The sequence below is a fragment of the Kogia breviceps genome, chromosome 15 (assembly GCF_026419965.1).
Source record: "Kogia breviceps isolate mKogBre1 chromosome 15, mKogBre1 haplotype 1, whole genome shotgun sequence".
In the NCBI taxonomy this organism is placed as follows: domain Eukaryota; kingdom Metazoa; phylum Chordata; class Mammalia; order Artiodactyla; family Physeteridae; genus Kogia; species Kogia breviceps.
In genome coordinates, this window is record NC_081324.1 from 41,138,532 (window position 1) to 41,715,247 (window position 576,716).

The 576,716-nt window shown below is 38.4% G+C and overlaps 1 protein-coding gene, 1 long non-coding RNA gene and 1 pseudogene across 45 annotated transcripts; 2 read left to right on the plus strand and 1 right to left on the minus strand.

Moving 5' to 3' along the window:
• Positions 1-5,744: 5,744 nt before the first annotated feature.
• On the plus strand, positions 5,745-6,946 carry LOC131742149 (transcription factor IIIA pseudogene; annotated as a pseudogene).
• A 37,413-nt stretch (positions 6,947-44,359) lies between these two features.
• Positions 44,360-439,880, minus strand: DTNA (dystrobrevin alpha). Of its 44 annotated transcripts, none has more exons than XM_067015464.1 (24): positions 439,658-439,879; positions 432,800-432,849; positions 263,666-263,795; positions 172,785-172,852; positions 158,041-158,121; positions 138,097-138,310; positions 123,431-123,516; positions 116,705-116,859; positions 113,844-113,949; positions 111,319-111,485; positions 108,370-108,494; positions 103,827-103,910; positions 94,744-94,821; positions 94,088-94,180; positions 82,835-82,922; positions 80,876-80,973; positions 76,288-76,401; positions 69,748-69,844; positions 67,906-67,926; positions 59,701-59,860; positions 57,128-57,217; positions 55,712-55,880; positions 53,039-53,171; positions 44,360-45,453 (listed from the first exon to the last, which is right to left on the minus strand). In XM_067015464.1, the coding sequence occupies exons 4-24, from the start codon at positions 172,849-172,851 to the stop codon at positions 45,313-45,315; spliced, it is 2,367 nt and encodes a 788-aa protein (XP_066871565.1). In that variant the 5' UTR covers position 172,852; positions 263,666-263,795; positions 432,800-432,849; positions 439,658-439,879; the 3' UTR covers positions 44,360-45,312. The 44 variants fall into 44 exon arrangements, with proteins under 44 accessions (XP_066871565.1, XP_066871604.1, XP_066871575.1 ...); XM_067015503.1 differs by lacking the exons at positions 67,906-67,926; positions 432,800-432,849 and adding exons at positions 50,985-51,033; positions 102,039-102,128 and having other exon boundaries at positions 44,360-48,015; positions 439,658-439,878; XM_067015474.1 differs by lacking the exons at positions 432,800-432,849; positions 439,658-439,879 and adding exons at positions 50,985-51,033; positions 335,872-336,209 and having other exon boundaries at positions 44,360-48,015; positions 80,876-80,970.
• LOC131742945 (uncharacterized) lies at positions 336,212-374,735 on the plus strand. Its single transcript, XR_010836970.1, has 4 exons — positions 336,212-336,532; positions 370,522-370,674; positions 372,134-372,401; positions 374,178-374,735. It is a non-coding gene; the product is annotated as an uncharacterized lncRNA (long non-coding RNA).
• Positions 439,881-576,716: the final 136,836 nt, after the last annotated feature.

Below are 576,716 nucleotides of genomic sequence, written 5' to 3' on the forward strand. Positions count from 1 at the left end.
GAAAGGAAAGAATATGAGTCATGTGTATATAGACAGACAGCGATTTGTTCAGAGAGGCATTAGCACTGCTGGGCATTAATACACCTATTTTAGAATAAGTAAATAAACTAGCACTGAGGGTTGAGACCCTTCTGGTACCATGTGATTGTAACAATGGAAATAGGAGAGTTTTATTTTAATATTTAGCATTATTGAATTAAGGTTTTTTTTAAGGAACATGTTTGGTAGAGATTAAAGGAAATTATTACTGATAATACATGAACCACGGCTGGTCTTCTGTTAAGGTGATGAAACCATAATGAAACTTCTGGTTATCTAAAATTTTGTAAACACCAAAGTTGAAAGTGAGGAACATAATATCAATTGTCAATAAAACTTTTTAAAACAAAATTTTATGTCCAAGCCACTTTCTAATTACATACATATTCTGAAGATATCATAAGGAAGTGTAATTAATTGCAGTTAGGTATTTGGATAAAGTAATAGCCATAACAATACAAATAATTTTTTCTGTGTGTAGGAAAAGCAGAACTCGTTCTTCTGATTTCCAAAATCACTTAGCTATGTTCACTATTACATGTCAAGCATTAGGTTTTTAATTTACTGAAATCTATAATGTCATTTGGCATCTATTCTTCTGGGCACTATGGATAATAGAAAGTCAAGTTCCATAGTTGCTGCCTACAGGATGCTTATGGACCAATATGAGATAAAACTCAACTCAGTTAGTTATAAAACAATGGGGATCCTTCAGACCTTTGTAGAGAGAAGAGGCTTCCTATGACTTCAACGATGGGGCTAGTGACTCTACCACAAAACTAGGTCCTAAATGAAACTACTGGGTGCTGAAAGAAATTATAGGCCACACATGGTTATAAGAGTGAACGGGAACCCCTGAGAAGAGTTTCTGAGTGGTCCTGTAAAATATGAAGGCTGCTAGAAAGATTCATCCCAAATGGTCCTCTTAGGCAGGCAGTGCTCCTATTTGGAAGAAAGCTGGTCTCCTCTTCACAGCTTCTCTACGTGGCCGCAGGTATGGGGTGGAGATCCCTATGAACACTTGATACACTGAGTATATTTTGGCAAAATAAATTCTAGGAAAGGAGTTGAGTTTCTGTTAGATCCTTGGTCTGCATGATCCAATTTATATGAGCCATTAGCTGTGATTACAGTTGATTGTCCTGGCCTAGTTGCCTAATAGTCAGTAAATAGAGCTGCTTCATTATCTACTTTGTGGAATCACTGGAGAGTCAGTAGTCCTGTCCAGCTCTGTGTGTCATGGTATTAAGTAGGCAGGCAGCCAGCCTGGAGGAACTTCTCTGCACTGTCACCACAGCCTCCCTAAACCCTCTCCTGAATGGAAGGTGGGTCTGAGGCTTACCCACTCTGTCATCTTCCATAGAACTGCTTAGAAAGTGGGAAGCAAATGAGTCCTGTGTAATATGCTTTCAAAAGAGCAATAAACAAAACTCAACCTGATCCGGCGGAAAAGCTAACATTTCTTTCAGTTACCTTGCTTGGTGTGAATTTTTTTTAAGGCAGAAACAAAACCAAGACCATAATATGTATTTGTGCCTTGACTAACTGTTAGAAGAAAATGGGTCAATCAGCACATTAAGGGCAGGAGAGAGACAAACTGATTGTTGAGTCTGTTATTCAGAGTAGAATAAATTGGTTGGAGTGAAAAAAAGTACTGAATGTAGGACAACACAACAGTCACTGATAAAGAGAATCAATAAGTATTTATATTTTAAAAGTAATTTGTCTTAAGCTTTTTTTTTTAAGGAAAAACATTTTATTTAAACATGAGGTTCTACAAGCTCAATACCATATTTTTAGATTGGAAAGGGATCTGATTTGCAAGGTAACCTGATAGACATTCTTTAATATGCTGTATTTTCGTGCCAGACAGCAATAGCAGCCCCTGGACTTATTCATCCAAACCCCAAACTTTGAAGGGTAGTGAATTCACTTAAGGAAAATAAAAGGCTTTATCCATATATCTTTCAATAATCTCCAGAGTTGGTCTGCTTGAGTGGCTGGTAGCTCTGCAGAAGTGTTCTTGAGGTCAGTTGAGATCATAGGTAATCTTCCTTGAAGCGATGAAAGATCATTTTATAAAACCAGCCCATATTTTGGAACAGCTAATTATTTTTGCTTAAGAGAAGGTGGCAATGAAGAAATTTTACAAGGTATGAGGAAAAGTACAATGTGACAATACTCTGCTGTCTTTTCATATTGTATGCATATTTCAGTGCATCTGTCATTTGGAATGTGGTCTTCTCCAGGTCAAAGATCAAAAGCTTTAAATATGTGTGACTCAGCATCTTACATACTCATGGCTTTTAATGTTGATTTAAAATAAACACTTATACAATATAAGGCATGTATGACAGACTTTCTTGTGTATAAAGCATTATATTAATTAAAGGTCATAGCCACATCATTCTGTACTTTAGGAATTTAGATAATGATTCTCCTCTCGTTTCTTTTGTCTGCTACCACTTTTAATGTAGTCCGGTGATAAATGTTTAAGAATATGTGCTTGCAGTGTTATGATAAAAATGACTATCAAATGTGAATACACTCCACACATCCTTCATATTCCATCACTCATTATTGGAGGAAAAAATGTGAATAGTTTATTGGTAAAAAGTTCGAATTAATCTGCTGACAACTTAAATCATGCTTAATGGTTCCTAAGGATGTGGGGTTTTGGGGAAAAAAAGGCATGCTCTTTGTTAATAAGAAGAGTGACTCCCTGAAGGACCAAGAAAATAATTTCACCTCCTACAGAAAAAGTCAGCACATAATTATCAAATCTGTTTCCTCGCAGTGTAATTATCTCAGGTAAACATTTCTTCTTTCGTTATATTTATAATCGTTTGGCAACTCTAAATGTACCAGTTTTATGTGGATTCATCCACAGATATGTAATAAAGTAATATAGTTTGTTTAAAATTCTTTCTTAGGGCGCCTTCAAGATGGAGGAGGAGTAAGACGTGGAGATCACCTTCCTCTCCACAAATACATCAGAAATACATCTACATGTGGAACAACTCCTACAGAACACCTATTGAATGCTGGCAGAAGACCTCAGACTTCCCAAAATACGCCCTCAGGAGACCTACACGCAGAGGCAGGGCCAAATCCAAAGCTGAACCCCAGGAGCTGTGCGAACAAAGAAGAGAAAGAGAAATTTCTCCTAGCAGCCTCAGGAGCAGCGAGTTAAATCTCCATAATCAACTTAATGTACCCTGCATCTGTGGAATACCTGAATAGACAACGAATCATCCCAAAATTGAGGTGGTGGACTTTGGGAGCAACTGTAGACTAGGAGTTTGCTTTCTGCATCTAATTTGTTTCTGGTTTTATGTTTATCTTAGTTTAGTATTTAAAGCTTATTATCATTGGTAGATTTGTTTATTGATTTGGTTGCTCTCTTCCCTTTTTATCTTTATATATATATATATTTTTTCCTTTTTCTCTTTTTGTGAGTGTGTATGTGTATGCTTCTTTGTGTGATTTTGTCTGTATAGCTTTGCTTTTGCCATTTGCCTAGGGTTCTGTTTGTCCATTTTTTTCTTTTTGTATAGCTTTTAGCTCTTGTTATCATTGGTGGATTTGTTTTTTGGTTTGGTTTCTCTCTTCTTTCTTTTGCTCTTTTTTAAAATAGAAAAAATTAATAATTTTTTCTATTTTAATTATTTTATTTTATTTTATTTTCTTCCTTCCTTCCTTCCTTCTTTCCTCCCTTCTTCCTTTCTTTCTTCTTTCTTTCTTCTTTCTTTCTTTCTTTCTTTCTTTCTTTCTTTCTTTCTTTCTTTCTTTCTTTCTTTCTTTCTTTCTTCTTTCTTTCTTTCTTTCTTTCTTTCTTTCTTTCTTTCTTTCTTTCTTTCTTTCTTTCTTTCTTTCTTTCTTTCTTTCTTTCTTTCTTTCTTTCTTTCTTTCTTTCTTTTTCTTTCCTCCCTTTTCTTCTGAGCCATGTGGCTGACAGGGTCTCAGTGCTCTGGCCGGGTGTCAGGCCTGAGCCTCTGAGGTGGAGACCCGAGTTCAGGACATTGGTCCACCAGAGACCTCCTGGCCCCACATAATATCAAATGGCAAAAGCTCTCCCAGAGATCTCCACCTCAACACTAAGACCCAGCTCCACTCAACAACCAGCAAGCTACAGTACTGGACACCCTATGCCAAACAACTAGCAAGACAGGAACACAACCCCACCCATTAGCAGACAGGCTGCCTAAAATCATAATAAGGTCACAGACACCCCAAAACACACCACTGGATGTGGTCCTGCCCACCAGAAAGACAAGATCCAGCTTCATCCACCAGAACACAGGCACCAGTTCCCTCCACCAGGAAGCCTACACAACCCACTGAACCAACCTTAGCTACTGGGAGCAGACACAAAATACAATGGGAACTACAAACCTGCAGCCTGCAAAACGGAGACCCCAAACACAGTAAGTTAAGCAAAATGAGAATACAGAGAAATACACAGCAGATGAAGGAGCAAGGTAAAAACCCACCAGACCAAACAAATGAAGAGGAAATAGGCAGTCTACCTGAAAAAGAATTCAGAGTAATGATAGTGAAGATGATCCAAAATCTTGGAAGCAGAATGGAGAAAACACAAGAAACGTTTAACAAGGACCTAGAAGAACTAAAGAGCAAACAAACAATGATGAACAACACAATAAATGATATAAAAAATTCTCTAGAAGGAATCAATAGCAGAATAACTGAGGCAGAAGAATGGATAAGTGACCTGGAAGATAAATTAGTGGAAATAACTACTGCAGAGCAGAATAAAGAAAAAAGAATGAAAAGAATTGAGGACAATCTCAGAGACCTCTGGGACAACATTAAATGCACCAATATTTGAAATACAGGGGTCCCAGAAGAAGAAGAGAAAAAGAAAGGGACTGACTGAGAAAATATTTGAAGAGATTATCATTGAAAACTTCCCTAATATGGGTAAGGAAATGTCAGTCAAGTCTGGGAAACTCAGAGTCCCATATAGGATAAATCCAAGGAGAAACACGCCAAGACACATACTAATCAAACTATCAAATACAGAGAAAAAATATTAAAAGCAGCAAGGGAAAAGCAACAATTAACATACAAGGGAATCCCCATAAGGTTAACAGCTGATCTTTCAGCAGAAACTTTGCAAGCCAGAAGGGTGTGGCAGACCATATTTAAAGTGATGAGAGGGAAAAACATACAACAAAAATACTCTACCCAGCAAGGATCTCATTCAGATTTGACAGAGAAATTAAAACCTTTACAGACAGGCAAAAGCTAAGAAAATTCAGCACCACCAAACCAGCTCTACAACAAATGCTAAAGGAACTTCTCCAGGCAGGAAACACAAGAGAAGGAAAAGATTACAATAACAAACCCAAAACAATTAAGAAATGGTAATAGGAACATACATTTTGATAACTACCTTAAATATAAATGGATTAAATGCTCTAACCAAAAGACAAAGACTGGTTGAATGGATACAAAACAAGACCCATACATATGCTGTCTACAAGATACCTACTTCAGACATAGGGACACATACATACTGAAAGTGAGGGGATGGAAAAAGATATTCCATGCAAATGGAAATCAAAAGAAAGCTGGAGTGGGCACTCCAGCCCCACTCCACTGTGCTAGAGCCACACTCCTGGAAGTGCAGTGGGGTCACGCATAGGATCTCCTGGAGCAGTTGGTCAGCATCGGTTCACAGCATGTGGCTCAGCACATGGCCGAGTGTCTGGCACCAGGCACCCTGGAGACAGCCTGACTCGGTTGCTAAGTCATCCCTGACTATTGCCGATGTGTTCCTCACGGCTAGCGAGAGCCTAGCCCTGGCGCTCCCGGAGCCCCCTCAGAGGTTCATCAGCTCCTTCCCCAACTGCAGCACCAATTACAACAAGGCCTGGAAACTAGACGCGCACCTATGCAAGCACACGGGGGAGACACCGTTTGTTTGTGACCATGAAGGGTGTGCCAAGGCCTTCATCAGGGACTACCACCTCAGCCACCATGCCCTGTTCACACCAGAGAAAAGTGTTTTGTTTGTACAGCTAGTGGCTGTGATCAAAAATTCAACACAAAATCAAACTTGAAGAAACATTTTGAAAGCAAACATGAAAACCAGCAAAAACAATATGCATGCAGTTTTAAGGTTGTAAGAAGACCTTTAAGAAGCATCAGCAGCTGAAAATCCATCAGTACCAGCACACCAACAAACCACTGTTCAGGTGTACTCACAAAGGATGTGGAAAAAACTTTGCTTCCCCCAGCAGTCTGAAGTGACAAGGGAAGGTCCACGAGGGCTATATATGTCAAAAAGAATGTTCTTTTGTGGAAAAAACAGAGCTTCTGGAACATGTGAGAGAAACCCATAAGGAGGACATAACATGTGACGTGTGTGCCAGAAAATATTTAAACTTAAGGATTTCCTGAAGCAGCACATGAGAATTCATGGCCCAGAGAGGGATGTGTGTTGGTGCCCTAGAGAAGGCTGCGGCTGCACCCAAACCACCGTGTTCAACCTCCAGAGCCATATCCTCTCCTCTCGTTCCACGAGGAGTAGCGCCTGTTAGTGTGTGAGCACACTGGCTGTGGCAAGACATCTGCCATGAAGCAGAGCCTCAGCAGGCAGGCTGCTGTGCATGTCCCTGATGAGAAGAAAATGAAGCTCAAAGTGAGACCATCTTGTGAAAAATGGAGTCTGGCCTCTCAGCTCAGTGGGTACACCCCTCCTAAAAGGACACAGGACCAGGGTGTGTCTTTGCCCAGAAATGGGGAGTTGCTGAACTGCACTGAGAGCAAGGTGCACTCTGCCATGGTGATGCCGGCCTCAGCTACACACCAGACTGCTTTGTTTGAAGGACTGCAGACCAGACAGCTCAGTTATTTTCTCTCAGAAGCAGGTTTTTATTAAAATCATTGGTGCAGAGCATTGGGAAAAAAAAAGTAGAGTGGCAATTCTCATATCAGACAAAATAGACTTCAAAATGAAGACTATTATAAGAGACAAAAAAGGAAACTACATAATGATCAAGGGATAAATCCAAGAAGAAGATATAACAATTGTAAATATTTATGCACCCAACATAGGAGCACCTAAATACATAAGGTAAATGCTAACAGCCATAAAAGGGGAAATCGACAGTAACACAATTGTAGTAGGGGACTTTAACATCCCACTTTCACCAATGGACAGATCATCCTAAATGAAAATAAATAAGGAAACACAAGCTTTATATGATACATTAAACAAGATGGACTTAATTGATATTTATAGGACATTCCATCCAAAAACAACAGAATACACTTTCTTCTCAAGTGCTCATGGAACATTCTCCAGGATAGATCATATCTTGGGTCACATATCAAGCCTTGGTTAATTTAAGAACATTGAAATCATATCAAGTATCTTTTCTGATCACAATGCTATGAGATTAGAAATCAGTTACAGGGAAAAAAACACAAACACATGGAGGCTAAACAATATGCTACTAAACAACCAAGAGATCACTGAAGGAGTCAAAGAGGAAATCAAAAAATACCTAGAAACAAATGACAATGAAAACACGATGACCCCAAACCTATGGGATGCAGCAAAAGCAGTTCTAAGAGGGAAATTTATAGCAATACAATCCTACCTCAAGAAACAAGAAACATCTCAAATAAACAACCTAACCTTACACCTAAAGCAATTAGGGAAAGAAGAACAAAAACCCCCAAAGTTAGCAGAAGGAAAGAAATCATAAAGATCAGATCAGAAATAAATGAAAAAGAAATGAAGGAAACAATAGCTAAGATCAATAAAACTAAAAGCTGGTTCTTTGAGAAGACAAACAAAATTGATAAACCATTAGCTAGACTCACCAAGAAAAAGAAGGAGAAGACTCAGGTCAATAGAATTAGAAATGAAAGAGAAGTAACAACTGACACTGCAGCAATACAAAGGATCATGAGAGATTACGACAAGCAACTATATGCCAATAAAATGGACAACCTGGAGGAAATGGACAAATTTTTTGAAAAGCACAACCTTCAGAGATTGAACCAGGAAGAAATAGAAAATATAAACAGACCAATCACAAGCACTGAAATTGAAACTGTGATTTAAAATCTTCCAACAAACAAAAGCCCAGGACTAGATGGCTTCACAGGCGAATTATATCAAATATTTAGAGAAGAGCTAACACCTATCCTTCTCAAACTCTTCCAAAAGATAGCAGAGGGAGGGACACTCCCAAACTCATTCTACAAGGCCACTATCATCCTGATACCAAAACCAGACAAAGATGCCACAAAAAAAGGAAACAACCAGCCAATACCTCTGATGAACATAGATGCAAAAATCCTCAACAAAATACTAGCAAACAGAATCCAAAGCACATTAAAAGGATCATACAGCATGATCAAGTGGGGTTTATCCCAGGAATGCAAGGATTCTTCAATATACACAAATCAATCAATGTGATAAACCATATTAACAAATTGCAGGAGAAAAACCATATGATGAAAGAAATTAAAGATGATACAAATAGATGGAGATATATACCATGTTCTTGGATTGGAAGAATCAATATTGTGAAAATGACTATACTATCCAAAGCAATCTACATATTCAATACAATCCCTATCAAACTACCACTGGCAATTTTCACAGAACTAGAACAAAAAATTTCACAATTTGTATGGAAACACAAAAGACCTTGAAGAGCCAAAGCAATCTTGAGAACGAAAAATGGAGCTGAAGGAATCAGGCTACCTGACTTCAGACTATACTACAAAGCTACAGTAATCAAGACAGTATGGTACTGTCACAAAAACAGAAATATAGATCAATGGAACAGGATAGAAAGCCCAGGGATAAACCCACACACCTATGCTCACCTTATCTTTGATGAACGAGGCAAGAATATACAGTGGGGAAAAGACAGCCTCTTCAGTAAGTGGTGCTGGGAAAAGTGTACAGCTACATGTAAAAGAAAGAAATTAGACACTCCCTAACACCATACACAAAAATAAACTCAAAATGGATTCAAGACCTGAATGTAAGGCCAGACACTATAAAACTCTTAGAGTAAAACATAGGCAGAGCACTCTATGACAAATCACAGCAAGATCCTTTTTGACCCACCTCCCAGGGAAATGGAAATAAAAAGAAAAAGAAACAAATGTTACCTAATGAAACTTAAAAGCTTTTGCACAGCAAAGGAAACCATAAACAAGATGAAGAGACAGCCCTCAGAATGGGCGAAAATATTTGCAAATGAAGCAACTGACAAAGAACTAATCTCCAAAACATACAAGCAGCTCATGCAGCTCAATATCAAAAAGACAAGCAACCCTATCCAAAAATGGGCAAAAGACCTAAATAGACATTTCTCCAAAGAAGATATACAGATTACCAAGAAACACATGAAAGGATGCTCCACATCACTAATCATTAGAGAAATGCAAATCAAAACTACAATGAGGCCATTATCCAGTCAGAATGGCTATTATCCAAAAATCTACAAACAATAAATGCTGTAGAGGGTGTGGAGAAAAGGGAACCCTCTTGCACTGTTGGTGAGAATGTAAATTGATACAGCCACTATGGAGAGCAGTATGGAGGTTCCTCAAAAAACTAAAAATGGAACTACCATACGACACAGCAACCCCACTACTGGGCATATACCCTGAGAAAACCATAATTAAAAAAGAGTCATGTACCACATGTTCATTGCAGCCCTATTTACAATAGCCAGGACATGGAACCAACCTAAGTGTCCATTGACAGATGAATGGATAAAGAAGATGTGACACATATATACAATGGAATATTACTCAGCCATAAAAAATGAAATTGAGTTATTTGTAGTGAGGTGGATGGACCTACAGACTGTCATACAGAGTGAAGTAAGTCAGAAAGAGAAAAACAAATACCATATGCTAACACATATATATGGAATCTGAAGAAAAAAAAACGTTCTGAAGAACCTAGGGGCAGGACAGGAGTAAAGATGCAGACATAGTGAATGGACTTGAGGACATGGGGAGAGGGAAGGGTAAGCTGGGATGAAGTGAGAGAGTGGCATGGACATATATACACTATGAAATGTAAAAGATAGCTAGTGGTTAGTAGCCACATAGCACAGGGAGAAGAGCTTGGTGCTTTGTGTCCACCTAGAGAGGTGGGATAGGGAGGGCGGGAGGGAGACGCCAGAGGGAGGAGATATGGTGTTAGGTGTATGTATAGCTGATTCACTTTGTTATACAGCAGAAACTAACACACCATTGTAAATTATACTCCAATAAACATGTTAAAAAAATGAAAATAAAATAAAATTCTTTTAAAAATTGCACTTTTTTTTTTTTTTGTGGTACGCGGGCCTCTCAGTGTTGTGGCCTCTCCTGTTGCAGAGCACAGGCTGTGGACGCGCAGGCTCAGTGGCCATGGCTCATGGGTCCAGCCGCTCTGCGGCATGTGGGATCTTCCCAGACTGGGGCACGAACCCCTGTCCCCTGCATTGGCAGGAGGACTCTCAACCACTGTGCCACCAGGGAAGCCCTGCACTTATTTTTAAAAGATCCATTTTACGTTATTTTTTTAAGATTTTTTTTTAATGTGGACCATTTTTTAAAGTTTTAATGAATTTGTTACAATATTGCTTCTGTTCTATGTTTTGATTTTTGGCCATGAGGCATGTGGGATCTTAGCTCCCCAACCAGGATCGAACCTGCACCCCTTGCAGCTGAAGGCAAAGTCTTAACCACTGGACCACCAGGGAAGTCCCAAAAGATCTATTTTAGATCATTACATTTGAAAAAATTAAAAATACTTAAATTTAGAATGGAAAAATCAAAATCATTAAAAAGCACAAATTATATAGAATAGCAGTCTTCACAGAGAAGGCTGGTGGGAACAGGGATTGAAATGTACTAAGAGAAGATTTTTGACAATAAGGGGTAGGAGAAGAGAAAATAAATGAATTAAGATACTTTGAGAATTGCCAATTTTATGCAAAATTTAGGTGAATTATAATAACAATTAAAAAGTTAAAGTGGGGCTTCCCTGGTAGTACAGTGGTTAGGAAACTGCTTGCCAGTGCAGGGGACATGGGTTTGAGCCCTGGTCCAGGAATTTCCCACATGCCGTGGAGCAACTAAGCCTGTGCGCCACTACTGAGCCTGTGCTCTAGAGCCCGCGAGCCACAACTACTGAGCCCACGTGCCACAGCTACTGAGCCCATGTGCCACAACTACTGAAGCCCATGAACCTAGAGCCTGTGTTCTTCAACAAGAGAAGCTCCTACTCACCACAACTAGAGAAAGCCCACACACAACCATGAAGACCCAATGCAGCCTAAATAAATAAATAAATAAATGAAATAGTTTGACTCACAAGAAGTAACAAAAATAGTTGGTATTATAAGTATTTTTTAAATTTTAGCCATTCTAATAGGTGTGTAGAGGTATCTCCCTGTAGCTTTAATTTGCATTTCCCTAATGGCTCTAAAGATATTGAGGATTTTTTCATGTCCTTACTTGCCATTTATATATGCCTGGTAAAATATCCGTTTATCTTTCATCTATTTTCTAACTGGATTGTTTATTTACTGCTGAGTTTAGTGATTTCTTTACACATTCTGAATACAAGTCCACTGTGAGGTACATGATTTGTGGCTTATCTTTTCATCAGAGCAAAAGTTTTAATTTTGATGAAGTTCAATTTATGGATTTTATTCTCTTAGGGATCATGTCTTTGGTGTCATGCCTAAGAACTCTCCTCCTAACTCCACATCATGAAGTTTTCCTCTTACGTTTTTATCGAAAAGTCTAGGTTTTGCATTTCATATTTAGATCCGTGAGTTATTGTAAGTTTTTATAAGGTGTGAAATTTAGGCTAAGGTCCTTTTTATTATTTTGCTTGTGATTGTCTGATTGTTCCAACAATGTTTGTTGACAAGACTATCTTTCCTCCCCACCAATTTTAAAAACCTACTCTCACCATGGTTGCCAACGGTGTCCTATTTTCCTAATCGAAGGAACAGTGGCCTGTAATGAACTTTAGCAATGCAGTATTGATGTAGACGGTATGCTTCATAACAGAGTGATGCCAGGAGTTCACTCACCTGGATGTTGAGAGGATGGAGGGGAGTGCTGGTCCCAGCCACCACCAATGGAGGAATGACACACATTCAGGGATGGTGGGAGTAGCCCTGCCTCTGTAGATGCCCTGCTCAGGTAGAACAAACCAGGTCTGTCCACACATCCTTTTCCAAACTGTGATAGAGCACGACCTTTCCAGAATATTTTCCACCTTTACTTCTTGAAATAAGATAATATTGTAGTTTTAATTTCTACTTTTACAATGATATTTTTTCCTATTGCAAAAGTAATATATGCTCATTGTAATACAACTGGAAAATATTAAAATACCTCCTCCTCCTCTTCTTTTTGCACTATCTCCTCCTTCCCTCCTGTTCTCCCTCTTCCAGCTCCTTCTCTTCTATTTTCTTCTTCTTCTCCTCATTCATGGGGATGATACACATAGACCTTGCAATGGTGTCTGCTTCTGTGGAAGAAGAGAAAATAAGAGTGAGTGGCTGAGGTACATTGATGGATAGATACAGAAGTTGAAGCGAATATGTAAGAAGTTAACATGTTTAATCTTGGTAGTAGCGATACAGGAGTCTCTGTTTGTTCTATTCTGGTCTGTAGGCTTGAAAGCTTTCAGGAATAAAATGAACATGAATAAAAGCCCTCAAGGCATTCACTTTCAGATGAAAAGACACTAAACATTTATAACCTTTTTTATTAAAATACACTGACAGAGATGTCAGAAGCAAAGTAGCCCCACCATCCCAGAGATGGTTGAATGCTTCTCTTTACCGTTTAAAATGCACCAGTACTGTTATTAAATGACATGAAAAATAAGAGAATAAAATCTATTCTGGATGTTTGGGGAGGTGATGGATAGGAGATGGACGATATTTTCTCTTGCTCTTTTTATAGGCATGCTATTTCTTGGCAAATGTGACAGAATGAATAAATGACCTATATGGCAATTTTGGGAAATTTCCTGATGTGTTAAGATAATAAGAACAGGCAAGTGAGCTGACTGCAAGCTATTAGCTCTGCAGGTCAGAATTGCCCTTCAGAGTCAAGTCACAAATTTTATAGAAGGTTTTCTAGGTTTAGTTTGCTGATGGGACTGTTACATTCAAATATGTTCCTTTTTGGCCCCCATCTGCCACCTGATTAGGCTCCAGAGACTTAATATTGAAGTATAAATATTAATAGGTTCTAAAGATGGAGGTGTCTGTCTAAAAGGTGTAGCATTTTAAATTTGTACTGTATAGTGGTATTCATGTATTAAAGTGAAGCAGAGAATTAGATGAGTGAAGAAAAAAAATTTACAAGTCTCCAGTTACCTGGACATTTCCAGCTAAATCTATTTTTGGTAAAAAATATTCAGAAAGTTACTTAATCTACACATGTCTGTGCAAAATGATGTCAAACTGGACTTGTCTGCCTGTTCCTGAACACATACTTTTACACATGTTTTTTTTTCCCCCTTTGGAAAAATGAGAGCAATCCTTTTGCTTGGAAAATTTTCCTAATGTTGGAATCTTTTCGCACCTTGGACAAGTCTCTTACTCCCTCTGGATCTCCCTTTCCTTGGCTATAGATTGTAGGGTTTGGACTTTATGAACTTTAAGCTACCTTTTATCTTCATGCTTGTAAGTAAAAACCCTTATGAGCCTTCCCTCCTATTTTTAAAAATAAAAACATTTTTTATGGTCCTAACTAGATCTGTGAATTTGGGGATTAAATCAGCATATAGATGGGGTTTAAAGCCAAGACTGACTGAGACTTCATGAAATCCCAGAGAAGTGAGGTAGAACAAAGAGGGCAAAGGACAGAGCTCTGGGGCACTCCAGTGTTTAGAGGTTAGAAAAAGGAGCAGGAACCAGCAAAGCAGACTGATGGAGCAGCCAGAAAGGGAGAAGGAAAACCAGGAAAGAGTAATGTGAAGCCAAGGGAAGAAAGGGTCAGAGAAGAGGGAGTCACCAGCTTTGCCAGACCCTGGGAGGGGTGGGGGGTAAAGGGAGGACTGAGAATTGATCATTGGATTCAGCAAGTCCAAGTCACTGGTTACCTTGACAAGAGCAGTAAGTGGATTCGAGAAAAGAAATCGAACACAGTATTGACACTCTGAGTTTTCTTGTAAAAGGAAGGAAAGAAATGAGTAGTATTTAGAGGAATAAGTGGAATTGAGAAAGGATAAAAACAATTTTTTTTTTTTTTTTTTGGTGGTATGCGGGCCTCTCACTGTTGTGGCCTCTCCCGTTGTGGAGCACAGACTCCGGACGCACAGGCTCAGCGGCCATGGCTCACGGGCCCAGCTGCTCCACGGCATGTGGGATCTTCCCGGACCGGGGCACGAACACGTGTCCCCTGCATTGGCAGGCGTATTCTCAACCACTGCGCCACCAGGGAAGCCCGAAAACAATTTTTTTAAGAGCAGTTTTAGGCTCACAGGAAAATTAAGAAGGTACAGGGATTACCCCGCCACCATGCATGCATGCATAGCCTTTCCCAGTATCAACATTCCCCACCAGAGGTGGGGTTATAGGCTCAAGGAGTGCAAGTTGTTACAGCTGATGGACCTATATCTACACATCATGATCATTCAAAGTCCATAGTTTACATTAGGGTTCACTCTTTGTGTTATATATTCTATGAGTTTGGACAAATGTCTAATGACAAGTATGCATCATTATAGTATCGTACAGAGTATTGTACATATAGTACCATACAGAGTATTTTCGCTGCTCTAGAAATCCTCTGTGCTCCACCGATTTATCCTTCTTCCTCCTCTCTGCTCCACAAAATCCCTGGCAACCACTGATCTTTTTACTGTCTCCAGAGGTTTGCCTTTTCCAGAATGTTGTATAGTGGGAATCATGCAATATGTATGTAGACTTTTTCAGATTGGCTTCTTTCACTTACTAATATGCATTTAAGTTTTCTTCATGTCTTTTCATGGTTTGATAACTCGTTCCTTTTTAGCACTGAATAATATCCTTTGTCTGAATGTACCAGTTTATTTACTGAAGGACATCTTGGTTGCTTCCGAGTTTTGGCAATTATGAATAAAGCTGCTGTAAACATCTGTGTGCAGGTTTTTGTGTGGACATAAGTTTTCAACTCTTTGAGTAAATACCAAGGAGTGTAATTGCTGGATCATATGGTAAGAGTATGTTCAGTTTTGTAAGAAACCACCAAACCATCTTCCAAAATGGCTGTATCATTTTGCATTCCCACCAGCAATGAATGAGAGTTCCTGTTGCTCCATATACTCTTCAGGATTTGGTGTTGTCAGAGTTCCAGATTTTGTCCATTCCAATAGGTGTGTAGTGGTATCTCATTGTCGTTTAAATTTACATTTCTCTGATGGCATATGATGTAGAGCATCTTTTCATGCCTATTTTTCACCTGTACACATTCTTTGGTGAGGTGTCTGTTGAAGTCTTTGCCTCATTTTTTTAATTGGGTTCTTAGGTTTCTTTCTGTTGAATTTTAAGACTTCTTTGCATATGTTAGATAACAGTCCTTTATTAGTCCTTTATTATGTCTTTTGCAAATATTTTCTCACAGTCTATGGCTTGTCTTTTCATTCTCTTGACACTGTCATTCATAGAGCAGTTTTTAATTTTAATGAAATTCAGCTTATTATTTCTTTTATGGATTGTGCCTTTGGTATTATATCTAAAAAAGTCATCACAATACCTAAAGTCATCTAGGTTTTCTCCTATGTTATCTTCTAGGAGTTTTATAGTCTTGTGCTTTACATTTGCATTTTGCATTAGGTCTATGATATATTGAGAATTAATTTTTGTGAAAATGATATAAGAACTGTGTGGAGTCATTTTTTTTTTTTTGGTATGTGGCTATCCAGTTGTTTCAGTCCAATTTGTTGAAAAAACTATCTGTTCTCCACTATATTGCTTTTACTACTTTGTCAAGGATCAGTTGACTCTACGTGGTCCTATTTCTGGGCTTTAAATTCTTTTGCATTGATCTGTTTGTCTATTATTTCACAAATACCACATTGTCTTGATTACTGTAGCTTTATACTAAGTCTTTAAAAAAATTTTTTAAAAATTAATTTAATTTAATTTATTTTATTTTTGGCTGTGTTGGGTCTTCGTTGCTGCATGCAGGCTTTCTCTAGTTGTGGCGAGCAGGGGCTACTCTTTGTTGAGGTGCGCACTCATTGTGGTGCCTTCTCTTGTTGTGGAGCATGGGCTCTAGGCACCCTGGCTTCAGTAGTTGTGGCACACAGGCTTAGTAGTTGTGACTCTCGGGGTCTAGAGTGCAGGCTCAATAGCTGTGGTGCACAGGCTTAGTTGCTCCATGGCATGTGAGATCTTCCTGGACCAGGGCTCAAACCCATGTCCTCTGCAATGGCAGGAGGATTCTTAACCACCGTGCCACCAGGGAAACCCTATACTAAGTCTTGAAGTTGAGTAGTGTTGAGCCTCCAACTTTGTTCTGTTCTTCAGTATTGTGTTGTCTATTCTTATTCTCTTGCCTCTCCATATAAACTTTAGAATCAGTTTGTCTATATCCACAAAATAACTTGCTGGGATTTTGATTGGCCTTGCCTTGAATCTGTAGATGGAGATGGGAAGAAATGACACCTTGACAATATTTAGCCTTCGTATCCATGAACATGGAATATCTCTCCATTTATTTAGTTATTCCTTGATTTTGTTCATCAGAGTTTTGTAGTTTTCCTCATATGGATCTTGTACATATTTTCTTAAATTTGTATTTCATATTTGGGGGTGTTAATATAAATGGAGATATGTTTTTAATTTCAAATTCCACTTATTCATTGTTAGTATATAAGAAAGTAATTGGCTTTTGTATATTGACCTTATATCCAGAAACAAGTACAGGAGGTGGGATGTCTTTTCATCTTTGACTGCAGGAAAGGAGATAAGGGAGTAATCACATGAAGAAAATTTGAGGGGATGATGGGGATGGGAAGAGTTGAAGAAGGTTAAATTCAAGAAGGTCATCTCCTAAAGATGATGTGGGCATTAGTAGAGAACTCAAGAAGAATGACAGAGTTTTAGAATAGCCACTGAGAGGAACTCAGGCTGAAAAACAAAATGTTATTTACAGTGGAAGAACAGGCACCATAATTTTAGGTTGTGACTATTTTCAACTAAGGCAACATAGAAATGAGGGGTTTGTTTATAAGCAGATTTCATGAGAACTATTATATAGCTTGTTTAAAAGGGTAGAATGGTCTCAAAATAATATTGTTTTCCCCAAGCCCTTAGCCCAGCATCCAAATTGGATGTGTGATGGCAGAACTATATTTTCAAGTGAAAAGTATGTGTTCCTGACACTAAAACAAATGGTTTATATGATTTTCGAGTACCAGCCCTTACTTTGTATTTTGGGGGTCATCTATTTAGCAGTAATTGACAATTATTTATTGAGTACATTTTAGGTGATAGCAGCATGAAATACATAATAACAACATAATACTATGTGGTCACTGACATCAAGAACCTTTCAGCTAGTGCTATATATTGACAAGTGAAGAGGAAATTATGTTTCATCATGATGAGTGCTGCAATGAGATTGGCGTAAGGAGCTTCACACCAAATCCTGGAGGTTACATGGATAAGAGAACTTGGCTGGACTTCCGTGGTGGTCCAGTGGTTAAGAATATGCCTTCCGGGGCTTCCCTGGTGGCGCAGTGGTTGAGAGTCCGCCTGCTGATGCAGGGGACACGGGTTCGTGGCCACATGCTGCGGAGCGGCTGGGCCCGTGAGCCATGGCCGCTGAGCCTGCGCGTCCGGAGCCTGTGCTCTGCAATGGGAGAGGCCACAGCGGTGAGAGGCCCGCGTACCGCAAAAAAAAAAAAAAAAAAAAAGAATATGCCTTCCAATGCAGGGGACACAGGTTCGATCCCTGGTCGGGGAACTAAGATCCCACATGCCACGGGGCAGCTAAGCCCATGTGCCACAGTTAGCCTGTGCGCTCTGTGGCCCATGCGCCGCAACGAAAGATCCTGCATGCTGCAACTAAGACCCGATGCAGTCAAATAAATAAATTTTTTAAAAAAGAGAACTTGGCTATCACAACCTCCCTGGAAACACTTGGCTGGGAGGGGGATTCTAGGTGGTGCAAAGGTCCAGATATAAAAACTAGATAACATTTCTTGCCAAAATTAACATCAAAATATCTATTCTATTCTACGTTGCTCTGTATTTTTAAGACCAGTGCTTGGGATGATTGCTCTTATGTTCATCCTGTGTGAAGTTTTATGGCACAATTAACATAACTGTCATTAAAATTTTGATGTCAATACTTCTACAAATTGCATTTGTTATTCATTTTTTTAAACTATTTCATGTTCCCCCACTTTTGGCTTTTCTCTTTTTTTTTTTTTTAAACATCTTTATTTGAGTATAACTGTTTTACAATAGTGTGTTAGTTTCTCCTTTACAACAAAGTGAATCAGTTATACATATACATATGTTCCCATATCTCTTCCCTCGTGTCACCTTCCCTCCCACCCTCCCTATCCCACCCCTCTAGGTGGTCACAAAGCACAGAGGTGAATTCCCTGTGCTATGCGGCAGCTTCCCACTAGCTATCTAATTTACATTTGGTAGTGTATATATGTCCATGCCACTCTCTCACTTCGTCACAGCTTACCCTTCCCCCTCCCCATATCCTCAAGTCCATGCTCTAGTAGGTCTGTGTTTTATTCCCGTCCTACCACTAATCTCTTCATGACATTTTTTTTTCTTAGATTCTATATATATGTGTTAGCATACGGTATTTGTTTTTCTCCTTCTGACTTACTTCACTCTGTATGACAGACTCCAGGTCTATCCACCTCATTACAAATAACTCAGTTTCATTTCTTTTTATGGCTGAGTAATATTCCATTGTATATATGTGCCATATCTTCTTTATCCATTCATCTGTTGATGGACACTTAGGTTGCCCACTTTTGAATGTGATTAATTCTATTTAAGTTTTGAATGGTCATAAAACAGAAATAACAGTGTTATAATTTATGAATATTTTGGGCAGAAAAATAGAGACAGTTCTCTACTGTGAAAATATGTTGGAAACTCACAAAGATGATTTAAGAATACATTTTGTCAAAGGAAAAGGATTTGGGGTAAAGTTTTCACTTAACATCTTTACTGGCTTTTCTAAAGTGATTTTTAATAATCCTAGGGCATTTTTTATAAGCCAATATTTTTGTCCCAAGCAAAGTTGTTAGAAAACTTTCATGAAATAGCCTTAAACTTAAGGATTCTGGCCAAATTTGGCATTATAAACACATATATTTTTTGAGGGATAGAGCTTTTCTATAAATATTCACTCTGGATGAATACTCTTCCTTGGAAATATTCTTTATTTCAACTCAAATAAATTTTACATTGGCTTATGTGTTTTTGTTTATTGAATGGTGACATAAGTAGTTTCAGATGTGATGGGATTTCATTTTTATTCTTCACCTGACTGTTATTTAAACACTATCTATAAAATACTTATTTACAACTAGAATATTTTTTGCTTTAGGAGAGTTTAAAATTGCTTAAATGGTTTTTTCACACACAGACTCATTGTTTGAAAGCAGTTTGGGACTCTTTAGAGAAATGCACATGAGTTGCAGGTCATATATTTCATATTAAATTATCCATTTTCTCAGACCCATGGACTGGAAGTATGTTGTTATGAACAAATGGAGAACAGTATTTTAAATATATGGCCAAACTATATTTGTCAGTTACAGGAGCTTGCTAAGGGATCTTGCATAATATTAGCTGTCTTTGAGAGTTTATTGCTGGTTTAAGGAATATCATTGTGAGAATTTTAAAAAAAGACAAACTCTGAATTCCTAGAACTTCTGCATAATAGTGTCATAATCATAAAAAAAGTGTTATGTATGTCAGTTACTTTCACAATACCTCTGTGGTTTCAATTTGATGACATAACAGTCATAAATGAGCATTTGGGATAATATTTCTTAAAGTCATTCAACTGATATATTTGAACTGAAATACTGTCTCTTTTTCTGTTTTCTCTTCGAAGTGGATGCAAATATTTGAGCTGCTGGTAGAGAGCACAGAGTTATTTAGTTTCAAGGGGGTGAGTGGGACGTACTTTAGTGAAATAACTTAAATTATTTTAAAAAATGGTTTCAGTAGAGGAGAAACAATACCAAGTTATCAACTTGATATTTTAGATGTGAATTAAGTGTCTGAATATGGAAACTTCATACCACAGAATTATAGCCAAGAGAAAAATTATATTTGCTTTAGACCAAATGTAGCAGAAAATGCTTCAGGAATATTCACCAAGACTTACCCAGAACAGTAATTCCCAACATTTCTCTGTTGTAATATCCTTGACATTCACATATGTGAAATATGTGAATGTCAAGGATGTGAATGTCTTGGAAATACCCAGATGTTGAAGAAATTCTCAGTATTTTTTTCACACACTGTAGTGTATAATTGCTACAACTATTAACATTAACGGGCATTGTGTTAAACTGTGGACTGCTCTTCAGGATAAACTGCAGTTATACACAGTTCTCATATATTCAAAGTAAATGAATGAGAAAGACATAAGGACATGCTTGAGTTCACCTGTATCACGTTAAAAAAAAAGAAAATAATTTAAAAATGTTGATACTTTATTGTTGTCAGCAAACACACTACAGTATACCTCATGCTTGGTCATTGTACCCTAGTCTATTCTGATAGCCTATTTGATGACTGTTGGTCTAGAGGATCCTGGCTATGGAGAATACCCAAGCATTATGAGTTATCAAGATTTCACTATTACTGTTGGGTAGAGGAATTCAAGACCTGAATTAATGGCAACATACTGATTTTATTGAAGGGAGCTGTTCACCAACAGCATTTCTTGACTATGTTTCTAAGAGAAATGCTTTCAGGGAATTTTGAAATAGATATGTGTATTTCCATTAGGACTTTAAATAAATTGTCATTTTTATGGAGATGATGGTGACCAATCTGGGCATATAATTTGGCGAATTAAGGATAAGAATAATGAATGGACTTCATTTACATCAATCGTGATTTTTCAGAATCTCTGGTTGGGTATCATTTCTGGAGAGTTTGGAGAATTAGAACTCGAACATATTTGAATAAATATTATATGCCTGGTGTTGTGCTTGGCCAGGCCCTATATTTCTTTGTTAGAATTAAGGGAAGGATTGTTTTTCTTTGACAACTAAGATGCTATTTAAAGGTTGTAAAGGCATAGGTGAATGCAATGACATCACGTACAAGGTCTGCAAAATAAAGAAGGTGAAGATACACAGAACAGTGGCTTTCCAGCTTTTCTCCATTGGAGAAATAAGAAATTAAACAACAACTAAAATATGTAGGGATTATTTTGACAAAGAAAATATTTGAAGTGAAAGAATGCTATTTCTTAAGAACAGCTGAACTAAATATTTTCCTTTAATATGAATTAAAATTTTATACAAGCAGAAAACAATAAACCAAGATGGTAATATATGGAAAAAATAATGTAAGCTTTATTTCTTTTTTCCTTATAAAACATCTCGAGGGCAGAAGGAAGCTTTAATGAGACACTAAGAAAGAGAAAGGAAAACCCTTATGTGGAGAAAATGGCAAGTGATGGGTTAGGTAGTTGAGTGCATACTGTAGAGACCTGTAGTACTGGCTTGTTTTTGTAAACAATGAAAGAATTGAGTCAATTTGATTACTGTTCCCACAGGTAATTCCTCAAATAATGAAATGAATTAACTACATTACTACTAATAAAATCAGTTTAATCACCAGAATAAAGTTCTGGCAGCTGACTTCTGGATACAGTTTGGGCAAAAACATGGATATCTATACTGGCTTTACCTAAAGAATCTATCTATCTATTTATTTATTCATCACCTATTATTGTCAGCAGTGGTACTAAGTCCTAGGGAGCAAAATTTTTAAAAAGTCTATGATTTTTCAGTCTACTGAGAAAAGTGAATCTAACTAGTAGAAAACTATTCATAAGGGAAAAAAACAGCAAAAGCATTCTCCCCAATCTCTACCTTTTCAAAAAATAAAAATTAAATTACAATCTAGCTGAGCCAAAATTGTGCAGAAACTCCATTCTCCAAATACCCACATACTCCCACAAATTCTCTAATACTCACATAGTTAAATTAGGTCATGTGGCTAGTTATGGTGAATGAGTTGTGAGTAGAAGCAGAATTGATGTGGGTCACTTCTGTCAAAGCATTTATTAACAGGTGAGTCACTCTCCAGTTCTCTCTTCCCTGTTGTGGTGACCTGGAAGCCCTGTGTTCCAGATGGCATAGCTATAAGGGGGAATTAGACTGAGTCCCCAAATCAGCACTTTGAAGGGAGGAGCCCCAAAGTGCCTCTAGACTCATGTCAGACTTGCTGTGTGTTAACCCACTGAGAGATCATCCTTGTTGGTTTTGCAGCAGAGCTTACCCTATAATCAACAGCCAGTATCTCACACTCTGTTGCTAGTGCCATTCAATGTCCTACCATGAAACTCTTAAGCACATTGACTTTGTTCTAAGAAAAGTGAGCCCCCTTACCTTTCCCCTCTATTCTCCAATGCCTTTGTTTATAAATTAGAGTTTTGACCTTAATCTCTTCTATCTATTCCCTTCCCTTATTACAAAGTTTGTATTTATGGCCCATTGTTTTTAGCTGGATAAAGAAAGCGCGCTAGACTGGAGTAGGCTAGGTGGTTAGTATTCATGCTTTACCTTGGTGTTGCTGGATTTTTATTAAATAGAACCTTTGGAACTTGAACATGTTGAAAGTGAGAGTGATGTCAGCACAGAAAATCACACCTAAGACCGGAGCTGGTGAGCACCCTGATGGTTCCTATTGTTTAGACAATGATGATGGTGATGTTAACACTAATATTAGCTATCATCTCAGCGGCACTTACTGTACCAGTCAGTGGTCTAAATCCTTTCTATATATCAACTCATTTAGTTAATTTATAATTAATGATTTTCTACCTATCTTTTAATCTTTGTGAATACCTGTCTTATTTCAATACTTTGTGAAATCTCTTCCAACTCCTGCAGAAAAAAAATGCCACTTTTCTTCTGAGCTTCCTTACCTCTTGGTACATATTTTTATTAAAGCCCTGATAACATTACAATTATTTGTTGATATGTCTGTATCAATATATACTTCACAAAGGCTGTTTCTTGTTCAATTTTACATTCCCAAAGCTTAAACTTTGTCTGTAATATCAATAAATGTATGATGAATGGTTGAATAAATAAATGAACAAATGAGTGTATAAATGAATGAAATTGTATGAGGCTTTTGTTTCTTATGATCAAGAGAGAACAGCTAACTAAGAGACTAGAGAACAATTTTTACAGTTAAAACAAAAATTTTTTACAGGTTTTGGATAACTGTGAAATTTTATTAAAATAATTCTAGGCTTCATCTTTAATGCAACTTTTAATCAGATGTCTTCTATGGCCTGGATACTCAGATGTGACCCAAAGGGGGTGACACAAGAGCATTTAGAAGGGTTCACCTTCAAGAAGGATTCTCCTTTGTGCCTAGAAAATGCTATTTCAGACCTTTGGAACATGGGTAGAAAATGGCCTAGGGCTCTTAGCAAGGTGCTTAAGGACCTAATTTTTCATAATAAGGAGACATTGGACCTCTTATGTAACTTGAAGGCAAGGCTGCAGAAGCTTAAAACCTAGTAGCAAAACAAAAGATTCACTAGGATTACTAGTTTACATTGTTATTATATACTATTATTACTATCAGAAAGAAACAAATAATGCAGCTGAAGATTTTCTTTAGGTTTAGGGAATATCAGGAACTCTTTTCTGAAAGTGCTTTCATCACAAGTAGTTGGATCATAGTGTTTTTTTCAACAGCTCTTAGGTGCCCATAAAGAACTAAATCATTACAGAGATTTCATCTTTGTGGAACTCTAAAACTCTTGAGTGGAGATTTGTATCAATAATCATAAAAATAGATTATGTTTAGTAACTGAATTTTGATAATGTTTACATAATTTATGAAGTATTTTACTAGTATATTATTCAATATATAGTAACAGTTTGTGAGGTACATCCAGTAGGTGTTCTTATCCATTCTTTATGGATGAGAGGAAACAGATTCTTGGTAGATTACCTGACTTGACTTGACCAAGACAGAGGGGGATCCACATTTTATGTCCTGACTTAGATCTCGTAGCCCCAGCACAATAGCACTTGATCCTCCTTCTCCCAGTGACCCAGATCCATGGCCAGCCTCATTAGGAGCTGGAGGAGAGTGGAAGGAAAAGGAGATGGGGGCTAAGTAATGTTTTCATAGATTATTGAAAGTTTTTTCATGGGACCTGGAAACATATTGTTGGATGCAGAATTGATGTCAGAGCTTATGGTGTGGTTGTTAAGTTCTACTTATCTGTCCTAGTGACTGAGGGGTTTAAAGTTCTCTATCTCTCTCTGTCTTCATCTGTCTCTCTCTGTCTCTTCCTTTCTGGAATTTGTTTAGCTACAGAGACTTATGATTCATTCAATAAATATTTACAGTGCTCTAATCCACTTCCCTGGAAAATTTTCTTCCCCCAATGTCTATCCGGTCCCATTGGAGTCTTACAGTAGCTTCTGAAAGGAGGAATTACAGTGTTGGGTGTATCATTGTCAGTTCAGTACTGCCTGGCTCCTTTGCTTACTTAATTGGCATTATAATTGGGAGCAAAAAAAATCACATAATTGTACACATGCTATGGGTAAGGGCCTATGCAAGATATTTGGGGTAAGCAGAAAATGAAAATGCAATAAAACACTCCTTGAGGAGTTTTTAATGTAGTAAAATAGTTTCTAGGCCTAAAAATCATGTGCCAGTTCATGGTTTTTCCTCTCTTAAGCAACATAGATTATTCAGTATTCAAGACTTAGTGCAACTAGGAAAAAAGAAGTATGCATTTATTTAATAAACAGTGGGTGGCCACTATGATATGGCAACATCCCAGGCCCCGTGGGTGCCATGGAGCCTGAGACCACCTTATCCCCTGCCTTTACTCAAATGGGGGACAATTTTGGAAGGAAGTAAACATACAAATAAGTGAAATGATGCAAGTTATGTTAAGTGTGATGAGGCAAAACAAAACAAAAACAAAAACAAAAAACCAGAGGGCTAAGAAATGGAAAAACAGATCTGAAATGGGAGACCTTTAAGTAGGATATTCAGGAAAGGCATCTCAGAGGAGGTGACATCTAAACTGAGACCTAGGGGGGAAAGAAGCCAGTCTTACAGAGAGAGAAGGGAAGGGCATTCTGGGCAAAGGGAACAGCACATCCAGGAACTCACACTCAAACTAGTGCAGCAGAAGGGAGTTTTTGGCTGTGTGAGCAGAAAGTCCAGGGGTAGATCTCATTTCAGGATAGGCTGGAGGCAAAGCCTCAAATGATGCAGTCAGAATTTGGTCCTGCTTTTACCTGGCATCTTTGCTTTCCGTGTATTGGCATCATTCTCAGGGGTGCCCTCAGCAGCTCACAGCCCACCTGGAGTTCAGGGTGTGGGCAGTGCTAATCCCTCTGAACCCCATGGACTGATGATGGGAGGGTGGGGTTTACCCCGAGGGGAAAGGGATTCTGGATCAGTATAAACAGCAGCCGCCAAAATGTGAAAAGCCTCGAAACTGGAAAGAGTTCAGAACGGAAGAGAGAAGATGAGCATGGCTGGTGCTGGGTTGGGGCAGGAGAGGCAGAGATTGGGCAGGGCATGTAGCCAGGCATGCATCACTCAGGTGTTAGGGAGAGCACCTTGATTTGTGTTCTCAGGGCGCTGGGAAGCTGTTCGAGGGTTTGAAATGGGAGTGATATAATTTGATTTGTCTTATTTCACAATATCTAAGATATTTCTTTATATGTAAATTACTTTTAAATTGGAAATAATTTCAATTTATAAAAAAGTTGCAAGAATAAGAATAGCACATAGGTATATCAGTTATTTTATTATTCTCTATAAAACTGAAAAAAAAGGGGGGGAAAAGGAATAGTACATAGGACACCCATGTACCACTTTTGCAGATATAGCTATGTTAACATTTGGTCTCATTTGCATTGCTGTTTGCCTCCTCTGTCTGTCTGTCTGTCTGTCTGTCTCTCCTCTCCCCCCACAACCACATAGAAAATGCACAAAACACACACACACATATATAAAACATATAGTATATGTAATATTTCTGAGCCATTTTAGAGAAAGTTGCATGTATCATGGTGCTTTACCCCTAAAAACTTTAGTGTGTATTTCTCAATAAGAATATAAGATCACAGTGCAGTTAGCAAGTTGAGTAAATTTGATATTAATACAATATTTTAGCCTCACCTACCATCTGTATTCTAACTTTGTCAATTGACCCAATAATGTCCTTTACAGATTTCTCCCCTCTAGCCCAGGACACAGTAGAAGATCACAAACTCTAACTAGTTATCATATCTCTCTTTTTTTAAGAAAGTTATTTTATTGAAGTATAGTTGATTTGCAATGTTGTGTTAATTTCTGCTGTATAGCAAAGTGGTTCAGTTATACATTCTTTTTTATATTCTTTCCCGTTATGGTTTATCTCAGTATATTGAGTATAGTTCCCTGTCCTATACAGTAGGACCTTGTTGTTTATCCATTCTATATATAATAGTTTGCATCTGCTAACCCCAAACTCCCAATCCATCCCCCACCCCTCTGGCAACCACAAGTATGTTCTCTATGTCAGTGACTCTGTTTCTGTTTTGTAGATATGTTCATTTGTGTCATATTTTAGATTCCACATATAAGTGATATCATATGGTAGTTGTCTTTCTCTTTCTGACTTACTTCAGTTAGTATAATCTCTAGGTCCATCTGCATTGCTGCAAATGGCATTATTTTGTTCTTTTTTATGGCTGAGTAATATTCCATTATATATATATACCACATCTTCCTTTTCCATTGAATGGCTGTAATACTTTTGATTTATACCCTCATTCCTTAAGTTTTCTGAAAATACTGGTATGCTGTTGCCTTACTTTTTTTAAAGATGTTTGATGCCATTCTATTTCTCTTGTAAAGATAAATGAATTCTCTCAGTTTTTGTCTATCTGGGAATATCTTTATTTCATCTTTATTTTTGAAAGATAGTTTTGCTAGATATAAGACTCTTGATCTACAGTTTCTTTCAGCACTTTGCTTATTTATCCTACTGTTTCTGGTTTCCATCTTTTCTGAAGAGAAGTCAGTTGTTAATCTCATTGGAGTCCCTTGCATGTGACAAGTCATTTTTCTCTGATTTTCTCTCTGTATTTTACTTTTAACAAAGATGTGTTAGACTGTGAATCTCTTTGTGTTTATCTGTTTAGATTTCATTTTTCCTTCTTTATCTCAGTTTTTTTCCTCTTGGTTGTTTTCTTTCTTTTCCTAAATTTTCATTTGAATCTTCTCTTGAGTACCTGATGATTTAGTCTTCATTTCTGATATGATTTTTGTCTTTTTTTCTTCTGTTTCTTTCCTGAGTTCAATCAACTCTTATTTCATGTCTCACTCACTCCTTCCATTTCTGTTCTTAGTTTTTGTATTTCTGATTCAAGGTATTTCTTCACAGTTACAAATGTTTATGTGAAAATACTCAATTCAGTTTGAGTGTTATTTAAAATTTCTTTGGCATTATGGTTGATTTTGGGGGGAGAATTCTTATCAACTGAAATACCTTAATTCACATTTTCTGAATTTTTATAGTAGTTTTGCCTAGATGTGGTCCACTTTTTCCATTCCTATGCATTTTGTGGTTAGTGCTCTTAGCTTGATAATTCTCTGTTCTGCCCTCTTCTGTGTTGCTCTTATAGTGTTGTTGATGGTGTCAGGAAGGCAAGGGGTGGCTGTGTTTTTTTCTTTATTGTTTCCTTTGCTATTTTATTTGATTTAATATAAAGTATTTAATCTTCCTTTCTTACTTCCTTTTTTTCCTTCACTGCCATATTTCCAAGGATTACATCTTCTTTCCCTGAGCAATGTTTCTCAGAGACATCTGCTTCTAGTCCCACCACCTACAAGCCCTGTAGCTGGTGCTATTAATTACCAAGTTCTAACCTGTGGTCAGTGTTTACTATTGGATTTTTTCTTCTTGGGGATGATTTCATCTATACTATAAGTCTTCTGCACCCCTTCAATATTTTCATGGCGTCTATTAAACTCCCCTCCCCCCACTCCCTGCACCCACAGGCTTACAGTGGTGGGTGCACAATCAGAGTTCTGCTGGACTTTGGTTTATTTCTTAACAACAGGTAACTTGAGGGCCATGATATTCCCTATCACAAAGTATTACTAAAGCAGTGAATTATATATAATTTTATTTGCTCCCTTTGTTGGCTTTATGCTTTATCAGAGGGTTGAGGGTGAGTGGGTAGATAAAAAATCAGCCAGTTGCCATTCCTTTTTTTTCAAATTTTAACATGTCTGACATAAAAAAAAATGTACTTACATCTGATGTAATAAGAAAGTATCATATCACTGTCCAAGTGGTATGTTTTTTCTTTTATATGTAAGTTGTGTTTAAAAAGTGAGGGCTTCAGAGATTTGCTAAAATGTAGTATAGCTTTAAAAGGTGAGTCTTGCTGCTTGGATGAGAATGGGTTGTAGGGAGCAAGTGTGGAATTAGCTAACCTAATTAAGAAATTTCTACAGAAATCAGGGTGAGATAAGATAGTTGTTGGTATTAGGGAAACAGCAGGTAGATAGAAGTGGACAGAAAGAAGACTTTTGGGGGAGGTTATGGTAAAGCCAACAGGATTTATCAATGTGAAGTGAGGGAAAGAAAGGAGTAAAAATGATTCTAAGGTTTTGAATTTGAGCAATTGATGCCATTTGCTAAGATGGGAAAGTTATATAAAGGAAGATTAGCAAAGGAACAGGTGTAGGGAGGGAAAATCAGGAGTTCTGTTTTGACCATGTGAAGTCTGAGCTATGTATGGAGCTTTCAGATGGAACTGTCGAGGAGGCTGTGGTATGTGGGAGTCTGAAGCTCAGAAGAGCAGCTTGGACTCGAGATACCATTTCAGGATCCTTAGCATAGAACCATAGGAAAGGATAAAATTGTCTAGAGAGTGAGAGTAATGAGAGATAAGGTTTAGGACAGAGTCCTGAGGTGTTGCAGTAAGAAACCTTTGGGTAGAGGGTGAGAACTCAGCAAAGTGGACTGAGAAGGGGCAGTGAGAAAGTGGGTAGGCCAGGAGAATGCCATGATGTGGAAGCCAAGAAAATATATCATTTCATGGGCTCAGGGGTAAGGCTTCGTCAAAAGCTGCTAGAGGGTGAGAATGGTGGATACAGAGATGCGGAGATATGTGCTCTTACAACACTATCTGTTGAAGATGGATTCCAATACTAGAAAGCACAAATAAGTTGGTAGATAGGAGGGAAAATAATATCTTGTGGGGCTCTGATTCTCTTGAGCCCTTTTCAAAGCACGTTAACATTTGTTACTGTTTTCTCTACCATATCTCTGCGGGGTGGCAGGTCAGTTATTATTATTATCATTTCACAGACTAATAAATAGAGGTTTGATGTGGCAGAAATGTTTATAACTGTGCATGCAAAATTCATGCTCTCCCTGGCTGGACCGTATTTTTCAGTCTTTAGCTCCTGTCCTTGCAGACAGGCATGGGCAAATGACTAGTTCTTGATGTTGGAATGAGAGTGAGGTGAGATGTGTCACTTGTAGGCCAGACTATTACAAAGGGGGTGGGACTTTTCCATATTGTCTTTCCCTTTCCACTAGCATGAAGCAGAGGACTTTGCTGTCCTCATGAATGGGGGAGTTTTAGGACCCCTGAATCATTATGGGAAAGAAAGTTGCCTGCTGACCAGGAATATCTGCATTGAACTGTCCTCAGGGCAAGAAATGATCTTTTATCACCAATGACATTTTTGTATTTTGTTACACAGCTAGTGTTATCTAAACTAATATAGTGGGGAATATTAAATGTCTGTGTAACATCCTGTAGTAAGTTAATGGTAGAGTGATGACTAGAACCCAGATCTCTTAACTCCTTGTTACATTTTCTGATGGCCTCCATTGCATAAGCCTTCATGGGATCTGGGAACAGAGGATGCATTTTCTAGAAAACTCTAAAAGATGGTAAGTAGATAGTTGCACCAAATGCTCATTTAAAAAATGATGTTTTAGATTTTTGAAATAAGTAAAACTAATACACCCATCCTGGGTCCCTTATATATCTGTGATTTATTGAGAAATAGTTTCTATTAGCTGCATAATATCATATTTTTTTGTGGTGAAAAACTAAACTACACTTCCAACAGTGAGACACCAACAATGTGGATAACATTTTATCCCAGATGGCTCTCTCTTTTGCCAATTTTTATGTGGAAATCAACAGCTTGTCTGGGAGAGTGCCTAAATACCCTTTCCAGGTCAAAGTTCTCCTCCCATGACCACACATTCATGTGTTTTTCTCTAAGAAGAGAGATGCGTTGTAAGGCTAGAATCATTCTAGACTAAAGTGTAACTAGGACTTAAAAACAATGCCCATTCTAACAAAAGTATTAGATTTCATTATCCAGGGGCTGGTGATCCCATTCACAGATAATGATCAAGAATTTATTGTTACCAGGCTTTTGGTTAGTACTATTTTGGTTAGTACTATTTCTAGTATTTTCTTCTTAAATAATTATCAGTCATTGGAGGAAATGATGCCAAAACTTCCACAAGTGGTTTGTCATTTTTTAAAATACTTTTCCTGTTGGCTGTTCTCTGTCCATATCGACAGTTTGCAGCTCTCTTGTACACAGCACAGAACTGTTTCTATCTTGAACCTGTTTCCAGAAAATGAATTTGGAGTTTTTCCTTTTAACTTGAAAAACCTCTCAGTGGGTTTTCCAGGGTAAATTTGGTGACCTGTGGTGCTCGTAATAGCACAGAGAATGGGTGGGTGCATAGGGTGAGGCAGAAAAGCCAATGCAGTGCCTGGGGCAACTTCCAGAAATGTTCTTGTTATTACTATACAGAGACATGCTGGCTGTTCCTCCTGGACTAGTCACTCCTCTGTGGTTATAGGTTCTTCTAAGTGCAAAAGCACATCTTCTCTTTGTTGTATGAGGCAAGGTCTTCTTGCATCCGGAAGGGTCATGACTTATGGGCAGTATGTATCACACAACACTCCCACCCCTGCTCAGGGGTGGAGGGACACTGAGGCAGAGCATATTGAGTTCTGGTATATTTGGGTGTCTGTGAGGTTAGAAGTGGTAGCATGGAGGGCAGGAGAGTTGGTTGTTTTGCCTGAAGTGACCCAGCACTGTAGGCTACAGGCTCTTTGTTCTGGTTAATGGCAGACTCCGGGAGGGCTCATGCCAAGCAGTACTTCCCAGAACTTCTGTTGCCAGTGCCCTTGTCCCTGCAGTGAGTCACATCCACCCCCCACCACTGCAGGAGACCCTCTATCACTAGCAGGTAGGTCTGGTTCAGTCTCCTATGGGGTCACTGCTCCTTCCCCCTGGGTCCTGATGTGCAAACTACTTTGTGTGTGCCCTCCAAGAGTGGAGTCTGTTTCCTCCTGTCCTGTTGAAGCCCTGCAATCAAATTCCACTAGCCCTCAAAGTCTGAGCCTTGGGCTTCCCTGGTGGCACAGTGGTTGAGAGTCCGCCTGCCGATGCAGGGGACACAAGTTCGTGCCCCAGTCCGTGAAGATCCCACATGCTGCGGAGCGGCTGGGCCCGTGAGCCATGGCCGCTGAGCCTGCGCGTCCGGAGCCTGTGCTCTGCAGTGGGAGAGGCCACAGCAGTGAGAGGCCCGCATACCGCAAAAAACAACAACAACAACAAAAAAGTGTAAGCCTCTGGGAATTCCTCCTTCTGTTGCCAGTTTGGGAAGCCTGATGTGGGGCTCAGAACCTTCACTCCAGTGTGTCGACTTCTGTGGTATAATTGTTCTCCAGTTTGTGAATTACCCACCCAGTGCTTATGGGATTTGATATTATTGTGATTGCACCTCTCTTACCATCTCATTGTGGTTTCTCCTTTGTCTTTGAATGTGGGGTATCTTTTTTGGTGAGTTCCAGTGTCTTCTTCTCGATGACTATTCAGCAGTTAGTTGTGATTCTGGTGTTCTCGCAAGAGGGAGTGAGTGCACGTCCTTCTACTCCACCATCCTGAACCAATCTCCCTTAAAGGATACTTTAAAAGCACCATCGTAAATGCAAGTTCCAAATCCCTTGCCTTTGGGCTCCTCGAGCTCTCTGTTTTTTGGCTGTTTCTCCACTGCCTCTGGATGCGGTGGGTAAGTTCCTCTTGGATCCTGGACCCCAGCTCCACAGGTTTTCCTTCTATAAAACTCATCTTAAAGGAGGCTAATAATTTCCCTTCCAGGCGTCAATACTCTCTCTTTCCAGTAAACTCTTCATTTCTCTGTTCTTTTGCTTCTTGTGATGTCACGTCTCCTTTAAGCACACCCTCCCTAATGGTTCTCCTGGTTGTTCACATTGTTACAGCTCCAGCTTACAGATATCCTCTACCCAACACCATGAACGCCAACGCTAAAGTTACTGACTCATATGACTGTTGAATATGCCCCTGCAGCCACGCCTCCCCAGAAGACCTAAGTCCTTCAGGACTCCGTGCCTCCTTGGGGGACATGATGGGGTTAACAGCAAAACATGAGTATAGTCAGGTATACTCCAATTTCTGCCTGTTAGATCTGCTGTATCAAAACCCGAGGTGCCAAGGGAAAAAAACCCCATGACTTCAGAAACAAAAACAAAAACAAAACACAACTAACCACCCCCCCTCCAAACTCCAACTTCAGATGATACTACACCTGGGATTTCAACCCACCCCACTTGAAGAGGGGGGCCATCGACACCCACTGGAGAAGGTTGCTGCTTTCTTGTACCCTCCACTCTCCATCTCCACCACAGTAAACAACCCCAAGACCCCTATCTCTGACAGGTAGCAAGGAGATCTGCACCCACTGGTAGGGACAATGCCCATGCTCACCTTGAAGCAGTTACAGCAGATGAACTGTTGACCTTTTGCCTCTCAGAAGATTTTAAGGGTCCAGACTTCTTGAGGTTGGGGGGAATGTTAAAGGAGGCAGGTAGTTGGATATGAGCAGAGAAAAGGGGGTACCGGCCAGATGGCAGGAAACCACGCATCTTGTAAAGAGCAGGTGTCCTTGGGCAGACAAAGAAAAGCAGGAACCTCTAGACTGACAGGAAAGCACACGTTTTGGGTTGATAAGTGTCCTGGAGGAAGACAAAGAAAGGTGGGAAAAGGTGGGAATCTCCGGCATCTGAATGTAACTTTTTGCTCATTATGTTCTCATTAAATAAAATTAGCTTCACATGTAAGAAGTTCCCATCATGCACCAATGCCATGACACTTCCCATCAAGACTAAATAAGGACAAAAATCCCTCTTCTCTCAGGAAGGTGGAGTTGGGATGAAAATCAGGGAACAGGATCCCAAACCCTCCCTCCCTGATGAATATTCTGCCCCTTCATTTCTACACCCCACATAACTGGCTTGCCAAAGAAACTCAGCGCAGCTACTCACCTGAGACTGCCTGCTCTCCCTTTGAGTGTAGTATCGCTTAAATCTTCACTTTACTTCCTTGGCCTCCTCATCTCATCTCTGAATCCTTTCTGCCCCGAGTCGAGAACCTCCCCTCTGGGAACAAGACTCTACAACCTGCTAGGTTAGGGAACACAAGAGATTTTTTTTTTTTTTTTTTTTTTTGCGGTACGCGGGCCTCTCACCGCTGTGGCCTCTCCCGCTGCGGAGCGCAGGCTCCGGACGCGCAGGCTCAGTGGCCACGGCTCACGGGCCCAGCCGCTCCGCGGCACGTGGGATCCTCCCGGACCGGGGCGCGAACCCGCGTCCCCTGCATCGGCAGGCGGACTCTCAACCACTGCGCCACCAGGGAAGCCCGACACAAGAGATTTTGAGATTAAGATTTGAGAGTGTTCTGCTGGGGTGGTGTTTAGGGAAGGAGATGTAATTAAAAGAGCATAGTCTTAATCAGTTTAAGTCTCTTCTATGGCTATCCAGAGAGAAAAATTTTGTCTTATTTAACTAAAGAAAAAAAAATCAAAGCCTCTATCAGTTTCTCCCAGATTTTTGCCTAAAAATATTCATTAACCGGTAGTACCTGACACAGCAGCCCAGAGCAAAAGCAGAGGCTCACTTCAAAGATGATGGTACTGATGGTACCCACAGGTTGGGCGCATAGACCAAGGGGGCGTGGGGGGATGGGACATGAAGGGATTTCTAAAGAGAGTTTCTAAGAAAAGAAAGGAAGAAAGACAATAGGAAACTGTTGGTGGCATCGAATACAAGTGCACCGCAGGGAACTTTGGGAAGTTTGTGTTCATTACCACCCTTCCCCTCCCTTGGTTTTTGAAACTATTTACAGTCAAGTTTAATTTTACTAGAAGTTAGGTTACTGTGGAAAAAAAGAAGTTAGTTGTATAGGGCTCTGATTTTCCTTTTTTGCATGAACACTATTCATACAAACAACACAAATAAACTGGATTTACACATTAGATCTGTGGGAACGATTTTGGAAGAGCTACATGTTGACTTTCTAGGGTATTTTTTTACCTCAAAATGATACTTCAATGATATTTCTAGCATTCCTAAGTGAATGCTGTTCTCAAAAGTATCCTTTATTCTTTGTTTGCATTTTTATATTTTCTTTAGTAAGTGCAAAAGTCATAGTCCCAGAAGTGAACAAAATTAGGCTGAGTCTGAAAGAAAGTGTTTAGGAGAAGAAGAATTCTAATAAGAAAGAAAATTATGGTCTCATCAGTTTTTTCCTCCTTCAGATTGTTGACGTCAGGGCTTGAGTTGTGGGTCGTCACCCGATTCTCCTGTTAATTACAGGCCATGCCTAAGGAAAATTTTTTTGGCTTATTAAAGTTTTCTAGGCCCAAATATATATTAAACCTGTATCACCAGTGATGACAAGTCTAGCAAACATTCAGATTTTTTGTCCTCTCATCCTCTCCTGACATTTTGTTTGGAAAACTGGAGTATTGTACAATGTGAAGTTTATCTACAAGTAATCACTCACTCCTGCTCCGACCTCTGAACACATTGAAAGCTGAGGAATCCTAGCTCATGGCTATGGTTTGGGGCCTGCTGTTTTCTTTTGTTCAGAAAATACTGTCTGGGGAACTATTAATAGAGTATTTGTAAAGCACACACAGCAGAAGTATTTGGTTGTCTATGAAACTTCTGGTCCATAGTTCATCAGATTCATGTAGAAACTACAGCTTTCTTTTAATCCATCAGATCCAGAGTTTAGTTTGGGTTTGTACAGAGAAAGTATAGAATGTATAGAAAGAGAATGCATATGTTTTAATAACAGCAACTTCTATTTTCTCTCTTTGTCTTCATGAATTAATGTATGGATATTAAGATCTTCTGATAGTAAATGATCTCCCTAATGAATCCTTCATTTAAGGATATAGTGAACTGAGTTTTAGTTATTCAGAATGCTCGTTTTTTTTTTTTTTTTTTTTTGTGGTACGCAGGCCTCTCACTGTTGTGGACTCTCCCGTTGCAGAGCACAGGCTCCGGACGCGCAGGCTCAGCGGCCATGGCTCATGGGCCCAGCCGCTCCACGGCACGTGGGATCTTCCCGGACCGGGGCACGAACCCGTGTCCCCCGCATCGGCAGGTGGACTCTCAACCACTGTGCCACCAGGGAAACCCACAGAATGCTGTTTTAAAAAAAAAAAATTCAATGTAATTTTGATGCATAGAATTCTTTGCATATGTGAAATGAATTATTATGATTCTACCACAAATGTTGAATGAATTGGTAGAATTATAAAGAGTGCCTTCTTTAGAATGCATTTAGCTGCTTTAGAGCTAGTGAAATTTGATTTGGAAATAGATTAATATGAGAAGGACAGATACGTTCCATTGAAACAAGCTATGGATGTCTGTAAAATTGCTTAGAACAATGTGGTTGCTAAGTGTCATATTAATTTTTGTTAGCTGTCCTTCACAACATCCTTGAGAAATGCCTGCATTACTGTTTCTTATACTTTAAGTGTTAGACTGTTTTATCAAGTTTTCCAATACTGATAGGGCAAGTAAGAGAGAAAAACATTGCTCCTAATATAAATAAGTGAATAAATAAGCAAATAAGTTTAAAAGTGAATGAATAAATGAATGAATGAATACATAAATAGAAGCCATGCTGAGAACGACCTCTTCAGATAATTCTTATGGTGACTCAACTCATACTGTGAAAAAGAAGGAGCTACTTGGCACAAAATTTGGCACAAAATAGCTGTTGAACTTGAAGAAGAATAAATGTGTTCTCTTTGAGCTTCAATAAGACAATACTATGTCCAGCTCTACCAAGTGGTTTACAAACACTGTATTATTTCTTTTTCCTGTTACTCCCAACCTAATTTATCTCTCTGCTCCCCATTTCCTCTTTGGTAACCATAAGTTTGTTTTCTATGTCTATGAGCCTATTATTTTATTATTGTCACAGATTTGGAGGCGATAGAAACCTTGTAATGGGTGTCACTGTGTTTATGCTGAAATCATTTCTCTTAATAACTTGCTAAACTTATCTAAGCAAATAATGAGAAGGAGAAATTAATTATGTTATAGAAATAATAATAAGTAAAATATTAGTGGACCATTTTGAATCGAGTTCTCCCCCTTGAGGTTAAAAATCAGCAAAGAGAATCCTTTGTGAGATTATAAGGAAAGAGCAAGAAATAAGTGCCCTCAGTATTCAAGTGTTTCTACTACACAACTTTGATATCCTGATGTGGAGCCTCAAAAAATGGCAACGTTTGGGAAGATGGTGACATACATGACTTGACAGCTTCTTATGTGGGTGGCCAACATTCTGCACTGAGATACATACCTGTGTAAATACCTGAAGTATTTACTCAGCCATGGAAGAGAAGTTGGAGGCTGTTTTAACTGCTGGATGGGAAAGAGAGTAAAAAGCCCACTGGCTCCATCTACTTAAGTCAACTATTGCTACCCCTAAGTGACATAAAGCCAAAATGATAAACACCAATTAAAAAAAAGTGAAACCTGCAATGAACTAATGAAGTGGATAAATCCTCAACTCTCTCTAACTGAGTCCCTTGCAGAACTCACGATTAAGCTACTGTTCCCCAAACAAGTAGAAACCACTGAGCACCTCCCTCATCAAACTACTCTGGGCCTCGGTCTGCAAATTCCAAGTTTCAGATACCACTCCTCTTTCGTTTCAATAAACAAATCCTTCTGCAGCAGTGGGCCAGGAGGGGAGAGATGGCTCGCTGTCAAACCCAAAGGGGACACTAGCCCTGCCTGCGGAGTGAACTGGGTTGGGGTGTGGCAAGGAGGGCTCTGCTTAGACTCCCAGGATCTGGCTCAGAAACACTGAGACCATTGTCTTTAGAGGCAACAAAAAGGGTTGTTGAAAAAAACCAAACTTTAATAGAAAGCCAAAAATCTGTGCTTGTCATTTTGTGTTTATTTGGCATTCGAGAATGGCAGTCGTTCTCAGCTCTTGCTTCTGTTTATATTTAAAGAAAGGCCCATAGCCATGGAATGGGAGCCAGCTTTCAATACCTCACTCTGAAAAAAAAAACAAAAACAAAAAACCCTCTAGCATTTCTACTCATATGTCCTTTGAGTTCCTGTTGAAACTTCGCGGCTGGTGAGTGACAGGTCAGTAGGCTCCTTACCTGCTAACCATTCTGGGCCATTCTTTCATAACGAGATACACATTTGTGTTAACTTGGAGGAGGGGGACAACATTCCTTTGCCATTGGGTCAGATTTTCCTGTGCATGCGCTCGCTCTCTCTCTCTCTCTCTCTCTCTCTCTCTCTTTTTTGTTGTTCTAGTTGGGCAGTTCCTGTCAAATCACAGGAGGAGGGGGAGTGTAATCACTGTGCAGTTTACTTCAGCTTCTTGGTTAACACTGATATTGCGTCCCCGGTTAAAGGGAAGCCAAGGTAACCTAATCTCCAACGTTAGAGGAAACTGCTGCAATTCTGTAACCTTTACCCTAACTGCTTGACTGAGTGAGGACTGGAAGGGAGAGTGAGGGGGCGGGGCCGGTAACTTGCCAGTAAGGCAAGGGACGCTACCTGTTAGTTGGTGTCTACAGAACAGACCCGTTTTTCTACGGTGATCAGTTGAAGAATATCGTCATCTGTTGAAATGAACCAGTGCCCTTGACTTCTTAGAAGAGGTGAAGGGAAATGATCACAGTAAGTTCTCGGAATGTAAAAAATTAAGAGAAACTGCCAGAACTGATGTGTTTTTCTCATAATGCTTTTCATTCATGTTACTATAAATTACTTTATGGTTATATTTATATTTTATAATATGACTCTATTTGATCACACAATAAATCTGTAAAGAAATGAAAATAGGCATCCGTACCCTCAATGAGAATTTGGTTGGGAATGAGACGGTAAGTGACCTGCATAGGATCAAATACCCCAGCCTTCCATCCCGTTCTCTTGACTCCCAGAATCACGTTACTTTTCAGTGTATCACCTGACTTCATGAAATGTTGACAGATAGCCAAGACATAGTGATTCAACAGTTGGAATACAATAAAATGATTACATGTCATCCCGAGAAAGATCTGTAAGGTAAGATCCTGGTCCTTCATTCAACTCACCCAGTTCTGACCTAGGAAAAGAACAAATGCTGGGAGAATCATCACTTCTTCCTGTGGATCCGAGCAATGACACAGGCTGCATTCCTCTCTCTCTGCCCCCTCCTCCCTCTTTGTTTTTGGCCTTTAAGACTGATTTTCACTTGACTTCAGTGAAGTGTTTTGCTTAATTCTGTTTTGAATTAACTTTGGGTAAAGTCTGTCTTATCCGTGAAACCTTAATTTCAAAGGAGTTACTTTTTCTTAAGCCACTGTTTTGTAGGTGACAACCAAACCCAAATGTTATCTCTTTCCATCCATATTAAAAATGTTCACGGTGGTAATGAGTCATCTTATTCAAAAGTGGTTGTTGGAATTCCTGGCCCAGGTAGCTCACTCAAAATCCTTTCTTAACCAAATTTCTGAAGACTCAGTGAAAGCTGGTGAACAGAGAGTAACTATAGAATCCTGTGAAATCCCAGTTAGCCAACAAGGTGTCTGAAGTATAACTGTTCTGTGAATAACGTGGACCTGCTTTGGGCCATAAAAAGTCTGGTGGCTTCTCACACTTCAAGGGAGTTATTCAGCAAGTATTTGTAGATGGTAAGCGGCGTGACTGGAAATGTTTCTCTTTGGAATTTTATTTTATTTTCCCAAACATCTTTACAAATGGATATTTTGTGGGATGTTGAGTATAAATATTTAAGAGACTCAGTGAAATGCTAGTTCTGAGCACTTCTGGCTTCCAACCTTTTGTTTGTTTTCCAGTGAGAATGTACAGTAATCCATTTCAAACTCTGGCTTTCGTGGATTTAGACCAGGCTCCCCCGGAGGTAGGAATACCAGGGCAAGAATTAACCAGATTGTAATCTTTGTGCCTGGCGGTCTGACGTCACTTGTAGACTCTGCCAAACTTCCTTTGGAAGCAGATGTTCCTAGAGGGGGAATGCTAATCACTTATCCTCTTATGTTTGTTCAGTAAGTGCTGATTCGTGGGAAATACAAGGATTTAGGTTATGGTTACAAATAATTCACAACGGATATACGTTTTCAGCGAGAATAAACATGATTATTCCAACACATTTTTTCCTCTTTCCTGGCATTTCTCATGTTTTAATTCAAGCTTTCCCATCGCCTTCCAGTCAGGGAGGACTTGTCATATATTGTCCTTCCCCAATGCAATAGCTCCCATGTCAATCTGTGGGTAATTTACAGATCTTAGTAATATTTCCTCATTGCCAGTCTCACATTGAAATATGAATGTCAAGCCCTCCTCCTTGTATTTGTAAATGCTCTCTTTTAGCCAAAAAGAGTGGAAAACAGTGGGTCCCACCCATGTCAGCACTGTGATAACAGTGGCCTTTGGTTGCTATAATGAATGGGTGTGTATTGACACATGAATTAGGAGAATATTGCCACTGATACAAAAATATCAAGATTTTTAATATATATACATATTATATATTTTGCATTCAAAGAATACACACTATTTGGAACATAAATCTAAGTAAAACTGATATAAGACTGATTTATACTTGTGTAAGTCTACAGCCCCAGATTTCTTTATTGGCAATTGCTATTGAACTGAATGAGTAATTGACTACTGGTAAGGATGAAAGTTCAGTCAGAGGTGAACTTGAGGCTACTGCTGAAGCATCTCTCCCAGGAAGTGGTGGGAACCTTTCATGTAATTTGTGGTGTGTTCTATAGTTTCTTTGGGTCACCAGAATTTGCTTATTATGTATTTCAAACTTTCAACTATTTAGAGAATTAAAAAGAAAATATGTTAGAACAAGTGTCTTCTGGACATTGCATGATAGGGATGTTCTATAATGATATACAAATCCTACTATATGTTAGTAGCTATTCCAGAAATATTGAGGTGGTACTTTTTATTATTATTTATTATTATTATTTTTTAATTGAACTACAGTTGATTTATAATGTGTTAGTTTCTGGTATTACAGCAAAGTGATTCAGTTATACGTATGAAGTGGTGCTTTTTAAATGGAGAACACAAGCTTTTACAGAATGTATTTGATTCAATACATGGAAAAATCTCTAAGAGGCAGGTTGCAGGTTTCCTCTGTAGAATCCAAGCTTATATGGTTCTTTCCAGAGTCTGTTCCAACACCCCATTGAGATTACAGTGGAGAGAAAGGATAGAACAAAGAAATGGTGAAAACAGGGCTATCTGAGACCCCTCCCTCTGATCTCATGTCTAAAGAATTTGATTCTGCTCTTAGATGAACTGAAAAATGTCCTCTCTTCAAAGAAATGGGAGGGCAAGTTAATGACCTGGGTCAAAATTTCTGAGGTAGCTTCAAGAATATGTGGATTCACAAAGTCAATCACTGCCTTAAAAAAAAAAAAGCAGCTCACTATCAGCTATGCCAAAATTCAACTTGATTTTTGCAGCCTTCTCCTTAGCATCTAGATGTTTGAACAAGTCTTATCCATAGGTCATCTCATTTCAGAAACCCCCAAAGTGAACAAACCCATGGATGTTCTCATTTTAGTGAATTCTGCAGCTAATATCATCCTGGAGGGGCATCAGAATATAGTCCTGCTAAACATTAAACGTTTGACTAGAAAGGTACATTTATGGTAGAATAAGCATTTTCTGTTCTCTAAATGTCCCACTGTAGGAGAATATCTTACTTGCTTTACGATGCAGAATTCACCCGAGACTTATTCCTGCCTGGTGCTGGAGTGTCTCTTTGCTTGCTTTCATGGGCGATCAGTCCCTCTGATTTGACTGGGACTGAGGCATTTCTCAGGACTCTTGGCTTTCAGTGCAAAACTGGGTCAGTCTCAGGCAAACTGCTGACTCACTTTCTGAGAGGAGTCCTGGCTCTGTTAGCAGGTCTTTTGCAGCCCGGAGATCAGGATACAAATCACTGTCTCCACTTCTCAGAACAAGCATCACTTCCATCTGGCTGTGGAGCACAGGTGTGCCCCGCAGCTTCCTACTTCCGCTGCTTACCAGAGTCTATTCCAGATAGACTTTCACCTCTTCCAAAGCTTCCATTAAAAGTCCTGGCTGTGACTACTGATATTTAGGAGAGCAGCCTGAGGAATGGTGTGTCTTCCTTATTTTTCAATATCTTCTATATTTATTGCTCAACTACTTTGTTCGAGGCACTGGGTTCAGTGTTCTACTTGAATGCGGACCCTGCTCACCACCAGCGTGGAGTCTGGTAAGACAAGTAACCAAGCAATTATTTACAAACCTTAATCCTTTCATCAGGCCAGGCCAGGATGAGGCTACAGTGCTGGAATAAATTCTGTTAATTTTATACTACTCACCATCACAGATTTGCAATTTAGCTTTATGCTAAGTAGTAATGCGAAAAACAACTTTGCCCTTAAAAATTTGTTTTTAAAGGTTATACTCCATTTACAGTTATTACAAAACATTGGCTATATTCCCTGTGTTGCACAGTGTACCTTGTAGCCTATTTTATACCCCAAAGTCTGTACCTCCCACACCTCCACATTGCCCTCCCCCCACTCCTCACTGGTAACTACTAGTTTGTTCTCTATATCTGCAAGTCTGCTTCTTTTTTGTTATATTCACTAGTTTGTTGTATTTTTTAGGTTTCACATATAAGTGATATCACACAGTATTTGTCTGACTTATCTCTCTTGGCATAATGCCAGGTCCATCCATGTTGATGCCAATGGCAAAATTTCATTCTTTTTAATGGCTGAGTAGTATTCCATTGCATATATAGAAATATATACCACATCTTTATCCATTCATCTGTTGATGGACACTCAGCTTGCTTCCATATCTTGGCTATTGTAAATAGTACTGCTATGAACTTTGGGGTGCAGTTATCTTTTCAAATTAATGTTTTTGTTTTTTTTCAGCTATATGCCCAGGAGTGGAATTGCTGGGTCATATGGTAGTTCTAGTTTTTTAAGGAACCCCCTTAATGTTTTCCAGAGTGGTTGCACCAGTTTACATTCCCACCAACAGTGCAAGAGGGTTCCCTTTTCTCCATCTCCTGACTTGGTGCTTTTGTAGAAAAAAAAAAATTGAAGATTGTCCCTTACACCACTCAATGTTTACAGTACGTACAGAGACCCTCACAATGGCTGGAAAAATGTGTCTTTGCTGTTGAACAAGTATGCTCACTTGTAGCGGACAGTGAGAACTAGGAAGTTATGTTTTACATGCGGTTTTCAGTATCTTTTCTTAGCTTTGGTTTAGGTTTTCTGGTAAAATTATACTCTTCTTATTATCCTGTTAAAATCTTTGAATCCTTCTACAACAAAGAGGCTTCTCGGATCTCTTTGCAGTAGAGGGGTAATATTACTCTTTTCTCATGCACTAACTCCCCAAAGCCAGTACTTTTTAAAGGACTATAAAGGATTTTGTTTTTCAGAGGACCATTGTTCCCAAGTTGGCTACAAACCGGGAACCGGTTCTTGCCCTAAGCTGCTCCAGTGTTCGACAACCAGACCTGCCCCATTACTCCTGACTATGCCAGTGAAGTCTTGGGGGAATGTTTTGGGCTGTGCTGGTTCTTGGTGTATATCACAGTCTTGCTTCAGGATCCGATGTCTTAGAAAAAAATTTGATACTGAACATCTCTTTTCACCTTTCCATCGCCTCCCAGTTCTCCTTTACTAGCTCAGATAATGTTTAGAACAAAAAATTCGCCAACTTTAATATGTGTTGCTAGGGCAACCAGAAGACAGCAGTAGGACTTAAACCAAAGCCAAGGAATTGAGCACAAAACCTTGGATGAATCTTAGTCTTGACCAATGCCAGATCCAGCAGGGGTGAGGTGAAGTCTTCATAGCCCTGGATAGAGGGAGAAGCCTAGTTTCAGAAATTCCTCCGAAAAGTGCACCGTCTTCTCAGAAGTGGGCAATGTCTTGTGTTTTCGCTCTGTTTCTTGTTTGATGGCATGACCAGTCTTCTTCCCATCTCAGCCTTGTCTGCAGATTTTTTCAGAACAAAGGCAACTCCCTAGGTTATACTTCTGGATGACTAAGCACTCCTCAAATGGATATTGTGAGGATGAAATGTAAATAAAGCAGTTTTTCCTAAAGTTGTAAAGGATTACACAAATGTTGTTATTTTTTCCCAGAAAGAAGAGGAAGAGAAGAAAGGCGAGGGTGTATGGATTTTTTATGTTGATTACAACAAGGCCTTCCATGAGCAGCAGAATATCTCATTAAAAAAACCCCTGGGGCTTCCCTGGTGGCGCATCGGTTGAGAGTCCGCCTGCCGATGCAGGGGACACGGGTTCGTGCCCCGGTCCGGGAAGATCCCATATGCCGCGGAGCTGCTGGGCCAGTGAGCCATGGCCGCTGCGCCTACGTGTCCGGAGCCTGCGCTCCGCAACGGGAGAGGCCACAGCAGTGAGAGGACCGCATACTGCAAAAGCAAACAAACAAACAAAAAACCTGCATCCCCAAAGGCAGGAAAAGGTGAGGTATTTGGTTTCAATTACTTGATCTTCAATGGGTGGTCCATGCTTCATGCTGCAAACACTGACTTGTCGTCTTTCTCCTTAGAACAGACTAACCTCATGTTGCTTTAGGAAATTCACTGAAACAAAGGAACAAAATACACAAGATATAGTGTTTTTAAAAAGATTTTTTAATGAAGAAATAATTCCATTCCAAAATATAGACACACAATTAAATAGTTTAATCACTTCAAAATATAACATGTCCCCAGGAGGTTCCAACACACACACATACACACAAAACAATACTTAACAGCAATACAAAAAACCCATACAATAGTAGTTTTGTTACATACCAATGAATGTTGTGAAATCTTTAGTGTCTCTGAATTGGTTATTTCAAATGGTGTCAAATTACAGTAGTCATAATTAAAAATGTCTTATAGTTAATTAGCCTCAGGATGTGATACTTCTGATTTTTTTCCCCCCCTCTTTTTGGTTCAAAGGTAAAAATGCCCTTTCTTCTGAGGACACGGTGGAGTTCTTGTTTGTGGCTCCTTGTGCAGAATTGAACCAAGGTGATTGCAGCAACCAAAGGCTGCCGGATTTACAACGTCTACCTACAGTTAACAGCCAAGAACTAATAAGGGTGGACAAAGATGATCAAAATAAAAGCAGACATCAGTGCTAAATGATGATGCAACAGTCTGGCTCATGCATATAAGAAAATACATAGTATATCACAACAAAGGCCACACTTTTATGTAGTTCAGTTCACATTACTACTTACAAATGAACCTTCCCTGCCTTATAGTAGATCACTCGAGAATCCATTTTTCACAATCTCCAGCACATCTCCCTCTGACCAACCAAATTTACCCCGACTTCCGTCCTGACCAACCACAACTGATTCCTGAATCCCCTACGGTAGATTTCACCCTCCTCCCTCCCTCCATTACGTGGCCCCGTGGGGGAGGGTTGGCTGTGTTAGACCAGTGCTCATTAATAGGCCAACATCTCTAATGGAGGTGGATGTGCAATTCATCGTGGAACAAGAAAGAAACAACCCCCGCCAGACGGAATTGGATCTAATGGACAGGACAGGTGGCACCTGCTGGGTTTGCACTTAGAACAGGCCCCAAAAGTAGATTTGGAGAGCCAAGGAAAGAAACCCACCGCAAACCACAAAAACCCAGAACAACACACGCCATTTTGTCTCGGTTACAGGACAGGGGTGCTTGAGTCTGGTCTCAGTGCTGACGTGGAGCTAAGAGAAAGAAAAGGTGGCTGGTTAGTCAGGAATTGGTCATTGGCAGCAGTTTCCAGAGTCCTTGCAATGGCTTTGTACGATGGTTTCGACAACCGTGTGATGGAGTTGGCAATGAATGCTATGACGGGGGAAGGTTATTGGCAGAACAGTTCAAACCTTAGACAAACATTTTGATGTAGAAACACAAAATGACAACATCTGTCAGCTCGGTCCAGTTGGTGGCTGAACGCCACCTGCAGGGTCAGGGTTCTGAGTTCGGGAACTGCCCGGCTATGATTGAGAGCTGACAGCCATGAAGGTAGCTGGGATGTAGTGGTTTTAAGTACTGAGTATGAGGCACCAGTGGCCACCTGCTCCATCTAGAGAGGCACGGGTTCACAGAGGATGGGCAGTGAAAAAGAGATGAACATTAAGATATACCAACAAAATCCGCAATAAAATCCATCTGTGCAAAGAAATCTGAGAACTGTGCAGTTGTGTCCCTTTGGTGTCAGCCTGTTCTCAGGGACATTTGTCAGGCTGGTTCTCCCGAGGGAAATATGATTAAGTACCTCAGTGGGCAGACTGGGCTCCTTGCTAATGCCAACCAAGAGCTTTACTATCGCCAAGGCAAGCAATTTTGTTCCACAGGGCAGCCAAGGAGGTGGTTTCGGACCCAGTGCAGAGACATGAACATCTTAGAGCTCTCTGGAGAGGAAGCTGGAAGATGTCAGCATGTCTCTTCTCAGCTGGGCACCCACCAACTACCAACTCTGGGAGGTGGCAGGATTTTGCCTGCCCTGGAAGCAAAACCGAAGAGCTGTAGCTTTGAGGTTGACTCAGAATCTTTCTTGCTTATTCTGAATAAGGCCTTTTCAGAGATTTTATTATACAACTTTATTCTAAAGCAGTGGTTCTCCAACTTCGGTGTGCATCAGAATCACCTGGAGGGTTTATTCAAACACAGATTACTGGGCCCCAGCCCCAGAATGTCTGATTCCGTAGGCCTGGGTTAGGGCCTAAGAATCTGCATTTCTAATAAATTCCCAGGTGATACTGCACTGCTGGTCCAGGGACCACACTGTGAGAACCACTGTTCTAAAATGATGTTCTCTTCTTTCTCTTAGAGGAGAAACAGGAATCCAGGGAAGCTGCCAATTTAAGGATAATGTATCTACTATGTTGTAGGATGTTTATTTCATCAAATCTTGAAACGAGTAGATTATTTTTTCATTTCCCCAGAATCCCTAAGGGAGGTCTTTAGCGGTCCCCAAAGAGAGGCCTCAGAAAGGACCATCGACAGAGTCATTCATTCTCCCTTCCTTGTCAGTTCTTTTGCATATTAGCTTTTCACGGAGTGCAAAATCCCAACTCCACTTAGAAGAGCCTGTTTCCTCTCATGTGACCCAGAGGAGGCTGCATGCAGAACACCAGGTAGCCAGCTAAGGCAATACACATTCAGAAAGAAAAGGAGGGCGAACGTTTGCAAGCGCACTTTAAGCCTGTACATTTAAAGCTGAAAGGCGTCCAAATGACCTGATAGGGGAACTTGCGGTTGAGCGGTGCTGTTAGAAACATGCTCCCTAAAGCTAAACCGAGAGGAACCAGCCCGTGGAAGAGCAGAGATAACTTGAGTCCATTGGGGGGGATCTTATGGCACCTGTGGTTTATAAACAGCTTTAGTAACGAGTATTTCAAAACACAGTTCACAGTTTTTAAGAAGATCTGTGCTGATTTTAAAAACTAGATTCTATATAATTTGAATGTTGCCTTTTTTGGGGGGGGGATATGATCTCTATTTGGAAAAAAATATTTACACTAAACTCTATGGCTGATTGGTTAGAGTATCTTAAAAGAAAACAACCCCAAGTTGGAAAGAAGCCCCAAAGACAGGATTCTCCTGGTGTGTTTGGTTCAAGCCTCTGCTCTCAGAGACTTGGAGACAAGTGCAGACCATGCAGGCCAAGGGCCCTTCTTGGCTTTAGGGCTCTGAGTCTTTACCCTCAGGAACCAAATCCTTGGGGCTTAGTGAGTAATTGCAAGTGGTTGTTTTCCTCCAACTGCTGTGGAAAAAAGAATGTACAGTGTATATAATCAATTGTTTTGCTAAAATCTCAGAGAATTCCGAAATCAAACTCCTAGCTATAAACAGTATTAATATTGTCGTTGTAAACTGACCAGGTTCAATATCATGTGCAAAGGTTTAAAATGCTTGTTAATACTGCCGTTGTGAGTAACAGTAGCGCGGATTTCAGCCTGTGCTTTCATTTTGAGGGATGAGACATGTTACAGAAGATGTAGCTGATAAGTTAGCTTTGACCAGAAGTCTTTTTTTTTTTCCTTCTCAAAACACACATCTATGAACTACAAATCTGAGAACAAAAAGTTAGCTGCGCTATAGCCGGCAGAACACGTCTTTAGGGGCAGGGCTCTGTCGGGAGCTGCTGCGTGTAGTGGGTCCTCTCTTCTGTGAGGTGAGGCTGCTGCCAGGCTGCCGTCTTCTCCTCTGTAGGGGTGGGTGCAGCTCTGTCCTTCATCACCAGTTCTCATGTTACTTTCATCTGTCTGACTATAGCTTGCCTGGGAATAAGCAATGTGTAGTAGTTTTTTTAAAGATGGTAACTGCTCTCTAAATTAGGGTCATGAAGCTTAGAATTACCCCTTTCCCCCAACACACACACACACACGTGCACACGCACACACACCCACACACCCATACACACACCCTCTACTTTCTTCCTCTGACAATCAGAAACGAACGTCTTGGGACACTGTGGGCTACTGCACCTTCTGAAAGAAGAGAGGACAAGAATCCTCCATGCTGAGTCTCTTGCCTAGTGGGTACCTGAGGCATCTGGAGGGTTAAAGCAACATAAACAGAAATATTTGTGTTGTTCTTTGGACAAGGAGATGAGAGCACTGACTCACCATCAGAAGGCCATGCTAATTTAAAAAAAAATCCACTTTGATCTTCCAACCCTCCGATTTCTGAACTTAGGATGTGGCTGGTCAAGGCACATGGAGTACCATGTGGCCAGAAGGATGGAAAAGGGACCGACCCAAGATCCGAATGGGCCAGAATGGGATTTTGGTGGACTCTAATTTGAGTGCTAACCTTTCTGTGTATTGTTTCTTCTAATGTGGCTAGTTGAAAAGCAATAAATCAGGTTTCACTCAATTCACTCTTGTTAGTGTGTTGGTAAGTGCCTATTTATCTTCAGAGAGGCCTAAGGCTCTTTTTGAGCAGAGGATTGGGTCTTCCATGTCTCTGGTGTTTCACCTTTTGCCCTTTAGTCATGTAGGGCTCGGCTTGGTGGATGCCTAATTGACTCTGAGCTGCTGAAATTGGCTTTAGGACCCTTGCAGAAGAGATGCATATACTTTGGGATAATTTCTGGTCTTGTAGTGTAACCAGAAAGTCCAAACAGATAGATTTCAACAGATGAACTGTTCTACAATTTCAGCTGTATTTCTTGGCTACATCAAGAAAAATTACAGTAGGGTAGAACTAGGTGCAAAGATGAAAAGCTACTCATTCCTACAGTGTTCTACCCGGTCTTAAATGAATTTTGTCTGATTTGCTGATTTAGTGACAGGCTGGTTTATATTTAGAGTTCTGAGGGATGCCAGCTAGGTAGGTAAGGATGCAGTAAGCAGCAGAGGCCACAACTGTTTTAACTTTTCACTGCCAAATTGGCAACAGAAGATTTAAAAAGGGCCTAAGAACTTCCAGAGTACTGAAATCTCTGGCGTTTATGGACAAGAACCAAATACCACTTTTTATCTGGGTTTATGTCAAGGGCATTTCATTAGGCTTTTAGAAAAGTATATTTTTCTAAGAACTACCTACTGATGTTTAAATAATGTGCAGAACAAAAATGATCAAATTGCTGGAGCTCAGAGAAAGAAAATGCTATGAAAGGAAAAAGCTTGCTCCTTTGGGACTAGGTTTGTTATAACTGGACTGAATATTTTCAGAAACAGCTCCTGGGAATTTTTCACTGCAGTCATCATGAATCAGGAGAACATGTGGTGTAGCATTCTCAAATCCAAGGGAGGCAGACTAAAACACACTCAATAAGATCCTCCCTTTTACACCAAGAGGGCCTCACAGCTCAAAAAATATATTTCATAATAACAATTACACTTTAATTTTTACTTGCTTTATCTTAACCTGAGGACCAAGACAGGAGGTCAGTAGTGCTTGAACTAGAATGTATTCTTTACTAATTGATATGTCATTTAGGAGATATATATCGCTTTTTCAATTGAGCAGCCAGAGTTGAGTTTCCTATCAACTGCACTATTCCATGGGTGGGAAAAGACTGTAGAACTAAAGTGGATACAAGTCCTTGGGACCGTGCATCCAGATGACCGTAAGAGGTGTATTAGCTTTGAAGTGTAATGTGGGACATCTAAATGGCCATTGGCTGGAGCCAGAGAAACCAACAAGTCTCGTGGGACAGTGTAGCTGAAGGTATATCAAATCATTGTACGAAGCTGAGTCCCAGCCCTATGTACACAATTAGAGCGAGCAAGCTAGTTCTGAGTTCCGGGGGCTCCCATACACTCACGTAATAATAATTATAGTCACTCCCGGGGACTGAATTGCTTGTAAAGCACTGAGCATAGTGCTAGGCATGTATGTGTGTGCTCAGAATAAAATGAAAGTGTGTCTGCCACAATGTTAAGCTCTTTAAAAGCTATATCTCAGTGAGTACAACTCCTCCATGAGGTAGGTATTGTGATATACGTTGTACGGAGGGAACAGAGGCTCAGAGAAGTCTAGCAGTTTGTCAAAGATTATGCTCCTAAGATTTGATGGAACTCATATTTGAAATCAGTCTTTTCGAGTCCAGGGACTAAGCTTCAGACTACTATAGTGAAGTGATCCTGCCAATCAAGTGCTATTCTCTTTACATGAAAAAAATTACTGAGGATTTCCCATGTATTTAGGTAGATCCTTAAAGCTGGGGGACCACATGCCACAGAAATGATATCTGAAATTAATTTATATCCTGCTGAATTCCACAATGGATTTGAATCAGCTGTTCTACAACCATAAGGCTGTAGAAGCTTTCCTCTCTGTTTTTGCTTCTTTTGTTTTCTTTAATAACACACGCTTTTGCTTTCACTCATTAAGGTACACACTTCGATCTTTTGGGCCTTGAATACAGCAGGACTAAGGAACTGACTCATCTGTGCAAGTGCTGTGCAAGCCTGGACTTTTCTGTCTCAAGTGCTAGAGAGGCTGAAAATTTGATGCGGTTATGGATCAGTGTTATGGCTTCACAGCTACGAATTTCTGGGGCATCTTTGGTATTATTGAAATTTCTGTGCCAATTTTCCTAATTAATAGAGTAAAAAGTCAACTCCCAAGGTTGCCTGCCAAATCTCCACTGGATTATAATGAAATGCTTCATAGACTGGGAAGGAGGATATTTTATCCTAGAGAAAACCTAAGAGAGAGTGATTGTGGATATAGGTTACAAGTTATCAGAATCCAGTGTACAGTGGCCATGTTTCCTCCTAAATAAGAGGATACTTACTTGAGAGGAGAGTGATAAAAGGATATTGCATTCAACCTTGCAAGCTGACCTGTGGGTGACAAAGGACACAAACAAGAAAGGTGACATGTCATGTCTGTGATGTAGTCAAGCTGGTGAATTATTTAGTTGGAAGCCATGCAGAAAGATAGAGAGAGAGAGAAAAAGAGAGAGAGAGAGTGTCCAAGGAATGAAAGTAACTTTCTGGCCCATCCAACAACCATACGCTCATAGAGCAGTCAAGGAAAACCACTTCGACCTTCTCCAGGGCATATATCTTGAGTGGGGACACACAGGCCTATTATCTCTCAGCCCTTTTCTTTGTCTTTCCCTTGAAGTCACTGGGTGTGACAGGAAAGGAGAAAGAGAAGGAGCTTAACATCTATCAGAGATGGCATGAACTCCAATCGGAGCTGATGCTATTAATAGAATTTCTCTTCATTTTGGTCATATCAGGTTAAATTCCTAAGTCATTAAAATAAATAAAAATCTAATATCTTATATGACATGACTCACTTTCTTTAAAAAAAAAATCTAGAATTTCATTTACTGTGGTCACCAAAATCCAGAAACTGATATGGGCTCAAAGAGGGAGGTCTAACAGGCACCTCTAACAGCATGAACCATAATATTGATTATTTCACCACCTCTCTCTCTCCCTCTATGCATCAGAGCCAAATGAGATACGAGTAGGAATGCTGTCCCTCAGAGTTCCCAGAGTCACCCTGGAGCTTCATCCAGACTATCTTCCTTCTGTGAATAGGCCATAGAAGTCGCAAAGAAAGAGCGTCCTCCATGGTCTGCACTCAAGGCAACTTTGTTTCTGTAGTGGTAAAGTACGGCTTTACATATCTGCTCACTGTTTGTTTTGTTTATCTAGGCCTACATTGTAGTTGCTTCTGAAATGTGGCTGTTAAACTGAAAAGGCTAATGGAACATTCCAGAGAGGCAAAGCTTCTGTGTTATACTTTCAAGATGGGGTTAGTGGGCTTCCCTCTTGCTCTGTTCTCCTTGGTAAGATATTTCCAAACAATCTATAAACATATGGGAAGGAGAAGATCATTTATTCTCTCTGCTTCTCTTTCCTTCACTAATAGAGAAAGAGAGGGCCACTGCCAACCTAAGACAGTGGAAAAAGCTTGTCTGGCCATCGCACAGAAAGCCTGACATGATAAAATAACCCCCGGGGTCTGGGAGGCAGCAGGTCTCAACAGCCAAATACCCCTGAACTCCCAGAACCCCAACAAGACACAGGGAAGGGAAACATACAAGGAAAACAAACATGGCATTGGAACAATCTCCATGGGGGAAATGCATCCCCTTAAGGCTAAGTGGCTAATTACCCTTATTCCCAATTGCATGTGTTATGTCCAGTGACTTCTCAGATGGATTAATATGCTCCAGTACATATGACGATCTTCCCAACCACACCCTGCTGAATGTGGGCCTACAGTTCCCCTAACATTTCTTGGTGAGGTTTGTCACTCTTTCACTTCTTGACATTTGATATAAGGCAGGCAGTGAGGGCAGCTGAGGTCAAATGACTCAAGGGAGGAGGTATATTTATGCATAGTCAATTTCCTTGAGCCTTGTTTCCTGACAGTCATGCTACAGTATCCATGGGGGATTAGTTCCAGGACATCCCCACACAGCAGACACCAACATCCACAGATGCTCAAGTCCCTTATAGTTGAACCTCAGTATCCACAGATTCTGAATCTGTGGATATGGAGGGCCGACTGTATCTTTTCTTTAAAAGCATTTTCCTAATGATTTCGGAGGATCATGGACTGTTAGTCACCATGTTTCCACTAATGTGGAAGGCCTCTTTTACTTTCCAACTCAGAATTCATAGGAATTCCTGGTGAGTGACAGCTATAAGAAGTATTTAACATTTTTCCTGTCTAGAATTCATGGACTAAGGAGTTCACTCAGAATATTCCAGAAAGGGAGTGTGGAAGGAAGGAGAAGGCACCGAATTTTGGAGTACTGTAAAAGACCCAGCTACTGAGGGGCTGGGGCAGGAGTGGTCAAGGACGTGGGCCAGCTCTTGGTACCTGGTAGGCTTCGTCCTGTAGCTTCTGTTTCAGGTATTCCTCCATCTTCAGCTCATTCTCCAGCTGCCGGACAGAGTCACCTTCATAGTTCTCATCCTCTGGCCGCACATATGGGTCCCCATCTTCTGTAACCCTGGGAATCAACCACAGTGGGAGTTTCGGAGCAAATCTTAAAGGACAGTACGGGTGGAATTCCTGTGTTAGCTGTAGTTCTGGGCACACATTTATTTAGTCCTTCCATTCACTTCTTTGCTTCAATTCACTTCAATTCTGTCTCTTCTTTGACATAATGAAAAAACTTTAAAAAGGCTTTGGCAGTTTGGAGAAATATATGATCAAGGTGTTCTCACAGACAATTTTTCTATGGCAATCTGGTGATCACTGTCCTCTATGTTTTCCTAGGGTTAACAGGAATGAGCTGACCTTTACATGTCTGTCATTCTTAAAAAGGGTAGGCTTGGGCTTCCCTGGTGGCGCAGTGGTTGAGAGTCTGCCTGCCGATGCAGGGGACACGGATTCGTGCCCCGGTCCGGGAAGATCCCACGTGCCGCGGAGCGGCTGGGCCCCTGAGCCATGGCCGCTGAGCCTGCGCGTCCGGAGCCTGTGCTCCGCGGCGGGAGAGGGCGCGGCTCGCGTACCGCAAAAAAAAAAAAAAAAAAAAAAAAAAAAAAAAAAAAAGGGTAGGCTTATCCTTTGAGAAGACATAGTTTTTCCAATTTAGGGGCTTAAAAAAAATGGAATCCAAGAACACTTTCTATAAGGGAAGTAAGCCCTCTAGTGACATAATGATGAGGACATTTGTTCATAATTTAACCCTCTTTGTGTTATGCATGCATATAGGCACGTGCACCCATGTGCTTTATTTCTGTGGTAGAGTCAAGTCTCTCTCATGGATCAGCTAGTCGATGTCAGCAAGACTAATACTCTAACCCATAGCTCTTGATCTTCAAAATTTATACTAGCTCTGAACTTAAGAAATCCATTTAAATTGTCCAATTCCACTATGAAAGAAAGAGATAAGAATGATCTCATTCACTAAATGTGTGACACTCTCCATCTATTCATCCCAGTATATATAAAGCTCTTCCTGGGACTGAACATAAATTCACAACCTAAATCATATGACTAAAATATTCTCAGGCTGAAACACAGTACATGTTTAGATAGTCCAGATATTAAAATATCCCCTAAAATGAAAAGAGTGGTCAAGTAGAAGTTTCTGGGTTGGAACTTAAATGCCAATGTTCATGTTTACTTATATCTGTAGGACGTGTCCTCGTTACTTTTAGAGGTTTGGGGTCAGCCTAAATAGGTCTGTGAGGCCTCTATGAACTTTCCCTCCTGAAGTCCCACAGCCGTGTTTGTTAGCTGGTCCTGCCACCAGTGTACCAGGGACAGCAGATGGGGTGGCCCTAGTTACAGTTTTGGACCTTAGGATTGGATCAAGAAAATTTTACGTAACCATCATGTAAACGCTTAATTATCAAAAAATCAAATGGACTTGTATTTACCAGACTAAACTGATAATTAATTCACCAGTTTGAATAACAAACAAATCAAATAATTCTAAATTATAGAGAAAAGGACAAGAATGCAAACTGAAATTAAAAGCAGCAGCTTCCTGCTACATAAAATTATGACTGTTTTGTTTTGATCTTATGCTCTGCCTTTTCACAGCTGGCTTTCAAACCATGTCTATTTATAATTCCCCATTATTACTAGCCTTTTACTCACTGCTTGGTTGGAGAGCCAAAACACCAGAAAGGCCTCTGGTTAGTTTCTTCTCTGGGTCTTTAAAACAGCCAGCTTATTTTTGTAGACTCATCTGCAATTCTTCTCACATTAAGCACCATCACCCTTGTGTAGTTTTTTTTGAACTGTTCATCAATTCTCTTCTCCAGAATTCGGGTGATCCCGTGCCCACATTTCTCAGAACTCTGCTTACTTCACTTCCTTCATTTTACCCTTTTCCCTCCCAAGCTGGGCTCTGCAGGTGTGTCCTAGCTTTTTGCCTTTGTTTCTCAGCTTTGGTTTTCTCTGCCTGACTGCTTTGAGCTGATCCAACATCACAGACATTCTAGTGGCTGCGTGAGTGATTCTGCTGGCTCCTGTCAAGCTACGGAAGCCTAACTGGGTAAAAATCTTTGCAAAATGTCTTTTGAAGGTCAGGTTTATACATATTCAATAATTCAAGAGAATTGGACTTCTTTATAATGAGACTTTATACATTTAGTTATTTCAATCACAAGTGCGTATATCATGCTGTTTACACCCACTTTGAACAGAGACCTCTCTAGCGTCACCAGGTCCTTTAAGAGCAAATCTAGTAAATTCAGAAGATAGGATGATTTATCTCCTGAACTAGTCTATGAGTTCTGGAAGGGTGGGAGAGATTTTTGACACTATTTTGTATCCAATTAGCACAGTGCCTTGGGCAAGCCAGGCTCTCAATAAGTACTGGTTGGTTTTTGTTATTGATACTCTGGAAATTGTTAGGGGGAAAAGTCACAATGACAAATTGAAATGTAGCACCCTTCTACCTCTTCTGGCAGAAAAGGAAACTGAATCATTCCTTTCCAAAATAAAGAAGTAAGCAACCATGTTTTTATTTTCCTATGCTCCCGGCAGAGTGTTCTGTTACTGAGAAAATACCCCCAAGCAGAAGATACTTACATGTCGCCACGCATGGCACTTGGGGTAGCTCCACTGTGAAGGTACCCGGGTTTTCGGGCATGGATTTGCGCTAGAAAAGCCTTTTCAGAGGTTGGTGATGGGACCAGATCTTCAAACTGAGTCCGTGCAAATTCAGAATCCACGTTACTCTCAGTTTCACTCCCCGCCTCTATTAGGTACAATTGAAGAAGTGAAGAATGACCTAGATGTTTTTATGATCGATCGGCAAATAAAGGGCTAGGCTTAATATTAAACAAACTATGCTGATTAAAACACTGACCAGTTATTGTACATAAGTCAAATATGTGTTCGTTTTTTCTCAAAATGAGAATTGATACTGACATGAATTACCACAAAATCAGTTAGTATACAGTATTGTCTTTTTATCTCAATAATATTATAAGGAATCTTTGTCTTAATAAATGACATAATTCTTGAAGCCATCTGTTTTTTCCCTCTATAAAAGTCTTTATTAAAACTGTGGTTACTTTTGCTTAATATTACTTAAATTTAGGAAACACAGACCTAAAATATTACATTCACTTAATATTTCAAAAAATTATAAGAGTATAAACTAATAGTCCTTGAAACGCCTACAATGAGAATAACATTTTTAGTCATCATTTGCTTAGGGCAGTGAGTACCTGCCATTAATCATGATGTATTAACTACTGTCATTTTTATCTTATTTGGTAATCTTAATCTAAAATAACAGCAACAATTTTCATTACTTTAATTCTAATTATAGAGGTTTTAAGAAATTTAGATCCAAATTTTTTTAACATTAAAGTTTTCTTTCTTATAGTTTTTGTAATCTCAACTATATGACCACAGTCCTTTCAAACAGATATCTTGCTAGGAGGGCTTTAAGGAATAGACGAGATGTATTAGTAACTGGTAAGATATTTATTTGCATATTCATGCTGTTAAAGTTTTTAAAACTCTGTGTAGTAGTATTAGGATGAAGAGTGCTGCAATTTTATGCTATTTATTTTCTTTGCAGATCTTTCTTTAGTGATATTGCAAAGGTAAATTTCAGTTTCGCTTCTTTCAAATAGCCATGCATTCCAAATGAACAAGTCTAAATTAGTAAATAAGACATTTGACCCTATAAAATAACTTTAGCATCATGTCACTTTGGGTCATGATATATTTAACAGTGGCTAACTTGGGATTCTGGATTTACAAGTCAATTTTAATATTTATTTTCTGCATTTTTCAAACTTTGTGCATTGAGCATGTATTCACGATCTTCTCATTAGCAAAGTATAAATGGTACTAAAATAATCTAATATCCCAACAAAATATCACATAGACCTTTGAAAAATCTTTTTATACTTGACAATGAGCAGCTCTCTAACAGAAGTTATGGGTCCTTCTGCAAAGAGCAGACAAACGAGGGGACCAGAGACTCACCGGAATTCAACTCTTTCACGAGAGAGGACATGGTGTTAGTGATCGAATCTGCTGCTACTAGTAAGTCATTCCTTAAATTTCTTCTTGAACCTTAAGAAAGAATGATAATGAAAAAAAAAATCAAAGCTTTCCTTTTCCCCCAATTTTTATGCTGTTTATCATTTCCACTGATATCCTAAAGCAAGAAAACATCCGAGACTTCTCCTTTTCAGAAGTGCTTTGGTTCATTTCCTGAAAAAAATACATTGTGCTCAGGCCAGTGGCCTTTGATATAAGAAGACATGGCAACTGATGGGGATTCATATACTTTATTGTCCAAATTGGGACAATTTTACAAGTGAAAGGGGTGGTATTAATAACAAGACTGGGTAACCTGGCACAAACTGGGATGATCCCAAGTAAGTCAGCAGGTGTGGTCATCCTTCTTCAGAATCACCTCACAGATGAAAAGTCTGGTTTTGCCATGAGAGCTGTGCCTTCCCAGCAACTGCTACTGTTTCAGCCCTTACCTGGTGGCTGAGCACATCAGATTCTGATCTCCATCACCATAGCCTCTGTCTCCCATCAGGGCTCCCCGAGCTCCCCCTATCATTTCAGGTACCTCTTGAGGATGGGAACCCTGTGCACTGTATTTCCCCAGAGTCTGGAAAAGGGGTGAGGATTCTTGCTCCTGTTGCCAAGACATGGGCAGAAGATGTATGCCTGGTACCCTGAACTGGAACTTAGACCATGTTTCTCTACGGTAGAGGAAGATTATTATGAGGTTTCCATCCTTAGTGGGTATTTGTGGGCTTGACTGGGAGTGGGGCAAGGTGGATGTAGAACAGAGGGCCAAATTCATATCTTTGGAAAAAAGACTCAAGATTCCAAATACCTGACTTACAGGTGAATTTATGCAGGATGAGCTGGGGCTGCTTAGATAGGTCACATTTCATTGTGATTTCTTAGTAAGTCAAACTACATAAGTAAAATAATAAACACATGTAAATTTAAGAAATCAAAGTAGTTAGATAAAACAATAATTGTTACAGGAAACTCAAATTGATTTAATATATTGTAAATTTCTCTAAAATTTAGGGAAAGGACAGTTTTCCCTCTAAAAATTAAAAAAAGGAAATTATTTTGCATGACTTAAATTATATTTGTACAACTTTAATCATTTTCTTTTTCAGGAGAAAATGCCCTGTAATGGATCTTCCTTTTTCCCTCAGAACAGAAAGTACATCATGCTCTCCCTTCAAAATGTAAACTTTTATCCCCTATAAACAGTGGATGAGAGCATCTTTTTCTTCAGTCTCCCTGGATATTACTGATGTTAAACAATTTTTTTGAATCTGCTAGGCAAAAGGTGATTTTGATTAAAATTTGTATTTCTACAACTATTTGTGAGATTGAACATCTTTATTGGCTATTTGTTCTTCTGTCCATTCCTATCGTTCACCTATTTTTGTTTTGGGAGTGTCTTTTTCTGACTGAGCTGTGTGTGCTTTAATGTATAACTGAGATTATGAAACGTGATTGCTACGTATGCTGGAAATGTTTCCTCAAGTCTATTCTTTTGTCTTTTAACTGTTTATGTTTCTTTTTGTCTTAAAACTAGTAGTCGAATATGTCACTCTTTTCCTTAGATCTACATGTGAGGACCTGGGAGGATGTCCACGATATACCGCTAATTCAAGGGAGATGCAAATTGCAGACCAAAATGCAATGCATGATCGAATTTGTGTGAAAAAAGAAGAGTATATGTCCATAAAAGCACACTTAAACATAGATATTTATATATCAGTGAAACGTTGAGAAGGGTCAAGCTGTTAATAGTGTTTACTTCTAGGAATGAGATTGGCAGGCTGAGAGTCGGCAGGAGGATTTCTTTTTTTCTAATTTTCTACAAATTTAAAAAGTGATGACAAGAAAAAGTTCTATAAAGTGTTAAAATATTTCCAAATGAATAAGATCACTTGCTTTGGCACTCCACTCCCACCCCGACCCTCCGCAGTACATAAGCAGAAGAGGCAGCGGTGGGAGAATGCTGTTTGTTGTTGTTTGTCATCTGACATCCCTCTTTGCCCTCTTCTATTGACAATGGAGGGCTAGCCTTGCAGCCCCATAACACAGAGGCAATGATTCAACTCTTTAAGGCATCTGGAAAATGACTAAGCATCCTTCTTGATCGCCTCAGGGCTAAAGAGCTGGGATTGTTTACTCTCAATCTTGAGTTTGCTTTAATGTAAAGAGGCGAAAATATCTTTCGGAATTTTAAAATGGATTACATTTATAAAATTTCCTGGAATATTGCTGAAAGGATTTCCCTTCCCTTAAGGAGCAAAGGCTCATAAAAAAAAAAAAAACAGGGCAGGGCAAGAGAAGCCAAAAGAAGATAAGATGGTGAAGGGAAGAACAGATTAGTGTAGGGAGTTTCTAAAATGTCTTGCAGGCCCGGCTCTGACACTAACCGTGGAATACCCTAGAACATCCACGGTGAGGCTCTGATAACTCTAGATCATGCAATCTTTGGCAACTTATTTGCAACAGAAAAGCAGAACACACACACACACACAAATAAAGCCACTTACTTTGTGCAAACGCCTCCTGTACGTCTCCCCCTACCCCTGTGAGAGAGTCCTGAGGCATGTGGGACGGGGTGGAGCAGGTGGAAGCTGACCGGACAGGCATGGGGATGGGCCTGCTGATGGTGTGGCTGGGGGAGGAGCGGGGAGAGCCTGCCCCCTGGGTCTGGAGAGACAATGCAAGTCATTAATTGTTTTCGCAAGAAGATGCCAAAATGCCCTTCCCAGTGCCTCAGTCAAATGTTAAAGACAGTGACAATGAAATTCCAAAGTAGGTGGAAATCCTAAGTAATTAAGATGGTAATTCTCAACCTGAGTTGCAGGTGCAGATAATTTAGGAGCTTACCGTACATGATCTGAAGTTTTGGTTACAAACCGAAAGCTAAGACTATTAGTACTGCATTCATTGTTCTGTAATATAGGAGATGTTTGCCCATGTAATGAAGCTACTGTTAAGCAGTGATAATTACAAGGTGTGTTTATGTTCTCCTTGAAGGAAGCTCTACATAGAATAAAAAGACATTAGGAGAAAGTTTTAAATATAAACTCGGAGACTGTTTGGGATGGACGTGATTTACATTCTTCCCAAATTTTCAACCCGTCTTGTCCTGGCATCATCTGTGGAGGATAATTTATAGTTCCAATCATGTCATGACATATTGCGTATGTTAAGTCTCAAATAAAGAATCAAATGAAGTGTAAAGTGTTTAATCCCTGTTTTACAGTAAAAGTTGTCTTTGTTGAATTGCTCTGTGATTCAGGGATTCAAATGGGGAAGAGAAAAAAGAAATCCTGGTTTCTAATTTTGGGGTAATGTTTCCTGTAGGAATTGTCCTCTTCACCTATGAAGAAGCAGTATTCTAGCAGCAAGAACAGTGGGATTTTAAAATGAGTAAAGAAAAAAGGAGAAAACAACTTCAAAGCCATTTATCTCCTCATTCCAGCCCTTGGCATGAAATCATTCTGAGGCTGTCAAACCTTGAATTTCACAGTCTTGGTTCTACAATGAGGTCTCTTGGAAACATTTTCTGTTTTAATAATTAGTTTACAAAGGAAGTAAAGTCAGCACGAATAAGAAAATGTAAGAAGTGCATATACAACAAATTAGGTATTCACATAAATTCCACTCCAGTCCACTGGGTCTGGCCAGGGAGAGTGAGGACACTTCCACAGCAAGGCCCAGAGATTCATCATCACCCCATTCAAACCCCAGACATGCACCACCAGAGCCGTGCTCTGGAATATTCGATTTAGGTCTTTGCTGTGGGTTCAGCTGCTTGCAGTTAAAACACACAACATCAATCCCGTAAAATGCCATGCTGTTAGCTTTCCAGGGCTCAACATCACACAAAAAAGTCAAATCTATAAAATTGAGAAAAATCCCGAATTAAAAATGAAGCAAAACAGAAGATAACTCATGTGATGCTCGAGGCGCTGAGGATTCCACTCTCACTTGCAACAGTACCTTGGAGTGGCCTGTCGGGCCCAAGGAGGAGAAGTTTGCCTGCTTGTGATGCTTTGCAGCCCCTTGCCCCAGCCTGCTCCAGGATGGGTCTGGTTTCCCCCAGCAAACTTGGGCAGCTCAATGTCATTACCACGAAAGCTCTGCTTCTGAGGTACCTGGGCATTTCCTTGCTTCCCACACCAATAAGTGACTTCATGTTTGAGTCGTGCTTTGCCACGTACACAAGGTTCTCATGTACATCCTCATGGGTTTCTCTCCATGACCCATTGAAGTAGGTCATGTGCGGTTATGGACCACAGTGCTCAGAGAGGTGAAAAGAATTGCCCAGGAGATGGAGCTAGAGTGTCCGATCTGGGGCCTGAGCCCAGGTGGTCTGCCTGCCCTGGGGTGGGGGGACCTAGATACGCTATGGCTGGTGGTGGATCCTTCAAAGGAGACAGGTGTTGGTTAGGTACGATGAGATCAAGTACCTCTCCCTGGCAACCCGTCCTGCACATCCTTTTCAAGACAGGGTCCTCAGCAGAGCTCCTTGCCCTTTCTCATCTTTTTACCAAGGAACCAGGTGCAGCTGGGAGGAGGGACTGGTGATGATGAGAAGTTGGACAGAGGGGTTGAAGGAGGAAGGCTCCTCTTGGCTACACAGGGTGGCTTACCTTCTCAACCCTGGAAGCCAGATCATCTTCTGCGATAGGAGATTCACAATAATGATAAAACTCCATTTTTGTATGTAATTTACAGTCTCTGAGGCACATTTACATACCTAGTGTTGTTTTATTCTCCCACTAATCAGTGCTAGGAATGAGAGTAGCTTATATCTGAATAGCAATTGGCAGTCTAGAAAGCATTTTAATCCCATCTACTTCACTTAATCCTGTCAACAACCATACGAGGTATTATTACTCTCATTTTTCAGGTTAGCAAGCTAGGATCAGAGGTGATAATTACCCAAGGTCTCTGAGCTAGTGAAGGACAGAGATAAAATGGATCCCCAGACTTCAGGCTACAAGGCCAGGGCTTTCCCAGGGCACCACAGCTGTTCCTCAGAATTGTGTGTACTGTGACCAAGGATCACATATTTCCATCTATGCTTCATAACATACTTTCACTAACAACCTGAAGGCTCAGAAGGCGTAGGACACAGACTCACTAGGGAGTGGTGACAGAGCAGTGGCCTAGGGCTTTCTGCTGGGCCAGGCAGTACCTTCTAGTTACTGGGTTATGGAGAGCAGCATGAGTGCCCAGGGTGGAGAGCCTTCAGGCTGGTTATCAGCCAGTACAGAAATACAGGTCCACAGTCTCTTATCTGCAATGTGAAACCCAAGGGGCAACACACGTTGTTTCATAATTAATGTGAGGCTACTTATGTGGTGTCTGCACTGTACTGCATTTCTAAAACCTCAAAGATTCTGAGTTCTGGAGCATCTCTGGACCCAGTGATTTCAGATATGGGGCTGTGGGCCTGCTTTTCAATATCTGATGGCTGTGCTGGGGCTGTAGTATACGCCAGCCCTGCTCATACCTGTGCCACCAGGCTCTGCAGCATAGGGTGCTTGTGGGGTTCCCCCCTCCCCTTTGGGTACCGCACCAGCCCCACCTCTTCTTGCTTAACACCTTGTCTCCAAAGGCAACTTTTCCTACTCCTTTCTTCCTGTTTCCTGTCTTCAAAACTCCCATCAGTGGTCTTGTGTTAAGAGAAAAATAATGGACTGCAGTTACATGTTAAGGGAAAAACAATTGATGGAGTCTAAATTACACCAATGTGTGAATGGCTAATAGCCACCATCTCCTAAATGAATCTCCAACTGGTGCAATTTCAAGCAGTCTGATTATATGAAGAATTTAGGTGGAAGATTCTGTGCTGAAGGAAAGATTCACTGCATCTTTCCTACAACTTGTAACTCCCCAGTCATGACTAGTCTTTACCCTGACTTGGGGGTAGAACCCTGGCTCCCTGGGTGATCAGTGCCCCATCTCCCTTTGTCAGGACACTGGCCAGTTTGATGCATAGTAGACTTATTGCTGGGAATACCATCTCTGTTCTTCCTTTCTGCTGTTCTTGCAGGACCACTAGGGGACGGCAGTTGCCTCTTGGCTTTGGGGTAGATTAGTGAAGATGTCACAGAGTTTCATTTTCACAGGTGTGGCCGCTATAGAATGGTGGCCCATGGTCTGGTCATGAAGCATGGTTGTAGGCTAACAACTTTAGAAGAGTTAGAATGAATAACCTCTGTGAACATCCTTTCCTGGAAATTATCCGGTGATTAATGGAGCAAAGACTAAAGGGACAATGGTCCATGCAGATCAATATATAGATCTCAAATTCCCAAGAAGAGAGGTGATTTATGGAAGAAGGAAAACATACATCATACTTGGCAAATTTAAAATTGTTCTCTTCCTAGAGAATACATGAAAAATTCATTTCTACCCTCCATTCTCTGAGTCTACTCAACCTGCTGTTGTATCAATTTTTAAAAAGTCTGACAAGATCCATAAATTTTCTGACTTTTTTCCAGGAAGTATTTGGGTTTCCACTCAGCACCAGAAAGGAGGGATACTTCAAGGAAAGTGCCAAATGTCTAATTGTGGAACCAGCACTGTCTGGAGAAATGGCAGAGCAGATGACCATGAGACAGGAGGAGGTGGTACTATGGACCCTCCCCCACCCAGATACCCCGCTCCCCGAAAGTGAGCCTCTCAGGTTTGGGGGAGAATGCAGTGTAGTCAGGCCTGGTTTTACGTAGCAGCCTGTTTAGACACATTCAACCCTCTTTTCATCCTTTCTTCCAGTACACGCTGACTGACTATCATCATAGGGCTTCTTGTGGGGATACAGATGAGGTGACTAATTCTGATTGGTCAGACAGGAGGCAACATTTGCCTTGGGTCTTATAGCAGAGATTTACAGGCAGAAAAGAGCAAGTACTGTGGGGGGGGGGGGCGGAGAGAAGAGCATTCCAGGGCTTGGAGTATCAAGGGCAAGGCATGGAGGGTGTGAGGGGTACTGAAGACACGCTGGGAAGGCCAGTGGGGTTGATACAGCAGGTTCTCTGTGGCGAGTGGAGCGGGATGAGGCTGAGAAGGGGTGGAGCCAGGTTTGGGGGTCTCCAGTGTCATAAAAGGGGCTTAGTCTTTATCGTGAACTAAAGCATCGTTATCTAAGGCTTTTAAGCACAGAAGCAACTTTTACTTTTCTAGTATTAATTAAACAACTCCTAATTTAAAAGAAGTATGAGAGAGAGAGAGAAAGAGAAAGAGAGAGAGAGGCTGGGAAGGTATGTTTTTGAACACAGATGTTAGTCCTAATATTGCAGTTGATTATTTATGATGTGAATGATCCCCACCTCCCCTCACTTTTGATCGCTTCACTACTCCATAGAATACCCATAAGAGAGGATGAGCAGGGGAAATAATGGAAGGGGAACCTAAACTGTTAAAATCTGTCATTTCTGGCCTGTTCATGTTCCATAATATATTTGGAAGAAGTAGGAGCCTGAATGACTATGATTTCCCGAGTTAATTGGGCCATCCAGTAGTAAATAGAGAAGAGAATGGGAGCAGGAGATGGAATTTGAAATTACGTGTGACTTTCTTCCCTTGATTGAGACAATTAACTAACAAGTTAATGTAAGGAAGAGAAGAGAGTAAATGTGTGTATGTGTGCATGCGTGTAAGATGTGGGTCAAATTAGAAGAGTTTATACATTCTCCTGTGTATATGTATACATATGTACATACATTTATGCTTATATCTGACTTGCATATAGTATTTCACAAAGTGGTTCCACATTTGTTATCTTTTAAAATCTATACAACAACCTTGTGAGCCATGTATTACCGGTATGTTTGAAATGAATTGCTAGGAAGTTAATTGACTTATTCAAGATCTTATAGTTGTAAGTGAGGAGCTGGGACCACCATAACTCAGGTCTAGCTCCAGTAATGTTTCTTAGAAAATTATTATTGAGACCCTACTTTCTGAACTCAAAGTCAGAACGGATACTTGGTTTTAGACCAGGTCATAGTATTTGGCACTGGAAGGATACCAGAAACTCTGGAACATGCTGTCACTGTTATTATATCCCAGCCGCCTTTGTTATTAAACTTTTTATGAGTGTTCTTTTTATGGTTCCTTCAATAAATCTTACAAATACACAAAGAAGAAAGAGGGTAGGATAATTTTGATTCAAGTTTGTAAAAAAAATTTATTGCTTATGATACCATAATCATCATATTATATTACAGGCACCATTTAAAAAAATTCATGTTCTCTCCTCAAGGGGCATAAATTCATGCATTACCTCTAACAAGAAACAGCATAAGTAGGAACTATATATACCAGTATAATAAAATACATTGAACCACACAGACTTATGATAAAGCAAGTAGAGGTTATTAAATCAAGCACAATTTGTTGTGTGTGGTGTCTTAAATCTGATTTTACAAAGAGAATGTCGCCAAAGGGGAAAGGCTCATAAATAAAAACAAAATTTTGAAGCAGATGCCAGACTAAAACTTCTAAATTCTCTCCTTAGATTATGTTATACCATAAGAAGTCTATAAATTTGGATGGTTCTGTCTTTAATTTTCACTGAAGGTCATTATAAGAATCAGCCACACGAAATCTACTGCGTGTGTCTGTTTTATTATTCACTACTCCTTCTATAAAGCTCTGAGTGAAAACTTCCTTTTATATTTTATGCCAACAGAAATTTTGGTCCCTTGAGAACTGGCATTTCTGTTCTGATAAAACCACCAATTATGTTTTCCTTTTTTTGGCCTCACCGCTAGAAAGCTCAGAGTGACACCCTTGTCCCTTATGATTAGCATATTTGCATCTTCTTTAGTTTTCGATTTTTCTATTTCCATTTTATGAAGTCTCTGTTTATGTCTCTAGTTGTAAGCTGCCTTGGGTCCTTTTTGAAAAGAGGCTTGACTATGTAAGCAAAGAAATGAGTAAGGCCCGCAAACTCTCTCTTCACCCAGACAATGCATTGCTGACATCTGGGTGTTGCCAATAATGGTCCTTAAGTACCTAGGCAGCGGTACCCACTGCTGGCTGACTTTCAAAGATGCCGCAGCTGTTGAGGGCCCAGTGGGGAGGAGCTGGAGGGAAAGAAGGCAGTAATGCTCTTATGGGCGCTGCCATGGTTTGGCTCTATGCATTCATCTGTTTATGAACTTCCTGGTCCACTGAGCCTTTCAAGAATGTGCTGCCTTGGAAATGGTAGAGAGAGGGTCCCCGAGGGAAATGGCTAAAGCAGGGTTGACTGGCTGCAGGATGGTTGCCTACTCTCTCCACTAGGAGAAGGGAGGTTATATGTGAGCCTTATTTCCTTTTTCTATGCACACACGGAGTAAGAGACAGGAAAGAAAAGAGGCTGTTTGCAGAGAAGCACCGTGAGATGGCATTTTTCTTTACCATGATCTAAGTGTGTTGTACGTACAACAGCAATACCCCATGTATGCATTTATGGGCAAAAATACAGGCAGCAAATGTGTGTCTTTTACCCAGGGGGACTGTCTCTCATTAAAATTTGACTTCAGTTTAGTGAAGTAATTTTTTTCACAAAATACAAATAATGTAATACATTGTCTTTATTGTCTGACATTACAGATTTGTTTTACACTTTCCTTTTTTACAGACCTTGGGAATGAAGGGTAAAAATGTGTCCAGCATTTTGCAAACATTTTTTGTTATACACAAACACGCACAGTGATTAATAGGAAAGAGAATACAGAAGAATGAAAAGGTACGTTGAAATCAGATAGGCTGTGGTTCTAATGGATCCATGGAAATAACAAAAACTTTTTGATCTAAGACCAGTAAGTGGGATATATTGTTATACACAGCTTGGTACATGCACTTGAAATGAAAGCTGCTTTTATTTTGCTTTTGTTTTATTATTATTGTATTTTGAGTACGCTGCTCCCTCAGCTGGCTTCTGCATCTGGCTACATGGCCAGACAGGGGGCTTCAGTTCAGGCTACAGTTAGAGAGTCACAAGGCTCCTATTTCCAGGGAAGATGTATGTAACACCTTGTGAACTCCCACAGCAGAGAGGTGCTTGGTGGTACGAGAAAAGCTGAAAGTTACCTATTCTTTGGAGATGACTGTCAACCAATGGTAGGGATTCTGGTTTGGGAAGTGAACAGTTACGGAGAACAGTCTTTCTCTTATTAGACTGAGCACTTAATGGTGAGCAGTGGGGAGCGGGGCTTAAACGTGAAAGCAGTGAAAGGAGATGTAATTGGCTGGCTTTTACAAAAAGAAGTTCCACATCTTTTCAGTAAAATGGAAACTGAACTGAATATTCACAGCATGAGAGGATGTTGAGGTTAGCTTCTGAGTGCTGTGGATTCTACCTAGTGTAATGTTAGTGATTGTGGTGAGTGTCTTTCTATGAAGAGAAGGGTCTGATCAACAACCCAGAAGAGCATGAGACTGGTTTGAAACTTAGACCCCTGGAGATCTAAAAAGTTTCCAACAAATTAAAGCGTGTTCCCTGTTCTAAAGGACATAATAGCTCTTCTTTTGATGTTGATGGTAGTAATAGTTATAAAAAATGCTAAATTTTATATGTCTCCAATCAAGCACTACATTGAAAAGGAAGCAAATTAGTATAATTTTTTTTTCTCTTTCCAAACTGAAGCATGAACATACATTAGAGGCGAAAGCAATGAGAAAAACGGCAGGACGGCAGGCCCCTCCACTGTTAGTTAAGACCTGCAGTAGGGGACATAACTTACTCCCTGCTTCAATTCTTCTTCCTACAGAAAGATTGAATCAATAATAGTTAGATTACCCAGGGTTCCAATAAGAGCAGGTACACAGTGTGAAGGAATGAAGGTGGGGGAAATCTCAATGTGGCTTTGATGGCAGGTCAAGCCTCTTCTCCTGGTGACTTTAGTTCCAAGTCTATTTAGGTATTTGAGACTGCAGACCCATCTCTTTCCTCCATGCATCCAACCATCCTTCAACATGATTTCTCTCTCTATCCTGCTATTGGTACATCCTGATACCATAGACTATGCTTAATTAGGCTACGTTGATGCCAAGATAGCTGGTGGTAAATAGACTCCTATCCCATTGCTACAGTGACAGAAGCTATAGAAGTAGAACCAGGGGGCTGTTTTCAGTTTCCTGTCATTCAGTGAAGGGAAAGATGGGATGGGCCCACTTCATTTGGTAGATTTGGAAAGACAAAAACCAGAAAGAGCTTTTCTAGATAATCAAATGGGATAATAGGGCAGAAACAGCAAGAGGTTATTAATTACCTAGTCCTGTCTTAACATAGATAGTACAACGAAAACTGAATTCTGCACTTTATATGTCTAATACAATGAAAAGTAAATTTTGTTTAATAAAGATAAAGCATTCGTGACACTGATGGAAGGAAAAGTCGACTAAGTAATATAAAAGGATAAAAAAAACAAAAGAAAAAAGTGTTACACTTACATCAGTGCCTGGGACACAGTAGGTTCCAACAAATATTTGTTAACTATTTAATTTTTTTTAATAAAAAATAAAGAAAGGAAGGAAGGAAGGGAGAGAGAAAGAAAAGTAAGAAAAGGAAAGGGAAGGAAAGGAAGGGAAAGAAAGAAAGAAAGAAAGAAAGAAAGGAAACAATACAGAAACAATAAACGATGGGGTGTCAGGGATGTGGGAGATCCAGGGACTGAAAGGCAGGACATCTTGCCTCACAAGTGAGTTGTCCCAGAGACTTTGCCTATGTCCTTTTATCAGAAGTTTTAGTTCCTCCCTTTGGCATGTCACAGTTCCAGTCCATACTGGTTCATGCTTATTTACATCAGGCAGGATGACAACAGTGCACAGAAACCTCTGCTGGGGCAATCACGGACATGAGGCCATAATTAGTCTACTTTCGGGTTGAAATGCAATTTAGTGCATACTGAAGAAGGGAATAAGATTTATGAAAGAAAGAATGCCACTTCCCAATGAGAATTATTATTATAACACTCTGCAGAGGACTTCTATAGATCATCTTATTAAATGCTCTACCTGCAGAAAAGTTAAGGAGATATTCCCATTTACAATTTGCATTTGAAACCCAGAGAAGTTATGTGACTTGCTGCTAAAGCCACGCAGATTTGACAACATTTACTGAAATTAACAAAGTTACTCCTCTTAATAAAACTATAATCACCAAAATTATTTAATGGCTGTATCTTCATTTTCTGAATTAGATATTAGCTTCTGTTCAGCTTAGTCAGAATTTCTGAAGGCTATGAAATGTAAAATATGTCTAAATAAATCCAGTTTTATTACTTCCAAGGACAAAAGGAACTGTAAATGTGCCACCTGGAAATAAGTTGTGCCATGAAGGTCCTCAGTAGTCTGGTTCCAGGAAATGGATAAGAATGTGCCCTATAATTGACTGCTATCATTTGATGTGCCTAAGAAAAGATACTAAAACTGAGTTTGAAACCACATTTTGGAGGAACTCACATATAGTAATTGAAAAAACCATTGCACATTATGTGCAAATTTCTTTTATTTTTTTAATTAAAATTTTTTTTTACAAATGCCATAGTCGTATGTCTAGGAAACATTTATTTGAAACATCTTACCTTTAGTAGCTTCATAAGACCTTCTAACTGGACCATTAGCTCTCTCCGGCTCTCCTGGAGAGCAGACATTCTCTGTTCCAGCTCATCCTTGCGCTGTCTGAGAAAGAAGCAGTTGTCATCAGAAACAGCATTCAATTCACTGAGCTAATCACATTTGCCAGTCTTGTGGACCACTAGAAAAAGGGCATCTCTGGGTCTTTGACATAGGTTGCCAGGCAGGGAAATGTCAAATGAATGAACAATTATAGCTTGGGTATATGTTTATTTGTTAAAAGTCATACTAAAACAAAATTAAATTCTTATTGGATACTCACCCCTATCTACCCTGAATTAACTATTTAATGAAATGTTTTCTGAATGGTCATTATGTCATGGGCCCTGTGCTGTGCCATTGGGTCCCCTTGAGACAATAAAGAAAAACCAAATTGTCACTGAAAAAGGCCAATCCCTCAGATCCTCCGAACCCAAGGATCCTTTTGTAAATCTAACAGAAAACACTGATTACCTTAGTATCTGGAAATCAGATTTAGAAAAGTACATTTTTCATCTCTTCAATTCTTAGTATGCAGTGTGGTGCCTTTCAGAGGAGAAATATTCGTGGTATAGTTTTTATAGTCGATATAAATCTTCTGGCTTGGGTTTGGCTGCATAGAGTGAGGTCAGAAAAAAAGGAGTTCCTATACAATTGTTCTAACAATCTACAAGGTTTGTGTTTACTTAATTTTGGTTTGTTTTGCAGGACTTCTATCAGCTGTCAGCAAGAATGAAAACAATGAAGGACACAAATATTAATGTTTCACATTTCTGAAGTATAAGTATATTTTCCAAATCTATTTCAAATCTATTATTTCATGACCATTAGTGAAAAAGTAATCTATACATTTTTTCCTTGCCCCAAAGGCTTCTGATTTTGAAATATTAGAAATTATATTTTAAAAAGTGTGTGGATGCTTTAACCACGTATGTGTTAATGTATGAATAAGTATGCCTAATCTCAATGGCACAGACACAATATTAAGTGGAGCTATAGCAGGGACTCTGAAATGAAAAACTGACAATATAAAAATGTCACACTGAGTTAGGTCCATGACTCATCCAATTAAAAGATATTTTGTGAGAGGACAGGTTATGGATATAAAGGAGACATTTTTAATTTGCTTTCATATAGGCCTTCTCTATAATGAATTATGAATTTAAAACTTATAAACACATCACTCTTTTTGAAAATATTTATATTTTTGGCTTTTATTGCTGTTTAAAGCTTATTCCAGAGCAATCCTTCCTTTGATTTTCTTTACAATTGCCTCTTTTCTGAATCCCAAGGACAAGGAACATCATAATTTTATAGACTTTAATTTTATCTTATTTTAGTCTTTGGTCTTCCTGGTCTGTAGTGTTCTAATTTTGAAAGTCTTGCCCAATTCGAAAATATTCATTAATGACAAACCCATTAGCTGTTTTTTCTTTGACCTTGTCTGCACGTGACGTTCCAACTACCTCCTCAGAAGGGCTTGGCAGAAGTTTCTGATTTATTTCCAGTTCTCTTCCAGGTACTGTTCTATAAATTTTGGCCTTTTGATCATAAGAGCACTTTGAGAAGAAGGTTGAAGCAAACTTCTAATATTATAGGTAAGAAATATTAAGAGAAGCATCCAAAAACTATCAGAAAAAGTTAGCTTATAGTAATCTATAATTAACCAGCATTGAAAAAAACCTTACTTGTACATTTATCTCACAGTAGTACTCTTTCAAAACATGACATTTACTCTTTCATGCATTTGATTGAATTAAATTTTTAAAAAAACATTCATTTAATAATGTCTTCTCTATAAGTGTTTATACCAGTGGTTACCAAATGTGGGTAACACATCTGTGGTGTAGCCTCCGCTGTTCCAAGGAAAAATGAGAAAACAAGGACTAAGTAGTGATTTTATTTTCATAGAGCTAAAAATATTCATGTCAGGGCTTCCCTGCTGGCGCAGTGGTTGAGAATCCGCCTGCCGATGCAGGGGACATGGGTTCGTGCCCTGGTCCGGGAAGATCCCACATGCCGCGCAGTGGCTGGGCCCGTGAGCCATGGCCACAGAGCCTGCGCGTCCGGAGCTTGTGCTCCGCAATGGGAGAGGCCACAACAGTGAGAGGCCCGCTTACCGCCAAAATAAATAAATAAATAAAAATAAATAAATAAAAAAAAATATTCATGTCTGAACGAATGCCTTTTATTCTGTTATTCTGTCGGATTATTTCTAACTTTGTGTGTGTGTTAAAACCTACTTTCTTTAGGACAGTGTTGGGACAATAGGCAACATTTTAATATGAACTGTATATTAGATAATAATAAATAACAATATTAACTTTCCTGAATTTGATGATGATACCATGGTTATACAAGAAGATGTCTTCTTTTTCCTTAGAAAATATATACATAAGTATTTAGGGGTAAAGTGTTATAATGTCTGCAATTTACTCTCAAATGGCTCACCAAAAATGCATATGTAATTTACATATATAAACATACATAGGGAGATGCAGAAGGGTGTGGCAAAATGTTTGCAATCTCTAGGTGAAGCGTAGAAGGAAATTCATTGTGATATTCTTACAACACTTCTGTAGGTTTAAAATTTTTTTCAAAATAAAAAGTTGAAAAATATACTGTCATTCATGAAACTTGCAATAACAGATGATGGTAGTTTAAAAATGTCATTATATGGTAAAACAAAAAGTACTCAACTTTATGTTGTTTCCCCAAAATAATAAAAAAAATTAAGCTGGTCTAATGAAATTCAAGTCTGGAAACCACAGACTTGCATCAGAGATTATGATTCCATTTTTAATTGGTAAAACAAAAAAAAGTCTCTTTATATTAATAAGTTTTCTCGAAGAATAATTTCATATACTTTGAAAAGAATGCCATGTGTATAATATGATGCTTACTTTTTAGGCAAGGGATAGATATGAAAATTTATACTTGTTTTTCTTAAGATTTGTAGTGTCAAGTTGCTTCTTCAGTTTTCATTAATGTTTTCTTCATTATAGAACATGGTATTGTCTTTGCAAACACAGTTCGTTAGCTGTCTTTTAATGGTTCTGCAGTGGGAAGACTCACTAGATCACCTTGCAAAATTTCCCTCAGATACTCCATCCAATACGGGAAGGAAAGACCTGGGGAACCACATGGAATGTTCCAGCCCTTTCTCTGCTTCATCTGTGCCTCTGGACTGCCTGTATTCTTGAAATTATGAGTAAAGCTCAATACTAGGGTAAGATCATGTGACTCTGACTTGACAATCTAATCCACTGTGTTAACTTGATACGTAACTCATCCTCTAATGGCTTCCTGTTGTAGGATTGATAGCAATATCCTCAAGATGAATGAACTAAATGAACAATAAAATGGAGGATGATAAATCTGATAGCAGTGTAGATGGACCAGAGCCTGGGAATCAGGAAAGTGTTTATTATAACAGTACAGGCAGGAGATAATTAAGACCCAAGGAAAAGAGATGGAATATACCTGTGATGCTCATTGTGCAGGATCTTGGGCAAGTTATTTAACTTCTGTGAATCTCAGTTTCTTTATCTATAAAAAGACTATAATAGTAATGTCCAGCTCCCAGGATTTTTTTAAAGCTACTGTATGGAACAGTGTATGTAGAGCTTAGTGCATAGTAAGTGTCAGATTAGCACACAGAAATGCCTATCCTATAATCCTATTCAGTTGCCAGATCTGGGTTGCAAACCTGGCTTTCCACTTTCTTGTGGCTAAAGTAAAAAGGAAAATATGATCATTTAGAAAGGTCGTGGTGCCCTTAAGATAAAAATAAACTATGTGTTCATGAAAAGCAAAGCTCTGATCTTGCTGTCCCCATTCCCCTACTAAAGAAATTTCTCCTGTTGGCTTCTCAATAAGAGGCCCAGAAAGGATGTAACAGGTGGAGAAGACCTCTGTCAAAGCTACAATAAGGAGTTCCTTTGGTGGCTTCACATGGTCACCCCTCGATGGGAACTCAAGGACAAAGTAATTGGCAAGAGGTCATTGTTTTGGAACTCTTTGAAAGTCTGAAATGACTAAAAGATAAAAAACCCAGAGCAGGTTTTCTTAACCTGGGATGTCAGGGTATCTTTGAAATCCCAAATTGTTAAAGTGCTTAGCACAGTATAAATGGTTCATAAGCATCTAAAGAAATATACTTCAAGGGAGGGTACTTCTTCTTCCAGGCAGAAGAAATGTGGAGAATATGGAGGCAGGCAGGTGAATCAGCTAGGATTTAGGTGTCTCAAGCCTCAAGCCTTATGTGTGGGCCACCAGCTGACAGTGAGGGCTGAAAGTCTAGAAGTTCCCCACAAAGCCAGACTACTTAGTGTAGCTTTGAGCTAGGCTGGGGTCATGGGAATGCCCACGAGTCAGGGCCAGAGGATGGTTAGAATTATTGGTCTGTTCCAAGATAGCAACATCAAGGAGGGAAGAAATATCAGTTGGAAAAGTCATCATCAGTGAACCAGGCACATAAAGATGCCTTCCCACATGGTATCATCCTAACGGAACCAAATGCTTTGGAAAGCAAATGCTAACTGGGGGGAACCAGTGAAAATACTTATGTAAATTCCTAGTCATCACCCTTCCACTAGAGAATGGGACGGCCAGTGAAGAGGTATAAAGAACATTCCAGGCAGAGACAGGGTGCCCTGAGGTGTAGATGAATGACTATTCTATTTCTAAGTTGGTTTATTCAGTTATATTTCTGTGTACACTAGACTTAACTTTCTTAACTTGTGAGTCTGGAGGGCCTACATGATCCTATTTGGCAAAAGATGCTTTCAAGCAGTGATTTTACTTTCATATGCCTTTGAGGAGGAGGATGTAAAACATCACTTTTTCTTTCTTTTCATGTTCATCCCTTCTGGGTGATGGTAGTAGAATGTGCAAGAATTTCTAATACTTCTCTGTGAAAGTAGGACCAGAAATCCCATACGTTGAAAAGGAAGAATTTCTGTTTCTTCCATTAAATTATTTTGTTCTTCCAAAGTATGATGTGATCTCTTCACATCAAGCAGCCTCCACAAGCTGCAAGTTCTATAGGTCTCCTTTCCATAACTCAGGCCTTTGGTGGGTTTGCCCCTCTAGCCAGGTGTACAAACCTGGGGAGACTGGATCCCAGCTGAGAGGCAGGGCCTGCCCCCGGCCAGATGTGCTGAGTGCTCAGATGTTAATGTGGCCAAAGAGCAGGGTTAGAGTGGAATCCCCAGAAACATGCATGACTATAATCAATAGGGACTTGGTAAAATCCAAATATAGCCATACAGAATCTGCTTAATTTGTATGGAGGAAGTAAGTGGCACTCTAGCTCTGACAAGAGTTTCTGAGAAGAGGCATCTGTACTTATTATAAAAATTATGCCTCAGAATTAGATTTACCTGAAATATACTTGGCATCCAAACTGAAAGATGGAAAGAATGTTATACTTGCTAACTACAAGTGCCTTGTGAAATATCCGTATGACATTTTCATGAGGGAATGTCTTTGAGTTTATGTTTGTGTTGTTTATGACACAGACAGGTTTGGGTAAGTGCCATATTCAAGGTATGGCGGTTAAGTCTGATTGGAGCCCGTGGTGTGACTCTCCTTTTGGACGTGGTCACAGTCCTCATCCACGTCCTACTACTCTACCGGTCTGACCCTGAGAAGTGCCGTGAAATTCAGGGCTTGAACCAAATGACCTTCTTAGGCCCTTCCCAACTCAAATATTTCATGATGACAGACTAGGTAACACCGGGCCTTTAAATTCATTTGTAGAACAAGAAGGTATGAAAATTTGTATGCAAAACTATTAGGGACCAAGAGTTAGAGATAATTTATGGGTCACAGGTAAATTTTTAAATTTAAAAAACTGTGATGATTCTTTAGTTGTTTACATGTTTGTTTTGTTGATCACTTTTATCATAAACCTATTGTTGATAGTGCAAATAACTAAGAAGAGTTGAGTTCAAATTTTTTCCAGTAAGACAGATACAGAGACCAAACAAGTAGTTACCAATGGGGAAAGGGAACGGGGGAGTCGCAACATAGGGGTAGGACATTAACAGGTACAAACTATTATGTATAAAATAAGCTATAAGGATATAGTGTACAACACAGAATATAGCCAATATTTTATAAAAACTATAAATGAGGTATAACTTTTAAAAATTGGGCATCACTATGTTGTATACCTGTAACTTATATAATATTGTACATCAACTACACTTTAATTAAAAAAAGAGTGCACTATAAAAAATTCTGTTTCCCAGCGAAACATTTTGTTTCGGATCTAAAGAACACTGTTTCCTTTTGTCTGTGTCAAAGAAATAAATAAATAAAATAAACAGCCCCTTTCCCAAACCTCCAAATTCCAGCAATTAGATGTGTGCTATTAAAAAAAAAAGCAAACAGAGGTTAGCAGCTATGGTGGCTGAGGACCATTTGTTGGTGGACACTGTTAGACTTTATTGATGATCTCAGACACCTGTATTTCCTGAGACGCCTTGGGCTCCTTTTCTTACCTGAGGAGGCGGAGCTCTGCCAGCAGAGTGGGGTTTTGCTGCGCCTTCTCTGGAGTGGGCTGAGAAGCTTGTTCATGCTCTAGCCGCAGCCTCTGGATCTCCTGTAAGATTTCTCTTGGGAGAGAGGAGGAAGGTAAAAAACCCAGGTCAGTTAACTTCCAGGATGTCCAGGATCTAACATCTGAGTAGATCAGGGCCACCAGATCAAAGAAAGAAGGGGTCATCCTATGTGTTGGAGCAGAACCAACCCTCATTAACAGACTGTGTTTACGAGGTGTTGGCTGTACCTACCTGGGTTAGGGAACCATTGACCGAAACCTCCCGCCTTGGCCAGGTACGATGATAACTGATAACTGCTTGCCTGAGTTGTCTCACAACAGGAGGTTCCGATAAGGAACATGGTGCTGCCACCAAAAAGTAACCAGGAGAATTTGGGAGGGGCCAAGACAGGGAGGAGACGACCAACCTCCCAGAATCCTTCGTGCTGGAATCCATCTTGGCAGAGAGATGTGCGCGCCACCAGGAAGGATCCTGAGTCAGACCAAATATGGGCACAAGCAAGATGATTGGCCAGAGACAACCCGGAAACTAACCCCACTACCATAAAACCTGAGACTGCGAGCCACGTGGCAGAGCAGTTCTCCTGGGTTCCGTTACCCTGCTGCTCTCCCGCCGGGTGCCTGTTCGTTCCCAATAAACTCTTTGCTTTATCAATATGTGTCTTCTTGGACAGTTCATTTCTGAGTGTTAGACAAGAGCCCACTCTCCGGCCCTGGAACACTGTTGCCCCTTCCTGCAACAGCTGGATGCTCTGCGTGAGGGGATACTGCCTTCATCTCCAGTACATCCAAACTAGGAAGACTCTGCAATATGTCATTGGAGCCTTCAAGCTGAGTGTTCTCGCCAGGACCTAATACTCTCTCTAGTCAGTAATATAATGCTGTGGTAATGTGTTCAACTTTGCAAAGCGCACTGCTTAAGAGACAACAATGAATCTTCCTCTTATTTATGATCTCAGTCTGACACCATAAAGTACCTGCAGCTACCAAGTAAGAGATGCTTGGAAAAAATAAGGATAAATGGTGCTCACTTTGCAAAACTAAATAACCCCATTCTCTCACCAGGAATGAAATTCTTCTCACTGAATTTATCTGAGAAGGCCCCAGGTAGGCAAAATTCTTTCTCTTTTCCTTAATATTTTCAGCCTTAACAATGTATCTGAATAAGGGGAGCCTTATGAAGGAAAGTGCTTTTAAAAGGATTCACTGTAATTGAGTCTGTGACATAAGAGTGCTATTGGTGTGACCTCTGTCAGGGGTGAGACATGTCAGTCTATTATTGATGATGGGGCCTGGGCTGCCCTGCATTGAGGTGAAAGTTAGGCCAGCCATAAGCGATGGGTGACTGATGTAAGACAAATTATCCCTAAGTGAGTTAGAAGCTATTAAGCAAGGTTAGAAGTCACAGGTTCTTGGGGGAGGGGTCAGTCTCCCATCCAGCAAAATGCAGAAGAGCCCATAAGACAGAATGAAGCACCAGGAATGGAAGGTGAACTTGGTGAGCAAGGGGGATGGGTGGCTTTCCATCTGAGAGGCTGATTTACAACCTCCTGCTTCACAAACATGCCAAAATCAAGAAGCTAATTACCAGTGAGTCACTACACCTCTCATGGGTATGGTGAGGAGCTTGGACCATAATTCAGTGGTTTTCAACTCTTTTTTTTTGTCCCCCTTGGTGTTCTATAATGGAAAATTTTCTTTAAAAGAAACCTTCCATGGAAACCCAACATGTCACATAGTTAAGAAGGAACTTCGCTGGTTAAAGAAAGGGGGGTGCCCTGTGCTACTAGCTCTTCTTCCTCTTCACACACCACTACAGGGCCCCCGAACTCCCAGAGAGCTCAGCCTGAAAATCAGTGAACTGAGATTTCCAAGATCTTGAGGGCGAACATCCTGACATTCTGTGAGTCCCACTAGTTCTCCTGGTTGGTTCTCAGGACAGAACCATGACACAGTCATTTAGCCCAAGGAAGAAAAAGAGAGAAGCAGCTCTGATCAGAGGAGAATAAAGGTAAGATAGGTAAGGAGCATGAAGTGCTTAGACTACACCCAGGGACTGTGCTGTCTTTTTTAGTCTTATTTAATCCTCATAACAGTTCTATTGTATATAGACTAGTATAGTACCAATAGTTCTACTGGTAATGCTATTATCTGTTTTATGAATGAGGGAATCAAGCACATAGCAGTTAAAAGTCTTGTCCAATTTCAATAAGTAGGTGGTAGCAGTCATTTGAACTCAGGCGGGTTTGCCCCAAAGCCCCTATGTGTTCGACTCCCTGTCTTTGGTATTTGCTTGGACAGGTCTAGCCTAGGCAGGCTGGGACTTCCACAATGCAATCTGAAGAGTCCAGCTACACCTAATACTAACTCTAACTGACTCCTCTAAGGATGCTCTAAGAAAGCATTATCTTCTAAAGATCATTTCTGAAATGTCTAAATGACTACCTAGGGTAGTCATGGAGTAAATTGAGGAATTCTATCCTTCCTTGAAGCCCAGAGATCTGATTATTGGGTTAACTGTCACTCTGGAGACCATGGGATCCCTGGGTGAATTTCCGTGGTGCAGGAACTGTGACCTGGATAAGCTTCTGGGATGTGGTTCTGAGGTCTTTGGAAGGCATGAGGCCGTTGGCTTAGAGAGGTGAGTTCAGGATGGACTAGATGCTCTTCAGGCACGGGGTGGGGAAAGAACTCAGGGAAAGGATGAAGCTCTCTTTCTGCCATCTCTTCTCATTTCCATTCCTTTATTCCCTCTCATCGTAAAAACATGTGTTCAGAGACTGCAATCTCAAAATGCCCTAGAAACAAGCAGTAAGAGTGGTAGCATGATACAGCCAGCACATTCATGGGGTTTCTTGCTGATTCTGGAATCCCACATGAAGGTAGATATCCCCGGGGTATTTCCTTAAAGGAAGTTCTGATTTCCCCTCAAGTGTGCTATCCCCATGCTGAGAGGAAGCAGAGACTCGGAAGGGAAAACAAAGTGCTTTGGAGAGGTGGGAGAGTAGATTAAAATTGCAACCAAGATATTTGTGGGCTTGTAAATTTTCACTTTAGTCTTTTTTTTCTTTCTAAGAATATGAAAATGTGCCAAGTGAGTTTGTATCTTCCTTTTAATTTTTTTTTCTATAGAATTTTAAAGAATAGCATGCCCATTTATCCCAAAATTTTCAGGTCAAACTCTACAGGCATGCAACAATGATCACAACCTCCTCCTCTACCGGTCTGATCTCAGAAGGGACATCAGTGTTTAAAGAAGAGATTAAGTATTAAGACAGCTTGGTGTTCTAAGAAATACAGAATGTACAAGTTGCTCTTATATGAGGCTTACTCAGCATTGAGTTTGAGATCTGACTCAGATATTTATTACTTTCTCATTCAGTATATATTGACTGAGTTTCTACACTGTTACAATGTACCAGGCATGGTTCTGGAACTCAGGGGCCATTTGTCACAGCCTCTGTTCTCAAAGAACTTCCATATCAGTCAGGGAAGACAGACAATAAAAAGGAAACAAACACTTAAATGCGATTTTTTTTCAGAGAGAGATGTCATACACACACACACACACACACACACACACACACACACACGCACTCACACACACACGGATGTAACAGAGAGTGGTTCCTGGAATAGGAGGTAGTGGGAGAGATCAGAGAGGTGATATTTTAGGAGGTGGCATTTGAGCTGAGATCTGAGTGATGGGAAGGAGCCATCTCTGCAGAGACCCCGAGGAAGAGCTTTCTAAGCTGCGAAAACAACCGATACTTTAAAGGCTGTAAAGAAAGAAAGAAGCAGGAGTGTAATGAGCCAGGCGGGCTGTGGCTGCCAAGAGAGGCTGGAATCAGGTCAGGTAGGACCTGAAGACTGTGGTAAGAGCGCTGGGTTTTATTCAAAGTGGGTGGAAAATCACCAGCGGGTTCTGAACAAGAAAGAACATGATACGAAATGGCAGGCTGGATTGAGTGGTAACGGAGGACATGAAGTGCACGGTTTTTCGGAACTGCCACGGGACCAGACTGTGAATCCATCTGTGTTGAATAAATAGACAACCTACTGATGGATTGGGTGTGGAAATGTTTGGCTTGAACAACCGGTGGTCACTCCAGGTGCCTCTTTAGCTGGGGATCCTCACAGGACCCCTCCCTGGCAAGCCTCTGCTTGTCTCTGGGTGGCTGAGATACTTTCCTACTAGCACCCAGGAGCACCCTTCTGCCTTAGACATCTCCTTAACAAAAATAAGTGTGTCAGAAGGGAAATGAGACTGTCTAGGGAGACTATGTTAATTGCATCAACATCTCAGAAATAATATATATATATAAAATTATTCTTTCCCTAGTGAAGTCTCTGATGATCTAAAATTTAAAGATTAGCTTTTCAGAAGCCGACATCATTGACGCTAGATGTCTTCCCTTATATTTATATGCCTACAGGGTGAAAAAACCTGGATATTTAAAAGCATGACTACAGGTTATTAATGAATGCGTACTTTGATCGAAAAAGCCAGTATGTCCCTAAAGCCTTACCTGTTCTTGTTTTCTAGTTCTGCGATCAGCTGCCTTTGTTGCTTATTTGCATCAATGGTGAAGGAGATGTCAGGGGCACTCCTCTGCTGTGCTGGCTGCTGGAAAATATGTGGTTTATACTATTTAGTACTGGGAAGGGGAACCGACCTGTGTTTGAAAAGACAGGAGTCGTGAGATATGCACAAGAAAGAAAAAAAACTATTTCTATCAAAACAAAAAAAGCAAGCACGTAAAATTAAATGGCCATTCCTCTCCTAAGGACCAGCTTTTTTTGGGATCTGGAGCACATCTATGCAGTGGAAAGCAGAATAGAATCCTTTGGCAGGCAAATATACAAAACATGGGAAAAATTGGGTTTTAGCTTTCTGACTTGAAGTCTTTGGGGAACTAGTTCATTCTTGCCATGCTGTTCCCATTGCAACTATTCTTTCAGTAAAGGTGGGATTAAAAAAATATATCACTGCTGAAGTATCTCCTTCTCTAGACTTACTGTTTAACCACTGTAATATACAATTAAAAATTGTATAGTTTTAAAGTCATAGTTAATATGACTTTCTTCTTTTGGTCAACATACTTTTAGCATTTCTTTATTCATATATGGTATTTTACACTGATGGATTGCAACCGGCTTTAACAACTGGTGTATACGCAGTCATACCTTTCCCCATTCTTTTGCTTTTTAAAATAAAGTTATTTATTTATTTATTTTTGCCTGCGTTGGGTCATTGTTGCTGTGCTCGGCCTTTCTCTAGTTGAGGCAAGCAGGTTACTCTTCGTTGCAGTGCGTGGGCTTCTCATTGCGGTGGCTTCTCTTGTTGCGGAGCACGGGCTCTAGGCGTGCAGGCTTCAGTAGTTGTGCCATGTGGGCTCTAGAGCACAGGCTCAGTAGTTATGGCGCACGGGCTTAGTTGCTCCGTGGCATGTGGGATATTCCCGGATCAGGGCTCGAACCCGTGTCCCCTGCATTGGCAGGCGGATTCTTAACCACTGCGCCACCAGGGAAGTCCCTCTCCATTCTTACATAATCACATATATATAAGAATATGACTACATAAGAATATATGTATATATACCTCATATACCATATTAATATATGTATTTATGTGTATGTGTATTTAGTCAAGGGCTTAGTTGATATTGTTTTGTAAAAGCAGGGTCAGATTATGTAGACTTCCCTGTGCCTTGCTTTCTTTGCTCTACCGTACATTATAGAAATTCCTCAATGTCAGTCTTTATTGCTTTTAAAACAAATTTTTAAAAATTACGACTAATCTTTCTACCAAAGAATGCCAAACTTTAAAAAATAACACCCATTGCCTAAGCCCAAAGACATGGTGAAACTCAGCCTGATTTTTCATTTCTAGAAAACTAACCATAGGGAAAGGTTTAAACTTGGTAATGGTCTGGCTTTCATAAGCTTTTCTATCATTTTTAATTAGCATTTCTTTTAACAAAGAAATGATTTTGTTGCTAATGAAGAAGTGTGAGGTCCTATATTTTATATCCTAAATGGTCTTCTATAGCTAAGTCTGGCATATGGGAACTTTGACACGTGATGCAGTTTTCTTTTGATTTTATGACATAATTTTCTCTTTCTTGCTATACTGAGAAAAGTAGAAACAACTTTTGATATATATTTCTTGACGTATTGATAAAAGTAGAAACTTATCTGAGCCAGTTGTGGATTTGAATCATTGCTTGTTCTTTATATTAATTGATTAGGAATTATCCAGAGAAATTAGGTATTGGTCTGGTTCAGCACTATTGTAACAGTAATACCTCGAGCTCTGATTCATGCTAGACGAGAATGATAGCTGGTAAGTGAAAATGGAAGCAGTGGAAGGCCAGATGGTTTTCAGGTCTTGCAGACGGCACAGTAGCAACTATTCAGTTCTGCTGCTGTGGCATCAGCTATTAGGGTAACAATCAACGTGACATCCTCTCATTCAGAGTACTTACAGACGAAGTGGACTCTGCTGCCAGTCTTGCTGCGTATCTGGCGATCAGCCGGTGCTCTTCGTCAAGCCGGGTGGAGCTCTCAAGCATACTATTGAGAACAGAGCAAGAAGGAGTCAGTCAGGCAACTGAGAAAGATGGAAATATTCATACTACCACCTGGAGTGGGTTGGCTATTTCAGTTTTTCAGTGCAAAAAATTTGATAGCTATACAAAATCCTGTTAGGGTAATGACATCAGACTTGGATTCATGATATGATCTAATATGTGGCCAGGAAGGTCCTTAATAAATCCTACCTTACAAAGAAATCTCCAAAGAGGAGTGACTTTTCTGATCAACATTTCTTTTTTTTTTTTTTTTTTTTTGTGGTACGCAGGCCTCTCACTGTTGTGGCCTCTGCCGTTGCGGAGCGCAGGCTCCGGACGTGCAGGCTCAGCGGCCATGGCTCACGGGCCCAGCCGCTCTGCGGCATGTGGGATCTTCCCGGACCGGGGCACGAACCCGTGTCCCCTGCATCGGCAGGCGGACTCTCAACCACTGCGCCACCAGGGAAGCCCTCTGATCAACATTTCTGATGAAAGAATACTTTCTCTTTAATTTAGTTGTATTGCCTTTAACAATTTAATTTCCTTATGACAAAGTAATACATGTCTGAAACCAACATGTTAGACAATATGAAAGCAAGAAGGAAGAAGAAACCAACTGTGGTCAGCCTCCAGTGATCCCCGGCTCCTGGTCTTCACAATCCTGTGTGTAATCCTCTTCATTTATTGTAGTATGGCTGGACTTAACAGACTTAATTCTAATGAATAGAATGTGGCAGTAGTAATGGAAGGTAACTTCCAAGATTAGGTTATAAAAAGAAACTGGCTTCTGTCTTGGGCATGTTTTCCCTCTCTCGAGCCCTTCTGGATTGTTTGCCCTGTGGGAAGCTGGATGCCATGTCACAGGCAGCTCTGTGGAAAGGCCCACGTGAGGAGGAACTGAAGCCAGCCAGTAACCATGTGACTGGATCCCCTTCGGTAGAGCCTTTAGATGAGATCACAGCCCACCCACAGCTTGATTACAACCTTGAGAAAGTCCTGAGCCAAACATGGATTCCTCACCCACCGTGTTTGTTGTTTTAAGCTGCTGAGCTTTTGGGTAATTTGTCATGCAGCAATACATAATGAATATAATTCTCATCTACAATACTACTACCCAGGTAACTTGCCATTTTATATTTACTTCCAGAGAAGTAGAATTACGGTAGTGGCTTCTAACGACATGAGTGGGAATCATTTAGTGTCTCCTATAAATTTATAAAAATCCTTCCTACTAGAATAAGAATAATCTGATCCCTTAAAAAAACTAATGCAAATAGAAGCATTTTCAACTCTCCTAGAGAGTTGATATTTCAGAAAGCCCTTCACGTAAGACTTAAGATTTGGGTGCTACTAAAAAAAAAATTCTGTGAAACATACCAGTAACACTAATCCTGTTAATAGACTAGTTGGTCATAGTTTAGTTTATCAGTTATTATGGTGAGTATCAGGCCAGGGTCAAGATTAGAAACCAGTTCCTCTCAATCCCCAAATATACTTATATTCTCCTCCACTGGCTTATATTTAAGCCTGTTCCTTAAAAAAAATCAATACTCATGGTTATATATTAAGAATGACACACTTCTATGCCAATGTTAAGGTTGTAACAATTATCCACTGAAAGACCTGGATCCATATAAAGTAATATACATTTATATTATTTATTTGTACACTTACATAAACAGTAAACATGCAACATAGTCTTTCAACTTTTTTTCTAAAGTGAGAAGATGAATGAAAATCATTATGCGCTTTCAGCATATTAACTATGTCACTTCCAAGTAGCTCTTCTCTGCTTGGTGGAATCCGTTACTGTAACATTTTTTTCTGGTCATTTGGAAAATATTCCTGTTTCCCTTATCTATGCGCTAGTCTATATTCCTCACATATGTAAACCGTACCTGTTCTTATCCTGAATTCTTCCACTAGATATAGCCCTTTTCTCTAAGCTACTGTATCCTACCTAGAATATTCCTGAATTTCTCCATTTACCAAGTCACTTCTTCATCCTCAGAAAAAGAGTCTTCACTTTCCTGCTCCCTAAATGAGACAATGCATGTAAAAAACATCAGGCTGGTATGATGCCTAGAACACATTAAATGCTCAAAAGTATTAGGTAATACAATTTTATTATTATTTTGCCTCTTAAGTAACCTGTTTGGATTCATTAATGATTCTTGGCTCCTTCAAAATGTCATCTACCATCCAACAGCTATCTAGAGCAGGGCTTCTCAAACTTTAGTGTGTATACGTATCACATAGGGACCTTGTGAAAATGCAGTCTCTGATTCTGGAGGGGGATGGGGGGGTAGGATGGGACCCCAGAATCTGCATTTCCAACAAGCTCTCAAGATACGTTGGTATTGCTGGTCCAAGGACAACACTTTGAGTAGCAAGGATCTAGAAGAGGATCTTGAAAATAAAATGGAAAAGTTAAACACAGGAAATGAACCCCAAATGTAAGCCATAGAAAAGACATCATTTTTCATATCCACATAGCATTGTGATATTTTCACACAAATTCCCTTAAGACTAGATATTCTAGGATTCAGGGCTCACCTATGTGTAGTATTAATCCCAGTGGATTGAGATTTCAACCAGCATACAAATTTAAAGTTGGAATAAGAAACTGCTTTTACTAGCAAAAGGCCAAATTAGTTCTGGACAACAGAGGCTTTAAAACAGATGTTTAAAGCAGATGTGTTGGGACTTCCCTGGTGGCGCAGTGGTCAAGAATCCACTTGCCAATGCAGGGGACATGGGTTTGATCCCTGGTCCGGGAAGATCCCACATGCCGCAGAACAACTAAGCCTGTGCGCCACAACTGCTGAGCCTGCGCTCTAGAGCCCGTGAGCCACAACTACTGAGCCTGCACATCTAGAGCCTGTGCTCGGCAATGAGAAGCCAGCGCAATGAGAAGCCCGCGCACCGCAACGAAGAGGAGCCCCCACTCACTGCAACTAGAGAAAGCCCGCCCACAGCAACGAAGACCCAATGCAGACAAAAATAAATAAATAAATAAATAAAAAGAAAAGCAGATGTGTTCTATAAAACACGTCTGCCCTCTGCAGTGGTTAAAAATAATAACTGAATTTCTTGTTACAGCTTCAATGAGAAAGTGAAAGTCTACGCTGTCCTTACTTTAAACATAAAACCACCCCAAAAAGAAACAATTTAATTTGATTTTAACACATTGGTCCTTTTCTGGCTGGGGTATTAGAGATCACACGCCTAACTCAACACAGTTTGCATAGACAACAAGGCCCAAAGCTCCAAGCCCAGGACGATGATCTGTTTGAATGGCTGAAAGTGACTTTGTCAAAAACATTTGTGAGTGTTTTGATAAATAAATAATTTTAAAAACCTTGATAAAAAACCTCATGATAAAAGTGCCTTTTATCATGAATGACCAGCAAGTATAAATAATATGAAGGTTATATATAAAAAAAAGCCTCCTGGAAATGTAAGAAGGGAAGTTATGGGGTTTCATCTAGTAAGCTATAACTCATACTTCCCCTGCCTCTCCTTCCTCCAGCACCGAGTGAATGAGGGGTGGAGTGATGTATTGCCCCTTTGTGCACACAAACGATTTATAAGTCCACATGTGCCATTTCAGTATGTTCACATTATACAAGGGTGAATGAGGCGTTCCCCTAATAAATTCCATTATTTCAAGACTTCAATTACAAATAGTCAAAAATGAATGGCCAATAATTCCCTAAATCATTAAAGAAATACCAATTCCAACATTGTCTCCATCCCTGCCTATTCATTTCCAGACTTTATAATCAGTAATCTTATTACAAGACCATGATGAATTAAAAAGGGTCTGCCGTGTAGACTGCATTTCAGAATAGGGAAATCTATTACATTGAGAGCTCTCCACTTTCTGCCTTAAATACATGGCCAGCGTCTGTTGCTAGTGACTTCAAAATGGCATCTAGGAAGCTCAAGTGGCCTCAGCTGAGCTAGGGCTTCTTAAATTGTGATTTAGCAGGGATTTCTGGGAACTCAAGGTTTGTTCACATTTCTCTGGTTTCTCTGCAGGCCTGTTTCACTGGCAGTCCAGGGGTTAGGACTCCGTGCTCTTACTGCCGAGGGCCGGGGTTCAATCCCTGATTGGGGAACTGAAATCCTACAAGCTGCGCGGCCAAAAAAAAAAAAAGAAAAAAAATCAGAATAAATGTAAAAAAAAATGTATTTGTCTACACTTGAGTCATGAAGAGATTCACCTATGTTTAAACACACACACACACACACACACACACACACACACACACACACACACAAATAATAATGTGATCTAAAGGGCACCAGAAATACTTCTTCATTTTTCCTTCATATTTTTTCCATTTGTCTGAATGGTGACAGGAACTTTAGAGATTACTTTTTAAGGTCATTAAGTGTCACTACTCTTTTATTAAAATGCAAATAGCCATTAGGAGGATTACTGCCTGAGAAGGCATTATTAGTTATTACTTAAATGGAGGATGACTTTCTCAGGGTATGTCCTGTCTTTCACAGTTGGTTGAGAGCAAAATGCCATAGGAATCTTCATGGATAATAATAATAATAAAACAACTTACCATAACAATGGCTTTTCTATAGAGGTGCCTTCAAACTGCTTTATCAAGACCCTGACTTTGATAACCCACTATGTTACAATCGTCCACCAAGGCCATGCCTTCTACCTCTACAAATTCACAAATTCCTCCATTTCCTTCCATTCCAGCTATCACCAATGTGGCCCAGGCCACCGTCATCTCATCCTGAATGAGTGTAAAGTCCTCTCAATAGGTCACTCTGATTTGAGAGTTATTCTTTCCTCCAATTCATTTCCTGTCCTCAAGTCATCGATCTTTTAAAAGTGAAGTTGGCTGTAACAATTCTTATACATAAAATTCTTAATAGGTTCTCATTTTTCAAATTCCTAAATAAGACTTATAAGGTCTTGCATAGTCTAGCTTCATCCTTTACCGCCGTGGCCTTAACACACTTAAGTTCCTCAAATGAACCATATTCTCTCTGTCCTGAATGGTCTCTCTGTCTCCTCCACCCACTTCTGCTTGGCTAATTCCTCTTCATTCTGGTATTGGCTTTGGCTTCCATTTCCTGCCCTCATGTCCGACCTCCAAATTCAGGGCCATTGCTCCTTATATATTCTATAGCACTCTGCACTTTGCTGCCCTTGTTATAGCTGTTATCTCTTTGCTTTTTTAAAAATTGGGGTATAGTTGCTTTACAATGTTGTGTTAGTTTCTGCTGTACAACAAAACGAATCAGCTATATGTATACATATATAGCCTCCCTCTTGGACCTCTCCCCCCACCAATTCCCACCCATCTAGGTCACCACAGAGCACCGAGCTGAGCTCCCTGTGCTATACCGCAGGTTCCCACTAGCTGTCTATTTTACACATGTCAGTGTATATATGTCAATCCTAATCTCCCAATTCATTCCACCTCCCCTTCCCCCCATGTCCACAAGTCCATTCTCTATGTCTGCATCTCTATTGCTAAAAAAAAAAAACAACAGCAAGACTTTATAAATGATGTTGCATTCTTCTCCTTGCATTTTAACTGCCCTTTTCACTTGTCTTTATCCTTCACTAAACTGTAACTTCTTTGAGGACAGAATGGTTCAATCTCTTCACCCTTGGAACTTGAGGGTTTTGCACAGTGCTTAGAACATAGCAGGAACTACCCAAGAATTAGTTGGACAAAAGAACAAATAAAGGTTGGCTCACTTCTGACATTCTTCAGAAGGTTTACATTTTTAGGATTCTAAGGACATGTTTTTCTCAGAAGTCTAGCTCTATAACTGAAGGTCCTAAACATTTTACAGAAGAAAAGGAGTAGTGTCAACAAGAAAATGAAAACTCATAAAAGAAGGTACTTTTCAATATGTGTGGATAATAATTTCTTTTTCCTTTCTGCAGCTTGCAATAAACTTATACTTTTCAAAATCACAACATTTACTGAAAAGAGTCAGTCAAATCTTAGCCTACACATTAAAAAATTAAAGGCATACAATTCAGTGGATTCAGTGTAGAAGCATGCTATGGACTAAATTGTCTCTCCTCACATTCACGTGTTGAAGCCCTAATCCCCAGTGCCTTAGAATGTGGCTGTGTTTGGAGATGGGAATTTAAAGAGGTAATTAAGGTTAAATGAGGTCATAAGGGTGGGGGCCTAATCCAATATGACTGGTGTCCTTATGAGAAGAGGAAGAGACACCAAGGATGTATGTGCACAGAGAAAAGGCCATGTGAGGACATAGCAAGAAGGTAGCCATCTGCAGGCCAAGGAGAGAGGCCTCAGCAGAAGCAGCCCTGCAGGCTCCATGGTCTTAGACTTCTAGCCTCCAGGACTGTGAGAAAATAAAATTCTGTTGTTCAAGCCACGCAGTCTGTTGTACTTTGCTACAGTAGTCATAGTGAACTGATACAAAGTGGAAAAGATCAGAGAACATTAAAAAATTAAAAAAAAAATTTTTTGCCCAACATCACTTTTAGTTTTTTTATTTTGCCCCTTATTAGTTGCTTTTGTCACATCAGTGAATTGCTGCTTCTCATCTTTATCCACATTTATCACTTCTACCTACGTCAAGTTTAATACTTTACTTTTTCACCTATTTTATACTCTTACACTAAATGTTCAATTTCAGGGCTAATTTATAATAGGTGATTTTCTTAATAGCAAAAAGTATTTTTCTAGTAAAAAAGATTTGCTGAGGACTCCTAACAATTTTGTTTAGGGTGAGAGGGAATTTTATGTCTGTAGCACTATCAGTATTCTCCAACATCAATGGGCATTTATTGGGCACTTACTGTGTGCCAGGCACCGTGCTAGGTGCCAGAGAGATGGTGGTAAACAAGTCCGAGAAGGTCTGCCCCATAAGAGGAAGGTAGGAGTGAACCAATCAACCAAGGAACCAATGATAACAGTTATGACAAGAATGAAATAAATAGTATCCCATGATCAGACTAATATGGGAGACCTACCTGAGTAGGTAGGTGCCTTTAATCAGAGTCTGGAAGCCAGAGAAGGAGCCAGTTCATGTGTGTGTGGAAGGCAAGGGCAGAAGCAAAATGGGGAAGAATGTTCTAGGCATAAGGTAAGAACTAATATCATGGTCTTTGAGGCAGTTTTAGGAATTTTTTTTAGGAACTGATTAAAAGCTGATGTGACTAAATATTGTGGTTGAGTGGAAGAACCCCATGAGAGCTGGGGCTGGGAGAGGCGTAGGTGAGGCTAGATCACGCACAGGCGTGCAGCCCCGGTGATGGATCTGGGCTGTGAACTAAGTGCCAAAGGACTCTATTAAAGGAAGCAAGCAAGCAAGTAACAACTTAGACCTCATACGTGAAACCCGGAAATAGGCGTCAAAATGTCCCATTTCTTGTACTTGAGAAAAACATAAGCAGGACAGATATCAACCTAATTATATGAGATCAAGGGTCTAACAAAGTGACAGCAATCGATCATGACGTCAAAGTATAGACTGTACCCTTTCACTGTACTGCTTCCCTCCCTTACACAAGGGACCTTTTCAGAGTTGAGAGAAACGTGCCAGAAGCTTCTGACTGGTAAGTATCAAGGCTTAAAATTATGGTTAGAGTTGAAAGTTCTGGGCTGGTTTGCAACCTCCTTTGGTCTGCCTGCCACCATCTGTCCTATAAACCACTAGCAAGCCTGGGCACCTGATAAGCTTTAGGAGAGGCCAGAAAAAACCCTCACTGTATAACTCTGAGACCCCCTCCTCCCCCAATGAAGAAGGTGCTTGAAAACCATTAAGGCTTTTAAAACTTCACTTAGGAATTAGGAAGACAGTAGGACTTCTCCCTTGATCTATAGTTTATTTATTTGGCTTATCTGACATCAGAACCAGCAAGGGCACATAAGAATATCTTTAATTTAGCAGCAGACTATTTACAGCTGAGTCAGTTTCCCATTGTGCTAAGCAGTTGATACAGGGGAGAAGGCCCCTACACTGAGTGCATTAGAAGCATATATGAATACTCACAAAAGCACACCTTTCAAGCAAGAACAACTATTAGATTCCTCTTTATAGACCATCTCATGAAGGGTGCACAGACAGGAAGGCCGAGGTATGAGGTGGAAAACAGACGAGACTCAATATCAGAAGACCTTGCTGGCAGGGGACCTTGGATAAGTCACTTAATGTCTTGTAACTGGCATTTTCTTATCAGTGAAATGGCAATAATAATATCCAAACCTACAGGGCTTTGACAAGCAGATTAAATAATGTGTGGGAAAGGGCTTTGTCATTTTTGAAGCACTTCGTAAATGTAAAATTTATTATTCATATTCTGGCTGCTCTGTGATGAGGTCCAAGAGGCTGAAGAGAAAATTTTTGTCTTTTTGAAGCTTACAACTAAAATGAGAAATCACAATGCACAGAACTAAATACATAATTGGTAATTTATGAACAACCACTATTTCTATTACTAGTATGTGCTCAAAATATTTGTTAAAATGAAATACAAACAATACAATGGGATATGCAATTTCAGTAAACAGATGTGGTGGATGCAGTTGTGGAATGTCCAGAAGAGCTTTCTGGAGGGCATGCATTTATGTAGGTTTTATAAGATGCAATGTATCACAGTGGTTATGAGCTTGGGATCAGGTAGATAAAAGTTGAAATACCGGCCCCACTGTGGAGTAGCTATGTGCCTGTGGGAGAGTCATGTAAACTCTCTAAACTGATACCTTTACTGATCCATAAAATGGGGATGAGAGTATTTACCGGCTTATCTAAGGACCAGGGGAAATTATGTAAATGAAGTTTTAAACACAGTGCTTATCATGAGGCAAATGCTTTGAAAAATGGTGGCTTTTGGGCTTCCCTGGTGGCGCAGTGGTTGAGAGTCCGCCTGCCGATGCAGGGGACACGGGTTCGTGCCCCGGTCCAGGAATATCCCACAAGCCGCGGAGCGGCTGGGCCCGTGAGCCGTGGCCGCTGAGCCCGCGCGTCCGGAGCCTGTGCTCCGCAAGGAGAGAGGCCACAACAGTGAGAGGCCTGCGTACCGCAAAAAAAAAAAAAAAAAAAAAAAAAAATGGCGGATCTTGTGATTACTACCATTTTATATCTCACCACAGTTGAATGACGGTTAAGCATCAGAGCTATAATGATGTTAAAGGAGGGGCGACATCACTGCATCGCTTACAGAATCCTGGCAGGTGTGGGGAATGGTTAGGATCTAATTAAACAGAAAGGAAAGGGAAGGAACAAAATGAGAAAAGAGAAGTTGGAATTTTTTAAGGATGGAAAAAAGTGATGAGAATTATGGAGGGCAGTAGCCTTTAAAACCGTGTCAGCTTCATTGATCAGTCTTAAATTCTGCTTTGTTTTCAAAGTACAAGTCACATCTATCTTTCATCAAGTCGATGTAAGGTGTCTCTACTGGGACAGTTTTACGGTCTTAAGTGACCATCGAGTCAACATGATTAACCACTTGAGGAGGGAAAAGGGCTGGGAGTGACAAACTCTGTGCTTTCCTCTTTGGAGATTTCTCTGTTACAACTTTAATTAAGAGAAGGTCAAAGAAGAGTGGTGGAAATAACCAGAGTGTGCTAGAATTTTGGACACACACTCCCAAGGACAGGAGAGGACAGGGTGTGAGACCACATCACTGCATTCAGACATGATTGCATCTTTATCGACTATATCCTGCTTTGACGATTACCAACACAAATTTGGGCGGGGGGGTTAATTTAGTATTTAGTTCTATTGTTTCAGCTACCACATAACATTGGGGAACCAAATTCACTGGGAATAAGATGAAAACCATCACTCCACTTGTAGGTTTCAGAGGCTGCGATGTAAGAAAGAAGAGGAACTGTTCGATCTACAAGCTGGGAAAATTTGAACAAAGAGATGGGTTTAGCTGAAGAGTACATTTTTATCTCCCAAAAGAGTAGCATATAGTATAAAATTAAACCAGTACACTGGTTATATACATATATTTTAAAAAATACAAATTAAGATAAATATATAACTATTAAAACAAATAAATGTTCATCAGTGTATCACCTAAAGTCATCTCATGTACTAATCTTGCAAAAAACAGTTCTAAGCCATCAAGGGAGGAAAGTTCTAGAAACAAAGCAGTGGTTAACAATACCAAGTGGTGAGGGCGACGAATGCCAAATGTTTGAGGGATGCTTTCTGCGACACAGTAGAAGAAAGGGGACCAATTTTAAAGGCAATTTAACCCATTGGCTCACTTAATAGTTATAACGGCAAAAAATCCATAGGCTCTTAGTTCAGAGAAAATGTATTAGGGTTATTAAGTAAAATCGAATATTTCTAAGGAACTGGTTTGCTAAACATGTTTGTAAAACAGTTGTCTAAACTAGGATGAAACATGATAATTATACAGTTTGTGCATTTATTGTCATTCAAATTGAAAATGTATATTTATTATTAACTAACTTGAACCAATGGGAGGAATCTCCTATGTCACAACTAAACTAGAAAGGGAAAAACTCTAGGAATGCCTTTATTCTGTTACATAAGGCTATCTGAATTCACACATTTAACACATTGGAAAGTAAGCTTTGAATACTGTGGGACTTGAAAGTAGGCTGTATCAGGGTGGCTACCCTGAAACATTTGTAAGAGAAGAGTTGAAAGACAGTTTCTCCCGCTGTTATCATTGTTGACGAAATGATTTCCATGGTATAATCCCATCCTATCACTTTCCCTCTTCTTCACTTCTATCTTAAGGGAATGGAGGATTGTTCTCCAAATCAGTAGAAACACACAAGTCCTTGGAATAAGACGAATTCCTGCAACACAGTTATGTAGTAATTTGACATGGCACATGGAGCACAGAACTGACCAGCGGGACTCAGAGTCTTGCATCTCCCTAGATGCTAATATTTAGCACAGCAGCCGCTTAGCTTATCTTAGCTAAAGGGACAACTCCCTTTAGCTAAGATATAAACAAAAATGTGAATTCTATGGTACATTAATGGGCAGTGTCCAAAGTAACATCACAAGACATTTTAATCGGATCAGTTAAAAAAATGCTCTAGTGACACCTCTGGCATCCAGTGACTTTGCCCCTTGCTGAGACTGCTTGTCAACAGATCAGACTGTTCCCCTCTCGCAGGACAGTCAAGCAGCCAAACCTGCACTAACCATGATGGGTTGCTCCGGAGCATGTTGACATACAACCCGATGAGAACATGTTCATCAGCTAGCCTGTCTGCCACATTCAGACTGTACTGTATCCTGAAACAGGGCAGGAGGAAAGAAAGGGTGTTGTTAGGACAGGTGGACAGAAATAAGCAGGGCAGGTAGGAGTGAGTTTGTGGTAGAAAAGGCATCTAGAAAACCAAACAAGTAAAGGAAAACGAAGCGATGTTCTATGAAAAAACACAAGCAAAATCCAAGCAATGAAATTCACAATGCCATTTCACTCTCTTTAAAAATAGATTTCCACTTAGGTCAAGTAACTTTTAAGAAAACAGAATTGCATTCTTCAAACCACTAAGGCCAAGAAATTCATTTGTACAGTAAATACACTGAAATAGGTTGCAAGCAAAGATTATCCTTTGGAAAATCAAATCTGAAGCTTAGTCATTTTAAAAAAGGAAAAGGAAATCAGGGAAAGCGAGTAACAACACAGATGTGTCTACTCAAAATAACTACTTGGTGCTGTTAATGGGGTTATAACAGAGCTGCTTTGATTAAATCAAAGATGGTCTTTCAAAGACAAAGCATCTTTGACACAAGAAATCAGCATTTTTAGTTTAGTTAATTCAGGGTTCCAGCACACTCTGGCTTTAACTTACCCTTTGCCCTTCAGCAAAGCTGGAGCAGCCCTAGCCAGCAGTTTGCTCTGCTCGACTTCACTGTCCTTGGGAGGAGAGCTGGTTAATAAGATGGGAAAGCCAAGAAGAGCGTAAACTCGGCAATGCATTCAAGAATAGAAACTGGCAACAGAAACTCCTAAGACTACTTCCAAGCTCCATTTGGACAGCTCTTTCATTACTTTGAAATGTTCAAGATGTTTTCAGATTTCCACATAGTTGAACTAGGAGTAGCAACCTGGCCTGAGAACCACAATTATAATTACACAAGCCACTATGATCCCAGATTTGACCTCTGCTATTTGCTAAACAAATAGATTGCATATGCCCAGACACAATGACAATTCATTCAGCATTCATGACAGACTATCCTGTACACAGTCCAGTAGTTCACTAAGTCCTGCCAGCCTTCAGATCCCACACAAGAAGCTTATTTCTCCAGCCTGCCCTCTATTCTCCGACATTCTGTGTTGAACAGAGAATTGAAAATTACCTAGAGATTGGTGTCATATTAAAAGTGTTTTGCTACTTTAGACACAAGTCACCTGACCTTGGCTGTGAAGCTGTGAAGAAAACTTTCAGAGAAACAGAGAAATAAACCTTTTAGCCTTATAAACATATATTCATACTCCTTGTGTCTATAACTGGTGAAGAAGAGTCCAATCAATAGGGCAAATTCTTATCATTTTAGATTTATTAGGAAGAACACTCACTTTAATTGGCAATTTTAATGAAAAATTAAAAAGTTTAATGTAGTTTTATTAAAGGAAAATAGAAATATAAATAATAATAAAGTGTGGCCAAGCCAAAGGCACCCCAAATTTATATAATATAAATGAATTTATAACTATAATGAATAGGCATGTTTATTGGGAAATATGATATTGATTCTTAGTATTATAACTGTACTTGTAATGTGCTTAAAGAGAGTTTGTTCTTTTGTAGGTTAAAAATTTGCCCTGCAACACTGCTGTACTTAAAACTATCCCTTTCTCCCTTCATGGAGAATACAAAAATTAAGTGTCTTTGTTTGAATACGAAGTTTTTAATTACTTGCATTGAAATTATTAGATTTTTACCACAAACTTCCATAACTTTTCAAGAAGTTATAAATCTCTCTCTATATAAGAATGGTTAATAAAGCAGTTAAAAATCTTAAAAACTTTAAAAGTTTTAAGGTTTTACTACAAAGTACCACTTTTTCAGACCACAAAGCACAAAATATAGCAACTTATAAATGAATATCACATTAGAATTATGCACAGTATAATTGGAATTCTTGTTTTATCATAGTATATACTACAAGATTCCTTAAATAGTGAGGCTTCTGGTAAATTTAAAATCAAATTTGATCTATAAAGAAAACATCTAGTATAGAGTAGGCATTAATGTTTTTTGAATATTACGACTTTACTCAGCTTTTCAGGAATGCACCCATTACTCAAAAAGTACACCTGCAGACAAACAAAATTGACTTTAAAAATGAAATTAATGTTCTAGGAGAATTTGCTTTCCTGATGAAGTTAATTTTTTTTTTAAACCATACTGATCTGCACCTGCAAAGACTATGAAACTTGCCCATCAGGAGCAAATGAGCATCTTAAGCCACTGGAGTTGATGTTTTCCCACCATCCCAACAAGACAGCATTCCAAACCTTGTCTCCTGAAGGACAGCTTATTATCCAGTAACTACGGTCTCACTGCTGCCCAATCATCTCCCTCAACTGTTTTTTTTTTTTTTTTTGATAATACAAGATAGATCTACCCACTATTATATAATGGATTTCAGATCCCTGTAAAACCACTCAAAACACTGTGAAATATTAAGAATTCTTCCCTCCAAATGAAACCATTTCTCTGCCTTGTTACATATGCTACTTTTCCCCTTGAATCCCAGAAATTGTGTTACTTCCTTAAATCAAAGGCCTAATAATTATACAGTTACAACCTCTGATGATGAATGTGCAAGAAGAAAAAAAAAGAAACACAGGAGGATCAACCATGAGGATATGCTTGTTACCCTGGTGACGTCTTATGGGAGGAGGGTGATGTGTGAGTAAAGCTGCAGAAGTGTGTCCCACCACTGACTAATAAGCACCGGCACTGGAGGAACCCTGCTGACATCAGCATGGTGAAGGGTTGGTAGCAGGAAGTGAGCAGCTGCCCACATTTTCCTCTGGTGGCTCATTCTTTCTTTCTCTCCAATTCTCTGGGCCCCTCTCTCCTTCCTCTACGCCACTTGCCTGTCTCCCCTGCTCTTTCCAAGTCCCTTCTTTCCTCAAAGGCAGGAGCAGACATCTCCATATACATATCTTATCCTTTCGTGGTCATTTTCTTTGCCTTGGCCCTTGCCAGTGCTGGTTCGAAGGCATCATTTAACTCCTTTCATGTTCCTTTCCTTTCCCATATGAATCCTTGGGAAAACCAGTTCTTGGAATATATGGGGATGATATCCTCTGCATTTATGAGTTTGTGGAAGTAAACCATTTTATCTCATTTTGCTAAAGCTGTTAGCATACAGTGCCAAGAGCATTTCTGACTTTTGGTACTCAATGTCCGCATAGTTTCTGTACTGCCTAGAACTAGCCTTGAATTCTCCTCCTAATCATTTATTCCTGGGAGGCAGAAAACACGACCATGTGTAGAGGAAGCCAAGTGCATGATGAAAAACGAGAAAAAAAAAGTACTCTTTCTAAATGAAATGGATCAAGAACTTAGAGAGCAGACCAGGAGGCAGGTTTCACTTAAAACGTGGGTCTATAAAGACTGTTCACATGAAGTATCTTCACCAGAATTTCTTCTGAGGCTCCCAAGGAGCTTGAAGAAGGGAAGCAAAGTGAAAAGCTTTTCTCCTGAGTTGTGGCAAAGGTAGTGACATCAGGTAATTTATGATAATCTCTTCAAAGCAAGGTACCCTCACGATATTTTACAGAATAATCTGGATGTTTACACTTTCATTTTGTAGCTCTGGCAGTTTGCTTGGAGAAGTTTGGTGATATTTCCAATTCACTGTGGGCTTTGGGATCAGGCAACACTGGAACCTAGGGCCTTATTGAGAAGTGATTGCTTCCAGCATGTCAGTGCATCCAAATGTGTCAATGGCTTTCCTGCAGCTCTAGCTCTGGAAACTTCTCCATCTTCTGCATGCCCCGTCTTCAAATTTAAATGCATTCTTCCTTTTAACCTCGGAAACTGGTAACTAACTGGGGCTCCTCTTGACTGTGGGTGATAAATCTTTTCTAATCTGAGTCCCAAGGAGAAGCAACTCTACCATCCCTAAAATTGTGTGTATACACATCTCTTTTTCTTATTGATGTTATTTTCTTTTCACCAGGCCCTGCCAATGTATAAACACCTACTTCAGCACACATATTTTCATTATTGGGTGTGGTGACAATCATACCCTGGAAGGTATGACAAGGTGAAATTTGAATTTCATGTGTTCTGCTGAAAGAAAAGAGGTTGGAAATACTCGTTTAGATTATTCTTTTCTAAAAAAAAATTCTCTTATTTTCTCACCAGTTCCTTTATACACTCTGGAAAAGAGCATACGCAAAGACAAATGGCCTTCTTCCAAAAATTTTCATACACACACACACACACAGACATACACACACACTGGTATTAGAACAATTTCAAAATATTTCATATTTATTTATTTAAATTCACCCTTTAGTTTTGGAGGATAAATCCAACTGATGCCAGGATTTGCTTAAGTGCAAACATTTTGGGGGTACTCTAAGGTAACAAAATCACACACAAATGCTCCCTGGATTTTTGCTTAAACCTGCCATATAGTTTTAAAAACCACTTCTGCTTATGCTGTGTTATTATATTAGCTCTGGCCAAATATATTTTTTCTTTTATTGAACATGAAAATAAAAGGATTTAAATAAAAGTCCTGCACAGAGCAACAATATAATATAAACAAATTATGTAATGTGGCATAATTAGCATCACAGTGGTTAAGTGGAAAATGATATCTGAACCATGGCAAATTAAGAAGAGAGATTTACTTTTTTATTGGTTCTTAAATGATTGATAAACTTGGTGTTTGGGCTTGTGAAGAATGACTTGTAAACTTGGCTCCCTCCTTAGCTGACTGTCAATTGGGAATAACATTTTGCTTCTCACTGTAATTAACACAATCTATACCAAGGTCATCAAACTAATTTAAATAAATTAGTTTTAAATAAAAAAGAGTCCACAAGTCAGTTTTACCAAGAGATAATTTCTTGAAAAACTCTTTTTCCCCTTTCGTTTTCTAGCTTTCAACATCTTTGATCTGAAACATAAAATATCTGCCACACACAAATCAGCAAACAAGCATTAAAAAATAGCTTAGTGTCTCAGTGGGAAAATGAGTTGTCATCAATTCAGGCTGGCATGAAAGTCAAACCTCCTTAAGCAGGTACCATGGAAGAAATAATAATTCTTAGGTCATATTTGATTCACTACATTTACTATGTTGTCCCCCAGATAGCATCAAGCTGTATCAATTGTGTTTTTGCCAAGAGATGCTCTAGAAAAGTTTGCTGGGTACAGAGCACACACAGACAGCAACTAAAGCAACTCTAGTAAGAGAATAAAGGTTATCAAAGTGAAGAAGAGGTGATGGCAGATTTAATTATACACTAACATTTTAGTATAGGAAATAGAGTTGAGTGCGAAGACCAGTTTAATTCAGGGTTGAAAAAATCTAGCGTGTTAGTGGAGCTCTGGGGCTACATGGAATAAATAATTACTTGCAGAGAGTGTTTATTTCAAATTTCATATAACATGCCCAGAAAGCGTGAAAAGAATGAAGAAATCTTCACTTGAGGTTGATTTATAAATGCATCTATTTTATGATGCTGATTTATAGATTTACCTTCTTTCCTGACTGAAAAGGGATGGGCTTTAATCTTAGAAAATATTGAGCATGGAGAAAACTGATTTTCAGAAGCAAAGTCTGAATTCAGTACCTCAATTTTATTTCTATTCACTTTTGATTACCAAAACACAAATGTTTAAAATTTAGTTTGAACATTATATGTCAGATTAAAAATCTGGGTTATTAGGTAAAGACTCTTTGGGAAAGCAAAGTATTTGAAAAAACTGAAAAAGACACGTGAATTAGCCTTTCTGTGGTTGAACACCCAAACAAATCAACCAACTGACCAACCAGTCAACCAACAAAAATAACTCACAAAGCCTATTCCATTGGGAAGAATCAGGATTTGGAAAGTGCGTGGGGAAGGCAGTGTATCTTCCCCATATGCACCCCTGGACCTAATACAGTATTAGTAATTAAACAAATACTTTTCAGACAAACCAGAAAATAGCATATTAGATTGTGTTCAACACACTCTATGAATCATAAGCAATGTTCTAATATTTGCAGGAGTGATCAGTACTGGCTAGATATAATAGCCAAAGTGATTCTTTTTGTGAGTGGTTAAGACTTTAGAGGTTGCATTTATAAAAATATCTGTAAAATCTTTAAGAGAAGTTTCTAAAACTGGAGGTAAAAGTATCTAGCCATTCAAATTTTTAGACTGTCCTTAGTGTAGCTAATGAAGAAATGGCCGTAATAGCCATACTAATGAAATATTTTTCAAATGGAAAGGACTGGTTAGCTCTCTCACGTAAACGAGGTGAGGATTTTGGCAAGATAATTAAGATTTTACAAAGGGGGCCTGATGCCAACAGCAGAAACTCAAAGGCATAATGCTGTGGGCAGGGAGGGGGAGAAGGGCTTTGTGGTCAGCTCTTGCAATAATATTTGCCATAATGGCAGGCTATCTTTCATAAGCTTAATGTTGGCTGCCCAATCATACATCATATACTGGCGTTCTTTTCCTAGTGGTGATGATAAATTTCCATTGATCTAGTTGTTCTTTTCCTATAAATTCATGCATTTATAAGAAAACAATCTAGGTTTAGGGATATAGTTATGATCAGGAAAATGAATGAAGTGAACTTGTTCATGAATTGTGTCATTTGACCCATACTGTGCCTAACTGCTAATCAGCATTGAGTATACACACACACACACACACACACACACACACACACACACGCACACACACACAAACACGCACACACACACACACACACACGAAGACTTCAAAGGTTTAAGGGAGAGTGCCTTTGAGAATTCCCTCTTTTAAGTTAAGGGAAAAGTGACTCAAGGATATAGCTAGAAACAGATATCAGAACAGGGGATGGAGCAGATGGTGGTAGTATACCCTCATAAATCTGTGTGAGTTAGGTTACCAGGATGTCAAAAGACTTCAAAGATAGGCCCTGGTGCCTTTTGAAGATCAAAGTGTATGCTTGCAAAGGACTCTATGTGAGGAATGCCAGGAGTTTGTAGTGATTTCAATTCATCCTCATTCTGCTTTATCTTTGTAAGATCTGTCACAATACCAAAGACCAAAAATTCAGGCTAAATAAAGTATCTGCATGGCAAACTTCCTTACTTTTTTTAATGCAGCCTCAACACTGACCAGCACCACTCTTGGCTTGTTTAGGTTTTAGTTTTTAACCGATTTTAACAGGGGCAGTTGGGGTGGGGTAGGAGTGAGGGCAGAGCTCTAGGTCCTATTTCTTTGGTTAAGTTCCAACTGTAGGAAGATTAGGGCCTTTAACTTAAGCCTACATTTGGCATGATGGTTTCCATCAACCTTAGTGTATGGACATGGCTAAGAAATAAACAGGGGATCACCACCAGCATTATCAACTGGTAGAAATTAAACACTAAGAGCATGAAATGGGTTTTGAAATTGCTACTTTAATAGGAATTAGACTGTCCTACGTGGGGGAAAATGGCCCAAGCCCAGGAGGACAGAAAGATGTAAGTCCTCAAGTCTTTTACTGTAATATGGTCCAACCATGTGATGTTGTCCTGATCTCACCCAGTTAGTGCTAAAATCATTCCATGAGGCTCTTTAATACAAGAGTCTAAGGAATCACCATATGGGGTCTTGCAAACTGTACCAAAGCAGAGAATCGTCCAAAGAAGGAGATCCAACATGTTACTCTTCACATTTACTCATCTCATACATACTGGCATGAAGACATAAAATCAATAAAAGAAGTGGAAAAGTGGAAAAGAGAAAAAGAGCTGTGCAGTCCAGCTCAAGTTGGAAATTCTCAATGGAATCTCATGAAACCCCAGAAGACCTGTATCTCCACCAAAGCATACTACAAGAGGATTTTAGTGATGAAGTAGGACTAGCGGTCTAGCTATGGAACTACTACTACGATTAGTGCTTCAGGGCTGGGATACTGACCGTGCGCTGTGGTCAAGCTGATTTACATACAGCTTTATGAGCAAATGCTCCTCAGCCACAGGGCTGGATGCACTTATCCCCTCAGGCAACCTGAGGGATGGAAACAACGAGACCCCGTTAAAACCTCCCATGGACAGAGCAAGGCCCACTCAGAGAGGAAAGACGTTCAGTGTACACAGCTTTATTGAACGGCACCCTTAAAACAGAAACCAGAGGCCAACCTCTGTGACGATAGGAAGAACTGCAAACTTTAAACAACGTGCTTGAGGTTCAGAGGGAACATTCCAGAAGGACTGAAAATGGGAAGAAAGGGAAATGATCATATTTTGGGGTACCATGCCCCCTGGAGGAACCAGAACAGCTCAAAATATTATAGGAATATTTTAGAGTAGAAGAAGCCATGTTATCCATCTAGACGCATCCATCATAAAGCACCGTCCAAGCTGAAATGATATAAAATGACCTTCAGTAAGGATGGGGTCTACCTCTGCTTGACATTTGCAGAATGCAGAGCTTCCTAATAAAAGCATATCTTTGTTAACATCACGCCAGATAGTCCCAAGATAGAGGCACAGGCCCATGTTTCTAATAGACTTTACAGTTTATGATTTTGTCTTAGAAAATGTGGTTTAATCCGCTGGTGGCTCTGAAAAGGAATAAACTGGGCTTCAACCATAGGATTTCACTGTGGATGTTATGCAGTTCAATTGCCTTCCCATTTCTATTTGTGACAGAGTTGATTAATTTATAGTGGGAAACACCACATTCTGTTTATTCCACTGATTACAATTATGGGGAACACCTTCATCTCAGGTTCCTGCTGATGGACAAATCCAGGAACTCGGAGAAAAAATCAGCAGTGTTCTGAGTCTCACTGTCTGCAAATCTTCACTAGAACGTACCAGGATATTACAGGGAAATTGGTACCTCAGCAACTCTTCAGGGAAAAGATTGATTATGTTTGTTTTTGAAACATGAGGCCATTTGTTTCCTACTGAAAGCCATTTGAAATCTTACATTCAATTACTCACTCCAATTGTCCTTACCTTTGTTTCTGCCTTCCTGTGAGCCTTCTCCATGTATTCCTTAAAATAATTCTCTGGTGCTTTATTTGTGATATTTGATCAAATGACTTAGAGTACCTCTTGACCCCTGCCTATTTATTGTGCTAGTTTTAAGAGAAGTATCTGTTTCACCTGTTTGCTTACAGGGCAGTGGATCTTTGTGCAAAAAGATGAGACACGCATCCACCCTCTTTTTTTTAAAGTTCTTGTTCTTATCCATGAATTACTTATGTAGAAACTATATTTCCAAATTTGGTCTTGAGCCTCTAGCCTCAGGAACTCCAGAGTTCACTAAGAAGAAGATTCTTTTGTATCTGGAGCTTTATATTATGAGATGTTTAAGAATGTCCATCATAATTTCCCCGTTGCCTCTTGAAATTCCAATTCCCCGGCTTAAATGGGTCATTCCAAGTACTATAATAGTGACTTTTTCAATGAGCCAGAATGTATGTGTGTCAGTAGTAAAACTTAAATAAGCCCTGCATTCTTACTGTGGATAGATTGTAAATGCAAGTTTCCAGAAGTGACATTCATTCCCAAAGCCATCCTAGCCCTCTTCAAATGCATCCAAATGAATGAAATTAACAACTTGTGACAGATATTTACAAACTAGTTTCTAACAGTAATCTTCCACATTTGGCTTAAACGAGAATATTTTTCTTGCCACAAATTCAAGGCTCATCACCAAAGAGAAGTTTTATTTTATAATAGGGTTGGAACTTACCTTCTGGTAATAAAAGGACTTCCTGAGGAGGGGACAGAGTGGGAGAACATGCTGTCATTCATGCTGGTTACAGGTCTGGGTGGCCTAAAACGAAGTATAGTTAAATGGAAAATGGATGGAAAGTTAAAACAAATAAAAGTCACAAGTTGACAACTATCCAATCTCTCAAGGAAAAGAGCTGGTAAGATCAGAGTTCTTATCTTACCCAGGATCAACACAGAATTTTACATTTTCCAATTCAATTCTTGAAGTGTTTGGGGAAGTTACATTTCCTTGAGAAGACAGAATGTCTGTTTAAGCATTGCAGGGAAGATCTCTGGAAACCACAGGAATGTTTATTCATGAGCTTTGAGCCTTGGTGTTTCAGTGAGTCATGTTCTCAGATAGAATGAGGATTTTGAGGCAGTCTACTAACTTCTAAAGAGAGAAGCTCAGAAAACTTGATGATAATCAGAATCTACATCCTCTTGGAAAGAGGAAGATTCCTGAGGCTTTGGAAACTTCCTGTGTTCCCCATGACGATGGCCCTCTTCCAGGATACCCGGGCCTGTAAGGACCCAGCTGCAAAATCGTATCACGCTTTCTTCGCTCTTTGCTCTAAGTGAAGACACGATTAAGCACCACAGGGATTTACTGACTTTCTGTTATCTGGATGATCTACAGGATAGGACATATAGTGCAAGGCATCCGAAAAACTTCACTTTTTTTCATATGATTAGAGAAGGAAAATAGGGTTCAATATTCCCCAGAATTGCCCACAGCCTTAAACAGCAACTGCATCATGTCTGTCCTCCACTGTCTCAATTTTCATTCCTATAACTGATGTCTTAGTTCAGGTAAAATGATAGAGCTGAGATCCCCATCTCATCTCCAAGCTGTTTTTAGTTTGATTTTAGGTTCACTGTAAGATGTTCCGCGGTACAATGAGGTGGAATTTAGAGTTCAGAAGATGGATGATGGGGCAGGGTGGCGTTCTGAGTCAGGAAATTTTAATTTCACTATAATTCTATGTATGAGTTTGACAGTACAGAATTTTTTGAAGATGAAACATGAATACAGAAGCCTATAGCATCTATTTGTGTCAACTTGACTAAGAGGCAAAAGTTGTAAAGGTTTAATTTTTATCTTAGGAAACCAAAGTTAGTTTGGATCCTACAATGAAGAGATTCTGCGAAAAAGGTAGCCTTGTTTGTCCCAATGTATTTATGGGAATGGACATGATGCAAGGCAGGTTATAAAATGTCAGTACTACATGCAAAAATTCATTGACACTTTTGGTTCTCAGTACCTTATGCTAAACTGTGTTCTCAGATTTTTTAAAGACACATTCTTTGTTGGGTGAGGTCAAAATGCAGGTTCAGTATTTAATCTACTCTGAACATATTAGCCGAAGTTCTGAAAAGTAGCTTAGTGTTTTATATTACTTATCTAGGATGTGCGTGATACATGAGACTAGTTTAAAGCTAATTCCGCTTTGAGCAGGACACTTTCACTTTATAAGAAGGATGCTAATTTTAAACAAATGTGCTCTGTGAATTTTGAAAAGTTAGGTGTATCAGATTTTAAAACAGTAGGCAGAATGAAATATCTTCATTTTAACTTTGAAAAAAAGTGGAAAAAAAATCAACTTGACAACATTCCTGGTTTTCTTTTGTCTTTTTATTAACGTTCCCCTCTTGCTCTATCTCTAGGAAATGAGAAAACAAGTGGATTTGGAATGCTTTTTAACTAGTCTGGTAAATTTACTCTATTGAACCTGGTCACCGCAAAGCTGAAATTGCAGTTCCTTAGTAAATGGCTTCACATTTAACGTTCATCACGAAATGTTGAACTTGGGACACAGAATGGCTAACCTTGGCACCAAAGAGCAGTTTTCAAAGGGACCTATTTCCTCCACAATCAAATGGCAAGTTACCTTATCTAATAAATAGGTCACATTGGGAATTTTAAACATATTTAGTCTTATGAAAAATAAATAGCTCCAGAAGATAAAGTCACAGAGGCCTAGTGCAAAGTTTTCTTTCTGGACAAGATGTCTGCAAAGGACATTTTTATAAAATTGGCATTCTTTTCATAAACTAAAAGTGCTCAGCTTAAAGGCAGAATTAGTTTTAAGCTAGCCTCATATCTCTCACCTGTTTTGTGTCTCATAACCACTTATAATTATAAGTCTTTATAAGCACACTAAAGACTATTGACTTACCAAGTATCTCTTTTGGCAGCAAAAAATTGAATAGAATAGAGACAGTTAATCATGGTAACATTTACAAGCAAGATAATAGCTAAGAACAAATGCCAAAACACCAAAATGCCACTACTTAAGTGGCTTTTATGTGCCTATGATAATTTAGAATAGCTACATGAACAGCATATTTTAAGATTAGAAGCCTTAGATATCCCCCCCCCCCCAAAAAAAAGGAACATAAATATCTGTTCAGGGCAATAACATCAGAATAACAAATAGAAAAATGTCTAAAGCTAAAAAATAGTAAAAAATCTGTTCTAAGAGAGATTGGCCACTCTGCATCCAGAATTTCTTGCGTGTTATTTCAACAATTAAATATTTTGTATAATTTGTCTTTTAAAACTGACATTCACCCTGGAAAAATATATTAACCATGAGTACAGATCAGTGTTTTGATTCAAGGACTATTTTAAGAATCTGGTTAAACGTGGAACTTTTAGCAGAAAAAGGCACATTTCGTGTAGAATTTTAGGGGAATCCTGAAACTCTCCATGGAACCCAAATTGTGTGGCATGGCCTCACTTCTTTCTTTTTTTTTAAATTTATTTTTTTTTGGCTGTTTATTTGCTCCACAGCAGGTGGGATCTTCCTGGACCAGGGCTCAAACCCATGTTCCCTGCATTGGCAGATGGATTCTTAACCACTGCGCCACCAGGGAAGTCCCTGGCCTTGCTTCTTAATTCTGTCTCCAAGTGCAAGGCCCCATCCTAACTCTGTTTTGCTGCAAAGTTCTTAGAGCCAGGTTGTTTACCCCCATCCTCTCCTTACCTTCCCCACACCCATCTTCTCGGATTGAACGCTGTTCTCTTGGAGGGGAACCCCTAAGGGGGCTGGTAGACAGTGACTCCGTGGCCAAGCTCAGAGAGCCCAGACCTACTCTCACTTATGTTTTGTTCATTCGCAAGCAACTAAGTGATCGTCCCTGGCTATGGGGAAGTAAGTCAAGACTTTAGGAGAACAGCTCATCTGAGCTCGCTTTCTCCAAGTGATTGGTCCTTTGGGACACTTCCCAGATTTCTTTACCCCTGGTTTACTTTAAGGCTTATTTTTGGGAGCAAAATTTCCAAAAATAAGTCAACCACATTCTACAGAATCAGTTTACATTAGTTTGTGGATGCTTCCAGGCTTGTGTGGATTGCTGGGGGCAATGAACCCTCAGCGCACTCCCAGAGTAAACCAAACAAAGCCCTGTGGGATTTATACAAAGTCCACAGACATGCTGCAGCACAGTGGTTTGATGGGATCTGTTTATGTCCATTAGGGGAAAGAGTGGCTGCTTTCCTAAGGCTCTGAGATGCACCACAGTGCCTCTAATGGGTTATGTTCTCATCCACCTGAAGCATGAACCTTGCCTTGGTGGATTCCTAACACCCATGTGTCCCATCAGCCAACCTCTCGAGGTCAACAGGCAAACACAGGCCCTGCAGTGCAGGTGGTAGTGCTGAAGTGTGCACAATGAAAGGCAGTTCAGAAGGAGGGGGAAAGCCTGTTCTAGATGCTTCCTGAGGCACTTGTGACTATGTAACTCCTAACTGTGCCCCAAAGTAGGTAATGGACTTCTTTCTTCTTCTGAGCCCAAGATAACACCAAGGAAGAAATACTTTCTTCTACCTAAGCCTCCTCTGTTTTCTGAGCCAGCCAGGCCTGAGACAGGTCCCCCGACATGAGGCTTTTGCGAGGTGGAAGGGGTCGGTGGTAGCACCGTTCCTTGGCCCAGTTCCCTTTGCCCCCCAAACTCACACATACTTTGGATGAATTTCCCCTCCAATACCCCCTCTTCAACCCTCCCCTGCACAGGTCGTGATTCTTCTAAAGTTATGTAACTTGGGGTAAAACCACCACAACAGCAATGATTCCTAGGTTTGCTGGCATCTTTAAGATGACTGGCTGTGCAGAGAAAGGAAACAGAGGGCTTCTCTATTTGGGACTCAAGGCACACATGACGTTAAGGTACAGTGTGCTTTAAGATTTCCTGACCACGGTAATTCTGTTGATTATTAACGTCCAATTGTGCGAACTCCAATAACATCGTTATTTTACAATTACAAAATTTTTGAATATTTTCCACTTCAAGGTAAATTATATAGTGTGGCATACTTGTACATCTGGGCAGAAGTACTGTATACCTCTCCATGAAAAAAATTATAATAACATGACTTTCACTCTATTTTTTTTTAAGACAATAAAATTTAAAACTTGGTCCCTGACAACTAATAGGAAATTAATTGTCTTTGTGTGGATCTGCACACGCATCAGTGAAGAAAGCTGTCTCTCAGTCTGGAGGGTAGAGATACTCACACGATGTGGGCCAAGTTGAGTGGTTTCTCAGGCTGGTCAGGGAACATCGGGTGCAAAGGTTCACGGCTGGAAGCACAGCTCAGAGACTTGCTTAACGCGTTGGTGAGCTTCTTAGCGGGTGATTTCTGGAAGGAAGAAGAAAGGTTCAAGTGATAACAATCAACATTTATGTAACATTTCATCAGATGATTTGCTTTCATAGCAGATATCCATTCATTCATTCAGGAAATCTTCTTTGATAATCTACTCTAAGTCAAGGAGTTTGCTCTTTGCAGGGACCAAATGCTTGGAATTAGCCATCACGGTAACTGCCTCGGGCTGCACAGTGTCAGCCAATGCTGTGATAAATGGAAGCAGTCGTTGTGCTCTGGATGTCCGAGCTGGGAATTAATGAACAGCAGGGGTCCTTCTGACAAAACTCAGGGCACTGGAAGGTAATTCCAGATGGAGGAAGAACAGGAGACCCTGTTCTGGAGAGGAAAGCAGGAGGGAGACCACTGAAGTCTTATATGTCGTGTCCAAGACTGTGGTCTTTATCTCAAATGCAGAGGGAGACAATGAACAGGTTAAATCTCAGAGGTGACCTGATTCTAGAAGGATTGCTTCTCTTTAAGAACAGAAGAAGGTTTGCGAGGGGATGGGAATGGAAGTAAGGAGATGGGTAGAAGGTTTTGCGGGAATCCAGGGGCAAGATGTTTCAGGTGTGGCTGGATACATCCGGTTAGAAGGAAAAGTGGAACTTCAATCTGAGTCTTTAGAATTTATGTTCTTTCTAGAGCATCATGCTACCTCTTTTTCGTTTGGACCAGTGGAGTGTTTATTTTAAAATTTCCCAGCCAAGATTATCCAAAATAGTCTACCACATATAATAAATCTTTACCCGAATTTTTCCTTTCTGTGAGAAGCGATTTATCATTTTGTCACTTTCTTTGACACATAGAGTCCATAACTGGCAACATAACGAAGTGACTTTTGTCCTCATTTTTAAAAGCTAAGTAATGGGAACATTGTCCAAGAAGTCCCTCTTTGGCTTTATTAGGAGGTGTAATTCTTAGAACACTTAAAACAGCAGTAACAACAGCTCTTCACCCCATAAACATTGGGGCTCCTTTGTCCTCGTGAGGAGTCTGGTCCTACTCTGTAAAGACATTGTCCTGCCATTTAATTGCAGATTTCAAAACCCCTAAGTAAAGGCTCCTTATCTGACTTTAGCATTTACATAAAACAACAATTACAAACGATTAGTTTACAATCACCACCCCCCTAGGACTTGGAATAGAACATATTTGAAAATTGGTAATACGCTGACAATAAGAAAATAGAAAGTATTTCCTCCAGTGTTCTATACTAAATTGTATTTCATGAGCTGTGCTAGTATATCTGTTCTCAGCATGTGATATAGCCAGTAGTGATGGGTGGCATTTGAACTGGCATCAAGCCCTCAGTATACAATGCCTTCGTGAAGAACTCTTACTTGAACTCAGAATCTGACATGTGCTAAGCAATTAATATATTTGCACTGAATATCAGTTCCCAATAATAATTCCTAGAAAGAACATTCTGATTTAAAATGTATATTCTCACTACTCAGCCATAAAGAAGAATGAAATAATGCCATTTGCAGTAACATAGATGGACCTGGGGATTATCATACTAAGTGAAGTAAGTCAGACAGAGAAAGACAAATATCATATGATATCAATTCTATGTGGAATCTAAAAAAAATGATACAAATGAACTTATTTATAAAACAGAAACACACTCACAGACATAGAAAATAAACTCTGGTTACCAAAGGGGGAAGGTGGGCAGGGAGGGATAAATTAAGAACTTGGGATTAACATGTACACACTACTATATATAAAATAGATAAACAACAAAGACCTACTGTATAGCACAGGGAACTATGCTCAATATTTTGTAATAACCTATATGGGAAAGAATCTGAAAAAGAATAAATATATGTATTATACATATATGTATAACTGAATCACTTTGCTGTATACCTGAAACTAACGCAACATTGTAAATAAACTATACTTCAATTAAAATGCATATCTGAAGACCTTTTTAAAAGTAAAATGAGTTACTCTTTAAGTAAAGACTACAGGTTGATTTGAGACACATTAAAATATAGAAAAAATGCTTTTAAAAAGTCTGCAGTTTCTTATGATACAACTATTCCAAGAGGAGTTGGCAGGGCTGATGGCACATTCCATGAAAAATAATCTGTACATAGAGCAATACTTTCACAGAAGCACCAGAACAACATCACTGGATCTGGTCTTTGAGTTGAACTGAGACAGAGGTCAGCAAACTGTAAACCACCTGAACAGCAAGCTCACGGAGTCAAATTCTTCCCATAGACTCAGTGTCATGTGCTCCTGAGAACACTTTCACCACATGGACAGGTCACCTTTAGCAGGCTAGTCACTTGCACTACTCATGAAAAGATGACTTTCTAATATCTCCCCCTCCTCTAAAAAAGTAGAATGAAACAGCATCCTTAAGCCCACACGCTCACAGGGCTTTCCTTCATGTTCCAGTCATGCAGTTAAGACAACTCCAGAATGTAACTAACAATAATTTTTAGGCAATTCCCACAAACCACCCCCAAACTTGAAAAGAACCTTAACTTACTGTGAAAATGAGATTATGTTCCAGAAGGTGCTTGCTGTTTGGTTGTTACCTAAATCGATACTGAATTATCTGTATTCCAAGAAGTAATATCATTTGAGTCTTCCTACATTTTAAGCCTTAGAAAGCTACACTGGGTTCAGACACAATAAGTAAGAGGTCCCAGGAAGATGGGGAGTGGGAGGGGAAGGAGGGAATGTAAGAGGAGAAGGTAAGTGTGTCGCTTGATTCAGTCACCATGCTTGCCGTTCCCTTGCATTCTGGACGACACTCACACATCCAACTGTAAGTATTGCCTGGACCTTGCCTTACCCAGGATGTGTACTCTTTCATTTGGTGCTGGTTGCTATGGGAACCACCGGCATGTCCCCTCCAGAAGCAGTCCTGACAGAGCTGGTAATTGTGACACTGTTGGCATCGGTAGCGAAATCCCATCATACTCTCACTGTGGCAGTACGAACACTCAACTGGATGGAAGACTGAGGGGCAAGTTAATGAAGAAAAAAACAAGAAAACAAAAGTATGAGCCAGAAGAAGGAAAAATACAGTCCAACAAGAATTGCATTTTTCTGCTGTGCGTCATGATTTCCAATGATAGTCAGTTTTCACCGAGAGAAGCATTAAGTTTATTCCTAGACTCTCACTACCCTTTTCCAGCATGTGTGTGGAGGTGGGAGAAACAGAAGGGGATGGAGGATAGGGGTTCTTTTAACGGCAAATCTCTGTAATTCCATTTGCTCTTCTTACTCCTGTCCCTTATACTACCAAGACTATAAATTACCCAGACTGGCTCGCCTTTCCCCCAAATGCTCTCTGTCTCCAGGAGATCAGCACAGCTCATGGAAGACTCAGAAGCACAATGGATGAACACAGCTGATTGTCCAGTGGGTTGAGAGCAAATATGAGAGAAATGGAAAATGAGAGGAAGAAGAAAGAAAGGCAAATGGCAGAAGAGTAGAAAAACTGGATGGGAGAATTGAGTTACTTTTTAAAAAAATGGAGTAGCTAATGGGCTTATTTCATGAGTGACACTGCTTTCGTTTAAGAGATTTAAAAAAAAAATTTCCCGAGAGGCAGATGGATAGGGCCCAAAGAGATGAATAAGTTGTCTGAATACAGTTCTAAGTCAGATAGTTCAAGAGGCACAACTTTCTTTGGCAGAAAATTTGAATTATAAAGCAGGCAAGGTAAAATATTTGAGATTTGAATCCAAGTAACTGCATGTTATGAGCTAAAGATATCAACAACAATAAGAACAATTCATGGTTTTGGTAAACTTTTTCTCTGGCTAACCAGCCAGGGAAAATAATGCAAATAAAAATAAATAAAGATGAAAAGTAAATTGTAAAAACAAAGACATAACCAGTTTTGAACACATTGTCTTCTGAACCAGCATCATATCCCCTTTTTCTGCCTCCTGGGAAAGGCTGAAGTGAGACTTGAATCTAGGGATGGCTGTTCTGGGACAGGGCCTAAGGAACTCATTTCCTGCAACAGGAAATGCTGAGAGAGAAGGCATGAAATGACAACTTTATAATTGGAAAATGACTAGTTCTTAAACTGCAAAACAGTAATATGAACTCTTCCTGCATGATCTGGACCTTGATTACTCTTTGCTCTAGCAGATGAATAAGAAGCATAAAAAAAAAATCTATGATTGGTAGTGCTTACAGAGAAACTAGTAAGTTCATTCTTTAAATCTTCTCCATGAGCAGAACAGGATAGATTTATAACTTTAACTAAGGGAGATAATTAGGGCAGATGCCAGATGTTCTAAATGGGAATTTAAAATAAGCTAACTTTAACCCCAATGTATATTAAAGAGATGTGTAGAAGTTAAGATTCTAGTAAGAGATAGGAGATAAATTATTTTCTGTTTAAGGCTAGAGAATTCCCAGAGTTAAATTAAACAGTAAATAAGAACATCTAAAGATCAGGTGGAGGCAATGAATTGTTCCATGTTTAAATTTCTTTAAACCTTGTTCTGAACCGTATTTTATATAAGTTTGGATATGCCAAGAGTAACTACTTTTAACATAGAAATACTTGCTTTTATAAAAACAAAAGCACATGACAAAAGTTACATTACTCATTTCTTTTACATAACTACAACCATTGAAAGCTTACAATTTGGAGCATATGACTAAAGATTAGCAAGGTGCAACCATCCAATTTTTTTCTATCTCCTCCACCTACTCCTGATGGAGTGCCTAGGAAGAGATAGTCAATGCCAGGTATACCAAGAGTAGAAGTTCATACCTAAAACAAATACTAGAAAATGTCACACTCCTTACTGAGGTTCTCTTCCCATTACAGTAAGTTTTTAAGCCACACCTGATTTGTAACTGAGAGGTAGACTGTGAGATTTAATAAATTTTTAGAACAGACAGTCCTAATTTTGCAGTGCACCTATAAGGTCTTACTGATGAGGGAGACAGGTTAGTTCCATTAAAATTTGGAACTACTAAATAGACCTCCCTAAAACAATGACCTTGGCTTAATAACTATAGATTTGATGGCCCAATTTCGGTAATGAAAAAAATTGCCTTAGGAGTTTGGGATTAACATATACATATATGTTATTTATATGTCTATTAACATATACACATTCCCATATTTAAAATAGATAACCAACAGGGAACTACTGTATACCACAGGAAATTATACTCAATATTTTGTAATAACCTATAAGGGAAAATAGTATATATTTTATTATATATATATATATATACCTGAATCACTTTGCTGTACACATGAAACTAATGCAACATTGTAAATCAATTATACTTCAATTTTTAAAAAAGGCTAAAAAAATTGCCTCAGTAGTAACTACTCACCGTTTTCTACATTTGCCAGTCGATGCAGAAGGGGCAGCCAGACCAGGCACTGCGGGGGAGGATCTGACATGAGCGTGTCCAAGAAACCATTTAAGGTGACTTTTTTCTGCATCAAAAAACCCATAAAAATTTAGAACCAAGAATAAGCTTAATTTACCTGCTATGTAAATATCATTTGAGATAGAAGAAACAAGACATTCAATTAACCCCTAATACATAAAGAAACAGAGCTTGAAACTAGTTTTGAATTTAAAACATAATTGCTTTTTATATTTAAGCCTACATAGGACTGGATTATCTCCACTGAGGCTGAGTCAATATTATCACAAGGAGAAAAACAATTCTGAGGGGATCATTTTCATACATGAGGGACAGTATGAAAATGATGAGGAAAGATGGAGAGTAGACATTCTCCATAAAATTTTACCCAATAGTACATCACAGCACACTCGACAATTCCCGTATCAGGCTTCTAAATTTGTAGAACAGCTTCCCTTTCAAAGCTCCTCAACTTCCATAAGGACTAAATATTTTGTGGTTAATGTGAATGGTTCTGCTATACAAGATTAGGAGTGAATCCTGTTCGGAGGGAGCTATCCTTCCCTGTTAGAAAAGAACACTCTAAATTAAAAAAAAAAATTCTCTTCTCTACTTTCTTTATATATCTTTTCTTACAATTCAGTCGGATTCTGTGTCATTATCCTGGGCTTTTCTGATGCAGAAAAGAAATGTATTTTATCTATAAGTTTCTTTCAAAATGAAAAAATAAGTTATATTAATATATGATATTTTCATAGTATGAGTGACAAAAAATTTACATGCAAAAATCACTGTTTTATTTAAGTTTTTGAATTAGAATATCAAGGTGGATGGGATAGTTTTATATTTTTAGATAAGAAATCAGCCCTAAAGAGCTACAGTGCCTTTTCAAGGCTTAAACCTTACACTTGTCCTTGTAATTCACAAAACAACTGTTTTGGTACCCTTCTATTAATGTTTTCTTATTGGCAGATATTTACAGTTTTAGCTTTGCCTCATAATACTAAATAAGCTTTTTATAGGGTTGTTATTAGCATTATTATTAAAAGATAAATTATATAAAGTATAAGTAATGAGACAGTATTTTTTCAAAAGCTACTACAATTCATATGTCTAAAATAATACTGTGTTTCAAAACAATCACTTGGGGTGGCTTTGCAATGAAGCAATTAAAACAATTTTGGAATTTCATCATTCGAACTGCTGCTATAGCCAGTTTATGAAGCACAAAAATAAACTGGTCTTATTATTTTTATTAGTGTTGCCTCTTTTTGTACTTCACATGATTTTATCCATTTTGTCCATTCATCATACTGGCTAAAAATCACTACTGGAAGTCAAAAAATGCTACTATGATTTCCACATATATAAATTTCTCATCGTTGAGGGTATATAAAAGATTATATAATGGGCAGTCTCTAGGATATTTCAAAAGGAATTTTGAGCAATGACAACATCCTATATAATTTTTTTGAATATATAAATCCTATTAGATTAAAAATGTCCTATTATTCTGGCTGACTTTTAATGAGAAATATTCTGAGGCATTAGTATATTTCCTGAGGATTCTACAATGCACTACCTAAAATCAACAAATGTACAAACAAACAAGTAAATCCAGGGGCAGAGAGATCAGTTTGGGGTTTAATGCAATAGGCCAGGCAATCGAGGATGATGAGGAGAGAGATCTGAGAAAATTCTAGAAGGTGAAATCAGTAGGACTTGGTGATTGATGAGAAGTTCTGCGTGAAGAAGTTGTATAGAAGGAGGCTTAGGTGAATGGATCCATTCTGAGGTCACCAACTCGAAAGGGAAAGAGAACTCCAAAGAGGAGTATGCTTTAGCTGGGGACAGAGGCCAGGTATCTAAGCCAGCCTGGGGGTGAGGGCGTGGGAAAGGTCAGAAAGGCTTCCTGGGTGAGATCCATCCTCCCCCTCCACCCACTAGCGGGAGTAGAATTTGATACTTAAAGTATCAAGCCATCCCTTCTCTTATTGAGTGTATGGATACATTTATAATTCTATATAAATCCATGCCCTACAGGGATGCCTGAGGCACCACCTTTGACCTCTTAGATCACCAAGTAAACAGACAGACAGACAGATGAGGCTTACTAGCTGGAGGTAAATGTAGCTTTTCAGTGGCTGCTAAGCACTGATTTCTTATTTAAGGGATCCTTTTAGAGGACATACTTGGTTAGTTCGGATTTTTTAAAATTGTAAACAAATCTTCAGTTTATGGATTTCTAAATCTCCACTATGCTGTGATGAAGAATAGTTCTAGACATGTAGATTTTCCACATGACTGGAGAGATATAAACACGGAGAGTCCCCCAAACTAAGCAGCTTCCCTTGGCTGACTTGTACCACCCCCAGTTAAAACATGTTGCTCTGAGCCCCAATGTAGTGGAAGATTTAGGGCCTCCCAGATGGCATGGGGCATGTGCTGTGATTCCCTTCTTGTCTCCTTTGCTAAACGTTGGTGAAGTTCGGTGCTGGGTCAGACTTGTGTTTCATGTGAGGCTGAGTAACAATTCAACCCTTTTGATAGTGTGGTGGTAATAATGTTTCTGAGGGTACAGCGTTGTTGTAGGGGTTAAATTAGACAATGTAAATAAAGAATTTAGCATGATGCCTGGTTCATGGTCAGGAAACACCACCTATTATTATTATCCAAATGTGCTGAGTTCAGTTACTGACTCAGAGGTCATTTGTCAGAAGCTGGAAGGTACACTACAAGTTACCATGAAGAAGTAGTGACTTGGAGTGACACACAGGAGAGCAGCCACTGAGAGATACTTCCTTGAACAAGTTTTCTCCTACCTGTTGAGAGAAACAGGATCTAGCTGACTGTTCTGTGTAACCAAATGAAGGCCCTTCAAACACTGCTGTGGGTAGTTTGAGAACTTCCCGCAGGAACTGATCGTATCGTCCATAAACCATCACCCCACTGGAGTCAGAAATCATTGAGAAAATATCTGATGGATGGAAAAGGAAAGATCTTTATTCATCACAGAAAGATTCCCCACTGTTTTAGTTCAACATATCTACTGCAAATAAAAAATGTGGCAGAAACTAAATATATAATTTATTATGAAAGAATAATATGAAAGCTAGTTTTTATGTTGAGATATTCCTGGCATGGTGTTTTCTCTGGTGTCTTTCTGTAGATGATTCTGGCATACAGCATTAACTAGTAATTTGGATAAAATTAGCATATTTTGATAAGACAGAGAACATCACCTTTTTAGTTTGAAGTCAATTATCAACTCATATATAACTCAACGGGAGGAATTTTTGTACGTGTGAGAAATATGCCGGCCTCTTTTGAAATACACAATGAAAATATTACGACAATGTTAGGGTGTGTGTGTATCTAGCAAGCTAGCTATTTACCCATCTATATTGTCACTAAAAGGTTTGGGTTTTGGTTTAAGATATTGAAAAATGAAAGACATAATGGGGATAAGGATGCAATGAAAACACTTGATTAACTTCCCACAGAAGCAGAAAACTTCCTATAAATCATAGCGTTCTGGGTGGAAGGCAACTGATTTATGGGGAGGGGTCTTTTGCCTCATGCAGTCAAGAGGAAGTCTGGCCTTGCCGACGATCAATGAGGTAAAGCCAGGGTTCCAGATTATTCTCAGCAGAGCCACTGGCTTCACTGAACCTCTTTTCTTCAGTTTCTGCCACTGTGGGCACTTAATGAATATTATTGGTATAATTTCCCAAGGTACTCTATAATTCCTCTGTGGAGATCACTATTGGAAGGAAAGGGTTGGCTATTATATGGTTTGTCACCATGCTAGATTGTAACTAGGCCAGCACAGCTGCTGGGATAAACTGTTGTAAAGTCAATATGCTACTCTGCTCATTTTGGACTTAATTTTTCAAGGTCGTCTGGGGGCATTGTTTTACACCGCAGCCAGATGTTCGGCATATTATAGGCTTTTATTGGATTATGTTTTGAGGATATGAATTGGCTCTCATTTTCTTTAAGTAGTCCACTTACAAAGGGTTTCTATTGTGTTTAAAATAGTTAAGCAATTATGAAGCTACAGAAATTCTACATGAGCAACAAAAATTAATGTTGTTCTCATTCACTTTCACAATATTGTTTACTTAGTGAATTTCATCTCTCATGTTTCATTATAACTAGTCAAAAAAAGAAGTTGCCAACGGCAAAAAAAAAAAAACCCAAAACACCAAAAACAAAACTCTTGTACAATTCTAAATATAGAAACTCAAGAATTCCAATCAAAAGGAGGAAAAAGAAACCTTGAAGAAGTAAGTGTACTTTCTCATTAAAGCTGCCATGTTGTTTGTTTGGGGGCCTGGTGGTTAACTATAATTTGGGCATCCTGATGAACTTCTAGATTTGGATTTTCTAGGCCAGGGCACATTTTGAAAAGTAGGTTAAGGTTTTCAAATCACCCACTGAAATAATTTAAACAACATCTCTAACTAGAGTAAAAGCAGAAGGGGTACTAACAGTGACCTTTCACAAACTTGAAGCTAATATTAAACTCATTTGTACTGATAAAGTTCTACTAAGCAATAGCCAAACTAGGGCTAAGTCCCTGGGATTAAAGGGAAGTGGCTGTTAATGACCACTCAGGTTTTTAAAAAGAAATGAGGGGACTCTGAGGAAGCTCTCAACATGCTATGTGTTTGTACCTTAATCCTGGGCCCTCTGTTATATATATATAAACACACACACACTCATATATATACACACATATATATGTAATGTGCTTATAACATGAAATATATGTGTATCTATATAATATAGAGGGCTGTTTCAAGGATTAAGCTAGTTACTAGATGAAAAGCACACAGATGCATGCTTGGCACCTAGTATATGGTACAGAAATGTTATCTGTTTATATTATTAATTTTATATCACACTTTTCTGCCATTTACCTTGTATGTTTATTTATTTATTTATTTTTTTATACCTTGTATGTTTAGAATTTGCCTCCCCGATAGGACTGCTCTATAAGGTTCCAAATCATAGTCTAAATTACCTTTCTGTTTCTTGCAGCACCTTACAATGATACTTCAGAAGAACTTACATTCATTGATTTATTACACTAAAATTAACTTGGCAACTAATAAACATGAAATTGTGCTAAGCAATGGTTATAGAGAAAAATCAGGACATAGTTCTTGCCCTCTGGGAGGTCCCAGTCTATTGGGGATGACAGAGGTGTGCTTGCATCCTGGATGACACGACATCATGTACAGTGACAGGTGGTGTGAGTACAGGAGCAGTAGGGTGTACAGGGTGCAGCAGGAGCTCAGAAAGAGGGTTCCTAGAGGGAGGAGTGAGTCAGGGAAGATTTCCTTACAAAGGGGACTTCTAGGCCAAGTATAAAGAACAGTCAGTTATGAAGGAGGTACTTAAGAATTAAAGGCAGGCCAGCAAGTTAGAAATATTACCCTGGAGGTAAGCTTGGAGGCCGAACAATCTGTTCAGTAATAGAAACTTAGGAAATACAAGGTGTTTGCCATAAACAAGCCCTCCCCAGAAGCTTTAGAATAGCACCTGACTTTCCAGGCTTACTGCACTGGATTCAGAATTCCTTAAGATCCTTAACAGCCTACAATCAGACCAAAACCAGTTTGACAGAAACAGAATATATTATATTAGGTCCGTTTATGTATAGGTAGCTATGTCCCACGCCTGCAGGGAGCGCCCTCACACTGTCTGCTGCCTGGGGTACCTGATGAACAGCCTGCATATCGGTTCCTGGTGGACCTGAGTACTGGAAATTGGGATGCAACATGGGGGTTGCTATCCCTTTTAATGCATTTAAAGCAGCTTTTAAAACTCAGCTTTAAAATTTCTGCTGTTTTCTACTTTTCTGCTTTTAAAAATTTCTAAATTATTCTCAGCCAACTATTCTTGTCCTGTGTTCTCCAACATGAAGGGGCTAGTTGGAATGAACTAAGTCTCTTTCATTCCTATGCACAAAAATAGAAAAACTGCCAAACAAGCATAGTTGGCATATTGGCTTGAAGTGAATTAGAATTTAAAGAAGGAAAATCCCAAGACATTCCATATCCTTTCATTTTATTTTTACTATAAAAGCAATGCTTATTATAAAATCATTACTCCACCTGTTTTATGATTAAATGCAAGCCAGCAAAAGGAGACTAAAGAAAACCCACAATTCCACTTACCAAGAGTCAACCATGGTAAATGGGAGGGTTTCCTTAATTTCTCTTTCTGATTTTTCATTGTTGATGTACAGGAATGCCAGAGATTTCTGTGCATTAATTTTGTATCCTGCAACCTTAGCAAATTCACTGAGTAGGTCTAGTAGTTTTCTGGTGGCATCTTTAGGATTTTCTATGTATAGTATCATGTCATCTGCAAACAGTGACAGTTTTACTTCTTTTCAACTTTGTATTCCTTTTATTTCTTTTTCTTCTAATTGCCACGGTTAGGACTTTATAAACTATGTTGACTAAGAGTTGTGAGAGTGGACATCCTTGTCTTGTTCCTGATCTTAGTGGAAATGCTTTCAGTTTTTCACCACTGAGTATGATGCTTGCTGTGGGACGAAGTGAGAGAGTGGCATGGACATATATACACTACCGAATGTAAAATAGATAGCTAGTGGGAAGCAGCAGCATAGCACAGGGAGATCAGCTCGGTGCTTTGCGACGACCTAGAGGGGTGAGATAGGGAGGGTGGGAAGGAGGCTCAAGAGGGAGGGGATATGGGGACATATGTATGCATATGGCTGATTCACTTTGTTGTACAACAGAAACTAACACAGGATTGTGAAGCAATTATACTCCAATAAAGATCTATTTTTTAAAAAGTAAAAAAAAAAAAAAAAAGAGCCAATCATGGCTGTCCGTGGGTGGATTTGCCCATATTTGTTCATTCAGCCAATGAACATTGTTCATTCTGTTTGAACAATTCAATTTGTTCATTCAATCACTGAAATATTGGTGACTAAGGATACTCATTTCTGATTAACATTTTGGAGAGGTTCTTCCAACCAAACTACTTTTAGCTAAATTGTTTTTGGCTAAATTGCTTTCAACTGACTTACCTGGAAACCATTAAAACTACCTTTCTGGGATTAACTATATAAAGAGTGACTCCTCATCCCGAGAACCGGGGCACGTTCGGGTCTGCTGCTCTGCCAGAAGGTACCATGAAATGTTGTGATCACACAGTCTGTTTCTCTACAGAATTTGTGACTCTCTGAAGCTTATTTCTTCACACTGGAGAACAGTTTCTTTCCAATGGGACTCGTGCATTTGTGACTTCTTTCACTGAGCTGCAGAGGATTGACTCTGGCCACTGGAAAGCGTGCATGCTTTGCTCACTGATTGTGGGTATTTGGTGAATGATGGGATGGGGTGAGAAAACAGCACTGGAGCAGTTACACTGTTTGCTTTGAAATCCCAGACTTGCGGGAGAACTTTGAGGGATTTGACAAGTGGTAAAGATCTGCTCGAACACTTAGTTAAATCTTGAATTCTGTAACTGTGCTGATGTTGTTTGTTGCCTACCTAACGACCATTCCCTTCAGCTTTATTGGCCCCACATTTCTTCCTGGGCTATGGGAAAGCAGTGGCCCTTCTCAGCCCAGGAGGTGAGAATGACTAAGACTCCCTGACCATCATGGGTATTCTTTTCCTGTCAGCAGTGGTTAATGTAGTAATGGGTCTGTGATGCCACCCTGGCCATGAGATGTAAGGGCTGGGGGCCTCTGGAGTGGGTGTGACTCCTGAAATTGCTGTTCCCCTTTTACCTTCAGGAGAAGGATAAAATCTGACAAAGAGGAGAGCTGATTAGAAAGATGGAAAGCACCTGGGTCCTTGATGGCACAGCATTAACCTGGTTAGTGAAAGGCCCTCAGGAGTTTCTTCTGCCCTGGTTCATTTTGCTAAACTTTCTCTTCCCAGCCTAACCCTGAAGGAAATGCTTTAGGGATTACTCTAAGTTATTTTTTTTAAAGGGACATTGTTTCTGCCACCTTCTAATTTAGCTGTTATCCTCAATCAAGTACTGAGGTAGATGTCTTCAAAGTTTTACATCTTTCAGGCTAACTGAAGAGAGACTAAACTGGACCTTGTAGGGTCTGTTTGGGCTTCTCTGAAACTTGACTGCACTTGGCTGGTCCATGAAAGGAGGTTCCTGGGAGTGAGGGAAGATGTGTGGTTATGTGGGGTTCCCCTTATCTACTGCTCCAATGACATAACTCTTCTTGGAACATGTCTGGGGAAATTCCAAAGGAATCAAGGTCTCCCCCCACCCCAACCCCGGTATCTTTCTTTATTCTTCCTCTGTTGGTGCATCAAGAAGCAAGAGATTACATTCAGCAGCTGACAGGCAGCATGTGACAAAAGAGCCTAAAGGCCGTGAGTCATGGAGGCCTGCAGCCAGCAGGGACCCTACAGGTACCTAACAAAATCACCAAATTTAGGATGGAGAGGGAAGTTGAGGACTAAAGAAGTGAAGTGACTTCCACAGAATAATCAGAAAATTAGTCACACAGCTGGGCCTGCAATCTGGGACTCCCAATTCCCATGACAGTGCTTTGTCACACGGCATTGTAACTCAGACTCACAATATTTAGGGAAAGGGAGAGGGTTACATGGCAATTTTCCTTCAAAACAGCCACATATACATGATTTTAAACTAGTTAGAAATGAAAATTCTTGCCCACTATACACCCACTCTAGGCCTACTGAATCAGAAATTCTGGAAATGAGACCCAGAAATCCATTTTTTTTAAAAGCCCTCCAGGTGACTCCATACATACTAAAATTTGAAAACCACTGGTGTACAGGGAAAAAGTCAGGGTTCAATTCCTGGTACCATCTGTGATTAACTCTCTATGTCTCAGCTTCTTTACCTAAAACATGCAAACAAATCAGAAAAGTCTCACTGTTCTGTTGGTTAAAAAACTACCACATTTAGTGACAAAATGTACACAAAAGGCCCATAATCACTCAACACTCTAGCTATCATGTCTTTATTGGCATCAGTTAATTCTCAGTTTATAGTTTCTGTACATAATTCCTATGCCTACACCCTGGCAATGTCTACTTTGGAAACTTTGGAGTGCCCAGTGTTTTGAACAACACTGGTAGAGGAGAATGAGGAAATGTGCCGGGAACTTTGGCTTGAGATGACTGAGAAATGGAAGGTTGCCTAACATGGTCTTTATCTCCCTATGGTGATGGACTTACGCCTGTGAGGCAGTTCTACAGTACAATGAATGTGAAAGAATGTATATCTTACTTTAGTAGCATGAGCAGTCTAACTGGTGATCCTCAACAGGTTATAAAAAATAATAATCCATATGTAGAAGGAAAACATTCATTTCATTGACATTAATCTAATATGAAAACATTTCTAAGACAAAATCCAAGGATCAATGAAGATTATATTTCAAACAACTCTCATAGAATGAGGAAGGTCACAAAAAGTGAGGGGGACCTGGCAGGAATGGGGTAGAGGAAAACGTGGTATACAGGAGGGGTAAGCAAACAGAGATGCAGAGAATAACTTACATCTTAATTTGTCCATGATCTTCCCTCCACACAATGTGGCTAAAGCCATTTTGACAGCAAATACTGAAATTTTACCATGGCCTTCCCTGTTTAATGATGATAGAAAAAAAGAGATGTCATGTGAAGAATGTCCAATAACACAGTTTGACATTTTCTGTTCTGTAGAAACCATAGGACAACAGAGCTGCATGCATTATGTGAACATATCCATTTTACAACAGGTTATGAATACAGTTCAACACATGTTTCTGAAAAACTCTTCTATTTGATGTTTCCTTTTTTCAAGAGATTGCAGAATCTTTAAGTTATTCTTTGTCTATGCCCCTTGCTCAAAGCATAGACTGGTAGCCGGAGAAATATGTGCTATTTACCTGGGGATGAAAATTACAGAACATTCTTTTCACTTTGGGTTTCATAAAATAATTTTATGTATGATGATGCCACAGTTTCTATAATTTATTTAAACAAGGCTTCAGAAAAATCTTAAGTTGTGTGTGTCAGGTAATTCCTGAATTTTAAAAGGGTTAGGGTTAAGATGGAGACTTTTTCATCACACCGTTTTTTTCAACAATCATTTCCTACCCACAAGCCAACTGTCCTTAAAAGTGATACATTTACTTTTCAAAGGGAGTTGGTATTTTAAAGGGGCAAAAGTAAAAGCTCTTTTGAATAGTTCTCCTACCTAAATGACATGAGAGCAGCCAAATCTTTGTTGATTCAAGAGGTATAACTAACTTGTCCTTCACAAAATGTGATATAAAGGGCATTCTATAGGAAGTAAAATATTTCTGCTAACTGATTTTTCCAGCTGGAATAAACTGTTTATTTTATCCTTGGAACCAGACAGCGTAGCATATTAGTAATTCATTTCTTTGGTGGTTGCTACTCTTAAGAATGATCAAAAGAGTTATTTAAAATAATAATGTAGCTGAAAGGTAAGTAGAGTCTGTATTGACAAGGGTTTAGTATATAGAATAAGTAATTTATACAAATAAGATTCAGATATCTGACATATTAGAAGAATAAGACATAATAAATTATTGTGTCTTTGTTCCTTACTAGACTCCAGAGAGGAATCATTTGTTATTCATCTTTGTTGCTGTCATTCTTAGCATAGTACCTAGAAGGGAGCTAGCCAGAATGCAAAACTGACCCAGTCTTATATGCTAGTGACTATCCTGTTTATATTTCTAAGCCTAAGCACCAGACTTACATAATTACATATTAGAAATCTTCGCTTGGATATCCTGCATCAAACCAAGTATATTCAAAGTAGAACTCATTATCTTTCAAAGTCCTCTCATAATACTCTGACCAACTCAACTACTAACCTGCTCTTCCTCCTACAGTCCCTCTTCGGGTTGTCAGAATCACCATGTACCTAGTTACCCAGAAGTGAATTCTGGGCAAGAGGTCACCCTTGATTTTTCGCTCTTCCTTAATTCACTACCACCCAAATAAATGTTTGAGGTACTCAAATATACCCACTTCACTGTATATTAAACCCACTTCCTTTTTTCCCTTCCGACTGCCATGGCTTCTATCAGCTCTTGCTTTAACACTATAATAACTCTTTCTTAAAAAATAAATGTATTTATTTTATTTTTGTCTGCGTTGGGCCTTCGTTGCTGTGCGGGAGCTTTCTCTAGTTGCGGCAAGCGGGGGCTACTCTTCCTTGCGGTGTGCAGGCTTCTCAGTGCGGTGGCTTCTCTTGTTGCAGAGCACGGGCTCCAGGTGTGCAGGCTTCAGTAGTTGTGGCATGTGGGATCAGTAGTTGTGGCTCGCGGGCTCCAGAGTGCAGGCTCAGCAGCTGTGGCACATGGGCTCAGTTGCTCCAAGGCACGTGGGATCCTCCCGGACCAGGGCTCGAACCTGTGTCCCCTGCATTGGCAGGCAGACCCCTAACCAACGCGCCACCAGGGAAGCCCTATAAATAACTTCTTAAATGATCTCTCTGCTTGCACTCTCATATCACAGATCTGACCATGTTACAGTCAGAGCCCTGTATTCGCAGTTCTGCATCTGCGGATTTAAGTAAACCTGGGTGGATATAGGGGTTGTCTGTAGGAGACTTGAGCATCCCCGGGTTTTGGTATCAGTAGGCGGTCCTGGAACCAAACCCCTGCAGATACCGAGGGATGATAGTACTTCATTATTTAAAACCCTGTTGCCTCCGTTTGCCCGCGGGATATAGTTCTAACCTTATCTGTTTTCTCCAGGCTCATCTGCTACCATTTCTGTTGCACTCCACACCACAGTGCCCTGTTAATGCCCTTCCCCCTATGCTCTGCTCAGGACTCTCCCACCCATTCATGGAGTCTCAGCTCAATATCGTCATTCACTCTGCTCCAAAAACAGTTCTTCCCCTGATGTGGAAGCAATCACTCTTCCCTTCACTTTTACCTATTATTTGGCATCTGTCACTCACCTATCACTGAATGACCTTGATTTGTTTATTTATGTGTCTGCATGTATTTCGACTCCACACTGTGAGATCCTTGGGGGCAGAAATTATGTCCTCTCAATTAGTTGAATTCCCAGTGCCTCACACTTTGTCTCACACAGCGTTAGTGAACAATAAATTCCTTATATTAATTAATGACTAGTAATCATTATAATAGGTGCCCTAGAATTTTGATTAAGTGGTTCACTAATTTTAGGGCAGGTAGCTGTAATAAAAATGCAATGATTTTGTAAAAACCACCTCATTCAAAATTATTCCATATTCCCTGCATTCCCAATTGCACAGATAACTGGAAGTATCAGTAACTTTATTTTAGGAAGTAATTATCTTTTCTTCCTAAGCTGAAACATGGTTCAAATAATAACAGGAGAGTCTACAAAGTGTGGAAAAATAGGAGTAATATAGTGATAAAGTAATCTTCAAAATGCAGAGAAATTGAAGAGTATTATATGTGAGACCTCAAGAGCAAATGCAAGTTTCTTTCAATGAGTCAGAGAGAACAATTTTTTAATTTATATTTTTTATGCAGTTCACATTTTCAACATTTACTTTAGAGTAGTTCAAGATCTGTAAAACCCAGTGCTTTGAAATGGTCTGGGGTTAATTTCAGGAGTAATTTCCGTATTTTTTTTCACATCTTTATTGGAGTATAATTGCTTTACAATGTTGCATCAGTTTCTGCTGTACAACAAAGTGAATCAGCTATATGTATACATATATCCCCATATCCCCTCCCTCTTGAGCTTCCCTCCCAACCTCCCTATCTCACCCCTCTAGGTGGACACAAAGCATCAAGTTGATCTCCCTGTTCTATGCAGCAGCTTCCCACTAGCCATCCATTTTACATTTGGTAGTGTATATATGTCAATGTTACTCAGAGAGGACAATTTAACTCAAGAAAGAGGACAGACCATAGATGATGTTGGGACAGAGAGCTCTCCAGAGGATGAAATGATGATAGCTCACAGGTGAATTCTTAAACCTTAGCTTTTAATGCAGAAGGTCCTAGGGAGATTACCAGTCCTGTATTGTTGCTGGAAATGCAAGATTACTGCTATTAAACCCAAGAGTGGTTGTATCAGAGCTATTTTGCCAAATTGACATAATAAATCTAGATAAATCACCCAGTGGAGGGTGGCTCAATGAGAGTTTTGCAGGAACTGAAGGATGAAATTAGGTCACTAGAATTTATTGGTATGTAAGCTACTATGTCAGATTGCAAATGTGACCCCTGTAACAAAGAAGGATTCAGGGGTATGCAGGAATGTACACCGTGGGAAGCACGCCAGTACCAGGTGAGTTCAGACCTTGCTCAGCCCTGGCACTGGATAAACCTTTAAGGAGTTGAATGAGTGAGTGGAGATGGTGGACTTGGCTATGGAGAATGGAGGCACCAAAGAGTTAAATACAAAGGGATCTTTTTAAAGAACATTTTCAGTAGATATAATAGGATGAAGAAAAGGGGTGGAAAGAGAAAGATTTTCTAAAGGTCTTTGACAAGGTTCCACACCAAAGACCATTACTTAAAAAAGTCACCTTGGGATCAGTGTCCCTATTTTGTTGTGAAAAAAGAATTGGCATTGACACCGGAAGCAAAAATTAGGGAGAAGGTGGTACATCCCGAATGGAGAACATAAGAGCTATTCTCATTAGGAATCTTCCTTAGTCGGGGCAATTTGACTCATGAACAGTCAGTGAAATCTCTTAAATATCTAAGAAGTGAAAAGTCAAGCTCTTGAGTATGGATAACAGGAAGCTCCTAGGAGTCTTGGGCAAACGAGCAGGAAAGCAGCATATTGTTCCAAAGTGAGTTCTGTACATGCAATGCCTCTAGGAGTAAAGTGGTTAAATGGCACATATGGAATGTTGGCACAATTCAGGAAGTAGACTCACCAGAGTGTGCTGAGGATGAAAAACGTAGATTGTCCCTAATGCTGCAGGGCAAATGGTGCTCCAAGAGGAGCACTAGAAAAAGTCTACACACTTGTCTTGCTTTTATGAAAAGCTACGGCCGCAGCACACCTTCAATTTCATGTGTAGTTCAGATTGCCACCTCAGGAAACAACAGATGCCATATGATCCAGCAATCCCACTCCTGGACATATATCCAGAAAAACTCTAATTTGAAAAGATACATGCACTGCAATGTTCATAGCAGCATTATTCACAGTAGCCAAGACATACAGTCAACATAAATGTCTGTCGACAGAGGAATGGATAAAGAAGATATGGTACATAGATACAATGGAATATTACTCAGCCACAAAAGAGAATGAAATTATGCCATTTGTGGCAACATGGATGGACCTAGAGATCATCATACTCAGTGAAGTAAGTCAGAAAGAGAAAGACAAATACCATATGACATCACTTTTATGTGGAACCTAAAAAAACGATACAAAGGAACTTATTTACAAAGCGGAAACAGACTCACAGACATAGAAAACAAATTTAGGGTTACCAGAGGGGAAAGGAGGTGGGGGAGGGGTACATTAGGAGTTTGGGATTAGCAGATACAAACTACTATATATAAGATAAACAACAAGGACCTACTGTATAGCACAGGGAACTATATTCAGTATCTTGTAATAAAACATATGGAAAAGAATACGAAAAAGAAATATATATATAAAACTGAATCACTTTGCTGTACCCCAGAAACTAACACAACGTTGTAAATCAACTATACTTCAATTAAAAAAAAACTAAAAAATAAAAGAAAATGGCAACAGAGCCAAATGTGTTTGAGAGTACTATCTGCAGTGTACAGTGTATACTGGATACAGCATACAGTGTAGCCATTAGAATCATTGACTTTTAGGGCCAGAGTGGGCCTTAGAATCAGTGATCAATGACATGACCACATAAGCTTTTATTTGTGAATGAAATCTGCTAGTGTAAAAGGTACAGTAAAAGCTTTAAAAATAAGTTTACTACCAGTCTATCATTTTTATTAAAAGAATAATTTTACCTTTAAAGTAAAACAAAATTTTACTTATTTTAATGTTTTCTCTTTCAATGTAGAGAGAGAACAAAAGGCATATACATATTTTACTCACTTCCCCCTCACTATTTGTTTTTTTGCATCATGAAATAATTTTTTTAAGCCAATTATCCTGAAGCTTTTGCCTTTGCAAATTTTACTTTCCTGTTCTAGCTCGACATCAAAAGTACCCAATTAAATTGTTATCTTGATACTTAATTAACACCTAAAAGGATATTTATGAGAACCAGCAAATTATCAAAGGTAGAAACTAAAATTGCTTCACTAATCAATGTTTCTTTAAATTGTTTATTTCCCCTTATACCTTGTTTGCTCATTCTGAAAAATTTCAAATTTTCCTACAGGATACCTGATTGAAAATGGGAAAAGGAAAGCACTTACACTTTGGTTAAAAAATATATATGGAGATTGGTAGAATGTCTGTCTTAAAAACATGCGTTACTTCAAAGTTTGACTCATTATCACAGAAAATGAGTAACTGCTTTATGCTGGGCTTTTTCCATGACTATACAAAGAGACAAACTGACTTCTTTTAACTAAGATACTACTTTTAGGGAAAAGTTGTCTGGGAAGGAAAATCTACTTTTGACAAGAAGGAAAAAGAACAAATAGATATTGATAGGTCTGGGATGGTAGGCTGAAGTTGGAACTGTAAAAATTTAATAAACAGAAACCCCAATTAAATAGTCAGGAGGCCAGCAGGGGGCGCTCTCCCACCCTGCGATGATAACAGAGCCCAACCGGAAGAAGAAAGACTCCTTTCCTGGCAAGGACTCAGCCAATGAAAAGCCATGGACTCTTTGTTTACTACAGCCCTCCCAACTTCCTTTCCCCCCTCTATAGAAGTGCTCTCCTTGCCTTCCCCTGTGGGGACTCTCCAGGGTTGCAGACCCTGAATAGCAATTCCTTGTTGATCCCGAATAAACCCTTTATTCTCCCCTTTCTGGAGAAATAACTGGTAGTCTATTTGCTTTAGGTCAACAGAAACAGAGTATAAAATTTCTCCAAGTTCCCAAGAGAGTTCCCTGTTTGAAATTACAGAGCCCCAGGACAAATATCAAGTCCCTGAAAGTGAGATTGAATCCTGACCAATTCTTATTTGAACAGGCCCAAGGAATTATTTCTCTATTTAAGAATACTAAAACCAGGAGCTCTTCTCTTACCAACATATTTTACCAAAGCATTTATGATAAGCAAAGGCCCAGCACTCACACTTGGGTTTCTCACACACTTTGGTGGCTTAATTCACTGGGAGAATTGCTTCCTCCTCTGTCTTCCACAACATGCCTCTGTCATAACATGTTTCTCCTCTGGGAATTATTTTGTTCATATGGAACACACATTTATTAACTCAAGAAATATTTACTAGCAATGCCTCAGAAGTGGGGCATATAAAGATGAATAAGACGTGGCTCCTACCCTCCAAATTTGCTCATCATCTACTTGGGAGAAGGAGTCAAAACTAGTTAATTTTAATACAACACATTTTAAGGGCAGAGTCCATGTCTTACTCAACTATCATCCCCCGTCTATTGTAGCACCTAGAACATAGTGAGTTCTTAATACATGTTAGTTAAATTAATGAATGCACAAGTGAAATGTTCTGATTTACCACTTAAGTTTTATACTGAGCAGTACTAAGTTTTGAGGAAAACTACAAAGGTTAACTTAATGGCTCTTAATATTAGATGGTGCAGTCATGTGAGATGTTGAATTTAGAAGGGATCACAGACATAATTACTCTTGTTTTGGGGAGACTAAAGTTAACATGTGAACACATAGAAATTAATCCCTTATTTGGCCCTGGCATCACTTTGGGATCCCCATAATGTTAGCAAAACATCCGGGAAAATAATTCCTCATAGCACCGGGCCAGGTGAGTTTGCCAGGAGTTTGTCTAGAATGGAGAATTGAAGGGGCCAAATCTGTTGACATGTCTCCCTCTCTCCCATGAAATCCCACCTGCCACTCATCCAAAGTACATCTGACAGGAAGATGAGTGACATTACGGATGTTCAATTTATCTACAATTATGAGAATTCTTTGGAAAGAGCTTCCATTTTAGCAACATGAAGGAATCTTGGAACAAGGTATTTCTCACCAGCACAAAATTTTAGTGAGTAGAGAATGTGGACATCTTGGATTTAAGATGTGCTAAGAAAAAAATCACCAAGCCAAGTACATTTTAAAGATGGAGGCACATACACAGTAAAACGCCAAGAGAAGAACATTTGGTTTCGTGTGACTCTTCTCTTTTTCCTTCATTCTCACCCACCCATAGAGCCTCACATGTAAACAACACATTTTGTTGGTGTATTTTGCAGTGCATATTGCATTGAACATCAGAATCATTTTTACAACTCAAAAGGCAGAAGGATATTGGCAAAGTTCCAGTATTATTTCATATCCATGCATCTGAAATAGTGCTGTGGTACCTTTCATCATGTCGGGGGCTCAGCAGTGGGAAAGGATATTCAAATGGCTCAGCAAGGTTCAAGATGTCAAACAAAGAGGAAAATTCCAGAATTTTGTATTCTCTACGAAAGACTATTATACGATGGGTTTGGAGCTCTGGATGGCTGTCATAAAACTGACTGTAAATCTACAGTGTAAAACTTGTTAAGTCCAGATAGCTCTTGCACATACACTCTGTCAAATATGTCTAAAGATCACACACTGGAAAGGTTAGGAATGTGAGCATAATAATAATATCCTGTAATAAGCAGGGTAAGTCTGGGGGGGGAAAGCACATTAATTCTCATATAAAAAGATGAAACAGAAAGCGTGAATAGAGCTGAATTTAAACTGATGCCTGAAACAAAAGGATTTTCCCCCACTTACCTCACCTAGTAGGAAGCTGTATGACCTGCAAATCATCTACCCTTTTTATGTCTCAGCTTCATCACCTACTCAACCTGAAAAATTATAATAAGGTAACACCAAACCAGTAAGATTACTGGCACACAGTAAATGCTGAGTACATCTTAGCATAATTATAATATTATTAACATCATTAGAGAATTCGCATTAAGAACTGATGTAGAGAATGGACTTGAGGACAAGGGGAGGGGGAAGGGCAAGCTGGGACGAAGTGAGAGAGTGGCAGGGACATATATACACTACCAAATGTGAAATAGATAGCTAGTGGGAAGCAGCCGCATAGCACAGGGAGATCAGCTCGGTGCCTTGTGACCACCTAGAGGGGTGGGATAGGGAGGGTGGGAGGGAGACGCAAGAAGGAGGAGATATGGGGATATATGTATATGTACAGCTGATTCACTTTATTATACAGTAGAAACTAACACACCATTGTAAAGCAATTATACTCCAGTAAAGATGTTAAAAAAAAATCTGAGTCTACATTAACAGAAAAAAGAAAAAAAGAATTGACTTCCAAAAATAGAAAAACAACTGTTTAATATATATCATTGTCCTACTTCGAGTTTTCGAATATATGTGGAAATAATATTTGCTAAAAGTGAGGCCCCTGTCATATACTCTACTTTATGAGGAACTGTGCCAAGAAGGGAGGCTCCTGAATTGAAATGAGATTAAGTCAACTGACAAAAGTTGATGTTAGTGTTTCCTGGGGAAGCAGGAAGAGGGTAAAGAGAAGCACGTTAAAGTCTTCTGTGAAAATGGGATCGCCCACATTAGTAACCATGGACATCTAGTGATCTTCTCTGTGCAGGAGAAGTGAAAACAGAGGGTATGAATCTAGATGACAGAGCAAACTTAGAACCACTAGATTTAGTAAAAGATTGGAGATTAAGGAGGACTTAATCTCAGAAAAAGAAAGAAAAGAAGTTAGTGTGATAAGAGCTAAGTCCACCTTTGATTTTCATTCACTTATTCATTCACTCACTGATTCATTATGAGCTGGATATTGGCTCAGGTGCTGTACATACAAAGAAAAAGACATGGTCCCACTTGACAGTAGCTTGTGGGGGTCAGTCAGATAAGCAGAGAGACAGGCATCTCAAGAGACTATCAGAGTCATGTTCAAGGAACAGTGGGACCTGGCAGAGGGTGAGCAGCTTGGCCATGAGAGCTGAAGGGCTTCACAGTGTATCAGTGTCTATGACCCCACCTCTCCAAAAGGCCGTACATGATCAACTTTGAAGAATTATTTTCTAGGTAACCATTCTACCTCAATAAAGGTATATATAGTTTTTTTAAAATTTTCATCTTGTACCTTTCTGCCATTTTTTTTGTTGTTACTTTCAATTCCCTAAAAAGTAATAACAGTAAAAGTCCTTAGAACACTTCAAAGGGATTTTCACCCCCACTGGGATATGGACAAGAAGTGAGAGGAAAAGGGCTGCCGAGTTAGTGGGTTCTGAAAGAGAGAGCCTCAGGGGAAGGCTCCTGCCAGCAAACAGGGAAGGAGGCAAGGCAGGTCAGTTCTTGGGGGACACAGAAGGAAAGAGAGAAGAGGAGGAGACTGACTCAAGGCTCTGGTCATTTCCTCATATTCTTCTTCCCTCTCAGCCCTGCTCCCTTCTTCTGAGACCTCCTTTCCCATGCTTCCCAGGCACACCCCTCCATTTCCCTAGAGACACTTAGAGAAGAAAGCTTCTGGCTGTAGAAAGGGTCTGCTTAGAAGTTGGTTGGTTAATAGCCCACTGGGTGATATCCCTCCCAAGTATCCATTTTAGAAGGAAAGTGATCAAGACAAAAACCTTCTAGACTGAAGGGACTGCCTATTCAGTGACAGGACGGCAAGCATGGCATAGGCCATTGGAGGCAAATGCTAGCTCCTGAAAGTCTACAAATCATCCTATGTATGTGGTGATGTACTGTATCTTGAGGCTCACTTGGCCAAAGAGCAGAGTAACCTTACAACCGGGAAACTGACTATAGCCTGTGGCAAGCATGCCTGTGTGAGAACTGAGATCCAGGGATTCTGGTGGGGAGAGGAACAAAAGGGTGATACTCTTGGGGAACTATGGTTGTGGGAAAGTGAGTCTGGTTCTCAGGGATGCCTCCAACTCAAGTGGACCTTGATCCTCATTTCAGGTCACTATTTCTTGGCAGAGTTCAACTGGCTGGGGCTGGTGAACTTTAAGGCACAAGCAAAATAATGAACATATTTCTTTGAATGCAAGTTCTATTCTTCATGGGTTTAAATTACTGCCTTTCCTTTAATTTTTTTTTTTTTTTTGGTTTTTTTACATTACCTCTTTAGAGTCCAGGTTGTTAAGGCATCTCTAACTCTTTTATTTTGGATTTTTCCTCTATTTTTCTTTTAGTATGTCCATTTAAAATACAGCAAATGAGGGGAAAATCTCCTAAATGTTTCAGTGATTTTGTAATAGCAACAACACATCATTGATCTATCATATCAGGCTCATTAATGTCTACCAAAATACAGAAGGCTCCCTTAAATACTTGGGTTCTGAGAATTAATGCCATTTGCAGCATCATGGATACAACTAGAGATTATCATACTAAGTGAAGTAAGTCAGAAGGAGAAAGACAAATACCATATGATATCATTTATATGTGGAATCTAAAATATGACACAAATGAACCTATCTACAAACAGAAACAGACTTATGGACATAGAGAACAGACTTGTGATTGCCAAGGGGGAGGGGGTTGGGAGGGGGATGGAGTGGTAGGTTGGGATTAGCAGATGTAAGCTATTACATATAGAATGGATAAACAACAAGGTCCTACTGTAAAGCACAGGGAACTATGTTCAGCATCCTATGATAAACCATAATGGAAAAGAATATGAAAAAGGAATATATATATGTATAACTGAATCACTTTGCTATGCAGCAGAAATTAACACAACAGTGTAAATCATCTATACTTCAATAAAAAATAAAAAATAAAAATTTGGGTATTATGGGACAGGTAGTAGGAAGTGACATCAGATTTCCATACTGGATCTCAAGTGGATAATTAGAAGTTTACTATTATAAGAGATAGAATTGAAGTCATTTTATTCTTGTTTCTATTCTTATATTCACTTCTAAATTGTATCTCCAGGTACTGGGACTTCCTGATGGCTCACCTCTCACATTGTCTAAAATTTCAAAATCCATCAGACAGAAATTCTGTTTTTCAGTAGAACTGCCTGTATTCATTTGCTCTGCCAAAGGAGAGCAGGAAGAAGCATCTGCAGACTGGGGTCTCTGTGTGGATGTGTCTGTGAATCTCTACAATGAGATTTCTTCGGGTGGATGTGTTTCTAAATCTACTACAATGAGATTACTGAAAGAATATATCAGGGGCCTTCCTATGTGTAAGAAGATTAGGAATCAAATATTTATTCTGAACATTTGTGCGAACTACTCTTTTTTTTTAACATCTTTATTGCAGTATAATTGCTTTACAATGGTGTGTTAGTTTCTGCTTTATAACAAAGTGAATCAGTTATACATATACATATGTTCCCATATCTCTTCCCTCTTGCATCTCCCTCCCTCCCACCCTCCCTATCCCACCCCTCTAGGTGGTCACAAACCACTGAGCTGATCTCCCTGTGCTATGCCGCTGCTTCCCACTAGCTATCTATTTTACGTTTGGTAGTGTATATGTGTCCATGCCACTCTCTCACTTTGTCACAGCTTATCCTTCCCCCTCCGCATATCCTCAAGTCCATTCTCTAGTAGGTCTGTGTCTTTATTCCCATCCTACCCCTAGATTCTTCATGACCAACCCCCCCCCTTTTTTTTTTAGATTCCATATATATGTGTTAGCATACGGTATTTGTTTTTCTCTTTCTGACTTACTTCACTCTGTATGACAGACTCTAGGTCCATCCACCTCACTATAAATATCTCAGTTTCATTTCTTTTTATGGCTGAGTAATATTCCATTATATATATTTGCCACATCTTCTTTATCCATTCATCTGATGATGGACACTTAGGTTGCTTCCACATCCTGGCTATTGTAAATAGAGCTGCAATGAACATTTTGGTACATGACTCTTTTTGAATTATGGTTTCCTCAGGGTATATGCCCAGTAGTGGGATTGCTGGGTCGTATGATAGTTCTATTTTTACTTTTTGAAGTAACCTCCATAACTGTTCTCCATAGTGGCTGTATCAATTTACATTCCCACCAACAGTGCAAGCTTTTGCACAGCTAAGGAAACCAGAAACAAGACCAAAAGACAGCCCTCAGAATGGGAGAAAATATTTGCAAATGAAGCAACTGACAAAGGATTAATCTCCAAGGTTTACAAGCAGCTCATGCAGCTCAATAACAAAAACACAAACAACCCAATCCAAAAATAGGCAGAAGACCTAAATAGACATTTCTCCAAAGAAGATATACAGATTGCTAACAAACACATGAAAGAATGCTCAACATCATTAACCATTAGAGAAATGCAAATCAAAACTACAATGAGATATCATCTCACACCGGTCAGAATGGCCATCATCAAAAAATCTAGAAACAATAAATGCTGGAGAGGGTGTGGAGAAAAGTGAACTACTCTTTTTCTTGTTATAATCCTTAGGCTTAGCATCCAACAATCTTGCAATGATTCAGCTACATTATCATAGCTATTTAGAGAACATTTACAGCTCTGTTTTTTGAAATGCCCTTCCCAATATTTCCAAACAAAAGTGAAAAATCTATTAGGTTAAGCCCCATCTGTTTCACAAAATACCCCATCCTTATTGTTCATTTGGCCCCATTTCTGTATTTACAGAGTTGGTCCAAATTATTTTTTAGCTCTGATTCCTTATGAATCCTCTAGAAATACCCCAAGATGTAGCAGGAAATTCTCTCTACATTTTCCATTGTTATAACAAATAAGGCTCCGGAAGACTTCAGTAACAGGTCTGGAAGCTGCCATGCTCTTGTTAAGGGGACACGACAGAAATGCTGTTATAGAAATTCCACGGCTTGGTTCCACTCTGCCACCTGTCATGTGGAACCACATCTTCCTCTTCCAGCCCTGTCGCTTGGCTACCACAGTGATTAGCCCAAAGCAGTACATCACTTCTGAAGGCTGCACCGACTAAGTATGAAATCTATCAGGCTGGACTGCTTGTTTATTTCAACTTGAGAATTTCTCAAAATACTAACATGTAGACAATAATGTATACTGGTCAAACTGAGCACGTACAATTTTGTCACCACGCTAGGCTGCAGAGTGACAGCTGGTGACTTCTGTGAGTGGCATAATAACATTAGCCTGGCTGGAACATCTCCAGTGCTGGGTTTAAATATTCCCAAGCATTGGCTAGACAACGAGACTAAGCAAAATCTTCTGAGATTCTTAAAATGGGATTGCTGAAAGATCAAGCTAGCAATTTTCCTTCTTAATATTCAAAACCAGGGGTGAAACTGGATGTGCTGATCCTATATCTAGCCTAGGGGCCATCAGCAAACGTTCCTTTGAAATTTTTGGCTGATAATGGGATTCAGGGGAGGTTTTACATTTCACAGGGCTGCCACATGTGCCTTGGAAAAATAATCGAAGCTGAATCTCTAAATCTCCACTCTGCCACTATCATGCTGAGAGCCACTGGATCTGCTGATTGTCACTGGACAAGTGACAATCTCTCTGTGCTTCGGGTCCTTCATCTGTAAAATGAGAGGTTTGGAATAATGGTCTTTAAGATCTCAGACAGTTCTGAAATTCCCTGAGTCTGCGAGGGGAAGTTATAAGATAATGAAGCTGAGTTTCAGTCGTGCTGTGTGGCTGGCATCACATTGTTTTACATGGTACATTATCCACCAGTCCATTTAATGCAAGTCACGGCTACTTTTACTAGACTGGTCAAGGAAGGAACCCTTTTCAACATCTGTTTGCTCTAGGGTCTTGTTATGACACCTCAGAAACACTGTCTTAGACAATTTGCAAAGGAGAGCATTAAAAACATCCTCCCACATCACGGTTCATTAAATCGCTCCACAGGCCTATCACGCAACGCTTCCAAGCGTCCATAGCTTCTAGGAAGCGTGGGTTGAGTTAAATAAAGGTCAGCACATAAAATACAATTGTCCTCCACTTCCTATGGAGCTATTTTACTCTCTAAGTCATTTCCAAAGCATTTAAAATTTATATTAAACATACAGAAACTTTATTGAGATAAGTATCTGACCAAGAAAAAAAGAAGCAGTTGGTTACTCTAGACAATTCTTCGGAATAAAGACCAAGAAGCGCAAGAGGAAGGGGAGACCGAACATGTAGTGAGTCACAGATATTCGGAGGGAGCTTACGGATCAAAGGCTGCCAGCAGGAAGTTTAGCAGGAGGCTGATGGACTGCTCCACCTGAATTTGGTGAGTGGTTGGCATTCTTTTGTTGAGCTGGTAAAAAATGGTGGAGAGCACAGCCTCCAATCGGGCCACGTTGAGTTCTATGTTTGGGTCCACGTTGTTCAGACCATTTTCCCTCAAAGCTTCTATGACGTTCCAAATGTCCACCAGGTGCACTACATACAATGAAAGCAGAGTGGACACATCAGACCAGAGTGCATGGAAAGGTAAATTCATTATTATACATGTACCATCTGTCCTGTTTTGACAAGGTGCCTCATAGGCTTCGGTATGTGTTCCACTACTACAGGAGTTGACATCAGTAAAGGCACGTAGTGCAGGATCTCAAAGAGCTGGTGTACAATGTGTAACAGCAAACAAATGATTTTCTGAACATCACAGTAGAGAGTTATTTCTATTCTTCATAATAGACCCCTGAAATACTTACATGTGAGGAAGGTGAGGATCAACGAAGTTAACTGACAACTGCAAAGGTCCAAGGTAAGTCACCTGGCATTTGTATCCAGGTCTTGTTGGCTTTTTAAAATATTGAGATATAATTGGTATATAACACTGTGTAAGTTTCAGGTGTTGATCTGATACATTTCTGTGTTGATTTGATACATTTCTGTATTGCAGTATGATTACCACCATAGCATTAGCTAACACGTCATGTTCCAGAATTATCAGTTCTTTTTTGTGGCGAGAACTTTTAAGATCTAGTTTCTTAGCAACTCTCAAGTATAGAGTACTCGTGATTAAAATTAACAAGTCTATGTGGCTTTAAAGCATTTTCCCACTTGTACACACTGACCCCTTACAAAGAAAAGAGAAAACCAACACTTAAATTCTAGTGTTTGAAAGGCTATCAAAACTGCATTTGAGCATTTAATATATTTTCATTTATTTACGTATTTTTAGTAGTATGAGGTTTGAAATAAGAAAAAAGGTAAAGTTAAAGTAAGCAGGAAGGCAGGCTTGGGGAAAAGGAAAAGCTATCTCTACAATGCAGCAGTAGAACTAAGGCACAGGTCACTTAACTCACCTGATCAAGAACAGTTTCTTGGTTCCATTGTTAGTAAGCTCGTGTAACTTAAGTCATGGTTACTTTCACTAGGATAGTCAAGACATCCATTTCTATTTCTTTCCTGTTCACCCCGAGGTCTTGTTATGACATTCCCAGATAACATCACCACAATCAAGATGATAGACACGTGTATCAACCCCAAAGGTCTCCTCATGCACTTTCTGATCCATCCTGCTCCCCACCCTAGGCAACCACAGATCTGCTTTCCATCACGATTTTCTAGAATTCTATATGGCTGGAATCATACCATATGTACTCTTTTTTTTGGTCTATATTCTTTTTATGAAGTGTAACTATTTTGAGAATCATCTATGTTGTTGCATGATAATAGTTTGTTCCTTTTTTTTTTTTTTTTTTTTTTTTTTTTTTTAATGCTGAATGGTATTCTGTTAAATGGATATGCCACAATTTGGTTATCAACTCACCTGTTGACAGACATTTGTGTTGCTCCAGTTACTGGTTATTATGAATAAAGCTGCTATGAACAATCACGTACAAATCTTTGTATAGACATATATACTTCCATTTCTTTTGGTAAATACTTAGAAACAAAGTGGCTAGGTTGTATGGTAGGTGCATATTTAATTATGAAACTTCCAAAGTGTTTTCCAAAGTAGTGGTAGTGTTTTACACTCCCATCAGGAGTGTGAGAGTTCCAGATTCTCCACATCTTCACCAAGTTTAAGGTCCACTTTTCATTACACTTTGGTGTTTGAAAATAAATATGTTGATTTTCTCAATGAAGTATATACTTATGTTTTAATTCCTGAGAACTATACACACCACATATGCTTTTCCACCAACAGCTTTCAAGTTTTATTCTCCTGTCTCTTTGCTCACTTCTGATACTATATTTGAAAAACAAAACTAACATCTATTGAGATCCTGGACTTGAAGTTGAAATTAACACCGGACTTGGAGTCCAAAGACCTAGGTCCACATCTAGCTCTTCTACTTTTAGCCTTGACTTAGAGCCTCACTTTCCTCATCTATAAAGTGGGGATTGTGTTCATTAAATGGAAAAATGTATGAAATCAAAAGTGGGAGTGCCTGGTACATGGGTACAATACATTATACATAAACAAATGAATAATGTAAGTCACGTCAAAAGAAAACTTTTTGGCATATCTCTGGTTTGGAGCAGAGGAATACAAATCACTTTCCAACTGAATTACTTAAATATTTATTAGATTTGGATGAATTCAGATGTGATTCCAGTTTTGCAACCTTCTCTGTATATCACGTAACAAGGATGTTCTTTGTATTTCTTAATGTTATTTATCCAATTTTTCAATTTAGCAAGTGAGGTACTCCAAGGGAGATGGCATTACAAGTTGAATTTATTTATTAATTAAATTTTTTTGAGGGAAATAGCTACTATTCCTATAATTATTCCCTATCTGTTTGACCTACAAATCCTCTGGATCTAGTCCTTGGGGATGTCTGGGTACAGGATACAGAGAGCAGTGATGATGAGATCTCCTCCATCGTCCTGATTTCTATCTGTGTCCAGGTAACCATAGGAAGTGGGCTACTGAACTATCCTGATCTGGATCCTGGCTATGGATCACATGAAACAGGCATTGGAGAAGAGGAATATGGACTGTGAACTTGAGCACAGGAGGGAGATGGCTACAAGGCAGGAAATGGCTGCTGGTGGAGGGAGATAGTCTGGACGGCTAGGTCTCTCCTGAGGAGATGTTGTAGAGCACAGGGGGGTCCTCAGGATTCCCACAAGTGGAATAACACAGGTCCACAGGAGTGGCCAACAGACCCACGGGGAGGTTCCTTAGGCAATTTAGCCTCTGTGTGTCCAGCCTATACTCACCTCTTCTCTTCCAAACCCACTTTCTCTGGGGTTCCCTTCTCTAGTGAATGGCACTAGCCCCCGTCCCTCCCCATCGTCCAGCCAGAATCCGCATTTCATCCCCGGGTCCTCACATCCCACATGCTCTCAGTGACCAAGTCTTGTGAATATATCTCTTAAATGTCACTTTAACGCCTCCATTTCCATGGACCCTTATTTGCATCACCCAATTCCATCATCCATTGCTGTCTTCATTATCTCTTATTGGTTGACTAAATCAGTTCTTTTGTCCTTATTCTTTCTCCATTCCAATTCTTCCTACACACTGTAGTCAGAGTGATATTTCTGAACTGCAAATCTGACATGTCACTTGTATGCTGCTGAAAGTCCTTTAATAACTTCCCATTAATTTGAAATCCAAACTCTTCAACATGTCTTGCAAAGTTCTTTTTGATCTGGCCTCATTTACTTCGTATCCATGTCCCATCCACCGTAACGTAGTGTCAATACCATTTCTTCAAGGATGTCTTCTGGATCCCCTGCCTCTAGGTTTTGTATCCCTCCTATGTGTCACCTTAGAATCCTGTTCTTCCCCATCGCAGTATGTGTGGATTCTCTGTACAGACCAGCTGGTCATCTGTTTCCGCCTCTGCATCCCACATGCCACAGAAAGAGACTGCCTGTCATGATAATTGTTCACACCCCTAGCACTGTCACAGGGCCTCACACATCACAGGAGCTTAATGAATATTTGTTGGCTAAGTGAGTGCATGACAAGGAAATGACAACAGTGAAACAGGGTCTTCTAAGGATGCATTCAATCGCTAACGACGCGACAAGGCGTAGTCATGAACAATCATACGAGCCTTGGATTGAATCTTAGATATATCAACAGTCAACTTACTTGACTCCTCTGGATCTTCATCTTAGAAAAGTGGGGCTGATAACAGTTCTTACCCTCCGATAATGACTATGAAGGTTAAATGGGATGATGCCGGTAAAACGCTTGGAATAAGGCATATACCATAGGAAATAATAATGGCCTATGATTATAGACAAGTAAAACATCTGAAAATCATATGAAAGTTATTAAAAATAAATCTGTTCTGTATTTGTGTCTTTACACATCTAAGGTCTCAATAGAAGGAAAAATAAAATACGAATTCTGGCTGTGAGAATAGATAGTTGTAAGTGACTTAAAAAAAACTAGTTTTCATAATTATGTGCTGGGCACTGTGGTAGGTCCTGAGGACTCGATGGCAAGTCATACAGGTGTGGTTCCTGCCTCATGGACTCACAGTCTGGTGGGGATACAGGCATGCCTCACTATCGCACAAACAGATGATCAGAAATCATGACTTACTGTGACGGACAGGGTGCCAGGTACAAAATGGGATTACGATATGGTCGTGAAGGGGCCTGAAGAACAAGATAAGGTAGAGGAGCACTGTAACCGCTATAAGGATTTTGGTCTTTATTTTAAGACATGGGTTTTGAACAGCAGAGTGACATGGTCAGTAATGCAGCTTAAAGATATCATTTCTGACAGTGAGGGAAGAAAGGGACAGAGATGGACAGGCACACATGCAGAAATCGCTGGAGACTATTGCTCTAGTCCAAGTAAGAGACGGTGGCATTTTTACATAGGGGGTGGCAGTACAGAGACAACTATAATTATGCACATTATTTTCTAGGAGTGGTAGAGTAGAAATGATACAGATTTTGCCATCACAAAGACTGAGGTTTCACTCCTGGCTCCACTAATAACTGTAAAACTGTGGGCAAGTTATTTCACCTCTATACAGTTTATTATTCCCTTTTTAGAAATGAGAAAGCTAATGCCACCCAGAGGGAGTTGTAGTGAAGAGAAAAGAGAAAAGGTATACACAAGTGCTGACCACAGGGCTTGGCACATAATATTTTGTGTTAAAATCATTAAACACTCTCTGATCTGCAGCCATGCTATGCTATTATTAATTTACAAGATTTATTATGAATCCAAACTTAAGTTTTAGCCCAGTCCTCCAAATTCAATAAACTAATTAACATACAATTTTGAGCATATATTGTATAGGTGATATCAGAGAAGCACAAACACCATCCCAGCCACAAAAGCAGATACCTATTCAGTTTGGTTGTCAAATATTCTGCGTTAGTGGAGTTTGAATTGATTTCACTGTTTTTGTTAACAGAGACCTGGTAAGGAAGGCCTGCTTTCATAAAGATTTCTTGGAAGCTTTATTTCACTGGTAACTACTTTGAGAGGTTCAGATCACAGCACAGAGTAGTACACGTTCTTGGCTGGTTGATTGGGTTTCCACCTGGTTTCCCTACTGGCTATCCATTATGACCTTGAGCAAGTCACTTAATGTTCTTAAGTTTCAGCTTCCTCATCTGTAAAATGTGGACAATAACAGCTTTTCCATTACAGGGTTATTGTGGGAAGCAAATGAAATAATCCATGTAAAGCACTTCACATAGTGCTTAGTGCATAACAAGCATTCAATATCTATTAATTATTATTGAAAAACGTAAGTATCACAAGCCTTTTGCTTAATTAAATAGGAACATTAAGAAATGAGCTAAGTTGAGAGTCATTAGGAAGTTATTAAGAGGTCTGTTTTAAAGGTCTGACAGTTGTATGTTACTTACTGTCGAGTTATCAAGTCATTTTAGAAAACGAGGAATTTATTTAGGTCATGCAATGATGACTGTATAACACTAGATGGCACTGTGCACACTTTACTAAATATCCATCAAGCTTTAAATGTCCATCACAGAGTACCTACTATCACTCACAGGTGATAAGAAGTGGGGTTTCCTCATCTATAAAATTGCATACGTTTTATACTAATATATTACATAAGACATCAGTTTGCATAATGAAATTATTCAGATAACATTAACCATATCAAGAATAGACAAAATTATTTTTTTTAAAGATTTTTTTTTTTGATGTGGACCATTTTTAAAGTCTTTATTGAATTTGTTACAATATTGCTTCTGCTTTTTGTTTTGTTTTTTTTGGCCCCAAGGCATGTGGGATCCTAGCTCCCCAGCCAGAGATTGAACCTGCATCCCCTGCATTGGAAGGCAAAGTCTTAACCACTGGATCACCAGGGAAGTCCAGACAAAATGTATTCTTAAAAGCAATATTTAGTACTTCACAGAACTTTAAAAATAATATGTTAATTTCAGACATTTATTATTAACACGTCATGGTCTGTCTTTATAAATAAATGGAAATAGACAAAGCTTCAATATTTTGCCTTAAATTCAGGCAATATCAGGAAGAAAATGGCTGGGTGAGAGGCAGGATGGGAGGGTAGGAGGAAATGTTTGTATGTGGGTAGAGAAGAGTTTGTTGATCTCAAGCGATGTTTCTTATCTGTTTGCTGATGTCTTACACTCTATTAACAAGAGATGGACTCTTTATTTCATAGATATAGATGACTTAAATCCAAGTATCCCTGAGATAAGTGCAAAAATGCCAAACTAATTTATACCAGATAGAAATGACTGACGTCATAAACTTTATGAGAAGTAGGAGAATCATATAAGTAGGGTAAAATCTGGAAGAGAGAGTACAGATAGGATAGGAAAATCAAAAGACACTTCATGAAATAGGGCTCCTCAAAATTCCCAATTCCAGATTCTACCACTTACTTATTTCAAAATTTAGCAAGGTGGGAAAGGGTTTTGACAAAGCTCTCCAGGTGACTTTTTTTTTTTTTTTTGCTGTACGTGGGCCTCTCACTGTTGTGGCCTCTCCCGTTGCGGAGCACAGGCTCCGGACGCGCAGGCTCAGCGGCCATGGCTCACGGGCCCAGCCGCTCCGCGGCATGTGGGATCTTCCCGGACCGGGGCACGAACCCGTATCCCCTGCATCTGCAGGCGGACTCTCAACCACTGCGCCACCAGGGAAGCCCTCCAGGCGACTCTTGACAATCACTGACTTATAAACCTTTAGAAGGCTCTCAGAGGGCTTGCAGCTGGGGAGGGTCAATAACCATCATCTAGTGACTTCATCTCATTCACTTTGGAGTGGTGGTTCTCAACCGTGGCTGCACACTGGACTCACCTACAAGGCTGTAAAATAGCTCCCTGGTGATGCTGCAGCTGCTGGTCCAGGACCATACTTGGAATCCCAAGACACTAGGCTTGTTAGAGATGCAGACTCTCAGGTCCCCACCCCAGACCTAGAGAATCAGAATCTGCATTTTAACAACATCCTCAGGGAGCTTGTATTCACGTTAAAGTAGGAGAAGCACTGCTCTAAGGCAGAAGTTCTCAGTCCTTCGGGCATCAAGACAGCCTCCTATGTTCTAATAGGTTGTGAGGTACATCACAAGAAGCTGGTCACTATCAATTTATGCAGTTTAAGAATGATTTATATAATTATGTCTATACACATTTGTGAACAAAAAAAAAAAGAACAAAGAATGTTTATTACTCATCATCCAGCTTTACAAGGGTTAAGTCGCAACCCACTGCAATCAGCCACGGACAGTGCACCCTGAGGGATGAAAAAACAGGATGAGGCATTCTGTGCTTTGTATAAATGGGCACCTAGATAGTTAAGATGCATATCTCAGGAAGAATTTCAATGACCCCAGATTCTTGCATCCTCCTATACACAGAAAAACACTAAAATCATTAACTTGAGATACCTGTTCTTTGTGCCTAGCAGTAATCTTTCACCAAGATGTATGTTTGGCATCATGTATTTCCCAGCCACAAAATTCATATATATATGAATTTATCCCCACTACCCCATATATCCCCGCTACTTCTTTGGAGCAGCTTCTTAGACCTATCTCCCGGACTATAGTCCTCTGTAAGACCCTGAATAAAACTTAAACTCACAACTCTTAGTTAGTCTGGGAATTGAACAAAATCTGTCGATATGCCATTGGGAATATGCATACCCTCTAGTGTGTAGACTGTGTGCGTGTGTACCTGTGTGTGCACTCCCATACACATGCCCTCTCAACCCTCACCCATCCTTGCCACCGATACTTAAAGTGATGGTGACCGTTTTCTGAGGCTTTGCTATGACTTGTTTTTCCACCTCTGAGACATGCAGGTAAGAGCAGGGTGAGTCCTGCTGTTGATTTACTCATCAAATCCCACTGCAAAAGAGATAGGTTGTTTCTCCTGAAAACTCATCCAACTCTCCCCTCCCTGGACCAAAGTTTCCCGACCTTCAGGAAAATTCCCAGCAGGAATTTTCCCTTGTAACCACACTCTTCAGAGTATGAGAACCAAGTTCAGGTGGTATTTCTGAGTAGTTTACGCTGTGGGTTTGGAGTGCCAAATTGTGTTCATTCACATAGCAGATCCTGAAAATATGTTTGTAGGCTTGTAGAAAATTTAATTATGGAGATTCATTCTTTCAGTTGTCCAGTAAATTCTGATGCTCTTAGCACTAAAAGGTGAGCACGCATCAAAGCATTGTCTTCTTCCTATGACAGCTCTCAAATAAGAAATTTCATTCAGTATTCTAAATGCCAAGTAGACTTTGAGTAAAAATGCTTTTAAGGAGCTTCACGTGTGGGTCAGGCCGCCACAGGGTGTGGTGTGAAGAGGTGGGGAGAGGAATGTATCCCCTTGTGAGCGCCTGGAACGACTTCAGAGTCCTCTTCAAACTCATTACCCCAAGCCACTAACAAGCCTTGTTTCTTAGCCTTCCATTCCAGAGACTAAAACTTCATTCATACATTAAGTATTTAATCAGCCCTTATTATGTGGCAGCACTGTTCTGGGTTCTAGAATTAGCATGAACAAGACAGGCAGGTCCCTGATCATACAGAATTTGTAAGTGGTGAAGAATAGAGATATTTAGCAAACAAGTGCTTTGAGCATGCAACAACAATCTATTTTCTCTCATACAGAAGAAAAATAGACTTAAAGATAGTAGATTTGGACTCAAGTCTTTCTTCATTTGTACAATAGGAATAATAATATCCACTTTTCTTATTTTATAGGTGTCCTGGGAATAACAAAAATGGAAAATGTTTAGTAAAAATGTAAAGCACTATATACATTTTAGGCATTACTCTTATTTTTGAGAGAAAATTTATTGTCGTATTCAGATAGAATTATAAAAATCCCCTCCAAATTCTTTCAATTCTTTGCTCCACTCTGTCAGTTATAAAAATATTTGTCCCTTAATACAAGCTTTTCTTCTATAATTTCAGGTTTGTTTTCCTCTTAACGATGTGATGTGATGTTATAAAAACCCATGAGAGATTGTAACAGTGATGACTAGTTTAGTTCACTTTCAGATCAAATACTTATGTTGAAATTCAGAGAGCATCAGCTCATGAGAAAAAATTTCAGCGTATCACTATTTACCATACATCTATTGCACGTAAGGGCATAAACATATGGAGAAAGACTGCCATATGCTTATACATACAGAGTTGGGAAAGGAAGCAAGAAGTGAGATTCCATAATATTTTTGAAAGAAGTTAGATCCAACTGGAAATTTTAAAGATTCTACAGTGCGTTACATGTTTGATGTGGTAGGTGATTTAACACAATAGGAGAGTCTGGCCCTAAGAGAGCTTACGATTCCCATGGGAGAGACACATTCAGAAGGCCTAACTGAAGCCCTGTTCGAGATACTATGTTATCAAAAGTCCATATTCATAGAGCAGGTTAAAAAAAAAAAACAAACTACTGGAGCTCAACATACAAGGATGCTATTGTGGGCTGGAGACTTTGGAAAGGTTTTAGAGGAGGAGGAGGTAGAGCTCAAGATGGTTCCTGAATCACAGCAGGATATGAATACATGGATATGAGGCGGGGAGGATACTCCAGCAGGAAGAGGGTCGAGGGACCAATGGCAGAGAGGAGTGAGTGATCATGGTGTAATCAGATCTTGTACTGACCTGACTGGGCCGGTGGAGTTTGTGCTGGGTTTACTGGCAAGTAGGGTCTATACCTTTGAAACCTTTCCTATTGCCCATTATATAAGATTTCTCTAATTTTTCAGTAAGTAAACAGAGAGATTGAGAATTTGCATCCTGCAAAGTTTAATGCTTAATTTCATTTTCCAACTAACATGTCAGCTAATTCAGATCGCCTGCTACAGCCAACCAGTCCAGCAGTGAAAATCAGAGGTGATCTTTAGAGCAGTGAGTAGATCTCAGATCGTGGCCTCTGATTCCATAGGTCTGGAGTTCAGCCAGGGCATCCCTAGGTTTCAGTAACTCCTTAGGTGATTTTGAAAGAGAAGGAAGCCTGAGAACCACTGCTACGGAGCATGACTTAAAGAAGCAGTCCCCAACCTTTCTGGCACCAGGTACTGGTTTTGTGGAAGACAATTCTTCCATGGATGGGGGGTGGGGAGGGATGGCTCAGGCGGTAATGAGAGCGATAGGGAGCGATGGGGAGAGGCAGATGAAGCTTCCCTTGCTTGCCTGGCCGTTCACCTCCTGCTGTGTGGCCTGGTTTCTAACAGGCCCCGGGGGTTGGGGACCCTTGACTTAAAGGATGGAGTTAGGGCTTCCCTGGTGGCGCAGTGGTTGAGAATCTGCCTGCCGATGCAGGGGACACGGGTTCGTGCCCCGGTCCGGGAAGATCCCACATGCCGCGGAGCGGCTGGGCCCGTGAGCCATGGCCGCTGAGCCCGCGCGTCCGGAGCCTGTGCTCCGCAACGGGAGAGGCCACAACAGTGAGAGGCCCGCGTACCGAAAAAAAAGAATCATGAGAATCCCAAGAACATTGTGGTGGAGAAAGCCACGTGCAAATTAGCCAGTTAAGGTTTTTTCAAGTATATACTTTATGCCCTTATTCAGGTCTTTGATCATGACAAAATTGTGTTTTAAAAAGCTGTTAGGAACTCAGTTAAGCGGTATGCTTCACCAGCGTTAACAAATGCATTTTGATGATTTACATTGAAGATATTAGTCATCACTCACATTAACCAAACACTGAGTTCAGAAAGAAAACGTCAGCAAATGACAGTTCAGACTTGGTCTCCATGAGTGAGCCATGAGCTGTATACCTTTCTAAAATATGAATCTAAACAACATCTGAGTAGCTCACCAAATTATTTTATGTTCCAAACTCAACACCTTCCTTGCTCTCAACATATGCCTTTATCACCAAGATAGTTCTCTTTGTTAAGGATCTTTGGGGAGAAGCATCATTTCTTACAAACATAACATTTTATTTTCACTTTAATCTCCTGGTTAAGGTGGATGATATAATAGAGCTTCGGGAAAAGGTCTACAGCATATTTTTGGTGTAAAATCAAACTGAGTATCATACCGGTCCTCAAAGGCCCTGGCAGTACATCCACTGCCTATCAGGGAAAAGTATTCAGTTTTCCTTAAATTGTGTTTGCAGACTTGTGTGATTATTCAAAATGAGGTATAATAATTGTCGGCTCAATAGATTTCATACTGTAAATTAAATTTAACTATGTTCAACTGAATAAGCATTTATTAAGCCTATTAGTTTTCAAAGTATTGTACCAAGGATTGTAAAAATAATAAGAGAAGGTAAATGAAAAGAAATATCTGAACAATGATTAATTTCTCACTGTCAGTGTTCAACTTTGTTCAGAATATATTTAATAGCCTTAGAAGCAAGAAAATCTAGTATCTTAACTCCCCTCTGGGTAGTCATTTTAGATTTCACTGGATAACTTTGCATAGGTTTCTTCAATGTGCCCTAACTCTATCCTACATTCTACTGCCCTATTTTGGGCTTTTATTGACTTTGAATTAGATTTTTACAGCAAGTCTCCAGTTTCTGCCCTTTTCCATCTGTCCTAAGAAATGTTAGGACAGATGGAAAAGGGCACTTTTTTTCTCCAGCCCCGGCGGGAGTGACCATCACAACTTAGACTTTGACCGGCTCAGTGTAGCTGCAACCAGACATCACTTGGCCTCAGGCTCCCACCACCAAATACCAGACACTGCCTGCCAGGCGCACATGTGCAACCCAGAAGCTCGGGGGCGATAAGTCCTGTAGTCGGCCCTTGGCCAGTGCAGGACAGAGCAGCTGGTCTAGTGCCTCCTCCTTGTCAGCCCTGGATGGACAGTTCTGGGGTGCATTTCACAAGCTTCCTTAGAAGTGCCAGAATTGTCTTTTGGCTTTCCTTTCTTGTTCTGCTCTGGGTTCACTCTCCAAATGAGCTACTTCCACACAAGTCTTGTTGTGGAGTCTGCTTTCTGGGCAGCCCTGATTCTAATCAAGTCCCACCCATCACTGATTGAACTCTCCCGGAATAATAAACAAGAAGAAAATGATTATGACCATGTTTGAAGTAGATTCTGATACTACTAGGCCATACAAATTTTTCTCAGTCTTCTCCATGATATAATATCACCATCTTATTCATCAGTGTTGAATTTGAAAGTTAAAATGAATTGTACTTGATCTTACATTGAAGTTCATTATTTTTCTGAGAAACTAAGTTAATTAAGGGCTGGTGCCATTATTATTAGCTCTGCAGCAGGCCTAGTGGTCCACATGCTTGGCTCTTGATGACAAGTCTTGACAGACATCGTGGGGCAGTTGACTGTTTACCACGGCAGTCAGCTAATATTGGGAAGTTCTCAGTTATATGATTTTATCTGGTGTTTTTCCAAGGGAAACTACTTAGCATCTATGCTCTCCTCACCTGCAACAAACAACTTTACAATTCCTGATAGAAAAGGAGATAAAGCAAAAGTCCTAGCCCAACACCATGAAGGAATAAAAATAGCTACAGACAATCCATTTCAGTAGCTATAGATATACTTGGTTTCTTTTAACCACCAAACTCATAAGTAATTTTTTTTTCTCTCAGGGGACCAACAGGTTAGATATGTTTATTATAGCAAAGTTTTTGGGTGTATCTACTATTTGATATTAACAAAATCAGAAGCTTTGAATAAATAGGACACATCATTAGATTCTAAACTTGAGGTTATAGTAATACTACATTTGTACACTAAGGAATATTACCATACTTTCCCTCCACCATGGTCTAAGCATAATGCTTGGAACCTAGCACATCTCAGTGCATATTTGTTGAATGAATGAATAAATGTGTGATTGTTAATAACAAGGACAAAATGCCAACAAAGCTTCACTGAGGAGTAAATCAAGGTGGCATCAGGAATGACTTTCCAGCAGGATGACAGGTGTGGTTATGTGGGAGAGGCTATTCTTCCATCCCTGTCCTCCCTATTGTCTTTCGTTTTCTCTCAGTGTTCACCAGAGCCCGGGGCTCCTGGGAGCCAGACTGCGGGAGAGCACCCGCTGGGTATCCCTTCTTCTCTCTGCTGATTGGCTCTGGGCCGATCCCGCAGGCTCCCAGGAGCAGAGCTTAGCAGAACGCTAAGGGAAGGTCATTCATTGCTTCTTGCTCTGGCCCTCTTTAGATGGGGTTGGAGAAGCTTGAAAGGCACTCCTCTCTACACGCCACTCTTTGCCAACTGACTGGAGCACTTAAGATGATGCTCTTTCCTAAATTGCGAGAGTAAAAATGCTTAGTTAGCACAGCTTCCTGGCATAAAGCAGAAGCAAGAGAGAGGGAAGGAAGCTGATGCATGTTACACCCGGACGCCCAGAAACGAGACTACAGGTGTCGGCTTACTTCACAGGCTGTACATGCAGTGGTAGCAGCTTGAACAGACAAAGCTTCAAGCACTCTATTAAAAAAACAATTCTAACAAGAAAACAAAACCCTGATCTTTAAGATCTTCAAAATAAAGGTAATTAAAGAGAAGACGTAGCTTTAATTAAACTCATATCACAAGCATGAGGGCTTTAAAATCATAGCTTTTCTCTACCAGAAGTTTGCCCTGATTAAGGGGAGACATTTTTGCTGTCCGTCCAGCGTGCCCAGAGGGGAGCAGTGTTTCCACCGCCTGGTGCATGGGCATCTTTAATGGGTTTGTTTATGTTCTGCTGCCACCACCAAATTCCCCACAGGGAATTTTGGGGAACATTGTATTCTAGCATGATGCACTAGTCTTTATTCTAAACAAGTGTCTAGAATGATTCAACGTCAGGAATGAAAATGTGTGTCCAACACATTTGGAACAATACAAAGATACTTATCTCCAAGGGTTTGACATCTGTCACTTATTTCCCTGTGAACCTTCCTGCTCTTCCTTCTGACTCCTTGAGTGGAGAGAGTCTTTCTATCTTTCTCTTTTAAACACATCTCTTTGGGGGGGGGGCGCTATTTCTCTTGTCTGTGTTCTTACTTTAAACTTTGGGCATTGTGGTAGGCAAAATCCTAGGATGCCCTGCCTCACCCCACCCCAAGGTTCCTGGCACCCGGAGTGCACATACCTTGTCTCAGTTATTCAAACAAACACTAATCCAGGTACTGCTGTGGGGAATTTTACAGATGTAATTAAGGTCCCAAACCACTTGGCTTTAAGATAGGGAGAGGATCTGGGTGGGCCTGACCTAATCACATGAGTCCTTTAAAAGCAGAGAGTATTTTTCTGGCTGGTTACAGACGAGGCAGTCAGAGAAACACATGGAAGAAGAAGCAGACATTTAAACTCTGAACGGCCTGTGGGGAGCCATGCGGCAAGGAATGTGAGTGGCCTCTAGGAACTGAGAGTTGTCCCCAGCTGACTGTCAGCAGCAAATGAGGACCTCAGTCCTTCAACCATAAGGAAATGAATTCTGCCAACAGCCAGTTCACTTGGAAGAGGACCTGGAGCCCCAAATAAGAACCATAGACCCAGCCAGCATTTTGATGTCAGTCCATGAGATGCTGAGCTGAGAATCCAGCCATACTGCTTGGGTTTCTACCTACAGAAACAGGGTAATAATAAACGTGTGTTGTTTTCAGCTGCTAGGTGTGTGTGGTCATTTGTTATGCAAAGATAGAAAACTGACACAGGCAGCCAGAAATCCACACACTTAAAAATTAGGCAGAGATGAGGAATATGCTGGTACACTAGCTTGAGGAAAAATGAGTGGGTATTAGCATTTGTTAATGCAGGCTACTTTTGCAGTATAAGACTAGTCACTTGGCTGGTGAAGAATGAATCTAGTGGGGCATATTCATTCATTCATAGAAGAGTATTTATTCAGGACCTAGTACATAGAGAGCATTCACTTTGGTTAATTTTGCAGTGTTAGAGAAACATTTAGGTAAATAGATAACTGCATTTTTTTTTTTTTTTTTTTTTTTTGGTTCACAAGAAATCCTGAAAGAAGTTTCGAGATGTTACAGACAAAGGCATGTGTTCTGACTTTAAATTATATCTGAATTAAGGATACTTTTAAAAAATGTTTCATTTACTAGAGGAAAGATATTTTGAGAAAGCCAGATGCAAACATATGCCTTTTGTCCTCTTTTTCTTTTAAACAAAATTTTAATTCAATTTGAATTGTTATGAGTGATAGAAAGAAAATTCAGACTGTAACCAGAAGAACTAAAGATGGTGCAACATCTGCTGTGGGCGTGGAGGAGAGGATCCTCTTGCCTCCTTACTTCTTTCCCCCACTATTAAACAGGAGGGATTAGAGATTTCTGATCGATTTCTCTTGTTGCCTTTTGTTGTTCACGAACTTGCGGCTGCGTTTCGTTGACTCCAAAATAATTTCTGAAAAAAGATCTGCTGATATCACAGGGTATCTGGGTCATTTACCATGTCGATGCTGACAGAGGAAATAATGTTCTAGTAGAAGACGGTTATTTGTTCAAAATAAAGGCTGAGATGTTGCCATTTTCATACATGCTTATAAACGGTATATAGGGTTTTTATTTTGTGGAAAGTCACCAGGACACCTGGAAGCTAAAGAGAAGGCTGCTGATTAAGAAGGAGTATTGGGAATATTGTATTCTCCCTTCTGTCCCATTCCTCCTAGAAAATAGAATAGCCAAATTTTGTCCCCTAGTTTTTAGACACATTCATTCCTTTATTCTGTTAGAGAATGTGCTAGCCATGACAGGGGAGGGAAGGCAAGACAGGGTACAAAGATGAATGGTAAAGGGAAAAGCTGATTCGGAAAATAGAGCCTATGGAGAAAAATTGAAGAAATGAAGAAATCTTTTGCCTGAGGAAAAAAAAAAGATGGGCTTTAAAAAAAAACTTGAAGTATAGTTGCTGACAATATTATATAAGTTATAGGTATACAATAGAGCGATTCACAATTTTTAAAAGTTACATTCCATTTATAGTTATTATAAAATATTGGTTATATTCCCCATGTTGTACAATATGTCCTTGTAGCTTGTTTCATGCATAAAAATAGTTTGTACCTCTTACCACCCAGCCCTATATTGCCTCTCCCCACTTCCCTCTCCCCCTGGTAACCACTAGTTCTCTGTTATCAGTGAGTCTGCTACAACTTTTCTTTTCTAGCAGAGGTTGGTAAATGTTTTTTGTGGACCAAGAGGCACCACCATATTATATAGTAGTCCTGTGTAGATACTATGTAGAGAAAACAAGTTTCCACAACATTTTTACTTATGAAGTTAAAAATATAATAATTGAGCCCAATGTTTAAAAAATGCACATCTCCCAATGAGAAGAACAGAATTATTTTGGGGAGATAGCATTTTGCTTACTTGGGGTCATAAGTTAGTGTTCCCTATTATCAAATAGGTTACAAATACTCATCTGTGAAAACTATTCTTAGTTCACAGTCTATATAAAATTAGATGCTGGGCCACATTCAATCCACGGGCCATGGTTTTCTGGCCTCTCCTTTAGAGTTTTTTAGAACACTGACAACGAGTTATTCTCAGCATCCGTATTAAACGAAATGAACATGAATGTCAGTGATAGGAATCAATATTCTAGAAACAGAGAAGGCAAGCACTGTGGGGAAGAAAATATGGGGAATTAACTAACTCTTCTGATCTTTGAATTTAGACAAAAAAGAAATCTCCTAAAAATCTCTCCATTCCATGCTATACCCAGGCAATATTTATTTTTTCTAGGTGATAACTTTACAAGTGTCAGTTTTTATGTTTTTTCTTCCATTATGTAGTTTTAAAGCTTTTGTTAATATACAAAATAAATTTTACCTGTAAATAAGGTCTGGGCCTGAAAATAAACAATGTGTTCTCAGTTAAGGTCTATTGATTTCCATGAAGTAAATACAATGTAAGAGTTTTCAATAAAACAATGCACTTACAAGCACACTTTCTGGATTTTTTTCTTATTTCTTTTATTGCAGAGTAAAACTCCATTATTAATTTATTGTGGGTTAGGTTTTATTGCAGACAGAAATTATCCTTCTCTAATACAGGGGTGTATATTCAACGTTGACTAATATGTCACAACCACCGGTGCTCTGGTTATCTTCCTAAAAGGAAGACTTCAGCTGTGATGTAGATAAACCAGGCTCAACTGTGTTCGCGCTTTGCAAGTACCTCAACATCACAACTGCTACATTTTTTGGTCAGGAAGGAAAACTCAGCAAACACATATAGTACTTACGTTTAAGCCTTCTGATCAAGGTAGAAACAACTTTAAAATGAAACTCAATTTTAGCAGAGCACTCAACGTATGCTTGTTTTTCTGCCTTGAGCCTTACTTTTGTCTAGTTTGTATAGAATGTAATATTGTTCCTCCTTCTAAAAACGTATGATATTTATAAGGTACATGGTAAAGCAAGTAACACTCCCCTAATGCCTACTAATTCTTTAAGCCTCCGCCCTTTCCAGGAAACTCCTGTCAGCAGCCCTTACACCCAGGTCAGGGCACTGCCTTCTTGGTGGTCCTACACTCTATGTCCTTATTCCTAGCGTTATACTTCCACACTGTTTTATACATCTGTTTAAAAATCCATCTATCTAATTAGACTTTGGGCAAGGTTAAGGCAGGGATCACATCTTATTCACCACCGTTCTATCCTTGGTACCTAGTGCAGTGCAAACCTGTAGTAGGAACTCACTATAAGCTTCCTAAATTAAGGGGTAAATGAACGGATGTACTGAGGGGCAACTAGACAAGGATGGATCAACCCTGCTTTCCAAGAAGGTCACTGTTTTCTCCGCTGTTTTCCAAGAGGGTGAATGAGACTATGACATAATCCTGGATATAGAATAAGGATGAGGGCCAGAGAAGATCAGGTAATGGAAAAGGAGGTGCCCAAGAATGAGAAAGGGGCTTTATCAGAGGGTAGGAGGAATGGGACGTGGCCTGTAGGTTGCTGGACCCAGTTAGGGCAAACAGTGTGAGCCCTTTGTAACGTTGGCTGCAGGGTTGCCAAATCAATGTGGGTTTTTTTTTCTTTTCTTTTCCTTTCCCCTTCTTCCTTTGATCTTTCTTTCCTTCCTCCCTTCTTTACTTCCTTCCTTTCTTTTCCTTTTAATTAATTAATTTGTTCATCCTTACCATTTTGTAATGTCTTAAAAATTCCCCATCTCAGGGCTTCCCTGGTGGCACAGTGGTTGAGAATCCGCCTGCCGATGCAGGGGACACACGTTCGTGCCCCGGTCCGGGAAGATCCCACATGCCGCAGAGCGGCTGGGCCCATGCGCCATGGCCGCTGAGCCTGAGCGACCCGAGCCTGTGCTCCGCAACGGGAGAGGCCACAACAGTGAGAGGCTCGCGTACCGCAAAAAAAAAAAATTCCCCATCTCTACTGAAAGTAGTCTAAGGAAGGCTCTGCGTGGCAAAGCTTTAAGGGGACAAAACTCCCTCTATATTGAGGGTCACTGGAGTGCTAATAAGGAAAGAAAGTGGGAGGATCCCATCACTTTTTCATTGCTGAAAACACAGAAATTCTTCCTTTTGTTTAAATATGGGTGATGGGGTTGAGGGGAGAAGGAAAGATTTTCTTCTGTGGGAGCATTTTCCTTGTCCTTTAACACCAGTCCCCGAAAGGGCTTTTATGACTTATCAACCCCCAGGACTGCAAGTACAACCCCAGATTCCTTTCCACATCTGTAATGTTCTTCTCACTGCATTTTTGGGGACTGGTTTAGCTTCCTGTGAGGAGTCAACACACATCTTTGATATTTGACCCACCTACGTTTTTTCTCCCTTTTTGTCCTGCCCCATTTCTAGCTACTGGGGCTAGAGAATAAGCTGTAACTTGAGAAGCAGCCGTGCCCTGCCCACCTCCATAGTCATGATTAGCTGTAAACCCAGGGGCCTGCCCAGGGCCCCAAGAAGCATCTGCCGGAGACTCTGGGAGGGTAGAGATGTGGACATGGCTGGTCTCTACGTTCACCAAGTGCCTAGTCCCCCTACCACATATTCAAGAACTATGTCTATGTATGCAGGAGAACTTTACGGTTTTCATTTTTTAAATTCACCTGATACTAATTAGAGAATGAGAACAGTTATTAATTTTTTATAGCAGTCAGTTTTCCAAAAAAGGAAAGAGTAAGCTCATGTAAATGAACTTTGAAGCAATATATTTTCCAAGAGAAAATGGATGTGATAATCTGATGGAAGCATTGACCTGGCAAGGAATGGGAACCTGCGCGCTGTGAATAGTGAGCTAGATTGCTGCTTACATGTTAAAATTTGGGAAAAAGTTGAAGCAAGTTTCTTTGTTTCTTTAAGTATTGTCTCTTCTCTTGTTATTGTCTGATGTAGGCAAAAGTAGTTAATACTCTGATACAAAGGGCTAATTTTTGTAGTTTCAGAAAGTAACTTAAATGTTTTCCAGGAGTTTGTAGACATTTTCCTATATTTGTAAAGGAAATATAAGGAGGACTTAATGTTTGGTATTTTCTAAAATCTTTGAAATGATTTTGACGGCACTGCATTTATAATACCAAAGCTAGAGAAAAGAAGAAAACCATCCATCCGGATTGAAACCATTTCAAGGGCAGGATTATATACATATCCAGAGGCTCATCCATTCCAATACTTTAGCAGTTGAGTCATTAAGCCTTCAGAATTACTTGGGAATAGTCTTTCTACCATTTGTGTATCATAATACTCCTTTTATTGCTGTATAAACATATTTTTATCAATACTTGCAAGAAAGCCTACTTTTAGTAAACTAAGTAACAAATGTAAACTATAGGATTCATGAAGGTAATTAGTCCAAACAACTGGCATACTTACAATTGCATTTCTTCTGAACAAACCTCAGCTTGCATGCTGTTCTGTAGGTGGAGAGTCGGATGCGATCCAGATCTTGAGCCCCTGGGGGGAGAAAAACATACACATGTCATGTGCCATGCGTGTGGAAAGAAAGTGATAATGTTTATAAATAAAACAACTACAGATCTAAATTATACACTTAATTTGATTTTTATCTTTATTAGAATATAAGTTTAACTTTAAGACTTGAAAAGGTCTGTCCCATATTCCTCAGTTTCTGCGGGAAGGGAGCATGTGTATCCAGCACAGAGATCAGGTTATTGACTATGTTCAAGGGCCACGGAACACAAACTCAGCCCTGTGGTGTCAACTGCTTCTGAGCACAGTCTGCTCAAGCTGTGACTTAAAACAGTTAGATGATACCAGATAGTAACATCATCAAATAATCTTTTAAAGTGCACTGTGAGTGGTCATTAGAACATGGCTGTGAGGTGAGCACAGGCTGAATGGTGGCCATCTTTTCTTGGTGACTTTAGGCCAATTGTTTTTAGAAGCCTCAATTTTTCTCACCTGGAAGATGGGACTGACAATAATATTACTACTTATTTCATAGGATTGTTAAAAGGATAGATGAGTGCCTATAACCTACAGCGCTGGGAACACTGCCTGCCACACAGTAAGTGCATCATTATTACTCCCGTCTATCTTGCAGTGCTTCCTGTCAACCTCAGAGGACACTCCTTTCTAAAAACCACCCCTGCTATTTCTGACACTGTGGCTTCCAGTTCCTCCCTAACATAGCGTGTTCCCCACATTCTTGAACTACTTTCCTCATCCACTCCTCTACCCAAGAATCCAGCATGGCTTCTGATGCCTGCAGCAGCAGGGCTGAATGTTCAGCTCAGAATCCAAGCCCCTCTGCAGGTTCTTTCTATCCTACGTACCCCACCCCACAATATTTCCCACTGTTCTCTACCCCGAACCTCTGCCGGGCTTGGGCCGGTCTCCTCACCATCCCCTGCAGATGGGCTGCTTGTTAAATCGACACCTGAGTTCCTGGCCATCCTCCCACCCTCCTCTGAATGGGCTAATTTCTAGGACAGAGTAGACTTTCAACAAATGTCAGTTCTTCTGCACTTCTAACTATTTGGCTTTCTTCAAAGCCCACGTTTATGGTTCATAACAGATATTAAGGAACGTGGCTATATTTTGACATGTATTGAACCTTCTTTTTACCAGTAAACGTGCTACAGAAATGCTTTAGAAGAGTTAGGGCAGCAAGTAAATGAACTGGCCTAGAAGCAATTATATTAGGAGGCCAATTAAGTGCCTTCCTAATGAAACTTGGGATCAATTAGCAAGTGTCCCTCACTGAGAACATTTATCATTCCCTCACCTCAAACTGATCTCTTTAGATTCATAAAAAATACTATGAATACTTCTATTACTCTATGGTGTTATGAGGCAGATCATTAAACATTCATTCTTATGAGAGTTTATTACTTGACAAACAGACTCATTGATACTGATTGCTCGAAGGACCAAAGAGGTACGACTTACCCTCACCCAATGCAGGAATTTGCCTAAACATGTTCTCAGTAGATGGACATTTATCCAATGTCCATGTGAGATTATTTCCAATGACAAGGATGATTATAATTTAGTGAAAATATATGAGATTTAAAGTTAGTAACTCTTAATCTTTCTCTTCCTTGTTGTGTGAACTTTGACAAGTTTTTACTTGCCATCTGATTTCTTCATGTATAAAATGAGGATGATAGTATCAACTTTACCAGCTGGTAACCTCTGTGGTTGGTACCTAGTGAGCTGGTACCTAGTGAGCGCTTAATAGCAGATAGACCTCCTTATAATGTTTCAGGTGTCATTTCTGAGCACCAATAAGTGATAGAAATTTCTTTTTTATATTTGGGCTTTAACTTGCCTTCTTATAACTTCAATCCATTTGATCTGGTTTCCCTTCTGGAGCCATATAATCTTTTCTCACTGTCTATTATAAACTTGATTAATTTATTCCTCCAAGATTGGGAAGCAGCTATGATGATCATCATTAGCATCTTCATTACCATCTGGACATTATGTACAAAGGTCTCTGTCATCACAGAGTTTAAAGTTTAGATGGGGAAGTAGCTTATCCTTGACCTTCTTAGGTTGAAGATGTCCAAGTCCAAAGCCTTTCAAGTATCAACACAATGTCTACCACAGAGCATGGCACATAATGGACTTCAATACATGGATGTTGCTATTATTCATCAGACATGGTTTGGTGACCAGACCCTTACACATTCAAGTTATCCTGTTCTATGGCTGGCTAATACCTCCTTGAAATGAGATGTACAAAATTAACCCAAATGCCACAGCTATTGCCTAACCTGTATGGAATGTATAGAATACAATAGTTACCACCATTGATGAGGACATTTACTGATGCAATTTTTTCATAGATAGCTCATTCTTCTGGATCTTATTAAGCTAGCAGTTCATTAAAAAAGCTAGCTTTTAAAAATCATATGCACTTTTATTAAGTTAGGTCTTTTCTATTTTCTATTTAAATGCTTATTTGGGGGTTAAAGGTAGGACTTTGTATTTAATCTTAGTTTCTTTTACTTTTTTAGCTCATGCTTCTACCTTTCTGATATTTAAAAAATTTTTGATTTTGTCACTGGCATTTCAAAGGGGCTTCCCAGTTTCATGTCCTCTGTAAATCTGAGAGGCTCATGTGGGAAATGAACTCTCTAGGATGCTGGATAACCAGAGACACAGAGACCATCAGAAATACATGACCGCTAAATCTTTTACCCCTGGATGAAGATGTACTTTTAGTGATGCTGAGTTTGGCTCAATAATCAAGAGAATCTCAATATCTGTAAATAGTCCTTTAAAAGAAGACATTAGAGACAAAGATGATTTATGTAAGTTCTTCAAAAATAATGATTTAAGCTCCAGGTATAAAATGACTGTGATGCAGTACACGATTAAATTTCTTAGTTCCAGCAAGACCTCATCCTCTGAGAATAGAAACCTTGGCTCCTCTGCTCCTCCATCTCATAGAGGTCCTAGGGGGCATTTGGCAAAGGTGCCGCTCTCCAGGATGCAGTAAAGAGGGACATAGAGATGATGCTTAGGGTCAGGAGTGTACTGACTGCTCTCCTCTGCCCATCACCATGTGGACTCAACTGACCCTCTGTTTTGTTCAAGCCTCAGGAAGGGGTCTGGAGGTCTGTCAATGTTTCCAGTTTGTGAAAGTTCTTACTGGCTGAGGATGTAATCCCTGAATATTGTGAGCAGTGAAGTTTAGCTTTTCAGATACAACGGCCCATTGCCTCACATGGACCATGTAAGTGGCAACCATGGGATCCATCATGGATTCTGGAACCCCAAAAAAGCTGTACTGAGACAGGCTGGGAAGGTTCTTGCTCCATTTACCCACCTTGTTTAAAATAAATGTCTTTGTCTCTGGCCCAATAAACCATGAACTTAGTTCAGTTTGACATGTGTAGTCTCTTCTTGAACATCTATAAATTCATAGCCTACCTTGAAAGTAGTCTCATGTCTTCTGTGTTCAAGTCATTGCCTAAAATCTAAGACCTGAACAGGGCCACAGAGTCTTCCAGAATACAACTAGAGGCTGTCCTCCAAGTTGATAGATCCATTACTTATTCCTCCAGACATGGTCACAACACGGTCACAATCCCTACCTAATTGTACAAAGATCCAGCTCACGTTTTTCCAACGCATGCACAACCTAAGAGACTTTTGTAGTATCTTGCTGAAATTAAGGTTCATTTTTATCCTATGGTATTTTCCTGAGCTAGCAGTCTAGTAACCTTATTAAAAAGGGAAATTAGCTGACTTAATTCATTTATAAAAAAGATGGAATTTGGATAAATGAATAAGGAAATGAGGTCAGTAGAGTAATCCTTATTCTTAGTGTGTTGAAATGTCTAGGATTACCACTATATTCTGTCCATGTTCTGAAAAAAAAAAATCCATTTTATCTTGAAACCTACATCAAATTCACACTCTATACTCAAGAAACTAATTCTTTCTTTTCAATAAAAAAATAGTACAGCACTTCCCTATTTTTTTGCAATGTCCTCTTAATTATTTCTCATATTTATAGTTTTTTCCATTATTATTATATCACTGGGCTATAATTATTTAAAACATGGAGACTTGACTCATCTAAATAATATCTTAGATTAGATTTGTTTCATAATTATATGGTGGGGGCTGGGGGTAAATAATTAAGGGTAGAGATGAATAGTATTTTCTCTACTTCTATATATATTTAAAACTTTTCATAAGAAAAATTTAAAGCTAATTCATTTAAGGCACGTTGATGCTCTTGCGACATCTCCTCAAACCTCTCACACTCAGGTCATAGCTGGAAAAAAATGATAGAGAGGAAAGCAAAGATGCAAGTTCAGAAATTCTGACTGATCACATTGTTACCTTCTGCAAATTCTGTTTGTCCTTTCTTTAGCTCTTCTTTTCAAGATTTTTTCTCCTCCCTCTGTCCCTTCCTTCCTCCTGCCTTCTTTCATTCCTTCCACCCATCCATCCATCCATCCATCCATCCATTCATCCAGCCAGCCAGCCAGCCAGACAAACCAACCAACCCGTCTTATCTAATTTTTGGCTTTAGCGTCGTTCATTATACTTTGAACAGTTTCACACAATTCATATGTTTTGCCTTATATGTTTTCATAGCTCATTTATAAAACCTTTTATAAAATCATTCAGATTCTTAAATTTCTTACTCATTTTTCAAACTCACCCAACAAATATTTATAGAATAAAGATGAAGCCTATGAACTCCATGTCTAAACTCTTTTTAATGCTTGATGATTGACTGGATGTGTGTTTGTATGTGTATGTGTGTGTGAGAGAGAGAGAGACAGAGAGAAAGAGAGGGAGAGAGAGCAGGCAAAGGAGTTTTGGGGTCAAAAATAATGCTCAACTTCCTACCTTAGACAACTCAGTGGGATGGGGTGGCCCTCATTGAGCTAAGGTACCAACAAGGGGGAACAGGTCTGTAGGTGTGGGAAGATGAAGGGTTTAGTTTTGGGCTTACAGAGTTTGAGTTGCTTGTGGGATGTCTGAGTGGAGATATCCAGTGTCAGTTGGATATATGGATATGGAACTCCTTAATATGGACTATATTCCAGGAATTATTAATAAACATATAAAATGTATCAATGTGCCTTAATTGAGCCAGAACTGGAAATATTTCCCAAGAGGAGACTGTGTGCACAAGTAGGGCTATTTCACATTCTAGATAACCAAATGAGTCACAAATTTGGAGCTAGAAACTTCCTCTCCACTTCTGAACAGTGCCCTTGGTAGTTGTTCAAGGACTGTGTGGCTTTGGAAATACTGGAAAGTGGCAGCCTTGGTGGGACATTGCTTTGTTATGATGTGGAGTTAATGGAGCTAACGGTGAGCCTATCTCAAGGTGCTTCATCAGCAGAAGATTTGATGGTGAGAAGCCAAGTCTGGAAGGGACACTGACTTTACATGCTGACTATGCTGGATAAGCTGGTTCCTGAGAACATGGGATGCAGTTTTGAAGGATGTCTTGAACACCTGAGAGCCATAACAATAATGGTGAAGCCTTGAGAGAAAGTCACACTGTATAGAGAGAGAATCGGTCAGGAACAAAACTTTGGTTAAAATCTGACTTCAGGGGGTCTGGAGGCTACTAAGAGACAGAAAAAGAGAAGTAGAGTGGTCAGAAAAAACAGGAGACCAGACTACAGTGGTGACATAAGGAAGAATTTCTAGGATGGTGACCCATGGTGTTGACATACCCAAAGTGCTGAAGAGCACGAGAAATGAAGATGAAAGGGAAAATAGTCACTGTATCCACCATGGCTCATGGGAGTGGGATCACTAATGTCATTTCCTTGAATTTTTGAAATCAGTTTTCCTAAAACTCATAGTGTGCATTGCAAAATCATGCTTCAGGTGCCATTCCAACTATGCACATGCTGACTACTGTCAATATTCTGAAGAAGGACGGTCTGCCTTTGAACCACTTAACAGTGTTTGTTGAGCACCTCCATTTGCCTCCCTTTGGTTTCTGGTCCCTCCGCCACTCAGAACCCACTGGTATCACTCTGCTTTCTTCCCAGGACCTTCCTCATCTTGTTAGGCAGCCTTCCATGTTCTGAAAGAGTGTTTTCCAATCATTTCCCTCCCATTAAAACCTACTTATCCTGTGCTCCGAGGCTTTTAAACCAACACTGATTCAGCATCTAAGCTGGATGGGTTTGAAGGGAAAGGTCCAGAGTCCATCCCTAATGAGAAGTTCATGTGAATGAGTGACACAGAAAACTTTCCTTTGTAAATACTTTGTAAGTAAGTATCATACAAAGCAGAGTAAATGTGCTCTGAGAGCAGAAAAATGGAGAAGAAAGGGAGCTTGATTCCGAGAACAAACAATACTGCTAAAAACCAGCTGGATAAAATTATTTGACCTGATAAACTTACTTGATGGCTGAAAAGGCCAAGGTGAGAATGACATTTACATTTAACTGAAAATTACTTTTCAGTTTTAATCTAAGGTACTAAGAAAACTGATAATTAGGGTATTATACTGAGGGGAAATTTTGGTTCAGGGCAACTTCCCCAAAATTGCTTTAATCTAAGTATGTGGTCACACAGTTTTGTTTTGTTTTTTTGGTTTAGTTTTATTTTTTTGCTTATTGGTGAGTCCATGCTACTCGTAATTTTGTTTCTTTGCCATTTTGTGTTTGTTTTTGCTTCTGCTGCCTGTGGTTATGAGCTCCGAGTAGATGTTTAACACATGTACGCGCCACAGTCACCTGAATTTGCCAAAATTACTTATCATTTGTTCTTCTTATCAATTGTTACCCATGGGTAGACAGCAGAAGCAAGAAGAACGACAATCCTGCAGCCTGTGGAACAAAAACCACAACCAAAGAAAGAGAGACAAGATGAAAAGGCAGAGGGCTATGTACCAGATGAAGGAACACGATAAAACTCCAGAAAAACAACTAAATGAAACTGAGATAGGTAATCTTCCAGAAAGAGAATTCAGAATAGTGATACTGAAGATGCTCCAGGACCTAGGAAAAAGAATGGAGGCAAAGATCAAGAAGATGCAAGAAATGTTGAACAAAGATCTAGAAGAATTAAAGAACAAACAAACAGGGATGAACAATACAATACCTGAAATGAAAACTACACTAGAGGGAATCAAGAGCAGAATAACTGAGGCAGAATAATGGATAAGTGACCTGGAAGACAGAATGGTAGAATTCACTGCTGTGGAAGAGAATAAAGAAAAAAGAATGAAAAGAAATGAAGACAGCCTAAGAGACCTATGGGACACCATAAAACACAACAACATTCGCGTTATAGGGGTCCCAGAAGGAGAAGAGAGAGAGAAAGGACCAGAGAAAATATTTGAAGAGATTATAGTCGAAAACTTCCCTAACATGGGAAAGGAAATAGCCACCCAAGTCCAGGAAGCACAGAAAGTCCCATATAGGATAAAACCCAAGGAGAAACACACTGAGACACATAGTAATCAAATTGGCAAAAATTAAAAACAAAGAAAAAGTATTGAAAGCAGCAAGGGAAAAATGACAAATAATATACAAGGGAACTCCCATAAGGTTAACAGATGATTTCTCAGCAGAAACTCTACAAGCCAGAAGGGAGTGGCATGATATACTTAAAGTGATGAAAGAGAAGAACGTACAACTAAGATTACTCTACCCAGCAAGGATCTCATTCAGATTCAATGGAGAAATCAAAAGCTTTACAGACAAGCAAAAGCTAAGAGAATTCAGCACCACCAAACCAGCTCTAAAACAAATGCTAAAGGAACTTCTCTAAGTGGGAAATACAAGAGAAGAAAAGGACCTACAAAAAAAACCCCCAAACAATTAAGAAAATGGTAATAGGAATAAACATATATCGATAATTACCTTAAACGTAAATGGATTAAATGCTCCAACCAAAAGACACAGGCTTGCTGAATGGATGCAAAAACAAGACCCATATATATGCTGTCTACAAGTGACCCACTTCAGACCTAGGGACACATACAGACTGAAAGTGAGGGGATGGAAAAAGATATTCCATGCAAGTGGAAATCAAAAGAAAGCTGGAGTAGCATTACTCATATCAGATAAAATATACTTTAAAATTAAGAATGTTACAAGAGAGAAGGAAGGACACTACATAATGATCAAGGGATCAATCCAAGAAGATATAATGATTATAAATATATATGCACCCAACATAGGAGCACCTCAATACATAAGGCAACAGCTAACAGCTCTAAAAGATGAAAGCGACAGTAACACAATAATAGTGGGGGACTGTAATGCCTCACTTACACCAATGGACAGATCATCCAACAGAAAATTTATAAGGAAACACAAGCTTTAAAGGACACTATAGACCAGATAGATTTAATTGATATTTATAGGATATTCCATCCCCAAACAGCAGAATATACTTTCTTCTCAAGTGAACACAGAACATTCTCCAGGATAGATCATATCTTGGGTCATAAATCAAGCTTCAGTAAATTTAAGAAAATTGAAATCATATCAAGCATCTTTTCTGACCACAATGCTATGAGATCACAAATCAATTACAGGGAAAAAATGTAAAAAAAAGACAAACAAATGGATGCTAAACAATACATTACTAAATAACCAAGACATCACAGAAGAAATCAAAGTGGAAATCAAAAAATACTTAGAGACAAATGACAATGAAAACACGATGATCCAAAACCTACTGGATGCAGCAAAAGCAGTTCTAAGAGGGAAGTTTATAGCTATACAAGCCTACCTCAAGAAACAAGAAAAATCTCAAGCAATGTAATTTTACACCTAAAGGAACTAAAGAAAGAAGAACAAACAAAACCCAAAGTTAGCAGAAGGAAAGAAATCATCAAGATCAGAGCAGAAATAAATGAAATAGAAACAAAGAAAACAATACAAAAGATCCAAAAACTAAAAGCTGGTTCTTTGAGAAGATAAACACAATTGATAAACCATTAGCCAGACTGATCAAGAAAAAGAGGGAGAGGACTCAAATCATTAAAATTAGAAATGAAAAAGGAGAAGTTACAATGGACACTGCAGAAATACAAAGCATCTTAAGAGACTACTACAAGCAACACTTTGCCAATAAAAGGGACAACCTGGAAGAAATGGACAAATTCTTACAAAGGTATAAGCTTCCATGACTGAACCAGGAAGAAATAGAAAATATGAACAGACCAATCACAAGTAATGAAATTGAAACTGTGATTAAAAATCTTCCAACAAACAAAAGTCCAGGACCAGATGGCTTCACAGGTGAATTCTATCAAACACTTAAACAAGAGCTAACTACCATCCTTCTCAAACTCTTCCAGAAAACTGCAGGGGAAGGAATACTCCCAAACTCATTCTATGAGGTCACCATCACCCTGATACCAAAACCACACAAAGATAATACAAAAAAAGAAAATTGCAGACCAATATCACTGATGAATAAAGATAGAAAAACCCTCAACAAAATACCAGCAAACAGAATCCAAATACACGTTAAAAGGATCATACACCAGGATCAATTGGGATTTATCCACGGGATGCAAGGATTCTTCTATATACACAAATCAATCAATGTGACAAACCATAGTAACAAACTGAAGAATAAAAACCATATGATCATCTCAGTAGATACAGAAAAAACTTTTGATAAAATTCAACACCCATTTATGATAAAAACTCTCCAGAAAGTGGGCATAGAGGGAACCTACCTCAACATAATTAAGGCCATATATGACAAACCCACAGCAAACATCACTCTCAATGGTGAAAAACTGAAACCATTTCCACTGAGATCAGGAACAAGACAAGGTTGCCCACTCTCACCACTATTACTCAACATAGTTTTGGAAGTCCTAGCCACAGCAATCAGAGAAAAAAAAAAAATAAAAGGAATCCAAATTAGAAAAGAAGAAATAAAACTGTCACTGTTTGCAGATGACATGATACTATAGATAGAGAACCCTAAAGATGCCACCAGAAAACAACTAGAGGTAGTCAATGAATTTGGTAAAGCTGCAGGATACAAAATTAATGCACAGAAATCTCTTGCATTCCTATACACTAATGATGAATAATCTGAAAGGGAAATTAAGGAAACACTCCCATTAACCACTGTAACAAAAAGAATAAAATATCTAGGAATAAACCTACCTAGTTAGACAAAAGACCTGTATGCAAAAAACTATAAGACACTGATGAAAGAAATTAAAGATGATACCAACAGATGGAGAGATATACCATGTTCTTGGATTGGAAGAATCAATATTGTGCAAATGACTATACTATCCAAAGCAATCTACAGATTTAATGCAATCCCTATCAAATTACCAATGGCATTTTTTATAGAACTAGAACAGAAAGTCTTAAAATTTGTATGGAGACACAAAAGACTCTGAACAGCCAAAGCAGTGTTGAGGGAAACAAACGGAGCTGGAGGAATCAGACTCCCTGACTTAAGACTATATTACAAAGCTACAGTAATCAAGACAATATGGTACTGGCACAAAAACAGAAATATAGATCAATGGAACAGGATAGAAAGCCCAGAGATAAACCCACGCACCTATGGTCAACTAATCTATGACAAAGGAGGCAAGGATATACAATGGAGAAAAGACAGTCTCTTCAATAAGTGTTGCTGGGAAAACTGGACAGCTACATGTAAAAGAATGAAATTAGAACACTCCTTAACACCATACACAAAAATAAACTCAAAATGGATTAGAGACCTAAATGTAAGACCGGGCACTATAAAACTCTTAGAGGAAAACATAGGAAGAATACTCTTTGACATAAATCACAGCAAGATCTTTTTTGATCCACCTCTTAGAGTAATGGAAATAAAAACAAAAATAAACAAATGGGACCTAATGAAACTTCAAAGCTTTTGCACAGCAAAGGAAACAATAAACAAGACGAAAAGACAACCCTCAGAATGGGCAAAAATATTTGCAAGTGAATGAACAGACAAAGGATTAATCTCCAAAATACATACACAGCTCATGCAGCTCAATATTAAAAAAACAAACAACCCAATCCAAAAATGGCAGAAGACCTAAATAGACATTTCTCCAAAGATGACATACAGATGGCCAAGAGGCAAATGAAAAGCTGCTCAACATCATTAATTATTAGAGAAATGCAAATCAAAACTACAATGAGGTATCACCTCACACCAGTTAGAATGGTATCACCAGAAAATCTACAAACAACAAATGCTGGAGAGGGTGTGGAGAAAAGGGAACCCTCTTGCACTGTTGGTGGGAATGTAAATAGATACAGCTACTATGGAGAACAGTACGGAGGTTCCTTAAAAAACTAAAAATAGAATTACCATATGATTCAGCAATCCCACTACTGGGCATATACCCAGAGAAAACCATAATTCAAAAATACACATGCACCCCAATGTTCATTGCAGCACTACTTACAATAGCCAGGTCATGGAAACAACCTAAATGCCCATTGACAGATGAATGGATAAAGAAGATGTAGTACATATATACAATGGAATATTACTCAGCCATAAAAAGGAATGAAATTGGTGTTTTTTTAGAGACATGGATGCATCTAGAGACTGTCAAACAGAGTGAAGTAAGTCAGAAAGAAAAAAACAAATATTGTATATTAACGCATATATGTGGAACCTAGAAATTGGTACAGATGAAACAGTTTGCAGAGCAGAAATTGAGACACAGATGTAGAGAAAAAACTTATGGACACCAAGGGGGGAAAGCGGTGGGGGTGGGGTGGGGGTGTGCTGAATTGGGTTATTGGGATTGACATGTATACACTGATGTGTATAAAATGGATGACTGGTAAGAACCTTCAGTATAAAAAATAAATAAATTAAAAAAAATCGTTACCCTGTTTCCTGTGTTCTCTGCTCTTTTGCTTTTCTAAAGTTCCCCTCAGCTTGACTAAACTTTAGACAGGTTTCTTCCTGACTCTAGGTCTTTGATCTCCCTTTTCTCAGAGCACTTACTTTTCTACCAAACTTTCCTTTGTAAATTCTTTGTCTGCCCCTTTAAAGATGTAAACCTCCCAGACTTTTGCCAGTTTTACACCCCAGGAATATCTTTCTCAAGGACTGGGAGCCATTCTTCAGAAATGATATCATTGAAGGAGATCTCCTAGTCTCTCTGGGAGGGTAGGAGCCTAACTTCCTCATTGTGACAATGAGTAAACACAGTTGACCAGCTTCCCCTCTGGTATCCTCCAGTACTTCTGCTCTAGCTCACCCCAGTGCTTAGAAACCTTCCTGTCTTGGCAGAGCTGAGTTCCATCTCTCTCCCCTCTCACAATCGTATTGAAAAAAGTCTTCCCTGCTTTCTTAAGTCCTTTTTTTTCCTGTGACATTTGCAATTTCCAAAACCAAGAAACTCTTTGGCACTTTCCTTTCATGTGTAAAAAGAACTACTTCTAGGTAATACTTAGCTGACCGGATTTACAAGTTCTTCCTTCTTTTTCAGCTCCCTGTCTAGACATCATAGATTCCTGGAAGAAGTTACTTTCTAAGTTTTGATGTCAGTCTTCTCTGATAATAGTTTCCTTGTGTTTCTTTGGTGTCCTGCTGATAGAGCTGGGGTAACCCATATATTTTTCAAATATTTAACACATTCTCAATGAGATTACATTTCTCTTTTGTCTGACAGTCTATCAAAATCAATTTCTCCTGTTGAAATCAGCCAACTGCTTTATCTGGCAGAATCCCACTTATTGTGGACGTGTGTCCTATTTAGTGTTAATCTGGACATGATGCTCCCTAATGAATTGTTAAGGTCAGATGTGTTTACTTGCTTTTGAAGAGAGGAAGAAAGGAAGAAAGATACATATCTGTGTGGCTTGCTTAACTATTTTGATCACTAATCAGGAGAACTCAAAATGATTTAATAAACTGTATGACCTCCCTGAGAAGCTTCTATGAAAAGGTTAAGTTACAATTTGGGAAATGAATGCACAATTTTCCTAAGTCTCTCTCATTTGAAAAATTTAGAGCTTTTCTGTTTCTATGGCTATAAAACTTATGTTGATCTTTCTCTGAGTTGGACAACTTTAATTCAAAAGACATTTGTGACATATGTGTTTGTCTGTGCCAGACACTGCACCAGGTGTAGAAGGAGCTGGGAATGTGTACTTAAATTCAGATAAATTTTATAAAATCATGACATAAGCACACTTTTAAAATTCTTACAGTCTGTTGGCTAGTACGGTCTTTAATGTAACAATGATAAATTTAAAGATTTCCTCTAAGAATTTATTGCTTTTCTATGTTAAAAATTAATTTAAAAAATTAATAGTTTTTTTCTTTTTCTGACAAAACACTGGCCCATGATATACATAGCTCTTGCCTCGTCAGTCTAAGAATCTATGATACGAGAGGATACCTGTGCTGCTTTGGATTTTGTTTAGATGGCCAGGCAGTAACTAGGTTCCTTCCTCTGTTAGATTTGTATCAACAAAGGTCACAGTTCCAGATGACTGGTCAGGCCAGAAGTGAGGCTACAGTATCAGACATGGAAATTGGAAGGTCATGGCTGAAACTGTCACAGGCACTTTAGACATGTTTCTAAAAGTGGAAAAAGCAAGGAGCATGATTGAGATTCTCCACATCAATTTTAATTTTCTTTCCTCTTTGTTAGTTCTAACGCTGTCTTGGTGCCTCCAGATTATTGGGAAATGATAAAGGAAAATGTAAATCTTATTATCTGGGGCTTTCTTTTATCTGCTCTGACCCTCATTCTTGCCAATCAGTTCCAATCTTCAGTAGAAGCCTAATTTTGTCTCTTGCCTTCCCGGAGTAAAAGGCTTACGACTCACTTCTGCTCCTCATTCCTTCTGCAGGGAAGGAGAGATAAAAAGTCCATAAGAGAATCATACTTTTTTCTTTATAACATTTAATTTGAGATGTGTGTTTTCCCCCCAATGTCAAGTTTTTCTTCCTTATGAATAAGAAAAATGGTCTAGAAGGAGATACTACCACCCAATTACTTACAGAGCAACTTTGCATTTACATAAACCAACAATATTTATTTAATGAGTTCTCCATTGGAGTCACTAAATAAAGTCTTGGTTTGGTTTTCCTTGCATAGCAGGTCACCTCCAAGCTCTTTTAAACCTTTGTTTTCCTTTTAGCTTTTTAGAAACTAGTCTGTAGGACAGGTTGTCCCCCGTTGCATGCAGTTCAAATGACAGCTTATAGCTTGGTCTGGTAATCACGCCTGACTCCTCTTTTCCATATGAACATATAGTATCATTTTGTGGGTAAGACATTCAATGATTCATTTCCAAATTTTTATCTATTGCCTGCAATGTGCCAGACTCTGTGGTAGTACAGGGAAATGAACACAGACTTTGAAGTTTAGTGGATTGTATTAAAGCCAACACTAAATAGTGTTTATTAAGCATCTGTGTATGTATATATACATTCAGGTCCATGAACCTTTTTCTTTCATATAAGATATACAGTCCTAGTAATAAATTATGATGATTCACTGTCTAATTTAATTCTTACCCAAGAGGAGGCAAAAACGTCTAAATATACATTTTATGTAAAGACTTTAGGATTTTAGGGAAAAGTACAAATGTCATAAGGATTAAGTGGTTGTTTCCAGCCTTCCATGAGTATTCAAGGGTGTTCCTTCAAAGTTCCATACTTACTCATCTCTGCAAACAGCTGTCTTCTTTCTGCCATGGTATTTCCTCTTTTCCCACTATCTTCAATCATTCTATGAGACAAAATGGTTACAATGTGTATTAACCTCATGTTAATAAGGAAAACAGCCATTTCTACATAAACACACTTGCTGTGGTCATGCCACAGATGTAGACACCAACTACTTAAAACTGTGTCTGTAAAAAGAACAGCTTTACTTTGACTAACTTAAATGGTTGTACATATTTTCCATATATAATGTTGTAGTTGTGGAAGGGGGTGTAAAATTTTTATTTTCTAATGTACAAATAACTACAATAGCAGATCACCTTGTGCTATAATGGAATACAACCCTCTACCATCTGTTAGGTGATGCATTTCACATAGAGTTCCTCTTTCAATTTTGGGAATACCTATGAGTAATATAGAGCGGATATTACAGATCCCATTCAAGAAATGATGAGATTGAGAGTCTCATGGACATAGTAAAGGAAATGGCATAGACATGTGTACTCCAAGACCAGTCTGCTTTCCACTACATTCTGTTACAACTTGTCCTGTGTGCACCCAAAATCTCAATTTAGAAGCAGGTCATTTCCTAAATGTTCATTTCTAATTTAAGTGTTTGGAACCTGCAACTGTTTTTCTATACATAATTTCAGGCAAAGTGGTTAGGTTCACCTCTCTCTACTTAACCATATTATCGTCTGCAACAGAACTACTTAAAAAATACTATGAAAACACCAACAGTTAAAATGGAGAATTTTTTTAAAAATTTAAAAATTAAAATTTGACTTAAGGAAAAAGAAAATAATGAGAAAGTTAATGGAAATGTTTAGCCTGATTGAGGGTTTGGGGCTAAATATACATGTTTTATAGGTTGATGGAGTTGATTTTTTGTTATAGCAAATTAAGCTTTTAAAAACTAAGGTTTTCTCTCTCACACACACATATATACATACACTTATATACATACATATATATATGTTTTGATTCAGACATGGTAAACAGAAGACACAGCTGATCTTTTTGGCTTTCAATGGACCCTGTTCTTTTTCAAATATGAATTTTGCTCATGTTATTGTTATTATTTTTGTTTGGGTTGCCTTCAGCCTATGAATGGATAAGTTGCAGTTATCCTTCAGGTCTCAGTTTAGCTATATCTTCCTCTGAAATTTTCCTGCACTCTCTATGATGGTTTGGTTACTGTCTTCTGAATCTCCATAGTCTCTTATGCCTCTTTCTCAACGCTGAGCATTCACTTAACAAATGGTTATTGAGTGCCTTCTACACTCCAGGAACCAAACTAAGCTCTGGGTATACAACAGTGATTAAGTCACAGTTCCTGCCCTTAAGGTGCTTACACTCTAGTAGTGAGATACAGAAGCATAAAAGCAATGAAAACACAATGAAGCAACTATAGTTGTAGAAGTGTAAAGAAAGATATGTGAACATGAGAGAGGTTGACTACCTGGGGGTAAATTTAAGGGAACTACAATCCTCCCTTGGTATTCACAGGGGATTGGTTCCAGCCTCTCCCCGGCTTCCCCAATATCAAAATCCTCACATGCTCAAGTCCCTTATATAAAACAGTGTTGTACGGTTGGTCGCCTGGATCTGCCTTTGATGGGGAGTTGGTTGAGTTCTCAGTGTGGACCCCACAGATATGGAGGGCCTGCTGTGCTTGCAGAAGCTCAAAAGATGAGGACTCACTGGGGACTAAAAGAAGAAAATTGGTGGAGAAACAAAATGTGATGTCAGACAAACTGGTCATACAGCCTCTCCAGTTGCTTCTATGAGCTAAGGATTATTTGCCTATTGCTAGGAAAGGAAAGAAGGGCATGGAACAGCCTTAGTTTACAGAGTTAAGAGTGTGTTCACAATGGGTGATAATATAACCAAGGTCAGCCCTCAGTAATAACTGGAAAAACACAGAGTTGTTAATGAGCCTTTCTCCACATGGTAACGATGCAGTGCTGAACACAGTCCAACACTTCCTTTTTATGAGGTTTTAAATGTGCAGGTAGGGTTGATATAAAGAGATCAGGAGAAAGACACACCCTTCCTGAATCACGTAACCCATCTCCTTTCCTCCAGAGGAAGTGGGCAGGTAATAATCTGACATTCACAAACTAGTCTGAGGAGAGCTTCCAATTTTTATTTCAAGAGCTCAGAAGTAGAGCTGAAGCAGTATAGAGACAGGGGATAGAACCAGGTTATGTTCCTGCATCTGTCTATATGTTGGATTGAGATGAGAAGAATGACTAAAAATAAATTACAAAGGATGGCAGGCTGGAAAGCTCTGATTGAAAAAGTCAGGGAGCAGGGGAGGGGGAAGGGTAAGCTGAGACGAAGTGAGAGAGTGGCATGGACATATACACACTACCAAATGTAAAATAGATAGCTAGTGGGAAGCAGCCACATAGCACAGGGAGATCAGCTCGGTGCTTTGTGTACACCTAGAGGGGTGGGATAGGGTGGGTGGGAGGGAGACGCAAGAGGGAGGAGATATGGGGATATATGTATATGTATAGCTGATTCACTTTGTTATAAAGCAGAAACTAACACACCACTGTAAAGCAATTATACTCCAATAAAGATGTTAAAAAAAAAAAAGAAAGAAAATGTCAGGGAGGTAAAGACTGGCTTGTGAACTTGCAGAGTTACTGCCCTTACTATCGGTACTGTCTGTGACATCTCTTCTATTAGTTAACTTTTTGTTTGTCTCTGTAAGGTTTTTAGGGGCAATAACTGAACATTTTAAATTCCTCACAGAGTCTAGCCAAATCCAGTCAACAGATACTATGTCCAGTTACTATTTATTGAACAAAAGAATAAAACAGAAAAAAAAGAGGAAAGAGAAAAGAAAAATAAGTTGTTTCCCGAAAATGGACTTTCAATTATATATTCAAAAGCTGACTCATAGAAGAGTGGAATTCCAATTGTATTAGTTTCAGAGATTAATTATTTGAAATGAGAGAAACCAATTTATATTTTTAAAATAATCTGGAACCATGCATTTTACAGTAAAATCTTGTCTTATGAAACAGGTTGAAATACATGCAAACTATATTGATGTCACCTTTTGGTCTATTCATCACTGTTTTGGTTAATTAACTCATAAAAGAACAATCATTAGTTACACAATAGGTATTAATTCTCACTTCTAAGTAAAATGTGTACCTTATGAGGAAAAGAAAGAAAAACTCAGTGGTGTAAAATAATGGAAAGCCTGGAAAATAATTACATATATAAAAGGAAAAATAGCACACCTCTCATTTGCCCCCCAGAGTTTTCTGGGAAGCGGCGGTTAGATAAAATGGAGAATATTCATTTATTCCCCATCAATTGCAGTCATAATAGTAAAAATGGAGGCATGCCAGTTTCCAGCTAACACTGATTCCACAGAGGGACTCGTGGACACAGTGAGCTCATGAATCAAATAGGCAAAAAGCACCACTGTGGGCTCCTTAGTTTCCAATTTAACTCTGATCAGTGGGTCTTGGGATACACAATGCCTGACTATATTCTCATTGTTTTAGAAAGAAAGAAGAGCAAAAAATTCAGTAGAGGAAGGAGGAAGAGCTTTAGAGAGAGCAACTTCGCTTCTGAAATTGTCAAGAAGCTTGACTTTTCAAGAATTTCAGTATAAGGACAGCTGCCCAGAGTCACATGGAGGAGATGAAGGGGAAAATAACCCATCTATGACAATACTAATATCACAAGGTGCATGGCTCACCAACAGGCCTGATTTGGTCAGTGTCTGTTGCTCCTTCATGTAGATGAGATGCTTACCTTAGAGTTTTACCAGAAGATTGCAGAAATGTCACAAGTATAAAAAGAACTAACAATGATAAATAAGGGATGAGCCCCATTAGATGTTTCTTTTACTAGCACTCAGTCCCACAGATTACACAGGGTGTGTATTGTTTTCACTTATGAGAATCCATCCTTTCATTCACTTAAGAAATATTTATAATATTGGTCAGACCACTGTTAGCTTCTTGAGATCCAAAGATGAGTAAGACATGATCCTTGCCCTTAAGCTCACAGTCCAGAAGGGGAAACAAATTATTCTAACAAATAATTATAATTTGGTGTAATATGTACAATAATGAAAATATGTACTGCTAGATATAGTAGTTTATATCTAGGAAGATTCGAAAGAGACATCAAAGAAAGGGTGACTCTGGAGCAGAGTTTTAAAGGATGAATAGGAATGTTCCAGACAGAAAAGGGTGGATAGAGGGCAATTATAGTTAGAAAGAATCACTAGAATAAAAGCATGTAGCTCGAGAAAGGGTATATGGTGCATTTGGCAACTGGGAATAGTTCAGTTTTGCTGAGTGCAAGTGAGAGGCGAACAGGCATCTGATCTAAAGCCTTATTTGTCAAGTCTAGACAGTATAGGACTTTCCTATGGGAGGCTGGGTACCATCCAAGGTTTTAGCAGGGAATTGATGTACATAGATTTAGGGTTTGGCAAGACTGCTCCAGCATGTCAAGTGGAGAAAAGATTTGGGTAGGCAGGAGGGTAGCGGATAGAAACCCATGAGTAATGGAAGAGTCCAGTTAGCTGGATACTTCCGTGATTCAGGAGTGAAACTAATATGTCTTATGCTAAAGGACTGACTTGAGAGAGATTTAGGACACATCTGATAGGACTTGGTGATTGGCAGGTCATGTGGAGAACAGCAGAGGAGGGGACCTCAGCTTTTGCTTGCCCGCAGCACTTCACATATATTAGAAAACATTCTGCTGAACTCACGGCACAATGAGTTTGTAGGAGGTGAGGTTACCAAGTCACCCTTCTTCCAGCACAGTCATTAAAAGAGGCTGAAAGCTGGATAGGGAGGGCTCCACCTCTTAGCCCCTATATAGGGGGGAGGGATGAAATAACAGAGTAGAACAGTGTGGGAACCAGCAAGAAATAAAGAATAAAATGCAAATGTGAGGCACAGAATGTTGGAAGAAAAGTGCATTTTATTTTGGCAGAGTGAGAAGTTCACACTGAAATATCACATCCTTCATGACACGTCTTTAATCCAACATCAACAGTAATAAACAGACATTTCTATTACACATGACATACAAGACATTTTAGAGGTAGAAGCTTAAACTAATGGTGTCTTCCATTTGTATAACTTTCTGAAGATTATAAAATGCTTTTCCTTATAACCTGGTGAGGAAGTTGAAGAGATATTATTACTCTCAAACTCCGGCTGAAGAACTTGACACTAGGCAGGTGAAGTGGCTGCCCCCAAAACAAAGTATTGTCTGGCAGGGCAGGAAATTGAATCCAATTTTTTTTTGCCTTTAATTTAGAAGTTCCTCGGCTAGTTTGGATTCTAATTGCCAGTAATCTTATTCCAGCTGCCACTGGTCAACACAAATGAAGATTTTCGGAAACTGATAAACTGAAAAGAAGTTGACAGAAGTTGGTGATTAACAGTCCAAAAGGAGCCTAGAGAGGAAGGGTCCACATCACTCTCAAATGTCACTGAGAAATTCCTTTGAATGCTACTTCTTAACGGAATCCTCCCATTTGAAAACATCGTTGGACTGGAAATTATCATAGAGATTAAAATAATTCCCGGCGTCAGGATTCGTGTAAACCCAGACACATATAAACACACCAACTCACACACTGATTCACACTCTCACATTTTAAATCCACAAAAGCCGACAATGTTTTTAGAAAAGTCTGGCTCTGCTTTGCTTCTGCTCCTTTAGCAAACACAAGACTTGCAGATTTCATGTTTAGTGTGATGAGACTCTTCCCAGGCTTTATTTCCATCCATTTGCTCCAGGTGGATGACAGGAAGATGCAGGGTCTAGCCATCACCAACTGCTGCAATCCCCAAAGTTAATAAGTGCAATCAAGGCCATTTCAAGCTCCTTTCCTCCTTTAATTGATTTATTGGTGGCGTATAAATGCCTGTTTCCATTTCTGTTAATGAAAGAAGCCTCTAGTAGGACTTTCTCAGATTTACATTCTTGTCCTAATCTCCGGCAATATAATAAAAAAGTATTCAGAGCTCTTTCCCGAGGCAAAATATAATTGCATTTGCTTTTATCTCTTAGTCTTTTATCTGGATGAGCTCCTGAAAGTAGGAAAATGCTGTCACTAAAATAAATGGCTATGATGGGTTTCTGGCTTTGCCTTTTACTTTGAACATCGTCTTCTGCTTTTGGAACTTGAGTTTTGTTTTTGGGGGATGAGAGGCATGAGCTCACTATTTTAGTGTCATGACCAGCTGGACTTATTAACAGGGATTTGATCTTTCCTCAGAAGTGTCCACCATAGTGATTCTCAGCTGTGGCTGCCCATCACACCAACCTGGAGACTTTACAAAAAATACAAATACTACCTGGATCTACTGAATCTGGGGCTGAGGTGGAACATTTGAGCTTTAAAAATGAACCATAGGCACTCCTGATACCTACCCAGATTTGAACTAGAAATATGATGCCAGTTGAGTTTGATCATTGAACTTATTTGCACAACATTAGGTTGGAATTCTCATGTTGCTTTGTAATATGTTTCTCTAGCGTGTAAGACCCACTTTAAAATGTACTTTGAGCCCAGGGAGAAGATAATTAATTCTTCAGGGAATGTAAATAGACATAAACAGATACGTACATTGATATGGGTATATAATGAGGCAAACTTTAAGAAACAAAATGCCATTAAAAAGTGAGAAAACCATTTTTAGCTGGAAAGAACTACTATCAGTGGTACTTTCAAGTCAGGAAGGAACCTGCTGTTCTGGGGTCAGAGTGTACAAGATATTTAAGGTCATTTGGTTTTGTTTGACTTCATTTGGCTTGGTACGAGGCTAGGACTTCTGGTCAAGAGGAGCTGGCATCACCTCCTATTAGTCAGGGTTTAAAGATTGCAGAACAGGGCTGGGAGCAACTTGGTATGGGAAAAGGGACCCTTTTGGAAGGAAGATGATAAAAATTTGGACTCTGTCATGTGAGGTTCAAAGTTATTAGAAAGTCTCTGAACACTCTATGACATAAATCACAGCAGGATCCTTTTTGACCCACCTCCTAGAGAAATGGAAAGAAAAACAAAAATAAACAAATGGGACCTAATGAAACTTAAAAGCTTTTGCACAGCAAAGGATACCATAAACAAGACCAATAGACAACCCTCAGAATGGGAGAAAATAGTTGCAAATGAAGCAACTGACAAAGGATTAATCTCCAAAATTTATAAGCAACTCATGTAGCTCAATAACAAAAAAAAAACAACCCAATCCAAAAATGGGCAGAAGACCTAAATAGAAATTTCTCCAAAAAAGATATACAGATTGCCAACAAACACATGAAAGAATGCTCAACATCATTAATCATTAGAGAAATTCAAATCAAAACTACAATGAGATATCATCTCACACCAGTCAGAATGGCCATCATCAAAAACTCTAGCAAACACAGACCTACTAGAGCATGGACTTGAGGATATGGGGAGGGGGAAGGGTAAGCTGTGTTGATGTGAGAGAGTGGCAGGGACATATACACACTACCAAAAGTAAATTAGATAGCTAGTGGGAAGCTGCCGCATAGCACAGGGAGTTCACCTCTGTGCTTTGTGACCACCTAGAGGGGTGGGATAGGAAGGGTGGGAGGGAGGGAGACGCAAGAGGGAAGAGATATGGGAACATATGTATATGTATAACTGATTCACTTTGTTGTAAAGCAGAAACTAGCACACCATTGTAAAGCAATTATACTCCAATAAAGATGTTAAAAAAAAAAAAAAGAAAGTCTCTGAAGGACTCGTGAACCCTGCCTAAGAGCTTCATCAAAAGGACCTCAAAGATCCCTAGGGGAAACAACCACAGGGAGGCGGTCGTCTGTACTGCTGCCGTTAGCACTGCACTAGGACCTAAGAGTTTTTTAGAGAACCATGTTTTATCCAGTATGATGTGCCTTTGGGACAATGGTTGTGTGTGTGCACCTGTATTTCTCAACAGCAATAGTGTTACGTGTATAGGCCCACTTGGTCATGGGGGAACTGTGGCTGACCTTAACACTGGAGCAAGAGTCTTCCCTGTTCTCCTGCTGGGATTGCCAAATTCTTAACTTTTGGGGGTCAGGTGTTTGTTAGTAAATGACTGCCTTCCGATAGTCTGGAACCTTCTCCATTCAGTGTGGGTTATGACTGTTTATAAACATAGGTCTGTTTCTTTTCCCTACATATCTAATAAATGAAAACAAATAAATGAAAAATGAAAATTCCCCTCCCCCCATAATTACAAGATAATTTTTCATTAATCTCGCAATAATACCACCCCAAGTTTTTTTAATGTATTTTTTAAAAATTAATTAATTAATTTTTAATTTTGGCTGCATTGGGTCTTCACTGCTGCGCACGGGCTTTCTCTAGTTGTGGCGAGCAGGGGCTACCCTTTGTTGAGGTGCGAGGGCTTCTCATTGTGGTGGCTTCTCTTGTTGCTGAGCACGGGCTCTAGTAGTGCAGGCTTCAGTAATTGTGGCACGTGGGCTCAGTAGTTGTGGCTAGCAGGCTCCAGAGCATAGGCTCAGTAGTTGTGGCTCACGGGGCTTAGCTGCTCTGTGGCATGTGGGATATTCCCGGACCAGGGCTTGAACCCGTGTCCCCTGCATTGGCAGGCGGATTCTCAACTTCTGCGCCACCAGGGAAGTCCAAACCCCAGTTTTTGAGTTTTGGATTTTTAAGCCTGACTTATCTCATTATAGTGGGATTATACTGTATATTATATATATATATATTATATACAATAGTATATATAGTATATATAATTTTACTTGCATATGTAAAAATGTGTGTATATATATATATATATATATATATACACACACACACACATTTATATAAGGAAAATAATTTGGAAAAATTTAAAGATGCAATTGAAAATTTTTTTCAAGTGACTGAGTTAATTTAGCTTCTCAATGAGGAGGTATTAGCTGATTAAGCAATGCAATGCTATCCAGTCCATAATTTCTTTTAAGTTTTAGCCCCTTTCAATAATTTGATAAAAGATGTGGATCCTCACTCCACCAAGATGCTCATGTCTCTGGATATATAAATAAAGGGATTATAATTGCTTGCATGGGCTGGTTGAGGGGAAGAAAGCCAGGATTTCATGAGAATCAAAGGTAGCTTTATTTTATAGGGAACACTAACCATTAGTTAAAGGGAGCAGCCAATGGATGCATCCACAGAACAAATGCCCAGGGGAGAGGGCAAGAGGCTCGTGGAGGCCTCCTCAGGCGAGGAAAACATGAAAGAAATCAAGGTGGAGCCATGATGATGCGGAGAAGACAGTGATGAGCTCCTCAAGTGGTAGAAACCAAGGTGCCAGATACACAAAGTCAGTATTCAGTGTCAGGCAGAAACTCGCATCTGGAAATGCAGAGTGCTTTAGGACATTACCAGCATGACTTCTGGTGCTTGAAAGGATTCTAACTCACCTTTTGTTCTGGAAGATCTTAAAAAGAGTAGGAGAAAGAAATAGGTCCTCTCTTGTCCGTGTTTAATGTGCTGAGGAAACAAAACGCAACTGGGGCTGCCACTGACCATGGGCTAATTGTTATCTGGACTTCTAGGAGTGAGATTTCCATGAGGAGAGTTGGGAAAACGAAAGTGAGAATAAAAGCGTAGTGCAGAGCATTGAGCATCGAGATGTAAGCCAGGGAGGCATGCGTACTTAAAAATTTCCATTTCTTATTTTTTTAGGGCTGGGGAGTGCTGAGTTTGGAGAGGTGGAAAAGGGAGACGCAGGTAAGTTAATTGTTTTCTGCAAGAGGATGAGAAAATCAGACTTTTTCTGGTAGAAGAAATAGTAATAGTAATAGTAATAATAATAATAATAATTTCCACAATACTATATAAAACAATTAACTATTTTACAAAAAAGCATACTAGGTACCAAGCACTATGAAGGACACCATACTGTTGGTGTATTTATTCTTCCCATCTTACTGATGTGGAAACTGAGCTTCAGAGAGATTAAGTAATTGCCCAGGTGATCAATTTAGGGCTTAAAACCAGACATGAGTACACTGGGCTTCTAAGAAAGACCAAAATGGAATTGTATGAAATAAGATTCAAGAGAATGGCTCTTTTTTTCCTGAGGGTGGTGGTGGTGGGACGTTGCCCACGCATACACACACTGAAATGGACTAAAGCATAACTGAAGACATACATTAGTGGATGCCAAGGGGAGCTGGGCAGGATGGAGTTAATGGGCTGTGCGATGCCACAGTTTTGCTAAGGAAAGAGACTTGCACATCATAAAATGCCTGTATCCTCTTCATTCCCCCATCGCTTTCTTCCATCTCTCCTCATTTCATCTGATTCCCTCTTTCCCTGATCCAGACTTCCCTTCTTGCCCTTTTTTTCCTTTCCTTAACTCTGCCCCTTTAATAACTTTCTGCATTTCTATGTGTACTACGGAATATGATTCCCACCAACAAAACAGACAGTTCTTAGCTTGAGAAAGAAAGACCAAGGCAGGAACAGTGGGAAAAAAAAAACAAAGTTATATGATGAATAAGTTTTAAGGATCTAATGTACAGCATGGTGACTGTAGTTAATAATACTGTGTTTTAAACTTGAAATTTATTAAGAGAGTAGATCTTAAGTGTTTTCATCAAAAAAAAGTAAATATGTGAGGTGATGGATGTGTTAATTAACTTGATTGTGGGAGTCATTTTACAGTGTATAGGTCTATCAAATCATCATGCTGTGGGACTTCCCTGGTGGTACAGTGGTTAAGAAGCCGCCTACCAATGTAGGGGACCTGGGTTCAAGCCCTGGTCTGGGAAGATCCCACATGCCTCAAAGCAACTAAGCCCGTGAGCCACAAGTACTGATCCCGTGTGTCACAACTACTGAAGCCTGTGCGCCTAGAGCCCAGGCTCTGCAACAAGAGAAGCCACCGAAATAAGAAGCCTGCACACTGCAACGAAGAGTAGCCCCCGCTCACTGCAACTAGAGAAAGCCCACGCACAACAACGAACACCCAATGCAGCCAAAGGTAAATAAATAGAATAAATAAATTTATTTAAAAAATCATCATGCTGTATACTTTATATATATTATAATTTTATTTGTCAATTATATCTCAATAAAATTGGAGGGAAAAAGAAAAACATTAGTTTTATGGCCTTAAAAATGCAAATTTCCTTGGGAGAATCAGAAAATTCACCTTAATTAATTTAGTTGCTTTCTTCTTACTGCCTGGTTGCATATTAAGATAAACGCAATGAGGGGATGGCAATTTTGATTGACTGGGAAGAGGAAATAACAATGGCTCCTGGATGCCTTCTGGGGAGGTCAGGTTTGGATGATATACTTCAGAGGCCACATGAAAAAAACTTTCTTTTGAGATAAGGAAGGTGGGAGGGAAAATGGTAGAAGAGGGCTAAGATAGGTGGGAGAATGTCAATCTGATCATCACTATGTACATGTGAATTCAGACCCAGTAACAAAGCATAAGAAGAAAAGGGAGGGGAGACGGCTTAAAGATGGCGGAAGAGTAAGACGCGGAGAACTCCTTCCTCCTCACAGAGACATCAGAAATACATCTACACGTGGAGCTTCTCCTGTAGAGCACCCACCGAACGCTGGCAGAGGACCTCGGACCTCCAAAAAGGCAAGAAACTCCCCACATATCTGGGTAGGGCAAAAGAAAAAAGAATAAACAGGGACAAAAGAATAGGGACGGGACCTACGCCAGTGGGAGGGAGCCGAGAAGGAGGAAAGACTCCCACACACTAGAGGCCCCTTCGCGGGCGGAGACTGCGGGCGCCGGAGGGGGAAGCTCCGGAGCCGCGGAGGACAGCTCAGCCACAGGGGTGCGGAGGGCAAAGTGGAGAGATTCCCGCAGAGGATCGGTGCCGACCGGCACTCACCAGCCCGAGAGGCTTGTCTGCTCGCCCGCCGGGGCGGGCGGGGCCGGGAGCTGAGGCTCGGGCTTCAGTCGGATCCCAGGGAAAGGGCTGGAGTTGGCAGAGTGAAGACAGCTTGAAGGGGGCTAGTGCACCACGGCTGGCCGGGAGGGAGTTCGGGAGAAGTCTGGAGCTGCCGAAGAGGCAAGAGACCTTTTCCTCCCTCTTTGCTGCCTGGGCGCGAGGAGAGGGGATTAAGTGCGCCGCTTAAAGGAGCCCTAGAACCGGGCGCGGAGCTGCCGAAGAGACAAGAGACTTTTTCTTGCCTCTTTGCTTCCTCGGGTGTGAGGTGAGGGGATTAAGAGCACCGCGTAGAGGAGCTCCAGAAACGGGCGCGAGCCGCGGCTGTCGGCACGGACAGTAGAGACGGGTGTCGGACGCTAAGGTTGCTGCTGCCACCACCAAGAGGCCTGTGTGTGAGCACAGGTCACTCTCCACACTGGCCCTCCCGGGAGCCCGTGCAGTCCGCCACTGCCGGGGTCCCGGGATCCAGGGACAGCTTCCCCGGGACAACGCACGGCGCGCCTTGGGCCTGTGCAGCGTCACGTCGGCCTCTGACGTCGCGGACTCGCCCCACCCCCGTGCCACTCCCTCCCCCCAGCCTGAGTGAGCTGGAGCCCCCGAATCAACTGCTCCTTTAACATCATCCTGTCTGAGCGAAGGGCAGTCGCCCTCGGACAACCTACACGCAGAGGCGGGACCAAGTCCAAAGCTGAACCCCAGGAGCTGTGCGAACAGAGAGGAGAGGGGGAGATCTCTCCCAACAGCCTCAGAAGCGGCGGATTAAAGCTCCACAATCAACTTGAAGTGCACTGCATCTGTTGAAAACCTGAATAGACAACGAATCATCCCAAGTTGAGGAGGTGGACTTTGGGAGCAAGATATACTATTATTTTCCCCTTTTTTTTTCTTTTTGTGGGTGTGTATGTGTGTGCTGCTGTGTGAGATTTTGTCTGTATAGCTTTGCTTGCACCATTTGTCCTAGGGTTAGACCGACCCATTTTTCTGTTTTTTGTTTGTTTGTTTGTTTGTTTTTTTTTTTTTTAAAAGGAAAATTTTCTTCTTAATAATTATTTTTTATTTTAATAACTATACTTTATACTACTCTGTCTTCTCCCTTTCTTTCTTCCTTTCTTCCCTCCTTCCCTCCTTTCTTCTTTCCTTCCCCCTTCTTTCCTCCCTTCCTCTCTTCCTTCCTCCTTTTCTTCCTCTGCACCTTCCGTCCTTGCTTTCTTGCTTCCTTCCTTCATTTCTTCCTTCCTTTCTTCCTTCCTTCCCTCCCTCCCTCCTTCCTTCCTTTTCTTTCCTCTCTATCTATTCTACCTTTTATTTTGAGCCGTGTGGATTAAAGGTTCTTGGCGCCCCAGCCAGGCACCAGGGCGGTGTCCCTGAGGTGGGAGAACCAACCTCAAGACACTAGTCCACAAGAGACCTCCGAGCTCCACGTAATATCAGACGGCGAAAATCTCCCAGAGACCTCCATCTCAACACCAAGACCCAGCTTCACTCAAGGACCAGCAAAGAACAGTGCTGGACACCCTATCCCCAACAAAGAGCAAGACAGGTCTACAGCCCCACCCATTAGCAGAGAGACTACCTAAAATCATAATAAGGTTACCAACATCCCCAAACACACCACCAGACGAGGACCTGCCCACCAGAAGGACAAGATCCAGCCTCATCCACCAGAACAGAGGCACTAGTCCCCCCAACCAGGGAATCTACTGAACCCACTGAACCAACCTTAGCCACTGGGGACAGCCACCAAAAACAACAGGAACTACGAACCTGCAGCGTGCAAAAAGGAGACCTCAAACACAGTAAGATAAGCGAAATGAGAAGACAGAAAAACACACAACAGATGAAGGAGCAAGATAAAAACACACCAGACCTAACAGATGAAGAGGTAATAGCCAATCTACCTGAAAGAGAATTTAGAATAATGATGGTGAAGATGATGCAAAATCTTGGAAATAGAATAGACAATTTGCAAGAAACAGTTAACAGGGACCTAGAAGAAATAAAGAGGAAGCAAGCAACGATGAGCAACACAATAAATGAAATTAAAAATACTCTAGATGGGATCAGTAGCAGAATAACTGAGGCAGAAGGACGGATAAGTGACCTGGAAGATAAAATAGTGGAAATAACTACTGCAGAGCAGAAGAAAGAAAAAAGAATGAAAAGAACTGAGGACAGTCTCAGAGACCTCTGGGACAACATTAAACGCACCAACATTCGAATTATAGGGGTCCCAGAAGAAGAAGAGAAAAAGAAAGGGACTGAGAAAATATTTGAAGAGATTATAGTTGAAAACTTCCCTAATATAGGAAAGGAAATAGTCAATCAAGTCCAGGAAGCACAGAGAGTTCCATACAGGATAAACCCAAAGAGAAACACGCCACGACACATAATAATCAAACTGTCAAAAATTAAATACAAAGAAAACATATTAAAAGCAGCAAGGGAAAAACAACAAATAACACACAAGGGAATCCCCATAAGATTAACATCTGATCTTTCAGCAGAAACTCTACAAGCCAGAAGGGAGTGGCAGGACATATTTAAAGTGATGAAGGAAAAAAACCTACAACCAAGATTACTCTACCCAGCAAGGATCTCATTCAGATTTGATGGAGAAATTAAAACCTTTACAGACAAGCACAAACTGAGAGAGTTCAGCACCACCAAACCAGCTCTACAACAAATCCTAAAGGAACTTCTCTAGGCAAGAAACACAAGAGAAGGAAAAGACCTACAAGAACAACCCGAAACAAGTAAATGGTAATAGGAACATACATATCGATAATTACCTTAAATGTAAATGGATTAAATGCTCCCACCAAAAGACACAGACTGGCTGAATGGATACAAAAACAAGACCCATATATATGCTGTCTACAAGAGACCCACTTCAGACCTAGGGACACATACAGACTGAAAGTAAGGGGATGGAAAAAGATATTCCATGCAAATGGAAATCAGAAGAAAGCTGGAGTAGCAATTCTCATATCAGACAAAATAGACTTTAAAATAAAGACTATTACAAGAGACAAAGAAGGACACTACATAATGATCAAGGGATCGATCCATGAAGAAGATATAACAATTGTAAACATTTATGCACCCAACATAGGAGCACCTCAGTACATAAGGCAAATACTAACAGCCTTAAAAGGGGAAATCGACAGCAACACAATTATAATGGGGGACTTTAACACCCCACTTTCACCAATGGACAGATCATCCAAAATGAAAATAAATAAGGAAACACAAGCTTTAAATGATACATTACACAAGATGGACTTAATTGATATTTATAGGACATTCCATCCAAAAACAACAGAATACACATTTTTCTCAAGTGCTCATGGAACATTCTCCAGGATTGATCATATATTGGGTCACAAATCTAGCCTTGGCAAATTTAAGAAAATTGAAATCGTATCAAGTATCTTTTCTGACCACAACGCTATGAGACTAGATATCAATTATAGGAAAAGATCTGTAAAAAATACAAACACATGGAGGCTAAACAATACACTACTTAATAACGAAGTGATCACTGAAGAAATCAAAGAGGAAATCAAAAAATACTTAGAAACAAATGACAATGGAGACACAACGACCCAAAACCTATGGGATACAGCAAAAGCAGTTCTAAGAGGCAAGTTTATAGCAATACAATCATACCTTAAGAAACAGGAAACATCTCGAATAAACAACCTAACTTTGCACTTAAAGCAATTAGAGAAAGAAGAACAAAAAACCCCCAAATTTAGCAGAAGGAAAGAAATCATAAAGATCAGATCAGAAATAAATGAAAAAGAAGTGGAGGAAACAATAGCAAAGATCAATAAAACTAAAAGCTGGTTCTTTGAGAAGATAAATAAAATTGATAAACCATTAGCCAGACTCATCAAGAATAAAAGGGAGAAGACTCAAATCAATAGAATTAGAAATGAAAAAGGAGATATAACAACTGACACTGCAGAAATACAAAAGATTATTAGAGATTACTACAAGCAACTGTATGCCAATAAAATGGACAACCTGGAAGAAATGGACAAATTCTTAGAAATGCACAACCTGCCGAGACTGAACCAGGAAGAAATAGAAAATATGAACAGACCAATCACAAGCACTGAAATTGAAACTGTGATTAAAAATCTTCCAGCAAACAAAAGTCCAGGACCAGATGGCTTCACAGGCGAATTCTATCAAACATTTAGAGAAGAGCTAACACCTATCCGTCTCAAACTCTTCCAACAGATAGCAGAGGGAGGAACACTCCCAAACTCATTCTATGAGGCCAACATCACCCTGATACCAAAACCAGACAAAGACGTCACAAAGAAAGAAAACTACAGGCCAATATCACTGATGAACATAGATGCAAAAATCCTCAACAAAATATTAGCAAACAGAATCCAACAGCACATTAAAAGGATCATACACCATGATCAAGTGGGGTTTATCCCAGGAATGCAAGGATTCTTCAATATATGCAAATCAATCAATGTGATACACCATATCAACAAACTGAAGGAGAAAAACCATATGATCATCTCAATAGATGCAGAGAAAGCTTTTGACAAAATTCAACACTCATTTATGATAAAAACCTTGCAGAAAGTGGGCATAGAGGGAACTTTCCTCAACATAATAAAGGCCATATATGACAAACCCACAGCTAGCATCGTTCTCAATGGTGAAAAACTGAAACCATTTCCACTAAGATCAGGAACAAGACAAGGTTGCCCACTCTCACCACTCTTATTCAACATAGTTTTGGAAGTTCTAGCCACAGCAATCAGAGAAGAAAAAGAAATAAAAGGAATCCAAATAGGAAAAGAAGAAGTAAAGCTGTCACTGTTTGCAGATGACATGATACTATACATACAGAATCCTAAGGATGCTACCAGAAAACTACTAGAGCTAATCAATGAATTTGGTAAAGTTGCAGGATACAAAATTAATGCACAGAAATCTCTGGCATTCTTATACACTAATGATGAAAAATCTGAGAGTGAAATTAAGAAAACGCTCCCATTTACCATTGCAACAAAAAGAATAAAATATCTAGGAATAAACCTACCTAAGGAGACAAAAGACTTGTATGCAGAAAACTATAAGACACTGATGAAAGAAATTAAAGATGATACAAATAGGTGGAGAAATATACCATGTTCTTGGATTGGAAGAATCAACATTGTGAAAATGACTATACTACCCAAAGCAATCTACCGATTCAATGCAATCCCTATCAAATTACCACTGGCATTTTTTACAGAACTAGAACAAAAAATTTCACAATTTGTATGGAAACACAAAAGACCCCGAATAGCCAAAGCAATCTTGAGAACGAGAAATGGAGCTGGAGGAATTAGGCTCCCTGACTTCAGACTCTACTACAAGGCTACAGTAATCAAGACAATATGGTACTGGCACAAAAACAGAAATATAGATCAATGGAACAGGATAGAGAGCCCAGAGATAAACCCACACACATATGGTCACCTTATCTTTGACAAAGGAGGGAAGGATATACAGTGGAGAAAAGACAGCCTCTTCAATAAGTGGTGCTGGGAAAACTGGACAGCTACATGTAAAAGTATGAAATTAGAACAATCCCTAACACCACACACAAAAATAAACTCAAAATGGGTTAAAGACCTAAATGTAAGGCCAGACACTATCAAACTCTTAGAGGAAAACATAGGCAGAACACTATACGACATAAATCACAGCAAGATCCTTTTTGACCCATCTCCTAGAGAAATGGAAATAAAATCAAAAATAAACAAATGGGACCTAATGAAACTTAAAAGCTTTTGCACAGCAAAGGATACCATAAAGAAGACCAAAAGACAACCCTCAGAATGGGAGAAAATATTTGCAAATGAAGCAACTGACAAAGGATTAATTTCCAAAATTTATAAGCAACTCATGCAGCTCAATAACAAAAAAACAAACAACCCAATCCAAAAATGGGCAGAAGAACTAAATAGACATTTCTCCAAAGAAGATATACAGATTGCTAACAAACACATGAAAGAATGCTCAACCTCATTAATCATTAGAGAAATGCAAATCAAAACTACAATGAGATATCATCTCACACCGGTCAGATTGGCCATCATCAAAAACTCTAGAAACAATAAATGCTGGAGAGGGTGTGGAGAAAAGGGAACCCTCTTGCACTGCTGGTGGGAATGTAAACTGATACAGCCGCTATGGAGAACAGTATGGAGGTTCCTTAAAAAACTACAAATAGAACTACCATACGACCCAGCAATCCCACTACTGGGAATATACCCTGAGAAAACTATAATTCAGAAAGACTCATGTACCAAAATGTTCATTGCAGCTCTATTTACTATAGCCAGGACATGGAAGCAACCTAAGTGTCCATCAACAGATGAATGGATAAAGAAGATGTGGCACATATATACAATGGAATATTACTCAGCCATAAAAAGAAATGAAACTGAGTTATTTATAATGAGGTGGATGGACCTGGAGTCTGTCATACAGAGTGAAGTAAGTCAGAAGGAGAAAAACAAATACCGTATGCTAACACATATATATGGACTCTAAGGGAAAAAAATGTCATGAAGAGGTTAGTGGTAGGACGGGAATAAAACACAGACTTACTCGAGCATGGACTTGAGGATATGGGGAGGGGGAGGGGTGGGCTGTGACGAAGTGGGGGAGTGGCAGGGACATATATACACTATCAAATGTAAATTAGATAGCTGGTGGGAAGCTGCTGCATAGCACAGGGAGATCACCTCTGTGCTTTGTGACCGCCTGGGGGGGTGGGATAGGGAGGGTGGGAGAGAGGGTGATGCAAGAGGGAGGAGATGTGGGAGCATGTGTGTATGTATAACTGATTTAGTTTGTTGTAGAGGGAAAACTAACACACTATTGTAAAACAATTATACTCCAATAAAGATGTTAAAAAAAAAAAAAAAAAAAGAAGAAAAGGGAGTTTCAAGAACAGTCCATGAAGGGTATGAACAGATCATAGGGAATGTTTACTAAATTAAAAAAAAAATCCCTTTCCTCCCTACTCATTCTTCTAGATTTCTCTGAAAACTTATTTGTGGCAGAACAAAGTATTTTTAAAGGGTAAGTCTCAAGAATTCTAGATGGCAGGAAGAACTATTTTGTTTTCATTTAAAATGAGAACTTAAGGGAACCCACATTCAACAACTTTCCAATCTAGTTTAATGTGTCGGTGAAAAGTGGAACAGAGGCTAACTATGGGTTCATTGTTAATTAATTGATTTAATTAATGAATATCATGCTATTTTTTCCTTTCCCCACTCAAATTCTCTCAATGGAGACTATCTCAGGCCGATATAATATAAAACAACTCAGAAAACAGCAATGACATTGTAGGGACTTTGATGATTGCTATCCAATAAAAGCACAGCCAAGTATACGGGGTTAATGAAGGTTCAGGCCAACATTAAATAGGCCACATGGAGAAGAAACAGACAGAGTGTACGAACAGCCAAAAGTTATGGCTGCAAGATCCCCAGGAGCAAACAATGGCATTTTGAACACCAGGGTCCTTTCCCTGAGACGAGGCTTAACTGGTGTGACAGGAGTACAGAATGGAAAGAAGAAACAGAGGCAGCCCTTATTTCTTGCCTCTGGATCTGTTTCTGTGAATTATAACACTCTTAGTTATGTCTCTTCTGTTGAAGAGAATTTTATTTGAAATTAAGGAACGTCTGCAAGAAATCTCTGTTCCTTGAGAGAGCCATGGTTCTAAGCTGGTAGTGGCCAAGAATCTGAGTGGGGAAGAATAGCTGGTGGGAAGGCGCCTTCTTTTTTTGTCTGAAATCAGGCATGGCCTCTGAATCATCTTGTTGAAGCAGAGGCATGAATGACTGGGTTATGTAGCAGAAAGGGACTCTGAGATTCATTCACTGATAATAATAACAATAATAGTCAACATTTATTATGTGTGGGTAGGCTCTGAACTTAGCATTTTCCATGAATTATCTGATTTATTTTTTATCGTAACTCTGAGATAGGTCATGTTATACTACCCCCCCCCCTTTTTTATGTTTGGCTGCATTGTGTCTTCTTTGCTGTGTGTGGGCTTTCTCTAGTTACAGTGAGTGGGGGCTCTTCTTTGTTACGGTGGCGGGCTTCTCATTGTGGTGGCCTCTCTTGTTGCGGAACACGAGCTCTAGGCACGTGGGCTTCAGTAGTTGCAGCACATGGGCTCAGTAGTTGTGGTGCATGGGCTTAGTTGCTCCGTGGCATGTGGGATCTTCCTGGACTAGGGCTCAAACCCGTGTCCCCTGCATTGGCAGGTGGATTCTTAACCACTGCGCCATCAGGGAAGTCCCTACCCTTTTTTATAGATGGGAAAATCAAGGTTGATGAGGTAGATAGAATAATGGCCCTTCAAGGATGCCCACATCCGAATCCCCAGATTTTGTGAATATGTTACTTTATGGCAAAAGGAACTTTGCAGATTTGATTAAGGATCTTGAGATGGGGAGGTTATCCTGCAGTATCTGGGAGAACTCAATGGAATTATGAGTCCTTTAAAGGAAAGGAGAGACACTTCGAAGACAGAGGAAAGGCCCACAAACCAAGGAATGTAGGCAGACTCTAGAAGCTGGAAAAGGCAAGGAAATGGTTTCTTCCTTTCCAGACAGGAAGTAACCTGCTGACATCTCGATTTTAGACAGACCCGTTTTGGACTCCTGGGCCTCCAGAACTGTAAGGTAGTACACTTGTGTTGTTTCAATTAAGCCACTCAATTTATGAAAATTTGTTACAGCAGCCATAAGGAACTAACACAGTTGAGAAAGATTAAAAAACTTCCACAAGGTCACGTTGCTGGTAGCCGCAGAACCAGGATTTGTACTTCAGGAATCTCTCTAGAGGCCATATACCCAGACACCATGCTGTTCTCCCTCCCTGTTCCACCTTAGACTCCACTAGCTCTGAAATATCATTTATTCATTTATTGAGCTCTACTTGTGTTAATTCCTAATTTTCATGATCTTTTTATTTATTTTTTTAATTAAAAAATTTTTTTTTTTTTTTTTTGCGGTACGCAGGCCTCTCACCGCCGCGGCCTCTCCCGTTGCGGAGCACAGGCTCCGGACGCGCAGGCTCAGCGGCCATGGCTCACGGGCCCAGCCGCCTCGCGGCATGTGGGATCTTCCCGGACCGGGGCATGAACCCGTGTCCCCTGCACCGGCAGGCGGATTCTCAACCACTGCGCCACCAGGGAAGCCCTCATGATCTTTTTAAATCCTCAAGTCTGGAGGCATTATTATGCCCATTTTATAGATGAGGAAAGAGAGGCTTAGAGATTTTGAAGAGCTGAAATTTAAACTTAGGTTTATCTGATTGACTTTCATTACTAGCTTTTAGTCTCTTCATCCTGCTGCCACATCCTTTGGACCAAGATTTATTGAGCATTTGCTAAATGCCATCATAAAGCACAAACTTAAATTTGAGTAATTTGCCCTCAGTAATTCTTGAACGCATCTAGATGGCTTACATAGGAGTCACTATATTAGCTAGGTTCTAGGAATAGTCCACTCCAGAGGGTTAGTGGGGGAATCCATGGACACAAGCCCTTTCAATCTCAAGGGCTTCCTGATTGTAATTAACCAGGTTACACTCTGATCCCATCTACATTAATACATCGAATTAGCTCTGCTTAATTCATATGGTCAAACTTAATAGAGGTAAATACTTTACTAAGTAAAGAATATTTTCAGATTATTAAAATACACAATCATACATAAGACTATCACAATAGGAGAATCATTGGAACCCCCAATCTACCACATATCAAAACTCATCTGGATGAGAGAATACCCTGCTTATAACAGAATATCCTGAAACATGAAAGTAGCTAGTTAACCAAAGGCTGTGAAAATGAGATGCCTGCTACTGGGAACTTTATGATCCCCGAGTCAGTACCACAATGAATTACATTAACCTAATTAAAAGAGCACAGCCTTTTATTACATTATGTTATTCTTATGATAATATAAAGGACAAAGTGATATACAATATAATTATGTAGAAAACAGACCTGCCCAGAGAACCAGAAAACACAGTTAATTTTTGAATCATAATCCCCCAAGTTAGTGCTTGTAAAAGGAACGAATAGAACACACACACACACACACACACACACACACACACACACACACACACACGGTGCTTCTCTGACTCACTATGCCCATACTTCAAAGTACCCCCCACTGCACAGACACAGCACTAGAAACAGTCAGTGATGCAAAGTAAGAAGTGAACAAAACATTTTTAGCGAAATAGCACTAACACCACGGTGGACACACTTTTGAGGTTATAAACGTTACTCTTGTGATGCATCACTGTGTCCACCCTGTGAATCTGTGAATACTGAAAGCAAGTGTTCCAGATTCACGCTTCAGTGTCTGCATTTATGGAAACAAGTCTCCCTGACCCTTGTGAGAACGTAGCAAAGGGTAATGAGCAGCAGCCTCAGTATCCTGGACTGAACAAGCAGTTCTTTTTGAACAAAGGCTTTTGCTGAAGGGCACTCAAGCCATTTCCTGATGTTCTGGGCACACAGACCAGGCCCCACCATTTCACTGTCATTCAATGCACGGGAGCAGTGATGCATTTAAAAGCACCTTAGTGACTTCAAAGACTTAATGAACTTAAACTACTACCTGGAAATGATTAGGCACTGAGAGAAATAACTACTAAAAAACTGTCCTTTTCAAAAGCTCCAAAAAGCTTTTGAAAGGGATTTTGGGACTTAGGAAGTTTACTACATGTGACCAACAGTATCCTTTGAGCTCACATAGCATAGAAATCCATCTCAGAGATGCTCCCTTCCAGCTGTGAGCTGGTACATTATTAGGCTTGAAACGTGCAGTGCATCAGTTCTGTCGCTTAGACAGTTACATAAAGTCAGACCATTTCAAATAAAAGAAGTCAGAGCCTGCACAACATTTCAGGGGCAAACAAAAACAGTGTGTAAATCAAGGATTCAGAACAAGAAGCTCCTCCTCATGACCTTCCCATTTGCAATATAGGTCTGTACTACTCTTTCTACACTTTGTGGTGTCACTTGGTGAGAACAATGACAGTCAGAAGTCAAATGATAGGGGTCCAAGGCTGCACAGTGAGGTAGCAAAGTCAAAAATGTAAAATTTGGGGGTCGTGGTTAGAGATGTGTTTCAGTACAACTGCCTTCACAAGATCATGACACTTTTCCTCTCTTCTGCTTTACAGATATACGTCTTTGAGCCAGTCCCTTGAGTGTAAAAAACTCTCTAGAGGACTCCTATCAAGAAATGAATAGGGGGTGTTATGGAAGGGAGGGGGAATGAAGAATGAGAACCTCGAAGTTCACAAGTGAGTGTCACCATCACCAGGGTCCACAGAAGTCCTTCCAAGCCATCAAGTCATTGCCCTGTGGCTCCATTTGTCTGAAAATGTTTTGAAATTGAGTTATTGTTCCCTAAGGTCCATTAATAGTCTGCAAAGCAGCCAAGCTAATGAGGCCTTGAAATGACAGAGCTTTTTCAAGTTTGATGTGCCTTTATTCATCCAAACTTTAGGACTATGCCAGTTTTTTATGGAGGCATGTAGAGGGAAGACTCTTTGTGATGGTGACCAATAAAAAGAGAACTGCACCTCTCGCCTCCAAACAGAAAGGAAAAAATGAACGGTCCTTCTTAGTTTTTAAATATGTCACTTAGAAGTATGAAAACGTGTTTATTTTTAACACAGAGGCTGCTATATCCTAATCCCGCAGAATCAGAGGCAGGCGTTTTTTAGTTCAAAAAGTTCAAGCTAATTATGCAGCTTTTCTCTGCGAAACTTGTCAGGAGTTATTTGGAAACTTGATCAGAAAAACTTTCTCTGGCATAGCATCCTGTACTAATCCTTCATTAATGTGCCACACACGGCTCTGGGCTCTCGGAACCAGGACCCTCCCAGGACTGTGAACACTGCACAATACCCTAGATATAAGGGCACTAGTATTAGATCAGCAGTTCTTACTGTCGAATGTTTTCCCTCCACAGACACAGTAGACCCCTAACAGTAGAGGGGAGGGATTCGGCAGACCAGGACAGCAGCTAGAAGGAGAGAATAAAGGGGGAACAGGAGAGAGAGGAGCTAAAGGAGGGTGACAGACTCAACATCAAAAAGGTGTCCAGGGGCTTCCCTGGTGGCGCAGTGGTTGACAATCCACCTGCCGATGCAGGGGACACGGGTTTGTGCCCGGTCCGGGAAGATCCCACATGCCGCGAGGCGGCTGGGCCCGTGAGCCATGGCTGCTGAGCCTGCGTGTCCGGAGCCTGTGCTCCACAACGGGAGAGGCCACAACAGTAAGAGGCCTGCATACCACCAAAAAAAAAAAAAAAAAAAAAAAAAAAAAAAAAGGTGTCCAGGCCTAGCGTGGTTTGCTGGGTAGTCTGGATTGTTAGTAAACCATACGTTTTGGTTTTTTTGGGGGGTTGTTTTTTTTTTTTTTTTTTTTTTTGTGGTACACGGGCCTCTCACTGTTGTGGCCTCTCCCGTTGTGGAGCACAGGCTCCGGACGCGCAGGCTTAGCAGCCATGGCTCACGGGCCCAGCTGCTCCGCGGCATGTGGGACCTTCCCGGACCGGGCACAAACCCGTGTCCCCTGCATCGGCAGGTGGACTCTCAAACACTGTGCCACCAGGGAAGCCCAACCATACGTTTTGAATGGCAAACAATCAATGTGGACACCTTTGTTTTGAAAGAAGCAGACACACCGTGCTGTTTCATTTCTGAGGTCTGGGTTACCCTCCTCACTAGCCGAGCCTGTACTGTGCGCCTTCCTTGGTTTAGATGTTGTGCTTCTGTTATGACAGCTCGGGATTACATGAGCTAATCTAGTAGACACACCTGTTGTGTCTAATGGCCTCTGTAGTAAACTAAGATGCATTTTGGAAAACGGCAAGTAAATGCAGGATGGACTTCCCACTGACTTCAGTTTAAATCCAAAGCTTTTAAATGGCTTTGTAGGTCCTGAGCAATCTGGCTCCTAGGTTCATCCTAAGCCCATGTCGCTCTGCCCATTCTCTGCATTGTAGTCACACAGACCTCTGGGCCTTCCTTTCGGTTGATTCCTTTCCCTGGAATATTCTCTCTTCTCTTCCCCTTGAATATCCCCACCCCTCTCAGACCCAATCCTGGCTAGCTCCCTTTCCTAATTTCTCTAATACACCCTAGCTAACTCTTTCATAATGCCCTCCTAATTTACTTATGTAACAGTTATCACAATTATAGTCATAAAATATTTTATGAAATTGTTTTTGGTGTCTGTATCACTCATAAGACAATCAGTGTTGTGAAGGCATACACCACATCTGTGATGTTCATTAGTACTGTAACCACGCAGGACTCCATTGGGCCTTCACAGGACCGACCCCTCCCACCATGTTCTCTGCGTGTCTTTTGTTTGTAGAAAAGCTGTAGTGTCCCAGACCTCCCCTGAGTCACAGAAGCCTGGCTCAAGAATTAATGATTGAAAGGATGTGCACATGTGGTGACAAAAAGAGCAGTAGGACCAGGAGAACTGGTAACAATTTAAACAGTAAATCAGCCATATGGCAGTCACAGAATCTTTAGTTCCTCCCTGAAGTACAAAGATAACAGTATCTGATGCATATTCCTGAGTTGTTTTACAGACATCAAAACCCTCATCAAATGGAAGAAGTTAACTACAAGATGACTATGAGCACGTAGCCCCCAGACTGTCTAGAGCCTGAGAATTGATAATGTTAACACATGATACAACACCACCCTGTTACCTCACCATCAACCAATCAGAGAACTGTGCACGAGTTGATCATACACACTGTGACTCCCCTTCCTCACCTTGCCTTTAAAAATTCTTCCCTGAAACCCATCGGGGAGTTTGGGGTTTATTTTTTTTTTTTGAGCATTAGCTGCCCACACTCCTTGTTTGGCACCTGCAATAAATGCTGCACTTTCCTTCACCGCAACCCGGTGACAGTAGATTGGTTTTACTGCTCATGGGCAAGCAGACTAAGTTTGGTTTGGTAACAGTACCACTAGTACCTAGAATAAATGAAAGCAGGGAGAGTTACACTGACTGCAGGCCATTCAGGGGGCTTATACTTCATAGAGAAAAAAGGAGCTGTGGGAAGATTCTTGTGCACAGGAATTAAATAATGCAAGCAGTGGTTACAGAATATTAACCTGAAAGTAAGTATACAGGATGAATTGGGGATGGGGAAAGACTAAAAAGCTTTGGAGGATTTGACCTAGAAGCACTGGCAGTGGAACTCACAGCTGAGAGCTTTTCCTAAGCACCGGGAGCCTTCTTATCTGAGTAGCCTCTGGTATATGTTCTGTAAGAGGGAGGACAGTGACATTGATGTGTCAGTTGTTGCTAAGAGAAACTGCTTAGAAATAAAATGAAAAAAATCATTCACTTCTGCTCTGATGGTTTCAAGTATATTTTTAAGAGATGGGGAGACAGGGTGAAGAACAACAGACCATCTTAGAAGAAATAATTAAAAATTCACCTAAGTAAGTGAAGTTTCATGGTTATTTCACAAAATAATTTTGCACACATAGATCATTTAAAATTTTAAACTGTATGCTGTTTGTGGTTGTGAATTTAGATAACTTTCATAGGTACAATCTGACTCAATCTCCCTAATAAATACTAGAGCTTTGGTGAGTAAGATAGTCTTAAAAAAACATACAGTCCTATTTCAGCTTAGCCCCAAATGGTCAATTTTGGATAACTCTTAATATTTTCAAAGAAGCCAAACAGTCTTCAAATACTAATACTTTCACTATACAACTGTTTAAAATGAATACAAATTAATTTTTTCTACTCCCCAGGTTTTTTTTTTTTTTTTTTTTTTTTTTTTTTTTTTTTGCGGTATGCGGGCCTCTCACTGTTGTGGCCTCTCCTTTGTGGAGCACAGGCTCCAGACTCCAGACGTGCAGGCTCAGTGGCCATGGCTCACGGGCCTAGCTGCTCTGTGGCATGTGGGATCTTCCCAGACCGGGGCACGAACCTGTAACCCCTGCATCGGCAGGCGTACTCTCAACCACTGCGCCACCAGGGAAGCCCTACTCCCCAGTTTTGAATAGAGCTAATTTCTTCCCAAGCCAAAGAAAGTGAGACATGTTGCCTGTGGTAATTTACGCCCTTCTTGACAAAACTGAGGATGTTTGGCAAAGTAGGAAGATCAAATTATAGGAGGAACAAGTAGAGAATCATTTTTCCAAATTTTGTCATTTCTAAAACCAGATTATTTTTAATTTTTCAAAATTTACTACTGAATTTTCTATCACTACTTTCAAACAAGACCTATATTCAAGCAATGTGGTTGATCTGCTGTGTTTTTCACAAAAATGTACTATGAATATATTTGAAAGTTCATAATATTATTCTTATTGTAAATGTGCAATGAATAGCTCAGGAGCATGTGGGCAAAATTTTTTTTTTCATTTATTTTTTTTTAAATTGAAGTATAGTTGATTTACAATGTTGTGTTAGTTTCAGTGATATAGCAAATGTTTTTTAATCCCAAGAAATTCAAGGCATTGAAATGAAGCCTTAAATATCAGAATACTCAGAATTTTACCCTTATAAAGCTGTCTCCATCTTCTCTGTCCAGCCTAGTGGTTTTAGAACCTGGAGTTCAATTCTGTCTATATAATCTTTCATTCTTCTCCCCTTAACTGTGACTTCATTTGAAGATCCATGACACAATGGCTATGGAACGCAATTCAATTCCCCACTTGGTGACAACTGCTTACTATAAAACCAAATGGAAATGTATATCTTACAATATTTTGCCTGGATGGATGTATTCACATTAATTATGGCTTACATACAATTTATTTGAAAAGATTCTCCTCCTGTTTTTAGAAATGAAGTCTCTAACACATGGAAACAAATGATAATGTACATGCATGTAAGTGCTGTGTGCAAATGTTCATTAGGGAAAGTAACATTTTAGAATTTAACATGGTTTTGCTCTCTTGTAAGTATAAATTTTATCAGTGTTAACAGCCAATCTGAGTACAACTATAGTACTACACCATTAGAGCTTATGAGAGTTGTCCACATGCAGGGCACTGAACCAGAATTTCCAACTCCATGGCATAGATGTCCCCTAGGTATATTTGTTGTTAAGTTAATTCTGTATACTTAACACTATTTCCCATTGATTTCAATTTTTAAATGAGAAAGAAATTCCAAAAGTAGTAAGGTCATAGGAAGTAGTCTTGGGAGTGGGGGGGGGGTGAGGACCCTGTATGATATAATAAAATGAGGCAGAGATGAAGGTGAGAAAGTGGCTAGTTTCTCATGCAATGCTTTAGAGCCTTTTGTAACCTGAACACTTTAAAAGTTAGGCTTAGGAGGAGCCAGGCCAACTGGCTGGCAAGTGGAATTGCCAGTGTGTGCTCCAGAATGAGGCAAGGCAGTGAAGTAATGCAATGAATTTTCAAGAGCCATACTAACTAATAATAATAATAATAATAATTGCAGCACTATTTACAATAGCCAAGACATGGAAGCAACCTAAGTGTCCGTTGACAGAGGAATGGATAAAGAAGATGTGGTACATATATACAATGGAATATCACTCAGCCATAAAAAAGAATGAAATAATGCCATTTGCAGCAACATTGATGGGCCTAGAGATTATCATACTAAGTAAAGTAAGTCAGAAAGAGAAAGACAAATATCATATGATATCACTTATAAGTGGAATCTAAAAAATGATACAAATGAACATGTTTACAAAACAGAAACAGACTCACAGACTTAGAAAGCAAACTTATGGTTACCAAAGGGGAAAGGCGGTAGGTGGGGGAGGGATAAATTAGGAGGTAAACCCTATACTCCAATATAAAATAAAAATTAGAAAAAAAAAACAACAAAAAGTAATAAGAAACAGCAAAAATATCCAACTTTATTTATAAAGCCTTTGTGTTCTTAGTGTATGATGCTCACCCCCCATTCTCGAATGGTGTTATAAGTCTAGTATATAAGGTTGCCAGATTTAGCAAATAAATTTAAAGATACATATATATATACATATATATACACACATATGTCTCAAATATTCCATAGGACATACACATATGAAAAAATTACTTATTATTATCTGGAGTTGACATTTAACTGCATATCCTTTTTTTAATCTGACAGTCCTACTAACATAGCACTTCAGACTCAGAAAACATTTAGTGGGTGATTTAATTTTCTTCACTTTGGATTATAGAAGAGTCTGTTCCCCAGCTTGCTGATTTTTATTTTTGCCATGGACTCTTTTCTTCAAATTAATTCCTCAACTGGAGCCAAGCATTTCAAACAGATAATAGGGAGTTGCTCTGGCAAGAGAAGGAGGGCAGATCCCAGCCGACTCAGGCTCCATCCTGCGCTACTGTTTGAAATCCATTCCCTTAGGCCAGACTCCTCATTTTCAGATGAGAAAAGAAGGCCCACAGAGGGTGACTGTAAATCCAGCGTCTTTGCTTTGCAATGTGCTGTCACTGTGGATAGAGGCAACTTTGCAGTAGAGGAATGAGTTATGTTCCTAAAGTTAATTTAAAAGCTTCATTACAGCACAGAACCCATTTTCCTGTTCAGAAAATGCTGGAACATTAAAATTAGATTATTAGGTGACCCCACAAGGTAGCTAAAAAGCAAATGATCTGCCACGGAAAAATATTAAGGAAAAAACCCAACTATTTCACATAAATTATGGGGAAGATAGGTTTTCCCAGACTAGTCTGAAAAACCTAATGATCATGGTTTGTGTGACTGAGGCAAAATGGAGGTTGAGAAACAAATATTTTGTCTGTTTTTCAGCTTCAGGGAGACTAATAAACCCAATAAGAATAGGAAGGAGACGAATATGCTGTGGGCAGAGCAGAAAATGCAGAGAAACAATGGAGTCTCTGCTAAATTTTCCAAACTCTTAGAGAGCTCACAACATTCTGAGAACATCTTACATGCCTTCTCCATCCCTCACCTGCTCTGTCACTTCTTGTAATGTCACTAACTCTAAAGAAAGATAAAAGTCCTCCACATATAACATCTTTCCATTTATTCATTCATCTATCCATAAATGCAGTGAAGAGTTAACTATGTGGGCCAGGCGCTGTGTGAGGCATTGGGACACAGTGGGAAACAAGACAGAAATTGTTTCTGCCCTCAGGGAATTTATAATCTTATGGGGGAGATAAACATTAAAATATGATGGCAAAAATAATTATTATAATCATGATATGTGATATCCAGAGAAGTACAGTTACTACAAACACTGGCTACCTAATACAGAAACGTCATCATCATCATTTATTATGTATTTACTATGTGCAAAGTATTTTACATCCTTATATCAAAATTTCAAACAAATCTTGGAAAGGAGCAAAGCAGGTATTACTATTTTAAAAAGATAATGGAAAACTCCGTTTTTTCTATGTATAACCTTGACTATCTTCTGAGGAGGCCATTTGTTCTGCAAGCAGCTTGATGTATTTGAGAATGAAAGTTTGGAACAGGGACAAAAGAGAGCTAAATCTTTTTGCATAGTGAGAGGGAAAATATTTGCAGTTTCTAGGAAACAATCTGGAGGCCTATGTGAGGGATGAAACAAGGGAAAAGTAAGACAGAGGTTGCTGCAGAGATGAAAAAGGCCGTGTGCTTCCGCCCCGCTGCCCAGGCCTACCGGTCCTTGCCAACCCCAAACCTGCAGTGAAGTTACTAGACACTTGGTGTGAGTGGATTCTCTGGTGGACACTGGTGAGGAGGCACTCACAATCTGATAAAGGGGAAAAAGAGAACACGGCAGCCTACTGTTGGAACCAGACAAATAACAGGTTTGGGGGTACTAACCCCCAAGAATCCCCAAAGCTGGTGGGTAGGGGTCAGACTTACACATTGGTTCCCACCAACTTGATCTGATTCCCCCAAGAGGATAGGAAGTCCCAGATGACAACTGGCTTATCCAAATGAGGGCATGTAGACTCAGAGAGGTCCCAGAGCTAGGTATTGTGTGAACATTATATTTGAACCTAAATCTGACTGCAAGGTCTGTACTCTTTCTACTTCATCACACTACCTTAGTTTTGACAAGAAGGGGCCACAAGGCAATACTACTCATCCTCTATGTGTCAGTGAAAAGTGTTGTCTCCCATCTCAGTAAACAAAGGATGTTGCAGCCATCAAGCCATCACATTACAGCGGTCCCGACGGTAAGCTCTGAGGAAACTGAGGGTGGAAACAGGATGCCCACCAACAGCCGCTGCAGCCAGCCCTAATGATGGACCCTGAAGAGACTCAGGATGAGAAGCACAGGATACTGGCCCCAGATAGCGTATCAAAGGAAGGATTTCAGTGAGCTCAGACTCTTGCATTTTCCCATACATATAATATGCTAAATTCCTTAACTTGAGATATCTGGTTTTCTTTAATTTACAGTTATCTTTTGATGTTCCGACTCCCTGGTTTTTGTTGTAAAAACTCTTACATATCTTGGTTTCTCCCTTACCTCTTCGGATCAGTCCCTCAGAGCTATCTGAGAAATAAGTCCTCTTAAGTCCTCAGTTTTGTCTGCTAAATAAAACATAATTCTCAACTTTTAGGTTGTGCATTTTTTTCAGTTGACATATGGCCTGGAAGGAATTAGCTCCAGACTGAGCAAGGTACAGGCTGGCCATACTCACTTCAGAATCCCCAGCAATTGTGTATTGCTTTAATGCTTAGTGTTCAAAACACTTTTACATACATTGCTTAATGAATGGAATTTTACTTCTTCTGAAGGAAGTACTACATAAATTGTGCTAAACAAACTCTAAGGATTTTTTTTAGTGCTTTTTACTATAAATTACTCTTCTAGTAGTTTCCTCATGGGCATTATCTACAACTTGCAGGTTTGCCAAACACAGACTCTACTTGGGGAGCAAATGTGGAGCTTGCATCTGCTGTGCTAGTGGACAGACTTAAAGAGTGACTTGCATGTCCTGTAGGCTTTGGAAAGAAAAATGGGGACATAACGTCCTGGCTCAAGCAAATGACTACATTTATTTTTGGAATTGTTTCTTGGAACTGTGTGGGGAGATGAGTTTTTTCATGCAGAACCAAGGACAGGAAATAAGAAAGTTAAGGAAATGCAAACCTTGAGGCCTTAAAGCTTTACTAAACTTATCTAGTGTGTCTGGAGGTTTAATCACTAGGTAGAGTAAATCCTCAGCAGGTATAAATAAACTTAGGTTCCTTTTAGATTGTCTGCTTTGGTTGGGGAACTGCCAGACCTGCAAAGACCATTATTCTAGGTGGCTATTTATGTCTCCCCACCTTGAATTTCTCCTGTCTTTTCTCTGTGTCCTCATTTAAGTTGTGTTAACTTTTATATCTTTGAGAGTACCTAGTATGCTGTTGAAAATAGTCTTTGAATGCCAAACAGAATGTGTCTAAGCTTTTTCAAAAAAGTTTAGAAATTTGAGTGTGTAATTCTTTTAATAGATTTGAATACTACACCCAAATTTAACGTACAGAAAATATCCAACATTTTACGGAAGGCACATGATCTGATATACTTTTCTCAAAGCAGTGCTTTCAGGGGAGATAGGACAACTGGTTACTTAGATGTATAATTTGGAAGGGATTATAACCTTTGTTTTGCCATTTCTCACACATGAAACACAGACTGTCTCTCTGTGGCCCTTGATTGCAGATGAAGCAGCCAGAGAAGCTTACAACATTTTGGAGGGGAGGTTTGGCTGTGGTGTGAGACATATCTTAGTTCAAATTTCTCCACTGCATGTTCTTGGGCAAATAACAAGTTTTCCTTACTCTTAATTTCCTTCTTTGAAATCTCAAGAAGAAAATTTACCTTATGTAATTCCTTGAGGATTGAATGAGGTAATTTTGTCAAATGTCTGGTATGGTACCTATTTGTTTCTGTCACTGACATCTGTCAGACTGTCCTTCCAACATTTCCTTTCCTCCTTTTCTCCTGTAACCTCTCTTGGAATCATTCCATGTGATGCTGTGGGGCTGACTTGACTGAACCAGGTCAGAACACCCCACAACCCCAGAAAGGGTGACCTTTCAGGACTATGAACACAACCCAAGCCAGCCTCGGCCACTTACTTGCTGGGACCTTGGTTGCATTACTGAGAAAAATTCCCTGCTGGGGATACAAAGAGGGTGGTACGTGATTTGGGGCTGCTGGCCCAGCAGCCATCCTACCTGCTGCTTGGAAAGCCCTTGTCCAAGAGCTAATGGAGCCCACGAGCTGGTTATAATGTTTGAGTAGGACTCATGGGGAATAGACCTAAGCAGAAACAAGCAGAGCCTGGAAACAGGGAAAGCTGGAGCTTTGGGGATATCCTCTGTGTCTTTGGCTCTAAACAAGTCTGAAGCTAAGTGTACCTGTACTCTTTTTATTTACATCTACCTATTCCTCCGTTTAACCTGGTTGGAGTGGTTGGTATTTCTCGCTCCTGCAGCAGGAGGAGTCTATTATAATTCCCTTCCGTTCTTTTGCATTACTTCTCACAAATTAGGGAGGGCCTTGTTTTTCCCTCTCCCTCTCAAAATATTTTTTTCCCTGAATCCTTACTATTTAGAAAAATTCCAAAAATTATGCAAAAGAAAATAAAAACCATCCTATTAATGCTTTGTTGATATCCTTCTTGCCTCTTTTCTAGACAAAGTTGCATTCACATTGAGTATTCAATTTCAAATTCTGCCTTTATAACCCAATTTATATCACAGCATTGCAAAAGTAGTACATATCCACTGAAGGAAATTTAGAAGATACAAGAAAGTAAAGAAGAAAAATTAATCTATTACCCATAGAGTAATCATTACTAACATTTTGATTTCTTTCTTCCTCCCTCCCTTCCTCCTTCTCTCTCTCTTTCTTTCTTTCCTTTTTAATTTCAATATCAGGATTAGATGGTAGATGGTGTTTTATAAAAACTAAATTCTCTCTTACTAAACACTTCTATAACACATTTTATTTTATCTTTAATATATTTTATTATTTATTTATTTGGCTGTGTTGGGTCTTTGTTGCTGTGTGTGGGCTTTCTCTACTTGCGGCAAGTGGGGGCTGGTCTTTGCTGCGGTGAATGGGCTCTAGGTGTGCAGGCTTCAGTAGTTGTGGCACATGGGTTCAGTAGTTGTAGCTCATGGGTTCTAGAGAGCAGGCTCAGTAGTTGTGGAGCACGGGCTTAGTTGCTCTGCGGCATGCGGCATCTTCCCGGACCAGGGCTCGAACCCGTGTCCCGTGCATTGGCAGGCGGATTCTTCACCACTGCACTACTAGGGAAGCCCTATAACACATTTTTAAATGGTTTCCATCATATGGATGTACCATAATTTAATTTATTAAATAACTTATTAAGTTTATTAAATAATTTAATTTATCCATTGTTGGGCATTTAGTTTTTTAAAATTGCATTATTTTAAATAATTCAGTGATTAATATCCTTGTTTATAAATTTTTGTGCAAAGGCATTTCCACTTTAAATTCTCTAAAAGTAGAGTTACCAGGTCAATGCTCAGAAGTCAATTAAAAATATTATTGGGGCTTCCCTGGTGGCGCAGTGGTTGAGAATCCGCCTGCCGATGCAGGGGACACGGGTTCGTGCCCTGGTCTGGGAAGATCCCACATGCCGCGGAGCAATTAAGCCCGTGAGCCATGGCCGCGAGGCCTGCGCGTCCGGAGCCTGTGCTCCGCAACGGGAGAGGCCACAGCAGTGAGAGGCCCGCATACCGCAAAAAAAAAAAAAAAAAAAAAATTATTGAACTGCTTTCCAGAAAATTTGTAGTAATTTCCACTCTTACCAACAGTTTATGCTATAGGATTTGCATAGGATTTCCTAACTATGGAATGACTTTAGCTACTCACTTTCCTGTTATAGGATTTTTGGTTGTTTCCAATTTTTTCACTGCTATAAATAATTCTAAAAAGGAAGATGTCTGCACATAAATCTTTGGATCCCTTTCAGATTATTTCTTTGGGTGATTATCAAAGGGTGTAATTATTTTAGAAGTCATTGATACTTACTGAAACTGTCAAATTTTTCCAGAATGATTGTATTAATTTGTACTTCTACCAGTAAAGTATGAGAAAGGCTTCCAACTTCACTAACATTACATATTACCACTTTCAAAGTAAAGCAAAACGACCCAACAATAAAATATCTAAAAATATTTGCTAATTTGAAAGGGGTTACAGTCTTACCTTATTTTTAATCTCTTCGATCAACAGTGAAGTTTAGTATTTTTCATATATTTTTACTTTCACTTGGTTGCAAACTACCTATTTATGTCCCTTTCCCATTTTACCTCTGTCTTAGTGTTTTCACACATATTTTTCCAAGTTCTTTACAGATTAAGGTTATTGACCTATTATCTCTCATATGAATATCAGACATTTCCATTTTATGAATTATTTCTATTACGTTTTATATATACTCTTCTACATTAGGACACTGAACTTTTCCTGACAGGTATACTGTCTGCATATAATATATGCCCCATTTCTACACAGGGAGGCAATTCTGGGCTGCCTTAAACTGAGATAATGGTGTTTACCTCTTAGGACTGTTGTGAGGATTAACCGATAGATCAGATATATAATTTTCCATGCCTTGCCTATAGAAAGGGATCTTATATTTAAGGTTAGAATTACCTGTATATTTTCCTTGACTATCATTTAACCTGTCATTTTAATGACATTTTTTGATACGCAGAAATTTAAAATGTTATTGTCAAATATAACTTTTTTCTATTATGAATCTTCATTTTTATACTTATAAAACCTTTCCCTTTTACAGATCATTTAAAATTCCTCTAGGTACTTACTCAAAAGGAAAGAAAATAGATATCCATTTAAAGGATGTTCATAGTGGCTTTATTTGCAATAGTCAAAAATTGTATGAATATAACAAAACAGAAACAGACTCACAGAGATAGAGAACAAACCAGTGGTTATTGGTGGGGAGAGGGATGGGGGGAGGGTCATTATAGGGGTAGAGGATTACGAAGTACAAACTACTATGTATAAGATAAATAAGATACAAGGATGTACTGTACAGCACAGGAAATATAGCCAATATTTTATAACTTTAAATGAAGTATAATCTAGCAAATTATTGAATCACTATGTTGTACACGTGAAACTAGTATTGTATATCAACTATACGTTCAAAGAATCTGGAAACAACCCCAACATCCATCAACAGGTGAATGGATCAACAGTAAATAAACAAAGCAATAAAAAGGAATACCTTATTGGTACATTCAGCAACATGGTTGAACTTGAAAATAATTATGGTGAGTGAAAGAAACCAGAAGAAAATAGTATGCACTGTATGTTTCCACATATAAAACTCTACAAAATGCAAACTAATCTATAGTGACCAAAAGCAGATCTGTGGTTGCTTAAAAATAGGAGAGGGCTGGGAGGGTGGCATTAGCAAGAGGGTATGAAGAAACTTTTGGGGATGATAGAAATATTTACCATCTTGATTCTAGAGATGGCTTAAAAGAGATACACATTATGCCAAAACTTAACTTGTATACTTTGAACAGTGTAGTTTATTATCAATTATATCTCAATAAAGCTCTTTTTAATATTCTTCAATATTTTCTTCTAATTTCTATAATTTGAATTATTATTATAAATATTAAGTCTAATCTATTTGGAATTTATTTTGCAGTATGAATGAAGACCTCTTCCTTCTCCATAAGATTTACTGCATAATAAAAATAATCATCTTCCCTATTGCTATGTACTGCCTCATCTAGCATATATTAATACATATGTTAGTATTTGTTTATACTCCAGGATTTTGTCTATATCAACACGCTCTTTAATTATAGTTCAACTTAATTATAATGATAGCTTTATAATATATTTACTAGCTGGTAAGAAAAGCCATCCTTCATTTTAATATTCTTTTCATGCCTCACCTTAATCCTAAACAAGAGTCTCAGATCCTAGTATTACTGTCAGAAGAGAACATTTAAACCCAAAGGATTATTTTAATATAATTTTAAATACCAAAGGTGATAAATGTTGCAATTTAGAATGGCTGTTTTTCACATTTTAAGGAGAAGTACAAGCAGAAGGAAACCTAAAAAGCAGCGATATTCACTAAATAACTTCAGTTTAGCCAAATTGAAAAAAACTTGCTGACAATCATACACTCTGGCTTCATTTCTCCTGCCCAGACATTAATCATTGGTTCTCACAGAGAATTAGCCAGGGAAAGAGTATTTTTGATATCTCTGGTAGACAAGAAAGATGGTTAAACTCATGGGCAATGTTGGGTAAACGAGGGCTGTAAAGAAGATAGATGGTGAGTAACATGAAGACAAAACACATACCTAGGAATACAGCAGGATGTTGCAGCAGGAAGATAAAATTGTATGCTGTTTGGCTGTTGTGTGAATATGAGCGAGAGTAGTTTAGGGGTCTCACTATAATGTTCTTTTATAGGTTTTATGTAGGCATAAAGTATCTGCCTTGTTGCCTTTTGGTTTGGGCCATTTGAGTTATTTTAAATCTTCTCATTTAGATGTTAGAGGTTAGATCATTTTCTTAAATTCAAAAGAACTGCTTTACATATTTTTTTTTCATATTAGTTTCCCATATTGGGAATTGTAATTGCTGACTACTCGCTTCCATTCCCAAATAATCTTTTCATCAGATGTGTGAGAATCAGAATGATTACTTCTGGGGAGTTCAAAGAGACATTAATCAGGTGGTTAACACTTATTAAATACCTACTGTGTACATGAACTTGAAAGTATTGATGAAAAAGAGGATTTAATCTGAATAATCTGAACAAATGCAAGAGCTCTTCATTTATAATAGCAAGTTTCTAAAAGCAAATAGCTGAGGAAATTTTTACTTTTAAAGATGAGACGGGTTCTGAGCGAAGCAGCGTGCCTTACTAGATCAGTAAATTAAGATCCTATGCTTTCTTTGCACATGAAAATATGCTCAAACAGCTAATTATTAGAGAAATGCAAATCAAAACTACAACGAGGTATCACCTCACAATGTTCAGAGTGGCCATTGTCAAAAAGTCTACAAATAATAAATGCTGAGAGGGTGTGAAGAAAAGGGACCCCTCCTACACTGTTGGTGGGAATGTAAATTGGTGCTGCCCCTATGGAGAACGGTATGGAGTTTCCTTAAAAAACTAAAAATAGAGTTGCCATATGGTCCAGCAATCCCAATCCTGGGCATATATCTGGAAAAGACAAAAACTCTAATTAAAAAAGATACATGCATCCCAATGTTCATGGCAGCACTATTTACAATAGCCAAGACATGGAGGCAACCTAAGTGTCCACTGACGGATGGGTACATAAGATGTAACACACACACACACACACACACACACACTCACACACACACACACACACACACAATGGAACATTACTCAGCCATAAAAAAGAATGAAATAATGCCATTTTCAGCAACATGGATGGACTTAGGGTTTATCATACTAAGTGGAGTAAGTCAGACAGAGAAAGACAAATATCATATGATATCACTTATATGTGGAATCTAAAAAAATAATACAAACAAACTTGTTTATAAAACAGAAACATACGGACATAGAAAACAATCTTATGGTTACCAAAGGGGAAGGGGGGAGGGATAAATTAGGAGTTTGGGATTAACAGATAGACACTACTATATATAAAAGAGATAAACAACAAGGACCAACTGTATAGCACAGGGAACTATATTCAATACCTTGAAATAACCTATAATGGAAAAGAATCTGAAAAAGAATACATATACATGCGTGTGTGTGTATAACTGAATCACTTTGCTGTACACTTGAAACTAATGCAACATTGTAAATCAACTATAATTCAATAAAAAATTTTTAAAAAGATCTATGCTTTGCTTCCTAACTCAGTGCCTGTGAGACATACACTGAGCTTGATTCTCCTCCCCTTTCAAAAAGAAATGATGACATCATCTTCCTTGCAGGATTGTTAGGAGATTCAAATACAATGCAGTCAAAATACTTTGCAAACAGTAAATCACAATACAAAATATTAGTTATTATGGTTAATAAGAGCCTGTTACTTCTCCAGATAATAAACTACAGGTAACATTCAAAGAGATTGCTTTGGAGACCCTATGGATCACTAGCATTATCAACATACTCCTCAATAGTTGAAAGAAACTACTGCCATTTAAGCTCATGGAGAAGTAGTCAACTGGGATGGGGATGCCAAAGTAGAAGACAAACATCCAGAGAGATTTTCCCACCCCATCCCCCCAGGCCACCCTTCCCTAGTAGCAGAAAGGTGGGGGGTCCGCTGGTCTCCTTTGTCATCCTCTTACTGGGGTCGGCAGCCTGGCACACTCGCCCAATGACATCATTAGCACCAACACTCTGAGGTCACAGATAAAGATAAGGTCACCCAGCTTGAGACTCCACCCTGCCCTCTCTCTTCTGCAGTCTCCTGAATCCCTCTAAGGTCCCCACATGTCTACTGTCCTGAGCTGTGGTGTCCTCAAGCCTCCTTTGCCTTGTCTGCTGCTCATTTCTCATGTACCACCCAGAGCAGCATCACTCTCTCCAGGAATTCCAGCACAACAGGGCTGTTGTTCCTGCACTACCTGTGTCTATGATGTATAAGTATCTGTAATTCTGCATCTGTTGACATTCTACTTCAGATAGATTTCACATCACCTAATCTTCCATAACATTCTTTCGGTTCAGAGGATGAGAATCCACCTACCCCCAACTAACCCATATTATTGGGAAAAGAGATCAGAACCCAAGTTTGCACCTGACTTTGTTCTAGGGGCTGGTTGGGTTCTGCCTGGAACCACTTAGTGACCTTGAGGACTCTGTTACCAATGCATCCCCTGTGAATACGTCTTTCCAGCCTCTGGCCTGATTGCTCTTCCTGGCTGTCAACGACTCACTAGCTCCCTTAGGTTATGCAAATATCAGAGCATTTAATTCCTAACAAGATGGCAATGAACAAATTGACATATTATTGAAATACCAAGCAATAAAGGAAGGGGATTTCACTTGCTCGCTTTAATCACTCTCTGTCAAAAGGTCAGAGCTACACAGATGTGTATATGGAACATTTCTATGAGGCACATTCTTTGAGGTGAAAACCTCAACTGTGCCAGTCAAACAGATGGATAGTATTTGGGTAGAAAGAGGATTCCTCCAATTTATAATGGGCATGCTCATTAAATAAAGCTTTACTTAAACTTACATAAGAAAAATCCAAAGCTGCCCTAAAAATGTTACTATTTCTGAGTAATGTTGTATAAAACAATATAATTACCAGAACATTTTCTAAATCTTATTACATAATAATAACTGCTAACATCTTCAGGAATTTACCAAATGTCAGATACTTTATAAGCACTTTACAAGTACTGTCTCTTTACATATGATAGCTTTTACATAGATTAAGGCAAGATGGCATAGTCGTTGAACCGCACTAACTATAGCACTCTCTCTCATCAACTGTACGCCCTTGGAGAGATTACTTAACCTCTCAGACTTAATTTCTTCATCTGTAAAATAAAGATGATTAAAGTACCTGATTCATGGGGTTATTGTGAGGATTAAAGGAAAGATAATAAGTACTTATATATATTCGGTGATTTCTATGTGCTAGGTATTGTTCTCTAAATGAGGATAAATTAAAATTAAATGAGTTAAACAAAAAACATTTAGAACAGTATCTGGTGCTTAGAAAGTATTCTATTTTATTATATCAGAGAACTCACAGAACTCTAATATAATGTGCTCCTGTGTGTCTTCTAGTATGTTTGGGTTTCCCACTGTCATCCAAAATACTGGAAAGAATTCCATGATCAGCCCATTGGCCAAATGGCTACTATTCCCTCCTTACCTCCTCTGGCTGGCAGTTACCACCAAAGTCCTCCTTAATGTCAGGCTACTGTGCATCCCCTTCAGCAATACCCTCTCCTCCTCCCCCCAGCTCTTTATTTCCAAGACAACACTCCATCTCCTCCACCTTCTTTTTCTGCATTTTACCAGAATCGTAAGACTTTGGAAGAAATCAAGATTAATTTCTTGGGAAACGTGGATCTCTGATGCTGGAAGTACCAGCTTCTACTATCTTCCACCCATAGATGAACTTGGATATGCTGCCAAAAGAAAAAAAAAAATCTACCCAAATGGGGCAAAGGCAGGAGACTAATAATGTACCCAAATCAGAAATTCAAGCTGAAGACTGTTTTCACAATGATAAAGGGAACTGTCTTTTGACCTTTCTAAATGAGCTTTAATTATGTATTTTAAAAATTCTTGGATGTTGGAAAGAAAAAAAATCACTATTTGTCAATATCAAAAAAAAAACCAACAAGATTTTTATGAAAGGGAAAATTTCATGAATATAAAGTTCCCACCTTAGTTATCTTACATCTTCACATAATATTGTGATGAGCCACACATTCAACAACATAGATGATGTAGTGACACTTGCTTCCAACAGGATGATTTATGCAGGCTCATCTTGTTAGGAAAACTTGCATATTATAAAATATGCTATTTCCTTGGCCACAATAATCTTGCTCTAGTGCTGCGTACAGGAATTGACACTTTTCAGGGAGGCTTAAAAAAATAAGTCAGATGTTCTCTACCTGACTTACTGTAAAGACAGACACCAGACACAACACCTGACAAAGGAGTCAAACAATCTCCTTTTCAAGTTCCACTTCTACTTCCTTAGCTCAGAACCTCTCTTATTCTTGTTCTGGATTGTAGCATTAACAACTTCTTCACTTATTTCCATCCATCAAGTATGTCTTCCCTCTAGTTTATTTTCTGTGCTGCTGCCAGTATGAATTTCCTTAAATGTATATGGTTAACCAGATTATTCAGGATAAAGCAGTTTAAATTTCATAGAAGAGAGATAACACTCAGTATAGGTGGAGACTCAGCATGGCTGCCTCTGGCCTGAGGTCCCAGCTTGCTACTCACTGGTGATGCAGTTTTCTTATCAATAAATGAGGACGATATTTGCTTCATAGGTTGTGGTGAGAATAAAATAAAATAATGCACGAAACGTGCTTGGCCTAATGCTAAGTGTCCAGTACGTGGTTATTGTGATTGTGAAGATGATGTGATGACGATGGTGGTGATGATGATGGTGATGGTGGTGATGGTGGTGGTGATGATGGTGGTGATGGTGGTGGTGATGGTGATGGTGGTGGTGATGGTGGTGATAGTGGTGGTGGTGATGGTGGTGGTGGTGATGGTGATGGTGGTGATGGTGGTGGTGATGATGATGATGATCTGGTGATGCCTGAACATCTTTCTGAATTCTATCCTCGTTACATCTTCATGACTAGCTTACATTTCCAGAGATTTCTGATTCTCATTTCTCCCTGATTTTTCTATACTGTTCCCTCTCTATAAATTCTCCTTTCCCCAGCTTCCTATTTAATGCATATTACTGTAAAAGTTTATCCCAGTGCTTCCTTCTTCACAAAGCACTTTCTCACCCCTCCTCCATAATATCTGTTCTGTATCATATGACTCCTAATCATATTCCAAGGAAACTCTTCATCTAGGGACTCTGGAGAGACATTATCTTTTCAATGTCAAGTATAGTGTCTGATTTTAAAATAATAGAAAAAAAATATTTTGGTCTCTGCCCTCAGTTGCTGGCACAGAGCTCCTAAAATCCTTGTAATTTCCTAAGAAATTAAGAAGATAAGAACACTAGGAGCATCTTTTGTGCTAATATTTGGTTTTTGTTCCTGGTTCCTGATGCCAAGCTCCTAAGTCCTTTGGAATTTTCTAGATGATAGGAGTTTTGTTTTAATGAGGTGACTCTTGGTGGGTTCCTGGGTAGCTTTGGGATTGAGGCTGGTCACCAGAAAGACCAAGCCATGATTAGAAGCTTGGAACTTTTAGCCCCACCCCTATCCTCCAGGAGAGGAACTGGAGATTGAGTTAATGAATGATCGTGCCTACATGATGAAGCTTCCATAAAAATCCCCAAAGCATGGGGTTTGGAGAACTTCTGGGTTGGTGAACACATCCATGTGCTGGGAAGGTGCTGTATCCCAACTCCACAGGAACAGAAGTGCCTGTGCTTGGGACCCTTTTGGAGCTCACCCATGTATCTCTTCATCTGCTGGTCATCTGTATCCTTTATCATATTCTTTACTATACAATAATATTATACAATAAACCAGTAAACGTAAGTGTTTTCCTGAGTTCTGTGAGCTGATCTAGCAAACGATTGAAACTGAGGAGGCAGTTGTGGGAACCTCCCAATTTGTAGTCAGTCTGTGAGAAGCACAGGTGACAACCTGGACTTGCAACTGGCATGTGAAATGGGAGTGGGGGCAGTCTGTGCAACTGAGCCCTTACCCTGAGGGATCTGACACTGACTCCAGGCAGTTAGTCATAATTGCTTGGTGTGGAAAATCCATACATCTGGTGACAGCATATAATAGCGAAGAACAAAACTGACCCCATATTAGATCTGTTCCTTTTGCTTTAGCTTTTGTGCTTTGTTGATCTGTGCTTAGTCATGCTGGCTCTGCACCTTGCTTAAAAGAATGTTGCTTACAGCCTGAAATACACAGGATAGCCTATTCTCATGGCTCTGACCTTTAAGAGTCCATTCATATACAGATAAAAGTTGCAGAACAGAGAATAACATTTGTTTTGTTGGACGTTTACAGGAACATCTGACTTGACCTACATGGACAGCTGCAAGAACAAAGGATTCCTCCACCAAGAGGTCTGCAACCACCAACCTCACCCCTCTTTTGCCTTTCAAAGTGCTTTGCTGACACCCTTTCAAGAGTTGAGGTTTTCTTTTGGGCACAAGCCACCTGTCTCCTTGCACGGCCCTGCAATAAACCTTTCTCTGCTCCAAACTCCAATGTTTCGATTTGTTTGGCCTCACTGTGCATCGGGCACATGAGGTAAGATGTGTCATTGGTAAGAAGTGTTGTGAGTGTGGTAGTAGTGTGAGAATAAGGGAAAATAGTGCATTTTTTTCTTACACACTGAAACATATAAATTCAACCTAAGTGTTTTTTTTAATCAATGAGAAAATGAATGAACATTAGAATTCTTGAGTGAGCAAGGCTAAGGAATATTTGAGACCAAGACTTCTATGGGAAACCTTGGACTTAACAGGCTCCAGAATCAAAGTATCTCTCTGATTAGTATTTCTTTGAATGGAAGGGAAATTTCATAAAGAATATTCCCCTTTTCATCCTATGTCACCCTAATTCATCATAGACGCTTGAAATGAATCCATACATTAAATTAAATAAAAAATTAAATAATTACATAAAAAATCCTCACAGATTTGCTGTGCTTAATTCTACAGCTGCACTGTCCAAGAGAAAAGCACTTGTCAAATGTGGCTATTTAATTTAAATTACTTAGCATTAAATAAAATTAGAAATATAGTTCCTTAGTCATGCTAGTGTTATTTTGAGTGATCAGCAGCCACATGTGACTAGTAGTTACTGTACTGGACAGTGTAGACAACATTTCTAACACCACAGAAGTTTCCATTGAACAACACTCCTCTAGATTTCTGCCATCTTCACTACACCTAAATGCTAGGCTACAGTTGACATCAATTATCCTCTGCCATCCTTATATGAGCAGAAATTTCTTTTAAATGAAATTCAAGCAGTAACAATTGGGAAGTATATCTTATTCAAAATATTATGCTGTTTTCTATCAAAGTCAAGCCATTCCAGATTTCACCATCTGGCACTTTCTTTCAGTGCAATTATAAAAATGTACCCTCTCTCCCCCAATTTGATAGGGGACTTTTAATTGAAAACATCAGTTGTGAAGACAAATGCATATATGTGGATAAAGGGATTCAGGAACTTTTCTACTCTCTAACATTAGCATTTGAATAATGCCTTATATTTGTATACTTAGATTATCTCAGCTAGCCCACAGCAGGACCCAGGCATTCTGACTCTTAAGTCAAGACCCTTTTCTCTACAACATGCTGCCTATATATATTCCAACTAAAAAGAGGAGCAGTGGAGCAGGTTTGGCTCTAGGTAAGCACAGAGCCATGTCTATGACTTCTTACAGCTTTAGAGCTATCAGAGCAGAAACGAGCTGGCATGTTTGTTACATTTCTCAGATATTTTTTTTTCATAATGACTGCCCTTGTTTATACTCATAAACATCACAACAATGAAAAACCCTGTATATATGCTTGACCATTTATTGTTAGGATATTTTCCTAGTAGTAGAATTGTTGGGTCCAAGGGTGTGTAATTTTAAAATTCTTTGCTACACATTTCGAGGCTGACCCCCTCCCCAATGTGTCAATTTATACTCTCAATAGCAGCGTTTTCCACCCCTTCCTAACACTGGGTGTTATCACCCTCTCTCTTCTTCTTGCTTCTCTCTTTTAAAAATATTTGCTAAAGATTAAAATGGTATTTGTTTGTTTAATTTGTAGGTATTTTTAAAATAATAGTGAATACAACACCAAAGACATGATCCATGAAAGAAATAATTGATAAGCTGAACTTCATTAAAATTAAAAATGCTGCTCTGTGAAAGACAATATCAAGAGAATGAGAAGACCAAGCCAGAGACTGGAAGACAATATTTGCAAAAGACACATCTGATAAGGACTGTTATTCAAAATATACAAATAACTCTTAAAACTTAACAATAAGAAAACAATCTGGTTAAAATATGAGCCAATGACCTAAACAGACACCTCACCAAAAAAGATATACAGATTTCAAACAGGCATATGGAAAATGTCTACATCATATGTCATTAGGGAAATGCAAATTAAAACAATGAGATATCACTAAACACCTATTAGAATGGCTGAAGTCCAGAAAACTGACAACACTAAATGCTGGTGAGATGTGGAGCAACAGGAACTCTCATTCATTGCTGGTAGGAATTCAGAATGGTATAGCCACTTTGAAAGACAATTTGGTGGTTTCTTACAAAACTAAACATACTCTTACCATATATTCTAGTAATTGCACTCCTTGTTATTTACCCCCAAAAAGCTGAAAACTTATTTCCACACAAAAACCTGCATATAGATGTTTAGAGCAGTTTTATTTACAATTACCAAAACTTGGAAGCAACCAAAATGTCCTTCAGTAGGTGAACAAATAAACTGTGGTACATCCAGACAATGGAATATTATTCAGTGCTAAAAAAAGTGAGCTATCAAGCAATGAAAAGACATGGAGGAAACTTAAATGCATACTATAAAGTGAAAGAAACCAATATGAAAAGGTTATATACTGTATGATTCTAACCACCTGACATACTGGAAAAGGCAAAACTATAGCAAAAGTAGAAAGATCAGTTGTTTCCACGATGAGATGGGGGAGGGGTTTGTGTGTGTGGGGAGAAGAGATAACTAGGCAGAGCACCGAGGATTTTTAGAGCAGTGAAAATACTCTATATGATATTATAACAATGGATATATATATATATATATATATATATATATATATATATATATATATATATGTATCTCTCATTATACTTTGATCCAAACCCATATAATGTACACCACCAAGAGTGAACCCTAAGGTAAACTATGAACTTTGGGTGATTATTATATGTCAATGTAGGTTCACCTTTGGTAAAAAATTTTGTACCATTCTGGTGACTGGGGTTGATAATGAGGGAGGTCATGCAGGTGTGGGGACAGAGAGTATATGGGAAATCTCTGTACCGCCCCCCTCAATTTTGTTGCAAACCTAAAACTGCACTAAAAAAAGGTCTTAAAAAATTAGTGCATAGCCAGGACATGGAAGCAACCTCAGTGTCCATCAACAGATGAATGGATAAATTATTCAGCCATAGAAAGAAACAAATTGAGTTATTTGTAGTGAGGTGGATGGACCTAGAGTCTGTCATACAGAGTGAAGTAAGTCAGAAAGAGAAAAACAAATACCGTATGCTAACACATATATATGGAATCTAAGGAAAAAAAAAAAAAGGTCATGAAGAACCTAGGGGTAAGACGGGAATAAAGACACAGACCTACTAGAGAATGGACTTGAGGATATGGGGAGGGGGAAGGGTAAGCTGTGACAAAGTGAGAGAGTGGCATGGACATATATACACTACCAAACGTAAAATAGATAGCTAGTGGGAAGCAACTGCATAGCACAGGGAGATCAGCTTGGTGGTTTGTGACAACCTAGATGGGTGGGATAGGGAGGGTGGGAGGGAGTGAGACGCAAGAGGGAAGAGATATGGGAACATATGTATATGTATAACTGATTCACTTTGTTATAAAGCAGAAACTAACACACCATTGTAAAGCAATTATACTCCAATAAAGATGTTAAAAAAAAAAAAAAAAAGAAGAGAGCTGGGCATTAAGCCTTGGTAGACTCCAATAAATGCTGAGGAGGAGAAATCAACAATGGAGGCTCTGAACAAATGGTCTATGAGGTAGAAGGAAAATCAAAGAGATATGATGCCCTTAAAGCCAAGTGAATAAATATTTCAAGAAAGAGGAAATGATCAACTGTGTCAAACACTGCTGGCAGTTAACAAGATGAAACTGAAAAATAATCATTGGACCTTGAAACATGAAGATTGATTACTTTGCCAAAGTTATAAAGCCTGAATGGAGTGAATATAAGAGGGCATATGAGGATAGGAAATAAAATAGAGATAATAGACAACTCTTTTGAGGAGTTTTGCAGTACGGTGGAACTGAGAAATAAAGAAGCTTTTGCAAGGGGAAAAAGTTAGTGCTGTTCTCTTTCTTATTGATTTATGAGATTTCATTATATATTACAGATATCACCTTTTCTCTTTCATATGTGTTGCAAATATTGATTCTAGTTTGCTATTTGACTTTTAGTTTTGCTTATAGCATTTTCCAGAAGTAATAAGTTTTCATATAACCATTCCTTTATGGTTTCTGCCTTTGAAGGCATACTGCTCTATCTCAAGTTCTATATTTTCTTCTACTACTTTGATGGATCCACATTTTATATTGGAATTACTAATCCATCTGCTATTTTTTTTCATGTGAGGGTAGGTAGAGGCAAGTGGTTTTTCTAAGTATAATTTTTTCCCAAACAAACCCAAATTAGTAAGTTTCAGACATGAAATATCATTGATATTTAAAACAAATAATTAAAAATTTAAAAGATAATTAAGATATTTATATTGTGTCAAGAGCGAACATTTTATAATGTAAGTGCCAGGTAGAGGGGAATAATAATAATAATATCACTCTAAAATGTATCAAGCTAATATTATCATAAAAGTGAAACCAGTTGATTGTACCATTTTATATATTAAAAATGTAACAAATCGTTCATTCCTGGCAATGCACTTACTCTTTTCCTATCAGATACTGGCCCACACATTGTACAATTATTGGTGAGTTTAATCTTTATTGATGGAAGCCTCTATTGCTTATTGAACAAAGTCAACATCTTTTATAATAAACTCTGAGAAGAACATAACAAGCACTATTGTTAGTGATTTGTAAATGCTATTAATGGAATTAATGAAAATTGGGAGGAAATATCAGAAAATCATACCACCTATTAGAAATTTTCCATTTCTTTCTAAAAAACATTGGCCTTTGACTACATACAGAGCTTACAGCTTTCTAATGAAGTCTGTCTTTCTCTCTGAATTAACCATTATTGCCATTATAATCACCATCATGATCATGATACAACTACTCTTTTTTTCATTTGAAACATTTAAGAATATTTTAAAAGAGTCCAATTTTTTCATACAAAAAACCACATGGTTGTCAATAATAAAATCCACTTTAATGAAGTCATAGGTTTAAAAATAGCAACACCTAAAAGTAGAATATCTAGCTGATACTGAGTCATCATTCATTGGCTTGATCTTCATCTATTTCAGAAACATTGCCTTGGGGTGGAAAAATTATCATTAGTTTTGTTGAAGAGGCTATAATAGTCAATATGATTCTTCTTTACCATGACTGTTGAACATCCATCTCCTTAATAGAGGTAAATGTTTGCAGATAATTAGCTATTTGTCTGCAAGGCTAGGGAACTCTAGAAATTAGAGCTAAAATGTTAAGAAATAATCCCAATCTTTCAAAATTAACAATAAAGCATGATTTAAACAAGAGTTGACAAAAATGATTCAATCAAAACATCTTTGCAAAATTTCTAATTTAAAGCAAGAACATCAAAAGTCATTTCTCTTCTTAAGACTATAAAGTATTCCATACAGCCATTATGGAAAACAGTGTGGAGGCTTCTATAAAAACTCAAAATAGAGCTACCGTATAATCCAGCAATCCATCTTCTGAGTATATACCCAAAGGAAATTAAATCAGTACTGGAAGAGATATCTGTGTTCCCACATTCATTGTAGCATTAATGGTGATAACCAAGATATGGAAACAATCTAAGTGTCAGTCAGCAGATGAATAGATAAAGAAATTGTGGCATATACATACAATGGAATACTATTCAGCCTTAAAAAAGAGTAAGATTCTGCCACTTGCAACAAAACAGATGAACCTGGAAGACACTATACTAATGAAATAAGGCAGACATAGAAAGAAAACTACTGTATGATCTCACTTATATGTGGAATCTAAACAAGGTCAATACATAGAAGCAGAGGTTAGAATGATGGCTACCAGGGGATATGGGGTGAGGGAAACAGGGAGATGTTGGTCAAAGGGTATGAAGTTGCACTTATGTAGGATGAACTAGTCTAGAGATCTAATGTACAGCCTGGTGACTAGAGTTAATAATTCTGTATATTGTATAACACAACTTTGCTAATAGATTTCAGGTGCTCTCATCACACACACAAAATGGTAACTATTTGAGAAGATATGTTAATTAACTTGACTGTAGTAATCATTTCACTACATACATGTATATCAAATCATGTTGTATACCTTAAATACATACAATTCTTATTAAAAAATAAAATTTAAAAGGAGCTATCTTATGGACCTCTCAGTTATGATAACCTTAAAAATGGACATGTGCATATGGTCTAGTGTCAAGTGTATAAAAATCACAAAAATTGGGTATATATTGATTTTTATACACTTCTAGCTCTAATGCCTAAGCTAGCTGATATCTTAGCCCAAAACAGGAAGGACTGAAACATATTCAGCTATAGGAATTTGTTTTCATTTCAATTAATAGAAAGGAACTATTCATGCCTTATCACATACTTGAAACAGGGAAAAGTGGAATGCTAGTATTTCTTGCTAACTTCACCTCATCCACACTATACTTTCTCTCTTTTTTTGTGTATAGAGGTTTAACCCATTCCAATACTGAGAGAAAGAAGAAAGCTTGGTTAAGAGATCATTCACACTTTTAGCTTTACCTTTTGCCTATTTTTCTTTTCTTGTGTCTTCTCTCTGTGTCTCTCTGCGCCTTTCTCTCTCTTTCTACCTCAGGTACTGCCAATACCTTGTGAGAATTTCACAATTTAAAATATTTTACCAGGTACCATCTTTCACCACTTCTTGGTAATTTCCTATTTTTAAGTAATAACAACTTAGGCTTGTGAAAATATTTTGGAGGACATGTTCATAGCTTGTTCTGTATTCAAAGCAACAAAGGGAAAAAAGAAAGAGTGAATTTGGATACAAGCATGGACATTTTACAAATGTTACAAATGTGCTATTATAATGCTTTTGATATTTGTTACCATGGAAATACTTCCCCTTATTTGAAATCATGGCAAAAAATTGTTTTGAATAATTATGGTCAAATTTAGAAGATGGCCTGAATGTATGAAAACTAGAGAGACTAAGAAAATAGCAATGAAAATCACAGAGCATAAACGAATTTTAAAAAATCTAAGTGTTCCTTTTGAAAAAAGAGTGGTATAGGACTAACCTTGGAATAATTTATTGGCTTTTATCCTAATAGGTGCCAATTAGTGGCAAATAAATTGCTTTTAGCTAAGAAAGTATTTTTCAAAAGTACTTTTCAAGCCTCTCCTATAAGAAAACACTCCAGTGAATACCCTTGAATAACGGTGGGTTCTGCTAGTGTTTTAGTTAGGTTTTGTCTCTGAAGCTCCCAAGACAACTTTGTTCAAGGAGGAGAAAAGTTGCCTAGGTTAGCCCTTAACTAAAAAATGAAAGTAAATCCTAATGTCTTATGAGAAAGCTAAACATCAAACATCAGCAGAAAGCAGGAACAAGAAATCAAAACAAGTTATTCATAAATTTTCTTCTTCTTTAACTTGCTCCGCACATACCAAAGCCTCCCCTTTTGAAGCAAGCTGCTAGGGTGATACGTAAACAACGCAATGAGGAGTCGCCTGTGCTCTGGGAACTGATGCTTCACGGAGCCACACTGAATTGTTTACATTCGGCTCTTACCAGCCTCTAAGCAAAAGAGTTCATTTTCTACTACCCCGTATCGTATTTACTTCTATTTTCAAATCCCCTAAGACACATATGACCACAGTGTCTGAAAGAATGGAATATTAATGGAAAAAAAATACGTTGTAAAAATTACAGATAAAACCGAACTCTTCGTGTTGGATAAGGTTGGTAGTAATAGAAAGAAAGAGGCATGGAAGCCCAGATAGAATAAATACACTGAATAACATGCTGGAGAACTTGGTCTTACGGCTTCATTTAATATAAGAGACAAGCAGCTTTGGATCCATGCCACTAATAAGGTGTCCTCTAAGAAAAGTGGACCGTTTTCAAAGAAGAAAACAAGGAAGCACTTTTCCCAGGTTTACATTGATCCAAAGATGCTATTTATTGCATTCTTATGACTTCCTTTCCAGTTTTCTTTCTTTGACTTGCATGCACACCCTCACCCGTAATACCATAGAACTATACAAATTCACAATGTTTCAGACTTTCAAATTAAAAACAGATGAAATCGGAGGTGGGGGAGTTGGGGTATGGAGACAGGAGAAATTTGTCCTGTGCCCATGTGGGGGGCGGGTGACAGTGAAATTCCACCCGGCAAGTTATGCCACTGCAACAGAAGAAGTAAGAGGAGGTCAGTTTCATAGATTCAACTGAACCTTACCTGGTTTTGTAGTTAAATGCAGCAACATGCCCCTAATTCTTCCTCTAAAGTACTACATATGCTGAAAGCTAGATTATTTGACCTTACACATTTCCACAGAAGAAACTCCAAAGTAACCTTTAACTTCAATAAAACGCTGTGTTCATTCTTCCCCTGTGCTCAACACACAGCAATCTAATACACCTCATCATGTGGTCCGTTACCATGGTAGCAATGAATCCAGCTGCTGAAATACAAAAGACTGACAAAAAGTTGCTTTTTTCCCCTCCACCCACCCTGACAAAGTCAGGTTTTTTTTTTCCTGTATGACGAGTCTAATTTGAATATGTTTCAGTTGCTGACTCAACTTCATGAACAAGGAAAATAGAAAAAGAAAAATGAATAACAGAGATGTAAGAATAAATGGGCTCCCAGGACATTTAAACCAACTAGTGAAATACCTATATGCACTTTTAAGTTGCCACTAATCCCTTGAAATACTGATCATTATCTACTACTTCTGCTGACCAAATATTTTGAAGTGCCAGTTACTAACTCATTGGAAATGCAGCATTAATCTCACTGCATCTTTAAAAATATTTTTAAAAATACATGAAATGACTCAATAAACACAGACACTGAAAAACACTACATCATTATATGAAGGGCTAGTCTCAAAGTATTTTTCTAGGGCAAACTTTTAATCACAGTTCAGAGGTGGGAGGTAAAATTCTTCATTTTCTTCTCATCAAAACCCTGTGTTTAACTGTTACTTAAACAGATTAGATTTCAGTTGTATTTAAAATGCTCATAGATTTGAATCTATGAGCCTAATCCGCCTACTAGAATCAATCAAACTATATCTGGGGGCTCTATATTAAAAATAGAGATCTAGGTGTTGGGACAATATCAACTCTGAACAATCCTGGGATCCCCAAACCAATGGCTACATAATTAAGATTTAAGGAATCACGTCCATTTTATTCCCAATACTTTAGGAAGGCTGATGGGAGGAGTCCTGGGTGACTGGGGCTTCACCTTATTTCAGCTGCTGTTCCTCCGTCCCACCATGGGGCTCTGTCCTCCAGCCAGCGACTGCTTTGTCCCTCAGGCCTTGCACTGCCACCCTGCTGCTTCCACAGTCTTGCTTACTTCCCAAATTTAGCTCATATTTCATAATAATGTGTTTATATACCTAACTTCTCTCTTTAGATATGGACTCTCCTAGGAAGGGAGATGTCTTATCTTTCTACACCAAGTAATCAGCAACAGTTTTGGTCCAACGGAGGGCTCAGGGGCTATTTCTTATTTATTTATTTTTTAAAATTATAGTTGATTTACAATGTTGTGTTAGTTTCTCATGTACAGCAAGGTGATTCAGTTTTTAATATGCATAAAAAATAAATATATCTATATAAATATATATATTCTTTTTCATATTCTTTTCCATTATGGCTTATTGCAGGACACTGAATATAGTTCCCTGGGCTATACAGTAAGACTTTGTTGTTTTTCTATGTTTATCTATTTTAAATATAGTAGTTTGTAGTTGCTAATTCCAAACTCCTAATTTATCCCTCCCCCACACCCCTTCCTCTTTGGAACCATAAGTTTGTTTTCTGTGTCTGTGAGTCTGTTTCTGTTTTGTCAATAAGTTCATTTGTGTCATATTTTAGATTCCACATATAAGTGATATCATATGGTATTTGTCTTTCTTTTTCTGACTTATTTCACATAGTATGATAATCTCTAGGTCCATCCATGTTTCTGCAAATGGCATTATTTCATTCTTTTTTTATGGCTGAGTAATGTTCCATTGTATATATAGCACATCTTCTTTATCCATTCATCTGTCTATGGACATTTACTTTGCTCCCATGTTTTGGCTATTGTAAATAGTTCTGCTATGAACATTGGGGTTCATATCTTTTTGAAGTAGAGTTTTTTCTACTTCAAGATACTTTTTGTATCTTTTTGAAGTAGAGTTTTCTTCAGATATATGCCCAGGAGTGGGATTGCTGGATCATATGGTAGCTCTATTTTTAGTTTTTTAAGGAACCTCCATCCTGTTCTCCATAGTGGCTGCACCCATTTACATTCCCATCAACAGTGCAGGAGGGTTCCCTTTTCTCCACATCCTCTCCAGCATTTATTATTTGTAGACTTTTTGATGATGGCCATTCTGACTGTTGTGAGGTGGTACCTCATTGTAGTTTTGATTTTCATTTCTCTAATAATTAGCAATGTTGAGCATCTTTTCATATGCCTATTAGCCACCTGTATCTGTATGTCTTCTTTGGAGAAGTGTCTAGGTTTTCTGCCCATTTTTTGATCGGCTTTTGTTCTTGTTGTTATTGAGTTGTATGAGCTGTTTGCATATTTTGGAAATCAATCCCCTGTCGGTCGCATTGTTTGCAAATATTTTCTCCCAGTCCGTAGGTTTTCTTTTCATTTTGTTCAGTTGCTATTTCTTAAATGGATACAGCAGGAAGTGAATGTTTTATCTTAGTTCCGTGGAGGAAACCTCAGCTCCTCCAGAACTGTGTTCAAAGCTTTCCCTCTTGTGGTTAAACCCTTAAGAGGTCTGCACAGGTTTTTCCTTAATATTCTTTACCACAAAAGGATGTGGACAGTAGGAGCTCAGAGCTCTTAAGAAGATCAATCTTGGACTTACCCAGATGTGGGTGTGAAACCCGGCTCCTGCCCGCCCTGCCGGTGCTAGTTTGGGATCTTGGAGAGATTATTTAACCTCTCTAAACCTGGATTACTCTTCTGTAAGCTTCCTACTTTAAAGAGTTATGAAAAAAGATTAAATAAGATAGTTCAAGGGAAGCACCAAGCAGTGAGCTTGGAAACAAACTAAATGCTCAATAAATCATTGCTTGTACTATTTGGTAAAAATGTTTTATGATTTTTTAACAAGAGGCACAACGAGAAAGTGCACTGACACCTGACTTTCTCTTGCTGATAAAACTGTCATTTTCAATCAGATACTCATTATCAATCATTTGCTTCATAGTATAAGTTTGGGTAAGGACACAGCATGAATACAGCAACCATTTCAGGCAAATATCTAGGGTTGCTTGCTCCCACCTCCAAACCAGCTAGGGGAGGATAACCAGTCAAAAGGTTGTTATTGTAAAGCAATTATACTCCAATAAAGATGTTAAAAAAAAAGGTTATACATACTCTCAGTGCAAAACGGACTGTGGGAAGAATGTTAAACTTGGTAGTCAATTAAAAGTTTCTTTAAAATATGAAAGAAAAACACATTAAGGAAAGCAGTTCATTTTGTTACTTGGATTCTCAAGAAATGGTCTATATGTTATTTATTGGGTTTTTTTCAAATTAAAATGGGGTATAAAGAACTTTTATCATAAAGAGCTTCAGATTAGAAACTACATACATAGATTGCATTTTAAACAATTTACCAATGTTGGATTGACAGTAGCCTTCAAAAGATCACCCTTACAGCAGTAATTAACACAACATTGTAAATCAACTGTACTTCAATTAAAAAAAAAAGATCACCTTGATCTGTAACAAGGGCTGTAAACTGCCCACCAATACAGCCTTTTAGCTGTTTTTCTCCACGGTCATCTAACTCAGGAAATTACCTGACACCAAAGCCAACTGCATTGGAAAATTAGCATCAAAATCCCTTTGAAGACTTATAGTGCAAAGAAGCAGCCAGGGGTTAAGAAAGACCCGTGGGAGAGAAAAAACTTTCATTGCAGGAAGTTGCCAGAAAGAATAAAATGAATGTTGCACACTGCAAGATTTCTTTAACATTATTAAAAAGAAAAAAAGCCCTACAATGAATCAGTAGAGATTATTAAAATAGCTTTGGCACTGCTACAACTCTGAAAAATCCTTAAGTGTTGTGACTCATGACGACACAATTCTATAAAGCACATAAGTGAGGCAGAACATGCAAAGAGGCAAGAAGCACCTACATTGGAAAATCAGCACCCCCTAATCCTCTTCAGGACAGCTGATGAAGGAAAGGCTAATAGGACCACAATTTGAATAATTCATAACTATTCTCATGTGTGGCTGGCTGAACAGAAACTCACTGCTTGCATTCATTTCTTTGGTCTTTACCGTGTGCCTTTTTTTTCTCCTGCGGATTGGTTATGTATCTGATTGTTCTTCATTTTGTAAATTTAAGAGCATATCGTTTATGTAGTTAATGTAGACTGCTACTAGAGCATTTAATATGATTAGCCAACATCCTTTGTCAGGGGCTAAAGCGACTGGTTTGATTGTCTGTCTTAAGATGTCAGTATATTTGGTTTCACAAAGTTTTAAATCCCCTTCTGCAAATGTTAAGATTAACTTCTCGCTCAGTCTGAACAAAATTTGTAACATAACCTGTGCTGGTGCGACCCACTTAATTTCATATGAAGAATTTAATCACCTAGGGAGAAACAGTTTTTGTGACATCATGCTTCAGAATACTGTCCACCAGGAAGTTGATTTGCCAAGCCCTGGACCCAGAGACATGGGAGGGAGCTTACAAGGTTACTTGCTTCACTGCTCTCTCTTCAGACGGGAGGGCACCTAATTTCCCACAAACTCAAGGTAACAACATAGGTTCAGAGGTCACGAGCTTGAATTAAACAGCATGGCTACAAAAAACTGGCTGCTAATGTCAATGAAATTAAAACAAAACAATTTGAACCCCTGCAAAGGTGATTTTTTTTCAGGTCATATTTTAAAACTGTTATTTATTTTATAATACCACAAAGTGCTTTATTGTTAGGGCACTGGTTTAAATCAAATAAGAAAACTTGTTAACAGCAACAAAAAAAAGATTGTGATCTACTGAACAGTTCTTGCAAGCACAGAGTTTCCTGGGCTGCTTTGAGCAGCTGACCTAAAAAATATTAATCGGATTAGTATCTATTCTATTCATGAAAATTTCTTATGAAAGAACAAGGCTATTGAAAGCCATTTCAATTTAGATAGCTCAATATCAAGATATTCTATTTTACCCTTAAGATGTTTTCAAAACATGCACTCCTCTTTTGAATTGTAATAATGTTGCTATAAATAATAAGGATTTCTTTGTGTTTTTCTACTGTTGACACATCACAGAAATTACCTGTTTTTAAACAGCACTGTGAAATTGATGGCTACATATTCTACAGATAACTAATTTGTAAACCTGGGATCATTTTGCCCTACTCACTTATGGAAATTTATTCCCAAATTTCTGTTTGTTTGTTTTTCATCTCTCTAACATTCATAATTATATAGTTATATTCTGGATTTTTCCTTAGGGAAAAACGTCCTTGGTGTTTAAACTTAATAGTAAAAACCCATACTTGTCCATTTTCTCACTAAAAGGTAATATCACAGGTCCTATGTAGAGAAGTTGAAAAATGTGATTTATGAAACAACCTTAAAACACATATAATTCAACTATCTGAGGTAACAGATACTGACATTTTGATGTATTGTACTTCTTTAATTTATATGTTAAAAATCTTGGATAATTTTGAATATTGCTTTATTTTGCTTAATGAAAGACATGTAAAATAAGCACACTATGGTATTATACATTCTTTGAAAATATTTTTTAATAGTTGCATAAAATCCTACTATTTGGATGTCTCAGAATTTATTTAGCCATCCCTTATTGTTAAATATATTTTTAGTCTTTTCCAGGTTTCCTATTATAAGCAATATACCTTTGCATATAAACTTTCGGTTGTATCTTGGGTTACTTCCTTAGAATAGATTCCTGTGGCAGAGGGGAGATTATTGGGTTTCAGTTAGAAAGTCTAAGCATAGAATTTTAGAATTGAAAGGATCCATACATATAATTAAGTATAACACTTCCTTTTACAGAAGAGAAAACTGAGGCTCAATAAGGTGCAAGGGCTGGTTCAAAGTCCTACCATGAATTCTTCTGGTGCTAGAACAGAAACTGGGGCTCTCTGTAAGTCCATTTTGCTTTCTGTAATTTCACCAAGCTGACCCAAATGGCACTTTATCTCTGGGGTGCTCCCTCCCAGGTATTATCTGTGAAACTCCATGAATGTGTTCTGAGCTCAAGGCAGGAATGGGAGTTATTTGGAGGTGGGTGACGCTGGTTTTTTTTCTCAGGGCCAAGTCACATGGCAGTATCTCTAAAGCCACCTTCTACTGAGAGCAAAACAGAGGGGATACTGAGAAGAAGCAAACAGTCTCCCAGACCAAAATCTGTCCTGAGGAGAACAAATTGGAAAAGGATTCCAAGAGAGTTGTGAGGACTCATAAAGTTTGTGAATTCAAATCAATAATTCGGTAGTGCTCTTTGATGGGGATTGAGTTCTTTTATGGTCTTATATTCTGTTTGGAGAGCAGAAGAGCTGTGTGATTGTGTGAGTGGCAGATTGTCAGGAGGCTCATGGGGGAAGGGGAATAAATATGTGTCTGGTCACCCTCCTTGACAATCCTATATGCTGTAAGTTCAGGTGTGCTTGCACGGCCATGATGAAGTCTCCATTTGACAGAATATTTTATTTCCTGGCTAGAGGAAAAAGGGAAGGACATTTCTGAAAATCAAGTCTACTTGTGAAGTCAAGGAAACAGGCAGATTCCCGAGACCTCACTCTTAAAAGAATTCATTTTCTTATTCTGAATACAGTGTACACAGAGATTATAGTTTCTCTATCTCTTCCATGTGACTTATTCTAAAATTAGATGGCTTATTCGAATTTAATAAATATTCAGTGCCTTCTCAGAGCACAGTGTACTAGATGTAGGCAAAGAAATATAAATGGCCTACAACCTAGAAGGGCAGATAAGAATATGGATAAGGAAAATATAGCTGTTGATATAATATATGAGAAAAAAATATAATTAACAGACTTGAGAGTACACAGGTAATTCAATTAGGTCAGTTTAAACAGAACATTTAGGGGCAAAAATCACCCATTCAGGGTGCTGTAAGCTTGGACATCATTCGTTGTTGGGATATTATGTGTGTTTTCCCAGATTCTTCTACTTTGTGCCTAGGACTTGGAATATATCAGCTCACAGACATTCTAAAGCTCTATGGAGGGATGCCAGATGTACTTGAAGAGCATATTCAGTGATGGAGATTAGATGTAGGAGTGATAGAAGCTACTGAGTTTCTCCCTTCCATTGTAATGTGCCCCTGGAAAAGGACAAGTGATTAAGTGATAGGTGGAGAGGTGCAGGGAGAGGGTGGACAGGAACTGTCTCTCAAGTAGCATGTGTGTCTGTATATCATAGGTAATGAGATGGAGAGACCAGGAAGCAAATGCAGCATCCTGTACCTTGTGGGCACTGAGGAAAAGTTAACTATTGATAACAACCATGATAAAAATAAAGAGAATGAGAAAATGAAGCAAGTTAGGGGGGAAAAATTATGGCAAGATTATAGTGAGTAAATTATTTTGGAAAAATACAGAAACAGTTGGAAAGGGATATAAGGTGATTTGGGGGGAAAGATAAAAAGAGAAGCAAATGTGGTTCAAGAGAACACATAGCGAAGTTACTTAGGAAGTAAGAAAAAGAATATGAGAAAAACACCACTATAGAGAAAACCGAATAAACTGAGATGAGTAACAACCTAATTTGAAATTTCATGTTATAAAAGTAATTGAGGATAGCCTCATCCACCAGAAGAAAGACAGCAGAAGCAAGAAAATGACAATCCTGCAGCCTGTGGAAGGAAAACCACATTCACAGAAAGATAGACAAAATGAAAAGGCAGAGGACTTTCTACCAGATGAAGGAATGAGGTAAAACACAAGAAAAACAACTAAATGAAGTGGAGATAGGCAACCTTCCAGAAAAAGAATTCAGAATAATGAAAGTGAAGATGATTCAGGACTTTGGAAAAAGAATGGAGGCAAAGATCAAGAAGATGCAAGAAATGTTTAATAAAGACCTAGAAGAATTAAAGAACAAAAACCTAGAGGATTAAAGAACAAACAAACAGACAAGGACAATGCAATAATTGAAATGAAAAATACACTAGAAGGAATTAAGAGCAGAATAACTGAGGCAGAAGAATGGATAAGTGATCTGGAAGACAGAATGGTGGAATTCACTGCTGCAGAACAGAATAAAGAAAAAAGAATAAAAAGAAAGGAAGACGGCCTAACAGCCTCTGGGACAACTTTAAATGCAACAGCATTCGCATTATAGGGATCCCAGAAGGAGAAGAGAGAAAGAAAGGACCTGAGAAAATCTTTGAAGAGATTATAGTCTAAAAAATCACTAAGATGGAAAAAGAAATAGCCACCCAAGTCCAGGAAGTGCAGAGTCCCAGGCAGGATAAACCCAAGGAGAAACACGCTGAAACACATAGTAATCAAACTGACAAAAATTAAAGACAAAGAAAAATGATTGAAAGCAGTAAGGGAAAATTGACAAATAACATACAAGGGAACTCCCAGAAGGTTAACAGCTGATTTCTCAGCAGAAACTCTACAAGCCAGAAGGGAGTGGCATGATATACTTAAAGTGATGAAAGGGAAGAATCTACAACCAAGATTACTCTACCCAGCAAGGATCTCATTCAGATTTGACAGAGAAATCAAAACCTTTACACAAAAGCAAAAGTTAAGAGAATTCAGCACCACAAAACCACCTCTACAACAAATGCTAAAGAAACTTCTCTAAGTGGGAAACAAAACAAAAGAAAAGGACCTACAAAAACAAACTCATAACAATTAAGAAAATGGTAATAGGAACATACATATCGATAATTACCTTAAGCATGAATGGATTAAATGCTCCAACCAAAAGACACAGGATCACTGAATGGATACAAAAGATACAAAAGCAAGACCCACATATATGCTGTCTACAAGAGACCCACTTCAGACCTAGGGACACATACAGACTGAAAGTGAGCGGATGGAAAAAGATATTCTATGCAAGTAGAAATCAAAAGAAAGCTGGAGTAGCAATTCTCATATCAGACAAAACAGACTTTAAAATAAAGAATGTTACAAGAGACAAGGAAAGACACTACATAATATCAAGGAATCAATCCAAGAAGAAAATATAACAATTATAAATATATATGCACCCAACATAGGAGTACCTCAATATATAAGGCAACTGCTAACAGCTATAAAAGAGAAAATCGGCAGTAACACAATAATAGTGGGGTACTTTAACATCTCACTTACACCAATGGACAGATCAGAAAAGTAATAAGGAAACACAAGCTTTAAATGACACAATAGACTAGATAGACTTAATTGATATTTATAGGACATTCCATCCAAAAACAGCAGATTACACTTTCTTCTCAAGTGCACATGGAACATTCTCTAGGATAGATCACATCTTGGGTCACATATCAAGCCACAATAAATTGAAGAAAATTGAAATCATATCAAGCATCTCTTCCGACCACAATGCTATGAGATCACAAATCAATTACAGGGAAAAAAACGTAAAAAACACAAACACATGGAGGCTAAACAATACGTCACTGAATAACCAAGAGATCACTGAAGAAGTCAAAGAGGAAATTAAAAAATACATAAAGACGAATTACAATGAAAACACGACCACCCAAAACCTATGGGATGCGGCAAAAGCAGTTCTAAGAGGGAAGTTTATAGCAATACAAGTCTACCTCAAGAAAAAAGAAAAATCTTAAATAAATCTAAACTTGCACCTAAAGGAAGTAGAGGAAGAAGAACAAACAAAACCCAAAGTTAGCAGAAGGAAAGAAATCATAAAGATCAGAGCAGAAATAAATGATAGAAACAAAGAAAACAATAGCAAAGAACAATAAAACTAAAAGCTGGTTCCTTGAGAAGATAAACAAAATTGATAAACCTTTAGCCAGACTCAACAAGAAAAAGGAGAGGACTCATATCAATAAAATTAGAATGAAAAGGTAGAAGTTACAATGGACACAGCAGAAATACAGAGCATCCTAAGAGAGTACTACAAGCAACTCTATGCCAGTAAAATGGACAACCTGGAAGAAATGGACAAATTCTTCGAAATGCACAACCTGCCAAGACTGAAACAGGAGGAAATAGAAAATATGAAGAGACCAATCACAAGTTATGAAATTGAAACTGTGATTAAAAATCTTCCAACAAACAAAAGGCCAGGACCAGATGGCTTCACATGTGACTTCTATCAAACATTTAGAGAAGAGCTAACACCCATCCTTCTCAAACTCTTCCAAAAAATTACAGAGGAAGGAACACTCCCAAACACATTCTATGAGGCCACCATCACCCTGATACCAAAACCAGACAAAGATACTACAAAAAAAGAAAATTACAGACCAATATCACTCATGAATATAGATACAAAAATCCTCAACAAAATACTAGCAAACAGAATCCAACAACACATTAAAAGGATCATACACCATCATCAAGTGGGATTTATTCCAGGGAAGCAAGGATTCTGCAATATATTCAAATCAATCAATGTGATACGCCATATTAACAAATTGAAGAATAAAAACCATATGATCATCTCAGTAGATGCAGAAAAAGCTTTTAACAAAATTTAACACCCATTAATGATAAAAACTCTCCAGAAAGTGGGCATAGAGGGGAGGGAACCTACCTCAACATAATAAAGGCCATATATGACAAACCCACAGCAAACATTATTCTCATTGGTGAAAAACTGAAAGCATTTCCTTTACGATCAGGAACAAGACAAGGATGCCCACTCTTGCCACAATTATTCAACATAGTTTTGGAAGTCCTAGCCACAGCAATCAGAGAAGAAAAAGAAATAAAAGGAATCCAAATCAGAAAAGAAGAAGTAAAACTGTCATTGTTTGCAGATGACATGATACTATACATAGAGAATCCTAAAGATGCCACCAGAAAACTATTAGAAGTAATCAATGAATTTGGTAAAGTTGCAGGATACAACATTAATGCACAGAAATCTCTTGCACTCCTATATAGTAACAAAGAAAGATCAGAAAGAGAAATTAAGGAAACAATCCCATTCACCATTGCAACAAAAAGAATAAAATACCTAGGAATAAACTTACCTAAGGAGCTAAAAGACCTGTACCCCGAAAACTGTAAGACACTGATGAAAGAAATCAAATATGACACAAACAGATGGAGAGATATACCATGTTCTTGGATTCAAAGAATCAATATTGTGAAAATGACTATACTACCCAAAGTAATCTACAGATTCAATGCAATCCCTATCAAACTACCAGTGGCATTTTATACAGAACATGAACAAAAAAATCTTAAAATTTGTATGGAGACACACAAGACCCCAAATAGCCAAAGCAGTCTTGAGGGAAAAAAACAGATCTGGAGTAATCAGGCTCCCTGATTTCAGACTATACTACAAAGCTACAGTAATCAAGACAATATGGTACTGGCACAAAACCAGAAATATAGATCAACTGAACAGGATAGAAAGCTCAGAGATAAACCCAAGCACCTATGGTCAACAAATCTATGACAATGGAGGCAAAGATATACAATGGAGAAAAGAAAGTGTCTTCAATAAGTGGTGCTGGGAAAACTGGACAGCTACATGTAAAAGAATGAAATTAGAACACTCCCTAACACCATACACAGAAATAAACTCAATATGGATTAGAGACCTAAATGTAAGACTGGACACTATAAAACTCTTAGAGGAAAATATAAGAAGAACACTCTTTGACATAAATCACAGCAAGATCTTTTTTGATACATCTCCTAGAGTAATGGAAATAAAAACATAAATAAACAAATGGTACCTAATGAAACTTCAAAGCTTTTGCACATCAAAGGAAACCATAAACAAGATGAAAAGACAACCCTCAGAATGGGAGAAAATATTCACAAACGAATTAATGGACAAAGGATTAATCTCCAAAATATATAAACAGCTCATAGTAAAGAAACAAACAACCCAATCCAAAAATGGGCTGAAGACCTAAATAGACATTTCTCCAAAAAAGACATACAGATGGCCAAGTAGCACATGAAAAGCTTCTCAACACCACTAATTATTAGAGAAATGCAAATCAAAACTACAATGAGGTATCACCTCACACCAGTTAGAATGGGCATCCTCAGAAAATCTACAAACAACAAATGCTGGAGAGGGTGTAGAGAAAAGGGAACCCTCTTGCACTGTTGGTGGGAATGTAAATTGATATAGCCACTATGGAGAACAGTATGGATGTTCCTTAAAGAACTAAAAATAGAATTACCATATGATTCAGCAATCCCACTACTGGGCATATACCCAGAGAAAACTATAATTCAAAAAGAATGCTCCCCAATGTTCATTGCAGCACTATTTACTATAGCCAGGTCATGGAAGCAACATAAATGCCCATTGAAAGATGAATGGATAAAGAAGTTGTGGTACATATATATATGGAATATTACTCAGCCATAAAAAGGAACGAAACTGGGCCATTCGTAGAGACGTGGATGGATCTAGAGACTGTTATACAGAGTGAAGTAAGTCAGAAAGAGAAAAACTAATATCGTATATTAACACATATATGTGGAACCTCGAAAAATGGTACAGATGTACTGGTTTGCAGGGCAGAAATAGAGACACAGATGTAGAGAACAAACGTATGGACAGCAAGAGGGGGGAGCGGCAGGGGGTGGGAGTGGTGGTGGGATGAATTGGGAGATTGGGATTGACATGTATACACTGATTGTGTAAAATGGATGACTAATAAGAACGTGCTGTTTAAAAAACTAAATAAAGTAAGATTCAAATATTCAAAAACAAAAGTACTTTAATGAACTCCATGATTGGAATGAATGAAAAAGGTTCATTTGGTTGTTAAACACATTTTATATAAACCGACCCATAACATAAAGATATCGGGCACTTTGGACCCTTCTGGGTGACTGTGGTGGCAAATACCTCATCGGCAAGGGCCATCCACCTGACATTTCAGAGGTTTTCATATATGATACCCAGGGATTCACTGGAGCCCATCTGGGAGGGATTATCCATAGCTCATACTTCACACTAGTCAGTTCTTCATCAGGACACTGCATTCCCTTTAGAGCCTCACAGTGACATGTGAGATGGAAAAATTGGAGAAACCATTCATTACACAACGGTGAACAATGCACGGGAAGCGAGTTGGCATAAAAGGCCATGAGGGAGGCACTTACGCATTTGAAAGCATATCTGCATGTAAATAATTGTGAGCAGGTGTTTTCCCTTTTTTACGGAAGCCACTACAGTCTGCTTTTGCCAGGTGAGTCTTCAGGAATGACCTCCTGACATAATATCAAAATTATGGCTTATAAGTAATACGAAGCAGAAAGGCACTAGCCTTCTACATTGTTCATCAGAGATAGATGTGTTTGGAGAATATAAGACACTCACATTCATTACACATGTAAAGACCCTTGACATCCCAGTGAAGACACAATTACGTGTTTATATTCTCTTATACACACACATCAAGCAGAGAGAAACCCTAAGTTACATGTTAGCTCCTGTGGTTTGGATTGCCCACCCATATTGTCATACTTGTAGCAATAATATCCTAAGAATTAAACACAAACACATTTGTTTTATCTATTTTAGGCTTTATGACATCTTTGGTAAACACTGTAGACCAAATAAAAAAATAAAAGTAAGCAAAGATATTTTCTAATCCCTTACAGTCCCACCAACCACAGTTAACATTTTTGTATTTACCTATTGGTATCTATCTCTATACAGCTTGATCTTTTAAAAAATTTATTTTATTGACATATAGTTGATTTACAATGTTGTGTTAATTTCTGCTGTACAGCAAAGTGATTCAGTTATACAATATACAGCTTGATTTTAAAATGGATTTTTACTTTTAAAACTATATAGCCATATTCCACATACAGACTTCATGACTATCTTTGAGATTGCTCTTTTTTTCTGGGCCTATTGGATATATGTAGCCTAGCCTGGAAGACAATGGCAAAGATAAAGAAACTAAGCTGCTCATAAATGCTGTGTTCATTATGGGTGGTATAACTAGAAAATGATGAGTTATTAACTGGAATGGGGAAGGGTCTTGGAACTAGATCCAGGGAGAAATAAGTGTTGGAGTTCTGGACTTGGGGATCAAGGTCTAGGTCAAAGGGAACTCCGAGCTGAAGGGGAAGCAGGTTCTAAAACATGGTGACCCAGGAGGAAGGAGGCAAGATGGGACCCCTTTTGAAGGATGTGACCATAGTCTAAGGAATAACCGTGCTGATGATTCATTCTAATATCGGGCTTATAATATCTCTCTGTTATCATCAGGACTTTAGGAAAGCTTTGAGAATGGTTCTCAGCTTCACAGTGAGTGATTAAGTCCTGCAGTGATTAAGTCCGTGTCCATGCTTGGAATCAGGTAAGATGAAAGAATGTCCTCTCTGTGGTGATTCCTTGCTATCTCAGACCTCTCTGAGCAAGTAACATTTGAGACAAAGCCTGTGAAGAATGAGAAGGAGGTCTTTCAGGCATAGGTGAAGTCCCCAAGGTAGAGAGAGCCTGACATTTTGCAGGAATACCGGAAGACCAGCATGGCTGGAGCTCTCAAGGAAGGGACGGAAAGTCAGGGTGTGAAAAGGTTGGCAGGGACGAGGGCCTTGTGGGCCACGTCAGGTGTTCTGTAATTTATTTTCAGCGCAGTGGGAAGCTTTGGGAGGACTCCAAACATGAGAGTCACATAACATAATTTTATTTTTAAAAGAACACCCTGACTAGGATGTGGAGAAGGGATAGGAGAGGGCCAAGAGTGGATAAAGTGAAACCATTCTGGGCACCGACTGATGATTCTAGACTAAGAAATGCTAACAATGGGGACACTTAGACATGGACACATTTGAAATATGTATATTCTGGAGGCAGAACTGATGGGAGTCATTCATAGACTGAATGTGGGAGGATGAGTGAGAACAGAGTGTAAAGGAAAACTCCCCACATTCTGAAATAAAAGGAGGTGTAATTGACTAAGATGCAGGAACAAGTGGATGGAATGCAGAGTGAGGCAATGCATGTGTGAGGGGAAGTGTTGAATGCGAGGTGCCTCTGAGACAGTGAAGCAGTGGTGTCACATACGCTGTGTCTATATACACCTGGAATCCTGAAGACAGGGCTTGGATGGAGATATACAGGTGGGAGTTGTAAGCAAAAAGCAATTTTTTTAAAGCCCTGGTTAAAGGAGACCATACCTGGAGAAGCAGGCCCAAGATCCCTCCCCCATAGAGAAGGGTGGGTCAGGGAGGTAGATGGGAAACCTTATGACTATGTTTCAATGGAGTTTAAGACAGGGGTTTTCCAGCAAGGAAGGGTGGTCTTTGAGTTGAAAGCTTCTGAGAGGTTAAGATGAGAATGGAAAAAGCATTCATTAGCTTTGGAATATGAAGATAATAATGATCTTAATAAGAACATTTTTCAGGGAAGGTGAGGATGAGGAAGTGAATTCAGCCTCTCTAAATTTTTGGAGGGAGAAAGTTGGATTTGTTGGGGAACAGAAGTAGGGTAGCAACTGAAACAAATAAAATCAAGAGAATATTTCAAATATAGGAGATCGTAGAAAATATTTACAGGCTGAGGAAAGTGGTCCACTATAGGCAGAGACTGATTACGTGGGAGAGAAAATGATTTAATGTACTCAGTCCTAAAGAAGGTAAAAGGGGATGAAGTTCAGAGGACACGTGGAGAGAAATGGCCACGTGATGTGAGGGAAGAAGGAACTGAAGGTGCAGATGGAGGTATGTTTGTAAGTTTGGGAAGAGAAAGAGGAAGTTCCTGTCTCATGGCTTCTATCTCCTTCCTTCTAAGAAGCAAGGTTGCCAGCTCAGAAACAAGACTGGAAAAAGGGTTTGATGCAAGTGGAGATAAAAGAGCTGGTCCTTGAGAGTAGGAGAGTGAGCTGTCTGTAGAAATAGTATGATAGTCATGGAAGGCTGCAAGCACATGTGAAGGGATGATCATGAGTCTAGAATGACACCAGTGTGATCAGTTGTGTGGCTCAACCAATAGGTGAAAGTCTGGGAAGTCAGGGGAGTGGGTTCATCCATGGCTCTGCTATTGTCTGGTGGATGTGATGGGAGAGAATATGTACAACAGTGTTGAAGGTACATAAAAGCGCAGTTGGTACAAGGGCTGGACCATGGAACCTAGGCAAGAAAGGATGGAAGTAAAGACAGGAGGAAATTTTTTTGTTAGTGAGAAAGAACTAGGACCAAAAGACACTGCAATGAACACAAAGAATTGCAAATGTGGAAATCAGAGCAAAAGAGCTGGAAGGGTAAGAGATGGTGTTCAGAGAGAGTGGGATATCTTACTTTCTGATTGTGTAAGTGGTTCAGTTTCTGAGTAACTAGCTCCAGTGGTCATCTAAGAAGTGGATGGCTGAGGTCAAATGGAGGGATTTTTCCTGGATATAAATAAGGAAGGTATTGATTGGATTATCCACAGGTATACTGAAGTAATCACGAATGGAGATATATTCCATATTTATGTGACCTAGGCAGAGTCAATCAAAGTCATGTGAGAAACAGAGTTCAGCTCTTTTCTCTGTGATCTATGGTTGGGTAGATTGTATATGCTGGGAGGTGCCAGTGGCTTTCTTCATCGTTGCATGGGTAGAGACTGCTTAAATATTAATCCAACACTAGAGGAAAACAGAGCTGAGAAAGGGGAAAGAGACAGAGTCCTGTGCATAACCTCTGAACCCCTGAATCTACCCTTTCTGAAGTCTGACTCCCCCTGTGTGTCAAGCTAGCCTTGACACACAGAGATAATTTTTTTTTTTTTGGTCACCTGCAAAGACGAAGCATAAACTAATAGGGGTGGATCTGTTTCACAAAAAGGAAGTATGTGGAACTGTAACAGATTTGTTGTTTACCTACCCAATATTCATTCTTCTATTTTTATTTGCTAGCAGGACTGTTATCCATGGCTACACTGTAGGTCTCACAGAAAGGTCTAAGTCAATCACTGCTATTGCAATACCCTTACCAGTGATGCCAGCAAAATATGAAGGAAAATCTGCAGGGGGGAGTGTACAGGCATACCTCGTTTTATTGTGTCTTCACAAATTGTTCAATGTGTGGCAACCCTACATTGTACAAGTCTAGAGGTGCTATTTTTCCAACAGCATTTGCTCACTTTTTGTCTCTGTGTCACATTTTGGTAATTCTTGCAATATTTCAAACTTTTTCATTATTATTATTTTGCCATGGTGGTGCATGATCAGTGACGTTGGACGTTACTACTATGAACTGATGAAGGCTCAGAGGATGGTTGGCATTATTTAGCAATGAAGTATTTTTCAATTAAGATTTGTACACGGGTTTTAAAGGCATTATGCTATAGCACACTTAGTAGACTATAGTACAATGTAAATTTACATTTATATGCACTGGGAAACCAAAAACTTCACGTGACTCACTTTATTGGGCTATTCGCTTTAGAGTGGTGGTCTGGAACTAAATCCACAATATCTCCAAGGTGTGCCTGTAGTGGACTACTTGAGTAGTGTGATGGTTAATTTTGTGTGTCAGCTTGACTGGGCCGTGAAGTGCTCAGCTATTTCACTCAACATTATTCTGGGTATGTCTGTGAGGGTGTTTCTAGATGAGATTAACATTTGAGTGGGTAGATTTAGTGAAGTGGATTGCCCTACTCAATGTGGATGAGTCACATGCAATCTGCTGGAGGCCTAAATAGAAGGAAAGAGAATCTCTCTCTCTGCCTGATGGTCTTCAAGCTGCGACACAAAACTTATTCCATCAGCGTTCCTGGTTTTCAGGCCTTTGGACTACAGATCTGGGGACTTAGTCTCCATAAATGTGTCAGCCAATTCCTTACAATAAATCTCTTTATATATCATGTTGGTTCTGTTTCTCTGGGGGAACTCTGACTTATACAAGTAGTGTCCCTCAAAATATCACATTTACCCAGAAACTGAGAATGTCACCTTATTTGGAAATACAGTCTTTGCAGATGTAATGAGTTAAGGACCACGGTGAGGTCATACCAGAGTGGGTGGGCCTGAAATCCAATGACTGGTATCCTTATAAGAAGGGGAGAGGGATCTATCCAGAGGAACCAAGATGGTGGAGTAGAAGGACGTGCTCTCACTCCCTCTTGTGAGAATACCAGAATCACAACTAGCTGCTAGACAATCATTGAAAGGAAGACACTGGAACTCACCAAAAAAGATATCCCACATCCAAAGACAAAGGAGAAGCCACAATGAGATGGTAGGAGGGGCGCAATCACAGTAAAATCAAATCCCATAACTGCTGGGTGAGTGACTCACAGACTGGAGAACACTTATACCACAGAAGTCCACCCACTGGAATGAAGGTTCTGAGCCCCACGTCAGGGTTCCCAACCTGGGGGTCTGGGAATGGGAGGAGGAATTCCTAGAGGATTAGACTTCAAAGCCTAGTGGGAAATGATTGCAGGACTTTGACAGGACTGGGGGAAACAGAAATTCCACTCTTGGAGGGCACACACAAAGTAGTGTGTGCATCGGGACCCAGAGGCAGGAGCAGTGACCCCAGGGGAGACTGAACCAGATCTACCTGCTAGTGCTGGAGGGTCTCCAGCAGAGGTGGTGGGTGGCTGTGGCTCACCGTGGGGACAAGGACACTGGCAGCAGAACTTCTGGGAAGTACTCCTTGGCATGAGCCCTCCCAGAGCCTGTCATTAGCCCCAGCAAAGAGCCCAGGTAGGCTCCAGTGTTGGGTTGCCTCAAGCCAAACAACCAACAGGGAGGGAACCCAGCCCCACCCATCAAGAGTCAAGTGGATTAAAGTTTTACTGAGCTCTGCCCACCAGAGCAACAGTCAGCTCTACCCACCACCAGTCCCTCCCATTAAGCCTCTTAGATAGCCTCATCCACCAGAGGGCAGACAGCAGAAGCAAGAACTACAATCCTGCAGCCTGTGGAACAAAAACCACATTCACAGAAAGATAGACAAGATGAAAAGGCAGAGGGCTATGTGCCAGAAGAAGGAACAAGATAAAACCCCAGAAAATCAACTAAATGAAGTGGAGATAGGCAACCTTCCACAAAAAGAATTCAGAATAATGATAGTGAAGATGATCCAGGACCTTGGAAAAAGAATGGAGGCAAAGATTGAGAAGATGCAAGAAATGCTGAACAAAGACCTAGAAGAATTAAAGAACAAACAAACAGAGATGAACAATATAATAACTGAAATGAAAACTACACTAGAAGGAATCAAGAACAGAATAACTGAGGCAGAAGAGTGGATAAGTGACCTGGAAGACAGAATGGTGGAAGTCACTGCTGTGGAAGAGAATAACGAAAAAAGAGTGAAAAGAAATGAAGACAGCCTAAGAGAACTCTGGGACAACATTAAACGCAACAACATTCGCGTTATAGGGATCCCAGAAGGAGAAGAGAGAGAGAAAGGACCCGAGAAAATCTTTGAAGAGATTATAGTCAAAAACTTCACTAAGATGGGAAAAGAAATAGTCACCCAAGTCCAGGAAGGGCAGAGAGTCCCAGGCAGAATAAACCCAAGGATAAACACACTGAGACACATAGTAATCAAACTGACAAAAATTAAAGACAAAGAAAAATGATTGAAAGCAGTAAGGGAAAATTGACAAATAACATACAAGGGAACTCCCAGAAGGTTAACAGCTGATTTCTTAGCAGAAACTCTACAAGCCAGAAGGGAGTAGCATGATATATTTAAAGTGATGAAAGTGAAGAACCTACAACCAAGATTATTCTAACCAGCAAGGATCTCATTCAGATATGACGGAGAAATCGAAAGCTTTATAGACAAGCAAAAGGTAAGAGAATTCAGCACCACCAAACCAGCTTTACAACAAATGCTAAAGGAACTTCTCTAGGCAGGAAACACAAGAGGAGAAAAGGACCTACAAAAACAAACCCAAAACAATTAAGAAAATGATAATAGGAACATACATATTGATAATTACCTTAAACATGAATGGATTAAATGCTCCAACCAAGACACAGGCTTGCTGAATAGATACAAAAACAAGACCCACATATATGCTGTCTACAAGAGACCCACTTCAGACCTAGGGACACATACAGACTGAAAGTGAGGGGATGGAAAAAGATATTCTATGCAAGTGGAAATCAAAAGAAACCTGGAGTAGCAATACTCATAGCAGATTAAATAGACTTTAAAATAAAGAATGGTACAAGAGACAAGGAAAGACACTACATAATGATCAAGGGATCAATCCAAGAAGAAGATATAACAATTATATATGCACCCAACATAGGAGCACCTCAATATAAGGCAACTGCTAACAGCCATAAAAGAGGAAATCGACAGTTACACAATAATAGTGGGGGACTTTAACATCTCATTTACACCAATGGACAGATCATCCAAAATGAAAATAAATAAGGAAACAGAAGCTTTAAATGACACAATAGACCAGATAGATTTAATTGATATGTGTAGGACATTCTATCCAAAAACAGCAGATTATACTTTCTTCTCAAGTGCGCACGAAAAATTCTCCAGGATAGATCACATCTTGGGTCACAAATCAAGCCTCAGTAAATTTAAGAAAATTGAAATCATATCAAGCATCTTTTCTGACCACAATGATATCAGATTAGAAATTAATTACAAGGAAAAAAATGTAAAAAACAGAAATACATGGAGGCTGAACAATACATTACTAAATAACCAAGAGATTAATGAAGAAATCAAAGGGGAAATCAAAAAATACATAGAGACAAATGAGAATGAAAACACAATGATCCAAAACCTATGGGATGCAGCAAAAGCAGTTCTAAGAGGGAAGTTTATAGATGTACAAGCCTACCTCAAGAAACAAGAAAAATCTCAAGTAAACAATCTAACCTTACACCTAAAGGAACTAGAGAAAGAACAAACAAAACCCAAAGTTAGCAGAAGGAAAGAAATCATAAAGATCAGAGCAGAAATAAATGAAATCGAAACAAAGAAAACAATACCAAAGATCAAAAAAACTAAAAGCTGGTTCTTTGAGAAGATAAACACAATTGATAAACCATTAGCCAGACTCATCAAGAAAAAGAGGGAGAAGACTCAAATCAATACAATTAGAAATGCAAAAGGAGAAGTTACAACAAACACCGCAGAAATACAAAGCATCCTAAGAGACTACTGCAAGCAACTCCATGCTAATAAAATGGAAAACCTGGAAGAAATGGACAAATCCTTACTAAGTATAACCTTCCAAGACTGAACCAGGAAGAAACAGAAAATATGAAGAGACCAATCACAAGTAATGAAATTGAAACTGTGATTAAAAATCTTCCAACAAACAAAAGGCCAGGACCAGAAGTCTTCACATGTGAATTGCATCAAAAATTTAGAGAAGAGCTAACACCCATTCTTCTCAAACTCTTCCAAAAAAGTTCAGAGGAAGGAACACTCCCAAACTCATTCTATGGGGCCACCATCACTCTGATACCCCAACCAGACAAAGATGCTACAAAAAAAGAAAATTACACACCAATATCACTGATGAATATAGATGCAAAAATCCTCAACAAAATACAAGCAAACAGAATCCAATGACACATTAAAAGGATCATACACCAAGATCAAGTGGGATTTATCCACAGGATGCAAGGACTCTTCTATATACACAAATCAATCAATGTGACAAACCATAGTAACAAACTGAAAAATAAAAACCATATGATCATCTCAGTAGATGCAGAAAAAACTTTTGATAAAATTCAACACCCATTTATGATAAAAACTCTCCAGAAAGTGGGCATAGAGGGAACCTACCTCAACATAATAAAGGCCATATATGTCAAACCCACAGCAAACATCATTCTCAATGGTGAAAAACTGAAAGCATTTCCTCTAAGATCAGGAATGAGACAAGGATGTCCACTCTCACCACTATCATTCAACATAGTTTTGGAAGTCCTAGCCATGGCAATCAGAGAAGAAAAAGAAATAAAAGGAATACAGATTGGAAAAGAAGAAGTAAAACTGTCACTGTTTGCAGGTGACATGATACTATACATAGAGAATCCTAAAAATGCCACCAGAAAACTACTAGAGCTGATCAATGAATTTGGTAAAGTTGCAGGACACAAAATTAATGCACAGAAATATCTTGCATTCCTATACATTAATGATGAAAAATCTGAAAGAGAAAATATGGAAACACTCCCATTTACCATTGCAACAAAAAGAATAAAATAGCTAGGAATAAACCTACCTAGGGAAACAAAAGACCTGTATGCAGAAAACTATAAGACACTGATGAAAGAAATTAAAGATGATACGAACAATGGAGAAATATACCATGTTTTTGGATTGGAAGAATCAACATTGTGAAAATGACTATACTACCCAAAGCAATCTACAGATTCAATGCAATCTACAGATTCAATGCAATCCCGAACAAATTACCAGTGGCATTTTTTGTGGAACTAGAACAAATCATCTAAAAATTTGTATGGAGACACACAAGACCCCAAATAGCCAAAGCAGTCTTGACGGTAAAAAACGGAGCTGGAGGAATCAGACTCCCTGACTTCAGACTATATTACAAAGCTACAGTAATCAAGACAATACGGTACTGGCACAAAAACAGAAACATGGATCAATGGAACAAGATAGAAAGCCCAGAGATAAACCCACGCACCTATGGTCAACAAATCTATGACAAAGGAAGCAAAGATATACAATGGAGAAAAGAAAGTGTCTTCAATAAGTGGTGCTGGGAAAACTGGACAGCTACATGTAAAAGAATGAAATTAGAACACTCCCTAACACCATACACAGAAATAAACTCAATATGGATTAGAGACCTAAATGTAAGACTGGACACTATAAAACTCTTAGAGGAAAATATAAGAAGAACACTCTTTGACATAAATCACAGCAAGATCTTTTTTGATACATCTCCTAGAGTAATGGAAATAAAAACATAAATAAACAAATGGTACCTAATGAAACTTCAAAGCTTTTGCACATCAAAGGAAACCATAAACAAGATGAAAAGACAACCCTCAGAATGGGAGAAAATATTCGCAAATGAATCAAGGGACAAAGGATTAAACTCCAAAATATATAAACAGCTTATGCAGCTCAATATTAAAGAAACAAACAACCCAATCCAAAAATGGGCAGAAGACCTAAATAGACACTTCTCCAAAGAAAACATACAGATGGCCAAGAAGCACATGAAAAGCTTCTCAACACCACTAACAGAAATGCAAATCAAAATTACAATGAGGTATCACCTCACACCAGTTAGAATGGGCATCTTCAGAAAATCTACAAACAACAAATGCTGGAGAAGGTGTGGAGAAAAGGGTATCCTCTTGCATTGTTGGCGGGAATGTAAATTGATACAGCCACTATGAAGAACAGCATGGAGGTTCCTTAAAAAACTAATAGAATTACCATATGATTCAGCAATCCCACTACTGGGCATATACCCAGAGAAAACCATAATTCAAAAAGAATGCTCCCCAATGTTCATTGCAGCACTATTTACAATAGCCAGGTCATGGAAGCAACCTAAATGCCCATCGACAGACAAATGGATAAAGAAGTTGTGGTACATATATACAATGAAATATTACTCAGCCAAAAAAAGGAACGAAATTTAGTCATTTGTTGAGAAGTGGATGGATCTAGAGACTGTCATACAGAGTGAAGGCAGAAAGAGAAAAACAAATATCATATATTAACGCATGTATGTGGAACCTAGAAAAATGGTACAGATGAACCGGTTTGCAGGGCAGAAGTTCAGACACAGATGTAGAGAACAAACGTATGGACACCAAGGGGGGAAAAACCGTGGTGGGGTGGGGACGGTGGTGTGCTGAATTGGGCGATTGGGATTGACATGGATACACTGATATGTATAAAATTGATGACTGATAAGAACCTGCAGTATAAACAAACAAACAAACAAACAAACAACTAATACTAAACTTTCTTTGGGTTATTTGCATGGAAATATGTTAATATAAATGTTTCAGACATTACATGAAATTTTTAAAAATCTTATATGTTCTGGTATAATGTTATGTCATAATTTGTTATTACTTTAAAATGTATATCTCAGAAATAACTAAATTTCCTTGTCAATTGCATTATTTTAAATTTTCATCAAATTTTTAACCATGGTCATTTTTAAGTCTTTTGTCATTTACAGACAGTTCTGGGTGTACTCTGATGCTTTCGCAAAAATGTTCCTATAAAAGGGTTTCATCTTCAAGGAATTCATGGAAAAGACTCTGACAAGTACAGGTTTCTGGTAACTGACTACACTGCTGAACTGAATGAATAAACATTTTCAGAACCCTAATGGAAAACTGATGAATTCATAAAAGTTCTAACAAAAGATCAAGATAAAAAAATTAATTACATGGGACTGAGTGAACTGATGAGGATGATTATAATTTTTGTGACTTTCTGTTTGAATAATAAAAAAAATCCCACAAGGACTCAGAGGCAAAAGATATACAAATCAATTCACTGCAAAGTAAAGGAGCTGTTACAGTGGAGGATTACTGGACTGAATGTCAATATTATGACATAGTATGAGTGTGTTTTGTATTTGGTAATTGTAGTCATTGTTGCTTTTGTTGTGGTCATTCATTTACAATGCTTGGTGTCAGTTTATTTATCTCTTGTAAAAATAAAATACAGTGTGTGTGTGTGTGAGTTGTGAAAAAAAAATCATCTGTCAAGTTCACTAAATCAGGTCTAAGTGTTCCTTAACCTGTTCTTACTTGATCAGCATGCCTATGCTTATCTCTCCAGTGGCATTCTATGACATACTATTCTTTTCATTCATGACACTTTTCTCATGGCAATATCATGATTTGAAATGTTATATACACATAAATATATTTTGGTATTCATTAGTTTAATATCTGTCATCTGACACACTTTAAGCTCTGCAGAGAAGTTAGTCAACTGTGCACCAATTTCATCCCAGCTCCAGCAGTTATTCAGTAAATATTTTTTGAAGGAACAAGGGATAAATAATTGGGTACCTTTCTGAATTTGGAAATTGATGGATATTCTTTTTTTTTTTTTTTTTTTTTTTTTTTTTTTTTTTGCGGTACACAGGCCTCTCACCGCTGTGGCCTCTCCCGTTGTGGAGCACAGGCTATAGACGTGCAGGCTCAGCAGCCATGGCTCACAGGCCCAGCTGCTCTGTGGCATGTGGGATCTTCCCGGACCGGGGCATGAACCCGCGTCCCCTGCATCAGCAGGCGGACTCTCAACCACTGCGTCACCAAGGAAGCCCGATGGATATTCTTAAATTTCAGCTAGGCACAATTAGTAAAGAAGGAGGAGTACCGTGTCATGCAACACAGATATTTTTTAAGGCTATTACTGCCTGTGTTAGGCAGGGTCATTTTAGGTCCAAATGATAAAACACAATACAAACTCATTTAAACAAAATTAATAATTTATCAGGACAAAACTGGAAAGCCCAGGATTGTCTTGAAGTAAGATTTGATCTTGTCTTCAACACACAGCACTAGAAGGAATACTCAACAAAATCAGGGATATGCATCCGTTTTGTTCAATGATTTATCCCAAGTTCCTATATGAGTGTTGTCATATAGTAAATGCTCAATAAATACTTGTTGAATAAATGAATGATCAATCTCTGTCTCTTCAAAAAAATAGAAGAGGAAAGGATGGAGAGACACATACACACACAGAAGACCATGTGAAGACAGAAGCAGAGGTTGGAGTCTCACAACTACAAGCTAAGGAATTCTTCTACAAGCTAAGGTGTCTTCACTCAAAAAAGAGACTCAGGGAGAAATGAAAAACTTGGTAGATGAGGAAACAGCAAATGATTCTGTTTGGCTGGTGCACAGGCTGAGTGAGTGGCGAGTTAAGGCCCAGGAAGAGCCTGAAAAAGTACAGGACTCAGCTGGCCATCCCAGAAGTCCTGAAAAGTAGCAGATGCTAAATTGTGTGAAGGACTAGGTTGAGGGAATTGTGAATCACAATTGTGTTTTCTTTTCACATTCTACAGATGATGGGGTTCTTTCTTCCCCAAGTGTTGGCTAAAGTGAATTGTTTGCTTCCTGTCTGGTGATTATTGACATTTCCTGGGGGTGCTGCCCTGCCCCGGCCTAACGGCTGCCCTTCCTCTTCTGGTAGCTCAGATTCACTGAGCGGGAGGCCAGGTGGCTTCTGCAACAGGAGAAATTAGCCTGTCATCTCCTTTAGAATGAGATGCTTGCTTCCTCAGATACTCTACTTCATACCATCAGATCTATGGTGCACAGTTGGCCTTTTCTATACCCCAAGTTCTGTCCTGGGATCCCATCTTCCCCACCAGTTATCTTCCAAAGAGAGACTTTTTAAAGTGAAATTTCCTTTTTCAGGAACCTTTTGTCTCCCCTTTTAACATCATCATCTCCTCTGGTCCAGTCCACATCCCTAGCACCCAGGCAATTCACTCTAGACTGTGGGGATGGACAAAGAGCCATGATTCACCATCTTGTCAGCCTGCCAAGATGACACACATGCATTTTAATAGGGACCCTCTGGACACGCAGTTTCACAGAGCACAGAAGGCAGCTGATGTAGGCATTCTGAACAGAGGAGCGTAGTGGGCTGAGAGGAGCAGATCTTTGGAATCTCGTCTACTTTGAATTCAGGGCGCACTGCTTGCTGACTGCATGGCCTTGAACAACTTTCTTAAACTTCTGAGCCTCAATTTCATCATCTAAAAGTGAGGATGATACTAGTACCTAGCTAGTGGAATGGTGGTGATTATTAAATAGACAACATATGGAAAGTACCTAATGTGGAGCCTGGTACACAGTACCATGGCTCTTAATATTTCTCAATCTTGGCACTATTGACATTTGGGGGCAGATAAATTCTTTCCTTTAAGAGACTGTTCTGAGCATTGTAGCACATTTGGCTGCATCCTGGCTTCCACTCACTAGATGCTAATAGCCCTCCACACCCTCAGGCTCCTGGCTGAGAACCATTGCTTTAGAGTCAGGTGGGCAGGTCTTTGTACACCTCTTCAGAAACAGAGGTAGATGATTTTCTGTCCTGTCTACATATAGGACACAGTCCACACAAATGGCATTGTTATGACTAGTGACATTTTTCCTATTTAAGTAAAAAATCATCCTTCTTTCTAAGCACTGAAGTGTGTATCTTGTCTGGTGTACTTCAGATTTCCCTCTCCATGGGCACAGAAAGGTGAAGGAATAGCAGGACGTGAGCGTGGGGTCTTATGGCAGAATCAATTTCCAACGCTAGCATTTCCTTGATGTCTGATTTTTCCCCTTAAAAATTCATGCTAATTTTGCTTTCAACTCAATTGTTTAGTAATTGCTGCCTTCATAAAAATAGAATGTCCCCTCTCCTATTTACTTGAGTAAAATACTCAATGGGCAGTATTTTACCCTGGGGTTTAAGTCCCCAGGCATACAAGCAAGCAGCCCAGTTAGAACAGAATGGTGTTATGTGGATGACCTTTGAGTTGTTGGTGGTGTTTTCTTCAAAATGTATCAGGTATGTTTTATTTTATGGGTTAATTTCACCAACCGCTAAAAGTCCACTTTCCCTTTGCTTCTGTGCTGCTTTTTAAAACAATGGACTTTCAACAGGGGGAGAAATGAATCCTTAAAAATTCAACTTGGACTTTCAGTTATAAGATGAATAAGTCCTGGAGATCTAATGTACATTTAATAATACTGTACTGTATACTTGAAATTTGCCAACAGAGTAGATCTTTTTAAAAAATTTATTGATGTATAGTTGATTTACAATGTTGTGTTAGTTTTTGCTGTACAGCAAAGTGCTTCAGTTATACATATATATACATTCTTTTTCATATTCTTTTCCATTATGGTTTATCAAAGAATATTGAATATAGTTCCCTGTGCTATACAGTAGGATCTTGTTGTTTATCCATTCTATATATAATAGTTTGCATCTGCTAATCCCAAACTCCCAGTCCACCCCTCTCTCAACTCCCCTCCCCCCTTGGCAACCATAAGTCTCTTCTCTATGTCTGTGAGTCTGTTTCCAACAGAGTAGATCTTAAGTGTTCTCACCACACACACAAAAAAACAGTAACTCTGTGAGGTGATGGATGTATTAACTAACTAGATTGTGGTAAGCATTTCCCAATGCATACGTATATTAAACCATTATATTGTACATCTTTAAAAAATCATATTGTATATTAAATATATACAATTTTTATTTGTCACTCATATCTCAGGAAAGCTGGCGAAAAAATAAAAACTATAAGAAAAAAATTCAACTTGGAAAAGGTAATATTATCAAAGAATGGAATAAATGCTGAAATCATTTCCTCCCAAAACTGATCAAACAGAATCACAAGCATTCAGAAAAACCTGTTTGAGAGTGTGAGCCCTAGTAGACATTTCATTCTGTATCCTGTAAAAACTATATCAAAGATGTTGAGATCCAGTCTCTTTGTTTCTAGGGTCATTCTCTGAACCCCTATCAGACCACGGAAAGGAACATTACATTAAATGCTAATTCTCACTTTCATGATTTAATGAGCTACTTCTCAGAAAGCTACTGTTCCACTAGCCCATCAGAAATGTCTGGGACGGCTAGTTCAGAATTAAGGTGTGGGTCACCCAGCTGAAACTAATGTCAATGGTTCAATTATTCATTCATGTTCTTCAGACTCTCGGATACACCTCCACTGGTTACCAGGCAACTGCAGCTCATTGCAGTAAGTATACATGAAGCATGGACTCTACGTGTGAATATGAAAGGGATCTGAGTACTTTTTTTTTAACATCTTTATTGGAGTATAATTGCTTTACAATGATGTGTTAGTTTCTGCTTTACAACAAAGTGAATCAGTTATACATATACATATGTTCCCATATCTCTTCCCTCTTGCGTCTCCCTCCCTCCCACCCTCCCTATCCCACCCCTCTAGGTGGTCACAAACCACCTAGCTGATCTCCCTGTGCCATGCGGCTGCTTCCAACCTAAGTGTCCATCAACAGATGAATGGATAAAGAAGATGCGGCACATATATACAATGGAATATTATTTAGCCATAAAAAGAAATGAAACTGAGTTATTTGTAGTGAGGTGGATGGACCTGGAGTCTGTCATACAGAGTGAAGTCAGAAGGAGAAAAACAAATACTGTATGCTAACACATATATATGGAATCTAAGGAAAAAAATGTCATGAAGAGACTAGGGGTAGGACTGGAATAAAACACAGACCTACTAAAGCATGGACTTGAGGATATGGGGAGGGGGAAGGGTAAGCTGTGACAAAATGAGAGAGTGGTATGGACATATATACACTACCAAACGTAGGGTGGATAGCTAGGAGTATTTTAATGAGAAGGCACTCATGAGCTGAACTAGAAGATTATCTTCGTTATTATGTAAGACAAAATATGAGGAGGGCCTTTACTATCTTTCAGAAAGTGGATTAATACTATTTTCCTGAAAAGCCTTCGTGCTTACAAAGGGACAGCCCTACACACCACAGCCTCAGAGCTGGATGATATGGAAAATCTCAGAGTCCTTTTTATCAGCTGGAGGAATTCCGGTTAAGAACTGAGTTTAGGACAGGGGTTTACAAACCCTGCTTCTCAGGGCCTTTCACTCCTTGTACTGTAGGAAGGGAGACTCCAGGAGAAACTAGGAAGGTTTTTATATTAGGGTTATCTTATCATTGTGCCTAATGTCTGCAAAAGTTTCTTGCCAAGAGAGAATTCAAAGTATTGTGGCAATGTGGCAGAGTCTGAGGTGGTGGCATGCTTTGTATTACTCAAGGTGGCATTGTCGGCCGTGTAGGAGGTACATGAATTGAGGTGGGGGGGCGCTAAATCAGGGGGGCATATTGAACTGAGGTCATGAGAGGTTCATTTGCTATGGCTCAATGGTAAGAATGTAGTCTTGTCTGCAAATACCATACGATATCACTTATATGTGGAATCTAAAATATGGCACAAATGAACCTACCTATGAAACAGAGACAGACTCACAGACCTAGAGAACAGACTTGTGGTTGTCAAGGGAGAGGGATGGACTGGGAGTTTGGGGTCAGTAGATGCAAACTATTACATTTAGAATGGATAAACAACACGATCCTACTGTATAGCACAGGGAACTATATTTAATATCCTGTGATAAAACATAATGGAAAAGAACATAAGAAAGAATGGATCTATGTGTATAACTGAGTCACTTTGCAGTACAGCAGAGAGTAACACCCTGTAAATCAACTACACTTCTATAAAAAAAAAAAGAATGTAGTCTTATCTGGATAGTGGTAGGCTTTTTTCTCCCCCTATGTGCCTTTTGTGGCTGCTACTACTCTGGGAAGAAATTCAACTTCAGAAAGGAAACCATGTGGTTCTAGGACTTGTTCATATATATTAGGTAGGAATGGTATAATGATAAAAACATGTTTTTAGAAAAAGACAGCCACCTTACTTATCTATGCACCTAGAATTGGAAGAAAGATTATGGCAAGTGTTTATCTGAGTCTGAAAGCGTATTAGATACATAAACAGTAAAATTTCTAGCTCATGGTTACAGAATTGCTAGGAATTGACAGAATAGAGAACTACCTTATTCAACTGCTTTGATGATTTGGAACTATCAGATTCACAGTTTAAGATTTTGCAAAAATAAATGCTGTACAGATTTAAAAGTCAGATTTTGAAAGTTACAAAAAATCAATTGATGATTAAAATGCAAGTTAAACAATAAACTGTCACTCATAAGAATATACTAGTATTAAAGCACATTGTTATTAACTTTTGTAAACATCATAATCCTTAGTTTTTTGACAGGAAAACATTGTTCCATCCATTCTTGTGATGATCACAATTTTTCAAATCATACTTTCGTAAAGATAAATAGCATTCTGCAAACTTCTGGGAAAATCAACCAACAAAAGATAACCCAATAGGCAGGGACATAATCTGGAATTGCGAATAGAATTCTTATTTTTTCAAAGATATTACATATTTATATTACTCAAAGATCAGCACAGCACATATGCTCGTATTTTTAAAAACTTATTTTTCACTTCCGGAATGTTAAGTTATCCATATAACAGCAGTAAGCCAAAGACACAGAAAAGTATCTTTTTGTTTTTATATATAATGTACTTATGGACTGCATTATTTTACAGTGAATATGTTACAGTCACTTTAGTTGCCATTTTTTGGCATCACATTATGCCTGCCATCAGTTGGCCTGTTTTGAGATTCCCATTAAAGGGCAATTTAGGTCTTTTATGCTGTGGTTTCACACACATGCACAGAAGACAGTAAGCAAGATGTGGGCCAGGAAGACATTTCTGGTTTTGCTTAGCCAGATGTCCAGCACCAAGCAAAGCTCCTGATATTTAGTTAATTCTCAGTAAGTCCTTGATGAATAGTAACCCTACTTCTACGTATTATAAATAAAAGCCAAATCAAGCTTATTTCCTCAGTCTTCTCTCCTTACATGTGGAAACTTCTCTTGGGGGAAAATAAGATCAAGAATATAGGAATATTGGCTTGTTTGTTTCATGGAGGAGAGCAGCTAGGTGGTTAAGAGACTCAGATAGGTCCTAGGTGTGGCTTTGCTGCTGATATTGGGGGTATTACTTAACTTTTCTGGGTCTCAACTTCCTCAATGTAAAATTAAGGGGTTGCTGTGATCTGAATGTTTGTGTCACTCCAAAATTCATATGTTGAAATCCTAATGCCCAATGTGATGGTATTAGATGTGGGGACTTCAGGAGATGATTAGGTCATGAGGGTGGGGCCGTCATGAATGAGATTAGTGCTTTTATAAAAAAGGCCTAACAGAGTTCCTAGGCCCTTTTGCATATAAGGACAGGAGACAAAGCACCTGCTATGAAGCAGGAAATAGGCCCTCACCAGAGCTTGACCATGCTGGTGTCTTGATCCTGTACTTCTCAGACTGCAGAACTGTGAGAAATAAATTTCCATCTTTTATAAACTACATAGTCTCTGGTATTATGTTATTGTAGCCTGAACGGACAAGAACAGAGGTCTAGGTTAGACAATCTAAAATATCCCCTATGATGCTGAAATTCTACAGTGCTAAGATATAATCTGTGGCAAGTCTAACTAGAATATTACTCGGAAGAATTATACCTTATTTGTCTCAGGCTACCAGGTTCCTAGCACAGGGTCAGGGAACATAAGACATGTGTAATATATATTTAAATAACAAATGAATAAATGAATGATCATTATAGGTATAAATGTGGCATAAGAATCATTAGGATTTTTCACAAAAAGAAGGAACACTGGGCTTCCCTGGTGGCACAGTGGCTGAGAGTCCACCTGCCAATGCAGGGGACACGGGTTCGTGCCCCGGTCCGGGAAGATCCTGGGCCCGTGAGCCATGGCCGCTGAGCCTGCGCGTCCGGAGCCTGTGCTCCGCAACGGAAGAGGCCACAGCAGTGAGAGGCCCGCGTACCGCAAAAAAAAAAAAAAACAACAAACAAACAAAAAAGAAGGAACCCAGGAACCCTTCTCTGGATACTGATTTTTGCAATTAAAATGAAGTCAGAGGATTACTTTTTTTTTTTTTTGTAGAAGTATAGTTGATTTACAATGTTGTGCTAGTTTCAGGTGTACAACAAGTGATTCAGTTATATACATATATGTGTGTAGATATATATTCTTTTTCAGATTCTTTTCCATTATAGGTTATTGTAAGATACTGAATATAGTTCCCTGTGCTATACTGTACATCCTTGTTCTTTACCTATTTTATCTATGGTAGTGTGTATATGTTAATCCCAAACTCCTAATTTATCCCTACCCACCTTTGCCCTTTGGTAACCATAAGTTTGTTTTCTGTCTGTGAATCTATTTCTGTTTTGTAAATAAGTTCATTTGTATCATTTTTTAGATTCCACATGTAAGTGATATCATATTTGTCTTTCCTTTTTTTAAAACTTGGAGTTTTATTTCATATCAGTTATTATTCTTATATTATACATGGTATTTGAGTCATGATTTTAAAAAATTCAGAACAAGTTTATGTACTCTCTTAAGTAGTGCTAATAGTGTCATTATGTCTAGAGAAATTTTTATTTCGCATCCAATACAAATCCTTTCATAATTAGTTATAAATATTCATTTCATAAATATTCTTAAGGAGGAAAAAAGGAAGAGAAATCCTTGCCTTAAAAAGTCCCCAGTTCTAGTGGTGATTCGACATAACATTTAGCCCCCAAATTCTATCAGTCTACAGCTTTAGACATCATTTCCAGGCTTATGCTCACATTAATAAATGAGGTTTTTGCACAAATAGGTGTCAGAACCACCAGGTGCTATATCTTTTAAACTCTTGTTGAACAGAAATAGTGCTATTTTTAGCACCAACCTAAACATAAACTTATTTGCCACAAAAAAAAAAAGATTTGTGGACTTATAAATAGCTTACCCTCAGGGATATTTTAAATGGAAAATTCTAGCATTATGTTACAAACATATTCTTCTTATAGGATTAAACCGGAAAGCTCTTTTAGAGTGACAATTTGCTGCAGTAGAAAGATATGACTTAACATTCTTGTCCTGCCACTTACCAGAAATATGACATTAGCAATTTACCTTAACTCTTGGAATCCTAGTTTTTGTCTAAATAAGAAGGGAAATAATAGGCAGTTTGAAGGGTTGTTATGAAAATTAAATAAGATAATGTTTGTGGAGCATCTGTTTTGGTGATTGGCACAGAATGGTACAGATCCTCCCTATAAGGTCCCCTTTCCCCGATGGAGAGCTCCCCTTTTGTTGTAATGGCTGGGCAAAGTATTAGAATCTTCACCACATTAAAAACACTCAAACTTTTCTCAAAATATGACCCTTCATGCTTCATTCAAAACCAAAAAGGACTACTCTGAGCTTGGTAAAGAAGATTCAAATACTAACCAAAAAACTTGGTACTTGTCCTTGATGAAAATATCAGAGGGAAGATGGACAGATAACATGAGAAATTACATGAAACTGTGAGTGACTGAATGAGATGGCTTTTCTTTCTTTTGTCTACAACAGGAGCTGATCTCCTAGAAATGGCCCAAAGGGCTATGTGAATTCAGAGATAGGACTGATAACGGTTGAGCCAGGAGGAATTCATCAATGACTTCACTGAACCCCTAATAGCGATAGAGGTGGTGGATCTTGAAAGATGACTAAGATATTCCAAGTCTCTGAAGAGTGCATGTGTGCTTGTGGGTGAGGGGGGATTTGGAGGGGGTTATGGATGTGAGGAACGTCTAGGCAGAAGAACCAGCATGAGCAAAAGTGAAGGCACAAAGAGCATGGTTCAGAGAAGGCAGATCACCCCCATGTTAGCAAAGGTCAACTGATGAGGAACAAAGGAAGGTGCTGAGACTCAAGGGGTCTGTTGTGCTTCTATTATGACATGCTAAGGAATACAGGAGGAAGAATTTGCTCTGCAGTTGATGGGGCAGCCAACACTAACTTCGAGATTGAAGTGGGTGGGGTTAACTAGATCAGCTGCTGTTCTGCTGGGTACCTATTACATACCAGGAACTGTACTTTGTTGTTTTATGGATATTATTTTCTAGTCTTCACAACAAATTAGATATATCTTTTCAGGTGGGGAATGTGAAGCTCAGAGAGCTTAAGTAACTTGCTGCTCAAGATTATACATTCTTCCATTAAGCAAATGGCATGAAAGAGCAATAGGGTTTTAAAATATTAACATCAGGACAAACCATTAAAGAATGGAAATGATGAGATCTGAATGTCAATTAGGAAGTTGATTTAGGCAGTCATGTTTTAAAAGGAAAGGAGATTAGGAACACTGAAAAGAGGGAATTTGTGTTCAAAGTGAGGCTGTTAGAGAATTGAGCAAGATTTCTTAATACAGGTTTATTCTAGAATGACATACATTTTAAGAGAATAAACTATGTTGCTTCTGTGTTTTAAAGTTACTTGATGACTATATTACACAAGAGACAGTGCAGCATAATAATTAAGTGCTCAGGCTCTAAGCCAGACTGCCTGGATTTGAATTTTCACCCCCATTTACTGAACCTCAGGCAGGTTATTTAACCTTCCTGGGCCCTAGTTTCCTTATCTTTAAAAAAGGAGATGATAATATTACTTACAGATTTGTTTAAACATGAAATTAAGTATATGTTCATACAAAACAGTGTTTGGTAAAAAGTAGGAACTCAGTAAGCATTAACCAGCAATTGCTTTGTGCCTATGTCCTTTTCACCAATTGTTTGTTTAGAAATTATGTATAGTGTGCCAAGCACTGTGCTTGTTTCCAGGGATGCAAATATAATAGGGAAGAACTTTTGTATACTATTACAAGTTAATCACTAAAAGGATGCTGTCTATAAGCTTAAATTATACATAATGGCCCATTTCTGGGAACCCTTCTTCCCAGGTAATGAGTGTTAAGCTAAGATACCTTTGTTTAGCTCACAGGAAACATCCTGACTAGGCCCACCTGTGAATGACTGCAGGGAGGAAGAAATTAACACATCTGGCTGACCAGAACCAGGAAATGTTTGACTTTACTGCCTCCTCTTTTAGTATAAAAGAAGCCTGAATTCTAACTCAGGCAAGATAGGTCTTTGGGACACGAGTCCATCATCTTCTTGGTCTGCCAGCTTTCCAAATAAAGTCATTACTCCTTGTCCCAATAACTTGTCTTTCAATTTATTGGCCTGTTGTGCAGTGAGCAGTAAGAGCTTGGACTTGGTAACACAAAGATGAGGATAACAGATGATTTCTCTTAACAGATGGATAGCACTTGATTTTTCCAACAACATATTCTATGGTTCAGCAGAAGTACTATGACTATATCTTGGTTAAAGCACTTTCTACAACTCTTTGGGTACCAGTGATTTAAAATATCTATTCATAATGTTGCTCATTAGTTTCAGGACTAATAATTCCACTTCTCCTACCCCCTCCTCCAATATGACATTAAGGTATGTTCAGCCTGAGTTAACTTTTATGATGGGTGTTCCCCTTGACCCACCAGGCAGTATTACAAAGTTAGTGAGATGATTTCAGTAGTCTCTGCCCACTTATGTGTACCAAACTCTCAGAAGCTGAGTGTTTGCATCACTGTCTCAGGAGTTTCTTCCTTGCTAATTCATTCGACTTATATGTAATGTAGTATGCATTATTAATGGGTATATTTCTCTTCCCAAGAATATTTTTTCTGAATGACTTTATAAAGCCTCATTTCCATAAACTAGAGAGAAATGTGAATGATTAGAATTTTCGGTGTTGTACCAAACTAAGGAAGATGTGAGAACACCAGTTATATACTGCATTTTAAACCATACCATTAAGCTACACATCTCTGTGTCTCCCAATTTTAGGTTATGAAGGGGTCCAAGAAATTCTGCTCATGACCTCATTTTCACATTGTCTAAAAGGATTCTCAGTTAGGCATTGCAGGTTTAACATTGACATTGGTGGAACAGATGAAAATTTGTTGGTAGGAGGGACACCATGTCCTTGTGAGTGTACCCACAATACATTAAAATGGACAGATGAGCAGTCATCATGACCTCTGAGAAAAGATTGAAAAGGAAAATGTCCACATAAATAAATGAGAAGGAAATGAAAATAGCGAGGCACTAGCATTTAAAATAACCAAGTGAAGTGCCAAAATGATTAAGTACAAAGCATCTTTAATATCCAGGAAGCCCTTTAGAGTGAGTGCGATTGTTGGGCAGCGGTGAATTGTTTACCTGTCAAAAAAGACAGACTTTGGCATCCTCATCACTTTGCTTTCCAATATATTCAGTTTTTATTAAGGGACATGGGAAATGTTCAGACCGTAAGGGATCTTCAAATAGCAAACAACCATTACTGAAAGACAGTGATCAGATCCATAATAAAATAAATCTGAAGCCTGAGATTTAAATGTGAATGTAGGAATGAGACTGATGCCCTATGAAGTTCTTATATTGGTCGTACAGAAGGTTGTGAAATGCGAATATTAGAAAAGTAAAACTCATATTTGGTATATATCTGAGAATTTAAAAAATCTTCCCATTAATTTGATACGCAAAATGGGAATACTGACAAAGACTCTGTTAACACAAGTTAATGCTGCAACATTGTATAGCTTAGAATATGGCTTTAAATATATTAGGTTTGTTTTTTTTCAGTGTAAAAATATCCAGCTTTACATTTAACTTAAAATTTTCTTTCCTGAGAATCATTTATTTTCCTTGGGAGAAGCAAGTAATCCCTGTTCACTTCTCTTCCAATAATTTTAGGAGAAATTAATGAAGCACTGATGGGTCGGTTAGGATCTAACCAAGAAAAGAGAAAACAGTCTAAATATTTAAAACAGATGGAATTTAATACAGGAAAATGGTTATACAGATGATGGAAGAATTGAGAAGCTAAACTGAGGATAGCAAATCAACCTGGAGGTTAGTACCAGCAGGAAGCCACAGACACCACTACCCACAAGTCTCAAGGGACAGAGGAAAGAGGTGACATTACTGGAGCTCAGAGTTCAAGGTCACTGGGGGAAGCTAGAGGCAACAGGGGGTGGGTTTGGGGGCTGGAAAACCCAGCCTCTAGGGGTCAGCCCCCAAGGAATCAGCAGAATAGGAGCAGGGCAAGGAGTGGGCATGAAGTTAAAAACAGGCACAGACCAGCACAGTGGAAAGCTGAGAGTTAAGTAAGTTAAGAAAATAAGTTTTCCATTTTCATTTTCTCCTCCGGAGCAATGTTACACTAGGCAAATTGATTTACTGATATTTTTAAAGGGCATTAAGTTTAGCTCCTGGGAATTACATTCAACAAATATCTTGTAAATAAATGAAATCACCATTTTAGTTCCACATATGACTGCAATAAACCCAATTTACACACCCTTAAGATGATGAGACGATAATCCACCTTCACTTTGAAGTTAATAAAAGGTAGAAAGGAGTCATCAGTGTCTTTTTGGATTAGATTTAGACAATGGTCAATGCTCTGTCAGTTGCATTGTTTTATTCAGAATTGTGCACTTTCTGATGTTCTGGAAATCACCATTCTTTAAAGTAGATAATAAAGCCACACTTTGAAAACAGGACTCAGGAGGAGGTGGAAAAAGCCACACAATTTCCTCAATAAGACCACCACTCAATTCCTCTATTCCTCTCTGTTCTACTGAGAAATGACAGTGGCATATTGCAGACTAATAGTAAAGCACCAATTTGTACGCTCATGTCTTTTGTAGCATGGAAGGGTAGTTATGTATGGTGATGTAAAAAATATATATCCATCTATCTCATGATCAGGAAAACAAAGCTTAGTGTGTGAGCACATGTGCGTGCTTAATCGTGCACAGCAGTTTGAAAACCACACCTAACCTAAACCATGCCCTACCTTAAATTAAGCAATTGGGCAGCCTCTGAAATGTTAGCCTTCTCTCACCCCCAGACCTGTAATGATTAAACTGTCATTGTCACCACTAGATTCTTCTCTCATTTATGTCATTAAAACATGGTCTTAGCTCATTTTGGCTTATTGCTTTGATATTAAATACTGTTATATATTTAAAAACTTGATGACCTGTAGACTAGAATGAAGCAATACCACATCTGCTTAACAGAAATCAGTAAAAGATGTCAAGGTCATCTCTGTATCTTACATCTCATCATTCAAGATGGTTTCTGATAATTTAAAAAAAATAAACAAAAGGCACAGAAACTAAGTCTTTCACTATCTGGCACCTCCTTAAAAGTATAAAATGCTGGTTATATTGAACCCCATTTTCTTTTCATGCAAAGAAGAGAAACACTTTAAGGGGAAATAGCTCAATGTGCATCTTAAATTTCTTGTCTCAGACTCACTCACCTAAAATTCAATGAAGAAACAGCATGAACTTTTCAAAACCATCTATTTTCTTTTCTTTGAAATGGCAGTCAACTCTGGCATTTAAAGACTTTCCAAGCGTTTCATCCAGGGACTGGTAAATCTCACTTATCTGCAATGAGAAAATACACTTTTATTTAACTAAGCAACTCACACGTACATGTTTATTACAGAAACAGAATGGGCAGATCTAGAACATATGGTGTTTTACAAATCCGTTCATCCACTAAGAACGACTTGTAATACTCAACTCAGAACTTTGGTTTTCATCTACTATAAGAAATGTTGAAAAAATAGACATTTGTGCCAGAAGTTGTTTTACAGAGGAGGATGGTGAGGACCAGAGGGGTAAAGTGAGTGTCCAAGATTAAGCAGCTGTTTAGTAACAGAGTAGCCTTGAACCTTGGGCTGCTAACACTGCCTCTTGTTTTTGGTTGATTAAAAACCCAGAAATGGGGCTTCCCTGGTGCCGCAGTGGTTGAGATTCCGCCTGCCGATGCAGGGGGCACACGTTCGTGCCCTGGTCCGAGAAGATCCCATATGCCGTGGAGCGGCTGGGCCCGTGAGCCATGGCCGCTGAGCCTGCGCATCTGGAGCCTGTGCTCCGCAACGGAGAGGCCACGAAAGTGAGAGGCCTGAGTACTGAAAACAAAAACAAAAACACCCCAGAAACGTGAAAACCTGGAATCTTCTGTTTTCCAAGTTGGTAATTTTCTGGGATATTGTGTCACAGAATTTCTCCTAAAGCCAAGGAAACTACAGTTGAAGGCAGAATCCTCAGACTGGCATCCCCTCCAATGGTAGATGCAGGTGTAGGCTACCGCAGAGGCACCCTGACATGATTGAATGATCTGCACGCTTTATGATGTTGTAGAGCAATGACGTAGATAGTAAATAGTTCAGAATATGGTCTGTTGGTGTTTCTTAACAAAGTGGAATGATTTTTATAATCTTTTGCCTTCTGAGAAAACTCACAGATGAGAATGGAAGGAGAGGCTCCAGGTCGCACGCGGCAATTTGCCCAAGAGTCCTGCTGCATGAAAGTGACCAGATGCTTTACCCACCATCTCTCACCAGCTAGTCTTTCCCACCTTTCTTTCTTCCCCTTCCCTTCCCCCCTTTCTTCTTTTCACCAACACACAGGCTGGATGTTACTATCCCACATGCTAGGTGGCTTGAAGCAGCAGAAATGTGAAGTCAGGAAATCCCATGTTCAGAAGAAGGAAGGGAATGGGGAGAAGGGGAATCACAGCAAATAAAGCGGAGATGTCTGATGGCAGTAAAGCCAGAAAAGGAAGGGACAGAGGAGCCTAGCTCTGTACTCTGGCTGGTGGGAGGTGGCCTCTGTCTCCAGACCCACCCTTCGCTTTCCTCTCCCAACTGTATTCTTCAGCCCAGGTTATCTAAAACAATGACATAATTATTTTTAATTTTCATGGCTTCAGGCCTCCTAGGCTTTTTTTTTTTTTTTTTTTTTTTTTTTTTTTTTTTTTTTTTGCGGTACGCGGGCTTCTCATTGCTGTGGCCTCTCCTGTTGCGGAGCACAGGCTCCGGACATGCAGGCTCAGGGGCCATGGCTCACGGGCCCAGCTGCTCTGCGGCATGTGGGATCTTCCCGGACCAGGGCACGAACCCGTGTCCCCTGCATTGGCAGGCAGACTCTCAACCACTGCGCCACCAGGGAAGCCCCCTCCTAGGCTTTTGAGTTCATAGAGAAAGTTCTTTACAATAACTCCCCCCTGCCTCTAATCCAAGTTCTCAGATATATTCATGATTGCATTATATTTATTTAACAGGACATAAAGAGATTTTCACCACACAATTAACACTTGTTCTCTCACATTAGAACCCAATAGTCTTTCACTGTACTTAGATTCTAGGGACATGCATACAACTGGCATTCTTTGAATTAAATGTATTATTACAACACTAGCACTTTCAGATATTTTTTGGTTTCTTAACGTACATGCTACTATTTTTTTTAAAATTGGGGTTTGGGAGCTCCCCTGGTGGCGCAGTGGTTGAGAGTCCGCCTGCTGATGCAGGGGATGCAGGTTTGTGCCCCGGTCCAGGAGGATCCCACATGCCACGGAGCGGTTGGGCCCGTGAGCCATGGCCACTGAGCCTGTGCGTCCGGAGCCTGTGCTCCGCGGCAGGAGAGGCCACAACAGTGAGAGGCCTGCGTACCGCAAAACAAACAAACAAACAAAAAAAACTGGGGTTTGGGTAAATTAGACCTATGCATCTGGGGATAAGTTATATGTTAAAAATATTATCCCTCCCTCATGAATGCAGCTCACCAAGTCAGAGCAACAGGAAATAAATGGAAATCTTACACCATCTTATAGAAAGTTATATGACTATATATACGTATATGATAAATCTTACACATACAGATAAACTTACATCCCGCTATATCTGGCAATGTAGAGTCACTCAAGAAATCCCTTAGGCCTGGGCACCTCTTAGGGTCATGCTGCTGCTGGTGTGCCTCTGCCTGGCAATTTTGGGAAGCACGTTTTGCATTTTTGGTTTTTGCCCAGGTCCCTGGGTCATCCCAGATTGCAACAGACTAGAAGGGTGATGAGCTCAGACAGAGATGCTGTGTGAAAGGACCCACAGGGAGGTTCAGGTTTCACGCCTTAACTGGGATCTGTGACTTTAGTGAAAGTCTCCATTTGGATGATATCTTGATCATGAGCCAGCTTTCGTTTTTGCTATTCCTTCTCGACCAGGAAGTGGCCCCCATCTCAGCCTGTATCTCATAGGCAGTGATCGAAACCAGCCGTCTGGTAGGCAGCTCCATCCCTATACCCCTCTTGGCTTCTGTCCCCTGAGACCACTTGAGAGGATGCAGACTGATCATCCATAGTTCTTTCTAGTCTTGAGCCTGAGTGTAGCCACCTCCCAAACTGTCACTGAATTAAAGGCATCCATCCTCCCCTCTATTCTCCCAGCAGCCCGGTGGACACCTGCAGAGGAAAATTCTCACGTGAACATTGATTAGGAAGAGAAAATGATACTTTTCTCTCTTTAACTTATTTAATTCTACATCAGCTATCAAATTCTAGTTTGACCGTGTGACTTGAAGTTAAAATTTAGTGTCATGGGATAAAATAAAATTCTGTCTCCTTTCCTCTGGCTCCCTGAAGAGCTTTTGGTCAGTGTCTGGACTGGAGTTAGGAGTCAATACCTTACCACTGAGTACCACAAGAGAAAGAAGTATTTGGTTCATCTGGGGTGCCATATTTTAGTCCTATAGTTTGGATGGAAGTTGCTGGGGTCGGATTTTTTCTTATTAAGATAATCTCCTCAATGTAGAGCACACAGAAACAGAATGGACCACCAACAAAAGATAGTAATCTTTACACTAATGGTATCAATTTAAATAAAGGCTTGGTAATCATTGGTGGTAGTGGGACTTGATCAAGCACATACACTCCCAAACGAGGTTAGGTGGGAGCAAACCAAATATTAGACTGGAGTGAATATTCACATTTTTATTCACATTCATGTCCTTACTGATCTTCTCACCTAAAACAGTACTCCTCCCTCATTCTCTATTGCTTACCTTGATATATATTCACCCACATAGCACTTCTACTGTTTATTATTTATTCATTGTTTGTCACTTCACGGTAGGATATAAGCTCCACAAAGGCAGGAACTTTGTTCACTATTGTACCCCTGAGGCTTGGAACAATGCCTCAGGGGTACAGTAGAACTAGGGTACAATAGAACTAGGATTGCCTAACTGTGAAAAGGAGGATGGAAGACGATGTTGTCTAGTATCTCTTCTGTAGCCTTTTCTTCTCTTTTAGTTATGCTTGGGAGACTATTGTGTTATGAGTCCAGCTTTCTAGACTTCAGAGGTTAGGATGGAGACCATTTTCAAATCACTGTAGTCATAGGGGGAAGGTTCAGTGTTTTGAGGACCAGTTACAGATGATGGAGACCAGAGATCTGCAAAGGGCACCCCAGAAAAATGCAAAGATGGAGCATTGCACTGCACTCATAAGCATGCATGTGGGGCTTTTCTGGTATTTTACACTGTCAGTTGGCTTAAGTTGTAGCAGTTGTTAAGGGATTTGGCTAAGAATGGTCAAAGTCACTTGGGAAACAATAACTACTTGTTCAGATAATTTCCCAACAACTTAAATAGGTCCTGATTTTTACGAGTGACTCTTTGCTGCCGTAGTCACAAATGGCATGCTAGGAACTAGTATATATAGGATGGATAAACAACAAGGTCCTACTGTATAGCACAGGGAACTATATTCAATATCCTGTGATAAACCAAAATGGAAAAGAACATGAAAAAGAATATATATGTATAACTGAATCACTTTGCTATATAGGAGAAATTAACACAACATTGTAAATCAACTATACTTCAATAAAATTAAAAAACCAAAACCCAGTGGCATGCTAGGGTGTCATGCCAGTGCTGAGGCCGAGCTCAGGACTCTGGCTACCCCTGTTCACACACACAGCATCAGTCAGATCCCTAACAACAATGAGGCTGGAGGAAGAGGAAAAACTTAGATCTGAAAGGTCCTTGAAGCACCTTCTGATGTTGTAGAAAGGAGGCTGAATAGGATCAGAAGCCTGGGTTTTATTTTTGTCTCTCCCACTAACTAGCTGGGCAAATCATTTATACTTAACTGGGTTGCCGTTTTCACATTAGCAAAATGAAGGTATTGGTTGAGACCAGTGCTTCTCAACCAGGGTTGATTTTGCCCCCACCTCCCAGGGACAGCTGGCAATGTATAGAGACATTTCTGGTGGTGGAGGGAGGGTAAGTGAGACTGGCATCTAGTAGGTAGAGGCCAGGGATGCTTCTGGACATCTTACAGGCACAGGACAGCTCCCGTCAGAAAATAATTATCAGTCCTAAGTGACAGCAATTCCTAGGCTAAGAAACACTGGTTAGATGGTTCGAGTCCTAATAGTATTCTCTAATTTTACCACTGGTCTCCTCCAGAACTCTGACACCACACAAGTTAAGCCTAATTCCTCTCTGGAAGCTCCTCCAACTCTATTTACTGCATCAAACTCCTCCCGCATCTCCCACCTCTACCCTTAGCCCCTCCGTACGCGGACCTTGGTGTCTGCACACCATGCTTTGTGTCCCTTCTCTGTAGCACATGTTACTACGTACAATTGCTATAAATTTTCTTCTCTGTATAAGAATATATGCAACTTGGCAGGGACTGTCTTGTTTATTTCTTCATCATCTTTAATGATGAATAATTCTCCTCACTAAATGTTTGTTCAGTTGATGGTGGAACAGTTAGCAAACAGGAAGGTCAATGTTTTCTCACTCTTTCCTACACAGAGTTGTGGTATAAACTTATTACATCATTTCACCAGATTATTAGTTACTGGCCTAAGAACATTAAAGTGGCTCAGGAAGCTACAGTAAAGTGGATTTGGGATCATGGCCCTTGGACTAAAATCAGAATCACCCCAGACACAAGGTTATTAGGTCAGAATCAGGGAGGAGACTGTGGAGATGGGCCTTTCTGGATGCTTTAAAGCTGGAGACAGAATTAGTGCACAGGGATGGATACTTGGGCACCCTCTTTGTTCCAAAGATTTGTTCTTGTTGACACGGAGTTCAGCCTGAGAACCAGGAAGGTCTTGGATGTCTGCACATATTTCCTATTAAGGGCATAGATTGTTGCTTCAGCCTCCAAGGATAAAGAGGCTGTAGAACTGGGAGAGCCTAGCTGCTCCAATCCAGTGTGATCTGCCCAATCACAGAAGGGCAGAATCACCAGAATCCCAGCAGAAATTCTGGGCGCCAAGGGAATTACTGTTGAGACTGGCTGCATCTGCTTCTTGCTGTGCAGACACCTCATTTCTGTGAAGTTTTGAAGTCTTTGGCCAAATAATCAGGGAAATGAATCTAATCTCAGAGGGAGTTGTGCATCTGTAATCCCTGTCCATCAGATTATATATAGCCCAATGATGGCAGAAACATGGACTGTACTTCACAATTCTAAAATCTAGATACCTACACAGGGAAAGTAGAATCACTGCCTGCCTCACCTCTCAGTCACCTACTTTACTACCCCCTAGGACATATAACAAGACCACAAGAGGATATTCGAGCAAGTGGAAGATAGTAGCAGAGTGTCCCATTTTCCTCTTGATATTTCACCAACAGACAGGGATAAAAAAATTATACTTCATCACTCATGTTAAACTAAGATAAAGTGGAGAGAACAACACTATTTGGATGAAATAGCTCTCAGAGGAATGGACGTATACGTTCTGCAGTGAATGTGGAATTTTTTCCCAGCATAAAGCCAGAGGCCTGCTGACATTCAGGAACCCATAAGAAAAAAAAAATTATGCTTGTCAACATCGGTTCAGGCAGGTATTCAGTCAACTGTTTTAAAGGTGCTGAGAAGGAAGAAGGTGGTTTATAAAGGATTTCTCAGCTCTGTTCCTTGAATAGCATGTTTTTCAGAGGGAATGCCTTTGTGTTTCTATCTGCTGCATCTCACTGTAGGCTAAGGCAGTTGCTTACCAAGATGATATCTGCATTTTAAAAGAACATCCTCCCCATATGTTTAATGATTTGCACTGCACCTGGGCAGTGTCCCTCACAGAGGAGCTCCATCATGGAGAACTCACTTGAGTGTCCATCATTTTTTCTTTTTTAAAATAATAAATGTAGGGCTTCCCTGGTGGCACAGTGGTTGAGAATCTGCCTGCTAATGCAGGGGATACGGGTTCGAGCCCTGGTCTGGGAAGATCCCACATGCCGCAGAGCAACTAGGCCCATGAGCCACAACTACTGAGCCTGCGTGTCTGGAGCCTGTGCTCGGCAACAAGAGAGGCCGCGACAGCGAGAGGCCCGCGCACCGCGATGAAGAGTGGCCCCCGCTCGCCGCAACTAGAGAAAGCCCGCGCCCAGAAACGAAGACCCAACACACCCAAAAGTAAATAAATAAATAATCATAATAAATGTAAAAGTAATTAGCTATACGCCACTATTTATGAAGAAGCAGGTTTAATAAAAAATGAATCAGAGATGGCTGGAAACTTACAGAGGTTTTTAAAAAAATAAAGTAACTACTTTTAAGAAGTATGGAAAATAAATTATAAAGAAAACTAATGTCATCCACATTCCACTACCCAGAGGCAATCCCTATGAAGGTATTCTACATTTACTATATTATCTATACATTATATCTCATTAGCTATACATATATATGCATACACACATAATTTTTAGTGAAATCGAGGGACTATAAACTATATATAATTTTATTTCAAGTTTTATTTTTTGTTTTTTGTATCCTTTTATTATTAGTGATCCACACATATTCAGCATGAATACTTCCTCTTTTCTGGCTATGAAATTATTTTATCAAACTTGCTAATTAGAGGATATGACATAGGAAGTTATGGGGCATCCAAAGTCACCAAATCCTTCTTTAGTTTACTCATGTGCTTTATATACACTCACAACCACACAGAACACATTTCTGTTATATTTCAGAAGAAGGCAGTAGATCATTTTATTTTATAGTAGTGCTTATTTTGTTATAGAAACCTCTACTGTACAAAACCCATGTATCCCAAAATATCAGAAAAACAGGAGCCATTTGTTTTCTTCAGAATATGCTTTTAGAGAGAGTGATTACCTCATTTTGTAGCTTAAAAAAATACAGCCGTGAGACCAGTGAGTGTCTCATTAACTTACACAATCACTAAACTGAATTGTCTCAAAAGTTTTCTTAAATGAAAATCTCCTTTTATGAACAATATGCACCTATACCGAGTACATACAAAAACTATCCCCTAGTGGTGACCTCATTAAAACTTTAAGCTCTGCATGTTGAACTTAATTCCAAGAAAGGCAGAAAGATGAACAGATTTTTTGCTGACCAGGAGAAAAAAGATTTACCCAAGCTCAGCCTTTTGTCTCTTGCATTTCAGTACACCTGCCAAACTGATCAAAAAGGAATTAAATTGAACTTTGAGTGTTAAATCAGAATGTGTCAAAGATTTATCCAATTAATTTTTAAAAAGACAAAATTTTAATTAGCCGTAGGCAGGTATATCATAGATTCTACTGAAATTTCCCTGGTGATATGTGACCATCAATATCTGTTTCAAATATATGTTCATTCATTTGCTAAAGTCCTGCACACTTCTTAGAGATTAATCATGCCTTGTGATTTGATATGTCTGTTTGATTTTACCATGATGTAAAGATCAAAACAAATAGAAAAGAAGAAAGGAAGGAAGGAGAGAAGAAAGGAAGGAAAGAGGGAGTGAAGGAGGAAGGAAGGAAAGAAGTCATGAAACTGGATATGGGGTCGGGGAGCCACATTAAAAAAAGATTTTCTGGACCTTTACCAGTTACATTCTTAACATTAACGCAGTGATGGATAAATACGGGAGTAAATGTTTCCATGCAGAGTACCATACTTCCTCCAAATATCTTGAATTAAAATTTGTACTAAGCAGAGAGAATTCCACATTTTTAAACATTACTCTTCTCTAATATTTAACATAAAACCTAACCAGAGAGCTCACTCTCGTTAAAAAACATGTCTGCATAATAGCAGTTATTTGGACACAATTTCAGTGACAAACTTTGTTTTTTTGTTTGTAATGCATTTCATGTATCTTGTTTCCCCAGAAAAAATATTTATGTGCAAAATACGGAGAGTGTTTTCTTAGACAAAGAAGTGCTTCTTCTGGAAATCATAAAGAGACAGAAGGATCTGATTCTGGGAGCCAATTCGGGCCTTACCCTTCAGTGGTGCACTATGACCTTGACTATGGCCTTGAATATGCCCCATGCCCTAGTAGCCCCCTAAGGATAACTTAGAGCCTGACTTATTTTCATCTGACTCAGAGAAGATGAGTGTCTTTTAAAAAAAAATGGAGATAAAAGATATACATTTAATTTGGTATCAGTAATTTCCATGCCATTTCGGAGTTAAAAAAATATATACCCTACATCATAGGTACGCAAACCTTTTGTTCTGAAGGCCCCATAGAGCTTGTGATTATGTGTGTTATATCTATCAATATTTACCTTATTAGAAATTGACTTAGAAATTTAAAAAATATTTACTTATAAATGTATTTACATAACAATGATAAACCTTTTAAATGTAACATAAATGATATCTTTTAAAAAATAAAATAGTAATGTTTTCCAAAACAAAAAATGTAGTGAGAAGTAGGGCATACTTTTACATTTTTGGAAAACTCTTTAATTTCTGGCTTCATAGAAAGAAGATAGCTGGGTTTTCATTTCTGCTTGTGCACTTAACCTATTGCAATATGTTGTTTTGGTTGAAGAATATGAAGTAACTCCAAACTTACACAGATATGCAGTTCAGAAAGGTAGAGTATTTCATAGCCTTTCAGATGATTGTGGATATTTTTCTTTGATTTGCCTCTGAAATTCAACAAGTGTTGTTTCTTAAAGGTGAGTTGCCATGTGGAATCTGAAACCACATCAATGAACTTGGCATAGCCCATTACACCAAAATTCATAATCTGTCTCATATTTGTATTGATTTTTTAACTTATGCATGATTTTCCAACATCATGAGTTGGCCATTTGAGAAGTATTGGTTCACTGAGTTATGCAGATCTTCCAAATGTTGACCCATTTCATTCTCAATAACAAAGAGTCGTATTCGTTAATGTCACCATCAATCTTATCAGAAAAGTATTTTAGGTATTGGGAAGCTCTCAGGCTCACAGTGGCAGATGTAAGCTTTCCAAAATTCTAATTTTTACTTCAAAGTTTGAATTTTATCATTGTCAGAGAATACTGTTGGTTTTCTCTGCTGTGACAGTCTCCCTTCATTCATTTTCAAGGAAATCGTCACCAAATACCACACCTGAGACACATAGTGTGTCTGCCAGTTGTTCTTTCAAGAAAACAGGTTGCTCTGTGAAAGACGTGGCTAGTTCAGTTTGCACAACAACCAGTCTTACTCTCAGACACCCATCGTCCCTCAATATATTTCAAGAGCACTTTACACTTTCCATTGCCTCACACAGGATATTAAAAAGATGTGCATCAGAGTCTCAAGATGGAATAAAATTTTTGCTGTTGTTATTGTTGCCTGCTTTGTTTTTTACTGTTTTTGCATGACAGTGAAGAAGATAATTACTAACCAGTACAGTCTGGTGCCACTGCCTTGATTTGTAATACAATTACACCAATTTTATCCGCCATTACATTTTCATCATCAGTGCAAATGTTTGCACAATCAAAATGGCAAATAATATGTTAGCATTATTATTAAAATAATTTTCGCCTCAAGGGCCCCATGAAAGTGTCTTTGGGACTTCACTTTGAGAACCATTGGCCTAAAAGGAAGGGAATACAAGAAGGTGGTTGAGTGAAGGCTCTGAGGTTGGACGGAGTTGTGATAAATGGGGTGGTAAATCTCACCCCACTTCTGATTTAATGTTTATGTAATAGTGATTGAGTTACCTACCCACTCTAAGCCCCATTTTCCACACCTCTAAAATAGGAATAATAACAGATCTTACCGCCCAGAGCTGTTCCAAGGATTAAAGGAGATCCCTTATTATAGTGCCTGACCCACAGTAAACTCAACAAGTATTAACTATGAATTTAACATTTATATTATCGCTACTTTTTGAGATCAAGAAACAATGACGTGAGTAAATCAGAATATCAGCTGTGTTTGCTGGAATCTGTTTATGCTACACCAATCTAACTTTAGTTCCACATTCCTCTGTGAGTACAAGCTACATGCATATATATATATTTTCCAAATAAGGTGAGTACAGAGATTGATAGTTTGCCCTTTGTAGGCTGATTTTGCAAATCTTTATGTAGTCAATCACGAGAGAGATTTCTTGGTAGTTAGAGTTGGTGATGACAAATGAGAGATGGGATTTTGACAGGGACCCATGATCTCTCAATCCTTGATCTGCCACCTGCCACAGTCTTGTGAGGGAAGCAGATATTACCAGTGGGTTACAGTGATCAAAAAGCCAGATTACAAGGAGTCACAGGGGCGCCATTTGCCTAAGGCCTAGAACAAATGCTTGAGAATGTCTTTCCTACAACATTTACTCTTGCCCAAATCTCAGTCCTCCAGATTTTACCACTTTGTGGAGAAAACTGAATTCAAGGAAATGGTCTCTAAGGAAAAAAGTGGGAATGAGGGTATTTGCCTCAGTAAAGGGAGAGGTGCGTATGCACACACACGTGCATACATGTATGTTGCACTCTCACCAACAGGAATTTGGCAGAGATTCTGAGTGTTGGAAAACTCTAAGCTCATAGGCCCATCTAACTGATGTAAATGGGGCAAATAGGTGGGTATAAGTCAAGGAGACCCAGGCACATTCTGCATGCATATTTTATCCCTACGAATTTTTTTTACTTCTTCAAAGACGTATGCTCTCTCTTATTTTCCTTGTAATTACAAGAGGTTCACTTGGTCTATTTTTCTTTTTATGACTTTTGATATTGACCTGAGTAGAACAGAAAACATCCAAAACCAAACAGCTCTTAACAACGAGAAATCAACGATGCAAGCTTGATTATAAGTGGCACATGCCATTTGGTCTCAATGTTGGACAAATAATAGAGCGAGTTAGAGGTGGAATTGAAATGAAGAGTGTGTGCCCTGTTGAAAGACAGCAGCTCATCTGGGTGTCCCAAAGTACAAGCATGGACCCAGTATGGCCATATATTCCTATTTTCATGGTCAGGGTGGAAATCCATATTTTTACAAGAAATCTTCAAATTTACAAATGGATAGATCAAATAAAACATGTTGACAGGGTTTGCAGGCTACCATATTTTCCATTTCTCCAAAGATATAATTTCATTTCCCCTCCATTTCATGGATCAACGTACTGTGCCCTTGACTCATCTCTGTCGCCACTCATTGGGTTTACAAGGATGGGAAGGGAGGATAGAGAGGAGCCTTGATCGCCCTCTAGTGGCTACAAAGTGCCAAAACAATTAGCTGAACAGTGTTTATTTACTGGAAACTCACTAAAATCAGTAAAGCAGACTTTGGCTACTTTGTGTGAGATGTGAACCACATGGTAATTTTACAGTTAGCTCAGATTAGACTCTGGGATAATAGGCAACAGAAAGAAGGAACAGGGAAATCAGTTCGAGGACACACTTGAGACTTAGAATGCACAAGAGTTCCAGACCTAGCCACTAGGGAAAGAATTAAAAGTTTTGCTCCAGCAGAAGGCGGGGCCAGCAGTACAGGCTGCTGGCTGAAACGTATGTATTGTGTTTTACAACTAGAGATGAGTACAGGGTGAAGGATCACCTTATCCACTGGCTAGGGTTGTATCTGGTAGTTACTGGATAATTTGATCCCTGTTTTAAGAATTCGATAGTAGCTTAGCATTTATTAATTAATGGAGAACATATTATATCCTCTTGTTTAGAAGCTGAACTTGAGGAAAAAAATTTTAGGGTGGGAAATGAGATAAATTAGTTAATTTTGAAAAAATTAAAGAGAGTTTCAAATAGCTCAGTAATATAGAGCTAATAAAGGTTCTTGAGAAAGTTGAAAAACAGATCCTGTGACAGCCTTGTTTCACTTGGATGCCCATGTTATCTTAAAACACTGTCCCCAAGTATTATATGCCTCTAGCTCAAATGTCTACTTTCAAGGATGGTTCCCTCTGAGTATTCATTTCCTTGGTGGTTTTCCCTGCTTGACACACTCAGATAATTTAATGGACTGAAATACAATTGCTTTTAGAAGCTCAATACTTCATTATACTTTTGTTTTAAAAACAGTTTTTGAGTTGAGAGTATGTCAGCAAAACCACCCAAAAGAATGTGAATGCTGTTACAAGGTCAGCCTTTCAGAAGCTGGAGGCAGCTGTCATTGGCATGCTGTCAAACAAGCACCATGGGCAGCGGGGCAGCATGGGCCATGAGTCAGCAGCTTTGACAACACTAAATATGGTAACCCACTAATGTGCAAGATAACAGGTACCCAGGCTGCTTCCGAAAGCCCTAGAGAGAGGAAATATTTCATTTTTCAGGTTTATTTAGAAGGAAATCCGGATAGGTCATTAAAGCTCGGATGTGAGTTCCTGTGTGTGTTCATGTGTGTGTGTGTCTGTATTGGAACCTGGATTATGATATTATCCATATGGATTTCTTCTGTGAAGAAAAACATACTCAGATTGAGAGCTGAAATGTCAGAAGCTAGGCATTTCTAAGGGGATACTGTTGAGATAAGAGGGAGTCATGTTTTAGATCCGGGCTGTCCGATTCAATAGCCACCGGCTACTTGTGGCTATTGAGCAGTTCACATGTGCCTCGCCCAAATTAAGATGCGTTGGAAGTATAAGATACACACTGGATTACAAAGATACAGAACACAAAATAATGAATCATATCTTTTTGATAACTTTTTATATTGCTTATATGTTGAAATGATAATATTTTTGATATATTGGGTTACCTGAAATATATTTATATTAATTTCACCTGTTTCTATTTTTAAATGTGGCTACTAGACAGTTTAAAATTACATATGTGACTCGCATTATATTTCAATTGGACAATGCTGCTTTAGAAGATATTTGATTTTATCTCCTTCCAGTCTCTCTCTCTCTCTCTCTCAAACACACACACACACACACACACACACACACACACACATGGGATAGGAACGGGGCCATGGTAGTGGGTCACTGAAAAATTACAGGCTTCAAAGTTCTATTCAAGGTGCTGACTTGGAGATCTACACCAAAGAATGGGTACAACATAAGCCAAAGCCCTGGAAGACATCCTACCTTAAATGTCCAGTTGGCCTCAACTTTAGGTCCAGGGGTGAAGGGGTATTTGTCATAGTTCATTTAATTCTGGCCACTTTACTAAGAATGAAAGGGACCGCCAAAGATGCTGAAAATGTTTTCCTCTCATCACTCTTATAGAAGAACAAAATGAGGTCCATAGAAATGAATTGGTGTAGCTTCCTGAACTTTTCAATCTGTTTTAGATATAGATGCTTTCAAGAATGATTTGAGGGCTTCCCTGGTGGCGCAGTGGTTGAGAATCCGCCTGCAGATGCAGGAGACACGGGTTCGTGCCCTGGTCCGGGAAGATCCCACATGCCGCGGAGCAACTAAGCCCGTGAGCCAAGGCCGCTAGGCCTGCGCGTCCGGAGCCTGTGCTCCGCAATGGGAGAGGCCACAACAGTGAGAGGCCCGCATACCGCAAAAAAAAAAAAAAAGAATGATTTGACTGTGGTGGTACCAACTGGATCATAACACACTGGGCTAAAACTTTGACTTAATAAGGATTTTGATAAAAGCAAAATCCAGACACTGGTTTGGCTTTTTAAAAATCAACCAACGATGGGCTTCCCTGGTGGCGCAGTGGTTGAGAATCTGCCTGCCAATGCAGGGGATACGGGTTCGAGCCCTGGTCTGGGAAGATCCCACCTGCTGTGGAGCAACTGGGCCCGTGAGCCACAGCTACTGAGCCTGTGCACCTGGAGTCTGTGCTCTGCAACAAGAGAGGCCACGACAGTGAGAGGCCCGCGCAACGCGATGAAGAGTGGCCTCCGCTTGCCACAACTAGAGAAAGCCCTCAAACAGAAACGAAGACCCAACACAGCCAAAAATAAATAAATTTTTAAAAAAATTTAAAAATTAAAAAAATAAAATAAAATCAACCAACGAAAAATCATACTTTCCAGATTTGCCTGAATGTGTGTTTTGTGTTTTGAGTGTGATTTCTCAGTGCTATTAAATTATCCCCCTAAATTCTGGCTAGTGTTGACAGGTTCCTAGCAGCTTTCTCCTGTACCTTGCTGCTCCGTCCTTTTTAGTTTTAGTCTATGAATTAGATATGTCACCCAGCTTCTTTTCTTCTTCATCTTAGCCATCATCTACTTTGAGGACTGTGGAGGCCTGGAGTTGAACAGATGCCAATTTGGGGCTCCAAAGCCATTCACCTCTTACCCTTAAATTTCTCTTTCATCCATTTTAACTTTAACTATTGACTTTACTTTTTATGGGTACAGCTAGAAAACAAAGAGCTGAACAGAGGGCTCATTGATGGTGACTGGGCCAGTCTGAACGATTGTCCAATGGTGTATTCTAGCAATAAAACAGTAGTGGTGTTCTTGGCTCCTGAACTAGTTGGAAGAAAGGGTGAAGTTCCTCAAATGTTTCTTCATTTAAAGCTATGCAAGGGGGACTTCTATTGGAGAATGGCTCATTATACACCCATAAAATCTCTTTCTAGTATTCTTCTTTCCTTAAATTGATATATACAAAATTTAGTGCATTCATATAAAGTTACAGAAATGTTTTAAAGAAAATTAACAGGTTCTTATTTTAATAATTTTTCAGATATTTTTCATATGCATGCTTTCTTATTTAAAAAATTTGAATGTTACATTAAGTGGTACAATATGAACATTTTCATAAGGGATCAAAACTAGATAAACACTTTACCACCACTTTGGGTAATTTAAAAAAATCCGTTTGGACAGTGAAAGGAAATTGATTTATACCACATTTAACTTTTTGACAAGTTTATTTTTTTCATCTAAATTCTGGACAAGTGTTTCTGAGCAACATAAAAAAAAGTGACTATATTTGGAAAACATACAAAGCAAGAAAAATTTAGGCAACCTAGCAGAAGCTTCCAGCATTTGTAGCATAGCAATCTTATATTATCTGATTCCAATAGTTGCAATTTAAAAGATGTTGAGTAAGACTACAAATATGGAAAGATTATGTAAAGCAGACTGACTTAATTGCACAAAATTTTAGGTAACTGCATTACAGTGTTAAACAAAACATTTCACCATCTAATAGTTAGAATTTTCTCTTGTCTTTATCCTAGATTTATTACCAAGAAATGTAACAAAAATAAAGACTCTTACACATTCTAAGATTTTACAGGTTTACTCTTTCAGAGAAACCAAACAAAGAAAAGCCACAACATTGACGGCAGCTGTGACAACTGTAAAATATGGTTTGGGAAAACGGACAGGGCTTGGAAGGCTTCGACATGAAAGTAAAAAGCAACTTCAGATTGCTCCCTGACCTGGAAGTTCAGGAAGAAAGAGGTTAATGGTGATTGACGGTTCATCTCAAGTCCTTTCAGCATGGCTTCACCATTAACAGAAGAAGAAAAATGACACGATTCTCAGACATTAAAGGTAAGAGGAGCCCCTCTGTTCTCTTGAATGTGATTCCTGGCAGGAGATAAAACTCAAAAGTATAGATCTTTCAAAGAAGATGTGGTACATATACACCATGGAATATTACTCAGCCATAAACAAACAATGAAATATTGCCATTTGCAGCAACATTGATGAACCTAGAGATTATCATACTAAGTGAAGTCAGACAGAGAAAGACAAATATCATATGATATCACTTATTTGTGGAATCTAAAACAATGATACAAAGAAACTTATTTACAAAACAGAAATAGACTCACAGATATAGAAAACAAACTTATGGTTACCAAAGGGCAAAGTGGGGGGTGGATAAAGTACGGATTAACAGGTACACACTACTATATATAAAACATATGAACAACAAGGACCTACTATATAGCACAGGGAACTATATTCCATATCTTGTAATAACCTATAATGGAAAAGGATCTGAAAAATATATATCTAAAACTGAATTACTTTGCTGTACATGATACATGATGTACATGATACCTGAAACATGATAAATCAACTATACTTCAATTAAAAATAAACAAAAACAAAAACTGGCTTCACCATGATGAATTGCTTTAATGAATGGCTAACTTCACCTTTTCTAGGATTGACAGTCTGTGCTTAGTGTTTAGCAACATTAAAATTGGAAATAAACTCGTGACTGAGATATGTCTAATTAAAGAAATAAAAGGAACTTATAACTATAGCTTTATAAAAGGCACTTATCAACTGTGTTAAAATTTGACAATGATATAAAGCCATCCTGTAATGGGATTCCTCAAAGCACAGAATGGTGGTCAAGAACATAAAGTCCATTTGTATAACTTAATTCTTTCATCTGCAGCAAGAGAAACAGTCAACAATTAAATATTACTGTGAGCACGTGTATAAGCATACATGCGTGTGTGTGTGTTGGGGGCAGGAGTGTATGTGAAGCATCCCTTGTCTGCTCATTTAAGGGTAGAATGGAAAGTTGATAGGTTTAAGAATAAGGTAAATTGACAACTTAATTTCTTTGTGTGTATGAATATTGACTTTTTTCCCCAGAGAGTCTATCTACTCCATGGCACAATTATAAGACTCCTGGAAACACTGGTCCTTTCACACTCCAACAAAATAAGAGTTTTATTGTACTCAAATACATCAAGTTCTTAGAAAAATACTCAGGCAATCTAACCTCCAGAAAAATTTATCTAGCAGTACTAACAGTAAACGTAAGTACTGTTATACTGTTATAGGAAAGAGAACATAATTTAACCAGAGTAGTGACCCTCTGAATATTTTTAGAAAATATTAGAAATTAAACCAATAAAATTTCCATGATAAAAGATGAAAACATATAAGAAAATCAACAGTTGAATTGGCAAAATGCACAACAGTCTGCTTAACATATCTAAGAGTTTTTCCTTCTCATCTAATAATAGTTAATAATGATGAACAGAATACTAAAAAACACTTATGTGCATAGTTATGCTTTTAACCACTGTTGCCTTTACCAGATAAAGTTAAGCAAGTAGGATTCTGAGCATCTTTAAGCAGGGGAATGATGGTGTGGGGGAGGGGAGAGGAGGCCCTGGTTGCGGGGTGAATGACCTGGCTTATGCCAGGCTGATGTTCATCTTCCTCTTACCCCAAAGTACCACCAATTGTGTGAGAGAAAGGGAGGCAGTGATTTCCAATAAGTGACCCAGAGAGGCTGGGGGTAGGTGGCTGTACTGTGGGAAGGTCATTTCTTGAACCCAGCAGTTTACTTGCCTGACTACCAGATTTTGCCCAGATGAATAAGAGAATACCATATGTTGTCAGCATACTACAGGGTTCTGAAAAAAATTACATATATTACTAAAAGAATTCCTTAATAGTCTATATATATATAGAATATAATGTTATATTATATATATAATATAATTCTCTCTATATATATATAATTCTACCCAACTTCCTAAATACATACATAGCGAAAAATTATCCTACATGGAAGATGAGTTCCAAAATCTTCTGCATTTGGGGCTCAGAGTATGAGGTTTGCTTCCAGAATGTGCCCAAGAGATTAACTTTCACAACCGAGCTCTGTTCCAGCTAGTCTTTTTTTTTTTTAACATCTTTATTGGAGTATAATTGCTTTACAATGGTGTGTTAAGTTTCTGCTGTATAACAAAGTGAATCAGCTATATGTATACATATATCCCCATAGCCCCTCCCTCTTACGTCTCCCTCCCACCCTCCCTATCCCACCCCTCTAGGTGGTCACAAAGAACTGAGCTGATCTCCCTGTGCTATGCACCAGCTAGTCTTAAAGGTACTGCATGCTCTGAATATACACAGGCAAAATGCAGGAGTACAGTATAGTGGCCAAGAGCATGAAATTATAGCTATTACTTATTTTCTCTAAAAGTATCTGCTTATCTTTAATGTAAGGATAATAATAGTGCTTACTTAGAGTAATCTTGTGGATTAACTTAGATAATCAATGTATTGTACCGAGCACACAGCTAGGTACTCAATAACTGGTAACTGCTCAAGGATTATTAACCAGGGTGAGGAGTGGGAAGTAACTAAATAGGAATGGGAGCACAGGAGTATTTCCAAAGAGTCATTTTTTAAAGTAAAAAAAATTTATTGAAGTATAGTTGATTTACAATGTTTCAGGTATACATCACAGTGATTCAGTTATACATACATATATATATTCTTCTTCAATTTCCTTTCTATTATAGGTTATTACAAGATATTGAATATAGTTCTATGTGCTATACTATAGGTCCTTGTTGTTTATGTATTTTATATATAGTAGTGTGTATCTGTTAATTCCAAATCCCTGATTCATCCCCCAACCCCTCCTGTTCCCATAAGTTTGTTTTCTATGTCTGTGAGTCTACTTTTGTTTTGTAAATAAGTTCCTTTGCATCATTTTTTAGATTCTACATATAAGTGATATCTTATGATATTTGTCTTTGTATGACTTATTTTACTTAGTATGATAATCTCTAGGTCCATCCATATTGCCGCAAATGGCATTATTTCATTCTTTATTTTGGCTGAGTAATATTCCATTGTATATATGTACCACATCTTCTTTATCCATTCATCTGTTGATGGACACTTAGGTTGCTTCCATGTCTTGGCTATTGTAAATAGTGCTGCTGGTGCAGGTGTATCTTTTTGAACTAGAGTTTTCGTTTTTCCTGGGTATATGCCCACGAGTGGGGTTGCTGGATCATACGGTAACTCTACTTTCAGTTTTCCAAGGAACCTCCATACTATTCTCCATAGTGGCTGCACCAATTTACATTCCCACAAAGAGTCATTTCCTAAGTGAAAATCTCCTCCCTGTCAATTCACAACAGCTCTGTTATATCAGCTATTTGAGATAACACTACTCAAACTGGAAGAACATTGTCCAATCACAGAAAATGGAGTATGGCAACCAGGTGAATGACTGAGGCCACCCAAGCCCATAACTAAGTCCACAGTTCCTTGCTGAGCCACCACCCTAACCCAGACTTCCTCTCTGAAGAACACTCTGAATGTTGGCTTTAGCAGATTATCTGAAATGTCCTCTGACAGCTGGCAAGGAAAGTCCTCAAACCCTTTTTACACAGTTTCAAATAAAGCTCAGACAGCATTAGCAAGTCTTCATAAGTACAAGCTGGCTGAAATGGCCCATGTATCTGAAGATCTGTATCGTGGGTCTCTAGTTCAAAACTGGAATTTCAGCACAGATTCCACAGTGATACTTTAAAATTCCTTAGGGCTAAGTGTTTTTTCCTTGTCCTTATATTCAAACTGACCACTAACACACTGGAGAGAATCAAGCCTCAACTATAGCATTCACCGGGGAGACAATCAGGATTCAACTCCAGTATTCACTGTGAGTAACAGAACCTGCCAGAAGTACGACGGGTGTGCTTAGGAAATGCAGCAGTAATCACTAAAAATGCTAGCAGTAAATCCATGCAGAGAGCTGTAAAACTGAAAAGCTAAGGCGAGGAAGAATATTATTTTTAGCAATCAACAGGTAGAAGCCCACTCTAGTTTTCCTCTTTTCTGATTGAATGTAATTATAAGAATATACAAAAAGCATAAGCGCTGATCATAGAGGTGATACAGTTTCAAGTATTGAATACTTGAGACGTGTAAGCCTTAATAAAATATTATCCACCTATGAGGTATTTATGTAAAGCTTGGACTCTTGTAAGAAACTAATTTTTTAGAGGAATTGTACTAGATTTAGGCTTAAATCACTTTGAAACAAATAATTTAATTGCTCTGCTTGACAATGTGCGTCATTAGAAAGTACCAAAATAAGGTTATTCTTATCCATTTCCAGAAAATGTATTCACTCATTTATGTATTTATTATGAACATTGCAGCTCATAGTGTGAAGTTATGAGCTCTGGAAAATACAATGAAAAATTGGACCCGAACTCTGTCCCCTATAGCAGTGTTCCCCAACCTTTTTGGCACCAGGAACCGTTTTCACAATTTTTCCACAGACCGGGGGTGGGGTGGGGGATGGTTGAGGCAGTAATGCGAGCGATGGGGAGCGGCAGGTGAAGCTTGGCTCGCTCACCTGCCACTCACCTCCTTCTGTGCAGCCCAGTTCCTAACAGGCTGTGGACTGCTACCGGTCCACTGCCCGGGGGTTGGGGACCCCTGCCCTATAGCACAGAGATCTTGTAGAGTAATGAAGACTCACTACTCATTACTCAGACTCATGAGATAATTAGCTGTAATGTGGTATCAAAAGTACCAAGACCCAGAGGAGAGATGCATGTACGATATTAGGATTTCAGAGGATGAGGAAAAGTGGAAGAGATTAGTCCAGCTGGGGCAACTGGGGGCCTTCACTGAAGAAGTGTCATCTAAACGTAGCATGGCTCCTTCTATATGTTGGTGCTTAATAAATATTTATAGAATAAATAAATGAATGGATGGATGAAAAGACATTGGAGGGATGAAGGAGCACAATGGGATGGCACACACCAGTTACTCAGCAAATGCTTCCTGAATTGAATTGCAGAATTTGAGGAAGGACATTTCAGTCAAGGAAATAAGCAAACACATGGGCATGTGGACAGTGGGCAGGGTTATGTTGGGGAACTAATGGGAAAGGGGCCTCAAAATCATGGGGCTGGACCTAGAGATTATCATACTAAGTGATGTAAGCCAGACAGAGAAAGACAAATATCATATGATATCGCTTACATTTGGAATCTAAAATAGGACACAAATGAAATTATTTACAAAACAGAAATAGACTCACAGACACAGCAAACAAACTTACAGTTACCGAAGGGGGAAAGAGTAGGGGAGGGATAAATTAGGAGTTTGGGATTAACATATACACACTACTATATATAAAATAAATGAACAGCAAGGACCTATAGTATAGGGAACTATATTCAGTATCTTGTAATAAACTATAATGGAAAAGAATCTGAAAAAGAATATATATATGTGTGTGTGTGTGAAACACTTTGCTGTACACCTGAAACACAACCCTGTAAATCAACTACACTTCAATTTTTAAAAAGAGAGAAAAAAATTTTAAAAAAACAAAACAACAAAAAAAGCATGGGGGGCTTCCCTGGTGGCGCAGTGGTTGAGAATCCGCCTGCCGATGCAGGAGACACGGGTTCGTGCCCTGGTCCGGGAAGATCCCACATGCCACGGAGCAACTAAGCCCGTGAGCCATGGCCGCTAGGCCTGCGCGTCCGGAGCCTGTGCTCCGCAACGGGAGAGACGGGAGAGGCCACAACAGTGAGAGGCCCGCATACCGCAAAAAAAAAAAAAAAAAAAAAAAAAAAAAAAAAGCATGGGGCTGAACCATATAGAATGTAGTTAAAGAGGGTGAATGATATTAGATGGATGAAGATATGCCACGGACAGTTTCGTAGCTACTGCAGGACACAGTCCAAACTCCTTGACATGAATCCCAAGGCTTTCTGAGATCTGGTGCCTGCCCACGTCTCCAGGCTTCTCTATTACTACCCTCTCCATTCATGCTGGACTTTGTTCGGTTCCTCAGTAAACAACATTTTCTTTCCCCTCCTAGTATTACACATACTTTTCCTTCTGGTAATCTTTCCACTTTTGTCCTTCTTCTGCCCCCTCTGTATGGCTAACTCTTACTTACCCCCAGGTCTCAGCTTTACCATCACTTCTTCCAGAAAACCTACCTGCCCCCTGGACTAGGTTGACTCCCACTTTTATGCTGTCCCATTGATCCTGTACGTCTCCTGGCACCTTATTGTAATTACCTGTCTATTAGTCTTCCCTGTTTGTGGGCTCTTCGAATGCAGAGACCTTACCTATCTGGGAGCTGTATTCCCAGGACCTAGTTCAATTCCTATAATACTCATTAAATGAATTTGTTGCATGAATGAAACAGACAAGTTCAGACATGAGTATTGGGAATGTTCATCTGACTGGAGCATATCCCATATTATTGAATGAGGGGAACCCAGGTTTTAAAAACTAAAAGTGGCTGGCCATGGTATATGGTCATTAAAATATCATAAAATTCAATAGTAACAATTAACATCGATTGAGTGCTTACCATACCAAGCACTGCGCTAGTTACTTTGCAAGCATTACCTCACTGAATCCTCATAGTGTCTTATGAGGAAGGTAATAAGGAAATGAAAGCACAGGTACAATTATACAAAAATAAAATCTGACCACCTTACAAAAACACTGTGTCTGTCCCTTAAGTACCACTTGTAGTTCTCGCTACCGCAGCTCACAAGATATATAAGAAATATCTAAAGGGAATAGGGAGGTAGCTGTGTAAAGACAGGCTAAAAAACGTAGGGTATTAAAAAGAAGATCTGAAGTGTATAAAGCTTTGAATGATCTAGAAAAGATGACAACAAACGTATCCACTGGAAATTCACTGAAACTTCAAAGAGGTAAGTTTAAGACCCATAAGAATGTACTCTTAATATTACTAGGAGTAGGTTGGAAATGGAAAGTGATTTTTAAACATTCATATGACTCATGAGTCATGGAGCTGTAATAAATTACTAACAAACATTAGGATTTAGGGGCAAATTCTTAATCTGACAGTGAGAAGAATAACTACATTCTTTCACAACACATCTCCTGGTGCTACTGTAACAGAAAAAAAATGTTTTTAACAGGACCAAGAGTCTGATTCAATGCACTAATTTTATATTCTTTACTGACATTAGAATGGATATTCATAAATACTCAACTGTGGCAGCTTTTTCATACACACCTGGTAGAGTGTCTGTCTCCAAACTCAGTAAATATTCATTAACTACTAGGAGTGACCTGGGGTGCCACAGACTAGGTAAGAACCTGAATTTTTACTCTATTTAGAGGTAGAGACACTGGCTCCAAATCTAAAAGATGATTAAGAGCATCTAAAAAGGAAAGGATCTAATTACCATCATTACTATAAAAAGACTATGTCCCAAGGGCGGCATAGAAGCAAAGCAGGTGTGTACAAGTAGGGAAAACAACACACACTCACACCCACACCCACGCACCTCTTTCACCATTTTCTGTTGATTCGTATAACTGGAATTCCACCCTTGAAGTAGAATGAAGAGTTCACCTGACTCATACTTTTTCTGCTTATAGTTCATTTTTAGTGCTTTGGCAGTAAATTCGGGTGCTCGGAAGGTCAACTTTTTCTCTTCAAACCCTTCGCTTTTAGGATGTGAGGATTTTCATTTTCTGTGCCAGGTGCCAGAATGCAGTGTAATCTGAGATTTGCTTGGCTGTTCTCTGCAGTGGGGAATCTTTAAAAAAAATGTAAGACTCCTTTGACTCTCAAATTCTCCCGTGTAATTAACTTTATCTAAAACTTTGAGCCCTGGACTATTTTTTTTTTTTTTTTTGGTGGAGTGAGAAGTACCAGTTTTGAGATAAGTGAAGTTTTCAAATACCTGACTGGATTTATAAGGAACACCTTGGAATCTGAAAGCAAACTTTATGCCATTTTTATATTCCTAGCCTACCACCACGTACAAACTGATGTCAGAACAACAAAGTGAATTTACAAGATTTTTCAATTTCCTATGGTTGCTTTGGATCACATATAGCATAATCCTGGAGTGAGGTGGCTACATGACAGGAAAGAGCAGGAGAAAAACAAAAGAAATGTCTTTAAAGATTTTTGGAAAAGTGTTTTTATACAGAATGGGGCATATATCAAAGAGAAAGTAAAGACTATCACACTAGACACAAAATGAAAACAACCCAGTTTTTGCTCTCCAGAGATCAACAGGCCATCAAAGAATTTCATCCACCGATTTGTAGCACAAACAGCACATTTGGGTGAAAATTATTCACATTATTTCAAGTGGAAATATTTCATACGTGTAAATGTTGTTGCCAGAAGAATCCCAGAAATGAGGCTCTGTCTTTAGAACGAGGCAGGGAACCTACTGGATGTATTTCACTGATTGTGGGTATAATGTCCGTAAAGGAAATTTGCCAGCGATTCACAGCCATTCTTACTTGTTCAAAGAGGCCATTTTGCGGACATATCAATTCCTAAGTCATAACATTCCTTTGCTCAGATTGTCTTAAAATCTGATGGATAAACACTAAAATAGCCCTCCTAACACCTCTGGGAAATCACTATGATGTGCGTTTTCAAGATGATAAATACAGACAGAGATAAATTTGTAAGCCAAGAACGAATGCGAAATGGAGGAGAGCAGAATGGAATTCACGAGCATCAAATTTCCAGTCCTCAGTACAGAGCATTCTTATCTCCAAAGAAATTCTAATAAAGCCCTGAGCCATTACAACTAACTTTGAAATAGGAGAACACTAGCTTCATGGATAAAGTTTTAACACGATTACAATATTTGGATTACTTCCTAAGACATTAAATCGAAAAATTAGAATAGGACCACGTTAAGAAGATACTAAAGGTGGCCCAAAATTTACCTTTTAAAACAACTGTTACGGGTGAAATATTTGGACCCTAAAGATGTACAAAGATGTACACATCCACACACACACGCATACAAAACCCTCGACTTTAGTAATGCAATTTGCCTAATTTCTTGAAGACCAAGAGAAGCAGAAATACAACATAATCTAGAGTGAGTTCTGAAGAACCTCAAGAATTTAGCCAAATTTTAAATGCCTGTTATTTGACTGATCTTTAGGCAAATTTTCAGAGTTGGGACAAAGCTTCTAAAGGAATATGAAGGAAGAAAAACTAAATATATTGAGAGGTCTGCTTGGAGTGATAGCACAGTCATTGAAAGGACATTTCAAAGAGAATAAGCATGCAGCATAGAACCAGAGAACTCTATTGCTGCCTAGACCCTTCTGCTCCAATTTCCCTTTACACACAACATGTATTTCAAGTGTCTCCATCTGCTTGGCCTCTACCTTGTTCTAAAACACTGCCCTGGTTTGGTCATCTTATTTGGATGATTTGAAACAGCCTCCTTTGGTAACCATAAGTTTGTTTTCTATGTCTGTGAGACTCTTTCTGTTTTGTAAATAAGTTCATTTGTATCATTTTTTTTAGATTCCACATATAAGCCATATCAAATGAAATTTGTCTTTCTCTCTCTGATTAACTTCACTTAGCATAATCATCTCTAGGTCCATCCATGTTGCTGCAAATGGCATTGTTTCATTCTTTTTTATGGGTAAGTAATATTCATGTATATAAAAGGGGAAAGAAGGGGGAGGGATTAATTAAGAGTTGGGGATTAAAATATACACACTACTATATAAAAAGAGATAACCATCAAGGACCTACTGTATAGCACAGGGAATTATACCCAATATCTTGTAACAACGTGTAATGGAAAAGAATCAAAAAAAGAATCAAAAAAAGAATATATATATATATATATAAATAAGACATATGTATAACTGAATCACTTTGCTGTACACCTGAAACTAACACAACATTATAAATCAACTATACTTCAATAAGACTTCTAAAAAATGAAATAGCCTCATAACTAGTCTCTGTACTTCTACTGTTACTCTACTTCAATCCATTCTTCCCAGAAAGCTGCAATGATCTTTTTTTTTTTTTTTTTTTTTTTTTTTTTTTTTTTGGTGGTACGCGGGCCTCTCACTGCTGTGGCCTCTCCCATTGCAGAGCACAGGCTCCGGATGCGCAGGCTCAGCGGCCATGGCTCATGGGCCCAGCCGCTCTGCGGCATGTGGGAATCTTCCCGGACCGGGGCACGAACCCGTGTCCCCTGCATTGGCAGGCGGATTCTCAACCACTGCGCCACCAGGGAAGCCCTGCAATGATCTTTTAAAATGAAAATAGGGTCACATCACACCTTTTCCTTCATTATCCTTTTCATTGGCTCTCCACTGTGCCTGCAGGAAAGACCAAAAGGCTGAACATATCAGACTCCTTGCCTACTTTTCTAGCCTGTCTCGCAGCATTACCCTCTGGTCCCTCTGGGTTTCTGTTGCACTAGCCTCTTGAATGTCTCAATCTCTTCCCAACTTGGATTCTTTGAACCTGATGTTCTCCCTGCCTGCAAAATTCTGTCGACAACCCAACTCTTCTCTTTGCTAAATTGTACTCATTCTTCAGGTTTCAACATCAGTATTATTTCCTGAAAAAGACGTTCCCTGATCGCCCCAAAGAATTCAGTTTCCCCTACTGCTTTCTTTCATAGCACCTATTCATTTCTGTCATATATTTTCATTCATTCATTCATGCCTTTAGGCATGCATTCATTCAACAATTATTGCTGAGTACCTACTATGCACCAAGCACTGTTTTAGGTGCCATAGAGGCATGGTCCATGCTCTCATGGAGCCTACATTACTTTGTAATTGTATATTTATTAATGTGTTAATTTGATACCTATCTTTTCTTTTACCCAGTGACCTCTATGAGACCAAATAATACAAAAAGGTAAAGAGGTTCCTGTTAAATTTTCCACAATTCCTTAGTGACAAAGCTAGCCCTAGAAGCCTGGCCCTAGTAGGTTGGTGCTTTTCCTCATTTTTAGAAGCATATGAAATTGTAGGTGTGGCAAAGACCACTAGTGTTCTCTTCCTCCTGGGAACACAGTTATACTCTAGTTCCCAGGTTTCCTTTCAGTTAAAGTCATGTGATTAAGTTTTATCCAATGGGATGTGAACAAAAGTGAAGGCCTGCCCCTGTAAGGCTTAGTGTTCTCATCGATGCTTTTTTTGCCCTCTTGTTGGCTGGAAACAGAGGACTCTGTAGTTTTAGAGGATGGCAGAGTCATAAGATGAAATAGGCCTGGTTCCCTGAATCACCACATAGAGGAAAGCTACCTGCTGTCCAAGAACACCTACCTGAAACTGAAGTACATGAAGGGGAAATTGGGGGCTTCATTTGTAACAATGGCAAGTATTACTACTAACTAATTTGTTATACATGTGACCTTTCTAAAAACTTTAGAATATAGGGATATTAGCCAAAGTGGCCACAGTGCATTATCCGCATTTTGAATACTGTGTGTATTTCCTAGAGAACGCCATCAGAAAGTTCCTCCTGTATTTGGTCAAATGAAGATCATAGGCTCATCTTAATTCCTCTCAGAATTCTGTGAACCTCTTGAACATAAAAATCATCAACATCAAATAGAGATCCATAAAGATAATAAATAATTTGAATATGTGGTTTATGTTTTTAAACACTATCTGGCACAAAATTGGACACTTCTGATGTCATGTTGCCCATTAAAATAAAAATAATCTAGGTGAGCTGCCTGGCAGTCCAGTGGTTAGGACTTGGCGCTTTCACAGCCAGGGCCCAGGTTCAATCCCTGGTCGGGGAACTAAGACCCTGCAAACCATGCAGTGTGGCCCCCAAAAATAAAAGTAATCTAAAATGGCCAGTTTATCCCAGACATTGACTCATGGCAAATCAAGTGGTTAAAAGTGAACACTGGTGATTATTGTTCTAGTAAATTTGTCATTTGCTTGTTACTTCAAACTGACTTTTAGACATTATATAGACAGAAACAACTTTGCACATAAAACACACTTTTTTTCACAATAAACTACAAAATATGACATATTTGTTATTTTTCATATGAGCTGCATCCTTCTAATTTTAAATCTATTCAGTTGAAAATTCTTTGATCAAAAATAAGATTACCAATATTACTGGTAATCTTAAGCATATATAATTTTTGAGTTTAGTCTGGACAAATAAGAAACAGAAATTTAAGTAATGTGCCCAGTTTTTTGTTTTTTTACTGTGACTTTTCACCATCTAATGAGGAATGTTTTATTGTTATTTAGGTCATTCTGAAGTAACTGATACAATACCCTTATAAAATATTTCTTGAAAGGGTAAGTGTTGAAAAATCAGAAAGCACAATCAAACATTCCTCAAAATACTCAACTAAGAAAACAAAAGCCAACTGAGCAAATACATATCCAGTCAAGTCAATTTAAAATAATCACATCCTATGTAGTTAAAAACATCACCAGGAAGGGGTGGGGTGTCTGGGATATATGAAGTCTCCACCTCTGTTTCTTGATTTCTGGATTAGATTAAGGGAATAGGTGATGAAGATATGCTTAGAGGAAATATTAAGAAACGAGACCCAGTTTTTCACAAAACAGATACAAGACTAGGAAATGGGCTCAAGAGTGGAAAATTATGTTAGCCAGCGTCTAAAGTCAATACAGCTGGGGAAGCATCCAAATGATTTGTTTTTTCCTCTCTTCCAGTCTTCCAGAAAAGACACTGTAGGAAAATGAAGGGACTCTCCATTTGCTTCAGTAACATTGATCCCATGTGCTTGCTTTGAGGCCTGGGCTAGGAACCTTTCTTTGTTGTCGGTGTTGATGCAACTTCTCCATGCACCTGAGTCTAGTGTAGACACACACCATCCATATGAGCTGATCCCTTATTGAGGTCTATTCTTTAACTTCTGCATATAGAGATACATATGTGTAGATTATTTTATGAGCAGAGGTAGCTAGAATGGAGAGGGTCTACTGTATTCCTAAAGTTAATATCCCTTTAACAAAGCCTAAAGTAATTTTCCTCCTGCTGTAGTCAACAGTAATTCTCAATTACCTGCCCACATTGCAGAATGGGATTAATAACACTCAATCTTTGTCAGTTTTCTGAATAGGCTCAAAAACTATATGCAAATCTTATTAACAATAAAGAAGACTACCCTAGCAGGTATATGCAGGGTTTCCTCTAAGTGCTTAATATGGAGGGTAATAAACACATTGAAAATCACACCATTCATTTAACTAAGTCCTTCACTGAATGTGAAAATCTCCAAAGGTCTTCCAGAATCAGTATCTACAGGCTAGAGCCTGGGCTTCATGATAATCTCTATTTCTAAGATAACTCCTACCTTATGTCAAAAACCCATGTAATAAATAAGCTTGAAAAACTCAGGAAAAGACTGAGTTTTCATCCAGGGTGAAAGTGATCATAATTAAAACATCCAGTTCACAACCTCCTCACTAAGAACTCCTAAAGGGCAACAACTAAAAGAATGAATTTACCATTTTGAAAATAAATTCAAATATTTAGCATAAATTAAAATATGTTCTTTTAATGAGTACAAGGAACATTAGAAAGAATGTGACGACCTGTTTTGAAGCTTATGTCTTTTTATATTTAGTGTAATAAAGGATTCATTGTGCAAAGATCCAAATATTCTGGCAAGCTGCAGCAATGCTAGGAAACACTAATGCCAGATACATTTTATATCCATATTAGGATGAAGAAAAAAGACGGGTTGAAGTGAACTGCAAATGATGGTTTTCTTTTGCTCAAACTTTTTATAAAACATCAGTGATGCTCTCTTTGGATTATAAAGTGAGGTGCCAAACTGTGTATTTCTAGAATATTCCTGATGATTACCAGTATACAAATCAACAGTGACTAAACCAAACTTGGAACTTGAAAATAAAGTTAGAGATCTTCAAGTGACTATAAATCCTGGGAAGAGCCTTTTAGCTCCCCAGTAGGATTTAGGATACATTTCAGTCTGTCATTCCAGAAAGCCTTTTGAAATGATGACTGTGTTTAAGCTGGAATCTTAAAAATGTTATTTTATTAGCTGCCATGTCATTTTATTCTCCACATACCTCATCTAATAAATACAAAGAGTGTAAATAGTCACAAATAAGTAACATTCACAAAAATATCCTCTTGATAATAGTACCTTCAACTCCCAAGTGTTCCATGAATCATTCATCTTTGTGGCAATTTGCACCCTCTAATCTCCTTTCTTTCTCTATAGTTTTAGCCTATCTTCATTTCCAATGCTAACTAAGAATCCTATGAAAGGATGAATAGGAGAATGAAAGGATATAAATGGACTAAGGATCTTGCGAGGGAAGGCAGAAACTACTTACTCAAGTGCTGTTTGGCTTATTTGTGGATTTCGAATATCTGTTATTCCTATTTTCTAATATCCCCAATAATCACATTAGCCATAATAAAAGTGATAGATAATTTAGAGAAGACAACCTAATATACAGTTGAAGAAAGATATACTGTTTGTTGAGTCGTAGAGTTTTGTTCAAGCAATATAGGTTTGGGTTACAAGATTTTACAATTTTTACAGTTATATAAAGATAATACTTAATGATGTATGGGGAGTTAATAAATCATGTAATGAAGGAATACACAATCTGATGATTGGGTATTATATAATAATAATATTTTTATTAAAATTTCATATTAGGCAACTAAATCTAAAATGTAGAGCAGAAAACATAATCCCAGTTTTTAAAAAAGACAGCTCCCATCATTTCATCTAAAATATGTTTATGGACAAAATTGGGGTAATGGTCAGATACTTCTGGCCAATGGCCTAACGATGAAACTGTGGATCTTAGTGATATTGTTGCCAACATTTCTAGTTTACCCAGTGAATATACAAAACTTTTGCAGAGGATAATAAAGATTAAATAGATTTCATTAAAGACATGAACCAAACTAGCACATTGTTGAGGAATCTTTCACCATACTGTGTTTAAATTCAGAAGCTGGAGATAAGCTACTATCATTTAAGAGTGTTTCTTGAGACCTTCAAGATGGTGGAGGAATAAGACATGGAGATGACCTTCCTCCTCACAAATACATCACAAATACATCTACATGTGGAACAACTCCTACAGAACACCTACTGAATGCTGGCAGAAGACCTCAGACTTCCCAAAAGGCAAGAAACTCCCCAGGTACCTGGGTAGGGCAAAAGAAAAAAGAAAAAACAGCAATAGGGTGTGGAGGGCAAAGCAGAGAGATTCCCGCACAGAGGATTGGTGCCGACCAGCACTCACCAGCCCAAGAGGCTTGTCTGCTCACCCACTGATGGGGGGCATGGGCTGGGAGGTGAGGCTCAGGCTTCGGAGGTCAGATCTCAGCAAGAGGACTGGGGTTGGCTGCATGAACACAGCCTGAAGGGGGCTAGTGCACCACAGCTAGCCGGGAGGGAGTCTGGGATAAACTCTGGACCTGCTGAAGAGGCAAGAGTACATTGTTTCAGGGTGCACAAGAAAGGGGATTCAGAGCACCACCTAAAGCAGCTCCACAGACGGGTGTGAGCCACGGCTACCAGTGCAGACCCGAGATGGGCATGAAATGCTATGGCTGCTGCTGCAGCCACCAAGAAGCCTGTAAGGAAGCACAAGTCACTATCCACACCTCCCCTCCCAGGAGCCTGTGCAGCCCGCCACTGCCAGGGTCCCGTGATCCAGGGACAGTTTCCCTGGGAGAACACATGGCACACCTCAGGCTGTTGCAACATCATGCTGGCCTCTGCCACTGCAGGCTCATCCCGCATTCTGTACCCCTCCCTCCCCCTGGCTTGAGTGAGCCAGAGGCCCCTAATCAGCTGCTACTTTAACCCTGTCCTGTCTGAGTGAAGAACAGACATCCTCAGGTGACACACACACAGAGGCGGGGCCAGATCCAAGGCTGAACCCCAGGAGCTGTGCGAACAAAGAAGAGAAAGGGAAATCTCTTTCAGCAGCCTCAGGAGCAGCAGATTAATTCTGTACAATCAATCTGATGTACCCGCATCTCTGGAATACCTGAATAGACAAGGAATCATCCCAAAATTGATGCAGTGGACTTTGGGAGCAGCTGTAGACTTGGGGTATGCTTTCTGCATCTAATTTGGTTTTGGTTTTATGTTTATCATAGTTTAGTATTTAGAGTTTATTATCATTGGTAGGTTTGTTTATTGATTTGGTTGCTCTCTTCCTTTTTTTATATATAGATATATATTTTTTCTTCCTCTCTTTATGTGAGTGTGTATGTGTATGCTTCTTTGTGTGATTTTGTCTGTATAGCTTTGCTTTTACCATTTGTCCTAGGGTTCTGACTCTCCTTTTTCCTTTTCCTTTTTGTATAGTTTTTACTGCTTGTTATCATTGGTGGATTTTTTTTTTGTTTCGTTGCTCTCTTCTTTCTTTCTTCTTTTTTTACTTACTTTCAAATTTTTGTTTATTTTTAATAATTTTAAAAAGTTTTTTATTTTAATAACTTTATTTTAATTTTTTTTCTTTCCTTTCTTTTTCTCCTTTTTCTTCTGAGACATGTGGCCGACAGGGTCTTGGTGTTCCGGCCAGATGTCAGGCCTGTGACTCTGAGGTGGGAGTGCTGAGTTCAGGACATTGGTCCACAAGAGACCTCCCGGCTCCACATAATATCAAATGGCGAAAGCTCTCCCAGAGATCTTCATCTCAATGCTAAGACCCAGCTCCACTAAACGACCAGTAAGCTACAGTGCTGGACACCCTATGCCAAACAACTAGAAAGACAGGAACACAAGAGAGGCTGCCTAAAATCATAATAAGGCCACAGACACCCCAAAAGACACCAACGAACAATGTCCTGCCCAGCAGAAAGACAAGATCCAGCCTCATCCACCAGAACACAGGCACCAGTCCCCTCCACTAGGGAGCCTACCCAACTCACTGAACCAACCTTAGCCATTGGGGACAGACACCAAAAACAATGGGAACTACAAATCTGAAGCCTGGGAAAAGGAAACCGCAAACACAGTAAGTTAAGCAAAATAAGAAGACCGAGAAACACACAGCAGACGAAGGAGCAAGGTAAAAACCCACCAGACCAAACAGGGGAAGAGGACAAAGCAGTCTACCTGAAAAAGAATTTAGAGGAATGATAGTGAAGATATCCAAAATCTTGTAAATAGAATGGAGAAAATACAAGAAATGTTTAATAAGGACCTAGAAGAACTAAAGAGCAAACAAACAATGATGAACAACACAATAAATGAAATTAAAAATTCTCCAGAAGGAATCAAGAGCAGAATAACTGAGGCAGAAGAGTGGATAAGTGACCTGGAAGATAAAATAGTGGAAATAACTACCACAGAGCAGAATAAAGAAAAAAGACTGAAAAGAATTGAGGACAGTCTCAGAGATCTCTGGGACAACATTAAACACACCAACATTCGAATTATAGGGGTACCAGAAGAAGAAGAGAAAAAGAAAGGGACTGAGGAAATATTTGAAGAGATTATAGTTGAAAACTTCCCTACTATGGGAAAGGAAATATTCAATCGAGTCCAGGAAGCGCAGAGTCCCATACCGGATAAATCTAAGGAGAGACATTCCAAGACACATATTAATCAAATTATCAAAAAAATTAAATACAAAGAAAAAATATTAAAAGCAACAAGGGAAAAGCAACAATTAACATACATGGGAATCCCCATAAGGTTAACAGCTGATCTTTCAGCAGAAACTCTGCAAGCCAGAAGGGAGCGGCAGGACATATTTAAAGTGATGAAAGAGAAAAATCTACAGCCAAGGTTACTGTATCCAGAAAAGATCTCATTCAGATTCGATGGAGAACTTAAAACCTTTACAAAAAAGCAAAAGCTAAGAGAATTCAGCACCACCAAACCAGCTTTACAACAAATGTGAAAGGAACTTCTCTAGGCAAGAAACACAAAAGAAGGAAAAGACCTGCAATAACAAACCCAAAACAGTGAAGAAAATGGTAATAGGAACATAAATATTGATAATTACCTTAAATGTAAATGGATTAAATACTCCAACCAAAAGACACAGGCTGGGTGAATGGATACAAAAAGAAGACCCACATATATGCTGCCTACAAGAGACCCACTTCAGATCTAGGGACACATACAGACTGAAAGTGAGGGGATGGAAAAAGATATTCCATGCAAATGGAAATCAAAAGAAAGCTGGAGTAGCAATTCTCATATCAGACAAAATAGACTTTAAAATAAAGATGATTACAAGAGACAAAGAAGGACACTACACAATGATCAAGGGATCAATCCAAGAAGAAGGTATAACAATTGTAAATATTTATGCACCCATCATAGGAGCACCTCAATGCATTAGGCAAATGCTAACAGCCATAAAAGGGGAAATCGACAGTAACGCAATGATAGCAGGGGACTTCAACACCCAACTTTCACCAATGGACAGATCATCCAAACAGAAAATTAATAAGGAAGCACAAGCTTTAAATGATACATTAAACAGGATGGAATTAATTGATATTTATAGGACATTCCATCCAAAACAGCAGAATAACTTTCTTCTCAAGTGCTCATGGAACATTCTCCAGGATAGATCATACCTTGGGTCACAAATGAAGCCTTGGCAAATTTAAGAAAATTGAAATCGTATCAAGTATATTTTCCGACCTCAACGCTGTGAGACTAGATACCAATTACAGGAAAAAATCTGTAAAAAATACAAACACTAGGAGGCTAAACAATACAGTACTAAATAACCAATGGTCAGTGAAGAATTCAAAGAGGAAATCAAAAAATACCTAGAAACAAATGACAATGAAAACACAACGATCCAAAACCTATGGGATGCAGCAAAAGCAGTTCTAAGAGGGAAGTTTACAGCAATACAATCCTACCTCAATAAACAAGAGACATCTCAAATAAACAACCTAAACATATACCTAAGTCAGTTAGAGAAAGAAGAACAATGAAACCCCAAAGTTAGCAGAAGGAATGAAATCATAAAGATTAGATCAGAAATAAATGAAAAACAAATGAAGGGAACAATAGCAAAGATCAATAAAACTAACAGCTGGTTCTTTGAGAAGATAAACAAAATTGATAAACCATTAGCCAGACTCATCAAGAAAAAAAGGGAGAAGACTCAAATCAATAGAATTAGAAATGAAAAAGGAAACGTAACAACTGACACTGCAGAAATACAAAGGATCATGAGAGATTACCACAAGCAACTCTATGCCAATAAAATGGACAACCTGGAACAAATGGACAAATTCTTAGAAAAGCACAACCTTCTATGACTGAACCAGGAAGAAATAGAATATATGAACAGACCAATCACAAGCACTGAAATACATACTGTGATAAAAAAATCTTCCAACAAACAAAAGCCCAGTACCAGATGACTTCACAGGTGAATTCTATCAAACATTCAGAGAAGAGCTAACACCAATCCTTCTCAAGCTCTTCCAAAATATAGCAGAGGGAGGAACACTCCCAAACTCATTCTATGAGGCCACCATCACCCTGATACCACAACCAGACAAAGATGTCACAAAAAAAGAAAACTACAGGCCAATAACACTGATGAACATAGATGCAAAAATCCTCAAGAAAATACTAGCAAACACAATCCCACAGCACATTAAAAGGATCATAAACCATGATCAAGGGGTTTATCCCAGGAATGCAAGGATTCTTCAATATATGCAAATCAGTCAATGTGATAACTGATATTAATAAATTGAAGGAGAAAAACCAAATGATCATCTCAATAGATGCATAAAAAGCTTTTGACAAAATTAAACAATGATTTTTGATAAAAAGCCTCCAGGGCTTCTCTGGTGGCGCAGTGGTTGAGAGTCCACCTGCCAATGCAGGGGACACAGATTCGTGCCCCTGTCTGGGAAGATCCCACGTGCCGCGGAGTGGCTGGGCCCGTGAGCCATGGCTGCTGAGCCTGTGTGTCCGGAGCCTATGCTCCACAGCAGGAAAGGCCACAACAGTGAGAGGTCCACTTACCACAAAAAAAAAAAAAAAAAAAAAAAAAAAAAAAAAAGCCTCCAGAAAGTAGGCATAGAGGGAACTTACCTCTGCATAATAAAGGCCATATATGACAAACTCACAGCCAACATTGTTCTCAATGGTGAAAAAGTGAAACCATTTCCTCTAAGGTCAGGAACATGACAAGCTAGTCCACTCTCACCACTATTATTCAACATAGTTTTGGAAGTTTTATCCACAGCAGTCAGAGAAGCAAAAGTAATAAAAGAAATCAAAATCAGAAAAGAAGTAAAGCTGTCACTGTTTGCAGATGACATGATACTATACATAGAGAATCCTAAAGATGCTACCAGAAAATTACTAGAGCTAATCAATGAATTTGGTAAAATAGCAGGATACAAAATTAATGCACAGAAACGTCTTGCATTCCTATACCCTAATGACGAAAAATCTGAAAGAGAAATTAAGGAAACACTCCCATTTACCACTGCAACAAAAAGAATAAAATGCCTAGGAATAAACCTACTTAAGCAGTCAAAGACCTTTATGCAGAAAACTATAAGACACTGATGAAAGAAATTAAAGATGATACAAACAGATGGAGACATATGCCATGCTCTTAGATTGAAAGAATCAACATTGTGAAAATGACTATAGTACCCAATGTAATCTACAGATTCAATGCAATGCCTATCAAACTACCAATGGCATTTTTCACAGAACTAGAACAAAAAATTTCATAATTCATATAGAAACAAAGAAGACCCCGAAGAGCCAAAGCAATCTTGAGAAAGAAAAACGGAACTGCTGGAATCAGGTTCCAGGACTTCAGACTATACTACAAAGCTACAGTAATCAAGACAGTATGGTACTGGCACAAAAACAGAAATATAGATCAAGGGAACAGGATAGAAAGCCCAGAGATAAACCCACACACATATGGTCACCTTATTTTTGATAAAGGAGGCAAGAATATACAATGGAGAAAAGACAGCCTCTTCAATAAGTGGTGCTGGGAAAACTGGACAGCTACATTTAAAATAATGAAATTAGAACACTCCGTAACACCATACATAAAATTAAACTTAAAATGAATTCAAGACCTAAATGTAAGGCCAGACACTATAAAACTCTTAGAGGAAAACATAGGCCAAACACTCTATGATATAAGTCACAGCAAAATCGTTTTTGACCCACCTCCTAGAGAAATGGAAATAAAAACAAAAATAAACAAATGGGATCTAATGAAACTTAGAAGCTTTTGTACAGCAAAGGAAACCATAAACAAGACGAAAAGACAACCCCTCAGAGTGGGAGAAAATATTTACTAATGAAGCAACTGACAAAGGATTAATCTCTAAAATTTACAAGAAGTTCATGCAGCTCAATATCAAAAAAACAAACAACCCCATCCAAAAATGGGCAGAAGACCTAAATAGACATTTCTCCAAAGAAGATATACAGATTGCCAACAATCAGATGAAAGGATGCTCAACATCACTAATGATTAGAGAAATGCAAATCAAAACTACAATGAGGTATCACCTCACACCTGTCTGAACGGCCATCATCAAAAAATCTACAAACAATAAATGCTGGAGAGGGTGTGGAGAAAAGGGAACCCTCTTGCACTGTTGGTGGGAATGTAAATTGATACAGCCACTATGTAGAACAGTATGGAGGTTCCTTAAAAAACTAAAAATAGAACTACCATACGACCCAGCAATCCCACTACTGGGCATATACCCTGAGAAAACCATAATTCAAAAAGAGCTATGTGCCACAATGTTCATTGCAGCACTATTTACAATAGCCAGGGCATGGAAGCAACCTAAGTGTCCATCGACAGATGAATGGATAAAGAAGATATGGCACATATATACAATGGACTATTACTTAGCCATAAAAAGAAACGAAATTGAGTTATTTGTAGTGAGGTGGATGGACCTAGAGTCTGTCATACAGAGTGAAGTAAGTCAGAAAGAGAAAAACAAATACTGTATGCTAACACATATATATGGAATCTAAAAAGAAAAAAAATGCTTCTGAAGAACCTAGGGACAGGACAGGAATAAAGACGCAGATGTAGGGAATGGACTTGAGGACATGGGGAGGGGGAAGGTTAAACTGGGACAAAGTGAGAGCGTGGCATGGACATATATACACCACCAAATGTAAAATAGATAGCTAGTGGAAAGCAGTTGCATAGCACAGGGAGATCAGCTCAGTGTTTTGTGACCACCTAGACGGGTGGGATAGGGAGGATGGGAGGGAGACGCAAGAGGGAGGGGATATGGGGCTATATTTATACATATAGCTGATTCACTTTGTTATACAGCAGAAAGTAACAGAACATTGTAAACCAGTTATACTCCAATAAGATGTTAAAAACAAAACAGCGAAAAAAAAAAGAATAAGCATAATAAATAGAAAAATGATAATGGAGGGTTGAGATCAGTACCAGCAGCACACAGGTGAAAAACGGAGCTAAGGGACCATGGTAAGTTTCCCCAGCAGAATACCAGTGATAAAGTTGTCCTCACAACCTCCGGAGAAACCAGGATCCCAATTATTCTTCATCCTTTATAGAAAGAACACATTTTGGCTTATAGACAAAGGGTGGCTAATCTGAGGAGCAGCCTCCGGTCGTGAGTTACTGATAGAACAAGAACGTTGTTTTAGGAATGTGAATCAGGTTGCAAATGCAGGATGCCTTGGCGAGTGGGGAGAGACTGCAGACAGAATCCAGATCTCAAATAACTGTGGGTAAGATTTAGGGGTTGTCCAGCTGCTAAAATTACAAGTTGCTGAGAACTAAGCCTAATGTGTTATTTTTTTTAGTTATAATAAAATGTCTATTTACAAAACAAACAAAAGAGTGCTTCTTGTAGAAATAAGATATAAATAAGTGATTATTGTCACAAAATAAGAATGTGTTTATGCAAATCACATACTCTTTAATGAGTGTTAATTTTGAAAATTAAACTAACGTCCAGCATTCTTCTAATATAGATATTTCAAAATATTGGGGGGCACATGTTTTACCACCATGATGAGAAACCACGGGTTCTGATTGTGGTTAAAATCACCAATGGTAAACATAAGAGGGGCTCAGAGGGGCTAAGCTCTAGGACATATCCTGCCACGCTGTGCTTTTAAGTTACATATTCATTCCACCCCAAGTTAAAAGAATGTTTCCAGAAATAGTCACCAAATTCCTTTTTTTCCCTAGTCATAGGCTCCAGCCCAACCTAATATCAAGATATGTTTTGTAACAGCCTGAGTTATGGCACGAGAGTTATTGCCATGGATTCCAGGTTCAATGAGTTTGGGACAGGGTTGTACTGCTGTGACATTTCTGGGAGGGTTTGAAGCAAAGAGACTTAGCATTGCAGCCAAGGCAACATGATTCCCCAGGCAAGCTGGCCTGAAGTCAAGTGGAATGTGCAAGCTGTTTTCCTGTCAGGAGACTGAGTTCCCTCTGCTAAAGCGGTGAGACTGTGTACTTGGACGGCATTCAAGAGTTTTAAATAGTGAAGAAAGGTGTTCATTCTCAAACTCTCTTAGAGTCCCATGGAATACCAACATGGAGGGTGGGAGTTGCCTACCCGCACCCAGCTTCTATTTGGGTAACCACTGAGGGGGACCCCAGTGCAGCTCCAAGTACCTTCATTCCTGTTGTCCCTGGGCCACTTTTGATTTTGCTCTGGGATGCCCCAGAGGGTTCCCGGAATGACTCAGTGGACCCTCACAGACTCTGTTGCTATGGAAAGGTTATGGTGAGACCTCGATTGGAAAACTTCTGCCTATTGTAAAAGAACCTCATATCCAGTGGATAATCAATGTATCTTACTTGAAAGGCATCTATAAAGTATTAAATGAGGGTTTTGAATTTAGTACAGTCCTTTTATAGTAATGGTACTAGGAAAAATACTGATGCTTATTTGGTGGGTTATGATTTTCAAGGATTTTGCTCTATGTGACTGTTTTTCAGGATTGCTATTTATCTCTCAGTATACCTGAAACTATGTAATGTCACCTATTCGACTTAATTATCTCGTATACCTTGCTTTCTGCTTCTCTACCCACCTCTTGACTCAACTCCAAGCTGCAGTGTCTCACATCGACTTAGTTTACATTAAAGCACAATTCAGAACCAAAGAGAGAACTCCTCAGCTCTGCCCATCCCTGAAACACAAAGTGTGGTGATCTGGGCCACACTTTCAGAAGCAGGAATATTTGATGGGAGAGAGCTGAGTCAAGGGAATGGAAGAATTACCCTCCAAAGAGTCTCAGGCTCCTAGAGGATGGATTGGTTAAATGAATTATTAGTAGTGTTCCAGCTGGAGAAGAGAACACTCAGGAAATACAATTGTTGTTACGTATTTGAAGGGCTATCACGTGAAAGAGAGAATAGGCCTGTTTAATGAGGTTCTGGGGGGAAGAACAAAGTGGAGGGTGGAAGGGTTGGACACAATACCCTGAAGAGACTGTCTGAAACATTCTGGGCTGCCCAGGTCAATGGTGAGTTCCCAGGGCTGGAAAAGATAATTTTCAAAGATTAAATTAAATTGATAAATCATATGCCTTGCTCATAACAGGGTAAACAGATATTATTCAACACATGTTAATTATCACAAAATTAATAATTATAATTGCTTTTAGGCATGGGGTTTGATAAAAGACTAATAAGTTCCTGTAGATCTTTGAGATTCTATGATTTGCTAAATAGTTAGAGAATTACCATCACTGGTTTACTGTTATGTTCATATTACCTAGTACTAGAAATCTTCTAGGATGTTTTTATTTTAATATTTATTTGTATTAGTATTGACATTTATTTTATATTACCACATCAATTATTTGATTATGAATGAAGTCTTTATCCCCAGCATAGAGATACATAAATTGACGGTGCCTAAGAAAGTTTCAAATTCCTTCCTGAAGAAACAAAAAACACACACACAAAACCTGGAAAAACCAAATCGCTCCTTCATATGAAATGAAAAGCAGCTAGAAGTCTGTAGAAAGAAATGAACCTTTGTTTTAAGAATAAACTTTGAGATTTTAATATAAAAAGAGAGTAGCCAGTGGTGGGGTAGGCTAGGGGAAGGCTGGAAGGAATCTAAACTCTGGTTAGACTTACACAGATAAAGCAAACAATCAGGCTGGACTTAGGAAAAAAATAATGGGAGACATTTTCAGCAGTTGGCAAAGCACGGTGCTCAGGGAATCTCAGAAGAAGCAAGAGGTCTAGAAAGATTGGTAGGACTATCAGGAGGTGGGTACCTGTGCCTAGTCTGGATTATAGGAGCATTTGATACATATTGATAGGATGAATGAACAAATGAATGAACGAATGTCTGCAAGTTGGCAGTGGGGGTCCTTGCCATGGGTATCAGTTCTTCCTGGTGAGGCTGCAGTCCCCCTAAGAACAGAGATAGAAGGTGGAAAGTATGACAGGGACCAACTACTGGACCTGGGGCACCAACGCAGAATAAAACCAGGGCAATTGTCTGCACACCAAGGGGAAAGAACTGTCAATCTGTAGATGCCTGTATTTCTGCCTGGGACTATACGGGAATGGGAGGCAGAACTAAGGTGAGGGACACACAGGCAGGGGGCTGTCACTGTTGTGAGAGGTAATGAAATGGTCCACAATGTACAAATAGGAGAGAGCTGCTAACAAAATGGTGTTGATAATATGAAAATATTATCTCTGATTGTACCCCAACTGCAGTTAATAGCTGTTTCTGACATAGTTTGAAACCTAGATCAGCAGAAATCTTCATCAAAGGCTTTCACTGGAACTTTTAAAATACCATCATTTATTCATTGAAAGATAGTTTACTTTCAAGTATTTGCTGGGCTGTGCAGAAAACCATCTCTGAACTATTCTCCTAATCCTACCTCAGGAAATCTCTGGGAAATGCGTCCAAATAAATATGGAGCAGAAGTTTACCATATCCCATATCTGTAGTTGTTTGGTCCCAAAAGAACTAGCATGGTTTAGAAAGTAGGAAGAATGGAGTTGGTGCTGTCACAGATCTGCCAGTCTGTCAGCGGACCTTGTGGTCCCCTCTTTGTCTCCAAGTAGAGAGAAATGCTGAGACTACATGGGAGCAGAATGGGAATAAAGAGATCTCAAATGCCTTCATCCATTCTGACTTTAATTTAACTTGTCTTTCTTTCCTTTTGAGAGCTGGAGTAGGTCAAGGAGAGCCAGGTTTATAGCTAGAGCAGATATATTTCAACCCAAGTTGGCCCATAAAAGTCTTTGCTGGAATGAGTTTTTGCATTACTATGCCATTTATCAACCAGAGAGAGTATTGTTTTGGCAGTGCTTTGGGGTGTGAGAGAGCTCGAAGGTGAGGTCCCTGATTATCTCATTTAAATGGGCCCCTTTTCCATCATGCTCTATTGCTTTACTTTGATATTACCTGAAATTGTATTATGTATCACTTTTGCTCCTTTTTTAGCTGAATTGTATGTAAGCTCCATGAAAGGAGGGACGAGGCCAGTGGGCCTCAACCAGGGGTGATCTGGCTGTCCTTCTCCAGGGGACATTTGGCAATGTTTGGAGACATCTGTGGTTGTCACAACTGGGGAGGGGGCGAAATGCTACTGGTATCTTGTCAGTAGATGACAGGGATGCTGCTAAACATCTTACTATTAGGCCAAAATGTCAATGTGCCCAGGTTGAGAATCCCTGGTCTAGGCTGTATCTCCAGTTTTTCCTAGAACAATGCCTGGAAACTGGTAGGTGATGGATAAATACTTACTAAAAATATAAATAAATGTCAGGGAAAACTGTTCAAACAAATTTTTCTGCATAAAGGAATAAACTTTCTGTTTTCACTGTGGGCACGAGTACCATATTTTCATATACTTAAAAATTAAGTCAACATAAATGCTTATGAATTAAGATGATGGTAGTGCAGTCTCCCCACCAAGCACACAGAAATTCAGGAACTAAGATGTCCTCTGAGAATTAAACTATCAATATAAATCAACACAACTGAGCCAAAGCATGCAAAGTCCCCCTGAAGATAAAGAATGGCACCTGGGCAAGTCTCACTTGAGTGCCAGTGTAGAGTACCATCTAAAAACATGATTTCTGGAGTTAGCCTGTCTGGATTCCAATCTCAGCTTCACCATTTTCCAGGCAGGTCAATTAGCTGAACATTGTGCCTCATATTCCTCATCTATAACATGGGAATAACTATAGTACTTGTCATAGGGTTGCTATGAGGAGTCCATGAGATAATGTATTCAAAGCCTACTACCCAGTGAACCCTCAGTAAATATTAGCCACTATCTATACAAGACTGAACTATAAGTTCACTTGAGGAATTAGCAGATCTAAAGGAATACAATTTTAATGAGACTACAGGGGGAGTCAGCATCAGAGGGATAAAAAAGCAAGAGTCAGAGAGGGAGTTGATATTTATTGCTCCTCTATCATATGCCAGGCATTTTCATGTGTTCTGTATCCATGATTTCATGTAATTCCCAGGGACAATCCTTAACTAAAGAAGGCTAAGTGACTAATCAAAGGACAGAGTGCAGTAAGAAGTGGTGTTGAGAAGCCTGGGACCGTCTGACAACAGGCAATCACTGTTCTTTCCACTCTATCAAGAGGAGCTGCCTAGTCAAAAATGGCAACAACCAATCCACATGGAGAAGATTCTGATGGCATATTTACCTTTGCTGTGGAAAGACAGGCTTAGCTCAATGCTCTCAAGTAGTTGAATGGCTCAGCTAATTTCCTTTAAATGGATTTATCTTACTAAACAACTCTCTGATTCTATTTCCCTTCTTACATCAACCTACAGGTAAAGAATGGGCATTTAGCTCATGAGAGTATCCTTGTAGCACTCATATTTATTGTATAACATTTAATAAACTGCTTAGTGGGTTTATAAGTTGGTCTCTTTGAGCTTGGATCTTAGCAGCCCACCTCTGAGAGAGAACTCTGTCTGCACCTGTAAATAACAGGAGGTCCAGGCCCCCTGCAGCACTGTTGTTCAGAGGGAACACTACTTACTACCTGCTGGACTGAGGGCTCTGTGAAAGGAAACTCAGATCTACTCAAATCTTTGGTCTAAGAGCATCTGAGAGCCAAATGGAATGGCATTTTAATTAACCAATTTACCATATTTACACATGTAAGAAGTTCACCTCTGTGTATGGGGACTTCTTTTCCTTCCAAATCTAGGGTGGAAATATATTTTCCTGTAATTTTACCCTATATGGAGGAATATTTTTAGGCAACAGCAGTGGCTTTATACTTCTAAAGGATCTGATAAGAGCTGCTGAAGGGGGGGCAATGAACTGCACTTAATTAAATCCTGGTTGCTGAAAGTGTATGGAAGAATAAAGACAAATACCATATAACACAGGTGAAATCTAAAAGAATGATATAAATGAACTTATTTACAAAACAGAAATAGACTCAGACTTAGAAAACAATCGTATGGTTACCAAAGGGGATAGTCGGGGGTTGGGGGAGATGAATTAGGAGTCTGGATTAACAGATACACACTGCTATATATAAAATAGATAAACAACAAGGACCTACTGTATAGCACAGGGAAGTATACTCAATATCTTGTAATAACCTATAATGGAAAAGAATCTAAAAAAGAATACATACATGTATATATATATATGTATGTATATATATATATATATATATAAAACGATCCCTTTGCTGTACACTTGAAACTAACAACCTTGTAAATCCACTATACTGCAATTAAAATAAGAAGAATATGCAACAGTGATGGCAACAGTGACTGGTTGTGAGACAGACTTAGCTTGGGGCTGAAGATATACCTATTATCTTTGCTCTTGGCACAATATTAGGTCGTAATTCCATCCATTTCCCTTCTCTTGGAACAAATTTAGGGGAAAAATATCAGCAATTGAGTAAGCAGAGCCTTGTGTAGTAAGGGTGGCACTTCTTTCTTTAGAAGCTCCAGCTTTTTTGGAGGCTCCTAAATGGCCGGCAGGTGCCAACCATTTTCATCCCTCATTTCTGGGCTGAATTCAGAAGACATGACCTGGAAGTTGGGATCAACGACAAAGTCTCCTGTCAGGTATCCACTGAACATCAACTTCGCCTATAACATTTAAACACCATCATCAAGCAAATCACTAAACTCATTTTAACCACCACCAATCATCTGCATTTTAGCTGACAATTGCATATTCTTAGGACATCACCATGACTTTGGATTCTATAACTTGATGATTTAAAAGCTATGGGTGAGGAAAGAGATGCTTTCACGTAAGATAAAACAAGATAACTTTTGAAAGGGGTATTCTGTACAGTAGCGTTTCTTAAAATGTGGTCCATGGGTCCCTGGAGGGTGCTCACAGGATCAATGCTATTTTCATAATAATACAAACAAAAGCAATAACTGTGCTAGTGGCTTTTGTTTTTTGTTTGTTTGTTTTTGCGGTACGCGGGCCTCTCACAGCTGTGGCCTCTCCCGCCGCGCAGCACAGGCTCCGGACGCGCAGGCCCAGCGGCCATGGCTCACGGGTCCAGCCGCTCCGCGGCACGTGGGATCCTCCCGGATCTGGGCACGAACCCGTGTCCCCTGCATCGGCAGGCGGACTCTCAACCACTGCGCCACCAGGGAAGCCCTATGCTAGTGGTTTTTAATTGCAATTAAAAAAAAAAAAAAGCATTTGCTTCACTTAAAGAAGTTCCTTGCTGAGCCACTGAAAACTGATTATTAATTTTATTAAATCTCAACCCTCAAATACACATATTTTTTAAATTGTGTGTGATGAAATGAGAGGTACACGTGAAGTACGTCTGCTGCACACCAAAGAGTGTGTTTCTAACTGCTCGTGAGCCGAACTAGCTGCTTTTTTCATGGCAAACCATTTCAAGTGAAAGAAAGACTGACAGACAAACTATGGTTATGCAGCCTTGAGTATTTCACAAACATTTATTTTAAAAAAATGAACAAAGCGAGCTGTCACTTCAAGTAAAACAAATGACAGTATTTGCTGCCAATGATAAAACTGGAGCTTACAAGCAAAAATTTGAATTTTGGAAAGCGTACATCTGCCACCATGAGCATGACAGCTTCCCAATACCTGAAAGATTTTTCGGGTGAGGCGGATGGTGATATTAACAGAAGTGTAAAGTGAAATGTGTCAATATTTGGAATATCTGCATAACTCAGTAAACCAATATTCTCCAAATGACCAATGCATGATGTTGTAAAATCATACAAAAGTAAAATATCTATACAAAGTACGAGGAGGATAATGAATTTTAATGTAATGGACTATGCAGTTCACTGATATGAACAATAAGTTTCTTATTGTTTCATGTGTTTCTTCATTTCTGATATTGCAACAATAGAGCTTCTACACTGGTTATGATGAGTACACAGCATTTCAACTATCTTAGAGTTTACATAGGATTGTGTGGGCTGGTCAGGGCACCAGCCCTTTGTGGCATCGTAGCTGAATTCCAAGTAATTAACTTGCAGCGGACTCCTGGAACTCAGTGTTTGTAAAGAACTATCTTCATTCAGATATTAGAATAGTTACCCCTGCTTTATCACAAATAAGGTACATTGGCTCAAAATGCTGGATCTTCCTCATTCATCAAATATGGCACAGAGTCTACCTGTTCAGGCCTTGGGGTGAGACTACCTTGATATAAAGATTGGTCTTACTAATGACTAACTTAAGGAAATTTCCTATCCTCTTTCCTATCCTCTGTCTCAGTTTTATCAGCTGTAATTGAGTATAATAATAGCTCTATACGTAATAAAAATGATTACCTGGCATATAATATCACAAAAGATATACTGACTCTTAATTTAGAAGATTATTGTTATTAACTGCAGGTGGGACGGTCCTAAAGAAAAAAATCATTTAATTGATAAAAATGAAAGCATTTTTCATATGCTTTAAATGGTGAGTTGAAAAACAACAGAAAAATCTTTCGTGAATTAAAATTAAGATTTCTCCATAAAAAAGTTTGCAGCAAAGGCTGGAATTCCCTGATTAAATATTTTGCTTCTAAAGCTCTTAGGATGAACAATTAGGGTAAGCTAAAGTTGGCATATTCTGCAGAAACAAAATTTCCTAGTAAAGCAATGAATGATTTTTGAAACAGCTGAGAAATCCCGCTGATAGAAAGATTCTCCCTGACAGGGGACAAGGGTTCAAGCTGAGTTCTGGCATTTTCTGCAGAGGACTTTTCCAAAATAACACTAGGGAACTGTTAAATAAGGCACCATGCCCAGAGTTATGTGGAAATCTACAACAAAGCATAGCAACTTAGTTTGCAGCTATCATGCTAGAAAGAGCCAAGAGATGCAATAGGAACCACTTGGCTGGCTCTCTAAATGATCCTCCCTTTAAATCATCATAACAAATGGGACGTAAGCTTCAGGGACTAGTAAAGAAAAGTGGACACAAAATGCCTTAAATGTACAAGCCATTTATGTCTGTGCCGCCGCACGAGCAGAAAGGAAAAAGCATAATGCCAAGTTATCTGCTTCTGATGCCAAGAGATGTATAAATTCTTATCGTGAAGTTTACATACATTCTATTTTCTTTAATTAAAAGCATAGTTGATTGAAAATGTTATCAGACCTACAAGACGATGTTGATTAAATAAGGTTCATTATGATTATGCAAATAGTAAGCAAAAAAAAAAAAGCAACGAAAAAAACCGTCAATTCTGTAAAATGTAGAATGAGTAGATTCATCTAATTGTGATTAAAAGCAATGTAAGGCAATGGTCAGAGTGGATGGATTTCAAACTAAAACGAATCAGATGTTAAAATAAATAAAATGTGCACAACTGTGAAACTCCCAATAGGAGCATAGCTGACGAAATGTGAACATAACCCAGCTATCTGACTGCACTGGTGTAATAGGAAATCATGCCTGGGAGCTCTTCCAGGCACCGTCACTCTTGGTGATGACCAAGTTTGCACTTGGGAGTCTTAGGTACATGGCTCAGGTTAGGAGCACAAATTGACTCCTGGTAGCTCATCTTCCAGGTAGTAAAAGTCGCTGTTGCTACTGTGTAACCTGATGAATCAAAAGACTGGGTCTATCTATGGATTATTTTCATGACAACTTCATTGCATTTAACCTGATTAGTCACGCTCGGCTTCTTAGAATGGTTTCCGTTTTTTGTTTTCTGCCACATCCTTTCTTGCCAGTTAAATACATGGGGTCCACCTCCTTTCAAATACCAGCTCCAACACTTACTTGGAGTGAGTAACGTAACCTTCTGAATTTGTTTCCTCAATTGAAAAAATGGGGATCATCATACATCCTCATCGAGTTATTGTGAAGATTAAATAAAAGTGCAATGATAAAAATAAATGTTAACCCTTATACAGTACATGGCTTTCCATGAGTCGGGTTCTGCTGAATATGGCACATTAAGTCTTTTAGCTTTCACTCCAACCCCTAAGGTTGGTACTATTGTTATCCTCAAGCTACAGAAGCACAGAGAGCTTAAGAAACTTGCCAACAGTCACAGCTAGTAAGTGATAGAGTTGTGATTTGAACCAATCTGTGCTCTAAACCACCATGGTATAATGCACATAAAACGTTTAGCAGAATTGCCTGGTAATAGATTGGGAGTTTGGGATTGACATGTACACACTGCTATATTTAAAATAGATAACTAACACAGGGAGCACAGGGAACTCTGCTCAATTCTCTGTAATAACCTCAATGGGAAAAGAATTTGAAAAAGAACAGATACATGTATATGTATAACTAAATCACTTTGCTGTACACCTGAAACTAACATAGCATTGTTAATCAACTATACTCCAATATAAAATAAAAAGTCAAAAAGTAGTAAGCACTCAGTACATGTTAGCTATTATTATTGTTTCCATCTCTTTAACTTGTAACATTCCTTCCTTCTCCGGCGCTGTGATTAACTCTGTCTCCTCACCACTCGTACAATGCTGGAGTTCTTCAGAACCTTATCCTTTCCATCATTCCATTCACTTTTCCAGGGTGGTTTCATCTACTTTCATAACTTCAATCACACTTACATGCTGATGATTCCAAAACCTTATCTTCTACTCTGACCTCTCTTCTGCCCTCCAAAGACCTTGTTTTTATCTACCTTGTTTTTTCCTGGATTGACTTAGGAATCCCTAAAATTGATCATCTAACTGATCCACTCTCCAGTTCCATTCATGGAGCTACAATCTAACTAGTCTCCCAAGATAGATACTCTGGAATCAGCCTCCACTCCTTGCTTCTCTCTAAATCTAAAAGGTTACTAAATTCTACAAATCTTTATCTCAATACCAAATTTGTATCTCACTCATGTCTCTGGAAACTGGCATTACCTCACTGCTGGCTCCCAGGAGCTTCTCTGCTGCAAATAAAACAGATATTTCACTGGTTTCTTGGCTGCTATTCTCCTCTTACATTCTTTTAGTCACTATTGAATTCTTCATTTTCTTCTCTCTGACTAACCCTCACATAACTCTGTAATGTATGATTACAACAGAGTAATATTATCATATGTGTCGTATGACTAGTCACAGAGGGAGTGGGGTTTCTAAAGCAGGGTGGAGAAGATGACTTCCGCTAAGGAGGCCAAGACCCTGAGGGACTATAATTTTCCTGGATGGGCCGCCCAGACGTGAAATCACTTAAGAATATGGCAGTTGCTGGAGCTGTGAAGTTCACTATGTACTGGCTTCTAAACTTTTTAATGTGTAGGTGGATGACAGAGATCAGTGGAAGAAGAGAGGGGTAAAGGTGACTTCATAAGTCCCAAGGGGAGGTCTTTATCCAAGCATCGTAGAGAAAGATCTGGAAACCACTTTAAGGAGGGAGGGAAATGCCAAGCACATCATCTAATTCTGTGGCACAGAGGGCGAGGTAGGATTAGCAGCTTCCCTGGCGGGGGCAGCTGAAGAAGCCATAAAATCAGAGGCCTGACAGGTGCCTAGAAGGTCAGGACATGGAGAATTCCTTAGTGAAGAGACTGTTTAGGGTTGTGGGGAAAAGCATTTAGTCCAAACTGGAAAGACTTAGGAGTAAAGTTGCTCAGGGTGTTGTGTCTAGTAATAGAAGTCAGGAGAGGAGAGGGACTTGGAGGGCTTTCCATATAGGGTTGTGGTTGACCAAAGGCAACAGGCATGAGTAGCTGGGAGGATTGAGGAGGCTGCAGGCTTCCCTAGTGTGATTTCACGAAGACCTGGATTCACTGTTTTTCTGAAGAAATCCTAGCCCAGAAGAACAAGGAGCATGTTGAGTGACTTCCTAGGACCGATTCTAGAAACCCTCTGAGTTAGGACAGAAAGTATCACACTCATCAGGAATCTGAACAACGACAGCAATAAGATAAAAGAAAGGTACAATAGAGGAATAAAAATAAAACCAGGGGCTTCCCTGGTGGCGCAGTGGTTGGGAGTCCGCCTGCCGATGCAGGAGACGCGGGTTCGTGCCCTGGTCCGGGAGGATCCCACATGCCGCGGAGCGGCTGGACCCGTGAGCCATGGCCGCTGGGCCTGCGCGTCCGGAGCCTGTGCTCTGCGGCGGGAGAGGCCACAACAGTGAGAGGCCCGCATACCGCAAAAAATAAAAAATAAAAAAAAATAAAAAATAAAAAAATAAAACCAGTTCTGAACTTCCAAGTCCCAAACCTACTTACTGACTCTCAGTTCATGTACTTATGGAAACTCCATCAAGTCAGATGGACAGATATTATTCTTTGGTAAGTACTGCTTTAGTTGAGGGAGTTTCTGAGGCAATTTATAATAAGAAAATTGTTCAAGTGCTGGGGAAAATATGAGTTATTTCTTAATCTAAATAATGTGGTAAGGTGTTTGTGTTTGTAGTTGAAACTGAAACTTAGCTGTAATGAGAACTGAATTGTTTTTTATTAATTAGGAAACTAGAAGAGCTTGTGTCAACATAGGGAAGAACTGTTTTATTGTTAAAATATTTTATATGATATGCCATTTCATAATTTAGTAAAACATTTGGTCACTAATAAAAAATATAAAATTATTTATGCAACTAAGAAGAAATGTACTAAATGATCAACAATATTTAACATGAAGAAACATTACATTGTGATTATACATTTTATACCTATTTTTTTTTTTTTTTATTTTTACTTTTTCCGGTACGCTGGCCTCTCACTGTTGTGGCCTCTCCCGTTGCGAAGCACAGGCTCCGGACGCGCAGGCCCAGCGGCCATGGCTCATGGGCCCAGCCGCTCCGCGGCATGTGACATCTTCCCGGACCGGGGCATGAACCCGTGTCCCCTGCATCGGCAGGCGGATTCTCAACCACTGCGCCACCAGGGAAGCCTGTGATTATACATTTTAAATAATTGATAGATTAGAATTATGAATACGGTAGGTATAAAGTGTCTCAACCAGTTTGAAGATATAAGTAGCAAGTGTGACAAACAGTTTCAAGTATGAGAAAAAGGAAAAGTACAGAGCTTGGATGAAATTGAGGTAGCCAATAATATTTCACACAGCTTGTCTTTCTGCATCAGCTGTATCTTTAGGAAGTTTGAAGCTTTATAATTACTACAAATAAAATTGTTACCCAGGGAATATGCAATTTTGAAATGCCAGAAGGTTACTGGAAATTCTCTGATAAGCAGTTCTTTGAAAAGGCATCAAGCCAGAGTTATCTGGATCAATGAAACAAAAAGTCTCAAAGAACATAATGCAATTTGACCATTGTATAAGTAGAGGCCAACGGAAATGAGTCTTTCTCCATAAATGGATCACTAACCAGATGGCTAGTTTTCTTTATAAAGTTGCATGTCATGTCTAAAGATCCTTAGGGCACAAGAGGATCAAAATAAATCACTGTGTCACATGAATATGTGACTCCTTTACCAAAACACTTAAAACCATCTCAGTAGAATTGGTTTGGCACAGAGCTCTTTTACTATTGTTTATTTTAAAAAAATTTTTTTTAATGATTACATTGAAGTATAGTTGATTTACAATTCTATAAAAATTTACAATTTCTGCAGTACAGCAAAGTGATTCAGTTATACATATATACACATTCTTTATCATATTCTTTTCCATTACAGTTTATCATAGGATATTGAACATAGTTCTCTGTGCTATACAGTAGGACCTTGTTGTTTATCCATTCTATATGTAACAGTTTTCATGTGCCAGACTCTTTTATATCTTTTAACTTACTGTTTTATTAAAAATAAGATGGTTTACAGAAGATGATTAGCAGAGATGGAATGCATAAGAAGAATTCAATATGCCCCTTATTAAAACTAGAGAAATGACCAAAAGAGTGTTTTGTAGCTATTAACACTTGTAGAAAACTTGATTATTCTTAAAGATTAGAATTTATATTTTTAGAAATAGGACATAGTCAGACAGAAGATATACCAAGTAATTCCTAAAAGGAACTAATGTTAGAAGAAACACTAGCAGCAGCACTGGAAAGTCATTAATAATAAACAGAATGAAGAATTTTAAGGAAAATCTTTCATGTTGTGCCCCAGGCTGAGTACACATGCTGTGGGTGGGATTTTCAATAAGTACAGCTGCACTGGTACAGGTTAGGTATGGCCTCTTTCCTTCCCAGACACAGGAAGTCGAGGTGGGGCACCATGCCCCAGTGACACAGAGGGCAAAGAACACGGCACAGGGAATTATAGAGACGATGGCACAGAGGCCTGAGAGTCATTTCATCTGTGGATATTGAAGAGGCCTTTTCAGATGCCACACCTCTCTATGACCTCTGAGGCCATATTGGCATCTGTAGACCTAAATTTAATGTCTTGAATGGCTATGTGGGCATTGCTGGGAGGAGGCAACAAGGCATAAAAGTGCATTAGAAACCAATAGGGGCCTGGAAAAAGTGGATTGAGAAGGAGCTGTGGGAGCTGGGAGGAATGAGCTCTCCTGGGCTGAAGAGAGCAGCAGAGATTTCAGCAATGAGATAAGAGAAAGTAAACACAATTTGCACCAGGTCCAACTTGGTATGATTGTTGGTTCCCCAACTGTCACATATTCCCACACAGATAGTATTGGTCTCAAGGGTGAATTTGTTTGCTTTGACTAGTAGAGTAAAAAAAAAAGTTCAAGTCAGTTAAACCATCAGTTTTCTTGATATAGTAGGTATTCTGAATAAGCCAATAGGTTTTATGACTGTCAGACTCATCTGTGCTTAGGGACTTCTGCCCAAGTATCATTTAAGGGCAATTTTTATTCCAGTAATGAATATGGGTTTATTTTGTTCTAACATTCTGGTCTGGTTCTTCCAGTGACAACAACATACACTGTGATTCTGTGGGAAGGAGTGAGCCCAGCTGGTAATGTGACTCCAGGACAAAGTGGGGCCACATGGAGGGCAATTCCATTACTTTGACACCATTAGCATGAACCTTTGACCACTGAGTTTATCAGCTACAGAAAAATGTTTCCATATTAATGGTGAGACATCCTTAATCAATAATTAATATCTGAATATAAACACATCAGCTATGCCCACATGCAAGCCCCACAGAGTGTATCTGTGTAGCTTATTAAAAAAAGGATGCCAAGCAGAGCAGATACCAAAGTCTTACAAAAATTCAGCCACATTATAACCTCCTTATCACTAAGACCTATTTCTGTGTCTGGGGCGGAAATTGCATTGATCTGCCCTGATTTTCTCTCCATAAGGTCTTGTTGATTACTGCCTACAGTAAATGCCCTGCTGGTTGCTGGCAACCTGTTGACTGTCTCTTTTCAGGCATTAAAGCTGAGATAACCAGTTTGTAATTCCAAAAGCTATTTCTCCCTTTTTAAAAATTTTACAAAAGGAAGCTTTCTTTTTTTTCCACTACAGGCCAGCTTCTGAAGGTTCCTAAAATATCTGAGATAGGTCCTTTTGAAAATAAATCTCTCTTTTCATGTAACATTTCCACTTCTGTTTCTCTCATGTTGTTTTAACAAAGGCTAATCCATTATATCCGTTTTTCATCTACTCCTTTATGGTAGAGCAGGCCAACCAAATGATTTCTTCTACATCTCGGTCACAAGATCCTACAGTACACTTTCTAAAGAGTTAGGGCTGTATACAGGCTCATTAGTTCTCTGTATGTGTCTAAGGTAATGACAACATTGTATATCTGTCTAACGCTTTACAGATTCCAAACGGTTTAGAGGAACTTTATATAAAATGATTCTTCAGAAAAACAATAACTTCCAGACTAATCTTTCTAGTGTGCCTTTCTAGCTGCTCTCCTTGTGTCACTAGGCTGCTGGACAAACTACAGGGATTTCCTGTTCCTATAAGATCAAGCCTGGATTGCTAATCTTGTTATTCATGCTGCACCCCAACCTTATGCTTTTCCTTACGCAACCACTCTGTTCTTCTAATACTCCCCAAAGAAGACCTTCTGCTTCAGCCAGGTCGGCCTCTGAAGGTCACGGAACAGGCTGTAATCTGCCCTGTCTTTGTTCATTGTTTTCATCATTTCAGTTTTCCCCTTCTGCTGCTTCTGCAAATACTTTCAGCACTTTCCAGCCCATATCATGGTCCATCATCTCCAAGGTATCATTTAATCTCTCCAGTCGATACTAATTTCTCCCTCTGCTGAACTCTCAGATCCTTTATTTTCTGATTACTTTGTGTTGTTTTGTAATTGCACATTTTATAATATTTTCTCTATTTATAAAGTCCTCTAACTATTTTATGTATAATTCTTCTCTCCCCAAGAAGACAGTAAGTTCCTTGAAGGAAAGGGCCACGTCATATATTTCTATTATTGTTCCCTGTTGCAACCAATGCTCCACTTGGTGTATATAATTTAAAAGGTTTCCCCAACTGGAATTAATTTCTCTGCTTCCTACAGTACTTTCAGCCTGGATGTTGTTTATTCAGCTAGTAAAACACTTATCACAGCTGTTTCCCACTGTATTTTGTGAGCTCTGGATGAGTTGCTGTCCCATCTAATGTGTCTTTTATCTTGCAAAGTACCTAAGATAGCACTGTTAATAAAAAGAATTGAATAATAGTTGCTAATTAAGTTTCTATGAAATTTCAACTTTGTTTGACACGGCAGCATTCCCTATTTGCCCTCTTTTTGAGGAACCAACATTTCCACAGTTAAAAATGATTATCCTTGAGGAAATTATGTTGACATTTAGCATGTGAGAAGAAAATAACAGTTTGATGCTTTCCTAATTCATTTATTAAAAAATAACATTAAAGTCTAAATTTAAATTTAATTTAATCAGTTGTGTTGTCAGACCATCAGTCCTTAAGAGGCATTTGCTAATAAAAAATGCAAAAATAGATATTGAACTAGTCAGTAGGTACTTTTTATAGAAATGTTCATATACCAATGTATTATGTTGTTCTCAGCATAAGATTGTGCATCAATGCTAATTTCTTGACTTTAATATCTTTACAAATTAGTATATCTGTAACTGCCAAGAGTAAAATGAAAATTAACTTTATTGTAACATTTAATGAAACCTCATGACATAACCAATTGTTCCTTTCTATTTTGATTTAAGTACGACATTACATCCTTCTTTAGAGGGGGCAGAACTTTTGATGGACTCAGACAATCATGAGAAAACTTTTCACCAGCCCTTTGAGCAATTTTAATTAAAATTCAGTTCAAATTGATCTCTTAAGCTTAGCGAAAGCATCTGCCGTGTTGTCTCCACTTAAGAACTTGAGCTGAAAATATGAGCATTTTCCTATTATAAAAGCGCTGCGTCTGTGTAAAGTTAAAATAGCTTCTGAGGACAATTTTCAACACATTTGGAAGAACTATGGCTTTAAAAATGCAACTTTCAGAAAACAACATTGATCCCTCATTCACTGATGTGGCTGAATTTCTTGCTACACATAATACCTTCTCTCTCAGCAGGTGCTTAGATCTTGAACCATTAGCTGATTCATAGCCTCTTTGCCCGCCGATGGCCAGAATATAGAACACTTCTTGCCACATAACAGGTGCTCAAAAGTATTTCTTGAATAAATGAATGAATGAATGAATCAAAGGATACAAAAGCCTTGCCAAAGTCCCTTTATGTTCTTCTACTTGTACTAACTGTAGTTACTGCTTCTAGATTAGAACGTTCTCCTAATACAATGACGCCTTTGAGCTCCTATGACTACTCAGTGAAAACTGAATAGAGAAACAGAGGCTCTAGAAAGAGAAATTAAAACCATTTGTGCAAACAAGAAAGGAAAAATTGTTGTAATATACATTTTTTTTAAGAAACGGCACTTCCATCTGCCAGAATATTCTCCAAAAATCCAATTCTAAGGAATATACAGTATGAATGGAGTTCCCTTTGATTTGTTTCTGATTTTTATTGCAGCTCCTGCAGAGCCAAAATGAAAGTCCTGCAAAGTCTGTCTCCTCGATCTTATTTGAGGCTCCGATTCTGGTTCCTGAATTAGGTTTTTGTTCCCTGTTTTGGTGAAGCCTGCATCTTTTGGTCCTTGACCCTACACTGGTAGGGTTTTCATGTTGTGTAGAGCCGATGTATTCCAAGTGAATGGTGCCCCTCAGAGTTCTAGCCTGTGGTGGTCCTGCCATGAGCCTGAACATACAGCCACGTTTTTCATCCCATGGTATTTTCTAAGAAGAAAAATCTTTCGTATTTCTAGAGAGTCTGGGGTTACTCCTGTCATATATCAAACTGGCATTTTGGATTCAACCAGTGTGGCTTACTGATAACAATTCAAGTTGTTCTTCTGATGGTAAGACACACTCGTTGATTACATGAGTTAGCTGCAACATTTGGAAGCCAGTTCTGATTTCTTTATTAAGAATGCAGTACCAGTTCCCACATAATTTAGTTCTTTCTAAAAATGTTTTCTGCTGAATATATCTTGCCATAAAACATAATGATCTTTAAGAAAGCTTGTTTTTAACATTAGGTGATCATTTGTAGAAGTGAGAGCAGGAAATTTTTCTGGACTAAAGGCCAACATTGTATCTACTTATCTTCCCTTGATCAAGAAAAAACAACATCTGAAATTTGCAATAAATAGCTCAAGTTTTTTTAATGGTATTTTCATGAAATAGTCCCCTGAGCAATTCAGTCACTCCACATAGGTTTTTCTTTTAATCAACTTAAAGAAAACAATATATAGGCCAAACACAACAGCAATGTGCATCTTGGTTTGTAACAAGTGTGCTGTATTGCACACAAATTCCTGTTCTATGGGTTCCCTTGTTAAGTTTGTTCTGGAAATTTATCAATTCCCCCTTTTTTTTTCTGAGTCTATACATTTCCATGAACTTTTTCATATAAACAATTAAAATATTTTCAAGTCTATCCTATTTAAAAGTGATATATTTTTTTAAAGTCCTTCAATTTGGGTTCCCTTTTTGCCAGCCACCCTCTTTGAAAGCTGGTCTCTTATCCACTCTTCCTTTCCCAGTGAGGGGACCTCTTTTCAGCTGGGGACTTCCCTCTTGGGAATGAGCAAAGCTGACTTGGGGATGGGATAATGCAGATGAAGCCGTTTTCCTTCCTCTTTGTATGATTCTCGCCTGTTTTGTTCCATTGTGTGGCTGAAGTTTCTTAAGTGGACCCCAGAGCTCTCCCAGAACTGCTTTTGCCCATGGGTATCTGACTAATTGCTGTTCTTTGTTGGGGGGATGGAGGCCACCATTTTGGTGATGTTACTCTGGCTAATTCTTCCTAAAGTCTCTTGAAGATGCTCTTCCTCTTCCTCAACCCAAATCACTACTGTTCACTGGGTTCTTCCTCATCCTTCCTTTCCTTTTAGTCTACCTCTCCTTGGGATAGGTCACACTTTTCACAGCTTTAGCCACTTATACACAAATGACTTTTAAATCAATACATCTACACAAGACATCCTCCCCCTATTTATCCAAGTGCCAAATGAACATCTTTACATGAATGTCCCACAAAAGTTTCCAACTCAAAATGTCCAAAGCCATTGTGTTCACCCTTCCCATACATAAACCTTTCCCACATTCCCTAACATCACGAATGACATTACCATCCATCCTGTTGCCAGAACCAGAGCCTCAGAACCATGCTTGATCTCTCACTTTTCTCAGGGCCTCCTGTCCAATCTCTAAATCATATTGATTCTACTTATGAAATATCATTTGGGTTTATCCTCTTTTTTCTTTCTCACTGCAATTATCACTGCAACTTCCTTAGAATATCAGGCTCTAATGTTTCTTGCTTGGGATTTGTAGCATATTGCCTTTTTGCTGTTCTGATTCGCGTTCTTTGTTCTCTAGCTTTTCTTACAGACTGTGGCAACAGTGGTTTTTCTAAAATTCAGATTGACTAATCCATTGCCTGGTCTTAATTCTTGAATGGTTTCTCATTGCCTCAGTATAAATTTTAACCTCTTTAACATAGTCTTAAAGACCTTTTATGATATTTCTGTCTCTGTGTCCAGTCGCAGTGTGCATCACTTATTACAATGAATTTTATGCTTTAGCAATATTAAACCATTTTCAGTTATCTAAGAATTTCATAATTTCTTACCCCCTCAATACTTTTAAACTGATGTTTGCTCCTCCCAGAATATTATTTTGCATTCCTGTTGTGCATCCCTCCCCCCAAACCTGCCTGTCAAATTTGGGAGCCATCTTTCAAGTTTCACATCATTTATCTTTCCCTCTATTAATCCTCTGTCCTCTCTATTATGCCTTTTGGGGTTTATGTTGTGGCATCTGTCACATGAAATCATGACAATTTGTTTGTGTACATGGCTTTCTCCTGCACTCTGTGAACTCCCTGAGGACAGAGATTGCATCCATAGATCTCCTACAGTAACCGGCACATGGTTGGTGACCAAAGTAGATGGTGAATGAATGAAAAATGGAATTAAAAAAGATACACATTCTCTTCATTATCAAGGATCACTCATTTGACCAATGATTTTATGAACGTGAAAAATGCTACGTCAAAGCTGCAAGTAATTTTTTTTTAATGTTTCCACATAGCACTGATTTGAAATTCTCTCTTTATTTATGGCACAAAGCCCTTGAAAACATCGAAGATACTATTTCCTAACAATGAACGGTTTGGTCTAAGCTTCTAAAAGTGACACAGGCAGAAAGGAATAATGAAAAATGATTGAGAAACTCAGAGGATTGTAATGCTTGTCACAGAATTATGACTTATCTGCTCCTTTGAAGGACATGCTTCCATTTGCCTGCTCTGTGTGTAGAGAACTATCCGATATACTGTGTTTGCCTAAAACAGTGATTTATAGTCACCATTGACTTAAAATGCTTTACAGACCAATTTTTAATCCTTCTATCCCTAGTTTTTCCTTATCAAAAACCCTTTCATGATATTGCCTACAAATATTGTAAAGCAGGATGACCTCCATAAAAGAAAGTAATTGAGGTGGGTAAATCATTATTGGAAGGGCCAAAGAATGCTGCCATGAACTTTCAAAAGGCCCTAAGATGTAAGAGAACAGAACTGGAATGGATGCTACTCTTGGTCCTTGTGTTCTTGGACAAAGCTGATCTCCCTAGGCTGTGCTTTCATCTTCTGTCAAACTAACAGATTGTACGAGTCACTAAATGATGTCTAAGCCTACTCCCAGCTCTAAAATTTGGTGACTCAATCCAGAGTTGAGCTTCTCTGGACCCAGTATAATATTAGAAAATTCATTATCAAAAAGGGAAGGGAGTGTGCAGAGGAATAAGCATAATCTTATTGCTTAACTATTCTGTCATCAGTCCTCTGATGCAAAGTCCAAGAAAGTGAAAACTCACTGAAAATAAAACTAAGTAAAATACAATGTGACCTGACTTATAGCAATAAATACAGACTCTGGGCAAAACTGGAGTACAGATAAAAGGATATCGTCAAGCTCTTTGGAAAAAATGAGTTTCAAATTCCCCTAAGAAATGTTACTGTTTATATTTAGTCCATTATTCTCAACAGTCTTGTTCACCATCCCTGAGGATTTGAAATTTTACTTCCTATTTTTAACATGGAGTATTTCATTATTAAAAACATACAGGACAGCGCAAAGTCATATTAAATCAACAAATACTACTGTCTGCTTGATGATGAGAAACAGTGGAGCACTGATCTCTCACCTGAGTCAGAAATCACAGGTGGGGAAAGCACGAATGACACCACAATGAGATAGATGAGCATTATTATGAAACAAGAAGTAATTTGGGCAGTCACAACAAAAAAGGAAATTGATAGATCATATGATTTTCCTGGTACAGTAAAGAAAGTTTACAAACTTATCTTGAGAAATAAATGTTTTCCTGGCACAAATTCCTATGAGAATTGTATGGCATAGTCCCTTATTCTGAAGATAATAAAGTAATACTTAGCACAATGTTACTGCAGTTGTTCAATATCATTCTTTCTTTATTTTCCCAAAGTGCCATGTCTTATGGTAAACTGGAACAGGACTCAAGGGCACAAAATGAAACGGTTCCTCAGTAATGACATTACATATGTATGGAGAGGGAAGAGAACAGTTAAGAAAATGAGGCCTAGGTATGTGGTTCAACTTACTATAGCACTTGGAGAACATACCTTGGCGTACTCTTACTTAACACAGTCAATTCAAGGTTAAATCTTCTGATAGTTGTTATAAGGGCAGATATTCTATGTGGTTGACTGAAGAAAGATCTATATGTTTAAATAGCAGGTGAAAAGGCAGCAGGTTGATATCCTCATGGAAAAATTAAGAAGCCTGACATATTCTCACACAGAGATGGGTAACTCCAGTACACAAAGACATGGATAAACTTCTTCTCAAAAGAAAAAAAAAGTTCCAAATCTGCTCTTGTGATTTTAAAGTTCCTTAAAGCATGAAAGAAACGATTCGGGCTTAGACAATTTTATGGCTAAGTCTCACTATTATACTGCCTGAATCCATTAAAAAAACCCAAGAAATGCTTTCATCAAATATCTGAATATTTGAATAGAAAGACATACTGAAGTGTCCTCCAGGGTGTTAAATACTTCAAGTAGATGAAGAAACTGCCCTAGCAGGGTTATTGAGAATTATTCATTTGAATACTAGGGGATGTATATTTTATTTTTAGCATTGCTAATGTAAAGTCTTTCTTCCAGGTAGCAATTTGTAAAAGGCAGAACTACTTATTAAGGCCACTCCTGATTGTGACAGCAAAACCTTGTCATCATCGTGGCTCAGGCTGCCTATATTTCTGTAGGCTTGGGGACATGAAGGTGTCTCCAATTTACTGGAATACCAATCCAGTTATTTAGATATATAAAATGAGGAGAACAGCTTTTTAAATAAGATTTAAAATCGTAATGGAATCTGTCAAAAGAGCATACTGTTTGGGTAGCTTCATCAGGGAGCGAGGAAGCTTTCTGGTTTCCCTAAACTGGCACCACAGCCACTCCAGATTCAAATCATAGGGATTTGGAATCATAGCCACTTCTAGATTAAGCACGGTTATTATAATCCTACCCCTTGCATTTCACTGTTTATTAAGCAGAACCATCTGGAAATAATCTTCCTCACTGAGTACCAGAATGTTACCTCTTTTGCTTTTCTCCTCTTTGATCTGTGTAATTCTGTATCTTCTGACCTACTGACGTTGGATAAAATGGATTATGTGGGCCATTGAAGAAATGACCAGCAAAACTCGGAATTATGAGTGTTCATGGGAGATGTCCACAAGAAGCCAAGAGGTAATGAAAAGATAGAAGAGGGACCCATCAGGACAAACACCTCTGTGCAGGTGACAGTGACAAACATTTCTCCCATCTCTCCTAGTGGGTATTCACAGTATTGCAGAAGGGCTAAAACTGAGAAAGCTATGAAGTGTAGTCTCTTCTTTGCATGTGCTCTGCATAGAATGTCCATTTTGAGAATATTCAGCTATAACAAATAGATTTCTAAAGAATTAAACTACAAACCATATGGGAACCTCCACTCTTGTGGTCCATCTAACCTTGGCATTATGGAATCAGTTAAATCTTCTAATGTTTTATGAACAGACTGATGCAATATTCCCTCTCTCGTCTGCCTTCATTCTTATCTTCTTTAAAATCACTCTCCAGAGTGATTGATATATTTAAATTGCATTTCTTGCCATTCTTACTACCTACACCTATGCTTCTTGAGCAAAAGAGATTTGTAATCAAAGGAAATTCTAAAGGATACTAGCAGCAACTTGGGAGGATGAGAAGTTATTGGATAAACATGGTGCATCTTCCTGGAAATTTGGAGAAAAATACTTTTATGATAATGAAACAAAGATTTATTATTGAGTAAATGCAAATACATGAGAATTCAAAGAACTTGATATACATAGCAGACCTTTCTAACTCTGGCTCCAGGCCATCTGCCTTGAGAGTATGCATTTATTGTTTTATTTGGCTTTGTTTACTTTTGGAGAGAGTAAATTTGTTGTGAAATTTTGTTGTGAAACAGTGAAAGAACACAGTAAATTAAATCTGATTGCTCTTTTATGTTGTACTTTGAGAATATGTACCATCTTAAGAGCTAGGTGACTGTATAGACTTTATAGTGCCAAGATTTAAATTTGTTTTACAGAAGTTACAGCTATGTCAAATTGATTTCTAAAGAATTAAAGTAAAAATATCTGAGAGCCCTCCAGTGGTCAAAATAATATATGCAAATACTCAGTTATTTACCCAATATTCCTCCCTCCAAAGAACTTAAAACATTTCAGTCTTCCTTTCATAAAAATGCTTGCTTTGATTACTTTCTGACATCACTATTATATCACATAAATTGTTTTTTTAGCACTATTGGGAAACAGATGTTTATCCAAATCATTTAAATTAAAAAAAAAACAGAAAATAGCAGCCTAAACTACCCACTTATCAATGAGAGATTTTAAATAGCTGCTAGAATTTAAGCACATAGTGCAATCCCAAATCTTGTCCAGATGTGAGTAATTTAATTCCTCCCATTGCAGCCATTGAGAGAAATGTGGCTGGGTATTAAAACTACTCTATCGATAAAGAAAGGATCCAGTCAACATGAGCTGTGTCTGCTACTGTGTTGCCCTGAAGCACAGAGTGGTATTTTAATGTGTATATTCCTAGACTTATAAAAGCATTGTGTGCGTGCATGTGTGTGTGTGTGTGTTCCTCAATTGTAATTCTGATGGCTTGCATGAGAAATGTGTTGGTTTCTCTTTTAGCAAATGCATATCTAACTAAGCCAGGCACAGTACTTTCACGTGCTTCGTCTCTTGATTACCAGTAATGGTTTGGCAGAAAGCCTGGAATAACACGTCTCTGCCTTGAAAATTGACAAGCTCTAACATTTACCCAAATGCTGCAACACTTATTGGTGAGGGGAGTTTTGGGTTTGTTTTAATTAAATTCCTATATTACTTTACTAGAAAGTAAAGCTTGTTTAAAAAACTCCCCCCACATTTAGATTCATAAATTTGGTGCTCCATACAGGATTAGGATTTTTTTTCGCAAATATGTAACTACGTATTTAATTATCATAGTCCTAAATCTTTATGGACCACCCTTCAAAGGCCTGTGCTTATTTATTTAAAAAGTTAACAACATCAGGGTTAAAATGCTAAGAAAAAATTTTATGTCCTATAATTTCATCTCTTACTCAGAATTCTTTTGCTTGTTTTCTAGTTTTAGACAGAAAGTAAATGCTCGTTTTCCCTTTTGTATATTAATGTATGCAGACCTACCACGTAAAAAAAAAAAAAGTTAAATTCAGTTAGTATCTGTGAATGACCTTTAAGAAATTCAGCCTACTGCAAGAAATGTTATGGGTAATTCTCAGCACACTCTAGTGGAGTACGTTATTGCCGAAGACAAAAGCAGGCATTTCTGGAAGCTACATTGTATACTTGAGGCCACTGGGGTACCATATAGGAGACTGAGGCAATAATTTACCCTTGTGCAATGAAAAATACAATGTAACTTGCACACCAGGATCCTCTGCCTCATTAAGTTAAACACTTCCCTCATGTCATTTTTAAGGAGAGATTACAATACTGTAAATCTAAGTAACTTAGATTTATGTTCTGGTGTATGGCAAATGGTTACACAGCATATTTACAGCATTATAAATGTTTGGGTGCTCAGCAAGTTCAGAATGCAGATATAATTGACTTCATAATTTGGCAAACGAGGTAAAGGTAAGGTTCTGCTGTGTGGTTACTCACAGAGTTCCAAAGGAGCAGCCCTGCAGTGCTGAGAAAAGATCTTCAGCTTCTCTTTCAGTGGATTTTTAGAGGTGTTGCTGACATTATTACAGTTTTTGAATCTTATTATAACCCCAAGGAAAAATATAAACAAAAATCAATCAGAGGAAAAACGTTTGCTAAGAATTTATGCTGTCTACACTTTTGATTGAATGATTTCTCTTTTTATGGAACAGAAAGAAGGTATAATAATTTTCTTTTTGAAAAATGTATTGATTTACCTCATACTCTTAAAATTGAGGGAGGAGATGCAAATAAATGAAAAGCAGAATAACATTACCCCGGTGGACAAGGTGATAAAAGGACACAGACTCCCTGTCACACCTAAACACCCTGATACTTGTAAGTGAACCAAATATCTAGGATTTTCTTTGAATACAGCTGCTTGGTGGTATAAAAGTTCAAGGAACAATCAGTTCATTTTAGGTAGTCACAGCACTTAATGGAATATAACAAACATTCTAAAGAAAAAGATGGACATTTTGCTCTTGTTAGTCTATTACCCTTATTCTTGCACAGAAAAATTCCCATAAATAATAAATTTATAGAGCATCTTTTGAAACCCAACAGTTTCTTTTTCCTTTTTAAGCTTTAAACATTTTGAATTTAAAGGAGGTGAACAACAAAAAAAGTCAAGAAACAGATGTTGAAGTTGACTTTCCTTTCCACACTATCTTCATAAAGAAAAGATAACTGAGTCTAATAAATTATTAATGTATGAACATATTCAAAAATGGAATAACAGTTCTAGAGTTTTGAATAAAATGGGTAAGATAATGCAAATCCCTTTTGAGTTCTGGGTACTGCTGAATACAGCTAGGCTCCTTATAAGTGGCTATATCACAAATTATATGCTTGAATAAAGTTAAACAAATATTATTGGATGCTATATCAGTTTAAGATTTGATTTCTGCTGGTGTTTAAAATCAATGTTATTTATAAAGAGAATACACAGTACCCAAAGGTAAGGATATTTTTTAAAGTCTTTATAATTCTCAGCTTTATGTTCTCAAAGTATTATATAAGCTACCACACTATCACACTTTTAATTATTAATACAATGAACTAGGGGTGATTTATCCAGAATTTACCAAGTATATTAAAGTATGTGTTAAAAATGATATATTAATATATAATGTTGATATATGTGTTTATATATACTCAAATTATATATGTATGTGTGTGTATATATACACACACACACACACACACACACACACATACATATATTCAAATTAGCTTGAGAAACACTTGGTTAAACAAAATCAAGCATGTCTCTTTAGTGTAAAACTTTAAGAGCCCTTAATGCAAAGGTCACATAAATCTCCAAGAGAGCAATATGGTATACAGCATTTCCCAAATTCATCTGACCTAGGATCCTCATCTTTTTTCTTTTTCTTCCATATAGCATTTCCTAGAATTATCACTCCTGAGAACATAAATTGGATTTGCTGATTTAAATTAAAATCCAAAAGACCTTAAAATATTGGCTTAATAATTTTTTCAACCTTTAAGTGCCTCATTAATCTCTGAATTCCCCAGTTTTACCTTGTTAATGCTTAAAACTAAATGCAAAGCAAAAAGTACAGTAGCAGAGGGATACAAATGTTATTCAAAACTATGCATGTCTAACGTATAATACAGATCACCATTCCTCTGTGGCATTTTCCCTCATCCTAGTCCTTTTCTTTTGCCTCCTGGAAAAAGTGGGCGCTAGGGATTAGAATTACATTCAATTACCTTTTTCTCCATTTCTCTGCTACACATGATCAGTTCTTCGAGATGGGAAAGTGCTAGCATTGCACACTGACTCTCTACATTCTACAGAAATTGCCCTATCAGAGGCTCTTTTTCCTTCCCAGAACTCTTCATGGGCAGAACTCCCTGAGAGATTAAGTGTGAGGACAGGTAAAATGCTAGGACTCCAAAGGACCAGAGAAGCTGTGACAGGAAAGGTCGCAGACACTCCAGAAATGGTGAAGATTTAGAGAGCCAAAAAACTCTCAGTGGAGCTCAAAGTCAAAGGATAAAAACTGACAAGAGACGTTAGCATCAGACCACAGGTAGCTTGCCTATATGTTACCAAGTATGGACCAAAACCTGTTCACTGGTATAAAAGATTTTAAATCTAGCCCTTTTGGTCTACTGGGGGTTTAGGACTGCCTATCATCCATGAGTGTGGAATTCATTAGATCTCTTCATAAATATTCTAGCTTCTTCTATTTTTTACGTGGTAGGACTGTATTACTTGCCCAACTGGTTAGGTGTGACCACATGGCATGCTTTGGCCAAGGAAATGTGAGCATAAGGAACATGAGTCATTTCCTGGTAAAAGCAACAATGTGGAGTAGGGTCTTTAGCCAACCCCTGACGAATAATTTTCATGAGTGGGAAGGAAACCTTGGTTTTTATAAGCCACTGAGATTTAGTGGTTGTGTGTTACCTCAGGAAACCACGTCTAGTATATCTGGAGCACTTCATATGTGTGCATCTTAGTTTTATCATATATAAAAGAAAATAACAACACATGTCTCTTACCCACAAAATGGTATGAAACACTGGATGCATTTCAGACGAGAATTGTTACACTTACCTGAGGTGTTAAAAACACCTTTTGATGAGTAAATGTTTCTACAAATGTGTAGTAATGAACCATCTAAGACTAGAAAATTCAATGCATGAGAAGAGAAATTTCATTCAAAATTAGCCAACATCTTTTAATAAAATTAATAAAGGCATCTGTATTCTTGAACTATGATTAATTCAGTGTATTCATTTTTTCAGTACTCATAAATCTGTGTGCTACCACATTACCTAGGAATGGGGGTACAAAAGTAAAATGAGACTAAAAAGCAAAAATAATAAAAATAACTCTATTGCTCTCTTTAAAATACATGGAGCTTTACAAAGCTTTCATGACTCAGGGTGTCTCTGAGTCATCCTTATGCCATATATATTTTGCAAGAATGCAGAATCCAGCTTTATTTATGCAAATAAATGCACTTTTATTTTATGTTAAGATACAACACAGTTTCCTATGCGATAAGGATACATTTTCTATTTAGCTTTTTTTTTTTTTTTTTAGAATTTGTTTAGGTCTCCTTAAAATATTCTATAATAAAATATCTGCAAAATATGACATTTTTAAGAATAAAAGCAATCCCCAAACTCTTAAAACTTAGCTTTCTGAGAGAAAAACACAAATTGCTGAGTAAAGGCAAAGTGACTTTTTAACAAGTGGAGATTAGTGCAAATAAATTAAGAATATAAATGAGAAAATAATATAAAGCAATTTGTAAATTACACCCATTGTTTTAACACAACATACTCTGGTGTCAGTGTCCAATGAAGGGGGCTAAGTAAATAATTTCATTGTCTAAGACAAGCACAGTTAAGGCACAAGGTAGGAGCTTGATAGGGATTTGTTAAATTAATAAGACAAATTAGCTCGGCTACTTGGAGGTTACAATTTAAAATCTGCCAGTTTTCAAGATCTAGTCTTAATTTCTTTCATTGATGAAGCAAAAAAAGTTCAATAATATTATATTTTCATATTTTGTGATGGAGAAATCTGAGTTCTCATTTAAATATTGACTGTGAACATTTGATTAGACTCAAAAAAATTTTAAGATAAATTTTGACCCTATCCATATTAGGGCTTTTGTCTTTGTGGAGGTTAAAGAGCCCTATATAAGAAAAAATAGAAACCAAGTTTCTTATTTTTCTAAATCTCAGGAGTTGGCATATTAAAGGCATACAATAAGTGTGTGAAAAATTTATAAATGATCTGAGGAATATGAAATCGGTTAAACACCCTTAGAATTAATAAGCTATATTTTCTCTTCCTCTGACTCCTACCAACTATATTCAATTTATAATAAGTAAATGTAGTTTTGTTAACTTAGCATAGCAAAATGATTAATACTGCACTTTAAGGCCTTAAAATTTTTAGGGAAAAATTTCAACCAACTTTAAGATTTAGGGTCACAATATCACATCACATAAACAAGCAACTTCTTTCCTTCTAGCACACACTGTGATGTGAAAATAACCTAGTGTTTTCCGATGGTTCAGATTCAGGCTGTATGCAATGAGATGATTTTAATTTAGTTGTGTCACACTGACTTTTTTCATTTGGGCTATTCAGTATTCTGGGCTAGATTTGTGGAAACATGTCTGTTTTCCAACTCTATGACTTTCTTTTTGATTATGAACATACAACTAATTTATCATACTTACACGTCTATCATCTCTTTTGTCACCACAATCAAGGTATACAGTCTCATTTGGCAAAAATGAAAATACATAACATCCCCTTACCAAAACAACAATAACCAAACAAACATTTTTAATTGAGTCTACTTGACATCAAGAACTATGAATGATCACTGTTCTAGACAAGGAGTCTAAGGTCAAAAGAATAATGATGTTTAGAAGGAAAAAGAATGAAGTAAGAAAGGAACTGTTGAGGGAAAACTTCCTCGAAATAGTCATTTGTTCATTCCTTAAACATGTATTGAATGGTTTCTATGTGTCAGTAACTGAGAATACAAAAATGAGTAAGATACAGTGCCTGACAGGACAGTGGAAGTGACTTATGAGATGAACCTTGAAGGAGAGGTAGGATTTGCCCACAAAGGAGGTAAACAATGAGCATTCTGGGCAAAAAACTCCAACAAACTAGTAGGTAGACTAGTTACCGACATATGATCATGTATGGAATATTCCGGAGGCAGCAATGATGTGTGATTAAAGTGCTGGTGATAACCAGTGAAGTAGCGGAGGTGATGTTAGAGAAACAGGTTGAGGCTTTCTGACATACGAAGACATACTAAGGAATGCATTTTGAAGGGAATGGTGAATCACAAGAGATTTTTAAGTAGCGGGGGAATCCATGCATGTCTAGGACTTTTAGAAGATGGGTGTATTGGTCCCAGCATGGGAGATGTGCTGGGGATGGAGCCTAAAGGCAGGAGAACAGCTGGGAGCCATACTATATCCAAGGGAGGTGATGAGCACCTGAAACAGAGCAGAGAGAAGGGAAAGGAAGGAATATATTTACGATAATTTGTGAAATGTGGTGATGCTGGATATAGGCCAAGGGATAGCGTGAAGAGTCAAGGTCAACAGCTGAGAGTGATGGCAGTAGGGGTGGCTTGAGAGACTACAGAGATTACTAAGAAAAGGGGCCAGCTAGGGACAAATAAAAGGACTGTTAAGTACTGTTCACAGCTCAAAGCAGGTTGGAACACGTGAATTCTTCCAATCAGAAATTTGCATTTGCAAAGTTCTCCACAAAAGCCTCAACATATCAGGCCACAACTAAAACCTCAAATTAGAAAAATGACCTGGAATTATCAATGATATCAGCAGACTGCCTAGTACCTTCTCTAGAATGGAGTCTTAAAAAAAAATGACTATAAAACAGAAGAGTGACTTTCCATTTCTAGTAACAGTAATGAGATCATTTGGACGAACACTCTCATTGAGGTAATCAAAAACATTTAAAATGTAAAAACAGCAAAGAGCTAATAAGATGGTGAAGACAGGAACATTCAAGAGAAGACCAGAACTCTAATCACCTTTGATTAAGGTGATTCTGGTCTGATCCAGGGGCCCTGGCAGAAGCAAACCCAAGTCCTCTCTGGAGGAGACCATCATCACCACTAGGTCTCAACTTATCCCTACAAGTAATTTTAAAACTACATTTCCAGGGCTTCCCTGGTGGCGCAGTGGTTGAGAGTCCGCCTGACGATGCAGGGAACACGGGTTCGTGCCCCGGTTTGGGAGGAGCCCACGTGCCACAGAGCGGCTGGGCCCGTGAGCCATGGCCGCTGAGCCTGCAGGTCCGGAGCCTCTGCTCCGCAATGGGAGAGGCCACAACGGTGAGAGGCCCGTGTACCGCAAAAAAACAAACAACAAAAAAAACCCCATTTCCGGCAGATAGCCAAAGATATCCAAGCAAACAAGAAAACAAGACTGAGAACTGACAGGGGCAATAATAATAGAAACAAATCTTGGTAACTCTTGAGATATTGGAATTATCAGATGTATATTATAAAACAACTACACTTACTATGTTCAAAGAAATAAAATCCAAGCTTGACGATGTCAGCAGGGACATCACAGCAGCAGAGAGATATTCATCGGCCCCTTCTCCTGTCAACATGCTATGGCCACATACGTCTAAAATTCTTACATTTTAGAATTTTTAAATGTATCCTTTCTTGGTTTTCTTTTGACACACTGAAAACAAAAACAAAGCCCCATACTAATATAATTTTATTTGTATGTATAATTCAATCAGAAATATGTTAGTTAAGTAAAAGGGAAGTTTACATGTAAGTGTTTGTGTATGTCCTGGTGTGTGTGATGCATGCTCTCACACATTTCTTGGAGACACCTATGATTCCTGCCAGGGTCCCTCCTCTTGTCAACAGTTAAGGACACAGCCAGGTAAAGCAAGGGGGACAGGCATCCAATGTCACCAGGAAAATATACAAACGTGCCATCCACTTGCAGAGTAGTGCAAATTAACTGCAACTGTTACAACTTAAGGGTTAAATATAGATATTAGCGAAGGTTAACCGTGATCTAACAAAACTGTAAAATTAAGTGACTCTATCAGTATCATGTTCGTTATGTTCATTTTGCATTTTAGAAGAGTAACGCGGTATTATCATTCTGATCAAAGTTGAGTGAAAGATCCATATTAGCATTCATTGTTCGTACCTAGTTCAGCCAACTTAGTTCATTAGAATCTGGTTGATTTGACAGAACAAAACCCGGCCAGTTACGTGCAACAACTGTTCAGCCCCACGCTCTGTAATAAGCACATCAGCACATTTATTTTCCCCATATAAAGTAGAATTTCCAATTCATACCACGTACTCTGTGACTCTTATGGACAATATTTATTCAGAAGGAATGCTGTGCAAGTTTGGAAAAGCTGTCTCTAAGGGAGCCGAGAGGTCACTGGACAAAACAAGAAACAAAACCTATACATGGTCAAAAACATGAAGAGGACTAAGGTTTGTCATTCTTTTAACTAAAAAAGTTTTGAAATCCTCAGCACATAGCGAGGCAGCAGCAAATCAGACAACTCTCTTCCTCCCCCACTCTCAAGCTCTGTAGAATCAGAATGCCTCTATTCACTTAGCAAATATCAGCTTTTTTGGAGGAGGAGAACCTGCTTGGAATTAATGAGGCAACACCAAAAAATAACTTCTATTAATAAATTGTTCTCTTCAATGGAAAATTGCCTATTTTTCTCATCTTTTTTTTTTAACAGAATATCTTCCAACAGCTCCTTATGCACTTTCTACCACCTTTCCCCGCTACTTTTATTATTTTTTTCTTTTTTCCTTTTTTAAATTAAAAAATGCCATAGTGCCAAGCAAGGAAAATAACTCCATCTCACAAGAATACAGTCACCTCCAATGGCATCATGGACAGAATAACATTTAGTCAGTGTTGTGACATGTTTAACTACTGACGTTGTAATTCAAGAAATGCAGGGTGTTTAAGGAGTTAACAGAGGGAAAAGTAAGTAAAGGTAAAGCCAAACTGAAGTTAGAAGTGCAAGGTCATCTTCAAAACTAAGCTGAAATACTTTGTTTCTTTCTACTTCACAGAATGTAAAATGCCAAATATCTCAAGAAACGTAACAAAGTTACAACACTGGAAAATCTCCCTGATCACTTTTTCATTCACACAAATAAAAAGAAAAATGCAACATTAACCTTCCCAGAGAAGCAACATCTTTGCACTTACCCTAGAGTATGTACATGATCTCTTAAATCCTTTTAATTCCAGTACATCCAGAACATATATGAATTCTTAGCACATTCATGTAAAGAATAAACCTTAACCAAATGGCTAATTACAACAGAGATCACAACAGGACTCTCTGAAATTCTAGGGAGAAACAGAGGTTAAAATCCAGCTTCTAGATCCTGGTGTATACTGTGTCTATCTTTAACTTGAAAATGATTTGGTTTCACATTCCACTGAAGTCCCACTGGCAGATGCCTTTGGTAAGCTCACCAATGGCAGGCTGTCAAAAGCCCTCCCTCCACCCCCTCCACCCTCTTCAACCCCCTCCATGGTCTGACTGAGCTTCTGTTGCTACATCTAATACTGATTTACTCAGCTGTCTTTTTACCTGTCTCCACGTGGGTAAAAGGAGATGCTTTCATTGATGGCTATTACGGAAACACTTGGAAACTGAAGATCTGCCGGGAGGACTCACTGTGCTTTTCCCCCTGCCATCCCCTCCCCCTCCCTCCTACCAGAAACCAACTGACTTCCAAACTTGGCTGTCTGAAAAAGAATGTTCTCTGATTGGCATTCCTGGAAGCAGAAAGCAAGGCAGCTCAAGTTGTGTTCTGTTGCTCAGCATGAAAAACTTCCCAGGTATACATAATACAAACAAGTAAGTTTTCTGGATTTTTTTCCCCCTTAACTTTGAGGATAAACGGGGCAAATATTGGGGAGCATGACACATATTTTTGTTGTTGCATAGCGTTTATGTTTGAATATTCACCTATAATTTTACCCCAAATGGCTATGGATGCAGTAGAAAAGGGAAATGGCAAATTTGTTGTTAAAAGCTGAATTTCCTTATTAGTAAATGAGTTGGGACCCATTAGAGGAAGCCATGGTTATGCTGAATGCTTGATGGTATTCTGAAGGGCAACTATTCCATCTGTGGATTTTCTGTAAGAGAAAACCTTGCTCATAGGAATTGTGAAAAAACGGCTTTCACCTGTCCTATATTTTATATTGCAGACAGCAGGAGAAGAGGGTGCAAGAAACACTTCTATCTCCCTGTCAAGTCTTCTTTTCCAGGACTGTCTTGTAAACTTTGGTGAGGACTGGGTGGGGCTGGCCACGTACAATACTCTCCCACACCCCACACTCACACACACGTCTGAACAAAGAAAAATTGAGTCACTGGAAATGAGGGGGAAAAGTACATTTTCTCAAACAGGATCTGACAAGAATGAATAATGTGGAGTCCCTTTAAATCACTACTAAAATTGTATTTAATATTTATTTCATAGTCACTGGGATCAAAAGATCTGCTGCTGCTGAAAATAATTTACCTCACCCTGTTCAAAAGAGTGAGTGTATTACGTGCAATGTTACGGACCAGACAACTTCTTGAAAGGCCTGATAGAGGATTTATAATTTCGGCAATCAGACATACCACAACCCCAGGCATTCTGGGGTTTCCAGATCTCATCTGGCTGTCTCTGCCAGCTCCAGGCAAATGTCAGCTGGCTGGGCTCAGGGTGGTGCTGTGGCCGCAGCTGCTCCTAGCAACTTGTACAGACATCTCGAAAATACCCAACGGCAAAGGTTGACTCCCAAAAAGAAACCTTTCTCTTTGTTTGTGGTTGGTTTTAAATGTTCTGTTCTAGGTGGTCTTTTGCCACATCTGAACAAGACCATATTAGGGAACCGTGAGTGAACACTTGATTAACTGGCATCCTATGACTAACTTATTTTGGTGTTATCTTGATGCCCCATATAGACTGATCCTACCAACCGGCTCACTCCTCAGCCTGTTACTAATAGATGTCCTTTAAAAAAAAAAAAAAAAGATTGAAAGAAGGAGGGAGAGGAGGAAGAAACTCTCTTTATTCTTATTCCCAAAGTGATTATGTTAGGGAAATTTCAAGCTGTATGTAATGCCGATAGATGAAGACATCCGAGTAACTTCAGAAATAAATAGAAATAACCACTCACCCAGAGAGCACACATCCCTGTCTTTGTGATTCTTCCCCCCTCTATCAAAACACTTCTCCCCAAGGCTAATGGATGGTGTCAAAACACATGTGAGCTAAGAGTAGCCAGAGTTGGCAGCAGGTCATCTGGTTCACATTCGGCCACACTATTCACTTATGCTGTACCTTTGAGTGAACGTTAGCACAACCAACACCCAAGAAATGTTTGCTGAAACAAGCAAACAATTGCTTGTGTGGAAGTGTATATTTTAACCTATGGAAAATTATTATACGTTGGCTTACATTTTAGATAATGGGGTGGGGGGGAATTATATCTCTTTTCAAGCCATTAACCAAAAGATTATATGGAAGGTATATTAGGCACTGAGCACCTTTATAGAAGCAAAAAAAAAAAAAAAAAAGATTATTATACATTTTGTGTCTGTGTGAGTGAATGAGTCTAAACCCCAACATGGCAAATTCTTTCTATTGATCTTGCTGGCTTCTAAGAGAAATAAAGAAAATATTAGGCCCTCCTAATAATTCATATTAACTAGTAAACTATAACAATTTTCTTTATTGAAATGTTACTGGCCATTCCTTACAGTACAACATTCAACAAGCAAACATCTCCTTGGGTTCCCAACTTTATCTCCTTTTATATTTTCATCTGTTTCAATCACAGAAATTCCAGAACAGTGTGCAACAGTAGTGGCAGCATGAGTCCAAACCCAAGGTTGAGTGAGCACATGGGAATTTCTTTTTCTCCCCCTAACCTTCATGCAGCAGTTGATAAGATTTATAATGGCTAGAACTCAGTCTTTATCATGAGTAAATGTTATTTTTCTCTTTCACAAGCACTAACATGAGAGTCAGGATTTGATCAGAAAAAATAGCTTCCAGGGCTTGCTTCCAAAGAAAACTGGGCATGTAACAGGCAAATCAAATACCCTTGATTTATCATGAACAAGCAGTTAATCTCTGCTCCATTCTCCAGAAATAGACTGTCTTAACACTGTTCTATGGATGGCAAATGCTGGTAGCAGTCTCCTTGAGGGGTGAACAAGGTGTTAAAACTCAGGTTTAGCTGATCTGGGAGGCATCTGTGTGTATGAAAAATCTGGGTAATGAAAAGCAAATGATCCCTGTTATTTTTTCCTCCCTGGTGTCCTTAAGACACTGGCATAGGCTGTATTCTCATGCTGATAGTTTTGTGGATGATTTTGTCTTTTACATATTATTATTTTAAAAAATACACTATTTTCTATAGACTGAATATTTGTGTCCCACACAATTCGTATGTTGAAACTCAATCTCTCATGTGATGGTATTAGGAGGTGGGGCCTTTGGGAGGTGCTTAGGTCATGAGGGTGGAGCCCTCATGAAAGGGATTAGTGCCCTTATAAAAGAGACCCCAGAGAGCTTCTTTGTCCCTTCCACCAGGAGAGGACACAGCAAAAAGACAGGCCTCTATGAGCCAGGAAGCAAGCCCTCATCAGACACCAAATCTGTTGACATCTTGATTTTGGACTTCCAGCCTTCAGACTGACAGAAATAAATTTCTGTTGCTTATTTCAGTTGTTTGTAAGCCACCCGGTCTATGGTATATTGTCATAGTGGCCTGAATGGACTAAGACATTCATTATACAAAAGTGAGTTTGTTTTTTGTTGGGGAGGGGGATAAATGTGTTTTTTCTTCCCCTGAGGAAAAAAATAATAAATCCAAGTAGTAGTTGTTTGAAAAGTCATTACAATAGACACTGCCCAAGAAAAAGTAGAAAAACTATATATATAGGGGCTCTAACAACAGATATGGAAAGGATTCAAAACAGTAGCATACTACATATAATCTTATTAAATGCTGATCAATTTCAAAATTAGATGAAATTAGGCACTCATTTTGAATGCTTATGATATGAAAATAGCCCTGATTATGGAAAGGGCCATATGTATAAATTTATTAATTATAATATCATATTTGGTGGAAAATAACTGGGAACAATGGTAGTTTTGATGACAACAGAAAGACATGGGTTAACGCTTAGCATATAAATGCATATGCCCCATGATTTCAACTATATTAGAACACCTGTGGGCACTAGAAGGAAAGATAAAGGCCAGAAGGAATCCTATCTAAATGGTTTATGGGTCCACACACAGGCACACGAACACAGCCAAAATATTCAAATAAAGATAATTGCAGCCCTTCCTCATTCCTTCTCTCTCCACCTTGTCCTTGGAGAGGCATCTCTATTTCTCTTCTCAGGGTCTCTTCTGTGGCAGGTGGGTTGGGAGGGGAGTGGACAGGAAATGGGGAGGCTCTACAATGTGGAAAGAGACGCAGAAGAAGCTTAAAGGGGCTTAGGTTGATGTGAAGAAAGGGCATCAAGAGAAATACACAAGAAAAAGAGTGATCTTAAAGGCACCAGTGAGAACAGGGAAGGGATGGGGGAACAGAATCTGGTACAGCAGAAGCAGGGACCAAACTGTAAACCAGACTGGGGAGCAGCACCTTTGAATGAGGCAGACTTTGAGGACAGCAAGGTCTAAATGGGAGGATTAGGTAGTTTGGCCCTAGGACATCTGGCTGTGTGTTTTATGATTTCTTCTCATGGAACACATTGTTCAATATCTGGTAGTGTCATATTTTGTGTCTTTTGGATACTGACATGGATCTTGAAGCTATAGACTTATTTATTTACATGAAAGTTTTTGAAAAGTTGCAGTAATTGTTTTGTCCTATTGCTGTGGTTGCTAAAATTGATTTTCTTTGATATGGGTAAGAAATTATCTTCACCCTTGTCTAAATAAACTATCTCGATCTCTTCCCTCTCCTTGCATTTCATTTCCTGTATCACTCTCAGTTCCCATAAAAGGTAGCTATTATAGCCTCTTAGGCTGAGCACAGCATGTAAAGTGACCAACCATCCCGGTTTGAATGGAACTAAGGGATTTCCTGGGATGCAGGATTTTCAGTGATAACATCAGGAAAGCCTCAGGCAAACCAGGACTAGTTAGTCATCCTATACATGTAATCTGGATTTTTTTTTATGTTATGTGTATGCTTTTGATAAAGATTAGTCTTTTTATTAATTAACAGGTGTTTGGCCCAAGTAGAATGATAATCAGAAAATGTAGGATTCTTTTTGCATTTCCCCCATTAGCCATGCAACTTGGGAGGGGTCAAATTCCAACAGCCACTATTTCCTCATCCCCACAATGAGAACAAACATACAAATTTCAAAGAGTTGTTGTCAACATCAAATGAGATATACATGTAAAATAAGAATATATAAAATATATTAAATGAATACATTTTATATTGTATTTTATATAAACTTTATAAAAATTACATGTACTTTTCAAAGAAGCTTTTAGTTATTTTAGACTGAGAAATAATGGAAGCCCACAGAAGAGGTACAACATTTCAAATTGTAAGTGGCAGGGGTGGTGGGAGGGGAAGAGAGAGATAGATAGTTGATGAGAGAATAACTTTCTCAGGAGTATGTGTTTTGAGCATTTGATCTTTCCCCAAATTAAACTCACTGAGTTAAGGATTTGTTTTTGCTTTTGAGAAGCTCTATAGCCCAGGAAACAATCAATACTCCACATTTACAAAAGATATGGATTATCTTTAATATTAGAAATACAGATCTTATTTGTACCTATTCCTTTAAGCTGGGGTAGGGGTATTTTTTCTTTGTGGGACCAAAATCAACCCTAATTAAAGCACAATCATAAATATATCACAATCACTAGGCAAAATTAGAATATCCAACCTCATCCTAGGGACAGAGAGATACACCTTATGATACCAACTTACGTGAGCTCTGGCAGTATGTGCCATACCTGATGCCTTGAAAATGTATTTAATGTCATCACTTCAAATCTGTGCACATTTTCATAATCACATGTATAATCCATATTGGTTCTACTCCAAGCCTATTGAGATTTATCAAGAGTTGGAAATAGGACAATTCTATTGTATGTGGTAAAAGAAAATGACAGGTGATAGGCAAGCTGGATAGAGTCTGGTGGTTATTACATCCAACTTATTTATTCGGGAGCAGTTTTTCTCCAGATGAGCATGTGACTCATCACTGCTTTTCAAATTTGTTTGTTGGTGTTGTTTCACTAGGGAACCCTTTGTTCAAAGGAAATAGTTCACTGAAACGTAACAATGACAAGGCATAGCTCCTTTAGCAGAAACTCAGGTGTGAAATCTGGGGCCCTGCCTCTTCCTTAAGCAGTCCCTGTGGAAACTTCCAGGAATCTGGGAAGCTTAGCTTGAAAACCTTTGAGCACTAGAATTCATTGCATTCAGTTTATTTTAAAAGTATAACGGTAATATATATTTTTTAAATATGCACATATTTTTTAAAGCCATGTAGAATAATAGAGCTTAAAAGAATGTCCCATCCCAGTCCCATCCCTCCTCACCCTAGAATCCCAGAGACAATGACCATCAACTCGTAACTCTAAATTATGATGATCAGTCTATATTCTTAAATGATGCTCTTGTACTCCTATTTTTAAAAAAATTTTCAAATGTCAATATTATCTATTGTCCTCCTACTATGGAAAATAAGAATTTAGTTCTTATATACACCTTCTCCAGCATGTGTGCTCTCAACCTCTCTCTCCCTCTTTCCCTCCCTTCCTCATGCTCATTTACACACACACACACACACACACACACACACACACACACACACACACACACTTTCCTTAATCCTCACAATTTAATTACACAACAACTTCAGGGGAAGCACTTATCAGTGATTACATTATTTTGGCTATGAATATATTGTTCACATGTAAACCACATGGGATATATGAGTCCATTTCCTTTCTTTTACACAGTTTTCTTTTTCCTGACACTGGTGGTTGTGTCATATTTTTGTTTGCTTAATTTTCTATCTGCCTATCATTACATTTTTTTCAAACTCTCCAATAGACATGTAACATTCCTCTTAATACAGACAAACATATCAACTATTTTTTCTGCATACCATCTACCCCCTCCCCCACCCTCTCCCCACCCTGATCCTTTTTGTAGCAATAGTGCTTCTGAGCTGTCATCGCGGGACTGGCTTTTGCTTCTCTTCGGTATTGAGTCCCTTTGCTGGATTCTTTGTTCTTGCCCTCTTGATGGACTCCCCCATGGGTGACTGGAGGGAGCATAAACTCCAGAAGCTTCCTGAGAAAGATGCTCAGGACAAATTAAGTTTTGGAGAACCTGAATGCATGAAAATATTCTTATTCTCTTCTTCCATTAATCAATAGCTTGACTACAGAATTCATTGTTTAGAAATACTTTTCCCTCAGAAATTTCAAGGAATTTCTTCACTGGCATATGGTTCCTAGTGCTGTTATTTACAAGTCCTTCTGTTCCATCATCAAAATATTATTTCTTCTTTATCCCTGTTGTTCTAATATCCCATGACAGTATACTTTGGTATGGTCCCCCATTTCCACCACCACCCACCCCCGTGCCTTTGATTGTGTTTGAAACTCAAGGAAATTTTACTCATCTCCTCCAATTCCTGGGGACATTTTATTTTAAAGCAATTTCTGAGCTCTATTTCCCCTGTTCTTTCATTCTGAAACTAAACTCCTTTTAGTTGGATGTTGGACCCCTTAGACTGACCCCTTAATTTTATTATCTTTTCTCTTATATTCCTCTTTCTACCACCTCCTCTCTGGAATAATTCCTCATCTCTCTTCTGTTGAATATTCTATTTCTGCTAACATATGCTTAATTTCTAAGAATTCTATTTGTCTCTAATTGTTTTTATAACACCACGTTTTGTTTCATGGACACAATTTCTTTTCTGATATCAAAGACTACATACATTTCAGGTTTTTTAAAAAGCTTTCATCTCTTCCCTGCAATCTTTGTTTGCTTCAATTTCTTCTTTGTTTGTTCGTGTGTTTTGGTCTCTTTTATGTTAGAGACATTCCCCACATCTGGTGTTCCCTCACTATCCACCCAGCCATTGTGTTATGGTCGTTATGACATTACCGTAAAGTGATTAGACAAAGCTGAGCCTTCACTGAAACATCCTCAAGGGTAACTAGGTTTCTGCCCCCTTGGGTAGTCAGATCCTCTAGAGAAGCCCCCCTCCAATGTCCTATCTAGGAGGGACAAGCTCAGTTGCCAGTGTCCTGGAAGCAAAGCTGGGTGAAAAGGCTTGAAATTGAGGGAAGTTTACCACTATTCAGCATGCAGATTTCCACTTAATCCACCAGATTTCAGTGTTACACCTCACCCCCACCTGCCACTGTTTCCAATATTGCTGTTTGTAACCTCTCTAATTAAGTTACTCCAGAGAATAAGGCCCCCTCCCGCCATGTCTCCTGCAAGGTGAGGGAGAGGTAGTTGACGGGCTACACAGGGTGGAAGAGGTGATTTGAGAGTCCAGCTACTCTTTTTAAGACTTTCAACCAAGTTCTGCTTTCAGCTCCACTTCTCACCTCTGGCTTCAACAGACTTCTAGTCCTTGAGCCTTTCCAGTGTTCTAGGGAGTATCCATTTCCATCTATGTGGGCATCTCCTCTTCAGGCACCTGGCTTTCCACATCTCTGCTCAGCTAAATCAAGTACCGCTCAGCCATTCCCTTTCCATTTTCCAAATACTATGTCAATAGCTCCCTGTGTTGTAGGCTCTCCTGTTTTCTTTATTCTAGTAAGTATTTTTTGCTTACTGTCATTAGAGGATTTCTTTGGGAGGGAGAGGGTGGAATTAAGTATGTGTTCCATTGACCATATTAACTGTCATTCTCTGCCTTCACTCGTCAGCATTGCTTTAAAAAGGAAACAGGGCTTCCCTGGTGGCACAGTGGTTAAGAATCTGCCTGCTAATGCAGGGGACATGGGTTCGAGCCCTGGTCTGGGAGGATCCCACATGCTGCAGAGCAACTAGGCCCGTGAGCCACAACTACTGAGCCTGTGCGTCTGGAGCCTGTGCTCTGCAACAAGAGAGGCCACGATAGTGAGAGGCCCACATACTGCGATGAAGAGTGGCCCCCGCTTGCCACAACTAGAGAAAGCCCTTGCACAGAAACCAAGACCCAACACAGCAAAAATAAATAAATTAATTAATAAACTCCTACCCCCAACATCTTCTTTAAAAAAAAAAAAAAGGAAACAAATTTTCCAACCTCTCTCCAAAATGATCCCAACAGATTCAGCAATTGTGCATGTATGTGGGGAGGCAACATATATTTCATACTTTTCTACAAACCTATCCAATACTAAAATGACAGCTAAATCCCAGCAAAGTATACAATTATCTATATCAGACATAGTGAAAAATAACATTTAATTACAATAAAGTTATCTTTTTATTCTGAAGTTTGTTGTAGTCCCTTACATTAAAGCTTTCATTATATATCTGTGGAATTACACATAGGAACACATATAATTATAAATAATTCCTTCATATGTAAAAACTATGTAGCTTAAAAAATGAAAATAAATTCTTTTGTAACTGAAGTTCTACCTAAACTATCAATTAACTCATAACCCAATCAAGACAAGTAAATTATCTTAAATTTATCACAGCAGTCATTTTGTGCTTGCTTTCAATGAGAAGGCAATGTAAATCTGACAATGAAGTAATTTCCCTTTTAAGTTGTCATAGTCATTCTCATGTGGGCCAGGTTTGTGTATTTTATTATTTGAGGCAAGCTTTGTCTTGATTCATTTAACCCATTAGTTCTGCTCCTTATAATATGTCAGTCTGGAGATATTAGCTTTCTAGAAGATATACGGTAACCTATTTCTTTAAGAGTATCTCATCAACATTGAAGCTACCTTCTACTCTTGGTAAGAAGATGTATACTTCTATGATTTCTACAGCTGTAAGAGTTGGCCATGGGCAAAGAGTCAAAGGTCATCCTTAGCGTCCATCATTTTCCATCCATATTTGTCCTCTCTTTATGAAGTTTTCCCACCTATCTCCAAAATACTAAATATGTTTTCATCAGTACTGCCCTCAGACCCAGCCAAGTGAGGAGAAAAGACTCTGTCCTGGGCCTCACAATTCAGAGGGCTTGCTGCTCTAGTCCTCCTTTGCCTGTGTTTTTCCTCACTGAGTGATGAATTAGAAAAAGAATAAGTAACTCTCTTCTCAGCATGTGCTGGTACTTGGGACTCTGTCCCAAAGGCCTTGAGACTGCTTCCAGGTCTGCCTTCCCAAGGTGGGCTTACTTCTGGTATGCACACCTTAAAGGCTTAGGGGTGGCTGGAGGGTATTGTGGGGAGGTGAATGCAGAAGGTATGAAATAACCCAGCAAAGAACTGTAGACCTAAGGAAACCTAGATTAATTAATTTCCCAAATGAGATGAACCCTTCTTGGAGAGAAGAATTCTATAGCTTTTATCACTCCTGGGGACATGGTGAGAGGAGGAACACCCTCATCACATGGGAAGGGGGAGTAGGGGCATGTAAGGACAACCAGCCCAACTGTTAGCAAACTTTTAACAGGTGCAAATGGCCTGGTATCATAGAATCCTGAGGCACCCCAACCACAGAGAGAATCTGTATCTGACTGCCAACCCTTTCCTGCAGGCTTTCACTGAGTGCTTGTGGGTGGTTGAGACAAGCTAGGGCAGGAGAGCTGATAAAGATCCCCTCAAGATGCATGAGGTCTTCACTCTGTTCATTGCAGCAGCTCTCCAGTGGCTGGGGGTCATGGCAACATGGTGGTTAAAGATGTCTTTAAGCCTGAACAGTTGGGAGCTGGAGTGTAAAGGAGGGAGAGATTTCCTGTGGTTCAGAAATGTTGGCTGTTAGGCTAGGCATGAAGATATCTCTGACGCAGTGCCAAGCTCAGTATACCTAAAGGAAAGGTCCTATTGAGGTAGGGACTTAACTAAAGCTGTAGCAAAGCCCAGGTTCAGATCTAGCACATATTACATTGATTCAGTCCCCTGCACACAACATACACCACCAACACATACACACATATTAGCAGCCTGATTGATAGGAGTGAGCCCTTTTCTGAGGTTAAATATTATTTTACTACTATTCTTTTACCCATGAAGGCAATATACAATAAAAATATAGAACACTATAAAAATCTATACAATATCTCTACAAAATCTATCAATACCTATACAAAATCTATACAATATAAAAAAATCTATACAATATAAAAAACTATACAATAAAAAATGTAGAACACATGAAGAAGCAGAAAAATGTGACCCCCTAATGAAAATTTAAAAATAAGCAATAGAAGCAGACCCACAGACAGCTCAGATGTTGGACTTAATAGACAAGGATTAAATATGTTAAAAAGATATAATGGAAAAATGGGAAGCACACATTTTTTAACAGTTGGGGAATTTCAGCAGAGATATGGGTACAATAAGGAAGAACCAATGGAAATTATAAAAATAAAAATTACAGTATCATTAATATACAATCCATTCAGTAGGCTGAATAGTAGACTGAACCCAGCAGATGAAAGGATCAGTAAAATTTAAGACAGGTCAATAAAATCATCCAAATTGAAACAAAAAGGAAAAAACAGAGTAGAAAATCTGTGACTGTAACACAATATCCAATGGTCTAACATATTTGTAACTGTACCTCCAGCAGGATGTGAGAAAAAGAAATATTTGAAGAAATCATAGGTGAGTATTGTCAAAAACTGAAGGAATTCAATCCATGTACGAAAAAAGCTAAGTAAAACCCAAGTAGGATAAATGTAACAACAAACAAAGAAACCAACCAACCAAACAACCAACCAATAACAACAACACACTCAGGCATTTTACAATTAAACTGCTAAGAAACAGGTAAATAGTAAATCTTAAAAGCAGCCAGAGAAAAAAGACATATTATTCAAGGAACAACTTTGAAAATAATGTCTGATTTTTCATCTAAAATATTGAATGCCATAAGACAATGTAATATCTGCAAAATGCTGAAGGAAACCACCTGTTAACATAGACTTTTCTGCTCAGAAAAAATATCTTTCAGTATGAGGGTGAAACAAGACAGGCAAAAGTTGAGAGAATTCATTTCTATAAAATAAACACTACAAGAGATGAGAAAGGAAGTTTTTCAAGGTGAAAGGAAATTATTCCTCATGGAAGCCTGGATCTACAAAAAGGAAAGCACTAAAATGGATAAGTGAATAAATATCTGGGTAAGTGTCAAAGATCTTTTAAAAATTATCATCTATCTATTATCTACATAAAAAAACTAATCACTATTTAAAGCAAAAATTAATATATTTTGTGTTTATTACCTATGAATAAATAAAATATATGATAAAAAGAAAAAGGACAGCAAGTAAGTAAAGGGAATTATATTTTTATAAGGTTCTTAAGACTGTTCTTTCAGAAATATTATTTGAAAGTAGGGAATAAGTTAAAGATACATATTTTAAAATCTGAAGAAACAACTAGTGAAAAAAAATTCCACTGAGATACAGTTAAAAAAATCAATAGAAGCGATAAAATATTTAGTTAACTCAAAAGAAGGCAAAGAAATAAGGCACTCAAGAACAAAGAACAGATGAGACAAAGAGAAAACAAATCTCAAGATGGTAGGCTTAAACCTAAAGACAGCAAACATTACATTAAATATAAATGGAATAAACACTCCACTATCAAACATAGTAAAAAAGAAGGACCAAACTATATGCTTTTTTAAAAGAAATACACTTTAAGTATAAAAACACAGATTGGTTGAAAGTAAAAGAATACAAAAAGTTATATCAGAAAATGTTGGTGTGCTTATATTAAAACACATTGGACACATTAGACACCAAGACAAGGTGTACTATCAGAGATCAAGAGGGATTTCAGTAAAAAAAAAAAGGATGAATTCATCAAGAAGACATACAAATTCAAAAAGAGCTTCAAAACACATGAAGCAAAAATAGAATTAAAAGGAGAAAAGACAAATCTACAGTTGCTATATGAAGCCAAGCAAAACCCCTTCTAATGCCCAACACACACACACACATACACACACACACACACACACACACACACACACACACACACACACACTATTAATGACTAGCAATAAACTGGGGGTGGGGTGTATCCTGGGGAGATCGATCAAGGCAGGATGCGTTTCTTGGACTGAAGCTTAGATGTCTGGTACAAAGAAAAAGGAGGCTTAGCACATGAGATGGGCAGGAGAGTTTCCTGACAGCCAGCAAGTTTGGAAGGTTCACAGGTGTGACAATACATGGATTGCTTATCCTCTGTGGTTTCCAGGTGGGGTGGGTCAGTAACATCCTCACCCATTTTCCTTGGAGGTCATACAAATATCTCTACTTTTTTTGTGTTCCATCATGGGACAATGGTGAGAGGGTGTCCACATCCTTGACCCCCTCCCTATGGTTTATCTTGATTGCCAATTGTTGCCTTGGTTCTGAGTGGAATATTCTGGGTTCCCCGCAGTCTGTTGTGACCAGTAGTAGTGTACAGCTCTGAAACAGCCACTGGTCCCACAGAGCTCACACTAACAGGAACACAGCTTTACTGCAGGCTTATTCTGTAAACACTGTGCAAGGCTTTGAGCACTATATCTGCAGGTGTGAGTCCAGGTCCAGGACTCTGAGATTTTTCCCCTGTGAGATGATGGTATGAGCAGGTATCACTGGGTTTCTTATAGCTAAAAGCTAATAGGAACAAAGAGCTGTACAGAATGTTTCCTGTCCTAGATGAAGAAAAAGTTAAAATTTATGACAGACTCTAGTACCATTTTAAGTAAGAATGTGAAACACTGGAGACCTCTTTTTTGGAGGCCAGACTTGAAACAAAGTTATTTGAAATGCTGAGTATGGAGGCAGGTATTTAAAAATGGAATAGGTCCTACCTTTTATTGAGGTTAAAATAGACTTGCGAGGAAAAAATGGGGGAAAGAAAACTAAACATGCAGAACATGATGGGGTGACCATTAATGTTACAAGAAGGATACAATATAGTCAATGAAGGTTAAATTGGAACACATCTAATCCCAAGTGACTTAAGCCAAAATAACCTTAAAATTTATGTCAGAAGAATAAAACATAACTATAGATAGTATTGTAGAAAAGTTTCTATAAAATTCCAATCTTTAGGAAAGTTTAAAATTATTTCATATGGGGGTAAAGGATGGAAAGAGAAAGTAAACTCAGTAAACATGGGGTGGAGGGACAGTTGAAAACTCAAAGGTATGTTTGGAAAAATCTCTACATAAGAAACATCATCAGGTCCAGAATCTGATAGAATGCTTGTTGAAGATGACAGATTTGTTTGCTATCCTTGGAGATGACATGGATGATGGTCAGTAGGAACTGAATATAATAAAAGTCAGAACCTGGGACCACTTGGATGGGAAGCTTTGAAGACATATATGCCTTCAAGCAAATGCTTCCTTACAAACCTCTGAAAAACTTATCAAATATGTAGTAAATTAGCTAGAGAAGATAAAAGAGCTTACATATTATATTAAAACTCTTCAAAGCAATTGTGCATCTTTAGAATCAGAAAATATAAAGATTAAAAGCAAGGTTCAAAAGCTTGACAAGAGACTAATGACTGAACTGTATCAAGAAGATGAAATAAACCTCACAGAAAATTAACTGTTTAGGGAAGAGACAGTTTAGAAAGAGAGGAGAAATATTCCATAGCAGATAGAAGTATCAACCATGCCCCCACAAAAAGCCAGATACCTATAGAAAAGAATGATTTCCATTTCATTGTACTCTTAAGTAGTAAAAGTATCATATTATGACTTGATTAACCAGACCACCATAAATATTAAGAAAAATAGGCATTTTTCATGAACTGTACAGCAACTAGATACACTGGAAACTTTAAAGGCTATTTGGGTTTGCCAAAACCTTTTTTTTTCTCTAGTTTAAGGCTACAGTTGAAGTGTGCTCAAGTGAGATTTTATTTGTTTAAAACAAAAAAAAATCTGCCTTTTTTTCCAGACTTTCACCTGCTCTCATTTTGCACATTAATGGTAATGGCATATGGAGGTTCCAACATGTAGCTAGCTGCAAGCAAAATAAGGTGACACATGCTTTATTTAGACAAAGGCAATCTTTTCTAACAGTTCTTTAGTGAGATCTGAAGGTGGGGATTTTAGGTATTTGGATGGATTGGTAGCAGAGGGGTGGTGTTTATAGGGTTTTAAAAAGCAATCTGTGTTCCTAATTTTTTTAGGGCCCTAAAGTTTTGTTAAGTCGCTCACTAATTTACCTGGTAGAACTTTTACATACATTTTGGCTGCCCCATACAGCATTTTTAAACCTAGAGGTTAAAGGAATAAAGAAAAGCAGAAATTTAGAAGCTGAACAAAATTCATAGGTGAGAAGCTAATTGTATATGTGAAATGGGAACAGGGTTAAAGGGGAGGCAGTCCATGTGTATTGAGTGCCTACTATGTCCAAGGACTTTTATATATTTTATTCCACTTAATTTTTAAAAATACTATGATTTAGGGCTTCCCTGGTGGCGCAGTGGTTGAGAATCCACCTGCCGATGCAGGGCACACGGGTTCGTGCCCCGGTCCGGGAGGATCCCACATGCCACAGAGCGGCTGGGCCTGTGAGCCATGGCTGCTGAGCCTGCGTGTCCGGAGCCTGTGCTCCGCAATGGGAGAGGCCACAACAGTGAGAGGCCCACGTACCACAAAAAATTAAAAAATAAAATAAAATACTATGATTTAAAATTTAGTATGTCCACTTAATGGATTAAGAAACTGAGTGTCAGATTAAATTAATTGGATTACTAGGATTAATAAATAAAGGTACATAACTTTGATCTTCTATCTGTCTGGTTCCAAAGCCTTAAATTTTTTCTGTTGTATTGAGAAATAAAAATGTTTCCTTTTCCAAAACAGATTCGCCACCTAGCAGTACTTCCTTGAATCTTGAAGACTTGGTGCTATCCCACTGCAAACTTGGGTGTAGGAGTTAGATGGCAGGGTGGAGGAATCTCATGTTCCTTATCACCATTACTGGGATCGGTGAACCTGAACCTAGATTAGACACTGCAAAATCAGGAAAAGGGAAAGGGAACCTGAGGGGTGAGCTGGGGTGACATCATGGAGCTTATTTCATGGTCTCACTGGAGGCTGTAATAAGATGGCATGCTAAAGCCAGACTCTGGATTCGTGTTCCGCTTCTGCCAAGTCCTGCAGTGAGTTACTTAATCTCTCTACACCTGTTTGTCATCTGCAAAAAGATGATAATAATGTTGCTCTCATAAAATAGCTCTTGTGAGTACTAAATGAGTTACTATATGTAAAGCACTTGTAAGAGCAAATTCAATAAGAGTTACTATCATCATTATCATCATCCTTCCTGTCATTGACAGTAAATATGTGAATCAGAATATTCTCACGTAATACCCATCTTTTACAACAGTGGAAGGCCTGGGGAAGGTAAGAAACAGCAGATATGAATCATCCACAGAGCTTTTAAAATAACAATTACTGGGCTCCAAAGGGACCATGTGAATCAATCTAATCAATCTCTGGGGGGTAGATTCTGAGTGTCTGTTCATTTAAAAGGCCTCCTATGTTCTAATGTGCAGCCAGGGTAGAGATCTTCTACCCTATATTATCTGTTTTTACTGTTTTTTCCCTTAATCTTTCTTATTGGGATTGAGATTAAACTGATCAGTTTAATATTTTACATACATATCATGTATCAAAATACCTGACTGAATTTTGATATGATATCAGGGTCTTGCACAAATGCATTTGATTTCAGGTGAAGTTAGCCACCATGGACATTACCTACATATTTCTATAATACAAAGAAAACTGAGTTCTGTATTCTCAAAATTAATAGAAGGAAATCTGATATTAAACTTAACAATTGCTTCATGACATCTACCATGCCCTGATTCATTTGTGGGGCATGTGTGTATGTGTGTGTGGCCCAGCATTACCTACCTATTTTTGGAATGGAGTAGGATGTGTAAAGCACCAGCTGTGTTATAAAACTCACAAAGGAAGAGTGGCACTGAGCAGCGCCCTTTGTGGAGAGTCAGAGCCTGGGCATGGCATAATCCATTTATTAACTCAAAGTAACAACGGGAGATAAAACTCTCACTAACATCAAAGCAGATACCTATAAAGAGCACTTCAAATTACCTGGCAAATTCAGGCTCCCTTATCTGAATTGGGAGCAGGCCATGTATAAACTGATTGAGTCAAGTCTCTTTTCTTGGATGAGAGCACCCTGAGCCCATGGTGGGAAGGTTGGCAAAGTGGTAGAGGATCCATTGTGATTGTGGTCATGGTTTTCAACCCTGGCAGCACTTTAGAAACACTAGTAGGATTTAAAATTAAAAACTGATACATGGGTCTCTTACCCAGAGATCCTGATACAACAGATCTTAAGTGGGGCATACATTGGGGTGCTTCTGTGCATTTGGGGTTGAGAACCACTGGTGTGCTGGAGAGAAGATAAACTTTGTAGCCATACAATCATAGACTTGAAATTTTGCTGTTCTGTTCACTTGATGTAAGGTATTGAAGAACTTAAAGTATACAAAACTTCAATTTACTCATCTGCAAAAGAAAAAAAAAACATAACTTGCAAGGCTATGATGAAAACAAGGGGCAGAAATGGAAACTGTGATTAAAAATCTTCCAACAAACAAAAGCCAAGGACCAGATGGCTTCACAGACAAATTCTATCAAACATTTAGAGAAGAGCTAACACCTATCCTTCTCAAACTCTTCCAAAATATAGCAGAGGAAGGAACACTCCTAAATTCATTCTACGAGTCCACCATCACCCTGATACCAAAACCAAAGATGTTGCAAAAAAAGGAAACTACAAGTCAATATCAGTGACGAACATAGATGCAAAAATCCTCAACAAAATACTAGCAAACAGAACCCAACAGCACATTAAAAGGATCATACACCATGATCAAGTGGGGTTTATCCCAGGAATGCAAGGATTCTTCATTATACGCAAATCTATCAATGTGATATATCATATTAACAAATCGAAGGATAAAAACCATATGATAATCTCAATAGATGCAGAAAAAGCTTTCAACAAAATTCAACACCCATTTATGATAAAAACTCTCCAGAAAGTAGGCACAGAGGGAAACTACCTCAACATAATAAAGGCCATATATGACAAACCCAAAGCCAACATCGTTCTCAATGGTGAAAAACTGAAACCATTTCCTCTAAGATCAGGAACAAGACAAGGTTGCCCACTCTCACCACTATTATTCAACATAGTTTGGGAAGTTTTAGCCACAACAATCAGAGAAGAAAAAGAAATAAAAGGAATCCAAATTGGAAAAGAAGGAGTAAAACTGTCACCGTTTGCAGATGACATGATACTATACAGAGAGGATCCTAAAGACTCTACCAGAAAACTACTAGAGCTAATCAATGAATTTGGTAAAGTAGCAGGATACAAAATTAATGCACAGATATCTCTTGCATTCCTATATACTAATGACGAAAAATCTGAAAGAGAAATTAAGGAAACACTCCCATTTACCACTGCAACAAAAAGAATAAAATACCTAGGAATAAAGCTACCTAAGGAGAAAAAAGACCTGTATGCAAAAAAACTATAAGACACTGATGAATCAAATTAAAGATGATACAAACAAATGGAGTGATATACCATGTTCTTGAATTGAAAGAATCAATGTTGCAAAAATGACTATACTATCCAAAACAATCTACAGATTCAAGGCAATCCCTATCAAATTACCAATGGCATTTTTCACAGAACTAGAACAAAAAATTTCACAATTTGTATGGAAATACAAAAGACCCTGAATAGCAAAAGAAATCTTGAGAAAGAAAAACGTAACTGGAGGAATCAGGCTCCAGGACTTCAGACTATACTATAAAGCTACAGTAATCAAGATAGTATGGTACTGGCATAAAAACAGAAACAAATATAGATCAATGGAACAGGATAGAAAACCCAGAGATATACCTACACACATATGGTCACCTTATCTTTGATAAAGGAGGCAAGAACATACAATAGAGAAAAGACAGCCTCTTCAATAAGTGGTGCTGGGAAAACTGGACAGCTACATGTAAAATAATGAAATTAGAACACTCCCTAACACCATATGCAAAAATAAACTCAAAATGGGTTAAGGACCTAAATGTAAGGCCAGAGACTATCAAACTCTTAGAGGAAAACATAGGCAGAACACTCTATGACATAAATCACAGCAAAATCCTTTTTGACCCACCTCCTAGAGAAATGGAAATAAAAACAAAAATAAACAAATGGGACCTAATGAAACTTAAAAGCTTTTGCACAGCAAAGGAAACCATATACAAGACAAAGAGACAACCTTCTGGATGGGAGAAAATATTTGCAGATGAAGTAATCGACAAAGGATTAACCTCCAAAATACACAGGCAGCTCATGCAGCTCAATATCAGAAAAACAAACAACCCCATCCAAAAATGGGCAGAAGACCTAAATAGACATTTCTCCAAAGAAGATATACAGATTGCCAACAAACACATGAAAGGATGCTCAACATCACTAATGATTAGAGAAATGCAAATCAAAACTACAATGAGGTAACACCTCACACCTGTCTGAATGGCCATCATCAAAAAATCTACAAACAATAAATGCTGGAGAGGGTGTGGAGAAAAGGGAACCCTCTTGCACTGTTGGTGGGAATGTAAATTGATACATCCACTAAGGAGAACAGTATGGAAGTTCCTTAAAAAACTACAAATAGAACTACCATGACCCAGCAATCCCACTACCAGGCATATACCCTGAGAAAACCATAAGTCAAAATGAGTCATGTACCACAATGTTCATTGCAGCTCTATTTACAATAGCCAGGACATGGAAACAACCTAAGTGTCCATCGACAGATGAATGGATAAAGAAGATGTGGAATATATGTACAATGGAATATTACTTAGCCATAAAAAGAAATGAAATTGAATTATTTGTAGGGAGGTGGATGGACCTAGAGTCTGTCATACAGAGTGAAGTAAGTCAGAAAGAGAAAAACAAATACCGTATGCTAACACATATATATGGAATATAAAGAAAAAAAAAGGTTCTGAAGAACCTAGGGGCAGGACAGGAAGAAAGATGCAGATGTAGGGAATGGACTTGAGACACAGGGAGGGGGAAGGGTAAACTGGGACGAAGTGAGAGAGTAACACTGACATACACTACCAAATGTAAAATAGATAGCCAGTGGGAAGCAGCCGCATAGCACAGGGAGATCAGCTCCTTGCCTTTTGTCCACCTAGAGGGGTGGGATAGGGAGGGTGGGAGGGAGATGCAAGAGGAAGGAGATATGGGGATATATGTATACGTATAGCTGATTCTCTTTGTTATACAGCAGAAACTAACACACCATTGTAGAGCAATTATAATCCAAAAAAGATGTTAAAAAAAGGTGGGGGGGCAGTGCATGTAAAGCACTTAGCATGGTGCCTAGTGCACAGTAAATACTCAGAGTGCTTACAAAATATCCCAGAACTTTCTTTTCAGGATTTCTCTCTCTCCTCTGTAGCTGTCATTCCCTCTTCTTCTAGAGCCCACTGAAAGCCTCCTTTCTGGTGTTCCCATTTGGCCCTGCCTTCCACAGAGATATCCACTGTTTTTAACCTTCCTTAACATCCTCCCCACTTTAACTGTACCCAGTACTACAAGTATTCCCACCCACTGGGATCACCTGCAGGACTTTAAAAACCACTGATATCTGATTCCTACCACCAGCATTTTCTGACTTGTAATCCTAGCTGCTAGTATAGTTTCTCCACCCATAGAGCAATAAGAATCTGTATAAATTTTTTTGAATTATTGGAGGAAAATAAAATTAATCAGGAATAAGGAAAGATACACAGCAAGTAAGCCAGCAGGTAGGTCACTTACCCATTTATTCTTTCAGGAAGCATTTACTGAGCTCTTAGTTTGTGCTAGGTATTGAGTACAAAATGTAGTTAAGACTGTCTCTGCTTTCAAGTAAGACTGACAAACAGAAATTAAATGCAATTCATTCCATCATTCATTCAACTTTTTATGGAGTGCCTACAATATAGTTGGTGACAGTTTAGGTCCTAGAGATACAGATGTGAACCAAAAAGTGAAAAATCCCCATGCTCAGGGACTAGGTTCCAGCAAGGGGCATTACAGAAGGGTGGTCTGGGAATTTAGTTCAAGGAAGCAAACTTCCACCTGAGGATGGGTTTATGGGAAGGCTTTCTGAGGAAAAGATGAAAGAACTAATTCTTGAGGAACATGGAGTTAGTTAGGGAGCTAAGGGAACATGTGTGTGATGGTTAATTTTATGTGTCAACTTGGGTGCCCAAGATGCCCAGATATTTGGTCAAACACTATTTTGGATATTTCTGTGAGGACGTTTTCGTGGATGAGATTTACATTTAAATTGGTGCACTCTGAGTAAATCAGATTGTCCTCCATAATGTGGATGGGCCTCATCCAATCAGTTGAAGGCCTTAATAGAACAAAGACTCACCTCCCCAGAGCAGCAGATGGCCTTTGGACTTGAACTACAGCATCAGCTCTTCCTGAGTCTCCAATCTGTTAGCCCACCCTGAAGATTTTGGACTTTACAGCCTCCATATGTGAGACTTTCAGGCCTCATGTGAGCTAATTCCTTAAGATAATCTCTCTCTGTCTCTCTGTCCCTCTCTCTGTCCCTGTCTCTCCCTCTGTCTCTGTCTCTCTGTCTCTCTGCCTCTCTGTCTCTGTCTCTCTGTCTCTCTCTCTCTCTGTCTCTCTCTCTCTCTCTCTCTCTCTCTCTCTCTATATATATATATATATATATATATATATATATATACACACACATCCTATATTGGTCCTCTTTCCCTGCAGAACTGTAATATGGTATGCATTTGAGTTACATGAATCTTTTCCTGTTCTTCTCAAGACTGAAGTCCCACCCTTGACTTGTGATTCCCCAAGAAATAGATGCCATCCAACAAGATTTCTTTCAACTCCTTCCATTTAACTCAAAATTTCCCCCTTATCTTTATTGGATCACTCCTCCTCTTCTGTTTCAAAGGGAAAGTACAATTTCCTTCCTACAACTAATCTTTCATTTGTGCTCCAGATTCTTCTCAAGCATTCATTTTGGACTTTAGTTCAATAATTATCTCCTCTCTCACAGCTGCAGCTTCTCTGCTTTCCCTTGAGTTGTGCTCAAGCTTTCACATGCTCATGTGTTGTTAGATGTGTGTGTGTATGTGTGTGTGTGTGTGTGTGTGTGTGTGTGTGTGTACATTCATGAACATGACCTCATGTTCTGGTGAACTGGATCCAATGAGTTCAGATCCTGCCAGATATTCCACTAGATGGGGGGCACATTGCACCTGGCTTTTCATTGCTGGAATCAAAGTTAAGGGTTAACATTTTGGGCTGGAGAGGATACAGACTCACAATAGTAACTAGTTTTGTCAGGCCAATCAAGGGGGCTTGATTGACAGTGATGACATCCTTGAGTATTGAATTTTCACTTAATAAATGATGATATTTTGGAGATAAACTTGAAAAAGGAATAATAATAAATGGAAGCCTTTATGATTATGCATGGGGGAACTTAAGGTTAGAGAAAGAAGAAAAATAAAAGGACAAAAGAAGAGGCAGAAAGAAAATCTGGAAACAAAGTAAAGACGTGGTAAGGGATTTGAGGGGAACAAGAGAAGCCCAGAACAGAAGCACTAAAATGATCACTTCACCTAAGACCCTGCATGTTCTTCTCTTTATAAAGTAACATCAGTTATAATCAAATTCCAGCAGAATTCTCCATGTCTCTCAAAATTGTAAACGACAGAGTGCCTTGCCAAATCATAACACTGCACGCACACACACCCCCATCCAGCAGAGTCGAATGTGGTTTTAGACTACACGATGCTGAATTACTGGCAGTAAAAATGTTTGACTTCCAATAAACTATGAAATCCCATATTTCACTTTTCTTGGCCTTATTTTTAGAAAATCACCCTTCATTTAGTGTGAACAACAAAGACTCAGATGCATGATGAATGTGCCTCTTTTTCTAATCTATTGCTCATATAGAGTATTCCTATTTCTATAGAAAGAATAGTTTTTATTTCCCTAATATTTCAAAGAGCATTTTTTCCCAGAAAGCAATATTCATGTAAAGAAAACTGCATAATTATAACATGTAGGAAAATAACATATAATTGTACTTTTAAAAAACAATAAATTTGCAGAATAAAGATTTTGGTGGTGACATTGTAAGTAGGACAAGGATAAAAGCTTTACAGAGATCAGAGTTCTCTCTTCAATGAAAGGCTTATTAAATTCTAATTAGATACATATATGTAGTTTGTGAATATAAATGCTAAAAGAGCAGAAAACATACTGCTGGATTTTTCTACACTGTGCCAAAGAAGCCTTAGAATCATGTCTTAATTGTGGATGGAAACTAAACTTTTGGTGGTGAGCACACTGTAGTGTATACAGAAGTCAAAATATACAAAACTTATATAATGTTATAAACCAGTAAACAACCTGGGTAGCCAGCACTGCTGTAACATGTATTTAAAAATCACTGTGGATAAAGATGTGGTATATATATATTCCATTGTTTGTATGTATGTATGTATGTATGTATATATGTGTGTATACACACACACACACACACACACACACACACACACACACTGGAATATTACTCAGCCATGAAAAAGAATGAAATTCTGCCATTTGCAGCAACATGGATGGACCTAGAAAATATTATGCTTAATGAAATAAGTCAGACAGGGAAGGACAAATACTGTATGATATCACTTGTATGTGAAATGTAAAAAAAATAATACAAACGAAGGTATATAGCAAAACAAAGGCAGACTCACAGATATAGAAAACAAACTAGTGGTTACCAGCAGGGAAAGGGAAAGGGGGAGGGGCACATTAGGAGTTGGGATTAAGAGATACAAACTACTATGTATAAAGTAGAGAAGCAACAAGGATATATAACACTGGGAATTATATCCATTATCTTGTAATAACTCTTAATGGAGTGTAAACTGTAAAAATACTGAATCACTATCACTATACATAAAACTAATATAATATTGTAAATCAACTACAATTTTTAAAAACATCACTGGATTAAAGTAGGTTTGAATAGTTTTTAAAAATCATGTCTTAATTGAACTTCATATCAAAATAGCAGGTAGAATAATAAAAGATCTGTAACATTGTGTGATTCAACCCTAAGATAAAGGCTATGTTTATCTATGGACCTGTTGGTATAAATCTCAAGTTTGTTAGTTTAAACTATATCAGTTATCATAAAATGGCATAATAAATGAGCATAATCAGGTTTTGAACATGTTCCAACTTAATAATTTCTTTTTGACCTATATACTTTCGAATTCTGATTTATAGAGTCTAACACAAAATCCTTATTAAACAAAATTTTAAATAATTCCTTTAAGAAGCACATCCAGATTCTTACATTTTCAATCTAAAAAAAATAGTAACAGTTAAATAGTTCATTTTAAATAAGTTCTTTTATTTGGCCTGACTTTAAAGCTCCGCTTGTTAAGGTAAGTAATGGCTAGTCAATTTTTAGCCTTTGAAATGAATACACCTGCCATAATCTCAGTTCATAAAGCCTAGAAAATGATTCAAAACCATCCAATGATTGTTACCATTTAAAATAACAACATTCCAAATGTCCAAACTTATTCTCAATTTAAAAAAATTAGTTGACGCAAATGAACTAGAATACAATTACTATTGTTACTACTTCAAGAATGTTGTGGTGAAATACAAATTACAAAAAGAAACTCAATGTTCAGCTTCTTAACATGGAATTGAAAAGGCCAAATTTGTGGTATATTGACAACAGGCGATGGAAGAAGTCGTCCAGTGTCCTCATAACAGATGAGATTATAGTCACCAGGGTATTTCAGTTATTAACTTTAAAAAAGCCCTCATTTAACAGTAACTGCCATTGTAAAGGAAAAAAACTGATGATGACATCAAAGTATAACATGGTTATGAATCTCTAGTGTATGAAACTGAAGCGTCTTTTTCTTCTTAATGTACGTATTTTACACTACTCAACAGGAAGGTCTCTGAGTCCACGCTACTTATGCCTGACTGCTGTTTTATAGTAGATTCAGTGGTATGCCTGAGGAACATCCTTTTACATGGAGGATCAGAGACAGAATCGCAGTTTGGGAACTGCATCCTCCCACGGTAAATGTGATTAGACATCCTGTCAGCAGAGGGGTTACAAGTGGGAGGCAGCACGGCAACTCTAACAATGCAAAACAACTTGCCCAGTCTGTCTCTGGAATCAAAGGAAAGAGGCCATGGACATGTGTCCTCACACACAAAAAAATGTTAAACCCTTTCTTTGAAACATGTACACCTGGGTTATGGAGGGAAGCCTATGGGTTTAGGTTCACTGTTTGGAAATTTTTTTTTAATGTTTGTCAAACTTTCTACCATTTTTAATCCACTGAAAACTGGCTTCCTAACTGCTGAAACTGCTTATAGAATCAAAGTCCCCAAATCTAGGCTTTATACTACTTAATCAGCTCCACCTAACCTGACACCTTTCTTTTTCTTCTTAAAGATTATTTCCTCTCGTCTCCCATGCCACCCACTCTACTGCTCTCCCTCTTGTTTTTCTAGCAATTCCTTCCTCAAAGATGAACTGTCTCTTGGCCCTTGTTTTAGTCTTTTCTGTTCTCACAAAACTTCCCTTCGTAATCGAATCCATCCTTTTGTCAAACCCAGATCTTTCTCTTGACTTGTATGTCCACCTGCCTGCTGAGTGTTTTCATGAGTATATGTCATGTGGGATTATGATCCCACAATCATGGAGTGTTTTCTATGTGCCAGGCATTGTGCTAAGAGTAGAAAAGACTTGGGCATTTCACACTGTCCATGCCTAAAAGAGAACTCACATGTGTCTCCCCTCTCCCCTCAAACCTACTCTGCAATGAAGGTGTCACCTCTTCCGGGTAGCTGAGGTGGGTCAAATAGTGGCCCCCAAAAGATATGTCCATCCAGAACCCATGAATGTAATGTTATTTGGAAAAAGGGTCTTTGTTGGTGTATTCAAGTTAAAGACCTTGAAAATGAGGTCATACTGGATTAGGGTGGGCCCTAAATCCAATGACACATTACCTTTCAAGAGACAAGAAAGGAAAAGACAGAGACACACAGAGAAGGCTGTATGAAGATGGAAGCCAACTGGAACTATGTGGCCACAGGTCAAGGAACCACTGAAGCTGGAAGAGGCATGAAAGATCCCTAGAGCCTTCCAAGGAAGCGTGGCCCTGCTGGGGCTTTGATTTTGGATTTCTAGCCTCCAGAACTATGAGAGACTACATTTCTGCTGTTTTAAGCTACTAACTAGGTTTGTGGTAATTTGTTACAGCAGGCCTAGGAAACCAATAGAGTACCCGTTCTTAATTTCCTCCAGTCCAAGGGCCCCAATTCTATATTTAAGCTGATTCACCCTTGTCCGTTATTGTCCCTCTTCCCTGTTAGACTACTTTTCCTTGAAAGCAGGACTCTGAATTCCTTTTCTATCCCCTAATACTCAGCACATAATAGGTATACTGCAAGAATGGTTAGTATAGAAGTAGCATAAATCTACATATAATAAAGACAGATCTTCTTCAAGTAGTCTTCCTTAATACCTTCAGATTCAGCATAACACTTCCTAGACTATTGCCTTACACAAAAACATTTATCACCTATACTACTCCAGCATCCTTAGTATAATTCAAACTGCACTACCGTTGTTGTATTAAAGTGTGGAATTGATTCTGTGTTGAGGGTATTGTCTCAAAAATATCTTTGAGATCTTTGTGCTGGCTCAAATATAATTGAGAAAAAAACTGAGAAATACTAGAAAACAACACTGACAAATTGACTAGGAATGTTCAAAGTTTTAGGGGAAACAAAACACTAGCAAGTTTACAAATGAGAGCTGTAGAAATGAAGAATGGAAGAAAGCACAGGAAAAAAATCACACTCTTAAACATTCTGTGCTTTTTTTACGTATTAACAGGAATGTTGCATTACTGAGCGACAACAAAAAAGAAGCAATTGTTAAAAACATAAATTTAACAAATCTTAAAAAAAGATGGATCTTTTAGTCATTTAAATTATTCTATCAAAGCTGTCTTATTAAATGTTTCAATTTGACATTTAAAAATACGTACTATGTATGAAAAATACGTATTATGTATGAAAAATACGTACTATGTATACATACTATGTATTAAAAATATGTACTATGAGGTTTTTACTATGTCATTTGAGAAAAAGAAAACATAGCAAAGGAGAGCACAGAGCTATTCATAAAAGATGCAGTGAATACAAATCCACATCCTTAAGGCAGCTCCCTAAACATATCATTCATAGTTACATGTGTTTTGTTTTTAAGATACAAAGAAAAAAAAAGAGACACAAAGAGCTTTGCTTGGTAAATGCCTATTTATCTTAGATCTACAGCTGGCAGCCGCCACAAGCACACCCACTCACACACTAATTAACCCTGTTTGTGGAGGGTCAATGCATTTATGACACAACTGAAACAGCAACAGAAGGAGACACAGATACACTTAATAGTATTAGAGTTATTTGCATATAAAATGGTCCAATTAAAAGGCTTGGTATATATTTGAACAAATGAGTATAAAGCAGCTCAAAAACATAATCCACATCAATCTAAAATGTTATTGAAAGACAGATGGATGGAAGATAATAGGCATAATTTCTAACTAAAAATACACAAATGCTTTATTTCTCCACAATGAAAAGGGTTTTACATTTAATCTTTTTCTAGGAGAGTTTTTTTCTCCAACAGTAAATAAGAATATGATTTTCCCAACTAAAGCTAGACTTTTCAAAGGTCCTTTAAAAGGGTGGGGGGATGGGCAGAGGAGAGGGCTGGAACTGGGGCCGGGGTGGCAGAGCAGCCTTCTTACAGAACATGTTTTCATGAGAAGGTCTTTATGGACCAAGAGCAAGTCAAAGAACACTCATAAGATTTAAACCTTATGAAGTTCTCCATATTAGTTTCCCAGGGCTGTCACAACAATTTTAGCAAAAACCGGTTTGCTTAAAATATAGCAGACATTGATTTCATCAGAGTTCAAGAGGCCTACTGTCCAAAACCAAGGTGTCAGCAAGGTTGGCTCCTTGTGGATGCTCTAGGGGAGAAACAGTCCATGCCTCTTTCCTAGCAAAGGTGTTTGCAAGCCTTAATGTTCCTTGGCTTGTGGCAGCGTAACTACAATCTCTCCCTCATTCTTCCCTGGGAGCCTCTCTACATGACCTTCTCTCTAGAATGCTGGGCCCACCTTAAGCCAGTATGACCTCATCTTAACTATTACATCTGCAAAGACCCTGTTCCCAAATAAGGTCACATTCTGAGGTTCCAGGTAGAAATAAATTGCAGGGGAGACTGTTCAGTCTAGGATAATCCCTCAGTCTTTGAAGTTCTCAAATCTCATATTGTAACTTGTGAGATAAAGGCCCCATAGTCATAATTGTTTGGGATAAATTTTTGTTAATTTACAATATATCCAAAGGCACAGTACCTCATGACATCAAATTTTCCTGCATTTAACCAGCAACTTTGGGGAAGATCTTCAAAGATAGCATAGAATTTTCTGTGCCCCTCTCTCATGGGTGATTGTCATGGTAATTATTCCCTAAATCAGTGGGCCTAGAACTTTATCGTCTTCACAAGCACTTGGAGGCTTGTTAAAAGATGGATTTGCAGGGCTCCACTCTCAGAGTTAGACCTTTGTATTTCTAACAGCCCCTGGTGATCTTGATGCTGATGCTGGGGACTACAGTTTGAGATTCACTGTCCTAAATGATAGTCAGGTAAGAATCTGTTACTCTCAGGAAGGAAGATCTTTTCCCTCATTATCCAGCTCGCTCCTTCTACACTGATCCTTAAAGGTGAAGAGCAGTAGAATGCAATAGTGAAGAAAGAAAAGGAGAAAGATGCCACTTCCGGGGGCATAACACATCTATTATTAACTTCTGATGATGGAGAGGTCAAGAACAGAATGAGGTGGAATGATTATACCAACCTTTGGCTAGTTTGGGGTTTCTGAAGAACTATAATTCATATTTGAAAAAGAGGAGAAGTCTTTTTATTTTCTAAATATAGCTTAGTGTCTCTAAATTTTGGTGAAATTAAGGCAACTTCAGTGGACAGTAATAAATATGGTGAAACTACAGACATGGTTTACTTTCTTTTATTCACGTATAGGCATTTAGGTTATGTGTGTGTACACCTTTAAAAGAAGCTTCTAGGGCTTCCCTGGTGGCGCAGTGGTTGAGAATCCGCCTGCCGATGCAGGGGTCACAGGTTCGTACCCTGGTCCGGGAAGATCCCACATGCCGCGGAGCAACTAAGCCCGTGAGCCATGGCCGCTAGGCCTGCGCGTCCGGAGCCTGTGCTCCGCAACGGGAGAGGCCACAGCAGTGAGAGGCCCGCATACCGCAAAAAAAAAAAAAAAAAAAAAAAAAAAAAAAAAAAGAAGCTTCTAGCAAAACTGACTTGTGATAATTTTTACATTAAGAAACAGTTATTGAATAAATGAATGTCCTTCAGCAGTGAAGCAATAGTTAATGGCTCCAAACTGGTTTTACAGAAAACACCATAAATATAGCCATATATCTTTACCACAAGTTCTAGTGTATGGAAAAAAAGAAAGTGATATTAACATCTTAAAATACAAATAATGATGATTTGAAGAGTAGAAAAAAATACATGCAATAATTTAACTTTTGCTAAAATTTGCTATAATTGAATACTTGCTGTGATATAGCATTCTCAATTTTCCTCTGCACAAGTACAGGTAGGTAAAAGTAGTTGAAAAAACAAAACATTCCGACATCAATAAAAATCACAAGATACAAAAATTGGCCAATGTAAGAAGAATTATAAGTCAGGATATTTCTATAAGCACTCACTTATAACCTCTCCTCTAATGTAATTAGCATGTACAGGAAATTTTAATATTTTTTCGATCAATTATGAGGTACAATAAGAATGGATTATTTCCTATACAGTTGAATCATTGATTTGTGAAGAAATCAAAGCATTTTCAGATTTTAACAGCATTGTAAGGAAGCCATTATTACTCTGGTAGACTCAGCTATAATGTTGGAAAGCCACCAAATATCAAATATAAATTTAGAAGAGAAAAAAAGTTCATTTGGCAGTACTTCAAAATTCTGAAGAGTAAAATCTTTTACTACAGTTATGTGTTTTAAAATACATGCAGATATATCCCTAGAGGGCAGTGGTTTCATTACTGAGTGCTCCTGTAAAGTTCTTAAGGATTCTAATGGTAGTATTTCAAATTTCATCTCAATTTCTTTTTAAGGAGGTTAGAAAAACAGTATTTTTAGGGAAACCCATTTCATCTTTGAAAGTGATGCTAAAATCTATTATTGTTATAGTCATGTTTGCTGTAGTATATGTTTACAAAATTGTTGTGATGTCTTAAAGAAAAGAAAACAATTATAATTTTTTTCTTTTTTCTGGTAAGATCACTCTCTTCATTACCAAATGACAAAACACAATCAAATATATTGTGCAGATTATAATTAGCATTGAATTAAAAAAGATAAGAAATGAAAATACAGAACTTAATATATTACATCAAATAATAAGAAATTTTATTCAAATTTTAAATTGCTGTAATTCTCAATGACTGCCATGAAAAAGTAAGATGTATTGAACATTCAGGATACTCAGTGGAATCAAGAGTCATCTCAATGAATATCAAAATAATTGAGTAGGGCTTCCCTGGTGGCGCAGTGGTTGAGAATCCGCCTGCCGATGCAGGGGTCACGGGTTCGTGCCCTGGTCCGGGAGGATCTCACATGCCGCGGAGCAACTAAGCCCGTGAGCCATGGCCGCTGGGCCTGCGCGTCCGGAGCCTGTGCTCCGCAACGGGAGAGGCCACAGCAGTGAGAGGCCCGCATACAGCAAAAAAAAAAAAAAAAAAAAAAAAATAATTGAGTAAAATATAAATGTGGGCTTATTTCAATTATGAGAACGCTACAGTGCACTTACTTTAAAAGGAATTCTAAGCAATAAATACCTTCATGACCTTAGAATTTACTATAACTTTCCCATTATCATATTTAAATAATATGTTTGTTTTTATTCAACAAATATTTAGAATGCCTAGTCATGTTCCTGGCATTGTGTTATATATTGTGGGTATAAGAAAAATTAAGACATAATCTTGCTCTTGAGGGGTTTGTTGTCTCCTAAAGAAGACGTATCTAAAACAAAAATCGTCACAGTTTTTTAAATTCTATAATATAGGCATACAGGAAGTTACAGTGCAAAGAATTATCTACCAAGAAGGGATGATTAGGAAGGTTTACAGGAAGAGGTCACTTAAAACCTCAGTTTAGAAAGATGAATGGGAGTTAGTCATGCAAAGTGAGATTTGGGTGGGGAAGGAAGACATTTCAAATAAAGGGAACCATTTATATAAAGGGTTATGAGTGAAAAAGAGCAGGGGAAATGCAAGACTCTCTAGTGGTTTATTATGGTGAGCATAGTCTAGTACATGATTATAATAATTACAAAATGGGACATAATATTTTCAAGCACTGTATAATTTGCATTTTTCTGTAAATACTTTGTGGTTTGGTCCATGTAATGACAAAGAAGATGGAACATTAATCCCAGACTATTAGGGAAGAAATGGATAGTAAATGAGAAAAAGGAAGGAGTCCAGCTCTGAGAATAACCATGTTTACTGAAGACCTCTAGAAAGTGGCTCTCTTTACTTTTGATTTCAGGAGGGAGTAGAGTCAGGAAAAGTGCAGATGAAACCTTTATTTTCTGTTTCAATCAGACATAGTTAATGTCATGTTAAAGGTCTTCACTATATGACCCTGGATGGATGGATGAAATTGATGAGTACAACAAAGAGGAAACTGGCCACTTCTTTCTTTTTGCATCACCTGTCCAGGACACTAACATATACTCTTTGTAGTTGTAGATGTGACATTGAGTTCCTATCCCATATCTACAGGATGAAATATAACACTGCACATATATGCACTAAGTGCAGTTTTCAAGTTTCAATTAAACAATAAAAGATTATATGCATTTAATTTTTATTCAGTATTTCCAGAATACTTTGTTTGATTTTCTACTGTTTTTTTCACTTAACCACAGGACTTGATTCAGTTGCTTACACTGGTTACACTGCAGTATAGGAAAGCAATTAAACAACTATGAGTTTGGAATTTTAAACAACTTTGAAACAATTAGTTCACTTCCTTTCAGAACTCTTTCTGATTACTTTTTTATAATTCACCCTAATTATCTTTACTTTCTCTTCATTCTCTCCACCTTTGTGGAATAAATGAGGGAAATCAGTCTTGATAGGTGTCATGTATACAGTATTCTTTCTAGACTGTAAAGCTATCAAGTAATGTTTTGAATTAAATCTCACTATACAGCTTCCTTCTACTGGTGGCACTCTTGCCATGTTCCCATGGGTAGTACTTAGTCAGCAGTAAAGGTGGCCATGTGTAAAAAGCACAGGCAGCTTGTCATGGTCAAGGTCTGCCAATGACCTTCATCAATGGCCTTACTCTGAGGGCTCCCCCTCTGACCTAGTCTCCTAGCATTGCTCCTCCCTACCTAAGCTCCAGCCACACCAGCTGGAGCATCCCACTTCCTCTCAACAATGGCACATACATTTCAGTTTCAGAACATTTGTCCTTACTCTTCCCTCTGTTTCCCCTAGATGTTTGCATGGCTTGACCCCCAATTTTATTTAGGTCCCTACTCAAATGACACCTTATTACAAAGAGACATTTCCTGACCAGTCTATGTAAAATACTTCCTTCTCCTATTCTCTGAATACTCCAACCACTTTATCTCCCCTTGCCCTGTTTTACTTTTTACACTCGTCACATGACATATTTACTGTATGTTTTTTACATATTTATTTATTGTTGATCTTCCTCCATTAGAATGTAAGCTCCGTAAGAGCTAGGACTTTAGTTTTGCTCACAGCTGTCTCCCCAACACCTAGAATAGTGTATGATACTAATAGGCACTTGGTAAATATTATTATTTTTAAAAATTTAAATATTTTATTTATTTTTGGCTGCATTGGGTCTTCGTTGCTGTGCACGGGCTTTCTCTAGTTGTGGCGAGCGGCGGCTACTCTTCATTGCAGTGCACGGGCTTCTCATTGAAGTGGCTTCTCTCGTTGCGAAGCACAGGCTCTAGGTGCATGGGCTTCAGTAGTTGCAGCACGTGGGCTCTATAGTTGTGGCTCGTGGGCTCTAGAGCGCAGGCTCAGTAGTTGTGGCACACGGGCTTAGTTGCTCTGTGGCATGTGGGATCTTCCCAGACCAGGGATCGAATCTGTGTCCCCTTCATTGGCAGGCAGATTCTTAACCACTGTACCACCAGGGAAGCCCCAGTAAACATTAAGTGAATCAATGAATCAAAAATAAGCAAACTAAAACCAGGAACCGAGTTCATGATGACATACTGACCTGTAACTTAAGGACTTTCTGGGGGTTTGTTTATAAAGTGGTTGATTCTAATACACTGGCATCCTCCACATGAGGTGTTTGTTAAATGCATCTTCAAAAGATCAAGGGCCATGTTGTCATCCTGTTCACGCAGACTAACCATGAAAAGCAATGACTGAAAAAATCGGATTTATATTAATTCTTGAAGAAAATTTAAATGTAAGGAAAGTAAGAGAATAATATTAGGTAGAGGCATTTAAACTGAAGGCTGAGATGGAGCCAAGCAGAGTAGCATTGATAACAAATGGCTGAGATGAAGAATGACCTGTTGTAAGGTTATGAGTAAGAAGGGAGTCTTTGCAAGGAAAAAAAAGGTCAACTTAATGCAATGATAACCAACTGCAACAATGTCACTGTTGAAGAGGTAGGCCAAGATCACATTATCTTGGGTCTTGTAGGTTACTAACGTCCGTTTGCATTGTGTACCAAGGTCACCTGGAAGCCACTGAAAGGTTTAAACTTGGGACAGCGATACCAGGTGATTTACATTTTTATTTATTTTATTTTTTAAAAAATATTTATTTATTTATTTTCTTTGTTTTTTTGGCTGTGTCAGGTCTTAGTTGAGGCATGTGGGATCTTTTGTTGCGGCACTCGGACTCTCTAGTTGCGGCGCGGGCTTCTCTCTAGTTGTGGCGTGTGGGTTTTCTCTCTCTAGTTGTGGCACGGGGGCTCCAGAGTGCGTCGGCTCTGTAGTTTGGGGCATGCGGGTTCTCTCGTTGAGGCGCGTGAGCTCAATAGTTGCGGTGCACGGGCTTAGTTGCTCCACGGCATGTGGGATCTTAGTTCCCTTACCAGGGATCGAACCCACGTCCGCTGCATTGGAAGGTGGATTCTTTACCACTGGACCACCAGGGAAATCCCTGATTTACACTTTTAAATGATATTCTGGACATTTGGGTCCAGACCTGTGAGAGGATGCACTTTTGTCTACTCCTTTTGCTAAGTACAGCTTAAAACCCTAGACATTATAGACAAAACACACATATGAAGACTGAATGCTGGAGAGAAGACAGACAGGCTAGGGACCTTGAGGCCTGAGAATGACACAGCAGGGAGTTCCCTGGGTTTTCTTTTTGCCTCAAACATCTCAGATTGGGCACTGGGGAAGACAACCTGGAAACGCCAACAGGCAAAGACAGAAAAGGCTCCAGTGAAAAGTAAAGCAGGAAGATATTCTGTCAGCTGTGTGAAGAGTACATTAGTAGAGTGGCAGGACCAGTACAGAAGATACTACAGTGATTCAGGTAAGAGATGTTGGTGACTTGGATTTGAGTGATGGCTGTGGATATGGCTGTGCAGAGGTGAACAGCTGTGGAATATAGTTCGGAGGCAGAACCACTTGACTTGCTTTTGGCCTACACATGGGCTGGCGGGGGGAGCAGGCAAGGGAGAGCCTTCATATAAAGAACTCATGAACTGTAAGAATTTGAGTGAGAAATGATCAATCGCTGTGAAATAAGATAGGAGAGCTAAAACAAAAACTCTTTTGTTCTGAGGGCTGACAGCCTAGATTCATCAAGAGAGCATGAATGGAGTCCAGTCTAGTCACAGTGATGATAAAAATAATAACAACCCAGACTCAACAGATGGCCTTATGTTTTACAGCAAAGGAAATAGAAGCTCCTTTGCAGTGTGGTTTAAAAGAAATTTGAGTTACTATGGGACTAAAAGCAGTGTCCAAGGATGGCCTCTATTGAACAATACAGAATACAAGCAAAGTCAGCAAAGAAAGCTGTGCAATTAACCAAAGAGTCATAAACATAAATACAGTAACCAGGAGAAACGAGGATAGAACATAATATAACAGGAAAATGGAAATGTTTCCTTTTAAAGGATTGCATTTTGTTTTGATTGGGAATGATACATTCAGAGCTTTATTGGCTTTTACTGTATCTTGAAAGGAATGAAAGAAAGCTCCCTGAATAGACAACACAATGAACCTAGAGTTGGAATCATTTGATATCTTAATGAATTTTCAGTAAACATAACGAGAACAAAACTACCTAATATTCTTAGTCTTTTAACAATGCAATTAATTAGGGTTATATTTAAAACTTACATAGATCTCAAGTGGCAATTCTTAGGCTTAAAGGGCACCTAAGAATTTGACTAGATAATATTGGAAAATCCATTTTTAAATGTGTTTATCCACCTGCTCTCCACCCTGACGTGACATAAATACTAAATTGATACCTGGACTCTTTTCTGATAATCCAGCATCTTTCTTCGGGTGAGCAGGAAAGATCCAGTTTAGCAGTGAGTTTACATCTTCAAGCCCTAAAACCATTTAACAACCAACCAACCAACCCCATATACCTTTTAATGGCTACAACAACACTTTTTGCTTATTAATCTCTTGGAAAGTAGTATATGGGAAATGTTGACTGCAGAATTTCTGAGAAAATTCCACCCTCACCCTACCAATTCATACAACTTTCTAATTTATGGTAACAACAAAGGCAACAAGTTCATTTTGTGAAATTTCTAAATCACCTAAGCTGGCACTCTAGGATAACAGAAAAAAGGATAAAGTGTACCACTGGAAGCTTTCTGGAGTTGTTTACACATCTACTAGGAGGACACTTAGATTTTAAGGCAGAGAGGGTGATGTAAATCATTTCTTTAATAACGTAGCTCAGGTGCAAAAGATAACATTTGGAATCAGATAATACTCTAAGTCATTTTTTTTTTTTTTTTTTGTAGTACGCGGGCCTCTCACTGTCGTGGCCTCTCCCGTTGCGGAGCACAGGCTCCGGACACGCAGGCTCAGCGGCCATGGCTCACGGGCCCATCCGCTCCGCGACATGTGGGATCTTCCCGGACCGGGGCACGAACCCGCGACCCCCGCATCGGCAGGCGGACTCTCAACCACTGCGCCACCAGGGAAGCCCTAAGTCATTTTTTTTAATGCCCAAAGTTCATCAAGCCGAATTTATTCATTCAATTTCAAATTATGATTCAGTTGCCAAAGGTACCAGTCACCAGATCAGTTTCAAAGTTGCCCTTTGGGAAGCCCCTTTTAAGAACTAACTTTCAAAGTAACTACAGTCATTATCATTAGTGAAAGAAAAAAAAAAAGCCAGTAGTCGCTAAAGATTAATAAAAGATCTTATCTAATCTGGCTCTAAAATAATGTTCAGAGAAGCAAGTAGAGAAAAATCAGCAAAAGGCAAGGAAATAATGAAAGCTAATAGGAAAAGAAATTTTAAAAATATCTGGAAATAACAGAACAGCAGGTTTATGCATAGAGTAATTCACAAATTATTAAAAACTGACAACTACTTGTTGGAGGACAGCCTAAAGATGCCTAAGGTTAATGGATGTGTAAGTCACTCAAACTAAGAAGTAAGTTACATTGTGACAGGTTTTTGGACAGAGGGGGATGCTGGGTACTGAAGAGTACAAAGAAGTGGCCTCTCACTCACCTTGGGGTCAGGGAAAGATTTATGTTCTAGAGAGAGCCCCTCTGGCACTAGTGTGGACCGAAAGACAGAGACTCTTGTCACTTGCAAGAGAGAAGTGACCAGACTCTCATGACTATACCCACGGTGGGAGCAGAGAGAGGAGGAGTCTGAAGAAATCATTGGGAGGCATGTCTACAAGGCGGGGCCTCTGGATAACTTTTGTTCTTGGCTTGGAAAGGATCTGACAGAAGGTGGTACCCCTTACTGAGGTGGGCATAAGGGGAAGAAACACCATAGTGATGAGACTGCTGAGGACTCATCATTAGCATCACTGTCACAATCATTCTAGAGACTGGATAGGAATCATAAGTTCAAATATAAAAATCGAAATGGTCCCGAACACTTTCAAACTTGTTTTCTGTTTCTCTTCCAAGGCAAAATGGTTTTGACTGGCCAGGCATTAGGAAGAACAAAGGCACAATTACAAAGCCACTGGGTAGTTCCTCCCTATTAACAAGTTAAATGCCTCTGTTAACATGTGAAGGCATTTTTGCTCAGGGGCCAGTTTAAGCTCTCAAAGAAACAGGAGGTAGAGCCACGTATTAGGAGTTTTGACTCCTGGCCTGGGACACTCAGGAGACTAACCCAGGCCTAGTAAGTACCTCGGTGTCAGGAAGGGGTGTGCACAGATATGATCAAATTGTCAGGGCAAGCTCGAGTCCCCGACACACAGTGAGGCCAAACAAACAGAAACGTCGGAGTTTGGAGCAGAGGAAGGTTTATTGCAGGGCCATGCAAGGAGACCGGTGTTTCATGCCCTAAAAGCCCTGAGCTCCCCGAAAGGTTTCACCAAAGCATTTTTAAAAGCCAGGCGAGGGAGGCAGGTCGCAGGGTATGTGATCAGGTGGAGCACAATTCTCTGATTGGCTGATGGTGAGGGAACAGGGTGGTGTCACAGGTGTTAACATTATCAGTCCTTAGGTTCCAAGAGGCCTGGGGGCTATGTGCTCAAGGCCATCAGGTAGTTAACATCTTCAATTTGGTGGGGGTTTGTCACATCTGTAAAACAGCTCAGGAAATGTGCATGAAATACTGTTATCTAGGTACTTCAGAGAGGAGCTAAAGCACAGGATATGGGGGGAAGACCTGTGCCGGGAAGGCCCCATAGAATCTTGCTCGATTACAAAATGACAAATATTTCCTTAAAATCCCTAAAATCAAAGCACATGGTTAGATTTCCTTTTTAATGACTTGATACTTTCAATACTTTAAACACTGAAAGAAATGCTTCAATTGTAAAATGCTCTACATAATGTTAATTATCATTGTCTTCTTCACCTTAGATTGTTTCTACTGAAGAAAGCAAAAAGAAAAAGAATTCAGCCCAAGAGAGTCAGAGTCTCCCTCTTTGGACTGCCTGGTGACCCTTTCCCCTCTTGGCTCTGGTTCCCTCTCTGGGGAACCCCTCTAACCTGCGTGAATGACCACAGTGCATGAACCCAGGCCGACTGCAGGAAGAGGGGCTCAGTCTTGTCTGTTCAGGCAGGGTTAGCCATGCGTTTCTCAGTTACACATCCGTCCAGTCACCAAATTCATAGCAGAGAAATACATCGAAGGCAGCATGGAAGAGGTCATTCTTTAAAGGAGGAAAATCAAAGTCTCCACCGAATTGCAACTCAAGGATAAATCCCTCAAGCCTCAAGAAAACAGAAGGTAAAAGGCTGCAACAACGTCCCCAAATCGTCAATCTTTAAAATTTAGCTATATTGATAAAATGTTCTTTTAATCTTTCATTAAATCTTTAGTTACATTTCTTTTAGATTCATCTCAAAACCATCCAAGAAAGGTTCTGGCTGGGTTCACATTTAGTTTGGTTGCTGTAATGACAATTTGGTTGATATATGGAGATACATATTGTACCTGGAATATATTAAAATTCATATTCAAAAGTCTCTTCTAAACAATCTATTCCAACTTTTGTCATCTGAGATCAGTCCTACGTCTCTTTAGAAGTGATTTTCAAATGCTGAGTTTGTTCTATGAAGAAAGAACACAATTTACATAAGCAGCAATATTTTGTTTTCCGATGAAGAAATAGTAAAAAAAACTTATTCAAAGGAAGCAATAAGGCACATTTCTAAGAACGCAATGTTGTTTGAAAAATAATAATAGATGTCTTTCATAAACTCGTCCACATCAAGGCAGCCTGTAATTTTCATTGCATCAGGCCTTATGCATAGCAGGTCACTGCACAGAGTAATTCTCGCCTGGTAGGACTTCTCCCAGGACGTCTCGCAGTGACACATACAATAGAGTAATTCCTTGGCTGGTTGCAGCTCAGAGCAAAATCCATAGCAAGATCAATTTCTCCTGGTGTAACTCTTTTTTTGATGGAGGTAGAGGGAAAGTAAAGGCAAGAAGAGGACAGGTTGACTGAGGCTCCCTGGCATAGAGTTAGAAATTTAATAATTTAAAAATTGTCATTATGAGAAAAATAGATCCTCTATGCTTTTGAAATATATATATGTATATATATATATATATATTTTTTTTTTTTTCTTTTGCTGGTGAGTGACAGGGCATGATGATCAAATTTACCAAGGGCAGAAAACAATTTCTCTCAAAATATTACTATAAAAATCTCCAATCTTTATGAAAATTGTCCATATCTATAACAAATCATCAACATAATTCATGTTATGATTATTCCCTCTGTATCATTTTAGACAATATCATAATAAATGATTTATAATCATATAAAAGCTATAAGAAAATGAGAGCAGGTAATTACTGGGTTACTTCTCACCCCCTTGGCCCTTCCCTAAAGGACACACATTTAACCCACAAAAAAAAGTCACTTCAGCTTTCTTTAAAGGTTTAGTGCTGAACTTGATGTTTGTGAGATAATACTGGAGACATCGATTATGTCTTGGGTTTTGAGTTTCTTGGAGGATGGAACTGATGTGACTAATTTTTTGCTGGCATATTTATCAGCATAGAGTTAATCAATCAGGAAGTCATGTGAGAGCCTAGATCCTTTTGGTAATTTTTAAGACTCTTCCTTTCACCTATTAGGGAGGCATGATTAATTCAGATTTAACTGGTAATGTTCATTGAAATCTTAAGCTGGGTAGGAGTGACCCTTGTCTAGTAGGATGTCTAGTAGGATGTGAGATGGCTAAATAAGAGCTTGCTCACAATATCTCAGAATGTGAAAAATGGTGGATATGCCCTGATTTACTCAAATAGGTAGTTTTAGGATACTGCTTGTGGTATCACTGACTGAACCTAAATGCTAGATGGAATGAACCATGAATGGTTTTAAGTGCATATAGTTAGATCATTGGACTAACTGGGCTCAGTTTATAGGACAGATCTCCATGTAAAGTGAATATAGGGCAAATTGCCACATAAATTAGCTAGTTTCACTGAGCCATGGCTGTAGAGTGAACCCAGGTCTTCACTTAGGATGAGCTGAAATTCATGCCTTTGGTTAGACAAGAGGCCAGAGGAGGGAACAGGAGAAGATGAACTGCTGTGGGGCATGGGAGACCCATGCTTTTCCTATTGTGGGTCAGTAAAAGCATTTTTGAAAGCATCTGGGTATTTCTTATGCCCTTGTGACCAATTTATAGGAAGAGTGTATTTTCAACATTCTTCCTGCAGTATGTAGTACAGAGGCGAGCATCTGTAGATTTTTAATTAATGATCTCTGGATAAATGCTTGGTATGCTGTACTCTGAGAAAGCTGTGTACACTTGGGACCTAGTGTCTTGCTGCAAAAGTGTTGGCACAGAAGAAACTGACCCCATGAACCATTAACCTTATTCCAAAACCTGCCATGAGAAACCAATAAAAGTATTTCCTCTGTCTTAGTATACAAAAAAAAAGAAAAAAGAAACAGTGAATTGAACAAACTGCACTAAACTCTACCTACCTATGGCCATGTATAATAAAAATATTTTTAAAATTTTACATTATTAAATGTAATTCAGAAAATCCTAGAGGTGGGCAGAAGATTGAGTCCATCAGGGAGAGGGAGCACTGGTGTTCAAACCTGTGTACCTGACATTTTGCAACAGACAAGGAAGGCACACTCCCAGACACTCAGTTCACATGCTACTATAAAACGAAAATGTTAAGGCTTCCCTAGTGGCGCAGTGGTTGAGAGTCCGCATGCCAATGCAGGGGACACGGGTTCATGGCCCGGTCTGGGAAGATCCCACATGCCGCGGAGCGGCTGGGCCCGTGAGCCGTGGCCGCTGAGCCTGCGCGTCCGGAGCCAGTGCTCCGCAACGGGAGAGGCCACAACAGTGAGAGGCCCGTGTACCGCAAAAAAAAAAAAAAAAGTTAGATCCATTTTTTTAAGTTAAATATTCTACATATTGATATAAATCAACTAATGCAACTTTTCGTTAATGATTGTGGTACCTGGCAGAGTTGATCACACATTTAAGAAATATATTACAAAAATATAACAGAGACATTTTTAAAGGTGTAACAATTTTCTATGGCATGAATACCCTAGTAAGAAGAGAACTTTGGGTTCGCAGCATATCCTTGTCCTCCATTGCAACAGTGCACAGTGGTTCTTCCTTTCTACACCAAAGGGACTTTAAGATTAACTGGGATGTCCAGACCCCATGCGCACTGGTGAGCCAGACTGCAGAGCTTCTCAGGTCGTTACCATCAGCTCTACTGCCAGTGAGATCCTCTCCTGTTCTGAATAGCTGCCCTGACTAAAACTTAACTGTTTCTCCTTCCCATCAGCCCTCAACAAGCTCTGTCTGGTATCCTGCCAAGGACTTATCCATCCCCTTCCCATGAAAGGGCTCTGCATGTGTGCCTTCTGCACTCACTTTGTAGGGATCCTGCTGGCCAAGGATGGTTACCCTTGAACTATACTTGCCACCTGCCATAATCACAGTCCTCAACACCATGTTTTCCTGAGGCTGCACCTGCACGTCTGGATTACCCAGTCAGTGTTAAGTCCTTCTGACACTATCCAAGCGGCTCTTTTAGGCACTAGGCACTTATTGACCATCATTGGTACCCCATGCAAGTCTTCAGCCTTCCTCCCACCATGCTGAGGACCCAGCACTCTTTTGGCCTGGTGGAGTCAGAATAACTAATGTGTCCATTCATTCCCAGGCTATAAGACTCTTCCTCATGAATGCATAGATACCTGCAACTTCACCCAACTAGGTCCTAAAGATGCTACGAAAAATGGCTGTTCATTTTCCAAATAAAACACCAACATCAATGTAATTATAAATACATATATTTCTTCTAATTTAAAATTCTGATATACCAACTAAGCTTCTGAACTCTCCATAAAAGGCTCACAATTATATGGAAAATTTCACTGAGACTGAATTCCTTGACTTTCCTCTCTAGTTCTGTTTTAAGATCAAAGCAAGTGCCCAAGTATGATTTTCTTTTGTTAGTTGAACACTGTATGATCTCTTTTCAAGGGATAGTGCCCTTGGAAACAGATCCTTCTTAATATTACTCAATTATGTCAACAGGCTTCCAGCATAGCAACAGTTTCCATGGTCATGTAAAAACTATTCTATTGGGCTTCCCTGGTGGCGCAGTGGTTGAGAGTCCGCCCGCCGATGCAGGGGACACGGGTTTGTGCCCCGGGCCGGGAAGACCCCACATGTCGCGGAGCGGCTGGGCCCGTGAGCCATGGCCGCTGGGCCTGCGCGTCCGGAGCCTGTGCTCCACAATGGGAGAGGCCACAGCAGTGAGAGGCCCGCATACCACAAAAGAAAAAAAAAAAAAAAAACCAAAAAAACTATTCTATTATTTAACCATAGACATGGACAGAATATATATATATATATATACACATACACACACACACACACACAAAATAGCATTGTAGTATACTGTTATGTATTTTTACATTGACGTAAACTGGAGTGTATCATAATTTACATGAAAAAAAAAACCCAGGCTTGTCCCATTTTCTGCTATGCCTTGTATCTATAAATGATGCCACTGATGATAGTTTCCATCTGGTCAGTGGTTACAAAATACTAACCTGTACAATCTCTCTAAAGAAGTACTCTCATTTCCACTTTGCACAGTTCATATTTTCCTACACTCGCAAAACTAACTGGCTTTTTATGTGAAAGAATCTATCACTTTCACACTTGTCATTCTGTGCAACCACCTCTTGAAGTTAACAGCTGGCTGCAAAAATTTTGTACCAAAAAAAAAAAAAAAAAACCTTTCTTCCCAACCTTCCATCGTGATTACTATAGCTCAGGCTAATCTTTATCATCTTTCTGGTTTCCCATATGTCTGCTGGCTCTGCCACATGTTGAAAAGAACTTTTAGTGAATCAAATATTACTTTCCAAGCATTTCTTTATACGTGTATGTGTGTGGGTGCATGGTATTTGTGCGATGTTCTCATTTTGTGAGATATTCTTTTATCCTCTATTGCCTATGCTTTCCAAGTCCAGTGCATCAATATCATGATTGAATTAATCAACATTCATTCAGGGCTTGTTAAGTTCCAGACGTTGTGCCAAGTACTTTCATATAATCTATTTTACTGCTGTGAGCAAGTAACTATAGCACGGGGCAAGAAGTAGTGTTCTGGTTCCCCTTTAGGATGATTCTGCCATGCTGTTCAACATCCACAAAAGTTAGTTACAGGTGCAGGTGTAATTCGTCTATGAAATAGATAGAGTACTTGTGTCAGGACAGCTTTCTAACCAAGAAGAAATGTGCGGTACTAACTATGCTCTATGGATTTCCGGCTGCCTTTACAACTTCATGCTATTGTGCACATACTTGGTCTTCTGTCTGCTAAAGACAACTTCCTCAGGGATTCCTTTATTATCCTTATAATTTATTTTGAGGGGAAAATTATTTATAGTTCATGTGTTGGTTTATGGCTTTGCATTTCTTGTTCTTCCTTACATATTTTTTAAAATTTAGAATGCCTGGCTCCACTGCTTGGTAGCAATACGGCCTTGGGCATACTTGACCATTCTGAGTTACATTTTTATTATCTATAACATGGGGGTAATGATAAAGTGGTGAAATATGGTCTAAGTGATATAATGCATGAAAACTACTTACAAAATAAGCAGTTAATAAATGTAGTCAATGTAATCAATAACATGGATGATTATTTTTGTTATGTCAGGGATAAGTGGTCAAAAGACCACCCTTGTCTCTAGGAAGCAGATCACAATCTCATAATCAGACTGATAATTTACAAAACATCATCAAGGAAGAGACAGAGGAGGACCAGGAAGGGCTTGTTAATAAAAAAAAAAATCAATGCAAACTGGCTTCATTTGTTAATGTCACGAGATGGGCAAACAAAATGGATTAAATTCATCTGAATTTTCCAAGGCCTGACAAAGCCTTCGTAAGCTCCTCAAGGGCAGGGATAGAACTTTCTTCATCCTTATATGTGTGTACATATATAAAATCTAAATGGAAATTATTTTTAACTATTGATATACTTAACAAAGGCATATTGTATTGAAATTTTTTGGTCTTTACATATCAAATAATTGAAAATGAAATTGATAACCAGTAGTTTTATGTAATTGTGGCATATATTATAGGTAGAGATATGGGCCTATTATAACATTTAGTAGGATCCCATAAATCTATTCACGAATCACTCTAATAGCCCATAGCACCTAACACAATTCTTTGTATAGGTAGGTAATTACAGAAAATTTAAAAATAATACATGAGTTATGCTGACAGAAAGAAAAGAGTTTGGGGGATTTTATCTCTGTGGTACTGATGAATGAATGGGTGGCAATGTAAGGTAAATGAAGTACCATTTGTGGCATGCCGCCGTTCTTTCATCTCAACTTGTCATGCTCAGCCATCCATGGCTGGGTGGGACACTGAAAACAACTACTACTCTAATTAGTAAAAGGAAAAAGTCCTGAAGAGATGGAGACCCACAGAAGGGAGATCTAAAGTGTCTGTAGGTTGGAAAAAGGGTTAAATCTAATGAAGTGAAATTTTAATTAAATATGTCACATAGAACATTATAAGAATAGAAAAATTGTGGAAAATATATGAAGATATTAGTTGAAGTTAAGCCACAGTGTGATGTGCTTGGGAAAAAAAGAAAGAAAATTAGATCTTAAACTGTATTATCATATACAGAATTATAAATTGCTAATTCTACTGTATTCACTGCTGGTTAAACCATCCAGAGTATTGTGGTGAGTCAGTGTCAAACTGACAAACTGGAAGACAGTTCATGGAAAGCATACAGACTAATGAGTGGGCTTGAAAAACTTATGGGAATGGTAACCACACAAACTGAAGATACTGAGCCTGGAGAGAACCTGGGAGGAGGAGGAATGATGTATGAGGTTGAAAAGCCATCATTCGGAAAAGTGATGAGTTTATTTATCTGGTTCAAATTCAGAAAAAAAGGATAAATTTGTGGAAATTATAGGAAGCAATGTTTATGAAAAGTAAAGTTAATTTTGGAGGTGGCAGATAATAAAATGGGTTTCATGGAGAAACAGTAAATTCCCCATCACTAGACATTGTCAAGGTAAGGCTATAAAAAGAAAACTCAAGTCTCCATCTAATGGAGTTAAAATTGCTAACCTTTTATATATTTAATAGACCTGAGAGTCCATGAAAGTGAATTTCCTATGCATATACCTTTTGCTAATAGGTGTGCTCATGTGTATTATGGTTACAATATGCAAAAATGTAAATCTAGTCACAAAAATAGCTCAGTAGTTCAGCTACTGAGCCCGCACGCCTAGAGCCTGTGCTCCGCAACAAGAGAAGGCACAACAATGAAAAACCCGTGCACCGCAATGAAGAGTTGTCCCCGCTCACTGAAATTAGAGAAAGTCTGCACGCAGCAACAAAGACCCAACGCAGCCAAAAATAAAAACAAACAAATAAATAAATAAATATTTTTTTAAATTAAAAAAAAATTTCACTTCTGCCTCAACTGGGTATGTTAAGTGAAACACTTGGGCAGATAGGACTTGATCAGGAGTGAGTTACTATGTAGGCATTAATGAGCAGGCATAAAAGCAAAGAAGCATTCAGTTCAGAGAGTAAAAATTGTCCATGGGAGGAGAGAATGTATCGTCACAGTATAGATGCATGTCTACCCAAGTTTCATGAATTCCATGAGATTCAATTCAGGGAGCTGAAAATCTTTAACAATGTATCACTGAAGCAATTTGAAACTGAACCATTGTTTTGTACTGTGGGTTCTCAGGGGTAAAGTACAATGATAAAACTGAACTTGTCAAGTTCTAGATTGGGATGATCAGAGGAAACTTTCTAAAATATAAAGGAAAGGACTGAATGGAAATCAATGGCAGCAAAAAATGAAACAACCTACTCCATGTTCCTGCTAAGTTCTCTTCTCCTCTATATCCTCCAGTCTAAATAAGACACTGTCCACAGCTAGACTGGAGGGTGTGGTCCCCTGCGAGCACCACTCTCCTCTGCCCCCTCCCACTATCCCTGGATTCTCCCCATCCCCCAGGCCACAAACTTCCTATGACTTGCTTACTCCCAAGAAGGAGCATTAGTTAGGACTGCTTGCCCTCCATCCCTAATTGACTCCAGGACTGTATTCACCCTACCTTGCGGTCACCCCTAGAAGTCCATGGCTCCCAACACATTCCTCTTCTCCGGGACAACTTTCCCCACATTTTCCTGGCTGTCTTCTAGTCTGACCTAGTCCCTTACTACTCAGTGAAACCTAGACCCTTCCTTTGTGTCCATCATCACAAAATCCTTCATATTCTCATCTCTTTTGTGAATGTTCTCATCACCTTCTTGCCCCAACTAAAACGATTATCCTTTCAGAACACATCTCTGCACTCTGGGCCCAGACTTCAGTAACTACCCACCATACTGCCTCTTCGAGGCCCTTTGTTGTTCCTCCTTAAACACAAACAACAAGAACAAAAACAAACCCAGCTCCTCTGGAGCACATGCCATCAGATTATAGTACCTAACACCTTTTCTGGTACAATTATCTACTGCTCTGGTCACTTCCCTCGTTTGCTAAAGATTTTAGTCTTGGCTTGCTCTCCTATATTTATAACTATGAGTGGGCTTTCAACACCGCCTTACAATCTTGCTTCTTTTCTCTGGTCAGTTCTCACTTCCATGAATGAAGGCTATTTAATTAACACCATCTCCTCTCTCCTCAAATCTTACACACTTTCTCCCCATTCCTCTCTCCCAGATGGCAATTTGCTTTTTATTCCACTGAAATAATAAAAACAACAAAGAAGAACTGTCTCATTCTCCCATCACCAGCCTCGCTACATCTGTAGCTATATAATTTGCTTTCTTTCCCATTATACTGGGGAAGTTGTCCAAACTACTATCTCAAGTTGGAGCCATCCTCAAATTCACATGTTCTCATCCCTTCTTACCTCACAAATTTTATTCTTGGAGTTATTCTCTTTTTCATTAATTTCCTCCTTTTATTGAATCATTCCTATCAGCTTATAAAGAAACATACTATAATGTCACTACCTTAAAAAAATGAAAACAGAAAACATCCTTTAATCCTATATCCCCCTCCAGCTACTGTCACATTTCTATGTTCCATTTCATAGCAGTATCCCAAATTTGCTGTTTCCTTTTCATTTCCCATTAACTCACTGTACTCATACTTCCATCCCTACCACTATTGAAACAGCTCCTACCAGTGTCAGTAAATGTCATAATCCCAAATCCAGGGGTCAAGTTTCAGTTTTCATCGCACCCAGCCTTTCAGTAGAACTTGCCACATTTCCTTATGGCCGAAACACATGCTTCAGTTGAGTATCCTCCAACCTGGGCTTCTCAGACTCTCCTGCTGGCCAGAGCTCCTGATCATGACATCTTAGTGTCGGGGTGCCCAAGAACTCCACATTCAGCTTCCTTCTCATCTCTAAGCACACTCACTCGGTAGATTATCTCACCAATTGTCCAACCTCTAGCATCTAAAGGCAGATATTTCTCAAATTTATAACTCAAGACATATACCTCCAAAGAAATCCAGGTTTGTGTCTACAGCTGCCCAGGCAATATCAGCTTGGGATGTCTAACAGGATATTCTGAGTTAAGACGTTCAAAACGGAACTCTCGATTCCCCACTCCCCTGCTATCCAGCTTTTCCCACAGTTTTTGTTTTGTTTAGTTTTCAGTAAATCGTTATTGAATATGCTTTCTGTTGGTTAATCCCATATTTATCTAAATTTTTTTATTAAGACTTTATTTTTTAAGGGCACTTTTAGTTTCACAGCAAAATTAAAAGGAAGGTACAGAGATTTCCCAATTGTTCCCTGCCCCTACATATGCATAGCCTCCTCCATTATCAAAATCCCCTACCAGAGTGGTACATTTGTTACAACAATGAATCTACACTGCCATATCATAATCACTCGAAGTCTATAATTTACTTTATAGTTCACCCTTGGTGTTATACATTCTATGGGTTTGGACAAATGTATAATGACATATGCTTATCATTATAATATCATACAGAGTATTTTCACTGCCCTAAAAATCGTCTATGCTCTGCCTACTCATCGTCCCCCACCCCAATCCCCAGACCACCTATATTTTTACTGTCTCCATACTTTTGCCTTTTCCTAAATGTCATATAGTTGGAATCATACAGTATGTAGCTTTTCAGATTGACTTCTTTTACTCAGTAATAAGCATTTAAGTTTCCTCCATCCCACAGTTTTTTCATCTCAGAAAATCATCTAGTTATTCAGGCCCTGAAGAAATATTTGACTTTTTCTTAAAGACCTTATGTCCAGTCTGTAACAACTAGGGTTCTTGGCCTTCCCCAATCAATGCAATTGATAAAACGCCAGTCAAGAAACTCAGGCAAGGCTTTATTGGGGCTCCTGAGGCTGCAGGAGGGAGTGAAAACAAGTAACAGATTCCCTTGCTCGCTGCTCAAGGCAGGGTGAGCTGGTACCTTATATGGGGTGAGGGTAGGACTGTCACCAGGGGTTGGGCCAGAGGGGAGGCTTAGGTGTTTCACCCACCCTTTTGCTGGTGTTGAGTGCAGGGGGCATGCACAGTACCCTGCTTTTGCTCCCGACACCCAGTTTTTGCTCCCGGCTCTTCAGAAGTGGCAGTTGGGTTTTTTTTTTTTTTGGTCTTTTTGTATTTTTTGGTCCATAATTTGCCTCAACTTCACATGCACGCAGTTGTTTTTAGTCCCTTATAGTTGTTTTGTATTCTGCTGCTCGAGGAGATGTTTGTCCAGGTGCAAGCACTGCAGCAAAGGGTCCCAGGTCCCAGCCTGTCTCATATCCATCAGCAAATCATGTTGTCTTATATTCAAAATGTATTTGGAATTTAACCACTTTTCACTAGCTCCATTACTACAACTCTAGACCAAGCCACTATCATTTTTCACTTGAAACTTAAAATAGTCTTTTTTTTTTTTTTTTTTTTTTTTTTCCGGTACGCAGGCCTCTCACTGTTGTGGACTCTCCCATTGCGGAGCACAGGCTCCGGATGCGCAGGCCCAGCGGCCATGGCTCACGGGCCCAGCCGCTCCACGGCATATGGGATCTTCCCGGACCGGGGCACGAACCCACGTCCCCTGAATCAGCAGGCGTACCCTCAACCACTGCGCCACCAGGGAAGCCCTAAAATAGCCTTTTAATTGGTCTCTTTGCCTCCACTTTTGCCTTCTTTCTCCAACTCCCACCCTGCATCCCTAACCTAAAATCCATTCTCACACAATAGCCTGAGTGAGCCTTTAAAAATATAAATCACATCATATCAAGCATCTGCTCCAAATTCTTCGATGGTTTCCTATCACCTTAGAAAAATATCCAAATGCCTCACCATGGCTGTAAGGTCATACCTGAACTTGCTCTTGGTCCTTGTTTCTCACTTATTTCCTTTTACTCTTTTATTCCTGTTCATCTGCCCTGTTCACACAGGCTGTCTTTTGGTTTCTTGCAAAATTCAAGCATTTTCTTGTCACAAGAACTCTTTCAAATATAGATCCCTAATAAATACTGTTTCCCCACAAATTAGATAATTTTGTTCCCATGTTTTACTCAAATCCCTACTGTACAAGGATTTTCTTAACTTCTTAATTTGAATAGTGCCTGCAGTTACTCTCCATCAAATTACTTACCCTTTAAAAAACATTATCTAGGGCTTCCCTGGTGGCACAGTGGTTGGGAGTCCGCCTGCTGATGCAGGGGACGCGGGTTCGTGCCCTGGTCCGGGAAGATCCCACATGCCGCGGAGCGGCTGGGCCCGTAAGCCATGGCCGCTGGGCCTGCACATCCAGAGCCTGTGATCCCTAACTGGAGAGGCCACAACAATGAGAGGCCCGCGTACCGCAAAAAAAAAAAAAAAATTAACTATAAGTACCTGCGTGTGTGTGTGTGTGTGTGCATGCGTGCGTGTATTTTTACAGTTTTGTTTACTTGTCTGATTTGGTGTCCTCCACTAGAACAAACTTTCCATGACTCTAATAGGACATAGTGAGATCAACTATATCTATCTTCTTTACTGAGGAATCATAGGGTAGAAACTCAGAAGATATTTGATGAATGAATAAGTGAATGGATTATCAAAGATATTTTTCAATATTTGTATTTTAAATGCTGACATCATTATACTCTATGAAATCTTGCTAGTTAATATATTTTGTAATACATGTAATATATAAATGTTTATTTCCTTCTTTATAAGATTGAAATCCAAGTAGCATGATAAAAAGTGATGAAGTGAAAGAGCTTAAAACAAAATCAAATTAATATTTACCACCTTAGTATCACTACTTGACTTGTAAAACTGTGTTATGTTTGACATCTGTAAAAATTTGTTTTCAAAACTAAACTTTTTATGGAGGTAACTTTATGATGTTCTGGGCCAGAAAAAGGATTAACATCTCACAAAACTTTCGAAGTCTCATTTGGTTTTCAACACAAGAGAATATTATGTCTTGCTGCATAATCTATTTTCACAACACACAAGAAGGTTAATTTCAGGGAATTGGGCCACCATTCTCCAGTTGGCTTAGTAGGTACTCAGGTCTGTCCTGGATGCAGACAAGCTTCCATGAAAGATGAAGACTCTGTCTTCAAGAAGCAACTGGCTAATGAAACCATTTAATATTTCAAATGGGTACAATGACCATAATAGAACCTCAAACTCTTGGCTGTCCAATGCATCATAAGTCTGGTTTAGCGAAGTAGTATTTATGGAGTGAATTTGAAGGATAGGAATTCCTTTTTTTTTTCTGAGAGTTTATATTTTGCCTAAATGATCTATATTTTTTCCTGTGGATTAAACTGGACTATCAAAAGGGGTATCCTTGGGCCATATCATCTTGGCTTCCCACAGACCTTCTTTTATTTAGTTATATGCTTTGATGCCACAACCTTAAATATTATTGAAAGGTAATACTACATATTATTTTGTGGAACCTGATAATGCATATGTTGTAGGGATGTTAATAAGGTGACTGTCCATGCACTGGATCGGAGTGTCCAAAGCCCCCAATAAGATTATGTTCCAAGAAAAACAATTTTTTCCCATGGAGATTTAGTCTATTTTCTATGTCTGTACAATGAATATCATATAAATGATAATGATTCTTTTTTCACTGTGGCCAACAGGAAGCTCAGAGACAAATGTTCATTTCAACCATTAGGAGCCATGTAGAACCTTATGGCTTGCATGTTTGTGCTCTGTTCTCTCCTTTTCTCAATGTTTCTGTTTTTCTGTTCATGATTTTTTAAAATCCTTTTTATTATATGAACTCTGCCAAATGACTTGTATAGTAAAGGGAGCAATAAGTAAAAAAAAAAAGAGTTGTACTTAGATATTCCACATTTTCTTGGCTAGTCTCAATTTTAGATTTTATTATTATTTTCAATAAAGGTGATTCATTAAGTGTAAAGTCTAAAGCAACTTAATATATTAATACATAAGATTTTCATAATAACTAATTATTCAAAAATCAGAGCTATAGCTATCAGATTTGTCATTTGATTTAGGATTAATAAAGTATAGTGACTATATTGATAAAAGGTTCTGAAAACATGTAGCAACAATTAGTTTTACCAGTCAAAAAAAGGAATTCAAATAGGAAAAAAAATTCTTTTTGAAGAAGATATAAAGTAGATGCAACTTTTGTTTTTGTTTTATGTATTGTAACTTAATTAATATTAAGATGACACATTTCAACTCATGGAATTCTTAATTCTCTGTAGTCAGAGGTTTATAGCTTTAAAAGCCCTGACCTAAAAGAAAGAGATATGTACTTATGGAGAATGTTATAACTATTGCTAGCAACTAACAAGTCAAGATTGATGCAGCAAACAATGTGACTGTCTCCATGGGCCAAAAGCAATAGTAGCTATGTTAACAGAAATGAAATTGCAAGCAGGCTGATAGTGGTAATCACAGTAAATTGGACTGTCTGGAACCTCTTGTTAGATTAGGCGTTTCATTAGCTTACTTGAAAGGAACTTGTAAATGTTGACCGCCTCCAATTTTTCTAAATTAAAAAGTCAGTGAACCACCATTGCTTTAACATTTCCAGTGGACATCTAAGAGTAGGCCTTTTTTTCCCAGTTTAACTTTATGGAACTAGAATCAAATTTTGAAGTCAATCCAGAGTAAGAGGCAATAACGGTATAATTAATTAAGGCAAAAATCAATATCAGTTTTAAGTAATTAACCAAGTCATCAAGTCATAAAATAGAATCCATGTTAGACATTATTTCATAGAATTTTAGTGATTTGATGGTATGAGGATATTGAAAATAACTCTACATCAACTTATATTTGGCTTCTATTTCATGAACTTATGGATATCCCCACAACATCCTATTTGAAAGTGCAATTAACTGCTTGCTAGTTGTTGCCCAATATCTTTTATCCTTTCTTTCACAATAATAAAATTTATGTGGATGCATGGGTGCTTAACAGAAAATTCAGCTTTCCTTAGAGTCAAGTGTGATCAACTGAGTCCTACTAATGTGATGTGGGCAGAAGTGATGTGTGCCACTCTGAACCTTGTCCTTAAAATAACTGTGTTTCTCCAGTCCACTTCTTTCTCCTCCAAGTTGGGAGATGGCCAGAACAACTTTAGCCCACAGGTGGACACCACATGTAGAGGATGGCAGAATTGCTTACAAGCCCAATACAACTTAGCTACCACTAGACTGTTACATGAGGAAGATAAGTAAACTTCTTACTTGGTTCAAACTCTGTACTGTGGGGTCTCTTTGTTATAGTGCCTAAGTCTATTCTCTAATCTGGAAAGTTTGGTATAAATACTTAACATAGAAAGAATACAGAGCATTAGAATATATTACTAGAATATGCTATATTCACACAAGGTTAACAATAAATGTTAATTTCAAATTACACTTATACATTTTAATAGAATGGAGAAACTAGTTACATAATAGGTGAAAATATTTAGGACATAGAAATATGTAAAAATGCTTTGAAAAAATGTCCAGAAGGAAATATGCCAAAACAATACCTGATTTATCTCAGGGTAAGATAGGCTTTAGATGCTTCTACCTCTACATCTTTACCACTTTTAAAAATCTGCTTTTGGAAAAACGGAGCTGGAGGAATCAGGCTCACAGATTTCAAACTATATTGCAAAGCTACAGTAATCAAGACAGTATGGTACTGGCACAAAAACAGAAATACAGATCAATGGAACAGGATAGAAAGCTCAGAGATAAACCCACGCACATATGGTCACCTTATTTTTGATAAAGGAGGCAAGAATAATACAATGGAGAAAAGACAGCCTCTTCAATAAGTGGTGCTGGGAAAACTGGACAGCTACATGTAAAAATGAAATTAGAACACTCCCTAACACCATACACAAAAATAAACTCAAAATCGATCAAAGTCCTAAACATACGGCCAGACACTATAAAACTCTTAGAGGAAAGCATAGGCAGAACACTCTATGACATAAATCACAGCAAGATCCTTTTTGACACACCTCCTAGAGAAATGGAAAGAAAAACATAAATAAACCAATGGGACCTAATGAACCTTAAAAGCTTTTGCACCGCAAAGGAAACCATAAACAAGACGAAAAGACAACCCTCAGAATGGGAGAAAATATTTGCAAGTGAAGTAACTGACAAAGGATTAATCTCCAAAATTTACAAGCAGTTCATGCAGCTCAAGATCAAAAAAACAAACGACCCAATCCAAAAATGGGCAGAAGACCTAGATAGACATTTCTCCAAAGAAGATATACAGATTTCCAACAAAACATCACTAATCATTAGAGAAATGCAAATCAAAACTACAATGAGATATCACCTCACATCAGTCAGAATGGCCATTATCAAACAATCTACAAACAATAAATGCTGGAGAGGGTGTGGAGAAAAGGGGACCCTCTTGCACTGTCGGTGTGAATGTAAATTGATACAGTCACTATGGAGAACAGTATGGAGGTTCCTTAAAAAACTACAAATAGAACTACCATATGACCCAGCAATCCCACTACCAGGCATATACCCTGAGAAAACCATAAGTCAAAAAGAGTCGTGTACCACAACATTCACTGCAGCTCTATTTACACTAGCCAGGACATGGAAGCAACTTAAGTGTCCATCGACAGATGAATGGATAAAGAAGATGTGGCAAATACATACAATGGAATTTTACTCAGCCATAAAATGAAATGAAATTGAGTTATTTGTAGTGAGGTGGATGGACCTAGAGTCTGTCATACAGAGTGAACTAAGTCAGAAAGAGAAAAACAAATACTGTATGCTAACACATATATATGGAATCTAAAAAAAAAGGTTCTGATAAATCTAGGGCAGGACAGGAATAAAGATGCAGACATAGGGAATCGACCTGAGGACATGGGGAGTGGGAAGGGTAAGCTGGGACGAAGTGAGAGAGTGGCATGGCATATATACACTACCAAATGTAAAACAGCTAGTGGGAAGCAGCCACATAGCACAGGAAGATCAGCTCAGTGCTTTGTGACCACCTAGGTGGGTGGGATAGGGAGGGTGGGAGAGAGACACAAGAGGGAGGAGATATGGGGATATATGTATACGTACATCTGATTCACTTTGTTATAAAGCAGAAACTAACACATCATTGTAAAGCAATTATACTCCAATAAAGATGCTAAAACAAAAACAAAACAAAACCAAAAAAAAAAGAAAAAAAATCTGCTTTCCAAATTACAAAAAAGAACATTTATCATTTGGTATAATATTATTTGGTAAGAATTTCTAAGGCTTTTGCATTTCAATGACTCCTACACACAAACGTTTCTTTTATCAACTCTGTATGAGTAGAAGAAAAAGCACTTGCAGTGAAACTCCTACCCACATTTCAGTGGTATGAACTTGTTAACTTTCTAAGTTAAATCAACCAAAGCAGCTACTTCTAAACTTTTACTTATATCTTAGGAAGTTTCAGTAAATTAAAAAATCTACACTGTGATCAGGAACAATCCCATAGTAACCCACACATAACTAAGGTTTCGTGCAGTTCAGATAACTTGTAGATTATTACCAAATAAAAATATTCCCATGTAATAATGAGTTTTAGGTACATATCTTCTTCAAACGTACTTTTGCTTCATGAAAATTAAATTTCTCTCAAATCCAAGTCTTTACTATAAGCATATCCTCTGTATGTATTCTTATACATACAGCTTATAGTTAGAAAACAGTTTCCTACATAAGTTCCTACTGTATAATAAAGCATATCTATTACCAAATTTGGGGTTCTTTTTCAATTGCACATGAGAAATATGTACTACCCATTTACTGAAGTAAATAATTAAAAACCCATATGCCAATTTATCCTCTTCTCTGTGTTATAACAGTATTTCTAATGCTTGTATAAAAGCGTTCAAATATATCTGAGCTAAAGTGTTCTCTTTGGTTGTAAAATGATATGGGAGGAGGAAAAAAGAAAGAGGATATAGGTGCCTTTGTTGCATTTCATTTACAGAGACAATGTAAGTCAGCCAGCTGCTTTTATAATAGGAGAGTGACATGAATAAATGAGAAAAATGCAGGGACAATAAAAGAAAGATATTCTCTCCTTTGCTCCCTTAAAGTTAAACTCTGTTCTATGAACTATCAGAACAACTTGCTAATCACCAACTACATCTGCCTAAATCCATACGATTATTAGGGCAAAACAACATCCTTTTAAATTTTTGCAATGCTGGTTTTTAAACTCCTTCACATAAGAGGCTTAGAGAAATTCATACATCATACTAATATGACTCAACTAAAAATATGAATATCTGATGTATTCTTAAAGTAATGGTGCCTATTTGTAATTTTCTATTAATTAACTTACTCTTTCTCGCTAACATGACAATCTACAGAGAGAAAATTTGTAATGCTGAAAATAAAAATCTGAATATCATATCACAAGAAAAGATAGTATTTATGAATATCACATAAAACCACTCAAAATCATTTTTAAGAAAAAGAAGAACTCTATGAAAACTTTATTATATTGACATATTGGAATGCAGTGTTTATTGAAAATATAAGACATCATGTGAAAAGAACCTAACTATATATACAATATCATACCCCTTACAAAGCAAGTTATAATTCTCAGCAATTTACTTCAGTGCATTTAATTTCCGAAATTTTAGGCATTTCAAACGTGATTAATGTGTTAAAATAAGAAAGAATGGGAATAATACAACACACAGAGGAAAGGTCTGCAGTAAAATCAATGATAACCTGGAACTATAGTTCCAGATGACTTCAGTACATAGTTGAGATCCAGTAAAGGGGGTGGCATTGGAAAATGAAGAAAAAGTGTGCTAAAGTGTTTTATGTAGAGGGAGAGAAGGTGGTAGATTAATTCTAGACTTTGATGAAAGATTAGAATTTTTTAAAAGTATGTTGTAAAATTTTGAGTAATTATTAGAAGATTATAAATAGATACATATCTCCAGAATCATTAAAGGGAAAAATAAGAATAAAGATAAATTGCTGAATTTTTCTGAAGTAGGAGAGAGGCAAAAAGAAGCAACAAGAAAGTAGGATAAATACAAAAAATAATTGCATGAATGGATCCAAATTATTAACCATCATGATAAGTACAAAAAACAAAACAAGTTATCTGCACTTCTCAGTCTGGGTAAGTACCTCTAAGTTGCCTACAAGAGCTATACTCAGCAAAATAGCAAATAGTTGAAAACAAAGGCTAGTCAAAGGTTAACCAAGTGAGTGCTAACAAAAGGAAAACAGTTTTGGTGATCTAAATATAAAATCAGATAAAATTAAAGGGAAAGAGAATTAGAGTAAACAGATGCTCTTTCCATCTAATTTTGTTTCATTGAAAAGCAAGGAGAAATGGCGGAACCATAAATGGGATGGTTGATCTTAATACAAATACTCTTCTTTCAACAACTGACAGGTCAAGTAGAAGGAAAAATAATTAAGAGGGTGTCCATATATTCTGGTTTGTCTGATGGTCCCAGTTTATGACTATTCTTCCTAAGTAATTATTAATAGCATTCCCTCTACCCCTCACATGTGTTCCAATTTTTATATAAATTATTATTAAGTAAGGATTGAGTGAACTTTAATAATACAACTAATAAACCTATTCCTGTCATCCTCTCTCTTTTTCTTGATTATGTCACCACCATGTTATTCCTTCTATGTATATCCCATTTCTCTTAGATTCTTGTATGAAGGACTCCTGTTCCTCATTCAGTTCATAGCGTCACTAGTCGCTCCTCAGAGCATTTATCTAAAGTAGCCACTGCCATTACCTGCCCCCATCACATTTCCCTACTGCATTTCCCTTATAGCACTAATCATCATCTGATATTATGCAGTTGTGTATGTGATTACTTCTTCAGCCTCACCTCCTCCTTCTAGAATGTGAGCTCCAGCAGAGTGGGAGCCTGGATCCCTTTGTTTTACACTCTATTTTAAGTGTCTGGTGCCCAAAGGTTCTCAGTTATAAAAAAAGTAAACATTTTTGCTGTTGAGATTATCCGTCATGGGAACAGAATATATTCAAACTTATGGAATATGATTAAAGAAGTATCCAAGGGGAAAACTTCAGTGATGAAGTCGAAAACCAGACAAAAATCTATACCTAGAAATTTATAAATACAGACAGTTTTCAACGTGAGGTTCATATAGGGACAAATACTCCCAAACGAAATAACTCCCTATGTGAAATAATAGGAACATTTTTCTTACAGGAACAAATACTCCCAAATGAAATAAACTGTTTCAAGTCACTGAAAAAGATAGTCTAGCATGACAGTTGTTTCAAGCACAGATGAAGAACAGTAAGGAAAATAACCACATAATATAAATTATGCACATAACTATAAGAATCTTAAATATAAAGTGCATGAAGATCAATTATGTATTAGGAGAGCAAACATACTGGTGAAGCAAGCTTTTGCCAGAAATACCAAAATAGTACAGTTAACAACAGTATATACATTAGTAGATTGGAGTAGCATTAATAAATTAAAAGGAAACCTCTCTGTGGTAATAATGGTAATAATTTTTCAGCTGTTGAGAAAGTATTTAATAAGAAAGTTATACCGATTCTTGATATAAACTCTCTGTACCCTGTAAATAGAAGAAATTTCCTGTGAAAAGGTCTATCTATGAGAAATCAATAGTAAACATTGTATTTGAAACTGAGTCCCCCAAGATTGAGTTCCTCTGCAGAGTTTATGATTTACCTCTCTATCCAAAATGTTATTCTCTTTCTTATTCCTCATCTTTTCCCCTCAGGATGAGGAGTAACAAAGAAAAGGGGAGAACTGTAACTGAGCAGGACCCTACAGGGCCATCTCCTGACTGACCCCCACATTTCCTCCACCTGCCTCTTGTTTGTAGAAAAACTTTAGCCTCTGGGCCTTCCCCAAGTTCCAAAGAGTAAATTTAATCAGAGAAGTGATAAAATGCAGAAACAAAGGAAAACAGTTGAAGAAGACAAAATAATAACAGTTTAGTCATTAAACAAAGTCAAGGACATTTAGCTCCTCCTCAAGGGCTATAGATAGTATTCCTTTGAGCTGTTTCATAGATACTAAAATTACCACCAGGTGGAGGAAGTTAACTGTATGCTGACCACAAGCATGTAGACCCCAGACTGGTTGGAACCAGAAAGTTGATGATGTTGACTCTCAATTACCTCACCACCAATCAATCAGAAGAATGTCCATGAGCTAATCACATACCCCACAACTATCTCCCTCACTCTGTCTCTAAAAACCTTTCCCTGAAAGCCAGAAGGGAGTTTGGTTCTTTTGAGCATTAGCCACCCAGACTCCTTGTTTGGCACCTTCAATAAATACTGCTGCACTTTTCTTCATCACAACCCAGTTTCAGTAGATTTGGCTTTACTGGGCACAGGTGAGCAGATCCAAGTTTGGTTTGGTAACATATTTACTTAATGAAACATTAGAAACATTCCAAGGTAATCAAGGTAATGTAAAAGATGCCCATTACTATCTCACTACTATTCAACATTAAAGTGGAAATTCTGTCCAAGACAATTAGAAAAGCATAGGAAATATTTAAAAATATGCTTCTTTGCAGATAATATGGTTGACAAAAAAATCCAAGATAATCTACCATAAAACAATTAGAACTAATAAGAAAGTAAGATCAGTATTTAAAACATCAATAGCTTTACACCAGAAATAACCAATCAAGATGAAAAGTAAATTAATCCCTTCAGTAGTACAAGGCATATATAAAATACTTATAAACAAATGAAACATGAAAAGTTAAGGACTTCTATGAAGTAGACCCTCAAAGTCTTTTGACAGAAATAAAAGAAGACCAGAATAGTATATGGAGATGGACATACAATTTTTCTAGTTATCATACTGGTAAGATATCAGTACATTCACCTTTATTTGTGAATTTGATACATTATGAATTAAAAACCCATCATGGAATTTGAGAACATAATTTTCTAGATTATCTGAAGGATAAACTAGCCTAGAATAACCTCAATTGTTTTGAAAAAGCACTTCCTATTTACAGAGAGGAATTACCCCACCAAATATCCGTAGTGATGTACTGTAAAGATACAGTGATAAAGGTAGTGTAGTCCTGGTTAAAAATAGACAAATACATTCATGGAATGGAAGAGAGTTGAAAAAGAAATCCATATACATGTAGAAATTTAGTTTCTAGAAAAGTAGTAGCATTTCAGATCAGTTAAAGGATGGACTGTTCTTAGCTCTCTGTTGGGACAACTCATATTCATTAAGACACTACAACATAATGGTTTATCATGTGTCAGCAGCCTCAGCATCTCCTGGCAATTTGTTAGATATGCAAATTCTCAAGCCCCTCCCCAGACCTACTGAATCAGATACTCTGGGGTGGGGCCCCCCAATGTGTGTTTTAATAAAGTGTCCAAGGGATTGTGATGCTTGCTCAAGTTTGGGAACAACTATTTTTCATATATGCTCGGTCCCAAGTTCCATCTCTCTAAATTGATGTGAAATTAGAACAAAGATCATGCAATCATGGTAAGTTATTAGGATAATCCTTCATCCTCACAAAACACAGTGAGAATTAAGAGCAACTTGTAGAATCCTTAAATATCCACTGTGGAGTGAATTCTGACTACTTGAATCTCTATGCATTCAGCCTGTTTGAGTTCAAATTTGTTTCTCACTGACTTTCATGACCCTAAATAGCAAATTAATAAGCTGTGATTCAATTTCCTCATATGCTGTTGATAAGAAAATAGCAGTATCTTGCATAAATGTTGGGAGGATTAAATTTGGTAATTCATTTAAAATACTTAGCCCAATGCCTGATGTGTGGTAAATATCCTATACATGTTTACTAGTATTATTTAGACAACATTTACCTCACACATAAATGAATCCATATAGTCTAAAGACCTAAACTTAAATCTACATAAACATCATAAAATAATACATAATTGTACGACTATAGTCTTAGGTAGGGAGAAACTTCCTTAAAGACATCAAACCCAGAATCCATAAGGGAAAAGATAGAAAAATTTGCTCATTTATAATTTAAATTTCTCTACCATGAGAGACACTAAATAAAAGAAATAAAATGCTATAATGAGAGAAAAATAATTCAATAGAATAAAAGGAATACCCATAAAAAGGAAATACAAACACCTAAAAAGAAATGAAAAGATGTTAATATCACTAGTAGTGAATGCAATTTAAAATGAGTTACTTTTTACAGATAAGATTGGTAAAACGTTTTTAAAAATCAGTTATGTGCACTGATGGCCCAGAAGCAAGAACATGGCACACTCATCTCTTAATGTATGTTTACTTGGGAAAACCATTTTATTTTATTTTATTTTATTTTTTTAACATCCTTATTGGAGCATAATTGCTTTACAATGGTGTGTTAGTTTCTGCTTTATAACAAAGTGAATCAGCTATACATATACATGCATCCCCATATCTCCTCCCTCTTGCGTCTCCCTCCCAACCTCCCTATCCCACCCCTCTAGGAGGTCACAAAACACCGAGCTGATCTCCCTGTGCTATGTGGCTGCTTCCCACTAGCTATCTATTTTACATTTGGTAGTATATATAAGTCCATGCCACTCTCTCACTTTGTCCCAGCTTACCCTTCCCACTCCCTGTGTCCTCAAGTCCATTCTCTATACCTGCGTCTTTATTCCTGTCCTCCCCCTAGGTTCTTCAGAACCCTTTTTTTTTTTTTTTTAGATTCCATATATAACTGTTAGCACACAGTATTTATTTTTCTCTTTCTGACTTACTTCACTCTGTATGACAGTCTCTAGGTCCCAACCTAAGTGTCCATCAACAGATGAATGGATAAAGAAGATGTGGCACACATATACAATGGAATATTACTCAGCCATAAAAAGAAATGAAATTGAGTTATTTGTAGTGAGGTGGATGGACCTAGAGTCTTTCATACAGAGTGAAGTTAGAAAGATCCATGTATTGGGGTATGAAAAAAATGACAAGAATAAATGAAACAAAGAAATGAAAAATATGTATGTATTTCACAGCCTTTTTATGTTAGAAAACTATGTGTGTATGTGTGTGTATTCATAAATTCTTAGAAGCAGAAAGAAATATCCCAAACTGTTATTTTTATGAAAAATAGAAGAATTGTTAGAAGAGTGAAGGAAGATGATTTCACTCTATAAACTTCTGAATTTTAAAGTTTTATCATGAGAATGCATTCATGTGCTATTTGTATAATTAAAATACAGAATTCTGGTATTTAGTGGGCAGGAGTCAAGGATGCTTGATATCCTGCCCATGTGCGTGGGAGATTGTCTCACAACTGAGCACTGTCCTGACCTTTCCTTCTCTCAATCACATTATTTTAAACCTTTCATGGCTTTATAATAGTAAAACTAATTTACTCAGCAAAAATATTGTTTTAAAGTATTATTTTGAGCGACCAGCACATAGGCCTCAACAATATAAAACAGTAGTTTAAGACACAGGCAGGGTATCAAACTATCTGTGTTCAAACCCCAACTCCATCCCTCTAGTTGTATGACCTATGTACTAAACATCCCTGTACCTCAGTTTTCTCACCTGTGAAATGGGTATTGCTGTGAAGATGAAATGATTTAACATGTGTAAAGCACTTAAAACAGTATCTGGCACACAGTAAACACTACATAAATGTTAGTACTTATTGTTAATGCTGAAGGCATACATCTGCAGAAACTTCTACTTTATTCTTCCATTAAGAAATAAATTTTTTTCCTTTTCCACAAAATGTCTATCTTGGCCCAACCATTCTCAGTATGGCTTCCTCAATCCTATATTACTATACATTTTCCTTTTCCTATTCTCTTTTGATTATAAATGATAGTATTTTAGTCCATTCAGTTGTAGTTCAAAAACTTTTCGTTGTTTACCTTGGTTTTCAAAGGGAACCTATGTAAAGGCTGGAAGATACATTCTCTCCCTTTTTTCTTTTCTTTTAATCATCAAATATTTTTGATCTTCTAACATGTTAGATACGGAGGACACAAGAGCTCAAAAGACTAATCAGATTCCTGTCTGCTTAGATGGCCCAAATGCCAAAACACAACTAAAATAAACATGCAACTCATGAAAAGTTCTTCAAACCAAATAAAAATTTCGTGCTAATCTGAAGAAAAGTAGCAAGTCTCTTCACTCCTCCAGTGGTTCTCAGAGCAGGGGGTGCTCCTCTTAACTGTGTGGTAAGCAAAGGTCAAGGACGCTTGATGTTCTGCAATATACTTGACTCACTTCTTCGCAAGAAGACTTGCTCCGAATCTTGCAAGACCTTTAGGTGTCCCTTGGGAAAGTCACATAAGTGAAACCCTGTTCACTATCTTCTGAGCCTATAACCTAAGACACACACACACACACACACACGCACACATAAAGTAGCTTTTATATAGTTACCATAGAAATTAGAGAAGGCTGTACTTTTTTGGGAAACTGACCAAATCTTGTTTACCGTTCGGAAAGATCACATCACCAACAGCAATGCTACTAGCACTACTTGAGTCATCAATACAATCTGTATCAACACAGGTGAATCACAATTGTACTTGTTGTCACATCTACAGCGAGCCTTTGATCAAGTGGAAGCATCTTAATATTTCATTGTCTTTTATGTAGTGAGGTCTGAGTACTTACATGTTGAAATGCATATCATTTTATTCTAAATTATTTTCCTTTAATTTCTCGCTTATTTAACTTAGAGAATATATTGATATTTTGTTTTAGTTGTGTGTAAGTAAGGTTGTATTATCTATGAATTTTATTTCAGAAGAGTATCAGGCATGACCAAATACTTGTTTTAAAGAGGAGTGTAGCATTTGATAGGCTTAGGAATTAGAGTTGCTCAAATCAGAGGTCAGACCAGCCACTTAACTGAAAAAATATGAGGAATGGGGTTCAGTGGGGTTAGTTTTGCCTGACTCCAGAGAAACAAAGAATGAGTAATTTAAAGTTAGAAGCAAATTCAGTTACCTAATGCAACTTCTTCATTTAAAACATGAAGAAACTAATAACCAAGGGATATGACAAATATCAACTGCTAGTTAATGGTTAGACATGGGTCAAAACAAGTGACAAGTCTTTGAGTAATATTTTTAGAATACCACACTGTCCTCAGTAACTGAGAAAGGGAATCAGGGTAGGTGATATGGTGAAAACAGAAAGGGATGGGTAAGCAATTAATTCCAAAGCTGGCAGTTCTTTTGGTGATTGATTTGGTAACCAGTAATATCTAATCCTTAGTCCTTGTTTGCTTGTAGCCAAGAGGAAAGTGATGAAATAAGTTTTGGAATAAAAGGATATAGGAATAAAATGGAAGAGTCAATTCTGTAAACGCTGACATATAAAACCATACAAATTATTTTGCCGCAGTTGACATGAGAGTCAATTGCCATTATTTTCACTTTCCATTTTAATTATGGATTGTTAATTACTGAAATATGTCTTAGGAGAGTCTTTGCCTATTGGATCCTTTAGATGACAATAAAGGCCAGCTTTTTGCATAATGCCTAACATGAAACATTTGTTGCTTATAAAGGTTAAAATCTGAAGGGTATTAAGGAAAACCTCGGTCAAAGCACCTCTCATTGGACAAAGCTGAAATTCCACTTCCGCAAATGTGACAGCAAGAATGCAAATTTTGGTAGGCTGTGGGGGAAGGAGAAAAGGGAGTTTCGACATGGCTGATTTGATCATTGTATCTCCAATGCCAATACCAATATCTCAACCTAAGAGGCACTCAATATTCACAAAGGCAAGGGATGGAAGGGATGTGGGAGGAAGGAAATGAATTAACCCTTTCTTGACCCTCTTCTAATATTCAAATACCTTTAGAGGGATAATATATATTTTTCCCCAGATCTTCTGTTTGAATATATTTAACAGATCTTATTGTCTTGGCTATAATGACAAGAAAAGTAGTGAATGAATATATCCTCCACTTAGTTTGCTTCTTTACCAAGGGCATAAATTGCTGTAACACAACAATATCTTTAATCTGAAGCCTTTCTCCAGAATAAAAATATTTTTTTCAAGCACTATTTAGTTAATTCTCCAATGGAGGGTATGTTTTTGAAGTCCTTTCTGTTCCCACTCTGAGCTAAGGAAACTGAGTTTCAAATGGTTACGTTATTAGATGACTGGTAACCAAGCAAATCTTTATTCTTTTTAAAATTCATTCATTTCTCAAAGCCATTTAAACTGTTCTTGCAGAATCCAAACAAAAATGTCTCACCAAATTTAAGAAACACAAAAAAGCTAAAGTGCTGGCTTTTTTTTTAGAACCATCAACAGATTTTCATCTGTTACCATAAAGTGCCTCAACCAAGACCTTTTAATATCATGTCCAGAACAGAGTCAGATATTTACATATTGAACAGATATTTTGTTTCTTGTATGGTTTACGCTTTAACCAGAAACATTTTCAGATTTCTCTTTCTCTCTCACTTTTTGTTTTTTTTCTCTCTTGAGAAAAGGACTGAATTTTCAGAAAATATATGCCATAAATGAGTCACTAATTACAACATGTAATCTCAAGTCTTTGAAGATCTTCCTGCAGAGAGGTGTACTAAAAGGTTGTTGTAACTGCTTATTGGTGGATGGTTGCCCTCTCATCCCAGTTACACACATTCGAGTGAGAGCTACTAACTAGACTTAGCAGAGGTTAATTGTTAAGTGCTTCAGTGTGGAAGACAGCAGATATGGGAACCATAACACTTGGCAGGAATTATCGTCTCCCACTGTGTGCATTTAGGGGAGAACAAAAACCTATCATTTTGCTCATCTCCCCAAATCTTCTACCTTATTTCACCAACAAAAGTGACCTTCCTTCCTGCATTATGGTATTATAGAGTGGTAAAGAGCTCAACCCCCTGGGTTAGTCTGTGTGGATTTTAATCTTGGCTCTAACACTTAGCCAGTGCATGAACTTGGTTAAATAATATAACCTCTGCTGGCCTCCATTTCCTCACCTGTAAAAGGTGGGTAATACTAACACTCAATTTATTGAATCATTTCAGGATTAAATGAGTTTATACATGTATAAAATACTTAGTTTAAATTCTGTTGTTTATCTTTGATTTCACTTTCTGTAAGTGACAGAGACAATACTGTAGTAGCTGTTGATGCGATAACCCTCAGATTCCCCATATCCAAAAGGAAGTCATCGTCTCCCTCTCCATGTGTGACCCTGAAACCTGCTCCTTCCATTCTCTTCCCTATCCAGCTAATGGTATAGTCAGTTCCTTGTTACACAAGCTAGAAAACTCAAAGGAACATCTTCATTCCCTCTACACCTTCTCCTTTAGTCTTAAACTCAAGAAGTCACCAAATCTTGTCCAAATTGAATCCTCGATATCCTGCTTCAGTCCCTTCCCTTGTCCTCCCAGGAGAGCTACAAACCCTCTCCCTTGTCCAGTTACTCTCCATGTCTCCGTCTTCTAATCAATCCGATGCCTGCTCACCAAATCTGTCTACCTAAAACACGACCCTGACTACATGGTTTCTAATTTTTAAAATGTGTTCATTCCATGAATGTATATAAAGTGATAATCATTTGCCTCCTATTGTACTAGTGAGACGCTAACAATACAGAAACAGACAGAGCCAAGTCTCAGAGGGCTTACAGCCTAGCAGGGCAATGGATAAGTGAGTAGGCAAATCTAATTCACTATGCTACACACTCTCTTTGTTGGTATGCATAAGGTTCTATGACATTAGGGAAGGGGCAGTAACATGGACTAGGGAGAGGGGCATAAAAAAAAAGGCTTCCTTTTTTAAAAAATTTTATCTTTTTTTTTTTTTTTCACTTGCCGTCCCTCGCAGCTTGTGGGATCTTGTTTCCCTGACCAGGGATAGAACACAGGCCCCAGCCACTGAGTCCTAACCACTGGACCTCCAGGGAATTCCCAAGGCTTCCAGGTGTTAATTGCTAAAAAATAAAAACCTTCAATTGTTTCCTATCGCATATGGTGGATTCCAAATTCCATAGTTGCAATCTGGCATTCAACCCCTCCATAAAGCCGCCTGATCTGAGCTTTCTAGCATCTTCCCATGCTCTACAATCCAGTCAACTTGTCTTTTTACAGTTCCTCAAAGGACCCCAAGCACCAGCACCTTTTTTTTCTTTGCTTATTTAGTTGTCTCAGCCTAGGGCCTTCTGTTCCTTTATCATTTTTCGAGAAACGGCTTAAATGATCCCCCCTCATTGGGAAAGTCTGCTAAAATGCCCTAGTCAGAATTAATCTATCTTTTTCCTCCCTCACATCACTCCTTGCTTCCACTGACCAGTTACCCAGTTGGCTCTGTTTGACAATAAAGTCTGCATGCGTCTTTTTCTTCCACTGGCCTGTGCGCTAATAGAAGGCGGGTGCCATGTCTCATTCATCTTTGCATTCCCCAGAGGGGCTCTTACTATAACCGACACCTAGGAGTTGCTCAGTAAATGCTTGTTGAATTAAATTAAATCAAATCGTTGAGAAGGCATTTTTATCCTTTGTGATCTCTGGGCACTTTCCCTGAAAGGCCCTCTAGTCAAAGGATTTAACCTTTTGGCTGAAGATTTTCATGTTTTTTTTCAACTCTGAGGGAGAGGATTTTTAACAGGAATGGGAAAAAAAAACCTTCCATGTGGCTATTTAAAACTAATAAAAACAAAGTATTATCTTATTTTGTTCCAGGGCTTCTCAGATGCTTTTTAAAAACTGTCAAAACTCAGTCAGAAATGGTTCAGAATTCTTACCTGATTGGACAGAGAACAATGAATGAATTTTAGATTAATTAAAAAATCTGAACTGAAACTGAGGTACTCAAACTGCTCTGTATTGTCTGACTACAGTCTTAATCATTAAGCGTTTTGTGTCTGCATTTGCATAGTTGAATAATTTACATAGATAGCCCAATGAATAAAGCAATAGCAAAAAAAAAAAAAAAAGAGCAGAAAGTTATAACCTGGATAATGGGTGTGCAAATGAAAGGCAGAGGAGAGTAAAATGTTTTTGTTATCACTTACTTATAGCATAGTTGTAAATTTTCAAAGGAAAAAATAGCTTATTTAATCATGTCTTCCTAACACTAATACAATAGGAAGTCCCAGCAGAGTTATGACTATTTCTGAGACAGATGAGGAAACAAAGCCTGGCTTAAAGTCACACAGACAGCTGGGGAGAGCCAGACTGGAATCCTTACCTCCTAACCATCAGTCTTCTGCTGGTTTTACTAGGGCAAGCTCCTGATGCCTCCAAAGGATTATGAATTACACTCGAAGTGGAAACACACAAATTCTAGGCTGAGGTGGAGACTTCTAGCCAAATTGTGTTTCTCATGTGTCCTTCAATTTTAATATCAATACTATGTTCCCATTCAGATTCATCTCTTGACCTAAGTGTATAATCGCCTGTACTTTATATCAGTGGCTTTCCAGAAGCTGCTATAATTTTAAAGCATTAAAAAAACAAATTGCACAAGTTCTAGCTGCTGTATGATTGTACAGAAATGTTCAATTGGACATTTGAGACATGCTGTAACTGTTTTGGGAGGGGAGGTGGGAGGAGAACAGGGAAGGAGACCAGGGGCTGCTGATATACTAAGAGGAAGCATTCCCTGCTGATTCCTTGGTAATGGTGACAAAGAACTTTTGTTCTATACTTTGACTGTCAGCTGGACTTCTAAAAGCAGATTGGTCAAGAGTGAGTGCTGGATCAGATAGCTTGGGTTTGAATTTGGGTTTGGTTCTACTATTTAGTGTGACTTCCAAAAATCTTCTATATCAGAAAAATTGGGATAAAGATAGTTAACTTCTTTATAGCATTGCTACTTAGGTTAAATGACATAATGTATGTAAAAGTGCTTAGGAAAGATTTGATACTTAATAAATCCCCAGTAATTTAGCTATTATCAGTAGTATTGGTGGTACAGAATTATTCAGGATGCTTTTCCATGTATGATAATACAATAAAAAGCAGAGATGGGGGGTTGGGTGGATATGGAGATAGGGCAACTGAAGAAAAGGAAGGGTATTGGTGGGAAGAGACTAAAGGTGATATTGGAGACAGATTTCTAAGTGATGAGCATGACACATTTTCATCAGGATTTCATTTTTCTTTCTGAAGGAGATAGATGCCTAGATTGATGAAGCATGAACAAACACAAGAGGACCAAGAGTAAATGGCCCATTTAAAACTTAATGTTTTTATTAAAGTGTCATCATTCTTTAAAGTTCCAAATTAGGATAAATTAGCCTTGATGATGTTCACATTCTCATTCTGAGCATTAGGATTTGACTGGCCATTGTGGGAATTTGCTCTGCCCTGGAAGAGAGTGGGCCAGCCCACCAGGTCACTCTCCACCTTCCATGAGCAAGAGTCCCAAATGCTATGTCAACAAGTATTTTCTCAAGGATAAAGTAGCTTAGAGGGATCTACACGTCTCTTGCCTTCATTTATAACCTCACAGAGTGAAAGGAACGTGTTATCATATCTATCTTTTCAAGAATCCAGGAAAGCCCTCATAATTACATTTATTAAAAATATTTTGGGCTTCCCTGGTGGCGCAGTGGTTGAGATTCCGCTTGCCAATGCAGGGGACACGGGTTCGTGCCCCGGTCCGGGAAGATCCCACATGCCGCAGAGCGGCTGGGCCTGTGAGCCATGGCCGCTGAACCTGCGTGTCCGGAGCCTGTGCTCCGCAACAGGAGAGGCCACAGCGGTGAGAGGGCCGCGTACCGCAAAAAAAAAAAAAAAAAAAAATTGTGACTCAGAGTCTCTTAATAGCTCCCAAAACTTTGGTTGAGAGAAACTACTGAAGAAGGTACTTTCTGAAGCACGTTCTCACGTTCCATTTTTCTAAATACTCCTGGTTATACTCCGGAATAAACCAGCCTTTCAGATAATCATGAATTGATACAGCATCATACTGGTGACTTTTAAAGTTGTTTTCATTAAAGTGCAATTTGGCAGATAACATCAGCATATATTAAGAGACAGTCCAAGAAAAAAAAACCCTAAAAACATGTAACTGTATGAAAACAGTTGAAGGTTTTGTTCTTTACAGGACACAATGACCACTTTGTGACTGTCCATGGGGAAAATGTCTCTACCATTTCCTAGTCAGCAGCAGTCAGCCTTCTGCTAAGCAACTGACTTGTTTTTCTGTCATGGACACTGAAAATTGTATAAAGGGGTGTATACACCTTTGCACGGGATGCTAGAAAGTCTGAGCCAAATTTTTGTCTAATCTCTAAATAAATATATAAAACTTTTAGATATATTTTTCTGTTCTTTGGCTTTATTTCACTTTTCTACCATTATATTCTCTTTGTCCTATACTTCTCATCATTAAAAATTTATTTTACCTTGTCATATTGCATGCTGAATTCAGTCATATGCTATAATGTAACGAATAATGAATGAATAAGTGAATCAGTACTTCTGATGATGAAGTTATACCATGTTATTTAATAGGACGAAGGACAGAGGGCATATCAATCTATATACCTATACAGAGTTCAAAAATTCAGATACTGGGCTTCCCTGGTGGCGCAGTGGTTGAGAATCCGCCTGCCGATGCAGGGGACACGGGTTCGTGCCCTGGTCCGGGAAGATCCCACATGCCGCGGAGCAACTAAGCCCGTGAGCCATGGCCGCTGGGCCTGAGCGACCGGAGCCTGTGCTCCGCAACGGGAGAGGCCACAACAGTGAGAGGCCCGCATAGCGCAAAAAAAAAAAAAAAAAAATTCAGATACCAAGGATTCTAGAAGCACGCAATCACTAGTATGAGTTTAGTTGCTCAAACACGTTGGATGTAATATCTCTCGGATTCTTAAAGTCTTTCTCTCATGGTGATGTGATGGCTGCCGCAGCTCCACTCATTCTGCTGTTGATCCAAACAGGAGGAAAGGAATGGGAGCAGAGGCAGTGCCAGTAGACAACCACCCGCATCTCAGTGGTTAGAACTTTGTCACATTGTCCCCATACTTACAAGGGAGACTAGAAAAGACAATCTGTAAACTTTACAACCTATAATGTAGGGACAGGCAAGTGAGGAGGGTTCGGATTAGGTACTGGGTGTGACGACATGAATTCTGCCACAGCCATCAACCAAGGAAACACAGCAATTCGTTAAGCTTTCAACCATCAGTTCAAGTTTGAGCCATATTCTCTAACTTCTCAAGAAAAATACAGGCTCACGCTTAAAATACAGAAGCACTTACCCAATTGGTAGTTTGTGTAAAGGGTACAACAGATCCTGGTGATGGAAAGGCATTTTTTTTCTAGACAATTTACTAGGCCCTGCACCCCAAAGACTGATCTCATTATGCAACGTGGCACCAATGCCTTAGTTCTGGGTGTTGCTTTTCTTTTAGAAAGTAGTTAACCTAAAATTCTTCAGTTACCCAGAGTGTAAGTCATCATTTACTTAGCTTTATTTAAATCAGAAAAAAATATATGAATGTATTTGGTACTTCTGAACGTGAAATTAACAAGGCACTATCTTCATGACTTTTGTTGTTACTATGACTTCCATGTTCTGCTTTGTAGCCACACCCTGTTGTATGAGCTAATAAGACTAACCCATGACTGCTCGTCTGCTCCGAGTAGGCATTACCAGCTGGACTGACAATTCTAGACTTTTTAATGGAACAAATTCCAGGCTATGAAGTTAATGCTCTTCTTTGGTTCCAAATAACTTTCATGGTTCATTCTAATAGATTTGGCAGAAGTTTCCTCGGTTCAGTCAATTGTCTAATTTCAAGGTCTTGTCTAATGCATAATAGTTGTAGAGGAAATCCAGGTTTCGAGGGCATGCTTTCATTACAACCATATATTAGAAATAAATGGGTTTCTAAGACAGAAGTATGGAGACTCTAATTCATTAAATGAGGAAATAAAAATAGAATTAAATAATAAATCAATCACAGTAGCAGGTGTAGTCACATTTTTGTGTACTCCAGAGGTTGAAAACACTCATCTTGCAAATCCCCTGCTTACAGGCTAGGCATAAGAGCACTTTCTCTGGACAATAGGGGTCTAAGCAACTTCACTTCAAGAAGGAATTCACAAAGAATTTCCCCAAATAGGTGACAAATAGGTAATTTGTTGAGCTTGACAGAGTCTCAAGCAAAACTTGGGGTTTTGTTTAACTGCAGTATCTGGACTTATTTATCATGGTTTAGTGGTTTAAGTCACAGTTTAATAACTGAAAATTGGGTGTTCCAATCTCTGTCTTACCAATGATTTTCTCTGACCTTTGATTAGGCACTTGACTCTACAGAAATATTTTTCCAGGTTTTTATTTTTGTTCTGTAGAATAAAAATAACTTTTAAAAATGATAGGTCAAATTTGCAAGTCACAAAACTGGAGAAACTAAACTAATAACAATGTGTCTTCACTCAAAATATAGATTTGGTTTTGTCACTTAAATGATTTCACCTTTTTATGCAGGAAGCACAGGGCCTTGAACAAAAACAAAATGAAACATTGTCTTGTTTCACTGAGGTTTCTGTCTGTATCTAGAATGTCTACTATTAAAATGCCATTCTTTATAACTGTTGGCAGCATCTGGTGAGCCACTAAAAATACACTTTTGTACAGGACTAAGGGGAGATAAGAAATCTAATTCTTGATGAGTAGACAATTCCCCTTGGTTTGTGGGAAGTGCTACTTGAAATAAAAGGGTTTGACTAAATGACCTTTTGAGTTCCTGTCTAATCAGTCTTACTTGCTGCTCTCCTTCGGCAGAAAGAACTTAACTACTAGATCCAAGTATGGCAACATGCACACACACACACACACACACACACCACATTTCATGTATGCATATATCTATGTGTACTTACATGGGAGGAGTCACAGAAAGGGCAGGTGTAGAGAGAGAACAGAGGAAAAAAAGTTATGGCCAAATGCTTAAAAAGTGATAAGCCTGAGAAAAGTAGCAGGAAAAGCAAGCAGAGCCTGCCATTAAATCCTGCCTGAGATTTTGGTGTCTGTTCTTTGCTAGTGAACGAACATATCATCCCAGTGACCCTTGAGGATGAAAACCACATACACGTGCAAAATGATGTTCCAGCTTTCAATTTAAAAAGTAGACCAAGGAACAGAAACTGCCTCTATAGAAGTGGCTTCTCTTCTCTTGCTCCTTAATAAAAACATCAAAATTTTAAGAATGGGCAAAAATACCTATTGTGCATTCTTAAACAAGTAGAAGGTCAGCTTCTTCTGCTGGGGACAGGCAAATATTGCTTTCATGGGACTGAATCAACTCTATGAAGTATAGTTCCACAAAACTATAATTTTATATATTCCTACTATTAGCATTAATATATTTCTGTGATGATTTAAATCTAGAGTTATAGCAGTTTTATTTTATTGGTTAATTCTAATAATTATGGTAAATACTTTAAAAATAAGTGCCAGGCACAGCTCTCAGTATTTTACATTCAGCACACATATACTCACCACGACCCTATGATGTAGGTACCACTATTATTCCCATTTTCAGAGGGGAAAATTTCTAAGCAAAATTTCCCAAGAGCACACAACCCATTAAGGGTTAGATGCTGGGATGTGAGTTCAGTCAATGTGGGTCAAGAGTCCCTGGTAAGAGTGCTTTATATTCACTGTATTTTCAACCAATCTAAAGAGTAAGAAGACAAAAAACAAAAGCTATTAAATCACAACTGTTTCTCTTTAAGTCCCCCACTATTTTTGTGTGAAACAAAATTTTATGAAGATTTGCTAATCTCTCAAGACTCTAATAGTAAAGCCCAAGTGAATAATGGATCTTTGGTTTTTAACCAGGACATGTGGGGTCATGTTCTTTTATCATATATCATGAACCACTCCTTTCTACTAGCAAACATTCTGCTACAGAGCATGGCTCAGTGTGCCAAAGGAACGCTGAGTTCAAGGATGTACCAACCATCATAATCCTACAACTCTAGTAACCTACAAAAATGAGCACTGGGCTAGACCACAAGGAAACTGAGCCTAGCTTCAACTTTGTGATGTGGACATGATATTAACCTATTCTCAGGAATGATGAATGCATGAATGAGAAAACAGATGCAGTGATAACTTAAAATTCTTGGTAGCACCTTGGCTAGTCCATCTATTGCTTTTTCTGTTTTCATTATGTCCAAATATAATTCCATGGGAATTCTTAGAAATCTCATTCTTTTCTGTTTCCACTAAAACCTACTGGCTCTTCCTCAATCAATAAAACTGTGTTGAGGAATTAGTTCTTTCTAGTTCTTCCACTGTGTATCAGAGGAGTGCTTTTCTTTGCATAGTGGAAAGGCCCACTATAGAACAATGTGATTGCTGAATAGACTCTGTTTTAACAAAAGATCTGAAGGATGAAGAACCTCTGGTCTCACAATGCTTTTTTAAAACTTATATACCAAAAGTCTAAACACTCTCTCAAACAGGGACAGATCACATTCAGAACAGTCTAAGGTAGGTACTGATAAACTCCAGGAATCAGACAGAAGGGGCTCCAAGAGCAGCAGAGGGGAAAAGGAGGACCTGAGATGGAGAAAAGACAGAAAGTGAGAGGAAGTGGACAGAGGCATGGTGGTAGAGGAATGACATCCGTGCCCTGGTGGTTCAATGTGTGTGTGTGTATCTGTACCTATATCTACATTTTTTTTTGGAGAGGGAAAAGCAAATGCTGTGGATCTGCCTGCCCCACTGGACACCCTAATGCCTTAAGGAGTAGAGTACTTATTCGTTCTCACTTTGCTCACTGTTCTTCAGGGATTCATGCAGACTTGGAGGGTTGAGCAACAAAGAACTGCATCTCAGTTTTCCTAGGAGTGATTGTTTCCACGTGTATTGAGTTGGCCAAAAAATTCATTCGGGATTTTCCATAAGATGTTATGGAAAAACTCTCATGAACTTTTTGGCCAACCCAATACTACAAAACTGACATCAAATCTGATTCCTTTCAGAAATGTGTCACCTTGGGTACGTGTTGAATTTAATTATTTGCCTTTTTATGACCTCAAGACAGAATTAAGGAACTAGTGGGTTTAGGAAATGTAGCTGTCATCCAATCTACACTAGAATTCATCTCTTATTATATGGCTCCAGGATGCCCCAAACTCACTTGCTATTGAGTGCTAGGCTCTCTGCCCAAGTGATGAAATTTAGTCCTCTAGCAGACACATATGGACGGGCTGTCACAGCTTCTTGGAATATTTTTCACTTATATTCTGAGAAATGTATGAACCTTAAAAAAAATCGTTTTGCGACTCTGCGAAGTCTTAAAAAAAACTATAATTTTTCTGCAAGCCACTGACAACAGAAAAGGCACACTATCTTTGCATACCAGAGCACCAGCCACCATAAAAAAATAATTCTACCCTATCCAAATCCAGTAATGGATATCAATTACTTGGAAGACTGTTTGTGATTTAACTTACTGCTATCTCTTCAAACAGGCTATTTATAATAGGAGTCAGATGATATCCTACCAAGCTTCATGAGGAGAGTAGTTTTCTGGGTTTCTTTCAGTGAGCTCACTTTCAGAAGATTTTTGATTGGTTCTTAAGACTGGAAAATTGCATTATTAGCTTTAGGTCCAAGGGCAAAAATCTATAACTTTTAATGGTAAATGTAAACAGCAATTATTGCGTGTTGTTTGTTAGCAGTGTTGTTTGTTAGCATGTCAAAATAAGAACATAGTATTTTTTTTAACATCTTTATTGGAGTATAATTGCTTTACAATGTTGTGTTAGTTTCTGCTGTATGATAAAGTGAGTCAGCTATATGTATACATATATCCCCTCCCTCTTGCGTCTCCCTCCCTCCCTCCCTATCCCACCCCTCTAGGTGGTCACAAAGCACCGGAGCTCATCTCCCTGTGCAAAGCAGCTGCTTCCCACTAGCTATCTATTTTACATTTGGTAGTGTATATATGTCAGTGCTACTCTCTCACTTCACCCCAGCTTATCCTTCCCCCTCCCTGGGTCCTCAAGTCCATTCTTAGTTGGGAAAAAACCCCACAAGGTTAGGCACAGTGGTACAAAATGAAATTACATTTTTTACAAGGATATTTTCATACAAAGCATCCACAGAGCACAGCAATTTACTACAGAGTTCTACTTATCGCTTATTTTGGCAGTCACCACTTGAGTCTGTAGAAAACAAAAGTACTATATGTCTCCACCCACAGTTCCCTTGAGCAGTGATATTGTTTTAATATCTCTAAATGGAATTGATAGAGAATGCAGCAAAAAAGATCAGGAACAACCATCAGCATGATTATTCAAAAATTTCACACATTCAGTAACTTACTTAAAGCCCTAGAAGTCTTGACTGTTGTCAAAAACATACATAGCAGCCCCAGAATACTGACTTTGCAGCCAGTGGCCAAGACACTTGAAACATAAGAGTTCCCTTATGTCTCCATTGTCAGATTTCATAAGCAAAATCAAAAACAGAAAGCAAGTAGGAAATCAATTCATACATTTCTACATATTAACAGATTAATTATGGAAAAAGCCACAATCATCTCAATAGACTGAACATTCAACATTCTTTCCTGATTAATAAAATCTGATAGTAAAAGACAAATAGAAGTACACATTTTTAACATGATAAAAGTGGTTGAAACATGTATGACAAAATTTAACTCCTTAATATATAAAGTGTTTTTATAAAGCAACAACAAAAAGATACACCCTATAGAAAAATAACAGTAGGAGGCAAATCATGGAGTAAATCAATTTTCTTCAAAACATTGAAAAAATGTTCAAGCGTATCTTACTTAAAGAAATGTAAGCATAAGCTACAAAATAAAAATTTAAACTATTATACTGGCAATTACTAAAATGCTAATGTTCATTATTGGTGAGGTTGAAAGAAAAGGGCTCTCTCATCTTGCTGGAAGATTATACAGTGATAAAATAATTCAGGAAAGTAGTCTGTCAATGTATTAAAAAGCATTAAAAGTATATATACCCTTTGATCTAGAAATTCCATTTCTAGGAGTTATAAAGAAATCACTTGAGACAGATGCTCACAAAATTTAATGACAAGATTATCAATATACTGTATGTTATAATGAAAAATGTAAATAAACCAAATGTCCAACAATGGAATAATAGTTAAGTGAATTGTAAGTTCACATAATAGAATATTATTCATTCATCAAAAGTGATGTTGCACATGAATACTTGTTGATGTTGACGATGTTTATGATACATTCAGTGATAAAAACAAAGCTTTACACAATACAACAGTATGATCTTGTTTTCATTCAAAACGATTATCTGTCTATCCCTCTATATCTCTCTCATCTACCGATTAACCTACTACCTACATGAAAACGGCTGGAACAATATTAATCATGAGTTAATGTTAGTTACCATTGTTTGGTGTTTTTCCATTTTCTATTATTTGTATATTATTCCTCATTATTTTTTCTTTTCAAAAAAAAGAACAAGTATTACTTCTGCAATAATAAATCAAATATTATTTTTAAAGTATGTATATGTTTTTTAAAAAATTAAAAACAAGAAAGCAAGATTACAAAGACTATTACAATTTAGAAGTCATCACTAGATAATTTCTCATTTTTAACAGCCTCCAAACTGAAATCCCAATGATAAAAGACAAATGATCTTGAAGTTTGAGCTTGAGTCATCCTACCTGCACAATTCTGTTTCCTCGACTGCAAAGTGAGACTAACAGGCCTGTTTTACTTGCCTCACAAGGTAATGGTGAGGCTCAAGCGAGATAATATATGTGAAAACTGTGTGGGAAATGTCAGGTGTGATGTAAAAGTGAATATTATTATAATATGCCCATGAATGATATATAGGGTCTGTGAAAGGTTTCTTTTTTTCATTGCTATTCAGATGGATACAATACTTATACATCATAAGGTGACTATATATTTTTCAGTAATCACAATTATTCTTTTCTCTTTCAAGTTTTCCACTTGGGCAAATGGGACACTTGGACATGTAATATTAAAATAGACTCTCAAAGTGTAAATATTTTTGCTTATGCTGACATTTTAGTCTTATCACCATACAGTCATCTTTTGAAGTTAGCAGGAAAAGAAATGAAATTGAGTTCTTGTTATATTAAAATGGGAAAATTAAAAAGAGAAAAATAGTTTTGGAGAATAATTCTCATAATATTTTCAAATAACAAATACATTGGTAAAATTAGTTTCACTGAATGCAGTGATTCTCCTAGATTTTTGGATTTTTTTGAAGAAGATTAGGCTACTTAGTGAGTTTGCAAGTGACAAACTGCTAGAGCAAAACAGGGCATCGCCTCCAGTGATGAGGGTTTTGGGATTAAAGAGGGTCTGTAACAAAAAGTTACTCTAAGTTTTACTAAGTGAGATGAAAATGTTGATTTCTTTGCTTGAATATTTTAATGAAGGGCTGAAAGCTCATCCTTCCTGACTCTTATTTTGTAAACTTAGCCTTTCTGTGCAAGAATTTGTCTCCTGTAAATTAAAAGACTTAAATGAGAAATATGCATGTGGCCAGAATGGACATGCGTGTTCTGCTGCTGCCCCTGCTTGGGCCCATCTGCTCTGATGGCAAGATGCCCACTGGCAAGCTGGCCCATTCTACTTCAGCAGAGCTGCCAGCCTTCCAAGGTCTGTGTGTGGGTGCACTGTGGTGAGAGCTGGCTTTCCGCAAGGAGCCCTTCCACCCAACCTACACATGGGTCTGTTTGCACTTGAGCACACTTGCTGGCTCTCATGTGTCATAAAACAAATGCTCCTAGCGTGAATAAAAAGAGGACAGAGCTGCACTAGTATTTCACCAACAGTGATCATAGACCACACGCAAAACTTCCTATAGAGAATGGCTCATTCTCTATAGGAAGCCGCTCACAGAAGAGGAAGGAAAATCATCCATCTGTATGTTTCTAGTGCAAGAAGTAAGGAGGAATATTAGTCTGAAGGTCCCAGAGTCAGCATTTTTATCATATCGTGTAAAAGTAAGTTTCCCTCCTTCCTATGGTTCTATACAGGTCTGGGAGAGACATAAGTGTGGCTGGAGTCTCCCTGTCTATAGGGCGCGCATGACCTGATGTCACATGCCATCTTTATAGCCCTCTTTCAACCTAGATCTGACAGTGCTGGAGCAAAGGCCAGGAGGCAAAGCCTAGTGGCTTCAGAATAGAGGGAAAATAGTGAAGTATTTTCATGACTAGCTGTTCTAGGAATGGTTGTGTTCTTTATAAATATTAAAGAGTAGTAACAAAAGGCAAACAAGATCATGAATAAAATGACTGACAGAGATCAAGGCTTATGTTATCTAAATTTACAGGAATTCCATGTACATCTGAGGGGCAAAAATCAAAAGCTTTGCTGCAGACAACCCAGAAGGGTAACAACCACTGTGATTACTCATTCATTCATGCATTCATTCATTTATTCAACACATACTTAATGGGCACTGACTATGTGCCAAGTGCTAGGGATACAAAGGTGAACAAGACACAGATGGAAACCCCTGCCCCACAGAGCTTGCATTCTAGTCGGGGAGAGAGAGACAATAAACAATCAAATAAAGGTATGCTACAGTGTTAGGTAGTCATAAAGCCTATAAAGTGAAACAGGGAAAAGGGGTAGAGAGTGACAGGGGGGCTATTTTAGACAGAATGGGCAGAGAAGGCCTTACTGAGAATGATATTTGAACAAAGACCTGTGTGAAGTAGGAGAGTGAGCCATGGGAAGCTCTAGGGGAAGAGCGGTCTAGCTATGGGAAACAGCAAGTGCAAAGGCCCTGAGGTAGGCAAAAGCTTGGCTTATTTGGGGAACAGTAGTGAAGTAGAGGGAAGAAGGACAAGGAATAGAGTTATATGACATGAGTTTGGAGAGAAAGATAAACAGATCATGTGGAACTTGTGGGTAATATTTGGTAAGGACAAGAATTTTTAACTTAAATGTGATAGGAAGTGACTGAAGGTTTTAGGTTGAGGGATGACCCTCTTTGATTTGCACTTTTATCTGATTGTTCTTGCTTCATCTCTGAAAAACTAGCCATGGGAAGCAAAAGCAGAATAGGGAGTCCAGTCAGCCAGCTACCAAAGTAATACAGAAATGAAATAACAGTGACTTGGATTGAATGGCTCTTGGTGGAAGAGGTGAAAAGTGGTTAGATTGGGATATATTTTGATGGCACAGCTGACAGAATGTACTGCTGGATTGGTTATGGGGTGTCGAGGAAATGGGGGACAAGAATAACCCCTAGATCTGGGCATGAGCAACTGCCAAGCTGCTGGGGACAGAGTGAGGGAAGCAGGGAGAGGAGCATATATCAGGGAAAAGAGTACTCAAAAGTTCTGTGTGAAATATAGAGTAAGCTGTTGTAAATAAAAGTCTCTGGTTCAGACTTCTGTCATCAGAAAATACAGGCTCAAGAACTCATTGGTCACATAGTAAATACTTAATAAGTAATGGTTTTACTTTGTTGTTGTTATTGACAAGCTGACACTATCTTTTGCCTCTAAGATGTTACTCATGGAAAAGGTTTGATGAATGGGAACAGGCTGACTCAGATAGGACAGAATGTGTCCTAGTTCTGAACTAGAGAGAAGATTTGGGCAAAGTTATTAAGTGTTCAAAAGCAATAGTTATCTAGAAAGGAAACATTAGGAGAACAGCACTGGCAACCCCAGAGCAATGGTCCTCAAATTCTAGCCTCACCTGGGAAGTTTTCAAGATGAGATTCTAAAGATACACTTCAGATCTATTGCCTTAGAATCTTCAAGGATTGAGTCCCAGAGTATATAATTTAAAAGCATCCCCTGGGTAACTCCATGCTTAAAACCACTGCCCAAGGACACGATCTTCCAAGCCCTCTAAGACATAAAATGTTTGCCAACACTGGCTGTTAGAGCAGGACAGAAAGAAAATCATGGTCGTCTTTTATCTAAAGTGGGCACATAAAGCCCATTTCTTAAGTACAACAAAGCACACCTATGAAAAAGAGGATTGCTTTTCAGAACGGTGGTTTGGAGGCCACAAGAGACAGGAATGCTGCTGCACCTCAAAGAATATTTAAGACATCGGTTTCTTTTGGAAATGTAACTATAGCCATCCATGGAAGTCAATGTTATTTGAGTCATAGGTACTATGAGATTTCAGAATATTTCGTAACAGGGAGTTAGTAACCTGGGCGCTAGAAGAGGGTCTGTTTCCAGCAAACCATGTGACTTGAGGAAACTTTCTTTACCTCTTTTGACCAGTTTTCTCATCCTTAAATTGAGTATCTATTGATATTATTAGTGATTTTCGAAGAGCCCTGAGATTCCACATTGTTGCTTGGGTGGAACTTGGGTAAAGAGGATACAGCTTTGCTTTTATCTGTTTTCTGGGTCTGAATAAGCCTTCATTTGAAAGAAGGGTTCCCCTCCTTAATGTTTTCAAACAGTATCCTAAATGATCTCAAAAATACCTTGCAGGGAAAAAATAACTAATATGTGCTAAATCTTCATTGTAGATAAAGTACTTTAGGCTTCCGGTTCATCTCATTTGGTCCTCACTGCAATCTTGAAAGCTCTAGGATTACAAATACACCCATTTCATAGATGAGAAAATTGAGGCTCAGAAGAGTTTTTTTAAAAACCCAAAACTTCTTTAGCTAACGCAATTTGTAATCATAAACACTCTATTGCCGACTCCAGCCTAAAATGCACCAGAGCACAAAGGTTTTACATTAAACATAATGCTTCCTTCTAGAATTCTATGCCTTTGATTTAAAAGAGTGTAACCTAAATGTATAGCATCTTGGCTATAAATGATTATTGGCAATTTTCAAAATCTGCTCACCATGAAATTCACTCAGAAATATTACTTCACATGTCAAAACTATGACTAAGCCAGCTCCACCAAAATGTTTAATCGCTACCTCAAACTCAAGAAGTTTCAAAACTTATTCATTATCTCCCACCCAAACCTGTTCCTTTTTTTTCTTTTTGGATAAACCACCATCCATACAGTCAACCTTTGATCCCACCTTCTCTCTAAGTCACCCCTTGCTTGGCGGCTCTGATAAACGTTCCTCGTAAAATATTTCTCATATATATTCCTCCCCTTCAGTCTTTATATCCCTGCTTTAATGATCTCTCATTTAAGCTACTATGATAGCTTACACTTACTCTTGTCAGCATCCCCTTGTGTCCTTCAAGTCCTTTTCCTCTATGTATTCCTCTCTCTTATAATTTAACCTAAACATTTCAAAGTATTTGCATATGTACCTCCCCAACTATGAGATCTTTTGGGGATCATATTCTATTAATTTTCCTGTCTTAACTGCCTAATCATGTCTCACACATGGTAGCTTCTCACCATAAATGTCTGCTGACTAGAAAAAAAAGATACATCAAAATTGAAGGCATTTTCGCTGGAATAATTGGATATTCATAGGCAAAAACATGAACCTCAACCTAAATCTCTCTTGTTATACAAAATTAACTAAAAGCACACCATGGAATTAGATATACAATGTAAAATTATAAAACCTTTAGGAAAAAACACAGGAAACAATCTTCAGGATCTAAGGCTACATAAAAAGTTCTTAACCTTCACACCAAAAGCGCAATCCATTAAAAAAATGAATATATCAGACCTCATAAAAATTAAAACTATTTGCTCTGTGAAAGACCCAGTAAAGAAGATGAAAAGGCATGCTTCAGACTGAAAGAAAATATTTCCAAACTACACATCTAACATATAGAATATATTAAAAACTCTCAAAACTTAATGGTAAAAAAACAAATGGTACAATTGGAAAATGGGCAAAAGACATTAAAAGACATTTCACCAAAGAAGATATATAGATGGCAAAAAAGCACATGAAATAATGTTCAACATCATTAGTCATCAAGTAAATGCACATTAAAACCACAGTGAGATATCACTACAGGCCTCTCAGAATGGCTAAAATAAAGCAAAGTGATAACACCAAATGCTGGTGAGGACACAGAGAAACTAGATCTTTCACGAAATGTTGGAGGGGATGTAAAATGACACATCTACTTTGGAAAACAGTTTGTCAGTTTCTTATGAAACTAAACATCCAGAAATTGTACTCTTGGGCATTTATCTAAGAGAAATGGAAACTTACATTTATACACAAACTTATACATGAATGTTCATAGCATATTTATTTGTAATAGCCCCAAACTGGAAACAAACCAGGTGTCCTTCAATGGGTGAATGGCTAAATAAACTGTGGTTCATCTATACTATGGAATACTACTCAGCAATAAAAAAGGAATAAATTATGGATACATGCAACAATGATTAGCTCTTAAGATAACTATGTACTAAGTTTAAAAAAAACCTCAAAAGGTTACATATAGTACATTTCCATTAATATTACATTTTTATTTTGTTTTTTTTGGTTTTTTTTTAGCGGTACGCGGGCCTCTCACTGTTGTGGCCTCTCCCATTGCGGAGCACGGGCTCCGGACGCGCAGGCTCAGCGGCCATGGCTCATGGACCCAGCCACTCCGCGGCATGTGGGATCTTCCCGGACCGGGGCACGAACCCGCATTCCCTGCATCGGCAGGCGGACTCTCAACCACGGCGCCACCAGGGAAACCCTAATATTACATTTTTAAAAGGACACAGTTATGGAGACAGAGAACAGATTAGTGGTTACCAAGGAATACGGATGCAGGGAAGGAGGCAGGGGAGGGAAGTGGGTGTGGCTATTAAAGGGCAGCACTAGGAATCCTGTGCTGATGAAAGGGTTCTCTCTTTTGACAACAGTGGTGTTTACACAAATCTACACATGTAATAAAATTGCACAGACACACACACATACACATGGGAGTGTATGTAAAATTTGGGAAATCTGAATAAGGTTGGTGGATCATACCAATGTCACTTTCCTGGTCCTGATATTGTACTACAGTTTTGCAAGATGTTATTATTGGGGAAACTGGCTGAAATGTACATGGGACCTCTGTATTATTTCTTTCAACTGCATGTGAATCTATATCTCAAAATTTAAAGTTGCTTAAAAAATGAAGGCATTTAACAAGCTTAGGGCAGCTTCAATGGGAGAAGTTTTCACCTTTATATAGCAGCGGCAGCTGCTTTGGTTAACCACATCCAGCAGTCATGGAGATGACTAAATTCCATTATATCAGTTAAAATTTCAGATACAGGAGTACAGAGAGATTGCCTAAAAGCTCAAAGGTCTTGATCTTTATTCATTGCCTGTGTGACTGACATAGTGTATGGCCTTGTTAAGTTCCCATCAACTCCCCTCTTAGAGGAGAGGGTGGGGCTAGATGACTTTAACATTCTACAAGCACATCCTGGTTCTAAGCCAGAGGTAGAGGATAAGAGTTGAGGAGGAGGGGGAGGGGGAGGCGGAGGGGATGAAGGGGGAGGAGGAAGATTATCACCGGGACCTGGTTAGAAGAAAAAGGTGAAGTCTTTCCCCTTGGTAAGATTACTAAGGTGTTGATGATAAGAAACTTTAATCTCTGGAAACAGGATACATCAAACAAATATACAGTGCTTGGGAACACTTTCTTAGGAAAACTGGAAACATAAATGCAATAAACTAGTAAAACACGACTAATAGAGAACAAAGGTGACACATTTAGTCCACTATGGTAAACAGGACAATAGACAATTGAAGACAAAGCTTATTTCACAAATATAAATAAGACACTTTCAAAAATGGTTTTGTTGTGTCTATGTACATGTGTGGAAGTATTTTAAAAATAACTGAGGAATTAATGTCCTTTTGCATCATAGTTTTGTTATTGTTTTTGTTTTTCCCCAAGTAAAGGTCTGTGTGGGAGGTTGCAGCTGGAGGAGCACAGTAGCCCAGATATCCTGAACAGTTAGAAACCACAGGGATTAGCCAACCAAGAGTCCAAACACAGACTTGACGGAGTCTTTCCTTCATGGACTTTGCCATCTAACAAAATGAACCAAGCCAGGGAACCTACTGGCAACCTAAGTGGAAGAATCCATTTGGAATGGCTTAGAGCTGATCTCAGGGTAGAGGCAGGTGGAGCAGGTTGAGCCAGCTCTTTTTTTTAATACATAAATTTATTTATTTATTTATTTATTTATTTATGGCTGCATTGGGTCTTCGTTGCTAAGTGCGGGCTTTCTCTAGTTGCGGCGAGTGTGGGTTACTCTTCGTTGCAGTGCGCGGGCATCTCATTGCAGTGGCTTTTGTTGGGGAGCACGGGCTCTAGGCATGTGGGCTTCGGTAGTTGTGGCGCGCAGGCTTAGTCGCCCCGTGGCATGTGGGATCTTCCCGGACCAGGAATTGAACCTGTGTCCCCTGCATTGGCAAGTGGATTCTTTACCACTGCGCCACCAGGGAAGTCCCTGTTTGGGAGTATTTTGAGCGAGAATTTAAAAAGGCATCAAGCAAGGGGAAGGGAGTCTGCTCCAATAGTAGAACTGTTAAACGAATACTCAAAAGCTTACAATTACACATTCCAGGATAATCAACCCATGAAACCACTGCCATGCTCCCAACCCCCACACAAGAATCCTCCTGCCAATGCAGGCGACACGGGTTTGAGCCCTGGTCCTGGAAGATCCCACACACCACGGAGCAACTAAGCCTGTGCACCACCACTACTGAAGCCCGTGTGCCTAGAGCCTGTGCTCTGCAACAAGAGAAGCCATCACAATGAGAAGCCCATGCACCACAACGAAGAGTAGCCCCTGCTAGCCGCAACTAGAGAAATCCCATGTGCAGCAATGAAGACCCAACGCAGCCAAAAATAAATAAGTAAATTTTTTTAAAAAGATTCTTAAAAATAAATAAATAGATTAGTCTCCTTCCTCTTTCCTATCTTCTTTCCAGAAAAAGACATAAGCGCAACGCATGAAATCCTGCAGTGAGGCCTAGGGCCTGATGTCTGCTCCCTTTCCACTGCTAACTGGTCTTCTCTTTCACTGCACATGAGTGTAGCGTCTAGGGAGGTTTGTTTATGTCTTCATTTCAGGGGTCTGAGGTGGGTTACAGGCAGTAGCTGATGGGGATACCCACTTGTCCATGCTGTTGATTTCTAATCCAAGGAAGCACCTGAGAGATTGTCACATAACTCTGGATAGCCTTCCTACTGCCTACTTCCTACTTCTTTCAACAATGCATTTTCCCAAATGTCTCGTATTTCACACAACAAAGCAATTTTACCTTTCTTTATGTCATGTTGTTTCAGTAATTGATTTTCTTCTGAATTGCATCTCCCAAGTAGAATGTAAGCTCCCTGAGGACAAGGAAGTGGTGCTTCTCCACCTGCTCTGAGTGGTCCTGCCTTCCCATACACACTGGTGAATGGATACCTTCATCTTCCTCCAGTCCTGCCCTGAGTTACCTAAGCAGAGGAAACGTTACTTTGCAATAGGCTGATGGCTTCTCTCATGAGACCTCAGAGCAAATCATTCAGTTGCTAGCTCAGCATCTGGCAGAGCCCAGGTAACATTTCAGGTACTGCTAAAGAAAATCATGTTAGCAGTAAGGTACTATTTTTGCATCTGAGATCTGCTATATGTTCCTCTTAGTCTATCACTAGGTAAAGACTGACATATTTTGACCACATAAAGGTTTTAAGTTTGCAACAATGTCAATTTCACTATTAGCGTATATTTGTGGTTAAGCTTTGTGTTTATCTTCTGGGTTTGCATCCATCTTGATGAGTGTTTTCTGGGGTCATGGACATGGGGATTGGTATAATAGATGGAGCTCACAATAATACACACCCTGGAAGTTTTAAAAGATATGAGGTAAAGACTTCTGGAAAATAAACTGAGCTGCAAAAGCTATGTCTGTGTAAATGCATGATAATCTAAAACAGGGTGGCTGTTACTTTTATCACCAATTTTAAGCAACTTCTAAAATTTTCTATGAACTGTTAGATCCATCAAGTGAACCTCATTCACCCTAGTCATCCTGATTATAACAATCACATCTTATGGGAAAAGAGGATCATTCTTCTATGAAGGCTTGCTAGTTTGTATCCCATAATGCAGTGTTTACTTCTCATCACAGTAGAAAATTGCTATTTTTTTCCATCAAATAAGCAAAAATGGATAAACCATAACCTGCAAGGTACCAAACATGTTTATTTAAGCATTGTTCCTAGTCATCTCTCATATCGGAAACAGTCGTTTAAGCTAAAAAGAGTTAAAATAAAAGAGTTGTTTTGTTCTTGAAAGATGTCTGTTCAATGATATATGATGTTTTCCGGACCTACAGCCCTAAGGCTTTCCACTCTTAGCAGATTATGTACTTCTCACAAGTCCTTTTCAGTGAATGGCGACACCAGCACCACTGTGGAGTTAGGGTTGCGCTCTGGCTTCAAATGGTCTCGAAGTATTAGCCCCAAGACCATACATGGCAGCTACACAATTTGTCTGTTGGATTCACCAATGGAAGATGGAACAGTCATATGTACTGAGGGGTTTTTGAGGTCTACTGCTAGCCACCATTTGCTTCATAGATGAAAGGGCCATTGCTTTTCCTGCCTGAGAGAGTAAGGGTTACATTTCAATAGTAGCTGAGAATCTGACAGATAAACAGTTACTAGCAGATAAACTGGGGAAAACAGAAAATCAGAAATATGATTTACTGGTGTGTATCTGCCACTTTGAGATGAATCTATACACTTAGAAATAACCCCATTTCTCACCTGGGGAGATGCTGAAGCATAAGTGAAAAACACAAAGTATAAGTTTTTTCAGAAATGATTGAGGAAGTTGTAATACTAGGGGTATCTAATATTTCTGTGCCATAATTCAACTTCATTGCCCAAATCCTACAGGGAAGTCTGCCAAACACACAGCCTGGACTGATGGTACTTCGGGGCATAAAGGCTCAAGGGTGGTAGATGGCATTCTACCACCTCGTGGTAAGGGGACCTCGTGGGCAAGGAAACAAAACAGAGTGGTGATCAGGCATTCAGCAGATGCAGAAACTCAGAACAGAGACATAGGGAAACCGTAAGCTACGTGAAAACCTCTCCCCAAAACAGAAAATATGTTTGAGTTGGTGCTCGTGAAAGTTCAAGCCAATTTCACTCATATTTTGTGAGACAGAGTTACCTCCGGATTTGGGGACATCCATGAGGCTGACATGTGCAAACTTGCCTATTATATTTAAATATGTCGTATTACTGTTTAGTAATATGTATGATTAGCTGTTTGTATATGGCTGTGATATGTCCTTAGAAAAAGAAAATTTGAGAGCAGAGCCTGATTGTGCGGATCTTTCACTTAATTACAACTCTAGAGAAATCAGATAAACAAACCACAAGGTCTGACCAAGGCATCACTCTTCATCCACCCAGTGGCTCCTCATCCTAATTACTCATGACTCGAAAGCATCCTATTCATACAAACAGTGGTTTGCACATTCCTTTCTTCTCCACCTTCTAGAAGCTATTCTGCCCCCACTTGATCACTTACTTAGATGACAAGGCCCAGGCAACTCTAAAGTTGTCTGGGAGCTTCTTTCTTTGTTCACTAATAACTTAGTCATAGACCCTGGGAATTTCAGTTCTACCCCTTAAGCAAGTTATGTAGCCTCTCTTTTCCTACCTTTTTCTCACCTAGAAAACAGAACTGATAATACCACCACAAAGCATTGTTGAGAGGGATTAAATGAAATCATACACGTGAAATGTTTAGGAGAGTTCCTGACACCTCGGAATTCTTCAGTGTTTTCACTACTTTTATTCAACTCATTTCCCTTAGTTTGACTCCAGATTCCAGGAGCCAGAAAAATATTGTCTGATGACAATTTTTCTTTCCATGGAGATTCTTGCCTATAGGGCAAGAATGCCCTGATCATGCTGGTCCTAGTGACAATGATAATTCTAAAAATGGCATCCTTATTTATAGCTCAGTCCTTACAAGCTTGCTTAATGTGACTATGCCCTTGAGAAAAAGTCTGGTTTCTGAATTCAATCTCCAGACTTTGATGAATTCACTGAAGTAATGCTTCTGTGTCAACACCAACCTCTGTCTTTCCTCCCAACTTCTACAGCTCATTTTCTGGTTGTTAACAGAAGCTGCATGTTAGAACACACCAGGCTGTTTAAATTACAACCTGGGGATGGGATCCATGCATTCTGATTTTTAAAAAGCTACCCTGGGTTGTAAGCACAGATCTGCACTAACCCCCATAATCAGTGTTAGCCTTGAAATCCTCGAGTCAGAAAGAGAGATTCTCTTTCAGTGGGTGTAGGATGGGGTTTAGGTACCTGTAGTTTTAATAAACACCCCAGACAATTCTGATGCAGGTAGTCCTTGAAATGTATTTTGAGACTGATTAAAAAAAATGAATGGCCAATTTCATAGCCCCATTGAGCCACAGGGGCACGCAGAAGGCAAGGTGAGTATGAATTATGGCAAAGGCGAGCTCTCCCACAGAATATCATAAGATACTGAATCCAAGTAAATAATGTGGAATGACTGATGCACCAGGGAGGAAGAAAAACTAGAAAATATGGTCTTGCCACAGGCCTGGTGAGAGCTCAGAGAAGCACAAGCCAGGGTCTCACATGTTTCTAGCTTCATAACTGATGAGTCTCCCTGATGACCTTTCAGATCAGCTAGATGGGGGCTGGGGTATGGAGTGGGGGAAGAGAAGAGAAAAGCAAAACAAAACAAACAAACAAACAAGATGATGGCGAGAATAAACTGGTAGGAGAAAAAGGTAATTGGCGTAGATTAGCATCTGTTTCCAAGCATGCAGAAGGATGAAGGCTAAGAAAGAAATGAGGCACCGATATCTGTCACCTTCACCAACTCAACCCTAAAATCAAAACCAAAAAATATTCCACATGCTCAACCATGTGAAATCACAGGGCTATTATTTCCCCTTAGACTATGGTGGTTGGGTAAGGCTGCATTATTTTGCCTTTGTAACCACTCCAGAGCAGATGAGTGTTTTTCTTCTTTGTCAGTACGAGGATTCAAACTGTAGAAATATGAAGCAACTCTCAATCTCACGTCTAAAATATTAGAGGTATTTAGAAAATGAGAACATTTAATTTACAGTTGTTATGTCATATGCTCCTGGAAAATAAGGCATAAGAGGAAAGAGAATTCTTAAGCCTATAAAGGAAAAAAAAAGAAAATGAAAAAATGCACAAACAACAGACTACACTGACATTGAGGAAGACAAAAAAGAACAGTTGGATGCTTTGAAATGTTTTCCTATATTGAAAATCTGATTCATAGTTTGACCAAATATTCAAAATCAACCTGACATATATCGCTTCCTAAAAGTTGTTTAGCAGCATTAGCAGAAATATTATTTTGTATGCATTCTCATGGTAAACATTATTTTGGCAGTGTTTAGGTTAAAAGGAAGAGTCAGAATTTATCTGCACATGGAAAAAAAAATCACCTGACATTTTATGTGTATAAATAGAAACTAACACTGTAGAGGAAAATCTGGAGTACCACCTGCAGAAGACACTTACCCTCCTGAATTCCCCTTTTCTTGCCCCCATTTATTGTGGAGGAACTATCTGCCTTCATATTTAAGCCTTACCTAAGCATTCTGGTAATGATATAACCACCACATTTTAAAATGCCAACCAAGTGATTCCTCTAAGAAAGAAGACATCTGACTAGTACTGTCAGGGCTAGGGGCCTTTATTTATAAGGGATGAGTGTGTGAAAGAAAACATTTGCTCCACCATTTCAAAACACATTTTCAAAGAGATGGTTCCTCCAACCTGCCCAAATGGTGTTATTTAACAAACACCGTATAATGAAGGTTTAGAAAAGTCTTCTCCCCAAAACATTGTCAAGGCACAGCCATTTCAACATCCAAGCAGAATGAGTAAATAAGAAATATAATCATATGGAAGGAACAAAGGGAACAGAAGGGATGAAAAGCATAATACAACTGGCAGTGGGGAATATTGAAAGGATAACATAATATTTTTCCAGACCCAGAATGTCATTTGAAATCAAAAACAGATAAACTGTTTATGAGCGATTTCCCTGATTTACTCAAGAACAAGACACCTTTAAAAAAGCATGTGGAGTAATGTGGACCTGAAATTTGTGACTTATAGAAAATAAAAAATTCCATTAAAAAATTACATATAGGGCTTCACTGGTGGCGCAGGGGTTGAGAGTCCGCCTGCCGATGCAGGGGACGCGGGTTCGTGCCCCGGTCCGGGAAGATCCCACATGCCGCGGAGCGGCTGGGCCCGTGAGCCATGGCCGCTGAGCCTGCGCGTCCGGAGCCTGTGCTCCACAGCGGGAGAGACCACAACAGTGAGAGGCCCTCATATCACAAAAAAAAAAAAAAAAAAAAAAAAAAATTACATATAGTAAAATATGGTAACTGAACAAAAATCTAAAATATTTGTCACCCAAAGTGACGGATACTAAGTAAACTCAAAACTATTATATTCTCTAAGTTTAGTGAATTGCTAATTGAAAGAGTGAAATAATTTTTAAAAAATACCATCCTTAAAATAAACTAAAACTGAACCATATTTAGGACTAGAAGCCACAGACTACTTCTCAAATCTGCATCTATCTGTATTTTATTATAATCATAAAACATATTTTTTCATCTTTTAACCATCTACTTCGGAACTGATTTTTGTCTTACCCCATCCTGGGGTTTGTAACTGCAGCCCAATTAGAAAATCTCTATTTAGGAATGTAGCTTCTCTTTCCTCAGGACAGCCTTGGAGCCAAGATTCCTTTAATCTCACATGACTCCAGAGAAAAATGCCAGCATGCAATAGACAGTGAATCCCCCATGGTAGAGCTGATGTGGTAATGACAATGATGAGTCTGGACATCCGCATATGCATCTGTCTCTAACAATATTGTGTGACAAGATCTCCTAAAATGAATCTTCAAGTGATGCAAAGATGCCCCCCACCCTCGCCTCCAAATATCCTCATGCCTGGTGTCAGCCCTGGAAAACATCATGAAACCAACTAGAAAAACCCATTAATGTATGACTTGGCAGCTATGAGGAACAAAGGCGGGGAAGTGTAGGCGTGGCTGAATTTTTTGGTTTCCACCACAGAATCAGACATGGAGCAGTTATGACTATTTGGGTTAAGGATACAAAACAATTGTGCAGATCATTAAGATAGCTTCAACTAAAGAGACCATTTGGGGTATAAATTTTTAATTTCTTTACTATATTTCCTTGAAAAATATTTATAATTAAAGCATGCTGAATGTTAAATGTGATAAACAGATTTTCCAAAAACCTTAACTGATGAGTCAAGAATCATGAAAAGCATAAATTTAGTGTATCCTGCAATACTTGAAGGGGCTGCTCTAGGTATTTGGCTTCCAGCTGTAGAGGCATCAGAAGCACCTGGAGGGCTTGTTGCAAGAGATTGCTGGGCTCTATCCCAAGAGTGTCTTAGAAATTTGCATTCACAAAGAGTTCCAAGGTTGTGCTGATGCTGCCTGAGGACCACACTTTGAGAACCACTTTTCTACTATGGTGAGAATTTCAGGGTTAACTACAATGTTATTAACTTGATTTGTCTTTGGGAAGAATTTCGCTAGACTGTTGTTCTTTGTGATTGCCTCATTGTCAACTGTTATTCCTCAGAATACTGGTTTCAGGGAAAAAAATCCTTAGCCCCTGTCTCTTGTACTTAATCTCCTGAGTAGGGATCAAACAAGTCGACAAAATCAATATACTTATTTTTAATGCATAATTTTACATCAAAAGAAATTAACATGAATGCTTGCTGGGAGGTGCTCCTTAGAGATTAAACATAGATTTTGGGTTCACTATTTTCTTCCTAACTTAGCCACCTTTTCTCACACGCTTTCTGGTTGAAAACTGCATTTCTGATGGATAATGTTCCTGGGAATGAAGGACACTTAGTGAGAATTCAGGAAGGGCTGGGATGGTGTAGTTCCAGCATCCTGCCAGAAAAGACAGTCAATGAGAATGGGGGAAGTTTCCAACCTTGCTGCAGCCTGCAGTCATGGTTTCCCAGTAGAGGAAAAAGCCTTGGTTCGGAGGAATAAGAGTACTGCCACGTGATCCCTGAACCTTAGCACCGATGGAATGTTCTGTAATCCTATTTGCATCCTTGTCCAAGTACTCCTTCATCCCACTGATCTGTAAAGTGCTTATTATTCAGAAACAGATCAGTAGTAATCCCCTGAGATTCATCCTCTGAGAATCAATGTTGAGTGATATTTTTAAGTTTACACTTGCATAAAAACTGTGGAGTGGACATCTGTGAAGATGGAGCAGAAATACTTTTCCCTCTTCCTTTTGCTACGCATAACTCAAAACCCTGGACACTGCACATAAAATAAACATACAAAGACTCTGAAAGCGAGAAGGCAAACGAAGCTAGGGGGCCTCAGGGAAACCGGAAACGCAGAAATGCCAAAAGGCACAGATTAAAAAAATGGTAGGCCACCAGAAGTATATGCTCTTTCAGCCAAAGGGCCAGGAAAGGAGCAGCAACACAAAACAAAGAAACATTTAGACAGTGACTTCTCTACTCCAGCCCTATAAGACAGAAAAACTGGGGTACTACAACCTCCATGCCAACAAACACTGAGTAGGGAGCCTAGACTTTCACCCTCACCAGGCTGTAACAAGGCACCCCAATTCCCCTCAACCCCATCAAGGTGATGTTACAAAAAGCAAAGTGGGGCGGGGGGACTTCCTTCTCACCAGGCAGGAATGGGACTCCCACCATCCACCTCCACTCAGCTGTCAATGGGGACCAAATGGGGTGCCTGACTTCCACCCCCACCTGCTTGTACCAAGTCTCCCCTTGTCCTCTTTACTGGGTGGTGTCATGGGAGGCCTAGAGGAGAGTAAGGACTATCATCATGGCCCAGCAGTAATCAGACCACCTCCCTGTCCTCATGTTGTCAGGCGAGGGCACATGGGCAACAGAATGAGAGGTATCAGTGAAGACCCAGTGAAGAGCCTGAATTCGTACCCTACCCCGCACGAATCCGGAGCCCCCTCAGGTGACAGGGGAGACTGGGTAAGAAGCCTACACTCCTACATCCACTGGTGATGAGGTGGCACCATTCCCATTTCACTGGGGAGATGCTACTGGAAGCTAGCTAAAACAGAAGGTTAGGGACTTCCCTGACAGTCCAGTGGTTAAGACTTTGCCTTCCAATGCAGGGGGTGTGGGTTCAATCCCTGGTCGGGGAGCTAAGATCCCACATGCCTCAGGGCCAAAAAGACAGAATGTAAAACAGAAGTAATATTGTAACAAATTCACTAAAGACTTTAAAAATGGTCCACATCAAAAAAAAAATCTTTAAAAAATAAAATAAAATAAAACAGAAGGTTAAAATAAGATCCAGAGTCTTGTAACATAATAAGAAAACGGCCAGATTTCGGTTGAAAATCATTCATCATACCAAGACCATGGAAATCAGAAACTGAGTGAAAAAAGACAATGACAGATGCCCATAACGAGATGACAGAAATGTTAGAATTATCTGACAAAGTTTTTAAAGCAGCTATAATAAAAAATACTTCAATGAGAAATTATGAACATGCTTGAAACAAATGAAAAAGTAGAAAGTGTCAGCTAAGAAACAGAACATATAAGAAAGAACTAAGTGGAAATTTTAAAACTGAAAGAAATCAGTAACCAAATATAAAATTTAGTGGGTGGGCTCAATAACAGAATGGAAGTGACAGAGAAAGAATCTGATAGATAGGTATGATAAGATAGAACAATTGGAATTACCCAGTCTGAACAACAGAGAAAACAGACCAAAATCAACAATGACAACAAAGCCTCAGAAACCCGTGTAAGCTCCCAGAGATTTTCAGGCTGGTCCTAATCCCTGGAAGCTGTGAATGTGACCTTATACGGCAGAAGGGATTTTGTAGATGTGAAAAAATTAAAAATTTTGAGATAGGGATAATATCATGGACTATCTGGGTGGGACCTGAATGTAATCAAGTTTCCTTAAAAGAGGGAGGCAAAAAGACATTTGACTATAGAAAGGAAGTAGGAGATGTGATTACAGAAGCCAGAGACTGGAGTGATGTGAGGAAGGGATTGTGAGTCAAAGAATACTGGTGGCCCCCAGAAACTAGAAAAGGCAAAGAAAGGTATTGTCCCCAGGAGCTGTCAGAAGGAACTAGTCCTTCCAACAGCTTGACTCTGGCCCAATGAAACTGATTTCTGACTTCTGGTCTCCACAACTGTAAGAGAATAAATGTGTCTGTAAAACACCACATTTGTGATAATTTGTTACAGCAGCCATAGGAAATATACACTGTGGTACTATAACAAAAGAGCTAACGTTCATGTCTTAGAGACCTAGAAGGAGAGGAGAAAATGGACAGGGATCAAAAAGTACTCAAAGAAATAAAGAATGAATATTTCTCAAATTTTGACAAAAGACTTAAATCTATAGATTCGTGAACCTGAATGCCAATCAGAAAGCCCAAAGAAATACATGTGTCTAGTTAAGACTTAAATGTAAGACTTGAAACTATAAAACTCCTAGAAAAAAATGTAGGGGAAAAACTTCATGACATTGGTCTTGACAATGATTTCATGGATATGACACCAAAAGCACAGATAACAAAAGCAAAAATAAACAAGTGGGACTACATCAAACTAAAAGGTTTCTGCACACCAAAGGAAACAACAGAGTGAAAAGGCAATCTAAGAAATGGGAGAAAATATTTGCAAACTATATATCTCATAAGGGATTATGCTCCCAAATATATAAAGAATTCCCACAACTCCATAGTAAAGGTAATAACTCAATTTAAAAATGGGCTAAGGGGAGCTTCCCTGGTGGTGCAGTGGTTGGGAATCTGCCCCCCAATGCAGGAGACACAGGTTCGAGCCCTGGTCTGGGAAGATCCCACATGCTGCGGGGCAACCAAGCCCACGCGCCACAACCACTGAAGCCTGCACGCCCAGAGACCGTGCTCTGCAACAAGAGAAGCCACCGCAATGAGAAGCCCGCATACTGCAACAAAGAGTAGCCCCCGCTCACCGCAACTAGACACATGCATAGTCAAATTTATGAAAACTAAAAACAAACAAACAAAAATCTTGAAAAGAGCAAGAGAGAAATGACGCTTCACCTATAGGAGAAAACCAGTTAGAATGACAGAATATTTCTCATCAGAAAACAGGGAGGCCATAAGGAAGTGGCACAACATATTGAAGTGCTGAAAGAAAAGAACTGTCGACCCAGAATCCTATATCCAGTTAAAACATCCTTCAGGAATGAAGGAAAAATCAAGACGTTCTTAGATGAAGGAAAACAAAGATAAATTGTCATGAGAAGACCTGTCTGCTCTAAAAGAATGTCTAGAGGAAGTTCTTGAAACAAGAAGGAAGCAATAAAAGAAAGAATGTTGCAATATCAAGAAAGAAGAAAGAATACGGTAAGCAAAAATATCGATAAATACAATGAATTTTTTCTTGTTCCTCTTGAGCTTTCTGACTTATATTTGACAGTTGAAACAAAAATTATAACACTTTCTGGTGTATGTAGAGGAAATATTTAAGACAATTATACTACAAATGGAAGAGGATAAAGGTACATAAGGAAAGGTAAGGTTTCTATGCTTCACTATAATTGATAAAATGACAAAAGTGGCAGGTAGTGATAAATTATATATATATGATGTAGATGATGTAATACTCAGAGCAACCACTAAAAAATCTATATGAATAGATACACTTAAAAACACTGTAGATAAATTAAAATGGAATTTTATATATGCTCAAGTAACAGACAGGAAGGCAGGGAAAAAAATTCAGAGAAACTAAAAAACAAAAGCAGAGGGAAAAAAAAGCCAAACAATAAAATGGCAGACATACATAGCCTTAATATATCAATAATTACAGTAAATGTAAATGGTGAAAATATACAAATTAAAAGACAGAACTGCAGAGTGGATTAAAATATGTAACTCACCAGTATGTTATGAACAAGGAGTTCAAGTCAACTATAATAATATAGGCAGGCTGAAAGTAAAAGGACAGGAAAAGAAATATCATGCAAACATCAACCAAAGAAAAAAAGGAATGTCTATATTATTATCAGATACAGTAGACTTTGAGCAAATAAAATTATCAGATATAGAGAGGACTATTATGTAATGATAAAATAATCAATACACCAATAAGACATAGCAATTCTAAATATTTATATACACACCAAACAACAGAGCTGCAAACTACATAAAGTCAAACTGATAGACATGAAATGAGAAATAGACAAATCCACAATTATAATTGGAAAGTTCACAAATTATTTCAACAATTAATGAGACAACTAGACAGAAAATTAGTAGAGACATACAAAAATTCATCAGCACCATCAACCAACAGGATCTAATGAGAATTCAGAAGACACTCTACCCCAAAACATCAAAATACACAATCTTCTCAAGATTGTTTCCATGAAACATATACCAAGATAGACAACATTTTGGGCCATAACATAAACCTCAACAAATTTTATAAAAACTGAAATCATACGGAATGTGTTCTCTGACCAAAATGGAGAAAGATAACACAGGAAATAAAGTTCTCTTACCAAATTAAGAGAAAAATGACAGAGAAATCTCCAAACATTTGGAAATTAAATGCCACCCTTCTAAATAACTCCATGGGTCAAAGAGGAAATCTCAGGAGAAATTTTTAAAAGTAGTACTTGAACTGAATTAAAATAAAAACACAACATATCAAAATGTATGGGACACAGCAATGACAGTGCTTCAGGGAAATTTGTAGCACTACAAACATGGATTGGGTATATTCTAACTTTTCAGATTATGTTTGTCAATGTAAAATAATCATACAATATGATTTATATGTTTATCTGTATTACTTTTTACAGTAATATATGATACCACATATGATACTTTCATTCACGTTGGTGCAGGTGACAAAAAAATATACACACATAGCTGTTCAGTTTTCTGTGCCGTGTTGCTACTATCAAATCTGTTCAGAAAACATAGCTGTGTTGCAGGTCTTGGCACTGTTCTTGGCTTGTGCTTGCTGTCAAAAAGACAATCTTCTTCTTACTCAAAATAAGCCAGAGCTTTATCATCATTCCTAGATCCAACCCCCACTGACAAAAAGGGATATCACCAATTTTACAAGTTTAGCCCCTACTCTCTTTGCTGGTAGTTTCATGCAGGGATTACCTTCCTAGGCTAAAGTTCTAAAACACAGTTGTTACATTAATAAGTCATTTTTATGTGATAAAACTATTGAAGGGAACTGGCTAATTTCATGTGGTGATAATTAGGTCTGTTCACTAATACTGCAGTTTACTTCCATCTGGGCATGTGATAGAACGGCACTTCTCTTTCATCTTCAAGTTAGGAGTGGCCTTATGACTTGATTTGGCCAATGAAATATGAGTAGAAGTTCCAGGTGCTGCTTCTGATAGAAGACTTTTAAGAACCTGTTTGTGGTTCACCATGTTCCCATGTGTTTGATGAATGAATTATGAGGATGCTGTAGATGACAGGAGCTTTATGAACCTGGGTCCCCAAGTGCGGAAGAGGTAAAATAAGAGTCTTTTATTGACCAACTTGGGCACAAAGCATTAGCAAGAAATAAACCTGTATTCATTTCAGGACCCGAGATCTTAGAGTTGTTTGCCATGACTGCATAACCTAAACTATTATAACTGACTAATATATTTTGTATTTACATTAAACACACAGAAGTCTCTGCAATAGGACACTGCTCTATGGCATCAAACTGTAAACTACAGTTAATGAATTATTCATTGGTGTACTTGATGTTATCTTCCACTCTGATAATATACACACACACAAAGTCAAATCAAGCCTTGAGTCCCTTTCCTTATGGTATAAACTGGAACAATAGTTTACTAGTTACTCCATGATGTTTTGTATTTTGGGGAGCATACAGTGAAATAATGTATCACATTCTTCAGGGATACAAGAGTCACAGAAAATGTATGCGCTGCCTAGAACATTTCCAACAGCTTCAAAGAAGACAGTCAGGTATTTGTATATGTGCAATCTATATAAATTGTGATTCATGGTTAATATTAACATTAATCATATGAACTGCATATTACCCATCATTTGCAGGGAGAAATAACATTGATTAACGTTTTCAAACACTGTGCATAGATCTTTACGTGCATCAGCACACCTAACCAATTAGTACTTCACTTTGCTAATCACATGTGCCATGTGTTCTAGGTTAACATTATTTGGATAATATTTAACATTAGTAAGTTTTTTTATCATAACAATTACTATGGGTCATGTCAAAAGTTTCCAGTGCAAAGATTAACAGAGACTTTTAAATTTTACCAAGATAATTCAACAGGTGTTTTTATGTTACACTTTATATCCTCTTTGCAGTATACAGTACTCTAGACAAATATATTGGGGGTAGATGAAACAGGTGACTTTAAATTATTAAGTTTATTAATGGTCATAGAATTTCCAGCTGTTGAAGATATTTCCCTAATTATTTGAAATGCTAAAGTATATATTCTTGATGTTAAAAATTTCAATAGTTTCAAATGGTGCTCAAGTTACTATTTTTGCATTCAAAAACTATATAACATATGAGAAATTCCCCATAATCCAGCAGTCACCAGGCTTTGTCTAGGCATTTATATACCTGTTCTTGCTTTATATACTTTACATGTAAAATATGGGGCAAAAAGCATTTATATAAAGGCAGTTACAGGTTTCTCCACTGGTTTTTATTGAGGGAGAAGTAACCAAAAGATCAAGTTAGGTGTTATGATTTTTAACAATGATGGGAACTTAATGGATCAGTAAAATTATGAACCAGATACTACATTTATTACTCTATGACTAGTATTAACTACATCTGTAGTTAACAGTATGGATTACAGAATCAATACTCGAATCAGAATCTCTACCTATGTGACAGTGGTCATGATTTCTGTTATCCTTGTGCCTCAGTTTCCTCCTCCATAAAATGGGGATAACGGTAATATAAGAAGCCTTCATTTGGCTCTTGCGAAGAATACCTAAGTTACTCTATATAGAGCTGTAGAATGATGTCCAGCACACAGTAAGTCAATAAACTTAGTTATTATTATTATGTTTGCTTTAAATTATTAATACACATTTCCCTAGCGTGTTCAACACTTAATTCACCTCCCTCACTCTGGTGCCTCTTCTCTTCCTATGGACATTTCAGGGAGTCTTATGGATGTGTGATGAATCGATTACATTTCTATTTCGAGACATTCTGCCACTTTAGAAACAACCAAACACACACACACACAACTGCTTTTTAAAATTTGAAAGTAGTTGTTAAGGCAAAGAAGGAAAATGACTATATTTCATTAAATTTAAATAACTTCAAAAATTGGATAATAACCAGATACGGGTAGCACATGCTCTACATGCTATAAAAAGTATTGATATAGAAGTTTTGTAATCCTCCCCATGTCCATAGGTGGATGATGAGGTGAAACAGTACATCAGCTGGTGAATAGAGAAGTGTAGAGATAACCAGAGTGAGATATAAGTCTCTGATTCAGAAAACATTGATGAAAGAATTTAAGAAGACCACCTGACTTAGTAAACACCTCCTCACACGTCATGCCTCTGTAAATATGTGACTTCTAGGGCATCCTGTTCCAACTTCCATGTCTGGCCCAGAATCCTTTATTACACATTCTTACAGAAAACCTTCTTTCAGAACTCACTGCAATTTGTAAATAAACATTTATTTGTATAATCATTGTATTGAAGTCTGGCCCCTGTGCTGGCAGGGCACCCTCATCTTTCTGCTCACCAGTGATCCCCAGTTCTTTGCCCAGCACTGGAGGCGAAGGGTCTCTCAAGAAACAGAGACAGCACAACTCTCCCAAAACTAGAGGTAGGGGACTTGAAAGGAAAAAGTCGTGTCAAATCCCCCAGGTGAGATAAAAGTAGCGAGAGAATGCTTTTTCTAAAATAAGTCACAGAAACTAGAAAACTGGAACAGGTGAGTCAGTTCAGAAAGGATATATGTATGTGCCATAGGATTTATGCCTTAATAAACATCAACGTTTTATATAGACTTGGAAAATTCAAATTCACTTTCAATAACAAAAACGATTGTGCCTGATGGCATGCAACTTTCCTGACTACAGCACTGTGCTCTAACACCCCCAAAGAAAGATGGAGCCCTAATTTGGCGTGTGGAAGAGTTGAACCACTGAAGATAATTCTTTTCACGTCCAAAGATCACATTGCCATATAGTTCAGTTGGATTGTATTCTCTTTTCACGTATAATGTGGAATAAGTAAGCATCTGAAGTATGTACACTGAATTTAATTAAACTGAAAGACAAGACTTAAGGAAATTTTTGAATGTCAAAATAATTTTGAAACTCATTATGTGAAGCAGCGATTAAATTTACTTGAACAAATAACAGATGAAGACCTAAGAGAGACATCTGTCCAATAAAATGAATATTATAAGAGTTCCATGATAAGTTCAAATGAGAAGTAATTCTCTAAATATGTGCAGTTGGACGTTACCCCACTGAGACCTTTCTTCACATCATGGTTCATTTAAAACAAGTGGATATTTTTACAGTATTTCAGCTTAGAACTAATGAGAAAATGTGACTTCAGTCTTCATTGCTACAAAACTTTGCCTAAAGTACATCCAATTGGTGAAAAGGCATGACATATACAAACACTCTCGCAACATAGCCTGCTTTTAATCACTGAGAGTTGAAAGAGAATTGCATAATTCTTCTTTTAAAACTGGCTAAGCTCTTGTCAGTATGATTGAATTAAAGATGATTAAACTCGCTCAAAATTTCTGCAAGATGGTGTTTGGAAGAAGATCATGGCCCTGCTTTGAGCAGAGAACAGACTAATACCTTACGAAGTTTAAAATTAAGTGCAAATATAGAGATTCAGCTGCCTGCTTTATAATTTACTTTGCTGATAAATCTTAACTGCTGAAAATCTTAACTTTGCTGATAAATACTACTTTAATCTGTAATTGTTGTAGGAAACGGTCAATTGTGGCAAAAGGAAATGACTCAAATGATACTTGCCATAATTATAGTATTAGAAATTATAGTATTAGAAAAAGTGTTAATTGTCCCAAAGGTGTAGCACATAGTTAAGAGGTTCATCTTGGTAGAGACGTGGTCAATATATCAAATATAAAAGACTTTAGGTCTTCTTTTTATGAAAAAAAATATGTTGGTTTAGGGTACATCAAAAGCTCAACTAGGCTCTAATATTTAAAACTGTACGACCTTGGGTAAATTACTTCACCTCTCTGTGCCTGGATTTCCTCATCTGTAAAAGGTGGACAGTATTATTACCTACCCCTTCTGGTGGTGTTAGAATTGAGTGACTAAAGCTAAAGTTCACAGAACTGTGCCTGGAGGGCTGTTTTTTTCCTAAAGTTTCGACCTTTGGAATAAGCAAAATAAGTCCTTTTGTAAAAGAAATTAATAATTAGGCATACTTCAACAATGTAGGCTACTGATACGTTTGAAAGGAAACACAAGACACATTAAACACCAAGCGATCATAACAGATAACAGGAAACTTGAACAAACATCAACTCAGAAGACCCTTTTTTAGAGCAACAATGAACCTAATGGCTGAACTTCACTGCCAGAGAACATACAATATCCCCCACCCCGACTCAAGTTCTACACTTACCTTCTTAAAGCCATACCCCAAGCTCGCCAAAGAGGAAAGTTTTACTACCAAGTCCCGGGCATAGTACCCCTAAGCCCAGCCCCGCCATCCCTCTCTTCTCCTTGGCTTTGGTCTTCTGATAGACACCTCGCCACCTTCCACTCCGGTACCAGAACGGACCTCGCTTCCGCCCTCTGTTCTGAGGAAAACTCCAGAGTGGGCAACAGGCTTTAAAAGCCGAAGACACTCACCGTTCGCGTCGACCGCCCCCCCGCCCCCGCGCAGGGCGCCCACACCCGCCCGGCCCGCCGCCCCGGCACCGCAGTGCATTGCAACACGCGCAGACGCCGCCGGCGGGAGAGGATCCCACCGCGGATTTCCCGGTCAACAGTAGCCCCCCAGACCTCTCCCCACGTGAGTGTCATCCCTAATGGAGGTGGCCACGCCACCTCCCAGCAGCTCAGCCCGCGGGGACCACCGAGAGAGCAACCGTGACCACAAAAACAACTCAAACCGCGGCGCGAGCGAGCAGGCTGCCCTCGCTCGCCCGGGAGCTGTGCGGCGGCGGCGGCAGCGGCGGGGGCTGCAGCGCGGCCCGGCCTCGGCGGGAGGCCGAAATATACCTGCGCGGCCCCGCGCCCCCGGGCTGGCCATCCTGCCGCAGCCGCTCCCGCCTCCCCGCGGGCCCGAGGCGCCGCCCGCCGCCGCCCGGGGAGGCGCCGCGCCGCAGTCCCGGCTGCGGCGCCCGGCACATGTTTCGCGCTCCCGGCGGCCGGCGCCCGCGCACAGGTGGGAACCCCCGCGAGTGGGCGTTGGGGCGATTCCCTCCCTTAGCCGCGCTCGCAGCCCGCTTCCACTCGACTTTGCCGGGTGCGTGGCGCCTGCCCTTGCTCCGGCGGCCGAGCTTCCCCTGCCCGCGCCCCGGCGCCGTGGGCTGCTGCGGTCCCTGCGCAGCTAGGGCTGCGCGTCACCGGCATCTCCCGCCCGGCGGCTGGCTCCGCGGCACCGGGCGGCCGGGGTCGGCGCGCGGCAGCCGGGCCCCGCGCCCACCCTCGCCCGCCACACGGACCCCATCCACCCCCGCGCCCTCCCCCACTCCGGAGCTGTCAGGGAAGAAAACGCCTCGCACACACCTTGGAATGGACGGGCGCCTCAGTCACCGACTCGTCAAACTCTTAGAAGGTGTCCACCGGTCTGTAGGGAGGTTTGGGCATGGAGTAGGAGCCGCTTTCTTATTATTTAATAATGTTGGAAGTGCCCGGTCCGCTGCCAGAGTTGTGGGTCATGTGGGCACAGCAGAGGCTGGCTGCTGCCAGTACCAGGGTTTCCTGAGGATCCTGAAACTATGATCTCATCCTCCTCATCCGCCTCCCCCGCCCCTCTCTCCGCGGGCGCGCACGCACAGCACACACACATACACACACATGCACACACACGCACACATACGCTCCCACGGCATGCACTATCCTCCTTCCTGGACCGAAATATTCTTCCAGGGAAATACAGTGTTCACGCTCTTCATTGAAAAAAAAAAAAAAAAAAAAAATCCTTCCGGAGAAAGATTTTCCTCTTTCACAGCTTGATTTATGTGCTTTGTTTATTTCCTACAGTTGGCCCTCACACGTGCAAGGGAGCTGAACAGAGCCTCAGAATTAAAATTTAAAATAATCGTCCTCTTATGTCGACCCAGATTTTGGTCAGAACCCAAGACTCAAACAGTACCATTTCAATTTAAAATAGGCAATAATATACCAGGTTTGAATATGGAATAGTAATACCATCTGATATGTGTGCAGTGGGTTTCTTTCCCAAGCCGCGAACATCTCCCAAACATTACCTCATTTATTTGCAGAACATCTTTGCAGAGGAGGAGGATGAGAAGGCAACTAGTACTGTCACTTCAGAGACACAGAAGCACAGGGCAGATAACATGACTTATCCAGGTTCAAGTAAGTCAGTATGTCACTATAAACATTAATTGCGCAGCTACTCACAATTTGCCAATTCACTATAATCAGTTCCTGGAAACTTAAGGTACTGAAAAATAATGAAGATATTTTTGATTATTTTTAAATGACCTTCTGCATAAGATCGCAAGTTAATTTTTCTCTATGTATGTGTTTTCATAGAATGTTCTCTTGTGTGTTTGTATATATGTCCAGTTTCATGTTTCCATTTATTTTCTTTCTTTCGTTTTTCCAGGGGTGTTGTATGTCTGCATGTCCCTGTGTGTATTTATATTCATTTGAGTGTTTTAAACTCCTTAGCAGTAACAAGCAGTTTCAGTCAATATTTTGGGGGATAGTCACCAATTTCATAATGATTTCTGTATTTCATTCAATCCTCTTTTAAGTGCCTGGTGTGTATGAAGAGCTGTGCTATCTTTTGAAGGGTATAAAGGAATTTAATACATGGAACCTGTCCTCCATTAGTTTACATCTAGTTGTTGAGATGATATATATATATATACATATATATGTATATGTGTATATATATGTATATGTGTATATATTTATGCACTGAATGATTTGTAGGTGAAACACTTTATTATTTTTAGTGTTATAAATTATCACAAAGAAAGTACAAGATACACTCCTTTTCTTTTTACCTACTTAGTTTCTGTTCCATGTTAAAATTACTTCATCTGTCTTTGTGTTCCAGATTTCATCTGTCTTTGACCTACACAATATCTCAATGGCCAAAGTAATACATTATTTTGCCCTTCACCTACACATGCACTGTACTCACATAAACACTAAATGGGAGTTTTTTTTATGTTGTAAACGTTCTCACAAAGAGCACTCTTGGATAGCATTTGTGCAGGTGTATATAGGAAAATTCAGCAGCTAACCAAAGAAGAGAAGAGAGGAAAAACGTTGTGAGAGAGAATAAGTCAAAGAGAAGCAGAGAAAGGAGGTGGGGGAAAGGGAAGAATAAAAGGGTATTAAGAAGTTACAGGAAAAGGGAGAGAAGAAGGGGAAAAAACATAAAAGAAGAAAAAGAGGATCAAATTTCAAGTGAAAGCTAAAATTTTCCAAATTTTGCAGCAAGGAAAACAAATTTAAGAAATCATAGACTTTTGTTATCAAACATTACTTTTTGATAAGCTTGTTGGAATTTAATGGTAAAGAAACCAGGTGTGAGTTCTGCAGAGGCTATCCTGAGTGATCTCAATCTTCATAATTCCATACAGGGTCCACTAGAAGAAATAAATAGACTGACCTGTCAATATAATGGAATAATAAAAATGACAATGGAATTAAATAGCCATGATATAGTTAAAATTTTTAAGAAGAAATTAACACTGAAATTCAGGGAGGTATATGGGAAACCAAAGGCAAAGGTATATTAAAATAGGCAACAGAGCTAGGCTTGCAATATTTAAAGGAAAATAATAGTAATAATATCTTATATTTTTAAAGCACTTCAGATTTTTCAAAGGGCTTTTCATAAGTCTTTATTAAGCCTAATAATAATTAGATGTGGGCACCTCTGTGGGTTTCATTTTAAAAGAATATAATAATCCGCCATAGTTTTTTACACGTTGAATGGAGAAGTGCTGATCACTGTCACTCATGGTTTTGGAAATATTTATATTTTGTGATCGGTCAGCCCTAAAGATGCTGCTTTGTACACCTTCCTCCAATCCTTCTCATAAACAATTCAACTAGATGGATTCCTGGGCATAGATCACAATGGTGATTTATAATCCAGGATTTTACACATGCTGTTGGAGTTAAACTAGAAGCGTTAGCATGTAGCAGAGTCTAATGGCTTTGCCGTATTTCTGGGAGATTTCTACACAAGGGGTGGAGGCCTGAATTGAGCAGCAGTGTATCAAGAGCTCTTTCCTTTTGATCTGCATACTCTTGGCAGCATTTGTTTTAATTAGAGATGTATTTAGGCTTGATGATTATAACATGTGTTTCAGAAATACATTACATTACAACTCCAGTGGCTCAACAATCACTAGCTGTTTGTGTCAGAAAAATTCCATTTAGGAAAAAAAATATTTTTAATAGGACTATGCACACATATTTGTGGTTCCTACTAATTTAGCCTATCTTCACCAAGGAAAATAGTTTACTGATATTTACTATTTTGCTCTTATAACTTCTTGAGTTTTAAAATAGATTATAGTGAAAATGAGAGTGGCCATAGGTCAAATCAGAATGTTCACTATGTTACAGAGAAACTAGGTGTGTGTGTGTGTATGTGCTTTATTAACATAGTGATGTATGGAGTGTATATGGGTTATAGGTCAAATCAGAAAGGTTGCTGTCATCTATGAGCTGGTCATAGTTTGGGGGAATGAAGAATTAATAATTCTGGAATATTTTAAAGACTTGAATGCCAAAAGTATAAAAGAAAATGGATTTGAAAGAGTTGAAGAAGTAAAGACATCACTATTTTATCAATTAAAAACACTTATATCCCCAGCTATAGTCTACTGTTTCAGAGAAGGATGATGTGGGGGCTTGAACAACACAAAATTTACATAAATACTGCTCCCCCAATACACTGATTAGTTTTCAAGAATGAAAAGGCTATTAGCAGTCCAACACAGGTAGAGATGATGGATCAACTGAGCTGTGGCTTGGGGGATTCATGGTTAGATAATTTTTTTGGTGTGACAGCTACAAAATTTGGAGGCCAAGGTGATCCCTGGGTAGAATTATGAAGTAGGCGAATGTTGTTCCTCTCTCTCTTTTTTTTTTTCAATGTCCCCCCTTCCTGTAGAAGTCCTGCCTTCTCTCTGGCTCCCAAGGATAGTCAGAATCCTTTGCTGTTCTCTGACATTCCAAGATATCACTGTTTTGGAACTCATCAGCCTCAGACAGTTCTGACCTGCACTGAAATGTGTGAACTGTGACCTAAGCAATCATAAAAATTGAGGGGGCGTCGGTATGTGTTTGTATTCATAAACACCAAGGGTGTTCATTCAGCCTCCTCATGCATCACTTCAAGATGCATATTTATATAGTTAAAGCAAGTGTCTGTTTGCCTGATAAATCCTGCTTTGAGGCATGCTCCTGACACCTGTTAGGGAGTATTTGCAAGCCCAGGAGAGCAAAGTTTTTCTTCCTCTCATCCACCTGTGTTCCCTGCCCGGTTACCTAGACTGAGTGCCTCATAACTCAGCTGCTTCTGGCAGCACCTAATTTGGTGCTCTCAGCCAGTGTCTCCTCGGTTGATCTTCCCGTCTGACTAACATCCTCAGGAGAAATGCTGTTTGCATTTTCCATGCTCTCCTGAGATGGACTGAAGGGGAGAACGGAGCCCAAGAATGGGTTTAAGCGGTCAAGTGTATTTTGTTTCCTAGGGTTCAAAAAAATAAATCTGTTGCTATTTTAAATAGCTGCTGTTCCACCTTATAATGGCAATTCATGAACACATTTTATGGTGGTTTACATCTCTCAGTGGCATCACACTAGTGCACCCTTTACTCCTGGAAGAATCTATTCTCTCAATGGAACATAAACAAACCCCAAATGTTTTAGATAGAACTCATGTGTACTGTCACAGTGGAGAGAGTGCAAAAAAAGCCAGCTGGAGAGTACAGCTTTTCAGAAAGTGCTTATCATTTACTCACTTTGCTGATGATTGACCCTATTTTTATTGCTTTGGGGCTGACTGTTTTTGTTTTGCCCGAGAATACAGAATGTCTTGATACACGTAATCCAGAATAATATTGAATAAAATAGAAATGTCAATAACAAATTTGATCAATGTACATGACCAATCCAAATAATTAAGGCCAAAAAATGCTATTTATTGGAAATGAGTTATCTGAATAGCTATCCACATTATCTCAGGGAAATGTCTAATTTTTCCTTGATGATTTCTAAATAAAACCTAATGTTTTCAATGATACCAAAGAAACCTGTTACAAGATGAAAAGCTTAGTCAAAACACTTTTATTTATGTGAAATGTTTAAATTTTCCTAATTTATTTCCCACTGAAATTATTCTTTACATATCATATAGACACAGCCCAAATCTCCTGTAGATGGTCAGGACCATGTTAACAAGCACACATTTTAATTTAAAGTTAATCCCTACAGTAAATACCATATAATTTATTTGATGCTGTGAAGCCTGTATTTTATAACAAAAAACTAAATGAAAAAAAGGTGGGGGTAGAGATGAAACTAAACTAATCAAATTGTAATCTTTTAAAATGTGTAACAAATATGTGAGTAGATCCATAATTAAAATTTATTTTTGGAAATAATGGTATTTTACATTTTAGGAGATGCATTTTGTGATAGTTTAAAGAGTATTCTATGAGGTGATACTATATTTACTAATACGCAAATTTCTTTGTTAATTAAGATCTTACCTTTTATTTGTGCCACAAATATTGTGTATGATTCTCCTGTCCTTTCCTCTGTTTTGTTCCTGACCTGTATCACCAGATCAGCATGAACTTTCTATAGGATGTTAATGCTTTTCATTTACATATTACTTTTACTTTCTATATTAATGTTAATTAGCTGGTCAGAAAGGAACAGGAATAGCAGAGATTTCACAATATTTTATCAAAACCAAAAACCTTATGTTGTAGCCAGTTCCTAATCTACAGTCAGCCTTGTTTGTACTGCTCACTGGACAAACATGAAAGTTTCCTTATTTTGAGGTTGTTTTTTTTTATTTGCACATAACTCAAAAAACATTTTAAGATTCTCAAGGACAGGGGCCATGATGAAAACATCCTTTCTTTTTCCTCCCTAGAGAATCAAGCATATTTATTTCATATAGGAGGTGCTTGGAGAATAGTTATAGGTACAAGATGAGAACTCTGGTTAAGAAAATAAAAAACTTTTACTTCTGGCACAATGAAGCATATGGAAATAATTCTTTTAAGCTTGTAAATACCTCTGGCAGAGCATGTTTTGATATGTTTTACGTGAACAAGCTGAAGTGGATACCCTGTGTGGCTTGCTTTTGCTATTGGGGTACCTAAACCTTTCTCTTTCTTTGTATGTTTAAAACAAACTCCCCAAATTTTGGACAGTGGAGTTACGCGCAGGTGAGGATATTTATTTACATCTTGCAATCAATATCAGGCCAGTTGTTTCTCTTTGTAATCATATTCTTCAATTTAACAAAGAAAAATAATTGTAATTCCACCTGTCTCTGTGTCTTATATGTTTAGAGGAAGAGATTCTCAGCATTTAAAAATTTTTTACAGTTTACATTAAAGAAAATAGAGGATATTTTAAGATCTTCTGCTTATGATTTCAAAGAAGATAGAAACAGTTTACTTATTTTATAGTAGAAGTGGAGCGAATACTTTAAGGAGTATATGCATTGCATAAATATTATGTTCCAAATGCATTCTGTCCAGTTCTTACCATCATCAAAGTACATTCTCCAGCCTAGTGTTATCCATCCACCTTGAACTCATATGAAACCCTGTCTTGAAACCCATTCACGTAATGTGTTGCGTTATCTAATCATTTCATGTGTATTAGATATCAGAATTGTCTGCTCCTTCATCAGCTGTTGTGAACTCCTTATCCTATACATCTCTTGTACATTTCACAGCATCTTGTAAGTTATTCAGTAAACACTTGCTGATTGCTTTCCTGAGTAACTGAAAATAGGTTACTATTTTGACACCATGTTGCCCCAAATGTAAGAGTAGTGTCTTCTCTTTCTATTTATTATTAAGCTGTGGGCATTTCCAAGTGTTAAGATATATATTCCTAGGACAGTATTAAATTTTTTTATAATAATGATTTAAAGTTTGATAACAGAAGTCTTCCTCTATTTCTATAAACAAATAGGAAGTAAAAACTTGGTTTGTTGTTTAGTTGCAAGGAGTAATACTACCTATGATCTTGTAAATTTCTACCTTAACCAGGAAAGATTACTGTAGGATCATTAAATGGGGGCAATATAACTTTTTATTTCTTACTTTAAGAAACTTTAAAAAAACAAATGTAGAGGTATTTAAGTGTAAAGGATTTCTTTCTTTGGTATTTTTTTCTCAGTGTTGTAAATTTTTGATAACCTAAAAATTTAAGCTGATTAACTTTTCCAGTTATATGCTCAACATGACTACAGAATGGTTTATATTTGCTCAAAGAAAATGAACAAATATTTCAACAACTGTAAATATTTATAAATTGCCTAATATGTATTAAATACATATATTTAATAATAGGTCATATCAAAAAGCTGCAATCTACAATCAACAGTGTTTTTACAAAATTCAAATTTGCTACCTTAGTTTGTATTTCTAAAATTATGTTTTATTTCTCAATTATAATTTTCTTCATGTCCCAAATGGAAAAGCTAAATATACCAGGACCTGCTCTACTGCTGCCTCTGTGTCATCTGACGTGGAAAAGATTTCCGGTCCTTTCTCCTGTTAGCTGGAATGTTTCTTACTAGGTAGTGACAAAGGATTTGGCTCCATCTCTTAGCTTTTATTTGCACTGCCCCTGGGGCACCTTTAACCTGTAAAACCTTCCTGAGATAAGACACTCGCTGGCAGCAATCCTCAGTCTAACCAGAGCAAGATCACCCAGTACGTGCCCCATGTGTGGGCTTTTAACATTAGCAACAGGGGCACTAAAACAGTTAGAAGATTTGCTTTAAAAGCTTCAAAGTAGTTATTCATGAAAAGCAAATGAAAACTTCACTGGCCTTAGCACACTTATTGTATGGTTACTTGGGTTTTATTTAACTTTCAAACACATATAATGATACCCATTATCCAGCTGTGGCAATTATTAACCCATGGCCAAACTCTTCCACATTGCCATTCATCTCTCCGCCCCTGTTATTTTGAAGCACATCCTAGATATCACATATATGCATCATAAATATTTCAGTCTGTGGTTATGCAATTATAATTTAGAATTACACAATGGGGGTAGATAAGGCAGCATACCATAATATTGTCTGTGTTTAGGGGACGAATCTTAACTTGGTTCTTATTGCACACATACATACTTAAAGCCAGTGTGGTTATTTATAAAATAGCCATCACACACACAAACAATTACAAGTGCAAGTGTTTAGATGCAGAGTAAATAACTTAAAGATAGGTCATCCCTGGAGGCTCCTGTCCATTCTCTAGAGACTGCTCCTTCTTAATGTTTGCATCTGAGTTTTCCAAGTTGGTCTTGTTTTGTAAGTCCTCTCTGCTTCTGACCTGGTCCAGATTAATTTTTTCCCCCAAGATGCTGGGCAGCTGTTTTTCTTTACTTGGTTTTGTCCCTTCGTATTCTCTCTCTCTCTCTCTCAGCGTCCTGCTCTGTCTCTCTCTCTCTCTCTCTGATCATAAGTGAACAGTGTGATGATGTAGATAAATGAATACATCCTTGTAACCCACCTGCACCCATCAAGATACAGGGCACCAAGAAAACTCCCTTGTGTTCCTTTCTAATAAATCTTTGCCCACCTTCTCCACCCGGAGATAATCACTGTTTCGATATCTATGCCTATAGTTTAGATTTGTCTCTTCTAGAACTTTGTATAAATGGATTCATATAGTATATATATTTTTGTGTCTCTGTTTTAGCCCAGTGTTATGTCTGTGAGATTCACCACAACCAATGTCATTGTGTGCATCAAGAGTTAGTTCCTTTTTATTGCTGAGTTTAGTCCATGACATAAATATATCACAATATGTTTATCTACTCCCCTGTTGATAGACATTTGGGTTGTTTACAGTGTTTAAAACTTCGAATAAAGCTGCTATGAATGTTTTTATATAAACATTTTTTGAGGGTCTATACTTTCATCTCTTGAATAAATATGCCTGATTAGTTTTTTAATCTGTATTTTCATTTCTCTTTGATAAACTCTTAGTAAGCCTTACAGAGGCTATCAATTTTATTTATCCATTCAAAAAATCAGCTTTTGGCTTATTGATTGTCTCTTTTTGGGTCATTTTGTTTTCTTTTTTATTGATTTATACCTTTATTTCTTTGTTTTGCTTATTTGAGGTTTAATTTACTCTTTCTTCTAGATTCTTATGGTAGAAACTCAGATTATTAACTTGAGACCCTTCTTCTTTCCTAATATTAGAGTTCAATGTGATAATTTTCTCTCTAAGCACTGCTTTACCTGTATCTCATGGTTATATACTGTTTTTCATTTGTATTCATTTAAAATTTGCTTCTGATTTTCCCAGTGATATCTTTTTGGATCAGTTTTATTTGGAAGTGTGATTTTAATGTCCCTATCCTGAGGGTGTTTCCAGACATTGTTCTGTTGTTGATTCCTCATTTAATTCCATTGTGGACAGAAAACATACTTGGAATGATTTCAACCCTGTTAAATTTACTGACTTTTATTTTATGGTCCAGAATATGATTTATCCTAATAAATAATCTGTTCACTTGAAAATAATTCATTTTCTTCTGTTATTGACTGAAATGTTTTATAAACTACATTTAGGACAAATCGCTTGATAATATTTTATCTTCTTATATCCTGATTTTCAACTAATTCTATCAACTATTGAGAGAGGGGTGTTAATACCCCCACTATAATAGATGTGTTAGTTATCTATTGCTGCACAGCAAATTATCCCCAAATTCAGTGGCTTAAAACAACAACACATATCGATTAGCTCAGAGTTTCTGTTTGCCTTCAAGATTTTCTCTGAATCTTTGGTATTCATCATTTTGACTATGACATACTGATGAGTGTTTTTCTTCATATCTTTCCTGTTTGGGGTTATCTGGAAACTGTAAATAGAAAGGTCTTGCCAAATTTTGGAACTAGTCAACCATTATGTCTTCAGATATTATTTCTGCCTCATTCTCGTACTCCTCTCCTTTTTTTTTTTTTTTTTTTTTTTTTTTTTTGCGGTACGCGGGCCTCTCACTGTTGTGGCCTCTCCCCACTGCGGAGCACAGGCTCCGGATGCGCAGGCTCAGCGGCCATGGCTCACGGGCCCAGCTGCTCTGCGGCATGTGGGATCTTCCCGGACCGGGACACGGGGCAGGCGGACTCTCAACCACTGCGCCACCAAGCCTCTCCTTCTTAACTTGAATTACATGCTTATTAAACCTTACTGCCTCACAGGACCCTGAGATTCTGTCCTGCTTCTTTGAGTCAGAAAGTCTGCAGATGTTCTGGAGGAATTTTATCCACTCTGTACATGGTGCCTTCTGAAACATTCTTTTAGGCAAAGAACTGTAGAAAAGGTAAAAGCTTCTGCATTATTCCTTTCTACAAGTATTGACCTCCTCCAATATCCACCTGCTTTTCTCCACCCTTCAGATGGTTGTTTTGTTATGTAGGTAGTCCTTGCAGGCACAGGTTTGTTAACTGAAACCTGTGAATTTTGTACCCAGGCTCTTGCTTTGCACAGGAACTGCTACTACAGAACTGTGTAAAGCAAGGACACAGTTCCAATACGCACGAGTTTCGTTTAACAGGTATGATGAAATGTGAGGACTGCCTGGATTTTGTTCAGAGTCTGTGTCGTTGTTCTCTGGAGGTTGGTTGTTCTGGTTGGATCTTTCTTGTCCACACCAGAAGAGGAAACTGTCTCCTGATAGTTGTCTATCATGGTCTCATGTTTTTATCATTCATAGCACTTTTCACAATTTATAATTATTTGATTTATGTCTCTTTACTTATGTATTTTCATACTGTGCTGTTAAATGGTATGACAAATAGGATGTATCCATTGATATGCATTGAATGAAGGAATGATATCTTCCATACGGTAAAACGTAGGTTGCAAAATGGTTTCAATTATGGTCCCGAGATACTTTCAATCAGATAAACAGTATCATCATAAGAACCCAGGTAAAATCTCCATGTGTGTTTAAGATCTAAGATAGGCACTATTGGATATTGTAATAACAAGATCATCTGATCTCTACTTTTATAAGATATTTCCCCTTAATAGTGTCTAACAGGAAATGGGAAACACCAGGAATTGTTAATAGTTTATAATAAAGCTAAGTTTTAAACACGTAGAGTTTTGGGGTTTTTTTGGTTTTTAAAAAATTTATTATTATTATTTTTCTTTATTGGAGTATAATTGCTTTACAATGGTGTGTTAGTTTATGCTTTATAACAAAGTGAATCAGTTATACACATACATATGTTCCCATATCTCTTCCCTCTTGCGTCTCCCTCCCTCCCACCCTCTGTATCCCACCCCTCTAGGTGGTCACATACCACCGAGCTGATCTCCCTGTGCTATGCGGCTGCTTCCCACAAGCTATCTATTTTACATTTGGTAGTGTATATATGTCCATGCCACTTTCTCACTTTGTCACAGCTTACCCTCCCCCTCCCCATATCCTCAAGTCCATTCTCTAGTGGGTCTGTGTATTTATTCCCATCTTGCCCTTAGGTTCTTCATAACCATTTTTTTTCTTAGATTCCATATATATGTGATAGCATACGGTATTTGTTTATCTCTTTCTGACTTACTTCACTCTGTATGACGTACCCTAGGTCCATCCACCTCACTACAAATAACTCAATTTTGTTTCTTTTTATGGCTGAGTAATATTCCATTGTATATATGAGCCACATCTTCTTTATCCATTCATCTGTTCATGGACACTTAGGTTGCTTCCATGTCCTGGCTATTGTAAATAGAGCTGCAATGAACATTTTTGAATTATGGTTTTCTCAGGGTATATGCCCAGTAGTGGGATTGCAGGGTCATATGGTAGTTCTATTTTTAGTTTTTGAAGGAACCTCCATACTGTTCTCCATAGTGGCTGTGTCAATTTACATTCCCACCAACAGTACAAGAGGGTTCTTTTTTCTCCACAACCTCTCCAGCATTTACTGTTTGTAGATTTTTTGATGATGACCATTCTGACCAGTGTGAGAAGATATCTCACTGTAGTTTCCATTTGCATTTCTCCACTGATTAATGATGTTGAGCATTCTTTTTGTTGTTGTTTTGGTTTGGTTTGGTTTTTTGTTTGTTTGTTTTGGGTTTTTTTTTAACATCTTTATTGGAGTATAACTGTTTTACAATAGTGTGTTAGTTTCTCCTTTACAACAAAGTGAATCAGTTATACATATACATATGTTCCCATAACTCTTCCCTCTTGCATCACCCTCTCTCCCACCCTCCCTATCCCCCCCCCCAGGTGGTCACAAAGCACAGAGGTGATCTCCCTGTGCTATGCGACAGCTTCCCACTAGCTATCTAATTTACGTTTGGTAGTGTATATATGTCCATGCCACTCTCTCACTTCGTCACAGCTTACCCTTCCCCCTCCCCATATACTCAAGTCCATTCTCTAGTAGGTCTGTGTTTTATTCCTGTCCTGCCACTAATCTCTTCATGACATTTTTTTTTTTCTTAGAGTCCATATATATGTGTTAGCATATGGTATTTGTTTTTCTCCTTCTGACTTACTTCACTCTGTATGACGGACTCCAGGTCTATCCACCTCATTACAAAGAACTCAGTTTCATTTCTTTTTATGGCTGAGTAATATTCCATTGTATATATGTGCCACATCTTCTTTATCCATTCATCTGTTGATGGACACTTAGGTTTCTTCCATATCCTGGCTATCGTAAATAGAGCTGCAATGAACATTTTGGTACATGACTCTTTTTGAATTATGGTTTTCTCAGGGTATATGCCCAGTAGTGGGATTGCTGGGTCGTATGGTAGTTCTATTTGTACTTTTTGAAGGAACCTCCATACTGTTCTCCATAGTGGCTGTGTCCATTTACATTCCCACCAGCAGTGCAAGAGGGTTCCCTTTTCTCCACACCCTCTCCAGCATTTATTGTTTCTAGAGTTTTTGATGATGGCCATTCTGACCTGTGTGAGATGATATCTCATTGTAGTTTTGATTTGAATTTCTCTAATGATTAATGATTTTGAGCGTTCTTTCATGTGTTTGTTGCACTCTGTATATCTTCTTTGGAGAAATGTCTATTTAGGTCTTCCGCCCGTTTTGGGATTGGGTTATTAGTTTTTTTGATATTGAGCTGCTTGTAAATTTTGGAGATTAATCCTATGTCAGTTGCTTCATTTGCAAATATTTTCTCCCATTCTGAGGGTCGTCTTTTCATCTTGTTTATGGTTTCCGTTGCTGTGCAAAAGCTTTTAAGTTTCATTACGTCCTATTTGTTTATTTTTGTGTTTATTTCCATTTCTCTAGGAGGAGGGTCAAAAAGGATCTTGCTGTGATTTATTTCATAGCGTGTTCTGCCTATGTTTTCCTCTAAGAGTTTGATAGTGTCTGGCCTTACATTTAGGTCTTTAATCCATTTTGAGTTTATTTTTGCATATGGTGTTAGGGAGTGTTCTAATTTCTTTCTTTTACATGTAGCTGTCCAGTTTTCCCAGCACCACTTATTGAAGAGCCTGTCTTTTCTTCATTGTATATTCTTGCCTCCTTTATCAAAGATAAGGTGACCATATGTGTGTGGGTTTATCTCTGGGCTTTGTATCCTGTTCCATTGATCTATATTTCTGGTGTCATGCCAGTACCATACTGTCTTGATTACTGTAGCTTTGTAGTATAATCTGAAGTCAGGGAGCCTGATCCCTCCAGCTCCATTTTTCTTTCTCAAGATTGCTTTGGATATTCGGGGTCTTTTGTGTTTCCATACATATTATATAATTTTTGTTCTACTTCTGTGAAAAATGCCAGTGGTAGTTTGGTAGGGATTGCATTGAATCTGTAGATTGCTTTGGGTAGTACAGTCATTTTCACAATGTTGATTCTTCCAATCCAAGAACATGGTATATCTCTCCATCTATTTGTATCCTCTTTAATTTCTTTCACCGGTGTCTTATACTTTTCTGCATACAGGTCTTTTGTCTCCTTAGGTAGGTTTATTCCTAGATATTTTATTCTTTTTGTTGCAGTGGTAAATGGGAGTGTTTTCTTAATTTCACTCTCAGATTTTTCATCATTAGTGTATAAGAATGCCAGATATTTCTGTGCATTAATTTTGTATCCTGCTACTTGACCAAATTCATTGATGAGCTCTAGTAGTTTTCTGGTAGCATCCTTAGGATTCTCTCTATATAGTATCATGTCATCTGCAAACAATGACAGCTTTACTTCTTTTCCGATTTGGATTCCTTTTATTTCTTTTTCTTCTCTGATTGCTGTGGCCAAAACTTCCAAAACTATGTTGAATAAGAGTGGTGAGAGTGGGCAACCTTGTCTTGTTCCTGGTCTTAGTGGAAATGGTTTCAGTTTTTCACCATTGAGGATGATGTTGGCTGTGGCATTGTCATATATGGCCTTTATTATGTTGAGGAAAGATCCCTCTACGCCTGCATTCTGGAAGGTTTTTATCAGAAATGGGTGTTGAATCTTGTCAAAAGCTTTCTCTGTATATATTGAGATGATCATATGTTTTTTCTCCTTCAGTTTGTTGATATGGTATATCACATTGATTGATTTGCATATATTGAAGAATCCTTACATTCCTGGGATAAACCCCATTTGATCATGGTGCTTCATCCTTTTAATGTGCTGTGGGATTCTGTTTGCTAGTATTTTGTTGAGGATTTTTGCATCTATGTTAATAAGCGATACTGGCCTGTAGTTTTCTTTCTTTGTGACGTCTTTGTCTGGTTTTGGTATAGAAAGAGTTTGGGAGTGTTCCTCCCAAAGAGTTTGGGAGTGTTCCTCCCTCTACTATCTTTTGAAAGAGTTTGAGAAGGATAGGTGTTAGCTCTTCTCTAAATGTTTGATAGAATTCACCTGTGAACCCATCTGGTCCTGGGCTGTTGTTTGTTGGAAGATTTTAAATCACAGTTTCAGTTTCAGTCCTTGTTGTACTGTTCATATATTCTATTTCTTCCTGGTTCAGTCTCAGCAGGTTGTGCATTTCTAAGAATTTGTCCATTTCTTCCAAGTTGTCCTTTCTATTGGAATAGAGTTGCTTGTAGTAATCTCTCATGATACTTTGCATTTCTGCAGTGTCAGTTATTACTTCTCCTTTTTCATTTCTAATTCTATTGATTTGAGTCTTCTCCCGTTTTTTCTTGATGAGTCTGGCTAATGGTTTATCAATTTTGTTTATCTTCTCAAAGAACCAGCTTTTAGTTTTATTGATCTTTGCTATTGTTCCCTTCATTTCTTTTTCATTTATTTCTGATCTGATCTTTATGATTTCATTCCTTCTGCTAACTTTGGGGTTTTTTTTTTTTGTTGTTCTTCTTTCTCTAATTGCTTTAGATGTAAAGTTAGGTTGCTTATTTGAGATGTTTCTTAAGGTAGGATTGTGTTGCTATAAATTTCCCTCTTAGAACTGCTTTTGCTGCATCCCATAGGTTTTGGGTCGTCATGTATTCATTGTCATTTGTTTAAAGGTATTTTTTAATTTCCTTTTGATTTTTTCAGTGATCCTTTGTTTATTAAGTAGCGTATTGTTTAGCCTCCATGTGTTTGTATTTTTTATATATTTTTCCTGTAATTGATATATAGCTTCATAGCGTTGTGGTCGGAAAAGATACTTGATACGATTTCAATTTACTTAAATTAACCAAGGCTTGATTTGTGATGCAAGATATGATCTATCCTGGAGAATATTCCATGAGCACTTTAGAAAAATGTGTATTCTGTTGTTTTTGGATGGAATGTCCTATAACTATCAATTAAGTCCTTCTTGGGTAATGTATCATTGAAAGCTTTTGTTTCCTTATTTATTTTCATTTTGGATGATCTGTCCGTTGGTGAAAGTGAGGTGTTAAAATCCCCTAGTATGATTGTGTTACTGTCTATTTCCCCTTTTATGGCTGTTAGTATTTGCCTTATGTATTGAGGTGCTCCTATGTTGGGTGCGTAAATATTTACAATTGTTATATCTTCTTCTTGGATTGATCCCTTGATCATTATGTAGTGTCCTTCTTTGTCTCTTGTAATAGTCTTTAATTTAAAGTCTATTTTGTCTGATATGAGAATTGCTACTCCAGCTTTCTTTTGATTTCCATTTGCATGGAATATCTTTTTCCATCCCCTCACTTTCAGTCTGTAAGTGTAAGTGTCCCTAGGTCTGAAGTGGGTCTCTTGTAGACAGCGTATATACAGGTCTTGTTTTTGTATCCATTCACCCAGTCTATGTCTTTGTTTGGAGCATTTAACCCATTTACATTTAAAGTAATTATCGATTTGTATGTTCCTATTGCCATTTTCTTCATTGTTTTGGGTTTGTTATTGTAGGTCTTTTCCTTCTCTTGTGTTTCCTGCTTAAAGAAGTTCCTTTTGCATTTGTTGTAAAGCTGGTTTGGTGGTGCTGAATTCTCTTAGCTTTTGCTTGTCTGTAAAGTTTTTAATTTCTCCATCAAATCTGAATGAGATCCTTGCTGGGTAGAGTAATCTTTGTTGTAGGTGTTTCTCCTTCATCACTTTAAGTATGTCCTGCCACTCCTTTCTGGCTTGCCGAGTTTCTGCTGAAAGATCAGCTGTTAACCTTATGGAGATTCCCTTGTGTGTTATTTGTTGTTTTTCCCTTGCTGCTTTTAATATTTTTTCTTTGTATTTAATTTTTGATGGTTTGATTAATATGTGTCTTGGCATGTTTCTCCTTGGAGTTATCCTGTATGGGACTCTCTGTACTGCCTGGACTTGATTAACTATTTCCTTTCCCAAATTAGGGAAATTCTCAAATATTTTTTCAGTCCCTCTCTTTTTATCTTCTTTTTCTGGGACCCCTATAATTTGAATGTTGGTGCCTTTAATGTTGTCCCTGAGGTCTCTGAGACTATCCTTGATTCTTTTCATTCTTTTTTCTTTATTCTGTTCTGCAGTAGTTATTTCCACTATTTTATCTTCCAGGTCACTTATCCATTCTTCTGCCTCAGTTATTCTGCTCTTGATTCCGTCTAGAGAATTTTAAATTTCATTTATTGTGTTGTTCATCACTGTTTGTTTGCTCTTTAGTTCTTCTAGTTCCTTGTTAAATGCTTCTTGTATTTTCTCCATTGTTTTTCCAAAATTTTGGATCATATTTACTATCATTACTCTGAACTCTTTTTCAGATAGACTGACTATTTCCTCTTCATTTGTTAGGTCTGGTGGGTTTCTGCATTGCTCCTTCATCTGCTGTGTGTTTCTCTGTCTTCTCATTTTGCTTAACTTGCTGTGTTTGGGGTCTCCTTTTTGCAGGCTGCAGGTTCATAGTTCCCATAGTTTTTGGTGTCTGTCCCCAGTGGCTAAGGTTGGTTCAGTGGGTTGTAGGCTTCCTGGTGGAGGGAACTAGTGCCTGTGTTCTTGTGGATGAGGCTGGATCTTGTCTTTCTGGTGGGCAGGTCCATGTCTGGTGGTGTGTTTTTTGTTGTCTGTGTCCTTACTATGATATTAGGCAGCCTCTCTGCTAATGGATGGGGTTGTGTTCCTGTCTTGCTAGTTGTTTGGCATAGGATGCCCAGCACTGTAGCTTGCTTGTTTTTGAGTGAAGCTGGGTCTTGGTGTTGAGATGGAGATCTCTGGGAGATTTTCGCCATTTTATATTACGTGGAGCTGGGAGGTCTCTTGTGGACCAGTGTCCTGAACTTGGCTCTCCCACCTCAGAGGCACAGCCCTGATGCCTGGCTGGAGCACCAAGAGCCTTTCATCCACACAGCTCAGAATAAAAGGGAGAAAAAAAAGAAAGAAGGAAAGAAGATAAAATAAAATAATATAATATAACGTTATTAAAATAAAAAATAATTAAGACAAAAAATTTTTAAAGTAAAAAAAAAACAACGGACAGACAGAACCCTGGGACAAATGGTAAAAGCAGGCTATACAGACAAAATCACACACAGAAGCATACACATAGATGCTCACAAAAAGCGAAAAAGGGAAAAAGTATATATATATCTTTGCTCCCAAAGTCCACCTCCTCAATTTGGGATGATTCATTGTTTATTCAGGTATTCCACAGATGCAGGATACATCAAGTTGATTGTGGAGATTTAATCCTCTGCTTCTGAGGCTGCTGGGAGAGATTTCTCTTTCTCTTCTCTGTTCATACAGCTCCTGGGGTTCAGCTTTGGATTTGTACCCGCCTCTGCGTGTAGGTCACCTGAGGGCATCTGTTCTTCACTCAGACAGGAGGGGGTTAAAGGAGCAGCTGATTCGGGGGCTCTGGCTCACTCAGGCTGGGGGGAGGGAGGGGTACGGAGTGCGGGACGAGTCTGTGGCGGCAGAAGCCAGTGTGACGTTGCACCAGCCTGAGGCGCGCCATTTGTTCTCCCAGGGAAGTTGTCCCTGGATCCTGGGACCCTGGCAGCTGCACAGGCTCCTGGGAGGGGAAGTGTGGAGAATGACCTGTGCTTGCACACAGGCTTCTTGGTGGCGGCGGCAGCGGCCTTAACGTCTCATGCCTGTCTCTGGGGTCCGCACTGAGAGCCGCGGCTCACGCCCATTTCTGGAGCTCCCGTAAGTGACTCTCTTAATCCCCTCTCCTCGCGCCCCAGGAAACGAAGAGGCAAGAAAAAGTCTCTTGCCTCTTCAGCAGCTCCAGACTTCTCCCGGACTCCATCCCGGCTAGCTGTGGTGCACTAACCCCTTCAGGCTGTGTTCACACAGCCAATCCTCTCCTGGCATCAGACCAAAGCCCGAGGCTCAGCTCCCAGCCCCCCGCCCGTCCCGGTGGGTGAGCAGACAAGCCTCTCGGGCTGGTGAGTGCTGGTCGGCACCGATCCTCTGCGGGAATCTCTCCGCTTTGCCCTCCGCACCCTGTTACTGCGCTCTCCTCCGTGGCTATGAAGCTTCCCCCTCTGCCACACGCAGTCTCTGCCCGAGAAGGGGCTTCTAGTGCGTGGAAACCTTTCCTCCTTCACATCTGTCTCCCACTGGTGCAGGTCCCGTCCCTATTCCTTTGTCTCTGTTATTCTTTTTTCTTTTGCCCTACCCAGGTATGTGGGGAGTTTCTTGCCTTTTGGAAGGTCTGAGGTCTTCTGCCAGCGTTCAGTTGGTGTTCTATAGGAGCAGTTCCACATATAGATGTATTTCTGATGTATTTGTGGAGAGGAAGGTGATCTCCACGTCTTACTCTTCAGCCATCTTGAAACTCCTCGTAAACACATATAGAGTTTTATAAGTTATTGAATGATCATAAAGCTACGTATTTATAGTTTTTAGAGCTGTGACAGATCACAATAACACCATGTTTATATGGTTAAAGAACAGGTCTCAAGCTTGGCATTTTAGAGACTCTGGTTCTTTATATAAAACATCTTGTGTAGTACTTAGCACAGAGTAGATGCTCAAGAAATGGTTTCATTCTTTTTGCCTTCCCTTTCTCTTCCCCCTAGTGAACCAAAGCAGTACTCTTTTCAGTCAGTTCAGTTTACTTGTTTCCAGGCATCGTTGCAACCCTATATTTTAAAAAAGCTTAGTGAAGCTGAGGCAAGAAATAGTCCTTTGTGTATAACTTAAAGCAATTTCTGCATCAAAATTGTAAAAGAGTGGAACATTTATTGCAAAATGAGGAAGAACATATGTATCTTCTGTCTTGCTCTCCAGATAACCTTTGGTTGTGCCCTGGTGAATGAAGGAACTTGGTTGAGATTTTGAACTGAATTTCTCCGGGTGCTCCTTGGCTAGAGTGGAGGAGGTTCCCATGAATGGGGTATACCACTCTTATATGAAGGCTAATTCAAGCTACTTCCTTCATGAAGAATCTCTTCAGAGTCACATATCTTCTTTTACCAAGCATATGACATTAGGGCAAGTGACATCATAAAATGTGATTAACTAAAGAGAAGACAGATATGGGATCTCCATAGGTGGATGATATGAATTTCCTTACTCATTGGATGTCGATCCAGTAGGATTGTGCATCAATCCTTTTCAAACTTTAATATGCACAGGAGTCACCTGTAGATCCTGTTAAAATGAAGATTCTAATTCAGTAGGTTTGGAGTAGAGACTGAGATTCTGCATTTCTAATGAGATCCAAGGTGATGCCTAGGTTGCTGATATGAGGACACCACTTACACTGCTGATTTGCTGTGTCAGCTGAAATGGGGCTTAGAATATTTGCTCTTATTCCCTCCCTTTTAAGAGTGTGATTACTACAATTAGAACTCTTTAAGCTTCCTGGATAATAAGGCTTAGTGTAAAATACATTCCAGACAATATCAATCACAATGTCCCATGATTTTAGATTTTCGTCACAACTGTTCTTTCTGGCACATGGTTTAGTACACCTGACATGTTCAATCATAAGCTCTTTTTGTTTTCTGTTTGCTTAGGTATCATTCCAACTTTGTACTTCACAGATTACTTACGTGTTTTGAGCCTCTTTAACATGCAAAGAAATTAACATATGTTGATTTTGAAGCAGATCACATTATGGTTTTACCTACCAAAAAATTATTAAATAACTGCTTTGATTTTGATTTAACCAATAAGTTTATAAAATAGAATTATTTTCTCACTGCCTTGAACCACTGAGTTACTTTGATAATATGTAGATGTAGTATATCCAGAGACCTCTTTTGCCAGAAACACTAACACTTCACATTTTATTGGCAGTATTAAATGGGAACAATCACTTAAATGGTAAAAATTTCCCTTTGATCATAAACATTCAGTTTACCAATCTCTGCCAAATCAGAAGACATTGCTTATAGTATTCTAGCAAAGCACATACTTAAGAGACATGATTAAATGCAGAATCTAACCAATATGTTTGAATATAAATTTAAAAAATGAGAAATAATAGGAATGACCAGGTCTCTTAAGTTTTCAAATGTGATGTTCAAGTTGAAACTTTAATATTTCATCACTTATTTTTGCTCAGTGAGGTTTTATTTAAAATTAAAATGAATTCACCCCTCACCTCTCATCTAGTCCTGCAGTTTCCATGGCACAAAACTCATTTCCTCTCATATACCTACTTGTGCTTCAAATGAAAAGTTCTCTAAAACTGAACTGATTTTCTCTTTTCTCTAAATGCTATTCATGTTGAACTAAGTGGAAATCTAATTCTCTTAACATTAAATTGGGATTGTCTTTGACTCTTCTCATTAGCTCTATATATCATATCAGCCAGTTTCACTGATTCTTTTTTTCCAGATGCTTTTGTTACTCTGATTCTTACTGACATCACCCTTGCTCAAGCCATCATTAGCTCACACCTATTTTAGAAAACATCCTCTCTGTTGATTTTTCCTCTTTTAGCCTCACTCCCCTTTTAATCCATCCCTAATTGTTAACACAGGATCATTCTTTTTAAAGCCATTATTAGGCTCACCATCACCTGAAACCCTACAATCGCTCTTCATTATCTGTAGAATAAAATACAAATTCTTTAGTCCAGTATTCAAGGCTTTTTGTAACCTGGGCTGCAATCTACACTTCAAGCTTTACTTTAACAAATCCCAATATAAACCCTCTACTATAGTCAAGTTGCTTGACTTTCTGTCTCCCAAACGTGCCATATACTCTCCAGCCATTATGTCTTTTGCCATTTCCCTGGCATTGTAGGCATTCCCTTCTCTTCTGTGCCCATGGAGAGAAATTTAAGTGAAAACTACAGAATTTTTGACTGGTAAGAAGCGTTAGAGTTAATGGAGTTCAACCTGTCACCTCTTCCACCATTTTAAGAAACTGAGAACCACAATAATGTAGGTTCATACTTACTAATATCTACTGAACACTATAGTAGTCATTTGCATAAGTTGTTTATTTTGAAAATTTTGTGGTTCATTTCATATCTACCATAAAACCTAAGTTTTTGATAAATAATTTTTTGTAAAGACCAAAAATCTACTAAATTTGACCATCATAAACTATCTCAAGGAAGTTCAAATGAAGCCCAATTTCCCACATGTTCTATGGACCAGCTAATGACAAGTTCTGAACTAACTTTTCATCGAATCTAAAATTTTTTTCTGGTCCCAATAAAGAGATGCTCACACTTTATGCCTTGCTAATATCAGGATGAGTCTAGTAAAAATTCAGAAGCTTGGCTTTCAGTAGCATTTAAAAATTTCTCAAACTTCATTAGTGTGTATGTATTGGGAGGGGGGAGCGGAGGCAGAAATTGGTTGATTATAAAAAGCAAATCAACTAATATTTAGTAAGAATAGCCCTTAATAGGGGATGATAGTGAGAGAGAAGAATTATTCTCTATACTGAGGATAAATGGACTCCACCACATACAAGTTAACATTCTTAAGATTAAGAATTAAAACATATTCTGTAGTGACCTTGAAATAATCTCTTCCAGATGACTTTATTGGTCATACAATATTTTGTTAGGTATGTGGCACTATGATAAAGTGAATTGGCTACAGGTATTCCTGATAATTTGCTATAACCTAAGGTTAGAAGGGATATGATTTTCCAGACACCCTGTGTACCGTGATTTGAATTTCAAATACAAAATAATTGCAGCTATTTGATAATAACCCATTACAGTTTATGGAGGTAATATTTTCAGTTGACAAAGTGTAATAAAACAGTATGTAAATTTTCAGAAAAGAAAGCACACCAATCCAAAGGCATCTTTAGGAAACTATCTCAGCAAGTGCCAGCACAGGATGGAACAAGATATCACCTCCTCACCAATGTAATGGCACGATATCCACCTCAGAGCTTAGAATCAGGAAGGGAAATTGGGGACAGGAGATGAGTAAGAATATGAAATCTTTATTGACTGGGTGAGTTTACTTGGCAATGACTAAGATTGCATATGCTGTCACCAAGTCAAACAGTGTCTCAACAGAAATGTAGTTTTAGGAAAAGAAAGATACTTGTATGCCCACTTGAGTTCATGGATGGTGTTACAAGAAGTGATAGTTCTTAGGCTGAAGTCTACAAAAAGTAAGTTAGATGCTACTCAGGTCTGTTTTCTGCAGAGAATGCTTAGTCAGCCACTGCCAAGTGAGTTACAAAGTCAGTTACGCTGTGAGTGATTCACTTGCTATATAGCTGCATTGTTGTGATCTATTGTTTAGTTTGGATACAGAATTCTAGAATTAATGATGACTAACACCACCAAAAGTCAGTTAAAAGAATGTTCACACATGCTGTATTCATAATGGACAAAAATTCAAAACAACCCCAAAATTTATGAAGAGGAGAATGAATAAACAAACTGTGGTAAATTTATTCAATGAAATACTACTCAGCAATAGAAAGAGTAAACTGACCACTTCCTGTTTCAGATCCAACATATAAAGAGCTTGGAAATTACCACCACTTCTGTTTTATATCAAAACAAAACAAAACAAAAAACTGAACAAATCGAAAAGCAATGCCTTTTCTTGGAGCCCATCAGAGAGCTGAGGTTGCAGGGCAAATCATCACCCTGAAATCTGATGGACAGGCAAATATAGAGGGTCACAGCCAAGATGTACTCCAGCAGCCACTGGAACTATGAACTGAGAGGAAGATTTAAATGGTAAATTTGATGAATTGTTTAGAGGCCAAATGTAGATTTACATGAGAGTAAGAAATTCTTGGGAGTTGCATTTTGGGGAAGAACCCCACTGTTTTAGAGGCATTACTTCCAGGAACCCCTCCAGGTTCTCATGCTGAAGATCCAAGAAAGATCTCCTTGTAGAGATGCACTTGTGAAGGTCATAGCCCAGAGACATATGCCTACAAATTTAATAACTTAGGTGAAATGGACCAATTCCTTAAAAGACACAAACTACTAAAACTCACATAAGAAAAGTTTAATAATTTGAATAGGCTTATATCTGTTCAAGAAATTGAATCAATAATTAATAACTTTCCAGAAAAAGAAGTACCTAGCTCAGATGGTTTCACTAGTGAATTCTACTGAACATTTAAAGAAATGATACCCAATCAAATTCTGGCTCCTTTGAAGAAATAGTTTCCTAGGATGGGGTTTGATTTTTGTTCTGACCTCAGAAGATCTCCTCTCAGGTGTCCTATTTCCTGTTTTCTCTGGGAAATGGTTTAGCCTATATCTTGAATATCCTCCCAATATCCTTTCATCACAACCTCCACTTTTCTTCAGAGTGCCTTTAGGCTTGAACTTCACTCTCTGTTGCAAATGAAGTCCATTTCTTTGGGAAGAGTTTAAGGACTGTTTAATGGCCTATTTCTCCCCCCCAGGAAGTCTTTGAGCCAGGGCTCTGGAACTGAAGCTAGGAATAATGCAAGCAGCCTTCTCACTGACTGACACACCAACTCTAGAAGCTGAGCACTCAGTGGCTGGGGGCCAGCAGCCTGGGGACCTCTCAGCTTTGCTCTCCTGGCATGGAATGTCCATGTCACAAACAGGGGAAAGGCAGCAGTATTCGCAGCATGCTACTTTCAAGACAGAACTTTTGTTACCCTAGTGGGGGCTGGACAGGAAGAAAGCCCTACCTCTCAACTATCCTCAACAGGGACTTAGCCTCAGTATCCCTGAGTCTCCCATTGGGAATCTATGTGCACACGCCTGACAGAAACTCACTTTCTGATCTTCTTCTAGTCACGTGAACTTCTCTTGAAACCGATGGTGTTGGGCTGCACCCCGCAGGCCTGCAAGCCCTGTAAATTGCCCAGCTGCAAGACCAAAGAAAGAGCCCAGAGTCAGGGGATGCGACATCAGTTGACAGGGGATTGGATAGGGGATCCTATACATCTGAAGCAAGGGTGTCCTGGAGTGACAGACAGCCCACCATGGATGGCAGACAGCAGGACGGACAGGACAAGGCAGCAGTCTTCCCAAGGAGTGGGTAGAGGGAGGTTACCAGCTAAGGGGGGGAATTGATGCCATGGGTTACTAGGGAAACCAGCAGAGGAGCGTGCCCCTCACAGTTCCTTCACAGTTCCTTTGATAGCCTTTGATAAACTATCCTAGTGGAGTGTTGTGATCTAAAGATTAGAACAATCACTAGCTGGGCGGGGGCAAGTCTGTAGGCATTTATTGATTAGGCTCTATGATTAAGAGGGAAGGTCAGTCGTGTGGGTAGGGTGTAGGTGAAGCAGGGACTGGTCAAGCAGGAGATGCACAGAAAGCAAGGGAACAGCCATCTTGGGTGGCCTGATCATACAGATGGTAATCAGAATTTTGACTACATGGGAGCCAAACATATATACCTAAATAATAAAATGTTATCTCTGTTTATGGCTGTCTAATCTATGTTATTCTACCCTATTTATTTTTTAACTAGAAATAAACTGAATTGGAAAGAAGATTAGTCTTATATTAACATGTCTAAGGGAGAGTCTCTGAGGAGAGCAGAAGAATATAAGCAGGCAGAGTATTTTTAATTAATGTTAAGGGCTATAAAATACTGGATTAATAGATTAACATGTCTCATATCTCCCTCATTACTTTGTCAGAAGGAAATACATCGTGTTAAATGTAGTTTTAATATGCCACTGCTTCAATGGTGTCAGCATTCAAGCTGCTCCTGCAATGTTTACTGTAGCATATTTTACATTGGCAACCTTTTTAACAGTTTATGAAATGCTGGCACATGCATGATGGTTTTTCATTTCTTTTCTCATGATAGTCCTATAAAGTAGATAAAACTGAGGGTCCACTCAACTGAGGTGAATGACAGAAGTAGGACTTAAATCCTCCCCACTTCTGGGCACTTCCTTTTTTGACAATCTCTCAGACACTATATATCATGTTTGTTGTAGATGCAACAAACATGCATCTACATTTTAATAGGACTTCCTTATTCTGCTGCTGGATCATTTCTATAATGACTGTATTTGGAGTTCAAAACCTACGGATCTAAAACATCAGTAAGAGATCCTGTAGTTTCTAACTCCTGTTAAAGGACGAACTGAGGCATATTAAAAATTTTAAGTTTATCTGAGCAAAATCTGATTAGAGTGGGGCGACAAACCGGAAATGGTTAGAGCACTCCCCTGGCAGAAGCTCAGGGAAAGATTTTTATAGGGAAAGGGGAGAAGCAAAGAAAGGGAATTACTGATTGGCTACAGCCTAGAGCCTAGTTGGTTGTTTGTGATTGGTTGTCCTTAGGTTTCGATTTCCTAACCTTGAGGCATTTACAGGCTTAGAGTTTGGTTTGCTTACATAGGCTCTATGGCCTTACAGTCACCTCAGTCTATTGACCTCCTTGTTTAATTAACTTAACACTCCAAATGCCTAATCTCTCTTCTTATTTGGAACTCTCCTTCTCTGGCCACCACTTCCTACCTCCATTATCGGATGGTGCCTTTATAGTAGGTACTCTGAGTTTACCTCTGTCATGGTACTTGTTACCTAGCCGTAAACGTGTCTTCTCACTATAGAGTTAGCACAGTTCCTGGCACTTACCAGACACTCAAGGATGTTGGTTGGGTGAAGAAATGGCTGACTACATAAATGTGTATTTTTCTACCTCCTCTTAATCTGTTTCTGTTTTCTAGCTGGTTGATTATTTTCACCCTTGTTTAGCCTGTTGGTCATTATTACTGTGCTTTTCTAACCCTCTCTCTAAATCACAATCAATTATATGGTTTCTAGGCTTACTACGGTATTCCCAGAGGAACTGGAGTAAGTAGGTAAAATGTAATACCAACTGATTTTCAACAATGTGATGTCAGCACTATTTTAGGGGATCAGTAAGTATTGGTATTTGCTGAATAAATGAACAAAGGGGAAAAACACTAAATTTTCTCAATGATGAAGATACTTTGGCAGAGACAGATTCTAAGTAAATTTTGTTCCCCAACTCTAACAGAAGCAAGAGAAGGTAGCTACTACCAGAGGCTATGAACTCTGTGAAGGCCTGTTTGCAGATCTGAGTAAATAAGGGATCTTAAGTAAAACTTAACCAGCCCTGTAATAACTAACATTAAGATTGGGAAACAGTTTTTTAAATTAAAGTTTTATGTATAAAATTTAAAATTTATATATATATTAAAATTTCATATGTATGTGTATATTACATATTATATATTATACAACATGTTACATATGGCATATTATATAATGCAATAATACTATGATACCATTAAAATGTGCTTTTAAATCAATCAATATTTATTTACATGTAAATAAAATTGTAGGATATTAAGTGAATAAGTTACACACAAAAAGTGCTTCTGTGTTTGTCAAAAAAAAGTAAATATCTATATAATCATATATGTATAAGACACTCTGGAAAGCTCTACCCCAAAATGTTAATTGTGGACGCCTCTAGGCAATGATATTAAATGTGTGCTTTACTTTTCTTTTTGTATTTTTTTTGTTATCTGAAAAAAAGAAAATAATAATCTATTTGAAATTTGAAAAGCAAAATAAATCAGTATATACGTTCTGAATAATTTGTGGTGGGTTTTCAGTATTACCTGTTGCTAATATCTGGTGATACTAAATGATATCTGGGGCTTAGAAAGGAAAGAGGGAAACAGAAAACGAGAATGGGTTGATGAAAAACAAAATCCTTCCAGAAAGTCATAATTAGGTTCCCAGAGAAGGCTTTCTTACCTCCCTAAAAATTCTCCTTTATCAACATTACCTGTAGGATGTGGGGTCCTTGAGGTGGTGGCAGTAATGAGAAAATGCTGGATTCCAGTGGTAGACTAGAAGAAAGGAAAATGAGAAGATGATCAATAAGTCTAGAATGGTACTCCTTGATTTATATCAAGGAAAGTATCACATAATCTACTTTATGTTTTTTAAGTTTTAGAGCAAAGTGGAATCAATTACTTTGATATTTGCATACATCAGCTGCTTGGAATTTGTTCAGTGTCTTTCAGATTAAACATGTTAAACTAAGTCAAATATCTATTTTTAATATATTTCATCCTGAATGAAATCAGTTGTTTTGCAGAGTATGGTGATTATGAACTGCTAAAATTCCCTGATTACATTTTAAAAATATATTTAATAATATCATTTTTTTAAGTAAATTTCAGTTTGAAATTATTAGCCTCAACACTAGTGCTTTTATTGTGGAGGAAAATTATTTGGGGGTGGAGGAATAATCCAAGGGAGAACTGTAATTTTTATGGTATTATTGTTGCCAAATATAAAAGAACTATAATGAATGAAAAAACATAGAATCAAGAAATTACATAGAGCTTGAAGTCTTACTCTATATCATTATTAATTCTACAATATAATAGTATTACTATATTGTGTAAAAATAACCAATCAATTTAATAGTAAAATGAAAGTGATGTCAAGGTCAATGAATAATAAATGATATGATTTATAGTTTTCAAATGGTTATATTAATAATATATAACCAAAGAGGACATCAACATCCAAGGGGTAAGTTGAGCTGGCTGCAAATTGTGATATCCGATTTAATGATTTATTACATTATTGTGTATGAGGCAATTTCCTTGTAAAGCCCAGGACCGCAGTTTGGGAAGTTGCCCCCAGATGAACCTTAAGCTTATAGTTGTTTACAAAATACATTCTTTCCCTGACTTGGAGATCCCAAAGGGAAAAAGACGATAAACATACAATTAAATCATTTTCCTCTTTCCTACAGCATAAAATATCATTATTAAAATAATGATTAATAACAACAACAGTCTACTTTCAAACATTTCATACTTTTTAAAATAATCATACTATTCAGAAAGCTTGTTAAACAAATTCGGACATCTAACTACAATTTTATATTTTCTTCACCAAATTTCATCTGCTGTCCATCTTGCTCTTTTTTGTTGTTGTTCTTAAAGACTTCATCTGAAAGTTTGGATAATCACTCATTCTGAACTTTGAATTGGTCAAAATTATTCTATTTCCATCTCTTATTTTTGACACCATATCTCACATTGTAAATTTTATTTACAACCCTTTAGGTAAAAATTAAGCTGTGTTTTTAAAACCCCTATTTTTTATGTGAAAATGTTAGGTAACTATAAACTGTAACTGTACGTTACGGTTAGTTATTGTCACTGTTTTCTTTTTTCAAGGAGAAAATAATGTTTGGCACCAACAGATAGAATTAATACAGACCATCAGAAATGACATAGATCATTGCTATCATTCATGCATCTCGATATGACTCATTTAATGGGCGATAAATGATTGACATAAAAACTCCAGCAAGGCAGCTAGTGAAAGCAATTTTAAAGTACAATTTTTATGAATAAAGAGGTAGCCATAGAGGAAGGGTTTTCCTGGTAAATGAAAAGGGTTTTCTGATACGTAGTGACTACCTGCATTGGTTTTGGAATCAGGTGGACCTGAATTATTTTTCAACACTGTATTAATTTTTAATCACACAAGTGCCTCATGAATAAATTTTCCTGATAAGAATTCAGACACAACAGATAAATATAAATCTCCTTTGACTATCTTTCCTCACCCCTAATCCCAGTCCCTTTGCAGAAATATGTTGTCAGATTGGATATATTCCCCAAGAGTTTTTCTCAAACTTTTATATAGATATAGATACAAATATATTATAGCTGTTAGCAGCTATAATTGAGCTCAAAAGTAGAGCTCCATGGAAAGCATGTATTTTTCATTGATATTTTATTCACTCAACATTATGTGCCTGGATTTTTTCCATAGCTAGCAATGAACATAAATGTTTGTATCCATTTATCTGCCATAACGAACAGTACAAATAATGATGAAATAAATATCCATGTGTCAGCTTCTTTATGCAAATAGAGGAGGAGTGAAATGGCTGACTCATGGTATATGGGCATTTTTCATGTTTGCTGAGCATTTATGCATCTGACACTTAAGAGTGTGAGCTAAATGCTGCTATTTACCCATTTTCCAGGTAGAGAAACTGAGGCATAGGAAGGTTAAGTATTTTTAATAAGAAGTATAAGAGACTAAGTAATTCACGGAAGATTATGTGGCAGAGCAGGGATCTGAACCCACAGCAGGTCTGAGCTCTTCACCTTGTTGCCGTACTGTCTCAGTTTGGTGACACCACCATATTGAACAAGGAACTAAACAAATTTGCATTCTCCCTGGTTGTGTGTGTGAGTTCCCATCCCACTCCCTACACCAATACTTGATATTTTTAAATGTTTCATTACTTGCTAATCTGATGGGTAAAAAATAGTATCTTTTTTTATTTTGCATCTCCCAGATTTCTTGTAATGTTGAACATCTTTTTATAGTTTATCTGACATTTGTATTTTCTTTTCTGTGGATTATTTTTAAAATCTTAAAACTAAAGGATTAGCTGTAAAGGTCAAATAAATCCATACTCTGGATCGATCTCTCTCTCCGCACACACACACACACACACACACACTCACGATAAGGAGTTTATATGTGTTTCCAGCTATTACATATATATTATATATTTGCATATATTACATCTATATGTAATACACAGAACACATATATATAATATATGAAACTATGTAGTCAATATGTGTGCACATATATAATACAACAAGACATTCTGCACTGGTTCTTGTCAGCTGGTCCCCATCTAGCTCCCTTGTCTATCTTTCTATGTCCTGCCCTGGGAGAATGACCTCTAAGGACTGCATCACACTGGCTCCTTTTGCCCATTGGCTTCTAGCCACAGCCCCTGTTGGGCAGACCACCTGCAGAGCTCCAGCTCTTAGGGCATTCAGGTTCTACAGTTTTCTCCCCTTGCACATTGAGGCCCAGGGCTTGCCACTGCTTCCCACTCTTCTACCTCCTGGGTGTTTCGACCCCTTGTTGATCCCTGTCACTCTACCCACTCTTCTGCAAGTAGTCCTTTTATTAAAGTCTCCTCAGCTAAATGATTTTGAGTATCTTATGTGTTTCTTGCCAGGACACTGCCAGGCACAACTTCTAATTAGAGTACTAATGACATTCTAATCTAAGAGTAGCTAGAAAAATGTCTTTCCTAATTTTGGTCCAAATTCTCTTCTTTAGGAAATCAGATTCCACCTAATCTACTTATTTTATTCCACATGGAGTAGATCAATGTCAATCAGGGCTGGCATATCTCACAGCTAACATTCCTTCTAGTGAGAGTACAATGCGAAGTTCAAGCCAATGTTTAGTAATTTCACCAGTTGTTTTGTGCAGGCTAAACTCTTACCCCAAATAACATGTATATTTTTTACTTTGGAAAATTTCAAATGTATACAAAAGTAGATAAAATAATAAAATGAGCCCACATATACCCATGATTCAGCTTCAATAATTATCAACCCATAGCCAATCTTATTTCATCTATACCTCCACCCACTTGCTCTCTTCCCATATTCATGAAATCTTAGAGATTCTATCACTTCCTCCAAAAAATATCTGGCCACATACCTACTATTGTTATAAATTAAAAAATAGTAATGATTCCTTAGTATCATCAAATGTATAGTGTTCAAATTTCCAATTGCCTTATATTACATTTTTAGTAGTTTGATAGTCTGCACATTTCAGTTGATGATCATGTCTTTTAATTTTCTTCCAATTGGTTCCTCACTCATTTCTCTTTTTTCTCTTGCAGTTTGTTTGTTGAGGGCACAGAGTCAGTTGTTTGAAAAATTTCCCACGATGTGAAATTTGCTGTTTGCATCTCCATAGTGTTTTATAACATATCTCCCTAAACTCTGTATTTTCTGTAAATTAGCAGTTGGAAAGTGGTAAGGTTTTTATCAGATTCAGGTTAGTTGTGTTTTATTTTTAAAGGCCATTTCACAAGTGGTAGTGTACCATGAAGACACATTTATCTTCACCCACAGGTGAAGGTGGTCAAAAAGGTACAAACTTCCAGTTATTATTAAAAACAAAAAAAGAAACATCTAATCTCTAGTTCACTCTTTTGTAGTTATATTGGTAATCATTGATTCTCAAAGCCTAGATCCATTTGGAGTTGCAAAATAGTAATACCTATATTCTATTATTTCTTCTTCATTTATTGTCTAGAATACTTCTGTTAAGAAAAAATCCAAAAGCAAAAATTTCTTTCATCTACTCTTTGGTTATCCAATGGCACATTCATATAGGGATGGCAATAGAAATGCTCAATTCTGTTGATTTCTTCACTATTTTCAAAATATTGAGTTGACTTGCTATATCCTGCAGTGGTGACCAATTAGTTTATTTTAATATCATTATGAATTCATGAATTTAAATTATTGATATGTTTCAGTTATTACCTTTATTGAAAGCCAAATTGTCCCATTTTTGGCCAGTGGCAGCTTCTTCAAGTTGGCTGTAAGTCTTATTGACCTGACCCTAATAGTCTTCAATAGCTTTCTTAACTATCTGGTATTTCAGACTCATCTTGTGCATATCTGGTACCAGAGCTAGAATCAGCCCCATTTTCAAGGACCCCTGTTTCTTTTCTTTTCCTTTTTTTAAAATTGGAAAATGATTCTTGAAAATCAAAATCTGAGCATTTGGGTTATTTGTTGCCATTGGTTTGCTCATTGTTTCTAGGCCTTTCCACTGACAGAACTCAGAAAAAAAAAACCCAAATATCATGAGTTCTTGTTTATACTTCCAATTCATATTTAGATGTACATTTGAGTCACTTTTCTCCTGCACAAAATGTAGGTTTCAAATTCACTGGGAATAAGAATTAGAGCATTACGTAATTTTGTTTTGTAGTCCAAAAATACATATATAACAATTTCAGAATACCAACAGAAGCATTACCGCCAGCAATATGATTGCTTAAAATGGGTGAATTATTATTATTTTTGCAGTTCCTTTTGTCTTAGGTTATAGCTGGAACAAATTATTATGTTTTGAAGTGACTTGGAATTGTGCCTCTTTGTATTATTATGCCACAAACTGTTTCCATTTAGGTTCAGTTGTTTCATTTTATGTTCATTTTTTTGTTTCTTCGTTAAACATTAATTTGTCATAATTATGCAAAATATTTACATGATTCCAAATTCAAATCACCAATCCTTGTGTTGACATCTCTTCATTGCTCTTGACTATCTGAAGCTTACTCTCTAGTAGATTTCTCAGGATGGGCCCTTATTCCTTAAATTCCTATATATTCATTAAAATATATGGCTTTTATAATAAAAAAAGATTATCTGACGTTTTATCTTAATTCTCAGAGTACTGAACAGTACCCCTTACTGAATAGAACTGAAAAGGACCTCTTTCTGTGTGCAAATGGCACACCCCTGATACATCTAACAAGACTGTACTTTTCTCTTTTTTTAAAACTTATTTATTTATTATTTATTTTTGCCTGTCTTTGTTTTTGTTGTCTTTGTTGCTGTGCACGGGCTTTCTCTAGTTGCAACAAGCAGGGTCTACTCTTCGTTGCAGTGCAAGGTGTTCTCATTGCGGTGGCTTCTCTTATTGCAGAGCATAGGCTCTAGGTGCATGGGCTTCAGTGGTTGTGGCTCACGGGCTCTAGAGCGCAGGCCCAGTAGCTGTGGTGCACGGGCTTAGTGCTCTGCCGCATGTGAGATCTTACCACACCAGTGATCGAACCCATGTGCCCTGCATCGGCAGGCGGATTCTTAACCGCCGCGCTACCAGGGAAGCCCAAGACTATACTTTTCTAATCAAGGACTTCCCTGATAGGAGTCTTAGCACATCTTTCTAATTCTCACATCTTTCTTATATTTTCATTGAGCCTGAATATATATGTCCTTAATTCTGCACATGTCCTTGAAATTTTAAAATATTAAAATCTAGTGAATTTTTACATAAACTTGATACTCTCTTATAAGTGTATTTTAAAGGACCATATTTCAATTTATACAGAGTATATATGTATATATAAGCATATTCATGTATATACATATTCATATACATTAATTACACCCTAGAGTATGTATGTGTGTGTATATATATATATATATATATATATATATATATATATAAAAATCAGGAATATAAAGTAAAATTATATATAGCAGAGTATATACCATATGTGTGTGTGGGGGGGTTGCTGGTGGGAGAAGCAAGAGGGAAGACAGACTCAATTTGAGGCATAATTAGTTTAAGTGAAAATATTCTATAAGCAATTATAAATGCTCACTTACACACATACATATAGTATATAATCTGTTTTATGTATAATTTGATTGTATATCCCTAAAAGTATATCACCTAAAGACAGCACACATACAAAAACATATCTATAGCAATTTTCTCATAGTCTAGATCATAAAAATGGCCACAGTAGTTTTAATTTCTTCCAGTCAAGATTCTGTGTTAATAAATAGAATCAAGTTAAAATGTGCTTCAAAATATATATCTCCTCTTAAACGTTGTTAGTTACACATACCTCTAAAATGTTTTCACTTAAATTAGTTATACTCAAAACCACTTCCTTCTTTCATCAGCAATCCATACACACACCACAAAAAATAATTTCCCTCAATGTTTCTCATTTCTGTATCTCCAGTCTTATAATCTAGCAGGCCAAAAGCTGTTGCATCATCTGTGATTCCTCCCTCTCTTCCCTTGCATCTTCTTCCATATTTAATTGGTCCTGTCTCCTTTGGGCAGACTTTTTGGATTCACTCTTTAATCTCCCGTGGCACTGCATCCAAGAGAGTGTGTAGTATTTTTCACACCAAAGCCACATTGTATCTACTGCTGGAATGAGACTGGGTTTTGAAACCACAGCGGGGGGCCCTTGGTTCAATTTCTGGCTCTGCCAGTTTACTATTTGTGTGAACTTATTAATGAATTAATCTTTCTGCTGTTGAGTTGCCTCATCAGAAAGTCTAAGTAGCATTAATTCCTTACAAGGCTTATATGAGTACTAAAGATAATAAAGGTTTTGACAGTATCACTGTGCCTGGCATATAGTAGATGTTTATTAAAGTGAAGCTATTTCTGGGCTCTTATTATCAGGCCCTAACTGATTCCAAATATTCTGTTTTTTTCCTCTTTTTAACAATTCTTAACATTTTACCAGTAGGCATGACCTGGCTCTAAGAAGTCTATGTCTCCATTTTAACTTTAACCAGGGTGAATATAAAGAAATTCAGCCACCAAATAGTCTAGTCCGTACTATTTTCTCTTTCCTGTGCCCCGAATCTGAACTGACCTTTATATCTTTCCCTAACCTGATTTTCACATTATCCCTCATTACAGTGAGTGGATCTTAGTTTTACTGTCTGTCCTCAGGTCCCCACATTAATAATCTGCCTAGTGATCCCAGTTTCTCTGACAGTATCTCTTCTAAAGGCAGTGTCTTTCTTCTCAACCTTGCTTGTTAATTGGAGCTTGAGTAACTGTTGGCAGATTTTCTTGATAAGAACCACCGGTGCTGCTTATCTGCATCTTCAGGTCTCTAAATATTATATGAACCTGGATTCCTCACTAACTCATTTGCAGACCTCATTTTGTCCACGTTGGGATGCCTTGATGCTATGTGCCTCGTGGAACTTCTGTCTGCTATACCAAGAACTGCCCCCGCCCCGCTAATATGCTTCTAGGTTTATCTGCTCAGCTTCTAGTCCTTCCAAATGTGTAGTCCTGGTTCAAAGATCTCACTATATTCATCAGTTCTTCCTTCCTAGTTAATTGACAAGGAGATGTGCCCTGATATATGACATCATCACATTGTCCTTGGAGTTTTGAAACAACTTATTTGCTCTTTCCTGCATTCAGATATCCATTTCTGTGCTCAAAGTATCCAGTCGACTGAAACTAGGCTAACCTGCAAAACACACAGCTCTTGCTTCGTTTCTTCTTACTTACTGGTGTCCTGCGCTCCAAAGCCTGCCTTTGCAGTTCCTCTGTAACCTGACCGTACTTAGAGAGATGATCTTTACTCCTACAGCCACCTTGAGCATCCTCAGTTTTGTCTTTTCTGGCCTCTTATCAGTCATGTTTCTTATTCTGCCATTGCTTGGGTTGTTCCACTCAGAGAAAGCAGCTTCCTTTTACCCCTCTTAAAACCAGATGCCATCCTGAAGTCCCAACCAAGCTCCATCTTTTTCAGAAGCCTTCTCTAACATTGCTCCTGTCCAAATTCCTCTTTTCTTCTCAACTCCCACAGTTCTTAGTACCACTTACTTTGATATCATACTTGATTATAGAGCTAATTAAAATATATCAGACACAGTTCAGTTAATAACATCCAGATCAGAAATCTGACAGATGTGGAACCTTCTGCAATCCCTCCACAGCACATTCCTATCAATTTCCCTGCAACTTTGTCCAGAATCCCTCCCTTTCTATTGGTATTGCCCCTGCCAAAGCACTCCCCATCTCTCCCTTGGTTAGCAGGACCTCCCTCCTAAATGGATTCCCTCTCTCCAGTCTTGACTCATAAGCATTTACTCCATGTGACAGCCAGAACAATTTTCCTAAAAGGCAAATTTTCCCAAAAGGCAAAGTCCTCCATTTAAATGCTTCAATGGCTTTATTTTACTCTTCGGGAAAAATCCAAACTCATTCACACGGCTCAAAAGACCTGGATATTCTGGCCACAGCCCACTTTCCCAGCTATTTTAAGCATTTCCCTACTTCTCCCCATCCCATCCTTTGTAGCGCATGCTCCAGACACTCTGAACTCTTCATAGTTCCTTTTGGGAGCCTATTCTATCCCTGTTCGGGGCCTTTGAACCTGATAGTTTCCTCTCCGTCAGTAAACCACTGCCTGCCACCTGGCCCCATTCTCCTGGAAAACACTCTTCTTTGAGGTCTCAGCCTAGATACTACTTGCTTAGAGAAACCATTCTGAGTCACCAAATCTGGACTAGCCCTCCCTCCTTTGTTCTTCTGTGTCATAGTTTATTTTTCTTCCCCTACAACTTACCAAATTGCTTGTGATTGCCCCTTTACTGTCTCCTGGGAGTAAACTCCCTGAGGGCAACAGTGGTGTTTGTCTCATTCAGTATTATATTTCCACTGTCTGTTACACTTCCAGGCACAAAATAGGCATATAATAAATTCTTATTGAAAGAAGAATGGAAGGAGGGAAGGAAAAGAGGAAAAAACATTGGAAGAAAGAAATGAAGGAAGGAGAGTTAAGCAGGAGGGAAAGAAAGAAGGAAGGGAGAGAGGGAGGGAAGGATTACTCTCTCTTCTAAACTATGAATTCTAAAGCAGGCAGGATCTATGCCTTATACTTCATTTAAACCACCACAGATTATGGTAATTGTTTGTGAAAAAAATCACATAAAAGAAGATAATTGAAAGCTACCAACTGAGAAGATATATTTACAAATAATCCATATAAAATGGATTGGAACTATTACTTTTAGACTTTCATTTCCACCCATTCCACTCCCATTTCCCTCATGTCCTGCCACATCTTTCCTCTGTTTCTTACATACATTGATTAGCTCCTAAAATACTGTATTAGTTTTCTTTTTCTTTTTTTTCTAAGTATTATGTGCATTTGAGGTATATTAAATTATAATTCAACATCTGTATACACTACAAGTGATCACTCCCAAAACCCTAGTTACCATCTATCACCACACAATTGACCCCCTTCACCATGTCCACCGACACCCATGGCAAACCCATCTATGAGTTTGTTTTTTGTTTAGTTGTTCTTTTTTTTTTTTATTCCCCATCAGTGAAATCATATGGATTTGTCTTTTTCCTTCTGACTTATTTCACTTAGCGTAATATCCTCAAGGCCCATCCATGGTGTTGCAAATGGCAGGATGTCATTCTTTTTTTACCGCTGAGTAGTATTCCATTGTATGTATGTATGTATGAATGTATGTATGTATATATACACCACACATTCCTTATCCATTCATCCGTCAATAGACACTTAGGTTGTTTTCATATCTTGGCTACTGTAAATAATGCTGCAATGAACATAGGGATGCATATATCTTTTCAAATTAGTGTTTTTGTATTCTTCAGATAAACAGCCAGTAGTGGAATAGCTGGGTCATATGGTAGTGTGAATCTTATTTTTTTGAGGACTCTCCATAGTGTTTTTCATAGTGGCTGCACCAATTTACAATCCCATCAACAGTATACAAGGGTTCTCTTTTCTCCACATCTCTGCAACACTTGTTACTTCTTACCTTTTTGGTAATAGCCATCCTAATAGGTGTAAGGCAATATTTCATGGTTATGATTTTCATTTCCCTAGTTATTAGTGATGGTGAAAATCTTTTCCTGTACCTGTTGGTCATCTTTGTGTCTTCTAAGGAAAAATGTCTATTCAGATCCTCTGCCCATTTTAAAAATTGGATTGTTCCCTTTTTTTGTTGTTGAGTTGCATGAGTCCTTTATATATTGTGGATATTAACCACATATCTGATATACGATTTGCAGATATCCTTTTTCATTTATTAGATAGGCTTTTTGTTTTGTTGATGGCTTCTTTAAATGTGCAGAAGCTTTTACATTTGAGGTAGTCCAATTTTCTTACTTTTGCTTTTTTTGTTTCTCTTGCCTTTGGAGTCAGATCCACAAAACGTCACTAAGACCAATGTCAATGAGTTTACCATCTGTGTTTCTCCTAGGAATTTTATGGTTTCACATCTTACATTCAAGTCTTTAATCCAACTTGAGCAGATTATTGTGTATGGTGTAAGATACAGTGGTCTACTTTCATTCTTTTGCATGTGGCTGTCCAGGATTTCCCAAAAGCATTTATTGAAGAGAGTGTCCTTTCTTTGTGTGCTCTTTACTTCTTTGTTGTAAATTAATTGTCCGTATATATGGGGGTTTATTTGTGGGCTGTCAATTTTGTTCTATTGATCTGTGTGTCTGTTTTTGTGCCAGTACTGTATTGTTTTGATTAATATAGATTTGTAGTAGAGTTTCAAATCAGGGAGTGTGATACCTCCAGCTTTGTTCTTCTTTCTCAAGATTGTTTTGGCTATTCAGGATCTTTTATTGTTCCAAATAAATTGTAGAATTATTTGTACCAGTGCTGTGAAATATGCCATTTGCATTTTGGTAGAAATTGCATCGAATCTGTAGATTGCTTTGGGTAGTTTAGATATATTAACAATATATGTGCTAGTTAGTGTCTCACAGGGCAGAAATCAAGGTATCAGCAAGCCTGAACTATTGGCTGGAGGCTCTGGGGAAAATCTGTTTGGGGGCTCATTCAGGTTGTTGGCAGATTCCATTCCCTGCAGTTGTAGAAATGAGTCCAAGTTTTCTTGCTGGCTATCAGCCAGTGGCTGCTCTGTGTTCTTAAAGGATGCTCTTAAGTCCTTGCCACATGGCTCCCTTCCTTAGCAGCATCAGAGAATTCTTCTTGTGTTGAATCCTACTTGACTTTGAATCTCTGACTTTCCTCTTTCTGACCTCAAGGTACAAATTTAAAGAGTTCATATGATTAAGTCAGGCCATCTAGACAATCTCCCTATTATAAATTAAACTGATCTAGGATCATAATTACATCTACAAAATCTCTTTTGCCATATAACATAATCACAGGAGTGATTTCCATCATATTCACAGGTTCAACCCCACCCCAACTCAAGTCCAGAGGATCACACAAAGGCAAGCGTCACCAGGTGATAGCTTAGGATTCTGTCTACCAGAGACACCAGGCAATATTTTTCTCTGTGTGTGTGTCTCTGTGTGTGTGTGTGTGTGTCTGTGTGTGTTTGTCTCCCTCCATTAGAATGAAAACTTAATGAGAACTGGGATTTTTATGTTTTGTTAACTGCTGTATCCTATTGGTTCTTAGAATAGTATCTGGATTATCATAGATGCTCAATAAATATTTCTTGAATGAATGTCTTAGATGCACAAATATAAATTCTTGTCATAAGTTTTGGAGGTATTTTGAAAAATCTTTGAGACACAGAAGTGAAGTTCTAATATCAAAGGGGATATTAAACTCATTTTTTTGTTAATTACTTCATAATCAATTCTTTGTGTCAGAAGAGATAATTGTGGTGGTGGTTTTCTATGGATGCTCCCCTTTTGTCACCTTGAGCAGTTTACAATGAGACAATTCATAGTAGCTTTAATAAAATACCAATGTTATATTTCATCTTCTTTGATCTTTCTTCCAGACCTTGAAAAGCCAGGAGAAGTTGGCATACTTCCTTTCTTTCTCTCTCTCTCTTTTTCTCTGTACATACTACCAGGACACTAGTAAGAACTGATTTAACATGGCTTTAGTTCAGCTCAGTCTTCAAGTCTTAAACTCCAGTTGGCCTAATGAAGGAGTTAGTTATGCATGTAGGGTGAAAGATCAGGTTTATATATAGTGCTCTAAGATAAAATAAAAAGTGAAGCTATTTTTTAATAGCACGAGGTACTATTAAAATGAAAGAAATATATTAAGGTACACTGTTCTGGTAAAATAACACATTCTACAAAAGGAAAGGAATGTATTAAGAAACATATACTTAAATTTAAAGCAATGACAAACTGTTAAAGAAACAAGGTTTTCAAGAATGTGAATGAATTTCACCTTTATCACGTGCTTGAATTTCTTCTATTTGCAATTAGTTTAATTTTTTGGGGGGGGATAGCACATGTGGAGTGACTTTCTAAAGTGGACCATGTTGAATCAGTGGTCCTATATATACGCAAAACTATGTATGTTATATTATTGAAACATAGGTGATGGCTATAAAACTATAGGGAACTAATGTCTAGACTACAACATTTAAATTGATTGTGGTTTGTTCAACAGAGCACATGAAGAGCAGTGAGGAACTGCTTTAAAACCCTATAACCCTGTTCTGCCATTCAGATGAAGCATAACTACATTAGCAAGAGGATTTGAAGGTTGCAATATTTATTAAATTTTTAAATTAACATAGTCTTTGATGCAGCAATTCTAAGAATTTTTCTTAGAATTCATGTATGTGTGACAAAAAGTATATAATAAGGCAAGAATATATACTGCGCCACTATTTTTAATAGAGAAAAAATGGAAACAATTAAAATGTTTATTAAGTAAATTAAGGAAAAGACATACAATTGAATATAATTTGATAGTCTAAAATCTGACAGCACAGCTGTATATACTGAAATAAAATTTTATGCGTGTTCATTGATAAGAAAAATAACTATATTTCAAAAAAAAATCTTGTATAATTCCCATCTTTGTAAAATAAAAAATATCTAAATGTGTAATTACTTTTTTTGTAGGAACAAAATTTCAAAAAATAATTACTAAAATTGCCACTGGGCACAAAGAAATGAGGAAGAACATTTCTGCTTTTTATTTTTGTATATGTCTGTATTGTTGAATATATTTTCAGTTAGCAAGATTTCTATTTCAAACATCAAAGAATTAATGGCGTGGGAATTCCCCTCCTAGAAACAGCAAGAAAAATGAACAGAATATTGAAACAATGTTTTTCAGACCCTGGAAAAGAAAGAACAAGGGACTGTGATTCTTGAAATGAAGGAAACAAAAGAACTTATACCTATAATTGCCCTTAACATACTGCCTGGATATGGTTTCCAGGCTATATTTTAAAAAGAGAATTCCAGATCAAGTTCAGGAGACTTGCTGAGTGTAGGAAACACAGGTTCGGTGAGACAGAGGTTGCTGTGCCAGACACCATAGACGATGGCAATGCATAGAGAGACAGACCAGCATATCTTCAGAGAATAAACTGGAGAGAACAATATGATAATCAAAGTTACATCATAATCAAATTGCAAATAAACCCATGGTATGCAGAGGAAATAATAAAAAAGCAAAAATTAATGAAATAGAAAACATAAAATCAATAAAAGAAAATCATTAAAACTGAAAGCTTTGAAAAGATCAATAAATTGATAAACTTCTAGTCAAACTAGTCAAGAAAAAAGAGAAGACACAATTATCAGTATCAAGAATGAAGGAGGAGACATTACTGCAGCCCCTACAAGCATTCAAAAGATAATAAGGAAATATTCTGAACAATGCATGCCAATAAAGTCAACAAGTAAGATATAATGGGACAATTCTTGAAATATACACACTACCAGAGTGTAATTGTGGAGAAATATTTAACCTGAGTAAATGTATATCTGTTTAAGAAACTTAATTACTTATCCAAATATTTCCCACAAAGTAACTCCAGGCCCAGATGGCTTTACTTGTGAATTTTACCAAACTTTACCTAGTTTGCTGTCAATAAGTGGGATGAAAATATTTCATTTTCTTGAAAAACAAAGTGCAGTTCAGAGAGAACAAATTTCATTGGAGAGAATAATACAAGTGTTAAGCCCATATTCAGTTTAATTTAAACAGCATCAAAATATCAGATAGGTGTAAAGCACATTATCCTGCAGAGTCAAACAGTCAGGAAAGTACTACAGCTAATCCTTGAAAATAGCCTGATCAATGAATCATGAAGGAAATTACATGAGGAATGAAAAAGTATGCTGCTTATTTTCTTCCCTCAGAGTTATCCATGTAATTTGAGCATTAGTTTTAGGAGATAAGTGATTCAAAAATCTGGAAGATAGAATGTAACTGCCATATTCTTTATATTTTATTCATTTTATAAAGAAGGAAAGGAAATATAAAAGTAATCATGGCTGTTTGGTTTATAATTCAGCTTTGAAACATGACTGTGTAAAATCACAGTGAAACAATAAGTAAATATAGGTAATAATCAATCACAAAGTTGATTTCTGGCTGTTTAACTTCTATTCTCAGATTGTTTCATAATTATTGTGGCTTATAAGTTCTTTTCTAAAGAAGTTCTGATAGAAATAATTCAATTGTTATGATCTTCGATACAAAATTGCATATTTTGACACAAAGTACTTCTGATCTTGGAATTTTATTATGAACAGTCAAGAAAAATGTTGTCTTAAGAAAGTGGTAGGTAAAATTGCTCTGAAAATACTTTATACCTTTAACATTGTAAAGAAACTTTGTCCTAATTCTTACTTTACAACTAGTAGATAGCCTGCAGTTTTCTGCTATGATTTTTCATATTCAGAGATGGACTGTACATGTTCTAAAGAGTGTATTAATTTGTGTCTATTCATTGCTTTCTTATTATTTTGGGAAAGTAAATGTAAAGAAAGCACTGTCTCTTTCACCATTTTTTTAGTCCTGACAACCACCATCTGAGTGTCTGCTCATATGCATCCATCCAATAACCCCCACTGTTATGAGTAATTTTGTGAAGTAGAGAAGGCATGCAAATAAGGATATATATGCAAATAAGGATATATATCCTTATATATAAGGATATATAGTTTTGCATGTGTTATTAATTTATTTTGTGCCTATGGACATTTCAATTTTGTGAGCTCAGAAATCCTATCAGTAAAGTAATAATTCTCCCATATATTTCAGATATTAAATATATAAAAATTATTTAATCTATGTATGTATATCATTAAGTGGGCCATTTAACCTTAATTGACAAAATCTTTAGCCTCTATATCCTGTCATGAGTTTGTATCTTTTTTTTAATTTTTAAATTTTTGTTACTGATATAACATTAGTTTATAACATTATGTATGTTTCATGTATACAGCATTATATTTTGACTCTGTGTACACTACAACATGCTCACCACCAAAAGTTTAGGTTCTATCTGTCACCCTACATTTGACCCCCTTTACCCATTTCACCCTTCCCCAACCTCCCTACCCTTCTGGTAACCTCTACTCTGTTTTCTGTATCTATGTGTTTGTTTTATGTTTTGTTTATTTATATTTCACATATGAGTGAAATCATACAGTATTTGTCTTTCTTCATCTGCATTACTTCACATAGCATAATACCCTCAATGTCTGTCCGTGTTGTCACAAGTGGCAAGATTTCATATTTTTATGGCTATTATTCCACTGTATATAAATACCATATCTTCTTTATTCATCCATCAATGAGCATTTAGATTGTTTCCATAATGCTGCAATGAACATAAGCATGAATATATCTTTTCAAATTAGTGTTTTTATGTTCTTTGCATGAATACCCAGAAGTGGGATATCTGTATCCTATGATAGTTCTATTCTTCATTTTTTGAGGAATCTTACAGAAAACAGTAAGAAATTGTATTTTAGTGAGGAGTATGGAGTAGTGGGAAGAGCACAATTCTTGGAATCAAACAGAGCTACATTTGAATCCTGGCATCATCCTTTACTAGCTGTAAAATCTCAGACAAGTTACTCAACCTTTTTGAACCTGTAAAATAAAATCAATAACTCCTTTTGAAGTTTTGGGTATTAGAGATAATATATAATGTATTTGGTGCATAGTATATAGACTTAATATAGGTACATTTATTATTAGATGCATAATCTTTCCTCTGTGCTTCAGGAGAACATTTCAGAGCTGGAAACAGAATGATGAACATCTAGTTCATCACTTTATATACTCTGAGCTTCAGGTGGAGTTTAGAGGCAGCATCTAGAGGAATATCACCTCTTCAGGGTAGCATAGTAATATATAAAAGACCTTGAACAACATTTTTTTTTTTTTTAGAGAAAGTCTTATAAATATGTTTTTTATTCACACTTTGCAAAAAAATCATCTGGAAATACAGATAGTAGTAAAAAAGAAACAAGTACTCATATATAATTACCTTCAGTGTGTGTTTTGATTTGGTATATGTGTATATTGTGAAATGATTACCACAGTAAGTCTAGTTTACATCCATCACCACACATATATACTTTTTTTTTCTTATAATGAGAACTTTTAAAATCTACTCTCTTAGCAACTTTCAAATATACAATATTGTTAACTGTAGTCACTATGATGTACATTACATCCCCAGGACTTTTATCTTATAACTAGAGGTTTGAGCCTTTTGACCATTTTCACTCATTTTGTCCACCCACACCCCCAACCTCTGGTAACTACCAATCTCTATGATATCAATTTATCTATGAGTTTTTTTTTTCAGATTCCACGTATAAGTGATATCATATAGTATTAGTCTTTCTCTGTCTGACTTAACTTCACTTAGCAGAATGTCCTTCTTTTTCATGGCTAAATAATATTCCACTGTATACCTATACCACATTTTCTTTATCCATTCATCCACTGATGGACACTGAGGTGGTTTCCATGTCTTGGCTATTGTGAATAATGCTACATTGAACATGGGGGTGCAGATATCTTTTTGAGACAGTGATTTCATTTCCTACTCTTACTATTTTGATGTCTACGTTCCCAAGCATTTTTCTATTAGAACATTTTTCATTGTAATATTATTTTTAATATCAACTGTAGCTTAAAAGAGAATTAACACGTGATTTCAATTCTGAAAGCAGAAACGTAGTAATAATCCACTAGTAATAATCCATAGTAATAAGACCACTAGACTCACATCCCTAAAATTATAAGACTTGTACATGATCAAACTTACTCTATAGGTCCCATTTTCTCCTGTTAGAAGAGTTTATATAGAAAAACAAACAGGTATAAACATGTACCTTTCTCTCTAAATTTTAAGCACAATCATTATTAATCTGATTTTATTCAGGTTTATTTAGAAAACTTTTGAACCCTACTCAGGTATTTTCTTCCTATCAGAGTTGTATTTGAAGACTCAGTACATCTTGGTTTCAGATGCTCCTACAGGTAGCTTTTCTCTAGCCTTTTAGGACATGTCTTTAACTGCCAGCTCATAACATGCCACAGAGGAGTTACCGTCTCAGCATTTAAAGTTAGTTATCCAAGCCCTCCCTCTGGATGTCTTGCATATTCCCTTGTGAAAGATTGAAGGAAAGAAAAATAATATATATTTTTAAGTCTCTCTAGATTTTGTGATAATCTTGATCCAATCCAAGGTTTGCTTGGCTGGTAGCTTAATAAAGTCTGCTATTGATGTCCTGAGTATTCTTTCAGCAGACTTTCAGCTCACTCCCAAACCTTCTCCTTTTTAAAGAATCCTCTTTAAAGAGGACATATATTAGGGAATTTCCTGGCGGTCCAGTGGTTGGGACTCCACGCTTTCACTGCCGAGGGCCTGGGCTCAATCCCTGGTCAGGGAGCTGGGATCCCACAAGCTGCTGACGGCTGGGGATGCACAACTCTCCACAGACCTTTCGTTCTTCTTTCCGGGGTTGTCTGCATCTTTTGCTCTGGCGACAATCTCCCCACCACACCAAGCAGCGCCGGGTTCCAAGGGAAACATCTTGAGCAACATCTTTAACTCCTACCATCTTCCAATGGGTTGATGGTATTTAGCACTTAGCACTGTGCCTGGTACATAGTAAGTGATTGATTAACATGTAATTGTTTTACTGAACTCGTTAAGGATAGAGAGCATACATTTTGTATTTTTAGCTTCACCTTAAACTTGCTCACTGAATTCATTCCTTTTCTTTCCTGAATCAGATCTCCAACATGCCCCATAAATTTTCTCATCCTTTTTAGTCAAAGAACAAAGCTCATCTAAGCAAATGTAAATGTCTCTCTGTTGTGAGTATAATAAGCAAAATTTTAGTCATGCAACCTCAAGTTTCTTCTCAGCTCAGAACGGGAGCCTACAGTGCAGGAAAGGAGCAGAACTGACTTCTCTTGGTTCTTTTTCTTCCTCCCCAACCTAGTTTCATGGCTTCCTCTATCTAGTAGCCAGTGTTTCTGATCCCAGCAGAGGTGAGCTCAGGGAAAGAAGGATTTAAGGGGAAAAGCACTGTCTTGCATGGCTGATTCTTTGGGGACTGATGCACAGTTGCTGGCTCTCTCAGGAATGCCCTTTTTGTATTTTTTAGAGATTTCATCACAACATCCTTTGTCTAGGGAAATGCCTCTCTTACAGCTGGCCAATTTTCCCTCTCCCTTCACCTGCTGGTGTTCTGGTTTCTACTTTACACAGATTACCTCTCTTGGGATCCCGTTATTCTCCAGAAAAGTAATCCTCTTGAGGAAAGTCCGTTTTACAGGATCTCAGGCTTGTGTTTTCCCAAAGATTAGCAGAGATTTCTTGGCCCAAGGGAAGATTTATGCTTCCTCGCTGCATAGTTTGTCAAAATACAGTTCCCTAGCAATACGGCCTTTTTTGTTTGTTTGTTTGTTTTTGCTTGCTGCTTGGGGCCAGAATTCCCAAGGACACTCATCGGACTCTCAGAGTGATCCTCTTGAAGTCCCTGTGGGTTTTTTTTTTTTTTTTTTTTTTTTTTTTTATAATTGCTTTACATCTTTATTGGAGTATAGTTGCTTTACAATGGTGTGTTAGTTTCTGCTTTACAACAAAGTGAATCAGTTATACATATACATATATCCCCATATCTCTTCCCACTTGTGTCTCCCTCCGTCCCATCCTCCCTATCCGACCCCTCTAGGTGGTCACAAAGCACCGAGCTGATCTCCCTGTGCCATGCAGCTGCTTCCCACTAGCTATCTATATTATGTTTGGTAGTGTATATATGTCCATGCCACTTTCTCACTTCGTCACAGCTTACCCTTCCCCTCCCCTTGTCCTCAAGGCCATGCTCTAGTAGGTCTGTGTGCTCATCCTCCCCGGCAGGGAATGGATGGGGGTGGAGGATACACGCGGCCTGTCATCAGCTACCCCCACTGACTTTCTTTTTGCCTCCTTACTTTGCTGTCTCTTTTTCCCTTAGCTTGCAGTGAGACAGAAGCCTTTAGTACTCCAAGGACTGTCTCCAAAGCAGTTCTTTTCTCCCCTCTTACACAAACTTTTGGTGTGTGGTGGGTAATCTAAAGTTAGCATGGCCAGCTTCACAATCTAGTAGCATGTTTTTCATATAACCTCTCACTTTAAGATCTGGAAACTATTTAGGAACTATTGTAGTCTTAGACTTTGAGGCTCAGTGTAAGGCAGAGTAATTCCATTTAAATATTTTGCTAATGATAGTGAATACTGTAACTCAGATTAAAGTTGGTTGCCTCATGCCCAAAACATAGCACCATTCTTTATTTTTAAAAAATGCAATGCCAACATCCAGAAAAGAGAAAAAGTATTAAACAGTAATTTTAAACTTTTGGTCTCACCAAAAAAATTCCGAACTTGGTATTATATTGCATTAACTGCCCTATCACATTATCATTAACTAGCATATTAACAGTTATAAAAGAGTATATTTAGTCGATCGGTGAATTTTTTAAATGTGTTTATGAAAGAATAGCACATGAGAGAGCAAATTAGAAGGGATGAATTAACATGGCTTTCTTCAATGAAAGTGGCGTCTATAAAAGTTATATGATCAGTCCCTAGATTATTTTTAATGACATAGTTTCTCTTTGATTACATAGGATTATTTTAAAAACCAATCCTTTGTAAAAACATTCAAAAGCCTTTTTTTTTTGCTGTGATGGCTATGCTATGAAGAGACATTGTAAACTTTTCCCTGATGTAGACACAGTCACAGAGGCATTGCACTTACTTATAGAAAATCTTTTCCTCAATAAATGAATTCATTACAAGACAAACCAACCAAACACCCAGCCTACCAACAGTCAGACAACAAAGGCATATTGTCTATTTTTGCATGTCCATAAACAGTTGGGCGTATTCTGTGTTGTAAATACTATCAAGGTGGAACTCACAGATTAATCAAAGGTGATAGAAGAAAACCTGCTCAAATGATTGCCAGAGGTGGCAGAGATATTGGTGAGGGTAGAAATAGGGGTTCAGGAGCTTGAATTTCAGGATGGCTGTATATTTAAATTTGGGGAGGGGTGGGGAAAAGAGGATCATCCCTGGCAAAAACTAAAGCTAAAGCATTGAGGTGAAACTAGGTCATGCAGTCTCATTAATGAGTTTAGACCTTACCTTAGAAACAATTGTCAATTAAGAATTCTAAGATAATAATCTTCTATATCTTCTCTTTCTTTGTAGATTGTAAATCCCTTCATGGCGGGGTTCAGTTTTCCACGTTTCAATGACAGCATTTTGTCCAGTGTGCTGCACATAGTAGGTGCTAGAAAATGTGCTCATTAACGGTGATGAGGAAGACTTGCTCCTAGGGCATTAGTTTTATGAGAGCACATAACTAAGAGTAGTGCCCTATGAGCTATTGGATTTCAGATTAAAAGAGAAGGTAAGACATATTTTTTTAAATATGTGTTATTTTCTCTGTATAGGAGTCTTTGGGAAAGAATAAGAGTGGCATTAATGGACAAAACACAAACTTTAAAGTTAGACAAACCTAGGTTTTTTGTTCTCTATTTGAACATACCTACTTGCTATGTGACCTTGGGTCTCACCTGTCTCCATCCATGAAGCAGAGGTAATAATATTGTATTCATAAAGTTGTTTTTAAAATAAGACTGCAAAATGAGTGCAGTAAAATACCTGATTCAATAAATAATGGTGAGATTCTATATGTATGAAATCTTTTAAACATTTTTGTTTCACAACCTAATAAAATGTTTTACATTCATGGTGAGATTTGTTCAAATAATAGAGGCACCTGAGGAATATCTCAGATAAAAAGCCCTCGGGGGCTTCCCTGGTGGCGCAGTGGTTGAGAGTCCGCCTGCCAATGCAGGGGACATGGGTTCGTGCCCCTGTCCGGGAGGATCCCACATGCCGCGGAGCGGCTGGGCCCGTTAGCCGTGGCCGCTGAGCCTGCGCGTCTGGAGCCTGTGCTCCGCAACAGGAGGGGCCACAACAGTAAGAGGCCTGCATACCGCAAAAAAAAAAAAAAAAGCCCTCGGAATGAAAGCATCAGGACTGAGAGTGATCAGGACTGAGAGTGTAGGCTGGCCAGGGCCTGAGTCATGGACTACAGCTCCCATCACAGACTGCACGGCCCTGGCTGTCACCAAGTCTCAGCACTATCAAAATGTTAAAAACATTTTTTTTTCCTGATTACAAAATAACACCTACAACTCAAATTATAATTTTTCCCCCAATTTAATTTTAGTTTATCTTTTCTCATGGTCAGTATCAAATGTTGAATAAAGCTCATATACAAGTCATCTGTGGAAGAAAAGACAATGAATTCAGCCTCTAGTGGGTGAGTAAGAAGGAAGGAAGTTTATGTGGGACAAAGCTGTTTATGTTCTGAATGAAAGCTCTTAGTCAGTGAGGGAACTCACTCATTTAAGCTGACTAAACCCAGTTTTCCTTTGGAAATGTTAATAGCAGTGTGTCTAAATTTTGTTTTGAGAACACTTAGTTGAGAAAATTTTAAAGTGGTTTTTGCTATTAACAAAATGTATGTGCTAATAGTTTAACATTAACAGTGAAAATTAAAGGCAGAAAGTAGATTACATGCTTATTTCTTCCAGATAAAAACATTAAATACAGTTCTCTGTGTGTGTGTGTGTGTGTGTGTGTGTGTGTGTGTGTGTGTGTGTAAGAGAGAGAGAGAGAGAGAGAGAGAGAGGAAAGTCCTAATTGCTCTACAATACTTTAGGAAAAAAAAAAAAAATATATATATATATATATATATATATATATATATATATATTGTGGTACGCGAGCCTCTCACTGCTGTGGCCTCTCCCATTGCAGAGCACAGGCTCCAGATGCGCAGGCTCAGCGGCCATGGCTCACGGGCCCAGTCGCTCCACGGCATGTGGGATCTTTCCGGACCGGGGCACGAACCCCTGTCCCCTGCATCGGCAGGCGGACTCCCAACCACTGCGCCACCAGGGAAGCCCAGGAAAAAATATTTTTAATGAATAAAAGCACAGGCAGGATTCATTTACCATGTGGCCCAGTGACTGCCCATTAGTTTGCATCACCATCATTGCTAGGAGTTGCCCTTGTACAATTTCTGTCCCATAAAGTGTTGGCAGAGATGTGCAGATGGTTGACCAAAAGGTAATATAGTGCAAGTGATGGGCCATGGCAGAAATAATGGACCAGCAGCAAACGCAACATATACCAGGAATACACTTCCCTATTGTTCCCTCCACATCTTTAGATGTCAGCTTGAGGTGATCTCAGAGAAATTTTTCCTAGGCCCCCCATTGTGAATTGAATTGTGTGCTCCAAAAAAGATCTTTGGAAGTCCTAATCCCCTAAGAACAGAGAGATTTGGAGACACAGAGACACGGGAAGAAACCTATATGACAATGGACACAGAGAAGGGAGTGATGGAGCCGCAAGCCAAGGAATGCCAAAGATTGTCAGCAACCGCCCGCAGCCAAGAAGAGGCAGAGATTCTTCCCAGAGAAAGGCTCTAAAGAAGAGGGTTCTGCCAACATCTTGATTTCAAACTTCTAGCTTCCAGAATATGAGAGAATAGCTTCCTATTGTTTCAAGCCCCCCAGTTTGTGGTTATTTTTTATGGCAACCCTAAGGAACTGAAGACCCCAGACTAGGTCTAGTCTTCTGTGATGAGCCTCCACGCAATTCTATTCCTCTTCCTCAAAGCCCTTGCAAAATTAAAGTGAATGAGTTAATGTGCAATTAATTTTAAATGTCTTTCTTGCCTGCTAGAATGAAGCAGGACATTCATAGGAGAGCAACCATGCATGTTTTGTTTACCCCTGAATCCTCAGCACTACTACATTGCCTGGAATAAATACTCAACTATTTTTTAAATGCAGAAATGAATTTATCTGCTGTGATAGCTCTTACATACATATATAACTCCATATAATTCTGAAGTCAGTTTCTATGTCAGTTGGAAATTCTTTAGTTACATGCAGTGGAAAATAAAACTCAAACAGCTAAAACCAACAAGTGAACAAAAGAATTATACACTGATTTTATCTTAGAAGTCCAGTGGTACAGCCAGCTCTGGGTCACGACTGATCCAGCCAGCTGTTTAAACAACGTTGCCAAGATCTGGCTTCTCTTTGCCTTTCTGCTCTGCCTCCAATCCTGTCATCTTTATCCTCAGGTGGGTAAAGCTGTATGGTGGCTCACCTTCTGGTCACAAAGTGTCTAAGGCAAGCCTCACACCTTTAAGGCAAGAGATCAATTATCATAGCTTGCGTGCAATTAATAAACTGGCAGTCTGGTTTTCTAAGCAGTATCTTCTGAGTTTGACAAATTTGAAACTTAACAGTTCAGGAAGAATGGATGAAACTGCAGTCCTGGAGCAGCTCAAGGGGGTCCAAACATGGTAACCATGGTGACTGTTCCACAGTGTGGCTCATCTGAGTGGGATGGCCTGATATCCTGTACCTCCATCTTTAGTTGCATCTACTAGGATAATTAATGTAAGAAAGGGTAAAAAAGGGGGAAAGGCAATTGTCATTTTATAAAGAAAACCAGAGATGGAAATAACATGTTATAGACAAGTTCAGACAGTGGTCAGGATCCCTGGTCAAGACATTCCACTGAAACTAGATAAATGGAGCATTGTAACTGTTGTGCACCTACCAGGGTCTTTACTTGTAATGGGTCCTTACCCGAAGGGTGTATGTGTAATTAGCTTTAAGTCAGAACTCAGTATTTGCTGCTAATTTGACAAAACTGAGCACTTATTTATTTGTGTTACAAGGAAGAAAACAATCCACCATGTAGACCAAGATTTCTCAGGAGATTTAAAAAAATTTTCTATTGAATGTGTATTCCAAATTAGGAGGAAAGAAGCAAATAGAATAAATAAATAAGTAAGTAAAATTATTTTCAAGGGTTTGGAAAATTGTTTCGGTAATATTTGATTCATTCAAACAGTCGTGGCAAAGTTGCCTGACCAAAGTCATTTATGGGAAAACAAAAATATCAATTTCTACTGCTCTTGTTTTAACTATTAAGGAAGCACATAGTGGAACATACTACGTGATTGTTTTATTCTCATTATTCATTCATCCATGCATTCAACAATTATGTGCTGGGATACAGGGATGAGCAAGACAGGTGAAACCTGTTCTCATAGAGCTTATAATCTAGCAGAGAAGACAGGCAATTATGTGATAACCATAAAGTACGATAAAGGCTCACTGTGCAGACCTTCTGCTAGCCAGTTCTGTTAGTTAAAGCAGCAATTCTCAGCTATATTTCTGCCATAAGTTCCCTGACAGATGATATTTTCAGGAAGACACCACTTATTTGGACAATAGTCAAGGTAATATTCAATTATCATCAAGGCTACTAACTCCATTCTTTTCCTTCCCATCAGAAAAGCATATTGGAATCTGAGTGGGAATCATGCACTACAGATAAAAATGAATTAGCTTGGGTGTAAATAAAAATAGCTTGAAAATATGTCATTCCTAAACTGACCTTGCTTCAAACTTCAAAACTGACTATAGCACACTATTGTTTTAGAGCCATTTAAATACTGAAATTCAACTACCATGTGTGTTAGTCATTGGATACTTTAAACAATGGGCTTTTGAAATACCCTGACTTGAGGGAAAATGTTTATGATAAGTATGACAGAAAGGGGGATAATATCTTCTACATATAAAGAATTCATATACATAGGAAAGAAACTTCCCAAAGAAAATGGACAAATGACACAAGTAGATTATGCCTACTGTCTGAAAAGAAATATATTGAGGTGTTGCCTGTGATTATACATGGGTGCTAGAATTGTGGACAGTATTTTCTTTTCCTCTTTTTCTTATTTAAAAAATTCTTGTAGTATCTATAGTCTGTAGGCTATTTTTTTTTTGGTAGTTTCCAAACCAAGAAAAAAATTAGAAGAGCAACATTGTTTTACATGTTGGCAAATCTCTTTAATGTTTGGCTTAATACAATGCAGCTAGCTTCTCATATCTGCATTCAATCTGTTTGTTATCTGTTGTTTTGTTTTTAGTATATTGTAAATGTTTGGAGAAGGAAGCAGTGTTTTAATAGCCTTTCAGATAATAGTAATATTCTTCTAAAAATTGATAATTGGTCATACCTTAGAGGTTAGTTGCAATGTGTTATGTCACATAATGTTAAGGAAGTTTCCTTAATCTGCTATACATTAAACTGCATTGGTTAGTTTCACACTTTATATGAATGTTTTGCCCATTCAACATTTTGTAATGTCATGCATTGATCATTGGAGTTTTGACACATTTTGTTATACTATTTCATAAATCACATTTGTTATATCACTAGGTACCTTAGAAAATTTGTTAAGTATTGAAAAGCTTGAAAAACTTATGGTGGCAGATATATTTTCCAAAATTTGAATTTTCTCTTGAAAGCAAAATTTTATCATTGGTAACAAATATGATCTGTTGCTTTTCTGAAAATGAGAGGCTCACCTTTATGTTCAAAAAATTGTCTGCTAAATACTTTAGTCTGAGTACAGTGTAACTGATAATATTTCTTTCAAGTAAACAGGGTATTCCATAAAAATTCAGTTAGTTCAACTTGTAACTGAAATAATCATACGAGATTTCCCTCAAGACAGCCATCGTATTCTGGAATGCAGCAGAAGTGTTTTCTCTGAATTTTCCATTTTGTCACACATAATATGAAAAGTACATCTACTCAAGATTTGAGATGTAATAAAATTAAATTTTTTAATTGAATTTGGCCCTTTTACTGTGCATGCAGATCTGTGAGTACAGGGGGTACAGTTTGGTTCCACTGCCTTGAATCGTGGTAAGCTGCCAGCAGTTTTACTCACCATTGTTTTTGTACCACCTGTGCAAATGTCAACACAATGAAAAAAGACTAACATTTTAGAATTATTAGGAAAATAATTTTGACCTCATGGACTGCCTGAAAGGTAAGGTTTTAAAAAGAGAGAATATTGCAGGTATATTTGGGATACTGTCTCCTCTAATCTAAAACTTATTAGCCTCCGTTCTTTTCTAGACACCCTGTCCTCAAGTGGGTGTACATTCTTACCATCGTGCTCATATACTTTTATTACATATACACATATTAATCAACAATATATACCATTTCAAGTGGTTCCAAACATTATCTAAATCATATGTTAAACGTTTATATTACGTGTGTTATTATGCAACCTACTTTTTTCCTCTCAAAGTAAGTCCTAAGATATATTCATGTTGGTACATGGAGACATTTCATTTACTTTAAAGTTTGTATAGTATTCCATTGTATAAATATTTCAATTTATAACTATGTATATATGTAGTTCCATTCACCTATATTTAGTGTATATATATGTATATATATATATATATATATATATACACATATATATATATATAACTAGTTCCTTTCACTTATCAATAGACACTTGTGTGGTTTCCAAGTTTTTGGTATTACAAACAATGCCAGTGATAACACCCACATATGTATCTTCTCTTGTACAGATGAGTTTCTTATGGGTATTTATTTAAAAGAAGTCCTGAACTGTACTAGTAGGTTAAAAACATAAAAAAGGAATGTAATATAAGATGATGAACTTAACCTATATTATTGATACTATAAATCTATATATTTATTGGTTGGCTACCTGATGGAGTAAGCTTTTATGGTTTTAATTGGGAAGTGGGTGACTATAATATTACTTCTATGAGAAAATATATTTAAATTTTTAAATAAAGCAAAATCAAAGGACAGTGTTTTGGGGCATAATGTTCTTTTAAGTTGAAAACTGCTTATCTATTTAATTTCTTACTCTAGAACTTAATAATGATAGATTAGGGAATGTTTTAGAAATAATGTTAACATGTAGCACATTCATCTCTAAAATCCTATACTCAGCAAAGCTAAGTGCAAAGAGAATCCCATTTCCTAGCATGTAAGAGAATCAAAGAAAGAAGATGGGAACTATTTTTCACTGGGGCCTATAATGGTTGTTCCAGTTTCTGAGGACTGAGGGTAAACTAAAAATGTTGGATAATGGAGATTCATTATCATGACTTCAAGGAAAGAAATTACTCTCCTGTAAATTCTAGGCAATTTGTCTTTTTCAAGCTATCTATTAATGAATTTCTATTTGTTTACAGCTTGGGTAGGAACACCTTTTTCACAAATGGCCAGAGCAACCTTCAGTCTTGTATCCATCTTCATTTATCTAAAGCTTGTGTGGATCCAGAGGTTTATTTCCTTTTTGACCCCAAAGCAGATAGGTAAGTACTGAATTCTGTATTTAGTGACCAAGAAGACATAATCACTTCTCAAGACTAATTTTATTTAGTCACAAGTGTACTATTTCTGCTTTTGTCCAGAAAGATCTAAGTTGAATTGTTAGTATGTGGGGAAAACATGAACTACTGAGGTGGATGTGACCTAATTTAAAAAACTAACTGCTTCCTGTTAACAGAATATTCTTATGAAAAATTCTCCTACACTAGAGGGAAAACACTTTTCATGCTCATATTTTCCTAGACAGAGATGGTAAATTATTAGTTCTCTGTGTTGTATTTATTTTTCATAAAAGGTGTATACCACCTGTGGGAGCTTTTAGGAGGCAGTTAAGTTCATCAATTCCTATAAGACACAATTCAGAAACTCCTAAGACTCAAATGAGAGTAATTAGCTATAGTGACTTTCAAAAAAATTAATAACTAAGTTTAATGTTAGTTTCTAGTAAATGGTCTAAAAATATACCAACTTTTCAAAGCTGTTTATGATTGCATTCTTCAAGGTTCATTTAAAAGAAGATAAAAATTGGCCTAATCTCCATAAAACTAGAAAAGTTGGGAAAGTAAGTGTAATTTTTTGCAGATTACTGATGAGTGGAATAAAAATTTCACAGAATGAAGTCAAAGGGTTTAACTAAAAATGTAACTTTTTTCTTACATTTGTTACACTGAATAGTCAAGAAATTTCTTCCTGACTGCCCCCACACACTTTTCTGCTGAATTGTAGCAAACTTTTAGATAGGAAAGAACCAATAAAATAAAGAGTACTGTGTAAATAAGATTAAGCTGTCCCCTAACTATGCTATTAAAATTTATATATAAGTACCAAAATATTATAGATTCATAAGCAAAAGCATAGAATGGGAGGGAATACATAAACAGAAGACACACTTAATACCACAAACTTCTTCTGGACCTTCCAAACTCTTCCTTCACATGGCTGGAAATTTTTTAAAAATTGATTACTCTTAAACCTACATGAAAACAGCTATATTAATTATAAAACATAAATCAAGGTTTTGTTCTGTAGTAACATAAAAATGAGAAATAGTCTATTAAGTCAGAAAATGAAATCAAAGAAAAGATATGAGTGCCCTTTCCTGGGAAGATCCACTCCCACCACAATCAAATCATAAGCAACCCCTTCCCGATCATTTTTATCATCTATGTCTATGTATTTCACAATTTATTTCAGAATTCTTGTCAATGCCATAATTTATCTACAACAATTTAAATGACAAATAATATAAGTACTGTGATTTAATGCTCTGAAGAAATTGATATCTTTATATCCAGCATCTATTGGCTGTCTGTTTCTGTCTATCAGTCTCTCTCTGGAGAGGTGATAGAGGATGATGGGTAAGAATTTAGGCTGATTTTACGGTTTGATCCGAGCCCCATACTTACTAGCTGTGTAACCTAGTGCAAGTCCTTATCCATTCTATACCTCAGTTTCCTCATCTGTAAAATAGGGATAATATTAGTACCTACTGCCCAGGTTTTTTTTTCCCCTCTGTGGATTAACTGTATTAATGTATGGAAAATGCCTAGAAAGGTGTCTGGCACATGGTAAACACTATAAAAAATGTTTGCTATTGTCATCTATGTGTTTAAATATGGTATATAATTTCATTTTGAAAAAGGCTAAGATCTTCAAGAAAGAAGCAGAGCACTAGCAAAAGGCAGGGAGATAAAGATCTTTGATTGTGAGAGATATTGGTAGCCATGACATAGAGACCCAGGTCAGGAATCAGTTACTATGTTGATTGTCAGGGTGAATTCAATTGATCTGGACATAGGTGTCTTACTTGCAGGAATCTGGGTTAGTTTTAGGAAGCAGCTGAGAATCAGGTCCAATTCCATTTTCTAGCCAGGTCTTATTTCTGGTCCACCCCTCCCTGAGTTTTCCCAAGTAGGTCCCTCTATGAGGAAGCTTTCAGTTTTCCAGGGCTATACCAACTTTGGTCCAATACTCAGATTTAGTATTTGGAAGCTCAAATGGGTCTTATGTCTGTCTTGTCCACAGACATAAATCACATTCTCCACATCAGTTCTATCAAAACTAAAAGAAACACTTTTATTTTCCCACCTGCCTTTCTACTTTTCTTCTCACATAGTTGGTTCAGAATTTGGGAGGAAGGTTAAAGGATGAAATTTACTGAGACCTCTCAGACCCTAAGTCATATTCTTCTTTATTCTTTCATAAAAACATTAAACGAGTAAGGAAGCATAATTTCTAGACAGAGTTTTTGCAAGAAATTTTCAAACATTATATGTTATTCTTTTTATTGCTAGAGAGAAGCAACAAAATTTTACTATACTTAAGAATAATGAACAAAAGTCACACTTTACCAGTCCTAATGGGTTCCCAACAGAGAGATGTATGCTGTTGATTATATTGTTAGAGTTAGATCGTCAAGTGTATAAAGAGAAATATGAACCTAACATTTATTTGAAGTGATTACCCAGATTGTGTAAGTGCATTCTTTAAGCATATGTTTGAGTAATTCATGTGCCCAGTTGATCCAACAAATAAATTGTATGATTATATCAGGGAGGTGGCAATAAAGAGGGCATGGTAGGGGTTCAGACCTGGGAAGGCTAGATAAAGCTTTTCTTGAAGAAATCAGAATTAATTTCTTCTTCTGATATATGCTGAGAACAGATAAGGTTGTTTAATTAACACCAGTTGAGAATAAGCTGGTAACAGATGGAGGACAAACTTACGTATAAAGTCAAGATATTTCAAGGTGAAAGAAGATTAAAAAACAGCAACATTTTATGTAATAAGTCTAAAACCAATTCAATCCACCATCGTGACTATTTAAGGTATTGATTTTTAGTTTTACCTTTTTCTCATCATATATAATTGTATGTAGAAATTGGTATGTTTTAAGCATTTGTGCTTCTGTGATTAAATTGTTTATTTTTATGGGAAATAAGCCTGCCCCCACCGAATGAATGATGTATCATGTTCTTGTTCATCTCAGTATCCAAGCCTGATCTACTAAGGGCTTTACACTTACTGATACCTTCTGTGTGCAAGACATTGGTCTGAACACTTTACCTCATTTAAGCCTCACAATAATCTTTGTAGTTACCAGTATAATCCCACTTTGAAAATGAAGAAATTTATTTTTAGAGAGGCCAATACACTTACAAAGGCCACACTGTTTTTATACGGTGAAGCTGAGTTTTGAAGACCAGAAGTGTGATTGGGAACTACTCCAACCTCTCTGAGGTAGGCAGAAGCCACCGGGGGAGCCATAGCGATTACAATCCTGATAAAAGAAAGAGAGAAGTAATGCCAATACTAGTCTGGATAGACCTTTTAGGAAAAAAAATTCAAGAATAGGAGCTATTAACATCAACTAAAATAAAGCAAAGCTTAATGAGATCACACATCATAGCATGAAGAACACTCAATGCAAAATCAATGACGTGATCCGTACGTGACATGCTACAACCTGTGGTTTGTTTTTTCTTCACAAGAGGCCATATCATGGAAGGCAGGATATCCAGAATGGCAGAACCCTCACCCTAAAACAATCAGTGAACTGGATGCAGATATTAAAGAAACCAGTCATTGGGTTTGGATATTATCACAGTGAAGTCAAAGTGTTAAAAGTCAAAGATACAGAGAAAATCTTGAAAGCAGTACGAGAAAAACAACTCATCATGTATAAGGAAACTCTCATAAGTTCAACAGCTGTCTTCTCATCAGAAACAACAGAGGTCAGAAGGAAGTCAGAAATAGAAAAACAAATACGGTATGCTAACACATATTTTGGAATCTAAAAAAAAAAGAAAAAAAAAAGAAAATGGTCAGAAGAACCTAGGGGCAAGATGGGAATAAAGACGCAGACCTACTGGAGAAGGGACTTGAGGATATGGGGAGGGGGAAGGGGAAGCTGGGACAAAGTGGGAGAGTGGCATGGACATATATACACTACCAAACATAAAATAGATAGCTAGTGGGAAGCAGCCGCATAGCACAGGGAGAACAGCTCGGTGCTTTGTGACCACCTAGGGGGGTGGGATAGGGAGGGTGGCGGGGAGGGAGATGCAAGAGGGAAGGGATATGGGGATATATGTATATGTATAACTGATTCACTTTGTTATAAAGCAGAAACTGACACACCATTGTAAAGCAATTATACTCCAATAAAGATGTTTAAAAAAACTAAATAAAACTTTGATTCATTAGAAAAAAAAAAGAAGGAAGTTAGGTGGCAGGTTCAGAGTGCTTAGAGTAAAGCTACATCTATCAACCAAGAATATTCTATCCATACTCACTATTTTTCAAAAAGAAATTGTGTTGCATTTTCTTTTAAACCAGAAAATAGCATGTTAGAACACTATTAATGAAAACGGATCATGATTAAACTCAATTTTATTGGTATGTGACCAAAATTTCAGACAAAATAGGAAAAAAAGAAAAGAAAATCTCTCAATCATCTGGGTGTTTAATTAACACTCAAGACTACTATGGATATTTGTAACCATCTGAATATTTGAATTTTACATTTTTCAGTTCAGTGTTTGGCATCATTTAATCACCCTTAAGCATTAGGGGGTTTGGGCATAAATAAAATCTTTACCCCTTAATTAGAGTTAGAAAGACTAGTACATCTAAAATGACACAATACTTTTTGTATGACTATATATCATCAATATTGGTTTAAAATATGCATATGGAAATTCCAAAGGTTATAACCAATTTGGCTCCTTTAATGAAATAAAAAGATTGTATTTATATTATTGCCTTGTTGTTTTAATGATTGACTTTACAGATTTTGAATGTTTCTTTTAACCACTGAGTAAAGGATACATATGTTTGCGTTACATAGGTTACAGGTTACAGTTGCAGGTTTTCTAAATCAGCCTCTACTCTCAGTAGAAGGAAATAGAAATGGGTTTTTTTTGAGCTCCTAGTAAATTGTGCTAAATGTTTTACTTATGTTACTTAATTCAATCTTCAAAAAATCCTATAAAATAGGAATTATTCTCCACACTTTATAAATGAGAAAAATAAAGCTCAGAGAAGTTCCCCAAATTCATATAGCTATCAAAGGTTATTAATATCTAGATTCATATTTAATCTCTATGCCTCTATCCCCAAAGCTTTGCTTGTCCCACCATATTCCTCAATGTTACGTTCTAAGACTTAGAGATAATTTGATTTTAACAGGATTCTTAACTTACACTGATATAACCCATTAAAGAATGGCCCATGGTATCTGGGAAATTCCAAGTTTCACAGTTATATAAGAGGAGGTCTTTATAGGAAACACGAACTTTTCTCTGAAATACAATTTCTTCAAGCGCGTAGTTGTTATTAGCATGGAACCAAGTATACACAGTGGCCCAGGAGCCATCGTATGCCATCTGAAAATGTATATAAATTATAAAGCACTATATAAATACATGTAAGCCATTATTTTTCTCCTACTATCACCAATATATAACTATAGGGATTGCTAGAAATATATATTAGGAAGAATGGAATCAATTTGGCATACAAAATCAGATTTATAAATGGTTCTTAAACTAGTAGTAATCTGTGCCTTGAAGGGTATTACAAAGACTGTTACAGTATTACAAATTTGTGGGGAATTTGAACACAATAAAAGAGATGTATCATAATTTTAACCCCAGAAATAATGCTTTTTATAGTTTGCCATGTTCAATTTTTACATTTATATACACATTCACATGTTTTTTTTTTCTTTTTCTTTCAAAAACTGAGATTCCACTCTAATATTTTGACTCCTCCTTTTAATATTTAACACAATTTCAGCATTTTCTTCTGTCATTACTTTTCAAAAGCATCATCTTAATGACTGCATAATATTCAATTGTATGAAACTGATCATACTGGGACATCCCTGGTGGCACAGTGGATATGAATCTGCCTGCCAATGCAGGAGACATGGGTTCAAGCCCTGCTCCAGGAAGATCCCACATGCCACGAAGCAACTAAGCCCGTGCACCACAACTACTGAGCCTGTGTGCCACAACTACTGAAGCCCGTGTGCCTAGAGCCCATACTCCTCAAGAAGAGAAGCCACCACAAGGAGAAGCCCACGCACTGCAACGAAACGTAGCCCCCGCTCTCCACAACTAGAGAAAGCCTGCATGCAACGAAGACCCAATGCAGCCACAAAAAAATAAAATTAAATCTTTAAAGAAAAATAAATTGATCATACTATGTTAAAATAACAGAGTTTTATGAATTTCAACATCTTTAAACAGGAGTCATTTATTTTTATTTATATTATTCCAACTTTCTGTGTATGTCCAATAAATACACTCTCATAAGGATTTTGTTTGATGGTTCACAGATATCAAAAGATAAATTCCAACTGCATTTGGGATTGTTGATGTGTCCGTAGTGGTTCCTTATTTTTCACTGAGCAAAATTCAATTGTCCTTAGGCTGAGCTGGTTTTCAAGACCCTGCTGTGTGTGTTAGTCAAACTTAACTGTTTTCTGCTCCATATTTATGGTACACCGCAGAATCTCATGCCTTCAGGCTTTTGTTCAAGTGCTTGGATCCTCCTGCTTGTGTTTTTTTTTTCCAATTCCTCATATGTAAATTCTTCCTCTCTTCAAAGACCACCTCATGTTTTACTCCCTAAAGTTTCTGTCCACTATGCAACGAAGAGGATCTATTTCTTTCTCGGCCATCACAGTTCTTTACGCAGATCAACTTTCCTTAGGACACATATTTCTTTCTTGGATTGTTGAAAGGCACTATTTGTCAAACAGCTAAAACATAGGGTTTGAGGGGGTCCAGTAACATAAGAGCTTTGTTTTTCTGCCTGAGTTTTGAACCAAATAAAAAATGAGTCTAGCAGGTGGGAATCAACTAGCCCTTTAATTACTGATAAAGCCAAAACATGCCTTCTAGCCTTCCTTACCCACTGAAAATACTGCTCTGGTAAAATTTATGGTGTACAGGAAGACTCCATTCTGTGCTTCTATGTTGAAGGGAAGAAAGAAAATGGGTTTGAATACCTAGTTCTTCTCTCACATTCACTGCCAGGTAATTTATTTCAATTTTGTGGGAAAGGCTAGGGAATAAGGCAAGAGATGAGCAGTATTTAGCAGTAATCCTTCCTTATGAAACCACAACATGCTCCACTAACACCGCTTAGCTTTTTGGTTTCTTAGCCCATTGGACTTCACCATTAAGCCCCTGGTTACCCAGAGGTGTGTCTGTCCTCCTTTGGAAGCTGATCAGTATCTCATTGGGAAGTCCGACTCCCACCTTCCTGAGGCTACTTCTGGAGCTTTATGGAGTTCCCTGGGAAGGCTGTTGGGTGAATATTTTGTATCAGAAGATTCAGAAATATGCCTAAAGAGTGTGGTCTTTTGAAAGATTCGAGTTCCACTCTGTATTCAAGACTGAAACCTCATCCCTCCTCTATTCCCATCCCAAATTAGGTCCAGAAGGCTTCAGCTGCTGCCCCTGGGGCTGAGGTTCACTGGAATGGGTCCAGCTCCTTCTGGGCTCTGATGTGCCTCCTTGTTAAAGACTTCCCAGGCTGCACATAATTATCACAGCAGTGACTCTCACTCATGATGATTAAAAATGAAACCCATTTCCGATGCCTAATGAAGTAGTCCCAGGCAAATCTATGTTGCCAGGATGCTTTACTTAATGTTGGCCAAGAAGAGATAAGAGTGGGATCTGAAGTAAGGCGTGTAGGCAAGGAAAATTTTATTTCTGCTTCTCCAAATACCCAGCCAGTCTTGAGCCAGATGTCTGGAGATGATGTCTGGTAAACCAACACCTGGGAGCACTCTCCCTGTATGAGAGATTCATCATATTCAGGGAATGAAAATTTACCTATGCATGTTGTCATCTCTCATCATGAGTGGCATTTGAGACATGGTGATTTATTGCAATTTTTAAAATTTGCGATGCTGGCAGCCCCAGGCAGAAGGTTATTTTGAGGTATATTTTTTTTAATACGTCACGTTCAGAACCTTTTACTTTCCAGTTCTCCTTTGAACCCAAGGGATGTGTTATAAGAGGACTTCTCCAGAGTTTTGCAAGAGGTATTTTTAGTCCTGTGCCTTGGCCATGTGCTTCTAAAACTTTATGATTGTTTCAGGCCTTGCCTGAAATGAGAGATGGTGGTGGCATGGATCCAGGTAGCAATGGTGGAATTGGGTAAGATGAGCAGAATCTAGATGTATTTTGAAGATAGGGCAGCTGGGATTTGATAATAGATTTCCAGTGTGGCCAGTGTGGTGTGGAGAGAAGGGGGACAATCACAAAAATTCTAATTTTTTGGCTTCAGCCCTGGAAGAATGGAGTTGTCGCCTACAAGGGATACCACCTAAAACCCACCCAAGAATGCTGACAGTGTTTTAGGCTCTGTCTTCCTGGTCTTGTCTTTCAGATCTGTTTGGAGATTTTATAATCACTCGATATATCTGTTCCTATCTTTAAGGGTGTTTCTCAATTATTCATATTGTGGCTTCTCTATTTTGGTTTCTACCACAGTAGAGTTCTTAGCAGAGTCTAGATACTGTGTCTCTCTATGTGAGAGCAGGTCTTAACTGTTGTCTACCATGGACACTTTTGTAAAGTCTGCTATAGCCTAGGAGCCTCTTCTCAAAATCATGTTTTTATTTTTTAATTTTAATTGTTTGGGGGGAGAATTTTTAAGATTTAATCTTAACTTTAAAATATGCAATACAGTATTATAAATTATAGTCACCATGCTGTACACTATATCCCTATTGCTTATTTACTGGAAATTTGTACCTTTTGACCTCCTTCACCAACTTCGCCCAATCCCCCACCCCCTGAAAACTACCAGCTTGTTCTTTTTACCTATGAACTTGGTTTTGCTTTGTTTTCACTTGTTTGTTTTGCTTTAAAATCTAAAAGATTCCACATATCAATGAAATCACACAATATTTGTCCTTCTTTGTCTGACATATTTTACTTGACATTATGTCTTCAAAGTTCATACATGTTGTTGCAAATGGCAAGATTCCATTCTTTTTATGGCCGACTAGTATTCCATTGTGTGTGTATACATATATATACACATATACATATATGTATACATATACATATATATGTCTTCTTTATCCTTTCATTCGATGGACATATATGTTGTTTCCATATCTGTTATGGCTACTGTAAGTATAGTAAGTAAGTCCGCTACATATGAACAAGTTCCATTCCAAGTGCATGTTCTTAAGTCCAATTTGTCTGTAAGTCCAACATAGTTAGCCTAGGTACCCAAGTAACTATCCACTATATAGTACTGTACTGTAATAGGTTTATAATAATTTTTACATAAATAATACATAAAAAACAAACACAAAATAAAGAAAATGTTTTTAATCTTACAGTACAGTACCTTGAAAAGTACAGTAGTACAGTACAACAGCTGGCATACAGGGGCTGGCATCGAGTGAATAGGTGAGATGAGTTACTGTCTGGAGGAGGCAGACGAGGTGGGAGATGGTAGAGCTGAAGGATCATCAGCAATAGGAGACAGAGGGCCAGCTGCAATTTCACTCACACCTGACGTTGATGGCACAGGTTCTGGTTCCTTGCTGGTTTCAATTCTGTCTACCCTCTTGAAAAAACGATCCAGTGTTGTCTAGGTAGTATCTCTTTTTTTCTCATCATAGGTGACACGGTACCACTGGATTGCATTCTGAATGGCTGCTGCAACCTTCATGTACCGCATCCTATGTTTGTGTCCTGTGCCTCAAAAACTAACAGTACCTCCTTAAATAAAGAAAATCCCCTTATCATTTCCTATGTTGTGAATCTCTATGATTCTTCAGTTACTTCTTCTTCCTCTTGTATCTCTTGGACCTTTCTCTGGGCCTCCAATTCCATCAGGTCTTCATTAGTAAGCTCCTTGTTTTGTACAGCAAGGAGTTCAAGGAAGTCGTCCTCTTGCAAATCTAGTGCCAGCTTCTTGCTGAGGGTCACTAAGTTGCTGAAGACCTCTTTGGGCTCCTCGTCCACCTTCTCAAGTCCACGAAAATTGTGAACAAACTATGGGCAAAGGTTCTTCCAAACCCCATTCATGGTGATGGCCGTAACCTCACGCCAAGCAAAGTCAATGTTTTTTATGACCTTGTAGATGTTATAGTCCTTCCAAAATCGTCACAAGGTTGTTCTTGATTTGTCACTTGCCTTTACTGCCTGATGAAAAGTGTGATGTAAATAATATTTCTTGAAATTTGCTTTAACTTTCTAGTCCATAGGTTGGATGAGCGATGTAGTATTCAGTGGAAGATGTACTACTTTGACGTTGGGATGAAGGTCGTCCATGAATGGGGGGCAGCCCAGAGCATTGTCAAGCAGCAAAATAATGTTGAATAGGATGTCCTTCTCCAAGCAATATTTCTCTACCTCTGGGATAAAGTGGAAAAACCAGGCCTGAAAAATGGCCTGTGTAACCCAAGCTTTGGGGTTACTCTCCCACACAAAAGGAAGAGAGCCCTTGGCTATGTTTTAAGGGCTCTTGAGTTCTCTGAATGATAAACTGAGAGAGGCTTCAGCTTCATATCGCCAGAAGCATTGCCACCAAACAAGAGTTAGCCTATCCTTTGCTGCTTTATAGCCTGACATCAGCTTTTCCTCCTTACTTACGTAACTTCGGTCTGGCATCCTCTTCCAGTACAGTCCTGTCTCATCCACATTAAAAACCTGCTCAGGAGGCTTTCCTGGTGACGCAGTGGTTGAGAGTCCGCCTGCCAATGCAGGGGACACGGGTTCGTGCCCCTGTCCGGGAAGATCCCACATGCCGCATAGCGGCTGGGCCCGTGAGCCATGGCCGCTGAGCCTGCGCGTCCGGAGCCTGTCCTCTGTCCGCAATGGGAGAGGCCACAACAGTGAGAGGCCCACATACTGCAAAAAAACAAAAAAAAAAACAAAACAAAAAACCTGCTCAGGTAAATACGTGCCTTCATCAATAATTTCTCAAAGCATTTCAGAAAATTCCCAGGCAGCTACCGTATCTGCACTTGCCACTTACTTTTACATTGTGAAGTTTGGCTCTAGCCTTGAACTGATGAAACCAGCCATGGCTGGCATTAAAAGATGCACCCTCTGGTTCTTCACCGTGTTTCTTCTTCAAGGCTTCATAAAGGCTTTTAGCTTTCTCTTGAATTGGCATTAAGCTGAGCAGGACTCAACGCTGATGCTGATCCTGCATCCACACACTGAGAAGTTTCTCCATCTCCTCCATCACTTTTCCATACTTCTTTGATATTATTGTTGACATCATTGGCGCAGCAGACTCCACATGTTCCATGATCTTGTCCTTGTTCTTTAGAATCGTGCTGATGGTTGAACTATTCATGATATAAGAACGAACAATGTCTATCATCTTTTCTCCTCGCTCCACTCTCTCAATTATTTTCACTTTTGTTTCCATTGTTATCCCTTGGTGCTTCTTAGCAGTACCAGCTACATCACTGCTGCTTTTATGCTTGCTTTTTATGCTTGCTTTAAAAAAAAGCAAGGAGCTTGCTTTTTTATGCTTTTTATGCTTGCTTGCTTCTGGACATCCTGGGCTTGAAATAAAGATACCGTTCTACTGTACTCTATACAGTACTGTACAGTAAAAGTACACAAAAGCACAACCACTTGTAGAGGATGCATGCGTGTGTCAATGTATGCCAAAAACGTGAACTAACTTATGTGACTGGACATGCGAACACACGTTCGTGTCTTTCAAAGTTCGCAACTTGAAGGTTCATATGTTGGGGAATTACTTTAGTGCTACAGTAAACACGGGAGTGCATATCTTTTCAAATTAGTGTTTTAATTTTCTTTAGATAAATACTCAGAAGTAGAATTACTGGATCACGTGGTAGTTCTATTTTTAATTTTCTGAGGGACATCCATACTGTTTTAGATAGTGGCTGCACCAAATTACATTCCCACCAGCAGTGAAGAAGGCTTCACTTTTTTCCACATCCTCACCAACATTTGCTATTTCTTTTTTTTTTTTTTTTTTTTTTTTTTTTGCGGTATGCGGGCCTCTCACTGTTGTGGTCTCTCCCGTTGCGGAGCACAGGCTCCGGACGTGCAGGCCCAGCGACCATGGCTCACGGGCTTAGTTGCTCCGCGGCATGTGGGATCTTCCCGGACCGGGGCACGAACCCATGTCTCCTGCATCGGCAGGCGGACTCTCAACCACTGCGCCACCAGGGAAGCCCTATTTCTTGTTTTTTGATAATAGCCATTATAACCAGTATGAGGTTGTATCTCATTGTGGTTTTGATTTGCATCTCCTTGATGATTAGTGATATTGAGCATCTTTTCATGTGTCTGTTGGCCATCTGTATGTCTTCTTTGGAAAAATGTCTATTCAGGCCCTCTGCCCATTTTTTAATCATATTTTTAAAAAAATTTTTTTTTTTTTGCTATTGAGTTGTATGAGTTCTTTATCTATTTTGGATATTAACCCTGTATTGGATATATGATTTGCAAGTATTTTTCTCATTCATTTCTTCCTGTCTTTTCATTTTGTTGATGTTTCCTTTGCTGTGCAGATGTGTTTAGTTTGGTGGAGTTCCATTTGTTTATTTTTGCTTATCTTTGGAGTCGGATCAAAAAACTTGTTGCCAAGACCAATGAAAAAAACCTTACCACCTATGTTTTCTTCTAGGAGTTTTATGGTTTCAGGTCTTACATTCAAGTCTTTAATCCATTTTGAATTGATTTTTGTGTGTCATTATAATCTAGTTTCATTCACTTTGTTGAGTGTTTTATCTTAAATGGATTTTGAATTTTGTCAAATGCTTCTTTCTGCATCTTTTGAGGTTATCATATAATTTTTGTCCTTCATTTTGTTAATGTGCTGTTTCACATTGATTGATTTGCTGATGTTGAACTGTCAGTGCATCCCTGGAATAAATCCCACTGGATCATAGCATATAATTTTGTAATGTATCATTGCATTCTGTTTGCTAATATTTTGTTTAGGATTTTACATCTGTGTTCATCATGGATATTGGCATGTAATTTTCTTTTTTTGTGGTTTCCTTGTCTGGATTTGGTATCAGGGTAACACTGGCCTTGTAAAATTAGGTTGGAAGCATTATCACCTCTTCAGTATTTTGGAAGAGTTTGGGGAAAATTGGTATCAATTCTTTTAAATGTTTGGCTTCACCAGTGAAGCCATCTGATCCTGGACTTTTGTTTGTTGGGAGGTTTTTGATTACTGATTCAATCTGCTTACTAGTAATTGGTCTTTTCATAATTTCTATTTGTTCATGATTCAGTCTTGGAAGATTGTATGTTTTTAGGAATTTATCCATTTCTTGTAGTTATCCAATTTTGGGGCATATAATTGTTCATAGCAGTCTCTTATGATCCTTTGTATTTCTGTGGTTATAAATCATAATGTCTCCTCCTTCATTTCTGATTTTAATTATTTGATGCTCTTTTTTTCTTGGTGAGTCTAGTTAAAGTTTTATCAATTTTGTTTATCTTTTCAAAAAAACAGCTCTAAGTTTCATTGATCTTCTCTATTGTCTTTTAAATTTCTATTTCACTTATTTTCACTCTGATTTTGTTTTTCCTTCCTTCTACTAACTTTGGCTTTTGTTTGTTCTTTTTCGAGTTCCTTGAGGTTAGTCAGATCGTTTATTTGAGATTTTTCTTACTTCTTGAGGTAAGCTCATTTCACTATGAACTTCCCTCTTAGAACTATTTTTGATGCATCGCATAAATTTTGGCATGTTGTGATTCCATTTTTGTTGGTCTCAAGTATTTTTTGATTTCTCCTTTGCTTTCTTTATTGACCCATTGCTTTTTCAGTAGCTTGTTGTTTAATTTCTACGTATTTGTGATTTTCCAGTTTTCTTCTAGTTTCATACCATTGTGGTTGGAGAAGATGCTTGATATGATTTCAGTCTTTTAAAATCTATTAAGACTTGTTTTACAGCCTGCTATATGATCTGTCCTGAACAATGTTCCATGCATACTTGAGAAGAATGTGTACTCTGCTACATTTGGATGGAGTGTTTTGCTGTTAAGTCAGACTGATCTAATGTGTCATGTAAGGCTGATGTTTCTCATTGATTTTCTGCCTGGATGATCTATCCGTTAATGTAAGTGGGGTATTAAAGTCTCCTACAATTATTGTATTGCTGTCTATCTCTCCCTTTAGGTCTGTTAATATTTGCTATATATATTTAGGTGCTCCCATGTAGGATGCATAATTATTTATAAATATTATGTCCTCTTGTTGGATTGACACTTTTATCATTATTTAACACCCTTCTTTGTCTTTTATTACAGTCTTTGTTTTAAAGTCTATTTTGTTTCATATAAGTATAGTTATCCAGCTTTCTTCTGGTTTCCATTTGTATGGAACATCTTTTTCCATCCCTTCACTTTCAGTCTATGTGTATCTTTATATCTAAAGTAAGTCCCTTATAGACAGCATATAGATGGGTCTTGTTTTTTATCCATTCAGCCACTCTGTATCTTTTGATTGGATAATATTGTCCATTTTCATTTAAAGTAATTATTGATAGGTATGTACTTATTGCCATTTTGTTCATTGTTTTCTGGCTGTTTTATAGTTTCTCTGCTTTCTTTTTCTCTTGCTCTCTTTGAGGTTTGATGACTCTCTTTAGTGTGATACTTAGATTCCTTTCTCATTATCTTTTGTGTATCTACTATAGAATTTTTGCTTTGTGGTTGCCATGAGGCCTACATATAACAACCTATATTTATAACAGTCTATTTTATATTGAAAATAACTTAAATTTAGACACATTCTAAAAGTATATTTTCACTCCCTCTGCCTTGTTTTATGTATTTTATATCACATTTTATAACTTTTTATTTTGCATATCCCTTAACTAATTGTCCTTATTTTTATTACTTTTTTCTTTTAATCTTCATATCAGTTTTTTACATGATTAATCCACCAGCATTACCATATATTTACCTTTACTAGTGAGAGCTATACTTTAATAAGTTTTCTTATTACCAATTAGCAAACTATTTTTTTCAGCTTGAAGAAGACGATTTAACCTTTCAAGTTAAATTTTTACTGAAAAGTATGCTGATATTCTTACGGAGGTTCCCTTGTACATAAAAAGTTTTTTTTTTTTAACAAGTTGTTTTTCTCTTACTGCTTTTAAGATTCTCTCTTTATCTTTAACTTTTGACATTTTAATTATAATGTGTTCTGGTATAAATCTCTTTGGTTTTATTTTATTTAGAACTCAGTGGGCTTCCTGGGTCTGAATGTGTTTCTTTCCCCAGATTAGGGAAGTTTGGGGCCATTATTTCTTCAAATAAATTTTGTGCCCTTTTCTCTCTCTTTTGTCCTTCCGGGACGCCTATAATGTGAATGTTGATCTGCTTGATGTTTCCTATAAGTCCTTAAACTGTCTTAACTTAAAACTTCCTTTTCTTTTTGCTGCTCTGTTTGAATTCCATTGCCCTGTCGCTGAGCTCTCTGATCCTTTCCTCTGCTTCATCAAGTCTGTTGCTGAATACTTCTAGTGTATTTTTCAATTCAATTATTTTTTTTAACATCTTTATTGGAGTATAATTGCTTTACAATGGTGTGTTAGTTTCTGCTGTATAACAAAGTGAATCAGCTCTACGTATACATATATACCCATAACTCCTCCCTCTTGCATTTCCCTCCCACCCGCCCTATCCCACACCTGAAGGTGGTCACAAAGCATGGCGCTGATCTCCCTGTGCTATGCAGCTGCTTCCCACTAGCTATCTATTTTATACTTAGTAGTACATATATATCAATGCCACTCTGTGACTGTGTCCCAGCTTACCCTTCCCCCTCCCCGTGTCCTCAAGTCCATTCTCTACATCTGTTTCTTTAGTCCTGTCCTGCCCCTAACTTCTTCAGAACCATTTATTTTTCTTTAGATTCCATATATATGTGTTAGCATACAGTATTTGTTTTTCTCTTTCTGACTTACTTCACTCTGTATGACAGACTCTAGGTCCATCCACCTCACTAGAAATAACTCAATTTCATTCCTTTTTATGGCTGAGTAATATTCCATTGTATATATGCACCACATCTTCTTTATCCATTCATCTGTTGATGGACACTTAGGTTGCTTCCATGTCCTGGATATTGTAAATAGTGCTGCAATGAACATTGTGGTACATGACTCTATTTGAATTATGGTTTTCTTAGGGTATATGCCCAGGAGTGGGATTGCTGGATCATATGGTAGTTCTACTTTTAGTTTTTTAAGGAGCCTCCATACTGTTCTACATAGTGGCTGTATCAATTTACATTCCCATCAACAATGCAAGAGGGTTCCCTTTTCTCCACACCCTCTCCAGCATTTATTGTTTTTAGATTTTTTGATGATTGCCATTCTGACAGGTGTGTGGTGATAACTCACTGTAGTTTTGATTTGCATTTCTCTAATGATTAGTGATGTTGAGCATTCTTTCCAGTTGTTTGGCAATCTGTATATCTTCTTTGGAGAAATGTCTATTTAGGTCTTCTGCCCATTTTTTAATTGGGTTGTTTGTTTTTTTGATATTGAGCTGCATGAGCTGCTTGTAAATTTTGGAGATTAATCCTTTGTCAGTTGCTTCTTTGGCAAATATTTTCTCCCACTCTGAGGGTTGTCTTTTCATCTTGTTTATGGTTTACTTTGCTGTGCAAAAGATTTTAAGTTTCATTAGGTCCCATTTGTTTATTTTTGTTTTTATTTCCATTTCTCTAGGAGGTGGGTCAAAAGAATCTTGCTGTGATTTATGTCATAGAGTGTTCTGCCTGTGTTTTCCTCTAAGAGTTTTATAGTGTCTGGCCTTACATTTAGGTCTTTAACCCATTTTGAGTTTATTTTTGTGTATGGTGTTAGGGAGTGTTCTAATTTCATTCTTTTACATGTAGCTGTCCAGTTTTCCCAGCACCACTTATTGAAGAGCCTGTCTTTTCTTCATTGTATATTCTTGCCTCCTTTATCAAAGATAAGGTGACCATATGTGTGTGGGTTTATCTCTGGGCTTTGTATCCTGTTCCATTGATCTATATTTCTGGTGTCGTGCCAGTACCATACTGTCTTGATTACTGTAGCTTTGTAATATAATCTGAAGTCAGGGAGCCTGATCCCTCCAGCTCCATTTTTCTTTCTCAAGATTGCTTTTGCTATGCGGGGTCTATTGTGTTTCCATAAAAATTGTGAATTTTTTTGTTCTAGTTTTGTGAAAAATGCCATTGGTAGTTTGGTAGGGATTGCATTGAATCTGTAGATTGCTTTGGGTAGTAGAGTCATTTACACAATGTTAATTCTTCCAACACAAGAACATGGTATATCTCTCCATCTGTTTATATCATCTTTAATTTCTTTCATCAGTGTCTTATAGTTTTCTGCATACAGGTCTTTTGTCTCCTTAGTTAGGTTTATTTCTAGGTATTTTATTCTTTTTGTTGCAATGATAAATGGAAGTGTTTCCTTAATTTCTCTTTTAGATTTTTCAACATTAGTGTATAGGAATGCAAGTGATTTCTGTGCATTAATTTTGTATCCTGCTACTTTACCAAACTCATTGATTAGCTCTAGGAGTTTTCTGGTAGCATCTTTAGGATTCTCTATGTATAGAGAGTATCATGTCATCTGCAAACAGTGACAGTTTTATTTCTTCTTTTCTGATTAGGATTCCTTTTATTTCTTTTTCTTCTCTGATTGCTGTGGCCAAAACTTCCAAAACTATGTTGAATAATAGTGATAAGAGTGGGCAACCTTGTCTTGTTCCTGATCTTAGTGGAAATGGTTTCCATTTTCACCACTGAGTACGATGTTGACTGTGGGTTTGTCATATATGCCTTTTATTATGTTGAGGTAAGTTCCCTCTATGCCTAGTTTCTGGAGGGTTTTTTAAAATCATAAATAGGTGTTGAATTTTGTCAAAAGCTTTTTCTACATCTATTGAGATTATCATATGGTTTTTATCCTTCAATTTGTTAATATGGTCTATCACATAGCTTGATTTGCGTATATTGAAGAATCCTTGCATTCCTGGGATAAACCCCACTTGATCATGGTGTGATCCTTTTCATGTACTGTTGGATTCTGTTTGCTAGTATTTTGTTGAGGATTTTTGCATCTATGTTCTTCAGTGATTTTGGCCTGTAGTTTTCTTTCTTTGTGACATCTTTGTCTGGTTTTGGTATCATGGTGATGGTGGCCTTGTAGAATGAGTTTGGGAGTGTTCCTCTCTCTACTATCTTTTGGAAGAGTTTGAGAAGGATAGGTGTTAGCTCTTCTCTAAATATTTGATAGAATTCACCTGGGAAGCCCTCTTGTCCTGGGCTTCTGTTTTTGGCAGATTTTTAATCACAGTTTCAATTTCAGTGCTTGTGATTGATCTGTTCATATTTTCAATTTATTCCTGGTTCAGTCTCAGAAGGTTGTGCTTTTCTAAGAATTTGTCCATTTCTTCTGGGTTGTCCATTTTATTGACATATAGTTGCTTGTAGTAATCTCTAATGAATCTTTGTATTTTTGCAGTGTCAGTTGTTACTTCTCCTTTTTCATTTCTAATTCTATTGATTTGAGTTTTTTCCCTTTTTTTCTTGATGAGTCTAGCTAATGGTTTATCAATTTTTTTTAATCTTCTCATAGAACCAGCTTTTAGTTTTATTGACCTTTGCTATTGTTTCCTTCATTTTTTTTTTCATCTATTTCTGATCTGATCTTTATGATTTCTTTCCTTCTGCTAATTTTGGGGTTTTCTTCTTCTTCTTTCTCTATTTGCTTTAGGTGTAAGGTTAGGTTGTTTCTTTGAGATGTTTCTTGTTTCTTGAGGTAGGATTTATTGCTATGAAGTTCCATTTTAGAGCTGCTTTTGCTGCATCCCATAGGTTTTGTGTGGTCGTGTTTTCATTGTCATTTGTTTATAGGTATTTTTTGATTTCCTCTTTGATTTCTTCAGTGATCTCTTGGTTATTTAGTAGTGTATTTTTTAACCTCCATGTGTTTGTATTTTTACAATTTTTTTCCTGTAATTTATATCTAGTCCCATAGCATTGTGGTTGGAAAGGATACTTGATATGATTTCAATTTTCTTAACTTTACCAAGGCTTGGTTTGTGACCCAAGATATTATCTGTCCTGGAGAATGTTCCATGAGCACTTGAGAAGAATGTGGATTCTGTTGTTTTTGAATGGAATGTCCTATAAATATCGATTAAGTCCATCTTGTTTAATGTGTCATTTAAAGCTCGTGTTTCCTGATTTATTTTCATTTTGGATGATCTCTCCATTGGTGAAAGTGGGATGTTAAAGTTCCCTACTATGATTATGTTACTGTCAATTTCCCCTTTTATGGCTGTCAGTGTTTGGCTTATGTATCGAGGTGCTCCTATTTTGGGTGCATAAATATTTACAATTGTTATATCTTCTTGGATTGATCTCTTTTTTTTTTTTTTTTTTTTTTTGTAGTATGCGGGCCTCTCACTGTTGTGGCCTCTCCCGTTGCGGAGCACAGGCTCCGCGGCCATGGCTCACGGGCTTAGTTGCTCCGCAGCATGTGGGATCTTCCCGGACCAGGGCACGAACCCGTGTCTCCTGCATCCGCAGGCGGATTCTCAACCACTGCGCCACCAGGGAAGCCCTTGGATTGATCTCTTGATCATTAGGTAGTGTCCTTCTTTGACTCTTGTAATAGACCTTATTTTAAAGTCTATTTTGTCTAATATGTGAATTTCTACTTCAGCTTTCTTTTGTTTTCCATTTGCATGGAATATCTTTTTCCATCCCCTCGCTTTCAGTCTGTATGTGTCCCTAGGTCTGAAGTGGGTCTCTTGTAGACAGCATATATATGGGCCTTGTTTTTGTATCCATTCAGTCAGCCTATGTCTTTTGGTTGGAGCATTTAATCCATTCCTATTTAAGGTAATTATCAATATGTTTGTTCCTATTACCATTTTCTTAATTGTTTTGGATTTGTTATTGTAGGTCTTTTCCTTCTCTTGTGTTTTCTGCCTAGAGAAGTTCCTTTAGCATTTGTTGTAAAGCTGGCTCGGTGGTGCTGAATTTTGTAGCTTTTGCTTGTCTGCAAAGATTTTAATTTCTATATCAAATCTGAATGAGATCCTTGCTGGGTAGAGTAATCTTGGTTGTAGGTTTTCCCCTTTCATCACTTTAAATATGTCCTGCCACTCCCTTCTGGCTTGCAGTGCTTCTGCTGAAAGATTAACTGTTAACCTTATGGGGATTCCCTTGTATGTTATTTGTTGGTTTTCCCTGCTGCTCTTAATATTTTTTCTTAGTATTTAAATTTTTATAGTTTGATTAATCTTTGCCCAGGCATGTTCTCCTTGGATTTATCCTATATAGGACTCTGCACTTCTTGGACTTGATTATCTCCTTTCTCATATTAGGGAAGTTTTCAACTATAATCTCTTCAAATATTTTCTCAGTCCCTTTCTTTTTCTCTTTTTCCTCTGGGACCTCTATAATTCAAATATTGTTCATTTAGTGTTGTCCCAGAAGTCTCTGAGTCTGTCCTCAATTCTTTTCATTCTTTTTTCTTTATTCTGCTCTGCAGTAGTTATTTCCACTATTTTATCTTCCAGGTCACTTATCCTCTCTTCTGCCTCAGTTATTCTGCTATTGATTCCTTCTAGAGAATTTTAAATTTCATTTATTGTTTTGTTCATCATTGTTTGTTTGCTCTTTAGTTCTTCTAGGTCCTTTTAAAACGTTTCTTGTATTTTCTCCACTCTATTTCCAAGATTTTGGATCATGTTTACTATCATGACTCTGAATTCCAGGTAGACTGCCTATTTCCTCTTCATTTGTTAGGTCTGGTGGGTTTTTACCTTGCTCCTTCATCTGCTGTGTATTTCTCTGTCTTCTCATTTTGCTTAACTTACTGTGTTTGTGGTCTCTTTTCAGGGACTTCTTATCTGTCAGGCTAATTTTATTGTAATGAGAGCATGATGAGCAACAGGTTACATTCTGATGCAGAAGTTTCCTGCCTTTCCTCACCTTTCTTTGCCTGCTTCCAGGACACGTATCACCCAAAAGTTGTGGTTTCCTGTCAGTCTGGAGGCTCCTGCTTTTCTTTGTCTGCCCATGGACCCCTGCTCTTTGTGAGATGCATGAGTTCCTGCCACCTGGCCCCTGCCCCCATTTCTCTGCTCATATCTAGCTACCTGCCTGCTGTAACAAAGGCTCCATATGAATGTGTAAAGCTTTCTGAAAAGCAGTGGCAAGCTGTAGAGAGGCGGGGGAGAGTGCAAAGAAGACCTCCCCCACCAACATTCCCTGATAGCATCTCTGTAGCCTCTAGGATATGTAGCAATTCTGAAGCCTGCTTCTCTGGCTGAAGCTTCAGGACAAATGAATAGGCCTCTTTCACAGAAAGATGTGTTGCAGTCTGCTGTATATGCAGTGCCCTGGGGGTGGTAGCTTGCCAAGACTGTCCCTCTGATTGTTACAGTCTTGTGGGATCCAAGAATGCAATCCTCATGGCCTCCAGAATCAGGAGATCAATGAGCATCCCCTGTGTGACCTTCACAGAAACCGTTGCACCAGACACAAAAAATGGGGTACCAGACACATGTGAGAGCTCCCTGCCAAAATATAGTGGCTCTCTGGGTGTGGCAGAGGGAAAGCCTGAAGATAGCCCCACCTTCCAAGGTCTCTGGAAAGGTTTACAGTCAGCCCTTTGAAGCCTACTCCTCAGGCTACATTATAATAAGCTAATAGACCTCTTTCACAGGGAGACTGAGCTCCTGGGTCTCTTGCCTCTTGCTGTGCCCTGGGGGTGGTAGCTACTTAAGAACTTTTTCTTCATTGGCTGTAGTCTTGTGGGACCCACAGCATAAGCCCCACTGGCCTTCAAAGCCAGGTGATGTAGAGGTGTCCTCTGGCAGCAACTGCAAAACTCGGGGTGCCAGTGAAGGGTATAAGCTCCTTTCTGGGAGACACTGGCAAGCTGGAGTGAGGCAGGGGAGAGCGCAAAGATGGCGTTCATGGGCCTCCATCCCCTGAGAGCACCTGTGTAGGCCTCTAGATGTGCCAGACCCGGAGCCCGCCCTCAAGCCAAACTTCCTGAACAGGCAAATAGGTTTTCTTAGAAATGTTACCAAGCTCATTTTTGGCTGCTTGCTGCTCGAAAGCCAGTACTCTACAGATAAGCAGCCAAACCTGAGTTTGGTAACAGATTTTGGCACCCACTGTGTGGCGAAGGTCCATATTCTGTAACTGCTTCATGCCGACATAGGGCGCTGTATTCTCAGAGTGGGAGATGTTGACATGGGTCTGCAGCATCTCTTTGCTGACAATTTTAGTTGCCTGCTTACATATATGGGTAGAACGAGCCACATCATTTTGATGCCCACCAAGATACAGATTATTATAAGCAGCAGTGTCAATCCCATTCTCTTGAGGCCATTTCTTGGAATTGTGCTAGCAATAGATTCAGTACTGCTCAAGATGGAGCAGCTTATGTCATGGCTACAGTCTGCTCTTCACGCAGTTAGCTTTTTCCCTCTGGTGGCAGTTATAATATCTGTAAAACAACTCAGGAATATGCATCAGGCACTGCTATTGATGTCCTTTAGGGAGGATTTAAAGATCCTGTGACTGTATTGTCCTAATAATTTAGTCCTGAGTCTGCTCTTCTGTGGCTCGGGGGAGGCATGGGAGACTCCAACTTTTCTACAAACAAGAGGCAGCAGACATGGAGAGGCCTTTGTACTTGAGAGGGACCCATAGGGTTCTGCTCAGTTTCAGAAAGACCAGGGGTGTGTTTCAGTCTGCTTTCTGTGCAGTGCCCTAGGGGTGGTAGTCAGCCAAGAACGGTCTCTCTGATTGTTACAGTCCTGTGGGGCCCAAGAACACAAGGTCCCCTGGCCTCCAGAGCCAGGCACTCGAGGGGTATCCCCTGGGATGCTGCTGCAAAAACTGGGGCACCTGATATAAAAACTCAGGGCATCAGACATTCATAAAGGCTACCCTCTGGGATATACTGGCACTGTGGAGCATGACAGAGGGAAAGCGCAAAAATGACACCCACCAGTGCCTCTGTCCCTCCAGCAGACACTTTGTGATTAGCAAATCAGTCTCCTTTCTGTATAGTCTGGGAACTTTTCAAACTGCTGCCTCTGTGCTGTGGCCTGTGGTGAGGAAGTCTGCGTACAAGAAGCCCTTCAAGAGCATTCTTCAGTTCAGTACAGCCCCTTGGGTCTAGTGGAAACCTCTGTGGTTTTCAAAGCCAGCTGTCAGGGGGGCTTATATATCAGGTGCTGGTCTTAAAAGTTGGGGTGGGCTACAAACCCTCACTCCTCAGGGAGAAGCTCTGGATTTGTGAGATCCCTCCTGATTGTTGGGGGCCCCACTGGGGGTGGGGTTTTGGAGAGAGCACATCTCAGTCTCTCCTACTCACCTTGGCCCTTTTCTCATTGGATGTGAAGTGGTTGTTCAACTAGTTTTCAGGTCTTTTTCAGAGGGAATTGTTTCATATGTAGCTGTAGATTCAGTGTGTCCATGAGAGGAGGTGAGTTCAGGATCTTCCTATATCGCCACCTTGGGACACCTCCTCATGAGAATAATGCTTTTATCTTCTCCTTTGTCCATGCCACACAGCATGTGGGATCTTAGTTCCCTGACCGGGGATCAAACCAGTGCCCCCTGCAGTAGAAGCACAGAATCTTAACCACTGGACCACCAGGGAACTCCCAAGACTAATGCTTTTGTTTATTTATTTATTTATTTTTGGCTGCATTGGGTCATTGTTGCTGCACATGGGCTTTCTCTAGTTGTGGCGAGAGGGGGCTACTCTTCATTGGTGTGCGGGCTTCTCATTGTGGTGACTTCTGTTTGTTGCAGGGCATGGGCTCTAGGCACACGGGCTTTGGTAGTTGTGGCACGTAGGCTCAGTAGTTGTGGCACATGAGCTTAGTTGCTCCATGGCATGTGAGACCTTTCCAGACCAGGGCTCAAACCAGTGTCCCCTGCATTGGCAGGCAGATTCTTAACCACTGCACCACCAGGGAATTCCTGAGAATAATGCTTTTAAATGCATAAAGTAAAGTACATAGGATTATAAAGTGAACCAATAATATTAAAAAATAGATACCCCCCAAATATCTAAAATTTGTATCATAGTTTTGTATGTGCTTCTTGATGACTGCATTAAATAAAAAGACCTAACGTTGAGTCCAATAACTCCTTAATTTCAAAGTAATGATAAACATAAGTGATATTTTAGGATCTGAAAAGCAGGATTATGTGATAAAAAATATGTGTGATTTTATATTGGTGACAAAGTCATAGGTGCTGCAAATACCACTGTGGCTTTTTGCTTATAGTCATCATTGAAGGAAATGTTAAATTTAGGTTCTCCAGCTGAAATTAATTAGTGAAAATGCAATGTATTTTTGTCCCCATCCAAGTTCATGCAACTCCTTTGAGGTTAAAGGAGTTGACCTGGATATGTGTTCTGCAATGAAATGGTGTTTGAACTTTGGAGTGAGGTGAACCTAGTATGAAGGAGGGGTAAAGTAGGTTTCCCCTTCAACATCTATTATTTGTAAGGTACTACACTAGAATTTTTAATGTACATCATGTCATTTCATTGTCAAAACAATGTTATATGTTAGTTATTACTTCCATATTTTTATAAATTGGGAATTTGAGACATTGAGAGGCAGAGTGATTTGTCCAAGTTCCTATGACTATGATTTTGCCACCTAGGCTGTAGATCCAGGTCTGCCCCTACCCCAAAGGACATAGTTTCATCTAGGAATTACTCTGAGCTTGGGGCATTTGGGTAGAAAGCTTATCACCTCCACAAGTCTGTAATCTCCTTCATGCCAGGGTTCAAGTTGAAGTTGTCTCAGCATCCCACACAAGCTCTGCAGTGTCTCACTGTCACTTTAAGCCTATTGCATTTTGATTTATAATCATTAACATCACTGAATATCTTTAAAACACAAAATAAATATCAAAATATTTTTAGATGCCTTTATTCTTGCCATCTTTATGGAATAGCAATATAGAAGTTGATGGAGGTGACTACAGGAGAATCTGATCTCTGGCAAGATCCTGAATAAATGTATCCTTTATTAACTACTGAACAATATTCTGAATTCAAAGCCTTCCTGGAGTACATCACCATGCCAGTGGATGTATTCTTGGTTATGAATTATATACAGAAGCTGTGCAGGGAACAGCATACAAATCTCTGAATTAATGATAATCACACCCAAAATAAACAGACTAATTAACATTAACTATAATGAAAACACAACTACTGTTCAGTGGTCCCGATTATGTAATTTACTTAGTAAAGCACAGGCTTAGAAATTTCTTTAACTGAGAGAAGTAATGGGTGTTAATACTAAATCTTCCTTTTTTCCATTAAAGGCCTCTAGCATATTAATTGCATCATCAGCTCATTTATTGATTTTAATGCCTTGCAGTTTACTAAAAATGAAATTCTCTCTAGTTGCTTTAGGATTTCTTGAGATTTAATATGTATATTCCTTGAGAGTTGAGACTAGAGAGGTTCCACTGGCCAGTTTTAATTTAAAAATATAGTACAATGAAAAAATACCTTCACCAAATTACTTTTTGTTCAGTGGGGAAAAAACCCAGATAAATCAGACTTTCTTGCATTTACTTTACTAATGAGGAAATACAGTCCAAGCCAAGCAAATCTCTTTTTGCTGAAATGGCAGTTTGTTAGGGCTGGAAGTTTTATTTCTTATTGATTAGGTAATAGATATAAAGAGACTCATTACTCTTGAGTGCTCTGGCTTGAAGAATGTTAATATAAGACAACTTCAGAATGATTTTGAGTAATTCTAGGAATCCACCTACAAAGGACATCCATATTCTGTTTTGTTATTTGTTATTACTACAGACATTCTTTTAAAAAAAAGAAGCAAGTGCAATAGACAAATACCAAAATTTTCAGTCTATTTTAAAAAATCCAGTTCAGCACTAGAAAATACATTGAAAAATACTTTTGTTTCCAATAATTTAAATTCTTCAAGCTTAATGCTTGGGTTTGTTCTCAAAAGGCACAGCATATTAGATTATTGAATCTTAAAGACTTGGAAACAGTAAGGTTTTCGTGTCTGTCTTTGTGTGACCAGCAGTCCCAGATTCTGAAGTAATATTTACATGTACAGTGTGGGAACTCTTTCTGAACTCCTCCTAAAGTGACATTTTGAGGAACATTTCTATTTTTAGTTGTTTGGCAGAGTACGTGACAGAGACCAAAAAGTATTAGTCATTCTTATTTTTATTGTGCTGCTGTGTAATTCAATGGCTTGACAGAAAGCTATCTTTGTCACTGTTTGAAGAGTTCTGACTCTCTTAGCGGTTTGAGGGGACTTTAGTGAAGCCAAATTAACTAGTCCTGCTATATAGTGTGTTTTCCAGTAGAAGCCCACTGTATTACTATAGGAAATAGACAAAGCCAGCTGTAGGTTTCAGAGATGACCAGCCAAGGGCACTGACCTCAGCTTTTATGATTTAGAAACCTGTTACTATCAATTTATCCAAGCTTCTTCAGGGTGGAGGAGGGGCCAGAATATGGGCTTAGGGGCCAGAGCCTGTAACTGGGCAAGAGTTCTAGCTCAGGCAGATAATAGTTTCTTTACCTAGATATACGTGCTTAAGCTCCTTGAACTCCATTTTCTTCAAGTGTGACATGGGGAGAATAAGGTATACATTATGAGTCTGAGGTGAGGAAAAGCGATGATAGGTAAAAACCATCTGAAGGAAAGTCCAACACATAGAAGGTGCTCCATAAAGAAGAGCAGTGTGGTAGCATGGCACAGTATAAAGAGCCCTGAAATCGACGTTGATTTTCAAAGATAAAGCTGATACACAGAGTAAAGGCTGGGGGTGGAGGGTAAATCCTAGAAGCAGAAAGAATTTTCTGCTGGACTCTGAAAGTCTAGGACAGTAACCTAACACAAAAGGCTGGTTTACAAAGCAAAATGCTAATTTGCTTATTTGTGATAAGGTAATTGTGATATTTAGACCTACCCCAGGTGACACTGATAGTCCCAACCTTTCCTAAAAAGCAGTCACACAAATTATATGTGTAAATTTTCCAACTTAGTTTGGAAAATTGCACTGTCATTCTGTTTCTTTGTGAAGAGAAGCAAGGATTGTGTTTCCTTGGACAGTTCAATGAATTGTGCATTTCTCAAGAGTCTAAAGGGCACTCAGGTATTATTGTCATGGGGACTTGATATAAGAGTAATAGAGCAAATGGTAGGTCAAAAAAAAAAAAAGAAAGAAAGATGGACAGGCCCTCTGGAACTGGGTAATTGACATTCATTTTGCATCAGGTTTATTTTCCAGGTGAGTCTGTGTGAAGGGCCCACTCTCCCAGCTAGGGTCTCGGACTGACAAAGCCATCGCTCCTTCCTCTCTAACTAGATCAATTGTCATGCCCTGCTGGCATCCTGCACGTGTCTCTCTTGATCTATGTAAAATCATGAGGCAAGTGTCCTTTCTGGATGTAATGGATCAGTTACTCTCGATAATCACCTAGGCTTTAGCACCGAGCTCACCAGTAACTTCCTCTCATATTCGGTCATGGTAGGAAGGACACCCTACTAGTTGGCACTGTTTTTTATATGTGGTCCAGAGACCACCAGCTTCAGTATCTTTTGAGCTGCTTGTTGAAAATATTGATTTTGGAGTTTAATTCAGACCTTTATAATCTCTTGGGATGGGTCTTAGGAATCTGTAACAGATCCATTGGTGGTGGTGGTGGTGATGGGAAGGCTCCTAGGATCCTTCCCTTCCTCTACAGCCAAAAGAAGCTAGGAGACTCCCTGAGAGCCCACTGTGTGCTGGGGGTGGGATTGTCATGGGAAGAGCACACAGTGCTTTTTCCACCAGGCTTGGCTCTGTCTCTGAAGATGCATCTCCCACGTGGCACATGCAGTAAATGGGCCCATATGATGTCCATCTCCACTCACTGGGCAGAAGAATCTGAAAACACAACTGGGTCCAAGAAAGAGGAAGGAGAGAAATCTGTGGGCTCACACTGTCCTAACTCAGTTCACAGGGGTGGGACACTAGGCAGGGTTTAAAAGGTAACCAAACTTCAGAGAATCATAACAATGAGCATTTGCTAGAAAAGCAATTTCCAATCTTTGATCTTGGTACCTCTTTACCATCTTAAAAATTACTGAGGATCCCAGGAGCTTTTGTTTGTGTTCAATCTATCAATGTTTGCTATATTAGAAATCAAAACTGAGGAATCTTAAAGGTATTAATTCATCAAAAAAATCCCAACTTATTATAAGTTATAATTAGCATATTTTTATTTGAAAAACTATATTTTTTCAAAGTAAAACAAATCGTGAGAATAGAGAAGTTATTTTACACTTTTACAAATATCAATGTTTGGCTCACTATAAGACAATTCTGGTATCTGCTTTTACAATCGATCTGCTGCAATATTTTGTTCTGTTTGAAGCATCTGAAGAAAACGTAGCCTCACAGAGACATGTAGTTCAAAAAGGGAGAAATATTTTAATAGTTTTTAAAAATAATTGTCAATATTCTTTTTTGATATGATACCAAAAGTTAACAAGTGATAGTTTTTAAAGCTTGGTTGTCATACGTTACATCCAACCATATCGAGGTACACTGCTACATTAAAACTTACTATAACCTTGAATAGATCTTTTACCCATGTATGATTTTGTAACTTTACACATGATATTTGGAAAATACTAGTTCACCTTAGTGTACAGATCTTCTAAATGTTGACAAATTTTATTTTACAATGTGAAACAACTCTTGTATTAGTTTCTCAGAGGTGCTGTTACAAAGTATCACAAACTGGGTGACTTAAACAACAGAGATTTATTGTCTCATAGCTCTGGAGTCTAGAAGTCAGAAATCCCTCTGAAACCTGCCAGGGAGTCCTTCCTTGCCTCTTTCTACCTCTGATGGTTTGCCGGCAATCTTTGGCATGCCTTGCCTTGCAGATGCACCACTCCAATCCTGCATCTTCACATGGCATCTTCCCTGTGTGTGTTCACATTGTCTTCATGTCGTCTTCCCTCTGCATGTGTCTGTCTCTGTGTCCAAATTTCTCCTTTTTATAAAGACACTCATCATATTGGATTAAATGGCCTCATTTAAATTGGATTATTTCTGTAAAGATCCTATTTCCAAATAAGGCCACATTCTGAGATACTGGCGGTTAGGACTTTAACCTACCTTTTCTGAGGGATCCAATTCAAGCCCTAACAACTACAGTCATTAACATCACCACTGAACTCACTCCAAAAAGTCTGCAGTTCTCATGGAGCAGCCAAGCTCACCTTGGTGGTTACAAGTGTTCCAGAATTCTAATTTTTCCTTGGCAGATTGCATTCTATCTTTGGCAACAAATACTCATTTTCCTTGAAGTGATAGGCTCCCTTTGTTCATTTTTGAGAAAATGTCTGCCAAAGACTTAAGTTTCTTTTTTTTAAAATTAAATGTAATTTATTTTTTATACAGTAGGTTTTTATTAGTTATCCATTTTATACATATTAATCAGTGTATATATGTCAATCCCAATCTCCCAATTCCTCCCCCCCCTTTCCTCCCTTAGTGTCCGTACGTTTGTTCTCTACGTCTATGTCTCTATTTCTACATTGCAAACAGGTTCAAGTGTACCATTTTTCTAGATTCCACATATATGTGTTAATGTACGATATTTGTTTTACTCTGTTTGACTTACTTCACTCTGTATGACAATCTCTAGGTCCATCCACGTCTCCACAAATGACCCAATTTCATTCCTTTTTATGGCTGAGAAATATTCCATTGTATATATGTACCATACCTTTTTTATCCATTCCTCTGTCGATGGACGTTTAGGTTGCTTCCATGTCCTGGCTATTGTAAATAGTGCTGCTATGAACATTGGGGTGCATGTGTCTTTTTGAATTATGGTTTTCTCAGGGTATATGCCCAGGAGTGGGATTGCTGGATCATATGGTAGTTCTACTTTTAGTTTTTTAAGGAACCTCCATACTGTTCTCCATAGTGGCTGTATCAATTTACATTTCCACCAGCAGTTCAAGAGTGTTCCCTTTTCTCCACACCCTCTCCAGCATTTGTTGTTTGTAGATTTTCTGATGATGCCCACCTAAGTTTCAATAACCACAGTTTGTCTGTTATTTTTTCAGATGAAAATGGCGCTCCATGTAAAAAGAAGCTAGTTCAGCTTTCAACTCAATCACTTTTCTCTGTGACACCCTGTGTGTACCCACACCACCCTTGGTAAACAGCCACTCACTGCAGACTCTGAACAGAGCTGCGTCGAGCACTCAGACCCCTGTCTGTCATGCTCTTTGTACAATATTCCCTCTCCTAGCCCGGTCAGCTTCATTCCTCAGTCTCTTTAACTGAGGCCTTGGGCAGAAGTCTTCCTCAGGTGCCCGTGCTTATGGGGGAGGAGGGGAAACACTTGGAGAGCCCCCTCTCCCCCCACTCTGACTCAGTACCAGTACTTTTCCACACCGAGCCCGAGCCTGAGGCTTCCTTCCTGACTTCAGGGTCCATCAAATGGCCAGAGCCTTTTGTTCAGGGCTCCCTCCACAGTGAGATGGACCCAAATGTCTGTGCTGATCAGCCTGACACTGGTGTGCCCTTCCACGGGGGAAAGCAGAACAGAGGGAGTCAGTATTTCTTCCTGTTTTAGCCTCTTGCTTATACCGCTCTCAGTAAGTGATTAACACTTTCATTTTTGGCTTGTTGCTTTGATGGGCTACTCCGACAGAGGACAGCTCAATTCCCTCTGTCTCCAAGCTCAGCTCAGCTCCAGACACTCAAAGGGCATCTCCTTGCAACTACTATCATACTTTGGGAGGTAGCAAAATTTCTCTAGGTGTGCTTCTCACTGAGTCATACAGAATATTAAAAAGCCGTGTACTCATGGATTGAGTATAATCACATTTTAATATTTTTGACTTCACAATCAAGGGCATTCTTAAGTGGACCTGGTCTGCAAGAGAAGACCACAGTGACTGCTGGTACAGTTTGCTGCCTCTTCCTTGATTAGTTCTAAGGCAACAGAAATTTTACCAAACAGTGCTCTGGATCACCAGTGCAGATATCAACACGGTGAAAGAAACAACATGTTAGTGTTATTATGAAAATTGTTTTGACCTTGAGGACCCACTGAGTGGGTTTCAGGGACTCCCACGATCTCTGTACCACACTTTGATATCTACCTACAGTGTGAATATATTCTCTGAGTGACATATCCTCCTTCTTAGTAATCTAGCAGCATGGTATTACAGAAGCTGCTAGGAGATTTAAGGACTTGGAAATTCAGGATCTCAGCTATCCTTCCATCTCTAATATCTGGTAAACTACCAGACTAAGCAAGCATGTATGTGCTATTCAACTTAAACTGCGAAAGCTACACGTATTCAAGTGTATGATTAAAAACCCTGAACCAGGAGAGGGTCTGCTGTGGATTTATCTTCCTTGAGCCAAAGCCAAAAAAAGAGAACTTATACTTCCAGTTCCTTGTGATCTAAGTTCCATGTAGAGAGAGCACAGCATCTGCTACAGGAGAGAGACTCTAGCGAGTATCTTGTACTGGCAAGGTTAAAAATGTTGGTTTTCCCAGAGACAAGTGCAAAATCAGGGATCTCAAATGGCAGCTGAGTGTTTCCATTTTAAGTGTCTCCACTGCAAAATCCTTGGAAACCTGTGATGACAGTTGTGGCTGGCGATCCACAATAAATGTGTACAATAAATATAGGCCTGAGAAAGAAATGGGAGAGATTTTTAGTCTTGCATTAATATTTGTAAAACAAACACGTAGTCATTCCACCTGCTTCCTTACAATCCGCCAGGAGTGTTCGAGATGATAATCATACTTAACTGAGAACACCACACAAAGCCCTGTCCACTCCAGCCCTGATAGTCTTTCCAATTTCATCTCTTCTGGGTTCCTCACCTGGCTTCCCATGTGCCAGCCACACGGAGCACAGCAAGTCACATTCACTTAAATTCCTGCATCATTACCTATCCTGTCCTTCTGCCTGTGATGGCTTTCTTCCATTCCCCTGACCTCCTCAATTGGCCAAAATCTGAATCATCCTCCAGGACTCGGCTTATGCCCACTGAAATCTTTCTGGTGCCTGACATTTTGATTATCTCAGACATTTTGACATTCCAACTTTTCCAACACCAGCAACCAATTCTCTGATTCTCTGGACACAAACCCAGTGTCCTACAATTTAATTCAGTTCTGACACTAACCAACTGGAATTAGCATCAGATCCCACAAGTTAAAGGGCTCCATCCTGCAGACTGCCCCCACTTCAGACACCAGTTGTAAGCCCTGGGCTTACATTCTTCTGACTGAGCAGCTATCAATTAGGGATTCCCTTTACTGCTTCCTCAATTTCAATAAATTGCTAAAATATTTCACAGAACTTAGGAAGGCACTTTACTTACATTTCCTGGTTTATTATAGAGGATACAAATTAACAGCCAGATGAAGACATATCTAGGGCAAAGTCTGGATGAGTCTTGAGTGCCAGAGTTCTGTCTGTGGATCTGGGGTGTGCAATCCTCCCTACACATAAATGTGTTTGCCAACTCTGAAGCTCTCTGAACCCCATTGTTTAGGATTTCTTTTAGAGGTTTCATTACATAGGCATGATTGATTAAATTCTTGCCCATTGATGATTAACTCAATATTCAGTCCCTCTCACCTCCCCAGGTGTTGGGGCCTGAAAATTTCAAGCTCCTTCAACATCAAGGTTTGGTCTTTTGGCGATTACCCAAAAGCTATCTAGGGGCCTGCCAAGAATCGCCTCATTAGAAAAAAAGATACTTTTATCACCCTTATTACTCAGGAAATTCCAAGGGTTTTAGGAACTCTGTGCCAGGAACCAGGGACAAAAACCAAGTATCTTTCTATGATACCAAAGACCCTAGAAGCCAGAGCATTATACCTCATCTGTATCAGTCATTCAATCCCTGCACTCAATCCATCCCCATATTTCCATATCTCAGATCAGGGCTCAGGGATGCGGTGACATTTAGACATGGGATGAAGTTCAAGGATATGGTGAAGGAGTCTATGGCTGTCATTGTTTGATAATTTTGAAAAGGTGAAAATTTAATTAAAAATTTTAGACTACAAAATGTCCACAGTCTTTAATAGTTGCATCTAAATTTCCTGCTTTATAGCTTAATTTCAGAAGCCAGCTTAGTAGTCATAGTAAGCACCCTGGGATACTTCTGTCACAGCACTTACTACACTTACTATATTAATTGCTCACTTATTTGTTTATTCCACAACTGGGTTTTAAGTAAGAAGTCTTCCATTTCAATTGCTCCCCAAACTAGCAATAATTCACATTCCCTACTTTCTGCCCTATCCTCTGCTCCATATAGAAATCTATCATAGCATCTGTAACAGATTATTGTGGTTACCTATTTACAAGTTTCAAAATCTGATTGCTAGACCATAAGCCAATTGATGATTTGGACCACTATTTATTGGTCTTATGTTCCCAGTGCTTGACGTTTTGTCAACATTTATTGAATGTTGGAATCTATGAATTGTCTGCTTCTCTAATGTCATAACCTCCAACTTGTCTTGACCTATCACACAGTCAAGTAGCTTCCTACATGTTTTCTCTCTGCATTCCTGTAACATAACTCCCATCTTTGTTTCTTGAGCATATGAACTACTACGTCCTCAAACTCCCTAATAACTCTGTGCTTCTTGCTTGCCACATCCCTAACTCTCTATTTCATCATATTATTCATTCAGCTCTGTGCATTAATTGCCTACTACCAGACCTGTAACAGAAGCTCTCCTGAATGGGCTTTTCTGCATTGATTTCTGCTGTGGGTTACCTCTGATATTGAAGGTCTTGGAGAAGCTGTACATTTGGATGACACGAAATCTGAAATAAATACACAACTACATCCACCCGGAGCATCCACAGACTATTCTAAGTAGAATTATATCATTTTCTTTGTCTCTCTAATGGTAGTAAAGATTAGGACGAAATTCAAAAACATCCAAAGGTAATATAGCAGCCACAGTGTATTTCTGATAAAAAATTGAATAGTTTGTACAAAATAATTATTGCACTTTATCATATCAAAGTTAATTATAAAGTCAAAGTAGCAATGACTATAAGATTATGTCTAAATAACATGAAAGGATAATTTTTTCTTCTTAAGTGAGACTTGCTCACTTCTTTTGTTCCTTCAATATTTATTTATTATCTGCTACATTCCAGATGTTGTTTTAGCAATCAAGCACTTTTCTTGCCCTCCTGGAGTTCACGGTATGGATGGCTAAACATACTGTATATAAAATTCATTATATTATATAGTGCAATAATGGCCAGAATATTTATTCACATATTCATTCAGAATATATTGTTTGAACCTGTAGTATGTGCCAGACCCTGTCATGATTTTAAGTTATGTGAATTTTCAATATTTGATTAGTCATCTCTGTTAAATCTCTTCATTCTTTTTTATTAATACCTTCAAAAGTAATTTTAAAATGACTGAAATGGTGAAGTCTTAGTAACTAAGTAACAATGAGTTTAAAAGATGGGTTATATTTCATTAAGAGAAATTTTAGATCTTCATACATTCTGTAAGGGAGAAAATGGTCACACTGAAGAATTATTCAATTCTGCTATCTAGAAGGGGACCACAATAGCATTGTCTATGAGACCTAGAAAATTATTTTAAGTGGATCCTCCGAAATGTGAAAAAAGTGGTTTACTGGTTTAAATGAGGTATTATTGCAATGGACTTCAGAAGAGTTAGCTAGTCTGACATGAGGAGAAATGTTTAAATTACATGATTTTCCAATAAAGATTATAATCTGCCATGCTCTCAGCATGAAATTATTTGAGTGGTACAAACAAAATTAAGGATGGTTTCAAATCAGGTGACGATAGTACATGAGTATGGCTATGAACTATCATTTCCTTATAGAACAAAATAAAAAGGAGCTTAGTATTTTTTTGATGTATGTACTTATTTCTTGCATCAAAGGAGAGTTCTGGTAGGAAAATAATGGCTATTTTTGCTTCCAGTAACAAAGGACAGCTTTATTTTATTTTTAAAGTTATTGTATTTATTTATTTATTTATTTTTGGCTGCCTTGGGTCTTTGTTGCTGCGCACGGGTTTTCTCTAGTTGCGATGAGCAGGGGCTACTCTTCGTTGTGGTGTGCGGGCTTCTCATTCTGGTGGCTTCTCTTGTTGCAGAGCACGGGCTTTAGGCTCATGGACTCCAGTAGTTGTGGCTCACAGGCTCTAGAGCACAGGCTCAGTAGTTGTAGCACGCAGGCTTAGTTGCTGCGCGGCATATGTGGTTTTTCCGGACCAGGGCTCGAACCGGCATCCCCTGCGTTCACAGGCAGATTCTTAATCACTGTGCCACCAGGGAAGCCCCAAAGGACAGCTTTAAAGTAAAGAAGTGACAACTGGCTTGATAACTCAGAATCAAAAAGAATTACCAAGACCCAACATAGCCAAAAATAAATAAATAAATAAATTTATTTTTTTAAAAGAGAATAACCTTTGCGTGAAATATCCAGAGGCTCAGAAGTGGAAACCTGCAAGCTAGTGCCAGCATTGTCTGGTGAAACTGGAGGCATCTGAGCCTTAAAGCAGGGGAGACATCTAATGGCATTTCTCACTACAGACAAAGAAAAACAGAGTAAGTCCTACAGTGTATGGAATATTTATTTTTAATTAAATGAGGTATTGGAAAATTGAAACTGCTCTCAAGTTTGAAGCCATAAGATTTGTGAGAGTACCATATTCAGGAAGAGGATTTCCTAGGCATGTAAGAAAATAGAACATTACTTCTAAGGAGTATCTAATTGACACCTGGAGTAATTTAGTTTTAAATGGGAATTGTTAATTTGAGGTTCAATATTCCCATTTTGATAAACAATAGCCTTATCCACTAAAAGTCATGATTTTATGATTTTTAAAATAATTTTATAACAAAAGTCAGTGATCAAAAAGGAAAATAAAAGTTTTATACTTTAAACATTTTGACCTACTTGATTTCAGAAACCAAAGAATAGAGTTGCTTTTTAATGCTTTTGTATTTATGCATAATATTGTATCATTTCTGCCTTCTAAGCTGCTCCAATTTCATTGCCTCTGGGTATATTAACTGAAAAGATTAAAAACATAAATTATCATAACGAATAAAATGCTTCCATAGGCAATGTAAGAGATAAAACTATATTTTTATGGGGACGTGGTTTACACTGACCATGCTAATTGCTACTCTGACCAAAATTATATTTTCCTTGGGTGGGCATGTATTTTGTAACTCAGGGAAATAATAACTTCAGAGGTCTTTGACCCAACCCATTACTTAATTATTCATAACCATCATAATAGCTTATATATTTTTCTTTTTCCATTTATTTGAATGGGGATTTAAATAAATCATATTTTGGGACTGGTCGACATGCCTCTCTAGACTTTCCTGTAGTCTGGATTGTGCAGACTGTATCCTTGTGGAATTGTTTAACATGTTGCTCTGTGTTGTAAATTTCCTGTAAATTAAAAGTAGCTCTAGAGGTCTGATCAGATTCAGGTTGGAGTGTCTTGGTAAGATAGTGAATTTTTCCATCAGGAGTCACTCATGTCTGGCTATTTCTCTTTCGGCAGTGTCAGAAACCATTGATACTTAGTGCCTAAGTCCAACTGGGGGTTTAGAAAATAGTGACATTCCAATATTATCAAACTATCATTTTTATCTTGTCTTCTTTTACTTGGGATACTTTTATACATATTTATTCTTTTTATCTCTTATTTGGTTTTGCCTGATGGTATAGTTCACATAGCATACACAGGATAAATGCCTGGTATTGTTCCCTTTATCTACCAATGTTCAAGATAATGAATTCATTCTTCATCATTCTCCAAAGGTGACCGATTAGGTTTTTTTTTTTAAACACCCTTATGAACTCATGAACTTAACCATACTTGGTTTCTCCATCCACAGTAATTATTATCATTTTAAAGCTAAACATAGCCCATATTTGGCAAGTTTGTACCTCGTTAAGCTGACCCCTAAGTCCTATTGACATGACCTTAGTATTTGTTGATAGCTTCCCTGATAACTGATATGGTAAGATTCTTTGGATTTATTTTATACTTAGCCTATTGCAAAGCTGGAATTAGCCATTTCTCTAAGGATCTGTTCCTTTTAGTGATGTACTTGGAGACCACAATCTGGGTGCTAAGGGTGCTCATTGCTACTGGGTTCATCGTTGTTTTCAACTTTTTTATGTAATAAAGTGAGGGAATACACAAAAATATGTATACAAGTATAGATAGATATTAATATGAACATGTATGTATATGCTATCATGAATTCTATTGATACATCCAACTCAATTTCAGGACTACCATTTTTTTCCTGTTGTTGTTTGTGTTTTCTTATACTTTTTTAATTTTAAAATTTTATTTTATTTTTACCTAACATCTATATGTACCTCTTATGCCTCCCACAATAAGAATAAAGAATTCTGGTTTACAACCACACCAGGAATATAACTAGAATGTCACATAATTACTCAATTAGTTTATTCCACATCCACATATAACTGTTCCAGAATAACAATACCAGCGTGCCAGCTATCAACACTACTGCCAACAATATGATTAATGGAAAGAGTTTAAGATCCTGTTTTCTTTTAACATTTTTTTATCCTTAAATTATATCTCAACAGGCAGTGAAATTACTGTTTTAATGTCACTTGGAACAGTTCCTTTCTATGATTATGCCACCAACAGGATACGCATTTAGTTTTATTTTCTTTCTTTTCTGTTTTTAAGGATTTAAAAAATTTAAAATTTTATCTTCTAAGGGCCAGATTTAATCCTTACAGTTTTTTCAGGGGAGGGGCAAGTTAAAGAGAGAAGTCAGGGGTAAAGAAAAATCTAGGTTCAGAGAAATCCAGTAAGTCATCCCAGTCAAACAGCTAGAATTTAAACCTACATTTCTGCAGAAGTCCAACGTTTTAAGACCATATTACAATGATGACTTTGAATAAATTTCATGTTAGTCTAAATGAACTATCAAGTTATAATCAGTAAGTTATTTTCTGATTCTGAGTATAGTTATTGCTGAATGTTTAAGTAAAGGAAAAATGAATTTTTGCTTCCACTCTAGTGACAAAATCATTCTGTAGAATTATGCAGATATTATATATTTTTTGTTTTAATTTTGGATTTATAGCAGACATGTTTGTAGGAATATGTCTTTACCATCAGTCCCTTTATCTGTAAAGAGGTACCAGCATTAATTCATTTACTTATCTAGCAACAATTTATTACATTTCTACTCTGCTAGGTAATATGGTAATTATTGGTAGAGGACAATAAATAAGGTGCTTTCTACTCTCAAGGAGATTGCACTCTAGAAGCGTGAACAAGCAGTTTAGTTGGGATTAACATATACACACCACTATATATAAAATAGATAAACAACCAGGACCTACTGTATAGCACAGGGAACTATATTCAATATCTTGTAATAACCTATAATGGAAAAGAATCTGAAAAAGAGCTGTATATATATAATGGAATCACTTTGCTGTACACCTGAAACTACTACAACATTGTAAATTAATTACACTTCAATTAAAAAAATGGTTAAAATAAGGAAAACGTCACCAGGTTGGAGGATGAGAGGAATGAGATATTTTCTGTGTAAAAGTGTAGAGAGGGTTAATATTTTGAAATACTATCTACTGTGTAATTCTGTCTCTGTGACTGACTCCTTTTCCCCTGAAGGCTTTCCAACATTAAAATCAGATTTCAAAATAATAAAAAATATCCATATATTAATGTTCTTAAAATTAATGTTAAAATGGGCTTTCCTAACTTATTACAATTAAAGTTGAATTACTTTAAAGAAAAGCATTGCTGTCCTATTTTATTTTTTAAATACATAGAACAAAAAAAAGCAGGATTTTCTTATAAAGCACAAAATAAATAAGATTTTGAAAATGTTCATTTAATTTCACCACTTATGACAAGGCTGAACAGACTACTGTGATAAAATTTACTCTATAATACCGTATCATTCATGGTGTCCTTGTGTAAGAAAGACACATTTGTTTTACTATCTTCTTTACATTCTGTACATTTTCTATCATTGTACAAAAGTTATTATTGAAAGTCTACAATCATAATTATTTATTGCAAAAAGTATGTGACTGTCAAAACCAACATGTCTCAGTAATTGACTAAACCTATGTTCTAGGAAAGTAACATTTGTTCATATGCTTGTGTGTATGTAAATCTTAAAATTTTATGGACTCTAAAACATAAACATATTGTTTATGGACTCTAGCACACAAACATATTGTGCTTTGGATGTTTTGAATTAATGTAAATACATGTAGTCTTAAAAAAAGACTAAGATTTGTACCCAGAAAAGGGAGAAAACAACCCAAGAAGAATGAAGAATCAGGTTTTTTTACTTTCATCATGTATTTTTTTGATAAGGCCATAGCAGGCAGTGTCTTAAAAGCAATTCTGAATTGCAAGAGGCAAACACTTGAGAAAGAAAAGTGCTTTGGAATGTTAAGGACTTTTCTTTGCATGTCAAGTATAATGTCTGGCTGAATCAGGGCATTGAGTTCCGTATCTTAAATCACAGAGGAGAGAATAATGTATAACAACAAAAAATATTTTTCCACCATTCAGAGAGCAGATTCTGAATTGGGGTGAAGTCTGAAGAACACTGCTAAGGATGGAAAGAATATTTTAGATCAGTGTAAGAGTTCTGATACCATCCTCTAGTGTCTGAGAGGGGGAGGCTTGGAGAAGGAAGGGCAATAGAAGTCCTAAATAGGTTTGGAGACATGAATTCTGGGGAGAGGCAATATTGCAGCCTTCCCTCATAATGGCAGAGTAGAGGTGCTGAGGATGGAGAGATGTCCTTCATTCCTGTGAGACATAATGGAGATTAAAAAATTCCACCGGGCCAACGCAGGGTGCAGAAGATAGCTGAGAATTAAGAGCCACTTTGCCTCTTCGTGATTCCTCTAAGAAATAGTAATAAGAGATGTGATAGGGGCTGAATCAGCAGGAAAGACCTTTAAGTGCTAGCCTCCAACCCAATGACCACCATACTTTGTGCAGAGAAAGCAGAAGTTCTAAGTGTAGTTAGGGTCATCAGTAGAGCAAGCTGAGGGCAACCACCAAGGTGAGGAGAGAAAATCCTCCCATCACCAGAGACAAGCAATAGAGGATGCCACTGGGACCAGATGCCCCTTTCTAAATACGACGAGAGCATATGTCACTCTGATGACAAGAGAAAGAGAAAGGTGATGGCTGAGAATTCTAGAAGTTTTCTTAAGCCTGAAGTCTCCTTCCTAAGGTCCTTTCCTTAAAAGTAGGTACTTTCCAGGGTTCCATTCCAACCCTTTTGTCTCCTTACTTGTAAACTCCTCCTGGCTGATCCCATTTAGGCCCATCCTACACTCCCACCCTTCCTGCACTAATGATAGCCAAATCCCTCTCTCTAGACCAGACTGCTTTTAAATTCAGACCCATGTATACCCTCAACCTGTCCAAAAGGAAAGTCATCTTTGCCTCTAGATCTGTTTCTCATTTCAGTGAATGACACCTCCTTATACCAAGGTGTCCAGACTTCTGGCCTTATACCCTCTCCCTGCATCATCAGCCAATCAGTCATGACTCTTAACACTTCCACACGTTCCCACTCTTGTCCACCCGCTTTGCCACTACCTCAGTTCAGACCAGATCTAAGGTCATGTCTCATCCACATTATTAAACAGTCTAATTGTAATATAAAACAGTCTTGTTTTAAGCCTTGCTTTTTACCCAGTCTTCCCTAAACCATAGTCAGAGTGGTATTTTACAAATTCAATTCTGATTAAGTTACTTGTGACTTAAACCTCTGTTTTCAACAACTCCAGTTGTTCTTAGGACAAACTTTAAACTCTTTAGCTTGGTAAACAAGTCTTTGCATGATATAGTCCCAAGTAACTTTCCAATATTATTGTCCTATTCACCACCTTAAACTATGAGTCCCAAGTATATGGGCTAGCATCTGTATTATTTCAGAATTCCTTGGCTTTCTGCACATGTGATTTCAGTTACCTGAAGCATTCCCCTAATCACCTTTCCCCACACTCACAAATAAGTGCCTCAGTTTCCCATCTCTGAGTCTTGCTTGATCTTTCCCATGAATGATTTTGTTGTTGTTGCTTTGCTTTGTTTTTTGTTTGCATTCTATATTTCATCATTTTAACACATTAATTTAAATGAGCATCTCTGGGATAGAGTCTGGGACATATTGTGTGTGTGTGTGTGTGTGTGTATATATACACATATAGTTTTCCTAAATGATAAAAAAAAAGGGAAAAAGCTTTAGTCCTTGTCTTGTGTTAATGGCACCACCAATCATCCTGAAACCAAATCAGAAACCAAAGTCTCCTCTTCCATTCACCCCTTATATTGAGTTCATCATGAAGCTTTATTAGTTCTCCATGTGGGTGTGGCTAATACCTGACATACATTTGCACATAATTGAATATTAGTTGGATAAATATTACTCCAGACTGGATGAAGATTTTATTTCATTGATGAAGATAAGAAACCTGGTAAAAAGAGAAGGTGTTTTTCTATATTACCTTGAATCTTGATTTAACTCATATTTTTATAAGCTATAGAGAAAATCAATGTTCTTCAATGGGTTGCTTCACCTTTAAACCTGGATTTTCTTTGCATGGTTGACCCTCAGTAACTTTGATTACTACAGTGTTATCACCACCATACGAAAAAAAAATAGTTAATTATGTCAGGGGATAGCTGATATAGGATAACACCCAAACATTTCTTTTTAAAAAAAAAAAGAAAGTTATTTTATTTTATTTTATTGGGTATAGTTGTTTTACAGTGTTGTGTTGGTTTCTACTGTACAGCAAAGTGGAGTTCCCTGTGCTATACAGCAGGTTCTCATAGTTATCTATTTTATACATATTAATTAGTGTATATATGTCAATCCCAATCGCCCAATTCCTCCCACCACCCCTTTCCTCCCTTGATGTCCATACGTTTCTTCTTTACATCTGAGTCTCTATTTCTGCCTTGCAAACAGGTTCATCTGTACCATTTTTCTAGATTCCACATATGTGCGTTAATATACGATATTTGTTTTTCTCTTTCTGACTTCACTATGTATGACAGACTCTACATCCATCCACCTCTCTACAAATGACCCAATTTCATTCCTTTTTATGGCTGAGAAATATTACATTGTATATATGTACCATATCTTTTTTATCCAGTCTTCTGTTGATGGACATTTAGGTTGCTTCCACGTCCAGGCTATTGTAAGTTGTGCTGCTATGAACATTGGGGTGAATGTGTCTTCTTGAGTTATGGTTATCTCTGGGTATATGCCCAGAAGTGAGATTTCTGGGTCATATGGTAATTCTATTTTTAGTTATTTAAGGAACCTCCATACTGTTCTCTATAGTGGCTGTATCAATTTAAATTCCCACCAACAGTGCAAAAGTGTTCCCTTTTCTCCACACCCTCTCCAGCATTTATTGTTTGTAGAATTTTTTGATGATGGCCATTCTGACCACTGTTAGGTGATACCTCATTGTTGTTTTGATTTGCATTTCTCTAATAATTAGTGGTGTTGAGCAGCTTTTCATGTGTCTCATGGCCATCTGTATGTCATGATACTATACAGATAAAATCCTAAAGATGCCACCAGAAAACTACTAGAGCTAATCAATGAATTTGGTAAAGTTGCAGGATATGAAATTAATGCACAGAAATCTCTTGCACTCTGTACACTAACAATGAAAAATCAGAAAGAGAAATTAAGGAAACAATCTCATTCACCACTGCAACAAAAAGAATAAAATACCTAGCAATAAACCTACCTAAGGAGGTAAAAGACCTATACTCAGAAAACTATAAAACACTGATGAAAGAAATCAAAGATGACACAGTTGGAGAGATATACCATGTTCTTGGATTGGAAGAATCAATATTGTGAAAATTACTATACTACAATCTACAGATGCAGTGCAATTCCTCTCAAATTATCAATGGCATTTTTCACACAACTAGAACAAAAAAATCTTAAAATTTGTATGGAGACACAAAAGACCCCGAATAGCCAAAGCAATCCTGAGGAAGAAAAGCAGAGCTGGAGGAATCAGATTCCCTGACTTCAGACTATACTACAAAGCTACAGTAATCAAGACAGTATGGTACTGGCACAAAAACAGAAATATAGATCAATGGAACAAGATAGAAAGCCCAGAGATAGACCCACGCACTTATGGTCAACTAATCTATGACAAAGGAGGCAAGAATATACAATGGAAAAAGACAGTCTCTTCAATAAGTGGTGCTAGGAAAACTTGACAGCTACATGTAAAAGAATGAAATTAGAACACTCCCTAACACCATACACAAAAATAAACTCAAAATGGATTAAAGACCTAAATGTAAGACCAGACACTATAAAACTCTTAGAGGAAAACATAGGAAGAACACTCTTCGACATAAATCACAGCAAGATCTTTTTTGACCCTCTTTCTAGAGTAATGGGAATAAAAACAAAAATAAGCTAACGGGACCTAATGAAACTTAAAAGCTTCTGCACAGCAAAGGAAATGATAAACAAGACAAAAAGACAACCCTCAAAATGGGAGAAAATAATTGCAAACGAATCAACAAAGGATTAATCTCCAAAATATCCAAACATCCCCTTTTGATCTTACTCTAATTGTTCCAGCTCAGACTTTCACCATCACAGCACTAGCCATTTAACAGTTCCCTTTGTTTCTAGTTTTGCTCTTCAAACTACTAAAATGGAAATCTAATATCATTGCTATACTATTTAAAACTATCCTGCTTCACTAGCTCTCTATCACCTATTGCCTACATGCATGACATCAAGGAAGGAAAACCCTCATTATTTCTTTTGCTTCCTTCGTGTCTCACTATTTCCTAAAGACTTTCTGCTCCAGTCCCCTAAACCAGGACATGGTACTTTCTGTAAAGAGTCAGATAGTAAATATTTTAGGCTTTGTGGACAAAAGATCTTTGTCACAACTATTCAACTCTGCTATCGTAGCACAAAAGCAGTCACTGACAATACATAAAGGAATGGGCATGGAAGTATTCCCATAAAACATTTTTTATGAACACTGAAATTTTAATTATATGTAATTTTCATGCACTATGAAATATTCTTTGATTTTTTTCCCCCAACCATTAAGAGTTTAAAAAGCATTCTTAGCTCACAGCCTATGTGAAAGCAGGTGGTGGATTTAGCCCATAAAGAATAGTTTGCCCACCCTTGCACTAAGCTATTCTAAGAACATTGAGTATGCTATGAGATTTCTGGCACATTTTTTCTTTGCTTGATGTGGCCCTATTGTTTAGACAGGAAAACTTTAACCTAAGTGAAGCTCAAAGAGAAAATAAGCTTCATCAGCATCTTCTGTGAGGTGTTCCCTAATCCTTATACTCCAAAATGGGGAGAGGTTAATTACATCTTCTTTTATATTCTTTAAATACCTATATCACTTTTCATGCTTTACTGCAACTATTTATTTGTGTATCTCCACCACTCATTGAGAGTAATGGATTATGTTTTATCTATTTTTGAATTTCTGGCTCCTTGGCATACAAAGCCACTTAACATTTTTGTTTTATGGGGTCATCAAGGTAAAGGACAGCTGGAGACTAAGTCCTATTTTGTACATAATCAAGTGATGAGCAGAAAAATTTCAGTATGTGCCGTGAGAGAAGTGTTTGGATGAGAACAGAAAATAATCCAAATGAGAGATAAAATTTTAGGTAGCCAAAATAAAGTTGACTAGAAAGTACATTAAAGTATATATTCCTTTTAAACTACAGGGGGAAAATGCTTTGGAAGTTAAAAACAAAAGTTCTCTTCAGTTAAATAAGATGTGACTCTTTATGCTTTACCTTTTCTTGCATTTTATAGCTTATCAAAAACACATCAGTTTTTGAAACTTCTGTAGGTAACAGAAATAAGAAAGTACATACAACCCCTTTGGTCTAGAGTTAAATTTTCATATTATCAACTTAGAAAAGTCATTTCTCATTTTATGAATTGAGTATTTTAAATGAAGCTGACAAGGAAGTTAAGTGTCCAGAGACTTTCTGTGTCACTTTTTCATGAAGATGATTCTCAATATATAATTTGGAATATAATATATGTAATTATGTATGGAATTTTGCAGCCTGCCAGGCATATTGTCACAAAAAAGTTTGTAAAATATGTATGCTCAAGATAGATACCTGTTATTACACCAGCAAGCAGAGGGCCATGAGTAAATGAGCACCAACCCAAAGAAATTATTTATAAGTAAAACATCTGAGAGATTTTTTTCTTCTTCATAACATGTGTATAACATGGCAAACTTTCTCCTTATTTATGGTTTTTCTTTTTTTCCAAAATTTTAGTGGAAGAAATGGAATTTTCAAAAATGAAATGTATTGGGACTTACCTGGTGGTCCAGTGGTTAAGACTCTGTGCTTCCACTGCACAGTATGTGGGTTCAATCCCTGGTTGGGGAACTAAGATCCCACATGCCGTGTGGTGCAGCCAAAAAGTAAAAAAAAAAAAAAAAAAAAGAAAGAAGAAATGGTTTTGGCTGAGGGTGGGCACTGAGATCACTGGGACCTTGTTTTGTATTGAATGTATCTGATTGATATTGCCTCACCTAGAGACCTAACTTACAAAATATATTCCTCTCCCTGATTTACAAGTTTTCTGAGGACAATGAGTAGGTCTTTTAAAATCCTTTCTCCTCCATGCCAAATATCTAACATGGTAGAATGGAATCTCCTTGTAAAAGGTAGGTCAGCAGCAGGTTAGTGTGGGCATGAGGGTTTATGTTCTAAAGTTCACATATAAAGCAAAACTTGAACCTGTGAAAATGCTCTTAAAATATCTTACATCACTAATAAAAAAAAACAGAAGTCAGATATAACAACTTTCAATAATTCCAGCACAGATTTTCCTGAAGCTTTGAAACAGATGATGGGTTGTAGAACAGATGAAGTACTTTACTTGCATTTTAGGGGCCAAGTTGAACCCCTTAAATGCACCCCATGTGTTTATATGCTATGATGATATTTAATGTTTAATATATAGGGTTCAATTTCTGTAACTTAAATATGTTTACAGTGTGATCTTATACATGACAGGGTCTCAGTGATTATTTGTTGAATAATTGATGGAATGGGCAAATTAAAATATTACTTTTTTTCTAGAAGATAACAGATAAATATTATACAAAAATCCCTTAATACTTTTATCAGTCTTCTCTCTAGAGCAGGGAATTTATGACAAGGTCAGTCCATGCTCTTTACAGAAAAGGTTGAAGTATTAGACTGGAAGCCAGGTATTATTCTGCAACTCAGGAAAACTAGGGGTCCAGTCCTCTTGAGTTCTGACTGGTAATATCAGCTATGGATATGATCTTAGTTCTGCTGGCAGTTTTACAGTTGAGGGATCTCTAAATGTGCATAGTTATTCTGATCAAATCCCATTTATTATTCCAGCTTTATGGGAAGTGATGTTTTTACAGCTTTGCTAAGATGCCCATGCCCATCAGTGGGTACCAGAGCTACACTTGTTAATAATACTTGGAAAATCTGACTTATTCAGAATCTAATGCAATACAGTTGGCATGATGCCATGACCCAAAATGGTCTTGTTAAAGAAATCCAGAAACATAATTTGAAATATTAATAACTACCAATTCTGCTAATTTCTCTTTATTATTATTCTGTGATAGAGTTCCCAAACTCACCGAGTTTATTAAGGAAGTGACTATCCTCATATAAGTATTAAGGAAACATGATTCATTATTTTATGGGCAAGAGATGAACAAGATAGCCGTTGAAGCCAGATATCTCTGGAAAACTTACTGTTAGGGAAACCAATAGAATGTTTTTTCCCTGATGTAAAAACAAAAACAAAATCTGAACAGAATTTGTAATAAAGACAGTAGTAGGCTTAATGGTAATTTTAAAAAGGAATGTTTGCTGTGAAAAAACTTGCTTTTCCACTCTTAAGAGGATTAATGGTAATTTTAAAAAGAATGTTTGCCACAAAAACTTACTTTCTCAATTATAATGATGGATTTACAAATATGAAGATCATAAATGCCTAGTCCACTCTTTAGAGGAAAAATAAATCACCATTATAAATAGTAAACTATCATTTTCCTCTTGGCAATTAATATCTTAGCTGTGAAGCATGTTTTTATTGTCTTGTCCTTCATAAACCGAAGTGGATTTTTTTATGGTGGAGATAGTTTGTGAAACTGTGATTAACTTTGAAACAAGACTATAATAACAGTTTATGTAATGTCTGACTTCAGATAGGTTGATTTTTATTAATGCAGAGACAGCTACTCAAAAAATTTAGCAGAAAATTTATATCAAGATGAAGTGGCATAAAAGATGAGGCAAGTATAAAAGATGACATCTTGAGTGGCTCTTTTATGCCACTCAAGATGTCATTTTGAGTGGCATAAAAGAGGAAATTCAGATAAGGAAAAAGGAATCTTGTATTTTGGTTGGTTTTTCTTTTGGGAAGATTAATTTCTGGTTAGAGATATATATCTGCCATATTTAGAGACTTTTGCTTGAGTTTCATGCAACTGATTTCCATAAAAATAAAAATTTCACTCATATAACGGGAGAAACAGAGAGGTACACACAATAAACATCATTCCCTTAATTTTTCAGTGTTATTTATTTTGGAATGGGTATTACAAAATATGTAAAACACATAAAAATACTATATAAATCATAAAGTCATTTCTACAGCTTGTGTGAATCCCTTACATACATATTTCTTTTAGGATATAAAAAGATCATTTGAAAAAAAAAATCAAGATAAAGTGTTTGCTGAACAAATTATAGAATCAATCACCTAGTAATAATAATATTTCATATTTACATAGTGCTTTACAATTTACAGTGCACTTCCACATGTTATATCATCATGGTTTAAAGTCATGTCTCTCCTTTAAAAACAAACATTTACACTAAAAGTTATCCAGGTACCACAGGTGAAAGAAATTGAAAAGAGAAAAGCCAATGAAAGATGATGAATCAATTAATCAGAAGATAGATGACGTATTAGAAGCCAATTTGGAGGATTTCAAGGCGCAAACAGTCAATGATATCCATATCAATTACAGGGGAGAAATCAAGTAAGACTCAGACTCAAATTTGTCCATTAGATTTGACAACTGGAGGGAAAATGGGGGGAGCAGATAGAGGGAAATTGTGGGCAGAGGAGAATTTTCTCTGAAGCTAATGGAGTTTCAGCATCAGGACCACTCAAATGCAAATTCTCCTTCATATTCCTAATCTCATGGTCATAATTCATAATCTGTCTTCTTAAAGTTGACCTCAAAACTGTATAAGCTTTAGGTCCCACAGCGCCTGATCCATTTCTGACTTTGGAGGTGGAAGCCTGATACAATGAATCAAGATATAAATGGGAGAGGAGAGGAGCAGATAGGGAGTGTGAGTTATTCTTTCAAGAAGATTTCCTAGGGACTTCCCTGGCGGTCCAGTTGTTAAGACTCTGCACTCCCACTGCAGGGAGTGCGGGTTCAGTCCCTGATTGAGGTAGAAAGATCCCGCATGCCAAGTGGCTTGGCCAAAAATAAATAAAATGAAATACAATAAAACAGTAAAATCTTGCCTGTGGTCAAGCGAGTTGTGTGTATATATGAAGAGCCAGCTTCATGGGTGTGCGTCCAGTACATTAACACAGGGCCCTGTGCTCAGAAGGGCACCACACTTGGGGTTTATTGCTCTTCCACTGCTGTCCTGATATTATTAACAACTTTTCATTTATGTTTTATAAGTGAGGGCTGATCAGACAGGGAAACAAGCACTGAGACCCCGTCTCCCCCCGCTTCCCTCCCCCCATACAAGACTCTCTGCTGCTTGCTTCCCAAACTCCTGGTGCTCCAGGCCCACTTGGTATCTGCCTCCCTGATGCCTCTGCCCCTAGAAGGAGCCTGAACATGGGCATGAGAAGGGTCAGGGTTGGATATGTTCATCCTGCCATGTCTTGGGGCTGGGAATAGTGACAGCTGGCACATCTGGGCTGGCAGCATCATGGAGTGTTGAGTGTGTGGCCAGCCAGAGGCCATGTGTCAGCAGAGACTAGCATGTAGTCCATCTCAGATCCAGGTACTTAGTACTTCCCAGCATGGAGGTTTAAAGATCATTGGGTTTGTATATATTAATCCCATCCTCCTAATTTATCCCTACCCCCACCCTTTCCCCTTTGGTAACCATAAGTTTGTTTTCTATGTTTGTGAGTCACTACTGTATATAAAATAAATAACCAACAAGGACCTACTGTATAGCACAGGGAACTATGCTCAATATTTTGTAATAACTTATAAGGGAAAAGAATCTGAAAAAGAATATATATATGAAGCACTGTGCTGTATACCTGAAAGTAACACGACATTGTAAATCAACTATATTTCAGTAAAAAATAAATCATTGGGTTTCACCCATTTGTGTGGCTTGGGGTGACTGGCTTGTGGGAAGGGAAGGTGACTGGTTAGGCTTTCCAAGGCCACACCCTTCCCTGGGCTGTAGTGCATGGATTGAGGGTGATGCAAGGGGATCCTGGCAGTCCTAAGGAGCACAAACGCCCGACATGGTGACGCAGGATCCTTGGGTGACTCTAAGGGTCTTCACTTGAAGGCTCTGTGACTGGAGGGAGCCTCTCTTCCTCCTTCCAACTTTCCTGATTCTGGCATGGATTTGTCTCTTTTGGCCAGCTGAAGGCACCCTCTGGGGATGAGCCACAGAATAGGAATTTTATCATGTTGGTGATGTCACATACAAGGTAAATACTCTGATATTTGTATTTAAAACTAGCAAGACACAATATAAATATGAATGGTAAAATTTATGCTAAAAATTTAACATTTTAGTTTGACTATATTTCGAATGACATTAAATAGCGAATACAAAACAGCATGACAAGTCGAGAGAAGGAGAAAGAGAGAGCAGAGAAGACAGGAAAACTGCTTTACATGTACCTTTAAGGGCACCTTCCTCTACTTTTTCAACAAAGGGCTGTGTTTTCACCTCGCACTGACTCCGACAAATTTTGTAGCTGGCCTTGTATGCGTATGTTCAGCAGAAAAAGTAGGAGAAAGAAGACATGTGGGAAAAGCCGTCTGCTTGATGTGAAATTTGACTTTGATAAATTAGTACCATCACCTCTGATGGAAGGAGAGAGTTTTGCTGAACTTTCTGCTTAAATTACTCAGGTGTGTCTGATTTGTGGAGCCTGGTTCAGACCCTGTGGCCTAGCTGCAAGGGAGGCGAGCATTTCACATTTCGTTTTATAGTCCTAGGTAGTCTCTGTTTCCTACCAAAGGCCATCAAATTGGGGATTGTCTGAACCTAGGAAGTAGTTCAGATGCTGTAGGAAAAAACTGTAGGTGCCTCACTCATAATCCTTGAACCTTACCCCTTTCACTGTCCTCTGACTGACTGTGACATCCCGTTGCCACTGTCTTTGCTTGAAGGCTATTTCCAAATCCAGTAAAAGGGGCTCTACTCATTCACAGGGCTGGCTGGAAGTACTGGGTGGAACTGGGTGCCTCAGGAGAAGGCCTCAGCCAGTGACTGATAGGCGTTCTCTCTCTCTTCCCTCTCTCCTTGGGTGGAATAACAATGAGATGTGTGTTTTATACCATTTCCTAGAATTTCCAAGTGGGATTATGCTCTAAACTCTCACTGTGGCAGTTGGCTTGATAGCATAGCCTTTATTGGCTGCCTTCCTTTGTCTGATCCAACTCCCCTCCCCTAGTCATGTTTCCTTTACTTCCCATATAATCACCTTGTACTTGAATCTTTTCCTCAAATTCAGCTTCTAAAGGAACTCAAACTAAGATGCCGAACAGCAAAAAGAGTAACAAGTGTCTCCTTCTCCTCGTGACATAAGCTTGTGCTTCTCTGCTTCAATAATGGCTATCTGTTCACATTTCCTTAATAACCCCTATCTTTCTGTAATGTAAAATTTCTCTAACTTGTCCTTTGGTTAGACCCACAAGATCTAGGACCATGTGACTGTGTATCCCTGGAGTGCATTGCAGAGGCTGTGTGTAACGGCACCCAATAACTATACTAATACACACGTGAACAAACTCAGGAATGGTTATGTGTTTATCCCAACATAACAGCTCATGAAAGATTTATATGAGAAATGTTCACCTTATTACTATTATCTGAAATCCTGATTGAAAGTATTTTGATTATCTCTGTATTTTCCAATCTGCCCATTTTATTTTTTTCCTGGTTGCTGTGTAGATTGCAGGCATGTGATCACACTAATTTGTGTATGTGAGGGTGTGCAAAGAACAATGCCTTACTATGGCTTTTTTTTCCCCTTGAAATTACAGAAAAATATCTCCTAAATCTGTATTCAACCCGGTGAACAATATTAAGCAGACACAAACTGGGGGGCAAACCTAGTTTCTCATCCTTGATGCCTGAAAGTTTTTGAGAAATCCAGGAGAATGTGTATCTATCTTATCAGAGACTCAGCTGTTCTATCCCACGAGTTTGGTTCTAGCGTTTTCCATAGAGGTGTCCTTCAACATCTTCCTTACTGTGTTTTTGTGCTGAATTTAAAGTCATGAAACATGCCCGCTCAGGGCTTCTCAAATCTGAGGATCTCTGTTTCCTACAGAATAAATTTGTCTTACCAGAGTTAATGCCTCCCACATTCCAGAACCCTACCGGAATGTGGGCTCCAAGCAAACGCCTATGCATTCCTTTTACCTTCCATAAAGAAAAACAGCTTTGAAATTGTGTCAGTGTGAAGGTCAAATCTCATTTCTTTATCTTTTCCCTATTATTTTCACAATTATTCTTTTTCTCCTTCGTCTTAAAACAATGAACACGAATCTTTACAGATGGTAGGATGTGTTAAAAGCTTTGAGCAAGTGTCTGTTAATAGCAAAAGAAGCAGCAATAAATTTTCCAGGTACTTCCATACAGAAAAATTTGCTAAAGCAATGAAAGAAAAATATGCTTTTCAATGTTCCAAGTTAGAGATCATTGCTAGTTTGAATAATGGAACATGATAATGTGAATAGCTAGGTGGGACAGTAAAATCTCTCAGATAATCAACCACCTTTAAAGTAAATAAATGAAGAGCTAAAACTTCAGTTCTAAAGTAACTAAGAACTTAAAAAGAGTTGTACAATTTTTTGGAATTTCCTACTGTGATTTAATGTTTGAAGTTAGACATATTTTGTTAGCATATTTTTTTAAAGTTGGTGACCGTATTTCAGTGAAAAAATATTTATATTTTTATTTAAAAATCACCAAGTTCCCAAAATGTTTTAAGATTATATAAATTTCCTATTTCTGTTGTAATGAATTACCAAAAACTTAGTGGCTTAAAACAACACAAATTTATTGTCTTATAATCCTGGAGGTCAGAAATCCGGAATGGGTTTCAATGGGCTTAAATTAGGGTGTCAGCAAGATTGTGTTCCTTCTGGAGCATGGAGAGGAAAATCCATTTTTTTCTAGTTTCTAGAGGCTGTCAATGTTCCTTCCTTTAACTCATGACCCCTGTCCTCCACCTTCCAAGCCAGCAACGATGTGTTGAGTTTTCACATTAAATCATTCTGATTCTGACACTTCTGCCTCTGTCTTTCATTCCCAGGGACCCTTGTGATTACATTGGGCCTACCTGGATAATCCAAAATAATCTCCCTGGCTCAAGGTCAGCTGATTAGCAACACAAATTCCATCTACAACCTTAACCTCCCCTTGCCATGTAGCATAACATATTAACAGGTTCCAGGGATTAGGGTGTGGACATCTTTGGGGACTCTTATTATGCCTACTATAAGATGATTTCTAAAGATACATAAAAGTAGCCAAAGAACATAAACTACAACTGAGAATGATACAACAAAAAATAAATTGATAGGGATGTATAATGGTCCAGAAATTAAGCCAACAGAAAAATGCACACCAATGAGGTCCTATATACCTCCTTTGAGTTCCAAGTCAGTGGTTCTTAAACTCTGGGTTTAAATCATGCTTCTGAATGCCATAATTTTGGGGGGCATTCTTGAAGGGATTAAAAGAATCAAAATAAGACTGATCATGTCACCAATAATTATATCACAATCACTGCCCCAGTATAACTCTCCTATTTTAATTAAAGCAATCTCAGAGAACTTGATTGCCCTTAGGCATAGTCATTGCTTAAGTAGAACTGCTTACTACTTATACCTAATTCGTCTATGAAATAATGAGGCAAATGTCTTATATGTTCTGTAAAATCTTTCCTTTTGTGCCAGCCTAATTTTTCTTTATGACTGTCTCATCTTATTGCAGCAAGATGAACCCCACTTTACATTCTATTGAAAATTTCAGAGTAAAACGTTCCATTTGATAAACACTTCCATGACAACAGGTATACTCAAGTGCAATTTTTAAAAAGTCTAAATGCTGGTCAACATATAGTATACACCCATGCTATACCAAAGGGTCAAAGAATATCAGTCCTAAGCTCTCTATCATTAAATACAAAGATAGATACATACACTGATGTGCATCTGATCTGTAACATAATTCTTAATTCATAACATGTGTAGGATAAAAACAGATTAAATTCTTAACAGAAAGCCAACTATTCCTGATAATAGTATTCCTATTCAATTTACTTTAATATGCCTAGCACATTTTTGGGGGGGCTACGTTGGGTCTTCATTGTGGTGCACGGGCTTCTCATTATGGTGGCTTCTCTTGTTGTGGAGCACGGGCTCTAGGCACGTGGGCTTCAGTAGTTGTGGCATGTGGGCTTCAGTAGTTGCGGCACACAAGCTCTAGAGTGCAGGCTCAGTAGTTGTGGTGCACGGATTTAGTTGCTCCGCGGCATGTGGGATCTTCCCGGACCAGGGCTTGAACCCATGTCCCCTGCATTGGCAGCGGACTCTTAACCACTGCACCACCAGGGAAGCCCTGCCTAGCACTTTTCCAAGTGCCTTCACATACTTTAACTGATTTAATCTGTACAATGAGTAGCTTCTGTTTCTACTCCCACTTTGCGAATGAAGCAGTTAAGGCACTGAGGGGCTAACTGACCTCTCCAAGGTCCTACTAATAAGTAGCTAATAAGTGGCAATCTGGGATTTGAATCTAGCTCATCTGGATTCAACTCTGTGCTTTTACCATACAATATTGCTTCTAAGAACAAAACCAAAAAATGCGTCCTCACAATCCTCATAAAGAAGACATTATGTCAGGCTTTTAATGGAAGTTATTGCTTTGCATAACTTGGTCTATTGGGTATTTTTACCAATGGAAGATTGAGGAGAAAAATGATACCTTGAAGGAGATCTTATATTATATATCTAGATCTTATATCTAGAAATCCTCTTTGCCTAGAATACTCTCCTCTTTTCCCTCCTCCCCTCTTCATTGGTTAACCCTTTCTAATGCAAATCTTACCAGAAGTGTCATTTTTATTTTATTTATTATTTTTCATTGAAGTATGGTTGATTTGTAATAATATGTTAACTTCAGGTGTATAACATAGTGATTCAATATTTTTATAGATCATACTCTATTTAAAATTATTACCAAATAATGGCTATATTTTCCTGGGTTGTATAATATATCTTTGTTGCTTATCTATTTTATACATAGTAGTTTATATCTCTTAATCCCATACCACCTCTGTCTTGCCCCTCCCCTCTTCCCTCTCCCCCCGGTAGCCACTAGTTTGTTTTCTATATCTTTGTCTATTTCTGTTTTGTTGTACACATTGTTTTATTTTTAGATTCCACATGTAAGTGATAACATAGAGTATTTGTCTGAATTATTTCACTAAGCATAATGCTCCCTAGCTCCACCCACATTGTTGCAAATGGAAGAATTTTATTCTTTTTCATGGATGAGTAATATTCCACTGTATACCACATCTTCTTTATCCATTCATCTGTCTATGGACATTTAGGTTGCTTCCATGTCTTGGCTATTGTAAGTAGTGGTTCTATGAACATTGAGGTGCATGTATCTTTTTGAATTATTGTTTTCCTTTTCTTCAGATATAGGCTCAGGATTGGAATTGCTGGATCATATGGTAGTCTTATTTTTAATTTTTTGAAGAACCTTCATACTGTTTTCCAAAGTGGCTGCACCAATTTATATTCCCACCAACAGTGTACAAGGGTTCCATTTTCTCCACATCCTTGCCAGCATCTGTTATTGGTGATCTTTTTTATGATAGCCATTCTGACAGGTGTGAGGTGATATCTCGCTATGGTTTTGATTTGCATTTCCCTAATGATTAGGGATGTTGAGCATCTTTCCATGTGCCTGTTAGCCGTCCATATGTCTTCTTTGGAAAAAAATGTCTCTTCAGGTCTTCTGCCTATTTTTTAATCGGGTTGTTTGTTTTTTTGTTATTGAGCTGTATGAGTTGTTTGTGTATTTTGGATATTAACCCCTTATCAGTCATATAATTTGCAAATATTTTCTCCCATTCAGTAGATGGCCTTTTTATTTTGTCACTGCCTTCCTGAGGTATCGCTTCTTTAAGAAATTTCCTGTGCTACCCTGTTCCAATATTTAATTGCATTTTTGTGTTAAATGTTGTAATAAAATGGTATTCTTTACTCTCACAGTGCTCATTTCAGTTTGTAATTAATTTGTTTAAATTTATTTCTTTGTTTTGTTTAATTAATTTGTTTATAATTTATTTTGATAAAAATGTATCTCTTCCACCAGACTGTAACATACTTGAAAGAAGAAACCATGTCTATTATTTGTTCCCCAGTGTACCTCGAGAACTAGTATGGTGTCTGTCACATAGGAGATGATTAATAAGCATTTGTGGAATGAATGAATAAAATCTTAGTGGTTTGTACATCACTTCTTTTTTATTATGAGTAATTTTATATCTCAAATTATAGGACTAATTAATTTGGTTGCAAAAATGATGTGAAAATATTTTATTTCTGAAATTCTATGTTTATTACATCTAGCAAAACATGATTTTTACATAGATACAAGATGAAGAATGATGTTGATCTCACTATTACTCACTGTTCCTTGCACATACCCTCAAATCCCGTGCCTCTCACTGTATCCTACTCCCTTAACTATATCAAATCCAACTAAATCCAATACTTTGCCTCCACTGTGCCTTCACCTGCAGTGTTGACCAATACTGAGCAAAAACACAACACGACAGCTGGTAACACCATAAATCTATGCTGTCTGACTGTAAGTGGCTCCTTACTATTTTCTGGCAATTATACCATAGACCCTCTTCCATTCACTCATATTCTTCTAAAAGACTATTTCTCCTCTCTATTTCAACATCTAACACTGCCTCACTTTTCCTCACGTTTGAGTGATAGCCTGGTTCTGATTTTACTGAAAGGAAAACCTCCTCAAGGTCACATGACCACCTCTGTCCACCTACCCATGTCTGTGCTTGTTACTCTGCCTTGCCTCCTGCTACCACAGATGAAGCATCTTACTCCTTGACTAGATCCCATTCTCTCCTGAACCTTCAAGCTCAGTCCTCCAGCACTTCTCCCATCTTTCCCACAACTTCATTTCCTCTTCTGCAGAATCATCTGCTATTCCCTCTGCCTGGATGCCGTTCCTTCTAATCTTTGCCATAGGGTCACTTTTCATTTGAGGACTTCTTCCACAACTTTGTGTCCAGTTGCATTCCCAGTCTTTCTATTCCCCCTTTCTACTTTATTTTCCTTTATAGTAGTCATCACTATCTAATAGACTGTATATTTTACTGATTTGATTATTGTCTGCTTAAGTTCCTTGGGACAGGGATAGTATATGTTTTATTCACTGCTGTATCCTAGTACCTAGAATAACACCAAGCACAAATAAGTGTTCAGTATGTACTTGGTGCATGAATGACTGAAGGAAGGTAATGATATTTTGTATAATTGTTTATAATTTACAAGGTGTTTTCATATTCATTCTTTTATTTAATCACAACCACTCAGAAACTGTAAAATGACTCATGTCATTAGTCCCACTTTATAAGAATAAAAACTGAAGCTTAGAGAGTTGATAGAACTCTCTAAGATCCTTGGTCTTCTGCCTTCTAATTTATTGCACTTGCATTCACTCATTCACCAAATAAATATTGAGTGCCTGCTGTGTACCAGACACTGTGCTGTGTGCTGGGGATATGGAGATGGGCAAAATGTGGTTGCTACCTTCCAGAGTAGCAATCAGCCCAGAGTCTGGTAAAGCTCACCAGATACTCAGGTTCTAGGATGAAAGTCTGAGTGAGGGTAGGATGAAGGAGGCAGAGGAAACACGTGGGGAATGTTGGCCAGTTCTACCTGGTGGGATCAAGAAAGACTTGCAGGTTACACTTATGTTGAGTCTTGAAAATCAGGGACCAGTTTGCCAGGTAAGTAGAGAACAAAGAATCTAAACAAAGAAGTAAGTGAGAATAAAGACATCACGATTCTGCTTATTATACGAAGAATGCCTTTTAAAATAGTACACTGCAATGATTTAAATCTCTTTGATTTGTCTGGGTATAAAACAATTGTAAAGGATGGGAATAAAAAAAGACTGACTTTGTAATGAATATTTTAGTAACTATATTGGAAAAAAATAAGCTCTTATGGAGATATGAATAGTTTTGAGATTTTTTTATAAATCTAAACCTTTTATTAGAATTAACAGGTGAATAGGCTCTGAGAAAGGAATTAAGTAGCCCAAGCAGAAGCTTTAAGCATATTGATCTCTGAGGGTATATTGATTTGAGTACAAATGTAAAATCAACTTTTCTATTAATTTGTCAAAAATCTGACTTTAGCTGGGGGAGTATAGTTGTGAATGTGTTAAGGCTTCTGTGCACACATGCTGTACGCTGTACACTGTAGGCCCTATGGGTGGAAATACCCGCCTCCAGATGCATCAAATGTATTACTCTTTACTAGCAAAGTCCTTCCCTGTATTTGGCCGCTCGATGATAAATATCTGTTTGAGACTTTTTTGGTCGTATGGTTAGAATTACCTAGGAGGGAAGAGAGAACTAACCTTGGGTGAGGAAATAAGAAAAAGAAATGAAGACCTCGAAAAAATTGGAATTTTTGCTTTTGGTGACCAAAATAAATTAAAATTCCAATGTACTTAGAATTCAAAACTGAGTGATTTTCTCTGTTTCTTTATAAAATTTAACTTTTATTTTTATCAAAGTAATACATATTCAAAAATGTTTTTTTAAACAAGCTTATAAAAACAGCAGTTTGCCTGCTTCGCTCCTCCCCAGTCCTACTTCAGGCTTTCTAGAGGCAACAACTTTCAACTCTGTGAACTGCTTTTTCTGTTATTTTCTTCTGTATTTCTAAATAATATGCTCCTATTGTTATTTCTTTATTTTTCAACCTCAGACATGTTTTATTGACTCCTTCTCTAAGAGAGAAACAACTTGCCTTCTTACCACTCACCCCCCACCAACATACAACTTTGCTTTTCCCCATCTTCCAGATACAGTTATTCTGCAACTCAGGCTTTGGTCAATATTGCAGTGTTTACATTATCAGGACCATGAGGGGGCATTTTGTGTGTGTTCATGATTGCAGTCTGTGTACACTTAAAACAATATGTAAGTATTTGTGTTTATTTGGGATTTCAAATATTGGTTCAATTTCTTAATGTTATAATTTTTTAAATGTTTTACTTTAAGGTTTTAAGTTCAACATACAAATTTTATTATTCTGTCCCTAATTAATTAGTATTAATAGTCATTTATACGAGACCCTTTTACCAATGTTTGGTCCCATTTACTTAGCTCGCTAAAATCTTGTAAACAGCTTTAAACTTTATTTGCTATTTAATATTTTCAAGTATTTCATTTTGCTGACTAATAAACAAAACAAATAATTTAAATAATCCTAGTAAATCTAGCAAAGTAAACTTGTAAATATTGTGATTCTCCAGTTATCCTAAACATTCTAACATGGCTGATATATTTCCTAAATTTCTGTTATACGTTCCAAATAAAAACCTCAAGACAAAATCAGATACTCTAGAATATTAGGACTAATCTGTTGGATTAACTAATTTGTTGGAATGCTAAATTCTTAAATACCAAATTAAAGCAGAGATATTAATGTGTTTGTTATGGGCTAAATTTAATATATTATTTTATACTTTACCCTAAATTTCCCAGAGTTAAAGACTGTTACACAAAGAAAACAATTACCTTTTTCTGAGCAAATTGGAATTCCTATCTTAGTGGACAGTGCTGGCCCAAGCCAAAGCCTAAAATTATTATTTTTTTTTAAGGTAAATATATTTTTAAAAATTTGATTTTGGTCTGTGTGCCTGGGATTCCTGTAACTAATTTCTTAATTTTTAAATTTGATTTGAGTTTGAATCCCTTCACCCCCATACCTCCAAAATCAGGTTGCTTCATCACATGATTGGATTATTCTGGTTGATAATATTCTGAATTATTTTAACAGTCTTCACTTTTGGTGAGGTTGCAAAATCTACAAATATTTAAATAACATTCAGTGTTATTTTATATACTTCACATGTCTTGATTTTTTGTTTGTTTGTTTTTGACCACACCATGCGGCTTGGGGGATCTTAGTTCCCCCACCAGGGATCGAACACGGGCCCATGGCAGTGAAAGCACCAAGTCCTAATCACTGGACTGCCAGGGAATTCCCTTGATGTTATTCTAAACAACAATCATTATATAAATATTACTCCAATTGAACCACATCATGTTCTATTATTATATTTCTTATCTTAAAAATATTACTTTTCATTGTTTTTACATTTGCTTTGTAATTTTGTCCCTAACTATAGTTTATGGATTCTAAGACATGCTCTTTTTTGTTTTACATGTTAATATATCTGAAATTAGAACTCCAAATATGAAAGTTTACAAAGACCTTGATTGATTTATTTTGTTTGTATTTGCTCTGCATATATAATTAGTGTAATAGAAATCCATGTCTACATAAGTCTAAATTACAATAATTATAGAAGAAAACAGTCATATTTAATTGGTAATCATTTTTTCGTTAGTAGTATATAAAATGATGTTTGGTACATTTTATTTATTTATTTATTTTAAAAATTTATTTTATTGAAGTATAGTTGATTTATAATGATATGTTAATTTCTGCTGTACAGCAAAGGATTCAGTTATACATATATATATATACATTCTTTTTTATATTCTTTTCCATTATGGTTTATCACAAGATATTGGATATAGTTCCCTGTGCTATACAGTAGGACCTTGCTGTTTTTCCATTCTCTATAAATAATAGTTTGCATCTGCTAATCCCATACTCCCAATCCATCCCTCCCCTGCCCTTCTGGAAACCACAAGTGTGTTCTCTATGTCTGTGAATCTGTTTCTGTTTCATAGATAAGTTCATTTGTGTCATATTTTAGATTCCACATATAAGTGATATCATATGGTGTTTGTCTTTTTCTGACTTTCTTTACTTAGTATGATAATTTCTAGGTCCATCCATTTTGCTGCAAATGGCATTATTTCATTCTTTTTTATGGCTGAGTGGTATTCTGTTGTATATATGTACCACATCTTCTTTATCCATTCATCTGTCGATGGACATTTAGGTTGTTTACATGTCTTGCCTATTGTGAATAGTGCTGCTATGGATGGTACATTTTAGAATCTATGATATCTTAGATTTGGTGAAATACACTGTCACATATTTATTATAAAACTCTCTGAAAGAATTGTAAAATTTCTTTCAATATTACCAAGCACATGAGGTCCCACCTTGGCATCTCTCCCTATTCTTGTCTGGTCTGGTTGTTCTGAGTCTGCTGCCCAGCTCTTTTGGAATGTCCCTTCACCATTATCCTTGGAATTTCCTTCTCTCTCCTTCCTTGAATTCCCTATTCCTGGGATCTCACGTCTCCTTCTTCCTTGGTTTATTCTGTCATTTGGGAGAGCTCATCCTTGAGATCTTAAATTTCTGGAAAATGTTTTAGTCTAGCCTCATACTTATGATTGTTATTATTATTATTATTGTTATTATTATTATTATTGATAATTTTCTCTTGCCTGTGTTCTCTTTTTAAAAATATTTTATTCTTTATTATTTTGGGGGACATTTGTCATTTAGATGATAAATCCTAGATTGACCCCCTATTTTCCTTATCTTGTTCCCTATTTTCTATTTTTGACTTTCCTCCTGTTTTCTAATTGATTTTTCTCAAATTTATCTTCCAAACCTTTGACTGAATTTTTCATTTCTGCTTTTCTATGTTTAATTTCTGAGGGTTTTTTTTAATTGTTTTTCAAATATTCTTCAAAAAATTGTGTTACTTTTTTGTTCTGTTTTTTCTTTTACAATGTTAAATTTATTATATTATAGACATTACTTTTTTTAAAAGATGTTTTTGATGTGGACTTTTTTTAAAAAAGTCTTTATTGAATTTGTTATAATATTTCTTCTGTTTTATGTTTTGTTTTTTTGGCCGAGTGGCTTGTGGGATCTTAGCTCTCTGACCAGGGATGGATTGAACCTGCATCCCCTGCATTAGAAGGCAAAGTTTTAACCACTGGACCACCAGGGAAGTCCCATAGACATTACTTCTGCTGCTTGGTTGTTCCTGTTTCATCCAAGTTCCTTTGTTTGTTTGTTTGTGTGTTTTACTCTCTCTCACATTAAATATTTTCTTCAAAGGTCAGGATCCTGAGCCAATCAGTTTGCCTAAAGAGGAATCCTCCAACCTCTCTCTGTGGGCTACAAGCCCACTGCCAGTGATCAGTGAGCTGAGTGGGGTAAGGACCTTGGAGAGAGGGATCAGTTAATCCCATTGTCCCATCATGGTGCCATGCCTCACCCCAGCCCTATCTCTGGGTCTCAGGTAGAGCCTATTAGTTCAGCCTTTCCAGAGAGAAGAAAGCCTCTGTCTTTAGCCTGGATCATGGGAGGAATATGGCTTGAGTTAATGGGTGAAGACTTGGTGTTTCTGATGAGGTATTTAGGTAGAGGAGAAAGGTATAAAATATACTTTAGTAAGTGAATGGAAATTTTAAAGACAAATATTACCAGAGGAAAAACAAGATCCAGTCATGTGAATCTTCTTTCCTTTGCTTTTGTATTCACTTAAGTATTTATTTACTTTGACTTGGAAAAGACAGCAGGAATAAAATGATCATCCTGAAACTAGTCACAATGCCTCTTTCATGGTGCTTAGAGACAAGCCAAGAGAACATTAAAGACATTATTACATAATTAGTCAGTAACTAATTTTATTTGCATTAAGTGCTATGGGGCAAAAGACAGTGCCCTGAGTATTTAAGAGGATGAATAAACACTCTGTTCTGACGCTAGAGTGTGTATGTATACAGAGCCAAGAGTTAACTAGATAACGTCGGGAAGATGGGGGTAGAACAGGGGAAGGAAGATATTCCAGTCAGTGTGAATAGGAAGCTTAAAGATCCTGCCGTCCAGAGGTTGGAAGAAAGGTGGCTCGTTTAGGAATGGAAAGGAATCCTGTGTAGCTGGAACACCGTGACCCAGCAGGAGGACAGCTGCAGGGGAGGGGTGGAGAGCGGGGTGGGGCAGTGTATACAGGGCTCCTGAAGTCAGGCTAACAATTTAGAGAGGGACTTGTTCCAGTCTGTTTTTTAAAAAGATTACTCTCCTTGCTGATGGAGAATTTATTTAAGAGAAAACATTTAACTGTGTGTGGGTATAAAATTATATAATCTTTCTGATAAATGATTTGGCAAAATACATCCAGAGCCATTAAAAATTCATAGCCTGCTAATACAACTTCTACAATTCTAGCTAAAAAGTTTTTTAAGACATAGATTTATATACATATATATTTGTAGTTGTTTATAGGAATGAAAAATTAGAATATTAGAAAAGTGAAAAATTATATTAAAAAATCAAATAACTATAGCAACAGCCACTACATGTATTGACTATATTTGCTGTTTTTAGTGATTTGTATTAACTTTTAAATTACCTAATAATTTTATGAGATAACTAATATTAATATTCCTATTTACAGGGAAAGAATTTTACAGGGAAAGCACTGAGGGGTTAAGAATCCTTTCCAAGGTCACAGTGGTGGTGGGTGAGATTCTAGCTATTGGGGAGCAAATTTTCCCACCCTAAATTGTGTCTCTTTGGCATGAGGGTTAATTTAAGCTGATTACTCTTAAGACCCAAAAGACTCAGGAAGAAATTTCAATCTCCCTGGTAACTGCCTGAAAGAATGCAGACAGGGGACCTGTTCTAGGAAGGTAACTGTCACCATAGATAATTATAGTATGAGCTAGGTGTGTAGACAGGGAGGAACCTAGCAAAGTCTGTTTGTTTAAATCCTCTTTCTGTGCCATTTTCTCTGTCCCATTTATCAAACGTTTACTTTTCTATCTCCTTATCAATTGCCTTTCTTCCTTTAAAGTCCCAACCCCCTACTCTCAGCATCCTCTTTTCCCTTTAACTGAAGATGGTATTTAAGTTGAGGGCTTCATTCATTTTGGCCAGTGGCTCAATTTTCCTGAGTATCTTCCATGTATACATGTTATTAAACTTTAATGTGATTTTCTCCTATCAATCTGTCTCATGTCAATTTAATTCTTAGAACAGCCAGAAAAATCTAGAAGGGTAGAGGAAAATATCTTATTCCTGGGCACAGTTTAGGCTGTCGTCTGAATCTAGATCCTGAGCTTTTTACCACTACATGAAATTACCAATTACCAACTAGTTAAGCAACTAGTGGACTAGAGGATGGAATATTCTTCAAACTTTGAAATGGAGTTCTCAAAGAATATTTTATGACTTAGATGAAATGTTTTCAAAATAGTATTCAGTTAAGAAAATCAAGACACAAAGTTGACTGTGTATGTTTTGATTATGTAAAATAAAATTATACACGTGTGTGGCAGGGTTATTAATCTGTATTAGGCTGTAATTCTCTTGAATCTTCCTCTCCTCCCTAGATCATAGAATTCTCTCATTCTTACTCCAGGGGGCATGTTTCCAAGCCTGTTTTTTTACTGAACCAAACTTGGGTCTGCTCACCCAACATGCAGCAAAGCCAATCCACGGACACCTGGTTCTGATGAAGGAAAGTACAGCATTCATTGCAGGGTGCCAACTAAGGATAATGGGCAGTTTGTGTTCAAAAGACCCAGAATTTCTTTTGGCTTTCAGGGAAGGGCTTTTAAAGGTGGTGTGAGGGAGAGGGTCAGTGTGTGTGATTAGCTCCTGCACAATTCTTTCATTTGTTGATGGTGAGGTAACAGGGTGATGTTTTGGGAATCTCAGTCATCAACTTTCTGGTTCCAACCAGTCTGTGGTCTATGTGCTGGTGGTCAGCATGCAGTTAACTTCCTCCACCTGGTGGGGGTTTTAATATCTGTAAAACAACTCAAGGATATGGGTCAGTGTATTATCTATAGCCCTTGAGAAGGAACTAAATGTTCTTGACTTTGTTTCACGACTACACTGTTATTATTTTGTCTTCCTTGACTGCTTTCCTTTGTTTCTGCATTTTCTAACTTCTCTGACTAAATTTGCTCTTTGGAACTCTGGGAAGGCCTAGGAGGGTAAAGCTTTTCTACAAACAGGAGGTGTGGGGGTGGGGAGGTCTGTCCCTAGGAAGGCCCTGCAGGGTCCTGCTTGGTTTCTGTTTCCCATGATAGGCATGGATCACCTACCTCAGAAAGAGCTCTAAAGACTGTAAATCTCAAAGACAGAAGTTACTGATGTGCTGCATAAAAATATTCACAGGCTTGCTTGAGGAGAACGTTTTTCTATTCCCTGAAAGGCTTAGAGCTGTGAAAAGAAAGAAGCAACCTGAGAGTAGAAGCAGATGGGAGGAAGGAACTAAAAGACCTCAATCCTTGGGGAGGAAAATAGAGCCTTTCATTTGCAAGTACCAAGCAAATCTATTGGTGCCATTTTTCCAAAGACATTTTCTGTAGAAAATGAGTAGACACTGACTCAAGGCCAAGCCCTTCTCTCCTTGCTAATTCAGGAGTTTTACTGGCTTAGTGCCCCAGGGCATCTGCCCCCATCCAACTGGTACCTGCAGGCAGTCCACTAACTGATGGTTCTGGAAACCTGTAGGGGATTGAGATGTTCAGCAAGATGATGGTTAGAATAACCTGTCAGTGGGACAATAGCTAATATACCTCTTCTGTTACAGAGACATAGAAATAAGGAGAGGAAGTACAGGTATACCTCGAAGATATTGCGGGCCTGGTTCCAGACCACCACAATAAAGCAAATATCACAATAAAGTGAGTCACATAAATTTTTTTTGATTTCCCAGTGCATATAAAAGTTAGTTTATGCTATACTATAGTCTGTTAAGTGTGCAATAGCATTATGTCTAAAAAAAAAAATTAAAAAATACTTCATTGCTAAAAAACGCTAACCACCATCTGAGCCTTCAAGAGTCATAATCTTTTTGCTGATGGAGGATTTTGCCTCTATGTTGGTGGCTGCTGACTGATCAGGGTGGTGATTGCTGAAGGTTAGGGTGGCTTTGGCAATTTCTTAGAATAAAACAATTATGTTTGCCACATTGATTGACTCTTCCCTTCACTTGAACACTTAGAGGCCATTATGGTGTTATTCACTGGCCTAATTTTAATATTGTTGTATCTCAGGGAATAGGGAGGTCTGAGGAGAAGGAGAAAGATGGGTGAATGGCCAATTGGTGGCACAGTCAGAACACACACAACATTTGTCATTAAGTTCCCTGTCTTATATGAGCTTGGTTTGTGGCACCCCAAAATTACAACAGTAACGTCAAAGATCACTGATCACAGATCACCATAACAAATATAATAATAATAGAAAAGTTTGAAAGGATTACCAAAATGTGATGCAGATTCACAAAATGAGTAAGTGTTCTTGGAAAAATGGCGCCAGTATACTTGCCTGACACAGGGTTACCACAAACCTTCAATTTGTAGAAAATGTAATGCCTGTAAAAATTAAAAAAAAAAAAAAAAAGCAAAAAGCAAAGCACAATAAAATGAGGTATACCTGTGCAGCAAACTGTCAACCAGGCTCACACATTGATGGTGACATTATTTTCTTCTCTATACTTATTTGTATTTTCAAAATAGTCTATGACACATAATATTTATAATCAGAGAAAAAATTGAAATGAAGGCAACAAAATTTACCACCTTCATTGGGGTATGTGCCTGATATTTGGCAACTCCATCTCCATGCTGGGTTGGGCCAAGAGAGCACCTGCACCAGTGCCAAGAATTGTCTTTGAAAGTCCATCTGACTTCAGTGCAATTTACAAGCAAACAACTTCAAAGGCCCAGAGTTCTATACTGCTAAGCACAGGTAGAATGATTTTAGATTGGACACCCAAAGGCATAGTCTAGAAAGAAGGGAGTAGTCTGAGGAGTCTTAACTTCAAGAGAGGATGAAATTAAAATTAAGAGAGAATAAAAATTCTCATCTGTGTTGTACTCTGTACCGCTGACCTGAATTATGGTCTGTAATCTCTTCTGAGTACCTTCCTCCAGAGTATTTATCCCAATTGCACTTATTCTTTTGATGAATTAATGCCTGCCTCCCTCAGTTGACTTTAAACTCTACAAGAGCAGAAACTCCATTATTTTCTTTTCTTACCACTGAAAATCCAATCCAGAGACTATACTTGGTACATAGTTTTTACTTAATAAACAATGGTTGACTGGATGAAACCCCAGACCCCATTCACGAATAGGGAAAGTGAGGTTTTCCCCATGGTATTTTAGAGATCAGTGAAGGTAAACATAACTCTTGGAGCTTCTGATTGGTGATCATATTACATGCAGAGGTATTTCAAGGCAGGACACTAATTCATTCTCCATGGTGTAGGTCACAGAAGACTTCCTGGAGGACTTGGATCCTAAAGTGAATCTTAAAGGATAAAAGAGGAATTAGCCAGTTAAAGCACAATGAACTGTAGAGTGTTTAAAGCCTTAGAGTGAGGGTGAGAGATTTGGGGACTAATCAAGGGAAAAGGTATGACCCTCAGGTGGTCATAGCACATACAAGCTTTATGGGTGACACTGGCTGGTTGACTTCTAGGAAAAGTCCCTCACAGTCCCTTACAGGTACCTGTCCAAAGGCTAAGGAAACTGGGTTACTACTCAGAAGGGAACTTAGAGAGAGATCAGAGAGTTGGAGAGGGGACTTATGTACTAGCAGCTCAGGGAACCTCTGGGCTGGAAAGCTAGGAAGGGAAGAACAGCTTGGGATCTCTGTGGCTTGGGGTTTATCCTTATTTACTGCCAGCAGATGTGGGGTGAGGATTGGGAGGTATGCAAAGTAGGCAGGCTCTAAATGACTAAAAACCTGCTTGTCTGGGGAATTTAAAAATAAATGAATGTATAAAAATAAATAAAAATACAAACAAATTTGAGTTTGGCACTGGTTGGCTTTTGAGCTAACAGATTGTACCCGGTTGTGAAGAAGCAAACAACCTAGGGGCCAATACACAGAGGCTGTCTACAGCTCAATTATACAGCAGGCACTCTGGGCTGCTTCAATAATGTTAGTCGATGGAATTGTTGGTAGCAATGGGGCAGTGGCATCAAAACAGGGCAAGAATTGTATACGAAGGAGCCTTGTATGTCATTATGAGGTTTAAACTCTAGGCTAAAAACAATATGGGGGTCTTTGAAGGAATTTAAAAGTTCCTAACCATCTTTACTGTTTAAAAAAGCTCTTCATGTGGCTGAACCATGTAGCTTGAGTTGAAAATACTGTCCTAGAGCCTTGCTACTCAGAATGTGGTCCATGGCCCAGCTGGATTGGTACTGCCTGAGAGTTTGTGGTAAGTGCACAATATTGGGTCCTACTCCAGCCCTGTGTTTTAAACAAGGTACCAGCCAATTCCTGGGCACATCCCACTTAGAGAAGCACTGGCCCAGAGTAAATGGCCGTAGGTTTACCTTTACATGTCAAATATAGAATTATTTGGTAGAGGTTCTCAATACCTGTTAGTTCCTTCAAAGCTATGTATGCATAATATTTAACTGGTAGAGTGGTTCTACAAGGCTTGTGATCAGAAACAGCAGTATCCCTCCTACTCCTCTATTCTGACTCCCCAAAGCAATCACTTTTCCACTTTATGGGGGTAATTATTTCTTAGCCATCAGTATTATGTTTATACTTCTATTTTTTAATATTAGGCTTTATCTACTAATTTTTCACTATAAAAGATGAGTATTTAATACTCTTTCTCCTTTACCTCTTACCTCACATTATCCAAATTCTCTTATCCTCTCTTTTTAAAATTTTTAAAAAATCAATATTCAGTATTTATATCAATATGACTATAAAATCCAATTTACAACTGTAATTGAGTAAGATTTCATTTTCTTTCTTTCACAACTTTTTGTTATTTCCTTGGAGCTTTCTTTTTCCATGAATGATTATTTATTCATCCACTAGCCCCTGTAATAAGTGTAAAATTTTCTCAAACAAATTGGATTTCTCTCTCTCTCTCTCTCTCTCTCTCTCTCTCTCTCTCTCTCTCTCTCTCTCTCTCTCTTTCTCCCTCCTTGTTTAGAGTCATCTGACATGCTTAAACTGATCTGGTTGGCCTCTAACCCCACCACATAGCCTTCATCCTGAAAAATCCTCTCACAACCATCTTGGGAACACCCTCTTGTTTGTCTCTTACACTGGGTTCTTATTCCTAAATCCCATATCTTCTTTTTTCTTTGTTTACTCCATCATTTTTGTGGCCCTTGTCATCCTATAGATGCTTGAGAAATGAAATATTTGAAATTTCACGTGTCTTTATTCTACCCTAACACTTAAATGGTAGTTTAGTTCCCTACATCTCTCTCCCCAGAAGCTTTTAGAGTCTTCTTTCTGTCCTCACTCAAGTTCCCTCAATTCCACAGTCATGTGCTTTGCTGAGGAGCAGTTTTTCTTTACCACTGGATACTCAGTGGGTCTAGTTTCCTAGGTCTGCCATAACAAAGTAGTACAAAGTGGGAGGTTTAACAACAGAAATTCATTGTTTCACAGTTCTGGAGGCTAGAAGTCTGAGAATAAGATATCGGCGAGGTTGGTTCCTTCTGAGGGCTGTGAAGGAGAATCTGTTCCATGCTTCTCTCCTGGCTTCTGGAGGATTACTCGCAATCTTTGGCATTTTGGCTTGCAGATGACTGACCCAAATTTCTGCCTTCATCTTCAAGTGGCCATCTCCTTGTGTACATCTATATCTGTGTCCAAATTTTTCTCTTTGTGCAAGGACACCAGTCATAATGGATCATGGGTCACTCTAACGACCTCATCTTAACTTGATTACATGTGCAAAGACCCTATTTCCAAATAAGGTCACATTATTAGGTTCTGGGGTTTAGGATACAATTCAGCCCATCACAGCCTCCTTTGAACTAGAAATTAAATTCTTTCAGTTCTGGAAAATTTTCTTGATTTGTTTCTTTGAAAATTTTCCTACCAGATGGGCAGGTCGGGTCCCACATGTGGGTGGTTGAGTCGGTAGGTTCCCACAGTAGGTAGCAGAGCAGGTCAGGTCCCTCATTTAGGTAACTGAACAGTTAGGGTGCCTCATGGGGGTTCTTGAGCAGGTCTAAGCCGACTTGTAGGTAGTTGGGTAGGGAGGTTCCCACTTGTCAGTAGTGAGGGGGGGAGTGTCATCAATTAGGTAGTTGCTCAGGTCGGCTCCCACATGTGGGTCACTGAGCAAGGAGGGTCCCACTTGTCAGTGGTTAGGCAGTGAGTGTCCTCAATTGGATTGTGTTGTTGAACAGGTAGGGTCCCACTTGTAGGTAGTCAGGCAGAGAGGGTCCTACTTTTAGGTAATTAGGCAGGGAAGGTCCCAATTGTAGGTAATTGGCAGGGAGTGCTCCACTTGTATGTAGTTGACAGAGGTGTTCTTAGTTGTACATTGTTGGCCGGGATGGTCCCACCTATAAATAGTTGGCAGGGAGTATCCTTAATTAGATAGTTGGGCAGGTTGGTTCCCACATGATGGTAGTTGAGTAGATGGGGGTGGCCCACTTGAAGGTAGGTGGGCAGGGAGGTTCCCACATGTGGGTCGTTGAGCAGGTAGGGTCCCACTTGTAGGTAGTTGGAAGAGAGGGTCCCACTTTTATGTAATTGGGTAGGGAGGTCCCACTTGTATGTAGTTGACAGGGAGGGTCCTACTTATAACTATTTGGCAGGGAGGGTCCCACTCATAGGTAGTTGACAGGAGGGTCCCACTTGTAGGAAGTTTAACAAGGGGGTCCCACTTGTACGTAGTTGTCAGGGAGGGTCTCATGTAGGTAGTTGGGCATGGAGGGTACCTTATATCTGTAGTTGGGCAGGGAGGGTCCCACTTGTAGGCATTTGGGAAGGACAGGTCCCTCATTTAGATAATTGGGCAGTTAGGGTGCCACGTGTGGGCTCTTGAGCAGGTCTAAGCCTACTAGTAGGTAGTTGGCAGGGAGGGTCCCTCTTGTATATAGTTGATAGGGAGGGTCCCATTTGTAGGTAGTTGCACAGGGAGGGTACCCCCCCCCCGCAAAAGAAAGAAAAAATCATTTCCTACCTGTTTTTTTGTTCTGTTCTCTCTGGAACATTTGTTATTTGGATCATGGAACTTGTAAAATGATCCTCTAACTATCTTAGCTTCCCCCTGTTTTCCATGTCTTTATTTAAAATTCTTTGTCTTCCAATATTTTAATTTTTCTTATTTTCTATCATTTACAAACTCACAAAACCACATTCACCCACACATTGTCTACCTCTGTGTATATAATTTCCAAGAGCTTTTCTAATTCTATGAATATTACTTTTTATAGTATCCTGTTCTTGTTTCAAGATTGTACTATATTCCCTTTTCTCTCTGATGATATTAAAGATATGATTCGAAGTTTTCTTTCCCTATCATTTTGTTTATTTTCTTCCTTTACATTTCTCTGTTTGTCTTGGTATATTCTCTTATTTGTTGCTCTTAAACTATTTACTCATATTTAGGAGTAGGGAATAAAAAGCTGAATTGATGTACCATGCATGTATTCCAGGCTTGTCAATCAGTGCACTTCAATCTTAGATGGTCTGAGACATCCTGAGGATTCAAAGAAAAGGGAGAAAAGGGAGGAAAGGTTGAATATTTTGTTTAATTTCTGTTTTAGTATCTTCCAGACCTCAGCTGAACCTGGCGTTTGTTCTCTTGTGGAAGCTAGTTCCTAAAGATGTACCCCCCACACACACACACACCTCATGAACCACACATCCTGGTACTCACATTTTTACATAGTCCACTCTTCTTGAATCTGGACTCGTCTGTGACTCTCTTCTGACCACCATAATCTGGCAGAAGTGATGTTGCATGAATTCTATGCCATAGACTCTTGGTAGCTTTCACCTGCGTTTCTTAGAATGTTTGCCTTAGAAGTAGCCAACCTCCATGGAAGAATTTCAACAGGAGACTGACAAGCAATGATGAAGCCAAAATCTACATGGAGGGGCTGTATGGAAAGAATAGCACCTGGTCATCTCATCCTCTAGCTGTTCCAGTCATCACAGCTGAAGAGCCAGGCATGTGAAAGACCACTTAATCTTGGACATCCAACCCATTTAAGCCTTCAGTGGCTCCAGCCCAGCCGCTATGGGTCTGTAACAGTATTAGAGGGCCCCAGTTACAACTGCCCAACTGAGCCCAGTCAACCCATAAGAACCATGAGGTATAATAACAGATGATTATTTTATGCCACTACATTTTGGGAAGTGGTTTGTTACACACCAATAGATTACAGAAAAAGCGCTTGTTCACAGGACGTCTGTTTCTTTCCTCACCAAAGAATAAATCTCCAATTTTCTGTTGAGGTGAGGCAGACGTAGTTGCCTAGATATGCAGAGTAAGAGTGGGCATCTGAGGGTCTAACTTCTCCTCAAAATAGCGTTTGAATGATCCCCTGTTATTTAACCACACGAGTACTCTCACAGCCATCAGTTTCTGAGTTTAGAAGTTCTTTAGTTATTTCATGTTACTACACTACTTCTATCACTAAAGCTTAGAATTCATCTTTCTCAAATTTTCTAAGCATTTACCTCGTATACATCTGCTTTCCAGATTCCAGAATTCTGTTTTTTTTATTCCCCTATTCTTTTTATCTCTGTTTTTATGGCTTCTAAGGACTACTGTATTTTGCTGGAGTATCTTTAATCAAAAGTCCCTAGAAACCATTTTATTAAATGACATTACTCAGAGCAAAACATTGTAAGCAAAATAAATAGGGCTTTCAAACAGATTAAAAGTAATGACTTAAAAAGAGGTAAGTTCAAAGACCTAATTTATAAAATTTGGGACATTAGCTTTAACAACTAGAGTTCCCTGAAGGACTAGCTCAGGTAATTTTCTAATTCCATGCTTATAAAAGACAATACACAGACAGGCAAAGGATGGACTTAAAAGGACCCTGCCAAGTATTCTGAATAAATATTATTTGAACGTACGAAAAGATTTCAAAAGGTTTCAGTATGGCTTCTCTTTCTCTCAATGCCTCTCACTTTCGCTGGAACAGTCCTACTGCAAAGCAGTTCTGTATTTCGCTTTTACTTAAAGTCAGTCTCAGAAGTAATTTCCTATGATAACTTTGCTACAGCTTATTATGGAAGTATTTATTTTGTCATAGGCAACAAAAATGGCATCTCCCATTTTTTCAAGATGAGTCACAAATTTTGAAAAATAGATATTCTTTGTGTGTGTGTGTGTGATATTTATTTACTTCTTTTTTTTAACACCTTTATTGGAGTATATTTGCTTTACCATGATGTGTTACTTTATGCGTTATAACAAAGTGAATCAGCTATACATACACATAAATCCCCAAATCTCCTCCCTCTTGCGTCTCCCCCACACCCTCCCTATCCCACACCTCTAGGTGGTCACAAAGCACCAAGCTGAACTTCCTGTGCTATGCGGCTGCTTCTCACTAGCTATCTATTTTACATTTGGTAGTATATATAAGTCCATGCCAACCTCTCACTTCGTCTCGGCTTACCCTTCCCCCTCCCCATGTCCTCAAGTCCATTCTCTACATCTGCATCTTTATTCCTGTCCTGCCTTCAGATGGTTCTTCATAACCACTTTTTTTAAGACTCCATATATATGTGTTAGATTACGGTATTTGTTTTTCTTTTTCTGACTTACTTCACTCTGTATGACAGACTGTAGGTCCATCCACCTCACTACAAATAACTCAATTTCATTTCATTTTATGACTAATATTCCATTGTATATATGTGCCACATCTTCTTTATCCATTCATCTGTCGATGGACACTTAGGTTGCTTTCATGTCCTGGCTATTGTAAATAGAGCTGCAATGAACATTGTGATACATGACTCTTTTTGAATTATGGTTTTGTCAGGGTATATGCCCAGTAGTGAGATTGCTGGGTCATATGTAGTTCTATGTTTAGTACTTTAAGGAACCTCCTTGCTGTCCTCCATAGTGGCTGTATCAATTTACGTTCTCACCAACAGTGCAAGAGGGTTCCTTTTTCTTCACACCCTCTCCAACATTTATTGCTTGTAGATTTTTTGATGATGGCCATTCAGACAGGTGTGAGGTGATACCTTGCTGTAGTTTTGATTTGCATTTCTCTAATGATTAGTGATGTTGAGCATTTTTTCATGTGTTTGTTGGCAAGCTGTATGTCTTCTCTGGAGAAATGTCTATTTAAGTCCTCTGCCCATTTTTTGACTGGGTTGTCTGATTTTTTGCTATTGAGCTGCATGAGCTGCTTGTAAATTTTGGAGACTAATCCTTTGTCAGTTGCTTCATTTGCAAATGTTTTCTCCAATTCTGAGGCTTGCCTTTTCATCTTGTTTATGGTTTCCTTTGCTGTGCAAAAGCTTTTAAGTTTCATTAGGTCCCATTTGTTTATTTTTGTTTTTATTTCCATTTCTCTAGGAGGTGGGTCAAAAAGGATCTTGCTGTGATTTATGGCATAGAGTGTTCTGCCTATGTGTTCCTCTCAGGGTTTGATAGTGTCTGGCCTTACATTTAGGTCTTTAATCAATTTTGAGTTTATTTTTGTGTATGGTGTTAGGGAGTGTTCTAATTTCATTCTTTTACATGTAGCTGTCCAGTTTTCTCAGCACCACTTATTGAAGAGGCAGTCATTTCTCCATTGTATATTCTTGTCTCCTTTATCAAAAATAAGATGACCATATGTGTGTGGGTTTATCTCTGGGCTTTCTATCCTGTTCCACTGATCTGTATTTTTCTTTTTGTGCCAGTACCATACTGTCTTTATTACTCTAGCTTTGCAGTATAGTCTGAAGTCCAGGAGCCTGATTCCTCAAGCTCCTTTCTCTAGATTGCTTTGGCTAGTCAGGGTCTTTTGTGTTTCCATACAAATTGTGGAATTTTTTGATCTAGTTCTGTGAAAAATGCCATTGGTAATTTGATAGGGACTGCATTGAATCTGTAGATTGCTTTGGGTAGTATAGTCATTTTCACAGTGTTGATTCTTCCAATCCAAGAACATGGTATATCTCTCCATCTGTTTATATCATCTTTAATTCCTTTAATTAGTGTCTTATAGTTTTCTGCATACAGATCTTTTGTCTCCTTAGGTAAGTTTATTCATAGGTATTTCATTCTTTTAGTTGCAATGGTAAATGGGAGTGTTTCCTTAATTTCTCTTTCAGAATTTTCATCATTAGTGTATAGGAATGCAAGAGATTTCTCTGCATTAATTTTGTATCCTGCTACTTTACCAGATTCATTGATTAGCTCTAGGAGTTTTCTGGTAGTATTCTTAAGATTCTCTATGTAGAGTATCATGTCATCTGCAAACTGTGACAGCTTTACTTCTTTTTTTATGATTTGAATTCCTTTTATTTCTTTTTTTTCTCTGATTGCTATGGCTAAAACTTCCAAGACTATGTTGAATAATAGTGGTGAGAGTGGGCAGCCTTGTCTTGTTCCTGATCTTAGTGGAAATGGTTTCAGATTTTCACCATTGAGGATGATGTTGGCTGTGAGTTTATCATATATGGCCTTTATTATGTTGAGCTAAGTTCCCTCTGTGCCTACTTTCTGCAGTGCTTTTATCATAAATGGTGTTGAAATTTGTCAAAATCTTTTTCTGCGTCTATTGAGATTATCATATGGTTTTTCTCCTTCAGTTTGTTAATATGGTATATCACATTGATTGATTTGTGTATACTGAAGAATCCTTGCATTCCTGGGATAAACCCCAGTTGATCATGGTATATTATGCTTTTCATGTGCTGTTGGATTCTGTTTGTTAGTATTTTGTTGAGGATTTTTGCATCTATGTTCATCAGTGATATGGGCCAGTAGTTTTCTTTCTTTGTGACATCTTTGTCTGGTTTTGGTATCAGGGTGATGGTGGCTTTGTAGAATGAGTTTGGGGGTGTGCCTCCCTCTACTATATTTTGGAAGAGTTTGAGAAGGATAGGTGTTAGCTCTTCTCTAAATGTTTGATAGAATTCGCCTGTGAAGCCATGTGGTCCTGAGTTTTTGTTTGTTGGAATATTTTTTATCACAGTTTCAATTTCAGTGCTTATGATTGATCTGCTTATATTTTCTATTTCTTCCTGGTTCAGTTTCAGAAGGTTGTGCTTTTCTAGAAATTTTGCCATTTCTTCCAGGTTGTCCATTTTATTGGCATATAGTTGCTTGTAGTAATCTCTCATGATGCTTTGTATTTCTGCAGTGTCAGTTGTTTCTTCTCCATTTTCATTTCTAATTCTATTGATTTGAGTCTTCTCCCTTTTTTTCTTGATGAGTCTGGCTAATGGTTTATCAATTTTGTTTATCTTCTCAAAGAACCAGCCTTTAGTTTTATTGATCTTTCTTGTCATTTCCTTCATTTCTTTTTCATTTATTTCTGATCTTATCTTTATGATTACTTTCCTTCAGCTAAATTTGGGGTTTTTTATTCTTCTTTCTCTAATTGCTTTAGGTGTAAGGTTAGGTTGTTTATTTGAAATGTTTCTTGTTTATTGATGTAGCATTGTATTTCTATATACGTCCTTCTTAGAGCTGCTTTTGCTGTATCCCATAGGTTTTGGGTGGTCGTATTTTCATTTTCATTTGTTTCTAGGTATTTTGTGATTTCCTCTTTGATTTCTTCAGTGATCTCTTGGTTAATAAGTAGTGTATTGTTTAGCCACCATGTGTTCGTATTTTTCTCAGATTATTTCCTGTAATGATATCTAGCCTCATAGCATTATGGTCGGCAAAGATACTTTGTATGATTTCAATTTTCTTAAATTTACCAAGGCTTGATTTGTGACCCAGGATATGATCTATCCTGAAGAATATTCCATGAGCACTTAAGAAGAAAGTGTATTCTGTTGTTTTTGGATGGAATGTCATATAAATATCAATTAAGTCCATCTTGTTTAATGTATCATATAAAGCTTGTGTTTCCTTATTTGTTTTCATTTTGGATGATCAGTCCATTGGTGAAAGTGGGGCGTTAAAGTCCCCTACTATGATTGTGTTACTGTCAATTTCCCCTTTTATGGCTGTTAGTATTTGCCTTATGTATTGAGGTGCTCCTATGTGCGGTGCATAAATATTTACAATTGTTATATCTTTTTGGATTGATCCCTTGATCATCATGTAGTGTCCTTCTTTGTCTCTTGTAATAGTGTTTATTTTAAAGTCTATTTTGTTGTCTGATATGAGAATTGCTACCCCAGCTTTCTTTTGATTTCCTTTTGCATGGAATATCTTTTTCCATCCCCTCACTTGCAGTCTGTATGTGTCCCTAGGTCTGAAGTGGCTCTCTTGTAGACAGCATATATATGGGTTTGTTTTTGTATCCATTTAGCCAGCTTTTGTCTTTTGGTTGGGGGATTTAATCCATTTAAATTTAAGATAATTATCGATATGTATGTTCTTATTATGATTTTCTTAATTGTTTTGGATTTGTTATTGTAGGTGTTTTCTTTCTCTTGTGTTTCTTGCCTAGAGAAGTTTCTTTGGCAGTTGTTGTAAAGCTTGTTTGGTGGTGTTGACTTCTCTTAGCTTTTGCTTGTCTGTAAAGGTTTTAATTTCTCAGTCAAATCTGAATGAGATCCTTGCTGGGTAGAGTAACCTTGGTTGTAGGTTTTTCCCTTTCATCACTTTAAATATGTCCTGCCACTGCCTTCTGGCTTGCCGAATTTCTGCTGAAAAATCAGCTGTTAACCTTATGGGGATTCCCCTGTATATTATTCATTGTTTTTCCCTTGCTGCACTTAATATTTTTTCTTTGTATTTAATTTTTGATAGTTTGATTCATATGTGTCTTGGCGTGTTTCTCCTTAGATTTATCCTATATGGGACTCTCTGTGCTTCCTGGACTTGATTAACTATTTCCTTTCCCATATTAGGGAAGCTTTCAGCTATAATCTCTTCAAATATTTTCTCAGTCCCTATCTTTTTCTATTCTTCTTCTGTGACCCCTATAATTCGAATGTTGGTGTGTTTAATGTTGTCCCAGATGTCTCTGAGACTTTCCTCAATTATTTTCATTCTTTTTCCTTTATTCTACTCTGCAGTAGTTATTTCTACTATTTTATCTTCCAGGTCACTTATCCATTTTTCTGTCTCAGTTATTCTGCTCTTGATTCCTTCTAGAGAATTTTTAATTTCATTTATTGTGTTGTTCATGATTGTTTGCTCTTTAGTTCTTCTAGGTTCTTGTTAAATGTTTCTTCTATTTTCTCCATTCTATTTCCAAGATTTTGGATCATCTTTACTATCATTACTCTGAATTCTTTTTCAGGTAGACTGCCTATTTCCTCTTCATTTGTTTGGTCTGGTGGGTTTTTACCTTGCTTCTTCATCTGCTGTGTGTTTCTCTGTTTTCTTATTTTGCTTAACTTACTGTGTTTGAGGTCTCCTTTTTGCAGGCTGCAGGTTCATAGTTCCCATTGTCTTTGGTGTCTGCCCCCAGTGGCTAAGGTTGGTTCAGTGGGTTTTGTAGGCTTTCTGGTGGAGGGGACTGGTGCCTGTGTTCTGGTGGATGAGGCTGGATGTTGTCTTTCTGGTTGGCAGGACCTCATCTGGTGGTGTGTTTTGGGGTGTCTGTGACCTTATTATGGTGTTAGGCAGCCTCTCTGCTAATGGGTGGGGTTGTATTTCTGTCTTGCTTGTTGTTTGGCATAGGGTGTCCAACACTGTACCTTGCTGGTTATTGAGTGGAGCTTGGACTTAATGTTGAGATGGAGATCTCTGGGAGAGCTTTCGCTATTTGATATTACATGAAGCTGGGAGGTCTCTTGTTGACCAGTGTCCTGATCTCAGCTCTCCCACCTCACAACACAGGCCTGACACCCAGCTGGAGCACCAAGACCCTGTCAGCCACATGGTTCAGAAGAAAAGTGAGAAAAATAGAAAGAAAGAAAGAAAAGAAAAGAAAAAAAATTATTAAAGTAAAAAAGATAAAATAATTATTAAAAATAAAAAAAATAACAAGTAATTTATAAAAGGAAAAAAAAGAAAGAAGAGAGCAACAAACCAAAAAACAAGTCAACAAATGATAACAAGAGCTGAAAACAACAACAACAAGAAAAAAAAAACAAAAAAAAAAACGGACAGACAGAACCCTAGGATAAATGGTAAAAGCAAAGCTACACAGACAAAATCACACAAAGAAGCATACACATAAACACTCAAAAAAAAGAAAAAGGAAAAAAATATATATATCATTGCTCCCAAAGTCCACTGCCTCAATTTTGGGATGATTCGTTGTCTATTCAGGTATTCCAGAGATGCAGGGTACATCAAGTTGATTGTAGAGATTTAATCTGTTGCTTCTGAGGCTGCTGGGAGAGATTTCCCTTTCTCTTCTTTGTTTGCACAGCTCCTGGGGTTCAGCTTTGGATTTGGCCTCGCCTCTGCATGTAGGTCAGCTGATGGTGTCTGTTCTTCACTCAGACAGGATGGGGTTAAAGGAATAGCTGATTAGGGGGCTCTGGCTCACTCAGGCCGGGACAAGAGAGGGGTACGGAATGCGGGGTGAGCCTATGACAGCAGAGACCGACATGACATTGCAACAGCCTGAGGTGCCCCCTGTGTTCTCCCAGGCAAGTTGTCCCTGGATCATGGGACCATGGCAGTGGTGGCCTGCACAGGCTCCTGGGAGGGGAGGGGGATACTGACCTGTGCTCTCACACAGGCTTCTTGGTGGCTGCTTGGCATCTCATGCCCGTCTCTGTGGTCCTTGCTGATATCTGCAGCTCGTGCCCATCTCTGGAACTCGTTTATGTGGTGCTCTGAATCACTTCTCCTCACGCACCCTGAAACAATGGTCTCTTGCCTCTTAGGCAGGTCTAGACATTTTCCCGGACTCCTTCCTGGTTAGCTGTGTCACACTAGCCCCCTTCAGGCTGTGTTCATGCAGCCAACCCCGGTCCTCACCCTGGGATCTGACCTCCGAAGCCCCAGCCTCAGCTCCCAGCCCCTGCCACCCTGGTGGGTGAGCAGAGAAGCCTCTCAGACTGGTGAGTGCTAGTCAGCACCAATCCTCTGTGCAGGAATCTCTCTGCTTTGCCCCCTGCACCCCTGTTGCTGCGCTCTCCTCCATGGCTCCGACGCTTCTCTGCCGCCACCCCCTGTCTCTGCCAGTGAAGGGGCTTCCTAATGTGTGGAAACTTTCCTTCCTTCACAGCTCCCTCCCAGAGGTGCAGGTCCGTCCCTATTCTTTTGTCTCTGTTTTTTCTTTTTTCTTTTGCCCTACCCATGTACGTGGGGAGTTTCTTGCCTTTTGGGAGGTCTGAGATCTTCTGCCAGCATTCAGTGGGTGTTCTGTAGGAGCTGTTCCACATGTAGATGTATTTCTGATTTATTTGTGGGGAGGAAGGTGATCTCCATGTCTTACTCCTCCACCATTTTCAAGTTCTCCCCCAGATATTCTTAAATTTTAAAAATATCTTATTTTGCTTGTAAAAAGGCAATATGACTGTCCACAAATGAATGGTTCAAGAGAGCAAGTAAACTTAGGGAAGCTATGAAGGACAGAATTAGGTAGCAAATAATTTAAGGAACACCAACCTACTAGGATTTCCCTTTGATTTTTATATCTGAAAATGGTTTTAGTTTACTTAAGTCCTTAATATGATTTAATCAGGAACTCTCAGGCAAACCTTTACTTCTAAATGTAGTGTAACATGCTTATCACAAAGCTCTAATTTTGAATTAATTATCATAATATGCTTGTAGCTTTCATAAAATCCTCAGGAATCTCTTGGGAATGAAAGTATTACATTCTGCTGCCCCCTGGCAGACATTTTGTTTACTGAATACTGTGAACTGCCCTAAGGAAAATGAAAATAGAATAGAGGCTGCCCTGTCTGTACATCTCTGCAGAAGATAGAATATTCTTTTAGGTGTTTGTTGTCCTATGAACAAATACCATCACTGGAATGAAATTTGTTTGAATTAGGACTTGGCTGAAGCAGAACCAGCTCATCTAAATTCTTGGTTTTGCTTTCTCTGTGAATGGGAATAGTTAATATTAAATGAATGCCAAAAGAGGGTATTATAAATAATAACAGAGAAATACTCCTCTCACTGTTTTAGGCACTTTATCATAAACTCAACCTGTGAAATATGAAGCTAAATACAGGTATAGTTTAGGTTCCTGTATATTCTCAAATGTTCCTGGGATAAAGAGTGCTTTAAACCACAGCATTAAGTGTGCACACATGCTAACAAAGAAGAGGAAGTGTGTTGAGCTGGTGGGGATGGATATAGATAATTGATATTGGCACATAAAAGAAATAATGTGTGATCTGCAAACCGTCCACATGAGAGTTAAGTCGATGCCATCAGAGATCAGTAGATGACTTACAAAGTGAGTGCAAAATAAAATATAAAGTGTTAATATTTCCTGTTTCCACTTGTCTTTTTTGAGAGTAGAAGAAGCAGTGAGCTCCCTTAATGGTGACAGAGGTTTAGAAATTTTTCAAATTGCCTAGGAGTCTTTTTAACTGACATATCTGTGGGGAATTTTCACCAAGAAGTCCAGTGGAAAATAACTTAGTTCTGCTGGTATCTCACTCTTGTCAGGATGGTTCTGGAGCTGGGGAGGTGAGGAAAGGCTGAGGGAGATCAGGGAGGGATCTGATCTGAGTACCAGACAGTCACTGCTGCTACCTGCTCTGGTCCACTAAGATTTTTATTGATTTCCAGATAGGATAGAGTAGTTTTATTTTAGGTTTTATTTGAGTTGATCAGTTCCTCTTTCAAAGTTAATGAAACAGCATCCCTGGGGATCAATCAGGGAATCTGCATTTTAACATCTTTAGATGAAATTTAGGCAGAAGTGAATCTTGGTGAAGCAATTTTTGTTATGCTGCATATTTTCAACCATATCATCTCTTGGAACTTTGATAGTAAAGAGTATTCATCTGATACCATATTGTAGACAGTGGCAGATTTCCTAGATTCTTCTCATGCCTCCTTGGACACATACCAGATAGGAATCCCACGTGAGTATACTCAATGTA

Bases quoted from the DNA above. Each gene is read 5' to 3' on its own strand.
- DTNA (XM_067015461.1), bottom strand. From the start codon at position 172,851: ATGATTGAAGATAGTGGGAAAAGAGGAAATACCATGGCAGAAAGAAGA. The intron at 123,517-138,096 runs GTAAGCTCCCTC...ATCATTAAACAG, and splicing joins CTGCTGGCAGCCTTTGATCC to GGAAGGCCATGGTAAAATTT. The intron at 55,881-57,127 runs GTGAGTCTCTGG...TGTACCTAATAG, and splicing joins CGTGAAAGAGTTGAATTCCG to AGGCGGGGAGTGAAACTGAG.